General features: G+C 39.3%; 8 protein-coding genes, 1 non-coding gene and 2 pseudogenes across 37 annotated transcripts; 5 read left to right on the top strand and 6 right to left on the bottom strand.

Moving 5' to 3' along the window:
- Positions 1–27,493: 27,493 nt before the first annotated feature.
- ILDR1 (immunoglobulin like domain containing receptor 1) lies at positions 27,494–94,973 on the top strand. 4 transcript variants are annotated; one of them, XR_004182066.1, is made up of 10 exons: positions 27,599–27,731; positions 43,243–43,413; positions 45,049–45,198; positions 48,865–48,984; positions 49,262–49,408; positions 56,398–56,529; positions 56,743–57,563; positions 62,638–62,892; positions 81,283–81,411; positions 94,862–94,973. XR_004182066.1 is itself a non-coding variant. In XM_003893998.5 (8 exons), exons 1-8 carry the CDS (start codon positions 27,674–27,676, stop codon positions 62,677–62,679), a joined length of 1,641 nt encoding a protein of 546 aa, XP_003894047.1. In that variant the 5' UTR covers positions 27,599–27,673; the 3' UTR covers positions 62,680–62,914. The 4 variants fall into 4 exon arrangements, 2 of the variants coding, with proteins under 2 accessions (XP_021789797.1, XP_003894047.1); XR_004182065.1 differs by lacking the exon at positions 94,862–94,973 and having other exon boundaries at positions 81,283–81,482; XM_003893998.5 differs by lacking the exons at positions 81,283–81,411; positions 94,862–94,973 and having other exon boundaries at positions 62,638–62,914.
- Positions 94,974–106,999: 12,026 nt separating this feature from the next.
- SLC15A2 (solute carrier family 15 member 2) lies at positions 107,000–159,575 on the bottom strand. 2 transcript variants are annotated; one of them, XM_021934099.2, is made up of 22 exons: positions 159,342–159,575; positions 157,406–157,493; positions 156,074–156,215; positions 141,562–141,654; positions 140,109–140,208; positions 137,924–138,014; positions 137,553–137,630; positions 131,099–131,181; positions 130,540–130,626; positions 130,272–130,361; positions 130,135–130,179; positions 128,670–128,702; positions 128,021–128,109; positions 125,245–125,326; positions 124,528–124,662; positions 123,934–124,098; positions 123,733–123,779; positions 122,151–122,261; positions 120,115–120,211; positions 110,392–110,538; positions 109,349–109,453; positions 107,000–109,005 (listed from the first exon to the last, which is right to left on the bottom strand). In XM_021934099.2, exons 1-22 carry the CDS (start codon positions 159,444–159,446, stop codon positions 108,829–108,831), a joined length of 2,190 nt encoding a protein of 729 aa, XP_021789791.2. In that variant the 5' UTR covers positions 159,447–159,575; the 3' UTR covers positions 107,000–108,828. The 2 variants fall into 2 exon arrangements, with proteins under 2 accessions (XP_021789791.2, XP_021789792.2); XM_021934100.2 differs by lacking the exons at positions 107,000–109,005; positions 109,349–109,453; positions 110,392–110,538 and adding an exon at positions 121,562–121,645.
- EAF2 (ELL associated factor 2) lies at positions 159,491–219,194 on the bottom strand. 5 transcript variants are annotated; one of them, XM_021934103.2, is made up of 6 exons: positions 218,988–219,194; positions 209,905–209,999; positions 200,259–200,395; positions 197,739–197,884; positions 182,039–182,290; positions 159,491–159,596 (listed from the first exon to the last, which is right to left on the bottom strand). In XM_021934103.2, the coding sequence occupies exons 1-6, from the start codon at positions 219,094–219,096 to the stop codon at positions 159,586–159,588; spliced, it is 750 nt and encodes a 249-aa protein (XP_021789795.1). In that variant the 5' UTR covers positions 219,097–219,194; the 3' UTR covers positions 159,491–159,585. The 5 variants fall into 5 exon arrangements, with proteins under 5 accessions (XP_021789795.1, XP_009198354.1, XP_021789794.1 ...); XM_009200090.3 differs by having other exon boundaries at positions 159,513–159,619; XM_021934102.2 differs by lacking the exon at positions 159,491–159,596 and adding an exon at positions 168,198–168,380.
- Positions 219,195–219,300: 106 nt separating this feature from the next.
- IQCB1 (IQ motif containing B1) lies at positions 219,301–293,255 on the top strand. Of its 2 annotated transcripts, none has more exons than XM_009200088.3 (15): positions 219,301–219,413; positions 219,899–219,989; positions 225,622–225,733; positions 225,962–226,124; positions 228,358–228,487; positions 249,737–249,830; positions 251,303–251,402; positions 259,945–260,123; positions 262,092–262,201; positions 263,752–263,861; positions 268,767–268,909; positions 270,555–270,703; positions 277,500–277,631; positions 290,566–290,722; positions 292,684–293,255. In XM_009200088.3, the coding sequence occupies exons 3-15, from the start codon at positions 225,634–225,636 to the stop codon at positions 292,911–292,913; spliced, it is 1,797 nt and encodes a 598-aa protein (XP_009198352.1). In that variant the 5' UTR covers positions 219,301–219,413; positions 219,899–219,989; positions 225,622–225,633; the 3' UTR covers positions 292,914–293,255. The 2 variants fall into 2 exon arrangements, with proteins under 2 accessions (XP_009198352.1, XP_021789793.1); XM_021934101.2 differs by having other exon boundaries at positions 219,899–220,599.
- Positions 293,256–297,064: 3,809 nt separating this feature from the next.
- On the bottom strand, positions 297,065–298,066 carry LOC110742526 (annotated as a pseudogene). The gene has a single exon (XR_002520291.2). The product of XR_002520291.2 is annotated as a 40S ribosomal protein S2 pseudogene (transcript).
- A 21,001-nt stretch (positions 298,067–319,067) lies between these two features.
- GOLGB1 (golgin B1) lies at positions 319,068–409,760 on the top strand. Of its 11 annotated transcripts, none has more exons than XM_009200079.4 (23): positions 319,069–319,199; positions 336,925–336,992; positions 337,166–337,263; positions 338,104–338,256; positions 338,786–338,938; positions 340,973–341,101; positions 345,947–346,072; positions 348,580–348,702; positions 349,848–349,961; positions 351,208–351,610; positions 353,608–353,723; positions 367,023–367,137; positions 369,745–369,818; positions 370,707–375,895; positions 377,055–378,969; positions 391,253–391,431; positions 395,999–396,164; positions 396,739–396,876; positions 403,622–403,780; positions 404,809–404,906; positions 405,348–405,482; positions 407,922–408,027; positions 408,343–409,760. In XM_009200079.4, the coding sequence occupies exons 3-23, from the start codon at positions 337,168–337,170 to the stop codon at positions 408,475–408,477; spliced, it is 9,822 nt and encodes a 3,273-aa protein (XP_009198343.2). In that variant the 5' UTR covers positions 319,069–319,199; positions 336,925–336,992; positions 337,166–337,167; the 3' UTR covers positions 408,478–409,760. The 11 variants fall into 11 exon arrangements, with proteins under 11 accessions (XP_009198348.2, XP_009198349.2, XP_009198347.2 ...); XM_009200080.4 differs by having other exon boundaries at positions 319,071–319,822; XM_009200084.4 differs by lacking the exon at positions 336,925–336,992 and having other exon boundaries at positions 319,068–319,199; positions 348,598–348,702.
- Positions 409,761–412,021: 2,261 nt separating this feature from the next.
- Positions 412,022–441,828, top strand: HCLS1 (hematopoietic cell-specific Lyn substrate 1). 4 transcript variants are annotated; one of them, XM_009200077.4, is made up of 15 exons: positions 412,045–412,146; positions 413,670–413,753; positions 414,626–414,709; positions 415,628–415,701; positions 425,748–425,877; positions 427,598–427,708; positions 429,818–429,872; positions 435,211–435,321; positions 435,978–436,033; positions 436,664–436,733; positions 438,515–438,726; positions 439,769–439,873; positions 440,690–440,903; positions 441,051–441,122; positions 441,243–441,828. In XM_009200077.4, exons 2-15 carry the CDS (start codon positions 413,691–413,693, stop codon positions 441,377–441,379), a joined length of 1,494 nt encoding a protein of 497 aa, XP_009198341.1. In that variant the 5' UTR covers positions 412,045–412,146; positions 413,670–413,690; the 3' UTR covers positions 441,380–441,828. The 4 variants fall into 4 exon arrangements, with proteins under 4 accessions (XP_003894042.1, XP_031518899.1, XP_031518898.1 ...); XM_003893993.3 differs by lacking the exon at positions 413,670–413,753 and having other exon boundaries at positions 412,022–412,146; XM_031663038.1 differs by lacking the exon at positions 435,211–435,321 and having other exon boundaries at positions 412,044–412,146.
- Positions 417,606–417,726, top strand: LOC116273878 (annotated as a pseudogene).
- A 1,104-nt stretch (positions 441,829–442,932) lies between the features above and the next one.
- Positions 442,933–480,319, bottom strand: FBXO40 (F-box protein 40). Of its 6 annotated transcripts, XM_017955196.3 has the most exons (6): positions 479,916–480,319; positions 470,378–470,479; positions 470,040–470,233; positions 453,028–453,060; positions 450,263–452,173; positions 446,171–446,572 (listed from the first exon to the last, which is right to left on the bottom strand). In XM_017955196.3, exons 4-6 carry the CDS (start codon positions 453,028–453,030, stop codon positions 446,357–446,359), a joined length of 2,130 nt encoding a protein of 709 aa, XP_017810685.1. In that variant the 5' UTR covers positions 453,031–453,060; positions 470,040–470,233; positions 470,378–470,479; positions 479,916–480,319; the 3' UTR covers positions 446,171–446,356. The 6 variants fall into 6 exon arrangements, with proteins under 6 accessions (XP_003894041.1, XP_009198339.1, XP_009198340.1 ...); XM_017955195.3 differs by lacking the exon at positions 470,040–470,233; XM_003893992.5 differs by lacking the exons at positions 470,040–470,233; positions 470,378–470,479 and having other exon boundaries at positions 442,933–446,572; positions 479,916–480,293.
- A 1,706-nt stretch (positions 480,320–482,025) lies between these two features.
- LOC116274041 lies at positions 482,026–482,128 on the bottom strand. Its single transcript, XR_004182520.1, has one exon. It is a non-coding gene; the product is annotated as a small nucleolar RNA U13 (small nucleolar RNA).
- A 5,329-nt stretch (positions 482,129–487,457) lies between these two features.
- On the bottom strand, positions 487,458–488,162 carry ARGFX (arginine-fifty homeobox; the record flags this gene model as incomplete). Its single annotated transcript, XM_021934097.2, has 1 exon — positions 487,458–488,162. A coding segment is annotated over one exon (690 nt), but the record flags the coding sequence as incomplete, so codon positions are not given.
- Between the last annotated feature and the right edge of the window lie 221 nt (positions 488,163–488,383).

The following is a 488,383-nucleotide window of genomic DNA, read 5'->3' as shown; positions in this document are numbered from 1 at the left end:
AGGAGAGCAAACAGAAACTACTGCTTTTATTATTTCATTCCTACTATAGCCAAGGATTAAACTGATGAAAGAGAATATTCTGAAACAGAACCCTGAAAAAAAGACAGCATTATAAAATTAATAGATGTCCCTAAGAGACAAACATAAAATGAATCAAGCAGAAACTATACTAGAAGATATTTCCTCGTATGAATTAAAATGGGCATCATCTAGGAACTCAAACTGTTTAGTATGTCAAAGCAAAAGTTATGAAAATCGAATCTCATCCAGGCAAATCATTGTGAACATTTTAAATTCCAAAGGCCAAGCAAAAAACAAAATGAAAACATAGGATGACTACAGAGAAACAAAAACCAACTTGGCATCTTATTCAACCCTAAATGGCAAAAAATAGCAGAACAATATCTGCGGAATTTTGAGGTAGCATTATCTACCTAGATAAGATGCCAGTTAAGTGTGAACTCAATAGAAATATGTCACCAAGCAGGCAAGACAACAACTGCAACAGAAATACCATCACCAAGACAGCCTTTCTAAATAAATTATTTAAGGATATATTCCAGAATAATAAATGAATTAAAATAGAAAGGCTTAAAATGGAGAAGCCATGGCTGAAAACACCAGTGCTGAGCCTTAAAGCAAGTTAAACATGGAGAAATAAGACGAAATAATTGTGAATTAGTTTAGACCAAAATGGTAAATAAGAAAAAATTATTAGAAGTAGATAACATATATTATTTTAAGGAAGTTTAAAAATAACAGATGACATCACTGCTAACTAGAGAAAGGAAGCAAAATCAACACATTACTAATCTTCAAATAAGAAGATAGAACAATTATTATTTTATCGACTTTGATAATTTCATCTGGATTTGAGAATTTTAAAAAATGAAGATAGCAATGATATAAAATAAATTATCTATCTTCAAAATTATTGCAGAGCAGGAATGCAAATAAAATAGTATTTATAACTACATGACATATCAGAAATAAGATAAAAACATCCATGTAAACCTCATTTGTTATACATAATAAATATTAAAGGTATGGAATGTCATTTTTCAGTTTCTTGGTATCAGTGTACACACTCAAATTTCCATTTCTTGGTATCAATGTATACACTCAAATTTTTATTTAAGATAGCATAAGCATTTTCTCCTGCTATCGTAAACTTTTTAGTAGTCATTAAATAGTACATTAATAGTACATCAAGTATACACTGTGGAAGCTGACTGCAATGGCACGTATCTGTAACCCTGGCTACTCAGGAAGCTGAGGTGGAAAGATTGCTTGAGCCCGGGAGTTTGAGACCATCCTGGGCAACGTAATGAGACCTTGTCTCATACACACAAAAAAGGTATACATTGTAGAAAAATTATCTTTCTAATATCAGACAATTTTAGCTGTTCGTATTTTTATATTACAATTTTCTAATTAATATATTTAGTATATATATTTGGGAGTTTTTAGTATTTATTAGTTATCCATTGCCATATAACAAATTATCTCAAAATTTATTTCCTTAAAACAATAAATGTTTAGGGATTGGTATCCAGAATATATTATTTAAAAACCTCCTGCAACTTTGCAGAAGAAACAACAAATAATTAAAAAGTAGGCAAAAGAGTTTGAACGGACATTTCTTCAAAGAAGATATACAAATGGCCAATACTCACATGAAAAGATGCTCAAAACCACTAGTCATTAAGGAAATGCAAATCAAAACCACAGTGAACGTCAGCAAGATGGCAGAATAAGAAACCCCAGCCTGTGCTCCCTCCCACAGAGACATTAATTTAACAATAATACACAGACCAATTCCTTTTGTAAGAAATCCAGAAGCTGGCTAAGAGGCTACATCACACCAGGTGAGCAATAAAACAGCTGCACGGAAGCTAGTAAGACAATTCATGGTATACCTTCACCATAGTCTGTCCTCTTGGCACAGTGCCACATGGTTAGGAGGAAATTCCCAGTTCTTGGCTTCTCCCTGAAGAAGAAATGAGAAGACCGGACCATACATCCAAAGCTCTGACTTTTTGGCTGGGCGCGGTGGCTCATGCCTGTAATCCCAGCACTTTGGGAGGCCGAGGCAGGCAGATCACTTGACGTCAGGGTCATTTGAGACCAGCCTGGCCAACATGGTGAAACCCCATCTCTACTAAAAATACAAAAATTAGCCAGGCGTGCTGGCACCTGCCTGTAATCCCAGCTACTTGGGAGGCCGAGGCAGGAGAATTGCTTGAGTCCGGGAGGCAGATGTTGCAGTGAACTGAGATTGCGCCATCGTACTCCAGCCTAGGCGAAGAAGCGAGACTCCGTCTCAAAAAAAACAACCAAAAACAAAGTTCTGACTTTCTTGGGGGCTGCCTGAGGGACTAGCCTCTGTCTCACTTGTCTTAGAGAGTTAATAGAACCCACCATACTCTAGATGCCTGGGAGACACTGAGAACAAAAAAATACTGGGTGATATATTGCTGTCCTAGAGGGTTCTTGCCACAGCAGATACGGACTGATAAGAGTTCAGTGGCCTATCCCTAGGGAACATGGAAAAGAGTGAAGCATACAACCAATATTCCTGCTTTTTGGGGAAATGGGGAAATGCCCATAGGATTGGTTTCTTTCTTGCCTGTCTTGAATCACTGGCATACTCTAGATGCCTGGGACCCCATGGAAAGAAACCAAAGAGCCGAACAGCATGGTGATATTTCAAAGGACCTGTGGCGCAGCAGAGGCCAATACAGCTCAGTGCCCTCTTCTTCAGGAGGGCAAGAGAAGAAAAGAACATGTGTCCAGAATTCTGGCTTTTCAGGGGGCTGCCAAAGGGACTGGTTTCCATGTAGCCCCACTTAAGGCAGAGAAGGTCTAACATACACTAGAAGAGTAGGGGCTGCCAAGAACAAAAAAAGAGCTGGACAGTGTGCTGCTACTTTGGAGGACACACACTATAGAAGATAGACAACAGACGGAGCAAGATATTATGAGCTCATAAAAGCCAGAAAATCTCTCTAATTAGGAATCTATGTGCACAAGTCCAGAGAAAACGTATCCACAGAAAATGTTTGAGAGGTCCCCAAAATCTTTAGCCAGGAGAAAGATTATGAAGGTCTTTCGCAGTACCAAGCCAGCTGGTAAAGACTGGAAGAAGTGGCTGGTTTTGTTTGTTTGTTTGTTTTGTTTTTTTAATATGCAGATACCAACACAAAGTTCTAAGAAATACGAAGAAACAGGAGAAATGGTCAAGTCAAAGAAACAAAATAAATCTCCAGGGACTGATCCTAGAGAAACAGAGGTATATGAATTATCTGACAAAAAAAATTCTAAATAACTGTCATATTGATGCTCAGTGAGTTCAGGAAAGTGACGCATGAACAAATGAGAAGTTCAATCAAGCTAGAAAATATTAAAAGGAACCAAACAGAAATTTTGGAACTGAAGAATGCAATTTTAACTGAACTAAGAAATTCACTAGAGGGGTTCAACTGCAGACTTGATCAAGCAGAAGAAATAATCAGCAATTCAATTACAAGTCATTTGAAATTGTCCAGAGGAGCAAAAAGGAACAACAAAAATAACAACAAAGAAAATAAGTAAAGAAAGCCTGAGAGACTTATTGGACACCATCAAACGGACCAATATATGTGTTATAGCAGTCTGAGAAAGAGAAGGGTTGGAGAGTTCATTTAAAGAAATATTGGCTGAAAACTTCTCAAATCTGAGGGAGAAAATGGACTACAGATCCAAGAAGCCCAATAGGCCTAAATAAGATGAACCCAAACAAATCCACACTGAAGCACATTATAATCAAATTGTCGAAAGTCAAAAAGAGAATTTTGAAAGCAGCAAGAGAAAAGCAGTTCATTATACAAGGACACTCCTATAAGATTAGCAATGAATTTCTTAGCTGAAACTTTGAAGGACAAAAGGGAATGGGATGGTGTATTAAAAGCGCTGAAAGAAAAGAACTAGCCAACCAAGAATATTCTCTCTGGCAAAACTGACCTTCAAAAATGAGAAATAAAGACTTTCCTAAACAAACAAAAGCAGAATAAGATAATCACTAGAGTTGCCTTTCAAGAAATGCTAAAGAGAGTCCTTCAAGTTGAAATGGAAAGATACTAAACAGCAATACAAAAACATGAAAGTATGAGAACACTTGGACACAGGAAGGGGAACATCACGCACCGGGGCCTGTTGTGGGGTGGGGGAGGGGGGAGGGATAGCATTCGGAGACATACCTAATGTAAATGATGAGTTAATGGATGCAGCACACCAACATGGCACATGTATACATATGTAACAAACCTGCACGTTGTGCACATGTACCCTAGAATATAAAGTATAATAAAAATAAAAAATAAAAATTAAAAAACATGAAAGTATAAAGCTAACTGGTAAAGATAGAGATAGGTACACAATACTGTAATAATTAACAGTATTGTGTAAATCACTTAATTCTGGTATAAAAGTTAAAAAACAAAAGCATATAAGTAATTATAATTGTAAAAATATATTAATGGCTGTACATTATTAAAAATATAATTTGTGATATCAATAACAGTGTGTGTGGGGGGGAAGTAAAAGCAAAGTTTTATATGAAACTGAATTTAAGTTTTATCAGCTTTAAAAAGATAGTTATATCTGTAAGTTGTTTTATGTAAGTCCCACGATGAGCACAAAGAAAATACCTATGGAATTTCCACAAAAGAAAGTTAGAAAGGTATAAAATCATGTCACTATAAAAAAATCAATGAAACACAAAGGAAGACAGCAAGAGATAAAAAGAGCAACAAGATAGCTACAACATACACACAAAAAATTTAAAATGTCGATAGAAAACCCCTTTTCTATCAATAATTTCTTTTAATATAAATGGACTAAGCTGCCCAAAGGACATAGCACAGTTGAAGGAGTTTTAAAAAAATAAGATCCAACTATGCACTGTCTGCAAGATTCACTTTAGATTTAAGAACACACATAGGCTGAAAGTATAAGGATGGAAAAATATTCCATGCAAATGATAACCAAAAGAGCGCAGGAGGAGTAGCCATACCTACAAAAGATAAAATAGACTTTATCTTAGTCTATTTGTACAACTATAGTAGAATATCTGAAATTGGGTAATTTATAAATAACAGAAATTGATTTCTTACAGCTATGGAGATTGGGAAGTCAAAAGTGCTGGCATTCGAGTCTTGTGAAGGCTTTCTTGCTGTATCCTCACATGGTGGAGGAAGGACAAAAAGAGATGAATTGCTGTGTCCTCACATGGTGGAACAGTAGAAGAGCAAAAACGGCCTAAGCTAGTTCTCTCTAGGCATTTGATGAGGCTATAATCCATCCATGAAGGCAGATATTTCATTATTTAATCACGTCCCAAGAGGCTCCACCACTTAAAACCATCACAATGGGGATTAAGTTTCAACACATGAATTTTGGGGGACATTTAGACCATAACAGAATTTAAATCAAAACTTGTCAAAAGAAACAAAGAAAGACATCATATAATGATAAAAGGTTCAGTTCACCAGAAAGATATAACAATGATAAATTTATATGCACCAACGTCAGAACACCTAAATATATGAAGCAAACACTGACAGAACTGAAGGGAGAAATAGACAGCAATATTATAATAATAGAGGATTTTAATACCCTACTTCCAATAAAGGTTAGAACATCCAGACAAAAGATCAATTAGTTAACAAGGGGCTTGATCAACACTATAGACCAAATGGACCTGATAAACATACACAGAACATTCTACCTAACAGCAGAATTCACATTTTTTCCAAGAGCACACAGTACATTTTTTTAATAGATCACATACTGGGTCACAAAACAAGTCCTATCACATTTGAGATTGAAATCATACCAAGTATCTTTTCCAATCACAATGGAATGAAACCAGAAATCAATATCAGAAGGAATATTAGAAAATTCACAAATATGTGGAAATGCAACAACATACTCTTGAACAAGTGGATCAAAGAATGAATCAAAAGGGAAATTAGAAAATATCTTGAAACAAAGAAAACAGAAACACAACATACCAAACTTTATGGAATGCAAATGTAATACTAAGAGGGAAGTTGATAACAATAAACATATTAAAAATATCTCAAATAAAAAATCTAACTCTACATGTTGGAGAACTAAAAAAAGAAAAACAAGTTAAACCCAAAGTTAGCAGAGAAAGGAAATAATGATTAAAGCATAATGGTGGCTTATGCCTGTAATCCCAGCACTTTGGGAGCCCAAGGTGGGAGGATCACTTGAGGCCAGGTGTCCAAGACCAGCCTGGGCAACATAGCAAGACCCTGTCTCTATACAAAAAAAAAAAAAAGGAAGATTCAGATAAGATAAAAAATGAAATAGGAGACTTGCAATTGATGCCACAGAAATTAAAAAATATTGTAAGAGACTGCTATGAACAATTATGTGCTAACAAATTGGATAACCCAAAAGAAATGGACATATTCCTAGAAACAGAACCTACCAAAGCTGAATCATAAAGAAATAGACAATCTGAACAGACCTATAACCAGTAATCAGATTAAATCATCAATCAAAAATTTCCCATTAAAGAAAAGCCCAAGACCAGATGGCTTCACTGGTGAATTCTATCAAACATTTAAAGAAGAATTAACACTAATCCTTCTCAAACTTTTCCAAAAATTTGAAGAGGAGGGAGCACTTCCAAACTCATTTTACAAGGCCAGTGTTAACCTGACAGCAAAGCCAGAAAAAGACACTACAAAAAAAGAAAACTACAGGCCAATATCCCTGATGCAAAAATCTTCAATAAAATACTAGCAAACCATACAGTACATTTAAAGGATTATACTCTATGACCAAATGGGATTTATCCCTGGTTCAAAGATGGTTCAACATATGAAAATCAATATGGTACATCATTAAAATCATACGGTCATCTCGATAGACACAGGAAAATTATTTGGTAAAATTCAACACTCTTTCATCATAAAACCCTCAACAAACTAGGAAGAGAAGGAAAGAAGGAATTTACCTCAGCATAATAAAGGAGATATGTGACAATCCCACTGCCAGCATCACACTTAATGGTGAAAAACAGAAAGCTTTTCCTTGATGAGGAACAAGGTAAGTGTGCCTACTTCATCACTTCTATTCAACACAGTGCTGGATGCCCTAGCCAAGCAACTGGGTAAGAAAAAGAAATAAAGGGCATTCAAATTGGAAAGGAAGAAGTAACATTATCTGTGTTCACAGATGATGTGATCTTATATATAGAAAACTCTAAAGATTCCACCAGAAAAAAAAAATTTTAGATCTAATAAACAAATTCAGTAAAGTTGGAAGATACAAAATCAACACAGAAAAGTCAGTTGCTTTTCTATACACTAACAATGAACAATCTGCAAAGGACATTAAGAAAAAAATTCAATTTATAATAGCACCAAAAATTCTTAAGAACTTAGGAATATACTTAAAAAGCTAAAAGACCTATATGCTGAAAGCTACAAAGCATCAGTGAAAGAAATTAAGAAGACAAAGATAAATGGAAAGATAGCCGTCTTAGTCTGTTTTGTGCTGCTATAACAGACTACCTGACACTGGGTAATTTATAAACAATAGAAATTTATTACTCATGGTTTCACATGCTGGGCAGTCCAGTAACAAGTTGTCAGCATCTTTCAAGGGGCTTCTTGCTGCACCATCCCATGGCAGAAGGCAGAAGGGCAAGACAGGGCGACAGTGAGAGAGAACAAAAAGGAACCTAATTCACTTTTATAGCAGACTTATGGCAGTGATAACAAACCCACTCCTGTGATAATGACATTAATCCATTCATGAGGGAGGGAGTCCTCATGACCTAAAATTATCCCATTAGGCCCCATCTCCCAACACTGTTACATTGGTAATTAAGTTTCTAACAGTTGCTTTTCGGGGGATACATTCAAAGCACAGCATTTGCTATCTACATATCTTCTTTGGTAAGGTGTCTATTAAGGTTTTTGGCCCATTTTAAATCAGTGGTTCATTTTCCTATTGCTGAGTTTTAGGAGTTCTTTATATATTTTGGATAACAGTTTTTTAAAAATTAAATATGTCTTTTTGCAAATATTTTCTTCCAGTCTGTGTCTTGTCTTTTCATACTCTTGACGGTGTCTTTCACAAAGCAGAGATTTTTAATTTTAATAACATATAACTCATCAATTCTTTCTTTCATGCATTGTGCCTTTGGTGTTGTACCTACACAGTCAGGAATAGACCCAAGGTCATCTATATTTTCCTTTGTGTCATCTTCTAGTATTGTAGTTTTTCATTTTAAATTTAGGCCTATGACCCATTTTGAGCTAATTCTTGTGTGTGTGTAGATTTTTTTTTTTTTTTTTTTTGCATCTGGATTTCCAGTTGTTCTAGCATTATTCGTTGAAAATGGTATCTTCTTCATTGTATGCCATTTGCTCCTTTGTCAAATATCAGTTTACTGTATTTTTGTAGGTCTATTTCTGGGCTCTCTATTCTGTTCCATTGATCTATAATCTATTCTTTTACTAATACCACACTGTCTTGACTACTGTAGCTTTATAATAAGTCTTGAAGTTAGGTGTATCAGTACTCCAAGTTTGCTGTTTTTCTTCAATTTTCTAAGATTTTAAAAATATTTTCTTTTCCAAACATGTTTGCCTTAAGACATTTTTGAAATTCAGATATTTTATATATTTTGTAGTAAAAATATGGATTTTTTAATGCAACTTCTTCCAACCCCTTTTAATCTGACAAAACCCATTTCCCAACTTGAAATAAAACTTTTCTATTTTATCTTTTCTTGGTTTCCAAGATTGCAGTTTTACATGTAACTTTATGTAAAACTGACTTTACTAAGTTGGTGAGGTGAGAATGTAAATAAATCCTTTCCCTAATTTTAAGCCAATTGTTCCCTTATTATTTGTTTAATTCTAGTTTACTCCTCCACTGATTTGTGATGTTTTGTTAGTAATATTGTAAAATCTTTCATATATGTGAAATAATATACAGTTTGGGGACAATTATGTATCATACTCTTAATTAACATAGATTTAAAGTATCTTATAATAATTTTAGTATCTATTAGGGCTATATCTTATTAATTTATTTTCAAAATCTTCAAAAGTCATAGTAATTATCCTTTCTATTTACATTCTGAAGTAAATTTATTGTATTTTAAAAAGTAGTCCCTCTTTAACTGAGTCTTTTAAGAACTTGTCAGTAAATTTTACAATTGTGCTATTATCATTTATTTTATTTTTACCCATGTTATGAACACATAATGCGGTTATAATTTTGCTTTAAACAATCAACTATCTTTTAGCACATTGAAATATAAGTAATAATAAATTTTATCTTACCCTCATTTATTCTGTTTTCAAATCTCTTCATTTCTTCATGTATATTCTAACCCATATTATACATCATATTTCATCTGCCTGAAAAACTTCTTTTAAAATTTCTTGTGGTGTATGTCTGCTGGTAATGAATTTTACCGGTATTTGTCTGAAAAAGTCTTTATTTCTCCATTGCTTCTGAAAAATATTTTTGCTGCATAAAGAATATCAGGTCAACAGTTTTCTTTCTTACAGCACTTTAAATATGTCCCTTTACTGTCTTCTTGCTTGCATGGTTTCTGGAAGAAAATGTCTGCTGTAATTCTTATTCTTGTTTTTCTATGTGTAATATCTTTTTTACTCTGGCTACTTTCAAAATTTTCTTCTTTGGTTTTTAGTGGTTGGAATCTAACATGCCTAGAAGTGAGTTTTTTGCTTTTGGTTTTTGGTATTTATACTTCACGGTGTTCGCTGAGCTTCTTAGAACTGTGGTTGGAGGTATGCTATTAATTTTAACAAATTATTGGTTATTATTTCTTCAGATATTTCTTATGTCTTATATTCTGTCTCTCTGATCCTCTTAAATTTTAATACATTTATGTTATATCACTTGGTGTTTTCCTCCAGCTCTTAGTGGTTCTGTGTTTTATTTTTCATTCTTTTTCCTGTGTGCATATCAGTTTGTGTAATTTCTGTTAACCTATTTTCAAGTTCTCTTACCTTTTAAAATTGTTTCAAAATTTTATTTTTTAATTGACAAATAATAATTGTACACATAGGGTACATAACAATATTTTGCTATGCATAATGTATGGTGATCAGAAGTTCACTTTCTATTGCTCTGGTCTGATAGGCTGGTTTAAAGCATTGTTTATTTCTGTCCATGCATTTTTTAATATCTAGCATTTCTATTGATTCTCTCTTATAGTTTTTGTCTTTCTGCTGAAATTATCCATCTGAGCTTGCATGCTATTTACCTTTTCCAATAGGTCCTTTAATATATTAATTATAGCTATTTTAAATTCCATGTCAGTTAATTCCAACATCTTTGTCATATCTGTATCTGATTCTGATGATTCCTTTGTCTCTTCAAATTTTGTTATTTCTTGCCATTTTGTGTGCCTTTTAGTTTTTGTGTTACAAGCTAGATGTGCTGTATAAGATAGTAAATACTGAGATAAATATACTCTATGCTGCAGATAAACATGCCTTTCCTTCTGCAAGGCCCTTAGTAGTATGGGGATTTACATTAATTTAGTGTGGAGTTTAGTTGGATTTGAAGTTTGTTGTTAGTATCATTGACCTCAGTGCACTATAGGCTTCATATTTCTTTAGTAATACCTATGCTAGGCTATGGGCTATTTGCCAGAGTGTTTCTCTAAATATCTGCTTCCCACTTGGCTTTGTGTTTCCCTGCTTTGTTTTGGATCTTCCCTTCATACTGCTCCACAGAATGAATTTGTCTCTTGTGACTCTCTGAGCTATATTCTGTTCTTATTTTACGTGGCTTATTAGAGTAGTTATGATGGTAGGGGACAGTTCTCAGATGTTCTGATCAGGTTTTGTAGTAGTCCATTTTCACATTGCTATAAAGAACTACCTGAGACTGGGTAATTTTTGAAGAAAAGAGATTTAATTGATTCACAGTTCCACAGGCTGTACAAAAGCATGGCTGGCAGGCCTCAGGAAACTTGCAGTCATGGTAGAAGGTGAAGGGGGAGTAAGCATGTCCTACCATGGCAGAATGGGGGCGGGGAGAGAGAGAGAGAGAGAGAGAGAGAGAGAGAGAGAGAGGAAGTACCACACACTTTTAAGCCATCATATATCATGAGAACTCACTCACTATCATGAAAACAACAAGGAGGAAATATTCCCCCATGATCTAGTCACCTCCCATCAGGCCTCTCCTCTAATTCAACATGAGATTTGGGTGGGGACACAAATCCAAACCATACCATTTTGCCCTTGTCCCCTCCAAAATCTCATGTTCTTCTCACATTGCAAAATACAATTATCCCTTCTCAGCAGCCCCTTAGTCTTAACTCATTTCAGCATTAACTCAAAAGTCCACAGTCCAAAGTCTCACTGGAGACGAGGCAAGTCCTTTCTGTCTATGAGCCTGTAAAATCAAAAGTAAGTCAGTGACTTCCAAGATACAATAGGGGTACAGACCTTGGGTAAATGCTCCCTCTCGAAATGGGAGAAATTGGCCAAAAGAAATGGGCTACAGGCCCCATTAAAATCTGAAACCCAGCAGGGCAGTCATTAAATCTTAAATCTCCAAAATAATCTCCTTTGATTCAATGTCTCACACCCACGCACACTGATGCAAGGGGTGGTCTCCTATAGCCTTGGGTGGCTCTGCCCCAATGGCTCTTCAGGGTACTGCCCCTTTGGTTACTTTCATAGGCTGGTGTTGAGTGCCTGAGGCTTTTCCAGGTGCACAGTGTGATCTGTTGGTGGAGCTACCATTCTGGGGTCTGGAGAATGATGGTTCTCTTTTCAAAGTTCCACAAGGCAGTGCCCCAGTGGGGACTCTGTATGGGGGCTCTAACCCCACATTTCCCCTCTGCACTGCCCTAATAGAGAGTCTCCATGAGGGCTCCACCCTTTCACCAGACTTCTGCCTGAATATCCAGGCATTTCCATACATCCTCTGAAATCTAGGCAGAAGTTTTGAAACCTCAACTCTTGCCTTCTGCACACCTGCTGGCCTAACACCATGTGGAAGCCACCAAGACTTGAGGCTTGCACCCTCTGAAGGCATGGCCTGAGCTGTACCTTGGCCCATTTTAGCCATGGCTGGAGCTGGAGCAGCTGGGATGCAGGGCGCCATATCCTGAGGCTGCACAGAGCAGTTGGGCCCTGGGCCTGGCCCATGAAACCATTTTTCCCTCCTAGGTCTCTGAGCCTGTGATGGGAGTGGCTGCTATGAAAGTCTCTGAAATGCCCTAGAGACATTTTCCGCATTGTGTTGGTTATTAACATTCGGCTCCTCTTTACTTATGCAAATGGCTGGGCTACAAATTTTCCAAACGTTTATGCTTTGCTTCCCCCCCCCCCCCCCCTTTTTTTTGAGACAGAGTCTTGCTCTGTCGCCCAGGCTGGAGTGCAGTGGCATGATCTCAGTTCACTGCAAGCTCTGCCTCCCAGGTTCACGCCATTCTCCTGCCTCAGCCTCCAGAGTAGCTAGCTGGGACTACAGGCGCCCGCCAGCACTCCCAGCTAATTTTTTGTGTTTTTAGTAGAGATGGGGTTTCTCTGTGTTAGCTAGGATTGTCTTGATCTCCTGACCTTGTGATCCGCCCGCCTTGGCCTCCCAAAGTGCTGGGATTAGAGGCATGGGCCACTGCGCCCAGCCTCTGCTTCCCTTTTAAATATGAGTTTCAATTTCAGATAATCTCTTTATTCATGCATATGAATGTACATTTTTAGAAACAGCCAGGTCACCTCTTGAATACTTTGCTACTAAGAAGTTTCTTCCACCAGATACCCTAAATCATCTCTCAAGTTCAAAATTTCACAGATCTCTAGGGCAGAAGCAAAGTGCCACCAGTTTCTTTGCTAAAGTATAGTAAGGGTGACCTTTACTCCAGTTCCCAATAAGTTCCTCATCTCCATCTGAGGCCACCACAGCCCGGACGTCATTGTTCATGTCACTATCAGCATTTTGGTCAAAACCATTCAACAAGTCTCTAAGAAGTTCCAAACTTTCCCACATGTTCCTATCTTCTTCTGAGCCCTCCAAACTGTTCCAACCTCTGCCTATTACCTATTACGCAGTTCCAAAGTCAATTCTACATTTTCAGGTATCTTTGTAGCAATCCCCCACTTTCCTGGTACCAATATTCTGTATTAGTTCATTTTCATGCTGATCTACAGAACTACACAAGACTGGGTAATTTTTGAAGAAAAGAGGTTTAATTGACTCATAGTGCCACAGGCTATATGGAAGCATGGGTGGGAAGCCTCAGGAAACTTACAATCATGGTGGAAGGCAAAGGGGAAGCAAGCACATCTTACCATGGTGGAGCAGGAAAGGGAGGGAAGAGGAAAGTGCCACACACTTTCAAACCATCATATCTTGTGAGAATTCACTCACTATCATGAGAAAAGCAAGGAGGAAATCTGCCCCCGTGATCCAATCACCTCTCACCAGTCTTCTCCTCCAATTTGACATAAGATTTGAGCAGGGACACAAATCCAAACCATATAAGGTATCTTTTTTTGGAGAAAAGGCATACAAATTTATTAATGTGTACACAGGGAGAACCATAGAATGATTATCCTAGGTTTCCATTCTAATCAGGCATTGTGAACCTGCTTCATGGGGACCTTCACTGGTGGAACAACCCCTCCTCTAGGTCTAGTACTAAGCCTGGAACCTATTCTTGCCTTTCTCCCAGGGATAAACTTTTTTTTCTTGTTTTCCTCCCCCAGTGGCAATGGGTTGCCACAAGCACCCTAAGAATGAAATTTTTGCTTCCTTTATGCCTACAGAGTAAGCCTTCTGTTCCATAGGGAAGATAGAATAGATGAGTCTGAGCAGAGTTTTGGCAGTAGTTGCTATCCCCTCACCAAGCCGGCCTGGTGATGAAAACTTTCTAAGAATTTTTTCCAATTTTTCTCTTGAGCTCCTAGTGGGGTTTGATATGGTTTGGCTGTGTCCAATTTGAATTCAAGATTCAAAATCTCATCTTGAATTCCCACACGTTGTGGGAGGGACCTGGTGGGAGGTGATTGAATCGTGGGGGCAGGTCTTTCCCATGCTGTTCTCATGATAGTGAATGAGTCTCACAAGAGCTGATGGTTTCAAAAAGGGGTGTTCCCCTGCACAGCTCTCTCTTTGCCTGCCGCCATCCACATAAGATGTGACCTGACCCTCCTTGCTTTCTGCCATGATTGTGAGGCTTCCCCTGCCATGTGGAAGTGTAAGTCCAATTAAACCTCTTTCTTTTGTAAATTCCCCAGTCTCAGGTATGTCTTTATCAGCAGCATGAAAACAGACTAATACAGGGTTCTTATAGGAAAAAAAAAAAAAAAAAAAAAAAAAACCTGCAAGAAAGTATGAACTCTAAGGGGTTTACTGTATCACACTAGCCCGTACTCAGCATTTAACAATTTATTAAATTTTTCTAGCTGATTCTTGTTACTGGCTTACATGGCATCTGGAAGCATCAGCTAAGGTAATAAAATGCTCTGGTCTTATTTTTGCATATATGAGCTTGTCTTTTTCCAGATTTTGTTGAATTTTTGCCCTGTGACCTCAGTTCTCTTAGGGGTTCAAGAAATTTCATTTTTTTTACAGTTTCTCCAGGATTTTCTTGTCATAAGGATGAAAATAACTCTTTCTAGCTCTCTACATCTCTGAGGTGAAATCAGAACTAATATCTATAACTTTTAATATATAATTTCTAGAACTCAATGAAAATTAACCAGACACAAGAAGTTGCTGGATTTAACCTTGTGGTCAATATATTTAAAAATTAACTGTACCTCTATATACCAACAACAGATAAAATGTTAAAAATTAAATAATACTATTTAACATCAAAGATATGTGAAATTTCTTCTAAGTTCTTATATTGGAAGGCTTAATAACATAAAAATTCCAATGCTCCCCAAATTGGTCTATTGATTTAATGCAATCCCAGTTAAAACCCTAACAGGTTTTTATGGAAATTGACAAGCCGATTCTAAAATATATGTAGAAATGCAAAGAACCAAGAATAGTTAAGTCATTCATGAAGAAGAAAAATGGGGTGGAAGGACTTGTTCTGGCAGATATCAAGACTTCTGTAGAGTAATAATAGTTAAAAGAGTGTGATACTGGCACAAGGACAGGCAAATAGACCAATGCAAGAGAATCCAGAATCAGATTTACACATGTATGGACACTTGATTTGGGGTAAAGATGACACTGCTGGGCAGCAGGGAATGAATTTCATTTTCAATGAAAATGTGCTCAGAAAATTGTTTATCCATAAGATAAATAATAATTAAACTTAACCCCTATCTCACAGTTCAGTTCCATGTGGATTGTAGATCTCAATGTAAGAGGCAAAATATAATACTAGTATGGGATAATAAAGAAAAAAATCTTCATGACCTGGGGAAGACAGCATTTCTTATATAAAACACAAAAACCTTAAGGACTTTAAAGGAAAAGATTGATAAATTAAACTTTATTAAAATAAATAATAAAAATATCTGTTTATCAAACAATAGCATTAAGAGAGCAAAATGGCAAGTCACAAATTGAGGGAAGGTACCTTGAACTTGTATAATCACAAAGGCACTATATCCAGGACACATAAGAAACTTGCAACTCCAGTAAGAAAAACATAGAAAAGTGAATATAAAAAAGAAAATCCACCAAGACTCAAGAACAGATATCCAAAAGTTCAAGAGTCTGATAAATATGAAGAAGTGTTCAACACTATTAGTCATTAGGGAAATGCAAATTAAACCACAGCAAAATACCATCTCACACCCACCAGCAGAGCTATAATTGAAAAGACTGTTAGCTCCAAATGTTGCCAAGGATGTGGAACAACTAAAAATCTCAAACACGGATAATGTGTAGTGTTGGAAATCTGGAAAAATCTTTGGCATGTCCTACTAAGTTTGAACGTATGCATACCACATTGGTTATCTATTGCCACATAACAAAGTACCCTAAGACTTAATGATTTAAAACAACCGACATGTTTCCTCACTGTTTCTGTGTCAGGAATTTGACAGCAGTTTGGCTGTATGGTTTTTAACTTAGTGTCTCTCATGAGTTAGAAGTCAAGATGGCAATTCTTCTGAAGACCGGACTGCAGCTGGAACATTTCTTTTTAAGATGGCTCACTCTCTTGACTACTGGCAGAAATTCTTGGTTCCTCACATGGGAGTGAGCCATCCCTTCTCCCCATGTGGACCTTTCCATAGTACTGCTTGAGCATTCTCATGACCTGGCAACTGACTTTTCCCAGAGTGGACAAGGAAGAAGCTATAATGCCTTTTATGACCTAGGCCTGGAGGTAATACACTACCATTTCTGCAATTCTATGTATTAGAAGTAAGTCACTATGTCCAGCCCACACTTGAGGGTCATGGATTTAGTCTCCTCCTTTTGAAGGGAGGAGGGTTGAAGAATTTATGGACATATCTTAAGATCACCATACATATCCTATGACCAAACAATTCTACCCCGAGCTATAGAAGCAAAAATGGGTGGGCGGGTGACCTCAAAACAATGTAACATGTAAAAGAATGTTTATAGCATCATTGTTCATAATAGCCAATTAGCAGAAACCAAATGTCTATTAATAATAGGATGGATAAACACATTGCAGCATATTCTAATACAATGGAATACTATTCAGAAATGACAATAAACTACAAATACATGCAAAAACACAGATGAATCTCACCAACATATTATTAAGCAAAAGAGATAACTCCCCAGAATGTGTACTACATTGTTGTTTTATACAAATGTTAAAAGGAGGCAAAACCAACCTAAAATATAAGAAGTCAAAATGGTGGTTACCTTTGGAGAGAAGCAGGAGGGAATAATTAAGCAGGCTTACAAGAGAGTTACAAGAGGGAGCTTCTGTTCTATATTTTGTCCTGAGTGGTGGTTGCAAAGGTATATTTACATTGTGATAGCTCGTTTAGCCATGGATTACTGATTTGTGCATATTTCAGAATCATCTTATACTTCAATTTTTAAAAATTGTTAAGATATCAAGGAAATAAACAGTACTCATCCACAAGAAAGAAAACAAGTATGTGTGCAATTTGGCTTGAAAGTATCCAGTGTGTAATACCTGCTTTAGACCCAGGGTTGATGTCCTATTGCATTTGGGCTATTCTAACAAACTACTATAGACTGGATGGCTTATAAACAACAGAAATTTGTTTCTCGTAGTTCTGAAGGCTGTGAAGTCCAAGATCAAGGTTCTGGCAGATTCAATGTCTGGTGAGGACAGACTTCCTGGTTCATAGATGGCTATCTTCTCGCTGAGTTCTTACATGGCAGAAAAGGTAAGAGAGTTCTTTGGGGGTCTCTTATAAGAGCACTAATCCCATTCATGAGGGCTCCAACCTCATGACCTAATCACCTCCCAAAGATCGCATCTCCAAATACCATCACCTTGGGGACTAGGTTTCAACATTTGAATTTGGGTGGACAGAAGTATTCAGTCTCTAGCAGTTGATAAGTGCAATCTGTGGCAGGCCTCAAAGCATATAGTTGTGATAAACTTTGGTGGTAGCATCAGGCTATTCCCGCAAAGTATGAGCTGTAGAATGTTCGTTCTGAAAAGACCTCTGGATCATTTGGTCCAGAGATTTTTCAAACTGACCTCCCTGGCAGAGACAACCCCTTAGGTACTCCACAGGATGCCAAAACTTCTCAGAACACAGTATGAAAACTATTGATCTAGCTAACTCCCTGGTGCTACAAATAAAGAAACTAATATTTAGAGAGACTGTTACTTGTTTAGAGTTATGCAGCTACTTGTGGCAATGTCCGGAGATTCATTCCCATCTGCATGTAATATCACAAGTATGTTATGCTGTTCTAGTAGAGAAGGAAGAAAGGAGAAATGTTACACATCTCAGGCCCATGAGCTTTGGAGTAGATACTCTCCTAGTCTGTCACTCTAGGTGATGAAAAAGAGAAAGTTAGCAAAGAGAAGCTGAGATAGAAAACGTGATAAAAAGTGTTCCACTTAGGGGCTGCTCTGGGGAATGCCCTATTTTGTCACCAAGGTGCAAGACATTCTCTCATTCAACTCATGCTTTAACTAGCTTCTCAGCTCTGGCTGCACATTAGAACCACCTGGGAACTTTAAAAAGATCCTGCTTCCTGAGCCTCCACAAAGACTAATTGAAACAGACTTTCTGGAGTGAGCTGGAAAGAATAGGATATTTTGATCCTCATTGAGCTTAACCGAGATGTATGTGGACTGACTTCATCATATCCGAGCAGCTCTGACTCTGAACATCAAACTGAGCCTTGCCAGAAGAGTAAGAAACAGAGAGAGAGAGAGAGAGAGAGAGAGAGAGAGAGAGAACCCCTTTGCCTCTTTGTTCTGGGACTGAGCTCACAGACATAACGAAAGGGAAACCATTAAAACCATCCATAGTTGGCTGCAGAGTGGTGGCATGATTCAACAGAAGGAATTCACATCCACTAATCACGGTCTCTTGCATTTTGGTCAAGAAGAGGTTGCAAAGAGAAGGGGGGATGTGGGGATAGTGGCAACTGGCAATGCCAGGGAAGGGGAGAAGCATGTGACTGAGTGGTATTGTGTCTGTTTCCATACTGATTGATAATTTTCTCTCTCTCCCTCCCCTCCCCCTGCTTCATGTTGTCAAAGGAGGTGGTGGCAAACTTCAGACACTCTACCTTTGTTGCTATGACTTAAGGACTTGAACCTCTTCTCTGTGGCTCCAGCCCTAGGAATGCAGCCCCCATTTATCCTTGGTTTCTCCCCTTATAATAAAATGTTGAAAGAATTAGATTCTTAGGCTGTGCATGGCAAGTGCAATTAAAGTTCCTTGGTTTTATAAGTGGCCTTTGGCAGACCATGGAGTCTACACTTCTACTTAGAATGGGTGGATCCTAGCAAGACTTTTCTCTGAGAGAGGTCACCCTTAGAGATACTTTAGTTCTCCATTCCTTTCTCCAGCCAAGGGAGCCTGATATCTTCCTAACCTGGATTCTTCTCCCCTTTGAAGTGTAGAATGCCAGAAGTGAAAAGAACCAAAGAGGTTATTACCTCCAGTTTCCATTTTGCAGATGAAAAACAGACTTGAACAAAAGTGATTTACGTAAGGTTACATAGTATGTCAGGGGACATGTCAAGGCACAAACATACTTGGTTTAATTCTACAGTAAAATGTCACTAGTTTTCGTCTTTAAAATATTTATACTGATAAAATATGAAATATGCCAAAGATACATAAAAGTACATGAAATAATAGGCACCATCTATCTTATATCACCTAAATTTAAATGATTTTGCATGTCTAGTGTGTTTCATATTTTAAAAATAAATAAAAAAAATGTTAAGGATTCAGCTAAAGCACCCCCAATCCATCTCTCTTCTCCCTCCCTCCTTAGGGGTAACAACATTTAAGACTGGAGAGTCCCATTCCTCTGAAAAAAAAAATATATATATATATATATATTTTTTTTAGACAGAGTGTCACCTGTCGCCCAGGCTGGAGTGCAGTGACTCGATCTCAGCTCACTGCAACCTCCGCCTCCCTGGTTAAAGTGATTTTCCTGCCTCAGCCTCCTGAGTAGTTGGGATTACAGGCGTGTACCACCACGTCTGGTTAATTTTTATATTTTTAGTAGAGACGGGGTTTCACCATGTTGACCAGGCTGGTCATGAACTCCTGACCTCAAGTGATCCACCCACCTCTGCCTCCCAAAGTGCTGGGATTATAGGCATGAGCCACCACGCCCGGCCCCCCTGTATGTTTTTATACTTTGTTATACATACATATGTATCTTCCATAATACTATATGATATTGTTTTGTCTTAATTAGCATAATTCTCTAGTGTTTTACAGCTTCTTTGTTCATACAACATTATATTTTTAATATTCACCCATGTTGTAAATCTAGTTAATTCACTTTAACAGCTGCATATTATCTCATCCGTGAATAAACACCACCATATTGGTCTATTATTCCTCCACTGTGAAGTTGTTCCCGAGTTTTGCACAAATCGCTTTGCAATGAACATGTTGCACATGTACCTGTGTCCAACAATTTGAGTTTCTATAGAGTAAAGACCTTGAAGGGAAATTACAAGGTCCTAGGATATGTACACCTTTAATTTTACAAGATATTGTCAAATTGTTCTACAAAGTGGTTAACTCAATTTACACTTCTCACATCTTTGCCAATACTTAGCTAGCTCAGACTTTTACATTTTAACCAATTTGATGGATATGAAATACCATTTGTTGTTTTGGCTTCCATTGTCCTGATTACTGGTACAAGTTGAGTGTCTTCTAATGTTTAATAGTGAATCAGATTGCCTCTTATGTGAATTACATGTTTATCTGCCTTAGCAGAGGGTTGTCTTCTACTGATTTTTAAGGAGTTCTTTATATATTTCCAGTTAAAACTTTTTTGCCTTTTTCATGCACAGCAAATACCTTTTCCCAGTTTGTGACTTTTAAAAAAATGTTTATGTAGTCTTTTGGTTATATAACTTTTTAATTTAATATAGTTGAATGAGAATAACAAACTGTTTTTCCTTTCACACAATACTTAACTTCTGATATAAGATATGAGAGTATTTTTTCCATACCAAGCAGTTTTCCACTTCTTGGTGGACACCAAGTGAACATCCTACACTTTTACTCAATTCTAATACAATTACCTGGAGAAAGCATCAGATCCCAAAGGTTAAGGGTTCAGCCCCATGAGACTGTCCCTTCCAATTTCAGATGCCAATTGCGAGTCAAGGTTATCACCTATGCCTCTGACCATCTGGCTATAAATTGGAGGTACTCACAACCGCCTCATCAGGTTCAATAATTTTCTAGAATTGCTAACAGAACTCAGGTAAACAGTTTACTTCCTAGATTACTAGCTTATTATAAAGCATACAATTCAGGAACAGCCAGTTAGAAGGGATGCACAGGGCAAGGAATGGGGGAAAGTAGGCCCTCTCCAGGTGCGCTGCCCTCTCAGCACCTCCACATGGTCGGCACCATGAAAGCTCTCCAAACCCCATCCTCTGGGGATTTTATAGAGGCCTCATTATACAGACATGATTGATTAAATCATTTGTCATTGGTGACTGAACTCAATCTCCAGCCCCTCTTCCCTCCCTGGCACTACCCCTCCCCGCCATCCACAAACTATCTAGGAGTCATCAGTCATCTTATTAGCATATTTATTAGTCCATTTTCACACTGCTGATAAAGACCTACCTGAGACTGGGTAATTTATACAGAAAAAGAGGTTTAATGGACTCACAGTTTCGCATGTCCAGGGAGGCCTCACAATCACAGTGGAAGGTGAAAGGCTCATCTTACATGGGATCAGAAAAGTGAGAAAGGAAAGCCAAGCAAAAGTGGAAACGCTGAATGAAACCAACTTAGTCACTACCCTGAGAACAGTATGGGGGAAAACTGCCCCATGATTCCATTATCTTCCCCGGGGTCCCTCTCACAACATGTGGGAATTATGGGAGTTATAATTCAAGATGAGATCTGGGTGAGGACACAGCCAAACCACATCAGCATACAAAAACATAATTATTACTCCAGCGATTCCAAGGGTTTTATGTGCCAGGAAAGGGGTGGGGAGACTAAATACATGTTTCTTATTATGTTGCAGTAGTTTATGTATCAGTCTCCCTTAATGAGTTATTCTTTTTATTTTCTGTTGAAATTTTTATTCTTTTCTTCAAGGCCATATGGGTATTCTACTGTATTTTCTTCTGAAAGGTTGAAGTTTTTGCATTTAACAATGGGATTTTAATTAGTTTGGAATTCGTTTTGTATGTGGTATAAAGACAGAATACATTTTATCTTATAACATAAGAAAAATCAATTGTCCCGGCCTCACCTATAGAGTAGTTTATGGTTGTCCCCCAGAATTACAATGCCACCTCTGTGATATATCAAGTCCCCAATCTGTATCAATATCTACTTATGGAGTTTTACGTTCTACTTGTCTGTTTGTCTATCCACGTGCCAATGCCACACTTTCCACTGCTCTAGCTTTCTAATTTTGAAGTTTGATAATGCAACTTCTTCTTCTAAATTGTCTTGTCTGTTTGCTACTGTATAATTTCCAGTTAATTTTAGAAACGGTTTGTAAAATTCTGAAAAATTGTTCAGATTCTTATTAGAAATACATAGAATTTGTTAATTTGGGAAGAATTGTCATCCTTAATGATACTGAGGGTTCTTATCCAAGAACACAATGTATCTTTGCATTTATTTAGGTCTTTAAAAAAAATGTTTCAGGCCGGGCGCAGTGGCTCACGCCTGTAATCCCAGCACTTTGGGAGGCTGAGGTGGGTGGACCACTTGAGGTCAGGAGTTCAAGACCAGCCTGGCCAATATGGTGAAACTCCGTCTGTACTAAAAACACAAAAATTAGCTGGGCATAGCGACGGGCGCCGGTAATCCCAACTACTCAGGAGGCTGAGGCAGGAGAATCTCTTGAACCTGGGAGGTAGAGGTTGCAGTGAGCTGAGATTACACCACTGTACTCCAGCCTTGGTGACAAGAGTGAAACTCCATCTTAAAAAAATAAGTTTCATTGAGAATGCTGGCTTGATACTAACTTAAAACAGTAACAAAGAAAGAAAAAATATTTTCAGTAACTGTTCACAATTTTCTTCATGAAGCTATTCCACATATTTTGTTGGACTTATTTCTAGTTACTTAATAGATTTATTGTATATTTTAAAGTCAGATCTTCCAAATATATGTTGCTGGTATATTCAGATGTCAGTGACATTAATATATTGCTCTTGTTTCCAGCAACCACTCTTGTTAGTCCTTATATATAATGTATAGATTCTCTTAATGTTCTGTGTAGATAACATAATATTATCAATAATATTTTTACTCTTCATTTTCAGCCTTTTAATTCTATTTTATAATTGTATTGGCTAGAATATCCAGTATAATGTTGAATAAGAGTTGCAATAATAAACATACTTGTTCCCAGAACCCTTTCATTAGCTTCCACCACCTGCTGCTTTTAGCCTTACTCCAAGATTGTTTTGTTCTAGGCCACTAGCCAAGAAGTAGGTCTCTCAGTCCCTGATGACCCAGACTTCCCTGCTGACCCAGACTTCCCTGCTGACCCAGACTTCCCTGTATAGGAATGCAGCTCCTACGAACCTCATTCAGCCAGTTGCGCTTAGTAAAGGTGTCCAACCATCCTTAGGAGTTTTATTTGGGTGGTCCACTACTCTCTAGTGCAATGTGTCTGAGGTGCTTGAAAACCTTTTATTCTTTCCATATGTTTATGTTCATTAAAGGAATCACCATCTATATAGGGTCAATAGTCAGAGACCTATATCCTTCTCTCAACCCCCACACTAATTGATCATCAATTATGTCAGTTCCACATTCTACATATCTGTCAAAATATTCTCTCTTCTCCATTTCCAACACCGGTTATTGGCTTGGGCCCTCAGTTCTCCCACCTTAACTGTAGTAACAGTTTCCTAACTAGTCTCCCTGTCTTTCATCTAAATTCCCGAACACCTTTCTTATCACTGCTGCCAAGTTTATCTTTCAAAAATACAATTCTCATTATGCCTCTCCGGGTTTAAAATGCTTCATTGGCTTTCCATTGTCTCCTGCATGAAGTCTTAGTTCTCCAGCTGGTCATACTAACTCTTTATTTATTCTGGCTAGCTGTCTAACACACCAGCCTAGCAAAACTAAAGTGCTTATTGTTCAGCTATGCTGTTTATTGGTGCTGTGATTTTTGTATAGGCTGGTCTCTCTGCTTGGATTGCTCTGGCAAAGTCATATTCATTTTCAAACCTAGAGCAGATGTCCCTTCCTCCAGGAATTATTGATAAAGAGTGCAAGAAATATTCATTGAGTACATCTATATTTCAGATACTATGCTAGATGCTGGGAATACAAAATGCATAAGACATAGTCTGAATCTTCTAGTGTCAATCAACTACTTACACTTCTTACCTCCCCTTAGCTTTAAGTGCCTGGTGCATGATTTTTACTTACCTAGTTCTTCATTCTTTTCCATGTATGTCTACAAAATCTTCTCCATTCTCGATAAATACTGTACACATATAAATGTACAAATATTACATTATTCTCAAGTAGAGATGCACATATATAGTATTCAGAAAACACACAGTATTCAGAAACATTCATAGACACAGCTTCACCTAGGAAGTATGATTATAAATGATGAGATAACAGCTTAGTACTTTGTTGTCAGATCCTAGCTCAGTCAAAACACAGAAGCATTGTACAGCTAGGGTGGTGAAGAGTATTGTGTTCTGAAAATAGATTGCCTAAATTTGATTCTCAGCTCTGCTACTTACAAGCAGGGTGGCCTTAGGTAAGTTAATAAAACTTTACACCTCATCTGTAAAATGGGGACAATGATGATCCCTGCATCACAGTGCAGTTCAATACAAATTATTGAATTTGTATTTACTTCAATAATGAAAGTGCTTGGAGGCTACTCTGACCATAGTGAGTTATCTCAGTTGGTTGTCCCCAGTCAGCTGCAGATAGAACTCCTTGTTGTCTTCCCCCATTCTCACTAGCACACTTAGCTAGTCTTTATTAAAAAGTGTCTAGAATAGTGCCTAGCACAATGTGTTTAATACATGGTAGCTATTATTATTACTTTGTATAGGAGGAAGTCACTATCAGCAAGTCAAGTGATTTTTACTTTATATCTAGCAATGGAAGAACTGCTGTTGTTATGAGCCAAGTGCATACTCTTATCTAATCTTTATTGGACCAATGGCACATGTGGGAAGAATGACTGGCCCAAGAGAGCCCGGAGCTGTGGGATTCAGTTTTCCCTTATGTAGAGCTAAATAACATATGTGGAAAGAAACTGTATTAGCACACATTGACAGAACCAGCTAGCTGTAAATACAGATGGATGGAAATACATTAATAGCTAGGTGAGGGTCTATAGTGTAACAGCTAAGAGCACAAACTCTGGAGTCAGACCACCTCACCTAGGCTCATTACTCTGCCATTTACCACATTGTAACCTTGAGCAGGTTATCTCTTTGTTCCTCCATTTCCATATCTATAAAATGGGATGGATAATAATAGCCCTTATTTCATGCAGTTATTGTAAGAAAGCATGTGAAGCACTAAGAATTGCTTGGTACATAGTACATAATAAATGATGAAGAAAAAAGATGCATGCAGTAGACAGAGAAACGGGTGAAAATAAGTCATCTAAGTGTTCACTTCAAGAGAAGCAATGAAGGTAGATGTTCAACTGGATGAGTGATTCCCAAGGGAAAAATAAGGAAATTCTAATTCTGATGCACTTGAGATAAACTTTATTAAAGCTATTTTTCATTTGTTTATCTAGAAGTCTCCAACTTATCATCCCAATTATGTTGGTTTACAGCACCAGGATTTCCCAAAATACGCTCCATGGAGCATTTGCCCTAAACCTTATGTGAGAAAAAAGGGTTCTGTGGCTGAATGACTTTGGGGGAATGCTGAGTGCCATATTTCCTTCTATATTCAAATGTACATTAACACTCTAAGGTTTAACATGTCCTGAAAAAAATGTTTCATTTAGTTTAATCCAGCATTTCTTGAATTGACTTAATAATAGAGCCCTTTTTTCATATATTATGAATTAACATTCCAGGGAACAAACATGGGAGAAACACTGGCTTAGATGAATATTAAAATGGCCTTTATACCAAAGCGGGGGCTGAGGGGTATGGGGGGGAGGTGTGAGAAGGATAGGGCTCACATTTCTTTTTAGACTGGAATTGAGCATTTGCTGAAGACTGTTCACAAACCCGGAAACTACGCAAATCCCTCAGGATCACAGACATCCAAACATACACAGTGTTGCTGGGAACACGTACAGGATCTCCAGAGGGGGTTGAGGGACATGACCCCCAACCCTCACACTGCAGCTTCCTCCTCCTGCTGCTGCTGCTACTGTGCTAGGATCCCTCCACGGAAGACCTATGAGGCTCCTAAACATTTTACCATCTATCTTTGGCCACACACTTCCTGAATTTATTCTCTGGAAGAGAAGAGGCCCACTGGGGAAAAGAGAAGCCAGATCCAGGAGGGAACCGGGAGAAGGAAAGACAAGGAGAAGAGACTGAGTTAAGATCCTGCACCAGATCCAGGACAAGGATGCTCCTCTGGGTGGAGGCTACATGAAGGATATCAGCAACACAGGGTAAGGGGCCCTCTCACAGCAGAGCTCAGGAGAAATGATATGAGCTCAGGAGAAATGATACTGACTTCTAAGGTTAGTGACCAGCATGGGAGCTTCCTGAAACTGTGTTTAATGAATTTAATGAATGTTTATTCATTCATTTTTCTTGAAGAAAAATGTGATGGCTGGTGGACTTTCTGCCATGGAAGGAGAGACTGAGATTACATGCTACGTGGCCTGGTGCAAAGAGACCTAGAGTCTTTGCAAAGCAAAAGGTCAAAACCTTGATCTGGCAAGGTCAAAACCTTGGTAGGGGCTGAGGTCTGTGAGTGGCTTCTCAGTGACAATGAAGGATAAGAAAAAATAAAAATAAATATACCTGCGTGAACAATGCCTGGCTATGGAAAGCGGCAGCGTGATGTTTTTAAACTCCCATAACTATATTTTTCTATGATATTTTACTTTTATAGTTGTAGAAACTTGAGTCAACTTCTCTAGTTTATCTCTACCTTCTAGAAACAAATCTTTATTTACGTATTTATTTATTTATTCGAGACTGAGTTTCGCTCTGTGGCCCAGGCTGGAGTGCAGTGGCACGATCTCCGCTCACTGCAAGCTCCGCCGCCCCAGTTCAAGCAATTCTCCTGCCTCAGCCTCCCGAGTAGCTGAGATTACAGGGGCGTGCCACCACGCACGGTTGTTTTGTATTTTTATTAGAGACAGGGTTTCGCCATGTAGGCCAGGCTGGTCTCGAACTCCTGACCTCAGGTGATCCACCCGCCTCGGCCTCCCAAAGTGCTGGGATTACAGGCCGTGAGCCACTGGGCCTGGCCTAGAAACGAATCTTTAGTTTCTAGAAAATCTGAACAGACATTACCTGTAAACTTCATATTACTGTGTTTTTAGTGAAACAATGTTTTGCAAGTATTTACGAGGGAATGGAAATAGAACGCAGGAAACACACCCTAGAAAGTTATATCCACATAATTCTAGAAGGAGAGGGGGATATATTTGCAGGGGGTGAGATTTCCCGAGAACTTCTGGAGGAAAGAGGGAATATTCTCCGTCGGCGAGGTGGGGGACGGTGTTTCAGCGAGTGGGAGGCGGCGGCAGGTAGGGAAGGCGGCTGCAGGTAGGGAAGGCGGCCGCAGTCCCCCGGGGGCCGGGGGCGGAGCAGGAAACGGCGGCGCGCGGAGCGGGAGGCGGAGCCGCAGCGAGCGCCGCAGGTGGGGACGAGCCGGGCGGCACCTGCCCCGGGACCAGAGCGGACCTCCTTCCGCGCTGCGCCTAGTGAGGGGAAACCCGAGGGGTTCCCTGGAGAAGGTGGTGCGTCCTGGGGCTGCAGCTGAGGAAGAAAGACGCAGTGCCCCGAAGCCCCTGAACTGAAAAGGGCCAGAAAGGGGGCGGCATGGCATGGCCCAAACTGCCCGCACCTTGGCTGCTGCTCTGCACTTGGCTCCCAGCAGGTGAGCCTTGGAAAAATGGTACCCACCCTGGACCCAAGGAGACAGGAAGCCATTGTGGCCTGGCCTTGCAGAGCTGGCCGCGGGCAGGGCAGTGGAGGCCTGGGCCGCGCTCTGGTGGCGCTTGGCATGGGCGCCAGGAGGTGCGGGGACTGGATCGAGTTTCTGCCTGTGGGAACCTGTTGCTTTCCTCTTTTGTTAGTCCAGGCCCTTCCCAAACAGGTGCAACTAAGAAACCTGGAGCCTTTGAGCTTTCCTTCCTACAGTCATTAGGCACTTCTTGATCTCTGAAGCTGAACTGATAGGGGCAAAAGCACCATTCTTAAAAATTCCTAATTACTTTTTCCTTTCATCTGATATGGTGACAACCATATTGACCCAGAAGTGCATATGTTTCATTTCTGGGAGGTTATAATATGTCCTCAGTATACAAAGCAGCGTTTGGCCAGAATCTGAATCCATTGTGCAGGACCACAACGTGTGCCTCTGTGCTAACCATGTTCAATGTCACTTTTCTACTTTCTTTGTATCCAGTCACTGCCCTAACTTTACCCCCTTGCTCATCCCGCATCAGGTGTCCAACCATCTACCCTCTCAGCCTTCATTCTCTTACCCTCCACACCAATCTCTCTGTTTTGGAAAACATGATTTTGTGTATCTCTGTGTGTGGCCTGGAAATCTGCCAGAAGTGTGTATCTCCACGAGTGAAACCAGGTCGGAAAGGGTAGCTGAGGGACGGAATGAGCAGGCTCTTTCAGCTCTTTTCCAATTAGGATGTAGGTGTGACCTTGCAAAGAAAATTTATAAGTTCCCTTGGAAGCTCCACCCTGTTTTATTTCATTTTACCCCTCCCCTCCCTTTCGGAATAGCTGCCCTCTTACCTCTAAGTTGTCAGTGGAAGGTCAACTTAGAGTTTGCTCACAGACAAATTTGAGTCTTGTATTTTTAGGTTGGGAACAGATGCAATATGAAGGTGTGTCGGCAGAATGTTCTTTTTACAAGCTCAGTAAGAGATAAGAATTGCTCAGGTATAATCAAATCTGATTCAGACAGGATTCTACAATAACTTAAGCATAGTGCTGAGAATAAAGGGGAGAGAGGCTTGCAAAAGGGTAGACCCTGTCTGAAGCTGACGAGACTAGATGTTGGACACCCACGATGCACAGGGAAATAGACTAACCCTCACCTCACTTTGTGTCCAAAATTTCACCAAACACCAGCTGAGGCTATGAATGCAAATTTATAAAAATCCCACAGGTTTGCACAGTCTTCTCTCCTGTGCCTCCCCTGCTCATCTCAAACTCCACAGCAGCTGGGGATTTCTGAAGCTGCTTAAGCTACCTTTTTTAGAAAAAATACAGTTCTGCTCCTACCTCTGCCCTTGGGTATTCTATCCCCAGAATTAAGACTTCATAATCCTCAGCAAACCTCTACACTCACTTTCACTGTATAGATGAGAAATTGATATTTCAACTGTTTGACTCCAACACTTGGAGGGGAAATAGCTATTTTAGCAGATAGTTTTCCTATGTGTAGAAATGTAAATAAACTACATTAGCTATTTAATGTGGTTTGTGTCAATGATGTTTACGTGACACTGGACAAGTTACTGAACTGTTCAAAGCTTCCAGTAAACAGCAATGATTATAGTACATATCTCATACGGCTTTTGTGAGGATGAAGTGAAATTAAGGTTTTAAAGCACTTAGTAGAGTGCCTGAACAAAGTGAGGGAAAGCTTAATCAGTATTATCCAGGCTGATAATAGTAGTCAGGAATTAGAGCCAGGTGGGATTGTTTAAAGCTAACTTTAAGGAAACAGGTTTCTCTATTCTTCCTTCCCCTATGGCTAAGAAAATATGAGCTATAGTAACAGGTGATTATCAGGTTGGAATTCTGAATCTGCCTCATACTAGCTGTGACTTTGGATGGATTACTTAAACTGCCTTTGTCTGGAAAACAGGTGAAATTCCTGACAAGCCAACTCCCTTTGCCCTCTCAATAAGGCCAACTATTGTTGGGTGGATTAAGGTCAAGCACAGTGTCAATGACATGCTGCAAACTGTGATATGCGCTTTGGAAAACCCTGTACTAGAGTGTGTTCATTTTGGTCCATCACCTTGTTCTCTCCTGTCTCTAAAGAAGAGTCAACCCAATTCTCTTATTAGCCTCCAAGTTCCCACAATTGCAAAGTGTGAGGCAGTAGTAAAATTGTGTCATATTTAGGTACTTGCTGGTCACTGTGGCTTGGGGCCCCTCATGAAGCTTCTGAGGTCTGGGAGTCTTGTGATATTGTCACAGTCCTTGTGCTCTGAGCTGTGTAGAGATCAGTTGTTAGAAGTAGGTGTGTGTGGTCTTCACTCAGGAAATACTGGGCATAAGTCCTTCTCGACTCCCCCACCTTTTCCTTAACTTTTAAGCCAAAATTCCCAAAGTGTCTGTCAAGATCAAACTGAAGATCAAGCTTCCTCTCTTGCTCTCAATATCTACCAAAGCAGTGGTTTCTGATTTTTTTTTCACAGCTCCCGGAAAGATCCGATTACATTGTGACATGTATGCACACGTATTCAGTTTATAAAATGGAAGCAAAATAATCACAAAAATTGTATTACTAAGTTGAATAAAATAATAACAATTGACATTACATATTATCTTACTGATATTAAAATTCATTTAAAAAATCATCCCCACATTAACAATATTAAATATAAACACCCTGTAAGTTGATTTTCTCAAAACCCACGGCAAACTGCACTATGCACTTTGGAAAACCCTGTACTAAAGTGTGTTCATTTTGGCCCATCACCTTGATCCCTCCTGTCTCTAAAGAAGAGTCAACCCGGTTCTCAAATTAGCCTCCAAGTTCCCACAATTGCAAAGTGTGAGGCCGTAGTAAAATTGTGTCATATTTAGGTACTTGCTGGTCACTGTGGCTTGAGGCCCCTAACGAAGCTTCTGGGCTCAGGGAGTCTTGTGATATTGTCACAGTCCTTGTGCTCTGAGCTGTGTAGAGATCAGTTGCCAGAGGGGTGTCTTGGGGGGGTAGGTGTGTAATTCTCTGAAAGTTTTTTCTTCAGAAATAAATACACTTTTGGGGCTGGGTGCAGTGGCTCACGCCTGTAATCCCAGCACTTTGGGAGGCTAAGGTGAGCGGATCACCTAAGGTCAGGAATTCAAGACCAGCCTGGCCAACATGGTGAAACCCCATCTCTACTAAAAGTAGAAAAATTAGCTGAGCGTAGTGGCATGCACCTGTAGTGCCAGCTACTTGGGAGGCTGAGGCACTTGAATCCAGGAGGTGGAGGTTGCAGTGAGCTGAGATCATGCCACTTCACTCTAGCTTGGGCGACAGAGTGAGACTCTGTCTTTAAAAAAAAAAAAATACACTTTTAACACAGAAGTGGTATGTGAATATCTGTTCTTAAAACATTAAAATAAGGCTAAAGTAAGTACTACTGTTGGCTAATAGTTCTGGTTGCCTTCATCCAATGTCAAAGTTTATTCTCAGAATGAAAGTTTAGTGTCCCTGCTGATTCCCCAAACTCTAAAATGATGTGTGTCATTTCTGCTCTGGTGAATTTTTTTAACATCATAGTGTGTGGTGTTAACTTGCAGATCCAAGAGCTATCAACTTGTATTTTCATTCTTTGGGAAGTCAGACAACTGACTCCTAAGTAATAATATCCTTAGAGAGACAGCATCTAGACCAGTAATTTTTCCTGGGTGGTGGGGGTGGAGGTATGGACCATACTGTAGACTTAATGAAATCTTACAAAGTTCCCTGTTATTTCCCAGGGTGAGGGGGTATGGGTGGTGGATGGGAGACTGTCCACTCAACTGTTCCCCTGTCTCCTTGGGAGCTCCTGAATACCTCCCCAGAATCCCAGCACTCTGTTGAACACAGGTAAAAATCACTCCCAGCCTTTATCTTCCCCTCCCAGACAGTTTTACAGATAAGGAAATCCGGACCCGAGTCGTGTGTCTCAGGTTGACATAGGGGAGTTAGTTTGAGAACTGGGACCAGAATCCTGGTGTCTTCACCCTTTCTCCATTGCTCTCTCTCCTATTTCATACTGTGGAGCAGGTTTTTTTTGTTTGTTTTTGTTTTTGTTTTTTTAAAATTATACTGGGTTACATGTGCAGAACGTGCAGTTTTGTTACATAGATATATACGTGCCATGGTGGTTTGCTGCACCTATCAACCCGTCACCTACATTAGGTATTTCTCCTAATGTTATCCCTCCCCTAACCCCCACCCCCAACAGGCCCTGGTGTGTGATGTTCCCCTCCCTGTGTCCATGTGTTCTCATTGTTCAACTCGCACTTATGAGTGAGAACATGTGGTGTTTGGTTTTCTGTTCCTGTGTTAGTTTGCTGAGAATGATGGTTTCCAGCTTCATCCATGTCCCTGCAAAGGACATGAACTCATCCTTTTTTATGGCTGCATAGTATTCCATGGTGTATATGTGCCACATTTTCTTAATCCAGTCTATCATTGATGGACATTTGGGTTGGTTCCAAGTTTTTGGTATTGTGAATAGTGCCGCAATAAACATCCATGGGCATGTGTCTTTATAGTAGCACGATTTAAAACCCTTTGCGTATATGCCCAGTAATGGGATGGCTGGGTCAAATGGTATTTTTGGTTCTAGATCCTTGAGGAATCACCACACTGTCTTCCACAATGGTTGAACTAATTTACACTCCCACCAACAGTGTAAAAGTGTTCCTATTTTTCCACAACCTCTCCAGCACCTGTTGTTTCCTGACTTTTTAATGATCGCCATTGTAACTGGTGTGAGATAGTATCTCATTGTGGTTTTGATTTGTATTTCTCTGATGAACAGTGATGATGAGCATTTTTTCATGTGTCTGTTGGCTGCAGAAATGTCTTCCTTTGAGAAGTGTCTCTTCATATCCTTTGCCCATTTTTTGATGGGATTGTTTGCTTTTTTCTTATAAATTTGTTTAAGTTCTTTGTAGCTTCTGGATATTAGCCCTTTGTCAGATGGATAGATTGCAAAAATTTTCTCCCATTCTGTAGGCTGCCTGTTCACTCTGATGATAGTTTTAAGTTTGTTTTGTTTAATTGAATTCTGGTATACAGAAATAGAAACAGGTGTCTGCTTCCTGGATGTCTAACTAAATGCTAATGTTTAAACATCTTGCCCCAACAACAATGCAGTGAAACAAGATGTTGAGTGATTAGTGTACAGTGTACCTGGGTTTCTTTTACCATAATGATTTATTTCATTATCTGAAGTCCTTGGGGGAAAGAAAATTGTATGTTTTAAGAATTGAGAAGACTCTGACCGGGCATGGTGGCTCACGCCTGTAATCCTAACACTTTGGGAGGCCAAGGCGGGTGGATCATTTGAGGTCAGGAGTTCGAGACCAGCCTGGCTAACATGGCGAAACCCCTTCTCTACAAAAGACACACAAATTAGCCCAGCGTGGTGGCAGGTGCCTGTAATCCAAGCTACTCGGGAGGCTGAGGCAGGAGAATCACTTGAACCCAGGGGGCAGAGGTTGCAGTGAGCCGAGATTGTGCCATTTCACTCCAGGCTGGGCGAAAGAGACTCCTTCTCAAAAATAAATAAATAAAATAAAATAAAGAATTGAGAAGACTCTGGCCATGTCCCCAGTTCTTTCTAGATCTCCCAATCTGCAACTCTTGTGATAAGGTGGGGTCAGAGGAAAGCAATTTTGACACTTTCTTTATTTCTCATAACCAGGTAATCACTGAGTTCTGTTACTTAGTCCCAGGTTCTGCCTCTTCTTTTCTATTTTGGGTGACACTTCTTATACTAGTCTACATTAAGCATCTTCTTGCCTCTAGTCCTGCTACTTCTCTGTCTACTTCCAACCATTCTCTATGCAGATGATAGGTTAAACCTACCTGAGTTAATAATTCCCACTTTCATTTTAATCTTCCACCCAAAGAAGCTCCATTAGATCCTTATAGCTTATGAGACTGGGCTAAAACTCTTTGTTTGAAATTCAAGGCCAACTAATTCTGGGCTCACTGCTTTGGGAAGCCTTGTCCCCACAGATACAGGCATGGTCTTACTGTATAACCTTTCCCCTCAACACACACCTTTCTTTCTTGCTTTTTGTCTGACTGTACTAGACATGGTTAATGTTGACCATTTTTTTGAAATTTTAGGGCACTTAAAATTTGTTCCAAGCAATTTAGTCTCTCTTGCATGAATGTATCTGTTCTTTTGTTTAGCAAATGTTTAATGTGCCCTTGGTGCAAGACATTGCGCTGTCAAACAAAAGCCGTCATGGCCCTGGCCCCTGTGGTGCTTATTGTCTAAAGGGGATTCTAGTGAATGTGGAAATACAACTGTGACAAGGCCAGGAAAGAAGGATACAGGGTACCACAAGAGCAGTTAGTAGATGGATTTTGCTCAGTCAGGAGGCCCTCCCTGAAAGGATGATGCATGAGTACTGAGGAACAATGAATTCAAACCAAAGTAATAGCATCTACAAGACTGCTGGATAGGAGCTTAGTGTGTGTGAGAGATGAGAAGAATGTTAGCGGGACTGAGTGAAGGACGCCACAGGAAGAGTGGTGGAGTTGAGGCCAGAGGAGTCAGTAGGACCAGATGTGCATGGCTGCATGGGTCATGGTAGGAGGTTTTGTGTTTATCTTAACAACAATAGACAGCTGTTAGAGGTTTTTAAGGAGGAGGAATTGGGAGACTAACAGCAATGTGGACTCCACCTGGCAGGGGGAACCAGTGCATGCATGAGTACAGTACTAGGTAAGCACAGGTGATATGGAGGCTGGACATGATAGTAGCTTGTGCTAGGATAGTGGTGAAATTGGAGAGAGAGAGAGATTCTGAAAATATTTCGGAGATGAATAAGCCCAGTCTGATGATAGACTGTGTATTAGTCCGTTCTCATGCTGCTATAAAGAACTGCCTGAGATTGCATAATTTATAAAGGAAAGAGGTTTAATTCACTTACAGTTCTGCAGGGCTGGGAAGGTCTCAGGAAACTTATAATCATGGCAGAAGGGGAAGCAAACATGTCCTTCTTCACATGGTGGCAGGAGAGATGACTGCCCAGTGAAGAGGGAAGCTCCTTATAAAACCACTGGATCTTGTGAGAACTCACTATCATGAAAACAGAATGGGGGAAACCACCCTAAGATTCAATTGTCTCCACCTGGTCCCTCCCACAACAGATAGGGATTATGGAAACTACAATTCAAGATGAGATTTGGGTGGGGACACCAGCCAAACCATATCAGACTGTATATGAAGAGCAAAGGAGGAAAAGACACCAGGATGATTCCTTCCTAGTTTTTGGTCTTTTCCATTCACTGAGATGGGAAATATGGGAGAGGCCCAAGTTTGTATGGAAGGATGATGATTTAGATTTTGGGCTTGATTTAGAATTTGAAACAACCAGGAAGGACTATCAGGAGCATTTGGATACATGTGTCTGTTTTAGTCCCTTATTGTACAGGAGTAAGATGTAATATTCAGTGCTCTCATAGTTTCTGATCAATGCTATAAAACTCATCCATGACAGGAACTACTTTGTCTATGTGTTTACTTGTTTATCATTGACTCTCCTACCAGGAGCACAAGTTCCAAGAGTGCAGGGGTCTGTATCTCTTATTTGCTACTAATGTTGGCTCAGAGTGGATACTCAATAAATGAATGAATGTGTGTGTTCTGGTCATGCCTAAATTTGCATGCGCTCTGAGATTAGTGTGTGGAGACATGAGTCACTAACCTGGGTGAATGACTTTGGAAACCCCAAGCATCTGCCCTTAACCAGGTCTTGGCCTCTCCCCCTGGTAACCAAAGAGATGTTAAGTTCAAACCACCTGAGTGGCTATTTATTTCACTTAGTAGTTTATCAAAAAAAATTTTAAAGATTGATATTTTCCCCTTTTGAATAGGTTGTGGTGAAACATGGGACTATCACTTGCTATTTATGGGAATATGCATTTCTTTCCTGAAGTGTCTATTCGAATAGAAAAGGCTTATTCCCTTTAGCTCACTTTGAGAAATATATTCTACTAGAATAAAAGAACACATGTGAAGACATACTTATATAAACATATTCATTTCAGTAATTCATGTCAGCATTGCTTATAATACTGAAAAGTCAGAAACAACCTAAATGTCCATAATTTGGAAAATGTGTAAATAAAAGTGGCTCAATGATGGAGTAAAATGTACATGCAGTTAGTATATATATATATATATATATATATATATTTTGTGTATGGTATACAATATATCATTAGTTTGAAGAAAAAGTCACAAGTCAATGTACATAATATGATTACTTTTTAAAAAAAAAATATAGGAAAAGATGTGAAAGGATGTAGACCAAATTGTCAATAGCAGTATCTCTGGAAAGTGGAATTCATGGTGAGCAAGGAGGAACGTTTTACTTGATACCCCCTCCACTGTTTGAATTTTCTCACTTATTTATTTTGTATTAATGAACAGAAAAGAAAAGAAGGGCTTTGGTACAAAATGATTAAAATAAATTTGTGAATGTCCCTTAAGTGTGTGAATATTCCTCAAAGGGTTATATCTCAACCATTTAGAAAACTTATCCAGAAGACATGGTAGCGAGGTGGAGGTCTAAGCTTAAATCCAGCTTTGCTACTTTCTAGCTGTGTGGCCTTAAGCAGATTACTTAATCTCTCAGAATTTTCCTCATCAATGAAATTGAGATAAAGTACAGCTTATCTCATCAGTTTCTTGCAAAGGTTAAATGAGATAATGTATAATAAAACACCCAATACCGTGTCAAACAACATAGTAAGTGCTCAGCACACAACACTTTCCTTCTCAGGGGAGGCTGCCTTGGTGAGTGTTGCATGCCAGACCTTGGGTAAACACACAGTACCTAGACATCATTCCTCTCCCCGCCCATCTGCTTTCCTGGTCTCCTTCTCTCTCAGCTCTCCCTATCCTTTCCTTCTTGTTCGTGACCACTCCTTCTTGTCTTTGTCTCTTCTTGTCCATAGCCAGTCACTTCTTGTCTTGCTCCTTCTTGTTCATAGCTAGTCCCTCTTCTCCTTGATTCCTCTCATATTTGCACTGTTATCTGAGGAAATGTAACAAGGACTGATGGTAAATATGCTTGGTGAGATAGCCTGCTCAGACATAAACTCTGATAGTATTGAACCTGTGTGCATTTTGTTAACCTGCCACATGGAGTCAGTGTGCTTGTATACCTGAAACACACTCAGGAATCAATTTGTGTCAGTCCCAGGCCACTGCCCCTTGCTGGCAAAGACCTGCGTTTACCCTCCTGCCTACCATCCCTTCCAAACAGGCCCGTTCATGGGAAAGGAGGGGAAGTGCCATCTAGTCCTTCAAAACAGTTTTTAATTTTAAAAATATTTAAAAATATATACCTATATTCCTATACTGTGTGAGTATCTTCTAGAAACTAAAACAACTTCTTGCCCAGTCTAATACTACACAGGAAATGAGGAATAAAAAATGTGCAAAGATGTGCATATATTTAGGAACAGATGACATTTAGTTGTAAAGATACTCTGCCCTCGTTGGTATGTTTCCTTCTGTTTTAGTGTAGGATGGTAGTCCCCACTCAGCACAGCAGCCTGGCCTTGGAAAGTACCTGATGGCGGGAATCAGAGAATCCCCTTCCCCTTCTCTCCTTCCCGTGAGCTCTGATACTTCATTTGAAGTTTCCTTTCAACCCACGTGACAGGTCTCCTTCCCTTCTTTCACAGAACGGGGCAAGTTGTGAATATGTCCACCAGGGTACAAAGCTATGAAACTTTTGAAGCTTTTGAGGCACCAACTCATTTGGCAAAGAGAAGACAATCATGATAGTTTACATTTGTATCATTTTTTCAAATGCTTTTACATGCTGGTCTCAGTGGATCTGGAACTCCTGAACTAGTCAAGATAAGTACAAATGATACAAATGATGGCTTAGGTTTATTGAATGTCTACTATGTGCCAGACTCTTTGCTAAATGGGGGACATTTTTTATGCTCACCACAACCCTATGAGGCAGGTATTACTGTCATCTCAGGTTTGCATACAAAGGAAAACAATAGTTTGGAAATAACTTGGTAGATCAACTTCTGACTCTAACCAAATTGCCTTTTCTGACCCCCAGCAACTAATGTTGACTAGAATGTTTAATAAACTGCTGTTTATATCACATTACCATTCAGCTGTTAGGGATTGGAGACAGAATCTGAACTCAGGGAGTCAGGCTCTAGAATTAACGTTTTTAAGAGAAAATGATAGAGGCAGCTAAGAAATTAGGAGTCAATGAACTGGGGAGGAGAAAATGCCGCAGGATAAAGGAAATTTAAGAATAGAAAAAAAATTAAGAATTTGAAAACTTGTAGTAAGCCTGAAAGAGCAAAGTTGCAACCAGGATGACTATAATCAGGGCATTTCTCTTTTTGATCCTGTTCACATTTTCAGCCTGATTCTGCTGCTTTGGGTCCTTTCTTGAAAACTCCACCTGCTTAGTTCTGTGCATGCCCAGTGTGGTTAGGTTTACAGAGAAGTTAGAGGATATAGGAAAAGAAAGTGGGGAGATTTTTGCCTTTTAGATGGACTGTCCTGCTACTGCCTCTTTCCTTCCCAATCTGAAAAATCCGACTGCTTTTTAAGAGCCTGGCGCCTGACTTCTACTTTGGAAGATCAAGCTTGCCTGCTTGGGAAAAATTGGGATTTGGTGTTAGCAAGGCCCAAGCTCAAATCCTGACGCTGACACTTTTTAGGTATGTGATATTGGGCATGTGGGGGTGTGGCTTATACTCTGAACTTCTGCCCACCTATATGAGCAGGGCTGTTGCCCAGCTGAGGGGGTTTGTGAGAATTAGAGACTAAGAATGTATATCACCCGGTGCATAATAGATGCTAAGGGCCAGAAGCAACAACTGAGAAGATGGGAGAAGAGTTTGCTGGGTTGTTCAGTAATTCTTCTCCTGGGACTCTTCGTGTGTGTGTGTGTGTGTGTGTGTGTGTGTGTGTGTGAGAGAGAGAGAGAGAGACAGAGAGAGAGAGACAGGGCAGGGGGTGGAGGTGTGAGGTCTGCGCAGGATGCTGTGGGGCTGGCAGACCCTTGGAGGGAGTGTGAATGACCTCAAGATGGCCAGAACTTGCTGAACCTGGCAGATTTCAAAGCTTGACATTCACACAGGGATGAAATAGAAGAGAAGATAAAAGAAAACCCAAGCAGCTAAGTCAGTGCTGACGTTGGTAAAGGTGAGTTGTGTCACCCCAACTGTGGTTTGTCCACAATAAGAGCATTCATGGAAGGGGAGCTGAGTGATCACCTTTCTCCCCATTTCCCGTCCTCGAGGGTGTCAGATTCTGCAATCTTCAAAGCTACCCCACAGCAATTTCTGACTCTAACCAAACTCCCTTTTCTGACCCAGCAAACCTGGCCTCCCTGCTCCCAAATGCTCTACCTCTATACAAGTGATGTTGACTGGAGTGTTGAATAAATTGCTATTTATATCAAATTACATTCAGCCAAATAAAGAGCCTACAAGTTCTTTATTTCACTGTGTCAGAGTGACTGCACCAGTTATATTTTAATTATTACTCACATAGCCTGGCCCCAGCTCAAATTATTTGCAAACTTGTGAATACCAATTATCTTTTATTTAAAGAATAGCCAACCTGCGAGGCAAGAGCACTGCTCAGGGACAGAATGTTGACTCTGACCCCCTTAGAAAACGAATGACCACAGACAAGTCACTTAAATTTCTAAGCCTCAGATTTGTTGTACAGGAAGTGAGCATAGCTAATCTTCTCCCAGGTATCACATTTAGTATGTAAAAGAATATATTTGAAGATATACTGTTGAACCTAAGATTTTATTTAGACCAAAAATCAGTGTTTTCCTCTCCCTTCTCATTGGTACGTGTGTTATGGAACAAAATAAGTCAGTGTTGACAATGGCAACCTATTCACTGAGAAAATCTTATCTGTGGCTGTTTCTACTGTTCAGATAAAACTGTGGTTGGTGAGATCTCCAAGGTCTATTTCAGGTCAGTTCTGGAAGAAAACAAACAAAAAAACACAAAGGGGTAGTCAGAGAGAAAGAACAAGAACCAAAAATTAGATTAAGAATCCATGTTAGGCTTGAGATGCTGATCACTGGCCCTTCCATTCTGATTGACCTGATTTCTGGGAATCTACAGCTTATGGAGACAGCAGCTGTTTTTCCCAAAAATACTCAAGGTTTATTTTAAAAATGTTATTTTTTTCATTTACAGTTGAGTGGGGAAGTCATCTATCTTCCTAAAAACACCACTTTCACCCTATTACTGTTCTTCAGAAAAGACTTCAGTGATGATCCATGGACAAGAAATTGACACTGGATTGTGATTTAGACTTCACTCCGTTGCTCCATCTCCCACTCACCACCACTTGCCCCACGTTATTTATCTTCTCTGTCTTCCATAAAGCTGGAGACACAGCTAGATTGGTTTCCCCCAGGTTGCCCAAGTAACTGCCCCTTCCTAATAAGGCTCTTTGTTCCCTCCTTTCTTGCTTACAGAAACAATGAGTTTCTCTGCCTTCTTCCTGCTTCTCATGCATAATCTTAGTCCTACCTGCTTCTTGGAGCCTATGTTAAATCTTTTCCTTTCATGAAGGCTTCCTGCCCACAGCTCTCGCCTGCATTGCTGCAGAGCCTCTATCCAGCACAACTGCCTTGGGGCATCTGCATCACAGCCCAGTCCTGGAGACAGGTTGTCAGGTCATTTCTGTGAGTGCCTGTCCTGAACATCATTCTGCTGTCTGTCATCAGGTCATTTCTGTGAGTGCCTGTCCTGAACAGCATTCTGCTGTCTTGTCTATGGATGTGAGGAACCCAGAGGCAGGTGCCTATCGGAAGTTTAAGAGGAAAGTCTTATAAGGGCTGTGACCAGTAGGTCAGGCAGGACCCAAGAATCCTGTGACTCTAGCCTTCAAGACAGGCCCACCTAGCTGCTCCGTAAGATAATGACTACATTTGTTTTGTTTGTGGGAGTACCTTGGTCAAAATGAAGGTGGCTCCACTTGAAAACTCTTTTGGAGAAAACCCCAACTCCAACCTCTTTCTCTCTGGCCCTCATAATAAAGGGAAAAGGGGAAGAGACCCACATACTAACACTAATGTGGCAGTGTATGTGCAAGGCTTCATGCCAAGGACAGTGGATTATCTCATTCTTGCAAGGACCTGATGAGGCTAGCACTATCATCATCTCCATTCAGGGCTGAGAAACCAGCTCAGAGAGCATTAATAACTTGTCCAAAATTCAAGTAAGTACTAAAGTTTGATTTCAACACAGCTGTATCTGAATCTAAAGCGTGTGTGTGTGTGTGTGTGTGTGTGTGTGTGTGTGTGTGTGTGTTTTAAATCAAGTCTACACCAATGGTTCTCAGAGTATGGCCCTCAGAGCAGTAGCATCAGTATCTCCTGGAAATTAGTTAGAAATTTACATCCATTGCTGGGTGCAGTGGCTCACGCCTATAACCCCAGACTTTGGGAGGCTGAGGCTGGAGGATTGCTTGAGGTTAGGAGTTCAAGACCATCCTGGGCAGCATAGCAAGACTTCATCTCTACTAAAAATTTAAAAAGTTAGTCAGGCATAGTTGTGCATGCCTGTAGTCTCAGCTACTTGGGAGGCTGAGACCGGAGGATCACTTGAACCCAGGAGGTCAAGGTTGCAGTGAGCCATGATTGTGCCACTGTACTCCAGTCTGGGCAACAGAGGAAGACTGTATCTCAAAAAAAAAAAAAAAAAAAAGAATGAAAAAAAGAAGCCAGGTGCAGTGGCTCACGCCTGTATTCCCAGCACTTTGGAAGGCTGAGGTGGGTGGATCATTTGAGGTCAAGAGTTTGAGCCTAGCCTGGCCAACACGGTGAAACCCTGCATCTACTAAAAATACCAAAATTAGCCAGGCATGGTGGTAGGCACCTGTGATCCCAGCTACTTGGGAGGCGGAGGCAGGAGAATCCTTTGAATCTGAGAGGTGGAGGTTGCAGTGAGCCGAGATTGTGCTATTGCACTCCAGCCTGGGTGACAGGGTGAGACTCCATCTCAAAAAAAAAAAAGAAAAGAAAAAAATTTGTGTCTCTGGGCCTCAGCCAAGTCCTACGGAACTGGAAACTCCTAGCATAGGGCTCAGTGATCTGGGCTGTCACAAGCCCTCTGGTGATGCATACTCGAGTTTGAGTACTACTGCTCCACACTAAACCTCCCACAAGAGAATCCCTTTATAACTTGGCCTAGAAACCAAACTAACATAGGAATGTTCCAAGGTGCTGGTTATGTCTGGACCCCTGACTGTGCCAAAGGCCCACCTGACATTTTGGTGCTACCCAATCCTTCATCAAGGCACACCTGGAGCTTTAAGTATGCCTGTAGGTTTGGAGGGTAGGGAGAGGACATTTTTTAAAAGGAAAAATCTCCTCTTAATTTCCTCAAGTCTTTCTTGATGCAGTTTGTCACAATCTGACTGTTTTATTTGCTCTGTGTTTATGCTGACTGCCTGTACTGCCAAATTTCCACTGGTTAATATATTCTTAGTCATTTATTCCATCATTTATTCAACAAACATTTGTTGGGTGCCAAGTAGGTGACAGGCACAGTACTGGGTGCTGGTATTTGAGCAATGACTTAGAGAAGGCCAACTGCATTTTTCTCTGAGCCCACAGTGAGCAGGCCATCAACAAGAAGCATGAAAAGTGCTGCCTAAGGGTAGGATGAGGCACTTAGAAAAAACAGAGGAAGGTCCCTCTCCCAGACTTGCAGACAGGAGGGCTGCTGGAGGAGGTACGGTTCCAGACACAGAACCCTGTCTACGGGGTAGACAGAAGTAGAATCCCTGTTCAGCTGAGGACCCAAGGCACGAATCTTAATTAGCCCAGGGAAGAGAGTGGAGCAGTGGCAGGTGATGTGGAAGACTGTTCCAGGATGAGAGAGCTGCACCTGGAGAAGAGAATGGTCTTAGCATGGGAAAGACTGAAGCGAGTTCAGAATGGCTGACCCCTCGAGTGAGAGATGAGACGTGAAGGGACATAGGGCAGACGAGAAGGGCAGTAGGCTGAGCTAACGGGCTTCGTAGGCCTGGTTAGGGAGCTTGAACTTTATCCTTAGGAAATGGGAAACCATTTTAAGAAGAGACGTGATGTGAGGGAAAAAAAATATATTAGCAGTGTCACTTCAGTGCAAATGTGGCTTTATTTTGATACAATTCTTATATTGTTGGATATGTCATCACTGTTAATGCACCGTAAATTCCTGGGAGTTTTCCTCACTCCTTTCTTCCTATGCCCCTCTGAGGTGGCTGAGTGCGTTCTCCACCCCACCCCAGCCATTGCCTGCCCAGGTGAGTAAGAGCCCAGACTCTGTCTGTGAGCTCCTAGCCAGCGTAAGGCAGGACGGCAGGCAGTATATTTTACTCATTCGCATTGTTTTTCTTACCCGTGAGCAGATGTAGGTCACCTTCAGCATTGTCTCCTGCTCTTGGCTTTAGGGTGCCTGTCCTTGCTTGTGACGGTCCAGCACACAGAACGCTATGTCACCCTGTTTGCCTCTGTCGTCCTCAAATGTGACTACACCACCTCTGCCCAGCTCCAGGACGTGGTGGTGACATGGCGCTTCAAGTCCTTCTGCAAGGACCCTATCTTTGACTACTACTCAGCGTGTGAGTATCCTTACCCCCTTGGCCCTGTGTGGGGCCCAGACACCTCTGTGACATACTGTGGTTAGGGCTGAGGGATTAGTTAGGATTACAAATCTTGGTAGTGAGGAGAAGCCACAAAGATCACCTAATGCAGTTCCTCTGTTTATAGATAAACAAACGGAGTCCAGGTAGATGAAATAATGTATTCAAGGTCACATACTAGTTTATTTTACAATTTTTGTCCTGCTTTGTTCTCAAAAACATTTAAAGAAACTCAGACATTAGGCAAAAGTCCTGCCTCCCTGTTCATTCCTGGTTCCATGCCAGTGTGCTGAGCTGATGATGCAGGCCCGCCTCCCGTCACCCCCACCACCTTACAATGCCGGCAAGAAGAGTCTACACTCAGCACAAATGACTAGGAGCCTCTTGCTTCTTGCTATATTCCCTTCCTCAGTCCGCCTTTGGGGAGATGGTCATTCCTCTGCTGACTAAGCCCTCCAGTGCCCCACAGGCAGCCCTTTAACTGTGGGAAGTCTCTTAGTGCTACACAACTCCCCCTTAGGGTTGGCCAGTCCTGCCTTTCAGTAACAACTGCCCCCAGGCATGTGGGTTGTGCTGTCTGGATCAGAGCTCTTTCCTAGTTGCCCATTTCTGCCTTCTCTCAAAGAACAAAGGAACCCAGAACACCCCACTGTCAGCACCAAGACAATTAATTGTTTGGAGATTTTGAGAATAGAAGTAGACACCCTGTTCATAGGAAGAAGTGAGCCTCCCGAGAAGAAGCAAAGGGAGAGGGAGGCATTAGTCTTTACTAATGACTACACCACTTCTGCCCAGCTCCAGGACGTGGTGGTGACATGGTGCTTCAAGTCCTTCTGCGAGGACCCTAACTTTTACTTTGTGAGCTCTCGAGCTAATGTCTCACAATATGATGTGAGCAGAACCTCAAGAGCTGTCTGAGCCACCCACTGATCCTGCCATTGTCCCCAAAGACTCCTCTCTAAATTGAGACGTTGTTTCCTGGGGGTTACTCTTAAAATGCCTGGGTTAAATGGCCAGGGAGGAGAGGCTAGGGAAGCAGGCATTTGCCAGGGGCAGATTTAACAGCTCTCAGATTATATATATATATATATATCTCTTTGAGATGGAGTTTCACTCTCGTTGCCCAGGCTGGAGTGCAATGGTGTGATCTCAGCTCATCGCAACCTCTGCCTCCGAGGTTCAAGTGACTCTTCTGCCTCAGCCTTTTGAGTAGCTGGGACTACAGGCATGCGACTTTATGTTTTAAGGGCAGGTAGATGAATTCCATGGGAGCAGAGGGAGGCTGGGGTGACTTTGAAAATGAGACAAAGGAAGTTGGAATAGGAGGTGGGGGATACAGCCGGCATGAAATCATGGCCTGTTAGGGGGTCAGGAGTCTGGCTGCTCAAAGTGTGGTGCCTGATATCACCAGGGAGCATATTAGAAATGAGAATCTCAGATACCACTCTAGACCTGCAGAATCAGGATCTTCATGATTAACAAGAGTCCCAAGGGATGCATAGTCTTGGGAAAAATTGAGACACTTCACTGTGTCTCACACCTGGAGCAGGAAAGGAACCTTCGTTGTGGGAAACCCCTATAGCTGTGTGACTCTAGTGTGCCCTCTCTCCTCAGCATACCAGGCAGCTTTATCCCTGGGCCAGGACCCATCCAACGACTGCAACGACAACCAGCGGGAAGTTCGCATCGTGGCGCAGCGGCGGGGGCAGAATGAGCCTGTGCTGGGGGTAGATTACCGGCAGCGCAAGATCACCATCCAGAACCGTGAGTGCGGGGGAGGTGTCAGGGGAACTGGGGGTGGGGGGAGGTGCAGACACCAGGCCCGGCAGGCTGAGTCAGCATGGGATTTCCCATTTCTTTCTGCTGCCTGTTGGTCTACTTGGTCGCTGTCATTGTTTGAGGAAAGTGCCAGCTTCATAGAATGTGCTGCACCAGCTGAAGTTACTTCCCTGGAAGTTAGTCTCTGGACCAGAGGTTGTTCTGTTGCTATCTATAGCTTTGGCTAAAAGTCTAGGGGTGAGTGGTTTCCTTTGCTTTCCTGAGATTCAGGGCTAAGATGTGGATCAGATTTCTTTGATTCATTCCACAAATTGCTCTCGGGGCCTACTGAAACCCCAGGTCACTGAGTTTCCCTCTGGCTATTCCTGTTGTTCATATGGAAGGAAATAGGGGGCTCTGAGCAGATGACCACCTTGAGACCACTGTCCTCCACTGATAGAGGAAAGAACACTGGGCTTGGACTAAAATGCCCCCGTGAGAGTCCTAGTGCTTCCTCTCATTAGCTCAGTGACCAGTAATCAGTTATTATCTTTTTTTTTTTGAGACAGAGTCTTGCTATGTCACCCAGGCTGGAGTGCAGTGGTGCGATCTCGGCTCACTGCAAGCTCCGCCTCCCGGGTTCATGCCATTCTGCTGCCTCAGCCTCCCCAACAGCTGGGACTACAGGTGCCTGCCGCTACACCCGGCTAATTTTTTTGTATTTTTAGTAGAGACAGGGTTTCACTATGTTAGCCAGGATGGTCTCGATCTCCTGACCTCATGATCCGCCTGCCTCAGCCTCCCAAAGTGCTGGGATTATAGGCATGAGCCACCGCACCCGACCTGATCAGTTATTTTCTTTGGCTTCTGTTTCTTCATCTGAACAATGGGCATCGTGGTGTCTTCCTCCCTACTCCAAAGTGAATATCTAGCATGATACGTGAGAGCTGTGTCCAAAGCCTGTCTATTCTCTGTGCCCTGGGCAGGGAGTAGTGGTGAGAGCCCTGGAGTCAGGTGCAAGTGTGCATCCCAATTCTGCATTTACAGGGTATGTGAACCTGGGCAAGTATCTACAATTTTTCAGCCTCAATTTCTATAAAATGGGACTTGCCATAGTACCTAGATCATAGAGATTTGTGGGGAGTAAGGTAATATGTATAAAGCATTTAGCAAACAGGAAGTGGGCAGTAAGCATTAGTTATCACTCCGTATACTTTTGGATAAATGGCTTAGCTCCTCATATTTCTATTGTGTAATCCACAGTCGCTGCCATAGATCAGCACAGAATTCAGAGCCTATTTCAATGGGCTTTATGTGCTGTGTTAAATAAATATTTGTTTGTTAAAAGGGGAAAAAGGGAAGAATACACCCAGTGGGCCACTCATGGTGGCCATAGCTACAATATCAAGGAATCAGTGAATATTCTGACTGTTTAAAGGGAGGTCACTTAACGGGAACCAGTTTAATAATTGCTTTCAGTTTTGTCTGTAACACTTAAGTCTGACCTTTTTTTTTTTTTTTTAAATTCGGCCTCTGATTTCCCCAAGCCAGCCCTCAGCTTTAGGGTACATCTGTCCTTCTTTTCTAGTCTCCAGGGGCATCTCTAAAGATCCAAGGTGGTTCTGCCTTTTCCAAAGCCAGCAGAATTTGTTCTTCTCTGACCTCAAAGTTTCAAGCCTCTTTAATTAGTAAATTACTTGTACAGTTTCTGAAGGATGGAAATCCCCATAGTAGCTAGTCCCTGCTCTTATTTTTTTTTCTAAAAACATGAAGGTAAATACCTTCCACTACTTCCATTCCCAGCCACCTTTGGCTCAAACCTTGCTTCGTTCTTACTCCCACAGGAATACGTTAGTATTCCCCTGTGTTTTTATTTCTGTCTCCAGGCTTGTTGGGACTTCTGGAGTCCTTGTGTTCTGACACTTTGTTGCCTATGCTTGCATCATTTGAGATGACCCTGTCAAATCAGTCCTTAGATCCTTTAAAACATTAACATATTTGAACACCCTTCTTACTCTGACATCCCTCAAATACTCTTTATGTCTCCAATAAAAATTAGAGCAGATTTACAATACACATCATGCCCCGAGGGGAATTTTTTAAAAGCACTTTCACCATTTTTCCAAGTCTAGGGTAAGCTTATTTCTGGGAAAGGTAGTGGGTTTGGAAAATAGTGGGTAGGAAAAAATTGTAGGTATTGACGTAGAAAGAGAAGGAAACAGAAGTCCTAAAGTTAGGTCCACTGATGCGTGACCTTGCATTTTTGTTTCATTTCCTCAATAAACATTTCTTGACAAACAGATAATAAAGAATTGCAGATATTACAACCAACTTAGCAGGAGCAAGTCTGTAACGCTAAGGTTCCGTGGCGCTGGTGCTTACTGTGGGTGGGGGAACTGGAACTGCCAGTGCACTTCACACAGAGGCTGCCCTGATGCCTTTGACTGGATTTTAAACCCTTTCAGGACAGAAAAGGGTTTTGTTTCTCTTTATATCTTCTCAGTGCCTGATATAGTGCTGGACCCACAAAAGGGCTTTAGTGAATATTTATTGACTTTGCTAAACTTGAACATAAATATTAACCATTCATTTTAAGTTCCTTGTAGATGCTGGATATTAGACATTTGTCAGATGGATAGATTGCAAAAATTTTCCCCCGTTCTGTAGGTTGTCTGTCCACCCTGATGATCCTATAAGTGGAAGCTGGATGATGAGAATGCCTGGACACATGGGGGGAACGATACACACTGCGGCCTGTTGGAGGGTTCGGGGGTGTAGGAGGGAGAGCATCAGGAAGAACAGCTGTTGGATGCTGGGCTTAATACCTAGGTGATGGGATGATCTGTGCAGCAAACCACCATGGCTCACATTTACCTGTGTAACAAACCTGCACATACATCCCTGACCTTAAAATTTAAAAAAACAAAAATGAATGTACAGCAAATATATATATATATAAACCTTTCATCTATCCTAATGTAGGTATACAACACTGCGTGCCCACAAGAACTGAAACTCTTCTTGAGTTACATTTACTCTTAAAATACTGGCATTTTATCTTTATTCAAGTTCATCTCATACCTGTCCTTCAGGATCCAGAGATAACTGCTCATTTTAGGCTGACAAGGGACCTAGAATCTGGAGTTTTTCTACCCAATTTAGAGAAGACAGGAAAGCTTGGTGGGTACGAGTACTAGAGAGATGTGGGTTTGAACCTACCTCTGATGAGCATTGTCTGTATGTTATTAGTCCAGTTCCTTTGAGTCTTGATTTTCCTCATCTGAAATGCAGCTAAATAATCATTTCCACTGTACCAGTTGGGATTAGGTCTGATTGTGAGGAAGTAAAAGCCCCATATACTGGCAACTTAAACAGTATTTTATGTTTAACTTTTTTTTGAGATAGGGTCTCACTGTGTTGCTCAGGCTGGAGTGTATTAGCACATTCATAGCTCACTGCAGCTTCAACTTCCTGGGCTCAAGCAATCCTCCCCCTTTGGTCTCCAGAGAAGCTGGGACTATAGGTACATGCCACCATGCCTGGATAATTTATTATTATTATTTTTTGTAAATACAAGGTCTCGCCATGCTGCCCAGGTCTTGAGGCTGTCACAGGTTAGACACCAGTGCTCTCTCCTCTGACACTGGCACTTTCTCCCTCCTTACTGTGTAGGAGCAGATCTTGTGATTAATGAAGTGATGTGGTGGGACCACGGAGTGTATTACTGCACCATTGAGGCTCCAGGGGACACATCAGGAGACCCCGATAAGGAAGTAAAGCTCATCGTCCTGCGTAAGTGCTGCTGGAGCTTTCTATTCAGTCTACCTCACTGCCGTAACACTTTTACTCACAGGAAAAAAACAGAAATAAACAAGCCTAAGTTCTTGTCATTGGATTATCAACCTCTGAAGTTCCCTTATCAAAGCTAAACTTTTAATTTTTTGCCGACATATTGCTGAACTTTAACCTGTAGGTCAAGAGCTCTGTTTATGAGACCTCTAGGACATCAGAGCTGGAAGTATTCCCCCTGAATGGTTAGTTCAGCCCCTTCTTGGCTTCTCCCCTGCAGACTGGCTGACCGTGATCTTCATCATCCTGGGAGCCCTCCTCCTCCTGCTGCTGATTGGAGTGTGCTGGTGCCAGTGCTGTCCTCAGTATTGCTGCTGCTACATCCGCTGTCCCTGCTGTCCCGCCCGCTGCTGCTGTCCTGAGGAAGGTGAGAGGGGACAGACAAGCAGTGGAATGGAGTGGATTAGGGACCAGGACTTGAAGCAGATCAGCTTCAAGTGCCAGGTCAAAGGTTCTTCCAGGTTCTGTCCTCCATGTCGTTCTCCCATCACAGGGTCAGAGGACATTAGCCTCAGCCCTGAAAATGATGCTTAGGGAGGCTAGGGAGCCACATGGAAGGTGGCTGAAATGAGGACATTTGCTTGTCCACTCTCAGGCTGCCTAAAGCATCTCTCAGATAGCTCTGCCTACTGATGGCATTTCCTCAGCAGCCCTGATGTGCCTGTGCTTCAATCTTCATTCCTAGCACTGACCTCATTTGGACATAAGGTGGGCTGGAGCGAGTGGTTTAAATAAGCCAGTAAGAGAGAAGACCACTTGTAAAGGAAAACAAAACTGTTTTTTCCTATTCTCACATGCCATTCAATACTTCGGACACCAAGTGTGTGTGTGTTTTCCCCACACAAAAAGGAATTCTTCAGCAGACACCAACTGAATGTCCTATAATTTAACTCAATTCTGATGCTATTTACCTGGAAATTGCACCAGACCCCACAGGTGGAAGTCTTAGTCCCACAAGACCACCCCCTACTTCAGACGCCAACTGCAGTTACAACTAGTAGGTTGTCACCTGTGCTTCTGAGGAAATGGCTATAAATTGGCAGTTACCACGACCCTTTCCTCCAGTTCAGTTAATTTGCTAGAGCAGCTCACAGAATTTAAGGAAACACTTTACTTATGTTTACCCACTTATTACAAAGAATATTTAAAAGAATACAAGTGAACAGCCAGATGAAGAGATGTATAGAGCAAGGTATGTGGGAGCGGGGCGGGGCTTCCATGTCCTCTCCAGGTGTGCCACCCTCCCAGTACCTCCATCTTTAGCAACCAGGAAGCTCCCCCAACCCAGTCCTTTTGGGTTTTTATGACTTCATTACATAGGCATGATTGATTAAGTCATTGGCTATCGGTGATCAACTCAACCTTCAGCCACTCTCCCCTCCCTAGAGATCAGGAGGTAGGGATGATTTCTGTTTCTTTTTTTATTTTCCTCCTTAACTTAATTTTTGGCTGCCACCTCCAGGTTTTCTGACTCAATTGGTCCAGGGTAGGACCTGAGAATTTTTATTTCTCTAGCAATCAAAATGAGTGACTGAGGCCTAAGTCTCAGATCATTGAGGTTTATTGAGCTAGCTTGAGGGCATACCCAGGGAAAAAATATAAGTCACAGATGCATCTGTGACTGTTTTTTTTTTTTTTTTTTTCCAACGAGGTTCCCAGGAGGTTTAGTATTTATATTTTTCCTTAAGAAGTGGGGGGCAGCAATGAAACAAATGATTATACACTCATGAAACTTTAGTTAGTGCCCAGCAAATCTATATTTTACATAAGATAAAGTGAATATTAGAAAAGGGGAAAAGAGGAATTAGACTTTATCTTGTCTTTGTTCTGTACCTGGGAAGATAAGCTAGTAATTGACCTTATCCACGTGGAGTCTTTTGAAAGGGCTGGTCACTGTGGGTGGGGATATAATGAGACGAGTCTGACCTCCCATCCTGTCATGGCCATGAACTTAGCTTCCAAGGTTTCTCTGGGGTCCCCTTGGCCAAGAAGGGGTCTGTTAGTCATTTGGGGGCTTAGAACTTTATTTGTATTTCTTATCTCAAAAGTTCCCAGGTGATGTGCTGCTGCTGGTAGAGGGGCCACACTTTGAGAATCCTTGAGTTAGGGCAAGGGAAGAGGGAGCAGATGATCTTGCTTTCAATGTAATCTTCCTTTGGACTAATGTCTGATCCTTTAAAACAGAACTGTAACAGAATTATGCCATAAAAAATGTTGGCTACAGAATACATGGTAAAGGCAAAATAATACAAAATTATTCTATAAAGATATTTTCTTGGTCAAATAGATGGAATAGTGCCAACTGCGTTAAATAGAAGGTTTTTAATTTTTTTTTTTTTTTGGCTTTTGTTTTCAATAACATTTCCTCTTCCTAATGATCTAAATAAAGTACTATATTGTAGGAAATTTGAGAAATTCAGGAAAATGTAATGACTCATCTGAGTACCCAGAGATAACACTTTTATCAGTTTGATCCATTTGAAAGGAAATGTTTTTAGGGAAAAATAATGAATGACCTATTAAGATAGAAACAAAATCTGATCTACAATGTGAAGAAAGTCGGTGGCCTGAGTCTGGTTTCGGGACTATGCTCCAAAGTTGCTGTCTTACAGGAAAAGAGAACTAACTTCTATTGGATGTCTGACATGTAGTCCCCTTGCATACATTTCCTCACTGAATCCTCACAACCACCCTAGAAGGCAGATGTCATCCCTATTTAACAGACAGGAGACCAAAGGTCAGAAAAGCCCCACAGCTAGGAAATAGCAGTGGCTTTGCAGAGTCGAATCCATGTTCATCTGACTTGTGAAAGTCTGCATTCCTATAGCAGAGACTGCCGCAGTCTCTGTAGGTGGATCACTGTGGGATTGGCTAAGACACCATAGGAGGGGAAAAGTTACGGAGGATGCAACATTGGACTGCAGGGCTCCCTACCTTTCAGGGACCTTAGGGAGGAGGCCGTGGAGAGGTCACTGTCACTGGAGTCAATGCAGGATGAGATAAGAAAAACCTGCCCAAGATGGCTGCTTAGACTCCCTAGGTTTGTGGGGCACTAAAAGCAGGCAAGACTGGGGACAAAGCTAACACAGATGATAAGTGCATCCGTTATTAGTAAACTAATAAATGGAGGTTCTGGGGGAGAGTTGTTTCTCCTGAGGGATTAGGTTCATTTTTAAAAACTAGTAAAATCAAGAACTGCAGACCACAAAGATCCCTGAACTTGGGCCGATGATGTCACTTTCAAAGTGAGTCACTGGAGCAGACTGTCCTGAGAAGTTTGTTGACAAGAAGAATTGCATAGAAGGGCATGAGTTATTAAAGAAAGCTCTTTGGTTAGAGGAGTAAGGGGTTATTGTTGGTGTTTGGAGAATAAGGTGATCCTAAACATGTTTATAAGCAACGAACCAAGGTTAATATCAAGTGAGTAAAGTGAAGCATTAAGAAGTGAGGTGGTCACTGATGAGTGATGAAGCTGGTAGGAGTGGCCTCAGCCCTACAAGGAAAGAACTGGCCTTAGAGAGTGGAAGGGAAAGGGAAGCAGCCTAGCCTCTGAAGACAGAAAGGAAGTCATTAAAATGTGGAGGATGATTAAGATGTAAGGGAGGAAGCTGAGGGAGCTCACATCTTCCGACTCAATTTCAGCAAATCAAAATTCTAGATGCAGAAGGAAGCTTCAAGAAACATGTCAGTGATTCTTGAACTTCTTTGATCACATCCCACCTCCCCAACCTGCTCCCACTTTCTAGTGAGAGTTAAAAAAGGATTAGAGAGGAGAAAAATGAAAATACGACCAAATTTTAGTAACCCTTGATAGTTCACCTAGTAGTGGTAAACAGCCCTCAGTAGGACCTAAAGATAGACGTTTTTGAAATGGAAACGTACTTTTTCTGTGAAAACTGGAGAAACGCCTTTCATCCCTAGAGCAGTTACTGGCCCTCCTTACTGCAGAACCTCCAGGCATGCCCTGCAGTATGCCACAGCCACGGTGAGAATCTCTGATGTCTCCTGCCCCATCTCCTTCCACCTCACAGCTGAAGGAAGTGAAATCGAGGGAGGTTTTTCCACAATTACTGTGTTACAGCCTGTTAGCAGTGGGCCCTGGACTAAACCTAGGTTTCTTGGCTCCATGTTCAGGGCTGGTTCCTCTTCCTCAATAGAGATGAAGTCATTAGCAGAAAGTTCACTGGCAGGGGAAGACCTAAGAGGTGGGGAATGTTTAAGTTGCTATAGAGAAGGGAATGCATGTTTGAGAGGTCAAGAAGGAAAGCCCTATTGGGAGGAGGGCTATTTGAGGTCAGTTGCCTGGTTGGGACCCAGAAGCATCTGCTGGTGGTTGCCTAAAGCTAAAATGACGAGAGTTCAAAGAGGCATGGGATTCTAGGAAGCACCTGAGGATGTCCCAGAAATGACTGGTCAGTCAAATCAGGGAGGACTGGTAGTTTTGGAGAAAGCAAATAGACTGAATGACCATAGGTTAAAAGAAGGGCAAGGGCTGGGCATGGTGGCTCACGCCTGTAATCCCAATACTTTGGGAGGCCAAGGCAGGTGGATCGCCTGAGGTCAAGAGTTCAAGAGCAGCCTGGCCAACATGGTGAAACCCCATCTCTACTAAAAATACAAAAATTAGCGGAGCATGGTGGCGGGCGCCTATAATCCCAGCTACTTGGGAGGCTGAGACAGAAGAATCACTTGAACCCTAGAGGCGAAGGTTTCAGTGAGCCGAGATGGTGCCATTGCACTCCAGCCTGGGTGACAGAGCAAGACTCCGTCTCAGAAAAATAAATAAATAAATAAATAAATAAATAAATGAAGGGCAAGAATGGGTTCTGTAAGAGTGGAGGGAGGATGGTAAGGGATGGTGAACAAAGTGTTGTTGAGAGTCCTCAGCAGTCAATTCCAAGTTGATTCCTACATTGTTGAAACAGGGAGCTTGTTGAAAATACAAATTTTCTTGCCTTGCATTAGACCAACTGAAGGAGGGTCCCTGGGAATGAGGCTCAGAAAGCTGTAGTTTTAAGGGTGACTAAGGCAGACTTTACTCCACTGAGGTTAAGAGATAACTTATTGGGAGTCTTTTGCAGCTTTGTTGCCTTGTCCAGGTTTCTTACTTTTATTGCCTATCTGATTCCCCATTAGGTGAGCAACAGATACCCCTGAGAGCCTAGACATCCCGTGAGGCTGTTTTCAGGGATGTGGGGGAAGGCAGGCAAGAGAAAAACTCAAAGACTGTGTCTTCCATCCTATTTCATTAGTTTTAGTGCAACAAGGAAGGGGGAGACCCTGGAAAAAAGGTTGTAGTAACTAAGGAAGCAGGTGAGTTAATCTCTGGACCGTGTGAAAAAACTCGGGGAAATGTCAGAAACACTCATGGAGGATCTGGAAGGGTTGTTAGAGAGTTATTTGTGGAGGGGGTCCCTTTAGTGAAAAAAATCATTTGAGGAGCAAAGAGGAAGCACAACTCTGCCTTTCTCCCTGATTGAAGGAAGCAGGAGAAGGAGTGGCTAAATGGGAATAGGACCATCTGGAAGAGGCGAGGATTCCATTAAAGGGGTACAGTGGGTAGGGTTGTTCTCCTTGGAATCAGATGTCCCCAGGCCATGGAAGGAGAGACTAGTCTGGAGTGGACTTTGAAAGGTCTGTAGCTGAGTTAGAGAGAGGTAAATTGAGGAGGTGCCTGCAGGGAAGGTTTTTTGCTTCATCACAGAAAATAAAGGAGTCTGGGGACTCGGTGGTATGGCACACAAAGAGCGTAGGCTTGAGCATCCCACAGGTTCACATCCTGGCTCTGCCAGTCTAGCTGTGGGACCTTAGGCTGGGAAGGTAATCTCTCTGAGCCCAACTTCCTCATTGGATTCCCAGATGAAGAGATTTTTCAGAGAACTAGTTAGCTTATGTAAGGTAAATTACATGTATAAGGCTGGGCATTCCAGTATGTGTGTTGGTGGTGGCCAGTAGAGGGAGCTGGGGAGCGGCAGCTCTGCAGAGGGAGAGGGCAGCTCTGAGCCTGTGGACCTGTCTTCAGGGAGGCTCGAGGCTATCAATTGGCATGAAGGTGTAGCTGCTGGGGGAGCTGCAAGTTTGCATCTGATTTCCTCCAGGCTAGGCTGTGACTCACACTGAGGGTTGACGCTCCGGACACTTCTGGGGACTCTCTTACAACCACTTCCTGTTGTGCTGGGAGTTTCATACTGGAATCACTGGGCAGCCCACTGGATGACCCCTTTGCTGCTGGCCTTGGCAAACCCTACACCCTATGTGACTGTGTTCAGGATGCCAGCTTTCTGCCCCCTTCTGTGCCTGGGCCCTGCTGTTTTAGGGGTGGCCACAGGGCCCAGGGAAGCAAGGAGGAACTGAGAATGCCAGGCTGGGGCCTATCCTTGTTCACACTGAGGCCGGCACTTCCTGCCCTCAACATACAGGTACGCGTCCAACACGCATGGATAGGCAGAGCACTTAGGAAACATGAGGCATTCAGCCACAACTACCCCAAAATAGAAAAGCATGAACAAAAACAATGAAATGCTTTTGTTTTTAATTAGTACTCACTGTGGGTTGTATGCCTCAGACCAGCCCCACCTAAGGGGCTGGAGTGACATTTCTATGGATCCTTGCACTACTTTTTTATATGATTTTCTTTGCCATAAAGGAAATAGTATTTCTCATCCCCCTTCCCTGCCTCTACCCCACCCCTTAGAAATTCCCCTACTTAGGGACAATCTCAATAAGGTGAGGAGAAGAGTAGAAAGGACCCACTGGAATCTACTTGAGCTTTTTGCACACCCTTGCCTTCTTCCCACAAATTTTCTTCCATCCAGGGTTGGCGTGGCAGCTAGAAACACTCTTCCATATAATTGCCAAGTAATTCTGCCCATTATCTTCAGTATCATGCCCTTCCCTTTTTCTTTCACTCTTCGAGCAGATGCCACCAGGCCCTGACTCCCAGCCTCCTCTAAGTCCTTTGCATCTGTACCTTCTGTTTCTGGCCTTTGGCTTCTAGTTTTGTTGGTCTATGGCCCAGTAATTCATTGTATGCTAGTATCCATGAATCTACCTATGCATTTTGGGTGACCTTAGGAATGGGCAAGACGATGAAATGATTTTGAGGCTAGGAAGTCAAGTTTTAAGAATATACTTTCCTGGGATACAGAAGTTGCAGTCTTGAAGAGAATTTAGTTCCAGCTCCTCGCCAGGGGGACATTTAATTTACTACCCCCTTAACCCTTACTCCCATGCAAGATAGGTGAGAATGGACAAGAGAAGCTAGCCTCTTGCAGGGCCCCTAGGTGGAGAGAAGTGAAGTGGGAGGTGTGGGGCTTGCCTGGCTGAGGGTCTGCATTTCTCCTTCTTCCCCTGCAGCCCTGGCCCGCCACCGCTACATGAAGCAGGCCCAGGCCCTAGGTCCTCAGATGATGGAAAAACCCCTGTACTGGGGGGCGGACAGGAGCTCCCAGGTTTCATCTTATCCAATGCACCCGCTGCTGCAGCGAGGTAAACTCTTCCAGAGATTTGGGGTAGGGGAGGGCAGAGGGCAAGGGCAGGAACATGGGCTACATCAAGGCCTCCATGACCAATGTGGCGGGCATCTTCATGATGGAGGATGGGAGGGAGTCATGCTAACCAATGTCACATTTTGATGTCCTGATTCTGAGGTGTATGTTTTGGGCCATTTGTTCTATATGTCATGTCCTTGTTTCCATTCAGATTTGTCCCTGCGGTCCAGCCTCCCTCAGATGCCAATGACCCAGACCACCAATCACCCTCCCATCACCAATGGTGTCCTGGAGTATTTGGAGAAAGAACTGCGGAACCTCAACCTGGCGCAGCCTCTGCCCCCTGACCTCAAAGGCAGATTTGGCCATCCCTGCAGCATGCTGTCCTCCCTGGGCTCCGAGGTCGTGGAACGCAGAATCATCCACCTGCCCCCACTGATCAGAGACCTGTCATCCTCAAGGAGGACCAGTGACTCCCTGCACCAGCAGTGGCTCACCCCAATTCACTCCAGGCCCTGGGATCTGAGAGACGGGAGAAGGCAGCACCATTACCCTGATTTCCACCAGGAGCTCCAGGACCGGGGGCCAAAGTCTTGGGCATTGGAAAGAAGAGAACTGGACCCATCGTGGAGTGGAAGGCACCGTAGCTCTAGGCTGAATGGGTCACCCATACACTGGTCAGACAGGGACAGCCTAAGCGATGTCCCCTCGTCCAGTGAGGCACGCTGGCGGCCGAGCCACCCTCCTTTCAGGAGCCGCTGTCAGGAGAGGCCCCACAGGCTCAGCCCCCGGGAGAGCACTCAGAGGCACGGGAGACGACGCAGGCACCGCAGCTACTCTCCTCCCCTGCCCTCCGGCCTCAGTTCCTGGAGCTCTGAAGAGGACAAGGAGAGGCAGCCCCAGAGCTGGGGGGCCCATCGCCGCCGCTCGCACTCCCCACACTGGCCCGAGGAGAAGCCACCTAGCTACCGCTCACTGGATGTCACTCCAGGCAAGAATAGCAGGAAAAAAGGGAGTGTGGAGAAGCGCTCGGTGAGCCTGGGGCATCCTGCTGAGGGTCGGGCATGGGCAGAGAGGACCCTCCAGCCAGGCATGACCACAGCCAACACAGGCTGCCTCTCATTCTGCCACAGAGGGTGCCTCCTCCCTGTTTTGCCCAAATTACACTGTGGGCTGGGTGGACTACCTCTTGCTAAAGCTAAAGAAATCAAGCGCGTGCAGAGTGCAGGGGAGAGTTTGCTGCCTGTGAAGCGCCTTCTCACCATCGCTTCGGCTGTCATCACAGTCCTGTGGGGCAAGCCAAGCGGGGTCACGGGAGAAAATAAGGCTCAGCATGATTAAGCACCTTGCAAGCTATGAGCTAGGACTTGAATGCAGGTCGTTGTGGCTACAGCCTCACCTCCTTTCACAGCTGCTTTGCTTTCTTTAGTTAGCAACCCATTTCCATACCCCAAATTAGAACACTGGGCCTGACAGAAGACGCTTGTTAAGTCAGCATTCAAGGCCCTGGTATATGTGAGGTTGGGACCCTCTGAGACATCCCCTGGAAGGGACCATTAAACCGATTTTTAAAACCCTGATATTCCATATATAGGCCAAAACATTAAGATTCTGTGGATAGGCAAGATGCCAATGGGTGCCAGACATAGTTAAAAGGGGAACACAGAAGGGCGTAGGCCTTTAGGGCCTCTGGATGCAGATCTTTTGTGTTGTTTTAAAGAAGTGACTTTAAAAATTATTTGGGGCTGGGCGCAGTGGCTCACGCCTGTCATCCCAGCAGTTTGGGAGGCCGAGGCAGGTGGATCACCTGAGGTCAGGAGTTCGAGACCAGCCTGGCCAACATGGTGAAACCCTGTCTCTGCTAAAAATAAAAAAAAAAAATTAGCTGGGTGTGGTGGCAGGTGCCTGTAATCCCAGCTACTTGGGAGGCTGAGGCAGGAGAATTACTTGAATCTGGGAAGAGGAGGTTACAGTGAGCTGAGATCGTGCCATTGCACTCCAGCCTGGGTGACAAGAACAAAACTCTGTCTCAAAAAAAAAAAAAAAAAAAAAAAAAATTAATTAATACATCCAAATGACAGCATTCCTTTAATGTTGCCACTTTGCAAAGCTATGTTGCCATTGCTCAAAAACATTAATAAACTGCCTCAGAGCCAACTTACAGGCTACCCATGAAGATCTTTTCTCTATTTGACCAAAATCCTTTTCTCTTTTGCTTCTGTTGAGATAGTCAAAGGTATATGCAGTAGCTCTGAAAGAAGTTCCCGGAGCAGAGAGATATTATAAAAGAAGAACTGTAGTCTCTCACAGGTTTTGAAGGATACAACTCTCATTTGGAAGTACATGTTTTGCTGTGAGTTTTTTAAAAACTCAGTCACACACATGGTGTGTGCAAAGGAGCAGGCCTCTTAGGAGAGCCACAGTGCTGCTCTTTCTAGAGCAGAACCTTGGTGAGAGTGATTTGTGAGGAAGGTAGCAAAGACCAGCAGGCATTTCTGTAATAATCAATGGCAATTATATCATCTTCTCACACATGTCCCTTGAGTGATAAGGATCAACAATAGTGAAAATAGCTACTCCTTACTAAGCGGTACTGAGTTACAGACATCTTATATAACATCTTGCTTAATCCTCACAACCACCCTGTGTGTTTTGTACTATTATCCTCATTTACAGATGATACAACTGTTTCTTCTGTGTTACCAGTAAGAAAATTACATCCTGAAAGAAAACACAGTCAAAGCTGGGACAGTCGTACCTCCTTTACTCATGTTGTGACTAAACCAGGTCTCTTCATTATAACAATAACAACAACAAAGTTAAGATCCAGTTTTGGACCCCAAATCTACAGGCTATCTTCTTCTAAGTTAAATTATTTTCTGTAAGTTAAATTATGTGGCTTCTTGTAAGTGAGAGAAGGGTGAGGAACACCAGTTATATTCCAGACACTGGATAAGCCCTTTAAGCCCTTTCCAAACTTTCTTTTTTTCTTTTTGAGACAGAGTCTCGCTCTGTCGCCAGGCTGGAGTGCAGTGGCGCGATCTCGGCTCTCTGCATCTTCCACCTCCCCAGTTCAAGCGATTCTCCAGCCTCAGCCTCCTGAGTAGCTGGGGCTACAGGCATATGCCAGCACTCCCGGCTAATTTTTGTATTTTTAGTATAGACAGGGTTTCACCATGTTGGCCAGGATAGTCTCAATCTCTTGACCTTGTGATCCACCTGCCTCGGCCTCCCAAAGTGCTGGGATTACAGGCATGAGCCACCGTGCCTGGCCTCCAAGTTTCCTTTCATTTAATCCTCACAACTATGGGAGGCTCAGAGAGGTTGAGTAGCATGCCCAAAGCCACACAGCCAATAGGGAGTGAAGCTCAGGTTTGAATTGCACTTTGATTCTCAAGCCTGTGCCCTTTCTGCCTCCTTAGAGAAGTATAGTCAAGTGCAGTGGCATGTACCGATAGTCCCAGCTACTCAGAAGGATAGGAGGATCACTTGAGCCCAGGTTCTAGGCTCAGTGAGCCATGATTGCACCACTGCACTCCAGCCTGAGCAACAGAATGTGACCTTGACTCAGAAAAAAAGGAAAGAGAGAAAGAGATTATCATTTGGAGTCAATGATATCTTCTGGTGACTTTATTTCTTCCTCATTTTCTGAAAATATCACAGCTTCCTTTACCACCTACCACAACCAAACCAAATTTTCAATTGTAAAGTTACTCCCAAGAAGCAAAGATTTTGTACAAGAAATTGTAAAAGCCTCCATTGTTTGGAGTTTCTTTGAGCTTATCTCCCAAGGAGCTATCACTTTACTTATCACATTCAACTTTCCATTCATATTCTGACAGTGAGCAGAGGCCCAGGACCAAAGCTCGATTTGGGAGATTGCTCAGTTTGAAGGGCACTGTGTTTAGTTTGTTTTGTTTGTAACTTAAATTTTGAATGCCTTTACTGAGGCAAAGTCTGCAGGGCCAAAGTCATGCTCTTCCCTCCTCTCCTTGGGCTGGCTGCTGCTTCTTACACAGGCTGCCTTCCTAGCCTCTGAAGTCATTAGAGCTTGTAATGAAACGTCATAATACAACTGGGCCTCTAGATGGGGACCTTCCATCATGCAGCACTGGAAGTTTCTGTTTACTGCTTGAGTTGATAAGATGTATCACTATTTTCCTAAAGCAGGCTTTCAGCAGTTACAGCTTTACCATAACTTTTTATAAAATGCTTATTTAAAATACTTTGTTTGGCATTTAGAGAAACATAAATGGAACAATTATTTTTTGGTGTTCATGTGGAATCTTCTCTCTCAAGAGTAATGTTTAACAAATAGATACTGACAAACAAGGGCTTCCATACAGATGATTTCATGGGAACCTGAAATAGGTAGAAACTATATGTTACACAGTGCCCATGAGAAAATGGAAGTTATATTGAGGGATCTTCCACCCAACTTCAGAACCAGGATTCCAGCCAAGAGCTTCTCAATTCTGGTCTGGTGGCCTTTTCACTCCACTGAAGCTATAACCTCAGAAATATAAGGAGCAAAAACTTCAAGCTTTTACCTTCAGTGATTACAGACTTGTGTGGCCCAGGCTCCTGGATTCCTTCCAATCAATTATCTTTCTTTCTAATCTTGTCCTAAGACATTCTCAAAGTATTTCTGGCTTGTTCAAAACTTGGCCAGTAGGCCGGGCGCGGTGGCTCAAGCCTGTAATCCCAGCACTTTGGGAGGCCGAGACGGGCGGATCACGAGGTCAGGAGGTCGAGACCATCCTGGCTAACACGGTGAAACCCCATCTCTACTAAAAAATACAAAAAACTAGCCAGGCGAAGTGGCGGGCGCCTGTGGTCCCAGCTACTCGGGAGGCTGAGGCAGGAGAATGGCGTAAACCCGGGAGGCAGAGCTTGCAGTGAGCTGAGATCCGGCCACTGCACTCCAGCCTGGGCAACAGAGCCAGACTCAGTCTCAAAAAAAAAAAACAAAAAAAAAACAACAACAAAAAACACTTGGCCAGTATACACCTGTTCTAATACAAGAGAAAGCCAAGGTGTTCTTTCTTCTCCAACCTAAATTCAAACTTCCTGTAGAGAATCCCAGCTTTTTTCTTGACTTTTTGATTTAATTTTTAGAAAGTTTTATGTTGGCATTCTTAATCTCCTACTTTCAACAAAATGTCTACTCCTTGATCATGTCTAGGTTTTCTTTTAGCAAACTTGGACAAGTTCCTTTTACTGCATTTCATTGTTTTCTATTATGTCAGAGAACATTTATCCTGCAGTATTTTGATTAGAAATCATGACCCCTGAAACTCACTTTCCTGATAAATTGGAAACTTTCTTTTTTATAGCAGCATGAATGTACATACATATGTGATCCCTTTTGAGCAGTATATTTTAGGACAGATACCTTGTTTTCCTATTTCAAATAAGATGAGGAAGGTCACATTCATGGACCACAACTATAGATATTCAAAACTTAAATAAAATGATCCCCTACCATAGCTAGAGAAATACGAGAAATGTCAACCACAGTTCTTCACCCTCACCAAGGAAGTGGAAAAAGCCCAAAGACCAAGTGGAGTGGAATAACTTCTAAAAAAAAAAAGCCACTGAGTATGGTCAGGAAGAAGTAATTAGTGATCTTTGAAAAACAACTTCAGAGAAATACTAAGGTTTGAAGCCAAACTTTTTAGAAGAAGGCTGGGAAGGAATGATTCAGGAGATTATAAAAAGGAAAAAGAGAACTGAGCAATGTCTTTATGAATGAATGGGAGGGAGATGGACTGGAGAATGGAACAGGGTACCACTTTTTGAGTCTCAGGGAGACTTGAAGGTATTAGAAAACAGAGCAAGAGACAGAGTGAATTAGACTGGATTAAATGTTCAGAAATTAAAGGTATTTGAGGGAGTCTCTAGAGAGGTAAGCAAGAAAAACCTAAGCCTAGGGAGAGAGATTGGTTTCATGAAGAGTAAAGAAGTATTTTTTAGGTTCAGATCTGCTGTCCTGGCAGCCACCACCCACTTAGGATTTATGAATCAAGCACACCTTATGTGTTACATGCATAGACGGATTACACTGACTGGATTTTTTTTGTGTGTGTATTCTTCTATTCCCCAGGAGAAAGACAGCTCTCATAGCGGAAGGAGTGTGGTCATTTAGTCACCAAGCACACAGCACAACTTCTGTGGCTACTTCTCGGCTTCTACGTGTCATCAGCATCACCTAGATTTCCAGCTGACTTGGGACCTGCAAGTCTGAATCTAACAGTTTTGGCTTAGATTCTGAGAATCAAATAGAAGAATTTTAAATACAAGATTTTGAGATTGGGTGTAGTGGCTCACACCTGTAATCCCAGCACTTTGGGAGGCTAAGGTGAGAGAATCACTTGAGACTAGGAGTTCTTTTTTTTTTTTTTTTTTATTATTATTATTATACTTTGAGTTCTAGGGTACATGTGCATAACATGCAGGTTTGTTACATATGTATACTTGTGCCATGTTGCTGTGCTGCACCCATCAACTCGTCAGCACCCATCAACTCGTCATTTACATCAGGTATAACTCCCAATGCAATCCCTCCCCCCTCCCCATGATAGGCCCCGGTGTGTGATGTTCCCCTTCCCGAGTCCAAGTGATCTCATTGTTCAGTTCCCACCTATGAGTGAGAACATGCCGTGTTTGGTTTTCTGTTCTTGTGATAGTTTGCTAAGAATGATGGTTTCCAGCTGCATCCATGTCCCTACAAAGGACACAAACTCATCCTTTTTTATGGCTGCATAGTATTCCATGGTGTATATGTGCCACATTTTCTTAATCCAGTCTGTCACTGATGGACATTTGGGTTGATTCCAAGTCTTTGCTATTGTAAATAGTGCCGCAATAAACATACGTGTGCATGTGTCTTTATAGCAGCATGATTTATAATCCTTTGGGTATATCCCCAGTAATGGGATGGCTGGGTCATATGGTACATCTAGTTCTAGATCCTTGAGGAATCGCCATACTGTTTTCCATAATGGTTGAACTAGTTTACAATCCCACCAACAGTGTAAAAGTGTTCGTATTTCTCCACATCCTCTCCAGCACCTGTTGTTTCCTGACTTTTTAATGATCGCCATTCTAACTGGTGTGAGATGGTATCTCGTTGTGGTTTTGATTTGCATTTCTCTGATGGCCAGTGATGACGAGCATTTTTTCATGTGTCTGTTGGCTGTATGAATGTCTTCTTTTGAGAAATGTCTGTTCATATCCTTTGCCCACTTTTTGATGGGGTTGTTTGGTTTTTTCTTGTAAATTTGTTTGAGTTCTTTGTAGGTTCTGGATATTAGCCCTTTGTCAGATGAGTAGATTGCAAAAATTTTCTCCCATTCTATAGGTTGCCTGTTCACTCTGATGGTAGTTTCTTTTGCTGTGCAGAAGCTCTTTAGTTTAATTAGATCCCATTTGTCAATTTTGGCTTTTGCTGCTGTTGCTTTTGGTGTTTTAGACATGAAGTCTTTGCCCATGCCTATGTCCTGAATGGTACTACCTAGGAGACTAGGAGTTCAAGATCAGTCTGGGAAACATAGTGAGAACCCATCTCTACAAAAAAAAAAAAAAAAAAAAAAAAAAAAAAACAAATTTGGGTATGGTGGCATGCACTTGTAGTCCCAGCTGCTCAAGAGGCTGAGGCAGGAGGATCCCTTGAGCCCAGGAGTGCAAGGCTGCAATGAGCCAGGATCCCATGATCACACATCTGTTCTCCAGCCTGGGCAATAGAGCAAGTCCCCATCACTAAATAAAACCAAAAAGCCAAAAAAGAAAAAAGTTAGAGTGTGAGGAATTACCAACTATAGTTTTAGCCTTGGTTCATGCTCTCTTTCATATTTATATAGTCTCTGACTTGTAATGGACCCTGACTGGAATGTGATTCCTCAGAAACTTAGTAGCCTGAGTCTTTCAGTAGATTACACTGCCCAGAACCATGGCCATTCTCAGAGTGAGAACTTGGGAATTTTTAAGAAGAAATCAAACACGTTTCAGGAAGAGGAAATCTATGGAGTATTATAGGGACATTCCCATGGGAATGTGTCTTCCTCCATGGCAGGTCTTGAGGGTCCTTTCTTGTTAGGAGTTTATCCTGCCATCCCCATGCCCAGTCCTGAGGTTCCAGTCAGAGATGGCATAGGAAATACCCCAGCCATGTGCCACTCATGGACTATTTATTATAAGTGTAGAAAATCACAGAGAAGCAGTTTTGCACCAGCCTTGTTCCTGTGCCTTGTTTTCCTCTTGGTCCTTTTTACCTGTATATCTAATTTATATGTTCGTATATATTGTGTATTGATTGAAGTCACTTTAAATCCTTCTTGGGAATGACACAGTATATAAATAAGAAAGAAAGAAAGAAACCATACCAAGCTGAACGTGCTGCCCCAAATAAATATCTGCTTTCCTACTCTGGTGCATTTGATTGGATTAAGCCACCTTCACCACTAAAGTTCAGAGAAGACCCCGACCAACCTAGGGAGTTCTGGAGCTACCATTCTCCTGGCACTACTCAGCCTTTCAGAGCTGAGATTTCCCAAGCAGAAACATCCAGGCAGGTCTTGCCACTCAGAGGGCCCCAGGAAGAAAGGACTGTATTTTTACTATAATAGGCTCTACCACCCACTCCCATTTTTCTCAGCTCCTTTGGAGGCTTCATGAATCCATGTGTGCTTGATGTAGAGATCCACACTGAGCAGATTGGAAGGAGATGGCCTGAGTGGAGGAGAGTGTGTGTGTATGTTCCTCAACAGTATCCTTATGTGCTCACTTTAGATCCTATTTATTGACACATCCATTTTCCCCCAGTCTCGTTAATTTAATTACATGTGGAGAAAATAGGTTAAATTTCTGCATTAGGTAGACTTCTCTGGGATTTTTGATTATTCATATGTAATTGGATCTAAATTAGCAAAAAATATATATATTTACAGATAATGTAGACATAACATTCAGTAGGTGAGAGACTTCTGGTCTGGACAAGATGGCATTGTCCCATTTCCCTTGCTATGCCCTGCTAAGCACAACTTAATATATTTTGGAAATGGTACAGGAGAAAACCAAAGGAGAATTCTAAAGGGTGTTAAGAAGAAAGCAGGCTGGTTTGAAAACCCAGGACCAGAAGAACAGCACAGAGGCAGGGCATCTTATATCCCCCTAACTATCAGAAGGTGTTTCCTCACTTTCCATCTAGCAGCATAAGGTAGCCCAGTAGCTCATTCTTCCCCCTGAACCTAATGGAGTCCCTCTGGCAACCTCAGGCAGGGGGACTGATTGGGAGTCCTAAAAAAAATAAGTGACCAGGGGAAACCCCTTCTTCCCTGCTGGGTCAGAAACTCCTCTTTTCCAAGGAAAGATACTGAGGTGGACAGAAGGAGCCAGTATGAGAAACCTAGGAAAAACAGGTGGTCCAGTTGAGGAAGCCTTTTTGCACAGGCCTAACACTCTCCTCTCCTGCCCAGAGATACTAGGATCGGCTGGTAGAACCAGGAAAAGGGATCTGTCATAGCCAACATCGCTGAAGCCAGCAACCTGATCACAGAAGCCACTTTGTAGAAGCAAGACTCTCCTCCCAGGAGAGATATCTGGGCAGCTAGAGGCACCTGCAGGATTTGTCATAGCCCGACCTCACCAAGAGATACCTGGCAACCCAGTCGGGGAAATTCCTTCCGCCCTTTCAGGCAGCATAACAGAGACCAGTGGGAGCCCTAGATAAACCAAGCAACTAAAATAACACTACAAGGGCTCTGAAAATTAAGCTGCCATTAGAATTACGGCCCACAAAAGTAGGCTAAAACTGTATGCTAAACCTAAACAGAGTGACTCCTTGTAAAATAAAATATTTAAATAGAAATGAGTCTCCTAACATAATAGGCAAAGTACTCAGAGTGCAAATCAAGAACCAATAAAATCACAACTTGAATGAAAAAGGCAATCAATGGACTCCAGCAGAGATGAACCAGATATTGGAATTATCTGATAAGAATTTTAAAGCAGGCATCATAAAAACAATGCAACAATCAATTACAAATTCTCTTGAAACATGAAAAAAACAGAAAAACCTCAGAAAAATAGAAGTTTTATCAAAAGGAAACATGAAAATTATAGGACTGAAAAATACAATAACAAACTGAAAACTCACTGGATAGGTTTAATAGTATGGTAGAGATGATGGGAGATAAAATCTGTGAACTTGAGGACAGAATAATAGAATTTACCCAATCTGAACAATAGAGAGAAAATAAACTGGAAAAAATAAACAAACCTCAGGGACCTATGGAACAATAACAAAATATCCAGCATTCATATTGTCAGAGTAACAGAAAGCAAAGGAGAAGAAGGATAGGGATGAATGAGTATTTAAAGAAATAAGGCTGAAAACATTCCCAATTATATAGAAGACACTAACTTAGAGATTCAAGAAGCTGGATGAATCCCACAGAAGAAAAAAAAATTCCATGCCCAGGCACATTATAAATTTTTGAAAACTAAAGACAAAGTCCTGAAAGCAGCAAGCAAGAAATAGTGCATTACTTGTAGGGGAACACCAATTTGAATGGATTTCTCATCTGAATCCATAAATAAGGAAGTGGCCAAATATTTTTTAAGGGATGAAAGAAAAGAATTGTCTCCTGTAATTCTAGATCTGGCAAAACTATCTTTTAGGAATGAAAGGATTATAAAAACATTCACAGATGAAAGAAAACTAAAAGATTTTGTGACTAGCCAGTCTACCCTTCAAAGATTAGCTAAAGGAAGTTCTTCAAACAGAAAAGAAATTGTAAAAGAAGGAAACTTAGAACATCGGGAAGGAAGAAGAAACAATAGAGCAGAAATATGGGTTCATACAATAGACAATTTTTTCCTTATGGGTTTTAGAGAATATATTTTATGATTGAAACAAAAATTGGAACATCATCTGATACTTAAAACAATGATATTTAAAGGTGGGGAATCCAAAGGGACCTAAATGGAAGTGAGGTTTCCACACTTCATTTGAAGTGGTGAATATTGATACTAGTACATTGTTATAAGTAGCATGTGTAACACCCAGAGCAACCACTCTGAAAACTATACAAAGTGACAAACTCAGAAGTATTATAAATAAATCAAGATGGAATCTAAAACATGTTTAAATAAGCTGCAGAAAGGCAAGAAAGATAAAAAGAAATGAGAACCAGAGGAGACAAATAGAAAATAAATAACAAAATAACAGATTAAAGTGCTAAAATGTCAGTAAATACCACACCTTAAATATAAATGGTCTAAATACACCAATCAAAAGACAGAGACTGGTAGAGTTAAAAACCATCCATAATCCAACTATGTGCTGCATATAAGAAACTTATTTCAAGTTCAAACACAGGTGAGTTGAAAGTAAAAAAGGGTGGAAAAAGATCTATCACATACACATTAATAATTTTTTAAAAAAACAGGAGTAGCAATAGTAGTGTCTGATAAAGTAGACTGCAAAGCAAAGAAAATTACCAAAGACAAAGAGGGATATTATATAATGATAAGAGGATCAATTAGGAAGACACATTATACTAAACGCGTACAAACTAAACCATAGAGCCTTAAATACCTGAAGCAGCAACTGATAAAGCTGAAATGAGAAATAGAAGAATCTATAATTATGGTTGGGAATTTCAACATCATTCTCCCCTTTCTCCAGTAACTAATAGAACTATGAAGTAGAAAAATCACCAGGATATGGAAAATCTGAGCCACACAATCAATAGGGTCTAATTAACATTTATAAGACATACCACCTAACAATACATTTTTCTCAATTGCCCATGCACTATTCATCAAATAGAAAAAGACATAAAATATATAGTAAAACAAACTTGACAAATTTAAAAGAATTGCAATCATGCGCTCTGGCCATAATGAAATTAAACTGAAAATCTCTAACAAAGACAACAGGAAACTCTTGAAACACTTGAAAGTTAAATAACATACTTCTAGATAATCTATGGGTCAAACAGGGAGTCTCAAAGGAAATTAAAGAATAAATGGATATTGGGGGAACCAGCCCCCAATATTTCAATGTAGGTTCTTTTCTGTTTTCCCTAAGTGTCAGCCTTTCTGAGAAATAAAGAGAAAGAGTACAAAAGCAAGACATTTTACAGCTGGGTCTCAGGGGGTGACATCACATGTTGACAGGTTCCATCATGCCCCCAAGCTGCAAAACCAACAAGTTTTTATTAGCAATTTTCAAAGGGGAGGGAGTGTATGAATAGGGTGTGGGTCACAGAGATCACATGCTTCAAAAGGCAATAAAATATCACAAGGCCAATGGGGGCAGAGCAAGATCACAAGGCCAGGGCAAAATTAGAATTGCTGATGAGGTTTCATGTCCCACTATGCACACATTGTCATTGATAAACATCTTAACAGGAAACAGGGTTCGAGAGCAGACAACCAGTCTGACTGCAATTCACCAGGCTGCAATTTCCTAATCCTAGCAAGCCTGAGGGCACTGTAGGAGACCAGGGCATAGTTTATCCCTTATCTTCACCTGCATAAGACAGACACTCCCAGAGCGGCCATTCCTCTGGGAATGCATTCTTTCCCAGGTCTGTTCCTTGCTGAAAAAAAGAATCAGCATTATTTCTCCTATTGGCTTTTGCAGGAAAAGAAATATGACTCTGTTCTGCCTGGCCCTGCAGGCAGTCAGACCTTATGGTTATCTCCCTTGTTCCCTGAAAATCGCCATTATCCTGTTCTTTTAGGATGCCCAGATTTCATATTGTTCAAACACACATGTTTTACAAACAATTTGTACAGATAACGCAATCATCACAGGGTCCTGAGGCAACATACATCCTCAATTTACGAAGATGATGGGATTAAGAGATTAAAGTAAAGACAGGCATAGGAAATTATAAGAGTATTGATTGGGGAAGTGATAAAAGTCCATGAAATCTTCACAATTTATGTTCAGAGATTGCAGTAAAGACAGGCGTAAGAAATTATAAAAGTATTGATTTGGGGAACTACTAAATGTCCATGAAATCTTCACAATTTGTGTTCTTCTGCCATGGCTTCAGCCAGTCCCTCCGTTCAGGGTCCCTGACTTCCCGCAACACATGGAACATTAAACGATGGGTCAAACAGGGAGTCTCAAAGTAAATTAAAAGGATAAATGAAAACATATCAAAGTACGTGGGATACAGCTAAGAAGAAAATTCATAGCACTGTATACTTATATTAAAAATGAAGAAAGGGGCACTTGATCTCTCATGTTGCCCCCTTGGCCTTCTTCCAAGTATACTTCCTTTCATTCCTTCTCTAAAATTTTTAAATAAACTTTCACTCCCCCCCAAAAAAAAAGTTAAGAAAGGTGTCATGTCGATAATTTGAGTTCCTACTTTTCCTCAAAAAGAGCAAAATAAATCCAAAACAAGAAGAAGGAATAAAATAGTAAAGGGCAGAAGCCAATGAAATTGAAAATAGGAAAATCTTACTAAAAAATACAATGAAAGGAAAATATGGTTCTTCAGAAAACTGTAATAAAATCAATAAACCCCTAGCAAGATTGACAAAAATGGAAAATGAGTCACCAATATGAGGACTTAAACAAGAATTCTTATTTCAAATACTGCAACCATTAAAAAAGATAATAGTATTACATATGACTTTATGCTCATAAATTTGACAATTTAGAATAAATGGACCAATTCCATGAGAAACACAAACTACAAAAACTCAACTAAGATGAAATAGACAATCTAAATAGCCCTATTATTATTAAGGAGATTGAATTTTTAATTAAAAATCTCTCCAAAGGCCGAGCGCAGTGGCTCACACCTGTAATCCCAGCACTTTGGGAGGCCCAGGGAGGCAGATCACAACGTCAGGAGATAGAGACTATCCTGGCCAACATGGTGAAATTCTGTCTCTACTAAAAATATAAAAATTAGCTGGGTCTGGTGGCACATGCCTGTAATCCCAGCTACTCAGGAGGCTGAGGCAGGAGAATCACTTGAATCCAGGAGGTGGAAGTTGCAGTGAGCTGAGATCATGTGACTGCACTCCAGCCTGGCGACACAGCGAGACTCTAATGAAAAAAACAAACAAACAAACAAACCTCTCCAAAATAAAATCTCCAGGCCCAGATGGTCTCACTGAGTAATTCTGCTAAACTTTTAAAAGGGAATTAACACCAACTTTACATAATCTCTTCCAGAAAATAGAAGAGGAAATATTTCCCAATGTATTTAAAAGGCCAGTACAAAGTCAAAGACATTACAAAAAACAAAAAAACCTAAACATCTCTCCTAGAATTAGAAGCAAAATCTTTTATAGAGTATTAGCAAATCTTTTAATACACCATGAACAAGTGGGATTTATTCCAGATAAGCAAGCTTAGTTCCCAGAATAGACCAAACAATCTTGAAAAATCTTGAAAAATAAAATTGGAGGATTTACATACTTCTTAACTTTAAAATATACTATAAAATAATCAAGATAGTGTGGTATTGAAATATTGATCAATATGACATAAATTGAGAGTTCAGAAAAAAACTCCTATAGCTGTGGATAAATTGATTTTTGACAAAGCTGCTAAGGCAATTCAATGAGGCAAAGACAGTGTTTTCTATAAATGGTGATAGACCATTTGTTTAGTTACATGCAAAAAGATGGATTTAGACTCTTACACCTTATACAAAAATTAACTTCAAATAGACAATAGATCTAAATGTAAGAGCTAAACCCCAAAAAGTATAAGAAAATCTTTTTTGTCCTCAGGTAAGGCAGAGTCCTTAGATATGACACCAATAGCATAATCCTTAAAAGATAAAATGTATAAATTCAATTTTATCAAAATGTAAAACTTTTGTATTTCAAAAGAATACCATTAAGAAAACAAAATACAAACTACAACCTTAGAGAACATATTTGCAAATCATATTTCTGATAAAGTACTTCTAACCAGAATATATCAGGAGGGCTTACAACTCAACAATAAGACAAACCCAACTTGTTTTAAGTGGGCAACGTTTAAATAGAGACTTCATCAAAGAAGATACAAAAATTGCCAACAAGCACATGAAAAGATGATATATATCATTAGGGAAATGAAAATTAAAACCACAGTGAGATAACACTTCATAACCACCAGAATGGTGAGTTAGTCGGCTAGAGTTGCCATAACAAAATATCACAGACTGGGTGGCTTAAACAACAGAAATTTACTTCTCACAGTTCTGGAGACTGGAAGTTCAAGATTAAGGTGCCTGCAGATTTGGTTTCTCCTGAAGCCTCTTTTCCTTGGCTTGCAGATGGTAGCCTTCTCACTTTCTCTCTCGTATGTCCTGATCTTTTCTTTCTAGGACACCAGTCAGATTGGAGTAGGACATACCCTAAATAGCCTGATTTTAAATTAACACCCTCCTTAAAGGACTTTTTTCCAAATATAGTTACATTCTGACGTACTGGAGGGTTAGTGCTTCAACATATGAATTTGGGGGGCAAGGACACAATTCACTCCATGATGTGGTAGGCATAGCCATGGACTTCTGTAATAAAAGGGAATAAATTACTGACATGCTGCAACATGGATGAGCTTCAAAAACATTATACTAAAGAAAAGAAGTCAGATACAAAGACTACATATGAGGTGATTCTATTTGTACAGAATGTCCAGAAAAGGCAAATCTGTAGAGACAAATTAGTGGTTGCCCAGCACTGGAGTGGGAAGAGATGGTAAGTGAACATGAGGGTTATTTTCAGAGTGATAGAAATGTTCTAAAATTGTTTGTTATGATGGTAGAACAACTTTGTAAATTTACTAGAAATTGTTAACTTGTACAATCATAAGTGAATTTTCTGATTTGTATATTACACCTCAGTGAAAATTTTAAGCATAGTAGTTGAACATCATTCCAAGTATTTTTTCTCTGCTTATATAGAATGAAAGCAATAGAAAACCTTTCAAAATGTGTTCATATGAATGCTACTACTTTTAGTTTAAAAAAAAAAAAAAAAAAAAAACTTTTGTTGGCTGCAGTGGCTCACACCTGTAATCTTAGCACTTTGGGGACCAGAGGTGGGGGGATTACTTAAGCTCAGAAATTACAGACTAGCCTCAGCAACATAGCGAGACCTCGTATCTACTAACAATAAAAATTAAAAAAAAAAAATTAGCCAGGCATGGTGGCATGTGCTTGTACTCCCAGCTTGGTAGACTGAGGTGGGAGGATCGCTTGAGCCTAGAAGGTCAAGGCTGCAGTGAGCTGTGACCGTGTCACTGCACTCCAGCCTGGGCAACAAAGTGAGACCTTGTCCAAAAAAAATAAAAAATAAAAACTGTTTTGCTAGATTTTAACAGAAGAAAAGTAAATTGAAGGGAAACTAGAGGAATTGTTAAGCTTTAAATCTTTCATTTCAAGGGATTTTATTTCTTAAAAGAACCCTCCTAGATTACGAAAGGAGACGAAGAAAAACATGATGCAGTTAGAATCGTTGTGCTTTAAACCCTCAGGTTTCAAATGGACTTCCTGGTATTAAAAATGAAAATACTGGCACTCTCATACTTCCTCTAACATTACAGCTCTGCATCTCTCAACTTAGTTTTGTTGTTACAGTAAACAAAACTAGTTATGTTTATGTTAGAAAACCCAAAAAAGATAATTTTTATTCAAGGTTATTTTCCAACTTCCACAGAAGGGGAACAAAGAATTCTGATAGTCATCTTAAAAATCAAAAGCTGTTCTGATCTTTTAGGATTCTGCAGAAAAAAAAAAGCTGCACTTTTTTATAGAGGACAGTGTTCATAGAGTTCACCTGAAGTTCAGGTACATACATACATAAACTAGCCAAGCCTTCAGATTTATTTTAATCATCTCAAACATATTTCACAATTTTTGACAAACATAAAGGTTTACATTTCAGATGAGTCAGACAGTTTGACAGCACCAGAGCCTTAATTTCTTTAGCTGAATGGAAGGAAAGGAGACAGAGAAATATGGTAGTAGGTAAACCTAGAGCATTGTCAAGTTTTATATTACTGGAAACCTCATCTGAATCTGAGGTTAGTAAATACAACCTGTATAAGTCTGTTTTCATGCTGCTGGGCAATTTACAAAAGAAAGAGGTTTAATTGGACTTACAGTTCCACATGGCTGAGGAAGCCTCACAATCATGGCAGAAAGCAAGGAGGAGCAGGTCACATCTTATGTGGATGGCGGCAGGCAAAGAGAGAGCTGTGCAGGGGAACACCCATTTTAAAACCATCAGATCTCGTGCAACTCATTCACTATCACAAGAACAGCACAGGAAAGACCTGCCCCCATGATTCAATCACCTCCCACCGGGTGCCTCTCAAAACATGTGGGAATTTAAGATGGAGATTAGGGCGGGGCCACAGCCAAACTGTATCATTCTGCCCCGGGCCATTCCCAAATCTCATGTCCTCATATTTCAAAACCAGTCATGCCTTCCCATCAGTCCCCCGAAGTCTCAGCTCATTTCAGCTTTAACCCAGAAGTCCAAGTTTAAAGTCCCATCTAGACAACGCTGGTCCCTTCCACCTATGAGTCTGTAAAATCAAAAGCAAGTTAATTACTTCCTAGATACACTGGGGAAACAGGCATTAGGTAAATACAGCCATTTCAAATGGGAGAAATTGGCTAAAACAAAGGAGTACAGGCCCCATGCAAGTCTGAAATCCAGCAGAGCAGTCAAATCTTAAAGTTCCAAAATGATCTTCTTTAACTCCACATCTTGCATCCAGGTCACACTGATGCACGAGGTGGGTTCCCGTGGTCTTGGGCAGCTCCACCCCTATGGCTTTGCAGGATACAGCCTGCCTCCTAGCTGCTTTCATGTGCTGGCATTGAGTGCCTGTGGCTTTTCCAGGTGCATGGTGCAAGCTGTTGGTAGATCTACCATTCTGGGGTTTGGAGGACAGTGGCCCACTTGTCACAGCTCCACTAGGCAGTGCCTCAGTAGGGACTCTTTGTGGGGGCTCCAACCCCACATTTCCCTTCTGCACCACCCTAGCAGAGGTTCTCCATGAGGGCCCCACCCCTGCAGCAAACTTTTGCCTGAGCATCCAGGCATTTCCATACATCTTCTGAAACCTAGGCAGAGGTTCCCAAACCTCAATTCTTGACTTCTGTGCACCCACAGACCCAATACCACATAGAAACTGCCAAGGCTTGGGGCTTGCACCCTCTGAAGCCATGGCCTGAGCTCTATGTTGGCCCCTTTCAACCATGGCTGGAGCAACTGGGACACATGCCACCAAGTCCCTCAACTGCACACAGCAGGAGACTCTGGACCTAGCCCACAAAACCACTTTTTACTCCTGGGCCTCCATGCCTGTGATGGGAGGGGCTGCCATGAAGGTCTCTGACATGGCCGGAAGAGATTTCCCCCATGGTCTTGGGGATTAACATTAGGCTGTTTGCTACGTATGCAAATTTCTACAACCGGCTTGATTTTCTCCCTAGAAAAAAATTTTTTTCCTATTGCATAGTCAGGCTGCAAATTTTCCAAACTTTTATGCTCTGCTTCCCTTATTAAACTGAACACCTTTAATGGCACCCAACTCACCTCTTGAATTCTTTGCTGCTTAGAAATTTTTTCTGCTGGATACCCTAAATCATCTCTCTCGAGTTGAAAGTTCCACAAATCTTTAAGGCAGTGGCAAAATGCGGCCAGTCTCTTTGCTAAAATATAGCAAGAGTCACCTTTGATCCAGTTCCCAACAAGTTCCTTATCTCCATCTGAGACCACCTCAGCCTGGACCTTATTGTTCATATCACTATTGGCATTTTTCTTAAAGCCATTCAACAAGTCTCTAGGAAGCTCCAAACTTTCCCACATTTTCCTGTCTTCTTCTGAGCTCTCCAAACTCTTCCAACCTCTGCCTGTTACCCAGTTCAAAAGTTGCTTCCACATTTTTGGATACCTTTTCAGCAACTCCACTGGTACCAATTTACTGTATTAGTCCGTGTTCATGCTGTTGATAAATACATACCCAAGACTGGGTAATTTACAAAAGGAAGAGGTTTAATTGGACTTACAGTTCCACATGGCTGGGGCAGCCTCACAATCATGGCAGAAAGCAAGGAGGAGCAGGTCACATCTTATGTAAATAGAGGCAGGCAAAGAGAGAGCTGTGCAGGGGAACGCCCCTTTTTAAAACCATCAGATCTCATGAAACTCATTCACTATCATGAGAACAGCATGGGAAGGACCTGACCCCATGATTCAATCACCTCCCACCGGGTCCCTCCCAAAATACGTGGGAAGTCAAGATGGAGATCTGGGCAGGGACAAAGCCAAACCATACAACAACCTTTCTTTAGACAGCCAGGTCATAAATATACTGTAACCCCTAGATCCTAGTATCAGAAAAAAAAAAAAAAAAGAGTGATTTTATCATCTTACGGTTTTTGCAAAAGGTTCTCTAGAAGGCAATGTTCCTAGAGTTTGTTCATGTTTATAAAAGCTGTTGGTGGACCTAAAACTTCAACTACATCTCGGTATAGGTTTCTCTTTAGAATATTATCATTTGGTATTACATGTTGCTGTGGAAAAAAAACTGAGGACAGTCTATGTTTTTTTTTCTTCTTCTTCTTCTTCTTCTATAGATCAATGGTTCTTAAAAGTATGACCCCTGGATTAGCAACATCAATACCACCTGAGAATTTGTTAATATGCAAATTCTCAAGTCCATTTTATAGCTACAGAATTAGAAATTCCGAGTATAAAGTTGAGTAGGCTGTTTTAACAATACATCCAGGTACTTCTCATTCACACTAAAGTGTGATAAATAATTAAATATTTACCTTTTCTGCCTGAGTGCTTGAAGAAGTTTTGCCTTGAAATTCAATAACCTAATCCAGGATATAACTGAGAGCTCTTTATCAAAATTTTCTATATTAATCTTTCAATGTGTACTCTAGCTGGCAAAGGATGCAGAGTGAACAAATGAATCACTTGGCTTTTATGACTGGATGACCATACATTTTCCCAACATGTTTATTACTAGTGCCTCCTTTTACTCTCAACATTGTTCTAGTTGGATTGATCAATTATATGGTCACCCTACTTATGACCAGTGATTCCAGTGATTTTCAAAATATGTATGGCTGATCAACATGCTGGGGGATTCTGTGGAAGCCCTGATAAGAGAATTAGAGGAGAGTTCCACGGCATTTTGGGGCAAAATCATGCCTGATTTGAAAATTAATTACCCTCATTTTGAGAGATAGCTTTTGGCTTGCTATTGGGCCATAGTAGAGACTGAACACCTACTTGACTGTAGGGCAGTAGGACAATCAAGTCAGTTCCCCACATGAATTTGATGTTAACATCATGCATAGGAATGCTACATTTTCTAGAATTTGACATTTTCAGCAATCACGAATTACTATATTTTGTAAATGGAAACACCACTACTAAAAACAGAATACTATAAATAGAATGATGTCTTTTGTTTCCAAAGTTGATATACTAGAGCAATCCAAAAATAATAATAAAAGCGAGATATTTTGTGGCAAAGTTATCTTGGGGTAAGCACTGCAGCTGCAAGTGCCACCAGCAAGTATTCTTAGGGCAAATGGGAAAAAGGTTAAGGACAGTTTGGAGGTTAAAGACAAGATTGGGTTGGTTAGATCAGATCTCTTTCACTGTCATAATTTTCTTAGTGTGATAACTTTTGCAATGGCAGTTTCGCTAACTTAAATTTACATCCCTGAGGCATTACCCTTATAATTCCATTTCATGAATATTCCCCCAGCTTTTTACCAATAAAACCTAATTCTGTTTGGTAACTTTTTTGCTATATAGGCCCTCTTGTCACAAGTTTGACTTTGTAAATGGCCCTTGGGCTCTGGGAGGAAAGCAACTGTTGGGCCATGTGGTTGTATCTTTAGTTTTGTAAGGAATTGCCAAAATGTTTTATAGTGTGGCTATATCTTTTCACATTTCCAGCAGCAATGTATGAGTGATCCAGTTGCTTAGCACCGTAATCAGAATTTAGTGTTGCTACTATTTTTTTAGCTTTTCTGATAGATGTGTAGTGATATGTTATTCTGGTTTTGAAGCAGTGTCATTGTCTGGGGTAAATCCTTGAGGTTTGTTGTCTCATGTCAGGGGAATCAAGGACATGGACACACAAGTAGTGAATTTAAGAGTGGAAGTTTAATAGGTGAAAGAAAGAGAACAGAGAATAGCTCTCTCTCCTGCAGAGAGAGAGGGGTGCCCAGGTGGGTCTTCTGGTTCCGTGGTGAAGTGCATGGGGTTTTAGAGACTGGCTTGAGGAGGCAGTATCTGATTCACATAGGGCCCAAAGATTGGCTGGACCAGGTGTGCCATTTACATAGCATGCGAGGAAGGTGGCCACCCCACCCTCATCTCTTATTATGCAAATAGGGTCTCTTCCTGGCTGGTGTCATGTTGTCTGTCCCTTACTGTACACATGGTTGGCAAAGAAAAGGGGAGATGGAGGTGCCATGTTGAACATGCCTGGCCCACAGGTAGCCTTTTCCTATTGGCACAGCTGCTGGCATTCACCCATGCAAGCTTCCAGCTTGCTTATCTATGTCTGAAGCTCAATTTTATAGGCTGCTCTTTATTAGAAAAGAAATTATTTGGGGGCTGCTTTTCACTGAAAGGAAAACCTTATCAAGGACTTCTTTACCCTCACTATCTGCCTAAATAATTTCTTTTTAACTCTTATATCAGTTTTAATTTCTATTTCCCTAGTGGCTAATAGTGTCAAATATCTTTTCATGTGCTTACCTATTATCTGCATGTCCTATTAAGAGATGTATCTGCATGTCTTTTGCCTATTTTCTAAATGAATTATTTATTTTATTAGTGTGGAGTTTTTGAGAGTTCTTATTACAGATACCAGTTCTTTACTGAATATGTGGTTTGCAAATGTTTTTGATCAGCCTGTAGTTTATCTTTTAACCCTCTTCACATGGGCTTTCATGAAGCAAATTTTGATGGAGTCAACCTTATCAATTTTCCCTTTTTTAAATTATGCTTTAGTGACAATTCTTAAAAAATGCCTAACTTTAGACCCTGAAGATTTTCATTTAATTTTACATCAACATGCTCTTTGAGATTGAAGCAAATTTGACGGATTTTCAATGTGAAAATAAAATATAAAGACCATTTTTAGAGTTATTTCTAAACAGAACTAACATCAGAATCATTTGAATCATAAAAATAATCTATTTCAGAAAAATCAGATTCATCAAATGAATCTTCAGCCACAAAAGTTGAAATATAGGCAACCTTGATGCCTGTTGCTGTGTGGGCCACTCAGAAAGTTCACTGGAACATGCTATGATATCACCAGAGATATTCAAACCACAAACCAGGAAAACACATTAGATTTTAACTGCCATCCTCATTCCACCATCTAAGAGGTTTTGAGATCAAATCTAGAACTCTCTCACATGACTGCCTTATGGACTTAGAAGCTGATTTATCATTTTTTTCCAGTGATTAACCTTTAGTTTTTTTGTGTCCATAGAAATGACTCTACTTAAATACCTGTTTGCTTGCACCATATAGAGGCCTAACCTTGTTGGGAACCCACCTGCAACACTGCCACCTGAAATGATATACAACTCTCTAACTCAATTGACCTGAGTTTAACTGAAATCAGGACTAAGAGATTGGCTCCATAAGATATGGGACTGTGAACTCAGCTTTTAATATATGAAACTTTCTGAAATAAAGTTCAAACGGAGGACTGTAAGTGACTAGAATATGCCACTTTGGCATAAGGATTATTTTGAGCTGAAGACAAATGGGAAAAAGCAAATATAAAAGGAGTTCTGTGTTCTCCCACTATTTGCTTAAAAGCAGGACATAAATTCACCAATGTGTCCCTACTCCCCTTTCTACCAGGAAGGACAACCCCTTACCAGCCTAGGGATCAGTGCCAGAGGAACCTAGGTAATGAGCTTTATTAACTAGTCTGTATCTACCATTTCTTTGCCTTTCCATAATTTGCCACCCTTCGAGACTCAAAGTCTTTTTTCTTTTGTCTTGTCACTTCTCTAAATTTGCTGTTGTTTGTTGAAGATGCTACATAAGTTGGAATTCAAAGCCACCTGTGAGATGTACTCATTTTTGTGAGTATCTCCCACATATTATGTACCTTATGTACCACATAAAGTACACGTTATTAAACTTTGTTTGTTTAAAATGAACAAAGCCACAGACTGGATGAAACTATTTGCAGAATACATATCTGATAAATGACATGGATCCAAAATATACAAAAAACTCTTCAAACTCACAGTAAGTAAACAAACAACCCAACTTTAAAATGGACAAAATATCTGTATAGATGGCAAATTCACCAAAGAAGATATGCAAATAGCAAATAAGATATAAAATAGGAAAATAAGCCTATGAAAACATGCTCAACATTATATGCCATTAAAGAATTGAAAATCAAAACAAGATACTTCTACACACCTATCAGAATGGCTAAAATCCAAAACACTGAGAACACCAAATGCTGGTGAGCATGTGGAGCAATTGGAACCCTCATTCACTGTTCAGAAGAATGTAAAATTTTATAGCACTTTGGAAGATAACTGTGGTAGTTTCTTACAAAGCTAAACATAGGCTTACCATATGATAGAGAAATCCTGCTCCTAGGCATTTGCCCAAATGAACTGAAAACTTGTGTTTACACAAAAACCTCCATAAGAATGTTTATAGCAGCTTTATTCATAATTACCAAAAGTTAGAAGCAACTAAGATGTTCTTCAGTGGGTGAATGTGTAAACAAACTATGGTACATCTATACAATAGCATATTTCTCAGTGATAAAAAGAAATGAGACTGCGTGCAGTGACTCACATCTGTAATCCCAGAACTTTGGGAGGCCGAGGCAGGAGGATCGCTTGAATCCAGGAGTTTGAGACCACCCCTGGCAACATAGTGAGACTCTCGTCTCTATAAAAACAGAAAAGAAAAGAAAAAAGAGAAATGAAATATCAAGCTAGGAAAAGACATGAAGGAATGTATATTGCTAAGTGAAAAAGAGCAGTATGAAAAAGCTACATCCTGTATGATCTCAACTATATGACAGGTTGGGAGAGATGAAACTTAGAAATTATAAAAATTCAGTGGGCCAAGATTTTAGGGTAGGGGGAAAGATGAATAGGTGGAGCACAAGGCATTTTTAAGGCAGAGAAATTCTTTTGTATGATATGGTAATGGTGGATATATGACATTCCACATTTGTCAAAATCCATAGAACTATACAATGCAAAGAGTGAATCCTAATGTAAACTATGGATTTTGGTTAATAATTATGTATCAATATTGATTAGCTAATCATAATATTATGTGCAGCCCTAATGCCAGATGTTAATAATAGAAGAAACTAGGGGTGGGGCAGGGAGGGAATGGGGATTTATGGAAACTCTACTTTCTTTTTTATTATTATTTTTAAATTTATTTTTGATTTTTGTGGTACGTGGTAGATGTATATTTATGGAATACATGAGATATTTTGATACAGACGTACAATGTGTAAGAATCAAATTGGGTAAATATGGTATCCATCACTTTAAGTATTTATCCTTTTGTTATTTTACAAACAGTCCAATTTTACCATTTTAGATATGCTAAAGTGTACCATAAATTATTATTGACTGTAGTTGCTCTGTTGTGCTATCAAATGCTAGATCTTATTCATCCTAACTATATTTTTATACCCATTAATCATCCCCAGGTTGAATAGGAGGGATGAGAGAAGGCACCCTTGTCTTATGCCAGTTATCAAGAGAAATGCTTCCAGCTTTTGCCCATTCAGTACAATGCTGGGTGTGGTTTTCTCACAGATGGCTCTTATTATTTTGAGGTATGTTCCAACAATACCTAGTTTATTGAGGGTTTTTAACATGAAGCGTTTTTGAATTTTTTAAAAAGCCTTTTCTGTGTCTATTGAGACAATCATGTGGTTTTTTGTGTTTAGTTCTGTTTATGTGATGAATCACATTTCTTTATTTGCATATGTTGAACCAACGTTGCAAATCTGGGGATGAAGCCTACTGGATTGTGGATGATTAGCTTTTTGATATGCTGCTATATTTGGTTTGCAATTATTTTGGTGAGGATTTTTGCACCAGTGCTTACTAAGGATATTGAACTAAAGTTTTTTGTGTATGTGTTTGTCTGCGAGGTTTTGGTATCAGGGTGATGCTGGCCTCATAGAATGCATTGGGGAGGAGTCCCTTCTCTTCAAATTTTTGGAATAGTTTCAGTAGGAATGGTACTAGCTTGTCTTTGTACCTCTGGTAGAATTTGGCTGGGAATCCATCAGGTACTAAGCTTTTTTGGGTTGATAGTGTATTCATTATTGATGCAATTTCAGAGCTAGATATTGGTCATTCAGGGAATCAACTTCTTCCTGGTTCAGTCTTGGGAGGATATATGTGTCCAGAAATGGATCCATCTCTTTTAGGTTTTCTAGTTTGTGTGCATAGAGGTGTTCATAGTAGTTTCTGATGGTTATTTTTTATTTTATGGGGTCAGTGGTAACATTCCCTTCATCATTTCTAATTGTGTTTATTTGCATCTTCTCTATTTTCTTTATTAGTTTAGCTAGCAGCCTTATTATTTTTTTTCAAAAAACCAACTCCTGCATTAGTTGAACTTTTGAATGAATTCTCTTCTCTTTCAGAGATGCCAGTAATTCATAGATTAGACCTCTTTACATAATTCCATACTTCTCACAGGTTTTGTTCATTTCTTTTTATTCTTTTCTTAAATTTTATTTTTTTGACTGTCTTATTTCAGTGAGCCCATCTTCAAGTTCTAAGATCATGTTTTGTGTCTTGATTTCCTTCAGTTTAGCTCTGATTTTGCTAGCTTTGGTGTTAATTTGTTCTTGCTTTGTGAAGTTAAGTTGTTAATTTGAGATCTCGTAACTTTTTGATGTGGGCATTTAGTGCTATGAATTTCCTTCTTAATACTGCCTTAGCTGTGCCTCAGATATTCTCGTATCTTGTATCTTTGTTCTCATTAGTTTCAAAGAACTTATTGATTTCTGCCTTAATTTCATTATTTACCCAAAAGTCATTCAGGAGCATGTTGTTTCATTTCTACGTAATTGCATGGTTTTGAGTGATTCTTAGTCTTTACTTCTATTTTTATTGCAGTGTTGTCTGAGAGGGTGTTTGGTATGATGTTTGTTCTTTTGCATTTCTGAGGATTGTTTTATGTTCAATTATGTAGTTGATTTTAAAGCATGTGACATGTGGTGATGAGAAGAATTTATACTCTGTTGTTTTTCATTGGAGAGTTCTATAGAGGTCTATCAGTTCCATTTGGTCCAATGTTGAGTTCAGGTCCTGAATATCTTTGTTAATTTTCTGCCTCAATGATCTGTCTAATACTGTCAGTGGAGTGTTGAAGTCTCCCACTACTATTGTGTGGAAGTCTATGTCTTTTTGTAGGTCTCTAAGAACTTGCTTTATGAATCTGGATACTCCTGTGTTGGGTGCATACATATTTAGGATAGTTAGGTCTTCTTGTTGAATTGATCCCTTTACCATTATGTAATGGCCTTCCTTGTCTCTTTTGATCTTTGTTGGTTTAAAGTCTGTTTTGTCTGAAATTAGGATTGCAACTCCTGCTTTTTTCTGTATTCCATTTGCTTAGTAAATTTTTCCCCATCCCTTTATTTTGAACCTATGGGTGTCAATATGTATCCAATGGGTCTCTTGAAGACAGCATACCATTGGGTCTTACTTTTTTATCCAGCTTACTGCTCTGTGTCTTTAAGTGGGGAATTTAGTGCATTTACATTTAAGGTTGGTATTAATATGTGTGGATTGGATCCTGTTGTGTCGTTAGCTGGTTATTACACTGGATTATTCATGTGGTTGCTTTATAGTGTCACCAGTCTGTGTATTTAAATGTGTTTCTGTATTAGCTGGTAGCAGTATTTCCTTTCAATATTTAGTGATCCCTTCAAGATCTCTTGTAAGGTGGATCCCTCAACATTTGCTTATCTGAAAAAGATCTTATTTCTCCTTTGCTTAGGAAGCTTAGTTTGGCTAGATATGAAATTCCTAGTTGAATATATTTTTTTCTTTAAGAATGTTGAATATAGGCCCCTGATCTCTTCTGGTTTATAGGGTTTCAGCTGAAATGTCCACTGTCAGCCTGATGGGGTTTCCTTTGTAGGTGACCTACCCTTTCTCTCTAGCTGCCTTCAACATTCTTTCTTTCATTTCAACCTTGGAAAATCTGACAACTACGTGTCTCGGGGATGATCTTCTTGTGTAAAATCTTGCAGGAGTTCTTTGTATTTTCTGAATTTGACTGTTGGCCTCTCTAGCAAGGTTGGGGAAGTTTTCATGGAAGATCTCCTAAAATATGTTTTCCAAGTTGCTTGCTTTCTCCCCCTCCCTTTCAGAGGTGCCAGTGATGAAAAGATTTGGCCTCTTTACATAATTTCATACTTCTTGGAGGTTTTGAAGATCCATTTTTATTGACTGCCTTATTTCAGAGATCCAGTTTTCAAGTTCTGAGATTCTTTCCTCAGCTTGGTTTATTCTGCTGTTAATACTTGTGACTGCATTGTGAAATTCTTGTATTTGTGTTATTTGGCTCTGTCAGATCCATTAGGTTCTTTTCTATACCAGCTATTTTGTCCTTCAGTTCCTGTATTATTTTATTGTGATTCTTAGTTTACTTGGATTGGGTTTTACCATTCTCCTGAATCTCGATGATCTTCATTCCTATCCATATTCTGAATTCTCTTTCTATCATTTCAGCCAGCTTAGCTTGGTCAAGAACTTTTGTTGGTGAATTGGTACAGTTGTTTGAAGGACATATGACACTCTGGCCATGAGAGTTACTGGAGTTCTTGTGTTGGTTCTTTCTCATCTCTGCATGTGGGTGTTCCTTTAACTGCAGTGTAGATTGAGTCAATAGACTTCTTTTCTGGATGTTTTCACAGAGCCAAGACTTTGTGCAGGCTCTTTATTTGAAGCTGACTTCTTGTCTTTGGTTTCAGATTGGAGTATGTAAGCGAGGTATTTGGGGTGTTGAAGTTTTGGATTGTGATCCAGTAGGTGGCACTTACATGTATTGGTTAGTTGATAGGCTCTTGCTCAGTTATTTGGCTCCCCAAGAAACCTCCAAGAAGTATGGAATTATGTAAAGAAGCCAAATCTATGAATCACAACTGCACTCCTCACTGTTTCCTCACAGTTGCAGCCATGTTCTCTCTCAATGATCTGAAAGAGTGGGTTCCTCTCCCCCTTGAGTGCTGGCTGTAGATCACAGCTTGGCATTCCTGAGCTGCCCACTGAAGCTCTGGGGCAATCTCAGTGTTTATGCTCCTTCCCCAACTTGGAGGCAGCAGAGGAAGAGTTCTTAGTAGCAGTTATGGCCAAGGGTATTTTGCTTGTCTCCTGGGGGCTCCACCCCAGAAATACATAGGTCAGCAATTGCTCAGTGCAATCAGCCCAGGATGGAAGGTCTGCGCTGTGGGCCCACGCTGGGGACTTCCTGTCTGGTGATGAGCAGGGAGGTTGGATGGGACCTGTGGGAGATAGACTGGCCTCCTCTTCTTGGGTCTACTGCAGCTTGTTGGAGGTGTGGATAAGGCCTTAGGGTCTTTGCTCCTTTGTTAGCATGAGGGTAGCAAGGGCAGTTCCACTGCAGAGGCAGTGACAGAAAGGCCTTCAGTTTTCCGTGGGGGCTTTGTTCAGGGAGTTGCAGAGCTGCTACTGTCTTGATAGCTCTGGCAGTGGATGGCTGGAGGCCCAGGCCTGGAGGACCTGCCCAGTGAGGAGATATGGAAATGGGCATCCACATAACCATCTGGCCACTTTTTTGTAGGGCTGCTGTAGTATACTGGGAGTCCACTCCAGTCCCTAGTCACCCTGATTTTCCAGTACATGGAGGTATCAACAGTGAAGGCTGTGAAACAGCAAATATGGTGGCCTGCCCCTCCCTTTGGGAGCTTTGTCCTAGGGAGGTACAGACCTGTTGCCAGCCTAAATGTACCTCTAGGATGTGGCTGGAGACTCCAGTTGGGAGTTCCCACCCAGTGAGGAGAAACAGGATTGGGGACCCACTTTAAAAAGCAGTCTGGTCACATTTTTGTAGGGCAGCTGTGCTGTGCTTGGGGTCTGCTACTGCCCCTGGTCACCTGAGATTCTCCTAAGCCTGAAGGCCAGAATGGTTAAGAAACCCAAACAGGAAAGATGGCAACCTGGCACTCCCTTTGGGAACTGCATTCAGGGAGGCTTTAAATCTGTCAGCTGGAGAGCACTGGCGAGGGTAGCTGGAAACCCTGGTTGGGAGGTCCCACTTAGTGAGGAGGAATGGGATTGGAGACCTGCTTTAAAAAGCAGTCTGGCCATGTTTTTGTAGAGCAGCTATGCTCTGATGGGGGACCACTTTCATCCCCCAGGTGGCTTGGACTCTCTAAACCCTGAAGGCTGGAATGGCTAATTGTCTAAAGAGCAAAGATGGCAGCCCACCTCTGCCTCTGGGAGCTCCATCCCAGGGAGGTTTTAAATCTCTGTCAGCCAGAAACCACCAGTAGGGGTGGCTCAAGACCCTGGTTGGAGGTCCTGCCCAGTGAGGAAGAATGGGATTGGGACACGTTTAAAAAACTATCTGGCCATGTTTTTGTAGCACAGCTATGCTGGGCTGGGGAATCAATTCAGCCCCCAGTTGGCTTGGACTCTCCAAAGCCCAAAGGCTGGAACCACTAAGTTGGCCAAATGGCAAAGATGGCAGGCTACCCCTCCCGCTAGGAGCTCTGTCTCAGTGAAGTGCAACACTGCTATCAGTGGCTGGTTGGAGTTCCAATCTAGTGGGTCTTCTCCTATGAGGTACCTGCAGACTGTTGCTGCTTAGCCCGCTGGATTCAACCATTTTCCTAGGGATATGTACAGGGGTCTAACCTCCCACTTTGCTGGAGTTGCAGTTACTTTTGCTGTGAATCCTGGAAAGCCCAGGTATCCAAGGCTCCCAGGTATCTTCATGTGCCTGAGTGGCTGCTCTGCCAAGACTCCACATAGCTCTGTGTGTCACACTGAAGGCCCTGGTGGAGACAGTTCAACCCAAGGGTTGTAAAGATCCAAGGGAGAAGTGTGGGTTCCCAGGGTTGCACATTTACTCACTGCTTTCCTGAGTTGGGGAGGGTCCCCTGGCTCTGTATCTCTCCCAGGTGGGCCATCATCCTGCCTTGCTCCATGGGTTGAGTTGTTTCCTTGATTAATCCTGATGCATATACCTGGATGTTTTAGTTCAAGGTACTGTATTTATTTGCCTTTTCCATTCTTCTCTGTATTAGTTTGTTTTCATGCCGCTGATAAAGACATATCCGAGACTGGGAAGAAAAAGAGGTTTAATTGGACTTACAGTTCCACATGACTGGGGAGGCCTCAGAATCATGGAGGGAGGTGAAAGGCACTTCTTACCTGGAGGTGGCAAGAGAAAAACGAGGAGGAAGTGAAAGCAGAAGCCTCTGATAAACCCATCAGTTTTCATGAGACTTATTCACTATCATGAGAATTGCACAGGAAAGATTGGCTCCTGTGATTCAATTACTTCCCCGGGGTCCCTCCCACAACACGTGGGAATTCTGGGAGATACAATTCAAGTTGAGATTTGAATGAGGACACAGCCAAACCATATCACTCTCCATGAGAGCCACACACACCAGCTGCTTCTAGTCAGCCATCTTGATCACCCCCTTGTAGTTTTTAAAGTAGAGATCTTTCACTTCTTTGGTCAAGTTAATTCTTAAGTATTTCATTTCATTTGTAGCTATTGTAAGTGAGATTAGTTTCCTGATTTCTTTTTCAGATGGTTTACTTTTGATATATAGAACTGCTACCAATTTTTGTATGTTGATTTTGTATCCTGCAACTTTACTGAATTTGTCTGTTAGTTTTAATAGTTTCTTGGTGGAGTCTTTAGGTCTTTCCAAATATAAGATCATACCACCTACAAACAAGAATAATTTGTTTTCTCCCTTTCCAATTTGGATGTCCTTTATTTCTTTATCTTGTCTAATTGCTCTAGCTAGGACTTCCAGTACTATGTTGAATAACAGTCGTGACAGTGGGTATCCTTGTTATGTTCCAAATCTCAGAGGAAAGGTTTTCAGTTTTTCCTCATTCAGTATGATACTAGCTGTGAGTTTGTCATATATGGCTTTTGTTGTGTTGAGTTATGTTTGTTCTATATTCAATTTTTTGAAGGTTTTTAGCTTCCTAATTTTTTTATCTTCTTGATTTCTTCATTGACCTACTGGTCATTCAAGTGCATTAATATCCATGTGTTTGAATATTTTCCAAAATTGCTCTTGCTATTGCTTTCTAGTTTAAAGATCATTTGGTTTTCGTCCTTCATGCTGTTGATAAGATGTATCACATTGATTAATTTGCATTTGTTGAACCATCCTTGCATCCGTGGGATAAATCCCATTTGGTCACAAAAAATGATCTTTTAAATGTGTTGTTTAATTCAGTTTGCTAGTACTTGGTTAAGGATTTTTGCATCAATGTTCATGAGGGATATTGGCCTGTAGTTTTCTCTTTTTGATGTGTCTTTGTCTAATTTTGGTATCAGGGTAATACTAGCCTCATAGAATAAGTTTGTAAGTATTTACTCCTCACCTATTTTTTTGGAATAGTTTGAATAGCACTTCTATTCATTCTTCTTTAAATGTTTGGTAAAATTCAGCAGAAAACCCAGCAGGGCCCAGGCTTTCCTTTGCTGAGAGACTTTATTACAGCTTTGATCTTGTTACTTGTTATTGCTCTGTTCAGGTTTTGAGTTTTTTCATAGTTAAATCTTGGTAGGCTGTAGTGTCAAGGAATTTATACATTTCTTCTCGGTTTTTCCAATATATTGGTTTTTCCAATTTATTAGAGGCTACTGCTCCCAATATACACTTGAATGACCCCAATTATTAGAGGCTATTGTTCCCAATAGCCTCTAATAATCCTCCTAATTTCTGTGGTATTAGTTTTAATGCCCCTTTTTCCATTTCTAATTTTATTTATTTAGATCTTCTTTCTCTCTCTTTTTAAGTCTGACTAAAGGTTTGACTTTCTCTTTTTAAAACACCAACTTTACATTTTGTGGATCTTTTGTATTCTTTGTTTCAATTTTATTTGGTTGTTTTTATCTTTATTATATTTTCTCTACTAATTTTGGGCTTAGTTTACTCTTGCTTTTCCAGTTCTTTAAGATAAACCATTTTTTTTTTAATTTGAAGTTTTCCTACTTTTTTGATGTGGGCACTTATAGCTATACACTTTCCACTTAGTACTGCTTTTCCTATATCCCATCGGTTTTGGTACATTATGTTTCCATTATTATTTGTTTCAATAAATGTTTAAATTTTCTTCTTAATTTCTTCATTGACCTCCTTGTCATTCAAGTGTATATTGTTTAATTTCTGTGTGTTTGTATAGTTTCCAAAATTCTTCTTGTTATTAATTTCTAGTTTAATTCCATTGTGGTCAGATAATATACTTGATATAATTTCAATTTTTTTGACATTTAAAGACTTGTTTAGTGGCCTAACATATAGCCTATCATTGATAATTATCCATGTGCTTAGAAGAATGTTTAGTTTGCAGCCATATGATGAACTGTTCTGTAGATGCTTATTAGGTCCCTTTGGCCTGCAGTGCAGATTAAGTCTGATGTTCCCCTTTTCATTTTCTTTCTGGTTGATCTGTCCAATGCTGAAAGTGGGGTGTTTAACTCTCCAGCTATTATTGTATTGAAGTCTATATCTCTCTTTATTGCTAACAATATTTGCTTTATATATCTAGTGCTCCATTATTAGGTGCGTATGTAGTTTCAATTGTTATATCCTCTTGCTGAATTGACCCTTTTATCATTTTATAATTACCTTCTTGGTCTCTTTTCATAGTTTTTGTCTTGAAATGTATTTTGTCTGATGTAAGTCTAGCTACTCCTCCTCTTTTTTGGTTTTCACTTGCATGGTATATCTTTTTCCATCGCTTTATATTCAGTCTATGTATGTTTTTATAGGTAAAATGTGTTTCTTGCAGGCGACATATCCTAGGTCTTGGTTGTTTTTATTTTTTTACTTTTTTGTTGTTGTTTTTTGTTTTTTAATCAATTCAGTCACTCTATCTCTTCTGATTGGAGAGTTTAGTCCAGTCACATTCAATGTTATTATCGATAAGAACTTACTACTGCCATCTTGTTATTTGTTTTCTGGTTTGTGGCCTGCTCTTCCTTCTTTCCTTTCTCCCTGTCTTCCTTTTACTGAAGGTGATTTTCTCTGGTGGTGTGCAATGATGCTTGCAAATATCTCATAATCTATTATTTTAAACTAATGACAACTCAACACTAATTACATAAACAACAAAAAGAACTAACAAGCCAAGAGCATACTAATGAAAACTCAACACTTTAACTTCATCACCCAACTTTTTAACTTTTTGTTGTTTCTATTTATATCTTTTTGTACTGTCTATGTCTTAAAAAGTTATTTGACATGGTTTGGATTTATGTCCCTGCCCAATCTCATGTCAAATTGTAATCCCCAGTGTTGGAGGAGGGGTCAGGTGGGAGGTGATTAGATCATCGGGGCTGACTTCCCCATTTGGTGCTGTTCTTGTGATAGAGTTCTCATGAGATCTGGTTGTTTAAAAGTGTATGGCACCTCCCCAATTCTCTCTTCCTCCTGCTCCAAAGCCTGTGGAACTGTGAGCCAATTAAACCTCTTTTCTTTGTAAATTACCCAGTCCCAGGCATTTCTTTAGAGCCATGCAAGAATGGACTAATACATTATTTTAGTTATTATTTTTGATCAGTTTATCTTTTAGTCTTTCTATTGAAGATATGAGTAGTTTACACACCACGATTACAGTCATAACAGTCTGTGTTTTTCTGTGTATTTACTACTACCAGTGAGTTTTGTACCTTCAGAGGTTTCTTATTGCTTATTAACATCCTCTTCTTTTGGACTGAAGAACTTTAGCATTTCTTGTAGGACAGGCCTAGTGATGATGAAATCCTGCAGCTTTTGTTTGTCTGGGAAAGTCTTCATTTCTCCTTCATGTTTGAAAGATGTTTTTGCTGGATATACTATTCTGGAATAAAAGTTATTTTCCTTCAGCCCTTTAAATATGTCACACTACTTTCTGCTGGCCTATAAGGTTTTTGCCGAGAAGTCTGCTACCAGACACATGTTGGAGCTCCATTGTATATTATCTGTTTCTTTTCTCTTGTTGTTTTAGGTTTGTATTTTTACTCTTTTCTCTCCTCTCTTCAAGCAGAAGAAAGAAGTCTCTCCCAGAGCTGCCAGCATGACTGCTTGTGTTTGGAGGACGATGGCACAGGCATTCCCTTGACTGCCTTGGCTGCTGTCTCACTAGATCTCCTGCCCCCCAAGTCCGTTGGCTCTGAGCCCAACACAGCACCAGGACTTGTCCAGTAATTGCAGTTCTTTAAGCCTAGACTGCTTTTCAGGTTTATTTAGGACCCATAGCACTTTAGCCCATGGTGGCAAGACTTGCCAGAACTCAGGTTCCAAATACTGGGATGGATGATTTGCCTCTGGCATAGACTGCTAAATGCTGTCTATGTGGGCACCAGCAGATTTCTGCCCAATGTGACTTTCTGTGTGACAGGGAAGCACTAAGTTTCAATGCAAAGTCCCCACAATCACTGTGCTTTCCCTTCCCCAAGTGCAGATTTCCTCTCTGCATCATGTGGTCACTGCCAGGGGATGGAAGAAGGGTGGCATCAGCAGTTCAAGACTTTCTTTCCTATCTTCTTCAGTTCCTCTTTCCGTAATATGAAGTCAAACCAATTACTGTGCTCACTTACCTAATGTTTCATTTTTATGAAGGTGCTTTTTTGTGTGGATAGTTGTTCAGTTTGGTGTTCCTCTAGGGAGGACAATCAATGCAGGCTTTTGTTCAGCCATCTTGCTCTGGCTGGCTTGGAAACTCTACTTTCTGTGCCACTTTCGTTAAAAAAATTATTTTTAGTTTCAATAGCTTTAGTAGTACAAGTGATTTTTGGTTACAAGGATGAATTGTATAGTGGTGAAATCTGTGATTTTAGTGTACACATGACCCAAATGGTGTACATTGTACCCAGTAGGTGGTTTTTCATCTCTTACTCCTCTCCTACCCTGTCCCCTTCTGAGACTCCAATGTCCATTATACCACTCTGTATGCCTTTGCATACCCATAGCTTAGGTCCCACTTATAAGTGAGAAACGTATGGTATTTTATTTTCCATTCCTGAGTTGCTTCACTTAGGATAATTGTCTCCAGTTCTATCCAAGTTGCACAAAAGACTATTTTGTTCTTTTTAATGCCTGAGTAGTAGTATTCCATTATATATCTATATCTGGATCATTTATCTCTCTCTCTATCTGTCTATCCATATATATCTCACATTTTCTTTATCCACTCATGGATGGGTATTTAGGTTGATTCTGTATCTTTGCAATTGTGAAGTGGACCATGATAAACATATGAGTGTAGTTGTCTTTTTATATAATGACTTCTTTTCCTTTCGATAGATACCCAGTAGTGGGTTGTTTGGATCTACCTATTTAATAAATAGAAGAATTGAGTATTTCTTTTGGCCTAGAGCATAAAATAGTTACTGAGACACAAAGAGACTCAAGAAAGTTGAGGAACCTCTGATTTAGCTTCATGAAGGGCCAAAAATTTTGACAGAAAAGAAACTTTATACTCAATATTGTAGGTCAGATATTTGTTTTTGGGTAATGCAATATAGTGAACAAAAACAAGAAGAGGGAAGAGGAAAGGGAAGGGAAAGGAGGAAGTAGTAGAATAAGAATGGCCATTAACTGAGCACTTACTAAGTGCTGGCTTTGTGTTAAGTATTTTACCTACAATAATATTTTTCAATCCTAAGGCCTATGCCATCATAGTACATATTGGATTTTCTCTGTTTTCTCATTGGTAAAACAGCCATTACCCAAAGCTACCTTGGCAGCCCTGTGCCTCTTCCTGCCAGGCACCCCCTGGACTTCCCTACAAAATAGCAACTTAATGAGCCAAGCAGGGGGCCTTTATGACCTTGCTCCAGCACCATGGCTGATGTTTGTTATGCTTAATTATTGCTTGGCCTTCTTAATGTTAAATATTTAGCATTCCACCCTTGTTCAGTCCTCATAGCAACCTCTTTGGGGATGCCAATTCCAATAGCCCAAAATATATCTCGACCTTGCAGCTAATTTATATTTTTCTTGATGTGAGAGATAACCCTAAATATGGGGAGATCTTTCTCTGAAGTTTGATCAGCTGACATAAATTTCCCAATTTTTAAGGACACTACCTAATATTTTATTCAAATGTAAAACATCAACAAATATGTATTTTGCAAGAGGCAAATCTGTGTGTGTGTGTGTGTGTGTGTAATGTAATGTAATGCCTAGAGCAATCACTTTAAAAAGTTGCATAAAGAGATGTACTCACAAATAATATAGATAAAACAGAATTCTTAAGAAAAAAAAAGTTGACGTAATCCACAGGAAGGCAGAAAAAGACAAATAGAACATGCAGAAAAAAAATAAAATGGCAGACATAAGTCCTAACATATCGGAATTACATTAAAAGTCAATGGGGCAGGCTTGGCATGGTGGCTCACTCCTGTAATCCCAGCACTTTGGGAGGCCGAGGCAGGCAGATCATGAAGTCAGGAGTTCAAGACCAGCCTGACCAACATGGTGAAACCCCGTCTCTACCAAAAATACAAAAATTAGCCAGGCGTGGTTGTGGATATCTGTAATCCCAGCTACTCACGAGACTGAGGCAGGAAAATCGCTTGAACCTGGGAGGCAGAGGTTGCAGTGAGCCGAGATCATGCCACTGTACTCTAGCCTGGGTGACAGAGTGAGACACTGTCTCAAAAAAAAAAAGGAAAAAAAAAAAAGTCAATGGGGCTGGGTGCAGTGGCTCACACCTGTGATACCAACACTTTGGGAGGCTGAAGTGGAAGGATCACTTGAGGCCAGGGGTTTAAGACCAGCCTGGGAAACATAGCAAGACCTTAACTCTTTGAAAGAATAAAAAAATATAGCCAGGCGTGGTGGTATGTGCCTGTAACCCCAGCTACTCAGGAGGCTGAGGCAGAAAAATTGCTTGAGCCCAGGAGTTATAGGTTACAGTGAGCTATGATCATATGACTGCACTCCAGGATGCACTCCAGACCCTGTCTCAAAAAAAAAAAAAAAAAGCCCATGGGTTAAATACCCCATATTAACAGGCTAAACAAGAAAAGTTACATGATCATATTAATCAAACCAGGAAAAAATTTGACAAAATTTAACACTCATAAATTTAACACTGATAAAAAAAAAAATTAACACTGAAAAAAAAAACTTTCAGGAAAACAGGACTAGAAGGGAACTGCTTCAAAATGATAAAGATCGTCTACTAAAAACATACAGCCATTAATAAACTTAATGTTTATAGATGTTGGTGGAGGTGGTAAAAAGGGAATTATTATACACTGCTGGTGGGAATATAAATTAGTACAACCTTTATGGAAAACCGTATGAAGATTTCTAAAGAACTAAAAGTAGATCTACCATTTGATCCAGCAAAACCAAGATGGTGACAAGAGTAACCTCTTGTTGTCCTCTCTGCTACACTCTCACCAGTGCCATGACAGTTTACAAATGCCATGACAGTATCAGGAAGTTCTCTATATGGTCTAAAAAAGAGAAGCATAAGTGTCCTTTGGCACTGTAAAGAAATAATAAGCTACTAGGCAGTGGCTCTGTCATCCCTGGCTGGGAGGCTAGGGTGGATCAGCAGACCAAGGAGTCGAGGCAAATACAAACCCAGCATGGGTAGAACCTAAATCCCTACTAAAATACAAAAAAAAAAAAAAAAAAAATTAACAGGTGATGGTGTGAGCGCCCTATAGTCCCAGCTACTCAGGAGAATGAGGCAGGAGGTGATGAGACTTCGGAGGGGTGGGCTTGCAGTGAGCCGAGATCAGCCACTTCTCTCTCTAACCTGGGTGACAGAAGTGAGAGACTCAGACTCAAAAAAAAAAAAAAAAAAGGAGAAGATGGAAAGAGAGAAAGACAGAAAGAGAGAAAGACAGAAAGAAAGACAGAAAGAAAGACAGACAGACAGACAGACAGAGAAAGAAAGAAAGAACCATAAAAATGGGCACCCAGCAGCCCATTTTTATGCTATGTCTCCGGAGTAGCATTCTTTTATTCCTCTACTTTCTTAATGAACTTGTTTTCACTTTATGGACTCACTCTAAATTCTTTCTTTCGTCAGACCCAGGAACCCTGTCTTGGGGTCTGACTTGGGACCCCTTTCTGGTAACATCTTTCTGGCAACCATGAAGGGAGGAAACTGAGGAGATCCCCAACCCAAAGGAAATAGACTGCGGCACTGATTGGTTGACTTTGGGTAAGTGGTGGTGAAGCAGGAAAATAGGGTCTGGAGACCAGGAACATAAGGCTGATTCACGCTTCAGCTATGACAGGAAATAACTACTCCATGAGGCATACACCGAATAAATGACTTTGTAACTTTACTTCATCCTCTCCATTTACATAGGGCATACCTGAAGTAACCAATGGAATCCTCTAGGGGGTTCATGATTGGATTTTCTCAATTCCCTTTTTTGTTGCTGTTGAGACAGGGTCTTGCTCTGCCACCCTAGGCTGGAGTGCAGTGGCTCGCTGCAACCTCTGCCTCCCAGGCCTGAGTGACCCTCCCACCTCAATCTCTCAAGTAGCTGGGACTACAGGTACACACCACCACACTTGGTTAATTGTTGAATTATTTGTAAATACAGGTTTCTTTTTTTTTTTTTTCTTTTTTCATGTTGCCCAGCCTAGTCAATTCCTTTTAGACCTACACTTTGAGTAGTGTGATGTTGGCTAATCTTCTATTTTGGAGGAAAACCACTGTTTTTGATAGAATTAAGGAATTCTAGAATGCAAAGAAATTTTTAGGTAACCTAGGGCTCGCTCCTAAGATTTTCTCCTCATTTTGCTGATGAGGAGGGGTAGATAGCATGTAGTTGGATCTTGTTTTTTCATCCAATGTGACAATTTTTCCCTTCTAATTAAAGGGTTTACTCCATTTACATTTAATGTTGGACTTAAATGGTTTATATTTAATGGTTGGATTTATAGCTGTCATTTGGCTGTGTTCTACATGTATCATGTTTTTGGTTGCTGTATTGCTTCTTTACAGCCTTCCTTTGTGTTAAATATGTATTTTATATTGCACCACTTTGTTGGTGTTTTAGCGCTATTTTTTGAGTAATATTCTTAGTGGTTGCTCTAGGAATTGCAATATACATGCTAATTTGAAACAATCTAGCTTTGATTAATACTAACTTTATAGAAACTTTGTTCCAATATAGCATCATTTTCTCTCCCCTCCTTTGTATTGTTGTAATAGAAATTATATTTATATATGTTATAATCCCAAAATAAACATATGATTATTGTTTTTATTCAATTGTCTTTTAACTCCATTTAGAGAAGAAAAAAGTAAAAAGTATATATACTATTTCTTATATTTATCTATATAATTACCTTTATTGATGCTATTTCTTTGTAGGGATTCAAGTACTATCTTCTAGTTTCATTTCTTTTCAGTCTGAATGATTTTCTTTAGAATTTATTTAAAAAACAACAACAACAAACAAACAAACAAAAAACCAGAATCTTGTTCTGTCACCCAAGCTGGAGTACAGTGGCGCAATCTTGGCTCACTGCAATCTTTGCCTCCCAGGTTCGAGCTATTCTCCTGTAGCTGGGATTAAAGGAGTGCACTAGCATGCCCTGATAATTTTTGTATTTTTAGTAGAGATGGGATTTCACCATAGTGGCCAGGCTGGTCTTGAACTTCTGACCTCAAACAATCTGCCCACCTCAGCCTCCCAAAGTGCTGGAATTACGGGCATGAGCCACCACAGCCAGCTAGAATTTCTCAAAGGACAGGTATGCTAGTGACAAACTATCTTAATCTTTCTTTATCTGGTAATGTCTTTATTTTGCTTTCAATTTTGAAGAATAGTTTTTCTGGTTACATAATTCTTGGTGGTCAATTTCTTCTTTTTCTTTCAACACTTTGAATATGTCAATTTATTGACTTCTGACCTCCATTATTTCTGATATGAAGTAAGTTGTTAATCTTACTGAGTATTTCTCATATGTGAATAATAATAGTTTTTCTTTTTGCTACTTCTAAGATTTTCTCTTTTTACTTGACTTTTGATGGTTTGACTATGATATGTCTAGGTGTGGAACTCTTTATATTTAGGCTACTTGGAGTTCTTTAAACTTTTTGGATGTGTAGATTAATATTTTCCAGCAAACTTGGGACATTTTCAGCTGCTATATCTTCAATAGTTTATTTTTCTTCTTTCTCCTTTCTCTCCTTTTGGAACTTCCATTTTGCATATGTTGGCATGCCAATTGTTTTTCATTGTTTCTGACACTCTGTTCCTTTTTGGTTTTTTTGAGATGGAGTCTCGCTCTGTCACCCAGGCTGGAGTGCAGTGGCACAATCTCGGCTCACTGCAAGCTCCACCTCCTGGGGTCATGCCATTCTCCTGCCTCAGCCTCCCAAGTAGCTGGGACTACAGGCACCCACCACCACTCCCAGCTAATTTTTTGTATTTTTAGTAGAGACGGGGTTTCACCATGTTAGCCAGGATAGTCTCGATCGCCTCACCTCGTGATCTGCCCGCCTCAGCCTCCCAAAGTGCTGGGGCACCCAGTGACACTCTGTTCCTTTTTTAAAGTTCTTTGGTTTGTTTGTTTCTTTAGACTGGATAATGTCTATTGACCTATCTTCAAGTTCACTGATTCCGTTTTTCAGCCTAAACTTGCTGTTGAAACTTCCACTAAGTTTTTTATTTGTTACTATACTTTTTAATTCCAGAGTTTCTCTTTGGTTCTTTTCTGTAATTTCTATCTTTCTATTGATATTGTCTGTCTAATGAGCCATTGTTTTCATATTTGTTTTACATTATTTAAAAGTGGTTTTCTTTAATTTTCCAAACATACTTATAATAAGCTGATTTAAAGGTTGTCTCTACTAAGTATGCTCTTCGGATAGTATGGGCCACAGTCTCCTGTTTCTTTGCATGTGTTGTACTTTTCTGTCAAAAATTATACCTTTTAGATAATTTTTTTTTTTTTGCTAAATACCAGAATATTTTAATGACTCTGAAATTTTATTATGCCACCCACACCAGGGTTTGTTGTTGTCTGTTTAGCAATTTACCTAGGCTAGTTCTATAGAGTCCCTGAAGTATGCTGCCACAGAAATCTATGCTTACTTTTTAAAAAATTCTTGTTTCTATTTTTAAGCCTAACTTCCCAGGGGTTGCCCTGTGTTTACATACTTCAGGGGTCAGACAATGACTGGTTAGAAGGTTTTCTTAAATGACTTGAATAAGTAAGTCTTCTGCACCTGGCTTAGGGAAACTGTTTGTGAGTTTCCACATGCCTTCAAAGTTCAGGCAGTTTACAAATTTGCCTTAGGTTTGATTTCCTGCTCACACTGAGCTCCAAGGTCAGTAAGAGATGAATAAGTAACTGGGGCTCCTGCTGGTGTTTCCTGAACATGCATGCAGCCTTGAACTTGCACACAAACTTCTAAATCCCCAGGAATATTATAGACATATTATAGAGCTTATCAAAGTCCCCTTGGCTCTCATGTTTCTCATGTAACCCTATAAAATATTTGCTAGTCTCTTGGTACCTCAACCTATATTGCAGCCCTAAGCAGTTGCAAAGCTGACTTTGAGCAGATTGCTTCTAATTGCTATTCTTTTCATGAATACCCAGTGATAGAGCTTTTTTGAGGTTCTCCAAGTCAGATCAGTTCCTTCCAGCAGAAGCAAGTCCTCAAGACTGCCTTACCACAGAGCTGACACTCAGAGAGGGAAAAACATGGAAGATGTAAAAAAGAACATAAGAAACATAAGGAATAACATGAACAAATCTAACTTAATATAATTGGAGCTCCAAAAGGAGAGCAGAGAGAGAAAAAAAGAATAGGGAAGAGATAATCTTTGAAAAGTAAATGACTAAAATTTTCCCAAAACTAATGAAAGACATAAAGCCACTGATACATGAATTCCTGAAAACCTCAAGCAGGTTGAATATAAAGAAAGTCATATCTTGGCACATTACAGTAACACTAATAAAAACCAAGGTCAAAGAAAAAAATTTATAACAGCCTGATGGTGAGAAATATTACCTTCAGTTTTTAATTGATTTGGTGCTGACTTTCAAAAAAATGGTGGCAGTGAGAATATAAGTAGTGAAAAAAGTAACTGCTAATCTAGAAGTACAGACCCAGAAAATACACCCAGCAAAAATATCCTGCAAAAATGAAGGAGAAATGAAAATGTCAGAATAACAAGAACAGAGAATACTTCCTAAGCAGAATTACACTAAAATTACTATAAAAAATAGTTCTTCAGGCAGAAGGAAAATAATTTCAGATAAAAGGCTGAAATTCAGTAAGGAGTGAAAGACAATAGAAAGAGTAAGTATATGGATTAATCTAAATGAATATTGAGGATATGCAACACTAATATATTGTCTTGTGGGGCGTAAAATATGTTTAGGATTTAAATACATGAAAACAAACAAAAGGTAGAAGAGAATAAAGGAATTATAATTCTAAAATCTGAGCATTGCTAGGGAAGTGGTTAAATTAATCATGTATACTTACTATAAGAAGTTCAGGATGTATGTAACAACCCAAGGGTAATCACTTAATTTAAAAAAAGAATATATAATAGAAAAAGTTAATAGTGGGTAATGAAACTAAATATTTGATTAATCCAGAAAGAACGCATAAAAGAAAACCAGGGCCGGGCACGCTGGCTCATGCCTATAATCCTAGCACTTTGGAAGGCCGAGGTGGGTGGATCACTTGAGGTCAGGAGTTTGAGACCAGCCTGACCAACATAGTGAAACCCCGTCTCTACTAAAAATACAAAAATTAGCTGGGCATGGTGGCACATTTCTGTAATCCCAGGTACTTGGGAGGCTGAGGCAGGAGAATTGCATGAATCCGGTACGTGGAGGTTGCAGTGAGCCGAGATCACACCACTGCTCTCCGGCCTGAGTGACAGAGCAAGACTGTCTCAAAAAAAAAAAAAAGACAGAAAGAAAGAAAGAAAAGTCAAAGGAATATAAAAGAGGTTAAGTAGAAAACAAATAATAAGATGGTAGATAAAACCTAAATATTATCAATAATTCTACCAAATGTAAACAGACTAAATATTCCAGGTGGAAGACTACGATAGCCTGAATTTTTTTTTTCTTTTTTTTTTAAGATAAAGTTTTGCTCTTGTTGCCCAGGCTGGAGTGCAGTGGTGTGATCTTGGCTCACTGCAACCTCCACCTCCCAGGTTCAAGCGATTCTCTTGCTTCAGCCTCCTGAGTAGCTGGGATTACAGGCACCTGCCACCACGCCAGGCTAATTTTTTGTATTTTTAGTAGAGATGGGGTTTCACCATGTTGGTCAGGCTGGTCTCAAACTCCTGATCTCAGGTGATCCACCCACCTCAGCCTCCCAAAATGTTGGGTTTACAGGCGTGAGTCACTGCGCCTGGCCGATAGCCTGAATTTTTAAAAAAGAAAACCTACATGGTGCCTACAAGAAACCACACCTTGAAGATAAAATCACAGAAATATGTAAAGTAAAAGGATTGAAAAAGATATCTCATAAAAATGTAAAGGAAAATGGGTTCAGCTACATTAATATGAGATAAAGTAAATTTTAGGTAAGAAGCTTTGTAGAGATAAAGAGGGGTATGATATAATGATAAAGGATTAATTTGCCATATATCATATAACAATGTAAAATCCATATGTACCTAAAATATAGCCTCAAAATATATAAACCAAATTTGACAGAAATAGACAAATCTTCAATTATATTAGGAGACATTTGCTCTAGTTGACATATAGAACATGGCGCACAACAAAATAAATTTTTTTTTTTTTTAGAGGGGGACTTGCTCTATTGCATGGGCTGGAGTGTAGTAGTGCAATTATAGCTCACTGCAGCCCTGAACTGCTGGGCTCGAGCTATCCTCCCACCTCAGCCTCTCAAGTAGCTGGGATTACAAGTGCGAGTCACCATACCTGGTAAAATACGTATTCTTTTTTTCAAGTATACATGCAATATTTACATAAATTTATCTGGATAGAATACTAAATTATAGGCCAGATGCAGTGACTCATGCCTGTAATCCCAGCTTTTTGGGAGGCCAAGGTGGGAAGATCTCTTGAGCTCAGGAGTTGGAGAACAACCTATTCAAGATAGTGAGACCTGGTCTCTACAAAAAAATTAAAAAAATTAGCTAGGTATGGTGACACACACCTGTGGTCCTAGCTACTTGAGAGGTTGAGGTGAGAGGATTGCTTGAGCACAAGGAAATTGAGGCTGCAGTGAGCCATGATTGCACCACTGCACTGCAGCCTGGGCAACAGAGCAAGACCTTGTCTCAAAAAGAAGAAGGAGAAGGAGAGGAAGAGGAAGAGGAGGAAGAGGAAGAGGAAGAGAAAAGAAGGACTATAAAACAAATTTGTTTCCTCAACACATTTCATAGGATTGTATTTCCCTCAGATTGTGTTCTCTGATCACAGTAGAATTAAGGCAGATATTAATTTAAAAAGAATAATTTGGAACATCTTTGATATTCTTAGAAATTAAGCAATGCACTTCTAAATAACCCATAGATAAAGAGAAAATCCAAAATAACTTAGAAATCCTTTAAAACTGTTGGGTGGATCACTTGAGGTCAGGAGTTCAAGACCCAGCCTAGCCAACATGGTGAAACCCCACCTCTACTAAAAATACAAAACTTAGCTGGGCATAGTGGTGAGTGCCTGTAATCCCAACTACTTGGGAGGCTGAGACAGGAGAATCACTTGAACCTGGGAGGCGGAGGTTGCAGTGAGCTAAGATTGAGCCACTGCACTGCAGCCTGGGCAACGTAGTGAGACTCCATCTCAAAAGCAAACTGGATTGTATTTAAAAATTGCATTGTAATGAAAATGCAGCACATCAAAACTAATAGAATCCTGCAGTTGAGCAAAGGAAATGAAACTGTACAATATACCTGTGCTACAAGATAGAAAATTATGAATGTCTTCACCAAATAACAAATAGAGCTCTACTGAAGTTGAGAGGTAGGAGCAGGTGTATATCCCAGAGGTGGATCACAAAAGGCCCCATAGAAGTGGTGACATTTAAATGAGGTTTTAAACAAATATGATGAAAAGTTGGAGCTATAGAATAGAGGTAAAAGGAGAAATGTCCAATAGGTTGCAGCTCAAGTTGTGATCACAGAAAAATTAATCAAATTTTAAAAATTAATCGCCTAAATACACATATTATAAAAAGAATGAAGGCTGAAAAATCAACTCATCTTAAGAAATTAGGAAGAGAAAAGCAAGTTTGAAAGACTCAATACTGGAAAAGATCTATTCTATAGATGTAATGCAATCCTGACTGCAACAAATCCTGATCTCAACAAATCTGTGTGTATATGTGTTGCATATATGCAACTTGACTAGGGCCATAGCAAAGATAAGGCTAGATAGGTAGGTAGGGGCCAGGGCAGATAGGGCATTGTTGATCTTATTACAAAGTTGGAAGTTTATCCTTAAAGTAGGGAGCAATGAAGGGTTGTTACACAGATGAGCTATATGATTTACATTTTAAAATATATCACACTGATAACAGTTTTAAGAAAAAATAGATTAAGCCTAAAAGGTTGTTGTAATAATCTAGAGATATAATGGTGATTTTGATAGTGGCAATAGGAAAGGATAGAAGCGGACAGATTTGAAACCTATTTAGTAGGTAGGTTTCAAGACTTGTTACTAGAGTCAATGGATAATGCCTATGTTCCTAATTTGGAAAATCGGTAGACGGTATTGAGTTTTGAACCACATAGTCATATCCTTGTGATATTCTCCTGCAGTTCCAGACAGCCTAGAAACAGGAATAGAAATAATATATAGATTTGTGTAGTGGTACAGATTAGCAGAAATGATGAAAGTCAAGAAAGGGGAACATTTTGAGGTGGTAGCAAACAAAGAGCTAAAATAATGGTGTCCAGGTTAGTTTCAAGACAAATGAAACCATACTGGAATGTAATCTGAGAGAAGTGAGACATGTCTATTGGAGATTACAATAAAAACAAACAGTGAGTTCGATTAAGAGGAAGGAGAAAAGTAAACGTGCAGAAAATAAATATCAGAGAATATTTTTTAAATGGAGATTTGCAGGTAGCATTTTTCAAGGCATATTTAAGTTTGACATATAGCTTAGTCTGAGGATGATTGTTATCTTAGGTGAAATGGAGGTCATGGAATTTCAAAAGAGGTTAAAGAATTGTGAGTCCTGGATGTTAATGGTTTTTGTCAGTGGATGTGGGAAACACCAAAAGTGATTGTAGAAGATAAGACAGAAAAAGATTGAGAGTCAGATACTACAGTTAGAAAAACACAAAGCTTTTGATAGAAAATTTTTGGAAATTGAAAAACTTTTGAGCTCATGGATGGCAAGAATTGTGTTTCATTCATCCTTGTCTTTTTTGTTTATCTAGAACATAGCAAGTGCTCAAAAAATATTTGCTAGTTGAACTGACTCCATTGCCTTTTGTTCCTCAGAAATGTGTATTTGTCCAGGGTATGCTAGATAGCTATTTCAAATGGAGAGATAGGTGATGAAGAGGTGACCTAAGGACTGAGTGACGATAAGAGTCAACCCAAGATCAGGGGAAAGAATATTCTAGGCAGTGGAAAGATCTTGTCAGGAACAATCTTGGCATGTTTCAGAAGCAAAGATTGCTAGTGTAGTTGTAACTTATTGGTCAAAGGAGAAGAAAATTATCAATGTGGCTGGGCACAGTGGCTCACACCTGTAATCTCAGCATTTTGTGAGGCCGAGGTAGGGGGATCACTTGTGAGTTCGAGACCAGCCTGGGCAACATAGTGAGACCCAGTCTTGACAAAAAATAAAAAACTAGTTGGGCATGGTGCCACATCCTGTAGTTCCAGCTACTAGGGAGGCTGAGGAGGGAGGATTGCTTGAGCGCTGGAGGTTGAGGCTGCAGCGAGCCATGATCACATCACTTCACTCAGCTTGGGTGACAGAGTGAGACCCTGTTTCAAAAAGAAAAAAAAGGAAAAAGACGGAAGGACCATCAAATTGAATTAAATTCTGGAGGAAAAAGGATTCAGGCAAACAAACATAGAAATTACCAGAGCCCAGGTCTACTAACAGGAAAAAGTACTTTCTTTAGGTCAAAGATAAAAATTGTTTTTATCTAATTATAACACATAGTATGTCATTTATATTAAATTGCATTCTACTGAGTTTCCTCATATTTCATAAGTCACCCATCTCATTGCCTTTGCTGCATCCACCTCTTCTCCAAGCCTCCAATGTTGGAGTGCCCCCAAGCTCACTCATTCCTTGACCATTTCTCTCTCTCTCTCTCTCTCTCTCTTTTTTAGAGATGGGGTCTCACTCTATGGGCCAGGCTGGAGTGCAGTGGTGTGATCATCACTCACTGTAGCCTCAAACTCCTCGGCTCCAGCAATCCTCCTTACCTCAGCCTTCTGAGTAGCTGGGACTACAGGTGCACACTAGCATACCCGGACCTACATGATCTGATCCCTAGCTTCCTTTGACTGTATATTTTACCTCTTTGCCCCTTATTCTTGTCAAACTGTCCTTCTTGCTCATCATTTCTCTATACACATTCACTTCTTGGGAAATCTCTTCCAGTTTCATGGCTTTAAATACCATATATGTGCTGATGATTCTCAAGTTTATGTTTCTAGCTCCAACCTCTTACCTGATCTTCAGACTCATATATGAAACTGATAACTTAATGTCTCTAATGGATACCCATTAGCATGGGTAGAAGCTCAACATATCCAAAACAAAATTCATATCAGAAAACTTTTCTTATCCTAGTCTTTGCTATTTTTAGAAAATTGCATCATGATTCATCCTTACTACTTAGGACCAAATCTAGGAGTGAATTTTCCTTTTCCTTTTCTTTCCTTTCCTTTCTCTTTCTCTTTCTCTTTTTCTTTCTTTCTTTCTTTCCTTCTTTCCTTCCTTCCTTTCCTTTCCCTTTCCTTCCTTCCTTCCTTCCTTCCTTCCTTCCTTCCTTCCTTCCTTCCTTCTTTCTCTTCTTTCTTTCTTTCTTTCTTTCTTTCTTTCTTTCTTTCTTTCTTTCTTTCTTTCTCTCTCTCTCTCTCTCTCTCTTTCTTTCTTTCTTTCTTTCTTTCTTTCTTTCTTTCTTTCTTTCTTTCCTTTCTTTCTTTCTTTCTTTCCCTCCTTCCCTCCCTCCCTCCCTCCCTCCCTTCCTTCCTTCCTTCCTTTCTTCCTTCCATCTTCTCTCTCTCTCTCTCCCTCCTTCTTTCTTTTTGAGACAGGGTCCCATTGTCCAGGCTGGAGTACAGTGGTGTCATCATAGCTCATTGCAGCTTCAAGCACCTGGGCTCAAGGGATTGTTCTGCCTCAGCCTCCTGAGAAGCTGGGGTTACAGGTGCACACCACCACACCTGGCTAATTTTTTTATTTTTATTTCTTGTAGAGAGGGAGTCTCATTATATTGCCTAGAATGGTCTTGAACTCCCGACTTCAAAGAATCTTCCTGCCTCATCCTTGCAAAGAACTGAGATTGCAGGTGTGAGGCACCACACCTGGCTCTTTTCTTTCTTTTAAATTGCGTATCCAAGCTACACTCTAATATTGTCAGTTCTAGCTTAAAGTTTAATTCCAAGTCAAACTGTTTCTCTCCACTGGCACTACTATCACCTTGTACCAGTCACGACCACCTATTGCCTGAACTATTGCAAAAGCCTCCTAACTGAACTCCCTACTTCTTTTCCTTCCTGCCTATAGATAATTTCCCCCTCAGCAGCCAAAGTGATCTTAAATGATCACATTATGTCACTCTCATGTTCTAAGCTTCCAATGGTTTCACATGTCACTTAGAATAACATCGAAATGTCTTACAATGGTGAGTCATATATGTCCATATATAGTCATAGAGTCTTTAATATGCAAATGTTAAGAAAAACTGCATATTGGAGTTTCAGTCAATGACAGACCAAATATGCGATGGTGGTCCCATTAGATTATAATGCTGCATTTATACCTCTTTTCCAATTTGTGTGTCCACATTTTTTCAAAAGAATTATTATGTCATTCACTTTTTAAAAAATTGATACATAATAGATATAGACATTTTCAGAATATATATAATTTGATACATCTATATAATGTGTAAAGTTTTTGTACCTTTTCTATGTTTAGATATGTTTAAATATACAAATACCATTGTGTTACAATTGCCTACAGCATTCAGCACAGTAACACGCTGTGCAGGTTTTTAGCCTAGAAGAAACAGTCTACACCACATAGTTTAGATGTGTAGTAGGCTATACCATAGGTTTGTGTAAGTACACTCTATGATGTTTGCATAATGACAAAATTGCCTAACAATGCATTCCTCAAATGTATCCCTGTCATTAAGTGATAAGTGCTAGAATATAAGCTTACATTATGACGTAGTTTCCAAAAACAACTCATGTTACCTTACACTGCATTAACAGAAGTGCATTGTTTGAAGAAAGGCAGGTGCTAGTTCTTCCAGTCAGACTACTTTGGAATGTTATATTTGACTCCAGGTATTTCATATTAAGATATCTTAATATTAATTGCTGTATTTCAGATAAAGAATGTTTTTCAGAAGAGAGAAAGTAGGATGGTAAAAGGACAAATTATGCCTGGTGAGGAACCATTACAGGAACCGAGAATCTTTAACTTGAATACTTGATGATTAGGGAAGAGCCATGGAAGTTCCCCCCAAATAGCTAAACGTCTGTCACATGAAAAAGGGGGTAATACTTATTCTTTTTTTTTTTTTTTTTGAGATGAAGTCTCGCTCTTGTCCCCCAGGCTAGAGTGTAATGACGCGATCTCAGCTCACTGCAACCTCCGCCTCCCGGGTTCAAGCGATTCTTCTGCCTCAGCCTCCCAAGTAGCTGGGATTACAGGCACCTGCCATCACATCAGGCTAATTTTTGTATTTTTAGTAGAGACGGGGTTTCACTATGTTGGCCAGGCTGGTCTCAAACTCCTGATCTCAGGTGATCTACCTGTCTCAGCCTCTCAAAGTGCTGGGATTACAGGCGTGAGCCACCGTGCCCGGCCGGGTGTTATACTTTTTCTTATTAGCTACAGGGGAGGAAAAAACAATGGTAGGAGGTTTCAGAGAGGAAGCTCAGCACTTACAAGGAAGAACTGCTCGACAGTTTTTTCCAAACCAGTGTTCTGCAGAATACTGTAACATGTTAATTTAAACAAGGTATCTTATGTCTTTACTGCAGGATATCTCAGAGTCTTTAATATGCAAATGTTAAGAAAAGGATACAGTATGCCACATTTCCCAAACTTATTTGTCCATAGACACTTCTATTTACAGAACTGTGTTAATGTCTCTTGAAACAATGGTCATAGAACAGTTTGGGTTAAAGCTATTTAAAAATGAACAGGCTGTCTTCTAAAGGAGTAGGGTCAGGTTCACATCAATATATCTGGAAAAACTGGTTGGTCTTGCTGCCACTCTTGTACTTCTGAAATGCTTGTCATTAAAACTGAAGTATATAAAGCTTGGGCACTTAGAGCAATTTCTCTTACCTGTTAACAGTAACATTATCTGTTAATATTAACAGGTACCTGTTAACATTAACATTGTTACCTGTTAACATTAACAGTATGAGACCCAACACTGTTCTACATGAGAATAATGTTTTAAAACCAATGGAAATGAGGCTTTCTAGAACAGTGATTCTGAACTTTTTTCCTAGTAACACACTGTACAGTCATGACATTTCCGTGTCTGTCCTCTGATTCATTCATTGTGTGTGAGGTAATGTTTCTCAATTTTTTTCATGACCACACACATACACAAACAAAACCCTCATGCTCTACCACCCCTACTCCCACAAATTTTGATAGGAACCTCATATAGGACCATGCTCCTCTATTGACTATTTCCATTTTAGGAGCTCAAACCTAGGCATTAATGTAACTCTTTTTGAATAAAAAGAAAATTTCTAGGCTTCAAGGAAGAAATGGTATTTAAAACATGGGAAAAGTAAATCAGGAAAGCAATATCAAAAAGGAACTACTACTTTGCTATTTTTGAGGCTAAATGGAAACCTTAATAAAGGAAGTTGGACTTATAGAAACATTGTTGTTATTGAATATTTGCAGCAATAAGCAAGACAAGGTGTAATAATAAGAAAAAACTGGGTCAGCAAGGTTGATAAGACAAAGTTGCAGATTATAATTATTGTTTATACAACTGTTCACTGAAGGGCACAGTTCAGTGCCATAGAGGCTAAGAAGAATGTACTCTGTAAAAGAATGACTGGCTCTTCAGGATTTCTATAACTTACACCTGTTCCTGTTCTCCAGAACCATGTTTACTAATGTTTACTATCTCTAATCTGGTTTCCATGATCTATCCATACTGAGAAAGGAGTGTTTGGATAAGCAAATAAAATACTATCATAATCAGAAAGATATTACTTCTCCTGTGTTTTAATAAAATGACATTCTGCTTCCTACGATTTGTATTGACAAATTTACTAAAGTCTTATCAAACCTAGATAGCTGACAAACCAGGCCCTGGCTGGACCAGATCACATCATACATACCAATTCTTGAGGCCCCTGTGAATAGCATAATTACATTGCTTACAAAAAAAAAAAAAAAAAAACAAAAAACTAGAAATACCATTCCTTTGTTATTCTGCAATTTTACCTCTAAATCAGTACCTCAAAAATTAGGGCCATCAGTCCTAAATGCCAGTTACCTATAAAGGAATTCCCATAACTTTGCATACCCACAGAGAATGATCTCCATTATACATGTGTATTTTCATGGCCATTTGGAGACGCCAGGCCAGCTCCAGCAACACTGCATAAGTTTTAATGAGTTCATTGATAGACAGGCAGACATAGAATCTCAGGGGCCTTGTTTAAAGATGTACTGGAAAACCAGTCCTGGAACTTCTGTCATTGCAGAAAGGTGGAGGAGATCAGCTCTGATATGCTGCTATCTCTCTTGTCTAATCCAGTAGAAGAAAAAAAAAATGCTTGAAGACAGGGCCAGGAATTGGGGTCAGGACAGAATCCAGGGAGTCATCAGAGTTTTGTCTTCTTGGTCTCTAGGTTGATCATGTTCCCTTGGATGTGAGGAATCTGCTTATCTCCTGGACCCTGCATATCCTCTGTCTTTACAGGAACATAGTAGTAGCCCATGATGGAGAAGATCAGGCAGATCACCAGCAGGAGGCAGGAAAACAAAATAAATTCGGCCCACTGCAGGGGGAAATAAATATGAGAAGAATATGGAGAAACCTGAAACTAAAGAGATCTTTACAGGATGAGGACTGGGGAGCAGACTGACCTGGGATCACCAGTTCAACCAGACTTTTGCTGGACAAAGACTGGGTTCATTGGCCTCTCCTCACATAGATATATTGTAGTCATTATTGCCACTTACATATGTCTGTTTTCCTGGTAAAGTCTGTGTATCTAACCCATTTCATATCACAGCACTGAGTGGGGAATACAGGAAACAGAGAGATAGGTGGAAAGGGAGAAGAGAAAGCTGGAGGAAAACCTTGAGTAGAAATGAATCCTGCTTCCCTCAGATCCATACCTGTACCAGGCCACTGAACTGTGCCACAACAAGCACGATGATATTCCCAACTGCAATTGTCAGTAGCCAAGCTGCCTGGAGTACAGATTTCATGCTAGAGGGAGCCTGGAGATGACACAAATTTGAAAGTAAACAAATTCCCTTCACTGCCCTCATGCCCCATGCATCCAGGAAACTTCTCCCACAAAAACTTTCAAGTTAGAACTTCCCTCATTAAGTTCAGCTATCACATTGATTCAGAGGGTGATAATAATGCAAACAATAAGAATAAGATGAAACTCCTAATTGAATATTTTTAAATTCATTATGTCATTTAATCTTCATTACAACCCTAAGAGATAAGTTCTATTAGTATTCTTACACATTTAAAAACTAGCATTACAGACTGGGCACAGTAGCTCATGCCTGTAATCCTAGCACTTTGGGAAGCCAAGGTGGGCAGATCATCCAAGGTCAGGAGTTATAGACCAGCCTGGCCAACATGGGGAAACCCTGACTCTACTAAAAATACAAAAATTATCCAGGCATGGTGGTGCGCGCCTATAATTCCAGCTACTCAGGAGGCCGAGGCAAGAGAATCGCCTGAACCGTGGAGGCAGATGGAGTCTCGCTCTGTCGCCCAGGCTGGAGTGCAGTGGTGCGATCTCAGCTCACTGCACTCCAGCCTAAGCGACAGAGAGAGACTCCATCTCAGAAAAAAATAAAAATAAAAAAAAAAAAGCATTACAGAGAAGAGATAGTAATTTACTTGCTCAAGGTTGCACAATAGGTCATGCAGTCAAAATTCGAACACGGGGAGTCTGACTCTGCAGCTCTTCATTTTAATCTTTAATCTCTTTCCTAGAACCCCAAAATCATAGACTCCCATGCTGCACTGTCATGATCTAGGGAGTCAAGATGTTCAGGTCATATATGTTCAGGGTCATAAATAAGGTACCCAAGGCCAAAAGAGATAACATACCTATTTAAGTCAGTGCTAGAATTAAAATTCACCATCCTTCAATCAATGTCTCAATTTCTACCTTCTATTTGCAAAAACTTACCTGAGAATAAGAAAACTCAAGACCTGTGACAGAGAACATGACCTCCCCAGCTGTAACCAGGGCATATTGTGGTAGCTGCCATGCAATGGACATTTTGTTGGCTGGAATGTCTTCAGTCTTCCAGGCCTGAAGACCCTGATTGGTGTTCTTAGTGAGAGAAAGAGAAAATGGACTTGTAAGTAGTCTCAAGTAAATATTCCTAACAACAGCATTCTACAATCTTATATCCATCCTTTGTGTATTTTCATTATTCTGCCACTTTCAGGAAATTGAGCATTTTTACACAATTCTAGCTTTTCAAAACTTCTTTTGGTAATATTATACTCACTTGCCTAGATTCAATCAGATATCATTATTCACAGAGACTTTAAATGAGAGAATATTTTGATATTGCAGTTTGGATTTCCACCGTTTTGCCCTATCAGGCATTTTGATCCTGGACAACACTTTAAACCTAAAATGGCATCTGAATTATACAAACAAAGTAAGTTTTCAGAAAGCATTTTCTTGAGAAAAGCTTAATTTCTTATTCCACTTTCTATGTAAGTACAATTAAAGTGCTTTTAACATTTGCTATTTTGATTTTTAATTTACTGAAATTACTTTTATTAGGATGAATTACTCTCTTGATAACACATTGAAGTTTTACTGATCAATTTTTAAAAATCCATATCAAATGCCACCTACTATTTTGATTTATCTTCATTGGCTTTTTTCTTTTTTGAGACAGGATCTTGCTCTGTCACCCAGGTTGAAGTGCAGCAGCACAATCACAGCTCACTGCAGCCTCAAACTCCTGGGCTCAAGCAATCCTTCTGCCTCAGTCTCCCAAGTAGCTGCAACTACAGGTATGTGCCACCATACCTAGCTAACTTAAAAAGTTGAATTTTTTTTTGTAGAGATGGAGTGTCATTATGTTGACCAAGCTAGTCTCGAGCTCCTGGCTTCAAGCAACCCGCCTTCTTTGGCCTCCCAAAGTGCTGGGGTTAAAGGCATGAGCCACAGTGCCTGGCCCAAGCCATTATTTTTTAACTCAAAATTTACACATTCAAATTTTGTCAAAAAGATGTATTTTTTCTCAATTTCAGAGCCTGCTAGCCTACCAACCAAAAAAAGTCCAGGACCAGACGGATTCACAGTTGAATTCTACCAGAGGTACAAGGAGGAGCTGGTACCATTCCTTCTGAAATGACTGCAATCAATAGAAAAAGAGGGAATCCTCCCTAACTCATTTTATGAGGTCAACATCATCCTGATACCAAAGCCTGGCAGAGACTCAACAAAAAAAGAGAATTTTAGACCAATATCCCTGATGAACATCGATGCAAAAATCCTCAGTAAAATACAGGCAAACCGAATCCAGCAGTACATCAAAAAGCTTATCCACCATGATCAAGTGGGCTTCATCCCTGAGGTGCAAGGCTGGTTCAACATATGCATATCAATAAACGTAATCCAGCATATAGACAGAACCAAAGACAAAAACCACATGATTATCTCAATAGATGTAGAAAAGGCTTTTGACAAAATTCAACAGCCCTTCATGCTAAAAATTCTCAATAAATTCTGTATTGATGGAACGTATCTCAAAATACTAAGAGCTATTTATGACAAACCCACAGCCAATATCATACTGAATGGGCAAAAACTGGAAGCATTCCCCTTAAAAACTGGCACAAGACAGGGATGCCCTCTCTCACCACTCCTATTCAACATAGTGTGGAAGTTCTGGCCAGGGCAATCAGGCCTGAAATAAATAAATAAAGGGTATTCAATTAGGAAAAGAAGAAGTCAGATTGTCCCTGTTTGTAGATGACATGATTGTATATTTAGAAAACCCCATCATCTCGGTCCAAAATCTCCTCTAGCCGATAAGCAACTTCAGCAAAGTCTCAGGATACAAAATCAATGTGCAAAACTCACAGGCATTCTTACACACCAATAATAGACAAACAGAGAGCCAAATCATGAATGAACTCCCATTCACAATTGCTTCAAAGAGAATAAAATCCCTAGGAATCCAACTTACAAGGGGTGTGAAGGACCTCTTCAAGGAGAACTACAAACCACTGCTCAGTGAAATAAAAGAGGATGCAAACAAATGAAAGAACATTCCATGCTCATGGATAGGAAGAATCAATATCGTGAAAATGGCCATACTGCCCAAGGTAATTTATAGATTCAATGCCATCCCCATTAAGCTACCAATGACTTTCTTCACAGAATTGGAAAAACTACTTTAAAGTTCATATGGAACCAAAAAAGAGCCTGCATTGCCAAGACAATCCTAAGTCAAAAGAACAAAGCTGGAGGTATCACGCTAACTGACTTCAAACTATATTACAAAGCTACAGTAACCAAAACAGCATGATACTGGTACCAAAACAGTGATATAGACCAATGGAAAAGAACAGAGCCCTCAGTAATAACACCACACATCTACAACCATCTGATCTTTGACAAATCTGACAAAAACAAGCAATAGGGAAAGGATTCCCTATTTAATACATGGTGCTGGGAAAACTGGCTAGCCATAAGTAGAAAGCTGAAACTGGATCCCTTCCTTACTCCTTATACAAAAATTAATTCAAGATGGATGAGAGACTAAAATGTTAGACCTAAAACCATAAAAACCCTAGAAGAAAACCTAGGCAATACCATTCAGGACATAGGTGTGGGCAAGGGCTTCATGTCTAAAACACCAAAAGCAATAGGGCTTCATGTCTAAAACGCCAAAAGCAATGGCAAAAAAAGCCAAAATTGACAAATGGGATCTAATTAAACTAAAGAGCTTCTGCACAGCAAAAGAAACTACCATCAGAGTGAACAGGCAACCTAAGAATGGGAGAATATTTTTGCAATCTACTCATCTGACAAAGGGCTAATATCCAGAACCTACAAAGAACTCAAACAAATTTACAAGAAAAAAGCAAACAACCCCATCAAACAGTGGGCAAAGGATATGAACAGACACTTCTCAAAAGAAGACATTTCTGCAGCCAATAGACACATGAAAAAATGCTCATCATCACTAGCCATCAGAGAAATGCAAATCAAAACCACAATGAGATACTATCTCACACCAGTTAGAATGGCAATCATTAAAAAGTCAGGAAACAATAGGTGCTGGGGAGGATGTGGAGAAATAGGAACACTTTTACACTGTTGGTGGGACTGTAAACTAGTTCAACCATTGTGGAAGACAGTGTGGTGATTCCTCAAGGATCTAGAACTAGAAATACCATTTGACCCAGCCATCCCATTACTGGGGATATACCCAAAGGATTATAAATCATGCTGCTATAAAGACACATGCACACGTATGTTTACTGCAACACTATTCACAATAGCAAAGACTTGGAACCAACCCAAATGTCCATCAATGACAGACTGGATTAAGAAAATGTGGCACATATACACCATGGAATACTATGCAGCTATAAAAAGGATGAGTTCATCTCTTTTGTAGGGACATGGATGCAGCTGGAAACCATCATTCTCAGCCAACTATTGTAAGAACAGAAAACCAAACACCGCATGTTCTCACTCATAGATGGGAATTGAACAACGAGATCACTTGGACACAGGAAGGAGAACATCACACACCAGGGCCTGTTGTGAGGTGGGGGAAGAGGGGAGGGATAGCACTGGGAGATATACCTAATGTAAATGACTAGTTAATGGGTGCAGCACACCAACACAGCACATGTATACATATGTAACAAACCTGCACGTTGTGCACATGTACCCTAGAACATAAAGTATAATAATAAAAAAAAGATGTAATTTTTCTGTAAAATTTTGGTTCAAAAGAGATTTTTTTCAGGGTGAAGTTTTTGTTAATATTACCAAATATATGTGATTCCACAATCAACTTTTGTTTCTTTGGTGTAAAAGTACTTTAACTATATTTATGTTTTTAGCTATGGTTGGTTTTATGTAGATTATATCTACTAATATCTTTTATTACAAATGAAATAACATTTTGAAAATTATATGTATATTTATTGAAGGGGCTCGAAAAGAAAACAGAAGAAAAAATTATATATATGTATTAGTCCTTTTTCACACTGCTGTAAAGTACTGCCCAATGCTGGGTAATTTATAAAGGAAAGAGGTTTAATTGACGCACAATTCCACATGACTGGGGAGGCCTCAGGAAACCTACAATCATGGCAGAAGGTGAAGGGGAAGCAAGCTTGGACCTTCTCATATGGTGGCAGGAGAGAGAAGAGTGAGGAGCAAAGGGGGAAGAGCTCCTTATAAAACCATCATATCTCATAAGAAGTCGCTCACTATCATAAGAACAGGATTGGGGAAAGCGCCTCCAAGATCCAATCACCTCCCACCAAGTCTCTCCCTAGACATGTGGGGATTATGGGGATTATAATTCAAGATGAGATTTGGGTGGGGACACAAAGCCTAACCATATGAATATATTTCTTGAAGTAAAACTGTTATCAGGAATTAGGTATAATATCCAGATACATGAGACAAAACAGCATAGTTAAAATATCATGGTCAAAAGTCTTTCAGATGAAAAGTCTTTGACATCTAAATGCCATTAATCCTCTGAATCAAATGGTCATTGGGTCTAAAATAGTAAGATAAGGGAATCTTCTTTTCCTTTAGTTGACAGTGTAAATAATACCTAGGCATCTGTTTGTGTTTTCTCAGCATAAGAAGAGACTATGGCCAGAGCTTCTAAATAAAAGTCAGATACTTACATGCTCATAGGCAGGTAATTAAGTAAATGAAAGAGGCTGCAAGGAACTGATGAGGCCTATCATGAACTGGACAGCACAGGTTCCATCTAAAGGGCACAGCCACTACAGCACCAGACAGTTGACACAGTAATAGCTGTTAGGAAATCTTCTGATTTTTTTATTCCCAAGAAATGTTAGTAATACAACTTCTTAGGTGTAATCTCTTGAATTTATTGGCAATTAATTCTTTTGTTATTTTTGTCAATACTGTGCAGGCCAAACAAGACAGGACTATGAAAGAAATTGGGCCTCCAGACCCACAATTTATGGCCTCTACTGTAGATGCTTATTAGAGCCTGGTATTCAGAAACAATACATATGGCCTCTATCTTGAGTGGCATATGAGAGACAGAAGAAACAGAAAATGGAATAACACCAGGAACACAAGCATTATGGCTGAATCATGTCCCCCAAAACTCATATGTTGAAGTCCTAAAACCAGGTACCTCAGAATATAAACTTATTGGGAAACAGGTTTGTTATATATGTAATTAGTAACGTTGAAATAAGGTCATTAGGGTGGGTCTAATCCAATGACAGGTATCCTTATTAAAACGGGGGTAAATTTGGACACAGTCGGATACATAGAAAGAACACCATGTGAAGATGAAGGTAGATATTAGGATGATTCTTCTATACACCAAGGAATACCACATATTTCCAGCAAATTGCCAGAAGCCATGGCAGAAGCATGGAACAGATTATTCACAGCCCTCAGAAGGAACCAGTCCTACCAATACCTTCATCTCAGACTTCTAGCCACCATAATTGTGAGACAATGCATTTCTATCCCATAAGCCACTTAGCTTGTAGTGCTTTGTTACAGCAGCCCTAGAAAATTAATAGAATTATAGCCAGGCGCAGTGGTTAATGCCTGTAATCCAAGCACTTGGATTGAGGTTGAGGTAGAAGAATCGCTTGAGTCCAGGAGTTAGAGACCAGCTTGGTCAACATAGTGAGACCTCTTCTCTTTAAAAAAAAAAAAAATTTTTTTAAATTAATTCATCAGGGTAGGACATGTCTGTAGTCCCAGCTACTTGAAAGGCTGAGACAGAAGGAGCACTTGAGCCCAGGAGTTTCAGGCTACGGTGAACTATGATTGCAGCACTGCACTGCATCATGGGTAACAGGGCGAGACCCTATTTCTAAAAGAGAAGAAGAAAGAAGGAGGAGGAGAAGAAGGTGGAGGAGGAGGTTAATAGAATTAGGTTGGTTTAATATCTGAAAATCAATTGTTGTGATACACTATATCAGTAAAATAAGGGACAAAAACACATTACCATCTCAATAAATGCAGGAAAAGCATTTATAAAATTCAACTCCTGTTCATGGTAAAACAAACAAACAGAAAACTCTCCAACAAACTAGAAATAGAAAGGAACTTTCTCAGTCTGACAGAGTATCTATGAAAAATCCACAGGTTACACACTTAATGATAAAAGACTGAATGCTCTCCCCCTAAAAGTATTTCTGCTTTCACCACTTCTATTCAATATTGTACTAGAGGTTCCTGCCAGAGTAACTGACAAGGAAAAGAAATAAAAAGCATCCAGATTGAAAATGAAAAAGTAAAGCTATCTCTATTTGCTGATGATATGATCTTTTATGTAGAAGGCCTAAGGGATCCACTAAAAAAACCCATTAGCACTAATAAATAAGTTCAGCAAGATTGCACAATGCAAAATCAATATACAAAAGTCAACTGTATTTCTGTAATTTGCAATGAAAAATTTGAAAATGAAATTAAGAAAAGGATTCCATTAACCACAGCTTCAAAACGAATAAAGTAAGTAGGAATAAATTTAACAAAATAAATGTAAAATGTATACTCTGAAAATAACTTGTTCTGTGCATAGCGGTTCATGCCTATAATCTCAGCTACTCAGGAGAATGAGGAGAGAGGATCACTTGAGGCCAGAAGTTAGAGACCAGCCTGGGCAACATAGCAAGACCCTGTCTCTAAAAAGGAACCTTAGTCTGGGCATGACGGCTCACACCTGTAATCCTAGCACTTTGGAAAGCCAAGGCAGGAGGATTGCTTGAGGCCAGGAGTTTGAGATCAGCATGGTCAACATAGCAAGACCCCAATCTCTACAAAAAAATAAAAAATTAACCAGGAGCAGTGGTACATGCCTGTAGTCCTAGCTACTCAGGAGGCTGAGGCAGGAGTGTCATTTGAGCCCAGGAGTTCAAGGCTACAGTGAGCTATGATGGTGCCACTGTGCTCCAGCCTGGGCCACAGAATGAGACCTCATGTCTAAATAAAATAAACTACAAAAAATTGTTGAAAAAAATTAAAGAAGACCTAAGTAAATAGAAAGACATCTCATGTTCACTGACCAGAAGACTTAATATTGTTAATATGGCAATACTATTCCCTAAAATGATCTTCAGACTCAGTGAAATCCCTATCAAAATCCCAGCTGGCTTCTGATCTTACGATGATCCTAAAATTCATATGAAAATTCATGGGACCCACAATGGGCAGACCAATCTTAAAAAAGAAGAAGGCTGGAGACTCATACTCTTTGAATTCAAATCTTACTATAAAGCAACAGTAATTAAGACAGTATGGTACTGCACAAGGATAAACATACAGATCAATGGAATGGAATTGAGAGTCTAGAAAAATGGCCTTACATTTATGATCAATTGAATTTTGACACAAATGTCAAGACCATTTAATATGGGAAGAATAGTCTTTTCCAGAAATTGCCCTGGGACAACTAGATATACACATACAAAAGAATGAGACTGGACCCCCTACCTTATACCATGTGCAAAATTTATCTCAAAATGAATTAACTATAAAACTCTTAGAAGAAAACATAGGCACAGATTCTTTGGATTAGGTATGGCATCAAACACACAATCAACCGAAGAAAAAATAAATTGAACTTCATCATAATTAAAAATTTTTCTACTTCAACAGATACCATCAAGAAAGTTAAAAGACAACCTATTGAATGTGAGATTTTGCAAATTTTATATGATAACAGATATATCTAAAAATATATAATGAATGCTTACAACTAATAAAAAATACAAATACCCCAATTAGAAATTAGGCAGAGGATCTGAAGAGATACTTCTTCAAAGAAAATACACAAATGACTGATAAAGACAAGAAAAAATGCCCCAAATCTTTAGCCATCAGGGGAATGGCAATGAAAACCACAATGAGATGCCATTTCACATCCACACTAGAGTGGCTATAATAAAAAGACAGAAAACAAGTGTTGGTGAAGATGTAGAAAAACTGCAACTCATACACGTGATTGGTGGAAATGTAAACAGTGCAGTCACTTTGGAAAAGTCCACAAATGGTTAAACATAGAGTCACCATGTGAGCCAGCAATTCCACTGCTAGTTACCTATCCAAAAGAAATGAAAACATATGTCCACATAAAAACTTGTACATGAATGTTCATAACAGCATTATTCCCAAGAGTCAAAAGGTAAAAACAATTCAAATGTACATCAATTGATAAATAAATAAAATGTATTATATCCATGCAATGGAATATTACCCGTCAATAAAAAGAAATGAAACACTGATACATGCTACAACATGGAAGAGCCTTGAAAAACATGCTAAGTGAAAGAAGCCGGACACAAAATAGCACATATTGTATGATTCCATTTACATGACATGTCCAGAATAGAAGAATTTATAGACAAAGTAGACTAGTGGTTTAAGAGGAAATGGGGAATGGCTGCTAATGGGTACGTTATTTTTGAGAGGGGTGACAAAAAGTGTTCCTAAATGGCACAAATCTGTGAATATAGTAAAAGCCATTGAATATATATTATTGGATATATATTCCTTCTATATAATGAATACTTATTAACATATATTGACTATACTAATATATTTAAAATCATTGGATACTTTAAGTGGGTGAATTTTATGGTATATGAATTATATCTCAATAAAACTGTTATAAAAATGGCACACCAAAGGGATCAAGTTAATTAAATTAATTAGTAAAATAAATAGAACTTTTTAGATCGGGTTCTCATCAAACCTCCAGAACTGTTCTCTCTTTTTCTTATTCACTATCTTTTAGTCTTTAATACAGTGTGAATAGTAATGAAATAACAAAATTAAAGTCAAGATTGACATCAAAATTAAAATCAGAGGTACCCTGCCCTGACTGCTAGGACAACTGTTTTTGACAGACCACAATTAACTGATCCCCAAACTTTGTGTAGAGATTGACATTACTATCAGTTTCAGCATTTCCGACTGTGACATGTTAGCAGATCAAATTTCCAGAGAGTGAGAAGATCTGCATATGAAGCTGGTCAAGAAGACATGAATACTTTTTCATAAATCACTGTTGTTTGCTTGGAGACATAATGAGACTGGAGCAGGCCGTGGCATCTCACAGTGATGGCTCAAGATAAATTATGTCTCTCCTTCCCCAAGACCCTTTGCTTGTTGTTGATGTTATCTCTTAACATCCCCTACAGAGACAGTGGGCTTTCTAAAGTCATGTAGAGCCAGGTGCGGTGACTCATGCTTGCAATCCCAGCACTTTGGGAGGCTGAGGCAGGTGGATTACCTGAGGTCAGGAGTTCGAGACCAGCCTGGCCAACATGGCAAAACCCCATCTCTACTAAAAATACAAAAATTAGCTGGGCGTGGTCGTGGGTGCCTGTAATCCCAGCTACTCGGGAGGCTGAGGCAGGAGAATCGCTTGAACCCAGGAGGCAGAGGTTGTAGTGAGCCGAGATCATGCCACTGCATGCCAGCCTGGGCGACGAGAGTGAAACTCCGTCTAAAAAAAATAAAAATAAAAATAAATAAAGTCACTGTAGAACCTGTCATCTTACACTAGAAATAAATATATGTGTCTGCTTTGCCACAGAGTCTTCTCTTTTGTTTTCTGCCTAGAGGATCCCAGGAGATATATATGGAGAGAGGGTGAGGAGGTGGCTGTGAGCTACTTACATTAGTAATAACAAACAGATATGCTGCACCAAAGTCTAGTAGACCCAAATTCAGAGAAAAGTTCTTATCTTCTGTTCTACAATGCACTGCAAGGTATCTGGAACAGGATGAATTTAGGTTAGAATAAATATCACAGCTTAGAAAAGCATTCACCAACTCGTCAGCACCCATCAACTCGTCATTTACATCAGGTATAACTCCCAATGCAATCCCTCCCCCCTCCCCCCTCCCCATGATAGGCCCTGGTGTGTGATGTTCCCCTTCCCAAGTCCAAGTGATCTCATTGTTCAGTTCCCACCTATGAGTGAGAACATGCGGTGTTTGGTTTTCTGTTCTTGTGATAGTTTGCTAAGAATGATGGTTTCCAGCTGCATCCATGTCCCTACAAAGGACACAAACTCATCCTTTTTTATGGCTGCATAGTATTCCATGGTGTATATGTGCCACATTTTCTTAATCCAGTCTGTCACTGATGGACATTTGGGTTGATTCCAAGTCTTTGCTATTGTAAATAGTGCCGCAATAAACATACGTGTGCATGTGTCTTTATAGCAGCATGATTTATAATCCTTTGGGTATATCCCCAGTAATGGGATGGCTGGGTCATATGGTACATCTAGTTCTAGATCCTTGAGGAATCGCCATACTGTTTTCCATAATGGTTGAACTAGTTTACAATCCCACCAACAGTGTAAAAGTGTTCGTATTTCTCCACATCCTCTCCAGCACCTGTTGTTTCCTGACTTTTTAATGATCGCCATTCTAACTGGTGTGAGATGGTATCTCATTGTGGTTTTGATTTGCATTTCGTATTTTAAAATTATTTCACAGATTTAATGAGTCTCCTGAGTTTTCTCAGTGCACAATAATCCTATTTAACAATACTTTTTCTTCTTAAAAAATATTTGTTTCTTTTTTCCTTTTGAGGTTTTCATGATTATTATCATTATTTTAGAGGTGGAGGGCTTGCTACTTTTGATTTATTTCATGAGCTAGACCAAGCAAAGCAAATTCGAAAACTTTGAAAAATAAAAATTTGGTAATTTAAAAAAAAAAAAAAAAAAAAGCATTCACATCTCCAGGTGAAAATGATCTCATCTCTCTACTGATGGTGAGGAAAGCAGTGAAGCTACTAATTATCTTTGAAGAGAAATGTTTCTTGGAGTGGGTTATTTTCATGCCAGGCTTCTGTCCCTGATTTGAGCTCTTTATTGCCTGTCAGGTATTTTCTAAAATATTCAACCTAAATAAAGTAGTTACAAATCATATTCTTTTGTGAACTTAAGTACCATGTGAACTTTCCTCATGCAAATCTTATGACCTAGTAGAACAGGCTATAACAGTGAACCTGAGAAGATAAGCTCTAAGTAATGAAGTGCCAATTCAAGGTACCAAAGTACATTCTTCAGTAGAAATGGAAACCAATAATAAACTTTGAGAAACTCACAGAGATGGACTGTGTTAACTATACAGAGATGGGCTGTGTTAACTATATAGTGTGGTCTTCACAGCAATCGTGATCTCAACATATCTGTGCAGAAAAAAAGTGAGACTGAGGGAAGGAAGCAAGAGTTGGAAAAGATCAGGAGTGCTTCTACACTCAAAATTAGCCCACATGCAGGCCGGGCGTGATGGCTCACGCCTGTAATCCCAGCACTTTGGGAGGCCGAGACGGGCGGATCACGAGGTCAGGAGATCGAGACCATCCTGGCTAACACGGTGAAACCCCATCTCTACTAAAAATACAAAAATTAGCCGGACGCGATGGTGGGTGCCTGTAGTTCCAGCTACACGGGAGGCTGAGGCAGGAGAATGGCATGAACCCGGGAGGTGGAGCTTGCAATGAGTGGAGATTGCGCCACTGCATCCCAGCCTAAGCGACAGAGTGAGACTCCGTCTCAAAAAAAAAACCCAAAAAACAAAAACAAAAACAAAATTAGCCCACATGCACCTAAATTCCCCACCTATATACAAAGATAGCACTCAAAAAACAATTATTGACAAAAGTAAAATGTCCACAGGGGCAATGCACTTACTCTCCTCTTTGCACCGTTCTATACGCAGACACACCATAGTCTTCACCAACATTGAGAGAGGTATCTTTACTCAGGGAGATGTTGACACCTTTATGCAAAGTGTTAACAAACCTGAGGGCAGAGATATTATTTACATATCAAACAAACAGGAACACCTGATTAAAGAGGGTAGGGACCTTTTATGTTTGGGGTATAACTATATCCCCAGTGCCTAAGTGCCTAGAATAGTGGCTGGCACATAAAAGGTACATAATGTATATTGTTAACTAGACAAATGAATGATCCCATATGTAAAAAGTAATCCATAGTCTTAGCTGTCCCTAACTTTCTTTTTCTTGTACTTTTATCTCTCACATCCTCACCAGACCTCTAGCTAGATGGACACTATCATGATCATTCATGGCAATCTGAGTTTCCTCACTAATCCAACTTAGGTCTATCTAATTTATTTCCCTTATAATGGTGGAATGTATCAACTGAGACTTTACTAAGAAAAATAAGATAATTATGCATAAAGAAATGATAGTATTTACATAAAACTCATATCTTAACTTCTTATAAATTAAGCCCAATGTGACTTATGCAAAACTCAGACTTCTAGCCCAGAGTAGGTTGCTATAATTGTTTTGGAGTCTGCAGAAACTTTGGACCCTTCCAGGACCATCTTTCTGTTTTTCTGATCCTGGCACCTAGATTGTCCTCTCAGGATGGGTTTTTGGTACATTTCTGTTTTGATAGCTTTGGATTTGGTCTCTGGCCCCAGGAATAAGAAGGACAGTTCCCTCTAGAGTCCTGAATGTTGATTCCTAGACTTTAGATCATTCTACACTGACCTAGAAAATGCTGCTCTGGAGGTCCATTTGTCTTATTTTGAGCTGTTTACTTTTTTTGAAGCATATTCAAAAGCAAGTTATTATGACTGTCCTACCCTTCAGTGAAATCCAGACTTTTCACTAAAAGTTCTCCTGTAAAATGCTATTCTCAACAGCAACCACTTGACTTTGGTGGCCATCGACCTGTGTATCTGTCCATTGCATGTCCAATACCGGCCACAGAGAACACATGTCCTCTTGGGTACTCCATCTCTGTAACTGTCCCTCGCCGTTTGACAACACCCTTCAGCCTTACCTGGATTCAAAACTAAGTCTTTTGACTCCAAATGTGTACTATACCATGATGCCTCTTTAGGCTTATAATAAAAACTATACTTTAAGATATATATATTCAACTATCAAAAAGGAAGGGAGGATTATTTTCTCACTTCCAAATTTCTCTCTGACGATCACAAAGAGAAAAGTACTCAGTTATTTTCCTGAAAGCAAGATAAACAGATATTCAGCAGAAAGAATTTATGCCCCAGAGTACAGGGGGCATACACAGATAGGGTCATCTTTGAATCCCACATGAGAAAAGAAGCCTATCTGCTTCTCATTGTCCTAGAAAATGCCTTTTGACACCAGTGCCGCTGGCACTCTAGGAGAGGGAATTCCTGTTCAGAACAAGTAGAATGAAGCCCCAAAGATTAGAAGAGATCCAAGATTCAAGAAAACAGAGTGGCTTGGAATCTCTTTGACATTCAAACCTCACGGTTGTCATCCCATTGGTTGTTTTGCTTTCTGTATCCTTTACCTACAACAGAGGAAAGTAAAAATCAGTAACAGCTGATGAAATAAGACCTATACTCAGAAAATTTGATCATCAGGCAGATCCTTGGTAAGCGTTGATAAGACAGTCATATTACTTTGAGATGACAACTTAAAACACAGGCAATCCCTCAACTTACCATCATGCTGGAGATACTGTTCCCATCTTCACGAATGACAAGACTGTACCAGTTCTTCTCCTGCACAGTATGCTCAGTGTAGAGAGACAAATTGTGATATTTCAGGTGGAAGTGAAAATTCTGGCTTTTTGTTTTCAGGTGCAGTTTGGAATACTGTGGTGTTTTCTGTAAAATAAAGAACATAAATTGAAGGTCACATACACCTTCTACTCCATATTGGACATTACAATATTGTAGCATCTCAAAGTAGGTGACCTCATCAAACATTTTCAACCTAGTAATTCCTTTCTTTAACCAAGTAATTTTATTTCTTAGAATCTACCCTAAGAAATAATCAGAGGTATGCATAAATATTTATGAATAAGAATGTTCATTATAGGATTATGTATAATAATAAAAACTGAATACCTATGTGGAAATGTCTAAATAAACTATGGTATATCTATAGAATGGAATATTATATGCCCATTAAAATCATGTGCTCAAAGATTATCTAAAGACATGGGAAGATGCTTATGATACAATTAATGTTAAGAAAAAATCAAGATCAATATAGCATACAGAGTTTCTAATTCATTCAGGTACACACCTCACCTGAAAGGATTTGATGGACTCTATCAACAGAGAATCGTTTTCATTTCCTACCACTGTCACTTTCACTTCATCATCTGCCAGATTCAAGACTTGTAGGAAAACCTCCTGGGGACCTGGCTGGGCTGGGGTCATTTCCTTAGAACAAAGAATACATGTCAGAATCACCAACAAATAATCCTTCAGATACAATGACAACACATATCTCAGTTGTTTCTGACAGCCTAGTCCACTAGCCAAGTAGATATAGTTTTCTCCCTTTGAAAAATATTTGGCTTAGAAAACTCTAAAGGCAGTTTGGAGAGGGAAACATCAGTTCAATGTAGCAAGTACCAATGCCAGCTTACAAACTCCATGCTTTTTGAATCAGCTATGGCCTCATCCGTAATAGTGGCTATTCAATCTGCCAAAAGGTTTTTACTTGAGTATCTAGAAAGGCATCACATAAGCCTGTATTCCCTAAGGAGATGGCTATCTTGGATATTAGTATTTGAGAATTCCCTGAAAATACATTCTAAGTCACTCAGGTGGGAGGTGGGCCTCATTTTGCATTGCTGTTTTACCGCTCTATCTACTTATTTATAACAAATACTTATGATACACCTCTTATAAAAAAGGTACTGTGCTAGGTCCCAGGGAATCATGATCGAACAAGTCAAAAAGAGCAAATAAGAAAGATATGATCCTGCCCTCATGGAGCTTAAGAATTACTGAACTCACATTTATTTTGATCTCTACAGCTGCCGCAACTGCAAATGCCAGGCACGCTAGGATCATACCAACAGCCATTTTCCTAAGTGATCTGTGGTAGAAAGGAGAAACAATTACATTTAAACTTTAGACTCTTAAGAACGAAATCCAAACTCTGTAGCCTATTATTAAAGACTGCATTAGGCTGTTCTTGCATTTCTATAAAGAAATACCTGAGATTGGGTAATTTATAAAGAAAAGAAGTTTAATTGGCTTATGGTTCTGCAGCATTACAGGAAGCAGAGTGTTGGCATCTTCCCAGCTTCTGGTGAAGCCTCAAGGAGCTTTCAATCATGGGAGAAGCCAAAGGTGGAATAGGCATGTCACATGGTGAAAGCAGAAGCAAGCGAGGAGGTGGGAGGTGCCACACACTTTTAAATTACCAGATCTTGTGAGAACTCATTCACTATCATGAGGATAGCACCACGGAATGGTGCTAAACCCTTCATGAGAATTCACTCCCATGATCCAATCATGTCCCACCAGGCCCCACCTTTATCATTGGGAATTACATTTCAACATGAGATTTTGGCAGGGACAAATATCCAAACTATATCATTCCATTTCTAGACCCCTAAAATCTCATGTCCTTCTCACATTGCAAAATACAATTATGCCTTCCCAATTTCCCCCCAAAGTTTTAACTCATTCCAGCACAAACTCAATCAAAAGTCCCAAGTCCAAAGTCTCATTTGAAATAAGGCAAGTCCCTTCCACCTACGAGCCTGTAAAATCAACTTATTTACTCCCCAAATAAAATGGTGGTATAGGCACTGGGTAAACATTTCCATCCCAAAAGGGAGAAAGTGGCCAAAACAAAGGGGCTACAGGCCCCAGGCAAGTCTGAACCCAGCAAGGCAGTTATTAAATCTTAAAGTTCCAGAATAATCTCCTTTGACTCCACGTCCCACATTCAGGGCACACCGGTACAAGGGGTGGGCTCCCAAGGCCTTGGATAGCTCCTCCCCTGTGGCTTTGCAGAGTTCAGCCCCTGTGGCTGCACTCACAGGTTGTTGAGTGTCTGTGGTTTTCCAGGCCCAGGGTGCAAGCTGCCAGTGGGTCTATCATTCTGGGGTCTGGAGGATGGTGGCCCCCTTCTCACAGGTCCACTAGGCAGTGCCCTTGTGGGGACTCTGTAGGGGGTTCCAACCCCACATTTTACCTCCACACTGCCCTAGTAGAGGTGCTCTCTGGGGGCTCCACCCCTGCAGCAGGTTTCTGTGTGAACACCCACGCTTTCTCATACAGCCTCTGAAATCTAGGTGAAGGGTGCCAAGCATTCTTCATTCTTGCACTCTGTATGCCTGCAGGCTTAACACCATGTAGAAGCCATCAATGTTTATGGCTTGTACCCTCTGGGGAAACAGGCATGTCACATGATGAAAGCAGGAGCAAATGAAGGGTAGAGAGATACTGCACACTTTTAAATGGTCAGATATCACGAGAACTCACTATCATGAGGACAGCACCAACGGGATAGCCCTAAACCATTCATGAGGAATTCATCCACATGATCCAACCACCTCCCACTAGACACCCCCTCCAACATCCAACATTGGGGATTACATTTCAACATGAGATTTGGGTGGGTACAAATATTCAAACTGTATCAAAGACTTTTCCTGATTTGATCCCAATTACTTTTCTTTTTTAAATCCACGTTTCCATGACCAATTACTTTTCAAGGTATTTTCTAGAACTCCTCTTCATACATTCTTCTTTATTCTTTTTCCTGAGTCACATTGAACTGCTCTTCTCTGTGATATACCACATTTACTCACCTCCATCTTTGCTTATGATGGTTTTTCTATTCACTATGTCATAATACCAAAAATAATGGCAATACAACAAGGTTTCTTGAACAAATACCATATGCCAGGTGCTGTACATGATTTATGTCACTTTCCTCTGCAGAAATCTGTTGACCTTGGCAGGGGAAGGACATTTTCTTTTCTACATCTCCTTGGCACTTGATCTTAGGCTCTTCTTAGGACACTTATTTTGCCTGTGTAGTAGTTGCATTTTTTATATATGTGTGTGTGTGTGTGTGTGTATATATATATGCTCTAGCCCCCTTACTAAGTAATAAACTCTTTGAGGGAAATGGTTTTTTCTTGATATATATTTTCATGACACTTGGTCCTAAACTTCCCGACATCTGCTCAATGAACAGATGAAAAAGGGCCATTTTCATTTGGTAAAGTGGTCATCAAAATGAAATTGCTATTAAATCAAGAATGAAAGAAGGCTTGAAACTTTCTTTTGTGAAACTCTAAAAAAGACTAATCCTTCTATGTAGAAAAAATTTCAGGCAGTAATTGGGAACAATTCAGTTCCCAGTCCCACTAGGTTCCCCATTTGTTTCATAGGGACAACAGGAGATTTAAAGGGATTAGTAGTCATCAAAGGCCTTGAGTTTCTTTGAAGAGACAACATTCAAGAACAAAGAAGAAAGTAGATTTAGGAGCTAAATTTCACATATTTTTGGTTTGGCATGAAACCTAGACCTGCCCCTTCAATATCACACAGTTAAATCCACAGTAATGACTTTGACTCTCATTAATTAGATCTAATTCCCATTTTTCAGGGTCAATAGGCAGTTAGTCCAACATGGAAAAATAGAAGCAGATAGATGATAAACCAAAACCAATCATCACTAAGAAAAATACTGACATTGAATATTTATCAAACTGGGAAGAGATTGAGTCAATTTAGAGTAATCCATACAGGCACAGTGAACACTTACGAGAAGTTAATTCCACACTTGGAGACCAGACGATAAATGACAAAGTCAAACAATGGGATGAAGATAAGAACCAGAAGGGGATTTAGAACCTGTAACACCATAATAAAAAGGATTAGCTACAAATGTTCTCCTTTCATGAGTGTGAGTACTGCACTCATTTGCTTGTGTACACTCTGTCTCACATCAACACACACTTTTGTCATTGTAAGTACAGAATGATTCCACGTTCCTCAGTCCATTTACACCCAAGACCCTATTTCCCTTGCATAGCATTTTAGCTTTCAAATATCCCAAGGGACAAGTTTCACTCTGAGCCTGTCTTTCTGCCAGCCTTATTGTGAGCTCTTTCCTCTCATGACTTCATTGCTCACAAAACAAGCCTTACAATTTCTTTTATAACATTTTCATTATACTATCTTGACACGGAAAAAAATCCAATGCTTATACTTTACCTGTGGCAAATTAAGTACTTAACAGGGGATTGAAGGAGAAGTGTGGGGCTTAAAGAGAATGTTTTCATGTCAAAGCTTGGCCCTTATCAGTGTACAAAGAGAAAAGCATCAGATTATGGTTGTTAATCCTAATACTGCAGGTGGAGGCATAGATAAGGAAACAAATAAGTCCCCATGGCTATAGAAGAGTCCCATACCTGCATCTGGTCCGGCTGAAGCACAAAAAATCCCTGAAACATTATAACAAATTATATTTAGATGATATCTGAAGACAAGAAAAAAAATTGTTGGCCTAGATCAATAATTTTGCTAGTTAGCAAGTGAGAAGCATATGAGAGAAAATTCATCAGGTCTTTGGTTCAGGGCCACTATTTTGCTGTTAAGATTATTTGGGGGATGGGAACAGACTTGGGAAAGCTTCTGGCTATGTTTGCCAGGCAGATGGGCCTAAGGGAGAAATTCTTTTCTATGTATTATGCTTTCCTTAACTTGAAAGGAAATAGAGTCAGTGCATTTTTATTGATCTCAGCAACTGTAGTTTTAGGTTGCAATAATATGAAGGACAAGACATCATGGTTAGGGTGAAGACTCTCCCTGACATATAGTGTTTCCGAAGTTGTTCTCCAGAGGGCCAACAAGAAAACCACCATGGTAAATAAGAGACAACTAGAGGAAGGGAAAAGGTAAAATTATATTTTGCAGGCTCCAAATAGACTGACTAAGACGACCCTGGTATCATTCTACTCTGTCCTTTTGAAAACTGAGAAGATAGAAAAATAATATACTAATCTGGGAAAAGAACAATTGGGAGCAGAGGTGGTACCTTATTTGAGTGGGCTAAAGAATGGAGTTTGGAAAAAGAGAAAATAATATGTATAACCTTCTCATTCTTTCCATATCCATATATACAAAATATTCCATTTCCTACAGGTCCTCTGCTGTGATCCTTGTTTTTTTGTTTTGTTTTGTTTTGTTTGAGACGGAGTCTCACTCTGTTGCCCAGGCTGGAGTGCAGTGGCTGGATCTCAGCTCACTGCAAGCTCCGCCTCCTGGGTTTATGACATTCTCCTGCCTCAGCCTCCCGAGTAGCTGGGACTACAGGCGCCCGCCACCTCGCCCAGCTAGTTTTTTGTATTGTTTTTAGTAGAGACGGGGTTTCACTGTGTTAGCCAGGCTGGTCTCGATCTGCTGACCTCGTGATCCGCCCGTCTCGGCCTCCCAAAGTGCTGGGATTACAGGCTTGAGCCACCGCGCCTGGCCTGTGATCCTTGTTGAAGAGATAGACTAATTGTGTAGTAGCGCCACTCAAACCTGTCCCTGCTGTGCCCTGCGATAGGCTTAGACAGAAGAAAATCACTATCCCAGGTATGTATGACTTCATTTGCTAGCCTCTCAATACTTCCTTCTATACATTGAAACTTTCTCATCTTTATGTTCCTGATTTCTAAAGAGAAGATTCTGGTTTTGATTTCTAAAGAGGAGATTCTGGTTTTTATTTCTAAACTAACTTTCTTTATCTTTGCCTACACAGTACCTTCAGGCTAAAAGCACTTCTCTGAAAATCTTATTAGTTTTCAGGCAAAACCACAAAGAAATTAATTTTTCCCCAATATGGATGTTGAAGAAAATAATAGACTTCTCTGGAAAATCTCTTCTACTCACCAAATTCCCATTCATCCTGATGGCTTGCAAAGTCCATCGTGAACCCTAGGAAAAACAGATCCTATTATGAGAAATCCCTTTCCTGTGAGAGGGAAGTGGCTGTAAGGAGGGGTAATGTCCAAAAGAACTATTCTTACCTGCTGATCCAAAAGAGCCCAGAACATGGGCAATGGGATATAAAGGAATAGTATCCTGGTCAGTGCCTTCACATCCATAATGAGTTGCTTCTGCAAAAAGGAGGAAGAATAGGCAGAAATGCAAGAAGTTCTGTACGTGGCTCTCTTGCTTAAAGTAGAAGTGTCCAAAAAACAGTAGAGAGGAGGTTGAATGCAGTAGGATAGAATCATTCTGAACATTAGGAAAGACTGTATCAAGCCATAAGATGTTTCTGCATTTCCAACTTACTGGATATTTCTCAGCTGCCCAGTCTAGCCAGTGCTGTCGCTTTGGAATGTCTCCAGAACGGTTCTTGAAACGATTGGAAATAGCAAACTAGGGCAGAGCATAGACATCATGGGAGAGACAAACAGAAAAACATCCTCTGCCTTTTCCAACTTATTATACCTTCCTTCAAACACCATACTTTTCGTGACTTATTCCAACTCTTTGACCTAATCAGGCACTGAATTTCAGAATATTTCTGATATAATTTTATCTATCACTTTAAGAAAGAACTTGCCATTCAAAACAAAAAATAACAACAAAAAAGAAAAAAGTTATCTGTCTATACATAATTACATTTCAGAAGACTTTTGCCAATTTAAAAAGATGATTACCTTTTTTAAACTTAATGGTTAAGTAGAGCCATAAGAAGAAGACTGGTTAATCTCAGCTTGTTAAAAAACATGGAAATAGAACAGAGGTCATTGAGAAAAATGTATGTCCATGTTTGAAGGCCAAGATTCTCAGCATAGCATCTCTGTCTTTTGATTGAAAAAGGCAAGAAAACAATTTATGGACTTACCCAGATACATTTGAAAACTTGAGCCACTATGTTTCCTTCAGGGGGTGGTTTATTGTATATTTTGCTTCCCATTGCAAACACAACTGCAGTTGATACACAAACAAGTTTCTTAGCTTCTCATTCATTAGGTTGGTGCAAAGGTTATTGCGGTTTTGCCATTAATTTCAATGGCAAAAACCGCAATAACTTTTGCACCAACCTAAATAGCACATTCAATATATCAGTGCTAAGGGCAGGCTGCTGAACTGTGGGAGTGGTTGGGAAATCTCATAAAGAGGGAACTGACGTACATTTCCTGACTTTTGGAGTTATCAAAATTGCAGGAGCCAAGAGAAGATAAAATGGTATGTTGTTAAGAGAGAGATCTATTGAGACTTTCATGTAATGACAGAAGTGGAAGTCATCTGTGACTTCTTACTCTTCTTTCTCCATCTCCATATCTGAAATGTTACCAAGTTTTATTGGTCCTCTTTCTTTAATGTATTGCCTATTTGCCCCCTCTTTCACTTTACTACTGCTACCACTCTTGTTCAGGACTTCACAACTTGTACTTTGGATTATTAAAATGGCCACCAACTAGTTTCTCATTCCCTAGTCTCTTCCTTCTTTAATCTGATGCCAAATGTTTCTTTCCAGGATCTATTAATACTTTACTCACCCAAACTCCTGGCCTGAAAGACTTTCCCAAATTCACTGTTATCCTGATAGTTATTGTTAGCCCTACCATCTATTTGAAGGTTTATCACATGTACCTTGTTAAGCATTTTACATACATTAACTGATTTAGCTTGACAAAATATGTGCCGCTATCTCTATTTTATACATGAAGGAATATTAAGGAAATTAAGCACCCTATACAAGGTTACACTGCTAGAAAATACCAGAACTGGACTTTTAACCTGAGGCTTGACTGACTCAAAAATCTATGTATTTAATCCTTATAATGCATCTCACTCACTAATTCTTAGACACTACTGGTAACACAGGTGAAAAAAACAAGGTCCCTGTCCTCAAAGGAGCTCACCTCAACCTGCTGTTTCCCACTTTATATTTCATCAATCTTTTTGAGGTACCCTATACTGTAACCACTATTCATCATTTTGACAAACACTTCTATTCTATACAATTTCTGTTCTTGAGCTCATTCTGTTTCTTTCAGCCCATATCTCTGTCCTTTAACCACATCTCCACAGCTAATTTAAGGGGATTTCATTTCTTTAATTTTTCAAATTAACAATGAGCTGATATTACCTTTGTAGTTTTAAAACAGTGGGTTTTTTTTCAATTTCATTAAATTAAACCCAATAGAAAAACTCCATCTTGGTTCCCTCCCAGATGCACTTTCCTCCTTAACAGATTTCCTAGCTTCAGCATGATGCCCCTCTAGTAGATCCTCTGCTAAAGATGATTGTTTCAGGGACCAGTAGCATTTTCCAGTATCCTTACACATCAGAATGCAGAGATCACTTTACTTTTCTCTCCCATCACTTTTAAATATCTCCATTCCTCTCAGTCAGATTCACTCTACCACTTTTTCTCATTCATCCTCTCAATTTCCCCAAAGCTTCTCCAAATAGCATCCTTTATCTATAACACCCTTCTCACGGTTGATAGAAAAAATAGTTCAGTAGAGGAATGCTAATCCTGAGAGTCAAGTGGGCAGATAAAAAAGTACCTAGAAGGCTGGGTGCAGTGGTTCACACTTGTAATCCCAGCACTTTGGGAGGCTGAGGCGGACGGATGACAAGGTCAAGAGATCGAGCTGACCAACCTGGCCAACATGGTGAAACCCTGTCTCGGCTAAAAATACAAAAATTAGCTGGGCGTGGTGGTGGGCACCTGTAGTCCCAGCTACTTAGGAGGCTGAGGCAGGAGAATCACTTGAACCTGGGAGGCGGAGATTGCAGTGAGCTGAGATTGTGCCACTGCACTCCAGTCTGGTGACACAGCGAGACTCCATCTCAAAAAAAAAAAAAAAAAAAAAAGGAGGTACCTAAAAAAGAGGAAAATTTTGGGTAGAGAATAAACTGCTCCTGAAACTAAGAATGATCCTAGAAAGAGGCTGGACCTTCGAATGGAAACTCCTTCAATTTCCTGCCACCAAATCTATTAATTCTTGTATTCACACTCATCCTGTCCTCCCTCCAGGTAGGTGAAGGTGATATTCCTCCTCCTATCCAAAGCCAATTTGCTCATATGTGTTTTCATACTGATTATACTGTCTTTATCTTGTATTTCAACTTCTTTCTGCACTGGATTATTCCTAATAACATTCAAACATGCTAAATATCCTTTCTTGAATCCATGTCACCTTCCAGCTATAAATACTATTTCACTTTCTTACTGATAGTGACAAGAGGCAGATAAATTCCCAGGCAGACATGGACGGGTCCCAGTGAAACCTGACCTTCAAGCCAAAGACAGTTTGAAGCCTGAAAACTGAGTTGCCGGTTCCTGATAGAGTCCATGACCTGAGTGAGAACTTCTATCTCCGTCTTACCCTCTCTCTCCATTGGTTCCTTTTGGATGATGGCTTTTAACCAATCAAGTGGTGCTTTTTCCAAACCCACCCATGGACCAATCAGCATGCACTCCCCCATTCAAAGCCCGTAAAAAACCCACACTAAGCCTCACAGACAGCTACCCACTTCGGGTCCCTTCTAGGAGCTCAGAGCTTTCCTTCTGCCACTCAATAAAATTCTTCTCTTCTCTGCTTTACTCACTCTCTGGTGTCCACACACCTCATTTCTCTTGGTCATGGGACAAGGACCCGGAACTTGCTGAACTGTGGGTGGTGGGAATGAAAGGGCTGTGACACCCTTGGTCAGCTCACCAAGCTGTGGGCAGCGAGAATAAAAGAGCCGTAACACGCTCCTGCTCGCTAGACTACAGAAGAAAGAGAGTTGTAACATGCTCCTGCTCGTTGAACGACAGGAGTGAATAGCTGTAACATTTCTGGGGGCTCAGACCTCGGGAATTCCTGAACAGGAGATGTAACATCCCTTAGGGCTCTGTGATTGCTAGTATCTCTGAGTTTTTGGGTGCCGCCGTGTTCCCCTTGTCTAGATGCCACACCCAACACAGAAGCTGCTCGCTGCATGCCTAGTCCAGTCATGGGCTGAGCATGGAGCTGGGCACAGCATGGAAGTAGGCACAGGATCTGAGCAGGTGGGAGCCAAGTGCAGCCTACCAGGCTGAGCAGGTGGAGCAAGCCCAGTGGGCCAGAGCAAGGCCCAGACAGAGGCGGCAGTGGCCACAGAGATTTCTGGCTGACAAAGCAGCACCAAAGGAATCCTGTAGCATTTACTTCTCAGTGTCCTCCAATCAGTCTTCAGCCTCCACCATTCTACCATAACTGATATAATCATACCAGTGACCTCCTTGTTGCTATATTTAATAGACATCTGTCACCCCTATCTTAATCTCCCACTCAGTAACATTTATCACGCTGAATGAATCCCTTCTTGAAATCCTCTTGGTATCCAAGATAGCACTATTACCACTTTGGCCATTCCTTCTTAGTCTTATTTGTGGGCTTTTCCTCTTTGCCTATCTTTTAAATCCTGGCACTCCTTGAAGTTTGAACCTATCCTCCCACCCCACTTTTTTTTTTAACCTTACTCCTATCTTACTAGCTTTTAGTTATCTATCTTCATTTCATGGCTTATTGCTACCCATATACTAATGACTCCAGATCTATATCTATAGTGCAAACATTTCTTCTACGCTCTAATCCTGTATTTCCAAATAACTGTTTGGTAACTCCAATTAAATATTCCAACTACATATAAAATGCAACATGTTCAAAACTAAATTTATCAACATTGCCCCAAACTGGCTTTTCCTCAGTATCTCAGTTAATGACCCCACTGCCTACCCAGTTGCTCAAGGTTCAGAACACTACATTAAACCTTGACTTATCTTCTCCCTTACTTAACATATGTAACCATTCTAAGGTTTGTTAATTCAACCAGGGCCAGATTAGGGTGAACTGAGTGAGGCACTCATCTCAAGCACTAAATTTAAGCAAATATCAAAAAATTCAGTAATCAAAATAAATATTATCCTTGCCTCATCTGAACACAATCCTTTCTCTACATTATAGAAACATCATTGAGAAATTAAAATCTAGCAATTATTCATCTGTTAAAATGTTTTGAGAGTTCCCCACTCTCCCTCACAATGAAGTTCTAATTCCTTGCTGGTTTAAAAGGCCCTTCATTATCTGGTTTCTGGCAGTTTCTCCTCTTTATCATTCTCTTTCATGCTTTAAGTAATCCGAATGCCTTTAAAGCTTTTAAACATGTCATGCTATTTCTCAGCCTCTTGTCTTACAGCTACTGTGTCCTCTTTCTGCATCACTTATAATTTCTTTATTAATTAACTGCTGTTCGGCCCTTAGGTCTCACCTTAAATGTCATTTCTTTAGGCAAACTTTTTACAACCCCCAAAGTATTATTTATTAATTTATTATTTTATTCATTTATTTATTTATGAGATGGGGCTTGTTCTGTTGCCCAGGCTGAAGTGCAGTGGCACAATCATGGCTCACTGCAGCCTTGACCTTCCAGGCTCAAGCGATCCTCCCATCTCAGCTCCCAAATAGTTGGGATCATAGGTGTGTGCCATCATATTCCACTAATTTTTAAATGTTTGTATAGATGGAGTCATGCTATGTTGTCCAGGATAGTCTCAAACTCCTGAGCTCACGCAATCCTCCTGCCTCGGCCTCCCACAGGTGTGAGCCACTGTGCCCGGTCCCTCAAGGTCTTAATTAAACATTCCTTTTATGTGGTTCCCATAGCTCTCTCTGTACTTTCCTAGATCATACTATATTGATCTGGGAAATACTGATCATACTATATTGTAAATTCCTTTTATTTGTTTGCCTTCCTCTCTCTACTGAACTATATAGCTCTTTGGGAACATGAACTCTCCAGGTATCCAATTCACCAGTGTGATCCCAGTACCTAGCACATAATATGGCACACAACAGGTTCATTAAATGTTGGTTAAATAAATGATTGAATGAAAAAATAAATTAATTGGCTGGGCGCGGTGGCTCATGCCTATAATCCTAGCACTTTGGGAGGCCAAGGCGGGTGGATCACAAGGTCAGGAGATCGAGACCATCCTGGCTAACACGGTGAAACTCCGTCTCTACTAAAAACACAAAAAATTAGCTAGGCATGGTGGCGGGTGCCTATAGTCCCAGCTACTTGGAAGGCTGAGGCAGGAGAATGCCAGGAGGCAGAGCTTGCAGTGAGCCAAGATCATGCCACTGCACTCCAGCCTGGGTGACAGAGTGAGACTCTGTCTCAAAAAAGAAAAAAGAAATTAATTATAGTAAAAGATCAGAGAATTGAGTTATTGATTAGTACCCAGAAAACTGAAGCTGCTGACTAACAATGACAGCTAGCACTTAACATTTCATAATTTATAAAACATTTCATTTATATCGTCTCTTTTTTATCTTCATAATTACTCTATTATGTAAATATTATTATCATGCAAATATTCGGGAAAATATTTGGCTTTGAATGAAGAAGGAAGTAGGGAATATATTATCACAGCTCACCTATAATAAATTTCCTTGGCATTGGGAATTCTGAGTACTACTATCACTGCCCTCCCACCCACTCCCTGTTAGATAATACACTGAACATTGAGTCTCTGGGCTGTTTTTCCTCTGTTGAGCTCTTTATGGGTTTGCACTGGATATCTTCCAGGGGGGTGTCACGCTGAGGCTCAGAGTGAGAACAGGTTTCCAGGTCAATGATTAGAAATAATCATGCCCAAGTTTTCCCTCAGGCTGTGTAAAATAAGGAACACCATATCCCTCTTCTCTTCCAGGACTGGGTTCTCAGGGATAAAAAGAACGCCACTTGATTTAAGTTGCATTAATTTTCACCTACTTATTCACCTCCTCTTATTCTCTTTACTCAAGGGCAGACTCTTTGGGGGCACTCCAGGGGGGCACTACAGAGCAGGGCAGAAATAGCTAAACCTAGAAGCTGTTTTAAAAGGCTTAGAGAATTTAAAATCTTTTCCAATTACCAGATAAATAAGTATCATATGAAGTAAACTAGTTTGAAAGAGGGTTATCTTCCTTGCTTCCCTATATATTGTAGTGCAGAGCAGTGGATCTCCACCTTGAGTATACATTAGAATGACCCGAGATACTAAGAAATGCCCAAGTCCCTGACTGGCCCAGAGTTTGATCTTTTTTAAGACTCCCCAGAAAACATCTATGCAACCTTGGACACTTTTCTTAAAGTTTCTGACTTCATTCAGAATCTACCTCCAAAGTTGAGGGGAAACCCTTACAATAACTGTTACCCAATAGGCCCTAGTGTGAGGATTGAATGAAACAGCTTGTGTAAAGTGCCTACATGATGCTTTACATGTGACAGGTATCAATGATTACTAGTTTCCTTTGCTTCACTGAACTTACCAAGTGCAATTACCATGAGCAATCCTGGAACTCCAAAAGCCAATGCATAGCAGTCTTCTCCAAAACACTGCACATCTCCTAAAGAAAATGGGATGTGAGGAGGAAAGTAACTCTGAGTCTTGAATATTTGATGTTTTATTCTACAAGTTCAGGTTGTCAAATAAACCTGAGCTTGCAGAATAGACATAACCATCCTCTTTCCTCCCATCACCCAATCCATAATTCTTCCTTTGGGCCAGACAAATCAAGACTAAAATAAATTTTCACAGGTTATCAAGCTCTTATAAAAGGAGACGATGGACAGGAGAAAGCCTTGAACAGCTTTTTGGCTGACCAGAGCAAAGCCTTTTGCCATCAGAAAAAATCCTAACCTCTCAGCATGGGTGTGATAAATGTAGAAATCAAGCTCCCTGCATTGATGGACAGGTAGAAGACTGAGAAGTATCTAGTCCGTTCCTCTGCCTGAAACAAACAGGATAAATCATCAGTGCAATGTGTCCCCTAGCTCCAGCCCCATTCCATGTTCAGATTCAGAGCTGAAGGAACATACAAAGAGAAAGATTCAGATATTGCCTCCATAATACCTGAATTTCATATTATTAATAGATATTTTAAAACATGGCTGGCTGACCCCAATCATTTACTCACCTTTCAAACTCCAGAGCAGCTTTAACATTCTTTTCCTCCCTTTGCATAGGTTAAAAATAATCTTCCTGTCTTCAGTGCCACTACTGTGTCCTGTATATAGCTATTTGAATATTAATGTCTTTGCATTAAATGTCTGCATTTGTGTGTGTGTGTGTGTGTGTGTGTTTTGTTTTTGTTTTTGTTTTTCTGAAATGGAGTCTCACTCTGTTGCCCAGGCTGGAGTGCAGTGGCGCAATCTCAGCTCACTGCAAACTCTGCCTCCCGGGCTCAAGCCATTCTCCTGCCTCTGCCTCCCATAAATGTCTGTTTTGTCAGTATGTTGTGAGTTTCTTTAGAGCAGAAATTTTATCTTACTAATTTCTGTAATCCCCAGTACCTTGCACAGCATCTGACATATATTAGGGACTCGATAAATGTTTATTGACTGTATTAACTAAGTGAATGCCTGATTTAGTTAAATAATAGATTTTGTGGTAGGAGTGTATGGTAGGAATAGTACCAGAACATAGGACAGTAGAGTCAACTGTTAATGAAGCAGGATAGTTCACCTAGTGCTTAAGGGAGACCTGCCAGAGAGTCTAAAAAGAAATCAGCAGGCTTAGAAGTGGCTAGTAGAAACCTGGAGGCGGATTCGTCCTACTAAGTGAAATATCTTTGTGGAGCAGTTATCAAATGAAACAACTTTCAAATAAAGTTGCTGATGTTTCATTCATTATACACTGACATGCTTCATTCTGACACCCCAGATCTCTCCCTGCCACATTAGAACAACAAGTCCTTCCCCATTGTCTATTTATAGTGTGTTTTGTTTCCTCTCCTGGTTTCAATTTAAACCTTATTCCACTCATCTAATTTGTATAGTTCATCATACATAGGGTCCCACTTGCCAAAAGTTGGTTCTTTCTCCAAAGTCAGCAAGCAATTATGGACTCTTGGACAGATAAAGAGTATAAAATAACCCAAATGGCCTGAAAGGTGGGAAAAACACTAGAAGACAGGACAGCATAGCAGAGGCAGAAAGAGATAATAGGCATTATATCAGGGTAGAAGAGGGAAAAGGAAAGAGAGAGAGAGAGAGTGGGGGGCGGGGAAAGAGAGAGAGAGAGAGAAGTGGTGAGGGGGAAAAAGAGAAACTGGAAAAAAGATAAACAGTTAGAGAAGACGGAATGGATACATGAAGACAGACAAAACTGAAAACTGGAAACAAAAGTGAGGAAGCCAGAAATGTTGAAAGATCTAGAAATAGACTACTTCCTTGCCTATTTGTCACTGCTTTCTCATAGAGGCCCATTTATTTTTCACTACTGGTAATGGAAAGTATTTAGGAAGAGAGGGAATGATCAGCCAGGGAAATTCATCTATAGACATTCATTATGTTTCCTTGTAATTGGTCATTTTCCCCTTTCATGGAGTCTCAAAATGAGATGCTTAAATCATCTCTATACTACTCATCACCTCCCATTCCCAAAGTGCTTACCATATCTCTTCCTAAACACCTCAAGTTAGAGTAAACTTAACAATTGTTTGAAGTTTTTCCACCCATCAGGCAAAATACTGGCTTCTTGGAGGCTTTCACTCATTGGTCTCAGGTTTAATCACTGACATCCTTCCAGCCTCTATAAGCAGCTATAGTATTCTCCTTGGTTCGTATCCAGACTAACCATCCCCGTTTCCTTCAACCTTTCCGCATAAGACATGCCTTTTAGTTAATCTACCACCCTGGTCTCTTTCCTTTGAAACTGTTTCAGTTTTCCTCACTATTAATGACCAGTATCCAGCATTGAATACAACTGCTTAGGTAAGATCTGATCAGTAGATTACTTCAATCTTGGCAAATGGCTACCTGCCAGGTACCACTGTTAATGCTGGCTCTATATTCTTGAAAATACAAAATAACAGGATTCTTACATGTTTTTCTTCAAACTGGTCTCCACCAAAAGCTGCCACACAGGGTTTGATGCCTCCTGTCCCCAAAGCTATTAGACTCAGGCCGACTAATGATAGGACTCTGAAATGGAGAGGTGAGAATGCCAACCATGTTGATACTAAATGCACATGTAGAGATGGACTACATAGCTGCAGAGGGGAAAAAATGTGTACAAGGGCAAAGATTCCCTTCACATTTCTACCCCATGGGTACTTTCCATTTGCCTTTATTCCTAGGAGGTATTCATGGGCACTTACCATATTTATGATCCTTTGGCTTCTGCAAGAAAGTATGCATTACGTGGGAAGATTTCATCCCTGGTAGTTCCATTTACCCCTTACGAGCATCCGATAGAAACAGATACTGAAGGAACTCCAAAGTTAACACACTGGTTCCCAATCTTGTTTTAGTCAAAGGAGTACTTCAACAGAAAGACCTTTTAAGGACCCTGATCTCACATATCCTCACCAAAATTTAAAAAAATATATAAAATGTTCAAATTCATCATAACTAATAGCAACAGTGTCAAAGATATTTGATGGGACACCAATAAGAAAGTAGTATTTATTAAATATCAAGGCCAGGTGCAGAGGCTACGCCAGCACTTTGAGAAGCCGAGGCGGGTGGATTACCTGAGGTCAGGAGATCAAGACCAGCCTGGTCAACGTGGTAAAACCCTGTCTCTACTAAAAATACAAAAATCAGCTAGGTGTGGTGGCGGGCACCTGTAATCCCAGCTACTCGGGAGGCTGAGGTGGGAGAATCACTTGAACCCAGGAGGCAGAGACTTCAGTGAGCTAAAATCACCCCACTGTACTCCAGCCTGGGCAACAGAGCAAGACTCTGTCTAAAAACAAACAAACAAACAAAATTTCTAACTCATAGGATAAATACATGTACACAGGCACACAGGTGCATTATAACATGAATACATATAAACTGCTTCGTGAACAGCTGTAATCCTCTCTACTGACTGAACAAACAGACATCAGAATTTATCAAATGCCTCTGATCCCATAAACATCAATAGCAACTGAAATACATGGAACTACACATAAATGTAAATATTCGAAGCTTTGAGTATGACTTCTACAATTAATTATAAGGAAACATTATAGACTTTTTTTTTTAACCCTGGTAAAGTATAGTTGCATGGATGAATGAAAAGGTGAGGGAATATGTAGGATGTGAAGGTTTTGTTTATTTTCAAGCATATGAAGAGGATACTAACTAGGCATTCTACAAGTCCCAAAAACAGATGAGCTCAGATAAAGCAGGAAAGAGTTCAACTGGTTATAAGACTGTTTTTCTTAACCTCTTTTGTAGTAAAACTGTAGATTGGAAATAAAGGGACATCTCTGGTAAGAAAATAGAAAATCATTTGTAACGAATGTTTGAGAAAAGTAGTTTAGTTGATTCCATGATTTTACTCACGTGTGTACCACTTGTCCTCCCAGTATTGGTAAGGCACCCAAGGACTTGATCACATGGCCAAGCACATACACCAAGGAGAGATAGATGATTGTCCTGTTGAGAGAGCTAAATCAGTCAGTCTAAAACCAGAACTGAGAGACTTGAATAATACAGACTTAGGGTTCATACTGTTCTCAGTGTGGGAATAAATGGAGGAGGAGGAGGAAGGAGTGGAGGAGGAAAGAATTATCTGAGAAATCCAAATAGAGACAATAATGGTGAGTGAAGTAAACAGACTAGGAAAAAGGAGTGGAATTCTTCACTCTGTAGTGTTCAAGTTCCCTTCCTATACCCACCTTCCCCTTTCCTTCTACCCGCTCACTTCACACATACACAGAGAAACCCTACTTTGTACGGACATGACAAGAACAAGGTGGATTTGTAGCAAAAGTAATAATGTTTTAAAATGGGAGAACCAGTAGAAGAGGATATTTGGACTTTAGGCGTTTTTCTCAAGGAATGTCTTTTGCTGTAGGGAGCAAGAGGGGTCAAGGAAGAACTTCAAGTAAACAGGAATGGCTAACCCAACGACTTCCTCAAAATTAAAGAAGCACTGGGAGGTAAAAAGCTCTCAGGTTCAGCCTGGGTAACTTGGATTCTTGGATTAATTGTAATCCTCACCACAGTTTCTTCAGGGACAAGTTAACAAGGGTAAGAAAGGAGGCAGGGACTTAGAATAGACTGTCCAGTTATGAAAACCATGCAGTTGGAAGGAACATTCTGTTGTATTGTTTTCTCAAGGAACTTGAACAGCAAATAGAAAGTAGAAGAATAAGGAACTCCACTAAGAACATATAGAGAGATTCACACATTGGAATATGGCACACTACAACATATATTCCTTATGTGTACTACCACACCAGCATTCCTACATACAAGTAGAATGTTAGCATTATAATGAACCTTGGAAATTATACAGTTTACACCTGCAATTTTTAAGATGCTATATGCTAATGTGGAATGAAGAGAATAGAATGGAATAAAGATAGCAAAGAGAGGCCGGAGATGTCAAAACTCTCAGGATGTGGATTTCTCATTCTAAGTGCCTAATCCTTGGGTCGGCTTTCTAGGGCAGGGACCTTAAAGGGTCTGGGGGGTAGGGGGCAGGAAGTTAGGTAACTAGGCTGGGCACGGTGGCTCACACCTGTAATCCCAGCACTTTGTGGGGCCAAGGCAGGTGGATCACGAGGTCAGGAGATCGAGACCATCCCGACTAACATAGTGAAACCCTATCTCTACCAAAAATACAAAAATTAGCTGGACATAGGGACATGCGCCTATAATCCCAGCTATGCGGGAGGCTGAGGCAGGAGAATTGTTTGAACCAGGAAGTCAGAGGTTACAGTGAGCCAAGAGATGGTGCCACTGCACTCCAGGCTGGTGAGAGAGCAAGACTCCATCTCAAAAAAAAAAAAAAAAAAAAAAAAAGAAGTTAGGTGACTAATGTAGGACTAATTAACATCAGGGGAGGGGACAAGCTTTCCCAAAAGATCTTGTAACATCTTCTAGAGAAAGGTTCTCCTTGTTGTAATAAGAAGAATAAATAGCAAGAAAGGGAACAGAAAAAAAATGCTAGCTATCATGAACCCCAAACAGATTATCTATCTTAGATCATCATAGAGGGGAAAAAAAGGAGTTTGAGCCAAAGTGATAAAGTCTGGGTAGTAAGATCAGTATCGAATTGATGGACTAAATCAGGGGTGTCCAATCTTTTGGCTTCCCTGGGCCACATTGGAAGATGTATTGTCTTGGGCCACACATAAAATACACCAACACTAACAATAGTTGGTGAGTTTAAAAAAAAAAATTATCATAATGTTTTAAGAAAGTTTACAAATTTGTATTGGGCCACATTCAAAGCTGTTCTGGGCTCCATGTGGCTTGCAGGCTGTAGGTTGGACAAGCTTGGACTAAATGAATGACAGAAGTATAAGTAGTTTAGGAGGAAAATAGGCAACCTTATAGATAAAAACAAAACAAAAAACAAAACAAAACAAAAAACAAATAAACCCTCATAGGAAATAGTTTAGATATGAAGGATATCAGAGAGGAAACTAACGGCAGGAAACTAATAGGAGGAGCAAGAAGTCAAGAGACCTGAAAATTCTGCATTTGAAATGAGATATTAGAGTCATTGTAATCCCAACCACAGGACACAGAAATGCTTTAGGTTGACGTCACTAATCCTTCAATTTTACAAATCAAGAAACTGAAATCCAGACAGGTCAAATGACATTTCTAAACAGTGACTTTTGGGCTAGTTGCAGTGGCTCACCCCTATAATCCCAGCACTTTGCGGGGCTGAGGTGGATGGATCACTTGAGGTCAAGAGCTCAAGATCAGCCTGGCCAACATGGTGAAAACTCACCTCCACTAAAAATACAAAAATTAGCCAGGCATGGTGGTGCGTGCCTGTAATCCCAGCTACTTGGGAGGCTGAGATGGGCAGATCACTTGAACCCAGGAGGCGGAGGTTGCAGTGAGCCAAGATCCCACACCACTGCACTCCAGCTTGGGAGACAGAACGACACTCCATCTCAAAGAAATAAAAAAATAAATAAATTAAATAAATAAATAAAAAAAATAAACAGTGACTTTCTTTTATTGTAGAGATGAGGTCTTGTGATGCTGACCAGGCTGGTCTCAAACTCCTGGCCTCAAACAGTCCTCCTGCCTCAGCCTCCCAAAGTGCTAGGATTACAGACATGAGCCACTACACCTGGCCCCAAAGTGACATTTTAATTAGTATTAGGGTTAGGTGTAGAACTTCTATATTTAACTCATAACCCAGCATTCCTTTGGTTTTATCACAAACAAGTTAATGTGGAAAAAGGAAATGGAAGAGAAAGAAGTAATATATTTTATTTCACCATAAGAATATAAAAAGCCAGAGCCATTTTTAGTAGGAGCTTAGGAACCGAGAAGAGGTATATACAGAGGTTGAGAGTGTGTAGTGATGGAAGAGGAAGAGACCTTGCATGAAGAAAAGAAGGTCAGTTCAGATCAGACAGACAAAAAAGAGGAGAAAGGACATACTATGCAGACCCACTGGGAGAAAGAGAAAAGATAAGTGTGGAGAAGACATTCAAAAGCATAATAACTCCAAGATGGCCAAATAGGAACAGCTCCGGTTTGTAGCTCCCAGCATGGTTGATGCAGAAGATGGTGATTTCTGCATTTCCAACTAAGGTACGTGGTTCACCTCACTGGGACTGGTTGGACAGTGGGTGTAGCCCATGGAGAGTGAGCCAAAGCACGGTGGGGCATCGCCTCACCCGGGAAGCACAAGGGGTTGGGGGATTTCCCTTTTCTAGCCAAGGGAAGCCATGACAGACTGTACCTGGAAAATCGGGACACTCCCAACCAAATACTGTGCTTTTCCAATGATCTTAGCAAATGGCACACCAGGAGATTATATCCTGCGCCTGGCTCAGTGGGTCCCATGCTCACGGAGCCTTGCTCACTTCTAGTGCAGCAGTCTGAGGTTAACCCGCAAAGCAGCAGCCTAGCAGAGGGAGGGGGTATCTGCCATTGCTGAGGCTTGAGTAGGTAAACAAAACAGCCAGGGAAGCTTGAACTGGATGGAGCCCACCACAGCTCTGCAAGGCCTGCTGCCTCCATAGACCCCACCTCTGGGGTCAGGGCATAGTGGAACAAAAGGCAGCAGAAACTTCTGCAGACCTAAACGTCCCTGTCTGACAGCTGTGAAGACAGCAGTGGTTCTCCCAGCATGATTTTTGAGCTCTGAGAAAGGATAGACTGCCTCCTCAAGTGGGTCCCTGAAGCCCATGTAGCCTAACTGGGAGACATCTCTCAGTGGGGACTGACTGACACCTCATACAGGCAGGTGCCTCTCTGGGACGAAGCTTACAGAGGAAGGATCAGGCAGCAATGTTTTCTGTTCTGCAATATTTGCTGTTCTGCAGCCTCCACTGGTGATACCTGGCAAACAGGGTCTGGAGTGGACCTCCAGCAAACTCCAACAGACCTGCAGCTGAGGGACCTGACTGTTAGAAGGAAAACTAACAAACAGAAAGAAATAGCATCAATATCAACAGAAAGTACATCCACACCAAAACCACATCTGTAGGTCACCAGCATCAAAGACCAAAGGTAGATAAAACCACAAAGATGGGGAGAAACTAGAGCAGAAAAGCTGAAAATTCTAAAAACTAGAGCACCTGTTCTCCTCGGAAGGATTGCAGCTCCTTGCCAACAATGGAACAAAGCTGGACGGAGAATGATTTTGATGAACTGACAGAAGTAGGCTTCAGAAGGTTGGTAATAATAAACTTCTCGAAGATAAAGGAGGATGTTTGAACCCATTACAAGGAAGCTAAAAAACTTGGAAAAGATTAGATGAATGGCTAACTAAAATAAACACTGTAGAGAAGACCTTAAATGACCTGATGGAGCTGAAAACCATGGCATGAGAACTATGTGATGCATGCACAAGCTTCAATAGCCAATTCAAACAAGTGGAAGAAAGGGTATCAGTGATTGAACATCAAACGAATGAAATAAAGCAAGAAGAGAAGTTTAAAGAAAAAAGAGTAAAAAGAAATGAACAAAGCCTCCAAGAATATAGTACTATGTGAAAACACCAAATCTACATTTGATTGGTGTACCTGAAAGTGACAGGGAGAATGGAACCAAGTTGGAAAACACTCTTCAAGATATTATCCAGGACAACTTCCCCAACCTAGCGAGGGAGGCCAACATTCAAATTCAGGAAATACAGAGAACACTACAAAGATACTCCTTGAGAAGAACAACCCCGAGACACCTAATTGTCAGATTCACCAAAGTTGAAATGAAGGAAAAAATGTTAAGGGCAGCCAGAGAGAAATGTCAGGTTACCCACAAAGGCAAGCCCATCAGACTAACAGCAGATCTATTGGCCAGAAGAGAGTGGGGGAATTAAACACTCTTAAAGAAAAGAATTTTCAACCCAGAATTTCATATCCAGCCAAACTAAGCTTCATAAGTGAAGGAGAAATAAAATCCTTTACAGACAAGCAAATGCTGAGAGATTTTGTCACTACCAGGCCTGCCTTACAAGAGATCCTGAAGGTAGCACTAAATGTGGAAAGGAACAACTGGTACCAGCAACTGCAAAAACATGCCAAATTGTAAAGACCATCAATGCTAGAAAGAAACTGCATCAACTAACGGGCAAAGTAACCAGCTAACATCATAATGACAGGATCAAATTCACACATAACAATATTAACCTTAAATGTAAATGGGCTGAATGCCCCAATTAAAAGACACAGACTGGCAAATTGCATAAAGAATCAAAACCCATCAGTGTGCTGTATTCAGGAGACCCATCTCAAGTGCAGAGACACACATAGGCTAAAAATAAAGGGATGGAGGAAGATCTACCCAATCTACCAAGCAAATGGAAAGCAAAAAAAAGCAGTGGTTACAATCCTAGTCTCTGATAAAACAGACTTTAAACCAACAAAGATCAAAAGAGACATGGAAGGCCATTACATAATGGTAAAGGGATCAGTTCAACAAGAAGACCTAGCTATCCTGAATATATATGGACCCACTACAGGAGCACCCAGATTCATAAAACAAGTCCTTAGAGACCTACAAAGAGACTTAGACTCCCACACAATAATAATGGAAGACTTTAACACCCTACTGTCAATATTAGACAGATCAATGAGACAGAAGGTTAACAAGGATATCCAGGACATGAACTCAGCTCTGCACCAAGTGGACCTAATAAACATCTACAGAACTCTCCACTCCAAATCAACAGAATATACATTCTTCTCAGCACCACATGGCACTTATTCCAAAAGTGACCACATAGTTGGAAGTAAAGCACTCCTCAGCAAATGTAAAAGAACAAAAATCACAACAAACTGTCTCTCAGACCATAGTGCAATCAAATTAGAACTCAGGATTAAGAAACACACTCAAAACCACATGACTACATGGAAACTGAACAACCTGCTTCTAAACGACTACTAGGTAAAAACGAAATGAAGGCAGAAATAAAGATGTTCTTTGAAACCAATGAGAACATTGGCTTTCAAATGTTGAAAGCCAAATTGACACAACATACCAGAATCTCTGGGACACATTTAAAGCAGTGTTTAGAGGTAAATTTATAGCACTAAATGCCCACAAGAGAAAGTAGGAAAGATCTAAAATTGACACCCTAACATCACCATTAAAAGAACTAGAGAAGCAAGAGCAAACAAATTTAAAAGTTAGCAGAAGGCAAGAAACAACTAAGATCAGAGCAGAACTCAAGGAGATAGAGACACAAAAAACCCTTCAAAAAACCAATGAATCCAGGAGCTGGATTTTTGAAAAGATCAACAAAATTGATAGACTGCTAGCAAGACTAATAAAGAGAAAAGAGAGAAGAATCAAATCGACACAATAAAAAATGATAAAGGGGATATCACCACCAATCCCATAGAAATACAAATTACCATCAGAGAATACTGTAAACACCTCTATGCAAATAAACTAGAAAATCTAGAAGAAATGGATAAATTCCTGGACACATACACCCTCCCAAGACTAAACCAGGAAGAAGTTGAATCTCTGAATAGATCAATAACAGGTTCTGAAATTGAGGCAATAATTAATAGCTTACAAACCAAAAAAAAAAAAAAAAAAAAAGCCAGGACCAGACGGATTCACAGCTAAATTCTACCAGAGGTATAAAGAGGAACTGGTACCATTCCTTTTGAAACTATTCCAATCAATAGAAAAAGGGGGAATCCTCCCTAATTCATTATATAAGGCCAGCGTCATCTTGATACCAAAGACTGGCAGAGACACAACAAAAAAAGAGAATTTTAGACCAGTATCCCTGGTGAACACCGATGTGGAAATCCTCAATAAAATACTGGCAAACCGAATCCAGCAGCATATCAAAAAGCTTATCCATCACAATCAAGTCGACTTCATCCCTGAGATGCAAGGCTGGTTCAACATATGCAAATCAATAAATGTAATCCAGCATATAAACAGAACCAATGACAAAAACCACATGATTATCTCAATAGATGCAGAAAAGGCCTTTGACAAAATTCCACAGCCCTTCATGCTAAAAACTCTCAATAAAGTAGGTATCGATGGAACATATCTCAAAATAATAAGAGCTACTTATGACAAACCCACAGCCAATATCATACTGAATGGGCAAAAACTGGAAGCATTCCCTTTGAAAACTGGCACAAGATAGGCATGCTCTCTTTCACCACTCCTATTCAACATATGTTGGAAGTTCTGGCCAGGGCAATCAGGCAAGAGAAAGAAATAAAGGGTATCCAATTAGGAAAAGAGGAAATCACATTGTTCCTGTTTGCAGATGACATGATTGTATATTTAGAAAACCCCATTGTCTCAGCCCCAAATCTCCTCAAGCTGATAAGCAACCTCAGCAAAGTCTCAGGATACAAAATCAATGTGCAAAAATCACAAGCATTCCTATACACCAATAACGGACAGAGAGCCAAATCCTGAGTGAACTCCCATTCACAATTGCTACAAAGAGAATAAAAAACCTAGGAATCCAGCTTACAAGGGATGTAAAGGACCTCTTCAAGGAGAACACAAACAATTGCTCAATGAAATAAAAGAGGACACAAACAAATGGAAGAACACTCCATGCTCATGGATAGGAAGAATCAATATTGTGAAAATGGCCATACTGCCCAAGGTAATTCATAGATTCAATGCCATCTCCATCAAGCTACCAATGACTTTATTCAGAGAATTGGAAAAAACTACTTTAAAGTTCATATGGACACCAGAAAGACACCACATTGCCAAGACAATCCTGAGCTAAAAGAACAAAGCTGGAGGCATCACGCTCTCTGACTTCAAACTATACTACAAGGCTACAGTAATCAAAACAGCATGGTACTGGTACCAAAACACATATATAGACCAATGGAACAGAACAGAGGCCTCAGAAATAACACCACATATCTACAAGCATCTGATCTTTGACAAACCTGAGAAAAACAAGAAATGGGGAAAGGATTCCCTATTTAATACATGGTGCTGGGAAAACTGGCTAGCCCTAAGCAGAAAGCTGAAACTGGATCCCTTCCTTACACTTTATACAGAAATTAATTCAAGATGGATTAAAGACTTAAATGTTAGACCTAAAACCATAAAAACCCTAGAAGAAAACCTAGGCAATACCATTCAAGACATAGGCATGAGCAAGGACTTCATGACTAAAACACCAAAAGCAATGACCACAAAAGCCAAAATAGACAAATGGGATCTAATTAAACTAAAGAGCTTCTGCACAGCAAAAGAAACTACCATCAGAGTGAACAGGCAACCTACAGAATGGGAGAAAATTTTTGCAATCTTCTCATCTGACAAAGGGCTAATATCCAGAATCTACAAAGAACTTAAACAAATTTACAAGAAAAAAAACAAACAACACCATGAAAAAGTGGGCAAAGTGTATGAACAGATACTTCTCAAAAGAAGACATTTCAGCAGCCGACAGACACGTGAAAAAAAGGTCATCATCACTGGTCATCAGAGAAATGCAAATCAAAACCACAATGAGATACTATCTCACACCAGTTAGAATGGCAATCATTAAAAAGGCAGGAGACAACAGATGATGGAGAGGATGTGCAGAAATAGGAATGCTTTTACACTGTTGGTGGGAGTGTAAACCAATTCAACTATTGTGGAAAACAGGGATCTAGAACTAGAAATATCATTTGACCCTGTCATCCCATTACCGGGTATATACCCAAAGTATTATAAATCATGCTACTATAAAGACACATGCACATGTATGTTTATTGCAGCACTATTCACAATAGCAAAGACTTGGAACCAACCCAAATGTCCATCAATGATAGACTGGATTAAGAAAATGTGGTACATATACACCATGGAATACTATGCAACCATAAGAAAGGATGAGTTCATGTCCTTTGCAGGGACATGGATGAAGCTGGAAACCATCATTCTGAGCAAACTATCACAAGAACAAAAAACCAAACACCATATGTTCTCACTCATAGGTGGGATCTGAATAATGAGAACACTTGGACACAGGGCGGGGAACATCACACATGGGGGCTTGTCGTAGGGTGTGGGGGCCAGGGGAGGGATAGCATTAGGAGAAATACTAATGTAAGTGGTGAGTTCGTGGGTGCAACAAACCAATATGGCACATGTATACTTATGTAACAAACCTGCACGTTGTGCACATGTACCCTAGAACTTAAAGTATAATAAAAAATTAAAATTAAAATTAAATTAAAATTTTTTATAAAAGCATGATAAACACCTTTAAGAGAGTGGTTCTAAGTGATTGCCCAGGTCAAAAATCAAAACCGATGAGCCTGGGTAATAGCATATAAAATCTAGGAACTATGACTAAAAGTGTTTTCCTTTCTTAAAACCAACTTGACACTACAAATAGCATCCTTGAGAAACCAATATGCATGTCTAATAATTTTTGTTTTCCCACTGTGTACCTATTGATTAGTCTTTCCTGTGTGTAGCTCTGAAGGAAGAATCACTTCTTTCCTGGCATAGGGAGTTCCTTAAACAAGAGTCAGGGACTCTGGATGCCCATTTCCTCTTAACAAATCTATTATTCTGGGATAGCAAAGAGAGGAAAGATTTTTAATAGAAGTTGTTTACTAAATTCAGGAAATTGCACTTCAGGGTTTGAACAATCTTTCTAATGTTATAGAAGGCTTTTCACCCTCAAGGTAACACCTGAATAAAAGTAAACACACCATACACACACACACACACACACACACACAAACACATACTCAGGCAGAGAAACATATGAGAGGTGGGGAAGAACTTAACGGTTTGAAACAAAAATCTATCCATTTTCCTCTAGCAAATGAAGAAAATAGGCTACAGGTTCAAATTAGAGAAGATAGTAAAGGAAGAGTCTTGTCTTTTTTCTGATTTTCCAACTTAAGGAAGGGTAGTTTTAAGTACTTACTCTCTTTTGTTGCTGTTATCATCTGTTTGTATATGTTAACATGCACACATGCACACGCACACACACACAAATATGACTACAGGAGAACAAGTTATCCACGTTTTCTCAAACTACTCCCTTTGTGAAAGAGATACCAATCACCCCCAAGTTTTCTTATTTAAAAAGCAACCACAGGCCGAGCGCGGTGGCTCACGCCTGTAATCCCAGCACTTTGGGAGGTCGAGGCAGGCAGATCACGAGGTCAGGAGATCGAGACCATCCTGGCTAACTCGGTGAAACCCTGTCTCTACTGAAAATACAAAAAAATTAGCCGGGCATGGTGGCCAGCACCTGTAGTCCCAGCTACTTGGGAGGCTGAGGCAGGAGAATGGCGTGAATCCGGGAGGCAGAGCTTGCAGTGAGTGGACGCGCTACTGCACTCCAGCCTGGGAGACAGAGTGAGACTCTGTCTCAAAAAATAAATAAATAAAAAATAAAAATAAAAAGCAACCACAATACCCACAATAAAATAAAAGTAACCTTCATGCCTATCTACATCTACCTGCAGTATGTGGCTACATTTGAGGGTCAGAGGGTGAATAAATTTATGAATTCAAAGAGTTACTGTGGGCCTGCTACGTGCTAGGCACTATTCTATGTGCTCTCGCATAAAAATATAAATCACAGCTGGGCACAGTGGCTCACACTTGTAATCCCAGCAATTTGGAAGAGGGAGGTGGGTGGACCACTTGAGGTCAAGAGTTCGAGACCAGCCTAGCCAACATGGTGAAATCTCATCTCTATTGAAAATACGAAAATTAGCCGGGCATGGTGGCACATGCATATAATCCCACCTACCCAGGAGGCTGAGGCAGGAGAATCACTTGGACCTGGGAGGCAGAGGTTGCAGTGAGCCGAGATTGCATCACTGCACTCCAGCCTGGGCGACAGAGTGTGACTTTGTCTCAATGACAAAAAATATATATATTATATATATACTTAAATGTTATATACTTATATATTATACACATTATATATGTTTATATAATATATAAATGGGGTGGGTGGGGAAAAATATATATAAATGACTTTGTCCTTTAGGTGTTTGAAAGAAGATATCAGATTCATATATAAATAATTAAATAACTATAATAAGATAGAGTTTAGTAAATGTCATATAAGGGTGAGAAAACAAAGAATTCAAAAAACACTAGATTACTTCTGGCTATAGTAAAAGATGAGGGGGCAGAGAATACTACATAGCATAGGTGGTATTTGAGTGAGCCTTAAAGGGTTTGGACATGAAAGGATGGAGAAGAAGGGGTTTCCATGAAGCAGAAACAATGCAAGCAGACATGAAAAAGAGATCTCATTGGATATGATTACAGAAATATTAGTATTAAATTTTCCTCTAGTGGCCACTCTTGAAAGGAGATAAGTATGACAATAAGCACAGAAAAGTCAGTTGGAGTGAGATTAGTAGACAGTGATTTAATAGTCACCAGAAATTGCTGAGCAGAGTAGTAATGTGATCAGAATTTCTTTTAGGAAGATCAATTTGGCAGTAGCGTATATGCTCAATTGTAGGAAAAAGAGATCGGAAGCAGTAAAAACATTTTAGTGTCCATTTTAATATCTCAATTTAAAGACATTGAGACAATGAAGACCAAAACTGGGTGATGGCAACTAATGCAGTGGATTTTGTGCTGAAAAAAGGATAAATGTGAGAGAGATTGTGGCAAACAGAATTGGTAGAATTTGATAACTGATTGAATGTAGGAATGTAGGGAAGCCAGAACAAAGAACAGATCTGGGGAGTTAGGACAATCCAGGAGGTGAATGCCAATATGTAATTCACTGGAATTTGAGGAGCCATCTGCATACGGCTAATATCAACACCACAGAATTTGCTAAGGAAGAATCTAGAGAAAGAGAAGAGGGTAAAAGTTATAACCTGGGAAAATGCTTATACTCAGGAAAGAGTGAAGTAAACAAGAGGCAAAAGAGAAGCCAGATAAATAAGAAAAGATACAAGAGGACGAGAGTAAGAAAAATATACTGTAGAGAAGGCCAGGGAGTTTCATAGAAATGATAAACAGGCTGAAATGTTAATAACAAGTTCAAAATGAGTAAGAATTTAGAAAAGACCACTGGAATTTGTTAATGAATAAATCCTTACGAGTGATCTTAGGGAGTAATTTCAATAGGAAAAAAGATGATTTATAGTATACCTTATTGTACTACAATATGCTCTGTATTAAAGCTATTTGAATATGAACAATATGAATTAGATAGTACGTGTAATTCACCTCTTCATCCTCCATGGTTCCTTGGACAAATAGAAAGTGCTCAATAAACATTTATTGAATTAAATTGGGTCAAATCAAGTTAAATTGAATTGGATTATATTGCATTACATTATATTACTCTACCATAAGAGGTGATAATGAAGAGTGAGAAAGGCAACACACACAGAGGATTATTTTTATAACATGGGGTTAATGGTAATAAGAGAAAAATGATAGGAAAAGAAGAGTCAAGATGAGTTTTGTTCATTTAAAACTATTAGAGATTTGCACCTGCTTCTGGTTGCAGGAAAAGACTCTGGTTCTTTGGGAGAATTTGAAGGCGAGAGAGGGGAATAGTGAGGGTACAGAGACCCTAGGGAGAGTGATCTAGGTGATGGTGATACATATATAAAAACTGATCAAGGTGGTACAGTTAAGGCTTCTGAATTTGTGTACTTTATGTAAGTTATACCCCAATAAAAATAAATTAAAAACAATAATAAATACATCAAGAAGGATTGATTTGAGGGCACAAGTGGAGGTTCTTAAATTTTCTCTGAATTAACCAGGAAACAATTGCTCATCAAATCCTGTAACTGTGCTTCTTCAATCTTAAAGGAAATTATTTTTAAAATAAATAAAAGTGGTATGTCATGTATATGAATCTTTCTTCTAGAACTGAATAAATAGACTATAGATTGCACTTTTTATTCTGCAAGTAGTGCCAACCTCATATCTAGATAACTTTGGTGACTACTACTACATATGTAGCAAATGTAGATCTCAGCTACTCACCTACCATTCCTCTCCCAAGTCAAGAAACTGTTCAGTACTGTGTTACGTCTATAGATATATATTAGGTGCTGATTAAACACTTTTAGAATAATGAACATATATAGGCCAAAGTAAGCTATAAACCACTGTTTACTAAAGAGAATTCCTTGGAACACTAGGTCCACAAAATATCCAGAAAAAATATTCCATAGTCACATTAGTTTGGGAAACACTACATACTACAACCTTCTGCGGAGATTTTATAGTTCATATTAGCATGTTTAAGGCTATAAGAAGTCATGCCGTAAGGGAACATTTTTAGCTTTGCTCAGCCTAACAGTTTCCAAACTTGTTTGACCACAAGAGCTTTATTTTCCCTCATAACTCTTATATTTTATAGTTTTGAACAGAATGCCCTTTGAGAAATGCTCTTTTAGACAAATGACAGGTCCATAGAAAATAATTGAGCAGTGGATATCCACAATCCATTTCTAGCTTATCAGGATAATGTTATAGGGGACAACTATAACATTATACCATGTTGTATCTCTTGGTGCTATGTTCAGGGACTTAAAAGATACTGAACTGAATGAACCAATAGTCTAACTCATGAAAATATTAGATTCGTAGGAAGGAAACTACAAAAAGATGTTAAAGAAGAGAAATAGATGGCAAAAGAGCTGAAAAGAGACACTCATAAAGATCCTAAAGGAGATGGGATGACTCAATCTGGAGAAGAGATGGGAGAAAGTATCAAATAACCACATTAAAAGCATCTAAAATTCGATTTTTTTTTTTTTTTTTTTTTTTGAGACAGAGTCTTCTTCTGTTGCCCAGGCTGGAGTGCAGTGGCGCGATCTTGGCTCGCTGCAACCTCTGCCTCCCAGGTTCAAGCAATTTTCCTGCCTCAGTCTCCCAAGTAGCTGGGATTACAGGCACCCTCCATCATGCCTGGCTAATTTTTGTCTTTTTAGTAGAGACAGGGTTTCACCATGTTAGCCAGGCTAGTCTCAAACTCCTGACCTCAGGCAATCTGCCTGCCTCGGCCTCCCAAAGTGCCGGGATTAGACGCATGAGCCACCGCAGCCAGCTAAAATTAGAAATTTGCTGGTGGATAGTACTTTCTATCTCCACCAAGATTAGAAGAAGATTTAATATTAAACTATGGAATGGAAGGTTTAAATTAGTTTTAAGGAACAAAAGATACCGCAGCTGAAGAGGATGTAAACACATTGGAAAAACTGATAATGAAAAGAATAGCCTTTCCTTATTGCCATAGAGATTCTTTTTTTTTTTTTAATTTCCCACACTACACAGATGTACAGAGATTCTTATTTTTCACGCATGACATAGGTATGTTCTTGCTCAAAAGCAACAGGTTAGAAGTGATAGCCTTCTGCACAATCTGTGAAACTTGTAGGGATGTGACCTCCCATTTCCTTACTTGAATTTTCCCAACCATGAGTCAGCAATGGCTGCTCCCAGGATGGGAGTAAAATAACAGAGGCTGCTGAAGGCATGGTATATAGATGTGGAGGTATCTTCATTCCAGTGCAGGAAATACAGGAAATACAGGATCAGCACAGCTGTAGTGGGGAAAAAAAGGGGTGTGGGGAGAAAAAACAAGACAGATGCATTAAAGTGACCTTTTTTTTTGAGATGGAATCTCGCTCTGTCGCCCAGGCTGGAGTGCAGTGGCGCGATCTCGGCTCACTGCAAGCTCTGTCTCCCGGGTTCATGCCATTCTCCTGCCTCAGCCTCCGGAGTAGCTGGGACTACAGGCGCCCGCCACAACGCCCGGCTAGTTTTTTGTATTCTTTTTAGTAGAGACGGGGTTTCACCGTGTTAGCCAGGATGGTCTCAATCTCCTGACCTCGTGATCCGCCTGCCTCGGCCTCCCAAAGTGCTGGGATTACAGGAGTAAGCTACCGCGCCCGGCCTAAAGCGATTTATGGAAAAAAAAATATTTAATCTCCGGTCTTTATAAGGTGATTTTGGCCTTCAGTACTCCCATCAGTGGCATGACTGAGAAGTGACTGCCAGGCAGTAGAAGCAGGGCCCCATGGGAGTTGTGGGAGTGAATGGGACTATGTTGAACGTACAAATATAATACTCCTCCCTTCAGTCTATGTGCACCTCTAGCATCATTTAGGCCAACCATGAACATAACACGGTGCTTCCAATATTCCTTCGCTCTCCTCTCCTTCCCAGCAACAAGATGATGAGAGCTCTCATCTGAATTCCATTCTTCATACCTGTTCCTCAGGTATGAGCTCTTAGCCAAGAGCTGTTAGCTCATACCTGAGGAACAGGTATGGAAAAATGTAACTCAGATAATAAGAGCTTCCCCACTTTTTTTTTTTTTTTTTCAGAGATGGGTTCTTGCTATGTTGCCCAGGCTGGAGTGCAGTGGCCATTCACTGGCACAATTACAGGTGGCCGATAACCTTGAACTCCTGGGCCCAAGCAATCCTCCTGCTTCAGCCTCCCAAGTAGTTGGGGCTACAGGCACATGCCATCATGTCCAGCTCTACCCACTTACATTCTCACAGTCTGTGTTCTGGTTTCTCTCAGGCCTTTCTGATCTTGGCCTATATATTAGGTGAAATCCTATGAGAGATTTATTGGAAGTCTTGGCCAAAGTAAAGGATCGATTTGGACCAAGGCAGAAAGAGTGGACTAGGGAAATAAATGCATATAAAGAGACCAGGCTGTCACAAACATGGGGTGAGGGTGAGTGGGAGACAGTAGGTAGGACTCTTGGACACAAAATTACCTTTCATTCCATAATAGGAAAAGCGCTCGCAGAATTCATTCACCACAATGAAGGCAATGCTCAGTGGATAGTTGGAGCCACAGATTTTCTATTCAACAAGAAAGCAACGATTCAAGCATGAGCTGTTTTCCCCTGTTTCAACAATTAGATTTCTTCACAACTGAAAAATTCATTTATTTCAAATTGTCATGGTAGGTAATGGATCAATGGTCTCTAGTCTTCATGACACACCTATTATAACACTAAAAGTGCTTACGTTACTGATTTAGAAATAATAGAAGCTAATCTGAATATTATTTTGTTTCTTGTTTATTTTACGTGGACTTGCTCAAATATTCCTTGATCCTAGACATCAGGACCTGCTCATCTTCCCACAACTACTAAATGAAAAGCCTAGGGCTCTGGGGCAGAAGAATGGTCATATTTACTTCCTAGGAACAGAATAAAGAGATAGCCTATGGAATACCTGATATCCAAGCAGTGAGATTCAGATGTCAGTCTCTGCTTAGCTCCACTCTGGGGACTGACCCCTCTTGTCCCCAGCTGTTCTGTTTGCCATGCTGGGAGGAATCCTGGCAATATGATAGCTTCTACTTCAGAGGCTGCTGGAGTCAGGCACAGAGCCCAACATGGAGGGCAGAGATTCCTAAGGGTAAGCTAATTGATCATCTTGACTTTAGGCAGAGTTCTTAAATCCTGTAAAATTAAATGTCTACTCTTCCTACTAAAGAGATTCTATAACATTTTCATGATAATCCTACTGGACATTAAAAGAATTATGTTTTTTCACGTAATATATCAGTCAGACTATAAGGAATGTTATGTTTTATTTTAATTCCCTATCTATTACAATAGACCAACTAACATGAGAAGAGATATAGAGGTATCTGTCCTCGGTACTGTCAAATCTTATAAGATTTATATTGCCTCATTTCGTGAGAAATATATACATCTTCATAAGTAGCCCTAAATTCTTTGGGACCAGAAGAGATATCATTAACTAAAAAAAATAGGCAAAATAATAAAGTAATGTATTATTCTTTTAACCCTAGGGATATATATAAACGACTCTCCTAAATATTAATATATTTTAACATTTTAAAATAACTTGTTTGAAACATACAGTGAACTGGGCTTCTTACCTTTGCAGCTCACAGCTTGAGAATTATGCAATCTGGAGTTTAGCTGACACACTGTCACTAGTTAGGCAACACTGCCACTGGCTATGTTAACATACTGATACTGGCATTGTCACTACACCTGTCTCAAATCCTCTGTTCTGTTATTCTGAAGAAATGAGAATAACATCACCTTTTGGCCCACAGTAAGAACTCAGTAAATTTTGGCTATCATTACTATATCCTCCCCACTTACAGAATTTTAATGTAAGAATTGACTGAGATGATGAGTTTAGAAGTGCTTTAGCAAGTTTATAAATGCAAAACATTGCTATTACTTCTCTGTTTTTCTGCCCTATCTCCCACAATAAACTGGGAACACACAGTAACAGAGATTGGATCTATTCTGAAACTTCCATTAGTGTTCAACAGAAGGCTCTGCACATAGGGAGAACTAAGAGCAGAGTTTTTATATTGGTAAAGAAAGGACAATCACACATAGTTCTCCAGACAAGAATGCTTGCCAAGTTTCCCTGGACATTCAAATTGCTTTTTTCCCCCAGGGAAACAGAATATGCAATGAAATTCATCAAGTCCCTGGATCCCAACTGAAGAAATTTGACTACCTCTTCCTGCTGCTTTGTCTTCTTATGTAAAGGAAGCTTCTGTTTAGATTTGGTTTCAGGTAAATTCTAAATCCAAGAGAGAATCATTTTAATACCCTAATACAGCTCAGCTTGAAGCTCCGGAGCCCAAGGAAGAGAGCCAAAAGAGGGAGGCCATTCCTGTCAGAGGCAGGATTGAATCTAAGGACTCACCGGAGATGGCTTCTTTGGAGGGCTGGGAGGTCGAGGTGGTACGTCTTCAATGGAGACAGGTGAAAAAAGAGTTTCCTTGGACTCATTTTTCTGGAAAGGATTCATGGCTGGCTCCTTTCTCTCTCTCCTCAAGCATTTGGCTTTAGTAGGCAGTTAGGACAGCTGCCAGCCTACTCTGAAAAGGAGGACTGGGAGGGGGAGCTGGTGGCTTCAGCAACTGAGTTTAACTCTGTGGGTGTCAGCTTCAATCGCTTCCTGATCCAGAGCAAAGCAGGAAGCTATAGTTAAAAAGAATGTGTAAAAGTACAGCACAGCAAAGTGAAAACATGCCAAAGATGGAATGAAACAATGCTAGAGAACTGATTAGAAAATCTATGTTTAAGAAATATTATCTTTGCAAAGGAGTACAAGATAGTTAAGAACACAACACCTCAAGCACAGATTGAAAAACTGATATCAAGGTCGGGCGCGGTGGTTCACGCCTGTAATCCCAGCACTTTGGAAGGCCCAGGCAGGCGGATCATTTTAGGTCAGGAATTCAAGACTAGCCTGGCCAATATGGTGAAACCCCGTCTCTACTAAAAATACAAAAAAATCATTAGCCGGGCGTGGTGGCAGGCGCCTGTAATCCCAGCTACTCCGGAGGCTGAGGCCGGAGGATCACTTGAACCCAGGAGGCGGAGGTTGCAGTGAGCCGAGATCGCACCATTGCACTCCAGTCTGGGCAACAAGAGTGAGACTCCATTTCAAGAAAAAGAAAAAAAAAAAAGAAAGAAAAACTGATTTCAGGGTAACAATAGCTGTAATTTATTGAATATCTACTATTGAAAGGTTAATATATATGAATTACATATATGTTGTATGTCTATATAACATGTATATTTATCCTAATTCATATTACTATCTCCATTTTACAGAAAGTAATGTTCCCAGAGGTTAAGGAATTTGTTCAAAGTACCTGTCCAGTAAGTGGCAGATCTGTAATTTTCACTATGCCATGACAGCTGGAAAAAGTGGAGTTAGTATCAGTCATTATTCAGGTATGGAGGTTACATAAATGGAATGTAGGAATGCAGAGGATTAAAATGAATTGAAGAAGGAAAGCCATCATAAAACTGAATTTGGGAGATAAGAAAGATGGTGAGTTTTGGTTGGGTGTGGTGGCTCATACCTGTAATCCCAGCACTTTGGGAGGCTGAGGTGGGTGGATCACAAGGTCATGAGTTCAAGATTAGCCTGGCCAACATAGTGAAACCCCATCTCTACTAAAAATACAAAAATTAGCTGGGTGTGGTGGCACACGCTTGTAGTCCCAGCTACTCTGGAGGCTGAGGCAGGAGAATCGCTTGAACCCAGGAGGCAGAGGTTGCAGTGAGCCAAGACCCCACCACCGCACTCCAGCCTGGGTGACAGAGTGAGACTCGAAAGAAAAGAAAAGAAGGAAGGAAGGAAGGAAGACAAGACAAGAAAAGAGAAGAAAAGAAAGGAAGGTGACCTTTGTTTTCAGCATCATAAAACTTCAGCTAGAAATAGCCTATAAGCAATTAAAGAGGCGGGGCTAAAGAAAATGAGAGAAAAGGATTGGTGATATACATTTGGGAACCATTTTTCTTCTTTGCTAAAGTCATTCCTTGCATTTTCATTTTCTCACTTCAAGATTGATCTATTCTTTCATTTAACAAATAAAATTTAATTTGAGCAAAAATTGTGAACCAGTTATTTTCTAGGTACTGTTGTGAACACCATTTTCCTTAATTATATATTTAGTCCTTATCAGAAGAGGAACAAAAACAAACATGATAATGCTAGGTTCATTTTATGCCGTGTTATTTTTGTTAAGCCAAAGAAGTAAAAGAATAACAAAAGAGCATGGTGCCCCTGTAGTTGTTTGTCAAACGAAAAGGGAAAAGAAAGACTAGAGAGCTATAAAAGAAATAAGAAAAATTGAAGACTAAATAAACAAGGTCAGGCAACATCAGAATGAATTATTGTATTTGAAAATACAAGACAGAAAACCTATAACTATATCCCTCACAAAATTTTTACATTAACTATTTGAATAATTTATTGACAAATAGGGCCAGGATAAACTCTATCTTTTCCTCTCTAAACTTTAACTCAGACTTTGACCATATCTTCTCAGCTTCTATTACACTCCTCGTTTCTACTGTCTCCCACCAACCTTTACCCAAAGAAGAGTCCAGCTTCATTTCTGACTGTGGCATTAATGATTAAGCTATAGTTATTCTTTCAGGAGCACTGCCATTTCTGACTTGGTTTGGTTAATGACTTTGGATGCAAAATAAATGGTCAGAAGTTACTAGTCAAGTTAACTAGCAAAGGCACAGATGCCTTGAAGATCCTCTTATGTCATTGGCTTTCCTTGATCTGGCAGAGTAGATTGAATAGCACCTGTATGCAATGTATCAATTTATTTGTGCTCATAGGTACACCAAATACTAAACTTTGGAGTATTGACAGTGGTTTTCTGACACTCCTTTGCTTAGAGAAAATTCTTCTTTTGATTATGGCAATACAATGATAGTATTCACAGAGTCAGATAATATCAGAGATGGAAGGAATCTTAATCTTGTCCTGTGTAAGTGAAACTTCCCTGAGGATAAGAATCATTTTCCCTTGGAAATTCTAATTCAGTAGATCTCAGTAGGGATCTAAGAATGTTTGTTTTCAACGAGCACCTCTAGCAATTCTTATGCTAGGAATTTCGGAAACACTGGTCTTAAATTCTCTCCTATTCTAGCCTGAAGGATATTTCAGAGGAACTCAGAAGGGACAAAGCAAGGACTGGAATCCTAGGCTCCCAAGGCATAATCTTGAGCCATTTATGTAATACTAAGATGGCTCTTATATCCTATTATTTTGCTAACATCAGATAGAAGGAGAAAGGGAAAAGATAAAAGAGAAAGCACCTCCCAGACAGAAATGAGCACCAACTATTCTGAGACAAACAACAATAAAAGTGAAAGAATCTAAGTATCAGTGATGAGTAAAGAATATTTGTGTCCTTAGTGATTACGACATCAGAAAACACTTATTATGACATATGATAAAGTTTTACAGTTATATATACATAAAAGTAGACTGCTGCTCTAAGTTAATAGAATCTAATATAGTCAGAGAGAAGAGGAAAATATGAAATTAAAAGGGAACATATATTTAACACGTTCTCTAAATTAAAATACACAAAAATAAATTGTATCAAACATCAGTCACAAAGAAATAGAAAAGGGAAATTTAAGGAATATATTTATATATTTATTTATATAAATAGATTTAGGAATAAATCTAACAAAAGATCTAGAACTCAATATTAAAAATTATAAAATTTGACTGAAAGAAATTGAAGAAGATCTAAATAAATGGAAACATACCATGCTTATGATTTGGAAAGCTCATATTATAAAGATGTCAACATTTCTCAAAACATTCTACAGTTCTAAAACAAAATTCCAGCAGGTTTTGTGAGTATAGAAATTGACAAGTTGACTTTTTAAAGTCAACTTGGAAGTGCAAAGAGCCAAGGATAGCAAAGTCAATCTTAAAGAATAACGGTGTAGGATTGAATTACCCAATCTAAGACCTATTTTAAAGCTATAGTTGTTATATCAGAGTGGAATTGACACAGATACATAGGGCAACCAACGAACACAGAGTTCAGAAAATGACTCACACACATACTGTTTATAACAAAGATGATGCTGCAATAGGAAATGAGGATCATTTCAATAAATAAACACCATTTGAATATCCACATCCCCCAAATTATTTTGACCCTTATTTTACAACATACACAAAAATAATTTCTATATAGATTGTCTATCTAAATGTTAAAGTAAAAAAAAAAAGTCTTTAGAGGAAAACATAAGAGAATATCTTTATGACTGTGGAGTAAGTCAGCATTTCTTTTGTTTCTTTTTCTTTTCTTTTCTTTTCTTTTCTTTTTTTTTTTCTGAGACGGAGTCTCTGCTCTGTCACCCAGGCTGGAATGCAGTGGCACGATCTCACTGCAACCTTTACCTCCCGGATTCAAGCGGTTCTTTCTCCTGCCTCAGCCTCCTGAGTGTCAGGCCTCTGAGCCCAAGTCAAGCCATCGCATCCCCTGTGACTTGCCCGTATATGCCCAGATGGCCTGAAGTAACTGAAGAATCACAAAAGTGAAAATGCCCTGCCCCGCCTTAACTGATGACATTCTACCACAAAAGAAGTGAAAATGGCTGGACCTGGCCTTAAGTGATGACATTATCTTGTGCCAGGCTCATCCTGGCTCAAAAAGCTCCCCCACTGAGCACCTTGTGACCCCCACTCCTGCCCGCCAGAGAACCCCCCTTTGACTGGAATTTTCCTTTACCTACCCAAATCCTATAAAACGGCCCTACCCTTACTTATCTCCCTTCGCTGACTCTCTTTTCAGACACAGCCCGCCTGCACCCAGGTGAATAAACAGCCATGTTGCTCACACAAAGCCTGTTTGGTGGTCTCTTCACACGGACGCGCATGACACTGAGTAGCTGAGATTACAGGCACGCACCACCATGCCCGGCTAATTTTTGTATTTTTAGTAGAGACAGGGTTTCAACACATTGGTCAGGCTGGTCTTGAACTCCTGACCTCATGATCCGCCTACCTTGGCCTCCCAAAGTGCTGGGATTACAGGCGTGAGCCACAACACCTGGCCAGCATTTCTTTAAAAAGATATAAAATATGGGGCATAAAAGAAAAAAAATGATATGTTGGACAATATTAAAATTAAGAACTTTTGTTGTTCAAATTGTCAAAAGACAATTTACAAAGAAGAAGAAAATATTTGTGTTACCTGTATCTGTCAAAGGATTTGTGTCCAGATTATATAAGTAACTGCAGAAAGCAATAACAAAATGATTAATAAGTAAATGGAAAAATATTCAAAAGATCTGAACAGCCGACATGGTGGCTCACACCTGTAATCTCAGCAGTTTGGGAGGCTGAGAAGGGTGGATCACCTGAGGTCAGGAGTTTGAGACCAGCATGGCCAAACATGGTGAAACCCCATCTCTACTAAAAATACAAAAAATTAGCTGGGTGTGGTGGCGGGTGCCTGTAATTCCAGCTACTTAAGAGACTGAGGCAAGATAATTGCTTGAACCTGGGAGGTGGAGGTCGCAGTGAGCTGAGATCGCGCCACTGCACTCCAGCCTGGGCGATAGAGCAAGACTCTTTCTCAAAAGAAAAAAAAAAAGATTTGAACAGATATTTTACAAAAAGAATACCCAAGTAGCCAATAAATCTGTGAACAGGTTATCAACTGTATGGAGGTAAATATAGTTCATTTAGCTAGTCCTATGTTGATGCATACTCAGGTTTAGTCTTGGAAAAGGAAAATATCTTGGGCCTCTTCAAGCTGGGAATCACTCAGGGCAAATCTGCCTCCCAGTCTATTCAGTCATCCCTCTGCTCACAGAGACAGATGATGCAGATTCTGATTGCTTCCTTTGGAAAGACTTACCAGAAACTCGAATGCAACCATCTGTCTCACCTTCCTGTGACCTGGAAGCGCCCAGTGGGGGCCTTTGCTTCGAGTTGTCTCCACCTTTCTGGACGGAACTAATGTATTTCTTACATATATTGATTGGTGTCTCATATCTCCCTAAAATGTAAAAAACCAAGCTATGCCCCAACCACCTTGGGCCCAAGTCGTCAGAACTTCCTGAGGCTGGGTCACCGGCTAGTCCTCAGTCTTGGTAAAATAAACTTTCCAAATTAACTGAGATTGCCGGACCTGTAATCCCAGTGCTTTGGGAGGCTGAGGCGGGAGGATCACTCGAGGTCAGCAGTTTGAGACCAACTTGACCAACATGGTGAAACCCCATCTCTACTAAAAATACGAAAACTAGTCAGGCGTGGTGGCCGGCGCCTGTAATCCCAGCTACTCTGGAGGCTGAGGCAGGAGAATAGCTTGAACCCGGGAGGTGGAGCTTGCAGTGAGCCGAGGCCCCACCTTTGCATTCCAGCCTGGGCAACAAGAGCGAAACTCCGTCTCAAATAAATACATAAATAAATTAATTAACTGAGACCTGTCTCAAATTTTCAGTGTTCACAGTCTTTTTCTATCATAAGTAATACTGCAATAATAACATTGCACAGAAGTTAAATATATCTGTAGGATAAATTTCCAGAAGTGAGACTGCCGAGCCAAAATACATGCTTTTATAATTTTTGGAACTGCCTGTTCATTTTCTTTGCCCATTTTTCTAGAGTTGTTTGTCCTCTTCTTGTAAATTTGTAACATCAATTTAAACATTATTGATATTAATGTTCTGCCATCCTCTATATTGCAGTATTTTTCCTATTGATTTTATTTATGGACTTTTAAAATTAAATGTAACGAAGTAAAATGCACAAATCTTAAGTGTACAGCTCTGTTAATTTTTATATGTGTGTAAGTCACACAAGCACTACCTAGATAATGTTAAAAAAAATTTCTAGCACTTCAATGCTGAAAGTACTTCAGAGATAATACCACTGCCTCCCTTCTGCCTCCCTGTCAAACCTTCCTCCGTTAAGGTCACTGTTCTACAAAATGGTACTCTGAATAGCCAACGACTGGACAGATATCATGTCCAAACCACTTTGAGCCAATAAGACTGTGTCTTTTGCTAATGGATCTGTATGTGTAAGGCAATACATTCAAAGAACATGTTATTTTCAAGTCTTCTCAAGTTCTATTTTTCACCAGGCCCTTTTGTGTATACTACGCACAAGCCTCAGGGTTGGTCAGGAGTGTGTGAATAGCTTAGGCCTTCACTGATTTCTGCCGCACATGTATCCAGCCTCAGCCTGAAACATGATTGCCCCAACTAGGATTGCAGCCTCAGGGCAGTAGGACCAATAAGCTCTTGGCCTTCTCTCCCTAGTCAGCATCCCAGAAGTCACTTTCACTTAAAATGTTTCTGGGCATGAGTGTCAACTACCCCTTCAAATTGAGTGAGTTTCCTTCAGAAGACAAAGAAGGTACTGGTCCCGAAAATATTAGATAGTTATCAATCTTTTTATAATATATTTTTATTATACTTTTTTCCATTCTTGAGTTCTTAATTTTGAGTCATCTCTTAATAACTTAGAAAATTACTACAATAATTATTATAGGAATGGTATATGAATAATAGAACTCCTGGATTCTTATATGTCTAAGAATACCTTCTTACCAAACTATAGATGATATCTGATGAATACCTAATTCATAGGTCACATTAATACCCTTCCACAGATGCAGCTTTATTACCTTTAGAGTTTAGTCTTATAGAATAATTCAAAGTCCTTTGATTTTTGTTCTTTTGTAGCCAACTTACTTTTTCTGCTTGCATGCTTATATTACCATCAGTTTAATCAAACCATTCAGTACAGATCAAACCAAAAGTGTATATGTTTAGAATCATGTCAGGGTCATCAGCTGTTTCTGGCAGAGAACCTTTTATCTGAGAACTTATCTAATCCACTAGCTCCCTACATTCTGGTATCTGAAAACACATCAAATAAGGAGATACAAAAGCACGGGAGATATTATATTTCATTCCTCTCTCTCTGAGGTACTTATACATACCCTTGAGTGGTATAAAGAATGATATACTAGGTATTCAATCCATAAAAAAAGGTCTTTAAGAATGTTTCACTTATGAGGGAAATAATAAGGAGGGGAAATGATGTACTGAAGATGTACTGTTTAACTTGCTGGAAGTTTGAAAACATAATGCATGTTATATAGCCAGCTTGATCAGCTCGTATCACCATGTACTCATTTTTGGTAGTGTTAACACCAAAAAGAAAACTCAGCATAACAACTTTCAGTAAAAACTATTATAATTACTATATTAAAATAAGCATTTTACTAGCTACTTTGAATTATGAGCTTGCTTATTAATTATGAGTTAAGTAATAAGTAACATAGTTGTAGTTCTTGGCTAAGTATTGATAAATAAAATAGAAATAAAAATGAAGACAGATTAACTAAAGTTGGGCTAGAAAAAGAAAAGGAGAAAGCAAGGTTAAAATAAAAACTTACAAATTAAAAAACAAAAACTACACAAATTCCAGAGGTAAGAAGTTGAATTTAAAATTTTTTCATAATCGACGAAACTTGGAAGCAACCAAGATGTCCTTCAGTAGTTGAGTTGATAAATAAACTGTGATACATTCAGACAATAGAAGAGGATTCAAACTTAAAAAAAAAACTGGGCTATCAAACCATGAAAGACATGGAGGAAACTTAAATGCATATCATTAAGTGAAAGAAACTAATCTGAAAAGGCTATATTCTGTATGATTCCAACTATATGACATTCTGGAAAACGCAAAACTACCGAGACAACAAGATTAGTAGTTGCTGGGGGTTAGAGGGAAAGGAAGAATGAATAGGCAGAGCGCAGGATTTTTAGGGCAGTGATACTATTCTGAATGTTACCAAAATGATGGATACACATTTGTCAAAAATCCATAGAATGTACAACATCAAGACTAAACCCTAATGTAAACTATAGACTGTGTAATAATGATCTATCAATGTAGGTTCATCTATTTTAACAAATACGCCACTCTGGTGTGGGATATTGATAATAGGGAGAGAAGAAATAAGACCTTCGCAACTTTGCTATGAACCTAAAACTTCAACTTTGCTATGAACCTAAAACTGCTGTAAAATATAAAGTTATACATATATAAAATTATATATGTATATATAAACATACATATATACTTTATATAAATAAATTATATAATATATAATTTTATATATGTATAACTTTATATTTATATATATTTACATATATAAATAAATTGTCTAAAAAATAAATAAATAACATCAACTGAAATTTCTGAATCAAATTTAATTTCTTTTCTCATCAAAAGTTAAGACATTTCCCTCAGTCTTAGGAATTTTTATTGTTAATACAAAATAAATTATACATGCTGTATAAATTTTTATTTATAGCTAAATATTTCTTCAGTCATCACTGTCACTTCCTGATTCACTCAGCTGCAAATCATTTCCTAAAATGAAAAAGAAATAACAAAACTGCAGTAATTAAATATTTAATATTTATTTTTGCATAACATAAATTTTACACAAAATATAGCCCCCAAGCATGATTCTGTTTAGCTAGCATTTTGCTTATTCTGTAATTCAGTGACACAATTAGTAACTCAAATAATTAATACTGCGTGTAAAGAAAAAATATACCACCAAACTTCAGCACACTTTTAGTATTTCCTGGCATCTATTTTAGTCTTCTTTTACATATCCCCATCACTCTTTTTTTTATATCACTGATTTAATTAAATCAGGAAATGAGAAAAGCATAGTTTAGAAGATCAGACTACATCATTTTGAAGAGTGGAATTTTTTTTTTTTTTACTTAAAATGGAGTCAAAATCATTAAATAATATATGTCAAGGATAACTCACTATTGATTCCTTTTGTAATTCATCTATGTACTTACTGTCATGGAGCTTACAGTCCAGTGGGGGAGACAGACAGTAAACAAATAAACAAATATATAACATAATGCCAAGTAGGGATGAGTATTACGGAAAAATGAAAATGGGTACGGAGATTGCAGTGGCAGGTGCTATTTTAGATAGGGTAGTTTTGAAGGTGTTTTTGAGGGCTGACATTTGAACAGAGATTCAAATATAGGAAGAAAGTCATAAAAAATGGAGAGCATGGAGGTGAAGTGACCAGGCTAAAAGAAGAGAAGTGCAAATGCCCCAAGGCAGGAGCATACTTGTTGCATTCTCTGACTTGCAAGAAGGCCACTGTGGGTGGACTGGAATGAATAAGGAAGATAACAGCAGTAAATGAGGTCAGAAACATATCCAGAAGGTCATGGTAAAAACTTTGGATTTTGTTTGAAAATGTAATGAGAATTCATGAGAAAATTTTAAGCAGGCAACTAACTTAAAACCGGTTGTAGATCAGTAAATACGCCATAATGGTGTGGAAGAAACACAGAAACAAGAGAGCAGTTGTAAATCTAATGCAGTCTCTCATGTAAGAAATAACGTTGGCTTTGACTCAGGTAGTCCAGGGGAGGTACCCCTAAGTGGTCAGATTCATAATATACTTTGAAGATAGAGTTTATAGGACTAATTAAAACATTGAATTTAGGGTACAAAAGAAAGAAGTGAAGAATGACTCCAAGGTTTCTGTTCTGAACAACTGGATAAATCATTTACTGAGTTATCATTTACTGAGATGAGAAACACCAGAGGAACATGGTTGTAGAAGAAAAATCACAAGTTCAATCTTCATGTGGTAAATCTGAGATACCTAGTAAATACCCAAATATATTTGGTACTGGCACTTGGATATACAAGTCTGGAGCTAAAGGTAGAGGCTGGAGCTGGAAATAAAGATTTGAGAGTCATTGATCATACAGGTTTATCTGAAGCAAAGGGACTGAATGAAATCACTTAGGTAGTAAATTACAGTGGTTAAAAAAATTCTTGTATTTTTTAACTAATCCATAATCAAAAAAGCTGGCATGTTTTGAAATCAATACCTAATTTAAGAAGAATAGTTTTTAGGCCACGTATAAGTTATAAGATGTCTCAGTCTTTTGCATGAACTCCAGAACTGATAACATCATTTGATAAAGAAATCTGCTAGACCGGGCACACGGTGGCTCACGCCTGTAATTCCAGCACTTTGGGAGGCCAAGGCAGGCGGATCATGAGGTCAAGAGATCGAGACCATCCTGGCCAACATGGTGAAACCCCATCTCTACTAAAAATACAAAATTAGCTGGGCATGGTGGCGCATGTCTGTAGTCCTAGCTACTCAGGAGGCTGAGGCAGGAGAATCACTTGAATCTGGGAGGCGGAGGTTGCAGTAAGCCAAGATCGCGCCACTGCACTCCAGCCTGGCGACAGAGTGAAACTCCATCTCAAAATAAATAAATAAATAAATAAATAAATAAAATCTGCTAAAGCTTCTTCTGTGCATCTGGTTCTCATGACCATCTCATCACTTTCTTTTCTTTTTAACTTTTTGATGTGGAGTCTCACTCTGTCACCCAGGCTGGAGTGCAGTGGCGTGATCTCGGCCCACTGCAACCTCTGCCTCCCGGGTTCAAGCAATTCTCCTGCCTTAGCCTCCCGAGTAGCTGAGATTACAGGCATGCGCCACCATGCCTGGCTAATTTTTTTGTATTTTTAGAAGAGTCAGGGTTTCACCATGTTGGCCAGGGTGGTCTCGAACTCCTGACCTCAGGTGAATCACCTGCCTCGGCCTCCCAAAGTGCTGGGATTACAGGCATGAGCCACCTCACCTGGCCCATTCTCAAGGATTCAGTTTCCACTTACACAACTATTGTATGACATAAGAATGTTCAACTTCATATGATGCCTGTAATACGAGTTTTTCAAGTGACACAAACCCAAACGCACTCAGAGTTCTATTTTGCCTTTATAGACTTTATACTGTCAAGGTTATAAAATATTCAGTCAAGTTTTGAAGATATAAGATTAGCCTTTGATTATGAGTTGCTTAGTAAAGAAAATGTGTTTTCAATCATAGCTGTAATTATGACTCAGAAAAAGAGAGTTTACCCATAAAAATATATTCAGACATTTAAACTAATAGTTAGCACTGAGAGTAGTACTGCCCCCCAGGGGATGGTACAGAAATTTACATGAGGGGTTACTTGTCCTGATGGCTGTAGATTGCTAATAGCATTTAGTGGGAGGGGAGTTTAGGAATGCTAAATGTCTTGCAATGGACGAACCAGTCTTGCACAATAAAGAACTCTTCTATATTCTGTGAAACTTTTGAAAGTCTGATGGTCTTGCAATGGACGAACCAGTCTTGCACAATAAAGAACTCTTCTATATTCTGTGAAACTTTTGAAAGTCTGATGGAATATGTACTTGGAAGATATGTTTATAAACGTAAAACTAAAGCTGAAATACAAACTAAGCTGAAACTTACAAGTATGCAGCTATCATGTAAACTGAAGATGATTTTGTTTTGTATTTTTTAAGAACTTTTCAAAAATTTTCTTTTAAAAATAGTTTGGGGCAACACATTAGTGTCATCAATGCTGCTCATTGTATTTAGAGCAGCATTACAGCACAACAACACTTGTCTGTATAGGCAGCTGTAGATGCAATTTTTAAATATATATGCCTATACTTTTCTAGTCCTTATTTCTACAGGTTAAATAAAAATTGTTGACAATATGAGTTGAATGTTGTTTTGTTTTTCTTAAATCCAAACTTATGCATTAAAAGTAACTGCAAAAACATGGTTACTTCATTATATCTTCTGATACAGCTATTCTTTAACATTTACAAAGTTGGAATACATATTACTAAAAATTTGTTTTTATTTGCCTTTATATTAAATTAAATTAATGCTTTTCAAAAAAGTATGCACACAGATTATATTAAGCGATGAAATTTATTTCAAAATAGTAAAGGAGAATTTAAAAAAATCTGTTACAAAAGGGGGTGTTGGGTCTCTCATAAAGCTGAGCAATGGGATGACTGCAGTAATGGTCAGAGATGGTTTATTTCATTAGGAAACTCCTAGTTTAGATACATCAGGAAAAGAAATTTCACTATTTTTACTTTAAAAAAAAAAAAAAAAACCTCCCAAGTGGTTATTACCGATAGACAAAAACACTATAGACTTTACTTTTGCATATATCTTTTGCATCTAGTAATCTTTCCAAATTATTTTATTAGTTCTATTGTTTGTTGATTCTTTTGGATTTCCTATGTAGATAATTTACATTCCTACAAATTAAGAGTATTTTATTTCTTGTTTTCAATTCTTATATCATATTTCTTTTACTTGTTTTATTGCATTTGCTAGCAAATTCAATCGAGTGCTCAACAGAAATAACATTTGTCCCCTTTGTCTTGTTCCTGAATTTAACAGGAATGCTTCTAAAGTCTCTATTAGTGTGATGTTTATAGGAGTTCTGTTTTTTGGTAATTAACTTTTGTAAAGCTAAGAAAATCCTATTATATTCATCCTTTGGTAAATGTTTTTATTTATTTTAATTTATTTATTTATTTTGAGACAGAGTTTCACTCTGTCACTCAGGCTGGAGTGCAGTGACATGATCTCAACTCACTGTAACCTCCACCTCCTGGATGTGAGCAATTCTCATGACTCAGCCTCCTGAGTAGCTGGGATTATTGGTGTGCACCAGCATGCCTGGCTAATTTTTACATTTTTAGTAGAGACAGGGTTTCACCATGTTGGCCAGGCTGGTCTCGAACTCCTGGCCTCAAGTGACCCACCTGCCTCGTCCTCCCAAAGTACTGGGATTACAAGTGTGAACTACCATGCCCAGCCTCAAGTACGTATTTTCAAATTAATAAATATCGAATTTTGTCAAGTTATTCATTTGTTGAAATGGTCATATGGGTTTACTTCTATAATCTGTTAATGTGGTGAATTAGATTGATCCCATTTCATATGTTTAACATTTCTTACATTTCTGTGATGACCCTTATTTTGTTGTGACTTGGTAAATTATACTTTTTCTACAAAACCATCCATTCCTATGCCAAATTTACTGAAATAAATGTTTAAATAAAATTATAATTAAGGTTGGGTGCATTGGCTCACACCTGCAATCCTAGCACTTTGGGAGGCTGAGGCGGGTGGATTGCCTGAGCTCAGGAGTTTGAGACCAGCCTGGGCAACACGATGAAACCCCATCTCTACTAAAATACAAAAAAATTAGCTGGTTGTGGTGGCATGCACCTGTAGTCCCAGCTACTTGGGAGGCTGAGGCAGAAGAATTACTTGAACCCGGGAGGCAGAGTTTGCAGTGAGCCAAGATCATACCACTGGATTCCAGCCTGGGCAACAGAGTAAGACTCTGTCTCCAAAAAATAAAAAATAAAATAAAATAAACAATAATTTTTAAAAATAACAAATTGGAAAACCTAATGATAACTGATAAATTCCTGGACATATACCACCTACAAAGATTGAACCAAGAAAAAAAAAAAGAAAACCTGAACAGATCAAGTACAAGTAATAAGACTGAATCAGTAATAAAAAGTCTCCTGTCAAAAAAAAAGGTCAGGACCTGATGGCTTCTATACTGAATTCTACCAAACATTTAAAGAATAAATACCAATTCTTCTCAAATTCTTCCAGAAAACTGAAGAGGAGAGAATTCTTCCAAATTCATTCTATGAGGCCAGCATTACCCTGATACTGAAACCAGACAAGGACACAACTATAGGTCAGTATCTCTGATGAAAACACATGCAAAAATCCTCAACAAATAGTAGCAAACCAAATCCAACAGCACATTAAAAGGATCATTCACCATGATAAGTGGGATTTATCCCAGAGATGTAAGAATGGTTCAACATACCCAAATCAATAAATGTGAAACATCACACCAACAGAATGAAGGACAAAAACCATATGATTATCTCAATAGATGTGGAAAAAGGATTTGATAAAATTCAACATCCCTTTATGATAAAAGACCCTCAACAAACTAGATCTAGAAGGAGTGTACCTCAACACAATAAAGGCCGTATTAGAAAAACCCACAGTTAACATTATACTAAATGGGGAAAAGCCAAAAGGTTTTCTTCAAGGAGCTGGAACAATATAAGGACGCTCACTCTCACCACTCTTATTAAACACAGTACTGGAAGTCCTAGCCAGAGCAAAGAAACAAGAGAGAAAAATAAAGGGCATCCAAATTGCAAAGGAAGAAGTCAAACTGTCCCTGTGTGCAGATGACAAAATCTTATAAAGAGAAAACCCTAAAAGCTCCGCAAAAACACTCAGGATTGATAAACAATTTAAGTAAAGTTGCAAGATACAAAAATCAACATACAAAAATTAGTAGCATTTATATAAACCAACAAGAAACTAGCAGAAAAAGAAATCAAGAAAGCAATCCCATTTATAATAGCTACACACACACACACACCCCCCAAAACACTAAGGTCCAGGACAGTGGCTCATGCCTATATTCTCAGCGCTTTAGGAGGCCAAGGCAGGAGACTGCCTGGGGCCAGGAGTTCGAGACCAGCTTGCACAATACAGTGAGACCCAGTCTCTACAAAATAAAAAAAAAGTATCCGTCCAACAAGGGATTAAAAATCAGAATATATATAGTCCCAGCAACTTGGGGGCCTGAGGAGGGAAGATCGCTTGAGCCCAGGAGTTCAAGGCTGCAGTGGGCTACAATCATGCCATTACATTTCAGCCTGGGCAACAGAGCAAGACCCTGTCTTTAATTAAAAAACAACAAAACAAAACAGAACAAAAACCTAGGAATAAATTTAACCAAGAAGGTGAAAGAGCTTCACAAGGAAGACTATACAACACTGATGAAAGAAATGGAAGTGGTCACAAAAAATGGAAAGACATGCCATGTTCATAGACTGAAAGAATTATAATGTGAAAATAACAATACTACCAAAAGCAATCTACAGATCCAATGCAATACCTATCAAAATACCAAAGACATTCTTCACAGATATAAAAAATAAATAAATAAATAAGCTTCATATGGAACCACAGATGATGCCAGATAGCCAAAGCAACCCTGAACAAAAAGAACAAAGCTGGAGGTACCACATTACCTAAGAAAACAGCATGGTATTGGCATAAAAATAGACACATAGACCAATGGAACAGAATAGAGAACCCAGAAATAAATCCACATATTTATAGTCAACTGATTTTTCACAAAGGCACCAAGAACATTCCATGGAGAAAAGAACAGTTTCTTCAATAAATGGTGCTGGGAAAACTGGATATCCTTAAAAAAAAAAAAAAAAGAAGAAAGAAAGAAAGAAGGAAGGAAAAGAAAAGAAAAAAGGAACTAGACCCCCATCTCTCACTATAAACAAAAATAAAATCAAAACAGATTAAAGATTCAATTCTAGGGCCTGAAACTGTGAAACTACTAGAAGAAAACATTGGGGAAACATTCTAAGAGATTCATCTGGGCCACGATTTTTTTGTATGTAAGACCTGAAAACACTGACAACAAAAGTAAAAGCAGACAAATGGGATCACATCAAACTAAAAAGCTTCTGCACAGCAAAAGAAACAGTCAATGGAGTAAAGAGACAATCTACAGAATGGGAGAAGATATTTGCAAAGTATCCATCCAACAAGGGATTAAAAACCAGAATATATAAAAATTCAAACAACTCAATGGCCAAAGAACCCCCATATAATACCGTTTAAAAATGGGCAAATAATCTGAATAGATTTTTCTCAAAAGAAGACATTTAAAATCAATAATTTTAAAAATGCCCACAGGTGTATGAAAAAATGGTCATCATCACTAATAATTAGGGAAATGCATATCAAAAGCTTAATGAGACATCATCTCATCCCACTTAAAATGGCTATTATTGAAAAGACAAAAAATAACATGCTGGCAAGGACACAAAGGGAATGCTTGTGGGAATGTAAATTATTACAGGCACTATGGAGAACAGTATGGAGGTTCCTCAAAAAACTATATAGATCTACTATATGCTCCAGCAATCTCACTGCTAGGTATATATCCAAAAGAAAGGAACTCAGTATATCAAAGTGATATCTGCATGCCTATGTTCATTGCAGCATTATTCACAAGAGCCAATATATGGAATCAACCTAAGTATCCATTAATGGATGAATAAATAATTAATATACATAGTAAAATACTATTCAGACATAAAAAGGAATGGAATCTTGTCACTGGCAGCAATGTGGATGGAACTGGAGGTCATTATGTTAAGTGAAATAAGCCAGGCACAGAAAGAAAAATATCATATGGTTTCACTCACATGTGAGAATTAATAAAGTCTATCTCATGGAGATGGAGAGTAGAATGATGGTTACCAGAGGCTTGGAAAGGTGAAGACAGGGATAAAGAGAGGTTGGTTAATGGGTACAAAAATACAGTTAAATAACTAAATAACTAAATAAAGTTACTAAGTTCTAGTGTTCAATAGCACAGTAGGGTAACTACAGTTAACAACAATTTATTGTATATTTCAAAATAGCTAGAAGAGAAGATTTGAAATGTTCTTAACCCCCCAAAAAGGACAAATGTTTGAGGTAATGTATATCCTAATTACCCAGATTTGATCACTACACATTGTATGCTGGTATCAAAATATCGCGTGTAAGTCATAAATATGTTTATTGTATATCAATAATTTTTTAAAATATAGTTATAATTTTAACTTAATTTTCTTCCTTAATATTGCCTATTTGTGATTTTTCTATTTTTCTTCTCAGCCCTTGTTAAAGATTGGTCTATTCTATTGGTCTATTTTGTTAGTTTTCAAAGAAACAAATTTTTAGTTTTGTTGATTTTCTAATGTTTCCTCATTATCTATTACATTAACTTCTATTCATCTATATTATTTTGTTTCTCTGCTTTAAGATGTTATTGTCCTTCTAGTTCCTCAAAGTGAACCTTTCACTCATTTATCTTCAATTTTTTTAAAATAAAATTTTGAAGTTATAAATTTCCCTATAATGAGCTGGACACAGTGGCATATGCCTGCAGTACTAGGTACTGGGGAAGCTGAGGCAGGAGAATCACTTGAGCCCGAGAGTTCAAGGCTGTAGTACACCATGTTTGCACCTGTTAATGGCCACTACACTGCAGCCTGAGCAACAAAGCGAGACTCCATCTCTAAAATAAAGTTAATTAATTAATTAAATTTCCTATTATCCTTTAAAACATTTCCTTGGAAGTACCAAAACTGCTGTGATATTTATTATTTATGATTTTTTATCTTCATAACAGTATTCAATTTTTAAATATTGTTCAATTACACATATTTTGTAATTTCATTATAGTTGCCTTTTAACATGTAAGTTATTAGGCCTGTGCTTTGAAATTTCTAAACTTATTTTAAATTAATTTTTATTTATTTATATTTTCATCATATTATAATCATAATATGTTCATTAAAAAATGAATTCTTTGTAATCTGTTATTGTCTTTGTCCTAGTAAGATGTAAATTTCTGTAAATGTTTCATATGCATCTTAAATATGACCACTCGCTTTGCATTTTTGGATTGTAGGATTCTATGTATTCACTATTAGAGCAGGTATGTCTATTATGTATTTACAGATTTCATGCTCTTACTAAATTTTTTCTGCTTGATTACAGATTAATAAAATCTCCCACTAAAATAGACTTGTCAATTTCTACTACTTCTGTTATGTTTTATATATACACACACACACAAACACACACACACACACAGTGAAGATATGTTATTACATGCATACGAATTCAGAATTGTTTATCTTCCAGGTGAACTGAACCTTTTCTCGTAGTTTATCAAGCCCCTTTATCCTCTAGGAGTACATTTTGCCTTAAAGTCTATTATTTCTGATATTGATGATCCAGATTTTTGTTATAATTACTACTTAGCTAGCATCTTTTTTTCTATCTCTTTATTTTCCATATGGTTTTTAGAAAATTTGTTATAATCAGCATATGGCATTTTAAAAAAATCTAATCTGATAATCTGTTTCTTATTGGGTGGATAAAATGCTTTGCTTTTGTTATTACTGATAGATTGAGATTTATTTCTACTTCATATTTTCTGTTTTGGGTTGATCAATCACTTTCTTTCACTTCTTCTTCTCTGCTTTCTACTACATAAAGTTTTCTATGTTCCCTGGTTTTTCCACTGATGATGTGGGAACTATAGATTGTATTTATTAATTAAATGGTAACCTTAACATTTTAGGATACGTAACTAACTACACATTTATCTAATAAAGTCAAATTCAGTGTTTCTATCTTCCTAACATGACATGGATCTTAGCTTACTTAAACTACTGATTGAATACTCTCTCAACAACTATTGTCTAGAGTTTTAGCTTTAATCTTCAAAAAAAACCTTCCAAATGTACAAACATCTAAAACAGACTTGTTATCTTTATAGTCAAAGGTTAATCAGATTTCCTGACATTTCATCTATTTCTTTGCTCACTACTGTTTCTCATATTCCACACTTTCCTTCTGTTTTCACTTTTCTTTCTGCCGAAATATATATATATAAAACATATATATGTCTGTTAATAATACATTTGCTAAATTCTACAAACAATAAACTGTTTTCATGTGCCTGAAAATTATTTTACTCTTGAATGACATTGTGTTTGGGTATAAAATTCTAGCTAGAATTATTGTCCTTCAACACTTGAAAGATATTTCACCCACTATCTTTTGGCTTACCTATCTAGCTAAGAGTGTCTGCTGTCAGCCTATTCTTCTTTTGTAGGTTGTCTTCTCTGTAGCTTTTAAGGTTATTTCATCCTTGATGTTCTGTAGTTTCACGATCATGTTTTGAGGTCTAGATTTATTTTTACTTATCCTGCTTATTAGCTGAAGTAAAAATTCATGGGTTTCTTCAATTCTGGAAAATTCTCAGGATTAAGTTTTTATACTATCTCCTCCATTCTTTCTTGGACTTTCTATTGCGTAATGTTCACTCTTCTCAATCTTTTCTATCTCTAAGTTGGTCTCCCATTTTATTTTTCTGTCTCTCTTATATTGTGTTTTGGGATAGTTCCTCAATATTATTTTCTATTTCACAAATTTATTCTTCAACTGTGTCCAGTCTACAGTTTTTCTCATTTACTGGTTTTTTAAAAAATTTCAATGACCAGTCTAATTTATTCTTTTTTATAATCTATTAGATTTGTTTCATTTCTTCCTGGCTTTGTTTTATAATTCTTTTAAAAGCTGTATCTTCATTTATCTCTTTGAATGCTTTTAGCATACTTATTTAAATGTCTTTGTCTTAATTGCTCTGTAAAAAGATTTTCATTTGGAAAGAATCCCTGCCCTAACTATTAATTTTGTTGGCTGACTTTCTTGGCATTAGACTTTTTTCTTCTGTTTTAGAATTACGATTGCTCATTTTGAGTGGAAAATTTCTGTTTTTCTCTATCCTCACACCACTCTGACAGGGTTTTGTAGTTCCCTCTACCTAGTCCTCTGAGATCCATTACCAGAAACAGGTTTCATAATCACATTTGGAGGTTGTTATCCCCTGGGTATATTGTAAATATACTAGATCCCTTCAAGGAGTCAATGGATATCAAGGTTCTACAGACCCTATGCCCACACCTTCTAAAACACAGTAGCCTCAGTCAATATGTAAATGTCTATTTCTTCCGATCTCTTTTATTAACTGGTTACTTCTTCCAAACTTCTTTTATTATTTATCCTCACCTCTATCAACCCTCTCTCCCTTCCCCTACTAACCCCCAACAACACACGTTCTCTAGCATCAAATAGAAAGTATGACTCAGGTTCACTGAATCAGAACTTTAATAGTTTAAAAGTTTTAATAGTTTAAAAGTTTAATAGTTTTAAACTATTAAAAGTTCTGATTATATTATTATACCTTTCCCTGAAAGTTCTGATTATTTCCCTAAAACTTTCCCTAAAAGTTCTGATTATATTATTATACCTTTCCCTGAAAGTTCTGATTATTTCCCTAAAAGTTTCCCTAAAAGTTCTGATTATGTTATTATACCTTTCCCTGAAAGTACCAAGATCCTTACCAATATCACCTCCTTTTGAACTCAGATCCAATGGCTTCAGCTCCACTAAGCCCACTGTTTTGTGTGTATATTCCAGTTCTTCTCTTTAGAGATGTTTATCTTATATTATTTGATTCTGGCCATGTCTGGGTTTTACCTTTTAATACTTTACCCATTGTTCCTATATGTTTGGCAGAGAAGGGGTTTTAAAAACATAAATTCACTGTGCCATGTTTTATCAGAAAACTATTCTAGATATAAAAAGAAATTCTAAAATATAAAATATCCTGAACCCCTTCAAAGTTCTACAAGGCAATGTGACCTCCACTTTCAATGAGGAAATTGAAGCTACAAGAAAGTTAAGTGTAGTGTTATTAGTTACATAACTAATAAGTGATAAGGAAGTCAGGAATATAATACAGATATGCTGATTCCTAGACATGTGCTCAATTTACTATAGAACTTATTAATTTCTGGAAAATTTTTTCTAGCTTTTACTCAGATTCTCATTTAGTACCACCAAGCTGAGTTTTCTCCATGTTCCCTTGGCCATTCAAAAAATCAAATATTCCAATATTACTTCCCAAGTCAAGAATAACACTAAATAACTGGAAATTCAAAATATCTTTGCTGGTCCCTAATTAACCCATAGTTTTACCAATTATCTGCCTCTCAGTCTTGGCTTCTCCCTTCTTTAGTTCTATCATTAGGCTAAAGCTAATCAGTCTTTCTAGCTGCTTACTTTTTTCATTATTAATAAACATAGTGGGATTAATTTTAAATATACAGAAAATTCCATTCTCCCCAGGTAATACCAATCTGCATGCCTTTATTTAAAAGTATTTACTGAGCATCTATTATGTGTCAAGTACCATGTGCTAAGTGCTAGAATTCAATGATAAGCAAAAACAAACAAGGTCCTTGTTCTCATGGAACATTATACTCTAGAGAAAGAGAGCAAATCACACAAATTAATGTAAATTTACTACTGTCAAACAATTGATATAAAGAAGACATATCTGATATTCTAAAAGTCTATAAAAGATAGGACCTTGTCAGAAAGGTGAAAAAGACTTCCTAGAGAAAGTAACTTTGAACTATAATCTAAAGGAGAAAAAATCACATGAAAAGAAGGAAGTGTTTCTGGCTGAATGGACAGCATGTATAAGGGTCCTGATGTGAGTGAAAGTATTTGAGTATAGTGGCAAAAAGAAAGCACGTGTTGTTAGAAAAGAAAAATCAAGACCATTATGTTAAGGTGTTTTGCTTCTATATTAAAAGAAATTACAAGCTACTAAAAAGTATAAAGCAGAAGAGATGACAAACTGAATTGTGAAAAAAATCAATATGGCTACAATGTACATAATGGATCAAAAATGGGCTTGACTAGATAAAGGTGTGAACCAGTTAGGTCATTGTAGTAGATAAGGCAAGAAATAATAGGTTGAACTACTGTGATAGTGGCGGAGATGCAGAGAAGCAGATGACTTTGAGAAATATAGAGGAGGCAAAACAAACAGGACTTGATGAACGAGTGGCTACACTGTAAAGAGGAAGAAATTCAGTCATTGAAAATAATTATACTTATGATTTGCATAATTAGATGTATGCTACCTTCACTAAGAGGTAACACAGTGAGCCAAAGATTGATTATGAGTTGGTTTTGGACAAAGTAAATTGAAGGCGATGAGATGATGGGGGATGATGTTAAACACGTGTCTAAAGCCTAGAGGTTTGAATCAGAGATATAAATTTGCAAGTTATCTACACATAAATACTGACTGCAACAGAAACATGGAGGAGATTATCTAGGGAAAAATTGTAGAATGAAAAGAAAAAAAGAACCCAAAAGTAAGCCTCGCAAAACTCCAACTTTAATGACTGAGCAGAAGATCATATAAACTTGAAAAGGAATGAAAGGAAAGATTATCTGAGAGATGGGAGAAAAACCAAGAAGGCATTATGTTACAGATTCAAAATAAAACCATAATTCAATAAAAATGTAATTGTTAATAGTATCAAATGCAAAAAACAGGAATCTTTTTCTTTATCCAAATTTTAGGTGACAATCAATATGGGTCCACTATAAATTCTTACTTTTCCAGTTGCCTGTGTTTATGTATACTTACTTAAAGTATTCATCAGAAGGTCACTGTTGTCTTGAAATCTATTATGACTGGCATCTATATCAGGAATCCTGTATTGTGCCATGGTAGGATGTCCCGAGACACAATTCCCTGTATCAGAAGCAGAAGATTTGCAGTCTTCATCTTCTGAGTCACTAGAACTATCCTCACTACTTGAAGATGATGAACTTTTGGAATCTGATGAACTATCACAACTACTCATCTGGTCCATTAGACTAGCTTCTGCCTTCAGTTCTGAAAATAAGAAGAAATGAATAGATAGGTTAAATAAAAAATGCTAAATAAATATAATAAAAATTGAATGTATTAGTTTTTAAGAAACTGTTGAAACTAAAATCAAACATATATTTACAGAACTTAAAGCATTTTATTAAAACACAAAACTATTCTACCACCAAGCCATACTTCAATGATTGGATTACAGAAACTAAAAGGGATAGACAAGGTCTAAATCTAAACTCCACATTTATTTAAACCATTGTACTTAAATATACAGGTGACTCAAATATGAAGTAAATACTGTGAAAAACTATGAAAATTAAAATCTATTTTGGCAGAAACTGTCTTCTGATTATTTTTTATTCCTTTAAATACATATAATGTAATGTGATAATGTAACAGATGAAATTCATTCTTTTCCTGGTTTTCCTAGACAACATTTTGATGAAGCATCTATAGGTTTCCCCCCTGCTCCCTTAACAGGGATTTAAAATATTCTAAGTATTTTTGAAACGCCAGTTCCCATTATAACTTTGGCTATACATATTTCTATAGATAAAAAGAATAATAATGATGTCTTCTTTTGTTTAGTGTTTTTCAAGTTCTAGACACACAAAAAAATCATAGTTGGGAAGGTCTTTAGCCACCATTTAGAACAACTTCATAATTTTATAAATGAGGGAATGAAGATCCAGAAAGGTCAAAAGTTGTCAGTTATATATGGGTAGAGGCAAGTCTACTGACTTTCAAGTCAATATTTTCCTATATGATACAAATGTCAAATAGTTGAACAAAATTTTTTAAACCAAAAAATTCTAAGTCAATAATATGCTCAGTTAACACATTGCCATTTGTTATCATCTTAGTACACTGCTACATTAAGTTAACTGGTAATTTTTAGCCCACTCCCTCATTCTCCCTATTATAGACACACTGGCTTTCTATTATTTGACCACATTAAACCCATTTCCAGGCTATGTTCTTTGTACTAGCTGTTTCCTCTGCCTGGTATATTCTTCACTCAGATCTTTTGTTTGTTTGTTTAATACATAATTTCCATAAAGTAAAATGTATAGCTAGATACATTTTAGCATATATAAAACCTGTATATCTACCACTGAGATCAAGATATAGAATATTTGCATCCCCATGAATATTCTCCTATGCTCTTTTCCAGTCACTAATCACCATTTTGACTTCTATTACCAAAGATTTTTGTCTATTCTTGAACTTCATACAAATGTATTCACTCAGCATGTACTTTTTGGTCTGCCTTCTTTCAACATAATGTTTTTATATTTATTCATGTTACTGAATTAATCTGTAGACTATTCTTCTCTACTGCTATGATATGATATGACATGATATGATATGATATGATATGATATGATATAAATATACCACAAGTTGGTTACCCATTTTCCATTTATGAATATTTGCGTTGTTTTCAGTTTTGGATATTATGAATATAATTGTTATGAAAATTCCTCTACAAGTCTTTTTGAACTTATATACATACTTCTCTTAGGTAGAAAGTTAGAGAGAAATTGCTAAGTCACAATAGGCATAGGTTTAATTTCATTAAAAACTCCCAGTTTTCAAACTGGTTTTACACTCCAACCAGCAAGGTATGAGTCACAGATGCTTCATATCTTCCCTCACTAGGGCACACACACACTTGGTATAGTGAGTCTGATGGGTGTACAATGGTAACTTCTGGTAGTTTTAATTTTCATTTATTTGATGTGATAATATGAAGCCGTGTTTTTTATATGCTTACTGGCCATTTGAATATCATCTTTTGTGAAAAGCCTGTTCAAATCTTTTGTCCATTTTTATGTTTGTCTGTCTTTTGCTTACTGATTAGTAAGAGTTCTTTATAGCTAATTCTTCTGGCTATGAGCCCTTTGTCACACATATGCATCTGTGAATATTTCTTCCAGGTTCCCCCAAGTCTGTAGCTAGGCTTTTCCTTTCATTAATGGTGTCTCTGGAGAAGATTCTAGATCTCTGAAAGGCTGGCTCCTTCTTGAATCAGTTTAAGTGTAACCTTCTCAAAAGGTTCTTTCCTCTCCATTCTGCAACCCCCATTGCCTAGTTTAATTCTCTTCAAGACACTTATTTCTGAAATTCAGTTGAATACTTATTTGTTTACTGCTTGTATCTTCCCCACCCTCCCTCTCACCCTCATCCATACTCCTAAATATAATGTGAGAATAGGAATGTTATCTTGTTCATGTTGTATAATTATCGTTTTACAATGTTGGATTCAATTGATAATTTTTGAGTTTAAGTTCATATGAGATATTGGTTCATAGTTTTCCTTTTCTTGTACTGTCTTTATCTGGTTTGGGTATTGGGGGTAATACTGGCCTCATAAATGAGCTTAGAAATATTCCTTCCTTTTCCTTTTTCCAGAAGAGATTGTGTAATGTCGGTGTTAATTCTCTTTAAATGTTTGGTAGGCTTCTGGGTCTGGCTATTTCTTTTGGGGGTGCTTTTTAATTACTAATTTAATTTATTCAATGTTGATAGAACTATTCAAGTTGCTTACTTCACCTTAGTTGAGTTTTGGTAGTTTTTAGCTTTTGAGGAACTAGTCCATTTCCTCTAAATTGTCAAATTTATGAGCACAAAGCTATAATATTTCTTTTCTTTTCTTTTTAGATAGGGTCTTGCTCTGTCACCCAGGCTGGAGTGCAGTGGCACAACTATGGCTCACTGCCGCTCAACCTCTTGGACTCAAGCAATCCTCTCACCTCAGCCTCCCGAGTAGCTGGGACTACTCAGGTGCACATCACCACGCCTGACCGCCTGACTAATCTAAAAAAGTTTTTTTTTGTAGAGACAGAGTCTCACTATATTGCCTAGGCTGGTCTCAAACTCTTAGGCTCAAGCAATCCTCTTGCTTTGGCCTCCGAAAGTGTTGGGATTACTGGCGTGAACCACCACACCCAGCCTACCATTTCTTTATAATACTTTTAATGGCTGCTGGATCTGTAGTAAATTCATTACTTTCCTGATTATAGATAGAAATTGCACTTTACATTCCTGATATTAGTAATTTGTGCCTTCTGTCTTTTCATTTTTATCAATCTTACTAGAAGTTTATCAGCAGTATTCTCTGATGACTGCCTTTTTGTTTCATTAATTTTCTCTATTGTTTTCAGTTTCCTTGATATCACTTCTTATTTTCATTATTTGTCTCTTTTTGCTTGCTTTGGGTTTAATCTGTTTTTCTTTTTCTACTTTCCTAAAAAAGGGACTTAAATTAATTAATATGATAACTTTCCTCACTTCTAATGTAAGCATTTAGTGCCATAAATTTCCCTCTCAGAACTTCTTTAGTTGCATTACACATATTTTGGCATGCTATGTTAACTTAATACATTTAGTTGCATGTATTTTTAATTTCCTTTGATGATTCTTCTTTAACCCATGGATCCTTTAGAAATGTGTTGTTTAATTTTCAAGTGTTTAGAGATTCTTCCTGTTGTCTGTTACTGATTTTTAGTTTGAATCCATTATGGTCAGATACATACTCTGTATGATTTCAGTTTCTATAAATCTATTGAGATTTGTTTTATGGCTCAGGATATGGTCTATCTTAGTAAATATTCCATAGGCACTTGAAACAAAATGTGTATTCTGCTGTTGTGTGGCATGTTATGTATCTGTCAGTTACATCCTGTTGGTTGATTGTGTTACTCAGATTTCCTATATCAGTGTTGATTTTCTGTCTAGTAGTTCTATTAGTTGCTGAGAGCAGAGTGTTGAAATACCCAGGCATAATTGTGGATTTACAGATTTCTCTTTTCAGTTCTATCAGTTTTTGCTTCATGTTTTTCTCAGTTCAGTTCAGTTGTTAGATGTATACACATTGATGTCTTCCTAGTAAATTAATACTTTAATCATTATTAATGTACTTCTTTGTAGTAATTTATTTTGCTCTTTTTTTTTTGAGACGGAGTCTCACTCTGTCACGCAGGCTGCAGTGCAGTGGTGCAATCTTGGCTCACGGCAACCTCCTCCTCCCAGGATCAAGCGATTCTCCTGCCTCGGCTTCCTGAGTAGCTGGGATTAAGGTGTGTGCCACCACGCCCAGCTAATTTTTGTATTTTTAATAGGGATGGGGTTTCACCATGTTGGCCAGGCTGGTCACGAACTCCTGACCTCAAGTGATCTGCCTGCCTCGGCCTTCCAAAGTGCTGGGATTACAGGTGTGAGCCACTGCGCCTGGCCTGTTTTGCTCTTAAGTCACCTTTATCTGATATTAATATAGCCACATGTTTGTGCTTTTTAACGTTAATGTTTAAATGGCATATATTTTCTATACTGTTACTTTCAAGCTACATATTTCATTAGTTTCCTATAAACAGTTGATAGTTGAGTGCGCTTTTTATACAGTCTGCCAATATCTGCATTTTAATTGGCTTATTTAGACGATATATATTTAAAGTAATTATTGATATATGTTAGGGCTTAAGTGTGTCAATTTGTTATTTGTTTTCTGTTGGCTTCTTCTGTATTTCATTTCTCTTGTCTTGCCTTTCTGTGGGTTACTTGAACCATTTTAGAATGCCATCTCAATTAATTTACAAAGTTTTAAAAGGTGTCATTTTGTATATTTTTCTTAGTAGTTGGTTTGGGTTTTTCAATATACATACCTGATTTGTCAATGCATTCCCATTCTAAGTAAACCTCATATCCATGTAGGTCCACTTTGAAATATCATTATTTTGGGTATCAGAAGGTATTACTACGTTTGTTTCAGTCATCACATAGGATTTAGAAAATCCGTGAGGAATACTATAATCAATTGTACTTATTGATATGTTTGCTCTTTCTGTTGTTGTTTCTGTCTTCCTGATACTCTTAAGATTCCTCCATTTAACGTTTCTCTTCTGTCTGAATGACTTTATATAGCCAATATTTAAGGATAGTTTCCTAGGAACAAATTATTTCAGTTTTCCTTTCTGAAGCAGGCTATTTACCCCTCATTACTGAAGAAGCATTTTGGTAGATACAGAATTCACACTTAACATGTTTTTTTTCTTTCAGCACTTGAAAAATATTATGACACTTCCTTCTGGGCTCCATGACTTCAGATGAGAAATCTGATGTTAACTGAATGGTATTCTTTCATAGGTAATATGTCATTTCTTTCTTGCTTTCAACCCTTTTCTCTTTGCCTTTAGTTTTCAGATGTTTCATTATGATGTACCTTGGCATCAATTTCTTTAGGTTTATCCTATTTGGGGTTTGTTCAGGTTTTTACATCTGTGGGTTTATATCTTTCATAAAACTTGGGAAGTTTTTGCACATATTTCTTTAAATACTCTTTTAACCCTGCTCTCCCTCTTCTTTGAGACTCCAATGACACAAATATTGGATATTTTGTCATTCTTCCACAGATTCTTGGGGATATACTCATCTTGTTTCAGTCTATTTTCTATTTTCAGGTTGAGTGGATTCTATACATCCACAAGTAAACTGATTCTATCCACTCCCTAGCACTGAGCCCATCCAGTGAGTATTTTTGTTGTTATTGTATTTGTCAGTTCTATAATTTCCATTTGATTCTTACGTAAAACTTCTATTTCTTTAATGTGATTTTCTATTTGTTATTTTTTTCATTTGTTTCAAGGGAATGTACAACTGAACCATATTCGTGATAGTCATTTAAAGATCATTGTCAGATAATTCTAACATTTGATTCGTCTTGATGTTGGTATCAGTTGATTGTCTTTTCTCATTCAAGTGATTCTCCTGAATCACAAATTATGTTATGACAGGTAATTTTCTTTTCTCTCTCTCTCTCTCTCTCTTTCTTTTTGACAGAGTTTTGCTCTGTCGCCCAGTCTGGAGTGCAGTGACACAATCTTGGCTCACTGCAACTTCTACCTCCTGGGTTCAAGCAATTCTCCTGCCTCAGTCTCCCAAGTAGCCGGAATTATAGGTGTGCACCACCACACCCAGCTAATTTTTGTAGAGACAGGGTAGAGACAGGGTTTAGTAGAGACAGGGTTTCACCACATTGGCCAGGCTGATCTCAAACTCCTGACCTCAAGTGATCTGCTCACCTTGGCCTCCCAAAGTGCTGGGATTACAGATGTGAGCCACTGTACCTGGCCATGACAGGTAATTTTCTATTGTATCTTGGATATCTTGGTTTTTATGCTAGGGGAGATCTATATCTTATTCACATTTTTAATTTTAGTAGGCAATCACCCAGTTGAGGTTTAGCATGCATATTCTTGCCTACTGTTGTGGGCTGTGGTTTAAATGAAAATCTCGTTTCCAGAGTTTTTGCAGTATTATCTTGGTCTTCTTAACTAAATCTTCAGCAGTTGGGGTCCCTGATGATCTCTGCTGGTGCTATGTGACGAAAAGAAGGGACTTCACCAGGCAAGGAGATATGGTGCGTATAGGTGGAGAAATGGAGTCTCTTGCCTGGGATAAAGAGTGCTTTCTGAGCCTGGCAATTTTTTTTTTTTTTTTTTTTTTTTTTTTTTTTTTTTTGGTGATTAGCTCCCCTGCTTGGAGGGGTGGAGGAAAGGAAAGTGCTTCCTAGCAAAGGGTTTGTTGTGGCAGGATCCCATTTATTGGTGTGATCCAGTCTCAAGATGTCTTTAGATGAGAGAGAAGAATCTTAGGTTAATAGGGCAGGGAGGCAGGTCTAGGAGGTAGTATAAACAGTCTTCCCAGGCTGAATGCTTATTACAATAGAATTCTACCTGCAGGGACTTTCTAGCCATAGAGTGTCTCTGATGGAGGAGGGGAGTCTCAGGCCAGGCATAAAGGGAGAACACTTTGAGGACTGCAATCACTCACTGTGGTATCATCCTGTTTGCTGGTACTTCCAGCTGTGAGTTGTCTCTGGGTATGGGGAGTAGAATTTTAGATCCATCTTATTTCTTTTTTAAAAAAAAAAAATATATATATATATTTTTGTAGAGATGGGATCTTGCTATCTTAAACTCCTGGCCCAAAACGATCCTCCACCTCAGCTTCCCAAAAGTGCTGGGATTACAGGCATGAGCCACTGCACCTAGCCTCTATCTTATCTCAAACTCAATTCTAGATAGCTCGAACATGTAAATGTAAAATTTAAGCTACAAAAATACTAATATAACTGCCAGACATAAACTTGAAAAGATGATTCAACCATTTTAACAGTAGTCAGTGGCACAGCAGGGTCAAGAAAATATTTTATAGAATGCAATCTAAGGAACATGTTATACAAATATCTCAAGGTAAATGAAGTTCCATTCTCATACTAAGTTAGAAATAGAAAGCTTTATGGTTGGAGATATTAACTTATCCTCTGCAACTTTCTTTTTTTTAATTTTTAATTTTTATAATTTTTTAATTGAGATGAGGTTTCACCATGCTGCCTATGCTGTTCTCGAACTCCTGGACTCAAATGCTCCTCCCACCTTGGGCCCCTAAAGTGGTGGAATTATAGGCATGAGCCACTGTGCCTTGCATCCTCTACAACTTTCTTTTCCCTGAGTTATGCTTCGATACAATACTTTTATTAAGGCCTCTATTAAAAAACTGTCACATGGAAGAACTTCTACTTTTACTGTAAAATTACCATTGAGAACACTATATAAAGTTTAATGCTCCCTAGAAAAACGTTCCATATGATGAATTCCTTTCAGAATTTAGTAACAGGAAAAAGTCTGATTCTTTGTAACCTATCCGATAATACAACATATGCTGCTTGTGTCTCCCTTTTTTTCTTGATAGTTAGAAGCTCAGAGCTAAATTATTATTATTTTTATTATTATTTCATTTTTTGAGACAGAGTCTCACTCTGTAACCCAGGTTGGAGTGCAGTGGCACAATCACTATCCACTGCAGGCTTGGCCTCCCCAAGCTCAAGTGATCCTCCCAGCTTAGCCTCCCAAGTAGCTGGAACTACAGGCATACACCACCACACCCAGTTAATTTTGTATTTTTTTGTAGAGATGGGGTTTTACCATGTTGCCCAGGCTGGTTTCAAACTCCTGAGCTAAAGTGATCCACCTGCCTTGTCCTCCTAAAGTGCTGGGATTATAGGTGTACACCACCACACCTGGCAATTTAATGTGTTAATGATCAGCAAATTTGCTTCAATATCTTGATTTTCTGTACCAATATTTTATTGTATTCATGTATATGAAGATATCATAATTCAAATCCATTTGGAAGCAAGTATGATGTAAAAAAAATAAAATTCAAGACCGCTTGTACCACCAAGGGTTCTGGACTTGTCTTTTTTATTGTTTGTATAGGAGCTACTAATCAATTAGAAAATGAATACTCTACTGGGCTTAGAAGAGAACAATGAAATTGGATGGCTATGTGCAAATTTTAAGAAGGCAAAGTGTAGAAGCAAATATACTTTAGTGACCAGGATCTCACTGCAGCCACAATTACTACATCGATAACCCACATTGCAGCTAGAAAAAAAAATGGAGATTTAAGTTTTCTTACTGACAAAAGGACTGTATGTACTTCCCTAAAAATACCTCCCTTCTGAGAAGTAAGCAGCAATTCAGAAAAAGGTGCTTGCTTATTCTGCTTACTATATTTCCTCATTTCCCTATGGAATTGGTGACATCTTAAATATGTACGACCTGGCCATACATAAACATTTTGATAGGAAGATGCTGTGAAGAATTGAATTTGAGTCATCACAAATGCCAAAAAGAAGAAAACTCCAGTTATATATTTCTAAAGAGTCATTTTTTTTTTTACCCTGAATAGTAATTTAAAATGATACAAGGGGAGGTTCCAAGATGGTTGAATAGGAACAGTTCCAGTCTACAGCTCCCAGTGTGAGCCATGCAGAAGATGGGTAATTTCTGCATTTCCAGCTGAGGTACCGGGTTCATCTCACCGGGGCTTGTTGGACAGTGGTTGCAGCCCACAGAGTGTGAGTCGAAGCAGGGCAGGGCATTGCCTCACCCAGGAAGTGCAAGGGGTTGGCGAATTCCCTTTCCTAGCAAAGGGAAGCCGTGACAGACAGTACCTGGAAAATCGAGACACTCTCACCCCTAATACTGTACTTTTCCAATGGTCTTAGCAAATGGTATACCAGGAGATTATATCCCACACATGGTTTGGAGGGCCCTACACCCACGGAGCCTCACTCACTGCTAGCACAGCAGTCTGAGATCAAACTGCAAGGCAGCAGTGAGGCTGGGGGAGGGGTATCTGCCATTGCTGAGGCTTGAATAGGTAAACAAAGTGGCCTGGAGGTTTGAACCGGGTGGAGCCCACCACAGTTCAAGGAGGCCTGTCTGCCTCTGTAGACTCCACCTCTGGGGGCAGGGCATAGCTGAACGAAAGTCAGTAGAAACTTCTGCAGACTTAAATGTCTCTGTCTGACAGCTTTAAAGAGAGTATTGGTTCTCCCAGCATAGAGTTTGAGATCTGAGAATGGACAGACTGCCTAAAGTTGGTCCCTGACCCCTGAGTAGCCTAACTGGGAGACACCTCCCAGTAGGGGCCGACTGACACCTCATACAGCCAGGTGCCCCTCTGAGACAAAGCTTCCAGAGGAAGGATCAGGCAGCAACATTTGCCCTTCTGCAATATTTGCTGTTCTGCAGCCTCCGCTGGTGATACCCAGGCAAACAGGGTCTGGAGTGGACCTCCAGCAAACTCCAACAGATCTGCAGCTGAGGGTCCTGACTGTTAGAAGAAAAACTAACAAACAGAAAGGACATCCACACCAAAACCCCATCTGTATGTCACCATTGTCAAAGACCAAAGGTAGATAAAACCACAAAGATGGGGAGAAAGCAGAGCAGAAAAGCTGAAAATTCTAAAAATCAGAGTGCCTCTTCTCCAAAGGAATGCAGCTCCTCAACAGCAATGGAACAAAGCTGGACAGAGAATGACTTTGACAAGTTCAGAGAAGAAGGCTTCAGACGATCAGTAATAACAAACTTCTCCAAGCTAAAGGAGGATGTTCAAACCCATTGCAAAGAAGCTAAAAACCTTGAAAAAAGATTAGATGAATGACTAACTAGAAAAAACAGCATAGAGAAGACCTTAAATGACCTGATGGAGCTAAAAGCCATGGCGTGAGAAATACATGACGCTTCCACAAGCTTCAGTAGCCAATCAGATCAAGTAGAAGAGAGGGTATCGGTGATTGAAGATCAAATGAATGAAATGAAGTGAGATGTATAAAGAAAAAAGTGTAAAAAGAAATGAACAAAGCCTCCAACAAATATGGGACTATGTGAAAAGACCAAATCTACATCTGATTGGTGTACCTAAAAGTAATGGGAAAAACGGAACCAAGTTGGAAAACACTCTTCAGGATATTATCCAGGAGAACTTTCCCAACCTAGCAAGGAAGGCCAACATCCAAATTCAGGAAATACAGAGAACACCACAAAGATACTCCTTGAGAAGAGCAACTCCAAGACACATAATTGTCAGATTCACCAAAGTTGAAATGAAGGAAAAAATGTTAAGGGCAGCCAGAGAAAGGTCAGGTTACCCACAAAGGAAAGCCCATCAGACTAACAGCGGATCTCTTGGCAGAAACTCTACAGGCCAGAAGAGAGTGGGGCCAATATTCAACATTCCTAAAGGAAAGAATTTTCAACCCAGAATTTCATATCCAGCCAAACCAAGCTTCATAAGTGAAGGAGAAATAAAATCCTTTACAGACAAGCAAATGTTGAGAGATTTTGTCATCACCAGGCCTGCCTTACAAGAGCTCCTGAAGGTAGCACGAAACATGGAAAGGAACAACCGGTACCCACCACTGCAAAAATATGCTAAATTGTAAAGACCATCGATGCTAGGAAGAAACTGCATCAACTAATGAGCAAAATAAGCGGCTAACATCATAATGACAGGATCAAATATACACATAACAATATTAACCTTAAATGTAAATAAGCTTAATGCTCCAATTAAAAGACACAGACTGGAAAACTGGATAAAGAGTCAAGACCAATCAGTGTGTTGTATTCAGGAGACACATCTCACATGCAGAGACACACACAGGCTCAAAATAAAAGGATGGAGGAAAATCTACCAAGCAAATGAAAAACAAAAAAAAAGCAGGGGTTGCAATCCTAGTCTCTGATAAAACAGACTTTAAACCAACAAAGATCCAAAAGAGACAAGGAAGACTACTGCATAATGGTAAAGGGATCAATTCAACAAGAAGACCTAACTATCCTAAATATCTATGCACCCAATACAGGAGCAACCAGATTCATAAAGCAAGTCCTTAGAGACCTACAAAGAGACTTAGACTCTCACACAATAATAATGAGAGACTTTAACACCCACTGTCAATATTAGACAGATCAATGAGACAGAAGGTTAACAAGGATATCCAGGACATGAGCTCAGCTCTGCACCAAGCAGACCTAATAAACATCCACAGAACTCTCCACCCCAAATCAACAGAATATACATTCTTCTCAGCACTACATCACACTTATTCCAAAAGGGACCACAGAGTTGGAAGTAAAGCGCTCCTCAGCAAATGTAAAAGAATAGAAATCACAACAAACTGTCTCTCAGACCATAGTGCAATCAAATTAGAACTCAGGATTAAGAAACTCACTCAAAACCACGTAACTACATGGAAACTGAACAACCTGCTCCTGAATGACTACTGGGTAAATAACAAAATGAAGGCAGAAATAAAGATGTTCTTTGAAACCAATGAGAACAAAGACACAACATACTAGAATCTCTGGGACACATTTAAAGCAGTGTGTAGAGTGAAATTTATGGCATTAAATGCCCACAAGAGAAAGCAGGAAAGATCTAAAATCAACACCCTAACGTCACCATTAAGAGAACTAGAGAAGCAAGAGCAAACAAATTTAAAAGCTAGCAGAAGGCAAGAAATAACTAATGTCAGAGCAAAACTGAAGGAGACAGAGACACAAAAAACCCTTGAAAAAAATCAATGAATCCAGGAACTGGTTTTTTAAAAAGATCAACAAAATTGATAGACTGCTAGCAAGACTAATAAAGAAGAAAAGAGAGAAGAATCAAATAGACACAATAAAAAATGATAACAGGGATATCACCACCAATCCCACAGAAATACAAACTACCGTCAGAGAATACTATAAACACCTCTATGCAAATAAACTAGAAAATCCAGAAGAAATGGATAAATTCCTAGACACATACAACCTCCCAAGACTAAACCAGGAAGAAGGTGAATCTCTGAATAGATCAATAACAGGTTCTGAAATTGAGGCAATAATTAATAGCTTACAAACCAAAAAAAAAAAAAAAAAAAAAGCCAGGACCAGATGGATTCACAGCCGAACTCTACCAGAGGTACAAAGAAGGACTGGTATCATTCCTTCTGAAACTATTCCAACCAATAGAAAAAGAGGAATCCTCCCTAACTCATTTTATGAGGCCAGCATCATCCTGATACCAAAGTCTGGCAGAGACACAACAAAAAAAGAGAATTTTAGACCAGTATCCCTGGTGAACACCAATGTGAAAATCCTCAATAAAATACTGGCAAACCGAATCCAGCAGCACATCAAAAACTTATTCATCATGATGAAGTTGGCTTCATCCCTGGGATGCAAGGCTGGTTCAACATACACAAATCAATAAATGTAATCCATTGCATAAACAGAACCAACGACAAAAACCACATGATTATCTCAATAGATGCAGAAAAGGCCTTTGACAAAATTCAACAGCCCTTCATGCTGAAAACTCTAAAAAAACGAGGTATTGATGGAACGTATCTCAAAATAATAAGAGCTATTTATGACAAACCCACAGCCAATATCATACTGAATGGGCAAAAACCTGGAAGCATTCCCTTTGAAAACAGGCACAAGACAGGGATGCTCTCTTTCAGCACTCTTATTTAACATAGCGTTGGAAGTTCTGGCCAGGGCAATCAGGCAAGAGAAAGAAATAAAGGGTATTTGATTAGGAAAAGAGGAAGTCAAATTATCCCTATTGGTAGATGACATGATTGTATATTTAGAAAACCCCATTGTCTCAGCCCCAAGGCTTCTTAAGCTGATAAGCAACTTCAGCAAAATCTCAGGATACAAAATCAATGGGCAAAAATCACAAGCATTCCTATACACCAATAACGGAAAAACAGAGAGCCAAATCCTGAGTGAACTCCCATTCACAATTGCTACAAAGAAAATAAAATACCTAGGAATCCAACTTACAAGGGATATGAAGGACCTCTTCAAAGAGAACTACAAATCATTGCTCAACAAAATAAAAGAGGACACAAACAAATGGAAGAACATTCCATGCTCACGGATAGGAAGAGTCAATATTGTGAAAATGGCCATACTGCCCAAGGTAATTTATAGATTCAATGCCATCCCCATCAGGCTACCAATGGTTTTCTTCAGAGAATTGGGAAAAAAAACTACTTTAAACTCATACGGACACAAAAAAGAGCCCACATTGCTAAGACAATCGTAAGCAAAAAGAACAAAACTGGAGGCATCACACTATCTGACTTCAAACTATACTACAAGGCTATAATAACCAAAACAGCACGGTACAGGTACGGTACCAAAACACATATATAGACCAATGGGACAGAACAGAGGCCTCAGAAATAACACCACACATCTACAAGCATCTGATCTTTGACAAACCTGACAAAAACAAGCAATGCGGAAAGGATTCCCCATTTAATAAATGGTGCTGGGAAAACTGGCTAGCCATATGTAGAAAGCTGAAACTGGATCCTTTCCTTACACCCTATACAAAAATGAATTGAAGATGGATTAAAGATTTAAATGGTAGACCTAAAACCATAAAAACCCTAGAAGAAAACCTAGACAATACAATTCAGGACATAGGCATGGGCAAGGACTTCATGACTAAATCAAAAGCAATGCCAACAAAAGCTGAAATAGACAAATGGGATCTAATTAAACTAAAGAGCTTCTACATGGCAAAAAAAAGAAAAAAAAAAAAACTACCATCAGATTGAATAGGCAACCTACAGAATGGGAGAAAATTTTTGCAATCTACTCATCTGACAAAGGGCTAATATCCAGAATCTACAAAGAACTTAAACAAATTTACAAGAAAAAAAACTAACAACCCCATCAAAAAGTGGGCAAGGGATGTGAACAGACACTTCTCAAAAGAAGACATTTCTGCAGCCAATAGACACATGAAAAAATGCCCATCATCACTGGTCACCAGAGAAATGCAAATCAAAACCACAATGAGATACCATCTCACACCAGTTAGAATGGCAATCATTAAAAAGGCAGGAAACAACAGGTGCTAGAGAGGATGTGGAGAAATAGGAACACTTTTACACTGTTGGTGGGACTGTAAACTAGTTCAACCATTGTGGAAGACAGTATGGTGATTCCTCAAGGATCCAGAACTAGATATACCATTTGACTCAGCCATCCCATTACTGGGTATATACCCAAAAGATTATAAATCATGCTGCTATAAAGACACATGCACATGTATGTTTATTGCGGCACTATTCACAATAGCAAAGACTTGGAACCAACCCAAATGTCCATCAATGATAGACTGGATTAAGAAAATGTGGCACATATACACCATGGAATACTATGCAACCATAAAAAAGGATGAGTTCATGTCCTTTGTAGGGACATGGATGCAGCTGGAAACCATCATTCTCAGCAAACTGTCGCATGGATAGAAAACGAAACACCACATGTTCTCATTCATAGGTGGGAATTGAACAATGAGAACACTTGGACACAGGAAGGGGAATATCACATACCGGGGCTTGTTGTGGAGTAGGAGGAGGGGGGACAGATAGCACTAGGAGATATACCTAATATAAATGAGGAGTTACTGGGTGCAGCACACCAACATGGCACATGTATACATATGTAACAAACCTGCACGTTGTGCACATGTACCCTAGAACTTAAGATATAATAAAAAAGTAAATAAAATGATACAAATTCTCTTATATGGATATTGTTTACATAAAATTAAAAATCATAAGCTACATCCTTACCCCAGAAAAATGCATAATTACAAAAAATATTATGCTCTTTGTAAACGTTTATAATTAGTACCACTGTTAATTAAAATGAAAAAATTCATTTAGCATTTTTTTTGTTTTGTTTTGTTTTGAGACAGAGTCTTGCTCTGTCACCCAGGCTGGAGTGCAGCGGTGCAATCTCAGCTCACTGCATCCTCCACCTCCGGGGTTCAAGTGATTCTTCTGTGTCAGCCTCCCGAGTAGCTAGGACTCTAGGCGTGCACCACCATGCCCAGCTAATTTTTGTATTTTTAGTAGAGATGGGGTTTCACCATGTTGGCCAGGCTGGTCTTGAACTACTGACCTCATGATCCACCCACCTCGGCCTCCCGAAGTGCTGGGATTACAGGTGTGAGCCACCGTGCCTGGCCTTAACATTTCTTAATTATCTCTTATAAAGGGATGTTATATATACTTAGATTTTACCTCTTTCAATATCATCTATTGGAGATGCTGGGGACATCTTATCTTCAGATGGAGAATGTTTCACAAGATTGGGAGTCCTGGCCGAATTCCACATTTGTTGTGGCTGTTGTTCTTTACGATACTGAATTTTACTGCTTCCTTCAACTCTGCAATTAAGAATATCAAATATTGAAACAGGTATGACAGCAATGTAACAAAAATTTCAACTTACAAAGTTACTAAAACTGACCACTTACTCTTTTCCTAAACATCTTTAGAGTAATATTCCGTAATTAAAACATTAATTTAGTTCATAATTTAACAAGTATTTGTCAAGTTCTATTTCTGTGATACACATGTCCATTGAGGGATACAAAGAAGAACAAAAACAAAACCAGTGCCACACTTGGTGGCTCATGCCTGTAATCCTAGCATATTGGGAGGCCAAAGTGGGAGGATTACTTGAGGCCAGGAATTCAAGACGAACCTGGTCAACATAGTGAGACTCTGTCTGTATAAAAATAATAAAAATATTAGCTGGGCATGATGATGCACACCTGTAATCTCAGCTACTCAGGAGGCTGTGGGAGGATCATTTGAGCCCAGGAGTTTGAAGCTGCAGTAAGCTATGATTGCGCCACTGCACTCCAGCCTGGGTGACAGAGTGAGACCTTATCTCATAAAACAAAAACAAAAACAAAAATCCAGGCTGGTGCAGTGGCTCATGCCTGTAATCCCAGCACTTTGGGAGGCTGAGGAAGGAGGATGGCTTGAGGCCAGGAGTTCAAGACTAGCCTGGGCAATATAACAAGACCCCCCATCTCTATTTAAAAATAAATAAAACAACCACTAAAAAAAAAAAAAAAAAAAGCCATTGCTTAAATTGAACAGATAAGATATTCACAAATGGCTAAAATAAAAGGAAAAATATAAGTGTATAACAGGTACGATATATTCCCTAAGTTCTAAGATTATCATTTCTGTTAAAACTAAATCACTTCTACAGTTTCCATTCATAACTTAAGACAGGCATGATAATAAAGGAGATTCAAATACTTTTCTCTCAACATCTTTAAGAAGAGTGTATAACAAAAGTATACTTGATTTTTGCCTCTCCCATTTCCAGTCACCAAATCCTGTCAGTTCTTCCTTCAAAGAGTCTTTAGAACCTCACTTTTCTCTTCATTTCTGCTCTCAAAAAATCCTGGTTTATACATTTTTCTGATTCCTGCATTGTTTCATTTACTCAGCTTTTCTACTGAATTAATGTTTTAAAACAAAACTGTAAACATGCCAATCCCTGGTTAAAAAGACTTTAATATGCAACCACTACCAGCAAGATAATGTCCTAATTTCTTAGTTAACATTGATGGCACTAACCTCAACCAACGAAATTACAAACTTACCTCTAGCCCAATATCAATATCGCCCCCTACTTTCCAAAACATATACACGGGTACAGAGACAAACCTCTGCTCCGTTCAAATAGGTCTTACTCATTGGCCCTGAATAAGTCAGATATATTCCTGCCTTCAAACTTGGCTTACACCCTCATCTCCTCTCTAATCAATTAAATCGTATTTCACAAACTTTCTTCTGGTGTGAATCACAGCAGGGCATAGATGGTAGAGGTGAGGGGATATTAAAAAATAGAGTTTCCCAGGATCCTTCCCTGATTTAAGGCTGGATTCGGGAACTAATTTTTAACAAGCACCCAAGGTAATTCTTATGATCCTAACCTCCCCTTAAGGTACATCAAAAAGGCCTCCCTGAATGTTCCGATCTACCATTACTTCTCCTTTTTCTTAATTCCTAGAGCAATTTTTGTCTATACTATTTGCATGGCTTTTAGAGCAAACATCCTTATATTACATGGTAAGTAATGTCTCACCTATTTCCAAAAAGGATTTGAGATGGGTATATTCTCCTATTGACTTTTTAAATGGAATGGTCTGTTTACCTGAATAAAACGCAGAAGTTCTGAGGCGTTTGCAGAGCAAACTTTCCTTTTTCTAGTACCTTACACAGCATAGGTACTCAATAAATTTTTACTAATGAAGATGAAATTATTTTAGAGAATGTATAATGGCTCCCTTCAATCCAGTGATACAGAAGTATCTACAATAGGATAAAAAGTATACCTATACCTATAGAAAGCACTTAGAAGCAAAACAAGCCTTTATATATCACAGGGTGATGTGGTAAAAAGCTTTTGGCTTAGGATCTCCATCAAATTTTTTTTTTTTTTTTTTTTTTTTGAGACGGAGTCTCGCTCTGTCACCCAGGCTGGAGTGCAGCGGCCGGATCTCAGCTCACTGCAAGCTCCGCCTCCCGGGTTTACGCCATTCTGCCTCAGCCTCCCGAGTAGCTGGGTCTATAGGCGCCCGCCACCAAACTTAAACTTAGAATAAGATTAAAACATTTTTGTACCACACATAAATAAACCTTATATTATAATGTTACTTAATATAGTAAATTTTTTCCTGACATTTCCTTAGAAATTAATGTTTATAATATAATTTATTTCATTAAACCACATACCTTGTTTTTTTTACAGTGATGTTGCTGCTGAGTTTTTCTAGTCGACATTCTCCAGTATCATGGTTAATAATCAAAATGCATTCTTTTAAGTAAGGTTTTTTTGAACCTTTGAAAACAGTTACTGGTGGAGTTGAACCCTGTTTAAAAAGTTAATTATTATTACTTAAAATTTATCATAGGAATTCAGTTGGGAAGGCCTTTGAAATCTGGATTCTGTGTTTCTCCTTCTATGTTATACTTCAAGTCACCCATAAACTACCTAAATTTACTACCCTGAATCCAAAGAGTGTAGTAAAAAAGACAGATGAAGATAGGCTGAAATCTCAAAGCTGCTGTCATTGAGGAAAGGGAAGAGAGGAAGTACTCACCTTGGGACCATAAAGATTCGTTTCACTGGCCTATAATGAGCAATTGAGATTCAATTCGAATACAACCAATATATTTTATGAATAAGGAAACAGAGCTTTGAATCATATTTTCTATTCCTCTTTTTTTTTTTTTGAGACAGAGTCTTGGTCTGTTGCCCGGGCTAGAGTGCAGTGGCACGATCTCTGCTCACTGTAACCTCCACCTCCCGGGTTGAAGTGATTCTCCTGCCTCAGCCTCTAGAGTAGCTGGGACTATAGGCGTGGACAACCACGCCCAGCTAATTTTTATATTTTTAGTAGAGACGGGGTTTCACCATGTTGGTCAAGCTGGTCTCGAACTCCTGACCTCAAGCGATCTCAGTCTACCAAAGTGCTGTGATTACAGACATGAGCCACTGTGCCCAGCCTCCTCATCTTCTTTCTTATTGCATTGTAAGTTTAATTTTTAAAATCTTGCATTTTCTTAAAGTAGTACCTCCCCATGCATATTAAGGAACACCTTTTACACTAAACCGCTAATTAATTTTAGCATCCTTAAAGGTAAGATAAGCAGACATTATGTGCTTAATGATGTAATATAAAAGTACTCAGTGCCATCCATAAAATACTCTTGCCAAAAACCACACAAAAACTCCAAAGAATTTAATTCTTATCAAACCCCAAATAATCTGTAATCCAGCCTGCCCTTAGATATATAACTACCATTTTATAGAAAACAGAAGGAATAGAGGAACAAGATAAATACATCCATATAGAAGTAATTTGAAGTCCAGAATGTAGGTGTATTCTCTTGGACAGATAATACGGTTTTTCCAACAAACCAATGGCATAAAAAGGGAACGAGAACCAGGTGCAGGCACTGTAGTACCAGCTACTTGTGGAGGATGAGTGCTGAAGCAGGAGGACAGCTTGAAGCCAGGAGTTCTAGGCTTTAGTGTAACATAATCACACCCGTGAATAGCCACTGCACTCTCACCTGGGCAACACAGGTCTCTCTGTGAGACCCTGTCTCTAAAAAGGATAAATTTAAAAAGGGGTGTAGAGAAAAGGAAGGGACTTTTAAAGAATAAAAGAGACAAGAAATATAATATTCAAATACAATGTAGAAATCTTTTTTGGATTCTAGTTAGGACATTTTACAGACAAATGTCTGTAAAAACACGTTTTTGATATCATCACAAAATTGTGACTATGGATGAAGTATTATTATTAATTATGTTATTTGTGACAATCGCATGGTGCTTAGATAAAGGTAGAAATGTCCTTATCAGTTAGAGATACATAAGTAAGCATTGATGAAATGGTGCATTGTCTGGGATTTGCTATAAAATATGCCAAGGGAAAAAAGTGGTAAGACACTAGATTAAAAAATATATATTAGCAAAATGTTGGTAATTGTTAAAGCTCAGTGATGGGTACATGTCATTCATTATACTATTCTGTTGGCCATAAAATAAACCTGGATCATTACTAATAAACTACATCTACTTACATGCTCCTCCCATATCTTTTGTCCCTGCCCCATCAAACCTGAAAGAATTTTATGTTTGTCATTCTTTCGCTTTATCCTACATATATGTATTTCTAAACAATTATTTGTGTATGTTTGTCTTTGAAGTTTATAAAAGTACATTAAATTTTTAATGGATTTATCATAATAATTTTGTCAAATATTACAAAAATAATAAAATAGTACTATTAGGTTAGAAAAGGATGACTTCTAAAAAGCCTAAGGGGTGTATCATAAAGTTAATCATAGAGATTTACTAAATGACCACTAGGAGGAGTATAAGATAAATTTGGTAATTGAAAATGCCATAAAAGATGGGTAGTTTAGAGATTTCTGAAGGTATGGAGGGAAAATGATAAATGTAAAATAAAGGAACAGTTGTTTGTGGGTTTTTTACCTCTCCCAAAGACTAAAGTAATCTACAGAAAATCAAGAATGTACAACACATAAATGAAGACATGTCTGGGCTAGCTCTAAAATGGTTAGATGTGGAGTGATTAGTTGAAGCCCCGGTAAGTTGGAGAGTCAGGAGCATGATCATAACAAAACAAAGTGGGTCTACTTGACTGGTAAGTAAATTTTTCAGACGTGTTAACTGAAACAAGTAAGATATCCCAAAATAGGAGTTACCTAAGGACTCCAAATTACAGTTGATAAGAGATTTGTGCAATATATTCTTCTTAATGATACCTGTGGTCTTAATTAGAATGGAATACATCTAAAAATTACAGTGTATTATTGTTCTCTGAGCTCCTGAAAATAAGAACTCATCATTAATTTTAAAAAAATTGTTCTCAGTACCTGAAGAAGCACCAAGACCTTTATAAATATTCAATGAATGTTAAATATGAACAATATAGACAATTTCTGGTTATAAGTAACACATGAAACAAATCTTTCATAATCTCTACACCTGCCATCTACATTTTGAACAAATTTTATAAATGTAAACTTTCTCCCTCATTGAATTGAGCACCATTCCTAACTTTTAAGCTTCAGTTTCTGTCCATTCCCTTATTCAATACCCCAAAAAGGCAACTATTAAAGTACCAGACAACTACTAAGCATATGAACTATCATTGTCTCTAAAAAAATATTGAATACCTCCTATCAGCTCCATGTTCACTGTGATTACACACCTTCAATTGTCATTCACCTAGTTTATTGTTATTCTCCTCCCTACTCTCTTTCCAATTTTGTTCCCCATTCTGTGGACAGGCAAAGCTAATCGTATTGTTCCCATGCTTAAAAATCTTTCTGTGCTTAAAAAACTATATATTCAGGATAAAAGCCGTATTCCATAAACCTGCAAATGGACCCTCCATGATCTTCTCATCTACTCTCCAACTTTCTCAATTTGTCACTGTTTACAAACCACACAGAATTGCTTACAATTGGTTTACGTGAATGACTGACTTAGGATAGTCAACCAAAAGACAAAACTATAAAAGATAAAATATAAAATAAGTGAGTGGGCCATACATGGTGACTCATGCATGTAATCCCACCATTTTTGATGGCTAAGGTGGGGGGATCACTTGAGCCCAGGAGTTTCCGATCAGCCTGCACAACATGAGGACAACCTGTCTCTACAAAAAAATTTAAAAATTAGCTGGGCGTGGTGGTGCACATTTGTAGTCCTAGCTGCTTGGAAGGCTGAGGCAGGAGGATTGCTTGAGCCCAGGAGTTTGAGACTGCAGTGGGCTATAATTGTGCCACTGCACTCCAGCCTAAGTGTCAGAATGAAATCTTGTCTCTAAAAAATAAATAAAATAAAACAAGTGAGTGCATATGTTATTTGAGGGAATGAAAGGACTCTTAACCATACAACAAAGGAATTAGAACCAACACCTCAACATAGGGAAATGAAGAGAAAATATAAATATAAATAAAAGAAGTGATAAAAGGAATCTGGCTATTTATATATTCCTAAGTTTAAATGGATAAGAATAGACTTGGCCGGGCACGGTGGCTCATGCCTGCAATCCCAGCACTTTGGGAGGCTGAGGCAGGTGGATCATCTGAGGTTAGGAGTTTGAGACCAGCCTGGTCAACATGGTGAACCCCCATCTCTTAAAAATACAAAATGCATGGTGGCAGGCACCTGTAATCCCAGCTACTTGGGAGGCTGAGGCAGGAGAATTGCTCGAACCCAGGAGGTGGAGGTTGCAGTGAGCCGAGATCGCGCCACTGCACTCCAGCCTGGGTGACAGAGTGAGACTCCATCTCAAAAAAAAAAAAGAAGGATAAGAATAGACTGAGAACGTATAATATAAGAGCTAAATAAGTATTCTTGACATGAAGACATTCTATAATGTAATACAATATCTTGGCAAAAACTTAGGTGTTTGGCTGAGGTGGAAAGAAAGAAAAGTGGAAGGGAGGAGAAAAAAGTCTTATTATTAAGAGATAATAAACGTATTCTAAAAATCTCACTTGATAGAGGTAGGAAAATAATGGAGGAACTCAGCTTTCATATAAGAAAATAAAATCATATGTCTCATTATGAACACCAGGAAAAGAAAATAATCAATAATGGAATGGAAAAGTATACTACTACTCCCAAAGTAACAAGAGTAATTTTAAAAAGTAATGAAAAAAAAAAAAAAACCAAAGACAAAGGGAAAAAAAGAAATGGTTGGTAAAACTAATAAAGAATATAAAAGAAGAAACAACAAATATTTAAAAACTAATAAACTATAAGATAAATAAAAATCAAGTATATAAATTTTGAACTAAATGTGAATAGACTGAATAGACAGTATTCTCCCAATAAAAACAGAAAGTGTCAAACTGGGTTTAAAAATAAAACAGCATATTATATTAAAGAAAACAGCATATTATATTAACAAAATATATAATTCATACAAGATGCAAGCTAAACAAAAGGAAGAGACACTAAGATTCTATGAATACACAAAAGACAGAAAGTAAAGATAGCTATGTAAATGTCAGCTAAATAAAAGGAAGAGACACTAAGATTCTTTGAACACACAAAAGAAAGAAAGGTGGATATATATATATATATATATCTCAGAGAAGTAAGCACTTAAGCTTCAAAACACTAAAATAGGAAAACAATGTTATTTTGTAATAATCAAAGATACATTTCATTAAAAAATATAAAAGGGTGCTAAAATAGGACTCTGGTCCTAAAATCAAATGAGATTTCAAGAACATAGTGGACTATTTTCCTATATCAGTTAAGTAAATCCATTGGAGAAAACCAGACCAGGTTCATTTGGAAAGGGACTTTGCCCAAGAGGGTCATCTGGAGTACCCCTCATACATATAGGAGCCTCATAAGTATAGGTTTTGAGGGTTAAATTATACATAACCACTAGAAATGCATTGCCTGAATAATAGATAGTTAAAAGTTTCCAGTGGGCTATTTCATAAAAGCCCACAGAAGTACCTCGTAAGATAAAGAGTCAACGCTAAAAATATGCCAATCTCAGCACCAATGACAAATCTTAACAGTCAAAGTAAGTAAAACTTTTTCTTTCAAAATTCAACACTTTGAAATTTTATAGCAATCATGGAGAATTGTTTGTAAGGAAGAGAGATTTGTAAATGCCCACTATTTAACCAGACTATTAGTGTTCGTTTTTATTAGTTTCTTCTATTTGGTAATACCATAGAAACCTAAGACAAATGGAATTAGAAAATCTACCCTACCAAAGAACCAAAGGTACTCTTAAAATCGTAATATAATAAAAGCTCTATTTTATGGTCTGACTCTAAGCTTCCTAGGCAGTTATACCAGGATGATGAAAGCAAGTTCATATAGAAAATAGAAGAATCTAAATGCTTCAAACTAATAACCATTACATTTCCACAAAATACCAACAGAATTAAGAAGACTGAAGAAAAGCAAATCTCCTACATGCTTAAAGATGTTCTTTAAGTGGAGGGGGAAAACCCTCACAAAGTCTATTTGAGAATATAATTTCCATTGTTATTCAAGATTGTTCAAGGACTACATACCCAGGAGAAACAATATTTGCTTTTGACAAATGGTGATCTAAATAACTCTTTCATTCTCACTGTTTAAATGAGTTATAATTAATTTATATTATATAATAGACCCTTTATCAATCTGGTTCCTAAATATCTAAATATTACCCACCTTGTCCTCATATGCACCCCTTGTAACCTAGCCTACACATACGCCTACATACGTAACTACATATATGCCACTAGGCATTATATGTAGTTCTTCAAATGTTTAACAAACTTTCTTTTGTTGTCGTATCTTAGTCCTTGTCTTTTTCTTTTCTCTGACTAAAATGTCCTTCCCTCTCTCCTTTACCTGGGTAATTTTAACTCATCTTCAAAATTCAGTGTATCCTGATGTGTTCTCCCTGTACCCTGGTTGAGATACCTCTCTTTCCTGTTTCTATAATATTCTATGTATACCTTTTTATAGTTCTTAGATGTCTACATTTTAATCAGTTATTTTCTGTCTCTCCCATTAAATGATAAAATGTTTCAGGATATTGACTATGTCTAGTCTACTTCTGTATTCCCAGTGGCAGCTACCTTAGAATATGACTTATCACACAGAATGTCCATGCATATACACACACACAAATACTGAGGCATATTCTTTTTTGGACATATCTCTGGGGGCTTGTGGAAAGGGGTGGTGGTGGTGGTAGTGACTTTTTCCCAAATGATTTCTTTACAATTTCTGAAATTTACACTTTTCAGGCTTGAAAACATAGGCCTCCTATAACTGTGCTTCCTTTAAGACATATTTCAATTGAGACCATAACCAAACACCTGGAAGATGGTAACTCTTGGTTAAAGCAAGATATGAGTGAATGACAAGGGTTTATTATTAAACATAACAATCCCCATTTGTTTGTAGTAGAAGAGCAATGCAAGGGATGAGGATGGGAGGATGGCAACTTGAGAAAACAATATTCTACTTGGCAAAAAAAAAAAAAAAATCCAACTAAAGTGATTCTGCAAACCAATCATTACTGATCAATAATACTATATAGCCTGAGACAATAGATAGTGGTTCCTGTTTGTTGTTGTTGTTGTTTGTTTGTTTGTTTTTCGAGACAGAGTTTTGCTCTTGTTGCCCAGGCTGGAGTGCAACGGTGCGATGGTTCCTACTGTTAACGTGAGGCTTTAAACTCTTAAAATACGGTGGTTGGTTCAGGTTTTTCTTTAATAAACATCATAAAGCAAAGAAGCCTTAGGTTACTGGAGATTAAATTTCCAAATTGTTTTAGAAATACTAGAACCTGAACAATTTTTCATAACAGAGTAATAGAAAGATTAACTTATCTACAACATCTCATACTAAGTATTTTTTATTTCCTTCAGTTCCAGAAAGAACAAATGGAAATATTCAACAAAAAGCCCCTACACATTTAATTAGCCTTAGGAAAATCTCCAGAGATAGTAACTGATACAGTCTGACATAACAGTGGGTGCTCAATAAATGGTTAACTGATAAAAATAAGAAAAAGACAGCAGATGAGAGGATACAGAGTTTACTTGCTATACATATAACCATGGTAAACCATCTCATTAATGCATAAAGGAGAATGTGGATGGACTAGCACAAAACCACTCCTATTACAAAAATTAAACAAAACAAAGAAAAAAATCTCAAAAAAATCTAGCATTTTCTTTATATATTGAAGTATAAAGTTACAGTCTTGATTTTTTCTGAGAATAAAGTCAGTATAAAAGAAAAGCAAAAAGCAAAAGAAACAAGCTGAATACTCAAAAATTTCTAACTCAAGGACTGAGAAAACTAGAGCATACAACAAAGAACTTGTATTTTTATGCAAATAGTATTTGGTACCGTTACTTGGATACATCTGGAAATTTTTTTAATGGACAAAACTTTTGGTTAGGGCCTCCCTGACAGTCTCTTTCTTTTTAAAACCACTCCTCAAACTCCAGCTGAAGTTCTTTCAAAAATACAATCGAATCATTAGAATTCTAATCATTGGACTTTCAGCCAGAGTTTGAGGAATGGTTTTAAAAAGAAAGAGATTTTCTAATCTAACAAATCTAATCATGTTACCTCTGTGTATTAAAACTTGGAATGGTTTTCTAATACCTATGGGTTAAAGTTCAAATTCTACATTACAACATAAAATATCCTTCACAATTTCATCTTGACCTACTTTTCTAGTCTCTGTTGCTATCAATCATTTTTCTTTTTCTTTTCTTTTCTTTCTTTATTTATTTTTGAGATGGAGTCTCACTTTGTCGCCCAGGCTGGAGTGCAGTGGCGTGATCTCCGCTCACTGCAACCTCTGCCTCCCAGGTTCCAGCGATTCTCCTGCCTCAGCCTTCCAAATAGCTGGGACTACAGGCGCCCACCACCACGACTGGCTAATTTTTGTATTTTTAGTAGACACGAGGCATCACCATGTTGGCCAGGCTGGCCTCAAACTCCTGACCTCATGATCCACCCGCCTCAGCCTCCCAAAGTGCTGGGATTACAGGTGTGAGTCACCGCACCCGGACTTTTTTTTTTTTCTTTTTTCTTTTTTTGTGAGAAGGAGGCGCGCTCTGTAGCCCAGATTCAAGTGCAGTGGCACGATCTTGGCTTACTGCAACCTCTGCCTCCCGGGTTTAAGCAAGTCTTCTGCCTCAGCCTCCGAGTAGCTAGAACTACAGGCGTGAGCCACCACGCCCTGCTAAGTTTTGTATTTTTAGTAGAGACGGGCTTCACCGTGTTGGCCAGGCTGATCTTGACCTCAGGTGACCCACCCACCTCGGCCTCCCAAAGTGCTGGGATTACAGGCGTGAGCCACCGCTCCTGGCCCATTTTTCTTTTTTCTTCTCTTTTCTTTGTTTTCTTTTCTTTTCTTTGTGTGTGTGTGTGTGTGTGTGTGTGTGTGTGTGTGACGGATTCTCGCCAATTGGCAGGCTGGAGTGCAGTGTTGTGATCTCGGCTCACTGCAACCTCTGCCTCCCGGATTCAAGCAATTATCCTGCCTCAGGCTCCCGAGTAGCTGAGACTACAGGTGCGCGCCACCACACCGGGCTAATTTTTGTATTTTTAGTACAGACGGGGTTTCACCATGTTGGACAGGATGGTCTCGATCTGTTGACCTCGTGATCTTCCGGCCTCAGCCTCCCAAAGTGCTGGGATTACAAGCGTGAGCCACCACGCCCAGCCGTCATTTTTCATTATACTATGATTTACTATGTAAAGTCACTTATTCCACAAACTCTTTGTTCTTTCAGTATCAGAGCCCTTCATATACTGTTCTGTTTGCTTATTTTACTCCTTATCTACCCAATAAAATCTTACTTGTCCTTTAAAGGCTCAGCTGAAATATTGCTTGCTTTATAAAGCTTTTTAAGATTCCACCAGGTAGAGTATTTGCTTCTACTTATGTGGTTACATAGAATTTTGTATATGCTCTAACTTATAACACTAGATGTTTCTGTGTCTGTCTGCTATAAAAGATTAGGACTAGAAGGCAAGGGATATGCTACCATCCTAAGGTCAGTGTTTAAAATCTGGCTTATAGTAGGCATTTAATAAATATTTGTTTAGACTCCAGTTTTTTTCCAAATCATTTGCTATGATAGTTCTTGGAACTATTAAATGGACTAAAGTATTTTAAGATTTTTCTGCCTAAAGTAGTTTACAATATGGTTTTTGCTTTTCTCTGCTTATTACTTTAACCAATTATCACTACACAAATTCTGCAATAGTTTTCATTTAAATTTACTGAGCATCCCACAAAAGTGATCACTTTAAATATATAGAAATACTCACTTCTATATTTGGCAGAGTTATGGTCACCTGTTCACCTTCACCGACCTCAAGGTATCCTTCACAAGAAGTGTCAATAGAAGCAGGTTTGAAGTCATCTAAAAATAGATACAAATACCAATTCTTATAAAATGTAATGATATTTGGATATAAAAATTATGAGCATGTTTCAGAATGATAAATCATTTTTAAGAGCTTTGTAATTAAAATGGTTTAAAGTCTTCATATTGCAAATGAACAAACAAAATACAAAAAAGTATTTTGTTTTGTATTTTATTTGTTTATTTCTGTATGCATAATTCTGAGGAAAAGAAATAGCTAAACTCTAAAACAGAATTACTCACACTCATGCTTCCATAGAATCCTGTTTAGACCAAGATGAATCTGACTAACGTGTTCTACTGCTAAAAGGTAAATAATGTCAGTGTTTTCACAACTTGCTAAAAAACTGATATAGGTAGAATGTTTTCAATTTTCAGTCCTTTTTTCCCATAAATTTTTCTTTTTTATGCTATTTTTAATGGCTGTTGACTTAGTTCATGAATATTGGCCCATAAATTTTTTTTAAAGCACCTTTGATGCCTACTGCTACTTGTCTGTCATTCTAGCAGAACAAAATGAATGAATACATAGCAAATACAGTACATATTAATGAATAAACTTAAGAAAAAGTAATGTTTCTAGTTTAACAGTTTTTTCATGAATATGTACACCACTAAATGATGTCTAATTTAACCAAATCTGTCACTTTATAAGATCTTAAAGTAAAATTTAATTTTGAGTTAAATCATAGTTCAAATGATGCCATTAAAATCTATCATGTAGGAGGAAATTCAGGCTACTAGGATATTTCACATGTTAAACAAGCTTAAAAACCTCTAAGCAATGAAAGCCATTTAAAACTAACTCATACCAATATACATCAACAACTAATAATTCTGATACATAGTTCCCTGTGGTATATTATATTAACTCCTTATTAAAATATAGTATAATGCAAAAGAGAACAAAAATTAACCTTTGACTTTTACAAAGTGACACATGTAACCACCAACCAAATCAAGAAATAGAACATTACCAGCTCCACAGAGGCCCCTCCCAGTTATTACCCATCATTCCTAAAGATTCATCTTATATTAACAAAAAGGCCCCAAAGGCAAAAAGTCTAAATCCAAAGTAATGGATATTTATAAGTGGAATGTAGGGAATTATAATTAGCAAACCTTGGGAAAGGAGAATTTTCCAATAATCATCAAATTATTGCTCTGTCAATAAACAAGGCTGGCCCTGCTTCACAATGACAATTAAAATAGCTGACATTTATGGAACACTTACTACATGCCAGGTACCATGCTTAACACTTCATATTTACTTCTCATAACAACTCTGAAAGAAATGAAATTCATCCTCTATTCCCTAAATAAACATAAATGCAAATGAATATAAACAATTTACAGAAAGTATTTTTATAATATAGTTTATTCTTCATGGCGCTTTAATTCAAAACTGAATAGATGCAATAACTGTCTCTTAAATTCTTGATGCTTATTCCTAGATTTTAAGATACAGATATAAAAATAGCATAAGCAATATGAACTGTGAAAGTGTTTTGATTTACAATGTATCCCTAGAATGTATAACTGAAGAATCAAAGGATAAAGATCAGACTGAAAATAAATTGAGGAGTTTGTTAGTAGTGGCAAGGTGAGAAAAGTGAAAGGTATAATTAAAGTGTTAAGTTTTAGATGCTTGAAAGAGGGTTTGGACTCAGGGAAATAAGTGTTAAATAATGTCAGTTGTTGAAAGGACAGTGCTATTGAGGAGAAAAAAATTAGAACTGAACTTGAGAAAGTATCATAGGGATAAAGTAGAAGAGAAGCCAGAAAATCTGAGAGAATGAACACAGATATGAACCAAAACAACAATAATAACAGCTATTACATGCTGATCAATTTTAAAAGTTTTTCCTGATGATGTTCACTTTGAAACTTCACACCAATCCTGAAGAGTAGTGAATACCCCTATCTTACAGATAAGGGAAGTGAGGGTGGAAAAAATTAAGTTCCTTGCCCAAGATGATGCAACTGTTTTCCAAAGCTAGAAAAAAGAACTACAAAACCCAGTTAGAATAAAAAGATGAAAGGCTGGCCAAGATATATAAATGTCAGCAAAGAGAGAAAAAAAGTTTAGTTTGGGCTAGCAAATACCATTTGTGAATCTGAAATAATAACCAAAGTCATTTTATATGGATATATACAGTAGAAATGAAGTAACTGCCTCATAAAAGCTTTCACTATTTATAAATAAGTTATCATCATGGCCTATGTGGGTGCCCATACTAGTGGACTTTGTTGATCCCCAACTTTATTTATTATTGTTTTTTTGAGACAGAGGCTCATTCTGTCCTGCATGCTGGAGTGCAGTGGCTAGATCTCGGCTCACTGCACCTCTGTCTCCCAGGTTCAAGCGGTCCTCCTGCCTCAATTTCCTGAGTAGCTGGGATTACAGGCACGCACCACCACCCCCGGATAATTTTTTTTTTTTTTTTTTTTTTCTGAGACGGAGTCTCTCTGTCTCCTAGACTGGAGTGCAGTGGTGCGATCTCAGCTCACTGCAACCTCCGCCTCCCAGGTTCAAGCGATTCTTCTGCCTCAGCCTCCTGAGTAGCTGGGATTACGGTCGCGCGCCACCACACCCGGCTAATTTTTGTATTTTTAGTAGAGACGGTTTCACCATGTTGGTCCGGCTGGTCTCGAACTCCTGACCTCGTGATCCGCCCGCCTCGACCTCTCAAAGTGCTGGGATTACAGGCCTGAGTCACCGTGACCGGCCTAATTTTTTATATTTTTAGTAAACACGGGGTTTCACCATGTTGGTCGGGCTGGTCTTGAATTCCTGGCCTCAAATGTTCCACCCTTTTCAGCCTCCAAAGTGCTGGGACTACAGGCATGAGCCACTGCGCCTGGCTGGTCCTCAACTTTTCTCTTTTTAGTAGAGATGGGGTTTCACCAAATTGGTCAGGCTGGAATTGAACTCCCGACCTCAGGTGATCCGCCTGCCTTGGCCTCCCAAACTGCTGGGATTACAGGCGGGAGCCACCGTGCCCGGCGGTCCTCAACTTTCTAATTTTAACTGTTCTTCAAAGTTCCGCTCATCAATCTAAATATTACTCTAAATATTCCTCTATGTACTTCATCATTTACATCTAATTATTACATCTTCTTTAATATTTTTCAAAGCCATCCCCTTCCATTCTTGCTGTGGACAAGCTAGTTTTCAATCAGCTAAACTACTGGAATACCTTATGGTCTGCCCTTCTGCTTTTCTCTATCCTTTTGCTCTCTTAGAATTTGAATCCTATTTCAAAGTCTCCCCTTCTCTGAAGTCATTTCAGGGTACAGTTCTTTCCGTACTATCCAGAATCTTAATTTCTTCTCCATTCCCGTAGCATTTACTAAACCATTAATTAAAACCTAACATAAACTACCTACCTGATATTATTTACCGCCCCTCCCCGCCCCCTTTTTTTTTTTTTTTTTGTTTTGTTTTTTTTTTGAGACAGAGTCTCACTCTGTCTCCCAGGCTGGAGTGCAGCAGCGCGATCTCGGCTCACTGCAACCTCTGCTCCCAGCTTCACGCCATTCTCCTGCCTCAGTCTCCCGAGTAGCTGGGACCACAGCCATTCTCCTGCCTCAGCCTCCTAAGTAGCTGGGACCACAGGCGCCCGCTACCACTCCCAGCTAATATTTTTATATTTTTAGTAGAGACGGGGTTTCACCGTGTTAGCCAGGATGGTCTTTATCTCCTGACCTCGTGATCCGCCCGCCTCGGCCTCCCAAAGTGCTGGGATTACAGTCGTGAGCCACCGCGCCCGGCCCCTTTTTTTTTTTTTTTTTTTTTTTTTTTTTTGAGACGACGTCTCGTTCTGTCACCAGGCTGGAGTGCAGTAGCGCGATCTCGGCTGACTACCATCTCCGCCTCCCTGGTTCAAGCGACTCTCCTGCCTCAGCCTCCTGAGTAGCTGGGACTACAGGCACGCGCCATCACAGGCCGTTAATTTTTATATTTTTAGTAGAAACAGGATTTCTCCGTGTTGGTCAGGCTGGTCTGGAACTCCTGACCTCGTGATCCGCCCGCCTTGGCCTCCCAAAGTGCTGGGATTACAGGTGTGAGTCACTGCGACCGGCATTTTTTTTTTTTTTTTTCTTTTCCTGAGGGAGTCTCGCTGCATTTTTTTTTTTTTTTTTCTGTTCCTGAGGGAGTCTCGCTCTGTCACCCAGGCTGGAATGCAGTGGCGTGATCTCAGCTCACTGCAATCTCCGCCTCCTGGGTTCAAGCAATTCTCTGTCTCAGCCTTCCAAGAAGCTGGATTACAGGCGCCCGCCACCACGCCTGGCTAATGTTTGTATTTTCAGTAGAGACAGGGTTTCACCATCTTGACCAGGCTGGTCTTTAATTCCAGACTTCATGATCCACCCTCCTCAGCCTCCCAAAGTGCCGGGATTACAGGCATGAGGCACGGTGCCTGGCCTATTATTTACTTTTTCGTGGACATATCCTATTAGATTGTAATTTTTTAAAGCACAGTACTCATACTTTAATTTCTCCAGATAGTGGCTCTAGCACAGTGCCTTTAATGTAATAGATATACAAGAAATCTTGTAGTTCATTCAGGTTCATATTGTTCACTCTTCTCTGAATCACTTCTAAACTTATTTTAAGTATATATAAGGTGTTAAATTATGTGTAAAATGCTTGTTTTCTAATTATTTTCTGTGGGTCAGATTCACCTCTACTTCAAAACTCTCAATCTCTTTAGGGTAGACTGCCATTTTCCTTTTGTACTTTTCACTAGTATACTTCTGTTCTCATAGGCAGCATCCATTATTAATATTTGGCAATAAAGATTTTCTATGATAAATATTTAAAACCTTAGAAATGACATCCCAGAATAAAACTATGGCCCTCTGACTTCTAATATTTTTCTCACAGTGACACAAAGGGAAATACTGGAAGGTATGGTTGTCATCTAACTACAGCTAAATGATGCTTTAGATAGGCCAGCAAGATAACCCAGGCAGTCAAGGTGACCAGTGGGAATCATAGTGACATCGAGGATGAGTAAGCCCAATCTCACAACACTGCTTCACCTAACTGCTGCCAAGAGAAGATATGGGCTCAATGTTACCAGTTTATCATTTTTAAAGATAAGCTGAAAATCTAGATTTTTATATAAAAGATTTTTATATAAAAGGTCCTGAATGTTAGGTATTTGCAACTAACTCAAGATAAAACAACAATGGTGTGGAGCAAATAAAGCATTTCTAAAGTCAAGTTCAGCTTATATGCTATTAATCTATAACCTCTGTCTTAGTGTTTATGAAGTGATTTTTTTCATTACAATATACTATCAATTTTAATCTTCACAACAAAATTTTGGGTTGCACATTTTGCCCACTTTTACTAATGGGGAACTCCTCTAAAGTAATGAAGTCAATAAATGATGAAGTCAGGGACTCAAGCCACATACGTTATCTCATATTATATAGCCTATTTGTCTTACATCCACAGATCTTAACTTGTATGTGTGTATATGGGGAGCAGTATTAGGAGATGAGAGACAGTCAGTCATAAATCCCTATGAAAACCTGATGAAAATTATAGACCAATCATTGATCCTCTCCACAGAAAAATACATATATGAACATACATATCAAATACTGTATAATCCCAAGGGGTTCAAAGGTCCCTGAAGCCTACATAAATGCCTATAGTAAATGAGATTATCTGCAAGAGACAAATGTATGCAAAATATCTTTAGCTTTACTTAATGATAAACATGAATTCATAATAAATAAATCTACCAAAACTATTTTGAATCTCTTTACATTTATAATTATTCTACTGTTAGGATTAATAAATTCTACTCTTTACTCTTTGTTACTCGTTATATCAAGCAGTGTTGTCTTTTGTCTTCACACACTTTTTAAAAAGTATATAACTTCTGAGTTTCAAGTGGTTTAGTTCTAGAATTAAAGAATTTGTTGAATAATCTCATGTTCATGCTTTCTGTATGCTTCTAAATGTCAAATGTATTCTCTTCTAAGTTGCTATGATTCCAGACTACATAGTTCATTTCTCAGTTCTTCTTTGTTTGGAAACCCTACCACCAACTTTACCATTTATTTATTCTCTCTGGATTTCTTTCATCTATGCAATTTTTTTCAGGTTTGCAATGGAATTACTTATTATATTGCATGAAGAGTAGAAAACCATTTTTTACTTTGTATTTAATATTTTTTCTGCCAATGTTTATCGCTTTTCTGATTATTTTGACTGTGGCATCACATAATGTCAATATTTTCATAAGAATCCACAATTATTATCATCAGTTTATTTTCTGGGATTTGAATGAATTCAATCAACTCCAAAACCCACACTGCTCATTAGCTCATCATTTAAGGACACAAAATAGTGGTGTCATTTACAAACTTAGGATTTCACAATTCATTCCCTTATCTGGATATAAATAGTAAAACTAGTACTACTCCCAATTCAAAATTGATTCTAGTAGGTCCTGTTGTTGAAACTCTTCTACCCAGTAAACACCTGTTGCTAAGGATTCAGCTTATCATTGATAGAACATCCCATGCCCTTCCTACCACATGGCAGACTATCTTTTTGATAGTTTTTATTGGTGAACCCAGATAAATGCTGTTTCAAAGTCTGACTAAATTACATTCATTAGCACCCCTCATACACATATGAATGTAACTCTTCAACATTAATGGTGACTACTATTTATTCTCTACCCTGTGGCAAATATTGTGCCAGGTTGTTTATGCTACCTTATTTAATCTTTACAAAAAACATGAAATGTAAATATTACTATTATCATTTAGCCATAAGAAAACTGAGGTTGAGAGCTTAGAGAATGTTCCCAAAGTCAGGTGGTGGAGGCCAGGATTCACATCCAGGTTTGCCTGAAGTCTTATATCAGACAGGCAGAATTGCTCCTGTAAATAAAGGCAGAATATTACTTTCTCTCCAATAACATTGGCTTGAGGGCTGGTTATAAATTAGGTCCACCTTATGTGTATGAACATCAGCTTCATACTATTCTACAGTTTTCATCCCTCACTCTGAGTCTTAAGAGTGAAGATTACATTGGAAATGAACCTGTCCTCAAGAATAATGAGCAGTTTTATTTAAATAAATCTAAAATGATTCTGTGCCATTACTACACCTGCTTCAACAACAACAACAACAACAACAACAACAACAAAGAAAAGAAAAGAAGGACTGAAAACCTTTCTAATAGTTCTATCTTCCACAGAACTAAGTGTGTATTCAAACATCTACGTTTATTTGTTTATTTATTTATTATTGTCATTATTATTGTTGTTTTGCTTATTTTTGTTTATTTTCATTCTTGTAGCTGGATCATCTGATCCTCTGACTTTCAAGATACTGGCATTTTCAGAACCTTTATAAATGAAAGGCTTTGAAGGACCTGCAAGATTATTTTCAAAGGTAATTTTGTATTCATTTAAATTGGGGTTTGTGCCTTACATAAGAGAATATATACCCAAATCATGTAGAAATATATTCTTAAGCAAATTTTTATAATCTTAAGCCCTTGTAACTTGAAAAATTAATATTAAGACTATTGTGTACCAGAGAAGGAAGAGAAAAGGAGAGAGTAGATACTATTTGAGAAAAAGGCATGGAGAAACCAGATAAAGACGCATATCACACTTCTAGAAAATTGGACTGAAGAGAGAGAGAAACTGCAGAGCCAGCACAGCACTAACTATCTCATTGTGGGGAGCTCTGGATGAGAAAGTATATGATAAAGAAGAATAAACAAGGGACACTGTTGAAGATTTTCTGTTCACAAATATCTCACCCATTTAGTCTACCAATTGGATGTTAATTTTGCTTTAAAAAACCCTTTTAGTAAATATATTCTTGCAGGATTAAAACCAGTGGTTCTTCATACCTTTACTCTGAGTAACTGTAACTAAATTGTCTACAACTTAAATAAACTTTTGGGAGAATGTATGTTTTAATTAGTTGTTTTGATTGAACTGTGGAACATTTCAGAGTAAAAACCATAAAGGTCTCTAAACAACCCGAGGGCAGAATGACTGAGAAAGGCGGAATGATGAAATATTAAGGAAGGGCAAGGCTGAGGAAAGGAAGTGAAAAAATACTTACAATTTTACCACAGAAAAATGAGAGGTTATGATTCAGTGATCTCGAAGTTTCCTTCCCGCTCTACCATTCTATGACAGCTGTTATGCAAAAAACGAATGTCTTACACATAAAAACTTGTATGCTATATTTTCCTTCCTGGAATCTATATCATCCAACTGTTAAAGCAAAAGAGCTCCTTTTTCTGCTCCAACAACATAAAAGAGAATAATTTATTAAAACTAGTTCCAGAGGACATAAAGAAAACCAAAGGATAGAAATCATAGGGAGGTAAGCATCTTCCAAATAAAGAAATTAATAACACACCCTCGAACACTTTGATAATCAGTATTTGATAACTGAGTGAAATCTGGGGTCTAAAGAGATATATAGATCATTGGGGTGGTTGAGAATTTCTCCCTTTGCAAAGAACACACCAAATAAGAACCCTCATCTGCCAGAGGTGAGAAAAAGTGAAGAAAAGAGAGGATATTGCCCCACCAGCCTCAAGGCATTCAACTTCCCCGGCATTCGGTCCTTAGTCCTTTCCCATTTGTCACCTTATTATCTTCGTGTCCACCCTTGCATCATCCACCTGTCACGTCTGTCTCCACAGTCACCTCTACAGGCTTTTTTCACACTTTCCCTTCCTGTCTGTTGGTCTCAACGCTCTCTGTCCAGGGTTTACCCACATTTGCTCTACTCCGATTCCTTCCACCGACCCCCTAAGACTCCGAGTAGGGTAGAGGATCGCGCTGCCTCCCCCACTCCCCGCCCCGTAGTCTCCAACAATGTAAGGCGGACTGTGGGAACAAAACCCAGAGGGGTTTGTGCCTCTTCACCCCCATCCCGGGAGGCTCCCCCTCTATCCCTGGGCGGTCCTCACTCACAGCGCACAGTGTGGAAGGCGCAGCGCGGCTGCTTCTCGAAACTCTCCCCTAACTTGAGAACCCGCTCGCGACGGTCTAGGTGTGAGAATCCCGCTGCGCTGTTCATCATTACTCTCCTGCTCTGACTTAACTCCGCCGCCGGTGCTCACTATCTGCCACCTCAGCCTGAAGCAGCTGCACTTGATCCCGCCAGCCGAGTCACCACAGACTCCACCCCGCGCCCGACGCGCACCGCCCCACCGGGAGCATCTCACGTTCTGATTGGCTTATTGGCAAAGGGCGCTCCGCCCCTTGACTCCGAGGCCCCTGGTCCCGCCTCCAGGCCCCTTCCCGCGTCGCGACGCAGGCTGTCCCGGGAAGGCCGCGGCGCTGTGGTGCGGCGTGGGAGCCGGGTTCTTTTGTGGAAGAACGCGAAGCGAGGATGAGGTAACTTATCTGAGGTGGTGGCTGGGGAGGGAGAGGGCCCCAGGGCGCCTACCGGGAGGCCAGGACCCCAGGCTTCTTGACAAAGTCAGCCGGCGTGTGAGAGCTCTTAACGGGAGAATTGGCCTGCCCTCACGCCCACTCTGTAGAGATCTGGTGTGGAAACTGAGGCCTGGGGAGGTGCAGTGTCCGGGCACAGGGCCTAGTGTCTTGTCCAAGGCCTGGTAGCGCGAAAGCCGGGTCTAGAATCTGGAGTAAAGGGGCCCCGCGGCCCCAGAATCTCGGTCCTTGGACTGAAGCGACGCTGTTACCTCAGTAATCGTTTTCTGACCTTTTTGTATCAGAGGAAGTTTCTTGTGGTCTTAGGACTGGAGAAGGGGATGTGTAGTGGGGAGGAAAAAGAGGATTAGGAGACAGGAACTGCAGACATTTAGGATCAGCCGCAACCGGATCGCACTGAATTTCCTTTTCATTTATTTTCCTCACAGTGATCCGTGGAGGCAGTAACAGGCGCGGCGAGGGAGAAGTGATTCCAGAAGAATCAAGAGGCTGGGCCGGCCCCAGTGGCCTGGCAACAGGGTAGTAGCATTAAAATAGATAAATAATTGTCTTTTTGTGTCAAATTTCATGAATTTAATGTAAAGATGGGAGAAGTGTTGAATTATAGGAGAAACACTCAAGAGAAAGTTTACGGATGGTTTCCATAACAGGTGGTTTTTCAGGGGAATTATGCAGTCCAACTGCACTCCCTCACTTTCTGCCTTAGTCACATTTGTCAATTGATTTTTGGGTAGGTGACTATGTCTCCTTCAACCTGTCTGTGTAAATCCTACCCTTTGAAGGTGTGCCGAAGCTGTTTCATATCGTAGTTAAATGCTTTAAGCCAGATGGTGGCTCCAGTTTGAACCCCTGCTTTATACTTAACAGTGTGACTTTGTGCCAGCTAATTACATTCTCCAGAGTTTAAGTATGCTCATTGTTCAAATTGGGGAAAAAATAATAGTACCCGTTCCTTAGAGTTGTTGGAATGATTAAATGAGTTAATACATGAAAGCAATTAGAACAATTCCTGGAGCATAACAAGAGGTCTCCAAATGGTTATTATTTAAGGTCCAGCTCTACACTTAATGCTACATTTTAAGACCGTCTTGGTGGCTGCCTTCTCTTCTAAATAGAATCATTCTAGGAGGTAGGAATTGCTATGTTGTTTACAGCAAGAAAAGTGGATCAGAGAAGCCCAGTCCTCTGACTTTATGGCCTGTATTCTTATCTGTGTCATCTGTTTAGCATTTATCATATATCTGATATTCTTAAGTATATTTTTTAATATGTGTGTGTGTGTACACACGTATATATACATACTTTTCTTTCCCAACCGCAACAATAGCAGAGAGTATGTCTTGTGTGGAATCTTTGTGTCCCCTACATCTACCATACTGCTCTAAACATGTTTGTTGATGACAATAATGATTTAGTGATGTTTTATTATGGTAGCCAGGAGGGCACAAACTGTTTTGAGCCTGTTTTACTTTAGAGAGGCTTCCAACCATAAATCTGAGCTTTCTGTATTGTAACAAAAGAAAAACAGAAAGTCAAGAAATTGAGGCTCAGAACGCCTGAGGTTTGTGCATTTACTCATTCTTTCAACAGGTGTTTAGTAAATCCTGCTACATGCCAGGTACTAGTCTAGCCACTGGGAGTATAGTTGTGAACCAAAGATCACAATATAGTTGTGAACCAAGCAGCCACCAAAGATGGTCTTAAATGTAGTATGATGGTAGAGCTGCGCTTTAATAATAACCATTTGGAGAACTCTTATTATGTGCCAGGAATTGTTCCAGTTGCTTTCATGTATTAACTCATTTAATCATCTCTAAGGGATAGGTAGTTTGCCGTCATGAAGCTTACCTTCTGAGGTGAATTTTATCCAAACATATGTTAAAATGAACTATGTTGTACTAGCTTAAGAATAGACAAACAGATTAAATTACTAGAAACTAAGTAGAGTCCAAAAAGATACCCTGCGTATGTGTATGTATACTTAGTGCATGAAAATGTGACGTTTCAGATTGTTTTTGTTGTCTATTCATAACTAGTTACCTTATGAGTTTAGGACTGTTATGTGCATTTTTAAATCCATCAATAACTTTAACATTAGAAATTCAGATTCTTATTGACACCATTCACAAAAATACCTTACTTTCGAAGATATGTAAGGAAAACAAAACCAGAAAAACATGAAGATTTGGGGAATGTTTTTTACCTCTTGGGTTAAAGAGGACCGTTCTAAACATGACACAAAAGACAGACGCCATAAAGGAAAAGATTGTTCTATTTCAGTATGTAAAAAATTGTAAAAATGGCTGGGCGCTGTGGCTCATGCTTGTAATCCCAGCACTTTGGGAGGCCGAAGTGGGCAGACCACTTGAGGTCAGGAGTTCAAGACCAGCCTGGCCAATATGGTGAAACCCCATCTCTACTAAAAATACAAAAATTAGCTGGGCACAGTGGCACATGCCTGTAATCTCAGCTACTCGGGAGGCTGAGGCATGACAATCACTTGAACCCGGAAGGTGGAGGATGCACAGAGCTGAGATTGCACCACTGCACTGCAGCCAGGGTAAACAGAGTGAGACTCTCTCTAAAAAAAAAAAAAAAAAAAATTGTAAAATTATGGTAAAGACCCCCTAGTCAAATTTAAAAAAATAAATGACAACCAAGGAGAAAATTTTATAACCAATATAAAAGAGAAAAGATTCCTATCCATGTATGAAAAGCTTCTGCAAAAAAGTAAGACAAACCAATAGAAATATAGTCAAAGGATATGAATAGAAAATACATAAATAATAGCCAGTGAACATGAAATGTGGCTGACCTCCCTAATAATCAAAGAAATACAAATTAAAACACAATCATACCAATTATCATGTAATAGATTGGCAAAAATATAAAGGATAATGTGTATATTCATTGCAGTGTTGCTTGTAATAGCATACGGCTTGAGTGACCTCCAGTAGAGGTGATGTTTAGATATATTTTGCTGCATTCTTGAAAAGGAAATGTAGCATACTGCAGCCATTTGGAAAGAATGAGATAACTATATGCACTCTCTTTGAAAGTTTTGTGATTACTATGTGCCAGGAGTTGCACTGGGCTTTCTTTAAAGTATTTTCAGCAAACCTGTCTTTTAATGATTTATATTGTACCTAATAAGAGATATATGAATGGAAAAACAGTTTTTGCTCTCACATCATGACAACACAAAAGACTTCTGTGACCAAATGTGTGGAGATTTCTCCCACTAACAAGCAAGCAATCAATTCTGCAACAGACACAAGCTGGGTATCATCTAATTCAGTTCTGACACTGTCTACTTGGAGATAGGGTCAGATCCCTCAGGTTTAGGGCTTAGTCCCGCAAGAGTGGCCCCCACTTCTGATGCTAGTCGCAAGCCCTGGGTTGTTTTACCTGTGCTTCTGACTGACCAGCTATACATGGGGAATCCTACCACCGCCTCCTTGGGGTGTATTAATTTGCTCGGGGAGCTCACATAACTGAGGGAAACATGTTTTCCAGTTTATTATAAAGATATTACAGAGACCCTGGGCAACATGGAGAAACTCTGTCTCTACTAAAAATACAAAAAATTAGCTGAGCGTCATGGCTTGCACTTATAGTCCTAGCTACTGGGACTGACACTGAGGTGGGAGAATCACCTGAACCCGAGAAGTCAAGGCTGCAGTAAGCCATAATTGTACCATTGCCCTCCAGCCTGGGCAACAGGAGTGAGATCCTGTCTCAAAAAAAAAAAAAAGATATTAGGATACAAATACAGAGATGCATACTGTGAAGTATGGGAAGGGGCACAGAGTTTCCATGTCCTCCCTGGGTGTGATATCCGGGAGGTTCCTCCAGGAACTTCCATATGTTCAGCTATGCAGAAGTTCTTTGTACCCCATCCTCTTGAGCCTTTTATGGAGATTTCATTGGATAGGCATGACTGAAGTGTGGACAATCATTTTGGAAATGTGATTGGACAAAAAAAGATATGATCTAATACTAATAGACTGAGTGGGAGACCCAGCAAGGCCTGGCTGCTCAGATTCTTCTTGGCTTCTCTATGCAGCACTCCTTCCACGATACAGGGCAAGACCCATTCTGAAACAGGGGTCTTATGACCTACAACTAGACAAGATAGGTCAGAGAAAGGCAGGGATGATTAGAGTTCTGCTTTGGAGAGAAGGAGCAGGTGAAAGGAGGAGAGGAGAAAGTCAGAGATAGATTCTGTTTTCTGAGGCCTAAAGCACCCTAACATAACAATATTGTAACAAAGGCTATGGGAGTTATGAGCCAGGAACTGTGGACAAAAACATATATATGTATATGTATATATGTACGTTTGGAAATGATCACGGGCTCTACTTCATAGCCCTGTTGTGAGGATTAGATAAGACGGTGTATAGTATATTAACACAGTGCTTAGCTTATATTAAACATTTGATACATGTTAGCTTTATTATAAATAAGAAAATACACTTTTATTATGTGAAGATATCTTTGAGCTTCAAATGCTTTAAAACTTTTTTTTTAGAGACAGAGTCTTGCTTTGTTGACCAGGCTAGTCTCAAACACCTATTCTCAAGTGATTCTCCTGCCTTAAACTTTTTTTTTTTTTTTTTTTTGAGACGGAGTCTTGCTCTGTCGCCCAGGCTGGAGTGCGGTGGCGCAATCTTCACTCACTGCAAGCTCCGCCTCCCGGGTTCACGCCATTCTCCTGCCTCAGCCTCCTGTGTGGCTGGGACTACAGGCGCCTGCCACCGCGCCCGGCTAATTTTTGTATTTTTAGTAGAGACGGACTTTTTTACATAGAGAAAATTTTAGCAACAATTAGGATGTGGACCTTGTTTTTTAATGTTAGGAGAATTGATTTTATTCAATATACTATTTATTTATTTTTTATTATTATTATTTTGAGACAGAGTCTAGCTATGTCGCTCAGGCTGGAGTGCAGTGATGTGATCTCCGGTCACTGCATCCTCCGCCTCCTGGGTTCAAACTATCCTGCCTCAGCCTCCCGAGTAACTGGGATTACAGGCACGCACCACCATGCCCACCTGATTTTTGTATTCTTAATAGAGATGGGGTTTCACTATGTTGGCCAGGCTGGTCTTGAATTCCTGACTGCAAGTGATTCACCCACCTTGGCCTCCCAAAGTGCTGGGATTACAGGCGTGAGCCACTGCACTTGGCCTTCACTATACTATTTAGAAGCAATCACTGATTATCTTATATTTATGTAACATTACTGAGCATTAGTGTGTTGAAGGTCAGTGCTTCACTAGGAGGGCTCACAGGACTCAGAATATAGTGTACTTACAGCTATGATTTATTACAGTGAAGGGAAATAAAGCAAAATCAGCAAAGGGAAAAAGCATATTGAGTGAAATCCAGAGGAAATCAGGTACAAGCTTCTGAGTTCTCTCCCAGTGGAGTTACGTAGGATATGCTTAACTCCTCCAGCAGCCAGCTGTGACAACATGTTTGAAGCGTTGTCTACCAGGGAAGCTCAACTAGACACTCAGTGATCAGAATTTTTATTGGAGGATGGCCACATAGGCACCCTTTATATAGGTACTCTTGGCTGGCATATACCAGAATTCTAAGACTCCTGGAAGGAAAGCAGGTATTCAGCATGAACCACATTATTTTTTATAAACAGTTTTAGGCACAGGGAGCCACTCTTATCAAAGAATGGTAGAAACCCTCCTGAAATCCAAGTTCTAGATGCTAGTCAAGGGCCAACCTTGTAAGCACACCTTTGAAAGGATAGTAGTCTTAGGCCTGTCATGTTAGCTCTTTTTTGCAGTTTTTCTTGTACAATTAAAGGAAGTTAATTCCTATCCTAGAATTATTGTGCAGATTAGACAGAGAATGTGAAGCTCCTATCACAGTTCCTGACTCTTAGTGAGTGCACAATAAATAATACCTGCTATAGCTGTTACATGTGAGGTATAGGAATCTTGAGCTCTTTTACACTGGTTAGAAAAACCAGTTTTCTATAAGGAAGAAATGAAAAAATCTATATTCTGCTTCTCAAACAAGGCAAGAAAAGCTGTTTTTATTTATATTGAAATTATATTTCAAACATTATTTAGGTAGTGAACATTTTACGGCTTTTTGACCTTTATTCTCTTGTTCTGTTAAAATATAGGTAATATGAGAAATGAAGCCAACAGGTACAGACCCAAGGATCTTATCTATAGCTGCTGAAGTTGCAAAAAGCCCTGAGCAGAATGTCCCTGTTATACTGTTGAAGTTAAAAGGTAAGAAAATCTTTTTGTGATTAGATATCATTTTAAGTGAAAAACGGTTCCATCATTGGTACAATTTTAACATTTCTTTTAAATTTGTTCAGAGAAATCTTAACACTATAATAGAACAGTAATTTTTCCTTCTAATATATTTTTAGTGATTATTCAACATATAAAAATACAAATAGCTCCTGGGTGTATTAAGCAAAATTAAATATATCTTATTTCCTTTTGCCTTAGAAATAATAAACATCACACCTTTAGGAAGCTCAGAGTTGAAGAAAATCAAACAAGATATATATTGTTATGATCTCATTCAATATTGCCTCTTGGTCCTCAGTCAAGATTGTTCTCGAATCCAGGGTGGTTGGACTACCATTTCCCAGCTTACACAGATATTAAGGTAAAATGAAGCAGTAAGTCAGCTTGTTCTTGAGGGATGTAGTAGTTGATTCTGATTTTCAACGTTTGCTTTTTATTTATCTGCCTAACAAACATTGGCAACCTCCTGTTGTAGGTTTTGGTTGTACTTTTCCTTCATATTATATGTTGTTATTCATAATTTTACTTCAGATTGTTTGACTATCTAAAATTTTCCTCCACAAGCTTAATGAAGATGGTGATCATTTTTTTTCTCACCACTGAATTCCAAGTGCCTAATATACTCTTTGTTGACTAAGGAAGTTTTAAAGAAGTGAAGAAATTAAGGCACTGGCTCTGTACTTGAGAAACTTAAAATAGAGATTGGGTGACAGTCATGTAAGTATATGATACAAAGCAGAATGAAATCAGTGCTAAAATGAAAGTATGCAAGCAAGTACTATAGGAGAACTGATAAAGAAACATTCGTTTCACTACGTCAATTTAGCTATCAACTGTATATTTCATTAAGCAACCCAAATACTGTCAATAAAATTTAGAAGTAGAATTTCCTGATCTACTGCCATGCTAGAAATCAATAGAAGAGAAATAAACATTTTTTAAAAGGAGGTAGTAAAATAAACCAGATGTTCTTAGTGCCTAAACTACTTCCTGATTAAGTAACTGAAAGGATGTATTTACTAACTGGATCCTAGCCTTCTTGTTTTGTTTTTCCTAAATAAGGCATTTGGGTTTAGTAAACTATTCCCACTGGAAAGGTTTGTCTTGGATGCTAGATTTCTAAGCTGCTTAATCCTACTGTGTTACTTGGTAAAGGCCAAATTTAAAGTATGCAGTTACAAAGAACAGTTAAAAAAATGTATATCATGTTCTTTTTCATACTTTAATTTTCAAGATTGATTTTCTTAAGTAAATAAAGACTTATGTTTTTGTTTGATTGGATATGCTAGTTTATGATGATATTAATTAAGCCAGGCTCATGGGTAGAATTCAAGACTTAAGAAATTCCCATGTTTGTGAATGCACAAACATAATTTCATTTGTTAAGCCTTTCAATCAAAATAGATACTCTTAAGTAATTAACTTTAGGAACCAAAGAGAAAAGAAAAGCTGATACATGTAAGCATTAGCCCATTAACTTTAGGAACCCAGGTGCAAATAAACTAACAAAAAAAAATGATACATGTAAATGTTAGCCACTTAGTTTTTTTTTTTTTAACTTTTATTTTAGGTTCAGGGGTACATGTGGAGGTTTGTTTTATAAGTAAATTGCATACTCAGTGTTTGTTCTCACTTATAAGTGAGAATATGCAGTGTTTGGCTTTCTGTTTCTGTGTTAGTTCACTTAGGTTAATGGCCTTCAGCTCCATCCATGTTGCTGTAAAGGACATGATGTTGTTCTTTTTTGTGGCTGCATAGTATTCCATGGTGTATATGTACCACCCCAAAGAAATATACCATTTTCTTTATCCAGTCTGCCATTGATTACTTAGATTTTTAACATGCTCAATACATAGTTGTTATTGCTTATTAGTGTCCATGCATTTTGTTGAAAAGACTCAAACAGCAGATTTTGTTCATTAGAGAACACACATAGAGACCATTCTTGAGTTTGAGGCTCTTTTGAATGTTAGTTTACAGAAAAACCTTTTATTATTGAGATTTCTGACATGTTAAGTGACTTTCTCTCCTCTAATGTATATTGTAAAGTGTTCCTACTAGAGTTAGGTTTTGCTGTTTGTCCTTCTGATATAAGGAATATGCAAGTGAATATTTTGCAAAAAGTAGATCTATTGGAAGGTAAAATTGGCATGAAATTAGTGTTTGGTTTGCTTATGTATCCCTTGCAAACAAATCCTACCTGGGCATTTTTCAGCTATTGGATGTCTAAAATGTATTAGTTAACACAAATGCCTTTCATAAATTAAACTCTCAAGGTATCCTATAGCTTTGAGAATGATCATAGCCAATTCACCAAAAACTTAGCTTCTCTTTATTGTGAGCCATGTGTCTTTTATTTCCTGAATGAGCTGATGTGTAGGTTTTTAGGATATATAAATCCCAGACCTAAGTACCTGCATGGTCTATACCACTGTTTACTTTTCTAGGAAGTTGTTAATTTTTCGACAAAAATTCTTTATTGGCTTGGCAATAAAAGAAGCATACTAAAAATTCTCAATAAGGCACAGTGTCTCTAGAAGCTTGAGCATTCTATGTAAACTTCTAATTAACACAAACTTGTGCTCTTATTTCAGCCATTGCTGTGTGGGCTTGGAGCCAGGAGAAGATGCAGAGGAATTTTACAATGAATTGCTTCCATCAGCTGCAGAAAATTTTCTATTTTTGGGTAGACAATTACAAACATGTTTTATCAATGCAGCTAAGGTATGTGTTTATTCCGTGTTTTGTAGCTAAATCAGTTTAATTCTTGAGAAGCTGTTCTGTTATTTTTCAAATGTGCAATATTTGGCTGAAAGAACAATTAAAATAGTGGATTTAAACATTTTTAAAGTTACAACCTTCCAAAAATCATCTCTGTGTTTGAAAAATTTTTAATGAAGCATGCCGTTTGATTTTTCGAAGGATCCGCCTTGCTACTTTACTTGTTGGGCAGCACCCATAGACAGTTATTTCCATAACATCTTTCTAAACATACTTTTTACTTAAATTAACAGTAGAGGAAAGTATGTTCTCTAGGGCTAGGGCTTTTCTGAGTAGCTCCAGTAGTGAAGAATAAAGGTGAACTTCCTATTTGATCTCTCATATCTTCTCCAATCAAAATATTCAACCCAAACATAGGGGTCTTTTCAAGTATTTCTTGATTGCATTATGCTAGATGCTATACATATGCTGTTTTTTTGATCCAGGGATTTAGAAGTGTATTGCTTAATTTCCAAATATTTGAAGATCTACTAGATACTTTATTATTATCAATTTCTAATTTAATTATGTTTTGGCCAGATAACATTCTCTATACCATTTCAATCCTTTGGAACTTTTTCAGACTTGTTTTATGGCCCTCCCCATATGTTTTATCTTTGTGAATATTCTGTTAAAATAAACTTTTGTGGGCCGGGCGTGGTGGCTCACGCCTGTAATCCCAGCAGCTTGGGAGGCCAAGGTGGGCAGATCTTCTAAGGTCGGGAGTTTGAGACCAGCCTGACCCACATGGAGAAACCCTGGCTCTACTAAAAATACAAAATTAGCTGGGCATGGTGGCACATAACTATAATCCCAGCTACTTGGGAGGCTGAGGCAGGAGGATCACTTGAACCCAGGAGGCGGAGGTTGCAGTGAGCCAAGATTGTGCCATTGCACTCCCCTTGGGCAACGAGAGCAAAACTCCATCTGAAAAAAAAAAAAAAAGAGAAAGACACCTTTGCTTTGCACAGTTCCATCTTAACTGAAACTTGTTCATATCAGAACCATGCAAAGGTTTTAACATGCAAAAGCTAGGATTACTTAATATTTAATTTAAGTAAATTTAATTTAATATGGTGGTTTTATTTAATATGGTGCCATGCAAAAGCTAGGATTACTTGTATACCCAAATGTGAACTCTGCAGTTGTGTGTAATGTTCTATAAACTTTAATTAGGTCAATTTGGTTAGTAGAGTTGTTGAAGTCTTCTGAATTCTCTTTTTTTTTTCATCTGCATTTCTACTTTTTAGTGAGCAAGGGTACTAAAATTTCCAACTATGATTGTGGATTTGTCTAATTTTGTCTTTAGTTCCATATGGTTTTGCTTCATGTATTACAAAACTCTGTGATTAGATACATACACATTTAGGAATATTATATCTTCTGGATGAATGAAATCTGTTATCATTATGAAATGGTTGTTTTTTTTTTTTTTTTTTTTTTTAACCTTACTCATGGACTCAGGTCACATGAAATGATCTTCTTTATCTCTGGTAATACACCTTATCTTGAAGTCTACTTTGTTTATTATTACGAATATTGCCACTCCAGTTTTCTTATAATTAGTGTTTACGTGATACACTTTCTGCAGTTTCACCTTTCATGGTTTCAGTTACCCATGGCCAATAGTGATTCAAAAATATTAAATGGAGGATTCCATAAATAAACAGTTAAATTTTAAATGGCATGGTGCTCTGCATAGCATGATGAAATCTCATAATGTCCTTCCCGGGATGTGAAGCACCCTATGACCAGCGTGTCAGCACTGTATAGGCTACCTGCTGGTTGGTCACTTTGTAACCGGTCTCAGTTTTCGGATTAAAAAAAAAAAGTATATATAGGGTTCAGTACTATCCACACTTTCAGGCATCCACTGGGGGTCTTGGAACATGTCTTCCATGGGTAAGGAGGAGACTATTGTACATCATTTCTCAACCCTTTACTTTTTAATCTCCGTCTTATACTTAAAGTGAGTCTATTTTAAATAACATATTGTCAGGTCTTGCTTTTTCGTATAGTCTGACAAGCTGTTGTTTTAAATGGTATCATTTACTTGCATTTAATCTAAGTTGTGGTATGGTTGGGTTTAATTCTACCATTATGGTATTTTTAAAAAATTTGTTCCCACTTTCCATCTTTTGTACTATTTTGTCATATATTTTACTTTTACATATATTATAAAATCCACCATGTGTTATTTTTACTTTAAATAGTGTATTGACTTTTCAATAATTTAAAGAAATGAAAGAAAAATGATTTTTTATATCTACTATGTCTGGTTGTCTTTATTCCTTTAAACAGATCTGAATTTTCATTTGGTATCATTTCCTTTAAGCCTGACAGCCTCCTTTAGCATATCTTTTGCACAGCGGAACAGTGCAATTCCGCTGGTAATGAAGTCTCTCAGGTTTTTGGTTATCTGAAAATGTCTTCATGATGCCTTCACTTTTGAGGAATATTTCTGTTGCATGTGTATAATTCTACTTCATCAATTTTTCCCCCTTTTTGCACTTTAAAGATTTTTTTTCCATTGTCTTTGGCATCTTTTGTTTCTGATGTAAATTCAGCCTTCATTCTTGTTGTCATTCTCCTATACATATTGAATATTTTTATCTTTGGCTTCTTTAAGATATTCTCTTTGTTTGGTTTATTTTGTTTTATTTTCTGCAATTTTACTTTGATTAACCTTATTGTAGATTTCCTGATGTCTATCTTGCTTGGAGGTCCTGAGCTTCATGTATCTGAGTTATTGTATTCATATTAAGAAAATTTTCAGCCAATATTTTTTCAAATACTTTTTTTGTCCTATTCTCTCTACCTTCCCTCTGGGACTTCTGGTTATTGAGGCTGTCTTCATCATTTTGTTGTTGTTGTTTACTTCAGTTTCGATAATTTCTATTGGTCCGTTTTCAAGTACATTGACCCTATCTTCTGCAGTGTCTAATGTGCTAATAATCCTACCTAGTGAATTTTTCATTTCATACATTGTATTGTTCTATGATTTTTATTTGCTTCTCTTATAGATTGTTTACCATACTTATTATAGTTAGTTTTAAGTTATTGTTTATAAATCGAATACCTGGATCATTTGAGAGTCTTTTAATACCTGTTTTTTCTCTTAATACTGGGTCAAATTTTTCTGCTTCTTCACATGTCTATTAATTTTTTGTTTTATAGTGGACACCGGGAATGACACATTATAGAAATTCATATCTTCCTCTGAAGACTTGAGAGCAGTTAAATTCTGGCAGGTCAATTGTTCCTGTGGAGTTTTGGTTTTAGCCTTTCTATGGAGAGGTTTATTTCAGTTTTGCTGTTAGAGTATTGCCCTTAGTCCTGGTTCACAGTCCTTATACCTAAGGTGGGATCCTTATGTGGTTTAAATGGAAAGCCCACCTTGTTAACCCAGACCATCTGACCTGGAAGAACCTAGACTCCAAACTCTGTATACCCAGCACTAGGCAAATGATGAAATTGCTGGTAATTGCTGCAACTTCTTATTTGAACTCTTTTCACTGTGTTAATAAACGCACACTGGGAAAAGCCAGGCATATTAGTCGGGTTTCTCCAGAAAAACAGAACCAATAGAAGATATATGGAGAGACAGAAAGAAAGAGAAAGTGCTTGATTATAAGGAATTGGCAATTATGGAGGCTAACAAGTCCTGAGATTTGCAGTTGGTAAGCTGGAGACCCAGGAGAGCTGATGGCCTAGTCTGAGTTTAAAGGCCTTAGAATCTGGAGAACTGATAGCGTAGTGCCAGTCCAAATGCCAGCAGGCTCAAGATCCATGAAGAAGCAGTGTTTCAGTTTGACTCTAAAGTCAGGAAAAAATGATGTCCCAACTCAAGGGCAGTCAGGCAAGAGGAATTTCCCTTTGTGTAGGAGAGGTTCAATCTTTTGTTCTACTCAAGCCTTCAACTGATTGTATGAGGCCCACCCACATTAAGGAAAGCAATCTGCTTTACTCAGACTAAAAATTTAAATGTTAAACTCATCTAAAAATACCCTTACAGAAACACCCAGAATAGTGTTTGACAAGCACACAAGATAAATTTTGATTTCAGTCAGTGCATTTTATTTCAGGGTCATGTCTGTGTGCCTTTGCTTGCTATCTAAAACCTTCAAACAATTGCTTTTTATATTTTTTCCCGAGTTTATACATTTGGTCAGCAAAGCATGGGCCAACAAACTATGGCCTGTTGGCTAAATCCAGCTTATTTTTTTCAATTAAATTGTATTAGAACACAGCTATACCTATTTGTTTATATTATCCATGACTACTTTCACTATAGCCCTAGAGTTCAGTAGTTTCTAGAGACTGTAATGCCTAAAATATTTTCTGGCCCATAACTAACAGGAAAGTAAGTTCTATAAAGAAGAAGAGCAGGGGACAACCAATGTGAACAAGAGTGATTTGAAAAAGCTTTGTGGGGCCAATGGTACCTGGTCTATCTCTAAAGCATGGGTGAGACTTGGAAATATGAGGGCATTACAGGCAAGGGAAATGGACAAGACCAGAAAAGAGGAATAAGTATGGCATCTTTGAGTCCCAGAGCAGATACCTACTAGAGTTAGAGTATTCTCATTCAGAAAGATTGAAAGCCAGATGCAGTGGCTCACGCCTGTATAATCCCAGCACTTTGGGAGGCTGAGATTACAGGATCACTTGACGCCAGGAGTTCAAGACCAACCTGGGCAACACAGAAAGACCTAGCCAAGTGTGGTGGCACATACCTGTCTTCCTAGCTACTCAGGAGCCTAGGGCAGGAGGATTGCTTGAGCCCAGAAGCTCACGGCTGTAGTGAGCTATGGTCATGTCACTGCACCCCAGCTTTGGCAACAGAGCAAGATCTTCTCTCTTAAAAAAAAAAAAAAGGAAAAAACAGAAAAAGAGTTTGAACTTGATTCTACAACAGTGAAGACACTTTTTTTGTCTATTGCATTTTATTCTATTTTTAAAAATATTCTCAGTTTTGAGTTCTTTGTTTTTTTAATTTTCATTAACTTTTTTTTTTCATTTTTTTAACTTTTATTTTAGGTTTGGGGGTACATGTGAAGGCTTGTTACATAGGTAAACGCATGTTGTGGGAGTTTGTTGCACATATTATTTCATTACCCATGTATTAAACCCAGTACCCAATAGTTATCTTTTCTGTTCCTCTCCTTCCTTTCACCCTCCCCGCTAAAGTAGACCCCAGTGTCTGTTGTTTCCTTCTTTGTGTTCGTAAGTTCTTATCATTTAGCTCTCACTTAAAAGTGATAACATGCAGTATTTCTTTTTCTGTTCCTGTGTTAATTTGCTGAGGATAATAGCCTCCAACTGCATCCATGTTCCTGCAAAAGACATGATCCTGTTCTTTTTAATGGCTGCATAGCATTCCATGGTATATTGGTACCATGTTTTCTTTTTTTTTTTTAATTTTTTTTTTATTATTATACTTTAAGTTCTAGGGTACATGTGCACAACGTGCAGGTTTGTTACATATGTATATATGTGCCATGTTGGTGTGCTGTACCCATTAACTCATCATTTACATTAGGTGTATCTCCTAATGCTATCCCTCCCTCCGTCCCTTCCCCACAATAGGCCCTGGTGTGTGATGTTCCCCTTCCTGTATCCAAGTGATCTCATTGTTCAATTCCCACCTATCAGTGAGAACATGCAGTGTTTGGTTTTCTGTTCTTGCAGTAGTTTGCTGAGAATGATGGTTTCCAGCTGCATCCATGTCCCTACAAAGGACACAAACTCATCCTTTTTATGACTGCATAGTATTCCATGGTGTATATGTGCCACATTTTCTTAATCCAGTCTGTCACTGATGGACATTTGGGTTGGTTCCAAGTCTTTGCTATTGTGAATAGTGCCACAATAAACATAAGTGTGCATGTGTCTTTATAGCAGCATGATTTATAATCCTTTGGGTATATACCCAGTAATGGGATGGCTGGGTGAAACGGTATTTCTAGTTCTAGATCCTGGAGGAATCGCCACACTGTTTTCCACAATGGTTGAACTAGTTTAGAGTCCCACCAACAGTGCAAAAGTGTTCCTATTTCTCCACATCCTCTCCAGCACCTGTTGTGTCCTGATTTTTTAATGATTGCTATTCTAACTGGTGTAAGATGGTATCTCATTGTGGTTTTGATTTGCATTTCTCTAATGGCCAGTGATGATGAGCATTTTTTCATGTGTCTGTTGGCTGTATGAAGGTCTTCTTTTGAGAAGTGTCTGTTCATATCCTTTGCCCACTTTTTGATGAGGTTGTTTGCTTTTTTCTTGTAAATTTGTTTGAATTCTTTGTAGGTTCTGGATATTAGCCCTTTGTCAGATGAGTAGATTGCAAAAATTTTCTCCCATTCTGTAGGTTGCCTGTTCACACTGGTGGTAGTTTCTTTTGCTGTGCAGAAGCTCTTTAGTTTAATTAGATCCCATTTGTCAATTTTGGCTTTTGTTGCCATTGCTTTTGGTATTTTAGACATGAAGTCCTTGCCCATGCCTATGTCCTGAATGGTATTACCTAGGTTTTCTTCTAGGGTTTTTATGGTTTTAGGTCTAACATTTAAGTCTCTAATCCATCTTGAATTAATTTTCGTATAAGGAGTAAGGAAAGAATCCAGTTTCAGCCTTCTACTTATGGCTAGCCAGTTTTCCCAGCACCATTTATTAAATAGGGAATCCTTTCCCCATTTCTTGTTTTTGTCAAGTTTGTCAAAGATCAGATGGCTGCAGATATGTGGTATTATTTCTGAGGCCTCTGTTCTGTTCCATTGGTCTGTATCTCTGTTTTGGTACCAGTACCATGCTGTTTTGGTTACTGTAGCCTTGTAGTATAGTTTGAAGTCAGGTAGCATGATGCCTCCAGCTTTGTTCTTTTGGCTTAGGATTGTCTTGGCAATGCCGGCTCTTGTTTGGTTCCATATGAACTTTAAAGCAGTTTTTTCCAATTCTGTGAAGAAAGTCATTGGTAGCTTGATAGGGATGGCATTGAATCTCTAAATTACCTTGGGCAGTATGGCCATTTTCATAATATTGATTCTTCCTATCCATGAGCATGGTATGTTCTTCCATTTGTTTGTGTCCTCTTTTATTTCACTAAGCAGTGGTTTGTAGTTCTCCTTGAAGAGGTCCTTTACATCCCTTGTAAGTTGGATTCCTAGGTATTTTATTCCCTTTGAAGCAATTGTGAATGGAAGTTCATTCATGATTTGGCTCTCTGTTTGTCTGTTACTGGTGTATAAGAATGCTTGTGATTTTTGCACATTGATTTTGTATCCTGAGCCTTTGCTGAAGTTGCTTATCAGCTTAAGGAGATTTTGGGCTGAGACAATGGGGTTTTCGAAATATACAATCATGTCATCTGCAAACAGAGACAATTTGACTTCTTCCTTTCCTAACTGAATACCCTTGATTTCTTTCTCTTGCCTGATTGCCCTAGCCAGAACTTCCAACACTGTGTTGAATAGGAGTGGTGAGAGAAAGCATCCCTGTCTTGTGCCAGTTTTCAAAGGGAATGCTTCCAGTTTTTGCCCATTCAGTATGATATTGGCTGTGGGTTTGTCATAAATAGCTCTTATTATTTTGAGATATGTTCCATCAATACCGAATTTATTGAGAGTTTTTAGCATGAAGGGCTGATGAATTTTGTCAAAGGCTTTTTCTGCATCTATTGAGATAATCATGTGGTTCTTGTCTTTGGTTCTGTTTATATGCTGGATTATGTTTATTGATTTGCGTATGTTGAATCAGCCTTGCATCCCACGGATGGAGCCCACTTGATCATGGTGGATAAGCTTTTTGATGTGCTGCTGGATTCGGTTTGCCAGTATTTTATTGAGGATTTTTGCATCGATGTTCATCAGGGATATTGGTCTAAAATTCTCTTTTTTTTGTTGTTGTGTCTCTGTCAGACTTTGGTATCAGGATGATGTTGGCCTCATAAAATGAGTTAGGGAGGATTCCCTCTTTTTCTATTGATTGGAATACTTTTAGAAGGAATGGTACCAGCTCCTCCTTGTACCTCTGGTAGAATTCAGCTGTGAATCCATCTGGTCCTGGACTTTTTTTGGTTGGTAGGCTATTAAATATTGCCTGAATTTCAGAGCCTGCTATTGGTCTATTCAGGGATTCAACTTCTTCCTGGTTTAGTCTTGGGAGAGTGTAAGTATCCAGGAAATTATCTATTTCTTCTAGGTTTTCTAGTTTATTTGCGTAGAGGTGTTTATAGTATTCTCTGATGGTAATTTGTATTTCTATGGGGTCCGTGGTGATATCTCCTTTATCATTTTTTATTGCATCTATTTGATTCTTCTCTCTTCCTTCTTTATTAGTCTTGCTAGTGGTCTATCAATTTTGTTGATCTTTTCAAAAAACCAGCTCCTGGATTCATTGATTTTTTGGAGGGTTTTTGGTTCTCTATCTCCTTCAGTTCTGCTCTGATCTTAGTTATTTCTTGCCTTCTGCTAGCTTTTCAATGTGTTTGCTCTTGCTTCTCTAGTTCTTTTAATTGTGATGTTAGGGTGTCAATTTTAGATCTTTCCTGCTTTCTTTTGTGGGCATTTAGTGCTATAAATTTCCCTCCACACACTGCTTTAAATGTGTCCCAGAGATTCTGGTATGTTGTGTCTTTGTTCTCATTGGTTTCAAAGAGCATCTTTATTTCTGCCTTCATTTTGTTATGTACCCAGTAGTCATTCAGGAGCAGGTTGTTCAGTTTTCATGTAGTTGAGTGGTTTTGATTGAGTTTCTTAGGTCTGAGTTCTATTTTGATTGCACTGTGGTCTGAGAGACAGTTTGTTATAATTTCTGTTCTTTTACATTTGATGAGGATTGCTTTACTTCCAACTATGTGGTCAATTTTGGAATAAGTGTGATGTGGTGCTGAGAAGAATATGTAGTCTGTTGATTTGAGGTGGAGAGTTCTGTAGATGTCTATTAGGTCTGCTTGTTGCAGAGTTGAGTTCCATTCCTGGATATCATTGTTAACTTTCTGTGTCATTGATCTGTCTAATGTTGACATTGGGGTGTTAAAGTCTCCCATTATTATTGTATGACAGTCTAAGTCTCTTTGTAAGTCTCTAAGGACTTGCTTTATGAATCTGGGTGCTCCTGTATTGGGTACATAGATATTTAGTTTAGTTAGCTCTTCCTGATGAATTGATCCCGTTACCATTATGTAATGGCCTTCTTTGTCTCTTTTGATTTTTGATGGTTTAAAGTCTGTTTTATCAGAGACTAGGATTGCAACCCCTGCTTTTTTTTTGTTTTCCATTTGCTTGGTAGATCTTCCTCCATCCCTTTATTTTGAGCCTATGTGTGTCTCTGCATGTGATATGGGTCTCCTGAATACAGCAAACTGAAGGGTCTTGACTCTTTTTCCAATTTGCTAGTCTGTGTCTTTTAATTGGACCATTTAGTCCATTTATATTTAAGGTTAATATTGTTATGTGTGAACTTGATCCTGTCATTATGATATTAGCTGGTTATTTTGCTCATTAGTTGATGCAGTTTCTTCCTAGAATCGATGGATTTTATATTTTGATATGTTTTTGCAATGGCTGGTACCGGTTGTTCCTTTCCATGTTTAGTGCTTCCTTCAGGATCTCTTGTAGGGCAGGCCTGGTGTGACAAAATCTCTAAGCATTTGCTTGTCTGTAAAGGATTTTATTTCTCCTTCACTTATGAAACTTAGTTTGGCTGGATATGAAATTCTGGGTTGAAAATTCTTTTCTTTAAGAGTGTTGAATATTGGCCCCCACTCTCTTCTGGCTTGTAAAGTTTCTGCCAAGAGATCTGCTGTTAGTCTGATGGGCTTCACTTTGTGGGTAACCTGACCTTTTTCTCTGGCTGCCCTTAACATTTTTTCCTTCCTTTCAACTTTGGTGAATCTGACAATTATGTGTCTTGGAGTTGCTCTTCTGGAGGAGTATCTTTGTGGCGTTCTCTGTATTTCCTGAATTTGAATGTTGGCCTGCGTTACTAGGTTGGGGAAGTTCTCCTGGATGTTATCCTGCAGAGTGTTTTCCAACTTGGTTCCATTTTCCCCGTCACTTTCAGGCACACCAATCAGATGTAGATTTGGTCTTTTCACATAATCCCACATATCTTGGAGGCTTTGTTCATTTCTTTTTACTCTTTTTTCTCTACATTTCTCTTCTCACTTCATTTCATTCATTTGATCTTCAATCACTGATAATCTTTCTTCCAGTTGATCGAGTCAGTTACTGAAGCTTGTGCATTTGTCACATATTTCTCGTGTCATGGTTTTCATCTCTATCAGTTCTTTTAAGGTCTTCTCTGCATTGATTATTCTAGTTATCCATTCTTCCATTCTTTTTTCAAGGTTTTTAGTTTCTTTGCGCTGGTTACATAGTCCTCCTTTAGCTCTGAGAAGTTTGATTGACTGAAGCCTTCTTCTCTCAACTCATCAAAGTCATTCTCTGTCCATCTTTGTTCCGTTGCTGGCGATGAGCTGCGTTCCCTTGGAGGGGGAGATGCGCTCTGATTTTTTGAATTTCCAGCTTTTCTGCACTGCTTTTTCCCCATCTTTGTGGTTTTATCTGCCTCTGGTCTTTGATGATGGTGACATACTGATGGGGTTTTGGTGTGGGTGTCCTTTCTGTTTGTTAGTTTTCCTTCTAACAATCAGGACCCTCAGCTGCAGGTCTGTTGGAGTTTGCTTGAGGTCCACTCCAGACCCTGTTTGCCTGGGTGTCAGCAGCGGAGGCTGCAGAAGATAGAATATTGCTGCACAGCAAGTGTTGCTGTCTGATTCTTGCTCTGGAAGCTTCGTCTCATGGTGTACCCAGCCATGTGAGGTGTGATGTATCGGTCTGCACCTAGTTGGGGATGTCTCCCAGTTAGGCTACTCAGGGGTCAGGAACCCACTTGAGCAGGCAGTCTGTCCATTCTCAGATCTCAACCTCCGTGCTGGGAGAACCACTACTCTCTTCAAAGCTGTCAGACAGGGACTTTTACATCTGCAGAGGTTTCTTCTGCTTTTTGTTTAGCTATGCCCTGTCCCCAGAGGTGGAGTCCACAGAGACAGGCAGGCCTCCTTGAGCTGCAGTGGGCTCCATGCAGTTCGAGCTTCCTGGCGGCGTTGTTTATCTACTTAAGCCTCTGCAATGGCAGGCACCCCTCCCTCAGCCTCGCTGCCACCTTGCAGTTAGATCTCCGACTCCTGTACTAGCAATGAGGGAGGCTCCGTGGGCATGGGACCCTCTGGGCCAGGTGTGGGATATAATCTCCTGATGTGCCGTTTGCTAAGACCCTTGGTAACGCGCAGTATTAGGGTGGGAGTTACCCGATTTTCCAGGTGTTGTGTGTCTCAATTTCCCTTGGCTAGGAAAAGGAATTCTCTTCCCCCTTGAGCCTCACCTGCTTCAGCTCTTGCTGGTCAGGCTGCACCTGCAGAGCAGCATCAACTGTCCGACATGCCCCAGTGAGATGAACCCGGTACCTCAGTTGAAAATGCAGAAATCACCTGTCTTCTATGTTGCTCGCGCTGGGAGCTGGAGGCTGGAGCTGTTCCTATTTGGCCATCTTGGGCACCACTGCCCCAGTTTTTTTTTTTTTTTTTTTTTTGCGGAGACATAAAAGTATGCTGGAGAGAGCAGAATAGACTATTTTAAATAATTGCAGTAAGCTAGAAGAACTAAGGGATAAGTGTCTTGACTCACTATGACTTTGGAAAAAAAGAAGGTCAAATGAAATATTAAGAAAAAAATTGTAAGAATATAAAAGGTGTAATATGAGACACTGGTTTTCTTAGCTCCACATAGGGAATGTAGTAGGATTATTTTGCTCCAAGCTCTTTGTCAGTTGATTTTTTAAAAATGATATTTCCTCACCAGGTACCCGCAAGTGGGAATCCAAAAATAACTAATGAGGAGAGTGGAACTTGGCATTAATGAATACATTATATTAATATGAAAACTTTTTACCTTGTGTGTGCTAGCAATTTTCTTAAGTATAATGACAGCAGAGGTTCATCTTAGAATTTATAAGAAGTGATAAGTCTACAAGGCTGAAACCCCTTTACCTTAGAAGAGTTCTTAGCTATATGTACATTTGGGCCTACTACTATATCAAAGTTTGAACAGATTCACAACTTTTGTCAATTATGGACAGAGATAGTAATAACTCAGTCACTCGACTTACTCTGTTCAGGCTGCTATAACAAAATACTGTAGACTCGGTGACTTAAAGACATTTATTTCTATAGTTCTGGAGACTAAGAATTCCAAGATCAAGAAGCCAACAGATTCACTTCCTCATGGGGCCCACTTCCTGGCTTGCAGACAGCCACTCTCTTGTGTGTTCACATGACCTCCTCTTTGTGTTTGTGAGGGAGAGGCAGCTCTCTTGTCTCTTTCTTGTCATTTCCTTCTTTCTTTCTTATAAGGGCACTAATCCCATCATGAAGACACCACCCTCATGATCCAGTCCAAACCTCAAAAGTCCCTACCATCACATTAGAGGTTAGGGTTTAAACATACGAGTTTTTGGGGATGCAAACAGTCCATAATGATCACCATGATATATTAAGTTCTATTTAAGGTGCTTTGGGTATATAAAGAATAGACACAGTCTTACATTTAAGGTATTCCCAGGCTAATAGAGTAGAAAAAGTCTTAGCCATTCCTAATAGAAAGCCTAAAATAGATGTATTTTTAGTTTAAGAATTTTTTTTTTTTAATTAGAAGAATGAAATCAAATGACAGGTATAATAGTACAGACAACAAGCTGGTTTGAGTATAAGAAATACTGTTGGTAGAGAATTTTTTTTCTTTTCTTTTTTTTTTTTTTTATTATACTTTAAGTTACGGGATATATGTGCTGGATGCCCAGGTTTGCTACATGGGTATACATGGGCCATGGTGGTTTGCTGCACCCATCAACTCATCATCTAGGTTTTAAGCCCTGCTTGCATTAGGTATTTGTCCTAATGCTATCCCTCCCCTTGCTCCCCACCCCCGACAGACCCCAATATGTGATGTTCCCCTCCCTGTGTCCATGTGTTCTCATTGTTCAACTCCCACTTAAGAGTGAGAACATGCGATGTTTGGTTTTCTGTTCCTGTGTTAGTTTGCTGAGAATGATGGTTTCCAGCTTCATCCATGTCCCTGCAAAGGACATGAACTCATTCTTTTTTATGGCTGCATAGTATTCCATGATGTATATATGCCACATTTGTTTGTCCAAGCTATCATTGATGGGCATTTGGGTTGGTTCCAAGACTTTGCTATTGTAAATAGTGCTGCAATAAACATACGTGTGCATGTGTCTTTATAGTAGAATGATTTATAATCCTTTGGGTATATACCCAGTAACGGAATTGCTGGGTCAAATGGTATTTCTGATTCTAGATCCTTAAGGAATTGCCGCACTGTCTTCCACAATGGTTGAACTTACATTCCCACCAACAGTGTAAAAGCATTCCTATTTCTCTGCATCCTCTCCAGCATCCGTTGTTTCCTGACTTTTTAATGATTGCCACTCTAACTGGAGTGAGATGGTATCTCATTGTGGTTTTGATTTGCATTTCTGTAATGACCAGTGATGATGAGCTTTTTCTCATATGTTTGTTGGCCTCATAAATGTCTTCTTTTGAGTAGTGTCTATTCATATCCTTCACCCACTTTTTGATTTTTTTTTTTCTTGTAAATTTGTTTAAGTTCCTTTTAGATTCTTGATATTCGACCTTCGTCAGACGGGTAGATTGCAAACATTTTCTCCTATTCTGTGGGCTGCCTGTTCACTTTGATGATAGTTTCTTTTGCTGTGCAGAAGCTCTTTAGTTTAATTAGATCCCATTTGTCTATTTTGGCTTTTGTTGCCATTGCTTTTTGTGTTTTAGCCATGAAATCTTTGCCCATGCCTATGTCCTGAATGGTATTACCTAGGTTTTCTTCTAGGGTTTTTATGGTTTTAGGTCTTATGTTTAAGTCTTTAATCCATCTTGAGTTAATTTTTGTATAAGGAGTAAGGAAAGGATCCAGTTTCAGCTTTCTACTTATGGCTAGCCAATTTTCTCAGCACCGTTTATTAAATAGGGAATCCATTCCCCATTTCTTGTTTTCGTCAGGTTTGTCAAAGATCAGATGGCTGCAGATGTGTGGTATTATTTCTGAGGCCTCTGTTCTGTTCCATTGGTTTACATATGTGTTTTGGTACCAGTACCATGATGTTTTGGTTATTATAGCCTTGTAGTATAGTTCGAAGTCAGGCAGCATGATGCCTCCAGCTTTGTTCTTTTTGGTTAGGATTGTCTTCGCTATATGGGCTCTTTTTTTTTTTTATTCCGTATGAAATTTAAAGTAGTTTTTCTAAATCTGTGAAGAAAGTCAATGGTAGTTTGATGGAAATAGCATTGAATCTGTAAATTACTTTGGGCAGTATGGCCATCTTCACGATACTGATTCTTCCTGTCCTTAAGCATGGAATTTTTTTTCCATTTGTTTGTTTACTCTCTTATTTCCTTGAGCAGCATTTTGTAGTTCTCCTTGAAGAGGTCTTTCACGTCCCTTGTGAGTTGTATTCCTAGGTATTTTATTCTGTTTGTAGCAATTGTGAATGGGAGTTTACTTATGATTTGTCTCTGTGTTTGTCTATTATTGGTATATAGGAATGCTTGTGATTTTTGCACATTGATTTTGTATCTGGAGACTTTGCTGAAGTTGCTTATCAGCTTAAGGAGGTTTTGGGCTGAGATGATGGGGTTTTCTAAATATACAGTCATGTCATCTGCAAGCAGAGACAATTTGACTTTCCCTCTTCCTATTCGAATACACTTTCTTTCTCTTGCCTGATTGCCCTGGCCAGAACTTCCAATACTGTGTTGAATAGGGGTGAAGAGAGAGGGCATCCTTGTCTTGTGCCTGTTTTCAAAGGGAATGTCTCCAGTTTTTGCCCATTCAGTATGATATTGGCTGTGGGTTTCTCATAAATAATTATTATTTTGAGATATGTTCCATTGATAACTAGTTCATTAAGAGTTTTTAGCATGAAGGGGTGTTGAATTTTATCGAAGGCCTTTTTTGCTTCTATTGAGATAATCATGTGATTTTTGTCATTGGTTCTGTTTATGTAATGGATTACTTTTTTTGATTTACATGTGTTAAACCATTCTTGCATCAAGTGATGAAGCCAGCTTAATCGTGGCTGATAAGTTTTTTGATGTGCTGCTGGATTCGGTCTACCAGTATTTTATTGAGGATTTTTGCATCGATGTTCATAAGAGATACTGGCCTGAAATTTTCTTTTTTTGTTGTGTCTGTGCCAGGTTTTGGTATCAAGATGATGCTGCCCTCATAAAATGAGTTAGGGAGGAGTCCCTCTTTTTCTATTGTTTGGAATAGTTTCAAAAGGAATGGTACCAACTCCTCTTTGTACCTCTGGTACAATTCGGCTATAAATCCGTCTGGTCCTGGGCTTTTTTTGGTTGATAGGCTATTAATTACTGCCTCAATTTCAGAACTTGTTATTGGTCTATTCAGGGATTCAGTTTCTTCCTTATTTAGTCTTGGGAGGGTGTATGTGTCCAGGAATTTGTCCATTTCTTCTAGATTTTCTAGTTTATTTGTGTAGAGGTGTTTATAGTGTTCTCTGATGTTAGTTTGTATTTCTGTGGGATCAATGGTGATGTCCCCTTTATCATTTTTTATTGTGTCTATCTGATTCTTCTTGCCTTTCCTTTTTATTAGTCTGGCTAGTGGTCTATTTTGTTAATCTTTTCAGAAAACCAGCTCCTGGATTCATTGATTTTTTGAAGGGTTTTTCATGTCTCTGTCTCCTTCAGTTCTGCTCTAATCTTAGTTATTTCTTGTCTTCTGCTAGCTTTTGAATTTGTTTGCTCTTACTTCTCTAGTTCTCTTAATTGTGATGTTAAGGTGTCGATTTTAGATCTTTCCCACTTTCTCCTGTGGGCATTGAGTGCTATAAATTTCCCTCTACACACTGCTGTAGCTGAGTCCCAGAGATTCTGATATGTTGTGTCTTTGTTCTCATTGGTTTCAAATAACTTATTTATTTCTGCCTTTTGTTATTTACCCAGTAGTCATTCAGGAAACTACATGCAGTTTCCATGTAGTTGTGAGATTTTGAGTGAGTTTATTAATACTTAGTTCTAATTTGATTGCACTGTGGACAGAGACGGTTATGATTTCTGTTCTTTTGCATTTCCTGAGGAGTGTTTTACTTCCAATTACGTGGTCGATTTTAGAATAAGTGCGATGTGATGCTGACAAGAATATATATTCTATTGATTTGGGGTGGAGAGTTCTGTAGATGTCTATTAGGTCTGCTTGGTCCAGAGATGAGTTCAAGTCCTGAATATCCTTGTTAATTTTTTGTCTCATTGATCTGTCTAATACTGACAGTGGGGTGTAAAAGTCTCTCACTATTATTGTGTGGGAGTCTAAGTCTCTTCATAGGTCTCTGAGAACTTGCTTTATGAATCTGGGTGCTCCTGTATTGGGTGCATATATATTTAGGATAGTTAGCTCTTTTTGTTGCATTGATCTCTTTATCACTGCATAATGCCCTTCTTTGTCTTTTTTGATCTTTGTTGGTTTAAAGTCTGTTTTATCAGAGACTAGGATTGCAACCCCTGCTTTTTTTGGCTTTCCATTTGCTTGGTAAATATTCCTCCATCCCTTTATTTTGAGCCTGTGTGTGTCCTATCATGTGAGATGGGTCTCCTGAATACGACACACAGATGGGTCTTGATTCTTTATCCAGTTTGCCAGTCTGTGTCTTTTAATTGGGGCATGTAGACCATTTACCTTTAAGGTTAATATTGTTATGCGTGAATTTGATCCTGTCATTATGATGCTAGATGGTTATTTTGCACGTTAGTTGATGCAGTTTCTTCATAGTGTCATTGGGCTTTCTATTTTGGTATGCTTTTGTAGTGGCTGGTACCAGTTTTTCATTTCCATGTTTAGTGCTTCCTTCAGGACTCTTGTAAGGCAGGCCTGGTGGTGACACAATCCGTCAGCATTTCCTTGTCTGTAAAGGATTTTATTTCTCCTTCACTTATGAAGCTTAGTTTGGCTGGATATGAAATTCTGGATTGAAAATTCTTTTCTTTAAGAATGTAGAATATTAGCCCCCACTCTCTTTTGGCTTGTAGGATTTCTGCAGAGAGATCCGCTGTTAGTCTGATGGGCTTCCCTTTGTAGATAACCTGACCTTTCTCTCTGGCTGCCCCTAAGATTTTTTTTTACATTTCAACCTTGGAGAATCTGACAATTATGTGTGTTGGGGTTGCTCTTCTTGAGGAGTATCTTAGTGGTATTCTCTGTATTTCCTGAATTTGAATGTTGGCTTGTCTTGCTAGGTTGGGGATGTTCTGGATAATACCCTGAAGTGTTTTCCAACTTGGTTCTATTCTCCCCATCACCTTCAGGTACACCAAGCAATCATACTTTTGGTCTTTTCACATAGTTCCATATTTCTTGGAGGCTTTGTTCATTTCTTTTCATTCTTCTTTCTCTAATCTTGTCTTCACACTTTATTTCGTTAAGTTGATCTTCAATCTCATATATCCTTCCTTCTGCTTGATCAATTTGGCTATTGATTCTTGGGTATGCTTCATGAAGCTCTCGTACTGCGTTTTTCAACTCCATCAGGTCATTTATGTTCTCCTCTAAACTGGTTATTCTAGTTAGCAACTCGTCTAACCTCTTTTCAAGGTTCTTAGCTTCCTTACATTGGGTTAGAACATGCTCCTTTAGCTCAGAGGAGTTTGTTATTACCCACCTTCTGAAGCCTACTTCAGTTAATTCATCAAACTCATTCTTGGTCCAGTTTTGTGCCCTTGCTGGGGAGGAATTTCGATCATTTGGTGGAGAAGAGGCGTTGTGGTTTTTGGAATTTTCAGCCTTTTTGTGCTGGTTTTTCCTCATCTCCATGGATTTATCTACCTTTGATCTTTGATGCTGATGACCTTTGGATGGGGATTTTTTGTGGGTGTCCTTTCAGTTGATGTTAATGTTACTGCTTTCTGTTTGTTAGTTTTCCTTCTAACAGACAGGTCCCTCTTCTGCAGGTCTGCTGGAGGTCCACTCCAGACCCTGTTCATCTGGGTATCAGCAGCAGAGGCTGCAGAACAGCAAATATTACTCTCAGCTCCTTCCTCTGGAAGCTTCATCTCAGAGTAGCACCCGCCTGATGCCTGCCAGAGCTCTCCTATATGGAGGTGTCTCCCAGTCTGGAGGCACGGGGTTAAGGACCCACTTGAGGAGGCAGTCTGTTCCTTAGCAGAGCTCTAGCACTGTCCTGGGAGATGTGCCACTCTCTTCAGAGCTGGCAGGCAGGAACATTTAAGTCTGCTGAAACTGCACCCACAGCCTCCCCTGTCCCCAGGTGCTCTGTCCTAGGGAGATGTGGGATTTTTATATATAAGCATCTTACTTGGGCTGCTGCCTTTGTTTCAGAGATGACTTGCCCAGTGAGGAGGAATCTAGAGAGGCAGTCTGGCCACAACAAGGCAGCTGTGTTCCACCCAGTCCAAACTTACCGGTGGCTTCCTTAACACTGTGAGGGGAAAACTGCCTACTCAAGCCTCAGTAATGGTGGATGCCCTTCCCACCACCGAGCTCAATTGTCCCGGGTTGGTCGACTTCAGACTGCTATGCTGGGAGCGAGAATTTCAAGCCAGTGGTTCTTAGCTTGCTGGACTCCGTGGGAGTGGGACCTGCTGAACAAGACCACTTGGCTCCTTGGCTTCAGACCCCTTTCCAGGGGAGTGAACAGTTTGTCTTGCTGAGGTTTGTCCTGCTGAGGTTTGTCTTGCTGAGGAATGAGCCACCACTGAGGTATGAAAAGGAACTCCTGCCGCTAGCTCGGTGTCTGCCCAAACATCTGACCAGAAACCCAGGGCCCTGGTGGTTTAGGCACATAGGGAATCTCCTGGTCTGTGGGTTGCAAAAACCATGAGAAAAACGTAGTATCTGGGCTGGATAGCACAGTCCCACCTGGCTTCCCTTGGCTAGGGGAGGGAGGTCTCCGGCCCCTTGCACTTCCCGGGTGAGGCAATGCCCCACTCTGCTTCTGCTTGCCCTCTGTGGGCTGCACCCGTTGTCTAACCAGTCCCAGTGAGATGAACTGGGTACCTCAGTTGGAAATGCAGAAATCACTGCCTTCTGCATTGGTCTTGCTGAGACCTGCAGACCAGAGCTGTTCCTCTTCAACCATCTTGCCAGATGCCCCTGGCAGATAATTTAACTCAGTGGTAGAGCATATGCGTTCCATGTAATAGGTTACAAATTCCATTTCTGAAATCTCCACTGGCATTTTGTGGGACGTTAGCACTAAATAAATATTTGCTAGAGTTAGTTTAATTCAGGTCAGTTGAAGCTACATGAACTATAGAATTGTGTTAGATTTGATTTCTTTTGCTGGCTGTGCCACAAACTAACTCTAGGTTCAATAGCAAATCACTGGATTTCACTGTATGTCATTTTCCTCATTTGTAAAATAATTTCTGTCCCATTAATAGCTCAGACCATTATGTAAGCTTTATCTTTTCTTCAAAGCACCTTTATTTAATATTCCTATTTAAGAGCATTAATGATGCTTTTTCCTTATATATTATTAAAAGTATATATTAATATGTATTTATATATTGCTTTCATTATAAATATACTTATTCAGTTAATTATTTTCATTTGTAGAGTCCTTAATACTTTTCATAATATTTTTCTGTCCTTTATTATTGTATTTTTATTGACATAAAAGATTCTTTAATAGTATCAAAGAATTAATTGGCTACAGAAAAAGTAGGGCCACTTAACCACAGGGCAAAATTAAAACAGGGACATAAAAAAGATGTGACAAAAACTTGAATTAATTTATTAGTCTATTTACCTCAGAGCTTTTCAATCAGATTTCTGTTTTAATTAGATAGTATGTAGTTAGTAGATCACATGGTGGGATATACACATTCTGGCCTAAAATACAAAGTGGTTTTGTATGTGTGTATGTGACAATTTTTATTTAAAGGTTAATTGTGTTAACTTGTCTCAGGAACCATGAATTTGCACATTATCTAATGTGCATTTTAAGGAAAGTAGGAAGTCTAAGAGTACAACACTATCTTTTGGGATTGACAACAATGAGAATTACCATGCCCTTTTTGATGTATCTTTAAGTAAAACTCTGGCAAAGGTAGTTACCTGAACTAAAAGGATAAAAGGATTCTTGCCCTAATGTGACGTTTCTTACGGGTTTTTTTTTTCCCATTGTTATATTCAAGTCAGCACATGTCAGTTTACTAAATACCTATGTAGCTCTGTGCTAGAATATTAGGAAGAAAATACTTTCATTATTATAAAGAATAATCATGGCAGTCATAATATTTTTGCTGGTCTCATCATTACTTTTGTGCTATAGTACAAACATTCAGGACACGGGTAAGATTAGTGACCTTTATCCAACGTTCCACCAAAGTTACATGGCCAATAAATGACAAAATTGTAAATGGAATCTATGCTTCTTATTTCTCCTTGTGGCACTCTAATTTATAATAATTTATCACCCTACTTTCCAGAAAGGAAGAGCCAGAAAAAAATTGTCATTTATTTGTTGACTAAATGTTGATAGAACATTTACTATGTGTCATAACTGTCCTAGAAACTGAGTTTGTATGGGGAGCTAAATGACATGATCTCTGCCCTCCTAAACTTATGAGTAGAAACGGGAACTGAAATACACTATTAATAATGTCTCTCATGCTGACATCTACATTTGCATATTGCAGTTGTTTTCATCCGAGTTGTATAACCAAATCACCCACCTAACTTTGTGCAAGTACAGATATCCAGACTGCCTTTGGAGATTCAAATCAGTATATTTGAACTAAAGCTTGTGCATAGATGTGTTTAAAAAGCTCAACAGGTGATTCTGATGCATAGCAAGTATTAAGAAATCCTAGTGTATCAACTTGTAGCCCTTACACTACTTATATTGTTTTATTTTATCTGGATAACAACCATTTCTAGTAGATACTACTATCCTGTAACCACAAGTTTTACAAATTAAGAAACTAACGTCAACAAAATCATGTCCCTCATAAATGGCTAAGTTAGATCCAGAAACTGTATACTCTAACTCCCCAGAGAGAAGTCTCCTTAAAAAAAAAAAAACAAAAAACAAAAAACAAAAAACACTATGGAAAAGTAAACTGGGCTTATCTTTTATGTTAAGGCTGAAGAAAAAGATGAATTACTACACTTTTTCCAAATTGTGACTGATTCTCTCTTCTGGCTTTTGGGAGGCCATGTTGAACTTATTCAGAATGGTAAGAGAAAAGATTTTAATGTAACTAACAGCTATTGTAGAATCAACTGCTAACAGTTTGATCTTTTTTTCCAAAAACAAATGCCACATTAACTGTGCAGATAACCTCACTGAAATGAAACCATGTTGAAATAAACTCACAATTTTTAAAAATGGATATTCCAGTTTTACATAGCCAACATCAACAATGTGAATATTAAATTAAGGAGAATACTGTTGAAATAAAACTTTAGCTTTTTCTGTTTAGCAAATCTAAGATGAAGACAAATGATAATTTGAACAGTTTATTCCTGAAAATAACTTTTAAGTTTAAAAGATTGCAGTCAGTGTTTTAGATGTATTGTGAGAGAAATCCCTATGTTCAGGGTGGATATGATTTAACTCATATAGTCTAACTATCCAAGTAAGAGTAAACTTTTATTTAATGACCTTTTAGTGAACTTGGAAGTTATAGGATATTTATGTTTACATTGAGAGATTTAAACATGTATGAGTTTTATGTTTTCTTAAGACCGAAAAAATAATTCTTAGTTACATTCATGGCGCTCTTCCTAGAAAAATTTCATCTAATATAAATGTAACACTCTAAGAATATTTTTTTAAGTAATACTTGAACTGAAATTTTACTTTTAGCTTTTCTCCTCAGAATCATTGCATGCACATAAGTTGAAGAGTCAAATAGTTCTATAAGGATCATTAAAACATACACACAATCCCTGGCTCTCATGCCCATTCCATTTCCCATTTTCCAAAGGCAACTACTTTCAGTTAGTATAACTAATACCTTGGTAGTTATGCTCAGTTATTGAGTATGGAATGGAATGGAAACTGACATTTGTTAGAAACGTTCCCTGTTCTAGGATATTTTACATTAGCTCATGTGAGAGCTATTTCTAGTTTTACAGATGAAGAAATAGTTTCTAAGAGGTTAAGCTACTTGTATAAGTATCCAGTGCTAAATCGTTATAACTAGCTGCTCAGAGCTTAAAGATTACAAATCAATAAAAGGAAATTTTTGTAGTTAATGTATTCATTATTATATAAAACAGTATGTCACAAAATTAAATTTTTTAAGGATGTGAGCAACCAATTATAGTCATCTGTGCCATTTCCATTTCCTTATATTCTGTCTTTGCAGAAAATTTGTTTTTATTCACTGAAATTCACTGATAGAAGAAAAAGATTCAGATTTAGGATATGTTATTTTCTATTTAGAGAGAGATAACAATAGATTCTTACCTTAGTATTTATGCCTATTGTCTGACTATATTCATAAAAATGAAATGACTTATTTATGGCTATGTAAAATTGCCATGAATTTTACATCTTAAAATCTTCTTTATTGTAGAGTCTACAAAGTCAGAAAGTTTAGCAGAAATGGTCATGCTTTGATTTGGTTTGAAAAGAACAAAATCTTTCTTTGTTATTGTAAAATATTTGCTTTAATCTTTCTTTTTTTTTCTTTTCCTTTAGTACTACAAAGTGATCATTTCTTACATTTACTGCAAGCTGACAATGTCCAAATAGGATCTGCAGTCATGATGATGCTACAGAATATACTACAGATCAACAGGTTACTTGGTTTTCACAAAATGTTACTGTTTTTTTAATCAGAAGCATTACCAATTTTATTCCAATTTTGTTAAAATTGACTGCATATGACTTGTATATAATGTATATACAAGTTCATAGTACATATACTTGTATATAATGTATATATAATGTATGTACAAGTATAGAGTACATATACTTGTATATAATGCTGAAGCTCCATCACCATTGTCTTTCAGAAAAAAATATAAAATACTACAAAAGACTAGAAATGTATTATTAAATTGATACCTTATCCCAGAGCTTAAGATTTTAGCTCAAATCTCAGGCTTAAAGAAGAGAATTAGTGTGATATCTGAAGAAAAATATTGAGATCACAACAAAAAATGTTTAATCACATTTATTGAATAACTTCAAGCTTGGTATTTTTACAGATGCTCAAGAAGGGTATAAAAGAAGCAATTGGCAATTATTTAGGGTAAAATGGAAGGGCAGTGTATACACAATTGGAATAATCCATTCTTTCAGTTTAGTAGGAATTTATTATGCAGCTGCTGTGTCTGTCATTATAATTATAGAGTTGATTAAGATATAAACCTTATCTTCAAAGAGCTTACAATAGAATGGAAAAGACAGACACACAAACATCATTGTATTATAATACATTGTTACAATATTAAAAGTGACCATAAATGTTAAAGGACCTTCTAATCCAAACTGAGGGGAGATGCTTCTGGAGAAGGTAATATCTGAGATGAAACTTCAAGGATGGTATATTGGCCAGGGAGGAAGAGGAGAAAGAGAAAGCAGTATTTCCAGGCAACATAAGCAAAAATACAGAGATAAGAAACAACATGCTGAGGATGAAAAGTAGGTACAAATTCATTATTGTTGGGATTTAAAGTTCCATATAGGGAGGTGGCTAGCAAGCTCGGCTGAGACTCAAAGTCATGAAGAATTTATATGCTGTGTTAAGGAAATGAAGTTTTATCCTATAGGCAACGGGGACCGTTGAAGATTTTTAAAGTAGACGAAAGTGGTCAGATTACATTTCAGTTTTGTTACTCTGGTGACTATGTGAAGGAAAGATTAAGGGGAAGAAAACTCTAGACAAGGCCGGGCGCGGTGGCTCTCGCCTGTAATCCCAGCACTTTGGGAGGCCGAGGCGGGCGGATCACAAGGTCAGGAGATCGAGATCACGGTGAAACCCCGTCTCTACTAAAAACACACAAAAAATTAGCCGGGTGCGGTGGCGGGCGCCTGTAGTCCCAGCTACTCAGGAGGCTGAGGCAGGAGAGTGTCGTGAACCCGGGAGGCAGAGCTTGCAGTGAGCCGAGATCGCGCCACTGCACAGATCACACCACTGCACTCCGACAGTGCGAGACTCTGTCTCAAAAAAAAAAAAAAAAAAACAAGAAAAGAAAAGAAAACTCTAGACAAAAAAGGCAATCATACTAATCCAAGTGAAGTAATGATATCTTGTCCTTGGGCATTGGTACCTGGGATATGGAGTTTTTAAAATAATGAATTAGGCTGGGTGCGGTGGATCAAGCCTGTAAGCGCAGTACTTTGGGAGGCCAAGATGGGCAGATCACGAGGTCAGGAGATCGAGACCATCCTGGCTAACACGGTGAAACCCCGTCTCTACTAAAAAAAATACAAAAAATTAGCCGGGCGTGGTGGTGGGCACCTGTAGTCCCAGCTACTCGGGAGGCTGAGGCAGGAGAATGGCGTAAACCTGGGAGGTGGAGCTTGTAGTGAGCTAAGATCCGGCCACTGCACTCCAGCCTGGGCGACAGAGCGAGACTCCGTCTCAAAAAAAAAAAAAAAAAAAAAGAATTAAAATCATCAAGACTTTACTGATCAAGATGGAATAGTAGGGATGCATTTATCCTCCCATCTGAAAAAAAGGACAAAAACATGAAACATAATTTTTAAAGAAACTGGATATCAGTCAGTGAAAGAAAGTAAGCCCAGAGAAAAAGGAATAAACAAGGTGAGTCTTACAATGCTCTAACTTACAGTATTGAGAGAGTTTTCAGGTTGAAGTATAGGCAGAGGCATCCTAGCAAGCTTGAGTTGAAGCAATAGAGCCCAGAGTCTGGAGAGAACAAGATGACTAGAGTTCACAAGTCAGAATACTAGAGAAGAGAGCTCTACACATAGAGAACCCCAGAGATCTGCAGACGGTATCTTTCAAGTATTAAGTAGAGTACTGATCTGCACATATATGTAAGGAACTACCCAACGCCAGGGAAAATAATAATCCAAAAGGACTAAAAGGAACAGTGCAAGGAGCTCACACAGGGCCAGAAATAGTACCTGTTTTCAGCAGCCAAACTGGAAAGTCTCATAAACAATGGGTCATTGGGTAGAGTGTTCAGGAAGGTTTTACCCCAGTAGTGAGGAATAATTCACATTAGAATGAGCACTATTCCAGATCATAAAAGCAAGACCCAAAAGGGTCAAACTGTTTCCAAGTAACTTAACTGCATGTGGTTATTGAACCTGGCTGTATTTAAATTTTTTTTTTACTGTAGGTTATACAAAGGTAGGAAGTTCACTAGAAATCTTTCGATTTGGCTTTTAAAAGGGTGAGAAAAATCCCACCTGTGTCATCATAGAATATTTGCTTTGATGACTCTTTTTTTCTGTTTCTTTATTACTGCAAAATAACTATTTCTTGGCGTTACTACAAACTGATAGATTCTGCAGTCATGACTATGCTACAAAACATACTACGATTCAACAGGTGATTTGATTTTACTGGTACTGAAGTACTGGGCATGCAAATAAACAAGAAAACAGGATCTAAAATGAGAAGAATTAGTTAATCAAGACTGATACATATGTTGGCATTAACAGACAAGGACACTAGTTATTATAACCATATAACCATATTCCATATATTAAAAAAGTTGAATACAGACATATAAGCCTCAAAGTGAATTTCTAGAGATGAAATCTACAATATCTGAGATGAAAAATACACTGGATGGGATTAACAGCAGATTAACATTACAGATTAGTGAACTTTAAGGCATATCAGTAGAAACTATCCAAAATGAAACAAAAAAGAAACAAAAGGAAATAAAAGCATGTCAGTGAACTGTGGGACAACTTTGAGCAACCTTACGTAGGTGTAATCAGAGTACATAAAGTAGGCAGTAGGGTCAAAAAAAAATGTGTGAAGAAGTAATGGCTTAACATTTTCCAAATTTGATGAAAACTATAAACATGCAGATTCAAAAAGGTCATCAAACCCCAAGGGCAATAAATATGAAGAAAATTCTACATTGAGGCACATCATAATCAAAATGCTCAAACCTGTAATAAAGAGAAAAATCTTAAAGGCAACCAGAGATGAAAAAACATTATATAGAGAAATAGAGATGAAGATGACAGCAACTTTCTTATCAGAAACACCACAAGTAAAAAGACAGTTGAATATTGAAAAAGAAAACTGTCAAATTAGAATTTTATACTCAGCAGAAATATATTCAAAAGCAAAGATGAAATACTTCTTCAGAAATCATTAGCAGACCAACACTACAAAAAATATTCAAAGAAGTCCTTCCACCAGAGAGGAAATTCATCTACACAAAGAAATAGAGTATCGGAAATGGTGATTACATAAACATATAAGATAGTTTTTCTTATATTATTTTAATATATCTATAATATATTTGCCTACACAAAAATAATAATGTACTTGAGGAACATATGTATAAGTAGAATGTATTCCAAAAGGGCATGAAGGCTAGGAGGAGATAAATGGAAGTATACTGATGTAAAGCTTTTATACTGTACATGAAGTGGTATAATATCACTATGATAAGTGATAAGACTGTGATAAATTGAAATGTATACTTTGAACCTCAAAGCAATGAAGAAAATAGCAAAACAAAGAATTTACATCTGGTAAACCAACAAAGGCAATAAAAATGAATCATTAAAAAATATGCAATCCAGAAGAAGGAAGTAAAAAAAAAGAACAAAGGAGAAACAAAACCAAGTGGTAGATTTAAACCTATCTATATTAGACGTAAATGTTGAAAAACTAAAGTTAAAAGACAGATTGACAGATTGGATTTAAAAAGTACAAACCTACTATATGCTGTCTACCAGAAATGCACCTTAGATATAAAGACACAAATAGGTTAAAAGTAATGGGGTGGAACAAGATATACCATGCTTATACTACAGAAAGTTGAAGTACCTGTATTAGTATCAGATAAAGTAAGTTACAGAACAAAGAATATTACTAGTGCTAAAGAAAGTTATTTCATAATCAGAAAAAAGTCAGTTCATCAAAAGGATGTGTTTATTTACCTTATAGAGTTTTAAAATACACAAGCAAAAATTGACAAGAACTACAAGAAGAAATCCTCAATTCGAGCAAAAGATATTAATATACCTCTTTTGATATTTAATAGAATAAGTAGACAAAAAATTAGTATGACCACAGAAGATCTGAACAGTAATATCAACCAATTTGACCTGATTGACATTTTACAAACATTCTACCAAACAGTACAGAATACATGTTCTTTTCAAATGCAGATGGAACATTTACAAAGAAGGATACATATTCCAGGCCATAAATAAAGTCTCAAGAAACATAAAAGGGGCCAGACACAGTGGCTCACGCCTGTAATCTCAGCACTTTGGGAGGCTGAGGTGAGCAGAGCACTGCAGGAGTTCGAGACCAGCCTGGGCAGCATGACAAAACCCCATCTCTACAAAAAGTACAAAAAATTCGCTGGGCATGGTGGCACGTGCCTCTAGTCCCAGCTACTTGGATGCTGAGGTGGGAGAATCACTTGAGTCCAGGAAGCAGAGGTTGCAGTGAGTTGAGATCACATCAATACACTCCAGCCTAGGCAACAGAGCGAGACCCTGTCTCAAAAACAAGAAAAACGTAAAGGGATTTCAGTTATACAAAGTATGTTCTCTGGCCTCAACAGAATTAAGTTGGAAATTCATACCAAGAAGATCTCTGAAAAGTCCCTAAATATGTGGGAAATAATAACATTCATCTAAATAATTCACAAGACAAAAGAGAAATCAAAAGTGAAATTAGAAATTATTTTTAAATGAATGGAAATAAAAACACAACATGAGAATTTCTGGGGAAATTCTTAAATAAAGCAGAATGATATTTAGGGGAAAATTTATATCACTAATGTCTATATATTAGAAAAGAAGAAAAATCTCAAATCATTGACCTCAGCTTTCCCCTTTAAGAAACTAGGAAAAGAAGAGGGAATTAAACTCTAAGCAGAAGAAAGAAAATGATAAAGGTTGAGCAGAAATCAATAAAATAGTAAGCAAAAGTGAGAGAAAATAAACCATAAACTGGATCTTTGAGAAGATTGAAGTTCTTTGAGAAAGCAAATTAAACCAAAACTGGCTCTTTGAGAAGAAGAAACCTGTAGCAAGATTAAGATTAATACGGAAAGGAAAAGAAATAATACAAATGACCAATCTCAGGAATTAGAGAGGTAACATTGTAACAAAGCCTGCAGATACTAAAAATATCACAAGGGAATAATATGAACAACTTTATGCTTATAAATTTAACAACTTAGATGAAATGGACAAATTGATTAAAAGACACAAACTACCAAAATTTACTGAAGAAGCAATAGAGAACCCAAATATATACCCAAATATAGATAGCTATAAAGAAAAACTGAATTTGTAGCTAAAAACCTTCCCACAAAGAGAACTCCAGGTCTGGATGGCTTTTTCACTGGTAAATTCTATTAAACACTTCAGGAAGAAATAATAATCTTAAGCAAACTTTTCTAGAAAGTCGAGGAGGAGGAAACACTTTCAACTCATTCTATGAGGTCAGCATTATCCTGATACAAAACCAAACAAAGACATTATAAGAAAACTATGCATCAATGTACTCATAAACATAGATACAAATGTTCTGAACAAAATTTTAATAAGTCGAATTCAGCAATATATTAAAAAGTTAATACATCGTGAATCAGTCTGGTTTATCCCAGGATTCAGGGCTGGTTTAATATTCTAAAGTCAGTCATTGTAACTTATGTTAACAAGCTAAAAATTAAAAAAAAAAAAACATCATATCAGTAGATACAGAAAAAGCTTTTGACAAAATCCATTATCTACCCCTGATTTTAATTTTTAAAAAAGGCCTCTTGGCAAAGTAGTAATAGAAGGGAACTTTCTCAGAGAGCAGATCGGTGGTTGCCTGGGCATAGAATGACAGGGAAGGCAACAAGGCAGGAACTACAGTGAAATACAAGGAAGCTTTTAGGGGTCATGGATATATTCATTTTCTTGTTTTATATTGGTGAAACAGGTCAAACTGATGAAATTATATGCTTTACATGTGTACGGTTTGTTGCATATCAATTATATTTTTAAAAAGCTATTAAAAACAAAAATTATGAGGACTTGGTAAGTGTTTTGATATGGGGTAGGTAAAATAAATGGTGCAGTCAGATATGATACCAAGTTTTCTGTATTGAGTGATTAGACAGAATATATGTGTGTATGTAGAATATATAAGGAGTTGGTTTTGTGAGACAGATGATGAATTCAGTGTTGGTTATGTTGAGTATAGGTAGTTCAACAGGCAGTAAAAGTAATTATCTATATAAAGACTTATACACAAATGTTCATTGAGCTTTATTTGTAAAAACCAAGGACTAGCTATAACTCAAATGTCCATCAGGTGAATAGGTAAACTAACTTCTGGAAGAGGTGGGGACTAGAGTTACAGATTTACAAATCAGCTTATACATGGTAGTGAAAAACATGACAGAAAGTGAGATTGATAGGAATTATGAATACAGTGAGAAAATAAATGACTTGAAAATGGAGTCTTGGGGAATAACCTTTTAGGGTTATATTGGGGAAGTGGAGCCCATAAAGACAAATTAAAAAGAATGATCGGAAAAGTATGGGTGGAAAGTAGAGGGGAGACCAGAACTTTGTATCACAGAAGCTAAGTAGAAAGTATCAGATACAAACAAGTCTAGGAAAAGAATCACTCATGATATATATGTGACTTGACATTTGGGAAGTTATACTGATGAAATGAACTTATCAAGGATAGTATAGTGAAATAGTAAAAAATGAAAACTAGATGCAGTGGTTTGAGAAATGAGATATGAGGTAGTGGCGTCAGAGAAGTCTTTAAGATTAGGAGGTTGAAGAGCATCTAAAAGCATTTAAACTACTGTATTACATTATAGCACAAACTCTTGGTGGGATATGGAGTAAAGATATGATAAGATTGGGATAGGGATATCTGTAGAAGGCTTTCTGAGATGAGCATATTTTTTATCTGAGTTTTGAATGGTGTGATGACATTGACTGATGGGAAAGGGTGAGCATCCTAGGCATAGGGAATAGCATTTAAGAGACACAGGGGCACAGAAGTAGATGTCACAAAGATTCTCACATATTTTAATTGGATAACTTTATAAAGTCTTTCAACCCAGAGATTTTTACATTTAAGATATGTTGCTGATCTCTTTTCTCTTAACAAAATTATTTTAGTAACTACTAAAGTATAGTTTTCAAAAAGCTCAAACATGAGTCTTATACAAATATAAAATTTGACTGCTCAAAATTTTATTCAACTCGTTCATGAGGGAACAAGTAAGATATTTATACAGGTTCAAAGGAGAATTTGAGGAAAATAGATTTATGGAGTTGGTTTGTTGAAGGAATATAGAAATAAATTTGCTGATTGATTTTTAAAAATTTGCTAATAGGAAAATATGACTTATAAAGCAATGTAGCCTTTAGAATTACCTTTTCTACTGGACAGAAATAATTTGTATTGCTTTGAATAAGAGTCTGTTTACATTGCTCTTAGATAAGAATCTTTGGCATTGTTTTCTACCAGCCAACCTCTATTTTTACAGAATTGTAAAATATTTTAATAGTGAGTAGAAAATTAAACAGAGGTACATATGCCTAGAAAATCACATACTCCTTAAGGGGGTAAATAAAAGGACACTCACTAACCTTTTTCTTTTGACTATTTCTAAGTTTTAGATAATTTTTCATGACATCAGTAATATAAGATGGGTTGTTAGTATAATAAAGGAAATACCAAGGAAAGATTTTAAGTTTCTCCTATATTAAGCACATGGTAGAATTCCTATGGCATTTTTGTCTTTGTACATCATTTAACAATTAACTGTGTACATGTCTTGATTTCACTTTTATCATTGCCTTGAAGCTTTTAAATTATTTATTATTTAGTATTTTGCACATTTATCTTTCCTCCTTGATTTGATTGCAAGCTTCTCTAAGGAGAGGGCCTTTGGCTACTTTGTATTCTCTATTGTACCTAGCACACATGGTACCTTGCACATAGTAGGAGTTCAATAAATATTAAGTGACTGAATATGATATATTCTTGGAACCAACATATATTTTAAAAAGTGGTTATATTCTTGGATCAGGACACAGTCTGGCATCAAGTTACTGAATCTTTTATTTTAAATTTGTTGTGATACCTGTGCATCAATTAGTAATGGCACTTTTTTTTTATTTTGTTCTATTAGTGGTGATTTACTCAGAATAGGAAGAAAAGCCCTGTATTCAATTTTAGATGAAGTTATTTTCAAGCTTTTTTCAACTCCTAGTCCAGTCATAAGAAGTACTGCTACAAAACTCCTACTGTTGATGGCTGAATCCCATCAGGAAATTTTGATTTTACTGAGACAAAGTACCTGCTACAAAGGTAGTGCATTCATTCTTTCTTTACTTGGGATTCTCAAAAAGAAACTTTTTATTGATGGTTTATGAAAAACAAAATTCTTATATTTTAAAGAGTTGATAACTATGTAGATAAAACTCTACATAAAAATTGGCATCAATTTTTATACCAATTCAGGAAAAAAAAAAGTCTTTATATAATCAAGCTACCTTCATGTCACTACAGATAGCAAGTGGAAGATACCTTTCTGATCAGGTTGCAATGAATATTTACTCCCTCTCTGACAAAAAGGTTATGTGTTGGATATACCATATAGTATAGTAAAATAATGACCAAAAAGATCAGTGACCTTAGCAAGACCAGCTTTAGTGGAGAAAATGGAGCTGTGCTTGAGAGCCCAGTAGCCCTTATGGTATTTTGAACTATCCATAATTACTCAACACTGTCTTTCCTCAAAAACAAACAAAAAAAAATTGCCTTACCTCCAAATTCAAATACATATGTGAATTAAAAGTCAGACATTTTGAAGATGAAAGGAGTAAGTGTATTAACATTCTTATATAATAGCTTTCATTTAATTGAGCATTCACTGTGTGTCAGGCACATTCTATATACTTTACATGCGTTAAAATATTTAATCTTCACAACAATCCTATGGGATAGATATTCTTATCCTTATTTTATAGATATAGAAACAGAGACATGGTAATTTGTCCAAGATCACAAAGGTAGTATATATATTTTTTAATTGCCAAGCAAAGTTATATGTTATCTTTGTTTTATTTCTTTGATGACCAGAGCCATATATGTATTATAACCTATTCTTCTTATTCAACATGGTCAGAAAATGGGATTCTAGTCCATTAAATATACTTATTAATATAGGGTGATACTGTATGGGAATTTTTAAAGGTTAGAATATAATATGATGTATTTAATACCTAAACTACTAGAAAAGTCTTTATCATTCTTGATGATTTTGAAGACATTGTAATAATGTACCTTGCGTTAGTCATTACTGGGGGTATTGTAGGAATAGAGAGGAAAAGTACCAGTAATAGAGTTCTTTAGTTGATAGATAGACATTTTCCAATTCTGTAATTCAATTCCTAAAGAAATGTGAATGTCCAACAGAGTCGTTATAAAGGAATTTTACCTGAATCCTTCTCCCTTTCTTTGACTTATATCTCAATAGCAGAACTAATTCAGGTTCCTGAAGATATTTTACAATTATTAATACTGCTGAGAACTTGGGTCTTGAAGAGAGTATAAGGCATTAAAAGATCCACACAGTGGTTTCCCCAATTATACACTACAAGGCAATTTTACCTTATGTATTTATTTTGAATACACACATTATAATACACCATTTCAAGTACCTGGAAATGGTACTTACTTTGTACCTTTTACTACTGCTATGTATTATTTTGGCATGAAAATGTACTATCCTAGTGTTGTAGCACTTCACCTATAATGTTTTCCCAGGAACCTATTGATTTGCCCCAAATTATATATGTTATCATATGTTCATATTTAATAATCTTTTTCAACTAGTAATGACTAATAATAATCTGCATGAGTGCTTCCACAGGACAAGCTTTTACTGAATATGTGTCTGTAGTAATTTACCTTTAAAATGTTTCCACTTAAAGTATTTATGTTCAAATAAAAAAAATGTATCTCTACTTTTTGATTTACCACAGTGATTCCATCCTCCTCCTTTTTTTTTTTTTTATTAAAGAGATTGTCTAGACTGATTTTCTTTTTATCAGATCCCACAATTGAGCACAGAAGAATTCTCAGGAGGGAGGAATATCTTAAAGATTTCAACCTGGAAGTCTCTGAGAAAAGGAAAAAGAAAAATCATGTGATTAATCTTGTTTTCATTTGTTTTTAAGCCAGACTTTTTGGCTTCAAATTAATACTGATTACATAACAAAATCATATTTTATTGTTATAATAATAGTTGTACGTTTTGCTATTCTATTTCAGGACTCAGAAGTCTACTAAGTAAACAGGAAACTGGGACCGAATTCAGTCAAGAACTTAGACAGCTCGTTGGCCTTTTAAGCCCAACGGTCTGTCAGGAAGTAGAAGAGCAGGTATTAAGTTACAGAAAAAAAAAAAATTGCATGATATTCGCTGACTGTATTAAACCTTAGTTTTCCTTAAATGTTCCTCACTTTCTTTCTCTTAAGACTTCAAGCAAAATACTCCCAAAATAGAAATATCTTTAAAATTTTTACTCAGGAGGTTGAGGCAGGAGGATCGCTTGAGTCCAGGAATTGGAGACTGCCCTATGATCACACCCATGAATAGCCACTGCACCCCAGCCTGGTCAACATAGCAAAACCCCATCTTTAAAATATAATGTTACAAAATTGTATCTCTCCGCCTTCAACCTGCTGAAAAACATAATTTCAATCTCCCATTTTCATCTGTTTATAGATACTGCCACATCAGTTTCACTCAACATTTTTCATGAAAGCCCCATCTCTAATGTTTATCTTATTTTATCTATAAGCTATTTAAAATTTTAAAATTGTTTTTCCAAAAAAATCTCTAATGGTAGCAAACTGTATTTATGGTCACCTATGGCTACCCTTCTTGTTCTTTGAGATACAACAATAACACCTTTTCCTTTGTGTAAGAAATGGTCTTAATAAAAATTATTTAGAAATTTGAGGCAGCAGGTTATTGATTATTTCATCATACTTCCTCTAGTATACTCAAAATGATGGCTCTAAATAGCCCATTCCAACAGGAAGAGGCATATAGCTTTCTGATTTCCAGATAAAGACTTAAATATGGAAAACGTCTAAAATGACTAAAGATATTTTTTAATTTAAAAGGAAAAGGGGACATTGTGTATCTAAAATCCAAAACCAGAAAGGCAATAAATTTAAAAATACAAGCAGAAACCATGAAAAGAAGTCCAGTAAGGCAGGAGAATGGGTTGGGGGAGGCTGGAAGGAAGAATGCAGAAGAAGGGAATTTCTTTTTTCTGTATATATGAACCATCATGAGTTTAGATTAATCTCAAAACTATGCATGTGCTCAAATTCATATTGATTAGGTAACAAAATCATAGAAATCACATTTTATTATTAATAGCTGTACTCTTTTTCATTCCATGTGAGGACTCAGAAGTCTACTAAGTAAACAGGAGACTGTGACAGAATTCAGTCAAGAACTCAGACAGCTCACTGACCTTTTAAGCCCAATGGTCCATCAGGAGAATAGCATACCAAAAGCTTACAGAACTAGACAGAGATTCAAGCAACCATCCACAATGGTCAACAGAGCTTATAGTTTGAACCTAACTAGGTTGACTGCTTATTAAATAAAAACATTAACATGGTAGCTCAAAAAAGATTATGAAAGGTCAGGCGGACTATAAAATCTTTGAAAAGGAAATGGAAGTGAGATTATCCAGGGAGAATTTGGAGCTAACTAGACTATATCTTGAGTATGTTCTAGAAATTGCCTTATCGAGCCTAACATACCTCCTTTGGGAGGTAAGGTTTAATATCCCTACCCATCTTGTTAGAGCTAGAGATTAATACTTGCCCTGGCCTGATACTTTAAGAGGTATTTTTTTTTAAGACCTTCCTAGAGATATCTCTAAGTTGTTTTTGGCATTTAATTTCAGAAACTACATCAAGCAGCATGCTTAATTCAAGCCTATTGGAAGGGTTTTCAGACAAGGAAGAGATTAAAGAAGCTTCCATCTGCTGTGATTGCTTTGCAGAGGAGTTTCAGGTAAAAAATTTTGGTAAGGGGATTGATGATCAGAGAATCTTACTAGAGTACAGTTGAATTGAAATTTAGGTGATTTTAAAAAAATTTCCTAGTATGTTTATTGTTATCTTTTCGTTCTTTTTCTCTACATTTCTGGGTACCAACACTCCAGTAACCAGATGCACTTTCAAAGCAAAGGACATAAGACAGGAATCTGATGTGTTAAATATACAATCCTATCCACTTAAGATATTTGGGGAGGGGACAAGCCTACAAAGGAAGCCAATGATAGTTATATTATTAAACCCTCAAAACCAACAGTTATCATGATTGTGTGTATATAATTACAACAATAACATGTATGCATATAAGAGTTTAAGTCTGTTAACCTGATTTTCCTGAATAAATATGGCCTGGATGAATATCTTCATTGAATTATGATATAGTTTGGCATTTATTTCAAGTAGACTGAAAAGGAAATACTGAAGACATAGCCCACTTTCTGAAATGACTAACCAATCCAGATTCTCCGAGGTCACAGAACAAGAAAAAGTAACTTAGCTGCTAGGTAATTTATGATAAAGAACTGTTTCAGAGGTGACTTTTTCATGCAGCCTAACTTACAGCCAAGCTTTAGTTCATTAAAATGAAACTGGCATTTTACAGAAGTTAGTTTTTTAAAGAAAACTGAAACTATTCTTTTAATAACTGCAGATACATTTCTCAGTTATAAAAACATTTAAAAATAGCTCTGGGGTTCAAAATACTATGTAGTCACAGAGTTGAAGACATTGAAATCACTCTAGCTAACTGTGTCTCTTAGTGGGTATCCTATTAATTGATGAACGTTTTCTTCAGGGAAGAATTCAAGATGGATTTAAAATATTATTGGGTGTGAATATTATTGGTAGCAAAGAAAAGAATTAATTTTTAAATACATATCAAGTGCCTAGTATATGCCAGGGGATCCATCCCCTGGCAGTTTAACAGATTCGAGTTTGTATCTCATTTCAGCAACTTACTGGTTGAGTGAACTTGGACAATGCCCCACCTCTCTCAGCCTCAAACTTCCAATCTATAAAACGAGAATAATAGTTTATACACTTGTATGATCAAGATAATGTAAAATTTGAGATAATACAAAGTTTTTAGCATATTTTCTGGCACTTAGAAAATGATAGGAGGAAAAATGCATATGGCACATTTTCTGTCCTTGAAAATTTACAAATCTAGCTAGACAAATAGATGCGTTAAATAGATAATACTGAGAGGCAAGTGTTATCGATCTATTATTACTCAAAATTTATTGCCTATCTTACAAACTGTTTTTTTTTTTTTTAAAAAGCATTTCTGTGGTTAGATAAATCTGAGAAATATTGAGTACTTTTTGAGTCACAGTATATATTTTTCTACCCAAAGAATCTGAGGTGCTCTTGGTATTGCCTTTGGTGGTGAATTCAGATAGAGTAGGTATTACTTATGGGTTCTACCTGCTGTCATCCTTAGTTATCGGGCATCTTAAATTTAAAGGCACTCTTATACATGGATTCAGAGCATTAATGTTTAGTCCCACAATAGTTGCCAAATTTGCTCATATACTCTCTCTTTCAATATTAAAATCTCCATTTAAAAGTAGCCCAGGATTACAGATTTTTTCCCACTTCTAAGTGGAAAAATTCTATGGAATCTAATATTCCATTATTTTAAAATAGAAATTCCATTGCTTTCTTTATGTGACCAGAAGAGTTATAAATATTTCCATTAAAAAAGATAAACAGTGAAGCAAAAATTATTTAAGTCTCACATTTTGTGTTTGTTACCTTTCCAGTATTTTTGCATTTGAGGTTCCAGAATATACTGAAATGCAGTTCTAACCTGTTGGATTCTATTTAATTTTTTAATGTTCAGTTTGCTCCAGTTCAGCACCTTCCCTCTTCTATTAGTTGTTACAGTTCATGCAAATGTCTCTTGCTTCTTTTGTAGCTTGGTTTTTTTTCAAAGGTTATTTCTGTCTTTTTGTGCTCAGGTCTTATCTCAGTAATTTCCCCCTCCCATGGTTTTGGGAGAGGGACTGCCCACCAGTCACACTTATGGGTTCAGATTGATTAGTGTTCTTTAGATTCAGCAAGAGGCATTCTTTTATAGTCACACCCTTGCTAACGCACTTTCATAGTGGTTTCTTTTTTATTTAGTCATTTCTCATATTCAGAAACTTTATTGTCTCTTAAGTACTCTTCTTCAGCAAAATTTTCTGAAGCAGCTAACAGCTGCTCTAGTTCTCTTAGAGAAACCTTACAATTTACCTACCTCTATCATAGTGCTGATTTTTAAGTGTTTTAATTACATTTGTTGATTTCACCTTGAAACTGAGCTTCTTAAATGCAGAATAGTATCTTTTTTCTCTCCCTCTGAGGCACAGTGTCTTGGCAGCAGAAAGTTTGGTCAACTCCCACTTTAATGATAAAAATTCAGACTGATTAAATGTAAATCATGGAATTTACTTATTTTCAGAATATGACATCTGATCAGTCATTTTATTTTCAGAAGTGTAATACAGAGGCCAGGTGGTCCAGTGCCTACTAATTCTTACAAAGAAACCAGTTGGAAGAATAATTGTTTGATTTTTGAGTGATTATAGAAACTCTGAACAAAATAACTAGATGTTATTTAATAATAAATGGGGGAATTACATTCGAAATCACATCAGTTCCTAATGTTTTCAAACATGAAAGTAAAACATGAATCCAGTAAGCACATCTGTTTACAATTTAGTCCCTATTTAAATCACCAAACCTCACTTTTGTCCTGTCTTTCTGGTTTGTACTTTACTTCCACCTTCATGCTCCATAGTCTTTTCATTTTTGCCATATTTCATAGCCTACATACCTAAATTGTTTCCCAAACCCGGTTTTCTGACAGATTAAATATTCTAACAGATGTAATTTTAATGATTACTATGTTTTTCATACTAATAGTATGAAATGATATTTAAAATATTGATGATGCAGTATTAAACACTATAATCTATAGTCAGTTAGAAGTTAGAAAGAGGTAGTTTTTTGTTGTTGTTGTTTTGAGGTGGAGTCACACTCTGTCACTCAGGCTGGAGTGCAGTGGCACGATCTCGGCTCACTGCAACCTCCACCTCCCGGGTTCAGGCTCCTGCCTCACCTCCCAAGTAGCTGAGACTATAAGTACACACCACCACAGCTGGCTAATTTTTGTATTTTTAGTAGAAATGGGGTTTCACCATATTAGCCAGGCTGGTCTCGAACTCTTGACCCCAGGTGATCCACCCACCTTGGCCTCCCAAAGTGCTGGGATTACAGGTGTTAGCCAGTGCACCGAGCCACAGAGTTAGTTTTTTAAAAACCAGTTTAAAAGGAGGCTGTGTTTAGTGGCTGCTCTCTTTTACCCTCTATGAATGGGTAAAAGATAAAACATTATTATCTGCATGCTGTATAACCCAGAAGTTTTGAGGCGAAGGAGTTCTGTAGAACAGGCAAGATGCCATCAGCTATTCTTTGGGAAGGGAGAGGCCCTTACCTGCTTCATTTCCAGCTTTCACAAAGAGCAAGAGACACTTCCTAGATCTTCTCTAGAACCTTTTGACACACATACACTTTTGAGGTCTTCTCTGTCTTCATAAGAGAGATAAGAAAGAAGTTTCAAAACAAATTCTCTACTGTGTCCTAAGTAGAAAGCTAGAGAAAATTTAAGTTGTAATTGATGGAAGAATTTATGAGAAACAACCACAGGCACACAACATTTTATCAAAACAATTTAATCAAAATAAACTATTTTGAGTTGAAAATTCAGTTGAAAAATCATAATAATCCTCTCTAATTATACTATAATGATGTCTGGCTATTAAGAGTACAAAGCTATAGCCAAGGTACCACATTTGTTTACAGTTTAATTCTAAGAATACAGTTTAAAAAAAAGATCTAAGAGAAAATGTTCTTGGGAGAGACACATGTCAAATTAAGTCTATAGAGGTAAACTAGTTTATTCTGTCTCTCTTCTTATCCTCATTTTCTTTTTCTGTGGGTATCTGAAAGCATTTTGAGTATATTTACTGTAAACTGACACTTGTAGTCTCCTTACATAGTGATATTGGAAGCAACAAAAACTAGATGGGAATGGCTAAGGAGAAATTTTGGTGAATAAAAGGAGGTAATACAGAAATGATAATTATATAAAATGTGGCCACATGAAGGTTTTCATAACCAGTTTTAAAAGTAATGTTCAGTTATCAATAATTGAGAAATAGGCATAAGAAGAAAATAAAAATCAACTGTAATCACATCATGCAGTAAAAATCACTTGAAATTTTAATGTTTTTTATTTAATTTTCTGTGTAAGTAAATGTAAATTTTTTGACATAATTTTGATCTCATCCTTCTATATCCTGATTTTACTTTTACCTGACATTAGATCATTGATATATTCTCATGTCACTAAATATTCTTCGAACATTTTATTTTTTCATAGTTCATATAATCCCATCCCATCAGGTGAATGAACCAGTATCTATTTATCCAACTCCCTGTTGTGAGACAAAGTTTGTTTTCAACTTGTTACTGTTGTAATACTGTGGAGAACATTTTTGAACAGAAGTTTTTACATATATATCTGATTATTTCCTCAAGGATATTATTTGTAATGGAACTAATTGGTCATCACTTTTAAGGCTTTTTATTTATATATTTCAAATATTTTTCCAGACTTTTAATGCGTATATTCAAATATTTCTCCAGAAAGGTTGCACAACAGCCGCAGATGACAGGCTATTTTATTATACCTTATTAGCACTAGAAATTACCTTAAAATTTTTTCTGTTTACATTTATTTGATTACCAGGGAGGTTATGCATTTTTCATATGATTTATGAAAATTATGTATAACACACTGTTTCCACCACAGATCTAAACGAACAAAGATGTTGCTGGAGATAAATAGGCAGAAGGAAGAGGAGGACCTCAAATTACGATTGCAGCTTCAAAGACAGAGAGCCATGAGACTTTCTCGAGAATTGCGACTGAGTATGCTCGAAATAGTTCATCCAGGTGAGTGGCAGTATCAACTTTATAAACATAAGAATATTTAGGTTATCTTTTAACAAACCAAGTTTTCTAGCTACATGATGATTTTTTAAAAATTTGGACTTTTGCCCTTTTTCTCTGTTTTTTAGATAAACTGTATTAAATCTTCTGAGTTCAAAAATGGTTACTATTTTTTTGATTCAGACCTATTCGTTGATGATGAACAATCTGCCCACCGGTTTTTTTTTTTCTTATCCTTCAGATAGTTTAGTGAAACATAAAAATTTATGCATAAAGATAGCTGTTAGAGACACAAAGATACTTCTTGAACTGAAATAAGGAGTTGGAATATTATCACATTCTGCCATCAGAACTTAACTCATTCCTTAGTACAAATGTTGTGACATCTTCTTTCCACCTTTGACAATCTAAGCTGAAATTAATAATAAGGTGTGGTCTGAGAGGTCTTAGTGGTTTCAATATTATCTTCAAGTTCTTTTACCTGTCGTCTTGTTATTCAATCCAGGGTCCTTCACTAGCCTTTTATTTCACTTCATCTCCATTAAATATAGATGTTTTCTAGGATTCCATCCTCACCTTATTCCTGTCATTTTGCTCTTCCTGGGGTATCCATCCATAACTACAGCTCAACTCTCAACTGAGCGCTGAGCAGTCTCAAATCTGGTCTCTGTCTTCACCTACTCTCCTAAGCTCTTAGAGGAGAATTGCCCAATAGAAATTTTTACAAAAATGAAAGGTTGTATATCTGTACCATCCAGTAGGGTAGCCAGTGGCTAGAGATGGCTACTGAGTATTTGAAATGTGGCTAGTGTACTGAAGTACCTGAATTTTAATTTTACTTTATTTTAACCCAAGTAGCCACTTGTGGATAATGTCTACTCTATTGAATAACACACCTCTGTACCCAACTGCCTATTGGATCCAGCTTTACCTGGATATCCACAGGCAACCCAAACACCAAAGTCATTATCTTACCCCTCAGATTTCCTTTTCCTTTATTCCCCATCTCAGGTAATGGCACCAGTAACTTACTCAGTTTCCCATTTGAGACATCCTAGAGTCCTTTCCCTCTTTTACCTCTATATCCAATTGGTCATTAAATTATATCAGTTTCTTATACTCCCCCAAATACACTCCCCTTTTTATTAACAATTCTACTACCTTATTCTGTCATGTATGTACTGTGAACCCTGGGTTGTATGCTGAGCAACTCCAAGAAAGCAAAAAGAAAGTCATCTATATAACTGACTGAGTGACTTAAGAGAAATTTGGAAGCATGTAGAGAGAACACATACATACATTTTGCCCTTTCCCTCTGATGGTACTGAATGACTTCTTAATCGTGTGCTTAGGATTCTTGGTTTTTTGGGGTTTTTTAAATGTTTTTAATGTTGGATTTTCAGCGATTTTCTTATTACTCTACCACAAAAATATTATATGAGTTCTTTCTCTAAAGAAGCTGCATAATCTGGGAAAGCTTTGTTTCTAAAATCTTAGAACCATGGTAAAATAATAGAATTGGGAAAATTAGTGAACAGTATTGGCAAAAATAAAAAGAAAGCAAGATTATTATTATCATTGTCCTGATTCCAGAACTTAAGAAAGCATGGCAGTGAGTATGTTGTAATAGTGTCTATCATCTTTTTAGGTCAGGTGGAGAAACACTATCGGGAAATGGAAGAGAAATCAGCATTGATTATCCAGAAACATTGGAGAGGGTACAGGGAAAGGAAAAATTTTCACCAACAGAGGCAGTCTCTCACAGAGTATAAAGCAGCTGTCACACTTCAAAGAGCAGTGAGTCTAATGTAGTGAAAAGAGCTCTGAATCAAGAGGCAAAAACATGAGTTCAAACCTGACTTTGCTAATTACCTGTTGTAAAGCCTTAATCAAGACACTTAGTTTTCTTGAGCCTTAGTTTTTTCTTTTGTAAAAGAAAACCTCCTTACCTCTGGCCAAGCTGGTTTAGACACTCAGTCCTTAGTACTACCTTAGAACCTTGTACATCATTTACTATACTACAATGTTGTTTTGTTAATTATTTCCCTTCTTACTTGGGCTGTGAGTTCTTCAGGAATAAGGAGCTAAGTCTTATTGTTGTCAGCTCATCACATGTGCTTGATGTGTGAATAGATGTTTACCCTTACCCTTTTCACTCAGTTGTTATGTGGATCAGTTACCCTAATTCATGGGAATGTATTTTGTAAATTACAAAGTTCTCTGCAAGTGCAGCATGTGATATTTGATTTTTTTAATGCACAGATATTAGGTATATTTAGATCATTATAACATTTTAATTGTAGAATTTTATATATATATATATATATATTTTTTTTTTTTTGAGACGAATTCTTGCTCTGTTGCAAGGCTGAAGTGCAATGGCGTGATCTTGGCTCACTACAACCCCCACCTCCCAGGTTCAAGCAATTCTCCTGACTCAGCCTCCTGAGTAGCTGGGACTACAGGCACGCACCACCACGCCCATCTGATTTTTGTATTTTTAGTAGAGACTGGGTTTCACCATATTGGCCAGGATGGTCTCGATCTCTTGACCTCGTGAGCTGCCTACCTTGGCCTCCAAAAGTGCTGGGATTACAGGCATGAGTCACCACGCCCAGCCTCATGTTCTTAAATAGCAATCTTTCTGTGATCTCTCTAGAGCATAGTACTATTTTGTTGCCTTGGAAAAGCATAGCACAAGGTGGTTTTTAAAATTTAATGACCAGGCCGGGCGCGGTGGCTCACGCCTGTAATCCCAGCACTTTGGGAGGCCGAGGCGGGCGGATCACGAGGTCAGGAGATCAAGACCATCCTGGCTAACACGGTGAAACCCCGTCTCTACTAAAAATGCAAAAAATTAGCCGGGCGAGGCGGCGGGCGCCTGTAGTCCCAGCTACTCGGGAGGCTGAGGCAGGAGAATGGCGTGAACCCGGGAGGCGGAGCTTGCAGTGAGCCGAGATCGCGCCACTGCACTCCAGCCTGGGCGACTAAGAGAGACTCTGTCTCAAAAAAAATAAAATAAAATAAAATAAAATAAAATTTAATGACCAGTTTTCCTAACATCCAGTTATTGTCTTATACATCGTTAACTTTCATATTAGGATTTCAGGTCCTATAGCATTTAGCTTAACAATCCGTTATTGAATTTTTAGGTCAATTTCAGTTTTCTACTGTGATAGATTTTGAACAGTCTCTGTGATTAACTTTTTACGAAGTTTTTTTTTTTTTTAATCATCCCAAAACATAGTAGAATAAATGCTAGAGAAATAGGAAGAGATGCCTGCCTCCTACTCCTTCTTCAGGCTCTTCTGGGGATCTCAGGTTGTATCTGCAACAAACAGTCCTGCACTATCACTGAATCACACATACTCCTGATATTTACCTTCTGCTAAACAAAGTCATCTAAGGATTAACCAGTTGATATCAGGGTTGGAGACACTTCCTTTGGAGGAACCTTTGGCTTCTTTCTAACACTTTTAACTCATAAATACCTCCTTTTTAAAGTCTTCCCTGTCATAGAATTAGGTGGGCCCTTATTAAGTTGACTTACTACCTTGCCTGATTTAGATGACCCTAAATACTTTGTAAAAGGATCCTCTACTATAAAGTGAAATATCCTGGTTTGCCTACCATTTCTTAGAGAAAGAAGTAGGGGTCATTATAAGAATGTATCTGAAGGCTATGAAGGCAAAGTTGTTTTGGCTTTTATACTTTCCAGTGGCACAAAAGGAAGATTAGTCGCATTTGCCTCGTATCTGCTAAAAAAAAAGGTAATTGAGTCTCTGTTTAAGAGCAAAAAGGGATGGGTCGAGGTCATGTTTATAGTCTTTGCATCTCATTAATAAAAAAAAGGAATGCGTCTCTGTTTAAGAGCAAAAAGGGATGGGTCAAAGTCATGTTTATAGTCTTTGCATCTCATTAATAAAAATAAGATGAAGTCAAAGTGAAGTTAGCCAAAATGGAAAAGGAAATAAGAGGATTACTTTTTTTTTTTTTTTTAAAGAAACGTGGTCTCACTCTGTCACCCAGGTACAGTGGTGTGTTCACAGTGCATCACAGCCTTGAATTCCTGGGCTAAAGCGACCCTCCTGCCTCAGCCTCCCTAAGTGCTGAGATTATAGGTGTGAGCCACCATGCCTGGACAAGAATTACTTTCAAAGAAGGAAAAGAGAAAGAAAAATGGGAAAGTACACTGAGAAAAGAAATAGAAAAATAGAGAAAAGTATAACAAGGCAATCGTCAATAAAGGATACATTTTGCCATATTTTTAAAGCATCCTTTCTTTTTTTTTTTTTTGAGACAGAATCTCTCTCTGTCTCCCAGGCTGGAGTGCAGTGGTACAATCATAGCCCACTGCAGCCTTGATCTGCGAGGCTCAAGAGATCCTCCCGCCTCAGCCTCCACAGTAGCTGGGACTACAGGCTTGCACCACCAGGCCCAGCTAATTTTTTTTTTTTTTTTTTTTCAGTAGAGACTAAGTCTCACTTTGTTGCCCAGGGTAGTCTCCAACTCCTGAGCTCAAGTGATCCTCCCGCTGCAGCCTTCCAAAGTGCTGGAATTACAGGTGTGAGCCACTGTGCCTGGCCTAAGGTATCCTTTTCTAAGACACACTAGAGACCTGCACTGTTCAATAAAATAATCATTAAGCATACGTAGCTGGCTATGAAGAACTTGACATGTAGCTAGTCCAAATTGAAATGTGTCGTAAGTGTAAAATACCCACCAGATTTTGAAAACATAGCATGAAAAAAAGTGTAAAGTATCTCATTAATACTTTTTTATATTGATTACATGATGAAATACTAATATTTTGTGTATACAGAGTTATATGTTTTATATAACTCAGTAAATATTGTTTTGCCCATTTTTTATTTTCTTAATGTGACAACTAGAAAATTTGAAATTACTTATATGACTCACATTATACTTCTGTTGGCACTGCTACTGACCTTGCTAAGAAAAAAATGGGAAATAATTCATTAGCCTCATTGAAAGTAATATACCAGCCTGGGCAATGTGACAAAACCTCATCTCTAATAAAAATACAAAAATTAGCCAGGCATGGTAGCACGTACTGGTAGTCCCAGCTACTTGGGAAACTGAAGTGGGGAAAATCACCTGAGCCTGGGAAGTTGAGGCTGCAGTGAGCTGTGATCACACCACTGCACTCCAGCCTGGACAATACGAATGAGATCCAGCCTGAAAAAAAAAAAAAAGTAACATAAAGGAGTATAAAGGAGTAGGAATATCCTTTCAATGAACTCGTCCCTCAGGAAGAACCGGTTATTAGTGTCCTCGGCAGGAAAAGAAAGGCCAGAACGGTTATCCACCTTCTGTTCTTCTCTTACTTGATGCAAAAACAGAGGCGTTGTTTCTCCAGTGGCTAAAAATTGAGGAAATTTGCTAAAAGAGAAAAATAAATGAAAGGGGAGAATAGAAGGAAAGAAGAGAGTCTCAACAGAAGGATGCAAGCACAGTTGAAAACTCAAGTACCATACTGAAAACAAGGCCGGGCACGGTGACTCACGCCTGTAAATCCCAACACTTTGGGAGGCTGAGGCAGGAGGATCACTTGAGCCCAGGAGTTTGAGACCAGCCTAGGAAATATAATAAGACTCTTTCTCTACAAAAAATTAACTGGGCTTGGTGGCGCACACCTGTAGTCCCGGCTACTCAGGAGGCTGAAGTGGGAAGATCACTTGAGCCCAGGAGTTTGAGGCTGCTGTGAGCCATAATCAAGCCACTGCACTCCAGCCAGGGTGACAGTGTGAGACCCTGTTTTAAAAAAAAATACCAAAAAAGTAAAGGGTACTAGGGAAATTTTCTAAACCGCTTCTTAGTGCCCACTCTTAAATATCAACTAAAGGATAATTATCACTGAATATCTAAGGAAAGCCAAAGACAAAACAAATGGAATAAAACTACTTGATAGAATATAAACATTGCAGGTATAAGGAAAAAATGTTTTTAATCTGTTATTAATATCCTCAGAGAGATAAGGAAACATAATATATGAAACAAAACCAAGATACCATATAAAAGGGAACACACAGAATAAAATTCGACAGGGAAAACTGAAAGACTAATAAAAGGATTGTGGGAGAAAAGTTAAAGAAATCTCACAGAAAGCAAGGAAAAAAGATTTTGCCAGAGGCACACATCTGCAATCCCAGCTACTCAGAAGGCTAAGGCAGCAGGATGGCATTAGCTCAGCAGTTCTAGGCCAGCCTGGTCAACATATGAAATATCATTAGAAAAAGAAAAAAAGGTAGAATCTTTAATTTAAAAAAAAAAAAAAAAAAGATGGATAGAAAACACTGCCAGTCTAGAAGGTCAAACAGCCAAACATTTGAAATCAAGAACAAGAAAAAACAGAAGAGAAAAAGTCAAATAACTGAAGATTTCCCAGAACTGAATGTCACAAATTTTAGATTAAGGGGACCAATTAAGTGTCCAATACAGTGACAGAAACACTTCCACATTTGTTTCATAATACTGTGAGATGTACTAGGAACAAAAGGACTTCTTGACAGCAACATTGGAAGCTAAAAAGTATTGAAGTGAGACTGTCACATATTTGAAGGAAAATGATTTCCAACTAGAATTCTATACCCAACCAAATTATTAATTAAAGATAAGGACAGACCAAAGACATTTTTAGATAAGAGGGAATAACCTGAGAAAGAAGGCAACATGGAATCCAAGAAACACACGGGAAAGATAAAAAGTAGTCACCGAGATGATGGTGAATGGAGACCACAGGATGACAGCTATGCCCAAGGTATAGAGAGCAGGTCAGGAAGCTCCAGAAAGTGTGTCCAAGAAAATGAATTTGATAGAATGCCTGATGTATTTTAATGTGTTGAAAAGTAGGGCAGAGTTTATAAAATACAATCGGTAGTATGGAAAACAAAGCATGGGAGAAAAGAGAATTAATAATTCCAGAGAAAATAAAAATGTGCAAGGAAGGAAAAGTAATTATAGTATACTATATTGTTCAAAAGTGAATAGCCTTTATGTGGTCATAATTTTACAAATATTGAACATTAATTTAACTAAAATTATGATATAATAATATAGGATGGATGGGGAGTAGAAGCAAGTGAAAGAGAGCTAAATTCATACCTTTCATACAAGAAAATCAATAGGTAATACCTATATCTGAAAAAAAAAAAAAATCACAGAAAAATAGGCGGAGCTAAATGTCAAAAGAATAAACTGAATTAAATTGTTGCCCTTGAGTCAGGGGACAAGGTAAATGGGTAACTCTAGTAAGAATTCTAGTAATTCTTATGAAGCTGACAAATTAAACAATAGCATTCTAGTAATTCTTACGAAACTGACACATTAAACGATAGAGTTATATCAGCAAACTTTTCTGGGAAGCGTTATATAATAAAATATTTTAAGCTTTGCAGGTCATGCAGTGTGTCACATGTATTCAGTTATAGCACAAAAGCAGCCATAGCCAATAGTAAACAAATGAGCATGTCTGTGTTCCAGTAAAATGTTATTTGTAGAGGTGGGGTACGATGACTCCCGTCTGTAATCTCAGCACTTTGGGAGGGCGAGTCAGGTGGATCACAAGGTCAAGAGATCGAGACCAGCCTGGCTAACATGGTGAAACCCCATCTCTACTAAAAAATACAAAAATTAGCCGGGTGTGGTGGTGCACGCCTGTCATCCCAGCTACTCTGGGCTGAGGCAGGGGAATTGCTTGAACCTGGGGAGTTGAAGGTTGCAGTGAGCTGAGATTGTGCCACTGCACTCCAGCCTGGTGACAGAGTGAGACTCTATCTCAAAAAAAAAAAGTTATTTGTAAACATTAGATTTTGAATTTCATATAATTTTACATGCCACTAAATATTCTTTTCCCTTTAAATTGTTTAACAATGTAAAATGAAAAAACAAAACAAAACAAAAACATGAAAACAAAACCACACACACATTTTTAGCTCTCAAGCCCTATGAAAACAGGCAGCAGGCTAGATTTGGCCTGTGGGCAATGATTTGCTGACCCTTGCTTTAAATAATGGGAACATGTAACTTTGATGAAAATAAAAACAACAAAGACACAAGAAGAGTGAAAACAATTGGGAAGAATAATTGCAAATTTGTCCCATATCATGCCTATTACAAAATTTCTTTTTACCAGAGTCCATTCTGAAGGACATGGGAAATAATTCAGACAGAAATATACTGTCTCCTAGGTGTTTACAATCCTGTAGGCTGTGTAGAATTAAGGCCCCTTTTTTCTATAGACATAGAATCTGTCCTCTAGGGATCAAGTGACTTGTCCAGAATCATAGTTTATAAGGGACTAGAATTGAGACTAGAATCTATTGCTTTTTTCCTCTTCATTGCTTACTGCACAAATAATATGTGACTATATCCTTGTAAAAAGCACTACAGAAGACTGTGTATTTTCAAAATCACTATTCTCCTGCGTCTTGTCACAGTCCCATTCCCCTCCTTATACACACTCAGAGTTAATCAATATTGCAATGTGGTCACTACCATATGTTGTAGTGAGAAAATAGTTCTATTAGTTAGGGGAGAAAAATCACAAACCTTCAATTTTTTTTTCCTCCAGGCACTTAAATTCCTAGCAAAGTGCCATAAGAAAAAGAAACTATTTACTTCTTGGCGAGGACTCCAAGAACTCACTGATGCACGCCGAGTTGAACTGAAGCAACAAGTGGATGACTATGTCAGAAGACATTTGGTATGTAGGCTTCTGTGCCATATCAGTATTACATTATTCCAGTGCATGATATTGATCAACAAAACAGTGTCTCTCATATATATATGTGTATGTGTGTGTGTGTGTGTATACATTTGTTGCTGGTATAAGGTAATGCATTGGCTTTTCCATAGAAGTAATGGTATATCTTTTTATAGTCACATAGCCATAGAGGTATAGTCAGTGGTGAAGGAGACTCTGCTTTAAATCAGTTTTTTCCCATACTACGTCAATAAGACTTGTTCATTGCTTCTTTTGCAATATACAGTAAAACTCGAACTATTTTGAACCTTCCAGAAAGAGTATATGTAATTGTCAATCAATGATTATTCATTCTTACATTTGTTGGACTACTAATGTACCTCCAGAAGCCAATAAGATATAGCATTTGACTATTTGCCTCTTATGATCTTACCACAAATATACTGCTAGCGCCTTTATCCCAACAGAAATGTCCATATCTTTGACTTTCTATGACCACAGTATTGCAGGTCACGTGTTATTCACTTCTCCCACCTGAATTCTTGACCATCTACTCCTATGTGTCTTCAAAGGTCATTTCCCTTTCTGCCTTGGGAGTAACTCACCACTCCTGTCATTAATTTTAATCACCTGCACCTTTGCTGATTACCTCTACTTTCTTTACTCTTACAGTTTCTCCCATGCTTTCACACTTCTGTAATTTTATGGACAAAGTTGGCAGTTTATACATTTCAATCTATCAGAATTATTCCCTCATTTGAACCAACCACTCATAGTGTATCTTGGTGCTTTTCATGAGTTTTGTTGTGATTGTGGTGGTGGTGTTTGTGCCTGAGTTCATTCTCTCTCTCACACACACACATACATACACACACACACAGATACACACACACACTTCTCAAATTTGAAGGTTCTGGATAACTGATGTTAGAGGTTTGATGTGATATTTAGGCAGTCCTGTCATTCACCCTTTCATTCCTCCAGAGCGCCCAAAATGAAAGGACTTTTTGTAACAAACAAAAACCACTATACAAATGGAAATGAAGTGCAAATATATTAGTAGCTGAGCATGTATCTGGTAATCACTAGAACACAGCAATGGTAAAACCTGAATTGGATAGCATAGCTTAGTCCAAGAAGTGTAAGTAAGCCCTCTTACTTTCCCCTCCTGCTAATCTGGATTTAGGGACCCAAAACCTAATGGAGTCTGTGGAGAAAGAGAGGAGGAAAAAACCACCCTTCTATGTCAGGCCCTCTGTGATTACCATAAAGAGGTAGACAGTGGAAAAAGTCCTGACATCTGTTTCTGGCCAAGATGGAGTAACAGGGACTAGATTTACTTCCTGCCTGAAACAACCAGAAAAAGAAACAAACATAAACAGATAAAAATGTATGAGAAAATCGTTTTCAAGACCCTGGACATCAGACAACAAAGAACAATAATTTCTGAGAGGGAACAAAGCGAGCCCTATAATTACCCCAGCTTACTGCCTTGAAAGAGTTTTTAGGCCATAGCTCAAGGAAGAGAAGAGCTCTTTAGAATCCTTGAGTTAAGGAGATGGCACTGAGAGTCTGGTGACACCAAGAGAGCTAGACTTCATAGAACAGAGTACCAGAGCAAAGAGAGCTGCAAAGAGAGAGAACCCCAGATATCTACAGAATCTACCCCTTGAGTATTCTCCAGAATACTAATCAGCATGTACATGTGAGGAAATTATCTAAAGCCAAATTTTCCAAATAGTCATCTGAAAAGGTAAGACGGAAGTGTGTCTGGAACTCACATAGGTCCAGGAATAGTGCCTGTTCCCGTCAAATACGCTGGAGAAACTCATAATTCACAGGGTATTGTGAAGCGTACTCAGGAAGACCTTCCCTTAATAGTAGATTATGATTAGCCTAGACAACTCCATTCTGCCAAACAAATTATAAAATCAAGAGTCAAAAAAAGATTAAAATGTTTTCATGTAATTTAACAGCATTCCAAAAAAAGACTCAAAATTTTAAGAAATGTCAAAATATCCAGCACCCAACAAGGTAAAAGTCACAATGTCTAGCAGCTAATCAAATATTAAAGGCATGCATGGAAGTGGGAAAATAGGACCCATAATGAGGAGGATATTCAATCAAACCAACCCAGAAATTACATAGATGTTAAAATTGGCAGAGAAGGGCATTAAAACAGTCATTATAACTGTATTCTATATGTTCAAAAAGTCAAGTAGAAATATGGAAAATATTTTTAAAATACCTGAATCAAACTCCTAGAGATAAAAACTTCAAAGTATGGTGTGAAAAATATACTTGATCAAATTAATAGCAGATTAGACTTTGCTGGATGGAAGTCTAATAATAAATTAATAATAAAGGTGAAGCCATAGTAGTAGATACTGCACAAAATGAGTCACAGAGAGGGAAAAAAGAGAAAAATATTTGAAAAGACCATTACTGAGCTGTGGGACTGTAAGTGACCCAATAAATGAAAAATTGGAATCCCTGAAGGAAATGTAGAGAAAAATAATGGCTGAAAACTTTCCAAACTAAAAATGATAAGCCCATACCCAAACCAGTTAAGGCACAAGTACATGGAAAAAACTGTGCCAAGGAATATCATAATCAAAATTGTCAAACCAGTGATACGTGAAAATCTTAAAAACAAAAAAAATTTTAAATGTTATATAAAGACAAAAATTACATTGCTCAGTAGGAACAGTGCAAGCAAGAAGATACCTTGCTTTAAAGTACTGAAAGGAAAAAAAGTTGTCCAACCTAGAATTCTGTACCTGGCAAAAAAAATTGTTTAAAAAAAGCTTTTTCAGACATACAAAAGCTGAAAGACTTGATCACCAGTACACTTGCACTACCAAAAAAGAATTTAACATTCCAGAAATGTTATAAAAAATGTTAAATTCTTTTTATTCATATAGATTGAGGGAGTAAAAATGCACATTTACATGCTTATATTGCAAACTCCTCTCCAGCAAAATAAACAATCAACGGTAAACAGCCTATAGAATGGGAAAAAATAGTTGCAAGCTATACATCTAACAAAGGGCTAATATCTAGAATCTACAAGGAACTCAACTCAAGAAGGAAAAAACCCATTAAAAAGTGGGCAAAGCCGGATGCTGTGGCTCATGCCTATAATCTCAGCACTCTGGGATGCCAAGGCAGGAGGAATACTTGAGCCCAGGAATTCGAAACCAGCTTAGGCAACATGGTGAAACCTGGTCTCTACAAAAAATTTAAAAATTAGCCAGGCATGGTGGTGCCTGTCTGCGGTCCCAGCTACTTGAGAGGCTGAAGTAGGGTGATCATTTGAGCTCAGGAGGTTGAGGCTGCAGTGAGGCATGTTCATGCTACTGCACTCCAGCCCGGGTGGCCGAGAGAGACCCTGTCTCAAAAAAAAAAAAAAAAATGGGCAAGAAACATGAACAGACATACAAGTGGTCAACAAACAATGAAAAATGCTCAATATCACTAATCATCAGAGAAATGTAAATTAAAATCATAATAAATAACCATATTATACCAGTTAAAATGACTATTATTACAAAGTCAAAAACAACAGATGTTAGCAAGGATGTGGAGAAAAGGGAACACTTACACACTGTTGGTGGGAATGTAAATCAGAAATGTTAAGTTCTTTAAGGTGTAAAACACTTAACATTTCTGTTTAAAATGATGCCAGGAAAAGATACCAGAGAGAAATCTGGCTCTACATAAAGAAATTAAGAGCACTGGAAATGGTAATTACAGCCATGTGTCACATAATGAATTTTCAGTCAGTGTTGGTCCATATATACAACAGTGGTCACATAATATTGTAATGGCATATTTTTACTGGACATTTTCTATATTTTTATATGTTTACATATGCAAAAACTTACCATTGCATTAAAATTGATTACAGTATTCAGTACAATAACATGCTGTACAGATTTGTAGCCTAAGAGCAATAGGGTATACCACATAGCCTACATAGGTAGTAGTCTATACCATTTAAGTTTGTGTAGGTACACTCGATGACAGGCGCACAGTGACAAAATCACCTAACAGCACATTTCTCTGAACCTATTCCTGTCGTTAAGCAAGGCATGACTGTACTTGGGTAAATATACAGTAGTCCCCCGTTAATCTCAGAAGATGCATTCCAAGACCCCCAATGGAAGACTAAAACTGCAGATAGTACCGAACCCTGTATATATCATGTTTTTTCCTATACATACATACTTATGATAAAGTTTAATTTATAAATTACACACAGTAAGAGATTAACAACCACAGTAATAAAGTAGAACAATTATCATAATATACTGTAATAAAAGTTATATGAATGTGGTCTCTCTGTCTCTCTCAAAATATCTTATTGTACTCTACTGCAGGTAACTGAAACCACAGAAAGTGAAACCTTGGATAACTGGGGGATTGCTATACTATTGAGAGGTTCTTATACTATATATGAAGTGATATGTTATCATCTGAAGGTAGATTTATAAGTTAACCATGTATGGTATGAACCTTAAAGCCACCACTAAAATTTAAAAAACAAAGAGTTATAGCTAACGACTGATAATAAAATAGCTAATAAGTCTACAAAAGAGATGAAATTGAATCATAAAATATACTTGATCAAAAAAGGCAGAAAAAGAGGAAAAATAAAGTGATGGGACAAAAAGAAAGCAAAATGATAGACTCAAATGTGATTGTATCAGTAATTACAATAGCTAAAAATGGTCTGAACACCCCAATTAAAAAGCAAAGTAGCAGACTGAATAAAAAAGCCTGATTATATGTTGATTACAAGAAACATACTTTAAATATGAAAAAAGGTGGAACAAGTATAATGATAAAGGAATCAATTAAGAGGACATAAGAATTTTAAATGTTTATATACCTAATAACAGTGCTCCAAAATACATGTAGCCAACATGAATGAACCTTGATGACATGCTAACTGAAATAAGCCAGATACAAAAGGACAAATATTATCTGATTCCACTTATCTAAGATACCTAGAGAAGGCAAATTGATAGAAATAGAAAATTGAATTGCGGTTTTCAGGAGTAGAAGTTGGGGAGTAGGATGAGAAGATAGTATTTAAAGAGTATGGAATTTCAATTTGGGCAAATATAAAAGTTCTGGAGATGGACAGTGGCAGTGGTCATGTAACAATATGAATGTACTTTAATACCACTGAACTGTACAATTAAAAATGGTTAAAATGATAAATCTTATGTATATTTTACCACAATAAAAAAATACATGAAGCAAACACTGATAGAACTGTGATGAGGAATAAAGCCACAATTCTTTCAATAACCCTCTCAACAACAACTTATAGAACAAGCACGCAGAAAAGCAGCAAGGATATGGTAGATATGAACAACACTATTAAACAACTTGATCTAATTGACATTTTTGGAAAACTTCACCAAATAACATTCTTCTTAATGAACATTGCACATAGAACATTTACCAAGATGGACTATGTTCTCTACCATCAAATAAATCTCAATAAACTAAAAAATATATATATACAAAGTATATTCTCTGCCCACAATAGAATTAAGTTAGAAGTCAATAACAGAAATATCTCTGGTTATATTACCAACTATATGGAAACTAAACAACACACTTCTAAATAACCAAAGGCTCAAAGAAGAAATCAGAAGGGAAATTATAAAGTATTTCAAACTGAATGAAAACTCCACCTTTCACAACTTGTAGATTCCCCAAAAGCAGTATTTAGAAGGAAATTTTTATCACTAAACACCTGTATTTTAAAAAGAAGATAGGTCTCAAATCAAAGGCCTCAAAGAGCTGGGCACAGTAGCCTGTGACAACTACTTGGGAGGCTGAGGCGGGAGGATTTCCTGAGCCCAGGAGTTTAAGGCTATAGTGGTCCATGACTGTGCCTGTGAATAGCCACTGTACTCCAGCCTGGGCAACATAGCAAGACTATGTCTCTTAAAAAAAAAAACAAACAGAAACAGACAGCCCCTCCTTTCTCACTAAAAAAACAAAAACAAGAAAACCCTCAGCTTATAACTTAAAAAACTAGAAACGGAGAAAATTAAACTCCAAGTAAGCAGAAGAAAGGAAATAAAGTTCAAAGGGAAATCAATAAACTAGGAAACAAAAGCAATAGAGAAAAATAAATGAAACTAAAAGCTGATTGTTTGAGAAAATCGATAAAATTTATAAAACTGCAGCCAGACTGACCAGGAAAAAGAAGACATAAATTACCAACATCAGGAGGTAAGAGAAGTGACATCAATATAGACTATACAGATATTGAAGAATAAGAGAATATTAGTACCTTTATACCAATACAACAATTTTTATGAAATAGACAAATCCTCAAAAGACAAATTACCGCAGTTCACCTGAGAATAGATAAAATGAATAATCTCATAAATCTATATGTCTACTAAATTGTAGCTGAACACCTCTCCACAAGAAAACTTGCATGGCTGGATTGCTTCACTGATTCATTTAAGAAGGAAATAATGCCAATTCCATAAAAAATTGAAGAAGAGGAAATACTTTCCAACTCATTTTATAAGACCAGCAATACCCTGACACCATAACCAGAGACCTTACAAGCAAAGAATTTCAGAATAATATTCCTCATGAACATTTATCTCAAAATTCTAAACATTAAAACTTTTAACAACATGGATAAATCTCAAAATAGTTATTCATTTAGCAAATTGAATCTAACAATATGTTGAAAGGCTAGTATATCATGAACAAGTAAAGTTTATCTCAGGTATAATTTACCATATTAACAGACTCAGACTAAGAAAAATCATATTATTATATCAATAAATGCAGAAAAAGAGCTTGACAAAATACAACATCTAGTCCTGACACCCCACACACCCCAAGAACGAAATCTTAACAAACTGGGAATCTGGAGAAAATTTTCTCCACTTGATGAAAGATATCTATGAAATACCTACAACTGACATCATGTTCAATGACAAAAGACTGAATGTTTCTCCTCTAAGATTAGGAACAAGGCAGAATGTCGTTCGGCACAATCATAATCCCATCAGGTTTTCTTGTGGAAATTGACACACTGATTCTAAAATTCATATAGAAATACAAAGGACCTAGAATAGAATAGCTAAGTAACTGCAAAAAAGAACAGAGTTGGAGGGCTAACGTTACCTGATTGCAATTATAAAGCTATAGAATCAAAACAGTGATATTGATACAAAGATACAAAAGCAAATCAGTAGAACATACTTGAATCCAGAAATAAATCCACATGTATAGCCAACTAATTATTGACAGAGATGCACAGTTAATATAGTAGAAAAACTGGAGCAATTGGCTATCCATATATAAAAAAAAATTGAACTTGAAGCCATACATCACTTCATATACAAAATTTAACTCAAAGTAGATCATAGGCCTAAATGCAAAACCTAAAACTATAAAACTTCTAAAAGGAAACAATGGAGAAATATTGTGACCTTTTTTTAAATTATTATTTTTATTTTTATTATACTTTAAGTTTTAGGGTACATGTGCACAACGTGCAGGTTTGTTACATATGTATACTTGTGCCATGTTGGTGTGCTGCACCCATCAACTCATCAGCACCCATCAACTCGTCATTTACATCAGGTATAACTCCCAATGCCATCCCTCCCCCCTGCCCGCTCCCCATAATAGGCCCCAGTGTGTGATGTTCCCCTTCCCGTGTCCAAGTGATCTCATTGTTCAATTCCCACCTATGAGTGAGAACATGCGATGTTTGGTTTTCTGTTCTTGTGATAGTTTGCTGAGAATGATGGTCTCCAGCTGCATCCATGTCCCTACAAAGGACACTAACTCATCCTTTTTTATGACTGCATAGTATTCCATGGTGTATATGTACCACATTTTCTTAATCCAGTCTGTCACTGATGGACATTTGGGTTGATTCCAAGTCTTTGCTATTGTGAATAGTGCCGCAATAAACATACGTGTGCATGTGTCTTTATAGCAGCATGATTTATAATCCTTTGGGTATATGCCCAGTAATGGGATGGCTGGGTCATATGGTATTTCTAGTTCTAGATCCTTGAGGAATCACCATACTGTTTTCCACAATGGTTGAACTAGTTTACAATCCCACCAACAGTGTAAAAGTGTTCGTATTTCTCCACATCCTCTCCAGCACCTGTTGTTTCCTGATTTTTTAATGATTGCCATTCTAACTGGTGTGAGATGGTATCTCATTGTGGTTTTGATTTGCATTTCTCTGATGGCCAGTGATGACGAGCATTTTTTCATGTGTCTGTTGGCTGTATGAAGGTCTTCTTTTAAGAAATGTCTGTTCATATCCCTTGCCTACTTTTTGATGAGGTTGGTTGTTTTTTTCTTGTAAATTTGTTTGAGTTCTTTGTAGGTTCTGGATATTAGCCCTTTGTCAGATGAGTAGATTGCAAAAATTTTCTCCCATTCTGTAGGTTGCCTGTTTACTCTGATGGTAGTTTCTTTTGCTGTACAGAAGCTCTTTAGTTTAATTAGATCCCATTTGTCAATTTTGGCTTTTGTTGCCGTTGCTTTTGGTGTTTTAGACATGAAGTCCTTGCCCATGCCTATGTCCTGAATGGTATTATCTAGGTTTTCTTCTAGGGTTTTTATGGTGTTAGGTCTAACATTTAAGTCTCTAATCCATCTTGAATTAATTTTCATATAAGGAGTAAGGAAAGGATCCAGTTTCAGCTTTCTACTTATGGCTAGCCAATTTTCCCAGCACCATTTATTAAATAGGGAATCCTTTCCCCATTTCTTATTTTTGTCAGGTTTGTCAAGGATCAGATGGCTGTAGATGTGTGGTATTATTTCTGAGGCCTCTGTTCTGTTCCATTGGTCTATATCTCTGTTTTGGTACCAGTACCATGCTGTTTTGGTTACTGTAGCCTTGTAGTATAGTTTGAAGTCAGGTAGCGTGATGCCTCCAGCTTTGTTCTTTTGACTTAGGATTGTCTTGGCAATGCGGGCTCTTGTTTGGCTCCATATGAACTTTAAAGCAGTTTTTTCCAATTCTATGAAGAAACTCATTGGTAGCTTGATGGGGATGGCATTGAATCTGTAAATTACCTGGGGCAGTATGGCCATTTTCACAATAGTGATTCTTCCTATCCACGAGCATGGTATGTTCTTCCATTTGTTTGTGTCCTCTTTCATTTCACCAAGCAGTGGTTTGTAGTTCTCCTTGAAGAGGTCCTTTACATCCCTTGTAAGTTGGATTCCTAGATATTTTATTCTCTTTGAAGCAATTGTGAATGGAAGTTCATTCCTGATTTGGCTCTCTGTTTGTCTGTTACTGGTGTATAAGAATGCTTGTGATTTTTGCACGTTAATTTTGTATCCTGAGACTTTGCTGAAGTTGCTTATCAGCTTAAGGAGGTTTTGGGCTGAGACGATGGGGTTTTCTAAATATACAATCATGTCATCTGCAAGCAGGGACAATTTGACTTCTTCTTTTCCTAACTGAATACCCTTGATTTCTTTCTCTTCCCTGATTGCCCTAGCCAGAACTTCCAACACTATGTTGAATAGGAGTAGTGAGAGAGGGCATCCCTGTCTTGTGCCAGTTTTCAAAGGGAATGCTTCCAGTTTTTGCCCATTCAGTATATTGGCTGTGGGTTTGTCATAAATAGCTCTTATTATTTTGAGATATGTTCCATCAGTACCAAATTTATTGAGAGTTTGTAGCATGAAGGGCTGTTGAATTTTGTCAAAGGCCTTTTCTGCATCTATTGAGATAATCATGTGGTTTTTGTCTTTGGTTCTGTTTATATGCTGGATTACGTTTATTGATTTGCGTATGTTGAACCAGCCTTGCATCCCAGGGATGGAGCCCACTTGATCATGGTGGATAAGCTTTTTGATGTGCTGCTGGATTTGGTTTGCCAGTATTTTATTGAGGATTTTGCATTGATGTTCATCAGGGATATTGGTCTAAAATTCTCTTTTTTTGTTGTGTCTCTGTCAGGCTTTGGTATCAGGATGATGTTGGCCTCATAAAATGAGTTAGGGAGGATTCCCTCTTTTTCTATTGATTGGAATAGTTTCAGAAGGAATGGTACCAGCTCCTCCTTGTACCTCTGGTAGAATTCGGCTGTGAATCCATCTGGTCCTGGACTTTTTTTGGTTGGTAGGCTATTAATTATTGCCTCAATTTCAGAGCCTGCTTTTGGTCTATTCAGGGATTCAACTTCTTCCTGGTTTAGTCTTGGGAGAGTGTAAGTGTCCAGGAAATTATCCATTTCTTCTAGATTTTCTAGTTTATTTGCATAGAGGTGTTTATAGTATTCTCTGGTGGTAGTTTGTATTTCTGTGGGGTCGGTGGTGATATCCCCTTTATCATTTTTTATTGTGTCTATTTGATTCTTTTCTCTTTCCTTCTTTATTAGTCTTGCTAGTGGTCTGTCAATTTTGTTGATCTTTTCAAAAAACCAACTCCTGGATTCACTGATTTTTTTTGGAGGGTTTTTTGTGTCTCTCCTTCAGTTCTGCTCTGATCTTAGTTATTTCTTGCCTTCTGCTAGCTTTTGAATGTGTTTGCTCTTGCTTCTCTAGTTCTGTTAATTTTGATGTTAGAGTGTCAATTTTAGATCTTTCCAGCTTTCTCTTGTGGGTATTTAGTGCTATAAATTTCCCTCCACACACTGCTTTAAATGTGTCCCAGAGATTCTGGTATGTTGTGTCTTTGTTCTCATTGGTTTCAAAGAATATCTTTATTTCTGCCTTCATTTCATTATGTGCCCAGTAGTCATTCAGGAGCAGTTTCCAGTTTCCATGTAGTCGAGCGGTTTTGATTGAGTTTCTTAGTCCTGAGTTCTAGTTTGATTGCACTGTGGTCTGAGAGACAGTTTGTTATAATTTCTGTTGTTCTACATTTGCTGAGGAGTGAATAAAGCTGTATTTTTAATAAAGTTCTTTTAACCTAAGTGCTTAAAAAAATTTTAGGGGTCCTGAGCTTTTAAAAATAATCAGCCTGGCCACCTATAAAACATGGCCAATGAATCTCTTCTTTTTAGTTATTATTATACTTTAAGTTCTGGGATACATGTGCGAAACGTGCAGGTGTGTTACATGGGTATAACGTGCCATGGGTGGTTTGGGACCCATCAACCTGTCATCTACATTTGGTTTTTCTCCTAATGCTATCCCTCCCCTAGCTCCCCATCCCCCGATAGGCCCCACTGTGTGATGTTCCCCTCCCTGCGTCCACGTGTTCTCATTTTTCAGCTTCCACTTATGGGTGAGAACATGCAGTATTTGGTTTTCTGTTCTTGTGTTAGTTTGCTGAGAATGATGGTTTCCAGCTTCCAGGACATAAACCATGTCCCTGCAAAGGACATGAACTCATCCTTTTTTAGGGCTGCATAGTATTCCATGGTGTATATGGCCAACGAATCTCTTAAGTGCTTATCAAGCATATTAGCAACTCCTCCCTTAGCCAAGCACCAGAACCTAATTGGAGAGAGGGGCAGAACCACAACTGAAAGTTTTTAAAGCAGAGATGGAATGAGGACAGACAGAAGCATGCCTTCTCTCCAATAAATAATCAGTTCCTAAGCTCTGTAGAGAGGACATATTGCTTTTAACAGTTTTAATCATTTACAAATTTAATCGCCTTTATAAAAATTATATACCCAAGCCCCACACACCCCAAGAAATTCTGATACAGTAAGTTTTGTGTGGCTTCATGTTCCTATATTTTTAAAATTTATTTATTTTCAGAGTGGTAAAATAGATAAAATGTAAAAAGTACCATTTTAACTATGTTTAAATGTAGTGTACTAGCATTGAGTACGTTCATATTGTTTGTGCAACCATCACCACCATCCATCTTGAGAACTTTTTTCATCTTGCAGAACTGAAACTCTGCATCCATTAAACACTAACTCACCATTCCCCCACTACCCAGCTCCTGGCAACCATTAAACACTAACTCACCATTCCCCCACTACCCAGCTCCTGGCAACCACCATTCTACTTTCTGTCTCTATGAATTTGCCTACTCTAAGTACCCCATTAGTGGAATCATACTTCGTTGTTTCACTTGGTATAATGTCTTCAAGGTTCATGTTTTAGCATGTGTCAGAATTTTCTACTTTTTAAAGGCTGAATAATATTCCATTATGTATACTACATTTTGTTTATCCAAGGAACACTTGGGTTCCTTCCACCCTTTGGCTATTGTGAATAATGCTACTGTGAGCATGTGTGTACAAATAGCTGTTTGTCTACTTGCTTTCAATTCTTTTGGGTGAGTACCCAGAACTGTAAATGCTAGATTATATGCTAAGTCTTTTTAAAAATTTTTTGAGGAACTGCCATACTGTTTTCCATAGTGGCTGTACCATTTTACATTTCCACCAGTCACACACAGCGTTCCAGTTTCTGTACATCCTTGTCAGCATTAGTTATTTTTGTTGTAGTCGTTGTTTTTGATAGCAGCTAATAGATATGAAGTTGTATCTTATGGTTTGAACTTGCATTTTCCTAATTAGTGATTTTGAGCATCTTTTCATGTGTTTACTGGCCGTTTCTTTATCTTTTTTCAGAAATGTCTATTCAAGTCATTTTTTTTCCACAGGATTATATTTTGTTCATTTTTTAATCAGGTTTTTTTTTGTAGTTGTTTTTTGTATCCTCTCCCGTAATTCCACAGTGTCTGAGAAAGTAAAGTATGGTCACATACGAAAAAGAAAGACAAAAAACTTCTCCACCATTATTTTTATCTAAAACTTTTAAGAGACTATTTAATACTTGCGTAAGAATACAAGATAGACATCAATCATAAGATTCAATTGATAAAATGAGAGACAGCTAAGCATTCTAAAACCTCTGCTAAGTGGTTGGGTACTTTGATACCTATGTCCTCTTTGTGATAAGTTTTTCTGTCCTGTGTTTCCAGGGCTCTCCAATGTCAGATGTGGTCAGTAGGGAACTCCATGCCCAAGCTCAAGAACGACTGCAACACTACTTCATGGGCAGGGCCGTGGAAGAGCGAGCCCAGCAGCACAGAGAAGCTCTGATGGCACAGATCAGCACCAATGTTGAACAGCTAATGAGTATGTGCTCATTTTACTTTTGTTCTCTAAAAGGAACAACCTATGCAAGGTTTGTGACATCCAAAACCTTCAGAAGGAAACCATTAGTAAGCATCTTTAGCTCATCCCCTAACCTCAGGAAATTTTTACATAGATCAGACCAGCACATAATGTTTTCAAATGATGCAGATTTTATAACCTCCTTCTTACGTGTTTCCCCAAGCCTTGCCATCATTCATATGTGTCACCCCGAAGTTATTAATTTCAGATGCTGAGCCCTACTAGCCATCTTTTACTATGTAATCTGAAAAGCTTTTGGTCATATTTTATAAGTAGATGATGACAATAGTTACAGTGTCATTCTCTTGTAGCGCATTTTATAATTTTTTTTTATTTTTTTGAGACGGAGTCTTCCTCCGTTGCCAGGCTGGAGTGCAGTGGCGTGATCTTGGCTCACTGCAACCTCTGCCTCCCAGGTTTAAATGATTATCCTGCCTCAGCTGGGACTACAGGTGAGCACCACCATGCCCAGCTAATTTTTGTAGTTTTAGTAGACACAGAGTTTCACCATGTTGGCCAGGATGGTCTCGGTCTCTTGACCTTGTGACCTGCCTACCTCGGCCTCCCAAAGTGCTGCGATTATAGGCGTGAGCAACCGCGCCTGGTCTATAATTTTTAATGAAGTACTTTTACAAAAATTAATTCATCATAACCACTGACCCATTTAACGAGAGATCCCATCCATGAAGCCCCTGTGTTTCAGTCAGCCTCTTGGATTTCTTTAGTGTATGTGAACAGAAAGGACCAGTGTTTTCTTTAATGGCTACTATTTGGGAATTTTATATTTTGAAATTGGATAAATGGCTGAAACTGAGCCTCTCATCTATAGGACGAGGTTCTATTAAAGTTTCTGTTCTTTAAATAAACCATCTTGGCCAGGCGAGGTGGCTCACGCCTCTAATCTCAGCACTTTGGGAGGCCGAAGTGGCGGATCACGAGGTCAGGAGTTTGAGACCAGCATAACCAACATGGTGAAACCCCATCTAAAAATATAAAAATTAGCTGGGCATGGTGGTGGGTGCCTGTAATCCCAACTACTCGGGAGGCTGAGGCAGGAGAATTGCTTGAACCCGGGAGGCGGAGGTTGTAGTGAGCAGAGATCGTGCCACTGCACTCCAGCGTAGGTGACAGAGTAAGACTCCGTCTCAAAAATAATAAAATAAATAAATAAATAAACCATCTTACAAAAATCTACATCTTTTTTTATTCCTTTAAACACAGAAATGGCCGGGCGCGGTGGCTCATGCCTGTAATCCCAACATTTTGGGAGGCCGAGGTAGGCAGATCATCTGAGGTTAGGAGTTCGAGACCAGCCTGACTGACATGGTGAAACCCCCATCTCTACTAAAAATACAAAATTAGCCAGACATGGTGGTGCACGCCTGTAATCCCAGCTACTCGGGAGGCTGAGGTAGGAGAATTACTTGAACCCAGTAGGCGGAGGTTGCAGCGAGCTGAGATCGCACCATTGCATTCCAGCCTGAGCAACAAGAGCAAAACTCCATCTCAAAAAAAACAGAAATGGGCCAAATATGTTGACTCATGGCTGTAATCCCAACACTTAGGGAAGCTGAGGCAGAAGGATTGCTTGAGTCCAGAAGTTTGAGACCAGCCTGGGCAGCATAGTGAGATCTCTACAAAAAAGAGAAAATATATTAGCTGGGTGTGGTGGCATAGTCCCAGGTACTCAGGAAGCTGAGGTGGGAGAATCACTTGAGCCCAGGAGGTTGAGGCTGCAGTGAACCATGATCATGCTACTGCACTCTAGCTTAGGCAATAGAGCGAGACCCTGTCTCAAAAGTAATACATTCAGAGTTGGAATGCTGTTTCTGCCTGCAGAGTTACAGCTCTGTAGCTTCCAAGTTCCTACCTGCCTGGCATAGGACTCTTGTTCTCATCTATGTATTTTCTGTCCACTACAGAGGCACCAAGTCTAAAGGAGGCAGAAGGCAAAGAACCTGAGCTCTTCCTAAGTAGATCCAGGCCTGTGGCAGCCAAGGCCAAGCAGGCCCATCTCACAACCCTGAAGCACATACAAGCACCCTGGTGGAAGAAGCTTGGGGAAGAATCTGGAGATGAGGTTGATGTTCCAAAGGATGAGCTTAGTGTGGAATTAGAAACTTTATTCATTGGTGGAACCAAACCACCTTAGTGAGTTACCCTAAGAATTGACACAAATCTCATATTTTAGGAGATTATATTGGTTCTACCTCTGGCATGCTAGTAGACTAGGGCCATCCTAACTTATTATTTTCCAGAGGTGACAAGACCTCCAGTAAGCAAAGAGTTATCTTCTACCTCTCTCTCAATTTTCTTTTTCTTTCCTCTGTATCCTCATCCTTGACCACACACAGATTTGTGTGGCTTTTATTGTAGAACTAAACTTAGCATAGTGTTCTGTTGTTTACATGAAGTGTGTTTTTCTTTGGTTTCTGCTGTTTTCCAACTAAAGATTTTTTTCTAAATAAAGATTTTCAACAATTGATTTGAAAAATTTGTCAGGATTATTTCAACTTTCCACATTTGTTATCTGGAATTCCTATTTCCTATTAACATAGGAGGTGTGTGCAGAGTTTATTAATGTGAGGGAAAGAAATGCTCAATTGAAGAACATTTCCCTATTTTCTATAAAGCAGTGGTTGAACTCATTTTCTATTTTGTTATTTCTAAAAGGAACTACCTACCAAAAAAATGCATTCTTTCTATTAAACTATGAGAACTATATAATGTACAGTTTCCCTTTTTGTCTTTTCTCCTAGGAATCTCAGAGTTAAATATAATGTTTAATTTTTGTTATAATCCTAGGTACCTTTATGATTATTTGGTTCCAACCTAATACTTTTCAATTTCCATGTTTGCTTTAAATATGTTTTAATACCATAAAATTGAAGCCACTTCAGTTTGTGTTTGTAACAATATGGAATTTAAGTTAAAATCAGTTAACAAATCATAACTCCATATCATAAAGAATCTGGAAGATGCTTTTTGTAAAATGAGTGAAAATACCCGTATTTCTGGATATAAGATCAAATTGTATAATGTTGTACAATCTCTAACGTTAACTTTAGTAAAATTCTAGTCAAAATTCCTATATTTGTACTTATAATTGGAAAAGAAGTGTAGAAAAATTATGTAAGAGTGTTGCTCCCAATTTAGCAGAGAAAATGCCAGATAATCTAGAACAATAATTTTTCTTGAGCCCATTACATAGCTGAGGACTCAAGCCAACCATGTAAACTGGGATAGGACTCTCTTTCTGTGAAATGAAGTATTTCATCTATAGCAGAGCACAAGAGAAAAGTGGCTAGGTAAGAAGAAATCAAATAAATTTGAATTATTTTATTATCAAAACCTGCTGTTGCATCCTCTGCACCTGTCACCTAGTAGGAGTTCACAAAAGTATTTTTAACATATTTATAATGGAAAATTTTAAGAACATGCAAAAGTAGAGAGAGTAGTATAACAAACTCACTTTTACCCATCATTCAGCTTCAACAATTGTCAAACCAAGACCAATCTGACTTTAATTCCTTATGTTGAACCAAATTCAAGACATCATGTCATTTTATCAGTAAATATTTCAGAGCATATCTCTAAGATATAAGAATTATTTAGAGTAAATAATCACAATAATAGGCCACAGTGTGTGATGTTCCCCTTCCTGAGTCCAAGTGATCTCATTGTTCAGTTCCCACCTATGAGTGAGAACATGTGGTGTTTGGTTTTCTGTTCTTGTGATAGTTTGCTGAGAATGATGGTCTCCAGCTGCATCCATGTCCCTACAAAGGACACAAACTCATCCTTTTTTATGGCTGCATAGTATTCCATGGTGTATATGTGCCACATTTTCTCAATCCAGTCTGTCACTGATGGACATTTGGGTTGATTCCAAGTCTTTGCTATTGTGAATAGTGCAGCAATAAGCATACGTGTGCATGTGTCTTTATAGCAGCATGATTTATAATCCTTTGGGTATATCCCCAGTAATGGGATGGCTGGGTCATATGGTATTTCTAGTTCTAGATCCTTGAGGAATCACCATACCGTTTTCCACAATGGTTGAACTAGTTTACAATCCCACCAACAGTGTAAAAGTGTTCGTATTTCTCCACATCCTCTCCAGCACCTGTTGTTTCCTGACTTTTTAATGATTGCCATTCTAACTGGTGTGAGATGGTATCTCATTGGGCAAGGAACTTCACATATAATACTGTGATCCCCTGCATCTCTCTAGATTGTTTTAAGAAACTTTACCATTTCATATGTCCTCCTTCCACTGATGAAGAAATCGGGCATTGAGACACAGGGATTTTGCTCCAGTCACTACAGCCAAATTAATGCTTGAGTGGAAAGACACTGAGTAAAGTGCTCAGACGCGACCTAAGACAACATTCTAGGAGTCAGGGTGCTGACAATGGCAAACTCAGATTTTCCTTCTTTTTCTGACACATTCTTCAGCCAAAGCAACATGCCCAGAAAGTTTCTTTCTTTTCTTTTTCTCTTGTCTTGTGCTCTCTCTGCTAACTCTTTTCCCAGAAGTCCTTTTCTGCACCAAGGTTTGACAATCACTAGCCAAACAAAGCCTGCTTCTCCTTCTTTTCCTTCTCCCCAGTACCCCAAAGTTTTCATGGCAATGGCAAATTAGGGATTGCCTGTTGAAACCGAGAGAAAGATAGAGGGGTTTTGTTTTTGTCTGAGGAGAGACTCCAGTTATGGAGATAACCAGAAACAGGGAAGAAGAAACAACAGGTGGCAGACAGGTAAGGGGTATTCTCTAACTATGAAGGCAAAGGGCACAGGATACTCAAGGCATCTGTGTGAGAGACTGCAAGTGTACAAAGAGATTGTGTGCATACGTGATAAGACTGGGCTATCATTTTTCTTCCTCTTGCTTTGTCTCATTCACTGTCCGTATTGCTGCTGGACAAAAATTACAGAACTAGGCCCCTAGGAATTTATGTTCGGATCCTTATGCCTTCTTCCTCAAGCAGAGAGGCTACTATCTATAAAGACTGCTATCCCGTTTACCAGTCTCTCTCCCTTGCTCTCTCTCTTTGGATCTTAACCCTGAGGATCTGGAGATGGGTCTGAGCTCATTGTCCTGGTCTCTCTTGCATCTCCTTGCCTAAGCACTAAGATTGTACTGGCTGGCTGGTTCCATTCTTTTTCATTTTAGTTTGCTCTCATTGGTGGTTTGATAATAGTGGGATGAACACCAGAGCCTAGGCTAGTGGGTGGTAGGCTTCAGCCTTCTTTCTGACACCAGAAATTTGCAGCTTATAAGGACACTAATATCTCTCTGCACTCATTTCTAAACTGCAGACAGATAGTTGGTTACCCAACCTTTAAAACATCTAATGTGGAGATTGTTGCCTCTTTTAATTTTAGGGAAAGGATAGTCCTCAATCAATTTTGATTTCAAGAAGATAGTTCTTAAATATATAATGGAACTTAGTGGCAAAGTCCACTCTCTAGTTTAGTCCTTTGAGTAGACAGGGAAACTAACTGGACAGCAACTTTACCTCCTCTGGAATCATTTTATAATTATGCATTTCAACTTTAGATAGTATCTATTGACTTTCTGCTATAGATAAGGAAATTAGCCTGCTCATGGCTTCTAACCTTCTTTCTCCCACCTTTAGATTTTTTTTTTTTTTAGTTCTAATAACATTTATATTCTGTTCTATTACCTTAACTTCCATAATTATTCAGTCTCCATTTTACATTGAAATCGATTCGGTCCTCACTATTATTCACTTCTTGGTTATCTGGATTTTGTGGCCAAAATTCTGTCAAGGAAGATTTATAAGTATTGTATTTCTTGAGTGTTCATATATTTAAGAATGACTGTCTTTGAGCTTTACAGTTAAAAGGACAACTCGACTGGACATAGCATTTTAGGATCACACTTTAAGGTCATTATTTTCCTCAGAATGGTGTAGACATCACACCACTATTTTCTGCCACTGAAAGATGCTATGGAGAAATCTGCGTGTAACCCAGGGTAGTTTAATTTCTCTCTCTCTCTCCCTCTCTCTCTCCTTCCCTCCTGCCCGTCCCCTCTTTCCTATTCTTTCAGATTAAGGGATAGCATGCATAAAGTGCACTAATATGTAAAAATGACTCCTTCAAACTTCGCATCTTTTGGTTAAAAATTCATTATCAAATCTCTTTGAAGACTGGTAAATGCCTCATTATTTTCTTTAGGCTAAACAGTGTGCCAGCTTTTCTTTTTCTTTCTTTGTGAATGCCGTTTTCATCTTTCTTGGCTGCTGTCTGTAGATTCTCCAATATTTCTTTTTTTTTTTTTTTTTCAGGCTTAATTCACTTTATTTTTCTTGTATAAAAACCCTGTATTGTAGCCACAGGTGGAGCCTGGGTCCGCTGCACGGAGACTCTGCTGTGGGTCTTGACGAGGTGTTCAGTGAATTCCCGATAGGGAGACTTGGTAAATACAGTCTTCTTCCAGAGGTCAGGGGTCAGGTAGCTGTAGGTCTTAAAGATGGCATCAAAGGTGGCCTTGGCGAAGTTGCCCAGGGTAGTAATGCAGCTCCGGGCTGAGGTGTAGCAGTCATCGATACCAGCCATCATGAGCAGCTTCTCGGGCACAGGCGCTGAGACTTCGCCAGTGCCCCAGGGTGCAGGGATGAGGCGCACCAGCACAGAGCCACAGCGGCCTGTCACCTTGCAAGGGACGGTGTGGGGCTTGCCCATCTTGTTCCCCCAGTAGCCTCTGTGCACGGGGACAATGGAGAGCTTGGCCAGGATGATGGCCCCACAGATGGCGGTGGCCACCTCCTTGGAGCACTTAACACCCAGACCGACGTGGCCATTGTAGTCCCCGATAGCAACAAAAGCCTTGAACCTGGTGTGCTGGCCAGCACGGGTCTGCTTCTGCAGTGGTATAATCTTCAAAACTTCATCCTTGAGAGAGGCCCCCAGGAAAAAGTCAATGATCTCAGATTCCTTAATGGGCAGGGAGAAGAGAGAGATACTCTCGAGGGACTTGATCTTCATGTCCTTGACCAAGGGGCTCAGCTTGGTGACGGGCATCCACTCCTTATCCTCGGCCTTGCCTCCGTGAGCTCTGCGACCCAGGCCCCGGATGCCACTGCCGAAACCTCCACAGAAGCCACCGCTGTTCCCCATCCCAGGGCCACCAGGGCCTCTGGGCTCCCCCGCGCACCAGCGTCATTCGCCATTTGGTGTTTTCTTGGAGAAGAAGTCCAATAGTTCTTAATTTCAGTATAATTCCTCAAATATTTTTGAGCACTTATCATGTCCCAGTGACTGTGCCAAGTGCTGGGAACTCAAAGAAAGTAATGAAGGACTCTCAGGAAGCTCTTTGTCTAGAGGGAGAGAGAATGAGAGATAAGAGGGGATGATAATCACACAGCCTTGTTATTGGCATTAAAAACCAGTACCAAGGCTGGTTTGGAACAGAACAGAGAACCCAGAAGTAAATAGAACAATGGAACAGAACAGAGAATCCAGAAATAAATCCACACATTTACAATTGAACTCATTTTTTCTCAACTTTTATTTTAGATATTGGGGGTACATGTACAGGTTTTTTAGAAGGATATATTGCACTCAGGTAATAAGCAATACCCAACAGGTAGATTTTTGACCCATGCCCTTCTTCCTCCCCTCTCTAGGAGTCTGCAGTGTCTACTGTTCCCATGTTTATGTCTATGGGTATTCAATGTGTAGCTCTGTTAAAAGAAAAACTTCAGCCAAATTATACTTAAATTAGTTTAATTGAGCAATGAACGATTCCTGAATCGGGCAGCCTCCTGAGCCAAAGTAGGCTCTGAGACTCAGGCGCAGCCCCGTGGTAGAAGAAGATTTATTGACAGAAAAAGGAAAGTGATAACAGAAAATGGAAGAGAGGTACAGAAGCAACTAGATTGGTTACAGTTCGGCGTTTGCCTTATTTGAACACAGTTTGGACAGTTGACTACATTTGATTGGCCAAAACTCAGTGATTGGTACAAGTGTAGACTACCATCTGTTTACACCTCCACTTGTTATAGTTCACAACATACAGAGAAACCTTTAGGCTGAACTTAAAATATGTAAGGAGGCAGCTTTTGGCTAAACTTGATTTAATAGCTCCCACTTACAAGAACATGTGATATTTTGTTTTCTGTTCGTACGTTAATTCGCTTAGGATTATGGCCTCCAGCTTCATCCATGTTGCTGCAAAGGATATGATTTCATTCTTTTATGAACGCACATTTACCGCATTTTTGACAAAGGTGCCAAGCACATACATTGGGAAAAGAACAAACTCTTCAATAAATGATACTGGGAAAACTGGATATTCATGTGCAGCATGAAACTAGGACCCTATCTTTTGCCACATACAAAAATCTAATCAAAAATCAAAATGGATTAAAGACTTCTTTTTTTTTTTTTTTTTTTTTTTTTTTTTGAGACAGAGTCTCACTCTGTTGCCCAGGCTGGAGTGCAGTTGGTGTGATTTTGGCTCACTGCAACCTCCACCTCCAGGGTTCAAGCTATTTTCCTGCCTCAGCCTCCTGAGTAACTGGGATTACAGGTGCCTGCCACCAAGCCCGATTAATTTTTGTATTTTTGGTAGAGATGGGGTTTCACCATGTTGGCCAGGCTAGTCTCAAACTCCTGACTTCAAGTGATCCGCCCACCTCAGCCTCCCAAAGAACTGGGATTACAGGCGTTAGCAACCGCACCTGGCTTAAAGACTCAATTCTAAGACATGAAACTACCAGAAGAAAACATTGGGGAAGCACTCCAGGACATTGGTCTGGGCAAAAATTTCATGAGTATAACCTCAAAAGTACAGGCAACCAAAGCAAAAATAGTTTTACCTTTTTTTTTTGGAGCGGGGAGCGGGACAGAGTTTCACTCTTGTTGCTCAGGCTGGAGTGCAATGGCGTTATCTTGGCTCACCACAACCTCCGCCTCCCGGGTTTCAGCAATTCTCCTGCCTCAGCTTCTCGAGTAGCTGGGATTACAGGCATGTGCCACCACACCTGGCTAATTTTTTGTATTTTTAGTAGAGATGGGATTTCTCCATTTTGGTCAGACTGGTCTCGAACTCCCGACCTTAGGTGATCCACTCTTCTCAGCCTCCCAGTGTGCTGGAATTACAGGCGTGAGCCACCACGCCCAGTCAGTTTTACTTTTTTTACCCAAGATGATGGATTACAGACTTTCAGTATGCCTCAGCCATTTGGAAATAGTAAAATAGTGCATAAAGAAAAACTCAGTGCCAGGTGCGGTGGCTCACGCCTGTAATCCCAGCACCTTGGGAGGCTGAGGCGGGCAGATCACTTGAGGTCAGGAGTTTGAGACCAGCCTGGCCAACATGGTGAAACCCCGTCTCCATTAAAAACACAAAAATTAGCCAGGTGTGGTAGCGCATGCCTAGTCCCAGCTACTGGGGAGGCTGAGGCAGGAGAATTGCCTGAACCTGGGAGGCGAAAGTTGCAATGAGCAGAGATCGTGCCACTGCAGTCCAGCCTGGGCGACAGAGCAAGACTCCGTCTCAGAAGAAAAATAATAATAGTAGTAATAATAATAATAAACTCTGGGAAGAAAATGGAAATTCATCAGAATAGTGAAGGACACCCCAGACCCTGAGGAGGAGAAGATTAAGCAGCCCCCATGATGGCATTCAGCTGATAAAGTGAGTGAAGCCCAGTACATGCGCGAGGCAGCCAATCCCAATCTCCCTCTATTTCTTACCTTTCTGCTAGTGATCTGTGCAACCCAGGTCAAGAGAGAGCACCCTGTTTCCTCCAAGCTCAGGAGTGAGCTTGGAGAGAGGCTGAGAGATAGAGAGAGGGAAAGACACTGGAAAAAGCTGCAGACATTTTCCCAGACCTAGGACTGAGAGGAAGATGCCATTTTTAATCTGGGCTCATACAAAGTCATTGGCGACCTGGCAACAGCAGCCACTGCAGACATTTTAGTCTCAGGCTAGAGAGATTGCTCTGGAGTAGGGGAAAGACCCCCACAATTAGAGCTGTGCTTGCTCTGGAGTAGGGGAAGAAACCCCACAGCCAGAATTGAGCAGTGAGTGTGGGAGCACCCCAGCAGTAGGTACTGAAATTAGGTTCTCTTCCATTGCAGGACTGGAGTGGGAGGAGAATTGCTGAAGTGAAGGTTTCTCCTGGGTAGGATGACTTGCAGCCAGGGATAGATTTGTGACCTGGAACCAGTCTATGTGTGTCATTACTGAGTGCCTTAGTATGCTCCCTTGGTCAGTTTGGGAGAAAGTGCCCCACGTATTCCAAGGGGAGAGAGGGAGGTGGACCCCTACTCACCTGGACATCCAACTCTTGGGATGGACCACCCTTCAGGGAGGGGAAAATGCAGCCCACCAAAGCCTCCCTTGGATTAAAGGAAATGAAAGTGCGGTGTCAGCCACTGAAGGGGGCAACAGCAAAGCTCTTGGAGACTTGGAGAAGGGGTTATCTCTTGCACCCTGCCCCCATCACCAGTGCACTGCTACAGATGTGGCAGCAACTCTTTCTATTGTGGCCCGGGGAGCATGGGCTGAAAGAGGTACTTCTCAGGCTTCTCCAGGGGCTCTACTCCCATCAAAGACCAGTTACACTGGGGAAGGACGTTTTTCACCCTTTTCTGTTTCCTCTGTCCCACCAAGGGTGAGCATGCAGAGTAAGAACCTCTTGGTGGCTTTTACTCTCAAGCACTATCTATTGGTCTGCAGCTTGAATTATACCACCAAACAAAAATACATTGCTACATCAAGCGACATTTGAGAAAGTCACTGTACAAATCTGTCTGCAACCAAGGAAACTATACAGAGCCCTGACCCTCTGAAAGCATCCAGAAATGAAGCCTGTCATATACAACATATACCACAGTCATACCCTCAAAGGAAAAAAAGAATAAAAAATTAAAAAGCCTCACCTCATCAAAAAGCTTCAGCTTCACTCACTTTATCAGCTGAAGCCATCATAGGGGCTGCTTAACCACTTTCTCCTCAGGGCCTAGGGTGTCCTTCACTTTACTGATGAATTCCCATTTTCCTCCCAGAGTTTATCTTTATGCACTATTTTGCTATTTCCAAGTGGCTGAGGCACCCTAAAAGCCTCTAATCCACCATCTTGGGTAAAAAAAATAAAACTATTTTTGCTTTGGCTGCCTGTGCTTTTCAGGTCTTACTCAACAAAGGAGAAATAGAATCCTTCCCAGACAAGTAATTGCTAAGTGAATTTATCACCACCCTATAAGAGATGCTTAAGGAAGTTCTAAACATGAAAATGAAAGAATGATACTCTCTACCATAAGAACACACATAGGCACATAGCCCATGGATCCGGGACCCATGTATAAAGCAACTACATAAGCAAAACTACAAATCAAGTAAATAACAGCAGTATGACAAAATCTCACATATTAATATTAACTCTGAATGTAAACAACTTAAATGCTCCACTTAAAAGACATAGCGTGTGAAATTGAATTTAGAAAAACGCCCGTCTTTCTGCTGCCTGATTCATGTCACATGTATTGATACCCACAGGGTCAAAGTAAAGAGAGGGAAAAAGATCTATCACACAAATGAAAAACAAAAAGGAGCAGGGGTTGCTATTCTTGTGTCAGATAAAACAGACTTTAAAACAACAGTTAAAAAAGGATAAAGAAGGGCATTACATAATGATAAAGGGTTCAATTCAACAAGATTTAGCTATCCTAAATATGTATGCACCCAACACTGAAGCACCCAGCTTTATGAAATAAGTACTTTTAGACTTCCAAAAAGACTTAGACACTCACACAATAATACTGGGGTATCCCACTGACAGAAGCAAATGAAAATATAGACACAACACTACAAAACCTCTGAGATGTGGCAAAAGCAGTGTTAAGAGGAAAGTTTATAGTGCTAAAAACCAACATCAAGATAGAAAGATCTCAAATTAACAATCTAACATCACACCTAAAGGAACTAGAAAAACAAGAATACACTAATCCCAAAGGTGGCAAAAGAAAGTAAATAACTAAACTCAGAGCAGAATTAATGCAATTAAGACCAAAAAAACCATAGAAAGGATCAATGAAACAAAAAGTTGGCTTTTTAAAGAATAAACAAGATTGAAAGACTGCTTTAGATTAACAAAGAAAAAAGAGAGAAGATCCAAATAAAATCAGAAATGACAAAGGTGACATTATAACCAATCCCACCGAAATGCAAAAGATCCTCTGCGACTATCATGAACACATCTATGTGCACAAGCTAGAAAATCTAAAGGGAAAGAATAAATACCTGCAAACACACAATCTCCCAAGAATAAATCAGGAAGAAATCAAAACCTTGAACATACATATAATAAGCTCCAAAGTCGAATCAGTAAGAAAAAATCTACCAACCAAAAAAAACCCTGAACCAGATGAATTCACAGCAAAATTCCACCAAATGTACAAAGAAGAGCTGATATCAATCTTACTGAAAATATTCCAAAAAACTGAGGAGAAAGGATCCCTCCCTAACTCATTCTACAAACCAGTATCATGCTGATATAAAAATCTGGCAATGTCACAACAAAAAAAGAAAACTACAGGTCAATATTCTTAATGAACATAAACACAAAATTCCTCAACAAAATACTAGCAAATTGAATCCAGCAGCACAGCAGAAAGTTAATTCGCCGCGATCCAAATGGGTTTTATTCCTGGGATGCAAGGTTAGTTCAGTGTATGCAAATCAATAAATGTGACCCACCGCATAAACAGAATTAAAAATGAAAACCATGTGATTATTTCAATCGATGCAGAAAATGCATCTGATAAAATCCAACATCTCTTCATGATAAACACACTCAACAAACTAAGCATAGAAGGGACACACCTCAAAATAATAAGAGCCACCTACTAAAAACCCATAACCGACATCATACTGAAGGAGCAAAAGCTGGAAGTATTTTCCCTAAGAACCAGAACAAGACAAAGATGTTTACTCTCACCACCTGTATTTGACATAGAGCTGGAAGTCCTAGCCAGAGCAATCAGGCAAGAGAAAGAAAAGGCATCCTGATAGGAAAAGAGGAAGTCAAATTATCTCTCTTTTCTAACAATATGATTCTATACCTAGAAAACCCTAAAGACTCTGCAAAAGACCCCTAGACCTGATGAACGACTTCAGTAGAGTTTCAGGACACAAAATCAACATACAAAAATCAGTAGCATTTCTACACACTGATAACACGCAAGCTGAGAGCCAAATAAAGAACACAATCTTGTTTACAATATCTACAAAGAATAAAATAAAATTTCTAGGAATACATCTGACCAAGGAGGTGAAATATTTTTATAAGGAGAACTACAAAACACTGCTGAAAGAAATCATAGACAACACAAAGAAATGGAAAAACATTCCTTGCTCATGGACTGGAAGAATCAATTTCATTAACATTTTCATAATGCCCAGACCAACACACAGATTCAATGCTATTTCTAACAAATTACCAAGGCCATTTTTCACAGAACTGGAAAAAAGCTATTATGAAATTCATATGCAACCAAAAAAGAGCCCAAATAGCCAAAGCAATTTTGAGCACAAAGAACAAAGTCAGAGGTATCACATTACCCAACTTCAAATGATACTACAAAACTAGAGTAATCAAAACAATGGTATTGGTACAAAAACAGACACAGAGACCAATGGAACAGAATAGAAATGGAAAAAAAAACCTTAGACAAGTTTATATTTTAACTAAGTTTATTTGAGCAAAGAAAAACAAAACAGCAAAACAAAACGAAGGAAAGCAAAATAAAACAAGAATGATCTGTGAATCTGGCAGCCCTCCAAGCCAGAGTGGATTGAGAGAATGCCCACCAATAACATTATCTGACATGAGTTATAGGAAATGAAAGTGCAATGCAGAGACAACTTATTTCGTTCAACTTAACTGGCTAATTGGTTACAGAACTTCCTGCCATCAACTAAAGCTCAGCTGCTATAGTTAAACTCCATATTGGTTTGGCGTGTTGGACTTAGTGTAGGACCCTAGTCCAAATCAGTGGTCTCCTATAAATTTTATTTAACAGAAGACATGACGACCTAATGTAATGTGCTATCTTGGATGAGATTCTACAACAGAAAAAAAAAAAGACAGTAGGTAAAAACTAAGGAAATCTGAATAACGTATGGACGTTGGTTAAATTTAAAAGTTATATAAGCTTATGATTAAATACATCATACTTAAAACAAAGTAATATGTTTACTGTATCTGTATGGGGGAAATTGTGTATGTGTGTGTGTGTGTGTGTGTGTTCCTGCACATCTCTCCACGTTCGATGAAGGCATATTGATAGCTTGAAATTAGACATGGTGAGATGGTGGGAATGGTAATATCACAGAAATAAGTAAATACTACAAGTCCAAAATTTTCCCCTGCAGTAACACTTCTGGTTGCTAAACATTTACCAGCATATCACTAGAATATAACCCATCTAAATAAAAGTTCTTTGGGTTCCTCATTAATAGTTAAGTGCTTGAGAGCTGCCAATCAAAGATAATCATTTCAGCATTAGTCTTTTATAACTGGTCCCCTGTCGAGCCTATTGAGAATGTAATAACATGTTATTTATAGATCCTTCATCAAATCATCCTACCTGACCCTTCCCAGGAACCTAATGATAAGAATAACAATACTACTACTAATAAATAACTTTTAACATTTGTTGTGTGATATGTACCAGATTCTGCGCTAAGAATTTTACAGTCATTATCTTATTTAATCCTCACAACCGTATTAAATAGGAACATTGATAGTTTCCATTTCACGGATGTAAAAAATGAGATGAGAAACATAAAATAGTCCAAGGTTAAGCTCATTTTATCTAAAATGATCTGCTTATTCATTTCGTTTAATCATTCATTCACTCACCCACTCTTTTGGTACTTGGGATATGTGTAGGCATTTAATTCTTTGTATGCAAATGGTCCATCCACTTTATGGAGGCCCTCTTGAGGGCAGAATGGTGCCCTATAACTTTTTCTAGTCCTCTTATTATGTACTCTGAGATGCTCAATTAGCTAAATGACTGAGCTCTCAGTGTTTGACCAAGAATCTATTATATCAGAGATATTAAACTCTAAAACACATCTATTCATTCAATGAGCATCTATAAGCATTTATAAGGTAAAAGACACTGTAATAAATGCAGAAAACAGGTAAGAGCTAGTGGAGGTTTCATCTCAGTGAAAGAGAGAAACATTTAAAAAATAAATGTGTGTATGATGACTATTGTTTTGCAGGTAGGGATTTGTGTGTGAGAGTCAATAACTTAGTTCTGGAGATGTTCAAAGGAAACACCTAAGACAATGAACTGAAGGATGAACTGACAGTTGAAGGAGTAGAAGGGGAATGTTCCAGGCAGAGGAAATGAAAAAGTATTGTATCTGTTAAACCAGTTTATAATTTAGGAAGCACCCAGTAACTGTTTGTTAAGCGTGGATTTGTCTAGCACATGTGCAAAAGTGTACTTGCCCTGCCATTCAGATATCCAAACAATTTTAAGTACTCTGAATTTTCATATAATATGCTCACAAGAATAAACAATAAGCAGAATAGAAATACAAATCAAAATAAGTTAAATGAATTAATATGGAATGAATAAATCGGTTTCACAGAATGCCCATATATGACTTAGAGAAGACAAGAGAGTTGAGGCAAGGTCCTCGATGGCCATCTCTAGAATATGCATCCCTCAGTGCCACACAGGCATAAAAAGAAAGTCACATATCTTAATGGAAAATAATTTTCCAGGGTTAGGAGAAAACACCTGTTTCCTACAAAACTTTTATAAGACATCTCCTTACTAAATCTATGAATTATGCAGCCCTCATTTATATTAATCAGCCTGTATTTCTTGTGCCTGTCAGCTGAATTAAAATCTGTTTGAAGGAGAGGACTGAGAAGATTGGTTGTCTGGAAGGTAGAGAAGAACAGGGCAGGAGGTAGAGGTTCAGGCTGAATTCCCTTGTGGGGTCAAAAGCGGGTCTCTAAACTGCTGGTTATACAAAACCTGTTGACAACTTGGTTTTGACTCTAGGTTGAATACAGTTTTCTAAACAATATGGTTAGGACTCTAAAGTAGTAAATCTAGAAAATATCCCAAATGTTAAAGATCTCCTGATAAAGATCAAGGGAAGTGTATTGAACAGGACACATCTAGGACAAGGTTAGAGACAATTAGGGAATCCGTAGACTTTCTCACAATATCTGCTCTACATGCAAATCTTCACATTTACTGGTTGTATCAGCAATAATGGCGAGTGTTTTTAAATCCTGGTGATGTTCTTTGTTAGGGTAAACCTTAGTGGAACACTCCATGGACGTGCCTGTAAAGCATATCTGAGATGTCAGTTTGATAGGTGATTTGAGTTACAGTGGCCTTTTTGTGCTGGTATATTAACCCATTAACTAGATCTGTGTACTTGAGAACTCCCCAAAGAGGGCCCTGCCACCTGTCTCCTAAGATACATGATAGTAACATTCCTCACTTTGATAGGCTGGAGAAATCCCCCTCACAAAGCTTGCTTTCAGGACTATGATTCTTTCTTAGATCCTGGATCAAGAATAAGCCACACCAGTGTCTGGCACAAGGTCTGTGCTTAGTTAAGTACTTGTTGAATGAATGCTGAGTAACAGCTTTCTAGTCACGCCTCCTAGGAATTTTCTTTGATTTTAAATTCCTTATGCCCCTTGCTGTAGTTGCTCCAGGCTGAGAAAGTCACCATTGCTCCTCATATGACTTCTTCATTTATTATAAATGCTCAGTAATGATTCATAGAGTAATAGTGCCTGAGTTCTTATGGAATGAATGCTGCCGCTGTTTCTTCATAGTTCCATCCTCTTTGAAAAAGTGGAAAGGGCATGTGGATCCAAGCATAGAGACCCAGCCCTCCTATCTGGGCCTTCCCTGACACATTGCTCATTATGGATGGATTTCAGAGTTTCATTCCTGGCTCCATGAGCTCCATAAGGACCCAGAGTCTGCTGATTCTGTGAGGGAAGACTCTTGGAGTTAGCAGATGCCTTGATTTTAGAGCCTAGCCAACTCTAAGCCCTTCAGTCAAATAGCTCTGACATCTCTAGCTCCTGTAGACATGGAGTTTTAACAGGGATTTCTTCATCTATCAGAAAAGGAGTTCCCAGCCAGAAACCACGCTTTGGAGGCAATCCTTGCCATTCTTCATGCAAGGATGGCTGGCTCCTTTAGCTCTCTTGCTCCCCAATATGCCAGCGTTCCTGCTCAGTCCTCCCTACCTTTGGGCAAACTATAGTGATGCTTCAGGATGCTCAGAGAGAGCTGAAAGACAAGCATTGAGGCACTAACACCAAGGCAGGAGCAGGAATCTCTGATGCCTCTGAGAAAGCTGGAACCATGACATCTATCCATTCTACATCTTCAGTCTTCCTAAGGCTCAACCTGCCATGCTCACTCCTCATTCCAAAATTAATCAAGCAGGAGGCAAGGAAGCACCTTGCCTGCATCTCCACAGACAGAACAGACCCCCAAATCTCAATCACCTGCACCTCAGGAATGGACTACATACAGGGACCTGCAGAGACCAAAGGCCTAGAGCTGGGCAGGAAAATACACATCAAGGTCATATTGGCCTCCTCTGAAAACCAGAACAGAGCCCACACAATTCACAGAGCGGCAGTTCCTCTGTCCTGAGCACTGATAGGACCCCAGTTCGTATCTGCTGCAGCTGCATTCTGCAGATAGACCCTAGTCAAGAAGAGGGTATCAGTGTGTGACCAGGTATCTCCACATTTTCCAGAGGAGATACCCATGATTCACAAAACTTTTCTTCTGAAGCACCACCATCATGCTGCCTGACTTCGTGCTTAAAGCACCTGACCTTTCCAACTTCAGAGCCTGTCTCCAAAAAATAAAGGATGGAAGCATTGGTTTGACTCTGAACCTGATTAGAAAGAAATAGAGAATTGATGCAGCCAGAAGTGCCAGATTCTGTGGGAGAATGCTTTGCTAAATGGTTCCATCACCTACTTTTGGAAGCCCTTTTGTTGGCTGTAGAGCTTGCCTATTGTGTGACAGGAATTTTTCTTATCCCTGATAAGTGCCTTAAAATAAACCTGAGTTCCTCAATTTTGAGCAAGTCTCTCGAGGGATTTCTTAGCTGGGGCTATGTCTGAATTCAGTAAACCTCCCAAGTAGGCCTTAGCTTGCTTAGAACCATGACACTGAAGCTGAGTCATTTCTAACTAGCTTTGATTAGAGGTTGTTGAGGAAGTATCTGTTCTGGAAATATGCTGCCTTAAGACAAGCCCAAACCACCAAAATGGACATGAAAATTATGAAAAGAGGGACAGATAACCTAATTCCTTTGCATAAGTCATTCCACTACATTTGATGCCCTTCCTGCCACATCTCCCCTGCCCCACCCTGCCCCCATATGCCCATATGTTCACCCTCTTCCAAAACTTTAATCCAAAGTAAATTCTAAGAGGCAATTTTTTAAGCACGTAACACTCTGACTAATCCTTCTGTCTATAATGCCTTGAGCTTCTGTACAATGTATGTTTTTCTTTTGAACTTACCTGTATACTGCTTAGAAGTTATTTTAAGGCATTGTGTGTTTGTGTGTGTGTGTATATACATATGTATAAATATATACATATATAATATTTATAACTGGATTGCAAATATCTTGAAAATAAACACAATATTTTCTTCTTTGTTATGTCCAATAGAGCACTAGTGATGTGTCCTATACCCAGTGGTTAACTAGTGACCTCCTTTCCCCATTTTCACAGATAATTCACTGAGAAATTAGTTGTAACCTTGCTTCCAGTAGCTATAGTCCTAAGGCTGCCACCAAGTGGCCGCCAGGACCCTCTAACTCCCAAAATGCTGAGCTTGCTGCCGTGGACAATAGTAATTTCTCTTTGGAGAGTTCCCATTGCAAATGAGAAAGAGGAAAGGAAGAAAAGATCACAGCAGACTCAAATGTGTGGAGAGGTAAGGTCAGCCTGTGGGCAGTGAGCAGAACAACAGGCAGTGCAGTGTAGTGTTTACATGTCAGAATCTCTGAATACGAATCATGGCTCCACCATTTTACTGAGGATAAAGAGCCTAATCTACATGTAAGAGCTTGAAGCCTAGCAGCATGAAGTTCACATTCCGTAAGTATCTATAAGTCTCTTAGTTTCTGGGAGAGCAGCCAAAGTGTGTTGTCTAGTATGACGTCTGATATGAATTTGGGCATTTGAGTTGAATCAGAAGAAGTGTTATGGGGCTGGAGTGGTCCATGATCCAACTTTCAGGTGCCCACCTGGGTGCAGGAACAAAGATCTGCTGCTCTGGCTGTAGATAGCCAGCATGAGTGAGGTGCTGCTTGGTAAGTAAATCTCTGTGGCCCTCACTGAATAGAGATGCATTGTCCCTGGTGAGGCAGGTGAACTCTCTGTTCTAAGTCAGTCATGATGACCCCACAGACAACTATTTGACCATCACAAGAATAAAACTACTGAATTCTACTTCAGGAAACTGAAATAAATAGAGATGAGTTCAGGGACACAGGAAAGGTTAAGGAGCTACAGAGATAACATAAGGAGGCACCTAGATGGTCTCAGGGTGTGTATGGCAATTTGGGTTTTATTCTCAAGAGACTGCAGTTGATGATCTCACCACAGGTCCTTTCCTCCCACCCTGAATTCCCCTGCCTTTAGTTCTGAGCTCCAGGGACCTCTAGCTAATCCATTATCTCCTTCTCTTTTTCCCCTAAATTGCCTTGTAGTTATGCTCTTTTATGATTCAATTTTCCTCTCCAAAACTCCCCTGACTGCCCCTGGTCCCAAGGGTAGTGATTCCAACAACTCCTAGAACAGAGGCCACTGGTTAGTGCCTTATGATCAACTTGAACTTCTTCAATTGTGAACAAGTCTTTCAAGGGACAGATGTCCCTGCTATATTTTAGGCATCCTGGACCCTGGCTGTGACCACTAATCCAGCCCTGGTGTTTTTTTGTCCCTAGTGATGTTCTGGTACTTCAGAGAGATGTCAGATTCAGCCCTACTGACATGGCTTGGAACCCATAGAAGCCTGCCAGGAAGGAAAAATGCAGCTGAAGACTGCTGCATCCATGTCCCAGCACAGGGGTCCCCAGCTTCCGGACCACGGACCGGTACCAGTCCATGGCCTGTTAGGAACCAGGCTGCACAGCAGGAGGTGAGCAGCGGGAGATGGAGCATCTCTGCCCAAGCTCCGCCTCCTGTCAGATCAGCTGCCGCATTAGATTCTCAGAGGAGCGCCAACCCTACTGTGAACTGCGCACGCGAGGACTCTAGGTTGCACGCTCCTTATGAGACTCTAACTAATGCCAGATAATCTGAGGCGGAAGAGTTTCATCCTGAAACCACCCACTACCCCGCCACCAGCCCCTTCGGTCTTCCATGAAACCAGTCCCTGGTGCCAAAAAGGATGGGGACCACTGCCCCAGCATATTCAGAAGCCCAGGTCAAAGGAGATCCAGGAACTTGCTCTTCCAGTCATCACCTCCCTGTCCCCTTCCAGAATATGCATTTCCTCTGTATTGCTGATAGCAGTAATCTCTGACCCCTCCTACTGGTGCCTGTCCAGCACCAGCCCCTACTTCTGTGGATAATCTACAGTACAAGCATGGGGATGGGGCTTAAATTCTAGTAGTCCTGCCAGCTTTTTGGTTTCCCGACATATGGAGGCCAAGGAATTCAGAAAAATGATCTTTTTAAGGCTTGGCCTATGTGGTGTTTGGTACACTCTGGATCCTTCTGGGAATTTTACTCCTGTAGGAAAATAACAACAGATAGGGACCCAGGGCAGGGCAAGTACACAGAGATATTTTCATACAAAATCCAAATCTCATAATTAAGGTTCATCTTCACCCCTAGACAATCCTGATTAATGAGGACTTTTTATTTAATGACTGCATTTAAAACTAATTCTAGAGACTAGCTATTTGAGTGACACACATATCATTAGGGAGCAGTGTCAGCTGTTGATGCAGTCTGCTGGGCGTCTCAGTCCCGAACAGCTGCAGTTGATTTTCAGCAACATTCTGTTGCTCGTTGAAGTCCTGGATAGCCTGTAGAAGATGTTCCAAGCCCTGGCTCATGTCGGGCTTTGGAAGGGCTACGGTTCTAACTGAGCTATTAGTTTCAGTGGCCCTGCCATGGAGCCACCACTTGATTGCCCACCATGGTTTTGCCTCTTTCTCGTTACAGGCCCCATGAAGCTGCCCTGAAAATAGATACTTTTGTAAACAATATCTTTGGCTAGAGTAAATATGGAGAAAGAAAAGTGTAATGACAAAGGTAATCACAGTTAAACTACAAAAAGACCTTTTTTGTTTATTTGTTTTTAAGACCTGAATTAGCTGGGAAACATTCCATCTGTTCCTATGCTCTGTATAGATTGTATAGCATAGGAAATATCTGTTCCTCAAAAGCTTGTTTTAGTCTGGGATGCTATAACAATACCACAGACTGGGTGGCTTATAAACAACAGAAATTTATTTCCCATAATTCTGGAGTTTGAGAAGTCTAAGATTAAGGCACTGGTAGATTCGGTGTTGCATGAAGGCTCACTTCGTGGCTCACAAATGCCATCTTCTCATTCATCCTCACATGGCCAAAGAAGCAAGGGAGCTAAGCACAGTGGCTCATGCCTCTAATCCTAGCACTTTGGGAGGCTAAGGCAGGTGTATTGCCTGAGCCCAAGAGTTGAAGACTAGCCTGGGCGACATGGCAAAATCCAGTCTCTACAAAAAAAAAAAAAAAAAAAAAATTCGCTGGGCATGGTGGCGCACACCTGTAGTCTCAGCTACTAGGGAGGCTGAGGTAAGACGATCACCTGAGCCCTGGAGGTTGAGGTTGCAGTGAGCCAAAATTATGCCACTGCACTCCAACCCAAGAGTGAGACTCTGTCTCAAAAAAAAAAAAAAGACAAAAAATAAGACAAGGGAGCACTCTGGGGTCTCTTTTATAAGGGCACTAATCTCATTCATGAGGTTTCTACCTTCATAACCTAATTATCTCCCAAAGGCCCTACCCCCTCATACTATAAAATTGACAGGACATCAACATATGAATTTTGCCAGGAACACAAATATTCAGTCTATAGCAAAGCCCCAAAAGCAATTGCCTGAAAAACTGTCTGGATTGCATACTTTTCTTCTGAGATTAACAACTTTTAAATGTTTTTTTTCTAGAAGTTGTAAGATTCCTCTATTTTTTCTTGAGTCAAATTTGGAAATATATGTATACACATGCATTTCTTTATTTTGTGGCACAGTTTTAGATTTACAGACACATTGAGCAGACATACAGAGCTTTACATACTCATCTCATCCTCTCCCCACTTCCCACCTCTCAGCAGTTTCCCCTATTATTACCATGTTTACTACATTTGATGAACCAATATTGAGACATTATCATTAACTAAAGTCCACAGTTTACATTAAAATGTACTCTTTATGTTATACAGTTCTATGGAGTTTGACAAAGGCACAATACAATGTATCCACCATTGCAGTATCATACAAAATAGTTTCTCTCCCTTAAAATATTGTCTCTATTCCATATATTAATCCTTCTTTGCCCCTTCCCAACCCCATCCATGACAGCCATTGGTTTTCTTGTACTGTTTCTATAGTTTTGCCTCTTTCAAAATGTCATACTGCTGGACCACACAGTATATAGCCTTTTCAGACTGATTTCTTTCACTTAACAATATGCATTTAACGTTCCTCCATGTCTTTTTATGGCTTGATTACTCAATTCTTTTTATCACAAAATAATGTTCAATTGTATGAAATACCACAGTATATCCATTTATCTACTGAAGGGCATCTTGGTTGCTTTCAGGTTTTGGGAATTGTGAATAAAGCTGCTATAAATATTCATGTGCAAGTCTTTTTGTGGACATACATTTTCACTGATTTGGATATATCTAGGAGCATGATTGCTGGATCGTGTGGTCGATCTATGTTTAGCTTTGTAAGAAACTGCTTAACTGTCTTCCAAAGTGGTTGTATCATTTTGCATTCCCACCAGTAATAAATGTGAGTTCCTGTTGTTCTACATCCTTGCCAGCAGTTGATGACGTCTGGGTTTTGGATTTTTGTCATTCAAATAGGTGTGTGGTGGTATCTTATTGTTCCTTTAATTTGCAATTCCCTAGTAACATATGATGCTGAGTATTTTTTCTTTCTTTTCTTTTTTTTCTTTTTGAGACAGAGTCTTGCTCTGTCACCACCCAGGTTTGAGGGCAGTGGTGCACTCTCAGCTCATTGCAACCTCTGCCTCCCGGGTTCAATCGATGCTCCTGCCTCAGTCGCCTGAGTAGCTGGGATTATAGGCGCGTGCCACCATACTTGGCTAATTTTTGTATTTTTTAAAGTAGAGACGGGGGTTTCATCATGTTGGTCAGGCTGGTCTTAAACTTCTGACCTTGTGATCCGCCTGCCTCGGCCTCCCAAAGTGCTGGGATTACAGGTATGAGCCACCACACCCGGCTGCACTTTTTCATATGCTTATTTACCATCAGTATATCTTCTTTGGTGAGGTGTCTGTTCAGATCTTTTGCCCGCTTGTGAATTATTTTTAATTTAAATTTTTGCATTATAAGAGTTCCTTGTGTATTTTAGGTAACAGTCCTTTATCTAATAGGTATTCTGCAAATATTTTCTTCTAGTCTGTGCATTGTTTTTTAAATCTTCTTAACAGTGCCTTTGCAGAGCAGAAGTTTTTCATTTTAATCAAGTCCAACTTATTACGTTTCCCCCACCCCCATTGGATCATACTTTTGGTGTTGTATCTGAAAAGCCATCACCAAATTCAAAGTCACCTAGAGTCAAGTTATCCTATAGATGTTTTATAGTTTTAAATTTTATATTTACATCTTAAGATCCATTTTGAGTTAATTTTTATCAAAGGTATAAGGTGTGTGTCATTTTTTGCATGTGGATTTCCAGTTGTTCTAGCACCATGTATTGAAAAGACTCTTTTCTCCATTGAATCGCCTTTGCTCCTTTGTCAAAGATCAGTTGTCTACAGTTACGTGGATCTATTTTGGGGCTCTCCATTCTGTCCCATTGGTCTATTTGTCTATTTGTTTGCCAATACCATACTGTCTTGTTTACTGTAGCTTTTTAGTAAGTCTTGAAGTTGGGTAATGTCAGTCCACAAACTTCGTTCTTCTTGAGATTATTCTGGGTCTTTTACTTTTTCATATAAAATTCAGAATTAATTTGTTGATATCCACAAAATAATGCGCTAAGATTTTGATTGAGATCTTATTGAATCTACAGATAAAGTTGGGAAGAATTGACATCGTAACAATACTGATGCTTTCTGAGAATATTTCTCAATTTATTTAGATTTTAATTTTTTTAATCAGAGGTTTGCTAGTTTCCTTCACATAAAGCCTGTGCATATTTTGTTAGATTTATGCCTAAGTATTTATTTTCCCTTTATTTTTTGAGGGTAATGTAAATGGTATTGTGTTTTTAATTTCAAATTCCAACTGTTCTTTGCTGGTGTTAGGAAAGCAATTGACCTTTTACCCGGTAGTCTTGCTAAAATTGCCTGTTAATTCCAGGAGGTTTTTGTTTATTCTTAGGTATTTTTTACATAAAAAATCATGTCATCTACAAAGACAGTTTTATTTATTACTTTCTAGTATGAATATCTTTTATTTCCCTTTCTTATCTTACATTAGGTAGGTTTAGTATAATGTCACATAGGAGTAGTGAGAGGGGACATCCTTGCCTTTTCCCTGATCTTAGAGGGAAAGCATCTAGTTTCTCACCATTAAGATTTTGCAATATTTTTCCATAAAGTTGAGTAAATATCCTTCTATTGCTAGTTTTCTGAGTTTGGCTTTTTTTTTTTTAATCATGAATGGGTGTTGATTTTTTTTTCTTCTTCTGCCACCTTCCCTCCTTCTTCTTTCCCCACCTTCTTTCCTCAGCTTCTTTTCCCTATCCCCACCTTCCCTCTTCTTCTTCCCCCAGCTTCCCTCTTCTTCTTCCCCTACCTTCCTTCTTCTTCCCCACCATCCCTCTTTTTCTTTCCCCACCTTCCCTCTTCTTCTTTCCCCACTTTCTTTCCTCACCTTCCCTCTTCTTTCTTTCGCATCTCCCTTCTTTTCCCCCCACCATCCCTCTTCTTCTTTCCTTACCTTCCCTCTTCTTCTTGTGAAAATTTTTTTCTTCATTGATTGATGTGATCGTGTGATTGTATGTTTTTGCATATAATTGATATGTCTCAAAGTTATATTTTTCGAGACAATTTCTTATTTCTCTAAGATTTTAAGATTTATTCATATAGAATTATATGTTGGATATTTTATTTATTTAACAAATATTTATTGAGTATATACTATGCTGAAGATATATTAGGTATGGAAGATACCTTAATAAATAAGGCTGCATGAAAGTTTCGGAATAAGTTTGCATTTGGTATAGGGTAAGGTAAGAGGATGATGAGGAAAGAACTGAAAAAGGGTAGAGGGAATTGGGCAACAGTAAATCACAGAGAATGTGACATTTCTTGTCTTTCAACTTTTCCTCCCTGTACTTGCAGTTAGGGAAATGGTCACTCTCTAAGGGACATCTGAATGACTCCACAATTCTGTGATTTCTGCAGTCTGTAACTGCTCTGGAGCTTAGAGTCATATCCAAACTCCTTAGCATAAAATGGCACAATTTTATGACCTACTCTTTGCCTATTCGTTCAGTCATGTCACTTATGTCAAATTGCCCAAATGGTTCATGCACATGCTGCTCCCTCTACCTCCACTATTCTGTACCCTCTTTTTTGCTGGGGCAACTCCTAATTATCTTTTATTATCTTGATCACCCTCTCAGAGCCTAAATTGCTTCCATTAGGTTGCATTCTAAATTATTTCCAGTCCTTCAGTGAACTTAGAAATAATATCAGTTTCGTTCTTTAACTTTTCCACCTCATTTTCTTCCTTCGTGCCCCTAGTGTTCACTATAATTCTCACCATAATGTGCTCACCCAATAACAGAAGGTAGAGCCATAAGAAGACTTACTAGACAGACAAAATTCTAATCTCTTCTCCCATAAGAAAGTTTTATTCTGTTAAAACTGAAAGATAAATTCTAAGGTTGAATGTGAAAATAGGTATGTAGAAAGGTAAATTTTGTGTAAGGGAGTACAATAGGACTCTCAGTGATGGTTTCTATTTTCTCTAAGGTAGAAGCAAGTTCATCTGCTGGGAGTGTGAGGTGTAAATATGGGGTTGGGACTTAAAGAGGATGTTAAAGGTTTGAATAATTGTGGCAAATGGAGAGGAAGCTGAAGACAACAAGGATTTGGGAGTGTGCTGAAGATGGAGTTCAGCTGGAAACTGAATGTGTAGTGCTCAGGACATTGATGTCATTATTGTCCTGATGTCTCCTGCAGCATTTTGCTCCCCAAAGGTAGGAGTAGAGACCAATAGTTGGACTGATGCAGGTTTAGGACTTTGCTGGGTGGATACAATGAGGGATATAAGAATATGACGTATTCATAAAGTGCTGCAGCATTGACGTTGAATAGCCACTTCAAATTCTGTCTCTGCCCCTCACCATGGGACCTTGTGCAAATTATTTAACCTTCTGAAGTCTTATTGCCTTGCATTTAAAATAAGGATAATCACATATACTTTATTAATTTAATAGATATTGAGTGCCCTCCTCTATACTTTTCTGGGACCTGGAGATAAAGCTGAGATCAAAATTACTACCTTCCTGGAGCTTATAATCTAATGAGAAGAGAGATACAAGATAAATGAATAAAATATATAGTATGTTAGATGGCAAAATGCTTAGGGGGAAAAAGAAGCAAAGAAGTATAGTGCATGCAGCAATTTTATTTATGTTTGTATTGATACATATTTGTACATATTTATGGGGTGTGGTAGTTTGATATATGCATACAATGTGTAATAATCAAATCAGGGTGTTTAGGGTATCTATCACCTCGAACATTTATCATTTCTTTGTGTTGGGAACATTTCTAATCTTCTCTTCTAGTTATTTTGAGATATATATATATTAACTATAGTCACCCTACTGTGCTATCAAACACTTGAACTTATTCCTTATATGTTTGTACTCATTAACCAATCTCTTCCCTGCCTCCCCCAACTCCACCTTCCCAGGCTCTGGTACTTATCTCTGCTCCATGAGATCAACTTTTTAAGCTCCCACATGAGTGAGACTATGGGATATTTGTCTTTCTGTGCCAAACTTATTTCACTTAGCATAATGACCTCCAGTTCCGTAAGATGGGCAGCCAGGAAAGGCCTTACTGAGCTGATGTTTGAATTGCGAAGTTATGTAATCATTAAGATGAGTATACATACAATGGGCCAGCTGAGTGCACGGTAAGATTCAATAAATTCAAACTAACATTATTCTTATTGCCTAGAGAGTGCCTGAAATGACAGGTCACTGGGAGTTGGCTACTTTCCCTCCCTTTCCTTGGGGTTTAAGGAGAGCATGCGTGATTTCAGTCTTTTGCTGGAGCGCTTCACTGACACCCATTGCAGAGCCTGAGCCCTCAACTCTCAATCTTTGCTTAGGTCCTGGCTCAGGCTCCACTTTGTAAGAGGCACCTTTCTAGTAGTCACTACTCTCTCTCTCACAATCATGTCCTTACAGACATCGCTGATCCTCTTTCATACTGACACCGGGTTCTAGTTCGAGTTTCATCACTAAGTCGCTGTTTGACTTTGGGCAAGTTACTTCTGTGGTTAATTATTTTTCATCAACAAAATCAAAAGGTCATATTAGACGAAGAACTAAGAGGCTCCAGTATTTTTTGACTCTAAGAGTCCCATATCCCCGACTCCCTTCTCACAGCTCATTCAACAATCCTAATGGCAGGGGGTGCCCGCAGTCTCAAGTCTCTACGGAAGCCCAAGCCGCAGTGTCGGTCAGTCACAGCCTACTAAGCGGAGGAATTAGACGAAACCAGCATAACCACCTCACACTGAGAACACCTGACCTTTCCCAGAACGCCCGCCCACTCGGCATTTCCTGTCCCTCCCCAGATCTTCTTCCGGGGCACCTACTCGCGTCTAACCACGCCCCTCATTCACTCTTTAGGGTCCATTGGCTGTTTCTTTGAGGAAGCGGGGCATCTTCTGTCGTTGATTGGTTTCCGTCATTGTTGATAGGTTGGTAACAAACAAGGCGTGCCTGGTCTCCCTGGTAACCCACTGCCGATAGTCCTGATTGGTCGGTGTCTTAATCCCATCTTCCGTCCCAACTGCTAGTGGCTGAGTCCCTGGCGGGGCGCGGCGGTGGAAGGTGTTGCGTACGGGGTTCCCGAGCTGACGTGGCTTGAATTGGGAGGGGGGCAGCTGAAGCCTCAGGCGGCAGCGCTTCTAGGTGAGTGGGGGACGCTCCCCAACTCTTCCCTCTGCGAGTCCAATAACAGTCACCCCCGCCAGAGGGGTCGCGGAGCTGCCCAAGCAGCTACACTGGAGTCCCCTCCTCGCCCCGCCTCTCCCGGATTCAGTCCTGGATCCGGCCCTTCACCCGCCTCCTTCACCTACCAGGCCTCGTTCTAGTAGCCCACAAGCCTCTCGGCCCCACCGGAGGGCTTTCGGGGTCGCCCTGCGCAGACTTGGACCACTTGCTCACGGTCTGTCCCCTCCCCGGCACGTTTCTCCCCTGCGAGCGACGGGGAAAAGCGCCCAGGTCAGTCCTATCCGCACGGCCTTGTTCCTGGAGCGGCCTGCCTAAGTCGGCCTCGGTACGCAGCCGCTGACGTCGGAAAGAACCTGCCGGGCCCCTGTGCTCAGGCCCTAAACAAACTTAGTGTCCCGAAGGGGAGGCGGGACCAAAAGAAATCAAAGGTCTTGAGGGCGGAGATCACAGAATCATTGGCGATATTAATGCAAACGGAGGCCTGTCCAGTGATCCTGCTAATGCTAATGGGTTACTGGAAAGATGAGAAGAGAGGAAAGATCCCAACGATCCCGTCAACACGAAAATCCCAGGAATCAGAGGTGGGCAGGCTGTTAGAGAAACTTCCCACTATGTCACCTGCTTTCCTGTGGATCTCTGAGATTGTTGAATCAATCTATGAGAGACTCCTTTTGTCTTGCCTGAACTGGTACATCTCTAGCACTCTCCCAGATTTTTATCTCATTTAAATATTAATCTTTCCTTCCTTAAAACTTTCTTCGAGAACCTCGAGGAGAGTTCTCGAGGAAAAATAACTTGGTTTGATGGTGTGGAGTGTGTTTAATCTGCACAACCGGAGTGTGAAAGGGAGGGTGAGTCCCTTGAGGAATGAGGAATATATTTGTCTGACTTATTTAAAGAGCTCCAGTTGGTCTGCGCGGAGCGGACACTTTGAGAGTGGGACAGGGATATTTAAAATCATGAATAAGTACTTTCAGTTTTTGAGATAGTTGGAAGCTGGCCGAGCACTTAAAGGACCTTCTTACAGTTCTGTGCAAGATGCAGGCAAGTGGAGGGCTTTTTACAGAAGGGCCGGAGGCCTTTCCAAAAGCGTGAATTTATAAGATTTAGATGGCCAGAATGGTTATGAAGGGGCAAACTCAGGAAATATTCTATTGGAAAAATGGCAGGATTTGGTTTTGTAATGGATGCAGGAAAAAGTTGAAGAGTACTCCAAAGTTGCAGGCATTGTACATTAACTGCTTCATAGCTTTTACTTTTCATCGCTTGACCACAGAATGACCATTTAATGTTTTTCTCTTCACTGCATTAATTTTTTTACAACCACAGTAGCTTCCAAACCTTTTTAATTGCACTCCCTATCAGTAAAACATTTTTGAGCATGCATCTCCCCAAATATTGTATATTTAATTATTCATAGTGTATGACTACCACTGTAAATATGTTGTGTATAATATGAAATATGCAAAAGTATAAACTTAAAAGAATGAAATTTTTAAAAAGCCTTGTCCACCCTTTGGGACCTCCCAGTCCAATTTGACAATCACGTAAAGATGCTTCCTTGTTTTTCAAGAAGGTCGTTGGCATTTCTGGCATCCAGACTCTGGAATGCAGCCTTTCTTAAAAATAATCTTTAGAAGATTTTTTTCAACCTTCTGCTTGAGATTTATAGGCCCCTTTTCTTTTTCTCCCTTTGATTAATGGATTAATTAAAGGGATGTTGACTTTATCCTTGTTTATAAAATAAATCATTCATTAATTTCTCTAGGTTAACTACTATTAGGAATACCACTGATCATTACATACCAGTCTGTGGTTAGAAACCATTATGTAAAAGGAGACTAGGCTCTATGTTGCTGTATTTTTAATTAAGCTATTTTAAAATCAGCTACATGCTTTTGATAAAAGGAAATTTAATACAGAAGGATACAATGTAAAAAGAAAAGTCTTTTTCTTTTCTATCTACTGATCTACCCATCTCCATTCCCCACTTCCCAGAAGTAAGCACTGTAAATAATTTCTTGGTTATATTTAAGAAATTTTCTGATCATAATAAAGCACATGATAATATATACCCGCTTCTGTCTTTCCCACAAGTGGAATGCTAATACACATGCTATTCTACGTCTTTCTTTTGTCCTTTCATACTGTGTATTAGGCACTTTCAATATCCATGGGTATAAAACTGCCTCATCCTTTTAGATGGCTGCATGGCAGTCCTTTGTAAAAATATAAAAATTATATTTAGCCTGTCCCCATTGATGGACATTTAGATTTTCAGTCATTAACCATCAAAACACTGCTGTAGTGAACATCCATGTATATATATCCTAGGTCCCTTGTGTGAACCTGTCTGTAGTTTAAACAATATGGAATTATTTGGGGCCGTATTACTATGAATCATTTTAGTTTACGTACTGCTTAAAAAAAAAAAAAAGTACTTACCTAACTATTAACATAATGCCCTTGTCCCCTCGTTCTGTTTTCAACCTGAGTGAAGAATATTGGGTAGATTATTCAGAAAATAAAATTTTTTCTGTGTGTCTTCACCCATCAAGAAGCTTTGTCAAACTATGTGACTGGGGAAATTACTTAACATCCTTCTGCCTTAGTTTACTCACCTTAAAACTGGGAATATTGACAGTACTCCCTCTTGCATTTGTTTTAGGGATAAAGTGAGTTAAGCCAGGTGCAGTGGCTCAAGCCTATAATCCCAGCACTTTGGGAGGCAAAGGCGGGTGGATCACTTGAGGTCAGGAGTTTGAGACCAGCCTGGCCAACATGGTGAAACCCTCCTCTCTACTAAAAATACAAAAAGTTAGCCAGGCGTAGCAGCAGGTACCAGTAATCCCAGCTACTCGGGAGGCTGAGGCAGGAGAATCGCTTGAACCCGGGAGATGGAGATTGCAGAGAGATCGTGCTCTGCACTCCAGCCTGGGTGACAATAGTGAAACTCGGTCTCAAAATAAATAAATAAATAAAGTGAGTTAAATAATGAGAAGTAAGTTATGTATAAAGATATTGGAGCAGTGCTTGGCTGGTCATGCTGTGTATGTATGTTATAGCTACCACTTACTTTTAAATTTGTTTAATTAAAATAGTGGCGTCTGCATCATGAAAAATAGTTGTTCATTTTCTAATTGTAAAATTATGTCACAATATCGAATATGTTATTTTCAGCCATACAGCACTACCTATTAGCCCCTCAACTTGGTTGAAAATCATTTTGAGATTTAAAGAATTAAGGACAGCTACTGAGGCTTAACTAAATAAGCATGAAATAAGTTTCTGGAGTCGCCTCAACTGAAACCTAACCACCTTCTCTATGTTTCTGTGGGAAAATATGATTTAAATTCCAAAATAGATGGCGTGTGTGCATATACACACAGGCATGCACTCACTGTCTTCAGTTATTTTGCTTATTTTCCTGTGCATGTTGTTCTGTTTTCTGTGACTAGGGACATGCTTTATATTTCTTTTTATATTTTTATAGTTCCTAGCATAATGCTCAACATCAGGTGGTTGTTGTAAGAACAATCGTTGATAACAGTGAAGACTTGGAGAAAATAAAACTTACTTAATTCTAGTGCCACTTCAACACATAAGTGTTAAGGTCCTTGTGAAAGCTGTGGCCAGCATAGACTTTGAGGAATTGTTTTATTTGCCGTAGTGTTTTATGGAATCCCTGGCCTTGGCATGATGCAGCTTCTTATTGAGCCAGGACTGAAAACTCAGTTCCTTGGCTCCCAGTTTAGTGCACTTCCCACTATGTCACCTGCTTTCCTGTGGATCTCTGAGATTGTTGAATCAATCTATGAGAGACTCCTTTTGTCTTGCCTGAACTGGTACATCTCTAGCACTCTCCCAGATTTTTATCTCATTTAAATATTAATCTTTCCTTCCTTAAAATGTACATATTTTTAAATGGTTATGTGAGAAAAGTAATCTGTTTTTCCTTTAAATAGCTTTTTATTTTATTCTATTAATCTTTTTTATTTTATTCTTTCTTTTTTTTGAGACAAAGTCTTGTTCTGTTGCCTAGGCTGGAATACGGTGGTGTGATCATAGCTGACTGCACTCTCAAACTCCTGGGCTCAAGTGATCCTCCTGCCTCAGCCTCCCGAATAGCTGGGACTACAGGCATATGCCAGTATGCCCAGCTAATTAAAAAAAAATGTTTGTGGAGACAGGGTCTCACTATGTTGCTCAGGCTGGTCTTGAACTCTTGTGCTCAAGCCATCCTCTCACCTCAGCCTTCTAAAGTGCTGGGATTACAGGCGTGAGCCACCCTGCCTGGCTGCTATTGTATTATGTATTTAACTGAGGGACCTTGAAATGTCTTAATTTCTAAGTGTCAGTTTTCCCTCTAAAAAAGGGGGATGATGATAATACTTATCTTGCAGATTTTGTTAAGATTAAAGAGTATATAAAGTGTGGTACACTTACTTACATTTAAATTAAATGTTGCTCAGTAATTGTTGCCATTAATATTATCATTATTACCCTGTGTTCATGTGTATGTGTTCTTCGTTTGCTGTGATATTCAGTGATACTCAGTAGGATGCTGGTGGGCACGCTTCTTTCTGGGGAGGGTCAATCAGAAACTCATGTGGTAGTGGTATGGGTTTCCATAGTGGATTTCATAATAATTAATGATATTTGAATTACTAGAATAAATCCACTTGGTGATAATTTTTTTCAGTATCTAGTCAGATTCAGTTTGCTAATATTTTATTTAAAATTCTAATTAAAATGTATTTAGAATGTTGGCATCAATATTTGTAGGGAGATGGTTTGCAATTTTTCATTTTCTTTTTCTATATTTTGGAGCAATATAAATAGCAACTTCTATAGCACTTAGATTCTCTCATTTTTGACCATTGGGTAGAATTTTCTAATAGCAACTATTCCTGGTGTTTTAGCATTGGTGGCTTATTTTATAATTTTTCCATGGAAATTTATGTATTTACAATTTCTATTCCTAGAGGTATTAATTTTGATTAACTGGGTTTTTTTAAAATTATATTTTAAATTCTAGGGTACATGTGCACAACGTGCAGGTTTGTTACATAGGTATCCATGTGCCATGTTGGTTTCCTGCACCCATCAACTCTTCGTTTACATTAGGTATTTCTCCTAATGCTATCCCTTACCCAGCCCTCCACCCCCTGACAGGCCCTGGTGTGTGAAGTTCCCTGCCCTGTGTCCAAGTGTTCTGATTGTTCAATTCCCACCTATGAGTGAGAACATGCGGTGTTTGATTTCTGTCCTTGTGATAGTTTGCTGAGAATGATGGTTTCCACCTTCATCCATGTCCCCGCCAAGGACATGAACTCATCTTTTTTTATGGCTGCATAGTGTTCCATGGTGGATATGTGCCACATTTTCTTAATCCAGTCTATCACTGATGGACATTTGGGTTGGTTCCAAGTCTTTGCTATTGTGAATAGTGACACAATAAACATACATGTACATGTGTCTTTATAGTAGCATGATTTATAATCTTTTCGGTATATACCCAGTAATGGGATGGCTGGGTCAAATGGTATTTCTAGTTCTGATCCTTGAGGAATTGCCACACTGTCTTCCACAATGGTTGAACTAATTTACACTCCCACCAGTAGTGTAAAAGTGTTCCTTTTTTTTTTTTTTTTTTGAGACAGAGTCTTGCTCTGTCGCCCAGGCTGGAGTGCAGTGGCGCGATCTCGGCTCACTGCAGGCTCCGCCTCCCGGGTTCACGCCATTCTCCTGCCTCAGCCTCCCGAGTAGCTGGGACTACAGGCGCCCACAACCGCGCCCGGCTAATTTTTTGTATTTTTAGTAGAGACGGGGTTTCACCTTGGTCTCGATCTCCTGACCTTGTGATCCGCCCGCCTCGGCCTCCCAAAGTGCTGGGATTACAGGCGTGAGCCACCGCGCCCGGCCAAAGTGTTCCTATTTTGCCACAACCTCTCTAGCATCTGTTGTTTCCTGACTTTTAATGATCGCCATTCTAACTGGCGTGAGATGGTATCTCATTGTGGTTTTGATTTGCATTTCTCTGATGAACAATGATGATGAGCATTTTTTCATGTGTCTGTTGGCTACATAAATGTCTTCTTTTGAGAAGTATCTGTTCATATCCTTTGCCCACTTTTCGATGGTGGTGTTTGCTTTTTTCTTGTAAATTTGTTTAAGTTCTTTGTAGATTCTGGTTATTAGCCCTTTGTCAGATGGGCAGATTGCAAAAATTTTCTCCCATTCTGTAGGTTGCCTGTTCACTCTGATGGTAGTTTCTTTTGCTGTGCAGAAGCTCTTTAGTTTAACTAAATCTCACTTGTCTATTTTGACTTTTGTTGCCATTGCTTTTGGTGTTTTAGTCATGAAGTCTTTGCCCATGCCTATGTCCTGAATGGTATTGCCTAGGCTTTCTTCTAGGGTTTTTATGGTTTTAGGTCTAACATTTAAGTCTTTAATAAGGTTTAAGGAAGGGATCCAGTTTCAGCTTTCTACATATGGCTAGCCAGTTTTCCCAGCACCATTTATTAAGTAGGGAATCCTTTCCCCATTTCTTGTTTTTGTCAGGTTTGTCAAAGATCACATTGTTGTAGATGTGTGGTGTTATTTCTGAGGTCTCTGTTCTATTCCATTGTTCTATACATCTATTTTGGTATAAGTACCATGCTGTTTTGGTTACTGTCGCCTCGTAATATAGTTTGAAGTCAGGTAGCGTGATGCCTCCAGCTTTGTTCTTTTTGCTTAGGATTGTCTTGGCTATGTGGGCTCTTGTTTGGTTCCATATGAACTTTAAGGTAGTTTTTTCCAATTTTGTGAAGAAAGTCCTTGGTAGCTTGATGGGGATGGCATTGAATCTATAAATTACCATGGACAGTATGACCCAGTGTGCTATAATTCTTATTCATATATATTCAAATTATACTTTTAGCCAATGGGAACCTGTGTCCTTTGAAAGCTTCCTATTTTGTATGACAAGATGTTTCAGGATCATTTTGTACATTTCCACTTTAGAACTAGAATTAGCCATTTCTCTAAGAAAACCTCCTTTTAAAAACTTTTTAAAGATGGGAACGAGTATTTCAAGACCCCAATCTAGGCACTAGAGATATTCATTGCTTCTCAATTTGTCATTACTTTTAAGCCTTTTCAGTGGACAGAGCTAGGAAAATATGTGAACAAATATAAAATACTGAATTGTCATTTCACACTGTTCCTATTCAGATTCAAAGATCAATACAAAGTTTGTATTTTGGGGTTCTTAATTTCTTCTGTATTACATCTGTATCTTCTTTTCATAACTGAAAATACAGAATTAGTATATCCATAATTACTCATTTGCTTTAATTCTACATTTCACATATAGTAATCTAGGAGTAGTGATACTAATATCAGCACCACAACCACTTTAGACGAGATCGGGTGTGTTCAGGGTAGTATGACCATAGACAACTACTTTTAATTATTGAAAACTGTTTGAAAAATATTTTTTATTTTTTGCATATGCTATTCACATTCTTCCCAATTTTTTTTTCATGGTTGTCCTATATATTGTCAGAGCATATAATTATTACATACTATGCTGTCTCTTCCTCAGTCTTTACTTAGTCTTAATTCTGTTAATGACCTTATATTTAATGCTCACCACTAGTTCTTATAATGATGTTTCTTTAGTCATTTGGAGTGTCTCAAGTTTTGCCTCTAATAAATTCTTTAGGAAAGGCTTAAGGGAATATTCATATTTCATGAATTTTCTTGCTTGTTCATAATATTTTGTCTGTTTTTTATATCTGAAGGTTATGTTTGCCAGAAATAGAATCCTTGGCTCACTTTTTTCTTTTCTTGAATATCTTAAATTTGTAACTCTTTTTTTTTTCTGGCAAAAACATTGCTGTTGAAAAATCTAATGTTTCCTTTTCTTTATCTTACTAGTCATATGATCTTTGAGCCTAAATCCTAAAGGATTTTTTTTTAAGTCCAGTAATTTTACCAGACCATTTTGTTGGTCATTCTGAGTTGACATTCTGAGGTACACTGTGGGCTCTTTCAAGATGTAGTTTCAAATCTTTTTTTAAAAGAATTCAAATGAGTATTCTTGGATTATGGTTTTTCATATTTGTGCTGTTGGTTTGCTTTTCTTCTTCAGGGAATCCTGTTATTCACATTACTTCAGTATTTATCAGTTTCTTGCAAATCCTTTGTAACTCTTAATTTCTTACATTTTAAAAAAATAAACAGATAATTAGTAATTATTTCAGATCACTACAGAAAGTTCACTACAGAAGATTTGCAAAGATAGTGCAGATATCTGGTGTATCCTTTGCTTAGTATTCCCTAAGATTAACATGTGACATTAGCAGTGTACAAAATTAAGAAACCAGCATTGTACATTAATATTAACTAAGCTCCAGACGTTCACATTTCACCAGTTTCTCCATTAATGTCCATTTTCTGTTCCAGGATTCAATTCAGGATATCATGTTGCATTTAGTCCATTTCTTTTTCTTTTGTTTGTTAAATATGAAGACAATTGTAGAGTCACATGCAGTTGTAAGAAATAATACAGAGCTCTTTTATACACTTTGTTGTTTCCTCCATTGGTAACATTTTGCAAAAACTAATACATAATATCATAATTAGGATATTGAGATTGATATATTCCCCAGTTTTACTTGTGTATTCATTTGTATATTCATTATATATGTCTGTGTGTGTATTATTAAGTTCTGTAGTATTATATCACCTGTGTAGGTTCCTGTATCCACTGCCATAGTCAAGATATTGAACAGTTGCACCACCACAAGGATCCCTTGTGTTACCTTGTTATGACCACAGTCACTTCCCACCCCAACCCCTGTCTAACCACTGGTAACCACTAATCTTTCCATTTCTAGAATTTTGTCATTTCAAAAATGTTATGGAAGTGTGGAATTGTATAATATGTAACCTTTTGGGATTGGCTTTTTTTCTTTCAGTGTAGTTTTCTGGAGATCCATCTAAGTTGTTGGGTTCATCAGTAGTTTGTTCCTTTTTATTACTGAGAAGTATTCCATGGGATGTATGTACTAGTTTGTTTAACCATTTCCCTGTATATAACAGTTTGTTTAAACATCTACTAATACAAATAAAGCTGCTATGAATGTTTATATACAGCAGGTTTTTGTGTGAACTTAAGTTTTCTTTTCTCTAAGATAAATGCTGGGGAGTGGAATTGAGGGTCATAAGGTAGTTGCATGTCTAGTTTTTAGGTCATTTCTTTTTGATTTTTAAAATTATCCTTCATTTCAACTTTGCTTTTTTTTAATGGCATGGTTTGTTATATTTACTCATTTCCCTTTTCCTTGTAGTTTTGTCTTCATTTCCAAAATGATTTTTATAATTTTTCAATCACTTCTTGTTTTCACTTTATTTCTGGGTTTTTCTATTTCTGGTGTTTATTTTTTCACATCTTAGGTCATTTTAAATGCCTTTTAGTTCCTTAAGTAGATTTAGGTGGTTATAGTTTTGAACTGTGTTTTTGAGCATGGCTCTCTGACATGCTTCCATTTTCTGTCTGGATGTTATTATGATTGTTTTCCTCCTTTTTTCTTCTTCTAGTAACGTATCTGAAGTGTGATACTTTTCAGTTGCTCTTTTTTTTTGAGGCGGGGAGGGGGCAGGGTCTTACTCTGTCACCCAGGCTGGAGTGTAGGGGTGTGATTATGGCTCACTGCAGCCTCCACCTCTTGGGCTCAAGCAATCTTCCCACTTCAGCCTCCTGAATAGCTGGGCCTACACGCATGTGCCACCATGCCTGGCTAGTATTTTTAAAAAAAATTTTGTAGAGATGGGATCTTGCTATATTGCTCAGGCTACTCTTGAACTCCTAAGCTCAAGTGATCATCCCACCTGAGCCTCCCAAAGTGCTAGGATTACAGGATGAGCCAGCACGCCTGGCCTCAGTAGTTCATTTTTAATATGAATTTAGTGTTGCTGAACTTTTAGAAAGAGATTTTATACAGCTTTTCTAAGTTGATAAGGTTTCTTCTTGTGCTGTTTTCAGACATTGTTCAACTATATGGCAGTTGATTTCTCAGATATCCTGCTTTTCTTTCCTTGCCACTTTTACCCGCTCTTTATCTGGACCTCCTCTTTCCTTAGTCACTTAATTTTAATTCTCCTCTTAGCAGATTCTCCTCAGTGTGGGACCCTATCCTGCAAGAGAGCCCCAACTCTTCAGTTCTGAGAATTAATAAAGGTCCAGACTGCCTCAGCTCTTTCAGCCCTTGTAGGCCCCTGGCAAGTACCTGTTAGTGGAATGGGAAGACCCCTCCTTGTATCAACTACTGTTCTGTTATTGGCTTGGCACATTTGCCAGTGAATGCCCACTGGCTCTTTTGAGGTCCTCTTGGTGTCGCACTCCTCTGGCTTCCCTCAGTTTCCTCCCAGTTAAACACCAGTGACACCCAGATCTTGTAACTGTTGGTGGTTTGTCTATATCCACGTTTATTTTGAGGTTTGTAGGAAACTTTGTAATTTTTTGGTGAAGGCTGTCGTGGATCTTTTGTTATCTAGTTGCTTTGTCTGTTTTTATGTGGGAATAAAGGAAGATACAAAATCCATGGGGCCCCTTGCTACTCCCATCTTCTCAGAACCCCATCAGTTGGTTATTTTGTTTTCTTTGTTCCCAAAGTGGTCTGAAAAATCTGAAGATAAAGTGATTCTGTTTGATAAGTTAGGTTCCATTATGATTTTCTTTGATTAGTAGAAATCTGTATGTTTAAGAAACTCTTTAGTAATAGTATTCATTTCCTTCATTATATACAAAAAAAAAAAAATGATCTCTAAAGTTAAAAAGAAAGTTTAGAATCTGTATACTGCTGAATTGTGATTTTTTTAAACCTGACTATAGCTGTGGTTCTCATACCTTGAATAAATAGTTATATATGGCCCTGTGTACTAATGTATGACACTGTGTTGCCCTTCCAGTATTTAGATATGAAGTTATATATGCTCCTGCATTGCCTTCCTAGGGAACAGTTCACTTTTTCTATCTCTGTCTCACATATCTTTTCCAAGTGATGTGCTACTTAGATTACCCAAGACAACCTATTAAAAAAACAGATATTTCTCATCACTTTTTTCTTAAGAACCATGGCTGTCCTAAACACTATTATTATCCCCAGTAGGAGAAAACTGTAGCAGAGCCTAGTTTCATTTAAGTGTTTATTTTGTACAATAGTTTTTGTATTTCTTCCTGCTGAGGGTGTTTTTTTTTGTTGTTGTTCTTGTTTTTGAGACGGAGTCTTGCTCTGTTGCCCAGGCTGGAGTGCAGTGGTGCGATCTTGGCTCACTGCAACCTCTGCCTCTCGGGTTCAAGTGATTCTCCTGCCTCAGCCTCCTGAGTAACTGGGATTACAGGCATGTGCCGCCACACCTGGCTAATTTTTGTATTTTTAGTAGAGACGGGGTTTCACCACGTTGGTCAGACTGGTCTCAAACTCCTGACCTTGTGATCAACCCGCCTCAGCCTCTCAAAGTGCTGGGATTACAGGCATGAGTCACTGCACCTGGCCTCTGATGAGGGTTTTAAAATGTTTTACATTTTATTACAAAATGTAAAATTAGGCATAATCATGTAAACTAATACTATGCACAGTCCAGTTGTATTTTGATTTTTCCTATCAAAGCATTAATATGCTTCTCACTTTCATGAACTTTATGGACTAGCAGTTGACACTGATCTGAATATGTAGCCTACACAGTGGTTATAAAAGTAAATTGATTTTGGAATAACTTCAGATTTACATATAACTTGGGAAGGTTAGATGGACAGTTATTGTATACACTTTATCTAGCATCCTCTAATGTTAACATTTTACACAGCCATGGTAAGTTTTTCAAAACAAAGAACACAGGTGCAATGCCATAAACTAAACTATAGGCAGACTTCATTCAGATTTCACCATTTTTTCCACTAATGTCCTTATTCTGTTTCAGAACCCAATCCAGGATACTGCCTTGCGTTTATTTATTTATTTATTTAGAGACAGGGTCTCACTCTGGCACCCAGGCTGGAGTGCAGTGGTGCAATCTCAGCTCACTGCAACCTCTGCTTCCCGGATTCAAGTGATTCTCCCATCTCAGACTGCCCAGTAGCTGGGACTACAGGTGCATGCCACCACACCCGGCTAATTTTTGTGTTTTTTAGTAGAGATGGGGTTTCACCATGTTGGCCAGGCTGGTCTCGAACTACTGACCTCAAGTGATCCACCTGCCTTGGCCTCCCAAAGTGCTGGGATTACAGGCGTGAGCCACTGTGCCCGACCTACTTTGTATTTAATCAGCATGTCTCCTTGTCTTCTCTCATCTGTGACTGTTTCTTAGTTTTTTGTTGTTTTTCATTACTTTGACAGTTTTGAAGAGTATTGGTCAGGTATTTCTAGAATGTCCCTGAGTGTGGGCTTTCCCACCATTTTCTCTTGATTAGACTGGGCTTACGGGTTTTGCAGAAGAGTACCACAGAGATAAAGTACCCTTCTCATCACATTTTATCAGGGGTTACATGATATTACGATGATTTATCACTGGTGATGTTAATCTTGATCACTTGGTTGAGGTGTTGGTTGCCAAGTCTCACCACTGATGTTGCTATTTTTCTTTTTTCATATTCTAGTCTTTGGAAATGATTCACTAAGTCCAGCCCATACTGAAGGAGAGTGGAATTAAGCTCCACTTTTTAGAGGGGGTCGTAGCTACATAAATTATTTGGAATTCTTTTGTAAGGAAGATTTGTCTCTATTATTAATTTATTTAATTTATTTATGTCAGTATTGACTGATGGATATTTAATTTTTTATTTGGGTTATAATCCATATAATCCAATACCATTGTTATTTATTTTGCGACTCAAATTATTCTAGCATTGGTCATTGGGAGTTCCTTCAGGTTGGCTCCTGGTCACATACCCCATTTTTTTTCTTTTCCTTTTTTGAACACTTCCTTACTTTCTAGCTCCCTGCCCCAACCCTAGATAGGCAGCCATTTCTCCAAGGAGCCCTAGTTCCTTTTATTGGAGATTTGCATTTAGAAATCAAGATCTAGATGCTGGATGCACTCATTGCTACTGAGGTGTTACTATTTCTAGGACTTTTCAGTGGACACAACTAGAATATATATTTCTCTGTAATAACTGATCATTTATAATGCATACATATCTATACTGATTTCTGCATTTATCTATTTACATATATATTAAAATAAACATGAGTTCATACTGATATCTCTGACTCTAATCCAGTACCATGGGGTTTATCCTAGCCTTCTTGCCTTGTTTATTTGTAACTTCTTTCACTGATGGTAAAAAACCTGAATCTCATTATCTACAATTTACTTACTCGTTTAACTCTAGTGTACAATGAAGTAGTTTCAGAATTGCCAATCCATACCACTGTGAGAAAGAAATTTACCAACTAGAGTACAGTGTTTATGTCAGTTCTTTTTGTCTTTATCCTTATAGTACCCAGTCAAAACACCATTTTTGTTTCTTAGGTTAGCCCCATCTCCTTCAGTGCGGTTATATCATATACTTATAATATAGTTAGATCTATTTGTCACAGTCTGCATTCCATTTTTGGAACTCCTGACATCCTGGGTGAAGTTTTAAAAAAATTGTGTACAATTAAGTTTGCTCTTTGGAATGTACAGTTCAGTGAGTTTTGACAAATGCACATGGTTATGAATTTACCACTTCAGGATCATACAGAACAGTTCCTTCACCTTAGACATTCCCTTGTGTTGCTCATTTATATTCAGCCACATCTCCTTCCCTCAAGCCCTGACAGCTATGTTTGTGTGGGTTTATTTCTGGACTTGTTCAAAATGTTATATAAGTAGAATAGTATGGTGTGTATCTTTTAGTGTTTAGCTTATTCCATGTAGCAAAAGGCATTTTAGGTTTAAGTATTGTGTTGTGTGAATCAATAGCTCATTCTTTTGCTGAGTAGTATTCCATTGTTTGGATGTACTACAGTTTGTTACTCATTCACTTGTTGAAGGATATCCTGGCTATTTTCAGAATCTGTGATTATGAGCAAACCTACTATAAACTTGGTTAGATGCCTAGGAGTGGGATTGGTAAATGTACGTTTAACTTTTAAAGAAACTGTCAAACAGTTTTCCAAAGTAGCTGTACCATTTTGTATTCTAATCTGCAGGCACTGAAAGTTCCTGTTGCTCTATATCCCTGCCAGCATTAAAAAATACATATTTTAGCAATTCTAATAGGTAGGTAGTGGTATTTCATTTTGCTTTTAATGAGTATTTTCCTAATGCCAGATTAACTTAAGCATCTTTTCATATATTTATTGACCATCCACGTATCTTCTTTGGTGAAGTATCCACATCTCTTGCACATTTCTTTATCACGTGTTTTACTTTATTGATGTTGAGTTTTAATGTATTTTTATTGTTTTTTATTCTGGATACTAGTTATTTACTGGATATGCTATTTGTAATATTTTCTCCTAATCTGTGACTTGTCTTTTTTTTTTTTTTTTTTTTTGAGACAGAGTCTCGCTCTGTTGCCCAAGCTGGAGTGCAGTGGCATGATCTCAGCTTACTGCAATCCCTGCCTTCCAGGTTCAAGCAATTCTTGTGCCTCAGCCTCCCGAGTAGCTGGGACTACAGGCATGCACCACCACGCCCAGCTGATTTTTGTATTTTTAGTAGAGGTGGGGTTTTGCCATGTTGGCCAGACTGGTCTTGAACTCCTGGCCTGAACTGATCGGCTTGCCTCAGTCTCCCAAAGTGCTGGGATTACAGGTGTGAGCCACTGCGCCCAGCTTCAATGACTTGTCTTTTCATTTTCTTAACATCGTCTTCACAGAGCAAAAGTTGTATGTTTTGATAAATTTTTAATCAATATTTTTTATAATGTATTGTGCTTTTTTGGTGTCTAAAAGCTCACTGCCAAATTCAGCATCACAAAAATTTTCTCCTGTGTTTATTTCTAAAAGCTTTACATTTTAAGTTTAGGTCTTTGATCCATTTTGAGATATGCTTTGTATAAGGTGCGAGTTGTATGTCAAGGTTCACTCTTCTGTAGATGTCCAATTGTTCCATAACCATTTATCGAAAAGATTGTCCTTTCTCAACTTAATTGCATTTGTACCTTTGTCAAAAATCAGTTGACTCGATCTGTGTGTGTCTATTTCTAAGCTCTCCATTTTGCTCCATTGATCTGTGTGTCTGTACTTTCACCAGTGCTGCACCGTCTTGCAATTGTAGTTAGTAATTTCCACACTCCTTGCCTTTTCATATGTTTTAGAGTCAGCTTTTTGATGTTTACTAAAAGCTTGATGGGATTAAGTTTGGAATTGCACTAATTTTATAGATCAAAATGGGGAGAATTGGTACTTTAATATTATAGAGTTCAAATGCACATATATGTTTTATTTCTACATTTATTTAGATTTTTTATTTCTTTCTCAGTTTTTCAGTAGTTTTCAGCATTCAGCAAATATTTGTTAGCTGTCTACCCAAGTCCTGCTCTTCTTTTTCAGTGCTGTTGTAAATGGTATTCTTATTGGTTTCAAATTCCTCTTGTTCATTGTAATGGGAATGCAGCTGACTTTTTTTTTTTTTTGAGATGGAGCCATCTAGGCTCACTGCAAGCTCCATTTCCTGAGTTCACGCCATTCTCCTGCCTCAGCCTCCCAAGTAGCTGGGATTACAGGTGCCTGCCACCACACCCGGCTAATTTTTTGTATTTTCAGTAGAAACGGGGTTTCACAGTGTTAGCCAAGATGGTCTCGATCTCCTGAGCTTGTGATCCGCCTCGGCCTCCCAAAGTGCTGGGATTACTGGCGTGAGCCACCGCACCTGGCCTGCAGTTGACTTTTATATAGTGACTTTGTATCCTGCAACCTTGCTAAATTCACTTATTCTAGGAGTTGTTTTTTAAGGAAAGTCTACATGGACAATCATTTTGATAGTTGAGACAGTTTTATTTCTTCCTTTCCAATTTGTATGTCTTTTCTTTTTCTTGCTTGTTGCACTGGCTGGGCAACTCCAGTATAGTGTTAGATAGAAGTAGTAAGAGACAACATCTTTGCCTTGTTTCTCATATGGTGAGAACATTCAGTTTCTCACCAGTAATTATGAGGTTGACTGTAAGTTTTTTAAAAATGCCCTTTATTAGGTTAAGGAAATTTACTTCTATTCTTAGTTTGCTGAGAATGAATTATTCTCATTGTGAATTCATAATCATGAATAGATATTGAAACGTATCAAATGCTTTTTCTGAATCTATTGATATTATATGGTTTTCCTCATTCAGTCTATTAATATGGTGAATTACATTGATTTTCATATTTTGAATTAGCATTACATTTCTTGAACCCCACTTGGTTGTGATGTATTATCTTTTTATATATTACTGGATTTAGTTAGCTAATATTTTATGGAGTATTCTGAATATTTTGTTGACTGTGACTATGAGGAACATTGGTCTACAGTTTTCTTGTAATATCTTTGTCTGCTTTTAGTATTAGGGCAATGCTGGTCTGGTAAAATAAGTTAGAAGGTGTTCCCTCCTTTTCTATCTTCTGGCATATATTATATTCAATTGGTATTATTCCTTAAATGTTTGTTGTTACTTGCTAATGAAGCCACCTTAATCTGGAGTTTTCTTTTTTTAAAAGGTTTTTAATGTATGAATTCAATTTCATATTTATATGTGTGTGTATATATATGAGTGTGTGTGTGTACACACACATGCACTCACACACATCTACTCATTTATATTCAGGTTCTCTATTTCTTCTTGAGATTTGGTAGCTTGTATCTTTCAGTGAACTGACCCATTTTATCTACATCAATGAATTTAAAAGTATAGGGCTATTTGTAGTGTTTATTATCTTTTAATGTATGTTAGATCGTTAATGATGTTTCCTCTTTTATTTATGATGCCAATAATTTATGTCTTCTCTATTTTTTTCTTGGTCATCTTGACTAGAGTTTTATCAATTTTATTGATCTTTTCAGATAATCAACTTTTGGTTTTATTGATATTCTCTATTCTATTTTTATTAATTTCTACTCTGATTTTTTTTTTTCTGCTTAGACACTGGCTTTAATTTATTCTTCTTTTTCTAATTTTCTACTGAAGAATTGTAGGTTACTGATTTCTGTCCTTACTCCTTTTCTAATATATGCGTTTAATGCTGTACATTTTGAACAAAGTTTATATTTAAATTTTAGCAAAACCACATGGTTTATCAAGAAAGCTTTCTGAAAGAATGGGGTTCATGGGGCACATAAAAAGAAAAATGTTGCAGTATCTTGGAGTTTATTTGAACAAATGGGAGAGAATAACTGTCTGGCAGAGGAAGAAAGAATAAGAAATTCATGTTTGGGTGTGTGCCTATAGTCTCAGCTACCCGAAAGGCTGAAGTGGGAGGATTGCTTGAGCCCAGGAAGCAGAGGTTGCAGTGAGCTGAGATAGTGTCCCTGTACTCCAGCCTGTGTGACAGAGCAAGACCCTGTCTCAAAAAAGGAAAGAAAAAAGAAATTCATGTTTGAAAGTGAAACTACTATGAAAGAAGGGCATTAAAGATAAAAATTACCTTTAAGGTGTATTTAACAATTATATATTTATATTTAACGTTGTATTAATGTTTAATGATTAGGTACTTGTATTTTATTTTAGAAATGATGTTAGTGATGGTGATAACCTCTGTACAATTGCCACTGAAAAGAACAATGTGTGACTACACTGTAAGTACTCAAATGCCTTTTTGAAGACATCATTGTGCTGTAGACTGTGTCTAATACAAATCACCTGTACAGTTTTCTTTTTTCATTTGCGGATGATATGGTTATCAATATAGGAGAAGCCTATGTTCATTTTGCTGATTCTTAGTTTTTTTTTCCCCCTTCTTTTCCTGCAGAAATGCTGAGCCGATTATCAGGATTAGCAAATGTTGTTTTGCATGAATTATCAGGAGATGATGACACTGATCAGAATATGAGGGCTCCCTTAGACCCTGTGAGTAGTTCTGTTCTGATTTGAACTGCTAAGACATATGCTCTGTGTTCTTCTAAGGAAAATAATTTAAGATAGAAGGGTGTGAGAAGCCTCCCTGGTGCTAGTTGAAGCGAGGATTTAGAAAAATACTGAAATTTTATAAGTGATCCTTGTAAGTTTTTAGCTTAAAAGCCACAGTGATGGGAAACAAGTCCTGAATACAATTTGAAAGGACTTTCTCATTTGTCTCCCTGGGTCTTGTTTAGTGCCAGATTGTTTTAAGTCCTTTGTTCTCATCCTTGGCTATTCCTGTTCCACAGGAAAGGTCTAAGTGACAAATGGGGAAACTGGAACACCTTTTGGGTTTCAGAATATCTGTTTGCTTTATAACTTCATTTACCACTTCTCTTATAGTTTGTATTATATTTTCTTTTTTTTTTTTTTAAGATGACACAAATTGGCAGTATGTATTATATTTTCTGAAGTCCACATAAGGAATTAATAAAAGTCCTTAGTTTTCTGAGAAGACAAGAAGTAATGCTTAGTGGTTAAGAGAGTTTTACTTAACTACTCTCTAACTTTTGGCCTTTACCCTTACTGGTTTATGATTTTTGCTTTTCTTTATTTTTCTCTTAGGTAAAATTAGGATGATAATACATGGGATAATGTTTGTAAAATGTTTAACATTTATAAAATACTTAATACATTGTAATGGCTATGATAATGATTATTATTGGATCAGAGTTAGATTCTTGAGTTAACAAGAATATGAATTGGGCAAAACATAAGAAGTTGGAATGAAGAAACTCCTATTGGGAAACTAACACCTGGTGCATTGGCAACTTTTTTCCTAAATATTAGGAATTGCACCAAGAATCTGACATGGAATTTAATAATACTACACAAGAAGATGTTCAAGAGCGCCTGGCTTATGCAGAGCAATTGGTGGTGGAGCTAAAAGATATTATTAGACAGAAGGATGTTCAACTGCAGCAGAAAGATGAAGCTCTACGGGTACTATTGTTTTTATCCTTTCTTGTGGAGTGTTTGATAAAGGACAGATGATACACTACTCACTTTGATTTTTGTCTCCACTTAGATTATTAGAAAATCTAATTATCTCCCTAGTACTATAAACTTATGCCTACTGAAAATAACTTTTGGACTGGGCGTGGTAGCTCACACCTGTAATCCCAGCATTTTGGGAGTCTGAGATGGGAGGATTTATTGAGGCCAGGAGTTCGAGATTAGCCTGGGCAACATAGTGAGACCCTGTCTCCACAAAAAAATAATTTAAAAAAAATTAGCTGGGCATGGTGGTGGGCACCTGTAGTCCCAGCTACTCTGGAAGCTGAGATAGGAGGATCATTTGAGCCCAGGAGTTAGAGGCTGCAGTGAGTTGTGATTGCACCACTGCACTCCATCCCTGGTGACAGAGAGAGACCCTATCTCTAAAAGTAATAATAATAAAAATAACTTTTAGTATGTGCTAGATAAGAGGTAAATAAACATTTATGTATTTACCATCATTGTTCTTGGGTAGGAAGAAAAAAAAGCTGCTGATAACAAAATTAAAAAACTAAAACTTCATGCGAAGGCCAAATTAACTTCTTTGAATAAACACATAGAAGAAATGAAAGCACAAGGAGGGACTGTTCTGCTGACAGAACCTCAGTCAGAGGAGCAACTTTCCAAGGTATGGTGACTGGGTTAAGTGTGTATTTCCTAAGTTGAAAAAACCTATGAATACAGCAGATCTTCACCAATCACAAACATTTAGGATGCTAAAATGATACAGCACGAAATAATGTTTTGTTTTTTTGGTTTTTTTTCTTATTGAGCTTATAGTTCAGCTGGACTGTAGGCCACACACAGGGAGAATGAAAGGCCTACAGAAAACATGGATATGAAATGCCAGTTGTGACCTAGACTTTCAGAGAATTAAAGAAGGCTTACAGGAAGAAATAAGTACTGAAGTGAGGCATTTAGAGAGGAGGGAAACCTACCTTTTAGAGGCGTTTCATCATTGATTAGAAGATTAAACTATGTTATCTCTAAGGTTTCTTCCAGCTCTGAAATTTTTTAATTCAATGACTTAACACAGAATATTCTGTGTCCTCATATAGTCACATAGTGGTGGATTAAAGCTTCATGCATGTAAGCTGAATCAGCTGAATTACCTTGGACTGTCTAAAAGGGAGGCTCTCTAGGTTTATGACTGCAGCCAACAAAGCAGTTTAAGGTTGGAGATACAGAGGAGGAGTAAGGAAAGTACTGCCCTGTGAGGAATATTGTCCCATTACTCAAATTTTCATTATCTTTCCTCTATGGTTAAACTCCACATATTCACATTCAGTTAGATATTTAGAGAACAAGAAACTTCAGTTTTGTGGAGAGTTTGGTACAGATTATATGGAGGCAGGCATATCACATGCATACTGAAATTATAGAGTGAGCCTAGACTTACTGTGTGTAAGAAATCTTTTTATTTTTTTAGTTTCATTTTGTTTTACTCCTTGACCCACTAGTATCCTTAGTTCTTGGGAAATGAGATTTTAATCAATTTTCTAGGCACAACCCTTGGGATCACTAGTTAGTGACCCAGTTCCTGCTTCGTCTTTCCTCTCAGGGGCTAATGATCAGAGGACATTACTTTTCCTGAATTGATAACCTTATTTAACTTCTTGAAGCTTATTTTAAAAGCTTTTCTCAATCTTCTCCAGTAATTTCATCTTGATCCTTCTTTTCCTTTTGGTTTTTCCTCTGTCAGTTATCTTCCCCTCACTGTGGTAGCACCAGCCTCTCTCCTCATATTGCTTTGTTCCCTCCAGCTTCTCCTCAGCTATGATGTCAGATTTTTTAATTACCCATTTTATATTCTGCTTTTTAATTTAATTTTTAGCTCTGAGACCTTAAAGAAATCAATGTCTTAGAGATCATTTTCTTCTTCTGTTAAAGAAATGATTTCTAAGTTTTAGCAATCAATCATAGCAACCCTTTAACTATTATATACTCAATACAGAGCTAGGTATTCTGTGGAAAGTATAGTTGCAGAAATGACAACAGTCCTCAGGTGCTTGACTGACTTATGTGAAAGTATACAAGTATTCTTCGTAATTCCAGCAAGCAGAAATAGCTTTGTTTAGGGGGTTGGGAGGGACTAAATTTATAGAGAGGCAGAATCTCAGTCTAAGGGAGAGCTTTTGGAAAAAAAAATAGATTATTGAAAAATTTGGATTTCCCCTCACTGGCTCTTTTCTGACGTTTTGCTTCTCACTTAACAACAGCTATAATTTCCTGAGCTCACTCCTTGATTCTTCAAGGCAGCAGGACTTTGGGTTTTCTATTAAGGTTTAGTCCTGCATGGCACTGAGTGGTTTTGCCCTCAGAATAAAAGCTGTCAAAATGGGACACTTGGTGCCATTTCTTCCAATTATCACATCCCCTCCAGTATCTTCCCGCTTTTGGTTGCTCTCCAGTATTTTCAGATAGCTGTTTTCTATGTTGTCCACAGTTTTGGGTTCACATGCTTGGTGTGAGGAACTGTTTGGCCATACAAAAACTGGGCAACCTTAAGATTTCTCATTTGTTAGATCAACTGGTTTTTCTTGCTCCCATCAGTTTAACAAAATTATAACTAAATGGTTGTAAATGAAAAATTAGAAGAAAATATCAAATATATATTAATTGTAATTCTTTTAAATAATGACTTTATCTCCTGCATTTTCAGCATGACAAGAGTTCTACAGAGGAAGAGATGGAAGTAGAAAAGATAAAACATAAACTCCAGGAGAAGGAGGAACAAATCAGCACTTTGCAAGCCCAGCTTACTCAGGCACAGGCAGAACAAGCTGCACAGGTAGGGATGGAATTTACTTCATAATCATTAGGTTAACGAATCACTAAAACCAATGGATTATTATGTGACGAATACATTTTTCTAGATGCACAATGGGCATTTGTCTATGTATATATCAGTCTCCTTTTCTTCCTTTCTTCTTGTCTGGTAATTTTATTAGAATATGCTTTGGTGTTTGTCATTTTTAGTTGTTATTTGTAGATACCCAATATACTCTTTCAATACATCTTTTCACACATTTTAAGTTTGTTTTTTTGTTTGTTGTTTTATTTCACTTTAGGCATTCTGTTTTTTGTTTACTTTTGTGTTTTTTTTTTGTTTTTTATCTTCTATAGTGCAATGAGTTTTTCTTTTATATTGGATTTTTCATTAGTTCAGTCAACCTCATTTCTGATTTTTCTAAATCTGATTTATGTTTTTCTCTCATCTCTGTATAATTTTTTTTTCTTTTCTTTTTCTTTTTGTTTTTTTTTTGAGACAGGGTCTCACTCTGTTGCCCGGGCTGGAGCGCAGCAGCATGATCTCAGCTCTCTGCAACCTCTGCTTGCCAGGTTCAAGCAATTCTCCTGCCTCAGCCTCCCGAGTAGCTGGGATTACAGGCATGCACCACCATGCCTGACTAATTTTTTGTATTTTTAATAGCAATGGAGTTCCACCATGTTAGCTAGGCTGGTCTGGAACTCCTGACCTCAAGTGATCCACCTGCCTGGGCCTCCCAAAGTGCTGGGATTACAGGTGTGAGCCAGCATGCCTGGCCTGTATAATTTTCTTAATTTTTAAAAACTTTTTGAAATAGATTGCAATGTGGATTTTTTTTTTTTTTTTAGTGTGCCTCTGGTATGCTTTTATCACCTATAATCATATCATTCTGCTCCTTAGTTTTTTTTTTTTTGTTTTTTTTGTTTTTTTTGTTTTTTTTGAGACGGAGTCTCACTGTGTCTCCCAGGCTGGAGTGCAGTGGCGTGATCTCGGCTCACTGCAAGCTCCGCCTCCCGGGTTCACGCCATTCTCCCGCCTCAGCCTCCCAAGTAGCTGGGACTACAGGCGCCCGCCACCGTGCCCGGCTAATTTTTTGTATTTTTAGTAGAGACGGGGTTTCACCATGTTAGCCAGGATAGTCTCGATCTCCTGACCTCGTGATCCACCCGCCTCGGCCTCCCAAAGTGCTGGGATTACAGGCTTGAGCCACCGCGCCCGGCCAGTTTTGTTTTTAATTTATAATAAAAGAAATTTAATTTAATTTAAATAGAAGAATTTATTTCTTACATTTATGGAGGCTGAGAAGTCTAAAGTTGGGGGACTGCATCTGGTGAGGGTCTTCTTGCTGATAGGGCTCTCAGTGGTGTCGCAAGGCAGCGCAAGGCATCACATAGTGAGGGGGCTGAGTGTGCTAATTGGCCAGCTCAGGTCTCTCCTCTTCTTATAAAGCTACCAGTTCCCTTTCTATGACAACCCATTAATTCATTAATCCATGAATGTGTTAATCCATTCCTGAGTTCAGAGACCTCCTGAACCAGTCCTTTCTTAAAGGCCTCTTGTCACATTGGGGATTCAGTTTCAACATGAGTTTTGGAGAGGACATTCACACCATAGCCTTCCACCCTTGGCCCTCTAAAACTCATATTCTTCCCATATGCAAATACGTTAATTCTATCCCCGCAGCCCCAAAGTCTTAGCTCATTCCTGCACCAATTCTTCTGTGAGCCTATGAAATAAAAACACATTATCTACCTCCAAGATACAATGGTAGGGCAAGCATAGGATTCACGTCATCATTCTAAAAGGGAGAACTAGGCAAGAAGAAAGAGAGTAACAGACCCCAAGCAAGTTTGAAAACCAAGAGAGCAGACATTGGGCCTTAAAATTCCAGAAAACCTTCTTTTACTCCATTTTCAGCATCCTCTGTACAGGTACAGGGGTTGGGTCCCTAAGACCTCAGGCAGTTCTGCCCCTATGGCTTTGCTGGGCTTCGTCCAGCCAGCAGCTCTCCCAGGCTGACTTTGCATTGCACACTGGTAGCTCTATAGTTCTGGTATGGCAGTGGTAGTTCCACACCATGTTTCCACTAGGCATGGTTCCACTAGTCTCTAGTGGAGACTCTGTAGGGCAATTCCAACCCCTCATTTCCCCTTGGCATTGCTCTAGTGGGGCTGTCGCTGGTGGTTCTGCCCTGAGACAAGTCTCTGCCTGAGCCCCCTGACTTATCCTTTGACATGTGAGTGGAGATTACCAAGCCTCCACAGCTCTTGCTTTCTGTGAGCCTGCGGAATTAGCACCATGTGGATGTTACCAAGTTTTACAACTCATACCTTTTGAGCTATGGCATGAGCCATTCCTGGGGCTGCTTTGCACTGACCAGAACAGCTGACCTGCAAGGAGCAGTGTCCTGAAGTGGCACAGAGCAGTGGTATCTCAAGGCCTATTCACAGAAACCATTCTGTCCTCTTAGGGCCATGGGCCTGTGATGGCAGCTGCTGGGGAGGCCTTAAAGGTTTCTAAAATGCCTTCTGAAATGCCTTTAGGGCCTTTTCCCATTGTCTTGACTATTAGTTACTGGCTCCCTTTTAACCGTGTTAATTTCTTTAGCAAGTGGTGGCTGTGCATTCTTGGATTCCCATCCTGAAATCTTCTTCCATTCTTTACCACATGACCAGGTTGCAAATTTTCCAATTTTTTTTTGCTCTGTTTTCTTTTTCTGTGTTCACTGTAAGCAGATAGTAGTAACCACATAGCAGCTTGAGCAGTTTGCTGCTTAAAATTTTCTCCTGCCATGTACCCTAGTTCATCACTCTCAAGCTCAGCCTTCTACAAAGTTCTTGGCCATATGAAAACTGGACAAGTTCAGCCAAGTTCATTGCTAATTTACAACAAGGGCTTTACTCTAGTTTCTGATACTTTGTTCCTCAGTTCTATCTGAAACCTCACCAGAATGGGCTTTACTATTTATATTTCTGTCAGCATTGTGGTCATAACAGCTTAACCAATCTCCAAGGAGTGCTAAACTTTCTGTAGTTGTCTTATCTTCAAACCCCTCATTGGAATCTAGGCTTTTTTTTTTTTTTTTTTTTTTAAGCTAGTTCCTCAGAATTCTTCCAGCCTCTGCCCATTACCCAGTTCCAAAACTGCTTCCACATTTTCAAATAATCATTATCAGCAGTGACCCCACTTGTCAATACCAATTTTCCATTTTAGTCTGTTTTCTCTTGCTTGAGGCAGAATACCTGAAACTGGGTAATTTATAAGAAGTTATGGAGGCTGAGAAGACCAAGGGTGAGAGGCTGCATCTGGTGAGGGTCCTCTTGCTAGTGGGGGCTACTCTGTTTTTTTTAATAGTAACTTTATATAGGATATGACCTTCATCCTTTTCTGTTCCTTATTTTTGTGTGAAATTCATTTTCCTAAACCTCTATTTGGAAGGAGGCTTGATTCAAGAAAGCTTTTCTTAACAGACTTCCTTTTTCTGTTGTTTTTGTGTTGTGTTCAAAGATATGGAAGCTGGATTTCTGAGATTTCCTGGCTTTCTTCCTTCTGCCCTTCGCTTTGGTTTATATCAGCACTGTCCAATAGTAATAGGTTTATTTGTAATAATTAAAGACTGGAAACAACTCACATGCCCATCAGTAGGGAGGTATTTAAACTGTGGTATATCCACATACTGGAATACTACTTAGAAGTGAAAAGGAACCAACTATACAACAGTAGAAGGCCTTCATTTTAAATTTTGAAATGTGTCTATATTTATTTTTGAACTTCAAAAATTCAATTATAATGTTTATCTTGCAATTTATTAGTTATGATTAAATTGGTATCAACTGTTACTCAAGCTGTCTGCATGAAGTATACAAATAAACACATTACAATGTTATATAGGGGTCTAGATAAAAGTTACACTGAATCACCCATTGATACCAACTACATATACATTTGTTACTTGTGCAACACCTCAACAGTAACTTACATGATGCAACAGATAAGATGAAATATAGTCATGCCAAAACAAAGTTGTACTTAATGGAAAAATAATTTATACTTCGGTTTTCAAATTCAAATTAAATAATGTTAAAAATTAAAAATATTTCTTTTCTATCAGACCCATTTCAAGCCCTCTATATCCACATGTGACTAGTTGATATTGAATTATACAGTATGTTTGTAGACCTCTTTCTTCTGTCTCTTTAATTCCTTTTCTGCATAATTTTTATGTCACTCCTGGCACTTTCTTCTCAGTACAGGTTCATGTCTCAGAAGGGAGCCATGATGAGTCAGTTTTGAGAGTTCAGGGGGCCTAGATTGCTCTAACCCTTTTAGACCTTCTTACTGTGCACCCCTTGCATTTACCTAGTATTAAGGAATGGCAAAGCCCTGCCACTATTCTAAAATTGGCCAACTGTGCATTCCAACAAATAAATACATTGGCTGTTTAGTGGTGTCCCTTTTTCAGAGCCATCAGATTTCACTCTGTTGCTGCCTTCTTTTTCTTATATGATGTAAGACTAATACAATGTAGTTCTTGTGGGTTTTGGTGGTTTGTCCTTACTAGCCTATATTTTATGGTTTTTAGGACGGTCTGCCTAATTTTACCATAAATGTTATATGTGGTTTTTTTGGTTTTACTATCTCGTACTATCTCTATGTGAGGATTCAGAGAAATTGAAAAATTGCCACTACTGCTTCTGTCTTCTTCTGACAAATAAAATTTTGATAATGCATGCAATTTCCCTTTGTGTTCAATGGAAACTAGACGGAAATGTGGTAGGCATTTAGGTCAAGCAAGAAAGGGAGGTCAAAGAATTAATAATGCTAATTCTTTTGCTTAAATAATTTTTTTTCCTTTTATGTCTTCAGTTTGATAAGAGTTCTACAGAGATGAAAGAATTTGTAATGATGAAGCAACAGCTCCAGGAGAAGGAAGAACTCATTAGCACTTTACAAGCCCAGCTCAGCCAGACACAGGCAGAGCAAGCTGCACAGGTAGGGGTGGAAGGGACCTCACAAAATCAGGATAAAGAGCCATGAAGTCCAGTGGGTTATTACACACAAGTCAATTCAATGAGTCACTTTAAAAAATCTTAGTAGATAAAAGTATAGTAGCATGGGTGTTGCACTAGAAATTAGAAGGATATATAGTAGAAGAGATTAGGAGATGTGTGATAGGTAAGTGTGTCATTAGGGAACACCAGAAAACCTCACAATGTGTTATTTACCTTGATTAATTTTCTGTAGCCTAATTGATGACTGTTTCTTAGTTCTGCAGGTCCAGAAACTTAATTTTAATAGCAGACAGAGATTCAGTCTTTTAGGAATGGGCTCATGCTGAGTTCAGAAGAGATCAATAAGTAAACCAAAAGAAATAAAAATAATTAGGTTCATTCTTTCCCTAAAATAATATCTATCTTAATAGGAAGATAAATTATAGTTAGATTACTTAGTGAGCTTGTAATGAGAAAGTGGTGTAGGTCATGTGATTTTATGTTAAATGGCACCAGTATGTGACATTCTTCTTCCCATTTTTTTCGTCTATCAAGACGAGACTATTTGGATTGGCATCCTCAACTTTTTCTATTTTTCTAGGTTTCTTGGTTGGCCACCCATTCCCACATATTTATTTTTGAAATTGGATCTCACTCTGTTGTCCAAGCTGGAGTACAAGTGGTACAATCATAGATCACTGCAGCCTCAATCTCCTGGGCTCAAGCCATCCTCTCACTCACCTCAGCCTCCCAAGTAGCTGGGGCTACAGGCATGTACCACCACATCTGGCTAAATTTTTTACATTTTTTGAAGAGACAAGTTCTCACTATGTTGCCCAGGCAGGCCTCGCACTCCTGAGTTCAAGTGATCCTCACACCTTGGCCTCCCAAAGTGCTGGGATTACAGGCACTGTAATTTTTGTGTGTGGGGGGGGGAGGTGCAGTGGGGGAATGCTTATGAATCATGAAAGATTTTTTTCCCTGAAGTACTTTTGTACATTGCTAAACCTAATCTTATCCATTAGGTGTTTACTTTATTAATAATTTGTAGTATTAATGGTGCCTTCTTTCTGTGGTTGGCCTACTGGTGTGTATACCGTTAAAATTGTATATCCTGAAATTCTTGGTTTTACCTATTAGCTTTTATTGTGTCCTTTTTTAATTTTTTATTTATTTTTATTGTGTCCTTTTTATGTATATGCAGTATATACAGTGCAGGATGAAGAAATACAAAATAGGTTTTTACCTATATGTTGCTCAAATATGGAAAGCCAGGATATGTAAACATATTAAGAGATTCATCATAATTTAAGGCTTTCTGAATAAGTGCCAAAGCAAGCAGCAGTACAAACAAAATATTTCGAGAGGCGAAAGAGGTTATTGTGAGTATGACAGTTAAGGAAAAGTACATGAAAAAGTTGGGATTTAGGCAAAACCATGATAGATAGATAATACTCTAGACAAGCTGGGGAAGATAATTTCAGTGATGGGGAATGGTGTGAGCAAAACTGCAGAGAAGAAAAAGAATATAGAACATTTATGGGAAAGGAGTTAGAAATGTTTGGCTAATGAAAGACTCCAGTGCCTACACACTTGAAACACAAGAGTCCAAATTCCTAGTGAGTTCGGAATCCAGATAATAAAAAATTATGAGGATTTTCTTTTCTCCTCCCAAAAAAGAGAGCCAAAGTTGATTCAAGGTGTCACAAACTGAGATAGCAGCAGTAAAGGACCAATGCAAAATGGGCAAGCTAACAGCTAAGCAGCATGTTCCACTGTAGATCTTAAGGAGATGAATAAGCAGATGCACACACGCACAACCTAAAAAGAAGACGAAGCACTGATACTGAGCAACTTACGATCAGTCTATTTATTTCCATTTCATTCTGTTCAGAGCCAGTTAAAAATGAGCATGATCTAGAAGGCTGCAGGTAATGACAGCTGAAAACAGCTGTCTGGGGAGGTGGTGTGGATTTAGAAGCACACCAGGTTCTTTATTAGAAGCAATTATTTGAAAATAAGACTAGAAAGATAGATTAGTATTTCCAGTTGCAGAGAATCTTGAATAAATGATATGTTAGTTTGAATTTTCACTTATAGGGCAGAGAATTTTATTGAAAGCTTTTCAGCCATGAGCAAGAAGAGTCCATGGTTTAATAGAAATCTAACTTAACTTCACCTTATGTGTTTAATATCTTAATCTTTCTAGAACTTTAAAAAATACACTTCTTGTATATTTAAAACATTTCTAGTAACCATGAGTGTATAATTTTTGATCAAAAATTATGTTAGGCTAACCTCTGAATTTGAAAATAGGCTTTCTCTCACATTTCGTAGTTACTGTCTGGCCTATCTCTCTTCCAATGTCCTCATCCTTGACAATCAAAATTTCACTTTAAAAAGCTATTATCAAGTCTCAGTGTCTGTCTTGGAAAGTAGTCTGTGAGTTTTATTTGTGCAATATTCGGGGAGTGTAACTTGCATAGTTTCTCTGGTATGTGTCTTCAGTTGAGTTCCATGCAGCAGGTGGTCCGAGAGAAAGATGCCCGCTTTGAAACACAAGTTCGTCTTCATGAAGATGAGCTTCTTCAGTTAGTAACCCAGGCAGATGTGGAAACAGAGATGCAACAGGTGTGTTGCTAAAACTCAGTAGAATGACTGTCATTTTGGTTAATATTTAATCCATCACAGCCACTTTCCTACCCTTACCCACTGCTCTTCACTTGGTGTTAGTGTTTTCCTTATTGGCCTCTTTGGTGTCCTTGTCTTCTGTTGCATAAAAATTATTTATTTTTTGTTATCCTTTTCTTGCCTTTTACCCCTCTAATCAGGTTGTTGGTGCTCAAAAGCTGAGTTTAGTTGGTGAATTTATGTGATAGTCAAAAATTGGTTTCTCTTCAGTTTTCTGATTATAGCTACCTTTGTGCATTACACACCTAACCCAAAGCTTCAAATCAATGAAGTCAGTTTTAAATATTCTAAAAATTAGAGATGAAAAAGAATGATTTTGAAGCCACGAAGTCTTTTATTAGATCAGTAATTCTTTTTAAAAATAATTTGAGTAGATTTTGAAAATTGGCTTCATTGTATTTGAGTTCACCATCTACTAACTCAAAGTATTTGATTTCACTTAGTGTGTAGTGCAGTGTGGTACTGAAAGGCACTTCAGTGATACTTTATGTTTGATCTGTTTAATTAGAGTGAAAAGTAATTAGAGTTAATTAGAGCAAAAACTTCTAAGTTCTAAGCACTCTTTCAGAATGCACCACTAAATAAAGTGTTAGAATACAACATATTATTAAGTAGAATACTAATTGTATATGCTTATCGTTGATTTATTTATTCAACAAGTGTTTTTCAAGTGCCTGCTCAGTGCATGAAACTAGGAGGAGAGAAATGGTTCTTGCCTGCAGAGAATGTTCTCTTGGGTGGGTGAGATGTACATGTTACCTATGCTATCTAGGTACAGGTTATTAACTGTTATGATTTTGAAGGCAGATATGTGTCATTGTTTTTTTCTAATTTTTAAAGAGGCTCCCTAATTCAGGGACTTGCTTGTATCTGGGTCTGGTTGTTGATGGTGCTCTGGAGAAGACATTTTGGAGAGTCTTTGTTGCTACTGGATGGGGAGCATGGCATGCTGGTCTCCCACTCTTTAAACTGTCATTTTCAACACCCCAAAATTTTAGTACACAAATCTACATGACATTTTGAAAGAGAAGCAAATACACGCACTCATTTGTTAGCACATTATGTCTAAAATGTTGTCTTCTCAGAAATTGAGGGTGCTGCAAAGGAAGCTTGAGGAACACGAAGAATCCTTGGTGGGCCGTGCTCAGGTCGTTGACTTGCTGCAACAGGAGCTGACTGCTGCTGAGCAGAGAAACCAGGTACTGCCTTCTAATCTTTACTTCCTGCCTTGGGGGGTATTCATTTCCACTTTAGTTTGCCAGGCAGTAGATTAAAAAGCCTATTTAAAGTCTTCAGAGAATTGATGCCATTTATTCATTCTTTCAGTGAATACCTTGTACTTAAGTGGTGGGGATGCAGTACAATTAGGAGCAAAAATAAATACAGTTCTTTCCCTCATGGAGCATACATTGCCCTTCTTTATTGTTGCTCTTTCCCTTTGCCATTTTAGGTCTAGGGTCCTAGTTTCTCTGGAATGTCATACAGATTGAGTATGCCTAATCTGAAAATCCAGAATGCTCCAAAATCTGAAACTTTCTGAGCACCAACATGACACCATAAGTGGAAAATGCCACAACTGACCTTGTGGAACAGGGTAACAGGTCAAAGGCAAATATGCACAAAATCATTTAAAATACTGTATAAAATTGTCTTTAGATTATGTGTATACAATGTATATGAAACAAATGAATTTCATGTTTAGACTTGGGTCGCATCCCCAAGATAGCCAAGATATTCCAAAAATCTGAAAAAAATGGAAAACTGAAATACTTCTGGTCCCAAGCATTTAGAATAAAGGATACTTGGCCTATATTATCCTTTAGTGAGTTTCTTTTTCATCAGTTACTCTTCTCTGTCTTGAATGATTTTTGTGCTTTATGTACAGTCCCATCTTTTCTTGTTTTTGTCAATTGACCTTCTGTTGGATTGAAATGATCTCATTCTGCAATATTCCCTTGAGGTAATCAGTAATGCTGATCTGACTATAATCCATCCTGCCATTTTCTTTCTCATATTGTCCTGATCTTCATTCTCATTGAACTCCATTGAATTCCACTTTGCTCCTCCAGTATGTTAATTCTTCCTTACCCTTGCTCCTTTCCGTGTCCTGTATGGACCCATGCTTGACAGTTTGAACTACCTTTTTTCTAGCCCTTGGATTCCTTGTGTCCCTATCCTGTCACATTCAAGTAGTCTCATCATAATGCAGAATTGGTGCTACAGTCCACATTCTCTGTTTGTTTTTCTGGGTGCCTGTGTGCTGCTGGAGAAAGTCAGCCAGTTCCTCTCCTCTTAATTTTCAACTCTCCTTCTTGAGAAGGGCTTTCTCTCTAGCATAGAAACATATTTCCATTTTTTTCTGTCCTACAAGAAGCAGCACTTTACAATGCTTGTTGAAATGAAATAATATATTTATGGCTCATGAGACTTTGTCTTTTTTCTTAGATTCTCTCTCAGCAGTTACAGCAGATAGAAGCTGAGCATAATACTTTAAGGAACACTGTGGAAACAGAAAGAGAGGAGTCCAAGATTCTACTGGAAAAGATGGAACTTGAAGTGGCAGAGAGAAAATTATCCTTCCATAATCTGCAAGAAGAAATGCGTCATCTTTTAGAACAGTTAGAGCAAGCAGGCCAAGCCCAGGCTGAACTAGAGTCTCGGTATAGTGCTTTGGAGCAGAAGCACAAAGCAGAAATGGAAGAGAAGACCTCTCATATTTTGAGTCTTCAAAAGACTGGACAAGAGCTGCAGTCCGCCTGTGATGCTCTAAAGGATCAAAATTCAAAGCTTCTCAAAGATAAGGATGAACAGGCAGTTCAGTCAGCCCAGACCATTGAGCAGCTGGAAGGTCAGTAGCTGATTGCCTTTGAAGTCCGTGTCTCTACCACCTGAGTGGCTTGTATTTCATATTTTCAGGGATCCGTTAATGAAATCTTTGCTCAAACCGATTGAACCAATAGAAGGACTGAGAAAAACAGCTCTTCTGAACTTCTTGATGCATTTTTCCTGCCTCTGACTGGCTATAATCTGTCTTAATATTATAATTATCATTATAATACTAAAAATGTGATAGTGATGTTCCAGATATTAAATAAAATGCTATGTTAAATATGACTCTGATCTGAAGGATTCAGTGACTGAAACAAGTGGGATTTGAATTAGTTTTTGGAAAACTTAGGCCAGATCTAGGTACATAGGTTAGGAGACTAAATTGCATGGAGTCATCCATAAATCTAAAGATGAATGAGTCTCAATGCTTTCCTTATAGGTGAAAATCTCTTTTCACCTGATTTCTTATAGGTGAAAATTTATCCTTTAAGAAGGTATAAAGGAAACTTTTAAAAAATGTGTTGTTATAAAAGTAATATATGCCTCTAAAGAGTTGAACATTTTAGAACTTTATAAATTAAAAAGTGAAACTTCCTCAACACTAATACTCCATCTCACCAATCCTCTTCCCCAAATTATAACCTTTACTAATAGATTGGCATAGACATAGACATAAACAAAAGATTTTAGAAAGAGTTAAGTTGAAAATTTGTATTGAGGCCACAGGGCTGCCGTGGCTCGGTAGCCTCCTGTAATCCCAGCACTTTGGGAGGCCTGAGGCTGGTGGATCACGAGTCGTGAGAGATCGAGACCATCCGCCACCATGGTGAAACCGTCTCTACTAAAAATACAAAAAATCAGCCGTGGGAGTGGTGACGGGCACCGGTCCCAGCTACCGAGGCTGAGGCGAGAACATGAACTGGAAAGCGAGCTCGCAGTGAGCCAGGATCGCTTACCGTGAATTCAGCCTGGCGACATACAGCAAGACTGTCTCTAAAAAAAAAAGAAAAAGAAAATTTGTATTGAAATAACAACGTTACAGACAGTTTTTGTCGTTTGTTTTGAGATAGCTTTGTTGCCCAGGATGCAGTGCAGGTTTCATCAGGCTTGCCTCGGTTCAAGTGATATCGCCTCGAAAAGTACGGGATTGCAGGCAGGCATGCACCAATTACGTATTGTATTTTGTATTTTACTTCAGAGACAGGGCTCTCAGGTTGAATGTTGGGAAATCTGAACTCCCGACCTCACAGATCATCTGCCCGCTGTTGGATACAGGCTGAGCCACCGCCTTGAGCCAGACACAGTTTTGCTGGCACTGCCACAGGTGGACCAGGGTGTTACATGAGCAAGCTGTTCTCTTAAGTATGTTAATGTTTAAAACCATGTGGTGGAGTCTTGGTGGAATCCATAACACCTGTTGAGAGTGAAGAAAACAAAAACCCTAAAGCCATTTTCAAGGGGGAAATGGAAAATGAACTTTAAAAAATGCCTAGGGCTGGGCACAGTAGCTCACGCCTGAATTCCAGCACTTTGGGGAGGCCAAGGTGGGGGGATTACCTGAGGTCAGGAGTTCGAGACCAGCCTGGCCAACATGGTGAAACCCCATCTCTACTAAAAATACAAAAATAATTAGCCGGGCATGGTGACACACGCCTGTAATCCCAGCTACTTGGAAGGCTGAGGCAAGAGAATCACTTGAACCCGTGAGTCAGAGGTTACAGTGAGCCGAGATTGCATCGCTGCACTCCAGCCTGGGCAACAGAGGGAGACTCCATCTCAAAAAAAAAAAAAAAAAAGCTTAGGCCTGTTTTATTTTACTTTTGAAGGAAGTGACTTACTGAGGTGTCCTTTGGTCCTTGAGAACATTTAAACAGTTAATAATGTTGTCATTGGCATCCTAATTTTAACTAAGGTAACTAAACTAGTAAACAGCATACAGTGTATCCTTAGAAGATAATAATAACTACATTTCAGACTTGAAGCAAATATTACATTTATTTGTTTTCTTTTCCTTAGATCAACTCCAGCAAAAATCCAAAGAAATTAGCCAATTTCTAAATAGACTGCCCTTGCAACAACATGAAACAGCATCTCAGACTTGTTTCCCAGATGTTTATAATGAGGGCACACAGGTAATTAAATGTGAACTTCTTATGAATATTAACTGTTTGTCTTTGCTGTATCTGTACTTCAGTGCTCTAATGAGGATTTATTCCAGAGAGCTATATAAACCTTATGTTTTTTCTGCCTGAAAAAAATACTTTTTTGAGGACAATTCTATTTGAAAGGAATCATGAAAGGCATTAATGCAGTGTTTCAACAATAAAGAATAAGAAACTAATAGATAACAAATACCATGGTCTCAGAAGCCTTTCTGATTCTAAGGTCTTAACAATTTGTATTGGAGATGAATCATTACTTTTGCTTTTATAGTTAATTTTCCCAGTTCAGAAGTCTTTTTTTTTTTTTTTTTTTGATAAACTAAGATTTGATCAGGTTTAGTGAACACAAGTCAGTCTAATCAAACTTAAAAGTCTACTATGGAAATCATGTTGTTCCCATTAATTAATTAACAGTAAAAAAAAATAATGGCCAAGTAGCTTCTGATTGGCCAGTATATTCTCTCTTCCTTCTACAAAAATCTCTGTAGAGAGCTAGATTATAACCATCGAAGGCTGATGCAGGCTGATTGAGCCTGAATATCAAAATGAAGGTGGTTAGTTTGATGTTCTTAATTGACTAATGTCAAGTTGAGAAAACTAGATTCAGTCATCTCCACTGTAAGATTATACCCTTCCAAACTCACAGACGTATTGGTCAGCACAGTCCTGTCGTTCCCGGGCTGTACTGTCCACTGATAAAAATTTTTGCCTCTTGGTTTCTAGCATCTAGGGTTTCCAGTCTCTTCTGTTCTCCCATTCTTGACTTTTTCCTCCAATGTTTTGTGAAGATATTTTCCAACCATTCAAATAAGTTGAAAGAGTTTTGTAGTGAACGTCTGTATACCCCTCTGAATTCTATCATGAACATTCTACCATGTTTGCTTTATCAAATATCTATTTATTCATCCCTCTGCCCATCCATCAATTCATCTTAAATTTGTAATACATTTCACTGTAAGTTGTGGACATCAGTACATTTCCCTCTAAGTATGTCAGCATTCATATCATTGACTATATTTCAATATTTATTTGTAATTATTCTTTTTCTTTTGAGGTAAGATTTATAAACCTTTAAATGCACAGATCTTAAGTATGCAATTCCTTGAGTTTTGTCAAATGCATACACCTGTGTTGCCCAAACCCCTATTCAAGGTATATCACGTTACCATCACCTCACAAAGTATCCCTGTACCCGTTTATAGTCATCCTCACCCTTCCCCTCCAAAGACAACTACTGATTTTTCACCATAGATTAATTTTGCCTGTTTTACAACATCATGTACATTTAACCATACGATAGGTCCTCTTACGTGTAAAGCTTTTACTCAGCATATTTGGAGATTCAACCATATTGTGCATGTATTATAATTTATTCTTTAATATTGCTGAGAAACATTTTATGAATATGCTGAATTTTCCTTTTACATGATTGTACTGCATTTTCCTATTGATGGACACCTGGGCTTTTTCATGCTTTGGCTATTATGAATTAAACTGCTATGAACATTCTCATACAAGTAGTTATGTGGACATATGTTTTCATTTATCTTCAGTAAATACTAGTTGAGGAATTGCTTTGCTGGGCCATAGTGTACCTACGTATTTAGCTTTATTAGGAATTGCCAGATCTTTTCCCAAAGTGGTTGTACTATTTTTTTTTTTTCTAAGATGGAGTCTTGCTCTGTCTCCCAGGCTGGAGTGCAGTGGTGCCATCTTGGCTCACTGCAACCTCCGCCTCCCGGGTTCAAGCAATTATTATGCCTCAGCCTCCCAAGTAGCTGGGATTACAGGCGCCCGCCACCACGCCCGGCTGATTTTTGTATTTTCAGTAGAGATGGGGTTTCACCATGTTGGCCAGGCTGGTCTCAAGCTCCTGACCTCGTGATCTGCCCGCCTTGGCCTCCCAAAGTGCTGGGATTACAAGCATGAGCCAGCACACCTGGCTGTGGTTGTACTATTTTACACTCCCACCTAAAATTTATGAGAGTTCCATTTGTTCCACATCTTCTCCAAGATTTGGTGGTGTCAGTTTTAAAACATTTCGGTCATTCTAATGGGTATATAGTGGTATTTCATTGTAGTTTAAATTTGCATTTCCCTGATGACAAATTATGTTGAACCTTTTTTCTTGAGATTCTTAGCCATATGTATACCTTCTATTGGTGAAGTGTCTGTTCATATCATTTCCCCATTCTTAAAATTGAGTTCTTTGTCTTTTTATTATCAAGTAGGAATTCTTTATATATTCTGAATGTCAATCTATTATCATATATTTGGTGAATATTTTCTCCCATGCTGTGGCTTTTGCCTATTCATTTTCATCATGACATCTTTTCATTGGCACATACTTCTAAATTTTGATGAACTTAAATTATTTATCATTTTTTATTGTTTTTTTTTTCCTGTGTCCTGTGAAACCTTTGCTTAGCTCCAGTTCATGAAGATATTCTCTTATGCTTTCTTCCACAAGCTTTATGGTTTTAGTTTTCATGTGAAGTCTCTGAATCTCAAATGAATTTTTGTATGTGTTGGAAGGTAAAGGTCAAGTTGTTTTGTTTTTTCCCATATGGATATTTCATTGTTTCAGCACCATTTCTTAAGGAGACTTTACTTTCCTCATTGGATTCTTTTGCTGCCTTCATTGAAAATCAAAGACTAATACATCTACTTCTGAATTTTGTGTTCTGTCATATTGATCTATTTGTCAGTCCCTATGCCAGTATCACAGTCTTCATTATTGTAGTTTGTTGTTAGTCTTGAAGTCAAATATTAATAGTATAAGTCCTCCAACTTTGTTCTTCTTTTCAAGATTGCTTTGATTATTCCAGGTCCTTTCCACATAAGTTATACAATCAGCTTCTCAAATTCTTCTTTTTAAAAAAAGACAGATGAGATTTTGAGTGGGTATTGTGTGGAATCTATTGATCAATTTAAGGAGAATTGACATCTTTACTAAACTTTTAAATCTACGAATATAGTGTGTACTTACATTTATTCAGATCTTTAATTTCTTTCAGCAGTGTTTTTTAGTTTTCATTGGAGAAACTGTGCACATTATAACATTTATTCTGAAGTAGTTAATATTTTTGATATTATTATAGATGGAATTATTTTTATTTCATTTTCCAATGTATGCTAATATGTAAGTATACAACTGAATTTTATTAAGCTTATATTCTGTGACCTTGATAAACAAATTAATTTTATTGGTTTTAGTCTCTTTTTGTAGATTCTCTAGGATTTTCTATGTAAGCAATCATGTCATCTGAAAATAAAGACAAATTTCATTTCTTTCTAATTTTTATTCCTCCAGTACACTGTTTAATAGAAGTGGTGAGACTTGACCTTCTTGGATTGTTTCTAATCTAAGCAGAAAGTGTTCCATAATTTGCCATTGGCTGTGATACAGTTTTAGGTTTTTAAGGAATTTCCTCTATCAGATCATCCTCAATCTTGTAGAGGAAATTTTCTTAGTTTTTTTGCTATTTCTTAATTTTTTCTTAATTTTTTTAAAATAAACTTTCTTTTTTTTTTTTTTTTTTTAATATTTCTAGGCTATGTGGTTCTTCTATGAGTAATAACAAATGTCAAGTTGTAGCAAACCTCCTAAAAATTTTTCTATTTATTTATTTATTTTTTTGAGATGGAGTTTCACTGTTGCCCAGGCTGGAGTGCAGTGGTGTGATCTCAGCTCACTGCGACCTCCATCTCCCAGGTTCAAGCAATTCTCCTGCCTCAGCCTCTCAAGTAGTTGGGACTACAGGTGCCCACCACCACACCCGGCTAATTTTTGTTATTTTTAGTAGAGACGGGGTTTTGCCGTGTTGGCCAGGCTGGTCTGAAACTCCTAACCATACCTCTTAACCGTTGGTGATCTACCCGCCTTGGCCTCCCATTACAGGCGTGAGCCACTGCGCCTGACCAGTTTTGTTTTTGTTTTTGTTTTTTTAAAATTTTATTTATTTCTTTCTTTTGAGACAGAGTCACTCCATCGCCCAGGCTGGAGTGTAGTGGTGCGATGACAGCTCACTGCAGCGTCAACCTCCTGGGCTTAAGTGATCCTCCCACCTCAGCCCCCTAAGTAGCTGGGACTACAGGCACATGCCACCATGCCCAGCTATTTGTGTGTGTGTGTTTGTTTATTTATTGGTGGAAATGGAATTTTGTCATGTTGCCGAGGCTGGTCTAGAACTTCTGGACTCAAGCAGTCCTCCTCCCTTGGCCTCCCAAAATGCTAGAATTATAGGCATAAGCCACCACACCCAACCCCAATATATTTGTTGAAAAAAATCTGCATATAAGTGAACTCATGTAGTTCAAACACATGTTCAAGAGTCAACTGTATTATCCTTTTTCTATATTACTGAATTTGATTTGCTAACATTTTGTGAAGGATTTTTGTGTTCATATTTATGGAGGATATTAGTCTATGGTTTTCTTGTTTTATAATATATCAGGTTTTGGTATTAAGGGTATGGCAGCCTCATAATATGTTCCCTTTTCTATTTTCTGTGAGTGTTTCCTTTCTTTCTATTTTATGAGAGTTTGTATGTGATTGGTATTATTTCAGTTTTTGAAAATAATTTTTAAATACTTTTTTAAAAAAGAATTTACCGCTAGGTGCATTACCGCCTGTAATCCCAGCACTTTGGGAGGCCAAGGTGGGCGGATCACCTGAGGTCAGGAGTTCAAGACCAGCCTGGCCAACATGGTGAAACCCCATCTCTACTAAAAATACAAAAAAAATTAGCTGGGCATGGTGGCAGATGCCTGTAATCCCATCTCCTCGGGAAGCTGAGGCAGGAGAATCACTTGAGCCCGGGAGGCGGAGGTTGTAGTGAGCCGAGATCTCGCCATTGCATTCCAACCTGGGTGACAAGAGCAAAACTCCGTCTCAAAAAAAAAAAAAAAGGAATTTACCAATGAAACCATCTGAGTCTGGAGTTTTCGGAAGGTTTCTGATAATGAATTGAATTTCCTTTACAGATATAAGGCTAATAATAAGTTGTTGTTTTTTTTTTCACTCTGTGCCAGTTTTGGTTTGTTTGGGCTTTTTTTTTTTTTTCCCCCCTGGGGTTTTGTCCATTTCATTGAAGATGTTCTGTTTTTGTCATAATGTTGGTTACAGTATTTACTTTTTATCCTTTTAATGCCTGTAAGCTCTGATCCCTGCTGTTGTTAATTTGTGCTTCATTTTCTTTATCAGTCTACCTAGAATTTATTCAACTTTTTTCCCCAATCTTTTCAAAGAGCCACTTTTGGCCTTGTTAATTTTCTCTATTGCTGATTATTTTCATTTTCATTGATTTCTACTCTTTAGTGTTTCTTTCTACTTGGATTTACTTTGCTCTTCTTTTTATAGCTTCTTAAGGTGAAACTTTTTATCAAAGATTTCAGGTCTTCTTTTCTCATATGAACATTTAAAGTTAACACAGTTCCCTCTAAGCACAGCTTGTTATGTTGTGGTTTTTTAATCATTTCAGTTTTTGAAGATTTTTCTGAGTTTCTCTGTGGTTTTTTCATTGACCATGGATTGTTTAGAAGTGTGTTCTAAATAAACATGTTGTTGTAGAATATCCAGCTATTTGGTTTTATTTCTATATATTTTACTGATTTCTAATATAATTTCATTATGATCAGAGAATATGTTTTATATGACTTCAATCCTTTGAAATTTATTGAGACCTATTTTATGATGCAGCATATGGTGTCTTGGTGAACATACTTTGTATACTTGTAAATAGTGTGTATTCTGTAGTAATTGGATTTAATGTTCTACAAATAGCACTTAGATCATAGTATTGTCCAGGTTATATTTGTCTTTGATTTTTGTCTGGTTATTGAAACATTTGCTGAGAGGGGGTTGAAATCTCCAACTACGACTGTGGAATTGTCTGTTTCTCCTTTTAATGTAGTCATTTTTTGCCTCTTGGTAATTGGAATCTCTGTTATTAGTACATACACATTTATCTTTCAGATAAAATGTTCCTTTTTTCACTTACAAAATGTTACTCTATCTCTAGTAATACTTCTTTATTTGCATTTCTCTGTATCTGGCATTAATAAAAGTATTCAGTGTTATGTTTATTGCTTGAATGGTATATTCTTTTCTGTCCTTTTACTTTTAACTTATGTCTTTCTTTAAAGTGAATGTCTTGAAGGCAACATATAGTTGGGTTATACTTTTTAATTTCTTCTCTTCTTTGTAATTGGAGTGCTTAGTCCTTTTAATGTAATTATTGATGTGATTGGATTTAGGTCTACCATTTTGCTTTCTGTTTTTTTCCCTCTGTTTTCCCTTCTTTTTTCCTGCCTTCTATTTGATAATTAGAAGTTTCTTGAATTTAATTTTCATTTATTGATTGACAACTTTTTCTTTTAAACAGCTCTATTAAAGTTATACTTAACATACAGTAATGTGTACACGTTTAAAGTATACAGTTTAAAGAGGGTTTTGTTTGTTTCTTCATTTGTTTTTTGAAACAGGGTCTTGTACTCTCACCCAGGCTGGAGTGCAGTCACGTGATCAGAGCTCACTACAGCCTTAACTTCCTGGGCTCAAGCAATCCTCTCACCTCAGCCTTTTGAATAGCTGGGACTATAGGCATGTGCCACCATGTCTGGCCAATTTTTTTTTTGTCTCACTGTGTTGCCCAGGCTGGCCTCAAACTAACTCCTGGGCTCAAGTGATCCTCCTGCTTTTGTCTCCCAAAGTGTTGGGATTACAGGTGTTTAAGCCACAGCACCCAGCACAATTTGATAACATGTAAAACCATCACTACTATCAAGAAAATGAACATATTCATCATCTCTAGAAGTTTTCTCATGTCCTCTTTTAATCTTTTCCCTCACATCTTTCCCTACTAGACAAACACTGATCTGCTTTCTGTCATTACAGATTTTTTAAAAATTTTATATAAGTTGTATATACACTTTTTTGTTGGCTTATTGTACTCAGCATACTTGAGATTCATCCTAATGTCTGTTTAGTAATAATTCATTCCACTGTATTGTTGAGTATGTTGTAAACAGCACAATTTGTGTACCATTGACTCATTGATGGATAATTTGGGTTGTGGACAGTTTTTGGCTAATACATATAAAGCATTTACGTTTATGTTTTAAGGAGATTAAAATAAGAAAATAAATCTTAACTACCATTGCAGTTACCATTTCTGGTACTTTTCATTCTTTGGTGGTAGATCAGAGATTGCCAATCCTTTTATGTATAGTAAATATTTTAGGCTTTGTGGGTCAGATAGTCATTGTTGCATGTACTCAACTCTGCCATTGTACAGCAAGAATAGACATAGAGCAAAGGGAAACAAATGGTTGTGGTTATGTTCCAATAAAACTTTGTTTATGCGGACCTCCAAAGTTTGCCAAACCCTGGCTTCATATTTCCATCTGGTGTCATTTTTCTTCTCTCTGACGGACTTTTTTTTTTTTTTTAATGGAGACAGATTCTCACTTTGTCGCCCAGGCCGGAGTGCAGTGGCATGATCATGGCTTACTGCAGCCTCATCCTCCTGGGCTCAAGTGATTCTTCCACATTGGCCTCCAGAGTAACTGCGACTACAGGCATGCACCATGATACCCAGATAACTTTTTTTTTTTTTTACTTTTAGTAGAGATGAGGTCTTGCTAAGTTACCTAGGATGGCTGGTTTTAACCTCCTGAGCTCAAATGATCCTGCCTTGGCCTCCCAAAGTGCTGGGATTACAGGTGTGAGCTACTGGACCTGGCTCTGAAGGACTTCTTTTAATTTTTGTGTATGCATGCACATGGATGTGTGTGCAAGTCTGCTGGTCATGGTTTTTTTGTTTGTTTGTTTGTTTGTTTGTTTTTGAGACGGAGTCTCGCTTTGTTACCAGGCTGGAGTGCAATGGCGCAATCTCGGCTCACTGCAGCCTCCGCCTCCCGGGTTCAAGTGATTCTCCTGCCTCAGCCTCCCGAGTAGCTTGGATTACAGGCACCAGCCACCATGCTTGGCTAATTTTGTATTTTTAGTAGAGATGGGGTTTTGCCATGTTGGCCAGGCTAGTCTCGAACTCTGGTCTCAAGCAATCCACCCCCCTCAGCCTCCCAAAGTGCTGGGATTACAGGTATGAACCACTGCATCTGGCCCTTGCATTTTGTTTTTGATAAGAAATCTGTCATGCTTCTCTCTTTCTGTTTTTTCCTGCCTGCTTTTAGGATTTTACCACTGTTTTTGAGCACTTGAATTATGGTGTGCCTTGACATAGCATGTTTCTTGTGATTGGGGTTCATTGAGCTTTTTCAATCTCTGTGTTTATAGTTTTGGAAGATTTTCTGCCATGAATTAGTCAAATTAGTCAAAACCTGCAATCTCTGCCTCCCGGGTTCAAGTGATTCTCCTTTGTTTCTATCTTTGTTTTGTTAACATATTTTGGAGCTTTTTTTATGGGATTCAGTTAAATTCTTTGAAAAAAACTTGGTCCTTTCAGATCTTGCTGCTTTGATTTGTTAGGAGGGTTCGAATCAGTGCTCAGTCATTCCTTACTCCTGAGGCAAGACCTTGCTGAGTATCCTACTCAATGCCCTGAGAAGTGTTTTTTCACAGTTGGCTATATAACTGACACTCTTCCGGGTTTTGTGTGAGCACCAGGTGCTATTCTTTAATCTCTTCAGATAGGTAGGGGTAGTTCAGGTAGCCTTGGATGCTTTCCTCACATTCATGTGCTGCTCTGTACTTCACTGAACACTTGTTCAGTCCCTTTGCAGATCTGCAGAGTTTTCTCCGCATGTGACTTTTTCCCATCTGGTATTCTGTTCTGTGAACTGCAGCTATCTTGCTCTTTCTGGACTGTCAGCTCTGTCTCATGAACTTAGGGAGTCTACCAGGCTCAGTCTATGTTTCCCCCTTCTTGGATCACAAGCTGAAAACTCTCTTAAGTCATGAAGCTTGGTCAGCTTTAGGGATCACTTTATTTGTTTTCTGCCTCTTTCAGAGATAATTATCCTTTGTTGCTTGATATCCAGTATTCTGAAAATGATTATTTTATTATTTTGTCTGGTTTTGGTTATTACTATTTCAGGTAGGAGGTTAAATCCGTTCCATGTTACTCAGTCTTCAGCAGAAGCAAAACTCCTCTATTGGGTATTGAGCTATATCTTTTTACGAAAGTTTTTTAAGTGGTTGCTCTAGGAAGTACAACATATATCCTTTTCAGTCTTCTTAGAGTTCATACTGTACTACTTCACTTAAAAGGTAGAATCTTTATAATCATATACCCTTACCCTATTCCTTATGCCACAGTTGTTGTATGTATTATATTAACAAAAGTGATAAGCCTCAGCACACAATTTTAATATTTGTGCTTAAAACGGTTATATAGATTTGAAAGACATTAAGGGGAAAATATTGACCTTAACATTTATCCACATATTTACCATTTGTAATGCCCTTTCCTCTCTGATGATCAGATATCTATTTGATACCATTTTCTTCAGCCTCTACAACAACCCATAATATTATAGTATAGGTCTGTCTGTGAAAAATTTTTCTTAGTTTTTTTCTTGTCTAAAAATGTCTTTATTTTACTTTTACTCTTGAATGATATTTGTTACTGGATATTATAATTCTGGATAGACAATTTTTCTTTCAGAACTTTTTTTTTTTTTTTTTGAGACAGAGTTTCGTTTTTGTCACCCAGGCGGGACTGCAATGGCACGATCTCGGCTTACCGCTACCTGTGCCTCCTGGGTTCAAGCGATTCTCCTGCCTCAGTCTCCCGAGTAGCTGAGATTACAGGCATGAGTAACCACGCCTGGCTAATTTTGTACTTTAGCAGAGACAGAGTTTCTCCATGTTGGTCAAGCTGGTCTTGAACTCTCGACCTCAGGTGATCCACCCGCCTCGGCCTCCCAAAGTGCTGGGATTATAGGTGTGAGCCACTGCATCCAGCCTTATAGGCGTGAGCTACCACATCCAGCCTTTCTTTCAGTACTTTAAAGAAGGTGTTTCCCTCTTCTGGCCTATATTTTTTCCCTAAAAATTGGTCAGTATTCATTCAAATTGTTGTTCCTCTGTATGTAAAGTATCATTTGCCTATGGAGATTTTAGACTTTCCTTTTATCCTTGTCTGTGATGTACTTAGTTATAGTTTTCTTTGTCATTCTCTTGCTTGCTTTTGTTGAGTTTCTTACATATATAACCTTACATTTGAGAAATTTTTGACCATTTCTTTTTTTTTGTTTGTTTAGCTAGTTTTTATTTTTTTTATTTTTTTTAATTTTTTATTATTATTATACTTTAAGTTCTAGGGTACATGTGCATAACGTGCAGGTTTGTTACATATGTATACTTGTGCCATGTTGCTGTGCTGCACCCATCAACTCGTCAGCACCCATCAACTCGTCATTTACATCAGGTATAACTCCCAATGCAATCCCTCCCCCCTCCCCCCTCCCCATGATAGGCCCCGGTGTGTGATGTTCCCCTTCCCGAGTCCAAGTGATCTCATTGTTCAGTTCCCACCTATGAGTGAGAACATGCGGTGTTTGGTTTTCTGTTCTCATGATAGTTTGCTAAGAATGATGGTTTCCAGCTGCATCCATGTCCCTACAAAGGACACAAACTCATCCTTTTTTATGGCTGCATAGTATTCCATGGTGTATATGTGCCACATTTTCTTAATCCAGTCTGTCATTGATGGACATTTGGGTTGATTCCAAGTCTTTGCTATTGTGAATAGTGCTGCAATAAACATACGTGTGCATGTGTCTTTATAGCAGCATGATTTATAATCCTTTGGGTATATCCCCAGTAATGGGATGGCTGGGTCATATGGTACATCTAGTTCTAGATCCTTGAGGAATCGCCATACTGTTTTCCATAATGGTTGAACTAGTTTACAATCCCACCAACAGTGTAAAAGTGTTCGTATTTCTCCACATCCTCTCCAGCACCTGTTGTTTCCTGACTTTTTAATGATCGCCATTCTAACTGGTGTGAGATGGTATCTCATTGTGGTTTTGATTTGCATTTCTCTGATGGTCAGGGATGACGAGCATTTTTTCATGTGTCTGTTGGCTGTATGAATGTCTTCTTTTGAGAAATGTCTGTTCATATCCTTTGCCCACTTTTTGATGGGGTTGTTTGTTTTTTTCTTGTAAATTTGTTTGAGTTCTTTGTAGGTTCTGGATATTAGCCCTTTGTCAGATGAGTAGATTGCAAAAATTTTCTCCCATTCTGTAGGTTGCCTGTTCACTCTGATGGTAGTTTCTTTTGCTGTGCAGAAGCTCTTTAGTTTAATTAGATCCCATTTGTCAATTTTGGCTTTTGCTGCCATTGCTTTTGGTGTTTTAGACATGAAGTCTTTGCCCATGCCTATGTCCTGAATGGTACTACCTAGGTTTTCCTCTAGGGTTTTTATGGTATTAGGTCTAACATTTAAGTCTCTAATCCATCTTGAATTAATTTTCGTATAAGGAGTAAGGAAAGGATCCAGTTTCAGCTTTCTACTTATGGCTAGCCAATTTTCCCAGCACCATTTATTAAATAGGGAATCCTTTCCCCATTTCTTGTTTTTGTCAGGTTTGTCAAAGATCAGATGGCTGTAGATGTGTGGTATTATTTCTGAGGACTCTGTTCTGTTCCATTGGTCTATATCTCTGTTTCTTAAAATATTTTTTCTTCCTATTCTGCCCCTCGTCTCTTCTGGTACTCCAATTACACGTATATTGAACCTTTTAATATTGTCCCACGTGTCCCTGAGGTTGTATTCATTTTTTTTTTTAATTCTTCCGTCTTCAGGTTGGATAATTTCTGTTGATTTATTATCTTCAAGTTCACCAAGACTTTCTTCTGTTGTCTCTATTCTATTAAGCCTATCGAAATTTTCATTTCAGGTATTATGTTTATTAGTTATAGAATTTCAAACTGGTTCATTGTTACATTTTCTTTGTTCGTACTAAGATTTCCTTTCTTCTTATTCATTATGAGCATATTCATTTATGTCCTAAGCACAGATAAAATAGCTTCTTTATTAAAATTCTTGTTTGCTACTTACAAAATCTGCATCGTTTTATAGCTAGAATCTGTTGATTACATTTTTTTCCTTGAGAATGGGTCACACTTTCCTGTTTCTTTATGTGTGAATGGTTTTGTTTTGAATTCCAGATGTTGTGTTTTGTTCTCAAGATTCTATTTTATTATTTCTAAAATTTTAGTTACTTTTTATCAGACAGTAAGTTGGACTCAAACCCCAAACTCTGGCCTATGACAGAGAGGCATCAAAACTCCGTTCAGTTATTTTTGCCTTAGCTGGGCTGCTTTAAGTCAGTTCAACAAATACATAGTGCCATTGTTCAGCCGGCAATTTCAGCTAAGTTTATACACAGAATTCAGGGCTCCTCCTTCCTAACTCTTTTTCTTCTCTCTGATCTCCCTCCTCACTTCCTAGCAGCTATGTTTGTCCCAAACTCTTTCTTCTCATTCTTCAAGCCAGAAATATCTGTGGCTATTCTATTAAGAGTTTTACTTGCCCTGTGTACTGTAAACTGGGAACTTCCCTCAAAATAAAAGCCATAAAAACCCTAAATTCATCCCTTGCTATTTATTTTAAACATCGGATGAAGATTTTGGGGTCAAGTATGCTGTGAAGACCCTCATGGCTTAAAAATTCTACAATTGTATGAAAATTGTATAGAATAATACCCATGGAGAATAAAAAAATATGTAAAGACATAAAACTAAAGATGTGGCATAATTAGATATATGCCTATCCTTAGGACCAAAAATTCTGGATGTATAAATTAAGGCAAGGGAATTTTTATTATACTTGGAAAAAAATTATAGATATTCTTCCTTTCTTAAGAGGTACATATTCCTTTGCCTCTATTCCTCTTTGTGGAACCTCTCCTCATGTTCATTTTCCTTCAGGAGAGAGACCATGTTACTTGGTGGCATTAATCTAATCTTTTAATATTATTTGTTTGTGAACCTGAAAATGTTCTTTCTTATGCTATAGACTTGGAATTTCTATCTTTGTATTCCAGGCTTCAATCTTAAATTTAAAAGCCAATGAACTTGATATTTGTGTGAAATATTTTATTTCTTTTTCTAAATCTTTAGATAAAACACTTTTCTTCAAAGATTACCTAGGCAGATAAGTAGATGTTATTTTTAAAGTATTTTCATGGCTGGAGAACTTTTAGAAGACAAAAATGCTAGAGGCTATCTGGGCATTAGTGTGAGAATTTTCTACTGGAGAATCATTAATTTGTTGTCTTTCTACAATTTAGGCAGTCACTGAGGAGAATATTGCTTCTTTGCAGAAGAGAGTGGTAGAACTAGAGAATGAAAAGGGAGCCTTGCTTCTTAGTTCTATAGAGCTGGAGGAGCTGAAAGCTGAGAATGGTATGTATAAAAGAAAACCATAATTCTCTGTCTTCTTATCCCACAAGTACCTCTACTTTTATCATTATTTATGTGTAACATGTAGAATTCTCTGATTCCATGATAATAAAGATTTAGATAATAGAGCTGGTAACTATGAAAGATAAAATTAATACACATTAAACAATTAGAGCATAGTATCAGTGTTTACATAACATTTTGCATTATGGACTATACATGCTGCAGGATTTCTTTGTAACTCATAATCATTTTGGAATGGTCATTGTATCCTATAGGAAGTATGGCTTGAACAGGACCTTAGTAAGATGATTTTTAAAATAGGTAAAATGAAGAAAGAAAGGACATTCTGGTAGTAAATTTGTGGGATGAGGTAACAGAGATCAGTATAAACGTTTAAAGGTAGAAACTATGTTGTGAGTGAGTGGTTTATGCTTGTGCTGTACCCTACTTAGAATCCTGCTCCTTTCCTTTAGTCTGGATGATTCTTACTCATCTCTCAGGCCTTGACTAGTATATTATCTTTTTCAGGAATTTGGTACTGATCCCCAAAAGTTGGGTTAAATGATTTTTTGTGTGCTTCCATAGTATCCTTTTATACTTTTAACATTGTATTAAAATGATCTGTTTATATGTTTGTCTTTTTTACTATAAGCTCTTAAAGTTTATAAGCTCTTCAAGGGCAGGGGCCATTTTTTTTTTTTCTATCTTTGCTTTACCCAAAACAAGTATACTACCTGGCAAATAATGGATACTGAATAAAGTTTTGTTGGATTGAACTGAACTTAGCATTTTATCCTATTGGATTGTGTGTGAACAGTTAGTGAGAATGAAGATGTGTCTCCTTCCACTTATCATATGCTTCATGTAGACTTTATGGATTTAGTAGCGTATCGTTAATGCTTTGTTGATCTAATTCATCTTGGATTAGCTGAGTACTACACTTTATCATTTAGGAGTGAGAATGAATAGCAAGTAAAGGTTGTAAAACTTTTATTAAACTCTAGAGCCAGTATCTGTAACGTAACCATTTTACAGTTTTCCACTTAGATCTAAATGGAAGCTTATACACTTGTATCAGATGATTCCCACTATTTCTAATAAGTAAAGAACACCACGAATTCAGCTCATTATTTAACCCATTCAGAGCACTTCTTTGAGACCTTATCCATGATGCTTATTTTGCAGTTTTGCAAACAATCTGTATCCTGTCCATGTGGTTTCACATGGTTTGGAGGTATTATATGGGTTCCATTCCTTTGCTCTTTCCTGCAGGGATCACTGACCTTAAGGTTTTCTATATTGGTTTTTGTGTCTGGCCTCACAGATTACTTTTACCTTGTATGTCATGTTCTTTTCAACTCACCTTTTGCACTGACATTTCTACCACTGTACCTCTTTTTCAAGTAATCTTGTGAAGTGTCTGAACATATTATATAGTGTCTTGAATTCACTTGTCTCATCTATGGTGCCTTTCCTATGTGCCAGGCACTATTGTCGTTCCTGGGGATATAGCTATGATCATATTGGAGGGGAAGACAGACTGCAAACCTGTTTATACATATAAGAAAGTTTCAGAGAATGATAAGTATTAGGCTAAAAATAAAACAGGGTATTTCAAGTATGCCTTGGAGAAGAGGAACGCAGGATTGGAGTAGTGAGAGTAGGCCTTTCTGAGGACTTTAAACCTGAATGATGAAAAGGGGACAGCCATGCAAAGAGGCTAAGCAAAGAGCATTCCAGGCAGAGAAAAAAGCAGTACAGATGTCCTCAGGTATGAATGAACTTGATAAGTTTGCAGAAGAGAAAACAGGCCAGTGTTTTTGGAGCAGAGTGAACAAAAAGGGTGCAATACAAGAAGAGGAGGTTGCAGAATTAGTAGGGTCAAAGCATAAGGGTTCCTGTAGGTCACATTAAGACATTTGGATACAGTATAAAAAATATATATATATATATATTTTTCCTTTGGTATATCTGTTTTATCTTCTCAGAAAGAATATAAGCTTCTTGAGGATATTGATATCGATGCTCAATATATACACATTGTAACAGAACTTGGGTTAAAACTCCAAAGACTTGGATTCTAATCCCAGCTCCCTGAACTAGCTGCATAATCTTTCGGGTCATGTCATTTCTTTGTTTCCTTATATGATCATTGAGGAGATAGGATAGCTCCCTTTTCGTGCTAAAATTTGATATCTTTATGAACATTGAAGAACTCTGTAAGTGCTATATTAATGCCAAATATATATTACAAACATGGTAGGATTATAGATAAATTATATATATTGTCCTAGAAGTTCTGGATTATGCCACAGAAATAGCTGCTGCTCTATGTCCTGCACCCTGGCATCCTTCTCCTTTCAAACCTTCCACTATTTAGTATACTTCATTCAGTATCACTATCATCACCTAGTACTGTTCTATCTTATATCTCATGTAATCATATCCTCTTGCCACTTCTTTATTTTAATGAGGCTTTTTCCTCTCCCAAACTATTTTATTTTGTAAAAAAATTATTTCATGCATTTCAGATAGCTTCACATGCAATCCTGTTTGTTCATACACTCCATATATATCTTCTAAAGATATTTATTTTGTGACTTTCAGAAAAACTATCTTCTCAGATTACTCTTCTGGAGGCTCAGAATAGAATTGGGGAAGCAGATAGAGAAGTCAGTGAGGTAAGTGATATGTTCTTAATATAATCAGAACATGAACTAGATTAAGAGAAGGTAGCTTCATATGAAAACACGTCTATAATTTTCTAGTGTTGTCAGAGAAGTACATTACCTATAGTGTAAGACCTATTAAAGAGATTCATAATGGTTATTATATCTCATTTATTGTTACTTGTTTCTGAATATTAGAATTCATTGTCCTAAAGCAACACAAATATAGTAGCTACTAATTTGGGATTTGATAACCCATTTTTTTTATACTGGGTTATCATCTGTCTCAACTTCTTTGTTCATCTCAGAAGAGTTTCTCAGTGAAGAGATGAGATAAGATTGGCACAGTTTTACTAAGATTAAATAAAAAGGGATCTTTAGAGAATGATCCTTTTTATAATCTGAAAATTACTATAAGTGTATGGTTGCTTAGTATCATTCTGTTGATTTAAGATTATTGTTAGCTGTGTTGTGTTTAGTTAGCTATGTTCTTCTAATCAGTAAGTCAGTGATAGAATCATACATGCCCTTGAGGAATAATGTGGCTTCCTAACAAAAGGATCTGCTTACTTTTTTTTTTTTTTTTTTAATAGGAGTTTTATTCTGAAGAAAAAAAAAGCTTCTCATGTAAGGAATCTCCAGAAAATGAATTCCAGGTTTCCTTAGGTCTTATGAATAGGGCTTGACTTCAGTGCAGGATTGGCAGAGTGTCCTTGGAGGTCCGGTTGGGAAAGACAAACTGATTTGAAAAGGATTTAGCAGTGTTATGGTACAAAGAAGGTTTTGACCAAAAAGTCTGAAGTTGTAGAAGATGAAATACAAGTTTTTAATTGGGCTATTTTTTTTTAATGTTGTAAAACATTTGATTAAAGCTTTTTTTTTTTCTTTTTCTAAAAATAGATCAGCATTGTTGATAATGCCAACAAGAGGAGCTCTTCTACTGAGGAAAGTGGACAAGATGTTCTAGAAAACACATTTTCTCAGAAACATAAAGAATTATCAGTTTTATTGTTGGAAATGAAAGAAGCTCAAGAGGAAATTGCATTTCTTAAATTACAGCTCCAGGGGAAAAGGGCTGAGGAAGGGGATCATGAGGTCCTTGACCAGAAAGAAATGAAACAGATGGAGGGTGAGGGAATAGCTCCAATTAAAATGGAAGTATTTCTTGAAGATACAGGGCAAAATTTTCCCTTAATGCCAAATGAAGAGAGCAGTCTTCCAGCAGTTGAGAAAGAACAGGCGAGCACTGAACATCAAAATAGAACATCTGAGGAAATATCTTTAAATGATGCTGGAGTAGAATTGAAATCAACAAAGCAGGATTGTGATAAATCCCTTTCTGCTGTACCAGATATTGGTCAGTGTCATCAGGATGAGTTGGAAAGGTTAAAAAGTCAAATTTTGGAGCTTGAGCTAAACTTTCATAAAGCACAAGAAATCTATGAGAAAAATTTAGATGAGAAAGCTAAGGAAATTAGCAACCTAAACCAGTTGATTGAGGAGTTTAAGAAAAATGCTGACAACAACAGCAGTGCATTCACTGCTTTGTCTGAAGAAAGAGACCAGCTTCTGGCTCAGGTGAAGGAACTTAGTGTAGTAACAGAATTGAGGGCTCAGGTAAAGCAACTGGAAATGAACCTTGCAGAAGCAGAAAGGCAAAGAAGATTTGACTATGAAAGCCAAACTGCTCATCACAACCTGCTCACTGAACAGATCCATAGTCTCAGCATAGAAGCCAAATCTAAAGATGTGAAAATTGAAGTTTTACAGAATGAACTGGATGATGTGCAGCTTCAGTTTTCTGAGCAGAGTACCCTGATAAGAAGCCTGCAAAGCCAGCTGCAAAATAAGGAAAGTGAAGTGCTTGAGGGGGCAGAACGTGTGAGGCATATCTCAAGTAAGGTCGAAGAACTGTCCCAGGCTCTTTCACAGAAGGAACTTGAAATAGCAAAAATGGATCAGCTGTTACTGGAGAAAAAGAGAGATGTGGAAACCCTCCAACAAACCATCGAGGAGAAGGATCAACAAGTGACAGAAATCAGCTTTAGTATGACTGAGAAAATGGTTCAGCTTAATGAAGAGAAGTTTTCTCTTGGGGTTGAAATTAAGACTCTTAAAGAACAGCTAAATTTATTATCCAGAGCTGAGGAAGCAAAAAAAGAGCAAGTAGAAGAAGATAATGAAGTTGTTTCTGGCCTTAAACAAAATTATGATGAGGTGAGCCCAGCAGGACTGATAAGTAAGGAAGAACTCCAGCATGAATTTGACCTTCTGAAGAAAGAAAATGAGCAGAGAAAGAGAAAGCTCCAGGCAGCTCTTATTAACAGAAAGGAGCTTCTTCAAAGAGTCAGTAGACTGGAAGAGGAATTAGCCAACTTGAAAGATCACTCTAAGAAAGAGATCCCACTCAGTGAGAGTGAGAGGGGAGAAGTGGAAGAAGATAAAGAAAACAAAGAATACTCAGAAAAATGTGTGACTTCTAAGTGCCAAGAAATAGAAATTTCTTTAAAACAGACAATATCTGAGAAAGAAGTGGAACTAGAGCATATAAGGAAGGATTTGGAAGAAAAGATGGCAGCTGAAGAACAATTACAGGCTCTGGTCAAACAGATGAATCAGACCTTGCAAGATAAAACAAACCAAATAGATTTGCTCCAAGCAGAAATCAGTGAAAACCAAGTAATTATCCAGAAGTTAACCACAAGTAACACGGATGCAAGTGATGGGGACTCCGTAGCACTTGTAAAGGAAACAGTGGTGATAAGTCCACCTGGTACAGATAGTGGTCAACACTGGAAACCAGAACTAGAAGAAAAGATACTGGCCCTTGAAAAAGAAAAGGAGCAACTTCAAAAGAAGCTACAGGAAGCCTTAACTTCCCGCAAGGCAATTCTTAAAAAGGCACAGGAAAAAGAAAGACATCTTAGGGAGGAGCTAAAGCAACAGAAAGATGACTACAATCGCTTGCAAGAACAGTTTGATGAGCAAAGCAAGGAAAATGAGAATATTGGAGACCAGCTAAGGCAACTCCAGATTCAAGTAAGGGAATCCATAGACGGAAAACTCCCAAGCCCTGACCAGCAGGAATGGTGCTCTCCCACTCCAGGTTTAGAAGAACCTTTATTCAAAGCCACAGAACAGCATCACACTCAACCTGTTTTAGAGTCCAACTTGTGCCCAGACTGGCCTTCTCATTCTGAAGATGCGAGTGCTCTGCAGGGCGGAACTTCTGTTGCCCAGATTAAGGCCCAGCTGAAGGAAATAGAGACTGAGAAAGAAGAGTTAGAATTGAAAATTAGTTCTACAACAAGTGAACTTACTAAAAAATCAGAAGAGGTATTTCAGTTACAAGACCAGATAAATAAACAGGGTTTAGAAATTGAGAGTCTAAAGACAGCATCCCATGAAGCTGAAGTTCGTGCAGAAAGCCTGCAGCAGAAATTGGAAAGCAGCCAACTACAAATTGCTGGTCTAGAACATCTAAGAGAATTGCAACCTGAGCTAGATGAACTACAAAAACTCATAAGCAAAAAGGAAGAAGACGTTAGCTACCTTTCTGGACAACTTCGTGAGAAAGAAGCAGCTCTCACTAAAATACAGACAGAGATAATAGAACAAGAAGATTTAATTAAGGCTCTACATACACAGCTAGAAATGCAAGCCAAAGAGCATGATGAGAGGATAAAGCAGCTACAGGTGGAACTTTGTGAAATGAAGCAAAAACCAGAAGAGATTGAAGAAGAAAGTAGAGCAAAGCAACAAATACAAAGGAAACTGCAAGCTGCCCTTATTTCCCGAAAAGAAGCACTAAAAGAAAACAAAAGTCTCCAAGAGGAATTGTCTTTGGCCAGAGATACCATTGAACATCTCACCAAGTCTCTGGCAGATGTGGAAAGCCATGTTTCTGCTCAAAATAAAGAAAAAGATAAAGTCTTAGGAAGGTTAGCTCTTCTTCAAGAAGAAAGAGACAAACTCATTACAGAAATGGACAGGTCTTTATTGGAAAATCAAAGTCTCAGTGGCTCCTGTGAAAGTCTAAAACTAGCTCTAGAGGGTCTTACTGAAGACAAGGAAAAGTTAGTGAAGGAAATTGAATCTTTGAAGTCTTCTAAGATTGCAGAAAGTAGTGAGTGGCAAGAGAAACACAAGGAACTACAAAAAGAGTATGAAATTCTTCTGCAGTCCTATGAGAATGTTAGTAATGAAGCAGAAAGGATTCAGCACGTGGTGGAAGCTGTGAGGCAAGAGAAACAAGAACTGTATGGCAAGTTAAGAAGCACAGAGGCAAACAAGAAGGAGACAGAAAAGCAGTTGCAGGAAGCTGAGAAAGAAATGGAGGAAATGAAAGAAAAGATGAGAAAGTTTGCTAAATCTAAACAGCAGAAAATCCTAGAGCTGGAAGAAGAGAATGACCGGCTTAGGGCAGAGGTGCACCCTGCAGGAGGTACAGCTAAAGAGTGTATGGAAACACTTCTTTCTTCCAATGCCAGCATGAAAGAAGAACTTGAAAGGGTCAAAATGGAGTATGAAACCCTTTCTAAGAAGTTTCAGTCTTTAATGTTGGAGAAAGACTCTCTAAGTGAAGAGGTTCAAGATTTAAAGCATCAGTTAGAAAGTAATGTATCTAAACAAGCTAACCTAGAGGCCACTGAGAAACACGATAACCAAATGAATGTCACGGAAGAGGCCACACAGTCTATACCAGGTGAGACTGAAGATCAAGACTCTCTGAGTATGAGCACAAGGCCTGCATGTTCAGAATCGGTTCCTTCAGAGAACAGTGCCAACCCTGCTGTAAGTGAGGATGTCAGCTCACATGATGAAATTAATAACTACCTACAGCAGATTGATCAGCTCAAAGAAAGAATTGCTGGATTAGAGGAGGAGAAGCAGAAAAACAAGGAATTTAGCCAGACTCTAGAAAATGAGAGAAATGCCTTACTGAGTCAGATATCAACAAAGGATGGTGAACTAAAACTGCTTCAGGAAGAAGTAAGCAAAATGAACCTGTTAAATCAGCAAATCCAAGAAGAACTCTCCAGAGTTACCAAACTAAAGGAGACAGCAGAAGAAGAGAAAGATGATTTGGAAGAGAGGCTTATGAATCAATTAGCAGAACTTAATGGAAGCATTGGGAATTATTGTCAGGATGTTACAGATGCCCAAATAAAAAATGAGCTATTGGAATCTGAAATGAAGAACCTTAAAAAGTGTGTGAGTGAATTGGAAGAAGAAAAGCAGCAGTTAGTCAAGGAAAAAACTAAGGTGGAATCAGAAATACGAAAGGAATATTTGGAGAAAATACAAGGTGCTCAGAAAGAACCTGGAAATAAAAGCCATGCAAAGGAACTTCAGGAACTGTTAAAAGAAAAACAACAAGAAGTAAAGCAGCTACAGAAGGACTGCATCAGGTATCAAGAGAAAATTAGTGCTCTGGAGAGAACTGTTAAAGCTCTAGAATTTGTTCAAACTGAGTCTCAAAAAGATTTGGAAATAACCAAAGAAAATCTGGCTCAAGCAGTTGAACACCGCAAAAAGGCACAAGCAGAATTAGCTAGCTTCAAAGTCCTGCTAGATGACACACAAAGTGAAGCAGCAAGGGTCCTAGCAGACAATCTCAAGTTGAAAAAGGAACTCCAGTCAAATAAAGAATCAGTTAAAAGCCAAATGAAACAAAAGGATGAAGATCTTGAGCGAAGACTGGAACAGGCAGAAGAGAAGCACCTGAAAGAGAAGAAGAATATGCAAGAGAAGCTGGATGCTTTGCGCAGAGAAAAAGTCCACTTGGAAGAGACAATTGGAGAGATTCAGGTTACTTTGAACAAGAAAGACAAGGAAATTCAGCAAGTTCAGGAAAACTTGGACAGTACTGTGGCCCAGCTTGCAGCCTTTACTAAGAGCATGTCTTCCCTCCAGGATGATCGCGACAGGGTAATAGACGAAGCTAAGAAATGGGAGAGGAAGTTTAGTGATGCGATTCAAACCAAAGAAGAAGAAATTAGACTCAAAGAAGAGAATTGCAGTGTTCTAAAGGATCAGCTTAGACAGATGTCCATCCATATGGAGGAATTAAAGATTAACATTTCCAGGTAAATGAGTAGTGAATTTTTTCCTCCTCCAGACGTAACTGGAAGCAAAGAAAGTCTCTAAACTATTTGTGTCCTTTTAGACAATGGGACTAATTTTGGCATAAATTCCCATGGGAGATATATTCCCTCTCACATCTACTCTTTTTTGGCAAAGAACAATCCTGCTACAACTGCATGAACATGAAAAGTTCACATCTCTTCCCATCTTTCTATTGAGAGATTTCTTTATTTCTGTTTTGTTTAAGATGGAGTCTTGCTCTTATCACCCAGGCTGGAGTGCAATGGCGTGCTTTTGGCTCACTGCAACCTCTACTTCCTGGGTTCAAGCAATTCTCCTGCCTCAGCCTTCTGAGTAGCTGGGATTACAGGAGCCTACCACCACGTCCAGCTAATTTTTTGTATTTTTAGTAGAGACAGGGTTTCACCATGTTGGCCAGGCTGGTCTCGAACTCCTGACCTCAAGTGATCCACCCGCCTCGGCCTCCCTAAGTGCTAGGATTACTGGCATGAACCACTACACCTGGCCTCTGTATTTCTTTTCATTTCCATTTCAACTACTCTTGCCTGGATTTTTACCAGAGTACTCTCAAATTAATTGCCTTGGTGTCCTAGATAGTCTCATCTTTTCTCCTTCCTGTAGTCCACATTAATTGATACTGCATATGCCTTGTAGAGTTATTTTTTCTCAAATTTCAATTTTATATCACTTTTTAAGCTCTAGAACTAACAATGTCTCTCATCCTTTGTATTCTTTGCTTCTAATAGGACCCTTTTGTTCTAAAATAGATTTCCTCACTGCCTTTCATATCAAGATTATCCCTTAGAGAAGCCAGACATTAGCTTGTCTGGAGCAAAGCAGAATAAAGTAGGAGAAAATGTTACTTTTCAGGATGTCGAAAACCATGTCACTAAATGACATATTTTGGAGTTTATGACTTAAATATATGAACCCTTAGGTGTGATATACCTTTAATATATAGCACTCAGTAGATAAATATGTAAGTACAGAGAATTAATACGTCTTCAGTAAAACATTTAACACCTGTTATGAATGTTAATTCATTTGTAAATCTATTGAGTACATGTTACAGTATTTGTTCTTTGGGAAACATAGTTTTTTTCTTGAAATCTGTAACTAATGACCTTCTCTCTCTTTCAGGCTTGAACATGACAAGCAGATTTGGGAGTCCAAGGCCCAGACAGAGGTCCAGCTTCAACAGAAGGTCTGTGATACTCTACAGGGGGAAAACAAGGAACTTTTGTCCCAGCTAGAAGAGACACGCCACCTATACCACAATTCTCAGAATGAATTAGCTAAGTTGGAATCAGAACTTAACATTCTCAAAGACCAGCTGACTGATTTAAGTAACTCTTTAGAAAAATGTAAGGAACAAAAAGAAAATTTGGAAGGGATCATAAGGCAGCAAGAGGCTGATATTCAAAATTCTAAGTTCAGTTATGAACAACTGGAGACTGATCTTCAGGCCTCCAGAGAACTGACCAGTAGGCTGCATGAAGAAATAAATATGAAAGAGCAAAAGATGATAAGCCTGCTTTCTGGCAAGGAAGAGGCAATCCAAGTAGCTATTGCTGAACTGCGTCAGCAACATGATAAAGAAATTAAAGAGCTGGAAAACCTGCTGTCCCAGGAGGAAGAGGAGAATATTGTTTTAGAAGAGGAGAACAAGAAGGCTGTTGAAAAAACCAATCAGCTCATGGAAACACTGAATGCCATCAAAAAGGAAAACATTCAGCAAAAGGCACAGTTGGATTCCTTTGTTAAATCCATGTCTTCTCTCCAAAATGATCGAGACCGCATAGTGGGTGACTATCAGCAGCTGGAAGAGCGACATCTCTCTGTAATCTTGGAAAAAGACCAACTCATCCAAGAGGCTGCTGCTGAGAATAATAAGCTTAAAGAAGAAATACGAGGCTTGAGAAGTCATATGGATGATCTCAATTCTGAGAATGCCAAGCTAGATGCAGAACTGATCCAATATAGAGAAGACCTGAACCAAGTGATATCAATAAAGGACAGCCAACAAAAGCAACTTCTTGAAGCTCAACTTCAGCAAAATAAGGAGCTGAAAAATAAATATGCTAAATTAGAAGAAAAGCTGAAGGAATCTGAGGAAGCAAATGAGGATCTGCAGAGGTCCTCTAATGCCCTGCAAGAGGAGAAACGAGATTTATCTAAAGAGATTGAGAGTTTGAAAGTGTCTGTATCCCAGCTAACGAGACAAGTAACAGCCTTGCAAGAAGAAGGTACTTTAGGAATCTATCATGCCCAGTTAAAAGTAAAAGAAGAAGAGCTACAGAGGTTAAGTGCTTTGCTTTCCTCCTCTCAAAAGAGAATTACAGAACTGGAAGAAGAATTGGTTTGTGTTCAAAAGGAAGCTGCCAAGAAGGTAGGTGAAATTGAAGATAAACTGAAGAAAGAATTAAAGCATCTTCATCATGATGCAGGGATAATGAGAAATGAAACTGAAACAGCAGAAGAGAGAGTAGCAGAACTAGCAAGAGATCTGGTGGAGATGGAACAGAAGTTACTCATGGTCACCAAAGAAAATAAAGATCTCACAGCACAAATTCAGTCTTTTGGAAGGTCTATGAGTTCCTTGCAAAATAGTAGAGATCATGCCAATGAGGAACTTGATGAACTGAAAAGGAAATATGATGCCAGTCTGAAGGAATTGGCACAGTTGAAAGAACAACAGGGACTCTTAAACAGAGAAAGACATGCTCTTCTTTCTGAAACCACCTTTTCAATGGACTTGCCTGAGGAGAACAGCTTATCTTACCTTGAGAAACTTAACCAACAGCTCCTATCCAAAGATGAGCAACTGCTTCACTTGTCCTCACAACTAGAAGATTCTTATAACCAAGTGCAGTCCTTTTCCAAGGCTATGGCCAGTCTACAGAATGAGAGAGATCACCTGTGGAATGAGCTGGAGAAATTTCGAAAGTCAGAGGAAGGGAAGCAGAGGTCTGCAGCTCAGCCTGCCACCAGCCTGGCTGAAGTACAGAGTTTAAAAAAGGCTATGTCTTCACTCCAAAATGACAGAGACAGACTAGTGAGTAGCTAGTTATTTCTTTCTGATCTGTTTTAAGAGTTTTTGAACCTTTCTTTTAATTTATTTTTACAGAAAAGGATAAACACATTCTTATACATATTATCTGGGCACTCAGGGGAAGTATATATCCCACAGGTTCTGTTTGTTCTTAGAGAAACACAGAAACATGATTTAAATTGCAAAACCTGCCAATACCATTAGAAAAAAAATCAGAAATTTCCTTGGCACAAAAACTCTCCATTTGTTATAAAAGGACTAAGAGGTGGAAAGCTGTTTTATATATTTGATATACACAAAGACACATGTAAATGTTTCCAGAATTTGTCATAGCTTAACTGAAAGAAAGCAAAAGGATCATTTAGCGCCTTCTTACAGTGGAAGTGTTACCATTTAGTGCCTTGCTTACAATTTAGCAATAGATTATCTGGTAGAATTTGGAGCAGGAAGGACTCAGTTCATCTCATGGGTAACTCAGCCCTAATTTGTCAAAAATTAAAAAAAAAAGTTAAATGTAAAAAGAGTTTCTTTAAATAAGTTTAAATGACTTTTTTGTAAAGTTTTATTTGCAGGCTGAACCATTTACCCACTTCCTTTTAATACCCAACATTTCCAATGGGAGAAAAAGCTAAAGAGGCTTCCTAATGCTGACATTTGACAGCTTTTAGTAGGAGCCAGGAGTTTAATCCAGGTCTCCCAAGATTCAGGGGCAAAAACTGGAACTGTATGAGCCAAGCCAGGTTGTCAGGGGATTCTACTGAACTCCTGGGCTCAAGCAGTCCTCCTGCCTCAGCCTCCCAAATAGCTGGGAGTACAAGCATGAGCCACCACTCTTGGCTTGTTAGGGGATTCTACTTTGCAATGTTACTGTCTTCACTTTCATAATAGTCTCTTAACTCTGTCAAGGCTTTGTATTTGTAGGAAAATAGGCCAAATAGGAAATAAATGGAGTTTTGAAAGGCTGGGTTTTCCATTTTGAAATGTGACCCATACCCAGAATCTGAAAATTCTAATTTTTAAGATTAGCTCTAGTGAAAAGATTATTTCCCCTAACTGTAGAGTCAGTTTCTCCTTTTCATTGTAGGTAATTGTATTCATTCCTATTTCACTTAATATCCTATATTTATAGACAGTCTTTGCCCTTCTGTAATCTGAACAAAGCCCTTCTGTTCAGTTGTGGCTTTGACTTCCAACATACGCATACCTGTTTATATTTTTTAAATAATTTGAGTTCAGTTGACTTTGCCCTGAGAGCTTGGCCTTTTGTCTGTCTTTTCAGAACGTAAATGCAAAAGGTTCTATTCATCAGGACGGTATGTGCCTCAAAGCTGTAATTTATGATATGCTGGTATTGATTATCTTCCAAGTCAAAATCTTTTTTCGTGGAGCTGTTAGGATAGATTCTGAATTAGCTAACTATGTTTAATTCAGTGAATTGCTTTATTATTCTTATCTGTTATAAACACTACGCACTCAACTTTGCACATTTTTGTTTGCTGGATAGTTACAGCCAAGCCAACTTTTTTATTTTCATGTTTCTGTAATTCACAGTCATATTACTCTGTTCTCAAAGGCTCATAACTGTGATTTTATTTTATTTAACCCTCAAGATGTATCACTCTTTTATTCACAATGTGCCTCAAATATTTTTCTTTTCCATCTTCAACATCCTAAGATAAGCTCTAACACTTTATCCTTAAACTGTTGTAATAATGTTGCTTCCAGGTTATCATCTCTCCAGTATTTTCAGACCATGGCCGAATAAGTCTTTCTGAAACTCTATTTTGTTATTGCACTACTTAAAAATGTTTAAAAGTTGTACTATCTCTAGAATAGACTTAGTATTCAAACCCCCTTTAGTCTGGCATTTAAGACCCTGTTTTTGTTTTGTTTGTTTGTTTGTTTGTTTTTGAGATGGAGTCTTGCTCTGTCACCCAGACTGGAGTGCAGTGGTACAATCTTGGCTCACTGTAACCTCCGCCTCCCAGGTTCAAGCAATTCTCCTGCCTCAGCCTCCAAAGTAGCTGGGACTACAGACATGCACCACCACACCTAGCTAATTTTTGTACTTTTAGTAGAGATGGGCTTTCACCATATTGGCGAGGCTGGTCTTGAACTCCTGACCTCAGGTTATCCACCTGCCTCAGCTCCCAAAGTGCTGGAATTACAGGCGTGAGCCATCGCACCCGGTCAAGACCCTATAATTTATCCATACCTTTCCAGCGTTCCCTTTTACTGCTCCCTACTCATACCCTTCATTCACGCCAAACTGATCTACTAAGTACGCAATAATCATACCTGGTACCTCCTACTTACCCATATTATCATCTGCAGCCAAAATGTTCTCCCAATTGCTTTCCTTTTTTGAGTATCTATTTCCCACTATTTAAAGGTCATTCCAGAGCTCAAATCCTCTGCTTATATTTCGTGATTGCCTGATTGTCTTTTGCCTTTGTACTTCCCTAGTACTTTACTTACCATTGGTCCCATATTGCCATATTGTGTGTGTGTGTGTGTGTGTGTGCATGTGTTTAATTTCTATACACTATTTTTTATTTCCCCAATTAGATTGCAAACTCCTGGTAAGTGTCATGTCTTATACTTGTTTGTACATCTTTAGCATAGAATTGACTAAGCAGATGGCATATCTCTAGGGGTGCCTGTATTTATCTATGCGCTCCTCATTTTGAAAATGATTTGGGGTAGCATATAAAGATATAAACAGTTTTTCAAGATAAAATAAAAGGGACTGAGATGGAAGAGAAAAAGAGGATAGGCTAGAAAAAGATTAAACCAGGAGTAAGGTGAGTGTCCCAAGGGGAAGTGACTATGTCCTATACTGTGTTAGAAAGCGGGATCCATAGTTTGCTCTGAGGTTTCTATTAGCCATCAGAAAGAGGGAATGAAAACCACATGCATGACTGCAGTATTCATCGTCTAGGAGAAAAGGAGAAAGAAAAATCACCTACTCAAGACAAGAATAGTCTTTAAGTATTGAGGCCTGTAAGAAATTTCTTCTGTGTTCCCATAAAGAGAACACTATGCAGTTGTGAAACATCCATTACTTCTCTACAGTAAATATAATAATGTGTTTTTTAGGGTTTTTATTTAGCTGTCCCTTAATGTAAGTGCATAGCAAAAGAATTATGTCCAGTTCACTAAAACTACCACTCCAAGGAGCTAAAATGCAGTCCCAGGCACACAGCTTTCTGATGATCCATTCTAGGATACCTCTAGTCTAGATACTATGGATTGAATGGATTGCATAAAGGAATATGTTTTTGCCTTAAATCAAAACAAAAATACGTTTTGGGGTTTGGGTTAAAAATTAAGTTGTATGGCAATATTTAATTAGTCACTAAATTCTACAATGTTTGGTGGGAAAAGCTAAGAGTAGTACTACATCAACCCCATTTCTTCTGAGGCAATTTGCTGTCAACCTTTTAGCTTATTTCAGTATTTCCTCTGTATCTAAATATCATGCTTATATTGCATTTTTGGCTCTTCATTTGTTGCATCAACTATTGACTTTCTTTACACTAACAGGGTTTAGCGCTCTACTTCCCCTGCTTTCACAGTAAAACCTATTAGTGTATGCACTTTTTACTTATTTATTTATTTGAAACAGAGTCTTGCTCTGTCCCCAGGCTGGAGTGCAGTGGTGCGATCTCAGCTCACTGCAACCTCCGCCTCCCGGGTTCAAGCGATTCTTCTGCCTCAGCCTCCCAAGGAGCTGGGACTACAGGCGTGCACCACGATGCCCACCTAATTTTTGTATTTTTAGTAGAGACGGGGTTTCACCATGTTGGCCAGGATGATCTTAATCTCTTGACATCATGATCCGCCTGCCTTGGACTCCCAGAGTGTTGGGATTACAGGCGTGAGCCACTGCACCCAGCCAGCGTGTGCACATTTTAATACGAACCCCTTCCTCATTTTCTTTTTTCTTTTTCTTTTCTTTTCTTTTTTTTTTTTTTTTTTGTGATGGAGTCTCACTCTGTCTCCCAGGCTAGAGTGCAGTGGCACGATCTCGGCTCACTGCAAGCTCCGCCTCCCAGGTTGACGCCATTCTCCTGCCTCAGCCTCCCAAGTACCTGGGACTACGGGCGCCCACCACCACACCCAGCTAATTTTTTGTGTTTTTAGTAGGGACGGGGTTTCACTGTGTTGGCCAGGATGTTCTCGATCTCCTGACCTTGTGATCCGCCCACCTGGGCCTCCCAAAGTGCTGGGATTACAGGCGTGAGCCACCACGCCTGACCTTCCTCATTTTCTTGATATACTTTAATTTTAATTTTGGTTAAACCAATTCAGAGTTGCATTTTTATGACTACAAATGCTACTAGAGCATTAGAGACATGTTACTTTTATTTTCCTGAGTCTGTTTTTCCCAGATTAATAACAGTTTTTGTTATTGTTGTTACTTAGTTTTCTTTGCACTTAATGTAATTTAACCTCAGATTTACTGCCATTTGTCCACATCTCCTCTCAAGATGTTTATTCCCATCAATTTCATCTTCAGGAAGAAAATTCTCCTGGAGTACCTGATTTCCTTCTACATGAACCAGTGGCCCTGTACTCCTAGGATACACTTTCTATCCTAGAATATTTCCCTTCACCTTTCTCCTATATTAGATCTCCTATTTCATCTATTCTATGTATTCGTTTTCTTGATTTTGTGCCATCTTTTTCTTGGAATAAATCATTCAGTAGCTCCCTAAGAAATGATACTTGGAAGGTAAATTTATTGAAAATGTCTTTTTATCTCTCTTACCTGGTGGATAGTTTTGTTGGATATAGAATTCTAGGCTGAAAATAATTTCCCTTCAAAATTGTGAAGACATTGGTTTATTGCTTTTTAGGTTATATGTGGTTCACAAGTCTAAAGCTATTCTGATTCCTGATCCTTTGTATGTCATCTGTTTCTCACTTCCCTTCCCCTCACCCCACCTTCCCTCCCTTTCTCCCCTATTCTGGAATTTTTTGATGGTATAATTTGGTATAGGTCTTTTTTTCTTTATCATGCTAACTAGTCCTTTCAATCTAAGAAATCATACTAGCAGCTTTTTGGAAATTTCATTGAATTATTTTTTTACCATTTTCTTCTATCCTTTTTCTCTGTTGTCTTATTTCCGAAATTTTTGTTATTTAGATGTAGGACCTTCTCGAATGCTTCTCTAATTTTCTTACCTTTTCTCTCTTTTTTTGCTGTATTTCTGGAAGATTTTCTTACCTTTGTATTTTGATTCCAAATTTTTTTTCATTTTTGCCATTCTATACTTAATGTCTAAGGAATTTTTTTTCTTTGTCTCATAGATAGATTTTCTTAACTTTTTCTTTTTTTTTTTTTATTATACTTTAAGTTCTAGGGTACATGTGTACAACGTGCAGGTTTGTTACATATGTATACATGTGCCATGTTGGTGTGCTGCACCCATCAACTCATCAGCACCCATTAACTCCTCATTTACATCAGGTATAACTCCCATGCCATCCCTCCCCACTCCCTCCTCCCCATAATAGGCCCCGTGTGTGATGTTCCCCTTCCCGTGTCCAAGTGATCTCACTGTTCAATTCCCACCTATGAGTGACAGCATGCGGTGTTCTTGCGATAGTTTGCTGAGAATGATGGTTTCCAGTTGCATCCATGTCCCTACAAAGGACACAAACTCATCCTTTTTTATGGCTCCATAGTATTCCATGGTGTATATGTACCACATTTTCTTAATCCAGTCTGTCACTGATGGACATTTGGGTTGATTCCAAGTCTTTGCTATTGTGAATAGTGCCGCAATAAACATACGTGTGCATGTGTCTTTATAGCAGCATGATTTATAATCCTTTGGGTATATACCCAGTAATGGGATGGCTGAGTCATATGATATTTCTAGTTCTAGATCCTTGAGGAATAGCCATACTGTTTTCCACAATGATTGAACTAGTTTACAATCCCACCAACAGTGTAAAAGTGTTTGTGTTTCTCCACATCCTCTCCAGCACCTGTTGTTTCCTGACTTTTTAATGATTGCCATTCTAACTGGTGTGAGATGGTATCTCATTGTGGTTTTGATTTGTATTTCTCTGATGGTCAGGGATGATGAGCATTTTTTCATGTGTCTGTTGGCTGTATGAATGTCTTCTTTTGAGAAATGTCTGTTCATATCCTTTGCCCACTTTTTGATGGGGTTGTTTGTTTTTTTCTTGTGAATTTGTTTGAGTTCTTTGTAGGTTCTGGATATTAGCCCTTTGTCAGATGAGTAGATTGCAAAAATTTTCTCCCATTCTGTAGGTTCCCTGTTCACTCTGATGGTAGTTTCTTTTCCTGTGCAGAAGCTCTTTGGTTTAATTAGATCCCATTTGTCAATTTTGGCTTTTGTTGCCATTGCTTTTGGTATTTTAGACATGAAGTCCTTGCCCATGCCTATGTCCTGAATGGTATTACCTAGGTTTTCTTCTAGGGATTTTATGGTATTAGGTCTAACATTTAAGTCTCTAATCCATCTTGAATTAATTTTCGTATAAGGAGTAAGGAAAGGATTCAGTTTCAGCTTTCTACTTATGGCTATCCAATTTTCCCAGCACCATTTATTAAATAGGGAATCCTTTCCCCATTTCTTGTTTTTGTCAAGTTTGTCAAAGATCAGATGGCTGTAGATGTGTGGTATTATTTCTGAGGTCTCTGTTCTGTTCCATTGGTTTATATCTCTGTTTTGGTACCAGTACCATGCTGTTTTGGTTACTGTAGCCTTGTAGTATAGTTTGAAGTCAGGTAGCATGATGCCTCCAGCTTTGTTCTTTTGGCTTAGGATTGTCTTGGCAATGCAGGCTCTTGTTTGGTTCCGTATGAACTTTAAAGCAGTTTTTTCCAATTCTGTGATGAAAGTCATTGGTAGCTTGATAGGGATGGCATTGAATCTCTAAATTACCTTGGGCAGTATGGCCATTTTCACAATATTGATTCTTCCTATCCACGAGCATGGTATGTTCTTCCATTTGTTTGTGTCCTCTTTTATTTCACTAAGCAGTGGTTTGTAGGTGTCCTTGAAGAGGTCCTTTACATCCCTTGTAAGTTGGATTCCTAGGCATTTCATTCTCTTTGAAGCAATTGTGAATGGAAGTTCATTCCTGATTTGGCTCTCTGTCTGTTACTGGTATATAAGAATGCTTGTGATTTTTGCACATTGATTTTGTATCCTGAGACTTTGCTGAAGTTGCTTATCAGCTTAAGGAGATTTTGGGCTGAGACAATGGGGTTTTCGAAATATACAATCATGTCATCTGTAAACAGGGACAATTTGACTTCTTCTTTTCCTAACTGAATACCCTTGATTTCTTTCTCTTGCCTGATTGCCCTAGCCAGAACTTCCAACACTATGTTGAATAGGAGTGGTGAGAGAAGGCATCCCTGTCTTGTGCCAGTTTTCAAAGGGAATGCTTCCAGTTTTTGCCCATTCAGTATGATATTGGCTGTGGGTTTGTCATAAATAGCTCTTATTATTTTGAGATACGTTCCATCAATACCGAATTTATTGAGAGTTTTAGCATGAAGGCCTGTTGAATTTTGTCAAAGGCCTTTTCTGCATCTATTGAGATAATCATGTGGTTTTTGTCTTTGGTTCTGTTTATATGCTGGATTACGTTTATTGATTTGCATATGTTGAACCAGCCTTGCATCCCAGGAATGAAGCCCACTTGATCATGGTGGATAAGCTTTTTGATGTGCTGCTGGATTCGGTTTGCCAGTATTTTATTGAGGATTTTTGCTTCGATGTTCATCAGGGATATTGGTCTGAAATTCTCTATTTTCTTGTATCTCTGCCAGGCTTTGGTATCAGGATGATGTTGGCCTCATAAAATGAGTTAGGGAGGATTCCCTCTTTTTCTATTGATTGGAATAATTTCAGAAGGAATGGTACCAGTTCCTCCTGTACCTCTGGTATAATTCGACTGTGAATCCGTCTGATCCTGGACTTTTTTTGGTTGGTAGGCTATTAATTATTGCCTGAATTTCAGAGCCTGCTATTGGTCTATTCAGGGATTCAACTTCTTCCTGGTTTAGTCCTGGGAGAGTGTAAGTATCCAGCAAATTATCCATTTCTTCTGTGTTTTCTAGTTTATTTGTATAGAGGTGTTTATAGTATTCTCTGATGGTAGTTTGTATTTCTGTGGGATTGGTGGTGATATCCCCTTTATCATTTTTTATTGTGTCTATTTGATTCTTCTCTCTTTTCTTCTTTATTAGTCTTGCTGGCAGTCTATCAATTTTGTTGATCTTTTCAAAAAACCAGCTCCTGGATTCATTGATTTTTTGGAGGGTTTTTTGTGTCTCTATCTCATTCAGTTTTGCTCTGATATTAGTTATTTCTTGCCTTCTGCTAACTTTTGAATGTGTTTGCTCTTGCTTCTCTAGTTCTTTTAATTGTGATGTTAGGGTGTCAGTTTTAGATCTTTCCTGTTTTCTCTTGTGGGCATTTAGTGCTCTAAATTTCCCTCTACACACTGCTGTAAATGTGTCCCAGAGATTCTGGTATGTTGTATCTTTGTTCTCATTGGCTTCAAAGAGCATCTTTATTTCTGCTTTCATTTCGTTATGTACCCAGTAGTCATTCAGGAGCAGGTTGTTCAGTTTCCATGTAGTTGAGCGGTTTTGATTGAGTTTCTTAGTCCTGAGTTCTAGTTTGATTGCACTGTGGTCTGAGAGAGAGTTTGTTAAAATTTCTGTTCTTGTACATTTGCTGAGGAGTGCTTTACTTCCAACTATGTGGTCAACTTTGGAATAAGTGCGATGTGGTGCTGAGAAGAATGTATATTCTGTTGATTTGGGGTGGAATGTTCTGTAGATGTCTATTAGGTCCACTTGCTGCAGTTGAGTTCAATTCCTGGATATTCTTATTAACTTTCTGTGTTGTTGATCTGTCTAATGTTGACAGTGGAGTGTTGAAGTCTCCCATTATTATTGTATGGGAGTGTAAGTCTCTTTGTAAGTCTTTAAGGACTTGCTTTATGAATCTGGGTGCTCCTGTATTGGGTGCATATATATTTAGGATAGTTAGCTCTTCCTGTTGAATTGATCCCTTTACCATTATGTAATGGCCTTGTCTCTTTTGATTTTTGATGGTTTAAAGTCTGTTTTTTCAGAGACTAGGATTGCAACCCCTGCTTTTTTTTGTTTTCCATTTGCTTGGTAGATCTTCCTCCATCCCTTTATTTTGAGCCTGTGTGTGTGTCTGCATGTGAGATGGGTCTCCTGAATACCGCAAACTGATGGGTCTTGACTCTTTATCCAATTTGCCAGTCTGTGTATTTTAATTGGACCATTTAGTCCATTTACATTTAAGGTTAATATTGTCATGTGTGAACTTGATCCTGTCATTGTGATATTAGCTGGTTATTTTGCTCGTTAATTGATACAGTTTTTTCCTAGCATTGATGGTCTTTACATTTTGGCATGTTTTTGCAATGGCTGCTACTGGTTGTTCCTTTCCATGTTTAGTGCTTCCTTCACGGTCTCTTGTAGGGCAGGCCTGGTGGTGACAAAGTCTCTAAGCATTTGCTTGTCTGTAAAAGATTTTATTTCTCCTTCACTTACGAAACTTAGTTTGGCTGGATATGAAATTCTGGGTTGAAAATTCTTTTCTTTAAGAGTGTTGAATATTGGCCCCCGCTCTTCTGGCTTGGAGAGTTTCTGCCGAGAGATCTGCTGTTACTCTGATGGGCTTCCCTTTGTGGGTAACCCGACCTTTCCCTCTGCCTGACCTTAAGATTTTTTCCTTCCTTTCAACTTTGGGTAATCTGACAATTATGTGTCTTGGAGTTACTCTTCTCGAGGAGTATCTTTGTGGCGTTCTCTGTATTTCCTGAAATTAAATGTTGGCCTGCCTTACTAGGTTGGGGAAGTTCTCCTGGATGATATCCTGCAGAGTGTTTTCCAACTGCTGCCTTGCAGTTAGATCTCTGACTGCTGTGCTAGCAATGAGGGAAGCTCCATGGGTGTGGGACCCTCCAGGCCAGGTGTGGGGTATAATCTCCTGGTGTGCCGTTTGCTAAGACCCTTGGTAAAGTGCAGTATTAGGGTGGGAGTTACCTGATTTTCCAGGTGTTGTGTGTCTCAGTTTCCCTTGGCTAGGAAAAGGGATTCCCTTCCCCCTTGTGCTTCCCAGGTGAGGCAGTGCCTCACCCTGCTTCAGCTCTCACTGGTTGGGCTGCACCAGCTGACCAGCACCGATTGTTGGGCACTCCCCAGTGAGATGAACCCAGTACCTCAATTGAAAATGCAGAAATCACCCGTCTTCTGTGTCGCTTGCGCTGGGAGCTGGAGGCTGGAGCTGTTCCTATTAGGCCATCTTGCTCAGGATCCCTTAACTTCTTTTTCTAAGACTAGTGGTGGTAGTTTTGTTTTTTGACATTTTCTTATAATGAGTTTTTCTTTATAATTTTTAATTTATGCTATAATGTTTCTTGTTTACAATATTATCTCTTAAATCTTTGAGTACATTATGTTTTCTCACCTGATAATCTCTTCTAAATTACCTTCTCCAGTTGGTTTTCTTCCCTTCCTTAATGTTAGCCATTCTTCAGGTGAAGGTTAATCCTCGGTGTACTCTTCATGTTTAAGGGGAGGGTCTAAAAGCTTGTGGGTAGGACTTACCAATGGAATTTCATTGCATGATGATCTTATTGAGCTTATTGGTAGCCCTTATCTCAGTATCTTTAGTTTCTCTTGGGCTGGTCAGATTTTCAAGAGAAGACTTCTCATTTCCATTGTGGAGGGAAAAGGCTTTTTACCAGCAGTCTTCAAGCTCAGTAGGGGAAAGGCTTCAAGCACTCAGGAAGCATGCATTCACTCTATTTGGAACAGTACCCTTACTTGCAACTGTGCCTCATGTGCCATAGTCCACAGACACTTCTTTTACCTCTCCAGAGAATAAAATTAGTTGTCTGTTGGAGTAACAAAAAGTGTGGAGCTGAGGAGGGGATCTATGGATGAAGTTGTTTTCTGGCCAGGCACAGTGGCTCACGCCTGTAATCCCAGCACTTTGGGAGGCCAAGGTGGAAGGATCACTTGAGCCCTTGAGTTTGAGACCAGCCTGGGCAACATACTGAGACTCCGTCTCTCCAAAAAAAAAAAAAAAAAAAAATTGCTTCTTAAGCAGCTTTCATCTAGACCTCCTTATCTCAGCTATCACCTCCCTCCCACCCCCATCACCGTATTTTCCAGAGGTACATGATGCTGCTAATTCCTGAGCCTTTTGAAGATTCTGCAGAGTACGTTCTACTGATTCTTGGATTTTCTTACTGTCAGCTGTAGATTCTGCTTTCTCAGATCTGTTAAGTCAGTTACCACTTACTCATCTGCTTTTCAGCTTCCAAAATTAATTTTATTGTTGCTGATTCCTCTATTGTTTTTCCTGTTCTTGTGTTTTGTGCTTTAAAAAATGCTATTATTTTAGCTTTAGCGATGTTTCTAAGTGGGTGAAAGAGGTGTGTGAAGAAGACCCCCATCTTTTCCCAGATGTCCTGATATTATTTCTCCCAAGTATTACTAAGCTTTTAATGAGTATTGGAGATAAAGAGCTTGAAAATATATCTGAAATGTAGGTAGGCAGTGTTGCTAATTAAAGGCAAGTCTGTCGTCATCACTAACTTTATGTGTGAAGTGCATTAATTTGCTCATTTACTTCTCATATTCTTTTGAAAAAGGTACTATAATTATCTTCATTTAATAGATGAGGAAAATTAAGACTTAGAGGGTATGAAGAACATGCATTGGGTCACACATCCAAGAAGTAGTACGATATCTAACTCCAGAGCCTGTGTCCTTAACCACTGAGCAGCAGTGCCTTCTTTATAATCAGTATCCACTAAGCTATAATTAAGATTGATAGGCCTGTAGGAAGGTTAAGAACCCTAACAAGGACACATGACTAGTTCTTGTTTTAGGATGTGACCACCCACAGTGAAGCTGTAGGTCTCTTAAGTCTACCCCACATCAGAATTGTAGCCCTAACGTGAACTTACGACCTTAGGACCCAGGAAAAGGAGTAGAAGTTGCAGGAATAGTCAGACCCTGCAGCCTTGATGGCAGCTCCATGGGTGATTTCCATCAGCCTAGCTGCATGTATTTCACCACTTTAGAGACTTATGCTGCAGTGATATGTCGTCAGTGGACTGTTAGGTACTGGTTTCATGTTGTAGTGTCTGACTACTTAGTAGGGAGCTACCAATTACTTATAGTTAAATGAATGAGATGTGACAAATAATCCTTTTACTTTCCCTTTGGTTAAAGCTGAAGGAATTGAAGAATCTGCAGCAGCAATACTTACAGATTAATCAAGAGATCACAGAGTTACGTCCACTGAAGGCTCAACTTCAGGAGTATCAAGATAAGACAAAAACATTTCAGATTATGCAAGAAGAACTCAGGCAGGAAAACCTCTCCTGGCAGCATGAGCTGCATCAGCTCAGGTACGATAATCCCTCCTTTTCAACTCTTTTCATTTTAACTTTTTATTTTGAAATAATTGTAGATTTGGGAAGATAGTGCAGAGAGCTCCTATGTACACTTCACCCAGTTTCTTCCAGTGGTAACATCTTATATAACTGTAGCACAGTATCAAAACCAGGAAACTGCCATTGGTACAATTCACAGACCACATTCAGATTCCACCATTTTTACATGCATTTGAGTATCTGTGTGTGTGGTTCTATACAATTTTGTGACATGTGTATTTATGTAAGCACCACCAAAACCGAAACACAGAACTACTCCATCACCACAAATACGTCCTTTGTGCTACTAGTCTATAGTCACGTTCCTCCCTTACCTACCCTCCTTGCATCCTCAACCCCTAGCAGCCACTAACCTGTTTTCAATTTTGTCATTTTGAGAATGTTTTCTTTTCTTTTCTTTTCTTTTTTTTTTTTTTTTTTGAGACAGAGTCTCGCTCTGTGGCCCAGGCTGGAGCCAGTGGCGTGATCTCGGCTCACTGCAAGCTCCACCTCCTGGGTTCACGCCATTCTCCTGCCTTAGCCTCCCGAGTAGCTAGGACTACAGGCGCCCACCACCATGCCCAGCTAATTTTTTTGTATATTTAGTAGAGATGGGGTTTCACCGTGTTAGCCAGGATGGTCTCGATCTCCTGACCTTGTGATCCGCCTGCCTCGGCCACCCAAAGTGTTAGGATTACAGGCGTGAGCCACTGTGCCCGGCTTAGAATGTTTTCTAACTGGAATAACCCTTTGAAATTGGCTTTTTTCATGTGCCATAATGCCCTTGAGATCCATCAGTATTGTTGTACGTATCGTAGTTCATTCTTTTCATTATAAATAATGTTTCATATTATGAATATACCACTGTATTCACCTGTTGAAGGACATGCATCGTGTTTTTAATTTTTAGCTACTCTAATAGTGCTACTATGAACATTTGTATATAGGTTTTTGTGTGGACATAAGTTTTCATTTCTTTGGGATAATTGCCCAGGAGTGCAAATGCTAGCTCATAGAGTAAGTGAATGTTTTGTTTTTTAAGAAACTGCAAAACCACTTTGCATAATGGCCAAACATCTTTTTAATGTGCGTATTTGACATCCATATATCCTCTTTGATGAAATATCTGTTCGTGTCTTTTGTCCATTTTCTAATTGGGTTAACTTTTTACTGTTAAGTTTTAAGAATTCTTTATATATTATAGGTATGCATTCTGTGTTTGATTTGTGGTTTGCAAATATTTTTTCCCAATTTGCAGCTTATCTTTTATCTCCCTCAACAGGGTCTTTTTAATTTTGATGAAATCCAGTTTATTGATTATTTTCTCTTTATCATTCAGATTTGGTATTTTCTATTTGATTTTCAAGTTCTCTGCTTCCTACCTCCATTCTGCTGTGGCACCCAGTTAGCTTTTTAGTTTGGATATTGTATTTTTCAGTTCTAAAATTTCCATTCAGTTCTTCTTTACATCTTCTCTTTCTTTGCTGAAGCTTTCTATACTTTTTCCAGTATCTTAGTAATTGCTTGTTGAAGCATTTCTATGATGGCTGCTGTAAAATTCTTGTCATATAATTCTAATATCTGTGTCACCTCAATGTTATAATCTGTTGATTTCCTTTTCTTAATCAAGTTGTGGTTTTCCTGGTTCTTGGTATGATGAGTGATTTTTAGTTATATTCCGAACAGATTATAAGACTTTCAGTCTTATTTGAATCTTCTGTGTTAGCAGGCTTCACTGACAACACACCAGCAGAGGAAAGGAGACACTAGGTGGATGGTGAACTCCAGGCACCCCATTCAACTTTCGTTGATACCCCTAGAAGGAAGGGATGCCCTGATACTGCCAGGGGAAGTGAAAGTCCATGATGCCCACATGGCCTCCATTGATACTGTGCTGGAAGGAATGGAGAGGGGCACCTCATTATTGCCAGGTGGTGATGAAAGTCCAGGCTGTCCGCTTAGCCTCCACTGACACTATGGGGAATGGTTGAAGAGGGGCATCTTGTTACCACTGGGTGGTACTCAAAGTCCCAGATTCCCCACTTGGTCTCTTCTGATACCACCTCTGCAAGGACAAGGAAGAGTGCCTTATCAACCTTGTTATGGTGGAGGTGGATGTCCAGGCCCCACATGTTGCCTCCAGTGATACCACAGTGGGAGTGGGGGGAGGAGGGGCAGTCGAAGAGAGGAACCTTCTTAACACTAGGTGGTCATGAGAGCCCAAGCTCCATACTTGGCCTTTTCTGACACTACTCCAGTAGGGAGGGTGAGGTGTACCTTGTTATCACCACCACCTGGTAGCTCACCTACCAGGTCTTTGTTAATGGGAGTGGTGAGATACTGTGGTTTTTCCATGTTGTTTGCCTGGAGTATGGTGGTTATTATCATGAATGTCTCTGTCTAACCAGACTGTCCCTTCCTGGTCCTTTGTCAAGACAGAGTAAACCTGGTACTCATTGGTGTTCCTGGGTCATGGAATTCTCCAGTATCCAGTTTGGGATATGCAGAATACAAATGGTAAACCAAGGAACTTGCCACCATGTCATTCCTCAAGTCTGGGGATCCCTAGCTGGTTTGCCACCTTCATCTTTCTAAATTTTCTTATGTTTGTTTTTATTTATAAGGCCAAAGGGTTTTATCTATGCAGGTTGAGTATTCCTTATCTGAAATGCTTGGGATTGGAAGTGTTTTGGATTGTGGATTTTTTTGGATTTTGGAATATTTGCATTATCTAAATGAGCATTTCCTTTGAGTGTCATTGCAGTGCCCAAAAAGTTTTGGATTTTGGAGTATTTCTGATTTTCTGACTAGGGATACTCAGCCTTAGTTGGAGGAATAAGGAGAAATGTGTTTATTTTATTTTGTCTAGAACCAGAAATCCTAGCTCTTGTTTTTAAGGAACAGAACAATAACAATGCTATCATGGCAGAAGAAATTAAGATAGGATCTATAATTCTGATTTTTTTTAAATTCAATTTTTCTAACAAATTTAATCCCAAGAATAAACACTTAGTGTATAAAAACAGGTCCAGTTGTTGCAGCCTCATTTTGGGGAGGTTGTTACTGTTTAACTTAAGATGGTTCATGCTGCCTTAATAAATTCAAACTTGGCTGGGCGCGGTGGCTCACACCTGTAATCCCATCACTTTGGGAGGCCAAGGCGGGTGGATCATCTGAGGTCAGGAGTTCAAGACCAGCCTGGCTGTCTCTACTAAAAATACAAAAATTATCTGGGCATGGTGGCATGCGCCTGTAATCCCAGCTGCTTGGGAGACTGAGGCAGGAGAATTGCTTGAACCCAGGAGGTGGAGGTTTCAGTGAGCCAACATCCTGCCACTGCACTCTAGCCTGGGTGACAGAGTGAGACCCTGTTTCAAAAAAAAAAAGAAAAACAAATTCAAAAAGCTTTCAAGATTTGATATTAAAAGGAGAATTACCATGTTGGACATTGCTGCTGATCACACAGCACCCGCTTTGTCTCACCAATGTTAGAGGACAAGAGGCAAATGAATACAGAAAATATGAGTTGGAGTCTCAATTCCTATCCAGCTTACAAGGGGCCACTAGAATGACAACTGTCAATATAGTATAAATATAATAACATCTCTAAGAGAGTTCTTAATGTTCAGACACCCAAGATTTTAAACCTTAAGCAACATTGATGTAGCAAAATGCTTTTTAGAATTCAATGATTTAAATGTTATGGAGTAAAATTACATCTAAAAGATTTTCATATTTAACATCTTTATGGACTTGCTTATAAGTGAAATTTATCAAGCTCATTGCATGGAGTTGGCAGCTTCCCCAGATAATACAAGAACAATTTTTTTTTCTTTAAACAAATGATGATGATTGCAGAGCAAGTAAAAAAAAAAAAAAAGGCAAAGCAACTGAGTTTTGCTCTCTAGAAATATAAATTTGTTTCTTCTTTTCGAAATTGAATCTCAAGAGAAAAGATAAATTGCTCCATTTTGACCTCCATTTTTCTTCAGGGATTAGCACCCCAGCTTTATTCTGTTAGAATCTTAATATATCATCAAAAGTTTAGGTGCTTGCTGTGTCCTTCAGATGCACTTTAATGCTGAGCATTGAATTCAGGGTCCTCCAAAGGTGACTGGTACCATGTCAGAGCATCGCTTAATCCTCTCATCTTATCTCCACATCACCTAGAACTACAGAAATATTAAAGTGTTCAGCTACTAGTGTAAACCTAAGAAGAGCTGCAAAGCTCTAAAGGCCTCTAAAGGCTTATTTCCTGCAGCCTTTCTTCTTTAAATTTCCTCTAATGGCAATCTAAAAGGATATTTATTTTCCTTATTTCCTTATATAATTGACCCTTGGGGAAGAGAAAAAGAGACAGAGAAAAAAAGATTTCTGTTTTTTCTCCACATTTTCTCTTTCCACCTTTTTCTTAGCCTTTCTTTCTTTACCTTCCAGATTTGAGTAACTTTGAAGATAAGCAAAGTGCTGAGGTTACAGGTGCGAGCTACCATGCCCAGCTACACATATATTTTTACCTGTGATTGTGTCATGTTTTTTCTAGGATGGAGAAGAGTTCCTGGGAAATACATGAGAGGAGAATGAAGGAACAGTACCTTATGGCTATTTCAGATAAAGATCAGCAGCTCAGTCATCTGCAGAATCTTATAAGGGAATTGAGGTCTTCTTCCTCCCAGGCTCAGCCCCTCAAAGTGCAATACCAAAGACAGGTGAGTAATTTCAATGCTGATTGTTACTCAGAGATAAATTTTTAAACAAATGATAATGATTGCAGAGAAAGTTTTTTTGTTTGTTTGTTTGTTTGTTTGTTTTTTTGAGACGGAGTCTCGCGCTGTGTCACCCAGGCTGGAGTGCAGTGGCGCGATCTCGGCTCACTGCAAGCTCCGCCTCCCAGGTTCACGCCATTCTCCTGCCTCAGCCTCCGAGTAGCTGGGACTACAGGCGCCCGCCACCACGCCCGGCTAGTTTTTTGTATTTTTAGTAGAGACGGGGTTTCACCGTGTTAGCCAGGATGGTCTCGATCTCCTGACCTCGTGATCCACCCGCCTTGGCCTCCCAAAGTGCTGGCATTACAGGCTTGAGCCACTGCGCCCGGCCAAGTTTTTTTTTTTTAAAGGCACTAAACCAGAAAGCATCAGCTTACTACAAATTAAGTATCTGCCACTTTTAAGTGCCCATAAGCCACCTTATGACTTCCTATGGGGCGGACAGGATTTCTAGAGGGAAGGAATTAAGCATGAGCAATCTTAGGAGAGAATTTCATCAATGCTTGTGTCCTGGCAGGCATCCCCAGAGACATCAGCTTCCCCAGATGGGTCACAAAATCTGATTTATGAGACAGAACTTCTCAGGACCCAGCTCAATGACAGCTTAAAGGAAATTCACCAAAAGGAATTAAGAATTCAGCAACTGAACAGCAAGGTAAGTGTTTCCTGTTAGACTGGAATCCAGTTTCTTTTTTCCATGACTGGAACAGGAAGGCAAATAGAAGCTGATTCAGCATAGAGTCCCAGCTGTAGCATATCTTAGGGTACACAAGTTTCACCTTTCTCAGGACCTGGGTGCTTATTCCAAAGCCCTGGACACAGGGCCATTTCTTGTTCTTTGCCCTTGGTGAGTCCTTGGGAATGATTGGATAAATTCAGAGAGTAAGAGTAAAGAAGCCAACTACTTTGGGAAGCCTTCCCCCTGACCTGTATCACTTGTATTAATGCTGAGGCTACTCCCTACCCCACCCTCTTAAGAACTGTCCTCCTGTTGCTCCCTGGCTATTCAAAATATTCTTTAGTGGCACCTGCCCTAGTTCTGCCCTGTTGAGAGGAACTCAGCTAAGTAGTCTATGATAGAACTACAAGATATTTAGAGATCAATCAGAATCAGAAGTCCAGAGATTAGCTTTGAGGAGAGCCAAGAATGCCCAAAAATTGTATGCACAATAGTGTGTGTGTATAAGCTTTTCATCACAAGAACTCATCAGTTGACCAAGGGATCTGTGATCCAAAAATTATAAAGATCACTAGGCTATTTTCACAGATGAGGAAAAAGGCCCTGGAGTAGTAAGTAACTTGCCTGAGGTGTTAGGAGGAAGTCAGTCTGAGATAAACGTGATCCTGTATGTGGAAAAGCACAGTGACTGCATATATAGAAGGTACTTATTAAATGTAGTTAAATTCAACTAATTGACACTGAAGTATCAGAGACTACACTATTAACTTGGAGGAGACATTTGCAGTTTTTAAAGTTTGCAGGCCCAAATGAATTGGTTAAACTGCAGACCCTTTATTGGTAGATTTGTCTGGGAGTTTTCAAAGGGACTCCAGAGCAGCTCCCATGCAGTTCCCCTTCCAGCAAATCAGCTATTTCCGGAAGTTCCACCCTTTACAGCTCTAGCTTGTCTCTTTTTTTCATAAACTAACTCCCATCTCATCTCTGTTACATTTACTCTCCAAACATTAGACTCTGAATCACACTGGGCATTTGTCTGTCTAGGACAGTGTTTTAAACTGAAATTCAGGACCATTAATTAATGATGAAATCATTTTGGTGGGTAACAACTAAAAAAATTTTAATGTTTTATTGAAGTAAAACATACAGAAAAGTAAATAAATCATAAGTACATCATGATATATTTTCACAAAGTGAAGATGCCTATATAATCAGCACCCAGATCTAGAATCAGAACATACCAGAACTCCAGAAGTCCCTTGTGTCTTCTGTTCACTCCTACCCACTTAGAACTACATATAAATGGCGTCATACCTTCTCTTTTGTATTGCTTCATTTATTTTGTGAGATTCATCCATGTCGTTGCATATAGTGTCATTTTTCCACTCTCATGCTGTGTAGTATTGCATTGTAGGCATATACCACAATCTCTATTCTGTTGAAGGACATTTGGGCTTCTCCAGTTTGGGGCTATTACAAATAGTGCAGTTGGTGTTTTTACAGAAAAAGAAATGAGGTAAAAACATGTATGTAATATATAATAAAGAATATGTCTGTCTTTGACAAACTTTAGTTTTAACTACGTATATTTATATACTGGGTTCTAAGTGATAAAGTTGTGTTAACACCTTTATTGAGATATGTAATTCCACTTGAAGTGTGAGAAACACTGCATCGGTCACTGTCATTCTGAGTGAGAAACAGTTCTTCCTTTAGAACTCATCTGTAAGAAAGGCACCTCATTCCTAGCCTTATTCAGCCATTAAACTAATAACTATTATTTTTCTTCCATGAGCCTGGCTGTGTGCTAGGTACTGAGGATACACATATTCCTTCATGAAGCTTACAATCTCATGAGCTTAGTCTCACTCTGAATGAGCCCCAGCTAACTAGCAGAATTGCTTCTTAGGCCCCAGAATGAGATTGTAGTAGATGGGCTCTCAGCATAGATTGCTCTCTAAGCCACTGCCCTAATTCTTTTGTCAGATGTTCAGGTTTTATATTTATAGTTGGCCCTTCATATTGGTGGTTTCTGCATTCACAGATTTAATTACCTGTAGATTGAAAATATTCAGGAAAAAAACATGAATTTTAAAAATACAGTATAACAACTATTTATATAGCATTTGCATTGTGTTACGTATTATAAGTAATCTAGAGATTATTTAAAGTATATGGAGGCCACAGATAACATTGTACTGAACAGGGAAAGATTGAAGGCGTTTCCTCTAAGATCTGGAATAAGACAAGGATGCCCACTTTCACCACTGTTATTCAATATATTACTAGACACCCTAGCTAGAGCAATTAGGCAAAAGAAAATAAAGCACATCCAGATTGGAAAGAAGAGGTCAAATTAGCCTTTTTTGCTGATGATCTGAGCTTATACTTAGAAAAACCTAAAGAATCCACCAAAAAACTGTTAGAACTGATAAACGAATTCAGTAAAGTTGCAGGATACAAAATCAACAGGCAAACACCAGTTGCATTTATATATGCCAACAGCAAACAATCTGGAAAAGAAATCAAGAAAGCAATCCCGGTCAGCCATGGTGGCTCATGCCTGTAATCTTTGCACTTTGGGAGGCCAAGGTGGGCAGATCACTTGAGGCCAGGAGTTTGAGACCAGTCTGGCCAACATAGCGAAATCCCTTCTCTACTAAAAATACAAAAATTAGCCAGGCGTGGTGGTGCACACCTGTAATCCCAGCTACTCGGGTGGCTGAGGCATGTGAATCACTTGAACCTGGGAGGCGGAGGTTGCAATAGCTGAGATCGCGCCACTGCACTCCAGCCTGGGCGACAAAGCGAGACTGTGTTTCAAAAATAGACAGATAGATAGATAGATAGATAGATAGATAGATAGATAGATAGATAGATAGATCTAGATAGATAGATAGACAGACAGATAGATAGCAATCCCATTTACAATAGCTACAAAGAACTTAAAATACTTAGGAATCAATTTAACCAAAGAAGTGAAAGATTTATAAAACACTGTGAAAGAAATTGAAAAGGACACTAAAAAAGGGAAGATATTTCATGCTCATGGATTAGAAGAATTAATAACATTAAAATGACAGTACTACACAAAACAATCTACAGGTTAAATGCAATCCCTATCAAAATACCAATGACATTCTTCACAAAAATGGAAAAAAAAATGTAATGTGTAGGTAACCACAAAAACTCCTAAATAGCTAACTCAATCTCGATTAAAAAGAAGAAAGCTGGGCCGAGTGTGGTGGCTCACGCCTGTAATCCCAGCACTTTGGGAAGCCGAGGCAGGTGGATCACCTGAGGTCAGGAGTTCAAGACCAGCCTGGCCAACATGGTGAAACCCCGTCTCTACTAAAAATACAAAAATTATCTTGGCATGGTGGTGGGCGCCTGTAATCCCAGATACTTGGGATGCTGAGGCAGAGAATTGCTTGAACCTGGAAGGTGGAGGTTACAGTGAGCCGAGATTGCACCACTGCACTCCAGCCTGGGTGACAGAGTGAGACTCCGTCTAAAAAAAACACACACACACACAAAACAAAGCTGGAAGCATCACACTATCTGATTAATCAGCATGATACAGGCATAAAAACAAACACACAGATCACCAATGAAACAATTAAAAACCCAGGTATAAAGCCAGGCATTTAGGGGCAACTTATCCTTGACAAAGGCACCAAGAACATATGCTGGAGAAAGGACAATCTCTCCAATAAATAGTGCTGGGAAACTGGATATCTATATGCAGAAAAATAAAACTAGACTCCTATCTCTCATCATACAAAAATCAAATCAAAATGGATTAAAGACTTAATTCTAAGATCTGAAACTATGAAACTACTAGAACAAAACTTGTGAAAATGCTTCAGCACATGGATCTGGTCAAGGCTTTTTTGTGTAAGACCTGAAAAGTACAGGCAACCAAGGCAAAAATAGACAAATAGGATTATAGCAAGCTAAAAGGCTCTGTACGGCAAAGGAAGCAATCAACAGAGTGAAGAGACAATCCACAAAATGAGAGAAAACATTTGCAAACTACCCATCTAACAAGGGATTAATAACCAGAATATATAAGGGACTCAAACAATTAAATAGCAAGAAAACAAATAACTCAATTTAAAAATTGACGAAACATCTGAATAGACATTTCTCAAAAGAAGACATACAAATGGCCAACAGATATTAAAACAAAACTCAGCATCACTAATCATCGGAGAATTGTGAATCAAAGCAATAGTGAGATATCATCTCACCTCTGCTGAAATGGCTTTTATCAAAAAGACAGGCAGTAACAGATGCTGGCAAGGATGCAGAGAAAGGGGAACTCCCATACAGTGTTAGCAATGTAAGTTAGTACAGCCACTGTGGAGAACAGTATGGAGGTATATCTAAAAGCAAAAAATGGAACTACCATATGATTCAGCAACCCACATATCTAAAAGAAAGGAAGTCAATATATCAAAAAGACATCTGTACTCCCATGTTTATTGCAGCACTATTCATAAAAAACAAAATATAGAATCAACCTAAGTACCCATCAACAGATGAATAGATTAAAAATGTGGTATATATACACAAGGGAATATTATTTAGCTATAAAGAGGTATGAAATTCTGTCATTCATGGCAACATGGATGGAGCTGGAGGACATTATGTTAAGTGAAATAAGCCAAGAACAGAAAGACAAATATCACATTCTCACTCATGTGTGGGAGCAAAAAAAAGTTAATTTCATGAAGGTAGAGAGTGCATTGGGTAGTTACTAAAGGCTGGGAAGGATAAAGGAGAGGAGGGAATGAAGAGAAGTTGATTAATGGGTACAAATACATGGTTTGATAGAAGAAATAAGACCTAGTGTTAGGTAAATCAATAGGTGATTATAGTTTACCACAATCGATTGTACATTTAAAAATATCTAGAAGAGAAGAATTTAAATGCTTCTAGCATAAAGGAAAGACAAATACTTAAGGTGATGGATATTCCAGATACACTGATTTGATCTTTACAAATTATATGAATATATTACATTGTAGCATGTATCCTGAAAATATGTACATCTATTATGCATGAATTTAAAAATATTTTAAGTATATGGGAGGTTGCATATAAGTTATATGCAAATACCCTGCCATTATATATAAGGGATTTGAGCAACCCTTAAATTTTGGTATACTGGGAGTTGGGAGTCCAGGGGTGATCCTGAAACCAATACCCCACAGATAATAAAGGATGACTGCATTTCTACCAGCTGGTTGGATGTTTGTATATAATGTAAGAATGTGCTAGAAACGTAAAAATGTAAAAATATGAGATGGATGAAAACAAAATTCTATAATTTTCTTAACTTTCATTGCTAGACTGTCAGATTGGACACCATCAGATAGTAGATAGAGCTCTAGACTTGGAATCAAGAACCACACTTGAGTCCTGGTTTGACATCTACTAGCCATTTGTAAACAAGGACAGAAATCCTTTCTCTGTCTCTCTCAAATAAGGTGATACTAGTGAAAGTACTTTGTAAGCTAACATTGCTGTTCAGAATGACAAACAAAAAATAACCCTACATCCGAAGAGCAATTTTCAGCTAACAGAGCACTTTTACAAGTATGTATGGATTCTCTTGTTCTAATTTTTTATATGCGTCAAATGCCCTTTCTCACAGTTGTCTCTAGAAAACTGTCACCTCTCCTCTAAAACATTGTTTGTTTCAACTTTTTTTCACAAAAACTTACAAAAAAGAATCATCAAGAAAAGACTGAACATGCAACTGGTATACTGGGTTCCTCTCATATAATGTACATGGTCCTACAGTATATAACTTGGAGAGACATCTCTGTGGTTATTAATGTACCTGGAGGCTAATCACAACTAAAACTTAAAATTTGACAGCCTGCAAGTGAGAGAATTGTAGTTCCAGAGTACCAAATTCAAATCAATGGGTAGAAGCTACAATAGGTAAATTTTTCATTCAATATAAAAACGAATTTTCAGTTTTTTAAATGGTTCGGGTTGCTTTGTCAGGTAGTGGGCACCCTAACACTGAACACGTTCAAGGGAAGACTGAACGATGACCTGTTAGTCATGCAGTAGAGGAGAGTTCTGCTTTAAGGGACTGAAATGTTTCTACCTGGGAGAATCTATGCTCCCAATACAGTTTCTGACATACACATAGACATGTTGGGATTTATTCTGTTTCTCCCTTCTACCACATTTTATAACTTTTTATTCTATTCTCTCAGTAACTTATAACCCTTTATGGTACTGAGGAATCTGCCTAGTCATATTATTGCACACATTTTGGGGTGACAGCTCTCTCCAGCCATATTGAGTTCTGGAGATTATAGTCATTTGTTAGTAGCGTGAACTTCGACCTGAGGCACTGCCTTCTCCCTCTTATGTACCCAGAGTAGCCTATCTTATTAGATTGCTTATGGATTTCTGCTTCATGGTTTTTCAGTTAATGTACTGGGCACCCTTTAAAAAAACAAAACAAAACAAGAAAACCTTTCTGCTACTCCTCCAGAATTGTTTTCTGTCTTGGTTAAAAAAAAAAAAAAAAAATTATGCTTTTTCCAACTTTGAAGGAACACAAAGTGCTATTGTTGCTGTTGCTGAAACAAAGGTCTTCCATAGGAAAATTCGATCCTGAAAACTCAGAACAGTTCGCCTAAGCACTGCTTATAGTACTGCAGGATGGTGCTTATCCTCGCTTCTGTTTCAGTTCTCTCAGCTACTGGAAGAGAAAAACACCCTTTCCATTCAGCTCTGCGATACCAGTCAGAGTCTTCGTGAGAACCAGCAGCACTATGGTGACCTTTTAAATCACTGTGCAGTCTTGGAGAAGCAGGTTCAAGAGCTGCAGGCGGTGAGTAAGGAGAAGGTGAGAGACTGGGAAAAGTGTGATGACATTTAGTGTAAGTGGTGGAAGTATGGAAGAAGTTACGGAAGAAGTTAATGTAATTAGGTGTCAGGGAAGAAAATGAGAGAGAAGAAGGAGTTAATTGACATGGGAATAAGGTCTGAGAAAAATTACAGTGAAGCAATTAGAAGAAAAAAGATCAGTGAGATGGTGGGAGAGAAATCAAAACATGAGTAGGAAACAGCGATGACTGAGACTTTTGGTACTCTGAAACAGAGGAAGTATTGATTTTGCTTTAAGCAATAAGAAAATTGTAGGAAACTTTGGACCTGAGAAACGAAACAGGCAGCACTGTTGACAGCCAGGGAGAGGAGTGTAGCATTGAAGTTGGAGGAGCCTGAGAATTAGTATGAAGACATATAGGATACGGAGGAGGAGAAGGGGTTTGGGAGGGGCTGGCGAGCAAGGGAAGGATCAAAGTGGCATCTGGAAAATCCATAAACATCCACAGCAGACTTAACTTTTTTTTTTTTTAAGACGGAGTCTCGCTCTGTCACCCAGGCTGGAGTGCAGTGGCACGATCTCGGCTCACTGCAACCTCCGCCTCCCGGGTTCAAGCAGTTCTCTGCCTCAGCCTCCCGAGTTGCTGGGATTACAGGCGCCTGCCACCACACCTGGCTAATTTTTTTGTATTTTTAGTAGAGACAGGGTTTCGCCATCTTGGCCAGGCTGGTCTTGAACTCCTGACCTTGTGATCCACCCGCCTCGGCCTCCCAAAGTGCTGGGATTACAGGCGTGAGCCGCGGTGCTCGGCCCAGACTTTACTTTTAAGAGGAGAAATTCAAGAATGAGAATCTGGGAGAAAAATCTAATCAAGACGAGAGTTTTATGTAGGTGAGTAATCTGCTAGAGCAGAAGCTTCTGACTTCTAAATTTGGACTTGAGAATTATAAGCGGGGATAATCCTCTGTAAACGAGCTCTCGTTTTGCTCGAGTACACTTTCTTAAGAGCTTTCGTCACTGAATTACTAAGCTTATTCTTCTTCCAGGGGCCACTAAATATAGATGTTGCTCCAGGAGCTCCCCAGGAAAAGAATGGAGTTCACAGAAAGAGTGATCCTGAGGAACTAAGGGAGCCGCAGCAAAGGTAGGGGAGTGGCTCTCTCAACCCTGGAGCATACACTAGAGTCCAGAAATTAGGCAGTAATCTAGATTTAACTGGAGTCTTTTATATGGAGTTAATATGTCTTATTAGCTTCACAGAAGTGATGTGAGGATCAAATAGTAACAATAATAACTAACATTTGTGTGTGAAAAGTTTGTAAAACAAAAAGAGCAACACCAACACACACACACACCACTAACGATTCTATGATAGTAAAATGAAAGATAATGAGTTGCTGAAATTTCTTTAGGTATTTTCTGCAGCTTCATTTAATCCCTCTACAACTTTGCTTTTAAAATACCGTGTTCAGACAGGCTTCTATGAATTTTCTTGCTTTACAACCTTATGAAGACTTTGAATCCCTTGTATTAGCAACTGTGTTCTGCATCTAGTGATACTCTTTGTTTTCCTTTCATCCTGAAGCTTTTCTGAAGCTCAGCAGCAGCTGTGCAACACCAGACAGGAAGTGAATGAATTAAGGAAGCTGCTGGAAGAAGAACGAGACCAAAGAGTGGCTGCCGAGAATGCTCTCTCCCTGGCCGAGGAGCAGATCAGACGGTAAAGGCTGGGGGATATCGCCTCTGTTCCCTTCCGATCCTTTCTGATCATACTCGTGTACATTTCCTGCCAGACTCAGGATTTCTTAAGATCTTTTTCTCATCTTGAGGTAGTTGCTGCAATGAGTTTACCAACATTGTGGGCACCCAAGAGAACACTGTACTTTTGGGAGTGTAGGAGAGTCAGTGTTTTCTAAAGCAGTTGTTCTTAGAGAATAATAATGATATCTACCATTATTGAAAGATATCTTATTTCATCCCAACAATAACTATATGAGGTAGGTGTTGGGTTTTCTAGAGGACCAGGTAAGTGACAACTTCATTTTCTACCTGAGATCTGAATCCATTGAAATCTTTTTTAAAAGATTAAAAGATTGAGAGATTAAAAGACTGCTTTAAAAATGATGTTAAAAGGATGTGGCTTTTCTATTTGTTGGCAAATGCACTTCCTAACCCTGAACTTTCCCTCCCAGTCACAGACAATGTTGGGCCAAGGTAGACCTCCTTCACAGAAAATCCTGCTCTTGCCAAACTAGAGCATTGGAGTAACAGAGCGAACTGTGCTTCCTATGAGCAGTTTGCTCCAAGTGTAATTCGGAAGGGCAGAGCTACACATCCCTCGTTCCTTATTCTCAGTTCATCAAAAGAATCACTATGCATGAGAGGATAGAGAGTTGCTACAAGTGTTTTGCTGCTGGAAGTCCCTTTCCATGGAAAATATCGTTAAAAGCAGGCACTTTGATTATATTTTGGGAGAAAGCCACCTATGTATATGATCACTTTCCTCAGAGAATGACATTTCTGATATTAATGCCTTCTTGCAAAGTTTATGTGGCAGAGGTGACAGCCCCATTGAGTAGGTCTTACTTGAGATACGTTTCTTTCCAATCCAACATATTCACAACCTCTTAATTTTCATCACCTATTCAGGCCTTGATATGCAGCTTTGAGGGTGGGCCAGCTTTGCTTAAATGCCTTGTGTGGTGTCTTGCCATCTCTGCCGAGCGTTTTCAGGCCTGTGGCCCCATGACTGTTTGTCTTCCACTTGCTATGGAATTGTTTAGACCGGTGAAACCTGGCCAATGGGGAGGTTGATCTCCCTCTTGTGTAACTAACCTGACCCAAACCAGCTGAGACTGCATATGTGGGATGATGATTCTTGAGCCTATGGGCAAGCCATATTAATTCAAGCCACAATTCCCTCTTTAGCCCTGATGCGGAATGGAAATTGGGATAGCTAATTAAGGGCTGCCTACCTAGTCCAGGTACTACCATTGTAACATTAGAATCTCACATGTACTCTATAGAGCAGGTGGAACTCAGTGGCCTTCCAGTATAAAGGCAGCCAATACTATCTTCTTCATCAATACCTACAGACTTCCTTCCTCAGCCTAGCCTACACTGACAGACTGACCTCCATGGTAACAGACCATGTTGTTCCAGATCAAAGCTGCTTCTGAAAAGCTTATCGCATGGAGGAATAGACACAGAAGGTGTATTCTTTAGTCAGCCTGGCTCTCAGGAGGGAAGCAGGAAAGAAGGAGCTAGGCTGTGCATGCTCAGTTTCTCTTTCTAGACTCACAAATTGGATTAAGGTATTCTCTCCTGGAGAAAAGAATGTGTCCTGCAGAGATCCCAAGAGTATTAAACTAATGGATATCCTTTCATAAGGAGAAAGCACGAAGAATGGAGGAAAGGGTTTCATCCTCCCTACCCCAATGAAAAAGTTCATCCCTGTAGGCAAATGCTTGATCAAATGTGCTGTTACATGCAGCTCCTTTGTTCGTTTGACATAACCATTGAGTGAGTAATGACAGCCTCTTCATTAAATGGAGAAGTTCCAGTATTAAATAAGCAAATCAGCAAAAAATGAGCCAGAAGGCAGCAGAGACTGCCAATTCAATTTAATTTTTTTAGTTCAATTTAATTTTTAAAACCCCACAGAAATCTTCCTTGGATGCTTTTGCCTATTAGCCTTTAATAAAAGAAAAAAATATATAACGAGTTTCTCCAAGTCAGGTGTGTGGTGGAAAGAAGAGCGTGAGGCTTGAAAGACAAAGCTGGGTATTAAATTCTGGCTCTACTGCTTACTGGCTGTGCCGCCGTGGGCAAGTAATTTAACCTCTGTAAGCCTTAGCACTTTGAAGATAATAAGACCAACCCCAAAACCTGAGGATTAAATGTATGTAAAGCACCCAGCCTAGAGCCTGATACACAGTAAGTAGGCAGTCAATTCCTGATAGTTATCATCACATTTTGCTGCTGCTGAAGGAACGTATCTGCTGGTACCGCCCTTGCATCGGGTTATGTCTGTGGGAGCAGCTTTTGCTACAAGTCTCCTCCTATGCTGCATTGTGTGGCAGGATGACTGGGAAGACTTGGCCTGATCAGCCTCTCATGCTATGAACCAATGCTATGCCTCTTTTTTTTCTCAACTCAGGTTAGAGCACAGTGAATGGGACTCTTCCCGGACTCCTATCATTGGCTCCTGTGGCACTCAGGAGCAGGCACTGTTAATAGATCTTACAAGCAACAGTTGTCGAAGGGTAAGAAGGAAAAAGGACAAAGAGAGGGTGTTCTACTATCAGACAGGGCTGGCTGTATTGGGGGCAAGGAGCTGAGGAGAAGGAATGTGGAAGTCCAGCCACTGAACAGCTGATGAGTCTAAGGCTGGAAGGGTGGGGAAGATTAGAAGAACCTGGTGGAATTTGCCAAGTTGTTGACTCTCAGGCAACTTTCCTCTCAGGATACCCCTTTCTACAGTGGTTGGGTCAGCTTTGCTTAAGTGCAAGACTACTAGGAGGGAAAGCAGCGTAGCCCTGTAGGGTGAAAACTCTCTGACTTTCACATTTTTCTTTCAGACCCGGAGTGGCATTGGATGGAAGCGAGTCCTGCGTTCACTCTGTCATTCACGGACCCGAGTGCCACTTCTAGCAGCCATCTACTTTCTAATGATTCATGTCCTGCTCATTCTGTGTTTTACGGGCCATCTATAGACTTAGTTGTTACTCTTTGGACCACTCGCCTCAGAACTTGGAATTCTCTCACCTCTAACATCAGAACTATCAATTCCAGTGGAACAGTCTTCCCATTTACAGGTCTTCTCTCCAACTCTCCACGGAAAGTGCCTGCAAAAACAGAGGTGGATACGAGGACAGGTTGGAGCTGCAGGGACTGGCGAGTCTGCTTTCTTCTACTGCCCTGGGCCTGAACACTTCTGCTTAATCTGAGAATCACAGTTGGTTTGTTGAGCCTAATATTTGTTGAGATTTTGCAGGACCCTGATCTTTTGTGGTCCTGTAAAAGATACTGAGGAATGTCAGCTAAGCCAAGAGGATGGTTTCAATAAACCTAATAATCTGAAGTTCAGTATCATTTTGATTGATAACTTTCTTTGCCTCATTTGCCTGTATTTTCTCCTGTTTCAGGGGGAAGGTGGCTCTGCCATAAACAAAGTTCAGGGAAATGAACACATCACCTCATAGGACGTCTGATTTAGGTCTCTTGCAGAATACGGTGGTGAGAGCTGAAGGAACTCCCTAGGGGTTTTAGCTATTAGATCACCTGGGAGGACAGCATCTTCTTCCCTGCCAATTTCAGATATAATTGGAGGGAGAATTTCTGGTCCTAGACTATAAGGATAGAATCCCCTTGCTTTTGCCCTTGATCACATGTATACTAAGGTATTAAGTGGCCCAAGTCTTTCCTTTCACCAAAGGGCAGGGAGAAGCGTCTATGGACAGCAGGGTTCCAATTCTTGTCGTTCCAGGACTATCTGGATATTCCTGGGATGTGGGCCCTGAGACAGTGCCCAGGGGCCACTGGGAGCCAGTAGTAGGCATTGATTGACTCTCAGCCAGGAGTCTGACTGGTCTAACACCACACTGCAACTCCTGGCCTCTTGAAGTACTAAACTACTTTGCTGTTAGTGAGAGTTATTACAGTTTCTCAGCCCCATTGTCTCTGTCCTCTGTGGCAATGGAAGGAGAATATAGGGAAGATAAAATTAAATATAGACAGACCTGAGAAGGACAGCCAGGATTGAATTCCATTTGTGCCTATTCCCTGCCTCCCCTCCCCTCCCCCATCCTACCAGTTGGTTATTTTCTCCCTACTGTATACGTGATGTGTTCACTGCCTATTCTCTCCCTAAAGAAGAGAGAAGACCAGTGGGCTGACCGATCTGCTCTAAATCTACTGTGGTGATTAAATCTTGGTCACAACATCCTGGGAAGTTTCCTGAACAACTGTAAAATAATAAAATTATTTTCAGAATGAAGAGTTTGTGTGTGTGTGTGTGTATGTGTGAGTGAATGGATATGTGCACAGGTGCTTCAGTACCTGTGTTTGCATGCTGGCGGGGTGGAAGGTGGGTAAGAGAAGTAGGGAAGGAGGTAGCCAGAAATGGTTACGGGGTAGAAAGCTCTACATATTCAGGCTTTCTTCTCACTGGCCAATATCAGTGACAGCTGCAGGCATTCTTCCAGCCTTAGCTGCTAGACCCCAGGTGATGAATGCAGTGAGGAAAATCTATCCTAATACTGAATCAAATAAGCTGGGCCTTAGGGCATGAAATTGATGCAGGTCCATGCATGGTCCTAGGAGAACTCTTGTCTAGCACATACTGAAAACATTAGACCCCTAGGGATCCCTCTGGGTGGGAATGGGAGAAGAGAAGCTTAATAGCATGTAGCAGGTTAGATGGGCATTATGTTTTGTTTTGTTTTGTTTTGTTTTGTGTTTTGAGACCGAGTTTCACTCTTTCGCTGAGGCTGGAGTGCAGTGGCACGATCTTGACTCACTGCAACCTCTGCCTTCCAGTTTCAAGCGATTCTCTTGCCTCAGCCTCCCAAGTTGCTGGGATTACAGGGCCTGCCACCATGCCTGGCTAATTTTTGTACTTTTAGTAGAGATGGTTTCACTACGTTGGCCAGGCTAGTCTCAAACTCCTGACCTTGTGATCCACCCGTCTTGGCCTCCCAAAGTACTGGGATTAGAGGCGGGAGCCACCGTGACCAGCTATTACGGTTTTTTATATTAAGTTGCTGCTTGAGAGAAGCTAGCTCACTTTCTCAAAGTACAGTAAATGGTTTAATTGAACCAAGTCTATCTGATTTCAAGGCCCATTCTATTTCTGTGTGATACACCTCACTACCTCATCAGTAATGAACTTGTGACATTTGCTAAAGAAAGATGGGGCTTCTTGGTGTCATCTCTGATTAATTTCTAGTTTCTCCAGAGAACTATGTACCTGGATGGTGTGTCACAGTATATAGTCTAATTCGTATTTTGACACTACATGAGGATTCCAAGTGATTTTACAAGACTATTTTCCCTTCTACGAATGTACTCTTCCTTATAACTTCGGTACCACCACGATAAATAGGTAATAAAGTAGGAGGGATAAATAAAGCTCCCCCAGGCATAGAATCCTTAGATTTGGAAGTGACAGAGGTTTCATATTCCTAATGCAGAAAAGTGCCTGTATCATGGGCCAGTTTCATCTAGTCCTGCTTAAACTCCTTGGAGAATGCACCGTTGTGAACAAATCAAGAAGTCCACAGACAATCAAGATTAGGAGAGGCTAGGTCAGATACAATAACAGACACCCTCAAATTCGCAGTAGCCAAAACAAAGGACTATTTAGTGAAAGACTCCAATTCCCTCACATGGTGGATGGGGCTCCACTTGTGTTCTTTCTCACTCAGGGACTCAGTCTGCTGGAGGAGCCAATATGGAGAATTGCAGGTTGCCTTGGGCAGTGGTGAAAGAGCATAGCAAAGCTTGCAGTGGTCTTACGGTCTCCGCCAGAAAGTGGCATCTGTCACTGGCCAAAACAAGTCACCTCAGCACGTCTGACTTCAAGAGGGAAGGGAGGGGCAGCAAGTCTTGACACGCAGTGAAACAGGAGGCCACAAAGACCTTCCATCAGCTGACCAGCACCTGGTTCTTTCAGAATTCTTCCTAATATCTGGAGCCAAATCTTTAGTTTGTTAGCTCAGACTCCACAGTGCCCCAAACAAGCTAGGAAACTTTCTCCTTCCATGTCTTGCCTTTTCCCTTATGAGTTATTCCTTCTGGCATTCAACTGGTCGATGTTTATTTGAACATCTATATGAAAACTCCACTTTTAAGTGCCGTGGGTAATATAGGGGTGAGTTTCTTTTTAACTCTCATGCTTCAAAATCCACATATAAATGACTTCTCCCATAAAGCCTTTCTTGATGAATACATCCCATACCAAATGCTCTGAATTCCTTTACAGTCTCAAACGTAACTGCCACCCTATTTAGGATACAGTGCTGTTCTATGGAATTCTCTAATATGTTTTCTGGTTGAATGTTTGTTTCTCTCACTAGATTACAAAGTCAGAGTCAAAGCAGCATTTTCTATGACTGCCCTATGACCCCCATTGTCAAAACCTTGCAAAAAGACCAGGCACAGAAACATTTAATCCTTTTAAAATTTAAGTGTCTAAAGCAGAAGGAACTGACTCAAATTTCAGGAAGTAGCTGTGAGGATGGGGTGGCAGGAAATGACGAAAACCTGAATACGGAACTGAAGCAGCAGCTCAGTTTCTCACTCCGAAGTGGCAGCAGCCAGAGAGGGAGTCGGTGTGGACGCGAGGAGCCGGGCGCTTAGAACAGAGGCTCGCACAGGTGGAGGTGGGTACTCTGAGCCATGGGACAGTCGGGAAACACAGTAATTGTTGAGGAGGAGCCTACCTGGCTCTTAGTCCTTGGTGATGGGCAAGGTCACCACTAGTAGGCTTTTATCCTTTTATGGCCAGAGGCCTGGTTGTGAGTGGTTGTAGCAAATCAGCATCTGGAGATAGAAACAGAAGGGAGGGACTTAAACTCAAGGCAAATGATTCAGGAGCCATCTAGCACAAACGTCAAGCAAAGTGTTGCCTGGTTTCTGCTGACAATCTACAACCCAGTCTAAGGCATGTCTCCCCTAGGTACTGAGTTGGGAGGAGGACCACAGGAGAAGAAAACAGTGTCTGCCCTTGAAGAGCATATGGTCTCAGGGAAACAAACCCACATAGGAAATGTAACAGATAAGGAAGTAGTCACTGATGTAAAGTAGCACTGAGTACCAAGTGCTGATGGAGCCCAAGAGAAGGCATGATGGTTCTGCTGGGGCTAGTTTCTGTGACTGTAGATCACAGAATCCCCGAATGTCAGAAATCAAGGAGACTTTACAGATTAGCTAGGTTAACCCCTTCATTATTTTCCACTGGGGAAATCAGAGATAATTGCTGATTTGGCAAATTATTCAAGTTGGTATTTATTAATCGCCTGGTCTCATACCTGGCAAATGAGTACCTACTCTGTTGATGCCCTTGTGATGGTCTCTCAGAGGCTTAGTCACAGAGCTGGGGTGACAGCCAGGGCTTCTGACTCCCAGTCCATGTACTTTGATGCAGGAGGTCAGCATCGCAACAAGGCCTCACCAGATTACTCTCTGGTTCTCACCTCTAGATAGCACTTCTTACCTTTCTGGTTTCTGGTCAATAGGTCAAGGATATTAGATAAATTGTCTCTATTTCAGAAACTCTTTATTTCAAAAATGGGTGAATGGGAGAGTCAGGCTGAGGCCTCTGAGGAGCCACAGGAAAGAGGATGGGACCATCAGTCCTCATTGCTTCCTTATTGCTCATGACTATTTCAGAAACTTCTCCATTCCAGTTTTGTGTGTGACAGTCCTTTTGTTGCACAGCAGCCCAGGAGCCAGGGGATGAGAAGTAGAGGGGTAGTAAGGATGCAGGATTCTAAGTCTTGTTTTGCTGTCTCTACCCGCGTCAGGGAAAGCCGAGCTGCTTTCAGCCGTGACTCACGGCTGACTCAGTCAATATCTGCCCAGTGTCCCCTTAGCATCTCTTTAACTGATTTACCCCAGACTTCCCCTGGGCTGGTTTTGAAGGGGTTGCTCAATGGAGAAGATGGAGTTTTCAAGTGGAAATAGAAAACTGGAGAATCTGAAGGCCTAGGTGGAGACAGGAGAACCCGAGGAGTAGTTGTAAAGGAACTCTTTGGAGACAATGGAGAGCATGAAGAAGGTCTCCAATGGGACGAAGTGTCTGAGGAGGAAAGGGTTGCCAGCTAGCAAGTCGTGCCAGGGTCAAGGAGTCTCAGTAGCGACCATAGCAGATGAGCATTGTCTGTTGTTACTTCTTCACACCAAGATCCACAGATGCAGAGCAACCATGCTGCTCTTCCTTCTGCACAGTCCAGAAGGCCGACTAGAACACTGGGGATGCTCTAGCAGAGTAAGTTTGGCACCCTTCCAAGCTAGTGTTCTCTAAATATTTCTGCAACATTTATTTAGTTGATAAAAACTGAATACCTCTTAATGTTCAAAATAAGATTTATTATATATGATTCTTTTTTCTTTTCTATGATAAATTGTCAACTTGAAAACATGCTATTTTTTGAACTACTTTTCTTTAGAAATATAATTGAACCATTTTTTAAAAATTGAGTAATAACTGACTTATTCCCAGCAAATAATGCTTTCCCATGCATTCTTCAGTGTGGAAATGTCAGCCAACTGTCCCTACTGACCTTACGCAGCTGTGAAGTGACCAGTCTCAGGGTGAAGGTGGGACATCACTTGGACAAGAGGCTGGAAAAATTCTCAGTATAGTTCAGCAGGTTGTAAAGAGAGACGTAGATGTTCACTTGTGAGAAACTGAACCAATTTGTATTTCAACAGTGACAAAGGAATCGTATATAGAAACCTGAGTGAAATGAGGCCATAATTCTAGGGATATTATAGCACCCCTCATTGCCAACCACCTTCAGCCACTGCCTGGCTGGCCTCGGGACACAAGTGAACAATTCCAGCAATTTTGACTTACAGTTTACCTAGTGTTACCCACACCCATGGCAACTTCTCTCTAGCTCCAAGCGGGCCCAGGCCACATTGGTTTGTCTTGAATAAAGCCCCATCTCTCCTCTTGTAACTGAGCAGAAAAGCCTTCCTACAACTCCCATTTGCTTTGCTTCATTTTCTATTTTCTTCTAAGAAAAAAAAATAGCAGGAAATATTGGGCTTCTATATTTTGACTTCAACATTCCTATTTTCCCTCCTCTTGATCCTTTTTTGTCCCTAATTATTCCCATCTCCTGTCACTCTCAGATGTGGAAGTCTGTAGTGGGCCATGATGTGTCTGTTTCCGTGGAGACCCAGGGTGATGATTGGGACACAGATCCTGACTTTGTGGTGAGTTTGGAAGTAGCTTTGCTTGAATATTGCAGAGAGTGGGGTGGCGAGGGCATCTGGGCAACTCTGTGACCTTTGAGGATGCTTGGAAAAGGGCCTTCTGGGACTGAGACAGCCCTCTTACTGGGACTAATTGGTAGGACAGTTGGCTGTCGCCTGTGGGGCATGCACGATACCTGGTATCAGGGATGAAAGGAGACAGGCGTGGGTGAGTTTGACGGTGTGATTGACAGGCGATGGCAGGCTATACTGAAATTGAGAAGCAGGTGAACCTGGGTCTCCCCAGGCCCATGACCCAGGATTCAAGCTGGACATGTGTAACTGGGGGATTGAAAAGCTGTAGGAGACCAGATGGGGTAGGCATGAAGTATGCAGAGGAAGAATGGAGGTTTCAGAGCTCACTAGTTTAATTCTTTGTGTTTTTTATTTGTTTGTTTGCTTTATGAGACAAGTCTCACTCTGTCACCCAGGCTGGAGTGCAGAGGTGCAGTCTCAGCTCACTGCAACCTCTGTCGCCCAGGTTCAAGCGATTCTCCTACTTCAGCCTCCCAAGTAGTCCCTGTAGCTGGGACTACAGGTGCACGCCACCACATCTGGCTAATTTTTGTATTTTTTTTGGTAGAGATGGGGTTTCATCATATTGGCCAAGTTAGTCTTGAACTCTTGACCTCAAGAGATCCACCCGCCTCAGCCTCCTAAAATGCTAGGATTACAGGCATAAGCCACCATGCCCGGCCTCACCAGTTTAATTCTTACATGGGGTCAGGATGGGATAAACATAGAGGGGATGTGAGTAAAGACCCAGACTGAAGAAGGCAGTGGACACAGGGGACATGGGGGGCATATATCAGTTGTGTGGCCCTTCTCAATGTGGCACATTTCTTGCCGTCACATATTACTGAGTGCTGTCATTTGCAGAATGACATCTCTGAGAAGGAGCAGCGGTGGGGAGCCAAGACCATCGAGGGCTCTGGACGCACAGAACACATCAAGTAAGTGCCAAAAGGACTGGGGAAAAGGAAGGGGGTTATGGGAAGAGCCCAAAGAAAACTCAGAGACTTGGGGGAAGGTGAGGGAGGAAAAGGATAGGGTAGTTCATGTCTATGTATTACTGTGTTTGGTTTTTTCTAGAGTCTGTTCCTGTGTGTAGCTTGTGTGTCATTGTGTACTTCTATTTTACGTCTCTCCTCTTATCCTCCTCAACGCTATTATCTGTCTTTTATACCTAACAACTCTGCTATTTCCCTAAGTGGGGGTCTATTGGATTAACTGCCTCCCTTCCTTTAGTAAGGCATGAGAGATTCAGAGAGGAAGTGGCCCAAATACTAAGGTCCTCTCTATCTATCTACCTGGCAATCATCTATCTCCTGTCTATCTCTTCAGATAAATATAAATGTGTATTTAGAATTCAGGGTGACTTCCTTCGGATGGACTAAGAATAATTCAGTAAAATGTCAAGGTGAAGAACTCAGAATAAATGCTATAAAAAGAGGCCACTTCAGCTCCCATACCTGGCCCAAATAACTTTTAAAATACAGATTTGTACTTAGCTATTTGACAGAAGTTGGAAGCCATGCATGGTAATATGAAGAAATATAACACTTGGAAAACCTGTTGATAAAAACTATTTTGGCAATGATGTTCAAGAATCTTTAAGATTATAGCCCCATTTGCATCTTACCAGAAACAAACAAACAAACAAAACCCTCTGATACCAGAAGATAAAAGGAACTTACAGACATATCCAGGGGTTTCTGTGGGATATGTCATATATTCAGGCTGAGAGATCCCCTCCTCTCTTCCATGGATTATTCAGGATCATCTAACCAGGACCATCTGCTTTGGATAGTATCAGAATGTCAAACATTAGTAGCAAGGTAGACACAATAAATAGTGTAACGAGCAAGCATTCAACAACTACACACAAAATGGCAAGATTAATAAAGTCTTAAGCTCCATTTTTAACTCCCCCCACCGCACCCTAAGAGCAGTGTTTTTACCTCTAGATTTTAAAAAGTGTCAGTGGATGACCACATTGCACAAGCAACACACTGTGAAAGCCTGGCACAAGTTTATACAACTGGATGACAGTACCACATTGTTTAATCACAAATAAATGATTTCGGCCAGGCATTGTGGCTCATGCTTGTAATCCCAGAATTTTGGTAGGCCAAGGCAAGCAGATCACTTGAGGTCAGGAGTTCAAGACCAGCCTGGCCAACATGATGAAACTCTGTCTCTACTAAAAATACAAAAATTAGCCAGGCGTGGTGGTGGGCGCCTGTAATCCCAGCTACTCAGGAGGCCGAAGCACAAGAGTCTCTTGAACCCAGGAGACACAGGTTGCTGTGAGCTGAGATCACGCCACTGCACTCCCACCAGGGTGATAGAGCGAGACTCAGTCTCAATAAATAAATAAATAAATAAATAAATAAATAAATAAATAAATGTTTTAATTAAGTACCTATAATGAATATTATTCTTAAACCATGCCATTCTGGAAAGAGATTGAAACGATGGAACAGGGTCATTCAGGAAGTTTCTGTGATACCCCTCTATAGACTCATAGATCAAAAAAAAAAAAAAAAAAAGGACCCTTTTCCTTTTCTAAATAAAAGCCACTCAGTGCTAGTATTCTGGGAATTGTCCAGATGAGGCTGCATACTTCGTACCTTTTTTCTCCCAGTGCCTGTTTCATATATAGGAGGTAGGAGTACAATATTTTAAGGAAGTCTCCTAAATTCCTGCCATAATCTTACAGAAAGAGCTTGAATTTGGATATCAGATAGATTTAGATTCAATTCCTAACTCTGCCACTCTTAGCAATGTGAACTTGGTCACATAACTTTTTTGAACCTCAGCTTATTTATCAAACGGGGATAAGAATAGCAACTCTAGCTTTGCACAGTGGTGGTATTGTAGCCAATGAGGTTTATCTGAGGTGTGATTATTGCTAATTGAAAACTTTTCCCAACACTCCACCATGACAACTTGCAATATAGTAGGCATTGGCAAAAAAAAAAAAAAAAAAAATAGCAACCCTAATAAAAAAATGAAATAATGTAAAAAAAAGTAGCCACCCAGAAGATGTGTAGTGAGAATTCAATGGGATAGCCAATGTCTAATGCAGTACTTAGCACTTCTGAGCAGCTCAGTGATGTTATTTTTGTTTCCTGTTAACATAGGTTAGTTTAATCAGATTTCCTTTCTAAAATCTAACGAACATGTAAACAGACAACAGCCCTCTTTTCTCCTAAGTGGTGTCTACCTGTACTGTTGTATTGCACAACTCCTGTATACAGATCACCCTGACTGGTGCTCCCTGGAGTTGTACAACATGGTGACCCTGCACATTTCCTTGTTAACCTAACTGAATATCTGATAGAATAAATGATGGAGGTATTGACAAAAAAAGCTCTCTCATCTCCCATTTACCCAGGTTATCAAGGAGTAAAAGCCTGGTATCTACTGGTAACAGGCCAGGTGGCCTTAGACAAGTCCCTTTTCCTCTCTGATTCCCATTTTGCCCATCTGGATCAAAAAGACCTCTAGAGGACTTTCCAGTAGTAAGTTTCCACTATTTGGGGATTCCCCCTGGTTAGTGTTGGCTAAGCCAGTCTTTAACATCTGATGGGAATCACCATGGTCCTTGGAAAAGAGGGGGAAATTGGAGAGGAGAACAGTAGTTGTAGATTCTAACACTGACAGATCCCAAAATGAAAACAACAACAACAAAAACAAAACAAAACAAAACAAAAAACAGTAGCTGTAGAGCTGAGACGACTAAAAGCAGGAAAAGGAAGTGGTTGTAGTTCTTACTAATCTTACTACCTTCCCCACAGCGTGATGTCTCTTTTTAGGTCTGCTTGAATAAATTTAGTTTGGGTAGTAATTTGGTAATTCAGTGAATAACTCAAATGGTCCCATGCGTCCCTTATCCATTCTGTAAAGGAACTGCTTGGTTTTCAAGAACTATCACCCTTCTCTCCACCTTCTTTTCTCCACTCTTGTCCATTCATTCTCAAGACTCAAGGATGTCTTTTCCCTTGACCAGTCTGTTTATTTTCAAACCTGTCACAGACTGAAACTTTTGTAAAATAAAATAAAATTGAGTTTCTGGAAAAATAAATGGTTAAAAATAACATAGACAATACAAACACAGTTTGTATTTTTAAATTCAACAGATATAAAATCACGATGTTGTCAGGCATGCTAGTCTGTGCCTATAGACCCAGCTACTCAGGAGGCTGAGGCAGGAGGATCACTTGAGTCCAGTAGTTCTGGGCTATAGTGCTCTATGCTGATTGGGTCTCCACAATAAATTCTGAATCAACATAGTGACCTCCCACCTCCCAGGAGTCGGGGACCATAGGTTGCCTAAGAAGGGTTGAACTGGCCCAGGTCAGAAATGGGGCAGGTCAAAACTCCAGTACTGATCAGTAGTGGGATTGTATTTGTGAGTAGCCATTGCACTCCAGCCTGAGCAACATAGTGAGACCTCATTTCTAAAAAAGAAAAAGAATAAAATCACTATGTCAAATTGCTATAAAAGTTTCTAAACACATATTCTCAATTTTTATTCTTATTTCCCTGTGAAACAGAAACAGTTCAGCTTGTGGACCACACTGAGTGGCACCACTCTGGAATAATCTTTCAGCACTTCCTGGAACCTGTCTGGCCTTTAGATTAAATCTTTACTGAGCTATAACCATAGGATGTCTGCCTCAGTGACCCTGTCCTCTTTCTTGTGCCCTGACATTTTACAGCAAGTGGAAATAAAGAATGGTGTAATACCAAGAGTATTGAAATAGAATTCTGGAGCTCTACGGACTGATTCCAGCTCTGCTGTAAAAGGGCTCATGATGCTGAGGAGAGTAATAATATTTTACCTTCCTATTTTGATTTCCAGCGGTGACTGGAGATTATAGTACCATCCCTGTTTACCTTACAGGGGTACTGGGAAGCGCCATGGCTGTAACTTAAGAATAATGACCAACATTTATTAAGCTATTATATGTCATGCAAAACACAGTACTTTTTAAAAACAACCCTATATCATAGATGACGTTGGCATCCTGATTTCACAGAAAAGTGAATGGATATATTAATGTTTAGCAATTTGTCCAATGATACAGAGATACAGGTTGAGCATCCCTAATTCAAAAATTGAAAATCTAAAATGTTCCAAAATCTGAAATGTTTGAAAGCCCACATGATACCACAAGTAGAAAATTCCACACCTGACTACATGTGATGGGTTGCAGTCAAAATACAGGTGCACAACACAGGTTTTTCGGCGTCCCCAAGGGAAAAATAAAGTTACCTCCATTTATTTTGGTCTTCTTTAATACCTTTCTTAATATAGTGTATATGACATATAAATGAATTTCCTGTTTACACATGGGTCTAGTCCCCAAGACATCTCATATATATGCAAATATTCCAAAATCTGAAAAAATTCTGAATCCAAAACACTTCTAGTCCCAAGCGTTTGGGATGAGGGAAACTCAACCTGTAGTAATTTGAATTTGGCTCAGTCTGACTCCATGGGCTGAAATCTTAACCATTATATTGTTTTTGTCTAATAAACATAATATTGTCATGTCCATAATTCTCTTGTTGAAATAAAATGCAAATTCCCAAGAGCTAAGCTATTGCCATTCCCTAAGGCTGCTTGCTATTCTGTTTACAGTGACAAAGTACTTGATAAGTTGGCTTTAATAATACTACAATCGCTTAATAAACAAACCTCTTTATGAGTGCCCAAAGTCTCTTTCATTTAATGTTTTCTTCACTTTATTATCTTTCAAAAATTAACTTTTTTTTTTTTTTCTTTCTTTTTGAGATGGAGTTTCGCTCTATCATCCAGACTGGAGTGCAGTGGTGCAATCTCAGCTCACTGAAACCTCTGCCTCTGCCTCCCGGCTTCAAGTAATTATCCTACCTCAGCTTCCTGAGTAGCTGGGATTACAGGCATGTGCCACCTTGCCCAGCTAATTTGTGTATTTTTAGTAGAGACAGGGTTTCACCATGTTGGCCAGGCTGGTCTCGAACTCCTGACCTCAAGTGATCCGCCTGCCTCGGCCTCCCACAGTACTGGGATTAGAGGTGTAAGCCACCACGCCCAGCCAGAAATTAACTTTACTGATACCTAATCATTATAAGCAAAGAGTTCAATGAGTTTTGACTATATATATATAATACAGCCACCTATATATATAACCACCAATGCAATCAAGATATAGAATATATCTATTACCATGAAAATTTCCCTGCACCTCTTTGCAGTCAATACACCCCATAAACACTGATCTTTTTGTCACTATAGATTAGTTTTGTCTGGCATAGAATTTCATGCAAACAGAATAATATAGAATGTATTGTTTTGTGTTGTCTTCTTTCAGCATAATGTTTTCCAGATTTGTCCATGGTGTTGTGTATATAAGTCTTTTGTTCTTTTATATTGTCAAGTAGTGTCCCATTGTATGGATATGTCACAGTATGATTATTCATTATCCTGTCGATAGACATTTGGATTATTGACAATTTGGATCTATTACAAATGAAACTGTCATGGGCATTTGGATACAAATCTTTTTGTTGACATATCCTTATTTCTCTTGGGAAATTGCCAGAAGTAGAATTGCTGAGTCATATAATAAGTGTATGTTTAACTTTTTGAGAGACTCAAACTCTTTTTCAAAGGGAATTTACCCTCTTTCATTCCTACCAGTAATGTATGGGTTTCAGATGCTCCACATTTTTGTCAACATTTGCCATTGTTAGTATTTTTAAATTTAGCTGGGTGCAGTGGCTCATGCCTGTAACCCCAGCACTTTGGGAGGCCAAGGCAGGCGCATGAATTGAGCCCAGGAGTTCAAGACCATCTGGACAATGTGGAGAGATTCTGTGTCTACAAAAAAATTAAAAATTGGCTGGGTGTGGGGATGCTCACCTGTGGTCTGAGCTATTCGGGAGGCTGAGAGGCAGGAGAAGCACTTGAGCCCAGGAGGTTGAGGCTGCAGTGAGCCATGTTTGCCCCACTGCACTCCAGCCTGGGTGACAGACTGAGATCTTCTCTAAAAGACAAACAAAACAAAATAACAACAACAACAAACCTAACCACTCTTTTAAGTATGTGGTGATTTTAATTTGAATTTCTTTGATGACCAGTTTTATTGAGTATATTTTCATTTGCCATTTTATATCTGTTCACATCTTTTTATCACTTTTAAAGTGAGTTGTTTGTCTTTTTATTAAGTTGCTGAAAGTTCTTCATATATTCTGGATGTAAGTCTTTTGTGAAATATGTGTTTTACAAGTGTATTCTCCAAGAATGTAACTTGCTTTTTCACTTTATTTGTTTATTTATTTATTGAGAGAGAGTCTTGCTCTGTCGCCAAGGCTGGAGTGCAGTGACATGATCTCAGCTCACTGCAACCTCTGCCTCCTGGGTTCAAGCGATTCTGCTGCTTCAGCCTCCCCAGTAGCTCAGACTACAGGCGGCCGCCACCATGCCCAGCTAATTTTTGTAATTTTTGTAGAGATGGGGTTTCACCATATTGGCCAGGCTAGTCTTGAGCTCCTGACCTTGTGATCCACCTGCCTTGACCTCCCAAAGTGCTAAGATTACAGGCATGAGCCACTGCACCTGGCTGCTTTTTCATTTTATTAATGGCATCTTTTTAAGAGCAAAAGATCTTAATCCTGATGAAGTCTAATTTATCAAAAAAAAAAAAATTATGGGGCTAATGCTTTATGTGTCTGAGAAATATTCACCTACCCCAAAGTTGTGAAGACTTTCTTTGATGTTTTGTCCTAAAGGACTTACAGTTTTAGCTTTTACATTTAAGTCTATGATCCATTTCAAGTTGACTTTTCTGTGCAGTGTGAGGTCAAGATTGAGGTTCATTTTTTTCCATGTGATTATTTAGTTGTTCAACACTATTAAAAGAGTATCCTGTTCCCATTGACTTACCTGGCATCTTTGACCACATACATGTGGGTCTATTTCTGGACTCTATTCTGTTCTGTTGATCTATTTTCTACCCTGACAGCATACCATACTGCACTGATTATTGTAGCTTTGTAAGTCAAGAAATCATGTAGTCCTCAAGTTTGCGCTCCCTTAAAAAGAAAAAAAAGAAAAAAAAAATTTTACTATTTCAGGACTTTACATTTTCACATAAGTTTTACAATTCACTAGTCAATTCCTACAAGAATGCCTGTTCAGATTTTGATTGGGATTGCACTGAACCTATAGATCATTTTAGGGAGAATTGACATCTTAATGACATTGAGTTTTCCAATCCATGAACATGGGATATCTCTCCATTTATTTAGGTCTTCTTTAATATTTTTAGAAACATTTTTTAGTGTTTAGGTCTTGCACATACTTTGTTAAGTTTATCCTAAAATGTTTGATGTTATTTCATGTATTTATATTTAACTTTCAGTTTCCAAATGTTTATGGCCAGTATGTAAAAATACAATTGATTTTGATATGACTTGTATACTGTGACCCTGCAAATGCACAATGCTTTAGTAGCTTTTTTTGTGTGAATTCTTTAGGATTTTCTACATACATGATAATGACATCTGTGAATAAAAACCTTATATTCTGAGTCACTCACATTTGCGCTTTTAGTTTTGTAATTAAAAAAAACACAGATTGAGGAATGAGTCATCTTTGAGGTGCTACATTTTGCTTGGTTCACATAAACTGCATTGCTTTATCAATCCAAAGTCTTATAAAACTTAAATTGGATATCTGAGAGTTAATATGTCAAGTTTCTTAGGCACAACACAGCATATTGAATTGGAATTTCTTGTTTTCCTTTCTGTCTCTTCTAGCTGTCCTCTATCTCCATACATTAAACATCTTTATGTCTTCAGAGCCTAATAGTACCTCACACTTAAAAGCTGTTTAGTTAATAGCTATCAAATGAAGGAATTATATAATTAAGACCTGTTTAGGCTGGGAGTGGTGGCTCACACCTGTAATGTCAACATTTTGGGAAGCCAAGGCAAGAGGATCACTTGAGGTCAGGAATTTGAGACCAGCCTGACCAACATGGTAAAACCCTGTCTCTACTAAAAATACAAAATCTAGGTGGGCGTGACATGCATGCCTGTAATCCCAGCTACTCCAGAGGCTGAGGCAAGAGAATCGCAGTGAGCTGAGATCATGCCACTGCACTCCAGCCTGGGTGACAGAGCGAGATTCTGTCTCAATAATAATAATAATAATAATAATAATAATAATAACCTGTTTAGAATGACTTCAGCTATAACCTAAAGAAGTTTATTTTCTTTGGGCCTCAACAATTTCATTCCAATTATATCATCTATTGATATGATCCCCTGACTAGTTTTTCTGTTATCCTTTAGATGAATATTCCTGAGTATCATTTTCTAATCCCTTTTAAAAACTTGTTTTAACTATAATATAGTTATAACCCATTTAACAATTATTATACTCATTTAAAAATTGCATATTTTTTCCATTTGAAAGTAAATTTTGGCCCCCTTTTCTTCATCTTTCATCTGAATACTTCAGTTGGAAGATACTGGGCAGGCATTTACATGTCCTTGGTACTAGTAGCTTTTGACACAGTGTTGGTGTTGAACTGACAACACAAGATCTCTGCTTTCAATGCTGCCAGAGAGTTTAGAGGAGGCATGGGAACAGGGGGTTCTTCCAGCACTTGGCTTAATTTCATCTGGTTCATAGCCAGCTTTCTAAAATTAACTGTGGCTAAAGCTGAGAAGCCTTTTTAAAAGACCTTTAGTGGAATTATCCATTAAAGGCCACCAGATGGATCTATTCTTCTGTAAAAGAAGACAATTTCTGCTGTGAGATAGCCATTCTACGTATAACCAATGTGTCTGGTTGTCTTGAGCTGGTGAAGTCCCAGTAATATCACTGTCTCAATACCCTAAACCCTCATTGCTTGCTACAGAAAGTCAAATTTCTTATTTAGGGTTCTCTTGCCCAAATGTTTCCAACAATCCACTGATCCTTATGTGTCCAAATAACAGATCTGATTGTCATTTGGTGCTGAGCTATCACTTCATATCCTCAAGCCAAAGAGGTTGGCCAAGATGGCTTTCCACCCTCTTAAGTATTGCAGTCACCTTCATGGTAAAGATGGAAGTGGGTGTGAAGTAAGAAAGAGAATGCCTTTTTTTGGTGGTACTTTCTCTTAGGGATAAAGGTGTCCCTTCAAATCAAGATAATTTGAGCCTGAACATGTCATAGCAATTACTGTGAGTGGATTTTGTTAGTTAGTTTTCATTAGTTATTAGTTTTCTCAGGTATTATCAGGCTGTGGGGAAGGGGCAGAAGATCTTAATTCATGACCAAAAAGCATAAAAAAAAATACTACTAATGTTTAAATAAATTTCCCCAATTCTGTGTTTTTATAAGCATTGTTTTTAATGACTTCCTAGTACACTAGTGAAAGGTAATATTTCAATTTATTTAACAATTACCCAACCACTGGTCATATAGATTGTTTCTTAGTTATTGCTATTATATACTATGTTTCAATGAGTATCATTTAGATATTAAGCTTTGCCATATTTAAAATAGTTTCCCTGGTGTAGACTCCTAAAACTAGAATGTGTAGGTCCAATGGTATGTGAATATTTTTCTGCTTTTTGAGACACATCCTCTAATTGATAGAAAGCAGATCCATTCAGAAAAGAAAATAACTTTCCAGTTATCAGAATATAGGTATCATTGTCCTCTAATATTTAAGAACATGAAAAATGGGACTAAAAGATCAGAAGGTTATTTTAGTGAGCAAAATAACAGACTAGAGGAAATATTTTTGGCCTATGGAGAGTTTAAATCAGGCTATGGTATGCAGACCAGACTGATCTTTTACTTCTAGACCTGTCACTAGTATACTCTGGGGGCCCAGGTTATTACTGAAAATAAACAGGACAGACTTCAAGACTTCCATTTTTCTGGGAAGATGGGTTTGTTGACCTTCCTGGGATAGATGATCCTTGGTCATGTGGTTTCTTCCAGCATCCACCAGCTGAGGAACAAAGTATCAGAGGAGCATGATGTTCTCAAGAAGAAAGAGATGGAGTCAGGGCCCAAAGCATCCCATGGCTATGGAGGTCGGTTTGGAGTAGAAAGAGACCGAATGGACAAGGTAATTTGAAAGGGAAAGATTTGCTTTGAAAATATACATTTAAAAAATTGATATATCTATTTATATATTTTGTAAATATTTATAAGTAATTATATACATATATAATTATATACGTCTATAATAAGAGCCAATTATATATAAGTATATTATTATATAAGTATATATTTATTATATATTTGTATGATTATATAATATATAATAAATATAATATATATTATATTATAATCATAATAAATATAATATAATATATATTTATATATACTTATATATTATATAGTATATAGTATATAGTATAATATATAATATTAATAGTATATATTATATATTACATATTATATATTAATGATATAAAATATAATATATAACACATATCTTAATAATGTAGATTATATATTATCTAATGTGACATATAAAATATATGATTATATATAATATTAATATATAAATATATAATATATCAATATATTTATGTATAATATATTTATATACTTATATAGTTATATACTTATATATAGTATCTGTTATATATAATATATAGTTATATATAAGTATATATTATATATAAGTATATAATTAATATATATTAATACATTATATATTATATACTTAAATACTTATATAATTATGCATATATTTATAAATATATATTAATATATAACATAATTATAAGTAAATGCAAATATATAAATTATATTATATGTATATCTTAATATATTATAATTATATGATACAATATATTTATATTATAAATAGTTTATTCATAAATATATAGTATATAATATTTAAGTATATATAAAATATTTCACTAGAACACCCAGATACTTTTGTTCTAGATCAAAATATATATTTTTTGACTCATTTATTGGTTCATGAGTTAAAACTCATTCAAAAGTACAGTGTTCATTTGGTCTCTAATATTATTGAGACCAATATTGTTGATACAAATATCATATTATTTGTATCAAATTTTTCTCATCTCAACACATAAGATATACGTGGCAGAAAATAAGAGCCTATATATTAGAACTGCTGGCCTGTTGTAGCCCTAACCACACTGTAACTCCTAGACCAAGAAGACAGGGAGCGTAAGTGGAGAAGGAAAAAATATGTTTTAAAATCATTTGCTGCTTTTAAATGTTTATGTATTATATCTATGTTACAACTTCTCTTTACTATTTTCTTTACTGTGTATTTAGTGATTTTTTATATATATGTCCTACATTACATGTTGCATAAAGCTCAGAGTTCACTTCTGAACTTTGATGGCCATACAGGAGCAAAGATCTAGAACAAAATCACTGGCTCTCCTAGTGAAAATTCCATCCCGGCTATGGCGTCCGATCAGTCCCCTTGGTCTCTCCTCCACACTACCCCACACTACACTGTGTTCTGCTGCACAATGCTCTTGTTTCAGCTCTTTTTGTTTCTGATTTAAACACTGCTCTGTCTATCCAGTCTCTATCCCCTGGTTCCCAGCCCATCCTATGGGAGTGTTCAGAATGAAGGATTACTAATGGCATTAAAGAAGAACAGGAATGAGCAGGTCTCCAGAAAAAGTCACCTTGCTCTCCCATCGCATATTCCTTGGCACCACTGTCAGAGGCCATAGATCTGACCCAAAATGGAATTTCTTACATGCCTACATCCCACTCCATCTCTGTATTTATTTTTTTAAGGTCATTTTTATCATTTCACTCACTCCATCCTTGATTCTTCTCAGAGTGCAGTGGGCCATGAGTATGTTGCCGAGGTGGAGAAGCACTCTTCTCAGACGGATGCTGCCAAAGGCTTTGGGGGCAAGTACGGAGTTGAGAGGGACAGGGCAGACAAGGTAAGTGATCACTCTCTCTCCCGACCACCCACCTCCAGTCATGTGAAAGTTGCCCACACTCACCTCTGGATGGAGGCACATGCTTCTTTGTTGGAAGACAGGGCAGTGGATGCTGTGAGGACCTGACACCATCACAGGGATACCTCCCTCAGCAAGTTCCTTGGTGCCAATGTTCGAAGCCACATGTTGAGCTCAGCAATTCAAATAAGGAGAAGCCTCTCAAACTGTCTGTTTGAATGAAGAATTCCTCAAGCCACTGGTTTGACAGAACAGAGAATCGTCTAAGCTCTTCTTTGGCTTAACATCAAAACCATATAAATACTCATGCCTTTTAGGAAAACAGAGTTGTCAGTTTAAATATTACTACCGGCCGGGCGCGGTGGCTCAAGCCTGTAATCTCAGCACTTTGGGAGGCCGAGACGGGCGGATCATGAGGTCAGGAGATCGAGACCATCCTGGCTAACACGGCGAAACCCCGTCTCTACTAAAAACACAAAAAATTAGCCGGGCGTGGTGGCGGCGCCTGTAGTCCCAGCTACTCGGGAGGCTGAGGCAGAAGAATGGCGGGAACCCGGGAGGCGGAGCTTGCAGTGAGCTGAGATCCGGCCACTGCACTCCAGCCTGGGCGACAGAGCGAGACTCCGCTTAAAAATAAATAAATAAATAAATAAATAAAAATAAAAAAAACAATAATAAATATTACTACCATGGCAGCAGATAATCAAGTTAAACAACTAATTAGGGTTACTGTTTACAGGATTTAGCATCAATCTAGAAAGTCCAGATGTTTTTAAAGACTCCTTTGTACAAAACAAAACAAAATGTTGTTTTAAAGAGAAAAAAAAGTATCATATGATTACAGCATCATATTGTTGACAGGAGAGTAAGATTGATAACTCATTGATGTTTTTAGTTCCACACCTTATTAGGTCAAATTCTTTGAGCTCATTTTTTATGGTGCAGAATGGTATCTCCTGCCCTGCAGCTGCACACAGAGAGAGGACATCTTCTTCATAGCTAGCTGAGATTTTTTCTTTGTTTTTACCAACAGTTGTTAATTAGGTGGGCATGAATCCTTAAAGCTAAGTTCTAGAACATTAATTGCTTGCATCATGGGGGGGAAATCCATGAAAAAGAAAATCAGGAAAGTTTAAAACATACTGCAAAGCTAAGGGAAGATGTAGAAGGCAACATGAAGCATGCAATGTTCTAGAATCAGGATGGAATTTCCTGTTCCATCTTGCCCCCCCCCCCTTGCCTGCCTTTGCTTAATCTCCGATTCTGACATCTTTTGCTCACAAGCCACAAATGGAATCACCCAGTCAGTGTGTCATGTAAATCAAGAAACAATACATGTTAATTAGTTCTTAAGATGCAAAACCCCAGACCTGCTCAGATACCCATAGTTCCTGAGCCAGATGGAGAACAAAACTCTGCGGTAATGTTGAGTATCTGGGCAACATGTCCAGTCCCGGAGCTGGCTAGGATCCAGACTCTCCTGGTTGCAGTTATCCCACCAAAATCCACATATTGTGTTTCCATTATTGAGTAATGAAAGAGAAGAGGTCCAGCATTATCAACTGGGAATAGGGTAATGTCTCTTCATGAACAGAGTGATTTATACTTTACAAGGCGCTTTTCTAGGTATTACATTTCACTTTTGTGAGGATTCGTTAGAAAGAAAAGCACTAAGTTAGCGAATGAACCTAAGTAGACACTTTACCTTGTCCCATTTAGTTCTCGTGATATCCCAAATGAAGAGGGATCATTTCTCTCATTTTACAGTCGAGGTAGATAAGACAGACATGCCTCTCCTGATTTTATATTAAAAGAGACTGGGGCTTAGTGATATAAAGGAACATGCCTAAACTTCAACAACTATAAATAGGGGATGTAGGGTTTGAACCTAGAACCGTCTGTGTCCAGGGCCAATGTTCATCACTCTGTAGTCTCTTGTGTCCATACCAGCCTGTTTCTACATTAAACACCCATACTCAGCCTGAAGCCCCTACAAACTACCTCTGGGACTGGCTGGGAGTAAGGGGAGGTCAGGAAGGGAAAAACCTGTCAGCTCTGATTCTAACCAATTCTCTCTCCTCTTCTCTGTAGTCAGCAGTCGGCTTTGATTATAAAGGAGAAGTGGAGAAGCACACATCTCAGAAAGGCAAGGACACTGGACTTCACTCAGCCTCGGCAATCAGACTGGCAGGCTTTTCTGCTAAGACTTTATCTTCCAACAGTTGTCATCAGTTCTTTAACTTCCATGACCCAGCTCACCACTATTTTATTTACTTTTTGTTCATTTGTTTGTTTTTGAGACAGAGTCTTGCACTGTCACCCAGGCGGGAGTGCAGTGGCACAATCACAGGTCACTGCAACTTTGACTTCCTGGGCTCAAGCGATCCTCCCACCTCAGCGTTCTGAGTAGCTGTGACTACAGGTGTGCACCACCATGCCTGGCTAATTTTTTATTCTTTGTAGAGATGGAGTCTCACTATGTTGCCCAGGCAGTCTCAAACATTTTGGCTCAAGTGATTCTCCCCTCTCGCCCTCTCAAAGTGCTGGAATTGTAGGCATGAGCCACCGCACCCAGCGCTATTTTATATACTTTTGTTTTGTTTTGCTTTTTTGTTTTTTTGAGAGGAAGTCTTGCTCTGTCACCCAGGCTAGAATGCAGTGGCGCGATCTCGGCTCACTGCAAGCGCTGCGTCCCGGGTTCACGCCATTCTCCTGCCTCAGCCTCCAGAGTAGCTGGGACTACAGGTGACTGCCACCACTCCTGGCTAATTTTTTTTGTATTTTTAGTAGAGATGGGGTTTCACCGTGTTAGCCAGGATGGTCTCTATGTCCTGAACTCGTGATCCTCCGCCTCGGCCTCCCAAAGTGCTGGGATTACAGGTGTGAGCCACCGTACCCAGCCCTATTTTATATGCTTTTTAAACCCAGTGTGTACTTGCTTCTCTTTTTCTCCATGATTGCTCTCTATAATATTGATCAAGTTTTTGAATCCCTCTTTTTTCTCTAATGGATCGAAAATAAGGTTTTCTATTCCTTTGTTTTAGAAGGTTATTGCCAAATTTTAGCATGCATCTTTGACTTAAATTTAAAATTAATCACAATCTCTTCCTGAGTATATGTGAAACATAGAACATTTTAACTACATTCTTTTTAACCAACCATATTGTTGTCGTTCAGTATATTGGTTCCATCTCATTCCATCTTATTATTGGTCCCATCTTATAAACCCCACAAAAATGAATCATTATTATTACCTAGTAAATGCTTATTTAAATTGACCAAGGTATTTACCTGTTTCCTAACTCAACATTGCTTATTGTATTTCTTTGTTTCACCTTTGCGTCTTCTATTTCCTAATTCATCATTGCTTATTGTATTTCTTTGTTTCACCTTTGCGTCTTCTGTTCCCTTCTTGCTAAAATATATCCATTGATAATTCTTTTAATGAGTCTGTGAAAGAGCTTTCAGTCTTTGAAAAAGTCTTTATTTTGCATCATTCTTCATTTTTATTTTCCCTTCATCACTTTGAAGATCTTATTTTATTGTCTCTGACATCTCTGTTGTGTCAGACTATCATTCCTGAGTAGGTAACATGTCTTATATCTCTGGGTTTTTTTAATTAAAGATTTTCTTTTGGTCTCTGATATTCTGCACTATTATTAGGGTGTGTCTAGATGTTAGATGTACTTTTATTATCCTATATGGGACTTACTGCTCTTTTCCAACCTCAGATGTGACTTTCATTATAGAAAGTTCTCAGGCATTTTCTCTTTGAATAATACCTCTTCTCTCTTCTCTTTATGTCCCTGAGCCGCATTCTGGGTTATTCCTTTAGATCTAGGTTAAGTTCACTAATTCTCTCTTTAGCTGTATTTTATTATTGTTTAAACTGTCCATTACATTTTAAACTTTCTTTCAAATATCTTCCCTCCCCTCCCCTTCCCTTCCTTCCCCTTCCCTTCCCTCCCCTTCCCTTCCCTCTCTTTTTTTTAGATAAAGTCTCATTATGTTGCCCAGGCTGGCCTCAAACTCCTGGGCTGAAGTGATCCTCCCATCTTGGCCTCCCAAAGTGCTGGGATTACAGGCATGAGCCACCACATCAGATATTTTCATTTCTGGAGTTTCTTTCAGTTCTATTGCATATCTGCTGATTCATTTTCCATAAGACATTATAGTTTCATTATGGTTCCCTGTACCACTTCTTTAAGCTCTTTAATTACTTTAAACATGTACTTTATAGTTTCTTTCATATTTTATATTATTTGCAGTTCTTGGCTGTGTGAGTTCTTCTGACTAATCTGCTGTTCCTCATGGTTATTTATTTCCTTGATGGTTCGTAATCTTTGTTTATAAACTTATTTGAGTGAAGGAGAGGGATATTTGTTTTATGAAAATTTCATGTGCCCTGGGTTTCGTAAGTACCTCATCCAGGGAAATATTGCCTCTACTTCTGGCTCAACTTTAGAGGTCTTAATAGTAATGGACTTTTTTTTCCTTTATTGCTATTTTTTCCCATGGAGTTCAAGTCTTTCTGTTTTTTAAGTTGGTTATGGTATGTTGTGCTTTTCAAGGACTTTGTTCATTTTGTCTGTGTTGTCAGATTTATTGGCATAAATTCATTTATAATAGTCTCTTCTTTTTAACTTCTGTAAGATTTCTAGTGATATGAAATGAGTATTTTCATTTCTGATCTTATCTATTTGTGTTTTTTCTCTTTTTAATTGTTCTTACTAGAATTTCATCAATTTTATTATTCTTTCCAAAGAACAAGCTTTTGGCTTTGCTAATTTTCTCTATTGTTTACCTGTTTTAAAAAATGTATTGGTTTCTGCTCATATCTTTATTATGTTTTTCTTCTACTTAGTGTTGATTTAGTTTGTTCTTTTTCTAGCCTCTTAAGGTAGAAACTTAGATAATTGATTTTAAGCCTTCCTTTACTATATGGGCACTTAAAAAACTATACATTTCCCTCTAAACACTACATTCACTACAACCATTTGCTACATTCAACAAATACTATATGTATTGTAATTTTCATTCATCACAAACCTGTGGTCCCAGCTATTCAGGGGGCTAATGTGGGAGGATTGCTTGAGCCCAGGAGGTTGAGGCTGCAGCGAGCCATGATTGTGCCACTACACTTCAGCCTGGGTAACAGAGTGAGACCCTGTCTCAAAAACAAAAACAAAAGCAAAAACAAAAAAATTCAGTTAAAAATATTTTCTTATTTCCCTTGTAATTTCTTCTTTGACACATGTATTATTTAAAAGTTGTTACTAATTTTCTAAGTATCAGGGAAATTTTCTAGATGATTTTATTGGTATTGACTTTTACTTTAATTCTATTGTGATCAGAATATGATATCTAATATTTCAGTCTTTTGAAATGTACTGAGACTTACTGTCTTAGAGACTTATGGACCGGCACATGGTCTATGTGGTCAATGTTCTGTTCTATATGCATGAAAAAAAGTATATTCTGTATTTTGGGGTATAGTGTTGTATAAGAGTCAATTAGGTCTTATTAATTGATAATGTCTGTATCTTCTATAATTTTACTGATTCCTTTTTGCCTAAAATATCTATCAATTAATGGAAGACTGGTGTTAAAAATTTCAACTACTATTACAGGTTTGTCTGTTTCTCTTTCTACTTCTGTCAGCTTTTGCATTATTTGTGTGTGTGTGTGTGTGTGTGTGTGTGTTGGAGTCTTGCTATGTTTCTCAGGCTGGTCTCAAACTCGTGAGCTCAAGCCATCCTCCTGCCTCAGCCTTCTGAGAGGCTAGGACTACAGGCATTCACCACACCTGGCTTTTTACATTTTTCTTTTATTTGAGAGCTTCATGAATTTTGGTTCTGTGAATAGGTTTATGCCAGCATACATATTCCCGATGAAAGGTATTGTTCTTTTATCATTGTAGCATGTCTCTCTTGTCTCTTAGAATGCATTTTGTCTTGAGATAACTTTGTCTCATATTCATGCCATCTTTCTTATGCTTACTCTTTCAACAATATATATTTTCCTGGATCAGTATTTAGTTAATTTCTCAGCTTAGAATTCCTGCATCACAAAAGTAGTAAAAAAAAAAAAAAAAAAAAAATTGTGTATATGCACTCTACACTCAGATGTAGGCTTAGAGTTTCCATGTCTTAAGAAGCAAATTTTCCCCTTATCAAATGTTGAACAGGCTACAAGCCCTCCTCATGATTTTCCTGGGTAAATGAGTAGAATTTTTCTAGCACTCTCTTACAGGAGTGGACAGAGCTTCGTTTCTGGCTTTCTTCCCTCTTCCCCCATTCTTATATGGAAATTAGAATCGCAGAGCCTCGATCCTAATCCCTGTTCATTACATTTGGAATTTAAAATCTGACAGGTGTGGTAGTTCACACACGGAATCACAGCACTTTGGGAGGCTGAGTGGGGTGGGTCCTTTGAGCCCAGGAGTTTAAGGCTAGACTGGGCAACATAGTGAGATCCCATCACTACAGACTTTTTTTAAATTAGCGAGGCATGGTGACATGTGCCTGTGGTCCCAGGGACTCAGGAGGATTGCTTGACCCCAGGAGTTCAAGGTTACAGTGAGCCATGATTGTACTCTGCACTCTAGCCTGGGCAAAAGAGCAAGAGCCTGCCTCTAAAATCAAACAAAAAAATCCCCCCAAAATGCCCTTGGGTTTTCTGTGGTGTCAGTTCATAATTACCCTCACACATACAGCTTTGATTCATCTCTTCGTTTCTGGTTTCTGGAGCCAGAATTTTTTCCTTCCTTTCTTCTGAGCTTCACTTTTTATTTTTATTTTTTTGAGATGGAGTCTCGCTCTGTCACCTAGGCTGGAGTGCAATGGTGCAATGTCGGTTCACTGCAACCTCCACCTCCTGGGTTCAAGTGATTCTCTCCTGCCTCAGCCTCCCGAGTAGCTGGGACTACAGGCACACATCACCATGCCTGGATAATTTTTGTATTTTTTAGTAGAGACAGGGTTTCCCCATTTTGGCCAGGCTGGTCTCAAACTTCTGATCTCAGGTGATCCGCCTGCCTTGGCCCCTAAAGTGCTGGTATTACAGGCATGAGCACCGTGCCCAGCCTGAGCTTCTCTCTTTAAAACAAAAGTGTTATGTTTTATCTGACATTTCTATGTGCTTATATGGGAGTAGGGGAAAGGCATACATTTCATGTATCTGCCTTTTTTTTTCTGCAATCTCCTCACTCTCTATACTTGCCCCTTCTTGAAGAAGAAGGGAGAAAATGGGAATGTTCTTCTCATCTTGGCATGGAAATGAGAGAAGAGAGGGAAAAAGTAAGCAATATTCAATTCAAAGACTACTTAAGTCACGGTTTCTCTTTAATTCCCCTATATTCAAGCCTTGCTCTTTCCCCAGGCCCCTAACACTCTGCACGCATTCCTGCTAACCTCTCTTCTCCAGCGCTTCCCTGTGTGCTGGAGCCTAAGGGTGGGCTCTCATGACTGCTCCTTTGACCACAGATTACTCTCGTGGCTTTGGTGGCCGGTATGGGGTGGAGAAGGATAAACGGGACAAAGCAGCTCTGGGATATGACTACAAGGGAGAGACGGAGAAACACGAGTCCCAGCGAGGTGAGTTGGGGTTGGAAGGGGGAAAGTCACAGATAGCACAGGGCTCTCCTTCCTTCCTTTCTGGAAGCTCACCCAGGGGCCCCAGAATACAGAGGGGGCAGATGTGCAGAGCAGGGGGTGCACAGGCAGTAAGCACATGTAGGGGATGGATGGTGGTAGTGAGGGAAGAGAGGAGAGGTGGAGAGGAAAACAGCAGGATTAAGAGCAGGGCCTAGGAGGGAGGTGAGAGAGAAGGGAGCATTGAGGAAGGAATGAGGACAGACAGGCTAGGTGATGGTCAGAGGATGGTTTGCTATGAGTCTTACAGGGCTCTCTGCTGTCCTCACAGAGGATAAAGAGGTTTACTGCTTCCCTGGAACCCATAGGGATGACTGGAGTGCCCTCTGTATTTTTTTCCTATTTCTTTTACATTTTTCCTTATCTGTTGCTTTCCGCTTTCCATGTTTCCCTATTTCCATCATTCTCTTCTCCATTCTCTCCCAGATTTTTCCCCATCTGTTTCCTTCTCTTCCCATCCATGCCTCCCTCTATCCTCTGATTCTCACATTTCCTCCTATGTCTGTTTTCCACATTCCTATTTTTCTTCCCACTGATTCTTCTTATTACCCATTCCCGGCATTTTGATCTCCCATAACTCAGAACTTTCTGTCCTGCAGATTATGCCAAGGGCTTTGGTGGCCAGTATGGAATCCAGAAGGACCGAGTGGATAAGGTAAAGCACCAGAACACCAATGTCTTAAGAAGTTCTCTAAGTTTAGGAAAGTGAGCAGAGAAGAGTGTGAAGAAGGCTGGGAGAGGGAGGGAATGGTGGTGCTGGGCACACAGAGCCTGTCCTGCTGCTGTCCTGCACTCCCCACTGACTGCCCTCAGTGTCTAAGGGGTATGTCTTCCAAAGCCTGAGGTTTGACTGAGGACAGTGGGAGAGGCATACAGAGACACAGATAAACCACAGGGAAAGGTGGCGTTGGACTGGAAATTGTACTGATTTCTTCGTATTGCTTAACCCAATCTTAAGTCTCTTCCCACCCCATGCCACGGTCCTCCCTATAGTAGTTCCTCCTCATGCATTGGCCACGGGCCCTGCTACATTTTAGGCAACTGGGCTTGGAGACGTGAGATTCTAAGGTCACTGAGCTTTCGAAAGGGGGAGCTGAACCCAACAGTTAAGAACTTCTTTACCCCCTCTCTACCACAAAACAACATTGGAACATGCTGTCCAGCTGTTGAGCATCCAATGGTTAGGGATACCTCCTATAGTGGTCCCCAACCCCCAATACCACCTCCAGGTCACCAATACCCCTGCCTCTCTCCCGCAACACATGTGCTGTTCTCCTGCCTGCAGAGCGCTGTCGGCTTCAATGAAATGGAGGCCCCAACCACAGCTTATAAGAAGACGACGCCCATAGAAGCCGGTGAGGCTTAGTGATTCATTCTCCATGCACCTCACTTCCTTCTCCCTCATTCTTTTTCTTCCCCAGCCTATATCCTCCATGCCTTTAACTACCTAGATTAGCTGAGGTAGACTTGATCCCTATCCGCATGTTCCCAGATTCTGTCTCTCCTAGAAAAATCAGGTAAGGTGGGGCTCACGCCTGTAATCCCAGCACTTCGGGAGGCTAAGATGGGAGGATTGCTTGAGCTCAGGAGTTTAAGAATAGCTTGGACCACCTGGGGAAGCCCCATCTTTATAAAAAATACAAAAATTAGCCAGGCATGGTGGTGCATGCCTGTAATCCCAGCTACTTGGGAGGCTGAGGCAGGAGAATTGCTTGAACCTAGGAGGTGGAAATTGGAGTGAGCTGAGATCATGCCACTGAACTCCAACCTGGGTGACAGAGTGAGACTCTATAAAAAGAAAGAAAGAAGGAAAGAAAGAAAGAGAGAGACAGACGAAGGAAGGAAGGAAGGAAGGAAGGAAGGAAGGAAGGAAGGAAGGAAGGAAGGAAGGAAGGGAAGGGGAAGGGGAAGGGAAGGAAGGAAGGAAAGAAGGAGGGGAGGGAGGGAGAGAGGAGAGAGAGAGAGAGAGAGAGAAAGAAAGAAAGAAAGAAAGAAAGAAAGAAAGAAAGAAAGAAAGAGAAAGAAAGAAAAGAAAGAGAGAGATAGAGAGAAAGAACCAAGTCAAGTGGATAGAAAGAGTGACGTCGGAGAAGGAACTGGAGGCAGAGAACAAAATGTGGCGTGGAGCGGGGGTGGGGTGGCGTGGGAACATTGGTGGGGAACCACTTGGGAAGGACACATAGGGATAGGAGCTTCGGATGGGGTTGAGGATGAGTGGTGGCTTGAAGAAGGCATACAGATTTATGGAATATGGACAGGGGAGGATGCTGGTTGGAAGCCCAAAGTTTACAATTTAGAAAGGACACAGGTGGGCTGGGCATGGTGGCTTACACCTGCAATCCCAGCACTTTGGGAGGCTGAAGTAGGAGAATCACTTGAACCCAGGAGTTCAAGATGAGGCTGGGCAACACAGCAAGATCCCCTCTCTACAAAAAATACAAAAATTAGCCGGGTGTGGGGGTGCACACCTGTGGTTCCAACTACTCCAGAGGCTGAGGTAGGAGGATTGCTTGAGCCTGGGAGGCTGAGGCTGCAGTATGCCATGACTGCACTACTGCACTCCAGCCTGGGCTGAGACCCTGTCTCAAAACAAGACAAAACAAAACAAAAAGACACGAGGTCACATAGCCTGGCTTTATAAAAATCCAGGCTTCCCCGGGCGCAGTGGCTCAAACCTGTAATCCCAGCACTTTGGGAGGCCGAGGCGGGTGGCTCATCTGAGGTCTAACGTTGGAGGCCAGCCTGGCCAACATGGAGAAACCCCGTCTCTACTAAAAATACAAAATTAGCCGGCATGGTGGCGCATGCCTGTAATCCCAGTTACTTAGGAAGGCTGAGGCAGGAGAATCGCCTGATTTCTGGGAGGCGGAAATTGCAGTGAGCCGAGATCGCTCCATTGCACTCCAGCCTGTGCAACAAAAGTGAAACGCCGTCTCAAAAAAAAAAAAATCCAGGCTTCAGGGCTATGCCATCCTTCTATAATCCCCTTGTTCCTCTGTCAATACCTCTTTACCTTCCTGTCCCACAAATCCCTCCTCCTGGATATTTAACTGATTCCCCTTCTTCCTTCAAGTGCCATGCCCTTCCTCACCCTCCAATCCAAGACAACCCTAATTCTTCTTGCCTGTGTCTGCAGCTTCTAGTGGTGCTCGTGGGCTGAAGGCGAAATTTGAGTCCATGGCTGAGGAGAAGAGGAAGCGAGAGGAAGAGGAGAAGGCACAGCAGGTGGCCAGGAGGCAACAGGAGCGAAAGGCTGTGACAAAGATGAGCCCTGAGGCTCCACAGCCAGTGATAGCTATGGAAGAGCCCACAGTACCGGCCCCACTGCCCAAGAAAATCTCCTCAGAGGTGAGTGCCTGGCCCGCTGGGATCCACATCCGGGATCTCTTGCCCAGACAGGAGCCTAAGGGGTCCAAACCATTGGCAGAAAATAAGGCAAAGGCCTCCCCTGGGTTAGGCAGGGTCTGTTGTCTCTGTCTTTAGAAGACTTCAGTCTGACTGTAATTGGACCTCCTATCAGAATGTCAGAAAAAACCCTCAAGATTTACATAGTACAACAGAAAGCAAGTCACCAGCCAGCACAGCCAATTATTGCTGTAGGAACTATGAGGAAGGGGCCGTCACTTCAGGTTGGAGCTCATCTTGAGGGATGAGTTCCATTTGAATTGGCAGAGAGCAGGAGAGGGTGTTCCTGGTAAATGTAGCAGTGAAGACATGCATGGTGTGGTGGCTTATGCCTGTAATCCTAGCACTTGGGGAGGCCAAGTTAAGAGGACCACCTGAAGCCAGGAGTTCTAGACCAACCTGGGCAACATAGTAAGACCCTGTCTCTATAAAAAAAATTTTTTTAATTACCTGGGCATTGTGGTGCGTGCCTATAGTCCCAGCTACTTGGGAGACTTGGAGAGGAGGATCGTTTGAGCCCAGGAGTTTGAGGCTACAGTAAGCTATGATCTCACCACTATGCTCCAGCCAGGGCAGCAGAGTGAGACCCTGTCTCAAAAAATATATAAAATAAAAAAAAAAGAATGAAGATGGGCCAAGCGTGGTGGCTCACGCCTGTAATCCCAGCACTTTGGGAGGCCAAGGTGGCCGGATCACGAGGTCAGGAGATCAGGAGTTCAAGACCAGCCTGACCAACATAATGAAACCCTGTCTCTACTAAAAATACAAAAACTAACCAGGCATGGTGGCCCGTGCCTGTACTCCCAGCTACTCAGGAGGCTGAGGCAGGAAAATCGCCTGAACCCAGGATGCGGAGGTTGCAAGGAGCTATCGCGCCACTGCACTCCAGCCTGGGCTACAGAGCGAGAGTCTGTCTCAAAACAAAACAAAAAAAAAGAGTGAAGATGGAGGCTTGCTTACTTGAGAGATGCTTCATTCTCCACAGGCCTGGCCTCCAGCTGGGACTCCTCCATCATCAGAGCCTGAGCCTGTGAGAACCAGCAGGGAACACCCAGTGCCATTGCTGCCCGTTAGGCAGACTCTCCTGGAGGTAAGCAAACCTTCAAAGATTCTCTGCCGGCCGGGTGCGGTGGCTCACACCTGCAATCTTAGCACTTTGGGAGGCTGAGACGGGCAGATCACGAGGTCAGGAGATCGAGACCATCCTTGCTAGCACGGTGAAACCCCATCTCTACTAAAAAATACAAAAAACTAGCCAGGCGTGGTGGTGGGCACCTGTAGTCCCAGCTACACAGGAGGCTGAGGCAGGAGAATGGCGTGAACCCGGGAGTGGAGCTTGCAGTGAGCCGAGATCGCGCCACTGCACTCCAGCCTGGGCGACAGAGCGAGACTCCATCTCAAAAAAAAGAAAAAAAAAAAGATTCTCTGCCCTCACCCCATCTCCTCCAGTCTTAGGAAGGTGGGCTGTGCAGAGTGGCCAACCATCCTTGTTTTCCTTGCACTGTTCTGGTGTCAGCACTGAAGACCCTACCCTGCCTTCTGGGAAACTCCTCAGTCCTAGGCAAATTAGGACAGCTGGTTATCCTAGCTGTGGTAGCTCAACAATGTGCTTTTGCTTCAATGTTTTCTTGGCCTCCCAAAGAATCTGACTCGCTTTCTACTTCCCTCCCCTCACACCTTTTACATTCTCTTCCCATTGTCTCTGGAATGTGTTTTGGGTGGGTGGGTGTGGGAGGAGGTTGAGGAATGAAGATGGATGAAAGGCTATGTTCCCCAGGACAGTCTGTTAGATGGAGGCAAGGGTGGAGGGGAGAAGAGGCAGGATGGTGAAGGGCAGGGGTCTTACTCCTCCACTGAGTCCTCCTGGAGAGTGGAAGTCACACTGCTCCACACTGTCTCTTCTCAGGACAACGAGAAGCCCCCAGCTCTGCCCCCTAGGACTCTGGAAGGCCTCCAGGTGGAAGAAGAGCCGGTATATGAAGCAGAGCCTGAGCCCGAGCCCGAGAATGACTATGAGGATGTGGAGGAGATGGACAGGCATGAGCAGGAGGATGAACCAGAGGGGGACTATGAGGAAGTGCTCGAGCCTGAAGGTTCTTCTTTTTCTTCTGCTCCGGCTGGTGAGTGATGGGAGAAGAAGCAGGAGAATTTGGTCATGTCCAGGGGAGGGTAAGAGGAAGAAGAATTTCTCCATTGCCCCAGTAGGATCTTTCTCTGTTTGCCTTCTTCATGTTGATGAGACCATGTTTGTGTTTCTCATTATGCAGGATCATCAGGCTGCCCGGTTGGAGCTGGGACTCTGGGGATCTCAGCTGTGGCCCTATATGATTACCAAGGAGGTAGGTTGGGAGTGGCCTGAGGAGCCTGGTACCTGCAGGCCCCTGATATAAGACAAGGGGACGTGGGAGAAGAGACATTCATGTCTGACCATTCTAATATCCCCTCAACTTTCTCCTCAGAGGGAAGTGATGAGCTTTCCTTTGATCCGGACGACGTAATCACTGACATTGAGATGGTGGACGAGGGCTGGTGGCGGGGACGTTGCCATGGCCACTTTGGACTCTTCCCTGCAAATTATGTCAAGCTTCTGGAGTGACTGGAGCTCACTGTCCACTGCAACTGTGATTTCCCATGTCCAAAGTGGCTCTGCCTCCACCCCCTCCCTATTCCTTTTGCAGATGTCTAACCAGATGAGATTCTGGACAGACTTCCCTCTCCCGCTTCATTAAGGGCTTGGGGCAGAGATAGCATGGGGAAGGAGGTCCCCTTCCCCAAGAGTCCTCTCTACCCTGGATGAGCTCGTGGACATTTCTCTTGTGGTCTTGCCTCCTTCCCCATGAACACCTCTCTACCACCCCAAGCTCTGCTCTAGTCCTCTATGAGCTCTGGGCTTCCTGGTTTGTTTACCCGGAAAAGTACGTCTAGATTGTGTGGTTTGCCTGGTTGTGCTATTTGCCCACTTGCCTTCCCTGAAGAAATATCTCTGAACCTTCTTTCTGTTCAGTCCTAAAATTCGAAATAAAGTGAGACTATGGTTCACCTGTATGCTGAGGTAAATAATACTTTTTGTGTGGCCCTCATGGCCCCAAATCTTAAGGCTCCAACCTTTCCTCTTGCAGACATATCCAGGAGACTTTCTCTTACCACTGCCAATTCTCCTGCACCCTAGATGTCAAAAGCTAGGCCTTTTCCTTAGGTTGAACTTTTTTTTTTTTTTTTTTTTGAGAAGGAGTCTTGCTCTGTTACCCAGGCTGGGGTGCCGCAGCATGATCTAAGCTTACTGCAACCTCCACTTCCCGGGTTCAAGAGATTCTCCTGCCTCAGCCTCCCAAGTAGCTGTGACTGTAGGTGTGTGCCACCACGCCCAGCTAATTTTTGAATTTTTAATAGAGATGGGATTTCCCCATGTTGGCCAGGCTGGTCTCGAACTCCTGACCTCAGGTGATCGTCCCCCCCTTAGCCTCCAAAGTGCTGGAATTACAGGCATAAACCACTGCACCTGGCCTCCTTAGGCATTTTAAACCCAGTCCAAAACAGATCAGCCTGAGCAATGGCTGGGCATGGTGGTGTGGGCCTATAGTCCCAGTACTCAGTAGTCTGAGGTGGGAGAATCACCTGAGCCTGGGAAGTCAAAGTCAAGGCTTCAGTGAGCTGTGATCGTACCACTGCACTCCAGCTTGGGTGACAGAGTGAGACCTTGTCTCAAAAAAAAAAAAAAAAAAAAAAAAAAAAAAGAAAGAAAAAGAAAAGATGGAGAAGGCATTGGAATCAAGGAGGAGCTAGAATGAGTTGCTAAGACCCATAGTTAGTTGCTCCAGGGCTTCATAGAGTTGGTGAGCTGCCCAGCAGGGTGTCCAAGGGAGAGAATTCAGTCATGGGTTCATAGTTTCTGTTTCTGGTTGGGCCAGTAAAGCCCCTTTCTCATTCCTCTTTTCCGCTTATCACTAGAGACAGAAACTAAAAACCATGGCTTCAGGCTGCTAAAAACATAAAACAAAACAAAACAGAACAACAACACAATAAGGCAGGTTGGACAAGCTTGGCTTGTGCTCTGGTCTTTGTTCATGATACACACTTGGTTTCAGCGACAACTTCTATGCCTGTGAATCACACATCTGTCTCTAGACTTAACTCATAAGATTCACCCAATTAGCCTTTCAGAGTGCAAAGCAGCTTTTATTTCCTCTTCTAGAGACATTGAGATTTCTAGTATACAGAGGTCAGTCACCACAGATATACTCAGTCTCATTCTTCACTTCAGTTTGATTTGATATCACACATAAATCAGATTTTTATAGTGATTTTCGTGACACATCTTCAAGTTCCACCTTGCTTTTCACTTTTTCCTTTGTTGTGAGACAGAAACTTCTTTTCCAGACCCTTATGCTACTAAGGCAGCAAGGTCCTCTCTGGCCCAGTTCTACAGACCCATCCTCCATGTTCAGCTGATCTCTACTCTGGACTTGCCTTTCTTGGTGATGATACTCACCAAGGGCTCTGCCCGTAGATATGTCCCCTCCCTGTGTACACAGTCCCTCTTTGCTCCCCTCAGCTGTTTCTAAATCTAAAGCCACATCTAGCTGTCTTGCCTCTGTCAGATAACACTTGCCATTCATGCCGTTCACTCCAGCTTCCTCTCACAAATCATTTCTGTCTAATCCATAGTTGCTCTGAAAGGCTTTGGTGCCACTGCCCTCTCACTATGAAGTGTGCTTGTCTTATTGAAGCTCGTGCTTCAACACGGCTCTGAAGGCAGCAACTGGAGGGGAAGAGTGCAGTTTGAAGTGTACAACCCACAAGCAGTTGTGGGCAGTGCCACTCTCTTGAGGCTGCCCCCACCCACCCAGTTTGGGAAGGGAAAGCCCTCTGCCCTCTTCCTTTCTCCAAGTAGCACCTTTCTCCTCTATTCTCTATGTAGCACCTTTCTCCTCTATCCGTCCATAGCCCCTGAATTTCATCTCCATGGGTCTGTAGTTTCCCTTTCTATTTCTATTAAAATCACAAACCCAGAGTGGAATTTAGGAGCTTTTTTCCTCCATGTAGGAAGGACTAGATTCAAAACATGTGGAACTACCACCTGGACAACTCTCTTCCTTTCTTCCGACTGTAGTGTTAGCTTCTTTCCAGTTACTCATCTTCACAGAATAAAACCTTAGGTCACACCCTAGTCATATTTTTAGAAAATGGTGCCTTATATACAAATATGAAATATAAACCAAAGGATGGAATCAGGAAAAATAGAGTGACATTACCAAATAGTACCAAGTGGCACATGACAATGAAAAGATGAGCGTATTTCTGGTCTGGGGCTTGCTCTACTGCCTTCTCCACTCTTTTCAGAGGTTTCACCTACTTCATCTACACCAGCTCTGAACCATGTTTAGAGAGAACCCAGGCAATAACAAGCACCCAGATTGACTAGACTCTTTCTTTTGTTGGCTAAATTTTCTATCATCTGCTTCTGTACAATCCCTGTCCTTTTCTTTTCCTATTTCCCACTTGCTTGAGGACTGCTAGGACTGCTGGGAAAATGATACCAATTACAGTGAGAGGAATATAAACACAAGGCTAATAACTCAACACTCCTGGCTTCAGGTATAACCAAAGAGAGCTGAAAGGATACATTCCTGCATGTGGCTGAAGGACATGAAGGCATACCAAACAAATCATTTCCATCCGGTTCCCAACTTAAAATCACCACGTGTCTAAAACCTATTTCATAAATAAAGAGCTGTATTAAATCATAACTATTGTGGATGACTATGTGAGATAAGATTTTGCTGCACCAAAAAATGAGCATATCCTAACTTGTTGTCACTAGTATGACATCCTTTAGGGATTTTCAACCGGGAGCCATTTTGCTCCCCGACCTTTAGCAATGTCTGGTGACATTTTTGGTTGTTGCCACTGTGGGGGTGCTACTGGCATTTAATGGATAGGCCAAGGATGCTACCAAGTATCTTGTAGCACACAGAACAGTCCCTTGCAACAAATAATTATCCAATTCAGACTGGGCACAGTGGCTCACACCTATAATCCCAGCACTTTGGGAGGCCAAGGCGGGCAGGTCACCTGAGGTCGGGAGTTCAAGACCAGCCTGACCAACATGGAGAAACCCCGTCTCTACTAAAAATACAAAATTAGCCAGGCGTGTAATCCCAGCTACTCAGGAGGCTGAGGCAGGAGAATCGCTTGAACCCAGGAGGCGGAGGTTGCAGTGAGCCGAGATCGTTGTCATTGCGCTCCAACCTGGGCAACAAGAGTGAAACTCCATCCCCTCCCCACCCAAAAAAAAAAAAAAAAAAAAATTATCCATTTAAAAATGTCAATATTCCAAGTCTCTTAAGAAGCCCTGCTTTAGGGGATGCTAGTTTCTACTGTGTCTTTTTTCCTTTTACTTTTGTTCTTATGAATATTCACTGTTTGTTACCAAAAATAGCAGTATCATCCATTTTTGTCAGACTGAATGCATGACCAGCAATATGGATGGGTAGGAGCAATTTCAGGGAGCCATTAGGTTCACATGTCTTCCTCTCCAAGACCCCAATGGGGTACCCAAGTGGTGTCTAGGAGCTGGTGACTGGTGCCATAGGAACTGCAGTGGGCCTTGTCTGGACTTTGCCAAAGGTGTGGTCTCCCTGGGCTACCCTGTGCATTCTGGCATGACGCTGAGGTTGGCATTAGTGTATTGAGGTCATTTCAGATAGCACAGGGTGGCCCAGGGCCATGCCTATGTTCTGCCTAACTCAGAACATAATTTTCTGAGGAAAAAACATCTTGACCCTTAAGTTATTAAAATGTTACAAAGTAGGCTTGTGGCTTTTTGTCCTAATGTTCTCCATAAATACGGTGTCTCCTTTGGACTCCCCATTTCTCAAGGCTTTCCTGCTGTATGTTGCCAAGATTCTAACAACAGACTCTGTGACCCCATTTCTGCCCCTCATGTTTTGGCCTGTGGTATCTTCAAGGCTGCCATGCTCAGTCAGGGGCTCTCCTATGTCAGGCTGTGTTAGAACTACCCTGGCTTAGAGGCAGTAGAATGGCCAAAACGAACCCTGGACTTGACCATCAAAACAGACCCAGCTCCAAAGCCTCCAGCTTTGTTCCCTTCACCCTGCATTCCCTGGGGAGTAACTCTTTGTACCTTAGTCCCATTCTGCATTTCCTGTCCCATAAATTTGAAAGTGCTCTGTAAACTAAAAAGCCCATAAAAGCACAGGCCTGTACTGATTATGGAATTTCATGCTCTCTCATCGCTTAAGAAATTGGGTCCATCTTCCAAATGGCCTCAAATTACTTATTTTCTTCTCAGACCAATCTATTTTAGAAAGAAAGAAAAAAGAAAAGAAAAGAAAAAAGGAAATAAGTCACTAATATGTCACTATGGTACAAGACATGGCTTAGGAAATTCTTTGGCCTTGTGTTGAGGTTTTGAAGGACATTGCATGTTCCAATACACCCTGATAAGCAAATAGGCAGTTTACAGAAGGGAATCCTCAAAACCACACTCTGTCCTACTTCAGGAACTCCGAGAAGAAATCCAAGAAGGGTGCATCGGGTGGCATCTGCATTTTTAGGAGACGTATCTTCCTCGTGGTCTGACTCTAAAGGTGGAGACTAAGCTCTCTCGGGCCTGCTCACGGGGCTGACACATGCTGGTCAAAAGAATCGGGTCAGTTTTGTGCTCTACGATGTTGAAAGGACAGGACTTCAGGTGCTCGGACATGGAGGTGACTTCATTAAACTCCCAGCTCTTGATTTTGGAGAAGAGGCTGCTGAACTGCCAGATCTGTTGAAAAAGATAGAAGTTCAAAGGTGAATATACGGGTGTTACCCTCTGGCTGGCTTTATTTGGGCACTATAAGGAAATATCCTTCTGTTCTTCATATTCTTAGACTCCAGAGTGTTTAGTGGCTCCTGAAGACGTTTGGTAGCCCCTTCTCCAGCATCCAACTCCTAATTCCCCCTGCCAACCAATAATCTTCCCAACCAGCCCTGTAGTTGTGAGAATCACTAACACCAATCAGCATATTGACACACACTCTCCCTTGCTCCTCCACCAGCAAGTGATTAATTTTAGAGTAGATGCACAGTTCAAATCAGGACAATTAGTACCAAATCAGTGCAATTCTTATTCCAGAACTTTTGTTGGAGATACCAAAAAGCAGATTCTCTTTTTCTTTCTGTACTTGAACTGCGAAGCTGAAGTCCTAGGAGCTGCCGGCAATCACCAGGGACCACCGAGTGAGAACTATCTTACAATGTAGCCATTATTGAGGAAGTAGAGGTAAAAAACAGAAAGAAGAGATGTCATTTGGGGACATTTTTTGAGCTGTTAGATCAAGCCTTACCTGAAGCCATTACCGTTAGACTTTTTAGTTACACAAGCCAATAAACTCCCTTTATTGTTTATGCCACTTTAGGTTGATTTTCTATTGCTCGAAATTAAAGTATTCTAACTCATAAGAGTCTCACTAGAATGGGAACCCCATAGGAAAATTCTATGAGTTCTGAAATATCCTCTGGTCTTTCCACCTGGGATGTAATGGCAAAGTCACCGTTTTCAAGTCTGGTTATGTGAGTAGGCATAGCCCAATACTCTTTCAACCTGACTACTTCACCTACAGTTTCTTGTCCTTGTTGCTATGTAGGAAAAGTGGTTTCTTTGAGATCTTAGAACTATTTCCCTTTTTACTTTAAAAATCCATTCTAATGTGAGAATCCTTTAGCCCCAACTAAATTTTCTTTATTTCTTTCTGCAAGGAAATTAGCTTGTCCCAAATAATATCTGAGAGTGGTCAGCCATCATTGAACTGGGGACAAACTTGAGCCAAAAAATAATGGGATTTCTAGTATCTAATTTAAATTATTTACATCTGATGTTAGGCATTTTTAGACAATACTATTTCTGAAGGCAGTGTGTTAGTCTTCATTCATGTTCCTCCTAATACGTGCTAGGTTGGCAGTCAGTGTTTATTTAACACTTGAATTCAGGCACGTATACGAGAGAGAGAGAGTCTTGTAATTACTTTTTGAGGAAGACTGCTCAGGAATAAATAATGGAAAACATATAAAATGTTTTAGACATAATCAATAAAAATAGATGCAAACAACTCTAACTCCCCGATGCCAATTTGGAAATACCACATACTAGGAAGAAATTCGACAGTGAGATTATGGAATTATTGACCTAAATGGGCATCATAAATTAATGGTTCATATTACCAACATGTTTACCATGAGAAAGGATGCTACAGGCACTGGGATATGATGAATTAGGAGCCTCACTTCAGTATGGTACAAGCTGGTAGAAGTTATAATACACTTAAACAAACATGACCTATTGGGGAAAAGGAACAAGGTATTTCTGAAGGGAAAGGTTCTTTGATCTATACAGCAGAGTGCTTTTTGAACAATTAAATTAGCATTTGAACCAGGGGAAATCAGTGGGCCAAATTCATTTAGAATTTCAAAATGTCCTTATCAAAGGCAAAAACTGTTTTAAAAAATGAGTTGACATGGGACTGAGGAGATTTGTTGGCCTCCTGTACCAATCAGAGTCAGAGCAGGGAACAGGCAGCACTCTCAGACTTGGTAATTTGAAGAGAATTTTTTTTTTAAAGGAATGATTTACAGACGCGAGAACAGGGTATAGGAAAGCTACGAGATACAGTGCAGCACCCAGGGTGAGTAGCTACCTAGAGAGTTATGCCCTGGGCCTGAAAAAGAAGAAGGAAGGTCGTTGGATCCCGGAGTGAGTAATTTTGTGTAGAGAGCCACCTGATAAAGCCACCTTCAGTGGAGGGACAGCACCTGCTCAAAGTGTCACAAAGGGGAGGAACCATGCAGGGGGGAAACCAGGAGAATAGATACTTCAACCTCATTCTTCCCTCCCTCCCATCTCCTGCTGACATGCTCCATTTAGGTTATCCCCACTGGAAGCTGGAGGGCAAGGGAGCCAGCTGAGGCAATCTGTCCAGGTCAGCCTCCTGGGGGACAGACAGGGTGGAGAAGGATGGAGAATGGGTCTTGTGAGCAAACAGAAGATATTCAGCACACATACACAGATGAACAGGCACTACCCTCTGGATTGCTATTTATGTGTTCATAGGTCTGTCTTTTCTACTAAACTGACCTCCTTGAGTCAGTCTTATTCTCAGCAACTGTTCCCATGCCTAGTACCCTGCTTGGCACATAAAAAGCTGTTTAAGGCTGGGCGCAGTGGCTCACGCCTATAATCCCAGCACTTTGGGAGGCTGATGGGGGTGGATCACCTGAGGTTGGGAGTTTGAGACCACTCTGACCAACATAGAGAAACCCTGTCTCTACTAAAAATACAAAATTAGCCAGGTGTGGTGGTGCATGCCTGTAATCCCAGCTACTCAGGAGGCTGAGGCAGGAGAATTGCTTGAACCCGGGAGGCAGAGGTTGCGGTGAGCCGAGATTGTGCCATTGCACTCCAGCCTGGGCAAAAAGAGCAAAACTCCATCTCAGGAAAAAAAAAAAAAAAAAAAAAAAAAGGGCGGGGTGCAGTGGCTCATACCTGTAATCCCAGCACTTTGGGAGGCTGAGGCGGGTGGATCACCTGAGGTTGGGAGTTTGAGACCAGCCTGACCAACATGGATAAACCCCATCTTTACTAAAAATATAAAATTAGCAGGGTATGGTAGTGCATGCCTGTAATCCCAGCTAGGAGAATCGCTTGAACCTGGGACGTGGAGGTTGTGGTGAGCCAAGATCATGCCATTGCACTCCAGCCTGGGCAACAAGAGCAAACTCTGTCTCAAAAAAAAAAAAAAAAAAAGCCCTTTAAAAATATTTGTTGGGCTGGGCATGGTGGCTTACGCCTATAATCCCAGCACTTTGGGAGGCCGAGGTGGGCGGATCACAAGGTCAGGAGTTCCAGACCATCCTGGCTAACACAGTGAAACCACATCTCTACTAAAAATACAAAAAATTAGCCAGGCGTGGTGGTGGGTGCCTGTAGTCCCAGCTGCTCAGGAGGCTGAGGCAGGAGAATGGCATGAACCTGGGAGGTGGAGATTGCAGTGAGCCGAGATTGTGCCACTGTACTCCAGACTGGGCGACAGAGCAAGACTCCATCTCAAAAAAAAAAAAAAAGAAAAAAAAATTGTTAAGGCCAGGTGCAGTGGCTCACACCTGTAATTTCAGCACTTTCGGAGGTCGAAATGGGAGGATCACTTGAGACCAGGAGTTCAAAACCAGCCTGCACAACACAGTGAGACACCATCTCAATTTAAAAATTAGTCAGATGTGGTGATGCACACCTGTAGTCCCAGCTACTTGGAAGACTAAGGCAAGAGGATCACTTGAGCCCAGAAGTTCGAGGCTGTGGTAAGCTATGATTGCACCACTGCACTTTTGCCTGGGCAACAGAGAGAGTACCCGTTTGTAAAAAATGAAACAAAAAATTGCTGAATGAGTCAATCAATCCATCAATAAATGAGTGTTGACTTACCTCTCTGTGGACTCTCCAGGAGGTGCCTCCATGGGAATACCTCTTCTTCTTCCATTGCAAAAGGACCATCCCTCTCTCTTGTAACAAAGTGGCACAGATATTCCTCATCAGCACAGACACCTGGGAGAGCTGGGCCAGGCTGACACTGTCCAAGAACCCAGCAATGTACTGCAAAATCTCCAGGGGCAGGCTGGTTAAAGAATTCTGGCTTTTTCCTCCATGACCCAAAAGATGGTTGTTCTTCCTTCGTTCGCTCAGCTCTGGAGCAACCTCCGGCTTAATGGCAAAGGTCTTGAGCTCCTGGCTGTAGATTACTTTTGCCTTTTGCCCCGGGGGACGGAAATGGTTTTGAACAAATGTACATCCCAAGTAGGCGAGGGGGCATCGATGCTGGAACCAGCCGTTGAGACATGACTGAATGTCTGTGTGGACATTCTTGAAGTGCAGGGGGAACTCATCCCTCCTGAAGAATTTGTTGCAAGTGAAAGTGAAGGCAGAACTGCTTTTGTTGTGTCTCCTGGTGACACACTCACTGTGCAGCTCCACGTGGAGTCCCCCTGGGGTGGCAGCGGTTAGGTCAGCCAGCACTGTCCCAGAGGAAAACTGTTCTGGCTCAAAGTTGTATGTTTGTGTGGCAAAATCCATGAACAGTCCATCAATGCTTCTGGATTCAGAGATGACGTGGCCTTTGAGTTCTCTTTCCAAAGCACACTGGAGGGTGGTCTTGATGAGATCTGATTTGGGCAGGTCCTCCACAGTGATCCCCAGATCTGAAGTATCCACTGCCTTGTGTTCACTCGGCTTACAACTCAACATGGCATCTCCAAGTCGAGCTCGCTTTCCACAGTAGCTCACAGGAACTTTGAAGGTGTAAACAGTCTTAACTTCCTGAGCCTCAAGCTTGCCATAAACAAAGTCTCTCTCCTTGGGTGTACAAGCAGGCATCTGACCAAAGTGGATCAGCATCCGCCCATTGTGCACTAGATACATGTTATAGTCCTTTGCATCCACAGCTGTTTTCAGTCTTTCCAGAACACCATCCTGCCAAGGGGCAAGCCCTGTGGTTTCCACAGCTGTGTGAACGTCCTGCTGCTTCTGATTTTCCTGTGGTTCTTTCTTTTTGGGAGCGCCCTCTCCTTCTACCATGTTATTGCCACTGGAAATCTGTTCCTTCTCTGGGCCATTCTTGTTCTTGCTCTCACAGCTCGCTGACGAATTTGTTAAAGCAGAGGCTGCGTGCTCTTTGCTGAAAATATTTTCCCACTGGCCAAACTTAGCCAGGTCCATCCCTTCTTTGGTTTTGGCTAGCACCTCCCGTTCTTCTTGACTTAGCTCTGCCATCTCCCCATTAGTTGCTGACAAACCATGTGGTACCAAACTGATATCCACTCCACCCACTGCTCCTCCCATTTCCTCCACACCGGTTTCACCATTCATAGTTGGTTCCTCCTCAGTAGCCTCTCTAGTTTCTGGGAAAAGTTCCACCATTTTCAAGGATCTGAAGAGGACCTTCTGGTCCTGCAGGGCCAGGGCTGTGTCCAAACACTCCTCACTGGGGGTCTCTTTCATGATGTTCTCATGAAGGGTGGTTTCAGAGTCCACATTTGGCCAGCGGTTCCACTCCATGGAGCAGCAGACCACGCTGGCGGGGCACACCTGCAGGTGCTTGGCCAGTTTGTGGCGGGACATGGACAGAGGGCAGCCATATTCGGAGTTGAGGCATGGAACCTGCTCTAAAGGGCAGAGGAGCTGGTGCTCTGCCTCTTTGCACATGTGGAAGGTGGCACCACAGAGCAGGTGGCAGCTTATTACCAGGCAGGAGACGCTGGGTTCCGCAGGAATGTGGCAGTGGCGGTTGAAGCATCCCTCACAATGCCTGTGGTGCCCTGGCGGAGGCCTGCGGGCTTTCCCCTGGACACACCAAGGACAGGGGAAAGAAAACAAATGAATACTGAGGAGATGCTCTGTGCATGTCTGTGACTGTGTTTTAATCGACATATTTCCTGTTTATGCCTGCTTTTTGTAGAAACCTTGAAATATATGGAAAATCACAATCCCACAATCCAGAAATAACAACTGTAAGTACTTTTTAGAGTTTTTCAACAGTTTATTGTATATATGTGGTCGATGTGTTTAGAATAGGAAAAAAAGAATTGAATATAATGGACTACACTGTTGACAATTGTTATTTTTGAGTTGTGGATTACAGGTTATTTATATCATACAGATAACACTATGGATACAACTCTTCATCCTGCTTTTTACGTTGCTATTAGAACACGAAACTAGATTGTTTTATTAGTTATTCTCTACAGACTTTCTTCATAATGGCAGTGTAACATACCGGAATATGGGTGTGCTATCATTTAATCAACTACCACCAGAGGGCGGGCTGGGAGGACAGCAGCCAGCTCTGGTTTTGCTCGCATTTATGGCCCTAGCATCTAGCATGGGCCCTGGACCTTTGTGGGTATTCAGTGCTTGCTGAATGAAGGAATTGCTAGCCATTTAGATTATTGCTGGCTTTTTGACTATTTTATTTAAATGTTCACTAAAACTCTTTGCTCAAAAATCCTTCTCAACTGTTTTCCCCTTACTCTGCATCAGTTTCTTCCAAGTTCTGTCCAGGATCTCTGGTTTGGAAAAAAGTTGATAAACATCATCAACCCGTAAGAGCAAGTCTGCTAGCTGCTTGGGCTACAGGATAAATGAAGGAAGACCTGGACCTCTCAATGGTGAAGCTTCAATAAGCTCCTGGTGCTTACCATGGTGCCCCAATTTCTTCTTGCTTCTTAGCTCTAGGGGAAAATATGAATATAAATGATTAGTAAGAAAAGCAGTTAGGTTACCTATACTAACAGGGGCTAAAGAGACTTCACACACTGTCTCATTTAATTCCTTCCACCATCCTGGAGGTGTCTTTATCCCCATTTTTGAGTCAAGGAAACAGAAGCTTGAAGGTAAGTAACTTGTCCAAGGTCACACAGCTGCTAAGTGATGGAATCAGCTTTGTAGTCCAGGCCATACTGGTCCATACTATTTTCTCCGACCCCCACTGCCCTCTGATAGGGCGTATTACCAACCATGGGATGTGTAACTTCTGCTTCCTATAACTTTCTCCATTGTCTGCTGACAATTATCCTGGCATTCTAAACACTCTTCTACCCACAATCTGGCCTACGTTACCTTCTAATCTTCTCTTCCACTGGGGCTTCCTGTCCACTTAGAGGTCAGCCTGACATCTAACTTGGTCTGGGGCAGTGTGTAGGTGTCTGTGAAATATCTGTAACATGCCATTTCCCCTGGTATATTCAGCTGTGCTAGAGCAGGGGTCAAAACCCCAAAGGCCCCAGAAGTTGACTGAACGGAGACTCTGGCAAGTGAAAGAGAAAATGCCCTGTCTTCAGGGAAATGAAATTTCTCAGCCCTGGTTAATTGATGCCATGTGGGAATGGTTTTTCCAGAGACCGTGGGGATGTGGACTTTTGTGAGTGGTGATATGGTTTAGTGGTTAGAAGGCAGACTGCACAGGTTTACACCCTGGCGCTACAAGTCAGTGGCTGTGAAGACTTTGGGAAAGTTACTTCACTTCTTTGTTCATCAGTTTCCCCATCTGTAGAGAGAGGATAATAATAGTACCTATCCCATAGTGCTGCTGTAAGGAGTAAATTAGCTAAATATACATGAAACTCTTAGAACAGTGCTTGTTTCACAGGAAGTGATCTATACATGTTTGCTATTGTAAAGTAGTATTTTATATTTCATCACAATGCAAAATATTTTACTACATAATATATCAAAATAAAAATACTCTGAATTTTAAATGTTAACAACTAACTTAATTTAAAACAACACTCTATTTGAACCAAAGAAAAACATGAATACTGGCCAGATAGGATCTGTAGGTTGCCAGTTTGCAATATCTGGTCCAGAGAATTTGTAACATACTTTCAGCACTGGGTTAGTCTGTGATGGAGGGGAGGTTAGCATCCAAATGTCAGTACATCCATAAGTTTAAAATTTGGCCAGGTGCAATGGCTCACACCTGTAATCTCAGCACTTTGAGAGGCTGAGGTGGGTTGATTACTTGAGCCCAGGAGTTCAAGACCAGTCCGAGAAACATAGCAATATCCTGTCTTTACTAAAAAAAAAAAAAAAAAAAAATTTAAAAATTAGTGTGGCATGGTGGTGCATGCCTATGATCCCAGCTACTTGAGAGTGACACTGACATGGGAGGATCGCTTGAGCCTGAGAGGTCAAGGCTGCAGTGAACTGTAATGGCACCACTGCACTCCAGCCTGGGTAAGAGAGTAAGACTCTGTCTAAAAAAAAAAAAAAAACACTTTACTTTAGAATTTGCCAATTCATTGTGAGTAAAATTTCCCCCAACTTGAAAAAAAAAAAAAGACATTTCAAATATACAGAAAAGACGAAGGAATACATACAACAAACACCAAAACGTACTTTATCTAGATTCAGCAATTGCTAACATTTTACCATTTTTCTGTCCTTTCTTTCTCTCCTCTCTGTCCCTCTCTCAATCTCCCTCCACCCCCCAACCACACACACATACACACACACACACATACACACACACATACACACACACACACACACACAGTTTTGACTGAGCCACTTGAAAATAAGTTGCCAGCCGGGAGCGGTGGCTCAAGCCTATAACCCCAGCAATTTGGAAGGCCGAAGCGGGTGGATCACCTGACATCAGGAGTTTAAGACCAGCCTGATCAACATGGTGAAACCCCGTCTCTACTAAAACTACAAAAAAAAAAAATTAACCGGGCACAGTGGCATGTGCCTGTAATCCCAGCTACTAGGGAGGCTGAGGCAGGAAAATTGCTTGAACCCGGGAGGCAGAGGTTGCAGTGAATCAAGATCGTGCCATTGCACTCTAGCCTGGGCAACAGAGCGAAACTCCATCTCAAAAAAAAAAAAAGGAAGAAAGCAAGAAAGTTGCTGATATAAGATGCTTTATCCCTAGTACTTCAGCTTGTACTTCCTAAGAATAAAGACTTATAGTAACATTATCTCACCTAAGAAAACTAAAAATACTTTTCTAATATCATGTAAAATGCCTATAGTCACATTTCTCCAGTTGTCTCCAAAATGTCTATTACAGTTATTTTTAAATTTTTAATATTTTTATTTATTAAACATTTTTATTGATATATAATAGTTGCACATGTTTTGGGGGTACATGCAATATTTTGATGCCTGTATACAATGTGGAATGATCGAATCAGGGTAATTGGGATATCCATCACCTCAAACACTTTTCTTTATGTTGGGAACATTATAATTCTTCTCTTTCAGCTTTTTTTTTTTTTTTTTTTTTTTGACAGAGCCTTGCTCTGTTACCCAGTGTGGAGTGCAGTGGCACATCGTAGCTCACTGAAACCTCCACCTCCTGGGTTCAAGTGATTCTTTTGCCGCAGCTTCCCAAGTAGCTGGGATTACAATCATGCGCTACCACACCTAGCTAATTTTTTGTGTTTTTAGTAGAGACAGGGTTTCACCATGTTGGCCAGTCTAGTCTTGAACTCCTGACCTCAAGTGATCCGCCTGCCTCGACCTCCAAAACTGCTGGGATTACAGGCATGAGCCACCGTGCCTGGTCTCCTTTAGTTATTTTGAGATATACAATAAATTATTGTTAATTATAATTTTTCTACTGTACTATCAAATACTAGAACTTATTTCTTCTAACTATATATTTTTAAAAATTTTGTTGTTTTTTGAGACAGAGTCTCACACTGTTGCCCCGGCTGGAGTGCAGTGGTGCAATCTCGGCTCACTGCAACCTCTGCCTCCCAGGTTCAAGCAATTCTCCTGCCTCAGCCTCCTGAGTAGCTGGGATTACAGGCACCCACCACCATGCCTAGCTAATTTTTTGTATTTTTACTAGAGACGAGGTTTCACCATGTTGGTCAAGATGGTCTCGATCTCTTGACCTCGTGATCCACCCACCTCAGCCTCCCAAAGTGCTGGGATTACAGGTGTGAGCCACTGTGCCCGGCCCAAATATTTTTAACTGATACATAATATTTGTGCATGGTTATGGTGTACATGTGATATTTTCTTATATGCATAGAATCTGTAATCATCAAGTCAGGATATTTAGGTCGTTGCCTCAAGTATTTATCATTTCTATGTGTTGGGAACATTTCCAGGACTCTCTTCTAGCTATTTTGAAATATACAATACACTGTTGCTAGCTATAGTCACCTACTCTGCTACCAAACACTAAAACTTGTTCTCTCTGTCTGTTCATATCCATTCACCAACCTCTCTTCTTCCCTCTGCCACTATCCTCTACACCCTTCCCAGGCTCTGGTAACTATCATTCACTCTCTACCTCCACGAGATCAACTTTTTTAGCTCCCACATATGAACGAGAACATGCAATATGTATCTTTCTATGTCTGGCTTTAAGACCTCTGCTCATTTTTGAACAAGGATCCTTTTAATGTCAATTTATTCTATTTGATTGTCAAGTCTTTTTAGCCTCTTTAATCTGGAACAGTCCCCCACATTTTCTTTTTCAGGAGAAACAGCCTTAAATCACAAGGAAATTATAGTCTGGTTCATTCATTTTATTAGTTCCTCCACTCATTCATTTATTCAACAAACATTTGTTGATTACCTACTACTACTTGCCAGTAAGTGAGCATAAGAGTCACCTGGATGGCTTGTTACAGTCTTAAACACTATTGTTCATTAGAGTCAGCTGTGATGCTTGCTAAACCTATAGATCTGCACTGTTCAATATGATAGTCACCAGCCACATGTGGCTATTTAAATTTAATCAAAATGCAATAAAATGAATAATTCAGTTTCTCAATCACGTTAGCCACATTTCAAGTGCTCTATTGCCATGTGTGGCTAGTAGCTCATCTTTAGGACAATACAGAATAGAACATTCCCATCTTCACAAAAAGTTCCACTGCCACAGATGCTGGCTGTACCACTGGACCTGAGGGAAGGATGTACTCCTGGAATTTACATGCTTAACACACTCCCCGTCCGATTCTTACGCCCATTAATAAATGAGAACTCTTGTTCTGGACCCCACTGGGGCTACTGAGTGTGAAGGATGCATCACAGTAGGGTGCTCTATACTCCTAATAGCCCTAGTCAGGGGCCGGGGGAGAAGTCGCAAGCAGAAGCATCAAACAGGGTCAGGGCCAGCAGAAGATAAACAAAGGTGTTAAAGCCAGAGAAGGAGAGGAGCACAGCGGGGTGGCTGAGAGGGTTGGACTATGCTGTGGTCTGAATGTTTATGTCCCCCCAAATCCACATGTGGAAATCTAATTCCCAATGTGGGGGTGTCTGGTGGTGGGGCCTTCGAGAAGTGATTATGTTAGAGGAAGTTCTGCTTACCAGGCCTCTGGTTTAGTAAGACATGACCAGAGTGACTCCATCTTAAAGTGAATAGCGAGGCACTCACAAGACACCGCTAAGGTTAATACTTAGGGTCTAAAAATAGCTACATCGCAAGGTGACCACACTTAAAATTACAGAATATTTATGGCCAGACAAAACTTCTCCCACCAAGCCTACAAAGCGTCCAGATGTCCTGAGAGGGCAGCCCTCTTTACTTAAAGATAATGAGCAAGCTGAGGTTAAAAGATTGATGGTCTTTGGTCTTTGATAACACTGACAGCCACTACCTTTAGTGAACACATCTGCACGTTTCCAGTTTAATTTAGCTCCTTATAGTTTCCTTACAGTTTCTTTCTTTTTCTTTCTTTCTTTTTTTTTTTTTTTTTTTTGCGACAGAGTCTCACTCTGTTGCTCTGTTGACCAGGCTGGAGTGCAGTGGCACTATCTAACTGCAACCTCCGCCTCCCGGGTTCAAATGATTCTCCCACCTCAACTTCCCCAGTAGCTGGGATTAAAGGCGCATACCACCATGCCCCGCTAATTTAATATTTTTAGAAGAGATGGGGTTTTGCCATGTTGACCAGGCTGGTTTCAAACTCCTGACCTCAAGTAATCTGCTCTCCTCGGGTTTCTTATAAGTAGAGACACTAACAAAAGAGGAAGCATTCCTCCTTCAGCTGCAGATGCCCTAGTCTGCAACTGAGTAGTTTCCAACAAATGTGCTACCTTTTTTTTTTTTGTTTTTGAGATGCTCTCTCTGTTGCCCAGGCTGGAGTGCAGTGGCACGGTCTCGGCTCACTGCAACCTCCGCCTCCCAGATTCAAGTGATTCTCCTGCCTTAGCCTCTTGAGTAGCTGGGACTACAGGCATGTGCCACTACACCCAGCAAATTTTTTGTGGGGGTTTCATCGTTTTAGCCAGGATAGTCTCAATCTCCTGACCTCGAGATTCACCCGCCTCGGGCACCCAAAGTGCTGGGATTACAGGCATAAGCCACTGAGCCTGGCAAATGTGCTTCTTTCACGTGCCTCAAATCCTTTCCTGTGAGAATCCAAGAACCCACTCTTGGTGTCTGGATCATGACCCTCTTTTCCCGCAACATCTTTCTGGTGTCCTTGTGTGGGGAATGACAATAAGAAGAGACTCCCACTCAGAAGGAAAACAGTCTGTGCAGCATTAATTGGCCGACTTTGGGTAAGTGGGGCTCATTTTAGAGTTATTAAGCCATTCCAGGGGACAAGGATGCTTGTCCACTGCTGCTTGGATTTGAAGCCCAGGGCCCAAGGAGTTAAAAGCCCCAGGGTTTATTTGAGAAAATGGATTTGGCCCTATGAGATGTTTGCCACTATCTTCTTGGGAGTAATCCACCTTGTGCTCTCTGTTGCTGGCCTGAGTGTCCTGCTTCTTGTCTCCTGTTGGCTTTCTGCCTTTGTTTCACAGAAGCCCTGAGGCTGCCACAGAAAAGGTGGCCCAAACAGTTTAGCATATTCTTTTTTCTTTTTTTTTTTCTTTTTTTTTTTTTGAGACAGAGTCTCTCTCTATCAGGCTGGAGTGGAGTGGTGCGATCTCCCTCTCGGCTCACTGCAACCTCCACCTCTTGGGTTCAAGCAATCCTCCTGCCTCAGCCTCCTGAGTAGCTAGGATTACAGGTACTCACCACCACGCCTGTTTAATTTTTTATTGAGACAGAGTCTTGCTCTGTCACCAGACTGGAATGCAGTGGCACAATCTCGGCTCACTGCAACCTCTGCCTTCTGGGTTCAAGCGATTCCCCTGCCTCAGCCTCCCAAGTAGCTGGGACTACAGGCACGTGCCCCCACACCCAGCTAATTTTTGTGTTTTTAATAGAGACAGGGTTTCATCATGTTGGCCAGGATGGTCTGGACCTCTTGACCTCGTGATCCACCCACCTCGGCCTCCCAAAGTGCTGGGATTACAGGCATGAGCCACCACGCCCGGTCTAATTTTTGTATTTTTAGTAGAGACAGGGTTTTACCATGTTGGCCAGGCTGGTCTTGAACTCCTGACCTCAAGTGATCCACCCACCTCAGCCTCCCAAAGTGTTGGGATTACAGGCATGAGCCACCACGCCCAGCCACCAAATAGTTTAGCTTTTACTTTCCTTGCCTCTCCTCTGACTTAATTCACCACTTGTCTGAGGGACACTGGAAACAAGAAGTCGCTCAGGATCTAGTCTTTTTGTACCTAATTATTGGAAGAGATGGGCAAAAACTTCTCCATTACTGCAGTTACAAGTTGAAGTGTGGTATTTAACAGCCATATGTGACAAGATTAGAAATGCCCTTCAAGCAAAAGCCTCTTTTATGTCTGTCCCTGCAAACAATTAGCCCCAGAATGGAGGACAGGAGACTTTTTCTTAACAGTTTTCTCTTGTCTGTTAATCAGAAGATCATCTTTCATTGGCTGGTCACGGACAGCTGGGCCCTGTTTCCTAGACCCAGAATGTCATTTTTGCCCTGAAATAGTTTTGTCACGGGATCCCAAGTTACAGCTTGCCCACTTCCCTTGTTTGGTTCAACATCTTTTTTTTGCTGGGTTCCTCGTGGCATTGCCTCAGGTGACCATGAGTCTGCTTACTTGTTCTTATTATCTGATATGAACAAGGGGACACTACTGGCTCCAGGAGTTCTTCCCTTGGCCAAATTGGCACTAAGAATTCTCTTGTCCCTTTTAGTGGAGCTCAGCTGGAGGCAGTACAATCTTGCCGACAAGGAGTGGTATTCAGCGCCTTCAGTCCTGGTATACCAGTTCTCATGCCGAATCTGTCCTGAAGAGTTCACTGCTAGGGTGCATTTTAACCTATTAGGGAAGGTTTAAATTGGATGGGCTTAAGATGATTTTTTTTTTTTTAAATATAACACTGGTCCCAATATCCTTTGAGAGGACCAGAAAGGTGGACCTCAGGTGTTACAGCGGCCCCAAACACTATACCTCGGCTTGATTTGTTTTGTAGAAGGGAAACTAAGTGTGGAGAAATACTCTATGTGCAGGCCTTCCTAATGGTTAGCCAGGATAAGGATTTAAAATACGCTTGTATATGCTTGATAGAAGGAAAGAAAAATGAGGGACTAGACATAATTCATGACCACTTATGTAAGTGCCTCCTAATCCCAGGCTTCCCCCAGATGGTCCTGGACTCCCCACTGTAAGTTCAAGTGCTCCGGAGGAACAAAGTCAGACTCCTAGTTCCCCAGAAGTATCCAAAGTATTATTAACCCCTCCTAGTTATTTGGGGATGTCTGATGTCCTGCCATCACCTCCTCCTTACCCTTCAAGCCCTGTCTTACATTCATTACCCAAAGAGCCGAGCCCCACCAGCACCACTCTCAGTGGGGCCTCTTACCAGCTGTCAAAGTTGACTCTTTGCTCTCTTCAGGAGTTGGCAGATGGTGACGGGGCACTCTATGGGTATATGTGCCTGACAGCCTTATACCTTTTCTGTGCCTGACAGCCTTACACCAGGAAAAATTCAGCTGGTTTTTAGAGGGTCTAGGAAAATTCATAGATGAATTTGAGAGACTAATACTGACATATGAATTAACCTGGCAAGATTTGCATATACTTCTGTCTACCTGCTTCACAGAAGAAGAAAAGCAGCATATTAGGGGAGCTGTTAAAGCATATGAAGATGGAGGGGCAGCCTGCAACCAGGGGCATGACATCTATCCAGTAGGAGGCACGGCAGTGCCTGACTGGGACCTAAATAGGAGTTATTAAGAGGAAGTAAGTTTGGGCAGCCAAGGTGGGCAGATCACTTGAGGTCAGGAGTTTGATACCAGCCTGGGCAATGTGGTGAAACCCTGTCTCTACTAAAAACAGAAAAATTAGCCATACGTGGTGGTATGTGCCTGTGGTCCCAGCTACTTGGGAAGCTGAGCCAGGAGAACTCACCCGAATCTGGGAGGTGGAGGTTGCAGTGAGCCAAGATCTTGCCACTGCACCCCAGCCTGGGCAACAGAGTAAGACTCCATCTTGAGGAAAAAAACAACAACAAAAAAAGGAAGTAAGAACCTAGAGAGGAGAAACCATATGATTAATTGCCTCCTTGAAGCAATGAGATTTGTGATAAAGCCTGTTAATTATGGTAAAGTCAGGGAAATTACTCAGGGAAAGGATGAAAACCCAACCTTGTTCCAAGGGCACTTAATTGAGACCTTGAGGAAACATATTAACACTGACCCTGACTCCAAGGAGGTACAGGCATTGCTAGGAGTTCATTTCATAACCCAGTCTGCTCCTGATATCTGCAGGAAGCTACAAAAGCAACCTTAGGCCCCCAGACTTCCATAAATCAGCTTTTAGACATGACTTTTACAGTTTTCAATGGGCAAGATAGGGCAGAGGAAGCAGAGAAAGTAAAGCAAACCTCCCAAAAGGCCCAGCTTTTAGCTGCAGCTTTGAGCTCTCTACCCCTTCAGAGTCAGCCCCTTATCCCCCAAGCCCTGCCAGAGGAAGTGAGCAGGCAGAAAGCCCCATTCTGGTCCTCTGAGCCACTGTGCCCTGGGTCACTGTGCCCTGGGTGTAAACCAATGTGTTTTCTGTAAGGAGGTTGGTCACTGGAAGAGGGAATGGCCTGTGCTCCCAAGAGAGTTGTTGGCTCCTGAACCTATAATGGCCCAGCAGACCTAAGAGTGACCGGCCCCAGACTTCACACCTCAGTTCCTGTTGGACAATTAGCCATTGCTCTGGAGGAGCCTCGGGTGACTCTTGAAGTGGCAGATAAGATTATTAATTTATTATTCAATACGGGAGCAGTTTACTTTGTTCTGACCCAGCATAATGGAGCCTGTCTTCTCATAGCTGTACGGGCATTGATGGGCAAGCCCAGAAATGCCACTTTCCTTATTCTTTAAGCTGTCCTTCAGGGACTCTTGTTTTCTTGCATGGCTTTTTAGTACTACCTGCATGTCCTACCCCTTACTGGGGAGGAATTTATTGATTCGGTTGCAAGCCATGGTTACCTTTGGAGAGCATAAAGCAAACGAGTATTACTTTTGTTCCTGTTCCCTGAGGAGAGAAAAAAGGAAGATAAGGATGTATTTTTCTGCACCTAATGCATCCAGATCCACGACCTCTGTTTGCCCTTGAATGGAATGATTCAGATACTCATTCAACCTCACAACTAACCTGGACAGTTCTCCCTCAAGGGCTGCGGGATAACCCACACTTGTCTGGAAATGCTCTAGCTAAGGACTTGAAGAATCTACAACTGCGAAAGGGCACAATTATCTAGTATGTAGATGATTTGCTCATTGCTAGCCCAACTAAAGAGAACTCAGATAATACTACTGTTAAATTGCTAAATTTCCTGGGAACTAGTGGATATAGGGTGTCACCACACAAGGCTCAGATTTCTACTCAGAAAGTCAAATATTTTGGATATGTCTTTTTTTATATTTTTTATTATTTACTATTTGTTTCTCTTTTTCTTATTTGTAACACTCCTCCAGAATCAATTTGGGATATATCTTAACCTCTGGTACCCAAGCAATAGCCTCAGAATGGAAGGAAGCTCATTCAAGAGCCCCAGACCAAGAAATCAATGTGGGCCTTTTTAGGAATGACTGGGTTCTGCCACTTATGAGTGCCTGGATTTGGGCAAACATTTCAAGCTTCTATGTGAGGTTCTATAAAGGTCAGATTTAAAACCCTTTGATTGGAATGAGAATTGCAGACAAAACTTCAATACTGTCAAAGTGAAATTGGGCTCTGCTCCAGCCTTAGGAATCCCCAACTTGGATAAGCCATTTTTCCTTTATGTGGCCAAAAAGCAAGGTATGGCCTTGGATGTTCTTGTCCAAAAATTGGGGAATATTCCACAGCCAGTAGCCTACTTTTCTAAGCAACTAGACCATGTGGCTTCTGCATGGCCTGGATGCCTTGGGGCTGTTGCAGCTACTGCTCTTCTGGTAGATGAAGCTAATACACTAACATTAGGACAGCACCTGGAGGTTTTGATCGCACACCAAGTCCAGGGGTTCCTAGAGGCTAAAGGGCACCAGTGGATGATGGGAGGATGTTTATTAAAGCATCAGACCTTACTGTTAGACACACCAGACATAACTCTTGAAATTCGCCAAGTAAACCCAGCTGCTTGTCTGCCAGAGTCCACAGACGCTGTAAACCATTCCTGCCTACAGGTTATGGAGCAATTTATTCTAGCAGGCCAAACTTAAGGGATGAGCCCCTTAACAATCCTGAGGCAGAATGGTTTACAGATGGAAGCTGAGCTAATTGCTCTTACTAGGGCCCTGCAATTGGAAAAGGATGTAAAAATTAACATTTATGATGATTCCAAGTATGCCTTTTTAATGCTTCATGGTCATGCCAACATTTGGAAAGAGTGGGGACACCTGACCGCTAAGGACTCCCCCAGAAAACATCACTCAGATATTTTGAGCTTGTTAGATGCTGCTTTACTGCCAAAGGAAATGGCTGTAATTCATTGCAGAGCACATTTTGATGATATTATTAAAGGAAATGCCCTTGCAGATGTAGGGGCCAAGGCCACTGCACTAAAAGAGCCAGTTACGCTTATGGGCATCCTAGTGCCCGCAGCCCCAGATATAGCTGAGCCAGTGTACTCCAAAGAAGAACAAAAATGAGCCAGGGATCACGATTTGGCCCAGGCCCCCTCTGGCTGGCTAATAGTAATAAATTACTAATGCCAAGTGTCAATCAGTGGAAAATAGTTAAGCATTTTCATAATTCCACTCATTTGGGAAGGGATTCTTTATTTCAGTTGATACCTTATTTATTTATGGGAAAACTTTTCAAGATACTAAAACAGATGACTTGAGCCTGAAAGCTCTGTGCCCAAAATAACCCAAACAGCCAGGCATTGCCCCCATCTCTAGTTAAACCTGTCCAACATAGAGGAATCTATCTGGGTGAAGTCTGGCAACTAGACTTTATTTAAATGCCTCTCTGTAGGGGATTCAATTATTTACTGGTGTTTATTATTACCTTCACTGGTTAGGTTAAGGCTTTACCCCACTTGATCCAAAAGAGCTTTAGAGGTCTCAGCCTGGCATGGTGGCTCATGCCTGTAATCCCAGCACTTTGGGAGGCTGAGATGGCTGGATCACAAGGTCAGGAGATCGAGACCATCCTGGCTAACACAGTGAAACCCCGTCTCTACTAAAAATACAAAAAATTAGCTGGGCGTGGTGGCAGGCACCTGTAGTCCCAGCTACTTGGGAGGCTGAGGCAGGAGAATGGCGTGAATCCGGGAGGTAGAGCTTGCAGTGAGCCGAGATCATGCCACTGCACTCCAGCCTGGGCGACAGAGCGAGACTTCATCTCAAAAAAAAAAAAAAAAAAAGGATATCAGGCCCTTAAATTTTTTTTTTTTTTTTGAGATGGAGTTTCACTCTTGTCACCCAAGCTGGAGTGCAGTGGCATGATCTCGGCTCACTGCAACCTCTACCTCCTGAGTTCAAGCGACTCTCCTGCCTCAGCCTTCCAAGTAACTGGGACTACAGGCATGCATCACTACACCCAGCCAATTTTTGTATTTTTAGTAGAGACGGGGTTTTACCATATTGGCCAGGCTAGTCTGAAATTTTGACCTCAGGTGATCCGCCTGCCTAGGCCTTTCAAAGTGCTGGGATTACAGGCGTGAGCCACCACACCACACCTATCTAAAAGTTTATTAAAAGAAATAATTCCTCAGTTTGGGTTATCTGAAAGACGGCAAAGTAACTATGGCCCCTCTTTCACGGCAGGCATAACCCAATATCTATCCTTGGCATTGGGAATCCAATATCATCTTCGTTCTGCATGGAGACCCCAATCCTCTGGAAAAGTGGAAAGGGTTAATCATAAGCCAAAGAGGACTCTAGCTAAATTTTGCCAGGAAACATCAGAGACCTGACTATCTCTATTGCCTGTAGCTTTACGGCAGGTTTGAGCTGCTCCAAAGGGAAACTTATAATTAAGTCCTTTTGAATTAACATAAGGAAGCCCTTTCCTAACTGCAAATCTCCTAATAGATGAAATGATTCATTAATTACAAAAATATGTCATCAATCTAGGACAAATGCAAAACGCACTGTGTGAATATGGATATAAAAGGCTTTCCCTCCCCACGTGAGAGGAAAATTCTGTTTCAGTTCAACTAGGGTATTTAACCTTACTAAAGACTTAAATGGAAGGGTCTCTAGCGACCAGCTTTCCCCAATGTGGAAAGGACCATATCAAGTGCTCTGAGCACTCCAATAGCAGTTAAACTGCAAGGGATTCACAGTTAGGTACATTTGTCTTGAATTAAACCTGTTTCTTATGAAGCCCCACAAGCTACCAACACCCAGTCTGCTAATCTAGTCTACTCTTGTGAGCCAGTAGAAGGTCTACACTTCCTCTTCAGGAGAAATCCTTGGAAGCTTCTTCTTACAACGTGATGCTCTGGATAAGCTTGGGGGCAAGGTTAGTTTTCCTGATCCTCCTCCTGGTCATCTTTTACTTTTACTGGTATGAGTCTGTCCCAGCTGTGGGTAAGCAATATCTATGCCCTTACAGGATGTAACTATAGAACACAGCTTCTCTTTTATTCGTATCTGTTTTGGGGCTTCTGTCCTTCCTTTCACTATTGCTGGAGGTTCAAATCTTTTCTTACAATGGGCACAGGACTACGCCAATGCTCTCTTGCTGGATTTGTGAGCTATTGCCCTTCTCTAGCACCTCAGGCTTGCCCTGGTGGATATCCCCCACACAGGACATGCTTAGATAACTTACAGAATACTTAGAGGGACTTAAATAATGGATAGGAGCATAAATATCTGGCCTGACTTGGAACAATGTAACCCAATGGCCGGTTAATAACACTTTTAGCAATTCTGGGCATAGGAAGCCATTCTCAGCAAATGAGACCACAGAAAAGTTTCTTGCACTGGGTACCTCCTTTCTAGACCCAAAGATAAACATCCGAACTAAAAAGCTCAAAAACTCCAGTTTTGAAAAATGATTTCTTCAAATTTGGGATGGTTTTATATGACTAACCACCTCTGCAGCACACCTAAGTCAGGTAGTCCCATTGTGTTAGGAACAATGGAATCACTCCCTTGATGCTTTGACAAATGCTACTTGTGTCATGGGATGGATTCCTGCAAGACAATGCCAACATACCATAGTCCTGCAACAAATGGACTTATCTGCTACGTGAAGCTTATCTTGACCCTGGGTCACTGGACAAAGACTATTTTAAAAAGCCAGCTGGGCCGGCCTAGTGGCTCATGCCTGTAATCTGAGCACTTTCAGCACTTTGGGAGGCCGAGGTGGATGAATCACTTGAGGTCAGGAATTTCAGACATCTGTAATTATCCGGGTGTGGTAGTGTGCACCAGTAATCCCAGCTACTTGGGAGGCTGAGGCAGGAGAATTGCTTGAATCCAGGAAGTGGAGGTTGCAGTGAGCTGAGATCATGCCACCGCATTCCAGTCTCGGCAACAGAGTGAGACCACGTCAAAAAAAAAAAAAAAAAAAAAAAAAAAAAGCCAGCCAACCTTCTCCACATAACCAGCATGTGGGCCAGATCCATTTTTCGTGGGTATAACCACTTGGCCTCACTCTTTCTACCATCTATTAGATCGGAAGATGCTATCTGGCATGTTGAGGCCATTGTCAATGATACCCAATGGGGTTTAAGTAACAGCCTGTGAGATACATCTTTTATAAATGCTGAAATGTATTATATGCGTAAGGCTGTCATGCAAAACAGAATGTCACTAGATAGTCTGACTGCAGCACAGGGAGGAACCTGTGCTATTATCAGAACTAAATATTGTATATATATCTCAAATAACTCAGACAATATTTATTTGACCCTCCAGATATAAATCAACAAATTAAAGCCATCTCTAATCGCACACTGTCTTTAGATAATGACTAGCATCATGGTTTGGGTCAGGGCCATCATGGTGGAAAAAGTTCCTTTTGTTACCCTGGCTATAATAATTGGAATAGGCATAGCTTTACATTGTGGATTTTATTGTTGCTGCACATTTTGTATGTTTTGCATGGTCCTATTCTTATTATTAATCCTTAATTCACAACGTATGGTACTAATATATCATGATTTATAATTATAACTATAATTCTTATATATAACTTTCTATGTTTATAGAAACTTTTTTTTGTATGACTTTCTATGTTTATATATAACTTTCTGTGTTTCAGGATATCAACTTATGAGTGATCTACAAACCTACAGACCTATTGCTCCTCCAGTCAACTGCAACAGCTTCAAGCTACCTCTGGTTAAGACCCCTCCCAGCATGACAGGTCCCTTAAAGTTAGGCAGGGTTAATATCAATGACCTTTCTCAGCAGGAAGAGGTTCCAGAAGACTGACCCCCACCCTTCAGTGTCCCTTAGGATTAAGAGTCCACTTGTGACAGAAGGGGGAAATATGTTAGAGGAACCCCTACTTATCAGGCCTCTGGCTTAATAAAACATGACCAGAGCCGGACACGGTGGCCCACACCTGTAATCCCAGTACTTTGGGAGGCCAAGGCGGGCAGATCACAAGGTCAGGAGATCGAGACCATTCTGGCTAACACAGTGAAACCCCATCTCTACTAAAAATACAAAAAATTAGTTGGGCGTGGTGGCACACACCTTTAGTCCCAGCTCCTCTGGAGGCTGAGGCAGGAGAATTGCTTGAACTGGGGAGGTGGAGGTTGCAGTGAGCAGAGATCATGTCACTGCACTCCAGCCTGGGCAACAGAGCGAGACTCCATCTCAATAAACTACCATCAGAGTGAACAGGCAACCTACAGAATGGGAGAAAATTTTTGCAATCTACCCATCTGACAAAGGGCTAATATCCAGAATCTACAAAGAACTTAAACAAATTTATAGGCCGGGCGCGGTGGCTCAAGCCTGTAATCCCAGCACTTTGGGAGGCCGAGACGGGCGGATCACGAGGTCAGGAGATCGAGACCATCCTGGCCTACACGGTGAAACCCCGTCTCTACTAAAAAATACAAAAACTAGCCGGGCGAGGTGGCGGGCGCCTGTAGTCCCAGCTACTCGGGAGGCTGAGGCAGGAGAATGGCGGGAACCCGGGAGGTGGAGCTTGCAGTGAGCTGAGATCCGGTCACCGCACTCCAGCCTGGGCAACAGGGCGAGACTCCGTCTCAAAAAAAAAAAAAAAAAAAAAAACAAATTTACAAGAAAAAATCAAACAACCCCATCAAAAAGTGGGCAAAGGATATGAACAGACATTTCTCAAAAGAAGACACTTATGCAGCCAACAGACACATGAAAAAATGCTCATCATCACTGGCCATCAGAGAAATGCAAATCAAAACCACAATGAGATACCATCTCACACCTGTTAGAGTGGTGATCATTAAAAAGTCAGGAAACAACAGGTGCTGGAAAGGATGTGGAGAAACAGGAAAACTTTTACACTGTTGGTGGGACTGTAAACTAGTTCAACCATTGTGGAAGACAGTGTGGTGATTCCTCAAGGATCTAGAACTAGAAATACCATTTGACCCAGCCATCCCATTACTGCGTATATACCCAAAGGATTATAAGTCATGCTGCTATAAAGACACATGCACATGTATATTTATTGTGGCACTATTCACAATAGCAAAGACTTGAAACCAACCCAAATGTCCATCAGTGGTAGACTGGTTTACAAAAATGTGGCACATACACACCATGGAGTACTATGCAGCCATAAAAAAGGATGAGTTCATGTCCTTTGTAGGAACATGGATGAAGCTGGAAACCATCATTCTCAGCAAACTATTGCAAGGGCAGAAAACCAAACACCGCGTGTTCTCACTTACAGGTGTGAATTGAACAATGAGAACACTTGGACACAGGGTGGGGAACACCACACACCAGGGCCTGTCGTGGGGTAGGGGAAGTGGGGAGGGATAGCATTAGGAGATATACCTAATGTACATGACGAGTTGATGGGTGCAGCACACCAACATGACACATGTATACATATGTAACAAACCTGCATGTTGTGGACATGTACCCTAGAACTTAAAGTATAATAATAATAATAAAAAAAAACATGACCAGAGTGATGTCATCTTTAAGTGAATAGTGAGGCACCCACAAGGCACCTGTAGGGTTAATACTTATGATCTGAAAATAGCCACATCCCAAGCTGACCACCACTTATAATTACAGAATATTTATGGCCAGACAAAACATCTCTCACCAAGCCTACAGAATGTCCATATGTCCCGAGAGTGTAGCCCTCTTTACTTAAAGATAATGTTAATGAGCAAGTTCAGGTTAAAGTATTGATGGTCATCGATAACACTGACAGCCACTACCTTTAGTGAGCACATCGGAGCACGTCTGCACATTCCAAGTTAACTTACCTCTTTATAGTTTCTTGTAAGTACAGACGCTAACAAAAGATGGAGCACTCCTCCTCTTGCTGAGGATGTCCTAGTCTGTAACAGAGTAGTTTCCAATAAACTTGCTCTTTCACTGTGCTCTGTGACTTGCCTCAAATTCTTTCCTGTGAGAATCTAAGAATTCGCTCTTGGGGTCTGGATCAGGGCACTCTTTTCTGGCAACAATTAAGACATCAGAGTAAAACCCTCATGAATAGAACTAGTGCCCTTGTAAAAGAAGCCCGAGAGATCCTTTGTGCCTTCCACCACATGAGGACAGGAGTAAAAGTTGGCAGTCTGTGACCCAAGAAGGCCCTTACCAGACACGGAATCTGCTGGCATCTTGATCTTGGCTTTTCCAGTCTCCAAATAGTTTCTGTTGTCTGTAAGCTGCCCAGTCTAGAATCTTTTGTTAGAGAAGCCTGAATGGACAAAAATGGACTGTGTTGGAGCAGAATAGGATCCAGCAGGAAACACATCTTTTGGGTCCAAGAGTCCAGCTACTGATCTCTTAACATGCAATGTAATGTGCAGGTGGATTCCTGCCATATTCCAGTCACTTTTGGAAAAAAAGAGCCCATTATGGACTTACTGTGGACATTTTTAAATATTAGGCTAAAGTATCTGGAATTATTTGATACACAGTAGGGAGCCATTTAACACTGTAATTGGGGTGTTAAGTAAGAGTACTGGAGGAATAAATGGAGTAGGAAGACCTAGAGTTAGATACTGCTGTGTGGAGAATGCGATGGAAGCTTGGATGGGTGAGACTGATGACAGTAAAAATAGTCAAGATGACACACACAGAAGACATTACAAAGGGAGAATCACATTTTTATTTCCAGCTGGGATGGCAAAAAAGGAAACAAAGTTGATGCCAAGATTTCAAACCAGCAAGAAAGAATGTTGGCTATAATTTTTGAGAAAAATAGAGATCTAAAGAGGGAACAATTTGGGGAGGAAAGATGGGTCCTGCAAGTTTAATACAAGATGCTTGAGAGGGTGATAGATCTCATGGATGGGAAGATGAGGGACTGGAATGTGGAGATGCAGATTTGAGAAGTATCCACTTGCAAGTGAGAGAGGAAGCCGTATGTGGGGAAGTAAAAACGCAGAATAGAAACTGAAGCCATGAATTACATAGCCAAGTATGGTGGCTTTGGGGGAAATTAGGAAGAAGTAGAACCAGAGAAGGAGAGACCAGAGAGCTAAAAGAGTCAGGATTATGCTGTCACAGATGCAAAGGAAAGAGTGAGCTACAGCCTCAAGTGATACTGCCAAGTTAAGAACAATGATGACAATGCTACTGCTTATGGGAGGTCCCCAAAGAGCTCTTGCCGGAGCAAGTGTGGCATTTTAGCTGTGCAGTGTGACCCTTAGCCATTGAAAATGTGTTGTTTGCTGACAGAGAAAGGAAAAGCTAGTAAGCATATAATCCATTGTTGGCAGGGCCTGTCCTGGCTGAGAGAATGTGACCATCTATTTTTATTCAGAAGATAAATTCACCAATGAGGACAAAGTCTGGATAATTCAGAGTCCCCTGCTGGTTTTTAGATGGGAAAGAAGGGAAAAATCACAAATGGAATAAGGCTCTGTGAAAAAAGCTACCAGCTCCAGGAATGTCTAACTTCATATTTGCCATGCAGTTCTGTCATTAAGTTGAGCTCAGTTCCTGGGAAGGAAAAGAAGGGCTGGCTAGTTCTGTGTGCTTCCATGTGTGCGGTGAGAACTCTGCCCCAGCAGCAGGAATGTGTCTGGCTGGAGGCATACTGGTGATTAACTCTTAAGCTCAATCATTTCTTATCCTTCAGCACTATGGAGTATGGTTCTTGGGAATAGTATTTTCTTGGGAACCGTATTATTGAAGCTGGAAACATTTATGGTACAGCCTTATTGCTCTCCAGCTCTTTGAAGTTACTTGAAAATTTCCCTTTAAGGGATAACAAAGATGCTTTTGGTTTTTTTCATGTTGCTATTTAAAGATCTCCTACCAGGCTTTGGAGCTACACCTGATGAGTGACTGAGAGAGGATGTGTGCAGAGCAGAAAGGCGTGGTGAGTAGAGACCACTCCAGAGAAGTTTGCCAGTGAAAGGAAGGGGGAAGATGAAATAGCCTCACATCTGTGAACAAATCACATCTGAGCCTTTTGTTGTATATGTGGGGGAAATTGTTCTCACTGAGATAAGGGTCAATCTGGAACTCTCGATAGTCTAATCATGACTGGGTAAGTGGGATGACCAATTTGTCCTGGTTTGCTTGGGACTCTCCTGGTTTACCACTGAAAGTCCCTTGTCCCAGAAAATGCCTGAGTCCTGGGCAAACTTGGACAGTTGATTGATCACCTTAAGTAGGAGCCAACTGGTGTTGCCCCAAAATGATCAAATTAGATATATCATTGGTTGCCTTGCAATAGAAGATGCCCTGTTCTCCCAATCTTCTCTGCTCCTGTGCACAGTAACAGGATCCTTATCCTCCATGGGGTTTGTCTGACTTTCCTAGATTGACAGATTTCTCTGAGTTTTGGGTGTTATGGAGGCAGAGAAATGAAATGTTAGTGCCTTTCCTATGCTTTTACATAACACCTCATTTAATTCTCACAATAACCATGTGAGGTGGGTACTACCATTTCCAATTTACGAATAAGGATTCTGAAGCACAAAGAGGCCTAGGCCTGTCTGTCTTCAAACTCTATACTCTTTGCTACATCACACTTGTCCCTCAGAGACCCACAGAGACACAGGTGTTTGATCCACATGGTCTGGGGAAAATGCAAGCCCATTGCTAGAGATGGGGCATAGAATAGTGTCCACATGTATTGATCTTTTCAGGTTGTAAAGGAGCCAGATGCCCTTCCTTAGGAAGCACCTCCATCCTTATGGTGATTTTTTTGGTACTTCTTTGGATCATATCCCATACTGTGCCCTCTCTGAGCAGAGAAAACAAGAGGAGCATCCAGGCCCAATGGCTTTGCATTTCAGAGGATACAAATGTGAAAGGGAAGGTTGTAGGGTTAAAAAATATGCACTACGTAGGTCAGGTGCTGTGGCTTATGTCTACAATCCCAGCACATTGGGAGGCCGAGGTGGGAGATTGCTTGAGCTCAGGAGATTGAGACCAGCCTGGGCAACATAGCAAGACCTTGTCTCTACTAAAAAAAAAAAAAAAAAAAAAAAACCAGCCAAGTATGGCCAAGTGTGACACATGCCTGTAGTCTTACCTACTTGGAGGGCTGCCACGGGAGGACTGCTTGAGCCTGGGAGATTGAGGCTGCAGTGAGCTGTGATCATGCGACTGCACTCCAGCCTGGGCACCAGAGTGAGACTTCGTCTCAACAAAAAAATATATATATATACACACACACATATATATGTGTGTGTGTGTGTGTATGCACTACAATATGGTTTCTGATATTTAAAATGAAATATCTACTAGATCAAAGCACTCAGATTATAGAAACTCTTCACTGTGAAAAGGTTGACAAAAATCTATGCCTGAGACAGAGTATGGCTATCCAGGTGCCATTTCCCTTTTAATTTCTATGCCTTGTGTTCACTTTTTTTTTTTTTTTCTTTTTTTTTAGAATCAGAATCTCGCTCCTGTTACCCAGGCTGGAGTGCAGTGGCACGATCTCGGCTTACTGCAACCTCCACCTCCTGGGTTCAAGCGACTCTCCTTCCTCAGCCTACTGAGTAGCTGGGATTACAGGTGTGCGCCACCACAACCAGCTAATTTTTGTATTTTTAGTAGAGACACGGGTTTTGCCATGTTGACCAGGCTGGTCTCGAACTCCTGGCCTCAGGTGATCCACCCACCTCGGCCTCCCAAAGTGCTAGGATTACAGGCATTAGCCACAGCGCCTGGCCCCTGTGTTCACATTTAAATTCTTGCTTCTTGTCTGAAAAAGCAGTATGTTCTATCCTCTTAAAAATGAACAGAAGTTAAATATATGGTCTACACATTTTCTCCAAAATATGAGTGTTAAAGTTCCCCTGTAGGAGATAGCAGTCAAACTAATATAGGTTAGACTTAAGTAGTCCGAAGATCTACATGGAATGTGCTGGATGTAGTTTAAATGAAACATAGGGGCCGGGCGCGGTGGCTCAAGCCTGTAATCCCAGCACTTTGGGAGGCCGAGACGGGCGGATCACGAGGTCAGGAGATCGAGACCATCCTGGCTAACACGGTGAAACGCCGTCTCTACTAAAACATACAAAAAACTAGCCAGGCGAGGTGGCGGGCGCCTGTAGTCCCAGCTACGTGGGAGGCTGAGGCAGGAGAATGGCGTGAACCTGGGAGGCGGAGCTTGCAGTGAGCTGAGATCCGGCCACTGCACTCTAGCCTGGGTGACAAAGCGAGACTCCGTCTCAAAAAAAAAAAAAAAAAGAAAGAAAGAAACATAGGCTGGTGGAAGGACCAGGTGTGTGAGCCTTAGGCATAGCTTGTTTTTTTAAAGAAATAGGGAAGCATTTAGCACCTGGCAAGGGGGCAGCAACTCGATTTGATGTAGATTGTGGTGCTGTGTGGACCACGCAGAAAGGAGTAAATTGGGCCCAGTTTAGTGGCTCGTGCCTGTAATCCCAGCACTGTGGGAGACCAAGGTGGAAGGATTGCCAGTTAGGTGGGAAGACCTTGATGAAAGATCTGGAAAAGGAGTGGGCAAATTCTACCCACTTCTTTCCATCTCCACCACTGCCCAATGCCAGGCATCATCCTTGCTCACCCGGTGTAGTGCAATGGGTTTATGATCAGTCTTACTCCTTCCATTTTCACCATGTCTCATTTCACACACCAGGTCCTTCCACCAACTCATATTCCATTTAAACTACATCTAGCACATCTAGTAAAATCTAGTTCTGTGTGAATCTTTGGAATATTTAAATCTAAATCATATTATGTTCACTGCTAAGACAGGGGAATTTTAAAGCTTCTATTTTAGGGAGAATGGATTGGCCATATTTAAAAGCAGGAAGTGTAATTTTTAACAATTTACAAAACTAGGTTATTACTCCCCCACTTAAAATTTCCAGTGGATTCCCTTCACAAGGAAATAAATTCTGAAATCCTTCTCTTGGCCCATGAGGCCATGCATGAGCTCTCCCCTGCTTGCTCTTTTACCTGACCTCCCGCCCTTATGCACTTTGCTCTGGTCTTGTCACTTATTCCAGCACAGGGCCTGTGTACCTGCTCTTTCTACCAGGAGAATTCTCCTCTCGTTCTGTATTTGCACTGTGGACTCCTTCTTGCCACTTAGTTTTCTGCTTACATGTTACCTCCACAGAGAATCCTTACCTGACACCCCCAATATAAAGTAAATCAATGAGCACTCCCATGAATAAGCTGAGTGATTTTTGACAAGTTAATCTCCCTAAAGCTAATTTATTAATTCAAAAATAGGGCTTATAGGCAGGGCTCGGTGGCTCACACCTGTAATCCCAGCCCTTTGGGAGGCTGAGGTAGGTGGATCACTTGAGGTCAGGAGTTCGACACCAGCCTAGCCAACATGGAGAAACCCCATCTCTACTAAAACTACAAAAAAGTAGCCGGGTGTGGTGTCAGGCACCTGTAATCCCAGCTGCTCAGAAGGCTGAGGCACAAGCATCACTTCAACCTGGGAGGCAGAGGTTGCAGTGAGCCAAGATCATGCCACTGCACTCCAGCCTGGGCAACAGAGTAAAATTCTGTCTTTAAAAAAAAAAAAAAAAAATAGGGCCTATAATAACTCATAGGGTTGCACGAGCATCAAATGAGATGAAATAAGGAGTGTGTAATAGATGAGTCACTCTATGAGGAAGGTCATTCTCACAGTCAACTCCCTCCTCCAGGCCTTCATGTGTTCTCACTGTCCTCCTGTAGCCCATGTCTGGCCTTTCCATTTTCAGTCCCCCTCACTCCAATGTATCTTATATTCCACTGTCAGTTTGATGATATTAAAATTCTATTTTTAAAAAATTATTTCCCCACTCTTTTAAGAATGTAAACCTCCACACTTCCCCCCACTTTCGGCCCCCTTTAATCACCATGAGCCATTCCTTAAGCACTTAGGAATTCGAATAGTACAGCTTTAGGACTGAAACTTTGTAGATGCCGTAAAGACAACTTGAAGGCATCTTTGTTTCCTAGGCCAAAATTTGTAATTTTTATTGCTCATCTGAGTTATTCTGCTCATTAAGAAAAAAGGAAATCGAGGTCCTTGAGACTTGCCTTCTCTCTTGTGATTGACTGTGGCAGTTGGCAGAACCTGGCAAAGTTGCTGTGATGGTGAGAATGGTGAGAGAGGTTCCAATGATGGGCACAAGTGTTGTCGCCAGCGAGGTGTGTGCAGGCAGTGGAAGGAGGTCTGACCGGAATATCAACAGAGGGTGATAATACCTTTTTAGGACCCACCAATTGGGCTTCTAGGGACTGAAGGGTGAGTAGAGCCAACACTGCCCCCAGCACTCAGTCAAAGAACATTGAATAGGATTGAATTGAATTAAACTGAACCATTAAAAAGGCAGCATTTTAAAAGCTGTGACAGTAATTTGGAACAAATTTAGGAAGAAAGCAGAGTGATGTCAGATGTATGCTAATTGGGGCTGCTTTTTTTTTTAAGGTGAAAAGGAAATCATTTCAACTTAGGTTAATGTAGGCCTCATTGAAGAAAAGACCTCAGTGGGCTGGATTTATAATAGATACTCTGAGCACTGCCAGATTGTTTGCAGGGGATTAAAGTACTTTTTCTTTTTAACACTTGGCAGTCATAGAATCCGAACTCTGGATCAGGCAGATAATAAGAAATCTGCTATTCCATAGCTTCTCAAACTTCAACATGCAAAGGAATCACCCAGGCAACCTTTTTAAAATGCAGATTCTGATCCAGTGGGACCCGGGTGAGGCCTGAGACTCTTCCCTTGCAACAAACTCCAGATGAAGCTGATGTTCTAAGGACCTCATTTTGAAAGGAAAGGGTCTGTTTTAACCTCCTTGTTTCCTAGAAGAGAAACTGAGGGTCTGAGAAGTGAAATGTCTTGTCTATGCTCCCAGATTGTCTGGTTCTAGTCAAGTGCCTTTTTTCTATTGTGCTTTGAAGTTTTATTGAGAGTCTGTAGATATCACAGCACCACACAAAGCTACCTGAGTGGTGACAGCCAAGGCATGTTGGCAGTCCTACCAAGGGCAGAGTAGGACGAAGCCTGGAAGAAGGAGGAGGTGGTGACCAAGTGTTGCTGGCCAACAAAGTCATGCTAACACATATAGCAGGTGTATTTAAATCACTGACTCAAGCAAAAGAGAATGGGATTAGCAGATAATAGTTTTAACATTCTTTTCTATAATTTTAAAGTTAGTAGGCAAACAGGGTTGATGTCAGGGAGATATTTTTAGGCAAGGGGCCCTCTCAGCACCCCTCACATGATGTCAGTGACTAAACCATTCTGCCTCCTCATGTGGCTGGCCCTGGCAATAATGATTTATTTCTGAGCTTTAACTTCAGGGAAAGTGATGAGGTTAAAATTTAAAGGTCAAAGATATTTTTAACTCTTAACCTATTAACCAGCCAATTAATTACTTTAATTATGCATTGTTGACCTGTTTCTCTGCTATGGAAATATTTAATTGTAGGGAAAGAAAATTTGTGAAGTTAATTATTAAAGTAATCTCTTTGCCTTCTTGAGATTTTATCACAATCAATTTGCTGAGGATAATTCCCACATTAGGTTCCATAATCCTTGGCTTCGACGCTGCGATTTCAGTACCTTCACTTTATCCTAAAACATAGCCACCCTTTTCCAGATCCATTCCACTTCGCAATCTGATTTCTCCAGCTATACTAGAAATCTCTCTACCTTTATACTTATTAGTTATTGAATTAGCTAGTTAATTCTCATATCTGGTGTTTATGTATCAGTACTATTCTATTAAATTACCATTGTATTGGCCAAGAAAGTGCTAAAGTAACTGGATTGTCTAGAGGTATCTGGGACTCAACCTGTCTGCTTGATTACTTGTAAGCCAACACACCCTAGTTTCACCAGGACCGCGCCCCAGCATACACCTTGGAGACCTTGCTGCTGTGGAAGCCCTGGAAAAATTAAATGAAGTTAGGTGATTATATACAGTGAATTTGCTTGTGCCCAGGAAACAGACATAATTATAACCCAGACACCTATAACAGAGACTTGGGGTACATATGGAGGTTACAGAGACAGACAGGAAGGAACCAGGAGTTAAGGTATCTGAGTAGTTACTTTTGGTCTCCTTTTACTTGGCATTGGTGGCTTTAGCCTGTACACATCAAAGGTCAGAGTGTACAGAATCCCTTTTCCTGCATAGGCCACTTCCCAGGATGTCCTTAGCTGAACTTTGAACCAGTGAAAAACGAGAAAATAAACACTGTTCCCTTACCTTGCCAATTTTTAGTGCATGCAACACTATACAGTTATTCTAGAAGCGAGAAGCTGTCTATACGTATAACTTTTGATACCTCAAGCATCATTAGTTATTTTACTTTTATCCCTCTGAATATGCAAAATAGTTCAAGCTTATAACAATCTTTGGTTTTGGTGCATAAGCCTGTATAAGTTTCTCAACTTGAAAAATATCTCACTTATATTTCATGGATGCACTTTGGACTCAAGAGAGCTGGGGAGAAGAGGGCCACACTTAGAGAATATTGTTGGAGAATAAAAGGTTTTAAACTCTGCAGAGTTTCAATAGTACATACAGAAAATACAGTTGTGCTTGTTAACTGGTAGTATGACACAGCAGATGAAATTTTAAGCTACGTGAGAATGACTTGCAATTAAACACAGCAAGTATTGACTGGAGAAAAGATCACAACATTTAGACTTCAGAAAAGAGAAATTCTGACCAAGCGCAGCTGCTCTTGCTTGTATTCTCAGCACTATGGGAGGCCAAAGGGGGTGGATCACTTGAGGCCAAGAGTTCGAGACCAGCCTGGCCAACAGGCTAAAACCTGTAGAAATAAGTGAAACTCCGTCTCTACTAAAAATACAAAAATTAGCCAAGCGTGGTGGCACAGGCCTGTAGTCCCAGCTACTCAGGAGGCTGAAGCAGAGGATCTCTTGAACCTAGAAGGTGGAGGTTGCAGTGAGCTGAGACTGCGCCACTGTGCTCCAGCCTGGGCGGCAGAGGGAGACTCTGTCTCAAAAAAAAAATAATTACAATGAATTAAATAAACAAATAATAGAAATTCTGGGCCAGGCACAGTGGCTCACACCTGTAATCCCAGCAATTTTGGAGACTGAGGGGGGCAGATCACTTGAGGCCGGGAGTTCAAGACCAGCCTGACCGTCAAGGTGAAACCCCGTCTCTACTAAAAAAATACAAAAATTGGCCAGATGTGGTGTGTGCCTATAGTCTCAGCTACTCGGAAGGTTGAGGCAGGAGAATCACTTGAACCTGGGAGGTAGCGGCTGCAGTGAGCCAAGATGGTGCCACTGCACTCCAGCCTGGGCAACAGAGCAAGACTGTCTCAAAAAAGAAAGAAAAGGAAATAGAAATCCTGGGTTCTAGGCCTTCCACTTCTTTCCTCACCACCTCCTCCACTCCCCCAGATCCCCCCACCCATCACCATGTTGTAACTTTACAGATATCATAACTACTCTGGTTGATTATAGAAGAAAGAACCTAAGCTGTCAGAAAGCAAGTACTCTACCTGCTCTTGAATTGGAAACAGAAATTTACACAGGGCTGGATCTCATTCTCAGTGCCTGCCTTTCCCCCACATCTTTACATAACTAATTTGCTTAACAATCCTCTTCCACAGGACACAAAAGTGATATGCGGCTCAGCTTCATCTGCATATTCACCTCTGAATATCCTCCTCGTGGTGCACCTGCTCCTGTTTGAATGCTTACCTTAATGGAACGGGCTGAGTCAGCATCTGCTTGCACCTGAACCCTTGATTGCAACTAAGCGGATTGCTGGGAGGTGGCCGGGTTGCGTCAGCTGCAGTAGAGGACACAGTTCTGTTGGGAAGGCAGGGAAAGGAGTGAAAACTTCAACAGAAGTAGTCCAAGTGTTGCGAGTTAAAAATAAAACGATATCACAAGGGGCAATGTGACCAGGCTCAGCTTACGACTTTTTCCTTCCCCTGTATTTATCAACACTCAGTCTCTCCTGGAGTGGCATTTAGCAGGGGAAACTAAATGGGAAGTGAAGTTTTATATCAATAGGTTTTCCTTCCCTAGAGGAAGACAGAAAATCCTTTTAAGAAGGATCATTTTCAAGAGCAGCCTCTCAGATTCCTACATGTGCAATCGGCCGGCCCAGCTGTGCTGGAGGAGGCTGGCAGAGAATTCAGGACTGGCTGCGGCTCTAATTATAACCATGCTCCTCACCTAAACCCACCACTGGCTGAAGCAGCAACTTGTGTAAGTGACATGCTATCCTGCTTCAGTTTCTCCTATCTCTTGTCATGACAAGTAAGTGTGTGTCCTCCCCTGGTCCTCGTCTTTCCTAGGTGGCTGGAAAAGGGAGAGTTTGTAATTCAGAAACCAGGTGTAGAGTAAATCCAGTGGGAGAGAATTAGAGGTTGTAGGAGGCTTTAGCTGTCATTTAGTCCAACTCTCTCTTTTTACAGATGAGGAGACAGAGATTCAGAAAAGGGAAACTGCTCATCCAAGGTCACACATCTTGTAAGTGCAAGAGCCAGAGGAAAGCCCCAGAGAGCTTGTTTAACTCTCAGTCTAGTGTTCTTTATCTTATCATCTTCAGATAAACTCATTCAGGATCTTGTGAAGAAAAAAGCAAATAGAATCCTGGCTTTGGTGTTTTTTTTTTTTTTCTTTTTTCTTTTTTTTGAGATGGAGTCTCGCTCTGTCACTCAGGCTAGAGTGCAGTGGCACGATCTCGGCTCACTGCAACCTCCACCTCCCGGGTTCAAGTGATTCTCCTGCCTCAGCCTCCTGAATATCTGGGATTACAGGCACACGCCACCATGCCTGGCTAATTTTTGTATTTTTAGTAGAGACCGGGTTTCACCATGTTGGTCAGGCCAGTCTTGAACTCCTGACCTCATGATCCTCCCGCCTCAGCCTCCCAAAGTTCTGGGATTAGGTGTGTGATTTTGGCCAATTTACTTAACCATTTTCTATTTCAGTTTTCTCCATTGTGGAATGGCGATGATACTTGGTTTGACCACATGTAACTGTCAGTACACATAAGGCACATGAATGATATATACCACATAGCAAGTGCTCAACAATGCCAGCTGTTATTTGAATGTATTTGAATGTATTTTGACTAAGAGCAGATGTGCTAAATTTGGCTGTGATTAACAGCCATCGAATTAACCTTTCCCCTGGATTCTTCCATACATATATGTCCATGGAGGTAAACTTATTTGGAATGAGCAAATAGCAGTTTAAAAATTGTAAAAAATTTCTACACTGATCTTGAATCTTGAAACTTTGCTGAACTGGTTTATTAGTTCTAATAGTTTTCTTGTGGATTCCTAAGGATTTTCAAGATCATGCCATCTGTTAAGAGAAATATTTTAACTTCTTTCTTTGCAATTTGGATGCCTGTTACTTCCTTTTCTTGCCGTTTTACCCTGCCTAGAACTTCCAGCACTGTGTTTAACAAGAGTGGTGAGAGTGGCCACACCTCACTTGTTCCTGATCTTAGGGGACAAGCATTCAGTCTCGCACCAATAAGTGCGATGTTGCCTGTGGATCTTTGTAGATGACCTTTATCAAGTTGAAGGTGAGGAGTTTGATTGTTCTAGTTTGTTGAGTGATTCAAGAAAGAGTGTGGATCTTCATCAAATGCTTTTTCTGTGCCCAGCAATTTGATCATGTGGGTTTTGTCCTTCGTTCTATTAATATTGTGTATTACATTGATGAATTTTTTTATGTTGAATCAATCTTCCATTCCTGAATAAACCCTATTTGGTCATGGTATCTATCCTTTTTACATGTTGCTAAATTTAGTTTGTTAGTATTTTATTGAGAATTTGTTTTTTCAAGTCAGATGCATAATGTGCCAACATTGAAACAAGGCTCGAGGGTGGCACTCTCACACATTCGCGTGAATGCCCAGTCATCACACTGATGAACTACAAAAGGACCTTAGTGAGGAATTCTGCATCTATATTCAGAAGAGATATTACAAGTTGAGTATCCCCAATCTGAAAATCTGAGTTCCAAAATGCTTTAAAATCCAAAACTGAGCACTGATGTGACACCACAAGAGGAAAATTCCACACTTGGCCTCATGCGATGGGTCATAGTCAAAACGCAGTCAAAACTTTGTTTCATGCACACAGTTACTTAAAATATTGTACAATTACCTTCAGGCTATGTATATAAGGTGTATATGAAACATAAATGAGTTGTGTGTAGGCTGGTGTCCCATCCCCAAGATATCTCATTATGTATGTGCAAATATTCCAAATGCAAAAAACTCCAAATCCGAAACACTTCTGGTTCCAAGCATTTCCGATAGGGGATACTCACTATAGTCCATACTTCCCTTATGGCGTCTTTGTTCAGCTTTGGTATCTGGACAATATCGATCTCATAAAATGAGTTCCCTCCTCTTTTGTTTTTTGGAAAAGTTTGTGAAGGATTGGTGTCAATTCTTCTTTAAACATATTGGTAGAATTTAGCAGTGAAGCCATCTGGAACTCGGCTTTTCTTTGTGGGAAGTTTTCAATTGTTAACTCAATCTCCGTGCTTGTTATAACTCTGTCTTAGTCCGCTTTTGTGTTGTTATAACAGAATACCTGAGACTGGGTAATTGACGAAGAAGACAGATTTATTTCGTACAGTGCTGAAGGTGGGAAGTCTTCCAGTCTCAGATGGAAGACCGAGGGGCCACATCTGGCCAGACCCTTCATGTTTCATCCTCCTATGGCAGAAGGAAGGGAGAGGAGGAGGGAAGAGAGACAGAGAGAGAGAGAGACAGAAAAGAGAGAGAGGTGGGGGTGGGGACAAAGATTTTGGGGAAGAGCACTGAACCCATCCTTTTTATCGGGAACCCACTTCTGAGATAACTAACCCACTCCCACAATAATGGCATTAATCCATTCATGGGGGCTCTGCCTAGTCACCCTTAAAGGTTCCACCTCTCAACGCTGCTGCTTTGGGGATTAAGTTTCCAACACATGAGCTGTGGGGGACACATTCATACCATAGCAAGCTCTATTCTCAACATCTATTTCTTCTGGAGTCAGATTTGGTATTCTGTGTCTTCCTAGGAATTTGTCCATTTCATTTATCTAATTTGTTGGCATTCAATTGTTCATAGTATTTCTTTCTAATAATTTTTATTTCTATAAGTTTGGTGATAAAATCTTGCCTTTTTGTTTCTGATTCTAATAATTTGAGTCTTTTGAGGGGGTGGTCAATCTAGCTAAACGTTTGCCATTTTGTTGATCTTTTCAAAGAACCAGCTTTTGATTTCATAAATTTTTTCTGTATTGCTTTTCTATTCTCCATTTTATTTATTTCTGCTCTAGACTTTCCTTCTTTCTGCTTTCTTTGGACTGTTATTATCAATTATTGAGAGTGTTGTATGAATATACCACACTTTAACTATGTATTGGTGAAGTTTTCTTAAGAATTTTAATTTTTGTTAAAATTTGTCTCATATATTTTGGGTAATGTTTTTAAGTATATACAAGTTCAGAGTTATTATATATTTCAGGTTAATTGTTCCTTTTGTTGTTGTCTAATATACTTTATTTCTAAAAAAAACTCTTTTGGCCAGGTGAGGTGGCTCACACCTGTAATCTCAGCCCTTTGGGAGGCTGAGGCAGAAGGGTAACTTGAGCTCAGGTGTTTGAGGCCAGCCTGGGCAACATGGCAAAACCCCGTCTCTACTAAAAATACAAAAATTAGTCACGTGTGGTGGCGTACACCTGTAGTCCCAGCTACTTGGGAGGCTAAGGCAGGAGAATTGTTTGAACCCGGGAGTTGGAGGTTGCAGTGAGCTGAGATTGCACAGTCTGGGTGACAGAACAAGACTCCATGTCAATAAGAAAGTTTTGCCTTAAAGTTTAATTTGACATATATTAATAAAACTATGCCACTTCCTTCCTGCGTAAAACTATTGATCTGAGACCTTTTTTGTAAAAAAAAAAAAAAGATGTAAGCATTTGAAGCTATAAATTTCCTTCTAAGCATTGATTTAGCTTTATCCCATGTTTTGGTTTGTTGTGCTTTTGTTTTTTTCAGTTACAAGTGTTTTCCAATTTTACTTATGATTTCTTCTATTTATTTATCTATTGACAGTATCACTGTGTTGCTCAAGCTGGAGTGCAGTGGCACAGTCACGGCTCACTGCAGCCTCGACCTCTGTGGCTCAAGGGGTCCTCTTACCTCAGCCTCCGGAGTAGCTAGGACCATGGGCTCTGGCCACCATGCCCAGCTAATTTTGTATTTTTTGTAGAGATAAGGTTTTGCCATGTTGCTCAGACTGTGATTTCCTCTTTAACCATTGGTTATTTAGGAATGTGTTGTTTAATATCCACATATTTGTGAATTTCCCAAATTTTCTTCCATTATTGATTTCTAAATTCATTCCATCATGTTTGGAGAACACACTGCATAATTTCAATCCTTGTGATTCTCCTGCCTCAGTCTCCCAAGTAGCTGGGACTACAGATGTGTGCCACCACACCCAGCTAATTTTTTTTTTTTTTTTTTTGTATTTATAGTAGAGGCAGGATTTCACCATGTTGGCCAGGTTGGTTTCGATCTCTTGATCTCGTGATCTGCCCACCTTGGCCTCCAAAAGTGCTAGCATTACAGGCATAAGCCACCATGCCTGGTGTATTCAAAACATTTTCTGTGTTCTTTTTTAAGTTCTGAAGTTTTCTCCACAGAGGTATTTTCTTCATGAATTCCTAGGTACTTGTACATTTTTCATTGAGCGGTACTTATCTTATGTTTATTTATTTATTTATTTATTTATTTTTTTGAGATAAGAGTCTTGCTCTGTTGTCCAGGCTGGAGTGCAGTTGTGCAATCTCAGCTAACTGCAACCTCTACCTCCCAGGTTCAAGCAATTACCCTTCCTCAGCCTCCCGAGTAGCTGGGATTATAGGCATGTGCCACCACATCCAGCTATTTTTTTTTTTTTTTAGTTTTTTTTTATTTTTAGTAGAGATGGGGTTTCAATATGTTGGTCAGGCTGGTCTCGATCTCCTGACCTTGTGATCCGCCCGCCTTGGCCTCCCAAAGTGCTGGGATTAGAGGTGTGAACCACCACGGCTGGCCCTTATGTTTCTTTATTGCTAGTGTTCAGAAATGATACTAATTTCGTAGGTTAATCATGTGGCTGGAAAATGTGCTAAAATGTCATTCTAAAAGTTTTGGTTTTTTTTTTTTGAGACTGAGTCTCACTTTGTTGCCCAGGATGGAGTGCAATGGTGCGATCTTGGCTCAATGCAACCTCTGCCTCCCGGGTTCAAGCGATTCTCTTGCCTCAGCCTCCCGAGTAGCTGGGATTATAGGCGCCTGAACCACGCCCAGCTATTTTTTTTGTTGTTTTTAGTAGAGACAGGGTTTCACCATGTTGGCCAGGATGGTCTCGAACTCCTGACCTCGTGATCCACCTGCCTTGGCCTCCCAAAGTGCTAGGATTACAGGCGTGAGTGACCACACCTGGCTTTTTTTTTTTGAGACGAAGTCTTACTTTTGTCCCCCAGGCTAGAGTGTGATGACGCGATCTCGGCTCACTGCAACCTCTGCCTCCCAGGTTCAAGTGATTCTCCTGCCTCAGCCTCCCCAGTAGCTGGGATTATAGGCGCCCACCACCGCGCCCAGCTAAGTTTTGTATTTTTAGTAGAGATGGGGTTTTACCATGTTGGCCAGGCTGGTCTCGATATCCTGACCTCAGGTGATCCACCTGCATCGGCCTCCCAAAGTACTGGGATTACAGACATGAGCCACCGAGCCCGGCCCATTCTAAAAGTTTGACTATTTTTATTTTGTTAGATTTGCAAGTTTATCATCTCACCTTCAAAACTCTGTTTTTATTTCTTCCAGTGCCAGTTTTTACACCTTTTATTATGTCTGGACCATTGTACTATATATATATATATTTTTTTTTTCATTGTACTATATATTAAAACTAGTGGTAATAGTAATTTCCCCTCAAATTAGGACTGAAAGTCCCCTTAAAAAAAAAAAACCCAAACTCAGCCTGGGCAACATGGCGAGACCCCGTCTCTGCTAAAAATACAAAAATTAGTCAGGCATGGTGATGTGTGTCTGTAGTCTCAGCTACTCAGAAGGCTGAGGTGGGAGGATTGTTTGAGTCCAGGAGGCAGAGGCTGCAGTGAGCCAAGATGGTGCCACTGCACTCCAGCCTCGGTGACAGACTGCTGTCTCAAAAAACAACAGCAACAACAAAAACCCTAAAAATTGGAAACAAAATGTAAGTTTATGACTTCTTCTCATTAAAAGTGGATGATAGTGTGCTCACTTCCGCAACACATATACTAAAATCGGAACGATACAGACAGAAAGTGGATGATGTTTTCTTTGGTTTCCTTGAAAAAAAAAAAAGTGTTTTTAAACTGGATAACCCAACTGGGTGCAATGGTGCACTCCTGTATTCCTAGCAGTTTGGGAGGCTGAGGCAGGTGGACGGCGTTAAGTCCAGGAAGTCGAGACCAGCCTGGGCAACGTGGCAAAACCTTGTCTCTACAAAAAATGCAAAAATTGGCCAGGCTCAGTGGCTCAAAGTGTTGTAATCCCAGCACTTTGAGAGGTCAAGGCAGGCAGATCACTGGAGGTCAGGAGTTCGAGACCAGCCTGGGCAACATGGTGAAACCCCATCTCTACTAAAAATATGAAATTTAGCCAGGCATGGTGGCACATGCCTGTAATCCCAGCTACTTAGGAGGCTGAGGCAGGAGAATCACTTGAATCCCGGGAGGTGGAGGTTGCAGTGAGCCGATATCCCGCCACTGTACTCCACCCTGGGTGACAGTGTGAAACTCTGTCTCAAAAACAAAAATTAGCCAGGTGTGGCGGTGGGCACCTGTAGTCCTAGCTACTCAGGAGGCTGAGGTGGGAGAATCACCTGAGTCCAGGAGGTCAAGGCTTTGATGAGCTGTGATTGTACCACTATATTCCAGCCTGGGTGACAGAGTGAGACCTACTTTCATAAAAATGAAGTGGGAAACCCCCAAAACCACTGTCCTACTTTTAGAAACTCCAGGATAGTTTTGGGAAGGGAATTTTGGCATCTCACTAGCCGTGTAAGGGACTAGGCAGGCTTCTCAGGGAGAATTGTGGGGCTGATTACGTAGTGCCCAGCTCTACTTGGAAAACTCTTTTTGCAACATTCCCATGGAAATCAGAGGCACAGACCCAGATGTTTGGGTTAAAATGAGACAAAGGAAAAAAAAGTCATGTACAAGAGGCAGGAAGACCTCCTTTCTAAATGGTCCATATTTATTAGTACTCTAGTCCCAAGTCTACCATATTGGAGGTTTTCTGAAATTCCAGGCTATCTGTTAGACTGTAGGCTTGACAGCCTTGGCTTGTCATACTGGGCCAGGTTTGTGCGGGAGATAGGCCTACAGCTGGACCAGCAAAGGTGCTGAGAGAGGAACCCTGTCCTCCTACCTGGTACTTTGTGGGTGAGAGATACTGATACAGACAGTGGAAAGAAGGGCTGGATATCTCATTCTCATCAGGAAGATTGTACAGTTCTATGATTTGGAATATGTCATAGGCATCAGAGTACAAAGCAGGTACTGAGGCCACCAGCCTCTCCCACTGAGTATCTTGCATTTGGAAGTCACTTGTGGAACTCTCAGTGAAGGTAGAGTTCCATGCCCTATTGGAAGGGTCTAAGGGCTGAGGTGGAAGGGAGCTGTAGAAATCTGAAACCACAGGAGAAAAAGCATAAGGATTGAGGGACGTTCTGGGGGAGGTGGGCACATTCTTCTTGGATGAAGGGATCTGGTTTCGTTGCTTTGCTGATTGCTGCTGCTGCTGCTGCTGCTGCTGCTGCTGCTGCTGCTGCTGCTGCTGCTTCTTCAATTTGAATCGCCGGTTCCTGAACCAAACCTGGGAGTGGGGGAAGAGAGGAGATTGTGGGCTGTTCTTAGAGAAGGCATTTGAGGCTTCTCCTGAGTGAAAACAGCCAGGTTATAATCTTAATGTCCTCTCAAATTCACCATGACACTGGGCTCTGCAAAAGCAGAGATGGGCATGACTGGAGTCAATAGGAGGGATGACAAAGATCAGGTCTGGGACCCCAGAAAGGAAGAAAGTGGGTGTGTTTCAGGGTTTGTGATAGGGGTTCAGAGACAGGGTCCTGAACTCTAGAGAAGAGAGGCTGGTTCAGGGATCTAGGATGT

This window comes from Papio anubis, chromosome 2 (assembly GCF_008728515.1).
Source record: "Papio anubis isolate 15944 chromosome 2, Panubis1.0, whole genome shotgun sequence".
Lineage (NCBI taxonomy): Eukaryota > Metazoa > Chordata > Mammalia > Primates > Cercopithecidae > Papio > Papio anubis.
This window is presented reverse-complemented; position numbering and strand designations above follow the sequence as displayed.

What these genes read in the sequence shown, in the direction of transcription:
- IQCB1 (XM_009200088.3), top strand. Translation starts at nt 225,634, where the DNA reads ATGAAGCCAACAGGTACAGACCCAAGGATCTTATCTATAGCTGCTGAA. An exon ending in GTTTTATCAATGCAGCTAAG is followed by an intron (nt 228,488 to 249,736) that starts GTATGTGTTTAT and finishes TTTTATGTTAAG; the next exon opens with GCTGAAGAAAAAGATGAATT. An exon ending in ACTATGTCAGAAGACATTTG is followed by an intron (nt 277,632 to 290,565) that starts GTATGTAGGCTT and finishes CTGTGTTTCCAG; the next exon opens with GGCTCTCCAATGTCAGATGT.
- GOLGB1 (XM_009200078.4), top strand. Translation starts at nt 337,168, where the DNA reads ATGCTGAGCCGATTATCAGGATTAGCAAATGTTGTTTTGCATGAATTA. An exon ending in GGAGCTGAAAGCTGAGAATG is followed by an intron (nt 367,138 to 369,744) that starts GTATGTATAAAA and finishes TGTGACTTTCAG; the next exon opens with AAAAACTATCTTCTCAGATT. An exon ending in CATGAGCTGCATCAGCTCAG is followed by an intron (nt 391,432 to 395,998) that starts GTACGATAATCC and finishes TGTTTTTTCTAG; the next exon opens with GATGGAGAAGAGTTCCTGGG.
- EAF2 (XM_009200090.3), bottom strand. Translation starts at nt 219,096, where the DNA reads ATGATGAACAGCGCAGCGGGATTCTCACACCTAGACCGTCGCGAGCGG. An exon ending in TAACTCTGCCAAATATAGAA is followed by an intron (nt 200,396 to 209,904) that starts GTGAGTATTTCT and finishes CTTTTTAAACAG; the next exon opens with GGTTCAACTCCACCAGTAAC. An exon ending in CCTTCTGATGAATACTTTAA is followed by an intron (nt 159,620 to 182,038) that starts GTAAGTATACAT and finishes TTTTAACTATAG; the next exon opens with CTTCCTGCTTTGCTCTGGAT.
- FBXO40 (XM_017955196.3), bottom strand. An exon ending in CCTGGAGAGTCCACAGAGAG is followed by an intron (nt 446,573 to 450,262) that starts GTAAGTCAACAC and finishes CTTTTTCAACAG; the next exon opens with ATCTGGCAGTTCAGCAGCCT.
- ILDR1 (XM_021934105.2), top strand. Translation starts at nt 27,674, where the DNA reads ATGGCATGGCCCAAACTGCCCGCACCTTGGCTGCTGCTCTGCACTTGG. An exon ending in AGTAAAGCTCATCGTCCTGC is followed by an intron (nt 48,985 to 49,261) that starts GTAAGTGCTGCT and finishes TCTCCCCTGCAG; the next exon opens with ACTGGCTGACCGTGATCTTC. An exon ending in GCACCCGCTGCTGCAGCGAG is followed by an intron (nt 56,530 to 56,742) that starts GTAAACTCTTCC and finishes GTTTCCATTCAG; the next exon opens with ATTTGTCCCTGCGGTCCAGC.
- HCLS1 (XM_009200077.4), top strand. Translation starts at nt 413,691, where the DNA reads ATGCTGCTCTTCCTTCTGCACAGTCCAGAAGGCCGACTAGAACACTGG. An exon ending in AGAGGGACAGGGCAGACAAG is followed by an intron (nt 427,709 to 429,817) that starts GTAAGTGATCAC and finishes TCTTCTCTGTAG; the next exon opens with TCAGCAGTCGGCTTTGATTA. An exon ending in AGAAGGACCGAGTGGATAAG is followed by an intron (nt 436,034 to 436,663) that starts GTAAAGCACCAG and finishes TCCTGCCTGCAG; the next exon opens with AGCGCTGTCGGCTTCAATGA.
- SLC15A2 (XM_021934099.2), bottom strand. Translation starts at nt 159,446, where the DNA reads ATGAATCCTTTCCAGAAAAATGAGTCCAAGGAAACTCTTTTTTCACCT. An exon ending in TTGAGTTTTCTTATTCTCAG is followed by an intron (nt 109,454 to 110,391) that starts GTAAGTTTTTGC and finishes TGTCATCTCCAG; the next exon opens with GCTCCCTCTAGCATGAAATC. An exon ending in AGTTCAGTGGCCTGGTACAG is followed by an intron (nt 109,006 to 109,348) that starts GTATGGATCTGA and finishes TTCCCCCTGCAG; the next exon opens with TGGGCCGAATTTATTTTGTT.